This window comes from Lagenorhynchus albirostris, chromosome 1 (assembly GCF_949774975.1).
Source record: "Lagenorhynchus albirostris chromosome 1, mLagAlb1.1, whole genome shotgun sequence".
NCBI classification, from domain to species: domain Eukaryota; kingdom Metazoa; phylum Chordata; class Mammalia; order Artiodactyla; family Delphinidae; genus Lagenorhynchus; species Lagenorhynchus albirostris.
In genome coordinates, this window is record NC_083095.1 from 123,944,788 (window position 1) to 124,492,098 (window position 547,311).

A 547,311-nucleotide genomic window follows, 5' to 3' on the forward strand; every position below is an offset into this window, starting at 1 on the left:
TCAAGGGGCGTGTATTTTTAAAAGGTATTACAGGGAAAGGAGACAATGCTTTGGGACCACGTAAGATAGGGGATTAGAACTGAGACATCTGTATAAAACCAAGAGCCTCAAAGAACTACATCCCCAGTTAAGGAGTGGATTTTAAAAATCCATCCACTGGTACAGGGAGATAATAAAGTTTGCCTCAATCTGAGCCCTACTTTGGGGGGAGTAAAAAGTCTCTTCTGAGAATGTATAACAACAGGCCTACTCACACTTGGATCTGAGGTTTGATCTTAAGCCATCTGCATGGTCCCAGGATGCTCCAAACTGAGATATTAATGATAACTGTGTTCCCAGGCTAGTGATAGCCCTGGGGAAGCAAATGCAAAAGTTCTAGAGGGTACCCTCAACACAGGTTTTCCACAGATAAAGCCCTGTTGAAGATGACCTCCTATTCTAAAATTATAAAACACACAAAGAAAAATCCACCCTGAATGAGTTTCAAAAGATACAAAAAACAGAAGTTTTGTATCTTACAAAACTTTTATTTCAAAACAAATAATAAAAGTAGGGCAACGATTATAACGGTAATGCATGCTTATAACAAATACAAAGAAAAAATACACAAAGTGGAATTCATCGTGTATTTGCACTTTAATAGCAAAATCTCCTTCAGTTGTCTAGTATCACTTAAACCTTATTTGTTTCTTGAACTAGGAGAAGACATTCCCACCCCCAGCCCCTGCCACAGTACTGTCATTACTTATATAAGAATTATAGGAAAAAAAGTTTAACCTAAAACAGAAATTTCCAAACATGTGTCTCATGTTAGACTTAGTTCCAAAAAATTCAAAGAAAGGATTTTATGGACAAATATTGTACTGTATATTTATAATATATATTAAAAAAATTAAAGCCTTGGAAATCTTTTGATAAAGGTACCTGATTAACTTCCCTTAATCCAGGATTTCCCCAGTCTATTTGAACAACAAACCCTATTTTCCCACTTAAAAACTAGAAAAAGCCCTCAGAACATGCTTTATAAAATGCTATTTAAAGTAAACAGCCTTCTTTTGTAGACTATAAAATACCTGGAGGCAAAGAAATTCTTATGTAATATACTTGTTTATAATATAATTATCACCACTTTCATCATAATCCCAAAATTCATTTAATTTTCTATATGGCTAATGTCATGAGTTTTCAGAATTCATGCCACATTTTTTGGAATTTGTATCCATTGCTTAAATATACTCTACATTCTCACTCTTTGCTTAGAAAACACACCTAAAAAAGGATCGAATGTTCCTACTTATTTTATTTAGGTATATATGGCTCCTATGTAGCAATTCCCTTACACATAAGATTTCTGCACAAAACGAACGGCTTAAACTTTTCAGAAATCCCTACTGTCCCAGACTGACAGTAAAGGAAAGTAATAAACCTGTTCTCCTGGAAAACTGTTTAACACTGATAGTCACTCTCAGCTGACGGTCTATTACAGGTGTTTTACAAAAAAACAGCTGACCATCTATCCATTCTTTTAAAGTAGGAAAACAAAGCACTTCTGTATTTAACTTATTTTCTTCATTAAACAGTGTTTGAAAATAACTCTTCAATGGCTGCACAGTATTTTAACGGACATAACATTATTGACCTACTTCCTTATTGTTGATCATTTATTACACCTACTTATTTTGCTAATAGTTTTTAAATGCTAAGATGAATAACCTTGAACATAAACCTCTGGTTACAACTCTTATTTTTTTCAGGATAAATTTACTGAAGTAGAATTATTGGGTCAAAGCAACACATACACTTACAGCTTCTATAAGTGTTTATTTGCTTTTCTGTGTGCATAAATTTTAAATTATAAGCTCTTGATAGACACGAGTCTTAAAAATTACCTTAGTAGAGCACTTTCCTTTCATCATAATGAAGAGATTTAAATATTCTCCTTTTCGGATGAATGGATAAAGAAGATGTGGCACATATATACAATGGAATATTACTCAGCCATAAAAAGAAACGAAATTGAGCTATTTGTAATGAGGTGGATAGACCTAGAGTCTGTCATACAGAGTGAAGTAAGTCAGAAAGAGAGAGACAAATACCGTATGCTAACACATATATATGGAATATAAGAAAAAAAATGTCATGAAAAACCTAGGGGTAAAGCAGGAATAAATACGCAGACCTCTTAGAGAACGGACTTGAGGTTATGGGGAGGGGGAAGGGTGAGCTGTGACAGGGCGAGAGAGAGTCATGGGCATATACACACTAACAAACGCAGTAAGGTAGATAGCTAGTGGGAAGCAGCTGCATGGCACAGGGATATTGGCTCGGTGCTTTGTGACAGCCTGGAGGGGTGGGATGGGGAGGGTGGGAGGGAGGGAGACGCAACAGGGAAGACATATGGGAACATATGTTTATGTATGACTGATTCACTTTGTTATAAAACAGAAACTAACACACCATTGTAAAGCAATTATACCCCAATAAAGATGTAAAAAAATAAAAAAAAATAAAAAAAATAAATATTCTCCTTTTTCTTAGACTCTAACTTCGTGTTATTTAAACTAAAGTGTATAGTTACTATTACATACAATAAAGTTTTATGTCTTGCTATGCAGAAAGAAGGGAAAGAGAATGGAAATAGTACTATGGTGAAAACATATATATGTTTAATAGGTTCTTTTGAAAGCTACTACCTTAGCCATTGGAAATAAACAGCTATTATATGAATAAGCAGATATTTGGGGAAAAACTATGAAAATTGTTTTTGTTACATCTTCCTGGTTTACAAATCTTTATCATTTGATCTGATTTGCAGTTGAATACAGTAAATAACTACTAAAAGGGAACAAGTTAAAGTTCTTCATCAATACATATAAGAGCAATCAATTTTAAAGTGGTGATAAAATATTCTTACTTTTATTGACAGAATAGTAAATTATATATTACTCAGTTCCCTTAACTTGTTGTTCTTATTGTTGTTTTCCATTTATTCATTCGGGTGTGGAGAGTGGTAAAGAAGGTAGGCAAAAATATCTGAAGGCACTCACTGGTGACAAAGCATATAATGTCAAGAGCACAGCTGGCAACATCCCAGTTGACTTCTAGATCTAAATGCTCTTTAATTCTCTCAGAAAGAGTCTATAATACTGAAAATGCACCTCTACTTTTTATTTTAAATCAACTGTTTTTAAAGTAAGTTTGAGGTTTAGAAACTAGGGGGAAGACATTGTTACAAATTACAAGGCAGAGATAATACTGAAAATCTTTAACACAGAAATAAATAATGAATAGTATTTCCTAACAATTTCAAGAAACCAAGAGACTTCCACTGGAGTGTAAAAGTTACAATCCTCATGGAAGATACTAAACCTATATTAAGACAAAATGCCTTATGTTGGTAAGAGCCAACAAAAATTACTTGGAAAGAGCATCTGAGGAAAGCATTCATAGTCATGTACAAAACTTGGACTTTTAGCGTAGTACATCAGAGCAAAAACCCTTAACAATTAGGAGGTAAATTTCTTTTCTTTTTTTAGAAGGTAAATTTCCTTAAATTCGTTTTGGAAATGGGGGGGCCACACAAAACAAATATTTGATCCAACAGTTCTCGAAAATAATCACAATAGTATAAAACCCTGAAACAACTTTACTAAAGTTCAAGTAATAATACTACATCATTAAGCAGTTATTGTTTTTTTAATTCCTCTTTGTTCAACATGATACAGATAACTTAAGGAGTTAGCTCATAAGATGTTTACAGACATCTTCTTAAAATTTCAGATACCTACTTGGCTAGTATTTCATTTCAAATTACATCTGTTTTCTTTGAGATTAGAAAACAAAAAGGATGTGCTCTCTATTCCTAAAAGGTTCATGGGAGCGAAAATGAGAAATCATTACAAGAAAGCTCTTACCTAATCAGCAACTAAGGGAGACTGAACTGTTTTTCTCCCTTTCTATCTCTGCCCCATCAATTCAGATTCTTTTTTATTTCTTCTATCACTCCATTAGGTCAAGTAGTAAAGCATTTGCTACCTAGGCTAACTCTAAGGACAAGAAAAGGCAAGAGTGGAAATCAGGGATAACATTTTAAAGATATATGAAAAACGAATCTGAACATAAATTTTGCAAAATTATATACTATTACTGAAATGGTAAAAGGAGCAAAGTCTTTGAGATAGGGCCTAGTATAGTCATAAACTCAAGATTATACATGAAAACGGTTGATAACACAATGGACCAGTTCAACTCCCCCTCACTCCAGTTCACTTCAATAAATAAGCTAGAAGACATTTTCTTTCTTTTTTAAAAACAATGTAATTCCACAGTTAAAAACCTAACCTAGCTCATCTTTTCTTACATTATCAAAACTAAGCTAGAGACCTTCATTCCCATCTTTTTCTAAACTTCACCTCTCATTTTTCTTCCAACCACGGTAATCTATCCACTGTCCTTCAAATACAGTTTTGCTCTTTCCCTTTGATGATACACTGTTACCTTTTTCTAGTCAATATATGTTCATCTTATTTTTCAAAACAATTTAAATGGATGTGGATTTTCATTTAAACTTTATGAATTGTACAGAACAGTAGAAAGAAAAAGAAATTCTATAATCCCATTCACAATAATAAATCTGGTTTATATTTAACAAAGTTTCCTAGTCTTCTACTTCCATATGCAGTTACAATATAGAATATAAATATCTTTATTTTATTTAAAAAGCATTAGTCTAAACTGTTATAATCTTCATAATTATACTAAATGACTGCATAATATTCCATCAAATAGAAATATACACTATAATCAGTACCTCATTTTTCCTTTCCCAGCTAGTACCCAAAGTATGGTAGGTAGGTGCTTAAAAAAAATTTAAGTGAATAAATAGTTCACTTTATAACCTTCCCCAAGTATATTATACTAAATGTAATGTCTTTTTTCTGTAATTCAGAGTCCATTTTCTGAACCCCAACTACCTTAAATACTATAGTTTTTGAATGTACGGTAAACACAGATAAAATTAGATGATTTGAGTCTAATTAACCATCAGGGCCTTGGGCGAAATTAGAAATTTACTGAATAAGTAATTGATTCATTCATTCCATGAATTTTTCATAAATACTTTTTAAGATGTGACACTATTCTAAGAGCCAGTGACGATACTGATGAAAGCTAGCCTCTGCCTTCAGAGTTTCTTGTTTAGTTTTATTTTTCCACATCTCTTTCTATTCCTTTATTCCACCTCTAGCCATCTTTTCTCCTACCACCCTTCCAGATCCCAAGTGCCTGCCTTCACCCTGCACAAAGTTTTTCTTTTTTTAAAAAATAAATTTATTCATATTTTATTTATTTATTTTTGGCTGCATTGGGTCTTCGTTGCTGCATGCAGGCTTTCTCTAGTTGCGGAGAGTGGGGGCTACTCTTCGTTGCGGTGTGTGGCTTCTTATTGAGGTGGTTTCTCTTGTTGCAGAGCACGGGCTCTAGGCGCACAGGCTTCAGCAGTTGTGGCACGTGGGCTCAGTAGTTGTGGCTCATGGGCTCTAGAGAGCAGGCTCAGTAGCTGTGGTGCACGGACTTAGTTGCTCCGCAGCATGTGGGATCTTCCCAGACCAGGGCTCGAACCCATGTCCCCTGCATTGACAGGCGGATTCTTAACCCCTGTGCCACCAGGGAAGCCCCCAAAGTTTTTCTACCAGTTTCTCCTGAAAGTCCCATGCAGAGAAGTGACTCCTACTTTGTTGTTCCTTTCCCCATCTCCTTGAAAATTGGCACTACTTCAGCATCAGTATTCTATGGAGATTTTGAAAGGAAAGAAATCTTATTTGTATATCATATTTAACAGTAGGTTTGCTTTCTTTTAAAAAAGGTTTAACCCACCCAAGCCAACTTGACTTTTTTTTTCTTTTTGCATATTGTATCTACTACAATATGCTCCTTGCTTTTTTTTCACTTGAATTGTGAACTTTTTTTTTTTTTAAGGTTTATTTACTTATTTATTTATTTGGCTGCATCGGGTCTTAGTTGCAACACGCGGGATCTTCACTGAGGCGTGCAGGATCTTTCGTTGTGGTGTGCAGGCTCTTCATTGCAGCGTGCGGGCTTCTCTCTAGTTGTGGCGCGTGGGTTTTCTCTTCTCTAGTTGTGGCACGCAGGCTCCAGGGTGCGTGGGCTCTGTAGTTGTGGTGCGTGGGTTTCAGAGTGTGTGGGTTCTGTAGTTTGTGGCATGCGGGCTCTCTAGCTGAGACACGTGAGCTCAGTAGTTGTGGCACACGGACTTAATTGCCCCGCAGCATGTGGGATCTTAGTTCGCTGACCAGGGATCGAACCCGCATCCCCAGCATTGGAAGGTGGATTCTTTACTACTGGACCACCGGGGAAATCTCCCAACTTGACTTTTTAAAAGTAAGTTTTTAGTAACCCAAATTGATGGACTATGTGGGGCAAATTTCTTAAGCAAGGGGGCACTTATTTGTCTTCTAGTCTACTCTGGAACCACTTCCTCTCTCAATATCTATTCCCGAGCAAAAGCCAACAACAAAAAAATCAAAACACAGCTGTGTAATTTGAAGGTTCCTTTTTGAAAGATTGACAATTTATATTAAAAAAATTAAGATAGGAATAATAGACCTTTAAAGGGGAAGGATCTTTTCCTTAGTGATAGTCTTATCCTTTATTTTATAGCCAAAGAAACTAAAGCACAGAAGATGGCTTACTTAAGGAGACCCAGCTAGTTAGTGGTAGAGCCTGGACAAGAACTCAAGTCCCTTAAACCAGTATTCTTTATATTTGGAGATGCTGTTTCTAATAAATGGTGTTCAGTTAATACTGATCCAGGGCACACTTAAAGCATCTCCTTTCAGTAAGTTATTTTGTGCCACTTGTTACTCGTAATCGTTACTTGGTGAATATATGCCAAATTCTTATTAAGAGAGCTAGTAAATTAACATTTCACTATGTTTATACAGAAAACAGCTAATAAAAACAAATCGGAATGAAAAAAAAAAAACTACTTACACATTACGGAAAGTCTCTCTGAAAATGATGCCAGATCTCAATTTGTGAATTCTGCAAGCCTTGGAGTTTGAGAAATACTGTATTAAAAAGAATAAGAATTAAGCTTAAATTAATTCCAATCAAATATTTCCCCCTAAGATGCCTGTGGATACTTAGAAGTCCTGTTAACAATGATAATTTTCAAACAAAATGGTTGCATATATTGTTTTCATATGGTTAAAGAGTCAACAAGTAATTTTCATATACCAGCTCCTCCAGAAAACACATTGCAGTCCAGAATAGACACATACTTTAAAAAAAAAAAAAGCAAATAAGGGGGACAAAGAGAGAAAACAAAAAATAATAAGGGCACAAAAGACTAAATGTGTACAGGAACAAGGAGAAAGAAAAACATGCCTATTTCTTAGGCATTATGTATAGTACCTCATTCCTAGAAGAAAAATATAAGCACGAGCACAAGAGGAAGAAACCATAGCTTTATCCAATATTGAATATCCACTAATAATGGGGAAATAGCAACAACAGCAGACACCAGATTTACCTAACTTGGTTGGTGCTTGGTGTGTGTCTGGGAAGTAGGAGAGGAGTGGGGAAAAGGCCAAAATCATTTGAGTCAAGATTTGATTAAAGTGTCTTAGAATGGAATGGAGGGTGAAAAGAATGAATGAGAAGTAATGTAAGTACAATCTTATTACATTTTAGATTGCTAAAAATGGTTAAAATAGATATATATGTTTAAAAAACTAGGATAACACTCCACCTCAGAGTCACTGAGTATTTTCAGTCAGTAAATATGGAGTGGTACATATATTTTTCAAATATTTCTAAAATCTTATTGCTGACAGGCAGCAAAGAAACAATGTAAATATTGACCTGCTGAAACATTTTTTAAATTCACCATCAGATTATCACAAAAATGTTCTAGCTGAAACACTCTATGTATGTAAAAACACTTGCAAATTTTGAAAATTACAGCTCCTATTTTATTGATAGAATATCAGGCTTGTTTTGATGCAATCATGAATTGTGAATGTAGTATATAACCAATTCCAAATAAATTTTCTGCTACATTGAGTTTCTTAATATAGTACAAACATTTTGTTTTTGACCATGACTCTGTGCTCCACTAAACTTAATATTTGTTTGTTACTCAATAAACAAAGCAATGGGGCTTCCCTGGTGGCACAGTGGTTAAGAATCTGCCTGCCAATGCAGGAGACACAGGTTCGAGCCCCGGTCCGGGAAGATCCCACATGCCACAGAGCAACTAAGCCCGTGCACCACAACTGCTGAGCCTACACTCTAGAGCCTGCGAGCCACAACTACTGAGCCCACGAGCCACAACTACTGAAGCCCGCGCGCCTAGAGCCCGTGCTCCGCAACAAGAAAAGCCACCGCAGTGAGAAGCCCGAGCACTGCAATGAAGAGTAGCTCCTGCCCACCGCAACTAGAGAAAGCCCGCGTGCAGCAACAAAGACTCAACGCAGCCAAAAATAAATAAATAAAATTAATTTATTTAAAAAAAAAGTATTTTGTTCAATGTTGAAAGTTTTAGATTTACAGCAGCATTCACAATATACAATGTTTCCTCTTTGACAGTATGAACTTCCAAAACCTTTACTTTGATTCCAATTTTGATTCCATAAATTGCTACTTTAAAGCAATTCCTTTAAATTGCTATTATTTTTAATTGAACTTTTTATTTTGCAATAATTGTAGATTCATATTCAGTTGAAAAAAATAATAGAGATCTGGTATACTTTTTACCCAGTTTCTCCCAATTGTAACATCTTGCAAAATTATAGTACAATCACAGTAGGGATATTGACATTGATGCAATTCCCCTATCTTATTCTGTTTTCCCCAATTTTACTTGTATTCGTGTATATGTGTTTGTGTGTGTGTACTTAGTTCTATACAATTTTATTACGTGTTGCTACATGTACTTATCACCAAAGTCAGGATACAGAACAGTTCCATCACAAGGATCCTTAGTGCTGACCTTTTATTTTTTATTTAATTATTTATTTAAAATATTTATTTATTTGGCTGTGCCGGGTCTTAGTTGTGGCATGCGGGATCTTTGCTGCCGCATGCAGGATCTTCATTGCGGCATGCGGGATCTTTTTTACTTGTGGCACGCAGGATCTAGTTCCCTGACCAGGAATCGAACCGGGGCCCCCTGTATTGGGAGTGCAGAGTCTTAACCACTGGACCACCAGGGAAGTCCCAGTGTAGACCTTTTATAAGTACGCCCACTTCCCTCCTGTCCTCCCCTCGCTGTCCCTAATCTCTGTGGAGTGGTATATTTTTACCAGAGAGCACATAGGGCCAATGAAAGGAAAAGACAACTCTCTAAAAGCAATACCCCCTTACAACACAGGTGCAGAAACAAACCAGAGAAAAAAGCATATACGTGTGGAAAGACTTGTTGGTCACATTCACTCAGTCATCTGGAACACTACATTTGAATATGATTATACAAACATAAATGCACAGACATACGTATGCACGCAAAGATAGGGACAGAGAGTGATCATCTACTAAATCACAATAAAAATCAATCCCCTTGGTTCTGAGATAAATTTTCCTATCATGAATAAATTCCAGACTGGAATCAAGAGGACAACATAAAATAATGCTACAGAACAACTACAGTGGGGATTCCTACATGTATAAGAAAATAAAAATGAGTCTTTTACTGTGTTCAGAGGTAAACCTACCCCTCCCCCAGAAATTAGGTTTGAACTAAGGTAGCAGGGACTTCCCCAGTGGTCCAGTGGTTAAGACTCTGAGCTTCCAGTGCAGAGGGAGCAGGTTCCATCCCTGGTCGGGGAACTAAGAGCCCACATGCTGTGAGGCGTGGCCACCAGAAAAACAAAACAAAACAAAACAAAACCTGTAAAACTGATATTTTAAAAAATAAAGAAAATAAAATAGCTGGTATTCCCTTGAGAAATGGATCTGGTGTAGAAAGAACAGGAACAGACTAGAAATAACTGAAGGTTAATATGCAGATACCTCTTGTCTCTCCAGACAGACTATAAATAATTCAAAGGCAGGAACCCTGTCTTTTATTTCTTTTGATTCCTCACATAAATTATAGGCGTTATAAATACATGGTAGATGTATAAATATTTATTAAATAAATGAGGTCAGCATAGTAGAAAAAACATGTGAAAGTTAAGACACCACAGAATCATAGGATTGCAGAGCTAGGAGGCTCCTTGGAGATGTAGTTTCAATCCTTTTTAAATGAAGAAATTGAGGCATAAACATTAAACAGCTTGCGTAAGACCAAATACATCAATTTATGACTCAACTCTCATAGCTTTTAATTTGGAGTTCTTCTATACCATACTTCAATTCAAGAATGAAAGAGAAGAAAGTAAGTCCTTGGGGAGCCCTGTGTGTTAATTCGTGAATGTGGGCTTTGATGGACAAAAAAAGTTAACAGGTAAGTGGGAGAAGTTAAACTGGCTGAAGAGAGTGGGGCAATTGGCAGGTAAGAAAAAGAATGAATGACTAAAAATCAGAGAAAAGAGTAAAACAGAAAATGAAAGAAGTTGAACAAAGAGATATGGCAAGAAAAGTAATAAAAAAAGATGAGTAAAAAAATAGTGCAGAAATGGGATGGAGAAAAGTGAGAAATGGTTAGAGAGGTATGGGGAAATTGTATCCAGAGAATTTTTTTTAATTAATTTATTTTAGGCTGCGTTAGGTCTTCATTGCTGCCCGAGGGTTTTCTCTAGCTGTGGTGAGTGGGGGCTACTCTTCGTTGCGGTGTGTGGGCTTCTCTTTGTGGTGGCTTCTCTTGTTGTGGAGCATGGGCTCTAGGCATGCAGGCTTCAGCAGTTGTGGCTTGCGGGCTCAGCAGTTGTGGCTCACAGGCTCTAGAGCGCAGGCTTAGTAGTTGTGGCACTGGCTTAGTTGCTCCGCAGCATGTGGGATCTTCCCAAACCAGGGCTCGAACCTGTGTCCCCTGCATTGGCAGGCAGATTCTTAACCACTGTGTCACCAGGGAAGCCCTGGAGAATTTTTAATGCTATTTACATTCTTTTTAAATAAAGAAACTATTAGATTTATCATTCCTATAAACAATTCCCTATAAACAACTACCAGTCTCATACTGAAAATCTGTTCATATTCAATACTATATATGAAATGCAAATATATGATGCTTACCAGTCTAGAGTGAGAGGGAAGTCTGGTTTTAAATTTTGTCTCTTGCACCATCTTTTTTTTTTTTAACTTAATTTCCCATATGAATACCACTCCCACATCGCAAAGTTCTTGCCTCCTCTTTGAATTATCATAAACATTTTTTTAATGTGTTGATAGGAGTTAACTTTTTAGTATTTATTTTTATTTATTTATTTATTTGGCTGCGTTGGGTCTTAGTTGTGGCATGTAGGACCTTTGTTGCAGCATGCAGGTTTCTCTCTAGTTGTGGCTCACGGGCTCCAGAGTGCACAGGCTCAGCAGTTGTGGTGCGCAGGCCCTCTAGTTGTGGCACTCGGGCTCCAGAGTGTGTGGGCTCAATTGCCCCATGGCATGTGGGATCCTAGTTCCCTGACCAGGGATTGAACCCACATCCCCTTCATTGGAAGGTGGATTCTTAACCACTGGACCACCAGGGAAGTCCCCTGAATCATCATAAACATTTGTTAGCTGGTATCTAAAATGAATTCTTGCCACCAATGGGATGTTCCCAAAAGCTTCTCTTAAACATAAAATACCTGGTTTTTCTTCTCCATTTCATGGTTACTTGAAATAATACTCACTGGGGTGATTAAAAATACATTTTCAGAAGACAAGTAATCTAAAATTCAGTTATATTAACATATAATACAAATGAGATTCATTGATTAAAAATATCACCTTTCTTGAAAAGTAGATATCAAGATTTATAGTTCTCTCATTTGGTTAATGTTGAACATCTCACTTTCTTAACTATTTCATTTCACCACCTATTTAAATATAGTACTTTAAGCCTTTTAAAGGCTTAAAATCCACTTTTCCCCACAAACTGTAACAAGTAACATATTTATTTGTTAATAAGCACCTGAAAAGAACTTTGAGAATTAATACTTGAAAACAACTTTGAGACATCTGTTATTCTCCCACTTAATAATGACTGCTACAATTTTTTAATCTGTAGGATTTACTAGATGATCAAAGACTACAAACAAATAGTTCATACACAAGAAAACCCAAATACTTGGAAAAATTGATAGGCTTGCAAATAATTACAGAAATTAAACTTCAAGGTTTTACATCATGTCCAGTAAATTAACAAATATGGAAAAAAACATTAAACCCAATGCTGTAGTGCTGTCAAGAAATAAGCACACTTAAAAACTGTCAGTGGGGGACTTTCCTGGTGGTCCAGTGATTAAGACTCCTTGCTCCCAACGCAGGGGGCCCGGGTAGTCAGGGAACTAGATCCCGCATGCTGCAACTAAGAGCCTTCATGCTGCAACTAAAAGATCCCGCATGCTGTAACTAAAAGATCCCGTGTGCCCCAACTAAAGATCTCACGTGCTGCAACTAAGACCTGGCACAGCCAAATAAATAAATAAAACATTTAAAAAAATTGTTGGGACCTCCCTGGTGGTGCAGTGGGTAAGACTCTATGCTTTCAGTGCAGGGGGCCCGAATTTGATCCCTGGTCAGGGAACTAGAGCCCACATGCATGCCACAACGGAGAGTTTGCATGCTGCAACTAAGAATTCCGCATGCCGCAATGAAGATCCCACATGCCGCAACTAAGACCTGGTGCAGCCCAAATAAATAAATAAATAAATAAATACTTGACAAAAAAATTGCTAATGGCATCATGAATTAGAACAATTTTTCTGAAAAGTAATCCATCAGTACTTAAAACTAATTGTACTCTTTTTTTTTTTCTTCGGTAGGCGGGCCTCTCACTGTTGTGGCCTCTCCCATGGCAAAGCACAGGCTCCGGACGCGCAGGCTCAGCGGCCATGGCTCACAGGCCTAGCCGCTCCGCGGCATGTGGGATCTTCCCAGACCGGGGCACGAACCCGTGTGCCCTGCATCGGCAGGCGGACTCTCAACCACTGCGCCACCAGGGAAGCCCTAATTGTACTCTTATTAACTAATTCTATTTTGGTGAAACATCTCAAGAACATACATATATTTTTTAGTCAAACTGTTGGTCTAGATTATTTATAACCATACCTCCTTAAAGATTCATAGAAGTTTTAGAGTAAAAAAGGTAGAAAGGTAAATAGGACTTGCCCAAAATAGCACAGTTCATCACTAACAGAGCAGGGCCTAAAACTCCTTATCCCAGGTCTCTTGCTACTACATACCATGTAGACTATTCCACAGAAGCCTGAATCAATGACCCAGATTTGACAAAGATAAAGCAGATCAGGTTGGTGAGGCAAGATGACACATTGCTCCTTCTAAACATTCTGATGGCCAGGACCAGCCCTAGATACACTTCTATTCTTTAAACTCCCTTAACCTTCTTTCAGCAATCAAACCAAACTTCAAGACCTTCTCTTTCTTCTTATTCCCAGGAAAATTTTTAGTTCCACTAACTGCTGCTCACTTTCAAATTTACATCACCAACCATGACTCTCTACTGAGATCCAAAATGCCTGCATGGAGCTTCCCTGGTGGCGCAGTGGTTGAGAGTCCGCCTGCCGATGCAGGGGATATGGGTTCGTGCCCCGGTCTGGGAAGATCCCACATGCCACGGAGCGGCTGGGCCCGTGAGCCATGGCCGCTGAGCCTGCGCGTCCGGAGCCTGTGCTCCGCAACGGGAGAGGCCACAACAGTGAGAGGCCCGCGTACCGCAAAAATAAAATAAAATAAAATAAAATGCCTGCATGATATCTCTACCTGCACATCTAATAGCCAAACCACAACTACTTCTCTGGCATATCTCCACCTTTAGACCTAAACCTACTTCTCTGCCCACACACATACTTATACTCTATTATAAATTCAGCAGGAAGGCATAAATTTGAACCTGGGACTTTGTCTGTACATGTTATCAGTCAAGGTAGTTGACAGTCTCAAGTGAATATGGGCTCCAGAAAAGAAAAAACTAAACACTGCAGGAATACAAAAGAGGGGTTAAAGAAAAAAAAAAGGCCAAGAACAGAACAACCTATCCCAGAGGAAACAGAATTTTTGGTCCAGACCAAACATATTTCTTAAATAAGGAGGACAAACATCTTCAGGAAACTAAAGTAGGATATTAGGAAAATAATAAGGAACAATGAAGAATCAACTACAGATACTGGGTATTAAAAATAAAATAACTGAAATTTTAAGTCAGATAGGTTAAATAACAAAATGAATATAAATATAGTTGAATATTATATTTGATATGAGGGAAAAAATGAGTATAGTTGAAAATAAAATCAATGAGTAGATGATCAGAATGAGATATTAAGAAGGTATAAAGCAATTGAAAATATATATTATAAAAGTTTAAAAATATGGAGGCTTGGGCTTCCCTGGTGGCGCAGTGGTTGAGAGTCCGTCTGCCGATGCAGGGGACACGGGTTCGTGCCCCGGTCCGGGAGGATCCCATATGCCATGGAGCTGCTGGACCAGTGAGCCGTGGCCGCTGAGCCTGCGTGTCCGGAGCCTGTGCTCCGCAACGGGAGAGGCCGCAACGGTGAGAGAGGCCCGCGTACCGCAAAAAAAAAAAAAAAAAAATATGGAGGCTTAAAAGAATAAGAAGACAACCCACAGACAAAGGAAATATTTGCAAAAGATGTATCTGATATAGGACTGTTATCCAAAATATATAAAGAACACTTGAAACTTGACAGTAAGAAAATTAACCACCCAATTAAAAAATGGGCAAAAGACCTGAACAGATACCTCACTAAAGAAGATATACAGATGGCAAGTAAACACATGAAAAGATGCTCCACATCATATATCATTAGGGAAATGCAAAGTAAAATAACAATGAGAAATCATCACACCCCTATTAGAATGGCCCAAATCCAGGACACTGACAACACCAAATAATGGCAAGAATCTGGGGTGGCAGGAACTCTCACTCATTGCTGGTGGGAATGCAAGATGAATCATATAGTCACTGTGGGAGACAGTTTGGCAGTTTCTTGCAAAACTAAGCATACTCTTACCATATGACCCATCAATCACGCTTCCCAGTATTTACCCAAATGAGCTGGAAACACGTCCACACAAAAACCCGCACACGATGTTTACAACAGCTTTATTCATAACTGCCACACTTGAAAAGAACTAAAATGTTCTTCAGTAGGTGAATGGATAAATGAACTGTGGTACATCCAGACAATGGAATATTATTCAGTTCTATGATGAAATGAGCTATCAAGCCATGAAAAGACATGGAAGAACTTTACATGCATATTACCAAGTGAAAAAAGCCAATCTAAAAAGGCTTTGTACTATATATAATTTCAACTATATGACTTTCTGGAAAAGACAAAACTATGAAAACAGTAAAAAGATCAGCAGCTGCCAGCAAGTTAGGAAGAAGGGATAAATAGCCTAATAAGCACAGAGGATTTTTAAGGCAGTGAAACTATTCTGTATGATACTACAATGGCAGATATATGTTATACATTTGTCAAAAACCACAGAATGTACAACACAAAGGAACCCTAATATAAACTATGGACTTTGGTGATACTGATGTGTCAGTGTAGGTTCATGGATTATAACAAATGTACCACTCTGGTGTGGGATGTTGACAGTGGAGGAAACTGTGTTTTTGTGGTGGCAGCAGTATATGGAAACTCTGTGTAGTTTCTGCTCAATTTTGCTGTGAATCTACAACTGCTCTAAAAAATAAAGTGTATTTAAAAGGAAAAAAACTAAAAGAATTAGTTCTGAACACATATGGAGGCTAGGAAAAACAGAGCCAATATCTAAATAATAGGGCTTTCAGAATGTGAGGAAAAAACAGAGATGAGGAAATACTTGAGAAATAATGACCAAGAATTTCCAAGAATTAAAGACATAAGATGTCAGTTTGGTATAATAGATAAGAAAAAAATACCTAGACACCTTATAAGGAAGTCTTAGAACATCTCAAAGAAAAAATTCTAAAAATCCCCAGAAAGAAAAAGTAGTTCATCTACCAAAAAAAAATCTGACTCCAGACTTCCAATTAGTAAGATAATGGAGTAATATTTTCAAATGTTGTAAAAAATGAAGTTTAATATATGGTTAAACTATTATTTAAATACAAGGATGAAATAAAGATATTCTTAGGAATATAAGTACTCAGATGGCTTGCCAAGAAAGCAGCTAAACAAACAAATAAAAACTCAAACTATTGGTCTAAAGGTTATAAATCTAGGGGACTCGATAAGATATGGCAAGAAAGGGTGCGTAAATAAAGGTTCACTATTGCTAATTAAACAATGGAAGTGGGGGGAGGGAATGAAGAAGGAAAAAGAAGAAGAGGAAAAAAAATAATCCTGAGTATTAAAAGACTAGAGAATGCTAACATTGTAGGGGCAGAGAGGAGGGAGAGCCTACTAAGATACATGCTTTATTCAGGAGGAAGATATATATAATCAATAAGCTTAAAAGTTTACAAATATAAATAAGAATCTAAGTAAAGGGTAACCAGTAGAAGAATAAAAACAGAATACATAATTTTCAAACTGGCACAAAAAATTATTTATCCTCAGAAATTGGAAAAGAAAAAGAAAGGAAAAAAAAATTAGTGTAAATAGAAAACACAGAATAAGATGGCAGGAATAAGTCTTAATATAATAGTAAGAGATATACTTAAAAAACTCTTAGAAAGCACTCTTGGAGGTAACATGCCAGTCTTCTTACTGATCCTTGAATGAACCAGGCATGTTCCAGCCTCAGGGCCTTTTTATCCTTGCTGCTCTCTCTGCCTGGAATAGCCTTCTCGGATGCCAGCTGAGCCAGCTGCATCTTCAGGTCCTTCCTTCTAAAAAGTCACCTTCTCCGTGAGGCTTTCCATGACCACCCTATTTTAAAATTTCAACAATTTCCCACACCCAGTACTTCATATTTGCTCTTTCCTTGTTTTAATTTTCCCACCTTATTCCTTTTCACTATCTAACATGCTACATATTATACATATTCATTTCATTTATTATCTCTCTCTCTTTCCTCAAGATTAGGAAGTTCAAAAAGGGTAGGAATTTTTCCATTTTAGTCACTGCTATATAACCAGCGCCTAGAACAGTGCCTGAAGAATAGTATGTGGTCAATTTGTTGAATGACTGAATAGACAAATCAAGGTGTCCATAAGTAAAGGAATCATTTTAAAATGTGGCAGATGCCATGATTTGAATATCATGTAACAGTCAGAAGCAACGATAATAGATGTAAACGTAGTAACATAATTTTTTTAAATGTAGTGTTGAATTAAAATAGTATAAAACAAAAAGGAATCTAAAGCAAAATATCATTTATATAAATTAAAAATACATACCTAAAACAGCACTATAGTTTTGAAAAATATATCCAGGATGACATGCTAAGTAAACATATTAAAGTAGATATCTTTGGGGGAAAGGGAATGGGAGTGAAGATGGAGGGTAAAAGAAGATAAAATAAAATTAAAGCAGGCCCCCACACAGGCCAATGACGAAAGTGAACCATGAAATCAGAAATATGATTAAATCAATTCTCTATACTTGAGGAGCCCTCACCCCACTTGCTCCCAAAAAGAGCTATTTAGCCACTGGTTTCAGCAAAACTCAAATCACTGTGACCTAGAGAAGACCCATTTCAGTGAAGTGTTAGTAAGAAGAAAGCCCAACTGGAAAGAGCTGAGGAGAGAATGCGGGGTGAGGAAGTATACATAACCCTTTGCAGAAGTTTCGATGTAGAGGGGAGCAGGGAGATGGAATGGTAACTTGAGAAGACATGGAATCAACAGAGGACTTTTTTAAATAAATAAACAAAATTAAAGGGGGGGTATGCCAAGGGCAATCATCCAGCAGAGATGGAAAATGAGGATGAAGAAAAGAAAGATAACTGTAAAAGCCTTGAGAAAGTATGAGAGGATGGGATCCAAAACATAGAGGACCAGATCACAGAGACAAGGATTTATCTCTTATTAAGCTTTCCATAATAATATGTTTAACAATGATTTTTCCGAATATGCAGGCTTTGGTGATGTGGGTTCTAACTTTTTTGGGGTCATGAACCTCTTTGAGAATCTGATTAATGCTATGGGTCTTCTCTCCCTTAAAATACACATACAGATATTCAGATAGAACTTTACATACAACTTTAGGGGGGTCACTGAGCCATGCTCCCCAAGCTAATCCATACACAAGTCTGTTCGGGGGTTTTTTGTTTGTTTTTACTTTTTAATTAACATATACATATAGATAAGTACAACTCTAGGAAAGTAAACACAATACCACCATTACAAATACCTCTCAGGTCAAGAAATAGAACAGTATCAGTAACTGGAAGTCCCCAATCCCCCTTCAACCTTCCCCAAAAGAACCACTATCTTGAACTAGTTTTGTCTGTTTCTGAACTTTATATATATAAATGGAATGTGGAAGGATTCTTACAGTATGTGTATGGTCCAGTTTTTTTCACTCTACAATAGGTTTTTGAGATTCAGTCATACTCGTATGTGTAGCAGTTTGTTCATTTTCACTTCTGTATAGTTTTTCATTTTGAAAAATCATAATCTTATGTATCCATTCCATTGTTAATAGACATTTGGCTTGTTTCCAATGTTAGGGTATTATAAATAATTACAAAGTCATGTGTAAATTATTGTACATGTTTTTTGATGCACAAATGCATGCATTTGCCAAAAATACCTACAAATATAAGTGCTAGGATACAGGGTCAATGTATACCCAACTTTGGTACATAATGCTAAACAGTGTTCCAAAGTAGTTGTAATAAGACCTTATATTGGGGCTTCCCTGGTGGCGCAGTGGTTGAGAGTCCGCCTGCCGATGCAGGGGACACGGGGTCCGGGAAGATCCCACATGCCGCGGAACAGCTGGGCCCGTGAGCCATGGCCGCTGAGCCTGCGCGTCCGGAGCCTGTGCTCCGCAACGGGAGAGGCCACAACAGTGAGAGGCCTGCGTACCGCAAAAAAAAAAAGACCTTATATTGGATGGGTAAGATGGCTTAGGAAATAAAAATTTGTTTTTTGCAAGCAGAAACATTTCTCTGACGGACCTCTCTAAAATATTAGTTTGTTGTTGTTTTGTTTCAATTAAGTCATTGCTGAATACAACTATATGAACACTATAAAAAGAGAAGTTAAGTGCTCGGCAATCAGTTTGGCCAAGCTCAAATCCTAGCTCCAGTTAGTGTTAGATTATCATACAAGCAAATAAACATGTGCTTAGGTTATGGTAAAAAAGTGCACCAAGAAAAGTTTAATTCAAATAATTTTATTTAAATAATTTAACAATGAGGGATCATCATTTTAAGAAATCAGAACTTTGCTGATTTTGCTTATCTTTATTTGATGGTTTGGAAATGATTTTGTTCTGAATTATAGAAGTAGCATCATAATCACTTTGAGACTTGATGATGTAAAGGTTTAGAGACAGGAAATTATGACTCTGATTCTCTCAATCATTCATCTAATAAACATTTACCAAATGTTTATTGAAAAGGACATGCGTCAGCGTTTTATTTTTGACCATCCAGCATCTGAACTCCTTTACTATATTTAAAAAATCTGCCACTGTGTGTGTCTTGGAAGGAAGGTAAGCCCTAGAGTCAACCATGGAAGCCAAAAAGACCAGATACTTGCTTTGCTATTTAGGAACCAGGCACATAGATTGGTCAATTAGATGCTTTCATGAAGAATTTGACTCTAGAGCTAAAGCTGCAGAGACAGTTTAAAATTCATTCTTACGGCAGTGACATACAGTACCCAGAGGCAGTGTTCCAGCAATGGCATCCAGCATCCTGTGGAGTCAAAGGTATCTTAAACAAAAAGGACATTTCTGTGGCATTACTTTGGCTATGGACTAGCCCTGAGGTTGATTAGTTGGTTTCCTATTTGTTCTCAGAGTCTGGTTCTCCAGTCTTTCAGTCATTTCTGTAAGCTAACTAATATCTTTCCAATAAATTCTTTTTAACCAAAGTTGATCTCTGTAGTTTGCAAACAAGAATCCCAAAATGGCAACCTTACCATATGCCAGGCTCTGTACCAGGCACTGGGAACACAAAGACAAATAATTTATGTATGGCCTTGCCTTACAGGAGTTTAATAGAGAAGGCAGACAAGTAAACAAACAATCACTGTAAGTGATAAGACTATAACAGAAGTAATCACAGAAAGCACAAGAAGGACACACAGTTTGGGCTTCAGGAGTCAGAAAAGAAAGAGCTATCATCTAAATCTTGAAATATGAGTAGGGTAATAGAGGAGAGATGGAAGGGCATTCCAAACAAAAGAAGCAACAAATAAGAGGCATATGGCCTTTTCTTTGCTCATCACTTCCTTCCTACACAGTATCAAAAGCATAGTTGAAGGATAAAGTGACAAAAGGCAGACTGATAGATTTGTGGAAGGGGATGAGAAACAGTTACAGTTTGTGACCTGGGTGACAATAGTGGCATTTTTGAGCTTGCTACAGGAAAACAACCTCATACTCGAAACACACACACTCACCATCACCACTCCCACCACCGCAAAGCTGGCCACAACTATCTTTTCTCTCCTTCTCACCTATCTCAGTCACTTCTCAGAACAGTCAACTATGGACCTCTGGATTTGGGGTTTGGGGATTTTTTTTTTTTTTGGGTGGTTGGTTATCTGTGACAGCTGTGGAACAGGAGTCATGAATGGGTGGATAAAGCAATTGAAAAGAGAAGTAAAGGCATTAATCAACTGATCAGAGTAGTGAAGCAAAAAGCATTCTGCCAACTGCTCACACTCCTTTTGCTTAAAGGTAGGTACGACTCTACAGGAGAAAAAAACTGACGTAAAGTATTTTACAAAATAATTGTGTGTGTAATTTCAGTACTGACATAGATCATTTTTAGAGACTTATCTTTTAAAATTATACTAGGCTTATGCTATGTATTGTTTTCACTGTTTACTTTTATAAAAACTGTGATATTCATAAGTTTTATAAGCCCTTGCATTTTCAGTCATCCACTGTATGGAGTTCTATGCTTGAACAGGAGAAAAATAACCATAAAAGTAAACTAACCAACCAACCACTATCAGAAAAATTTGATAAAGGAGCCTGAAAGCAAATGATCAGTGAAGACTCATTTTCAAAAGTGACATCACAGTTACAAACAAAATGATGAGTATTCTAAAATCTATAATCCTCCTTTGAAAAAAGAAGTATGCACTATCACGTGAAGGACAGATATGAAAAAGTAAGTTTTCATTTTAGCTTCAGTAAATTGAATGATGTAAAATTCACTTCAGTCATACCAAACTCCACACCACCTTTGTAAATTCAGTTCTTTCTGCCAGAATGCCCGTTCAAATGGCCAGCTCCTGTGTAATATTTGAGACATGCTCTTTGAAGCCCTTCCTGATCCCCCTCCCTAGAAGAGATTGTCATTCTCTTTCCTTATACTTTAAGACCATCCTGTACGTATCTCTATTACAATTATCACATTAACACTGTAATCATTTCTTTGAACATCTACTCTTGTCAACTAGATTAGGAATTCTTTGAGAGTAGGCAATGTTACATCTCTAGCTCTGTAAATATGTTTTAGCACAGTCCCTAAAAAAGGACAGGTAGTCAGTAAACGTTTGTTAAATAGAAAATGACATGATGTATTAATAATAATATTAATATAAGATTGTGTTCATGAAATAGCATGATTCAAACTTCAAATTCTATATGCAGAAGCTAAAAAATCAGCTCTTATTTGAAAAAGGGAGATATTTTTATAGCTTTCAGAATAACCACCTATGGACTGGGGATGAAATTAAGTTCTTTACTACTACATAAAGCTAATGAGTGGTCTCCTTTTTATTTCAGAAAACCTTAATTTTATTTCACGTTATTTAGCATTCCTTTGCAATCACCACCTTTTATGGTATCTATGTAGCCTACTGACATACCTCTCCCCTGAGAGTTGTATGCCCTGTATGCACTCTCCTATCATAGAAATGGGGCCTGAAAAGTTCTCTAAAACCTTGGTTTCATCTGCCATAGCTGATTGGACCAGACATAGACATTTGCCTCAAACTGGATTTTTTCCCAGGGTTTAGCATGGGATCACAGAACCATGAGTGAATTTAAGAATTTAAGAGTTAGAGGACTTGTTTGGCCATGCGAAGTGGTAAAAGACAACATGCAGAGAGAGAAAAAAGATGCAGACAAGTAGGGAGAGGCAGAAGAGATAATGCTGCCCCAGGGTGGGGAGAAAACAGTTGCCTGAGTTACTGATGAGTTTCCAGTTCCTGGTTCCCCTCCCCCTCATGAAGCCTGGTTGTACTTCTACCTTCAAAGTACAGTACTGTGAAATCCCCAGTACCCTTGCCATCAACACTAATTCCCTTTTTTGAGTAAATTAGTTTGAATTTCATTTCTAATACTCACAAACAAAAGAAATTTGATTTTAAAAACCTCAAAAAAGAAAAGGTCAAGTAGGAATATAAAAATGTCAGTTAACCAGAGGAGAAAAAAAAAACCCTTGTTACATTGGTATCTTCAGGCATTTCTCAGCGTTAAGAAAATGAAAAATATTCACCAACCATAACAGGTTCAAACAACAACCTATAAATCCAACTTCAGCATAGTTGTGAGTCAGTATGAATAAAATTATATTTCAAAGTTCAGGGGAAAAAAGAGAGATTAAAGAATAGGGAGTATCTCAGAGCTTATTAGAACAAATTATTTTATAAAGAGAAATAATACCACTTACTACAATTTTGACCAAAAAGGGGGTGGGAATATGTCTTTTCTCGTGATAACAGCCAGTCCTATCTAACAAGCCTAAGTATCATTTATACCGTTTTCCCCATCCATCTATACGCTTTTCTCATACAAACATGGCACTTCAGAGTCCTCAACTAAAATGCTCAGTGGCAGAAGACAGTGACCTTTAAAAAAAAGGAAGCGTTTTCCAACAGCACAGTCATTCTATGGCATTAGTTTCTAAAAAAAGACTGATATATTAGGTTTTCCATTTTTCTTTGAAATTAGTTTATTAGTAAGAAGTTTCCTTTGGCAACTCAGACTTTAAAAGAAAAACTAGTTTCTTTAGTATTTTCAAAGGGATAGTAAAGAAGAATGAATATTGATAACTTCTGTTCAAAATAAACGTTTATAAGAAAAACTGACTAGTTTCACATAATCAAGATTTAGCAAGACTGGGAAAATCTACAAATGCAACAGCAAGTTCAGAGATAAAAACAAACAAACCAAAACAAACAGTACTTCTATCAAATTTGCCAAGCTTATATAGACAGTTCTGGTGTTCAGAAAAAAATGAGACGTTAAAGTAAAAGGAAAGGCTTATGAAAAATTGAACAGTGATTGCCATAAAAAAGATTTTAAGTAAACAAGTCCCAATTGTTTACAATAATGGAAGAAGGCAGAGGCATCGATCATTTTTTAATGACTTATATTGCCTCCAGACTGTGTTTACTGAAATTACATTTGATTATGAGTGTCCAATATTCTCAGAATTTATTTTAAGCCAAGGAGTGAAGGGATAATGTGCAGGTTTGACTCTGAAGTGGGAATATTTCCAGTTTCCCCATTCTACCCCGTTGTTCAATCTTTGTCTGCAACATACTTCAGTTTATCTCCCAAATTAATAAAAAGCACAATATCAGCAGAGCTATCACCCTCACACCTTAATCCATAATAGGAAAGGCTGGTTAATGCTACAGGATAGGCTATATGAAGACTAAGCATAAATAAAGGGCATTCCTAGAGTTTAAACAGTGTTATTAATAAGAAAAGTGTGCAGGAATTTAAAAAACTAATTAAGTAGAACAATTAAGAAATGCTAATCATCATTAATGCCAATTTCAAATTTGTGACAGAACACCAAATGCTGGAGCTGCAAGAAAGACTAATGGTTAGCTCGCCAAGACATTCTCAAAAGCTAGGAATTTGTCTTTCATTTTAAAACCCAGGATTAGTTGGTTTGTTTATTCATTCCCTAATTCTAGGACAGTGGGGGGACTCGAATACATAAATTAAAACATTCTAAGGGCAGCAATGTCTATAACACATTATTTACTGAACACTAAGTAAATTTAAGCTTCACAACAATCTTATGAAGACATCATTATCTTCATTTTACAAGGGAAGAAACTGAGGTACAGGGAGACAGCACAGATAGTCAAATAGCAAAGTCAGGTTTGCTAACCCCAGACAGTTTGGGTCCAGAGCAACTACTTTATACTGCCTCTCCAATACTAAAATAATTCATTCAACAAATTCTTAACTGAGTATCTTCTCTTGTGCCAGACACTGTTCTTGTTGCTTGAGACATAACATAGTTACTAACAGATTATTTCAGAAGGAACTTGACAATCCAGACAAGAGTATGGGTCTGACAACCCACAAAATGGGAGAAAAAATTTGCAAACGAAGCAACTGACAAGGGATTAATCTGCCAAATATACAAACAGCTCATGCAGCTCTATGTCAAAAAACCAAACAACCCAATCAAAAAATGGGCAGAAGATCTAAATAGACATTTCTCCAAAGACAACACACAGATGGCCAAAAAGCACGTGAAAAGATGCTCACATTGCTAATTATCAGAGAAATGCAAATCAAAACTACAATGAGGTATCACCTCACACTGGTCAGAGTAGCCATCATCAAAAAGTCTACAAACAATAAATGCTGGAGAGGGTGTACAGAAAAGGGATCCCTCCCACACTGTTGGTGGGAATGTAAATTGGTACGACCATTATGGAGAACAGCATGGAGATTCCTTAAAAAACCAAAAATAGAACTACCATATGATCCAGCAATCCCATTCCTGGGCATATATCTGGAGAAAACTCTAATTCAAAAAGATACATGCACCCCAATGTTCATAGCAGCACTATTTACAATAGCCAAGATATGGAAGCAACCTAAATGTCCATTGACAGATGAATAAGATAAAGAATATGTACTACTTATATACAATGGAATACTACTCAGCCATATAAAAAGAATTGAAATAATGCCATTTGCAGCAACATGGATGGACCTAGAGATTATCATACTAAGTGAAGTCAGACAGAGAAAGACAAATATCATATGATATCACTTATATGTGGAATCTAAAACAAATGATACAAATGAACTTATTTACAAAAGAGAAACAGAGTCACAGATATAGAAAATAAACTTATGGTTACCAGGGGGGAAAGGGGGGAAGGGATAAATTGGGAGATTGGGAATGACATATACACACTACTATATATAAAATACATAACTTGGACTTCCCTGGCGGCACAGTGGTTAAGAATCCACCTGCCAATGCAGGGGACACAGGTTCCATCCCTGGTCCAAGAAGATCCCACATGCTGTGGAGCAGCTAAGCCCATGAGCCATGACTACTGAGCCTGCGCTCTAGGGCCCGCATGCCGCAACTACTGAAGTCCGTGTGCCTAGAGCCCGAGCTCTGCAACAAGAGAAGCCACCGCAATGAGAAGCCCATGCACCGCAATGAAGAGTAGCCCTCGCTTGCCACAACTAGAGAATGCCACGCGCAGCAATGAAGACCCAACGCAGCCAAAAATAAATTTTAAAAAAATATTTTTAATAAAAATAAAATAGATAACTAATAAGGACTACTGTATAGCACAGGGAACTCTACACTCGATATTCTGTGATGACCTATGTGGGAAAAGAATCTAAAGAAGAGTGGATATATGTATAACTGATTCACTTTGCTGTACAGCAGAAACGAATACAACATTGTAAATCACCTATACTCCAATAAAAATTTTAAAAAAAAAGTATGGGTCTGAAAAGGCTTTCTGGAGGAGATAAAGCCTATGCTGAGTCTTAAAAGATGCAAAGGAGTTAGGCAAAAAGAAAAGGGAAGAAGAAAATGAAGTCATTCCAAGGAGATGGACTACATAAGCAACGGTCAACAGTTCAGAACTAGCATGTACATTCAAGGAATCTTCAAAAAGTAGTTTTTTATGGCTAGAGTGGAAAATGGAAAGCAGAAATTATGAGTTAAGATAGAGAACCAGTCCCAAATCATGATGAGGCTTAATGACCTGGTAAAGAGTTCAGACTTTATTCAGTTGACAATGGGGTGTTAAAGAAGAATTTTCTAACTGTGTTTTAGAATTACCAGTCCAGCAATTCTGATGTGAATATTACAGAGGTAAAAATGAAGACAGGAAAACCAGTGAGAAAGTAAGGAAGTAGTTCCTAATAAGGCAGTGGCTGAAACAGGGATACTAGGGAAATGATCGATTCAAAAAATATTCAGGTGGCAAGATCAGCAGAATGAATAGTAAATGAATGTATGTGAGGAGAGAGAAAGAGGGAGGAAACATGAAAGACTCCAAAGTTCCTTGAATGATGAAGTCAATAGTCCAGATGTCTTTGAAAAACAATAAATCAAGGAAAAACTTTAGATAGGTAAATAAGTTCAATTTGGACAAACGGAGTTTAAAGTGAAGATACATAAGCAGTTAGATAAGACAATCTCTGACGCTTTGAATACTAATGCTGGAAAAACAGCTTGGTGGGTGATTGGTAGATACACAGTAACTGAAACCACAGGGATAACTACGACTTGCTTACTGTAAAGGCTGAGAAGGGCAACTGGCTAACCCTGGGACCACCACTTCTTTTGGGACAGGCAGAGGAAGGCAAGCCCTCAAAGGGAATGATCAACACAATGAGAAGCTCCAGGATAAACAGAAGAGGGCAGCAGGGTGGAAGTCAAGGGGTTGAGTTTCTTGAGAAAATGGCCAACGGTATTACTGTCATTGGTTACTTTAGCAAGAGCAAGTTTAGTGACATAAGAAGTAGAAATTAGGGCTTCCCTGGTGGCGCAGTGGTTGAGAGTCCGCCTGCCGATGCAGGGCACACGGGTTCGTGCCCCGGTCTGGTAAGATCCCACATGCCGCGGAGCGACTAGGCCCGTGAGCCATGGCTGCTGAGCCTGCGCGTCCGGAGCCTGTGCTCCGCAATGGGAGAGGCCACAACAGTGAGAGGCCCGCGTATCGCAAAAAAAAAAAAAAAAAAAAAAGAAGTAGAAATTAGACTGCAGTGGGATAAAGAGTAAATGGGAGAGAAAAGACGTAATTTCAGCCAATGCAGATTACCATATCAATTTTCTCATCTATAAAATTGAGGTAATGGGTTATTTTGAGCACTAAATGACTTACTACATGTAACCTCACCTGTAAGTAACGCTACAGGCCCTCATGCTCACTGCACGTAGCCACACTGGGTGTCTTTCTGTTCTTATCTCAAACTCCTTTTCATGGGAAGGCTTTGCACTTGATATTCTCCCATAAGAATCACTCTTTCCTCAGCTCTTCACATAACTGCCTCTTTCTCATCTGTCAAATATCATCTCCTAAGAGAGGACTTCCCTAAGAAGTACCCTAAGGACCCTCTCAGTCATTCTCTCACATCATTGTGTTTTACTTCCTCTGTAACTCTTACAACACTTTGAACATTTCTTATTTAGAGGTAATATAGCAAAGTGATTGAGAGTGTAGGCTCCACAATCAGACTGGCTACATACGAATTCCAGCTCTGCCATTTACTAGCTATGTGACTGTGGTCAAGTTGCTAAATCTCTCAGTGTCTTCCTCATCTTTAAAAGGGGCAAAATAATAAAGTACTTACCTCACAGACTTCTTGAGGGAATTAAATGAGTTAATCCATATAAAATTACTGTAAGAATACAGGTAGATTCTGAGCACTCAAATATTATATTTGTTTACTTGCAAGGATCTTAATGCTCCACTAAACAGCATTTCTCAAAATGTACTATGAAAAATATCTGAAGCTGGAATAACTCTAAGTCCAAATCATAAATATATCAACCAATAACCAAATGACAGAGTACTATTCTGACTAAACCTCAGGAAGTTTTACTTTCAGAAAAGGGATTTTTTTTTTTGGCCACAAAAGTCAGAGACAAAGAAAACCATACAGAGCTAAGGCTCTGTAATTTGTAAGGGAAATTTTTTTGATAAGTTTTATATATATAATTACTTGTAATTTAGACCAGCCTATAAGAAGTAAAATTAAAATATGGAGGACAGAGAAAAAAAGGTTCTGAAAGGTCCTGACCTAAGTAACTTTGGAAAATAGTGTTTTGACTGGGAACTCTAAACGACAAAAGGATTTAAAAAAAAGATAAAACTTCTCTAGTTGTTAAAGTCATTTCTCACCGGGATATGATTAACAATTATGAAACTGTGCATGTATAATGAGACTGAACAAACAAGTAAGTGGACTGCGGATGATGAGAACCAGGTTTCTCATTTCTGGAGAGTAAGGTTACAGATAAGCATGGGGGTAAGGATAGAATGAACCATGTGGTACTGAAGCAGAGTCAAAGACATCAGTATGAACTCATGTTTAGCTTCATTTAGATCCAGATGGACATATAGGTAAAAAAAAGTTATATATCTGTATACATGTGTTAGTATACATACATATATTTCCTAGGTCTGTACACTGAGGTCTAAAAGCAATGATATCCCAACAGCAATGAGCATACTCAGTGCCCAAATCTTGGTTTCTAATATCCTTCTCTAATAAAAGTAACTAGGGATCCTTGAAGAAATGGTTGATTATAGGGCTGGGGCAGGGAATATAAAAGATTAGCCTGGAGCATCTTGTAGTGCCAGAAAGTATGGAAGTGCTCAAAAAAACAAAACAATGGTTTATGTCTTGTTGGTCACAGGAACCAACCTGAAAGAGGTAGAACAACTTGAGCAACAAAATAAGGTAGTATAGGAGTATAACCCAAATTTAGAAATAAATATACATAAGTCCATATTGATATAAACGATTAAATAAATAAATGGGGGAGAAAAGGAAAATCTCCCTTAAAGAAGAATCCCAAGTAATTTTGTAGATACTCACCCGTCGAGGAGTTAGAGCTTAACTTCCTATCCACTGAATATGGTCTGCACTTAGTAACTTATTTCCAAAACGCAGCATATAGGAAAACTTTACAGTAGAGAAACCTGGCAAGCACTACCTCAGCCAGGTGATCAAGGTTAAAAATATCAGTGATAAGTCATATTGATGGTATGTACCCTTGATACAATATAATGAGAACAGCATTTTATCTCTGCAGTCATCCTCCCCAAAACCCATAACCCTAGTCTAACTATGAGAAGAACATCAGACAAACCCAAATTGAAGGACATGCTACAAAATCTCTGACCCATACTCCTCAAAACTGTCAAGGTCATCAAAAGCAAGGAAAATCTGAAAAGCTGTCACAGACCAGAGGAGCCAAAGGAAACATAATGACTAAATGTAGTGTGGTATTCTGGATGGAATCCTGGAACTGAAAAAGGACATTAGGTGAAAACTAAGGAAATGTGAATAAAGTATGGACTTTAGTTAATAGTAATGTTCCAGTGTTGGTTCCTTAGTTGTGACAAATGTAAAACAGAAGCGTCGGATATTAGCAATAGGGGAAACTGGGTGCAGGGGATGTGGTAACTCCCTGAAACTTTTCTGTAAATGTAAAACTATCCTAAAATTAAAAGTTCATTTAAATAAATTAATAATAATAATAACAATAGCAGGGAAGTTATTGCCTTAACCAGACTGACTTTAGTCCTTTAAGTCATGTATAGAGGGTTGGACAAAAACAGAAACAGTTAGTACTATGCAAAACAATCTCAACACTGATGAACAATTTATAATACTGTATATGTAAGTGCCTAAAGTCATTTCATATGTGCATATTTTTATTCCTTAGTTGATAAGGAGCAGAAAACTCTCCTCTAAGCAGGAAGCCACTCAAATTTTAGACTAAAACAAAACTGTCGTACTAATTATTATTAATAAAAATTCCACCTGGTTTTTGAAGTCCACAAAATTGAAATAGTTTTAGTTAAAATATATCCACAGTACATTACTGAAACATTTTCTCATAGTTTCAGAGGGAGAGAAATATAACTATACATATTTTATGAAAGTACATTGGAAAGTTCACTAATAACAATATACTATAATGTAAAAGTCACAATAACTTGGGTCCATAATGGTCACTGTTCAAGAGATTTGTAAACTCCAAAAATAAAAAGAACACTTCACTAACGTTTGTAACTATCTTGAACATATTTAAAAACCAAAAAACCTATTACAAAAAAGTCTAACAGAAAATGTGTAAAGGATATAGGCAAATCACTGAAGAGTTAACCAAAAATGCCCATATAATGCCGTGGAGCAACTAAGCCAGTGAGCCCCAACTACTGAGCCTGTGCTTAAGAGTCCCCAAGCAACAAATACTGAGCCCGCTGGCCTAGAGACCGTGCTCTGCAACAAGAGAGGCCACCGCAATAAGAAGCCCACGCACCGCAAGAAAGAGTAGCCCCTGCTCACTGCAACTAGAGAAAGCCCGCGTGCAGCAACAAAGACCCAAAAGCAGCCAAAAAAAAAAAAAAAAAAAGTCCATACATAAGAAAATATGAAGGGAAATAAAAATAGAACACAAATGAAATGCCATTTCAGATGGCAATCAGATTGGAAAAATCCAAGAGTCTGACAACACCAACTGCTGGTAAAGATACGGAGAAATAGAAATTGTTTGTCAGTATCCTATAAACACCCTGTAAAGGGGAAAAAGCATATACCCTAAGACCCAACAATTTGACAATCAGGTATATGACCTGGAGAAACTCTGGCATGTTGCTTGAGGAGATGCAAGGATTTCATGAAGCACTATTTATAACAGATAAAAAATGAAAGCAATCTAAATGCTTATCAATAGAAGAAATGACAAAATGCAGTATATTTATTCAATGGAACACTACAAATCAGTAAAAAATGAATGAACTAGACCTATAGTGCCAATAAGAATTGAGGGGAAAAAAAGTAAAATAAAGAAAACAAGTTTCAAAATGTGTATACCATGACATAATCATATTAATAGCTGGTTAAATTTACCAGCACACTTAAAAAAAAAAAGTACCAGGCACAGTTTTAAGCAGCTTATATAAATAAACTCATTTACTTTTTACAACAACCTTATGTGGCAGACATTTCTATTATCCAGATTTGATAGATGAGGACAATGAGGCACAGAAAACTTTTAAAACATGCCTGAGGTCACAAAACTATTAAGTAACAGAGTCAAGATTCAAACCTAGGGAGTTATGTCTCCAAAGTCCACACTCTTCAAAAGCATCCAAAGCAATGTCATGTACTACTCAGATACATACAATTTATTAAAAGGTAAACTGGAAGGATACACATCAAATTTATCACAACAATTGCCAGGGAGGGGATGTAAGAAGAGAAGGAAAGAGGATGAAATTGGGGAGAACAAAAGGGGCTTTAACTTTATCAGCAATGTTCAAGTAAAATATAAAGTTCTACGCCGCTCTTTTAGAATTCAGTGTGATACCGATGACTTATGTGGTTCTTTTATATTAAATGCACATCTCAAGCAAAAATGAAAAAAATGTCAACGTTTTGTATGGTATGTGCATTGTTCACTACTTTTTGTAATTTTCTGTATTTTTTAAACTTTCCAAAAACAAAATGCCTCCTCTATAAAACAATATTATAACAAAAATAAGAAGAGTGACATCCCTGGTGGCGCAGTGGTTAAGAATCTGCCTGCCAATGCAGGCGACACTAGTTTGAGCCCTGGTCTGGGAAGATCTCACATGCTGTGGAGCAGTTAAGCCCCTGCGCCACAACTACTGCTCCTGCACTCTAGAGCCCGCAAGCCACAACTACTGAGCCCATGTGCCACAACTACTGAAGCCCGTGTGCCACTGCAATGAGAAGCCCGCGCACCACAACGAAGAGTAGCCGCCGCTTGCCGCCAACTAGAGAAAGCCCACACAAAGCAATGAAGACCCAACACAGCCAAAAATAAATAAATAAACAAATAAATAATTTTTAAAAAAATAAAAAGAAATTTAAGCAATTTCCAATCTCCATATTTCAGGTTTTATTTGGAAATGCAAACAGCTAAACTGTGAGTTTATGTATGTATATATACTTTAACATACATATGGAAAATGCATTTTTACAGGCTCAAAAGAGTTATACTAGAAGTATATCAGAAACAGTATCTCTTACTTTACATTTTGATGACTCACTCTTCTCAGGGAAAATGAAGTATATATAGCACTAGCAAGAAAACTCCCTTGACACCTTTCTACCTCTTTTTTCTGCTGCTTTCTACTTGTTGGTGGTTTTTAAAAGAAGGAAGCAAGAAGAAAGTACCAAGAAGTTGTCACGTACTTTAAAAAATAACAGCAGCCATAGATGAACATATACGCAGCCCTTCTGAACTTAAGATTCCCCCACATACAATCAAGTAATGTTCCAAAAATTTATTTGTAAATTGGTTGTCTGGAACTCAGAACATACTTTCCCATAAAGAAAGTTAAAAGAGGATGTGAGCACCAGGAAAAAGATACTGCCTGAGGTGCCAGGGCATGAGCAGTGGGACAGAAAAAGCAGAGTATACAATATGCACTGATGAACCAAGAAGAAAAGAAAGGTTCTCTACCAGAGTCTGAGGTTAGAAACTACATTTCATTCATTCACCTTTGTATACTCAGTGACTAGCAAAGTACCTGGCACCTCATAAACATTCACAAACCGCTGACTGATGAGGTAATGAGGAAAAGACTTAAGTCAAGCAGTCCATCAATAGGTGGCACTGGCAACACAGAACAGTTAGGGTGTAAGACACAAACAGAAAAGAAGTTGGAGAGTAACGATGTGCATTAATAGGAGCATCCACATATGGAAAACTATTACCAGGCTGGTGCTGGTAGCTAGGAGAATGCCTTCACCTGTATTATTGGCTGTTTCCATTATTGTGTATATTGCATAAGCACCGTATTTTCAGTTAGTTTGGCTAATAATGAATCATAAGGTAGTTTCTCTGTTGGGGCGGTGGTTATGTGGGATTTTCAGGATTTTCTCCTCTGACTCTTGAAAATATTTTAATGTCATTTTAGTGATTATTAGAGTAATACTATTCAGAAGACAGAACAAAGTACAAACACTAAAATAGAAGTTACCTATAATCCTATCATCCAGAGATAATGTCTTTTAATATTTTATGTACTTCCTGCCAATCATTTTGCCATATATGTGATATATTATAAGTAATAACATAGTAATTCCTTATATTCTGATTTTTATCTCAAGATTATATTGTGCTTTCTCATGTTAGTAAATATTTTTTAAAATGACTTTTAATAACTGCATTTACCACATAGATTAACCATCATTAATTTCACTAATCCTCTATTATATGGCATTTTAACTATTACAAATTTTTCACTATTATAGTAACAACTATATAAATTAATCCTTTCTTATGTATAAAGTTCTACACTGCTATTATAGAATTCAAAGTGGTAATTATGATACACAGTAATAAGTAATAAAGTAATAAGTAATAATAAGTAATAAAGCATGGAGTGCTTGACTTCCCCCAACCCACAAATTCTACTGAGCAATAATCAGTAGGACACTGAACAAACAAACGAGAAAGGAAGAAATTTTATCAAGTTTTCTTCATTCTCTTCTTCTACACCTCGTAGGAAGGAGGAAAAAGTCCTGAAAGGTAAGTCTCTGATATCAGAGAGGACAAGAACAGCAAGCCAATCTTCCTGCTACAGCCACTTCTGTTTTCCACTTAGAATAAGGAGCCATCAATTTAAATAGGAATAAACAAGATTTATAATATATCAAACACCTCTGTTTGTATTCGTGCTTAAATCTAGGTTTTCATAGTAAGTAGACTGCTTAGAAAAATTCTGCAAACAGAAAAGATAATGTAACTAATATATCACTCAGTGAGAACACAATTTTCTTTTACAATTCCTCCATGATTTTTATTATTTTTTGAATGAATTAGAAAATGTCATGTACTCTATTTCTTCCTTCTTATAGCCTCCCAATTATTCCAAATTTTATTCAAGCTGCCACAAATAGGTCAACAGCTCCAGGAGCTTAAGAATCAATAACTATTTAAGCCAGTGGTAATTCATGTGGAAAAGTTCAGAACAAATCAGCATCAGCTTCCTGGCTCTCTTGCACAATCAGAAAATTTATATCGCTTCACCAATTTTCAAAAGTGTAAATTTGTGTACATAAATTTAAAACTCAGGCCAAATTTTACTTACATTTATTCCCAGTACTGGGCTGCTGTCAAGATCAATTACATTCTTATAAAACCCACAATGAAGTTAAGTCTATGTTTAATCATTCAGAAAAAGAAAATTATGTAACATATAGTATGTACAATAATGACGATGATGATAATATATACTATTCTGGACTCCTACTGAGAGCTGCAGTTCAAAGGGAGAATGTGAAAATGAGGTAGAAGTTACCAAAAATGTTTAATTTTGGCCAAAACAAAACAAAGTTCCCGTAAAAGCGGCCAAATACAATCTTTTGTTTCATTATAAATTCAAACGGGGTTCAAATAGCTCAGAAATTATGTATACTTAGGTTTTCAAAGGCTGAAATCCCAGTATCTAGACATAAAACTGTATAACTTGCCCCAAGAGTCCTTACTTATTACCCAATCTTAGGTCCCCCGGAGACTACTTTTTACAATAATCTCAAATGTACTACAATAGATTAGTGTAACCTGGGTTACGCTGTTTACAGGTGTCTCCGCCTCCTTCCCCCAAGAGGAGAGAAGAGGTAGACTAGGGCAAGCAGAAAATAGAAAGTGACCATATACACCAAACAACAACTTGTAATCTTGTAAAATTGCTTCTTTTAAACTTGGACTATTATTTTCATTAACGGATAATATTTTAAAGAATAGCATATTCACGTAGTAATACAATTTCTGCCCTCACGGGTCTCTAGCTAGCTGACACGCGTTTTCTCCTCAGATAAATACATGCCTGTTGACTGATGCCTGTCCTGCTGCTGCAAACAAAAAATAACTGTCCTATAAGACAAAAACCCTTCTCTAAGGCTCCAGGCGTAACCATACGTTTGAATTAAAAGCACACTGGAACAATAACAAAAATCTTCCAGCACATCTGTCAATTAAAAGTACGATAACGAAACGCTGTCGCTGCGACCCAGTTTTAGGTCACAAGCTTCCCCCCCCCAAAGAAAGCGGTAAACTTCAAAGGGAACAGTGGCTACCAGTAATTGTTTACCCTCTCCCGCCCTCGCCCCCCCCAAAAAAGACTGGGAAAAAAAACCAAACTGGACAAGTTGGACGTTTAGCAGGTTCACGCTGGTCGGAGTAGGCTAGGCAGACCTCTGGGAGGAAAATCGGGCCTCTGGGGGCCAGCCAGGATCCAGCTGCCGCCTGTTTAAAACAGCGAGCAGGTGGGATTCCGGGAGGCCACCTCCGTCTTACGTAACGGGCTTGTCAAAATCCCAGCTCCAGGACCTCCCCTTTCACCGCCCCCGCCCCCACCCCCAGCTCCCAACAAGAGCCCCAGGCCAGCCCGGAATAGAAAATCCGGAATGAAAACACAGGAGTCCCCCCAGCATCCGACGCAGAGGCGCGGGTGCTACTCTCAGCACCGCCGCGCCATCCGGAGCAGACCCAGCTCTCGGAGGACGGCCAGGCTCCGAGAAATCCCCGGGCGGAGGTCGCGGCCATCCACGCCACATCTCCGAGTCCAGCCGGCCCCACTCCCGTGCCCGCGGCTGACACCGCTCCGGGCAGTGACAGCTCCACATGCCACCGCTGTCCGCGCTGCCGCCCCCACACTCACCTCACCGCTGACTCCCTCGCGAGCAGCTGGTCGAGCTTGGAGAGCGGTGCCGCGTCCACTCACCAGCGGCGTCGGGACACGAGAGGCTGAATGCCGCGGGGCTCAGAACCCGCTTAGCTCATCCCCAGCCCGGCGCTCCGCCCTGCGCGGCACCCCCGCCCGCCCAGGCCTGCCGTCTCAGTCAGACGGGACTCCCCCTCCCCTCGCGGCCGCCGCTGCCTCCGCCTCCTTCTCTGGTTCCAGCCGCCGCGGCCGCCGCCGCTGCGACCGGCGCCATCTTGACAGTGACGGAGTGGGCGGAGGCGGGGATCGCGGCCTGTGAGCGCCAATAGAGGGCCAGTCCCTTGCCCGAGGGGGCAGGACAGGGACAGGTTGAGGGTCGCGGGGTCCTAGCGCCCGATACTGCTATGGGCGTAGAAGGTGGGCGGAGCTGAAGGGCGTTCTCTCTTGTCGCGCGGTAGAGTTGGGGAAGTGCGCCGTGGTTCCCCTTCGCGTTGGCAGATCCGGACCCCTAGGCGAGCGTGGGCGGCCTACACCTTCCCTTCCCCTTTCACCACCCCGAGGGTCAGGGATCCGTCTTGGGCCAACTGACTTGTTTCCTCGTTCCTCCCCAGCCGTCCCAGGAGTCCTGACATTGGCTAGCCAGAGCTCGTCGCGTCTGCCTGAAAGGCCGCTCCTCTACCAAGAGCTCTCAGATTCCCTAGGAAACCCCCTGAGGGGTTAGCAATCACCTCTAGTAGGTTTCGGTCCCAAGATACTGAAGGTCAGGTAAAATGGGGAATTCAGGAGGGTTCTCTGAAAAGTACGTTGATAAAACACCTATTGTTGACTGAAGGGGTGTAGATTACATTGGATTAATGGGATATGGCCTACTTACACCTGGCTGTGGTTCCACCATCAGTGGCTGTTGGCAAGTTGCCTCTGAAAAATGAGGATAATAAAGGCTGATTACTGCTACAGGGTTGCTTTGAAGGTTAAATGCTGTAATATATGTGAAGTGCTTAGCATAGTATCTGAAAGTACTCAGTTAATGTTAGATATTATTACATGGACAAATGAAGGAAGAAATAGGACCCTAAAAGGTTTCAAGTCAACTCTCCTAAATTGTGAAGAATAGGCTTTAATCCCTTGTACTAACCAGGTTTACAGCTCTATTTCCTATCTCCACTTCTTTCATTGTATTCAGTCAGTCAGTCAACAAACATTCACCGAAACTCAAACAGACACTGAGGGGACACACTGGTGAGAGAAACAGAAAAGCTCTGCCTTCATGGAGCTGACAGTCTAGTGGGAAAAAGAGGGACAAAAGTACTTCATCACATTTTGAAGGAAACATGCTATAAATGTTATGAACAGAAATCTGGGAGAGCAAATACCAGGATAGCTTAAAAAAAACCAGAGTGGTCAAGAAAGGCCCATCTGAGGGATGAGAAGGAGCCAGTAGAGAAAGGAGCCAGCCAGTAGAGAAATGCCCTGGGGAATTGTTTAAGGCAGAGGAAACAGCTGTGCAAAGGACCGGAGGTAAGAGGGAACTTGGCTGTTGGAACTAAGTGCTGGGGAATCCATGGTGCAAGGAGGAGCCTGCCCTGAGAATGGAGAGGTGAGTGTGTAAGCAAGTGAGGGCCCATTCCCCCAGGCCCTAAGAAGACATAAAAACAAGATTGGGTTTTATTGTAATTGCTGCTGAAAGCTATTGAAGAGTAAGGGATGCCTGTTAGAGCAGGGAATTGGGAACAGTGATGTTTGGGGTATGACATCATATCTATATTTCAGGCAATATATGAGCCAAAGAACTGGATTAACGGTAAAACAAAACAAAACAAAAAAACCTGGGGTTGAGCCTCTTCAACACTAAATTGTTCAAATTATATGTTCTGATCTTCAATTTCCTTATTGGTAAAAAAAAGTGAGCATCACATAAGACTGTATGCAGAAAAATGCTACTTTCACTGAAAATTATTAAATAATGTAATTTCTTACTAAATGTTTTGTATGTCATGTACAGTTGCCTAATCAGTGCTATTTGATAAGTACATTTACTGGTTTATTTAACTGATTACAAGTAGTAATCCAAATCGGTGATTCTTACTCATTTTTGCACAGAGTGCTACTAAAGAAAAGAATATGAACTGTTATAAATGTGTAGTTTACTGATGCTGTAGTTCCAAATGTGTTAACTGCTTAGCTCTGCACTTTCTCATGAAGTTTGATATCAAGCCATGAATTTTTAAAAAACATTTTCATTGTGGTAAAATATACAAAACATAATATTTACCATTTTAACTATTTTCAAGTGTACAGTTCAGTGGCATTAAGTACATTGTTGTGTAACCATCACTACTGCCCATTTCCAGAACCTTTTCATAATCCCAAACTGAAACTCTGGACCCAGTAAATTATAACTCCTATTCTACTTTCTAAGACATGTATCTTTTTTTTCTTAACACCTTTATTGGAGTATACTTGCTTTACAATGGTATGTTAGTTTCTGCCGTATAACAAAGTGAATCAGCTATACGTATACATATATCCCCATATCTAAGACATGTATCTTTGAAAGGTATCTGGTGAGTTCCCCCCAACACCCAAAAAAACCACAAAATGGCAGTGGCCTTGGTGATCAGTAGGATTGTTTGCTCCCATTGAAGGGTTTAATGGACCATATAAGTTTATTATGATGATTATTTTTCTTTGGCCTCGCCCCACGACTTGTGGGATCTTAGTTTCCCAACCAGGGATTGAACCCTGGCCCATGGCAGTTAAAGTGCCAAGTCTTAAACACTGGACCACGGGGGAATTCCCCCATGTAAGTTTAGAAACCACCACCCAATAAATAAGAGGAAGAAATAAGTGTAAGTTTTTAGCTCAGATGGCTAACACATCATACTACTAATGAGGAATACTAATATAGGATCAGTTAATTTTTAGCACTGAAAAACTGTTCCGTGACCGTAAAATGTGCTCTGTAGTCTTGTAAATGTGTGCTCCAAGATGACCCAAACAACCTGCCCCTCTATGTATAACTACTCTAAATGCGTATCTTTTTAATGCTGTTAATTTTCATTAAAAAATAAGTGATTCCAGCTCTGGGTAAATTTAATTTTAAGAAGTACTCTTCTGTGAAGAATGGATTAGAAAAGGGCAAGAGAGAAGGAAGCCTATTTTTGCCACATTTCAGATAACCCAACATTCCATAAAGTTATAAAGTTCAAAAGATCAAGATCTTGGCCTGAAAATACTGAGTCGACCACTTTTTTGGTATTTTTAAGCACATCCTACATGCAGCATTTTAACTCCACTAAACAAAAAGTTAAATCTCTTTTCCAGGCCAGACCCTTCCTCCCTGCTGCCCATTATCATTCACAGTGTTCTTATCCCCAAAGTGAGGATATGGCTGTAGGCCAATCAGTGATTACAAGCGAGAGGTTATAGCATAAAGGCTCAAGAGGGAACTTTTGGGGATGATGGATATCTAGATTACTATCCAGATTGTAGTGATGGTTTCACAGATGTGTACATACATCAAACTTATCAAGTTGCACACTTTAAACGTGTAGTCCAGTGTATGTCAATTATTTCGCAATAAAGCTGTAAAAAAAAATTAGAAGTCCAATTGGGAACTTCCCATTCTTTCCCCATTGGACACAGATTTAGCCTTTTATTGGTTTTAATTGTTGTGAGATCTATCGGGTCAGTTCCTCTTCAAGGAGTAGCTTGGTGTATCAAACATTTGACTAGCAACAAAAAGCACTCTTTTAACTGGCAAACGAACTCACATATTTTCATCTACATTACAGAATAGCAATTAAAATACTATAGACATATAATTGCAAGCATAGTTTACAGAATAGAATTCTAAAAAGTTTCAAAAATTGAAAAGTTTTGAAGTGTTTTTTTTCTTAATCAAAGATAACACTTTCTGAAAGAACATACTAAAAAGCAGTAGAAAAACAATAAGCAGTATTTGACTGCATATTCAGGAAATGCTTCTAAGTACCTCACTGCCCTTAACAGTCATATAAGGAGTCCTTTCAGCATATGTCACTATAGTCACAGTTAAACAAACTTGAATCCTAAATGTGATTTGGTCAAGGGAGTCCAACAATGCAGTCATGGCCAGATGGAAAAGTGTGGCTTAGAAATTTGGGCCCCATGCCATTTCTGAAATTATGTCATCTCTTACACCTGGAACTCTATCTGGCTATTTCTTAGAAATTATTTTTAAATGCTGTGGTTTGAACAATGCATGAAGGAAAACTATGAAACCAGTAACAGTTTAAAGCACTGGGAGCCCAAGCTGTTGTACCCCCTAATCCTCTCCACCTGTTAAATCTATTCAGCTTAATTGCTAGACCAGAAGTTTTTTATGTCTTTAAAGTTACCCATGTCTTGGGAAGAGTATTCTATAAAGCTGTACTTGATATCTATCCCTTGTGGCTTCCTTATGGGTAAGAAAGCCTTCCACTAGGAATTTATGGTCTTTTAGAAAATCTTTGGATGTGCCCCAAAGCAGAACACACAGTACCAAATTCTATTCATTGTGAGAAAGTGTTAGAATGACATTCCAGTATATTTAATCTACAAACTAAAATTTATTGGCAATGTCAGATTATCATTTTATTTCTTATAAACACAAACCTGATGACATACTTTTCGAAGAGAAATTATCTGAACAACTTGCAAGAATAATAGTGAGAAATGTCATGTTGCAAATAACAAATTCGAAACCTGACACTTGAGAGGAGTGTCCAGGGACAGGAGGGCTGCAGCAGTCTGAGCCACTGTTCTCTCTACCCTGTTGGTGGCTGAGGAGTCATATCTTTGAGTCAGCACTTCTTCACAAATTGGAAAATTATCACTTCTCACCATCTTCCTCAAGTTAATGCTTTTACCTCTCTCAACAATTCCTTCTAAATTCAACTTTTAGTTTTTAAATGATCTGCAAAAGAAAGTTATTTTTCTATAGAGTATCTTAGCTATCATTGTCCACAGTCAAGTATTTTCAGAACGTTTAACAAATTCACTTCTGTCAGCATTTATACACAAAGCACTATGCAGGACACAGAAGGAAACGAAGGTAGATAAGCGCATATTAGAGGCACAAAGTATGTTCCCAGGCCATGTAACTTTAATAAAAATCAAACTATGAGAAGTTCTGCACTAAATGTTTAAACTCACTGCTCTTGGAGCTTAGGGAAGTTGAGTGATTAATTCTGAGTATGGGGATTGAAGGTGATGAATAGATGACATTTGAACCAATCCAGAGAGAACTTAGACTTTCTATGCCTTAGACTTTGATGCCTATGTGAGGGCATCATTGTTTGGGATGTGAGGGTGGGAGTGATACAAAATAGGAAAAGCTTTTGTTTTTTCTCTGAATCTTTATAACAGATGTATTAGAATTGTTCTCAACAAATGAAAGAAATGCTCAAAAATTGTTCCAGCACTTTGACTCTCTTTGGGAGTGGCCAAAGGTTCAAATAATTTGGAAGGATGGTTGGATATCTATGCTGACTTACAGGAAATATGAGTCAGCTCTTCTCACGTACTCAGCACTGTTGTTACAGCTAGGATATTTGGGAAACACGAAGCTGAACAAATCAGACACCGTAAGTCTTTTCTTTTTATTGATTGGCCCAGGCATGTATCCTGCAAGGGTAGACAACAGGGATGCCCTTTTTTTTTTTTTAACGTCTTTATTGGAGTATAATTGCTTTACAATGGTGTTAGTTTCTGCTTTATAACAAAGTGAATCAGCTATACATATACACATATCCCCATGCCCTTCTTATTGTCAAGGCTTAAGGAACCCTGCCAGCAAGGGGAGACACCTGCAATTGTATTTCTGTTTTCTTTATAATCCCTCGGACTAGGAGACAAACACATCTTTAGTCTGCACGTCTCTTCTACGCTTCAGGATTGTATATTCAATTGCCTCCAGACATCTCACTCCCAAGTGCACCTGAAACTCAACATTTTCAAAGGTAAACTCACTATTTGACCCCAAACCTGTTTCTCCTATATTCTCTAATTTCTTGAATAGTATTCACTATGCAGTAGTCACAGAAGTCAAAACCTGTGAGTAATCAACTCATCTTTTTTCTGCTTATTCCTTAACAATCATCAAAACCAGTTGATAGCCACCTCCTTAACATCAAGCATATCCCTCCTCACCTCTCTTTCTCCATTCCTACTGACCCAGTTCAAACCCATATCTAGGAGATTGGATTCCAAATCTCCTGTCTTTTCTTCTTTATCCATCCCTCCCTTTGTTGCCAGGCTGATCTTTCTAAAGAAGAAATATCATTTGTTCCAGAGGTAGTTTGAGGTTGCTAGCTTCCTCTTTTCCTTTCTTTCTATTCTTGGTGTAAAAGTTCATCAGTGTCCAGTCTTGATGTTACCTAAGAGAAACAGGGCATTAGGGCCTATTCCTGGTTCTCCCTGTCCCCTCTCCAATATGTTGAAGCCAGCCTCTCATATGGAACACTTTCAGACTCATGACAGGAGGCTCTTAATGGAGAGAAAGCATTTAAGCCTCTACTGTCCATAAGCACACATGTGCATACAGACAAAGAGATGGATTGGTTAGTTATATCAAGATAGTTGTATTAAGGACAAAGTTAATCCAGAAGGGAAAAACTCTCGCAACTAGTTTATTCAGGATTTGGAGAATAATAGACTTTTAGTAATAAAGATTTAAATTAGAAACAAAGATCTCCAGAACCACTCCTAAGATCTCCAGAACCACTCCTAGGCCCTTTAATGTCAATATCACTTAACTATCTCCTAGAAACAGATATCCTTCCTCTACATTCTTGGCCAATAAGCCTGCAAGTTTTCATATTTGATTGTAACTATCTTAACCACATTTGAAATTTAATAAACATCAGCTTATTGATTTAATAGAATTTAGATGTTGTAATAGTAACTTGCAGTGTTTTAAATTATGCTGAAAGGGAAGCAGAAAGAAGTTGAGATGAGGCTCTCTTTTATTTGAATGCATTAGAACTGAAGTGGAAGAAAGGCTTTTAGAGAAGGCACAATAGTACTGGCAAACTCCTGCCAGCATGTGCAATGCTGTCTGGAAGGTAGTGAATCGTAGTGGAGAAAGCAGAGCCATAGAATCCTCGATGTCAGGCTGAGGAGAATATGTAACAGTACCACTCATCTTTAACCAATTCTATGCTAAAAGGGAAAGGGGAATTAGTGGAGTTATAAAAAAAGTTAAGACATATTCTTCCATTTCAGATTTTCCTGGTGATCACACAGCACGAGGCTCTGTTTGCCACAAGTATTGTAATACTAGAGGTAATAAAGATGCTTGTCAGTTGCAAAGGAGAATCTCAAGGGTGGAGTTCAGGTAACAGTGTAGGGCAGCTGGATAAGGGTAGGACTAAATGGGTTGGATTATAGAGCGATTGAGGTGGCTCAGGCAATTAGAAGTGGATTTAAAATATATCATCTGAGCCATGTCGTGATGGCTTTATGAGAATGATGTTTTCATAAATTGACTGCATGTTTCTATAACCCAGAACATAGGATTTTTGTTTGTTTGTTTTGTTTTTGTTTTTTGCGGTACGAGGGCCTCTCACTGTTGTGGCCTCTCCCGTTGCGGAGCACAGGCTCCGGACGCGCAGGCTCAGCAGCCATGGCTCATGGGCCCAGCCGCTCCGCGGCATGTGGGATCTTCCCGGACCGGGGCACGAACCCGTGTCCCCTGCATCGGCAGGCGGACTCTCAACCACTGCACCACCAGGGAAGCCCCAGAACATAGGATTTTTGAGCAGGAACCTTAGAGGTCATCTAGTGACCATTTCATTTACCAAAAAGTGAACATTTGCCTACTTGTGATTTGTCCAAGGTCATATACATCCAATAGTGGGAGGAGAGCGAGGACTAGAATCCATATCCCCAGATTCCAAGTACTTTGCTTTCTCTATTACATAAGTATTAAATCAGTTCTAAGAGCTCAGTGTTCCAAACTCCCCATAAAGTAAGCAGTATGCTTAGGAAAATTATTGGAGATAAAGAAACTGAGGCTCAGAAAGGTGGAGTAAATTTACCAAATCCCATGGCTGGACTAGACCAAAGCCCAGGCCTCACAATCCCTGGGCCAATAGGCTTCTACTAAACCATATTGCTTCAGAGTTTAAAAAAAGTGAAATCTTGAATGCCATGGGCCTAGGCATAGAATTCACTCTTTCAACCTACAGGTATTTTACTTTGTGCTGTTACCTGCTAGGCACCCTGCTAGGTGCCATAAAAAAGATTACAAGACTAAGATTTATTTTGCAAGACTAGATTTCTATTTTGCAAGACTAAAAATTGAACGTTACCTAATTATCAGGGAATTGCACATGCTTTTTGGTGGTTGATAAGCTAGCAGGAAGTAAGTCTTAATATTCTACAGCATTAGAAATGTTTTCACTTTCACCAAAGGATTGGTTTCAAAGTCTCTACTGTGTTACTCTGTACTGTATTTTTGTATTAAAAAATCTGACAAGGGCTTCCCTGGTGGCACAGTGGTTAAGAATCCACCTGCCAGTGCAGGGGACATGGGTTAGAGCCCTGGTCCGGGAAGATCCCACATACCGCGGAGCAACTAAGCCCGTGTGCCACAACTACTGAGCCTGTGCTCTAGAGCCTGCGAGCCACAACTACTGAGCCCACGTGCCACAACTAAAGCCTGCACGCCTAGAGCCCGTGCTCCGAAACAAAGAGAAACCATCACAGTGAGAGACCCGCGCACCACAACGAAGAGTAGCCCCCGCTCGCTGAAACTAGAGAAAGCCCGCGCGCAGCAACGAAGACCCAATGCAGCCAAAAATAAATAAATAAATATATTGTAAAAAAAAAAATCTGACAATACCAAGGGTTATCGAGGCTGTAGGAAAAGTGCAACTCTCATGCTCTGCTGGTGGGAATGTCAAATGGCCGAACCCCTTTGGAAATCAGTTTGACAATATTTAGTAAAATTTAAAATTTTAAATGTACATAACCTACATTCCATTTCTGGGTATATACTCTAAAGCAGTTTTTTTTTTTTCAAACTGTGATTCATGATCCATTAGTGGATTGTGAAATCAACTTAAGGGTTACAATGAACATTTTTTTTACAGATGAAATAGAACAGAAATATCAGGGTAAGGATTGTTTTGTGAATTTTTGTGCACCACCTAGATTCTCCCTCTCCAGGACTGAAACATTAATTTCAGCTGCTAGGAGTGCTGGCAGCCAACAGCTTGTAGCTGAGTCCCTCTCCAGGACTCTCTCCAGGAAGAGAGCTACTTGCCCAAGGTCACACCTTCTTCCTGGGTGCAGCTGTCTTCACTAACTGATCTATGCAGGTGTATAAAGGCCTGATCCCCTTGCCCTAATTCAAAATTACTCTGAATAATCACTGTAGGCAGTGCAGGATCAGCTGAGGCCTTTGTTGTCACTTCATTAGAGCCCAAAACTACCTCTGCCCACATTCCTGCTTCTTTACTCCCCAACAGGTGCTGATACCGGGACACTCCCTCATAAACGTCTTGTACACAAATTTCTGTCTCAGATATACTTCCCAAGCAACTCAGCCTGTGATGATATATGCATATATGCATGTACAGGATCTTAATGTAAAATTATTTCTCACCATGCATATTGGCCGTAAAAGCTTAAAAACTCCTGCACCTAGGGAAATTCTTGTGCATATGCACCAGGAGACACTATGAGGATGTTCATTGGGGTATTATTCATATTAATGATGACAGAAACTAAATGTCCATAGTCATGCAATGGAATATTGTACAATAATTAAAATTAGTGAAATCTCAATGTGGAAAACAAACTTGTGGTTACCAGAGAGGAAGGGATAAATTGGGAGATGGGGATTGACATATACACACTACTATATATAAAATAGATAACTAATAAAGACCCACTGTATAGCACAGGAAGCTCTACTCAATACTCTGTAATGACGTATATGGAAAAAGAGTCTAAAAAAAGAGTATAACTGATTCACTTTGCTGTACGGCAGAAACTAACACAATGTTGTAAGTCAACTATACTACAATAAAAATTCTTTTTAAAATAGTCAATCTAAGAAAAAAAATTAGTGAAATCTACTGACATGTATCAACAAGGACAAATCTCTAAAATAAAGGGATACTTACCAACTTTAGGATAGTGCCTACCTCTGGAGAAGGAGTGTGGGAAATGAGATGAAACTGGCACTTCAACTGGGGCATTGTATTGTTTTTTAAAGAAGCGTCTAAACAAATATGTAAAATGATAGTATTTATTAAATTTATGTGAGTACTTGGGTTTTTTTCAGTTTTCTGAATGTTTAAAATATTTTAAAATTGAATTTTGTTCAATGAATTAATACTGCAGAAAATCTACATTTATAAAAAACATTTTAACTTTTATTATCAGGAAGTAACGAAAAGGACAGCTAACAAGGTCACTTCCTCTTACACAAGAAATTTGGTCAAAATTTAATGGCTCATGGAGTCCAGATTTTCCAGTTATAACTGTTTGGCTGGTTTATTGTACATCATTTATGCTTTTCCCCTATTTTCATTACTACTAAGTTCCATGTAATAAAACAATACTGGAATCTTTTAGCAGTTCATCAATATGTGTGTTGTACTCTGTGAAGCCAAAAGAGGGTATTAAAAAAAAATAAGCAGGGATATGTAGTTGACTATATAAATAAGATCATTCTGGTTTAACAGTAGCTTCACATTAGTGGTGATATGTTTAAAGGAGAGAGGATGAGAAAGGACAATAATAATATTATTACCATTACATTCCTGTGTCTTCACAGCATCACCTTTTGTACCATATAGGGCGCCTAGAGTGCAGATGGAACTGGCCAAGTTGCATTAGAAGGAGGAATTCAGTAAAGGTTAGTATCACTATCCAAAAGCATATATAACAGATCTAAGGAAGAAACAAAAAAAAGTAAGCAGAATAAAAGTGTGGTCAGTAGTGAAACTATAAATTAGGGTAAGAAGGGTTTGTGGCTTTGGGAGAGTCTCTGCTGGATTGTTTACTTGACCCTTCATTTTACTTACTTAGGTTTGTTTTTCTTTTTCCATAGAACATGTGCAAAATTTAACACTTTGCCTATGGAGATTTAATATGATTTACAAAATCTAATGCAGAAGCTTTATTAATACTCAACTAATGCGTATATTTAAGGAAAAGCAAAATTTTAGAGTATCAGTAAGTCCTATGTATAAAAGCAATCAGTTTAAAGCAATCTTCATACCTTGATATGAGAACACAGTGAGTCTATTGATAAGGAACAACAGTAATGCAAAATAACTCTAAATGATGATACATAGGGGTTTCCAAAGCAACAAGGAAGTTGAAACAAGCACATCTGGGGGTTAGAGTCTATTAGAAATAGTTGCTGATGAAAGTTTGGGGAAGAATTACTAATGCCCACCTCAGTCCTCAGAACTGAGAATTCCAAAGAATTTGAGTAACTGGACCTGAATCCAATTTGGATACATAAGAATATCACCTAGACTGGACACATCTATGCTGCTAACTAAAGTGGGTCAGAAAATATCTTCCCAAATAATTTGTTCTTGTCACTATTACTGCTTTGAATTGTGAGAAAAAGATTTATAGCCTGAGTAAGTGCACTGTTTATGAAACAAGGTTTGTTCCAGATGTTAAACAAGTGTAGAGTGAGATCTGTCTACTAGATCTGGAACTAGAATAGGAAAGAAACTTGCAATGTATGTTTTCTTTGTGAAAAAACTGTGCCTTTGGACCATGGTTATTAGCTTATAGCTCCAGGGAAGCTTCATATTCAGGGCCTTAGAAACCTCACTCAATGTTTTTCTTTTTGACCTAGTTAAATTTCTTGGAATAGGAAGTTATGATGCTAATTTTTTCAGAACTGTGCAGATGCCTCCGAGAAACTTTTGTAAAGTCCTTCAAAAACTGTAACTTTAGTATAATCTATAAAAATTTTGAAACACTATATTGATACCTGAAACTAATATAGTACTGTAAATCAACTATATCTCAATACAAAACTTTTTTAATTAAAAAAATTTGTCAATTTTGAGGGAACAGGGAAAGGAATTCTTGTGTAGGATGAAGACTAGAGTAGAAGACCTGGAAGGACTGTCTGTTTGGTCTTATTCACAACTGAGAAGCTATTAAAATATTAGCCAAAAATAAATAAATATATAAATTTAATAAAATATTAGCAAATCCTAGTCCAGATTTGGGGACAGAGTGGGAAACCCCTGACCTTTTATTTTCAATTAACCATCTCCCTTCCACTCCAAGTACAACCCAAACTACAGTTTAGTCATTCTCTCCTTCTGAGTATGTTATGAACAGGGCTATAATTATTTGAAGGACTTCTCAGATCTTTCATCATTCATGTTGTGAATATATGTTGTCCCAGTTCTTCATTACATGGCTTATAACAACCTATGTATTTGGGCAGAATAATTGTTAATTATCATCATTATTAAAAACATTCAGACATCTCTACATATCTACACAGGTAGGGATTTACAAAAGAAATTCCAGAGACATATTTTCTTTCTTCCATCAACGAAAAATAACCTCAACACAATTATTTTATTTATTTTTTTATTTTTTCAGCCGAGCGGCACAGCATGCAGGATCTTAGTTCCCCGACCAGAGATGCAACCCATGCCCCCTGCAGTGGAAGCACAGAGTCTTAACTACTGGACCGCCCAGGAAGTCCCAGACAGTTATTTTATATGATAAATTTTTGGTCTTCCACTTTTATTGCTAAACCCCATCTCACACCCTGAAACCTCAAAAGGAATCACATAAGACTACATACCTTATGGGTACTTAATAAATGATGATCAACTGTTGTTATTGCATTGGTCTTCGTAATTCTCATAAAGATGACAGTCATTTATTTAGACCATCATTTGTCCTTAATCCAGTTTTGTGCTAAACTTTAGAGTCTCTGCAGAAGCCACCTTAATCTTTAGTGAAAACAGGGCTCATTCAGGGTAGAAGCTCAGAGAATTTAGAATTTTTTGCTTTAAAAATCAGTTAACGGGGACTTCCCTGGTGGTCCAGTGGTTAAGACTCTGCACTTCCACGGCAGGGGGCACAGGTTCGATCCCTGGTCGGGGAGCTAAGATCCCCACATTGCTGCGCGGTGTGGCGGTGGGGGAACGCGGGGGTGTGTGAAATCAGTTACCTACTTTTAAGACCTTCACATGAAAAGTTACATGGAGTACTCTTTCCCATGATCTCTCTTTTTTTTTTCCTGTCCTCTTTGGTTTACAACAGACACAGCTATGTTACAACCACATGGGCAAAGTTTTGCAACAGAATGGCCTTTAAATAGAATACTGCCCAGTTGAAAACTTAGGCAATCGTAATGGAATAAACGAAACAAATCGGTGAGTGCTAGGCTTCATGTGTTTCTTCTTATAAGAAAAGCTATCACCTTTCTGGGAGAATGTTATTCTTTAACTGACCTTGTGCCTTGTCTGTATCAAAGAGTTCTCAGTTGCTGTAACATACAGTCATAGTGCTGCAACCAAGAAATAACCCTGTTATCTACAAGTGCTGCTTTAGTCAGTAAAATACAGCTTCTGAAAATAAGTAAGTGCTACTGCTTGATCACTACCATAGTGTTTCTCATTTGTCTTTAAAATGGTAAAAATTACTGAGGGCACATAAACCCTTTAAAAAATTTACTGTAAATGTCTACATACTTGAGCTGCATCAGCAAGTGAATTAAACAGCTGCAGTAGTACTCTGAAACCAAAGCTAGTTTCTCAAAAATGTGTTAATCTCTTTTTGTTTTTTTGTTTTGTTTTGTTTTGGGGGTTTTTTTGCAAGAGACCTCATTACTCTGGCCACAGATGACTTGCTTGAGTTTCAGAGTTTTCTTTTTTTCAATTTTGATTCTGATATGAAATTGAAATGATAAATAAGCAACATATGGGCCACTCTGATAGACTGAAAATTCTCCTTAGGCTGCACGTGGCTCATGATAACTGTATAATATGCTGTCATGCTGTCATTAGAACTGCTGATCTGACTCTCTCAAAACGTTTTGTAAACATGGGGTATCCATTCAAAGCCAGCCTAATGAGAGTAATTCTTCCACATTTTTCTCCACTTCTAACATATAAGATCATTTTTCATGTGGAAACTTGAAGAAAGTTAAAAAAAGCTTTTTTTCAGTAGCTGTGGGTAAATTGCCAGGGTTCTTATAAATGTCACAAGCCAGTGGCAAACAGTTCAGTAATATGGTTTTCCTAACCACACAAAAGTATGTTCAGCCAGTTAATGGTGTCATGATCTACCTAACGGCTTTGATTGTATGACTGAGAGCACTATTTTATGATAATTAGGTGATAGCAAAGTCTCAGAAAAAGCATGATTCCAGGGCAATATAAGATGCCAGTTTCCTTTGGTCCTTTTATTTATTTATTTTCCTGTAGAAGTTTCTTGGGTTAATAACTAGTTCGAATAACTTACTTTAGTTGACCTTGGGGTTGGTTGAATTGCTCTAGGAATTAGGATTTTTAGTAAGTAGTTTAATAGAAACTCATACACTATATAAGCTGTTATCAGCACACTTAAATCCCTCCTTATGTAGCACTTGAACCTGTGAGATATTGCATGAAATTGTCTTCTCTTAATCTGTTTTGTAATTAATTAGTGAAAAGTCATTGTTCACCTGTGTAACAGAACGAAAACGATGGCTTAATTTTGACCTGAAAAATGAAGAATTTCTTAGATTTGTGGCAGTGTCTACATGGCACAACAAAAAGTGGAGATTTGGTATGCACTCAGTTCCAGTTATTTTGAGAAATGGGGAAAACTAGTTGGGACAGCGTGGTATAAATTATTTAGTTTGGGTTAGACTCTTTGGGTTTGACTCCTTACATTAAAAAAAATATATATATATATCATTGGTCAAAGAATGTGGCAACATGTTCCATGTTGCTGATGATTCCTGTCAGAAAAAGAAAGCAAGGGAAGCAGCTATTATAGTCTTCAGCAAGAGTAAGCAAGCGTATTTCTCTTACATGCATTACAAAGCAAATGTAGTCATTTAATTTGCACGGAAGAATAAACCATCACACACTATGATTTCCATGTTGCTTCTCATGGATTGAGAGAAAATTTTATTTGTAACTTTATCTTCATTTCAAAGTCCATTGATATAAAGGAGCTGGAATTCAACTCTTTTAGAAGTTAACTATGATTCTTTAGCTAGAAGTTTCTTGGCTTGGCCTTAGATTTATGGTTCAGATTATTCTTGGGCTGCTGGCTTGGTTCAGAAAACCAAGCACCCTGTACAACTCTGAATTAGAAATCTCAAAAAAAAATTCCTACCTTCTTAATTATACTGTATTTTATAAGAAGATTACTCGTTCTAAAATTAGCCCTCTGATGCTGGCAAAACAGCTGGATGCAAAGTGAAAAATTCAAGGACTCATCTTGCAGTTTCAGACATACAATTTCAACCACCGGTTTGATCTTAACTTCCATATGTTTTGCAGTTGTATAAAATACACAAAACTGTGGTACATTATATTTATTTAAGTCTGGTGTGTATTGGTGTTTATTTCCTGCTATATGTTAGCAATCTAAAAATAGAAATACTGTTCACTTTTTAATAAGGTTTTGTACATAATCTTACAAGGGTTTTCGGAATGAGAACTAAACTTGCTTTTTCATAAGCAAAGTTTGCCCTTGGCCAACAGAGGCTGTCAGAGACCCTGTTAAAGTTTTACTCAATCTGACAATCTTTGTCTTAAAAAAAAAAAAGTTTTTTAACATACAGTAAAAATAAGTTTTGGCAAATGCATAGTGTTAGAACTACCACTACAATCAAGATATGGAATGTAACCCCCCAAAATTCCCTTGTGCTACCCTGATGTGATCAGAGCCTCACCGCACCCTTAACCCTAGGGAACCACTAATCTGTTCTCTGTTCCTATAGTTTTACCTTTTCAAGAATGTCATATAAATAGAATCATATAATATGTACTCTTTTGAGTCTGACTTCTTTCGCTAAGCAAAATGCTTTTGAGATTCATCCATGTTCTTCTGTGTGTCAAGAGTTTATTCCTTTTTTATTGCTGAAGAGTGTTCCATTTTATGGAAGTACTTCAGTTTATCCATTCCCCAGTTGATGGATATCTGGACTGTTTCTAATTTTTGGTTACTACATGTGAAGCTACTGTAAACATATGTGTTTAGGTTTTTGAATGAACATAAGCTTTAATTTCACTCTGGTAAATACCAAGGAGTGATATTGCTGCCTTTGTGGTAATTCTATATTTAGCTTTATAAAAAACTGCCGAATTGTTTTCTAGAGTGGCTGTGCCATTGTGCATTGGCCTGCAACAATGTCTGAGAATGCATGAAAGAATTCAGTTGCTCCCTGTTCTCACCAGCTCTTATTATCAGATTGTTTCATTTTAATTATTCTAACAGGTGTTTGGAAGTATTTCATTAGGGTTTTAATTTATATTTCCCTAGTGACAATGATTTTGAACAGCTTTTCATTGCTTATTTGCCATCCATGCCTCTTCTTTGGTGAAGTAAATATTTTTATTGGGCTTGTTTATTTTTTCTTATTATTGAATGTTGAGAGTTCTTTATATATTCTAGACACACGCCATTTGTCAGATATGTGATTTGCAAATATTTTCTTCCTGTATATGACTCATCTTTTCATTCTCTCAATTGTGTCTTTTCATTCTCTTAACAAAAAATTTTCATTTTGATGAAGTCCAAATGATCAATTTTTCTTCTATGGATCATGTTTTTGACATTGTATCTAATTACTCTTTGCCTAACCCAAGGTCGCAAATATTTTTTCCTATTATTTTCTTCTTAAAGTTTTATTTAGGTCTATGATCCATTTTGAGTTCATTTTTTGTATCAATCTTTATCTTTTAATTGGAGCATTTAATCCTTTTATATTTAATGTAATTACTAATATATTTGAATTTGTATCTTGTTTTGTGCTTTCTACTTGTTCTTCTGGTTCTATTTTTATTTGGTTTTTCACCTTTTTGAATTATTTTTTCTCATTTCAAATTTTCCCCCTCTGCTAGTTTGGATTTTATGTTCAGTTTGTTTTGCTTGTTTGTTTGTTTTTCATGACTAGTCAACAGGGCTATTTAAAGTGTGACCATCAGTATCAAGCTGGGGGCTTGTTAGAAATGTAAATTCTTGGGCCCACCTCAACCTGAATCAGACTTGTGTTTTAACAAGCCCTTCAGATTATTCTGATGCATGCTAAAATTTCAGGTGCACTGAAATTAAAACATACATACTTACCAAGGTTTACCCTTCTCCCAGGCAGCAAGCACTTTTACATACTTTAATTCCATATACTCCTCTCCAAGTTTTATGTTACTGTTATATTTTAAATCATTTTAACCCCAGAAAACATTATTCTTGTTCTATGCAATCAAGATTTGTTTAGCCTTACCCATTTTTACCACTTTCTTTGCTGTTCATTCATTCTTATTTTTTAAACCTTTCACCTGAGATCACTTTCTCTCTTAATTAAGTACATTCTTTAGAATTTCCTTTTATGAACATCATGGAAGCAAACTCACTTAGCTTGTCTAAAAATGTCTTTTTTTTCCACCTTCTTTTTTGAAAGATATTCTTTTGGGGGGAAGATTTCTAAGTTAGCAGTTATTTTTTCTCCTGAAGGGATTTAGAAGTCTGCTTCTAAGATGGTCTCTTTGTCTTTGGTATTCTGCTGTTTCACTATGTTGTGTTAAAGTGAAAATTATTTTTGTTTTGTTTTTAATTCTGCTTGGAATTTAGTTGGCTTCTTAAATCTGTGTTTGGAAACAGATTGGTCCTAGAAAATTCTTAGCTATTGTCACTTCAAATATTGCCTCTTGCACCATTTTCTCTTTCCTTTCTTTCCAGAACTCCACAATTAAATGGATGTATGTCAGAATGTCTTATTTATCCTCCATATCTATTAACTAGTCTCTCAAGTTTCCTTTCTTCTGTTTCTCTTTGGTGTATGCTGGACAATTTCTATCATCATAGTCATATCCTTTGGTTTATTAACTTTCTCTTCACTTGTGTCTAATTTGCTGTTAAACCTGTCCATTGTGTTATTGATTTCTGTTACTGTGTTTTTCATTTCTAGAAATTCTATTTTTGAAAAATCTACTAGGCTATATTCTATAGTTTCTTATTTTGAATTGGTGTTTTCCACTTTTTTATTTCTTCAAAAAATAAAACATAGTTATTTTACCTTCTCTGTTTCATAATTTAAATATCTGAATTCTTTGTGAGAGTTTTCTTTTGTTGCTCTTGGATATTGTTTCTGCTGGTCCTCACTCAATAGTAACTTAAGGGCTTCCCTGGTGGCGCAGTGGTTGAGAGTCCGCCTGCCGATGCAGGGGACACGGGTTCGTGCCCCGATCCGGGAAGATCCCACATGCCGCAGAACGGCTAAGCCCGTGAGCCATGGCCGCTGAGCCTGCGCGTCCGGAGCCTGTGCTCCGCAACGAGAGAGGCCACAACAGTGAGAGGCCCGTGTACCCCAAAAAAAAAAAAAAAGAAAAATAGTAACTTAAGTCTTGGGGTGCTTAGTGTTTGTTACTGTAAGCTGCTCATTTTCCTTAGAAAATCATTTGTGTATTATTGAAGTGCTTTCCTCCAGAGAAGATTTGCATTTGTTTTTTTCATATACCGGGGCCTACTCAAATTATAGTGATGGGTTTTCTTGGACCTATTTTGGCTATATCACGAGGTTACAATCTTTCAGGGACAGAATTTTTTGGTCTTTGGCTTTGCTTAGCACCACAGGAATTTTCCTTGCAGTCCTCTGAGGATGACTGGGTATGTAGGGTTTTTTTTCATCCCTACCTAAAGGGTCCAAGCTTTATTGGGAGAGAGGTATCCTATAGGATTCTCCAAGGCCTAGGCTTTACCTTCTGTCCCACCCCCCACTCCACACCCCACTAAAGCCAAAGCTGAAGTTCACCAGCTTGAGCAAATGCCTTTAGGGCAAAAGTGATCTCAGGACAGGATTGAGCAACTCCAGGGGCATCATTTTGGTGAACAGGATGCAAATGGTGCCTTCTGGTGTTCTACACCTGGACAGTGTTGTCCATATACCTGTCTGGTTTCCTACTTCACTTCTCTTTGAGTTTATAATTCCTAGCTTTCTAGTCCATGTTTCAGTGCTTTTAAGAGGTTTAGGGGGCTTCCTTGGTGGCGCAGTGGTTGAGAGCCTGCCTGCTGATGCAGGGGACACGGGTTCGTGCCCCGGTCTGGGAAGATCCCACATGCCGTGGAGTGGCTAGGCCCGTGAGCCATGGCCACTGAGCCTGCGCGTCCAGAGCCTGTGCTCCGCAAGGGGAGAGGCCACAACAGTGAGAGGCCCGTGTACCGCAAAAAAAAAAAAAAAAAAAAAAAGCAGGTAAAGAGGTTTAGGATTTTTTTTTTTAATTCAGCTTTTTAAGTTGTTTCCAGGGAATTCACTGGTGGTCCAGTGGTTAGGACTTGACTCTTTCACTGCTGGGGCCAGGGTTCAATCCCTGGTCTGGGAACTAAGATCGTGCAAGCTGTGTGGCATGGCCAAAAAAAATTGTTTCCACTATGAAGGGCAGTCTGAATGTCTAGTCTGCCATATGCCTGGAAATATGACTCTCAAAACTCAACTTTATATACTCTACAATTTATAGAAATATCTGATAGCCTAATTTGTTCAAATAATAATTACTCCCCCCCTTTTTTTTTCTGGCACCAAAGCTTTAATTAGGAACAGTTCATTGGAATTATAAAGAATCTGTAGTCCCTGGTACTTAACTATTCCCTCATGAATATTACTAATAAATGTATTGGACTTACATTGAAATACAAAAGTAGTTCCAAGGTTTAAGAGTGACCACAATTTTTTTTTTAATGTTTCTCAGAAAATAAGCACATTAAACTGGAATCATGTGTGTCAGTTGCATAGAAAGTGTGGTGTCTCCATAGTTACATTAAACACAACGAGTACAAAGGGGAAATGTCTTCTGGTGTTGATAAGCTAAAAGGAAGTGAGTCTTGTCCTAGATTATATGGAATGTTTTTAAGCTTTTGCTCAAGAATAGAAGGTTTCAGGTCCTCCTGTGTTACCCCTTGCTCAAACCTAAGTAAAAGTAGTTATGGAAAAAAAACACGTGTGTAGTCAATGCTAAGACTCAGTGTATTGACGTCATGTAGAAAAACGTGATGCAGAGATCCTTTTTTGTGGTTTATTTAATTCTCTCGGTTATTTATAGTATTTGCTCTGAAGCATAACTCAATAAAATTCTAGCAATTAAAGGGAAAGGAAATCTATCTTAGCCAAATATTATATTAGCCTGACTCCCCATTTGGAAAAAATTATTTTATAACATACCAAGTCAGCCTTGGAGACCACAGAGTCCATTTGTGTCTGGCTTGTAGTGGCTATTCAATAAATGTTTGTTGAATCAATTAATTAATGGACAGTATATAATGGGCAGTTGTCAAGAAAGCATGCAGTGGCTAAAACGTTGATTTGATCAACATATGGGAAGAACACTAAGAAGGAAGATTCCTGGGATTCAGTCCTCATTCTAGGGCCCCATAGTGCTATAGCCTTGGGTAATTCTGTTTCTTCATCACTTGCCATACTCTTGGGTCAAACTGCATTGCAGCTCCCTGTACATATGCTGCATGATTTCCCAGTTCAGTGTCCTTGTCCTTACAGTCATCCATCTCAAATACCTTCCTCCATCACTGCATGACTAAACCTAGCTATGCCATCCTACTTCTTACTACAAATACTCCCCTACCAAGCTTCCCTGACACCACCCCAGGTGGAAGTTACCTTTCTCTCTGATCTCACACAACATTTTTTTCTCTTTTAACTCAATGGTGTCATTTAACACTTTATAGCTTATATTGTGATCTTTTATGTAGATATCTATACTATACTGCTTCTGGTAGGCTGGAAGTTCATGAGGGTAGGGCTCATTCCTGCTATTTTTTTGTAGTCCCCCCATAAAACCTAGAAAACTACGTTGAAGTTTATATGTACTCAGTTACTGTCTGCTAAATCTGAAACTAGAGAATGATAATGCTTTTCTTGCTAATGAGGGACATCTGTGTCAGATGATAGCTTGAGGCCATTTGTAACTTTTAGACCAATGATTGTGGAGCACTGATGGGGAATGCTGGATATGAATAAGTAAAGAAAATTGTGGGGCTTCCCTGGTGGCGCGGTGGTTGAGAGTCCACCTGCTGGTGCAGGAGACACGGGTTCGTGCCCCGGTCTGGGAAGATCCCACATGCCGCGGAGCGGCTAGGCCCGTGAGCCATGGCCGCTGAGCCTGTGCGTCCAGAGCCTGTGCTCCGCAACGGGAGAGGCCACAACAGTGAGAGGCCCGCGTACCGCAAAAAAAAAAAAAAAAGAAAATTGTGTATGTTATTTATCCATTAATGGGAGAAGAAAAGAGAATACTTGGATAGATCAGAGCCCATTTAAAAGAAGAGGGAAATTGATGATGCAAGAGTAGAAAGTGACACGAGCAGTATAGGTTATTCTAGTCTAGTCATTTTAAAAGTTCTTTTCTCAACTGAATTTTTTATACATACACCTGTGTACAGCTGGTATATTATGTACCTAATTTTGAGAGATTCACTGAGGAACTGAGCCAGAAAGTAGATTGCATTTTTAGAATGTAGTTAACAATCTCACAGACATAATGTTGAATGAGAGAAAGCAAACACAAGAACAGTCCATACTGTATGATTCCATGAAGTTCAAATCCAGAATTTTTCAAACTTTCTGATGATAGAAGTTAAAATAGTGGTTGCCCTTGGAGGGTGGTGACTAGTACGGGGCACAGGGGGTGTTCAGAGGTGCTGATAATTTTCTATACAGTGTATGCACATGTAAGAATGTTTTTAGTTTATATGTAAGATTTGTGCACTTTATTATATGTTAGTTATAGGTCAATTTTTTAAAAAAACAGATTGCAGTTAACAAATCTGTTTGCCCCATTAGTCACCAATGATCAGGTTAAGGATAAATCCAAGCTATGCAGTGTGTTTCCTGGAAAAATGAAGCACACTTTTAAAATTCTAGAGTTTTCTTGGCAAACCTGTGACCAGATGGTCCTCATAAATAATGCATCAAAATATGGTTAGAAATAGAAGAATTTGTGATGTGTGATAAAATGAAAGAAATCAATGATTATATGGTTTACTCATTTTGACTTTCATTGTGGTTTTTCTGGAAGAGCCAGGATCACCAATAAATTGTCACACACTAAGAATGGAATAAGTACCGCACGAGGAGACTTGCTAGCTGTGAAACCTTGAGTAAGTCACAGGTTTTCTGGACATTGGGTGCTTCCTCTGTTAAACGGAAAAAAATATGTTTTCTGTTCAAAGATAGGGGACAGGATCAAGTGATCTCTTAGGACTCCTTCCAGCTCTTAAAATCTTTGGCTTATGGAAGTTGGAACTATAAAGAACAACTCGGGTTAAAGCTTTCACGCTATTGGAAGTAGGATGGGAAAATAAATCACTTTAAAAATCTGTAATAATAGGTAACAAAAAATGTAAGTGGAACTGGAATCATGCCAACTAGTAAGAGATACAGGCAGAAAACATCTTTTCAGACACAGCCAGCTACCTGAAACTGTTTGCGGCTGTTCCTTGGGGATTTCCCTAGCCTTGGCAAGGGGTTTACCAAATAATGATTTTTTTATAAAGAAAGAAAGAAAAAAGATAAGGGAATATTTTTAGACTTCAATCAAAGAAAGCATTGTATGGTAAATTTTTCCATTGTGGGTTCATATTTTCAAATAAATCCATTGCAGAAAATGGTATTTCATAAAATGTATGAGCAAAGAAAGAACCCTAGTTTACGTCTGGCTTAAATAAAATCTCACAACTAGAAGGAACTGCATGGCATCATCTCTTCTTTCAATACTACTAAGTGAGCATCATGTCTATTTTTTGAAAGGGGCAGCTGAGGCCCAGTGAGGCTAAATGACTTACTTAAGGTCACACAGCTGGGGGAAGCACAGAATAGAAACAAAAAGCCAGTTCGCAGGCTTTGAGCCTATTCTATCTTCTGCTGCACCAGGCTGCCCCCTGTGGTTCCTTTTGGATGCCTTGAGCTCCACGGAAGAGGCAGAAGGGACTTCAACTGTACTTTGTTTTAGAAGCAGTTAAGAAAGTGAGAAGCTAATGGAACTGGGAGTCAGAAGACCTGAGCCCTTCCACTTATAACTGTGACCTTGGAAAATCATTTAACTTCGCTGAGCCTCAGTTTCCTCATCTGAAATAGCACCTCACACTGTCACTGAGGCAGAAATCAATTTAAGGAACCTATGAGAATGTGAAAGTACTTTATAAATTTTAAACCAAATGTGGTTATTAAAGTGGAGAAATTCTTATCTACTTGGTAAATTAAGGAATTTGTATTTCAGGGAATTCCCTGGCCATCCAGTGGGGGGTTCAATCCCTGGTCGAAGAATTAAGATACTGCAAGCTCCATGGTGCAGCCAAAAAAAAAAAAAGGAATTAGTAATTACAAAACAAGGATACCTGATAAAAGTGCTCTGAGTGAATATATGTTAACAGCAGGGCTGCTGTTAGCGCATATAAAAACCAGTGATCCTGTAACAGAAATGTTCTTTGTTTACTTATCCCAACAGTTTAGCATAATCACTTTTAATAGTAAGTCTCCACGGAACCTTCCCTGATATGTGGATGCTGGCTGTAAAAACAACTTTATGTGGGGATACATGACTCTTTCCTCCTCCACACTTGGCATTATCAATCCTTTTAAATTTGTGAACCCGAAATGGTAAAAATGGTATCTTATTTTATTTGAATTTGCATTTTCCTGGTTATTAGTGAGGCTTGGCATCTTTTCATCTTCTGATTGGAAGTGTAAATCGATAAACCTGTATGGAAGGCTGCTCGATAGTACTAAGTAAAAATTTAAGGGCACATACCTTTCAAACCAGAAATTCCGTTTTTCATTAGCTCCCTTAGAGAAATAGTGCGCGCATATAGACACATAGAGACACGCACAAGGTTTTTCACTACAGCATTGTCTGAAATAGCAGATAACTAAGAACAACCCAAATAGCCATCAACCAGTAGTAGTCAGATAAATTGGAATAATCAAACCGCGGGAAACTGTGTAACCAGTGTAAAAAAATGAAGTGGAGCTTCAACAGGAGAAAAAAGTGAGTTGCAGAATAATGTGTACAATAAAACATCATTTACTTAGAAAATGAAAATAAAACTATATATTCTATATGCATATATATGCATGTAAATAATAAGCAAGTGTCTTGAGAGTTACTTGACAAACTGAAAACAGGTTGCCTAGGGGAAGGAGACCAAGTGTGAGCAGGTGGCCAAAGCACACTTGTATTCTTTGTTTTGTTTGGAACTTTAAAACAAGAATGTATTTTTGTGTTACTTAATAATTGATAAAAAATAAAATATAGTTAAAAATGATACTGAGGGCTTCCCTGGTGGCGCAGTTATTGAGAGTCCGCCTGCCGATGCAGGGGACGTGGGTTCGTGCCCTGGTCCGGGAAGATCCCACATGCCGCGGAGCGGCTGGGCCCGCGAGCCGTGGCCGCTGAGCCTGTGCGTCCAGAGCCTGTGCTCCGCAACGGGAGAGGCCACAACAGTGAGAGGCCCGCGTACCGTAAAAAAAAAAAAAAAAAAAAAAAAAAAAAAAAAATGATACTGAAGAGTAAATGATAAAATTTAAAAGAGAGGGACTTCCCTGGCAGTCCAGTGGTTAAGACTCCACGTTCTCAATGCAGGGGGCACAGGTTCGATCCCTGCATGCCATGGCCAAACAAAAAAAAATTAAAAGATAGAACATTATTATTTCAATATAAGGAACAACTTTCAGGTTATAGAAATTTCTTGGATTTTCCAGAGTTGCAAGATAAGAATGAGTCCAACTAAAGCTGAATTAATATGATGCCTGTCATTCAAGTGAAGAGTTAAAAATGTAGTCAAAAATCAAAATCATCTAATATATCTGGATATTTGATATCATGTAGAAATTGATTATTTTTCTTTCACTTTTGTCCAGATATCAAGTAGTCACAGATTGAGATTCACCCTTCATGTCACTGGTTTTAATTTACTTAAACTTGCTGTGTCCCTTATCAATATTTTAAACTGAGTAGAGTACATTTCAGTGAGATCGACTCTCTTTTTCTGGCATTGACTTTTTTTCTCTGATCACAAAAGTATCATATGCTTATTGTGAAAAGGAAAAAGGAAAAATATTGGAAGTTGTGAAGAAAGAATTAAAATTCCCATTATCAAAAAGAAAATTATTAACATTGTCAGGAGTTCTGGGCAGGGAGGAGAAGAGGGGAGTAATATATTTTTTTACACATCTTCAAGTATAATTTTAAATTTTATTGTAGCAGTTAATTTATTAAAATCATATTTAAAATTTAATTTTATATTTAAAAAATAGCATTTATTGGGACTTCCCTGGTGGTCCAGTGGCTAAGACTCCGAACTCGCAATGCAGGGGGCCTGGGTTTGAACCCTGCTCAGGGAACTAGATCCTGCATGCTGTAACTAAGATCCTGCATGCTGCAACTAAGAGGCCGCATGCCGCAACTAAAAAGAGCCCTCATACAGCAACAAAGATCCCAAGTGCCACAACTAAGACCCGGTGCAGCCAAATAAATAATTAAATAACTTTTTTTAAAAAATAGCATTTATTTTTTGTATTAAAATTTATATGTTTAAAATCCCCAAAAAACAAAAACATTGTTAAGAATTTTTCCCTTTGCATATAGGTGTTCATGGGACTGAGTTAATACTGTGCATACAGTTCTGTCCCCTTTTTTTAAATAAACATTTTATTGTAAGCATTTCTGCATATCATCACAGATTCTTCAAAAATATTTATAATGGCACCATCTATTCTGAAGTGTGGATATACTGTCATATATCTGTCTATTCTCCCATTATAGGAGATTTACCTTGTTTTCAATTTTTTCACTATTTTACTTAACTATGGAAGAACATACTATCATATGATTCCTTGCTTCCATCTTTGATTACGTCCCTAGGATGTATTCTTGGAAATGGAATTATAGGTTTGTGCTGGTTATTTTCCATTCCTACTCCCACCTCTGTTCTGCCTTTCTTCATTCTGCTCTGTGTCTTTATAGATCTCATGTCCAGGATCTCTTGCCCTTCGGCTTCCTTGAGATTCATTCGGTGGGTGGCTCCAGGAGGAGGTCAAGAAGCAAGAAGAGAAGGAAGTCGAGGTTTCTCACTCCTTCCTGCTGTGAGGCAGTGGCTGCATGCCTCTTCCCACCTCCAGCCCTGCCCCTCTTTCTTTGTGGTTCCTCCTCCACCGTTCCTGTTCTTACTGAGTTCCATAAGATTATTTCCTCTCTTTGTCCCTTTATCTCTGGGGATGTTGCTCTTCTTTGGGACCCCAACATCCCTTGTTTACTCCCTTAACATGGTCTACCCATCTGTAAGTAGTCTTTTTATTAAAGTCTCCATTTGAACCATCCTGGATGAAATCCCTTTCCTTCTAGGATCCTGACAGACACACACTTTTAAAATATATTCTTGACTAGATATTGCCAAATTGCATTGCAGAAAGGTTATATCCATTTATACTTCCATTAGTAGCATGTGAAAGCCTGATGAGATGAGCTTTTAAAGTTGCAGGAGATTTTTCAAGGCATTCAGTCTCCTGTTTGTTATCTGGTATCTTCCTCGCTGATGTCACTCATAGGCAAAGAGTTCTGCCAAAGGCTATCTAAAGAAAAGTCATGCACGACAAAGGTAAAAATATTGGGATAAGCAGTTGTGTGTCATTTACAACCCTGAAATTCACAATGCAAGGGACCCTGGATTGTATTGTGAAAATGACTCTTTTGACTGACACCTGTAAATAGGGAAGAACACATTCTGCCTGGGCACACGGATACTACGGTGTAGTTTGGGATGTCGGCTCATAAGCAGATGACAACTAAACATTAGCCCAGGAAACCAGTGGGGATGCAGTGCTGCTGCCTATAGGGTCTTGTTAAAAAATTTATTTTTGTTATCTTGTTCTTGCCTGTAGGGTCTTAGTATTCACTTGGTGGAAGGATTTCTTCTGGTCTTCCTAGTCCTGGCTTTCTTAGAAGAGCAGTTTGCAGGTACATGGATTATGAGAAGAAGAAAGAATCCACAAAGAAATCTTCTTCCCTTCTTAAACAGAGGCAACTACACTTATTGGCATTTTACACAATGGTTGCTATAAAGTAGTTGAGATTTTAGTCAAGTGGTGTTTGTTTGTTTGGCTGCACCGGCTCTTAGTTGTGGCACTTGGGATCTTTGTTGTGGCATGGGGGATCTTTACTTGCAGCACATGGGATCTAGTTCCTTGACCAGGGATTGAACCCGGGCCCGCTGTATTGGGAGCATGGAGTCTTAGCCACTGGACAACCAGGGAAGTTCCCCCAAGTGATGTTTATATTACAGCTGACTCAAGGCACAGGTGGAAACATTGTGCTTTTCAGGACTTCTAAGAGTTTGCGTGCTGCAGCTAAGGAGCCCACCTGCCACAACTAAGGAGCTGGTGAGCTGCAACTAAGGAGCACACGTGCCGCAACTAAGGAGCACATGTGCCACAACTAAGGAGCACACCTGCCACAACCAAGACCCAGCGCAACCAAATAAATAAATAAAATGAATATTAAAATAAAAGAAACATTGTGCTTTTCTATTTTCTTGCAAAATATTGAGACACCCAGTGGGCACAACATGAAAATGTCTTTATGGAAAATGGTGAGTTCAGTCAATACCCAGGTAAATAATATTCAATAAGTGCCTCAAAACTTAATTCTAGGGCTTCCCTGGTGGCGCAGTGGTTGAGAGTCCGCCTGCCGATGCAGGGGACACAGGTTCGTGCCCTGGTTCGGGAGGATCCCGCATGCCGCGGAGCGGCTGGGCCCGTGGGCCATGGCCGCTGGGCCTGCGCGTCTGGAGCCTGTGCTCCTCAGCAGGAGAGGCCACAACAGTGAGAGGCCCGCGTACCGCAAAAAAAAAAAAAAAAAAAAAAAAAAAAAAAACTTAATTCTACAAAAGTATTCTTGTTTTTTTTTGGCTGCACTGAGCAACGAGTGGGATCTTAGTTTGCCAACCAGGGATCAAACCCATGCCCCCTGCAGTGGAAGCGAGGATTCTTAACCACTGGACCACTGGGGAAGTTCCTACAAAAGTATTTTTATTAGAGAACTAACCAGAGCCAGGAATCAGACAAACTATTGACTCATATTGGATAATAAAGATATATTATTACCATATATTTTATAGTAGTTTGAGTCCTTTAAACATAAAGTTTCTTTCCATAACACTCAGGAGAGTAGTCTCCCCCACCAGGCTCTGGGCTCCCTGAAGGTAGGGGCCACTCTGGTTTCCTCCAAGCACTAGCTCAGTGTCTAATACATAAAAATCAGATGCTCAGTAAAAGTTTGACAAACTGAACTCATCTGAACAACCACCCCAAGAGGTGGGATAGTTTCTGATTATTTTGCTAGGTGAGGAAAAAAGATCAGAGAGTAAAGACAGTTGCCCTCCAGTTAAATAAATAGAAGAGCCATCTGTGAACCACATCCTGTACTCCTCGACTTTTGCCCCTGCCCAAACTGAGCATGTGGGAAAGCCCCCTTGCTTACATAAACTCCCGTTGCCCTTCCCCTCTGACTTGAGTTAGCAACATCCATCTTTATTCCATTGCTGTGGACACTTTTGGAAGTTCATAGTGTTTAAATCGGGTTTAAACAATCCATGACCCAAGTGAGGCCTCAGTGGGATACCTTCTCAGAGGATTTTCCATGTTAGATTAACTGGTATTTATGCCAAAAACTCTTATGCCGAAAACTCAGCCTCTGTGCACCAGTGGCAAGTTGAATCTTGGAGACAAAGTTTTGGGTGAAGTAGAGAAGAATAGCTTTATTCCTTTGCCAGACAAAGGGGGACACAGTGGGCTCGTGCCTCAAAAACTGTGTGTCCCAACCTGTGGGGATTTGGTGAGGAGTTTTATAGCAATGGTTCAAGGGCGGGGTTGTTAAGGATCAGAGTGTGTGCAGGGCCTGCACTCCTTTAATGTGACCTCAGGTAGTCTCCTGATGAGCTTCTCTGGTTCCTTCTCCCCCCACCCTCCCTCACCACACAGCTTGCGAGATCTCAGTTCCCCAATCAGGGATTGAACCCGGACCATGCTAGTGAAAGCTCAGAATCCTAACCACTAGACCACCAGGGAACTCCCCTTTGGTTCACTTAATCTGGCCTCAGGTGGTCTCCTGATGAGCTTCTCTGGTTCTCGAGGTTATCAAACTGTGACCTTCTCTGGAATTAAGAGTGCTCCATCAGGACTTTCCTGGTGGTCCAGTGGTTAAGACTCCACGCTTCCACTGCAGGGGGCACAGGTTCAATCCCTGGTTGGGGAACTAAGAGCCCGTATGCTGTGCAGCACAGCCAAAGAAAAATGCTTCATCAAGTCGTTAACATCTTCCATTTGTTGAGGGTTTTAGTTCTGTAGAAGAGCTCAAAGATATTGTTATGTGTATCCCTTGAGGTGGAACCAGGACCCTGCTCCAAGTCTGTACTACTGTTTCTTGACTGCTCCTCCCTTGTCTCTGCATCCCCTTTCTTCCCTGATTAGCAGCTGTTTGAATCTGCCCTTTGCAACTTAGGGAAGATCAAGGAGGCTGGAATCTATTCCCTACAAACAAGAAATGGGGGACACAGAAAGGCTTCTGTGCCCAGGAGCCCTACAGGGTCCTGCTTGGTTTCACTATCAAATTCCTTCTTCATCTTATGGGGTTTATGCATTTCCAGCTTCGTAGATCACATGTTTAATCAATTACCTGGAGTGTAGCTAGAGTAATTTGCTTATGTTACCAAGACTTAGCCAAGGGACTTGTAAATTCTCAAGTGTCCCTGACCAGACTTTGTCTTTGGAAAGCAACTTACTGAAAATTCTGATCGCATAGCATGTAAAAGGGTAAAAAGTCCTGGAAGGTTATCTGGGCCAATGTTTCTCAAACCTGGGTTCATGGACCCTTGGGAGTTCCACTGATGAGTTCTTGGAGTCTAGAAGTTATCTATGAATATTTAAAATTTTAGATATCCTTCTATCACATTCCAAAGTTAACATAAATGCCTTCCAGATCACCTGGCTAGCCACCTTATAAGTGAGCCTGGAAACAAGGATTTACTGTTCCACACAAAGTACTTATCTTGGCACCCAGTTATCAACTAAAATAATATCATGTAACTTAAAAAAAATGTAGATATAATTCGCATACCATAAAATCCATCGTTTTAAAGTGTACAATTCAGTGGGTTTTAGTATGTTCACAAGGTTAATGATTCACAACTATTACTACTATATAATTCCAGAACGTTTTCATTACCCCTAAAAAAATCCCTATGCCCACTGGCAGTTATGACCTATTCCTCTTTTAGGGGAGCAGAATTTGCCACCCTGAACTATGTCTCTTTGGCATATTGTTTTAAGCTGGTTCTTTTCTCGTAAACAGCAGACAGGGAAGGGCTCTGAAAACCAAGTAGGAGTTGCCTTTTCATAAGAAACGTTTACATTTGTAAGGGAAATCTCCCCCTTCTACCTGGAAGAAGATGACCAAATCTCTATAAACATCAGTGGGAAGGCAACTTAAATCTGCATCACCATCACCTTTGTTTACTGTGCTTTTCCAGGTAACCTCCCAAAACTGACTCTCCCCACTCTAAACACCTTTTGTCTTTAGCTGACGATGGTATTTAAGGTGAGGCCATTTTGGTGAGTTACTCAATTTTCCTGGGGCTCTCCCACATATGCATGTAATTAAACTTTGATTTTCTCCTGTTAATCTGTCTCATGTCAATTTAATTCTTAGACCAGCCAGAAGAACCTGGAAGGGTAGAGGAAAATTTCTCCGTCCCTGCTCCCTCTCCTCCCCAACCCCTGACAACCACTAATCTACTTTCTCTCTCTTTGGATTTGCCTATTCTGGACATTTTATATAAATGAAATCATACAATATGTGGCTTTTGAGTCTGGCTTCTTTCATGTAGGATGTTTCCAAGGTTCATCCATGTTGTAGCATGTATCAGCACTTTACTTCTTTTTTAACGGCTGAATATTTTCCCATCGTATCCCATTTTGTTACGGAATGCAAGGTCATGTGCCTGATACACAGTGAGGCCAAACAAACCAAAACTTCGGAGTTTAGAGCAGGGAAAGATTTATTGCAGGGCCAAGCGAGAGAATGCGTGGCTTGTGCTCAAAAAAACCTGAACTCCCACATGGGCAAAATTTGGGATGAGGGCTACAGGGTGTGTGGCTTTCTTCCAGTTGATTGGTGGTGAGTTAACAGGGTGGTGTTTCAGGAATCTTGTGCTCAACCTTAAGTTACCATCCTCTGCTTGGGTTCCTGCAGAAGAACTCGAAGATTTTGTTAGGCATATTCCTTCAGAAGGAACCAGGACCTGGTCCCTGCACTATTGTTTATTGACTGCTCCTCCCCTGTTTCTGCATTCCCTCCCTTTCCTGATTAACAACTGTTTGAATCTGCCCTTTGGAACTCATGCAAGGTCTAGGAGGCTGAAAGAAGCCTATTTCCTACAAACAAAAAACAGGGGATATGGAAAGGATTTGTACATGGGATGGCCCCACAGGGTCCTGCTCGCTTTCTGTTTGTTTCCACTTTCTGGCCACTGTGAGTAATGCTGCTGCTGAAACTATGTAACTCTGATTGGGACTTGAACCCATGCGCTGGGACTCGAACCCAGCCAAAACCCCGATTGGGACTTGAACCCACAGTCTTTTAACTGAGATCACACACCTGGTCTTAGGGCTTAATGAAGCTCAGGTTCTTGATGTCTCATCGCAGAAAGAATTCAGTGAGAGCCAGTGATAAGTAAGTAGTGGATTTATTTAGAGACAACACATTCGCTAGACAGAGTTTGGGCCATATCAGAAGGCCAAACAGTACCAGGGTATGAAGTTGTCAGTTTTTATAGGGGTGGGTAATTTCATAGGCTAATGAGGGGGAGGATTATTCTAAGTATTTTGGGAAAGGAGTGGAGATTTCCAGGAATAGGGCCACGGCCCACTTTTTGATCTTTGATGGTTGGCCTCAGAACTGTCATGGCACTGGTGGGTGTGTCACTTAGCTTATGCTAATGTATTACAATGAGGATGTAATGAGGCTCAAGGTCCACTGGAAGTCAAATCTTCTGCCATCTTGGATCTAGTTTGTTCTAACCAGTTTTTGTCATGCCCTATGTCTATGTCATTCTTTTAAAGTTTGTGCCCTGCCCCCTTCCCTCCTGTTTCACTATGAGAAACTTTTAATTCTAAGTTATAAAAATTTGGGTCTGTACGTCTTCAGATATGTTCTTGGGGTCTGTGATTTCTCAAATTTGAGAAATACTGCTGCAGGGTGACTCCATTGCTTAATAAAGAAATTGATCAGGTCACACAGAGTTAATGGAAACTTCTATGATTCATAGCACAAGCTTGCTGTCTTTCTTATCTATGAGAAGTGGACATCTTGATTTAGGGCCTTCCCAAGTTATCTGTTTTGTTCTTGAATGGCAAGAGCCACCACTAGCAGTATGGTTAACCCTTAACCAATAACTCTGGTGTATGTTGATCCAGCCCAGATGCTTGGCAGCTTTTAATTCTCCAAACTCTTGGCCTGCATACTGGTAATATTTCCTCAGGCTAAAAGCCAGCAAAAAGAATCACCTGGCCAAACATCCCCATTCAGCCTGCTTTTCTTCTAGTGTCCTCCCAGGGGAGCTTTTTGGACAAACAAAGCTTGTTGACCCAGTTTGAAGGCCTGGAAAATTATCATGTGAGTCACTGGGACAGCAGAGCTAAGTGCCAGGCCCTTGAGAAACTTTAAGCACAGGCCTCCAGTGTCATTTGTGTCCCAGTAGGGTGGGACCTGGAATCCCAGGGAAGCCTGCCTCTTTTCACCCAGCTGCTCCTCCAGGTGGTTTCCAAGCTCCTTGGCTCTGTGTATGCTGCTGCATAGGCCTATTCCTGTTTTCCTCCACAACGGGCTTTGACTCTAGCTGTTCAGAGTGACAGCTCGGTTGCAGGAAACGAAAACAAACCCAGATACTTAGAGGAAGACATGTAGTATTGTTTGGAGCAAGGCCACAGGCTCTCTCTGGGAAGGAAGTGCTGAAGCAGCTATAAAAGTTTCAAATTAAAGACCAAGAATCCAGAGGCAGTATTTTAAAATAATAGTCACACGAGTGAGGCAGGGTCTTGCAAAAGAGTACCTCCAGATTACTTAAGGGGTGTTTTATAATGTTCTGAAGATGCTACTTCCTAAATTACACAAAGAGCTGGAGAAACATAGCCAGAAAAGCAATGAGGGTAAAACTTGTTACATTTAGATGGGGTGGACAATTTATAGCTTAGATGGTATGATGTCAGAAAGTGCCAAAAGCTTTACTGGTCCTCAAATAACTCTCCCATGGGTATATAGAACTGCTGGGGAAGGGTGAGTACCAAAGTGGGGGCTTCTGAAGATCTAGTACAGCCTGAGGACCAAAGAGTAGGGGTTGATAGGAACAGGTGTGGAGAAAGGTCACTCATGGCCTTTATCTGTTTCTTTTATTTTCTTTTTTTTTTTAAAGTAACACCTCATTTCAAGACTTATTCTAGAGTCTTAATCATCAGGAGGATATAGTTTTAACACATAAGTTGATCCAGGGTTGTATAATTGTATAAATTCATGTTTGGTGGGTGTTTTAAGAGAGTGACTATTAAATTCCTCCCACTATAGGAATGGCACATGAAGTCTCTCTCCTTCATGGTTTTGGAGGATCAACTTCTGTGCCTGGAAGAACTAGAAGAAGACCATTTGATTACCAAGTTTTTGGTATCTTCAGCCCCACTATTGTCTTTCCCCTCACTTCACTTCTGACTTTCTCCCTTTATCCTTTCTGCTTCTGTCTACTTCTGACAGATCTGGCAAAAATACAGAAGATTTGCAGAAACAGGCTGTTCACTTCCCACCCTGGTGCTGTCACTGCAGATTGCTTCAGAGCTGCTGTCTCCTGTGCTTGGACAAAGTGTCGGGCATCCTTCTTTGTCATCACAATCCTGGCGTCTGCCCTGTGTGCTGAGTGCCTTGCAGAGCCAGCAGGCCAGCCCCAGGTATGCCCTCTGTGTGCTTAGGCAGAAGACTGAAGGGGGCCTAGAGAGACTATTCAGAATTAGACAATAAAGATAAAAGAGGGGCGGAATCAGGTAAAGGTAGGCATTTCATGTGTCTAACTGTATCTTCCTGATGCATGACAGTAATGTGCTAACAGCACTGTCCATTAGAACTTTCTGTGATAATGGAAACCTTCTACATCTGTGCTGTCCAATATGGCAACGACACATGGCTATTGAGCACTTGATGTATGGCTAGTGAGGAATTGAAGTTTTTATTGAGTTTAATTTTAATTAATTTAAATAGTCATATATAACTAATGACTATTGACCTAGAGATACTGGTGTTTTAAAAGATAGCAGAGAGGGCTTCCTTGGTGGCGCAGTGGTTGAGAGTCTGCCTGCCGATGCAGGGGACACGGGTTCGTGCCCCGGTCCGGGAAGATCCCATATGCTGTGGAGTGGCTGGGCCAGGGAGCCATGGCCGCTGAGCCTGTGTGTCCGGAGCCTGTGCTCCGCGATGGGAGAGGCCACAACAGTGAGAGGCCTGCGTACCGAAAAAAAAAAAAAAAAAAAGATAGCAGAGAAAAAGTAGGAGGCCAGACATTGGTGTTTGAGTCCTGGGTTCAAAACCCAGCTCTCCTATGTCATTAGCTTTGTAACCCAAGGAAAGACACTTAACCTCTCTGTACCTCTTTTATTTTTTATTTCTTTTCAGTTAAGATATAGTTGATTTACAATGTTGTGTTAATTTCTGCTGTGTATATATACATCTTTTTTGTATTCTTTTCCATTATGGTTTATCACAAGATATTGAATATAGTTCCCTGTGCTATACAGTACGACCTTGTTATTTATCCTCTCTGTACCTCTTTTTACACAGCTGTAAGGTGGGGCTAATAATGTCCACTTTATGGTGTTGTGATAGGTAAGATGGATGGGGCCTTGGGTGGGAAGAAAGAGTCATTTACCAGTGTACTCAATCAACAAAACTTGCCACAAGTTATCTGGGAGAGGCAGAGGAGGCCCAGGGGATGTGTACCCTTTTCACAAACCAGGGTGTGGATTAACACCTGTGTTGCCAAATTGTTGCAGTTGCATTAAGATCTCACATTCACAGCTCCTTTTACTTTTTCAGTGTTTTCACTGGAGTCTTACACTTTTATTCTGAGTTCTGTTCCCATCACCTCTCCAGTGAGCCAATAGTGTGATATTTGTGCTGGCGTTGACCTATTCACAAAAACAGGTAACAAAATTCTGTTCTCTGGAAGGCAACAACTGTAATCTCTGCCACCTGAGAATCCCATACACGGCTTCCACATGACTGAGAAGAAATGTTTTGTCCTGCTATCTCATCCTTTCCTGGCTGAGTCTGTAAATACCTGCTACTCAGGCACTCAAGAGCAACTCCAGGTTTTAATCTAACCTTTGCACAAACATTTGCCTATATCTTCATGCCTATAATTGTTTACTTGTTTTCTTTTAATGCCTATAAATAGGAGCTCTGTCATCTAAGAAAAGATCAGGAAAAACAGAACCATAGAACTAAAACTCAGAAAACCTCTTCCCATCTTGTTGTGCACAACCACGCCCCCTGTTGACCGAGGCATGCCACTTTAAAACTACAAAAAAATTTCTCTGCAGCTTGATTGAGGGAAAATTGATATACCATAAATTGCACTATTTAAACTGCACACTTCGATGAGTTTTAACATGTGTACATGCCTGTGAAACCACCACAGTCAAGATAATGAACAGTTACATCCTAGCTTTTCCATTTTAGGGTCAAACAGGGTGAGTGCTACCAGCTCAGAACTAACTGGTAAAATCAAGACCTTCCTCTTCAAAATAGTGGCGCTGGCCCTGAAGGGCCATCTTCATTTCACTCTCTGTTATCGTTGGAGAGGCAGCTCTCCATTTGACCTCTCTGTGGCTTTTCCTCCTTCCCCACAGTTACAACATTCCTCATGCTGTTTAAGGCCCCTTTCTCTGCTGAATCATCCACTTCTTATCAATAGGCTCCTTTTCAATCTTAAAAACAAACAAACAAAAAAATTAAACACCTCTTCCTAACTCCTCCCCATTCCTTCCTTCAGTCACTCATTGCTCTCTCTCCTGCTTTCTTGTTCGTGGCCAGACTTCCAGAAATAGTTGTCCAAATTCACTCTCTCCACTTCCTCACTCCCTCCTCTCTCTCAAAGCCACCCCTCCCCACGACCACACAGACACTGTTCTTGGCCAGGTCACTCACTAACCTCCCTGTTGCTACATCCTGTGAACCCGTCTCAGTCCTTGTCATACTCTGACACCACTGACCACTCTGTCCTTTGTTTGGTTGCTTTTAAAAAGTAACTGATGCTCCTTTTTAAAAAAACAGTCAAACAATGAATAAAAGCATTAGGAGGCTCCTCCTAGGCTTGCCCTGTCTCACTGCTGCAGCCAGAGCTGCAAGAATCCCTGTTCAGCTGCTCAGTGCACAGAGTAGCCTCAGGAAGTCCCAGAAATTAGCCACTGTAGACTTCTAACTTGGGGAAAGTCCCTTACTTGCTCTATTATAGACACCAGAGAAGCTAAGAAATGTTTATAAACAAGCACACAAACAAATAAACAAAAAGAGAAGGGAGTGCATTTAGTGACTCTTGAACTTTGGTCTTAAGAGTTGCTTTCAATACTGCCTTAGAGGTGACATGGTGGCTGGGTCTGCATGACTAGCCCCTGTTGGTCTCTCCAGGTAAGAAGCCCTCCTGTGCCTGGCTTTCCTAATAGCCACCTGTTGTTTTCCTCTTTCTAAAGCTTATCATTAGGAAAATGTTAGGAATGAAGAATATAGGCATCTGGAATCTTGTGAAGCTGATTTAGCAGCTATTAAGGCCTATAGGTTTGGAGACACATACAAAAAAATGGGGTTTTCATGACCAGTGTTTTTACCCAAGACAAAGTACAAAGCAGGAAATAAAAATCACACCCCAAATCTCACCACCCAGAGCAATAGCCATAGCAATTTTGGTGAGTATCCTTTACACATCTCTATACTGTATATACACAAAGAAGTGTATATACAGTTTCACATACATGGGATCATAATTTACATGTTAGTTTGTTGTTGCTATTTTCAGTCAGAATATGCAATGGGTAGATTTCCAAATCAATAACTATAGACTAACACCGTGATTGTTAACGCTCGCCAACCATTCAGGATATTTATAAACCATGATTTACTCACCCAGTGTCTTATTGTTGGGCCGTTAGGTTGTTTGCATTTTCGGATACCATATATTACACAGTGATAATCATCTTGTGTTCAGCTTTGGGTTTTTGTTCAATTTTCTCCTCAGGCTAATTTCTAGAAGTGGACTAGTTTAATACAGTGGTGTGTACATTTTACATTTTGATACAATTAAGCTAACTTTCTACCAGAAATGTTATACCAATTTATTTTCCCACAGACACTGAATTTAAAACATCTTTGCCCCACTGTCACCAACATTGGGTTTTATCCATTTCTGGTGTTAAATGTGGCTTTTGTAGACTGATTCCGTTTGTTTGATCGATTTGAGTATTTTTCTTTTGATAAGTTAATCTCATTCACATTTATTATTGTAATTATTATATATAGTTTTAGTTCTGTAATCTTATTTTGTTTTCTGTTTTTATGCTTCTTTGGCATATTTTTATTTTTCTACTTTTCAGTAGATTCTCTGTTGTCTTTCTGGTAAGTTTTTTCTTTTTAATTTATTTTATTTATTTATTTATTTTTGGCTACGTTGGGTCTTCGTTGCTGCACACTGGCTTTCTCTAGTTGTGGCGAGCGGGGGTTACTCTTTGTTGCAGTGCTTGGGCTTCTCATTGCGGTGGCTTCTCTTGTTGCAGACCACCGGCTCTAGGAGTGCGGGCTTCAGTAGTTGTGGCACGTGGGCTTAGTTGCTCCGCGGCATGTGGGATCTTCCCGGACCAGGGCTCGAACCCATGTCCCCTGCACTGGCAGGTGGCTTGTTAACCACTAAGCCACCAGGAAGCCCTTTCTGGTAATTTTGAGGGTAATTTTGCTTGCTTTTAATTCTGTAAATGGACGTTTGTGCCTTTCATTATATACCTAGATACACATTTCTCAAACAGTACGGTATTTACTGCTCTCTAAAAATAGCTAACATTTATTGTGTGTTTACTGTGCCCACATAACAACCCTATGAGGTAGGTGATGGTGTGTGTTCTTTCCTTCCTCCAACTTGCCTATATCTCCAGGCCTGGGTCATCTAATCTGCGGGGTTTATATACTCTTAAAATTCCCTTGGAAAGAAAAATCACACGCTGGTTGGGCCTGAGCTCAAATAGCTCTTCCTGCCCAATTGGACAGCGATGATTATTTCTGTTTAGAACCATTAAATGTCCCTCCCTCCTCCCACCCTGACAGTCGACAGTATCCCAAAAGCATTAATTTTTAACCAATCCAAGTTGTGCTGGTATAGCCTGTACTTTCACGTGGGTAATCTCATTGGGTCCTCACAGCAAGCCTGTAGAAAAGCCTCTAATCTCCCACATTAGTGACAAGAAAACAGGTTTAAAGAAAGCATGTGTGATTTGTCTTTGTGATTGGTAATCTGTGGATGAACTCAGCTAATGTGCCTTGATAGCCACATTAAAAAAATAAAAGAATAAAACAATCAAAACCAAGATAATTCAGAACACCAAATTAAAATTATTTTAGGTCCTTGCCAAAGAATATAATTTTAATTGGATGCTATTTAGCTCTGATCTCTCTGTTGAAAGAAGTTATATTTGTGAAAAATTGCTTGAAGTGTGTAAAAAGTCCATCCGTCTCTCTAAATAAGCATTTTCTAAAAGGGATTGATTGGATGTTGTGCAGGATGTTACTTAGGTGTTACACAAAAAAAATGAATATGGTCAACTAATGATGGAAAACACTGAGTTACAGTTGTTCATGAAAACTGCTTGGAGAGTTGCTTTTAATAGGCTAGTGTGAACAATGAATGTACAAGATGAAGATATCATATGCAAACTGATTTGACCTCTATTAATGTCTAATAGGATACTAGTGTTCTGTGGAACACAATTTGAGAAACGCTGCTGGGTGGGCAATGGTTTCCCATCAAATCACCCACTAATTATTAATGGAAGTAAGTAAGACCAGGTCTGCTAAGCATAAAGCAATTTTTGGAGAGAAATAGAAAACATTTCATTTATTTGCTTTCGGAATTAAGAACAAAGATCATAAAACTCGATTTGAGTGAGAAGATGAACCAGTATTTCTTGGATATTTGCTCTGTGTTGGCTCTTTCACATACTTTATCTCCAGTAATTTTGACAACAACTCTGGGGTAGACATCATTTCCCCACTTCACAGTTAAGGAAACTAAAGTTTAGAGGGGATAATAATTTGCTTAAGATCCACAGTCCTTGGAATTGAGGAACTAGGATTTGAATCCCTGTCTATCTGATCTGAAGCCTGTGCTCTATCCTCTATATTACTTCTCAAATTATTTTAAAATGTTCTTCCATATTGGAAAGCTAAGGGAAAGAAATAGAGGGAAAATAAGATAAGGAAAGAAAATGAGAGAAGAAAGAGACAGAAATAGAGCAAGAAAGGGAAAGGCAGACAGAAGAACCAAGAGAGAAAGCCTGGGTTGGTTTGTTTTAAGATAGCGACACGGAGCTGTACAAAGAAAGAAAGGCATAGAGATAGATATGTATTTTTTAAAAAGTCAAACACAATTCCTAGAATTTTGCACACAGAGACAGATACACAGAAGCTGACTGATGTTTGCACAAACATATCCCTCATTTTAAAATGCAGACCTTTTTTTTAAAAAAACATCTTTATTAGAGTATAATTGCTTTACAGTCGTGTGTCAATTTCTGCTTTATAACAAAGTGAATCAGTTATACATATACATATGTCCCCATATCTCTTCCCTCTTGCATCTCCCTCCCTCCCACCCTCCCTATCCCATCCCTCTAGGTGGTCAAAAAGCACCGAGCTGATCTCCCTGTGCTATGCGGCTGCTTCCCACTAGCTATCTATTTTACATTTGGTAGTGTATATATGTCCACGCCACTCTCTCACTTTGTCCCAGCTTACCCTTCCCCCTCCCCTTATCCTCAAGTCCATTCTCTAGTAGGTCTGCATCTTTATTCCCGTCTTGCCCCAAGGTTCTTCTGACCATTTTCTTTCTTTTTTTTTTTTTTTAGATTCCATATATATGTGTTAGCATTTGTTTTTCTCCTTCTGACTTACTTCACTCTGTATGACAGACTCTAGGTCCATCCACCTCACTACAAATAACTCAGTTTCGTTCCTTTTTATGGCTGAGTAATATTCCATTGTATATATGTGCCACATCTTCTCTATCCATTCCTCTGTCGCTGGACACTTAGGTTGCTTCCATGTCCTGGCTATTGTAAATAGAGCTGCAATGAACAAAAAATGCAGCCCTTTGAGTTAGTAATCCCAAAGGTAAACATAACTAAAATCATCAGTTAAAATATTTTTATTTCTATGTCAAGTTGGGAAGTACAGATGTTTTTGAAATCATATCTTCATGAATTTTGGTTAGGAAAATCTTTACTGTCCTTGGAAAATAGAGAATGCCACAAGTCATAGGAGAAAATGGTCCCAGAAAATCATTCCTATCTTGAGGGCCCTTAGAATATCGCTAATAAAAACTTTCAAAACCAGATGCTATTATTAACCTTTTTAGTCAGGATATCTGGTCTGATATTTGTGCTGTGTGTTAGACGGAATTAAGATAAGAGCCAAATCTGGCATGAGAGTGGAAAGGAATTCTTCTTCCCTTTCCTAAAATGTTGGGATTGTAGCTAGATAATGTGCTTTATGCAATACCTAGCATGATGTTTAAAATTTAGGCTTTTGAAATGAGACTGTTGATTTCTTTTGTTCCTTTATAACTAAAGATCTTTGGAGATAGGGATGGAGATAGGGAATACCTAGTGGTTTGGCTAAAGACATGCTAAAAACCAATTTGGTAGGAAATAATTTTGTTAAAATGAGGAATCAATGAAAATTATATCTTCTCATTTGTTTATGTCTTTGTAACTTTTTGCACCATGGGGTGATTTTTATAACTGTGTGCATCTGTCAGAATATTTGCTTCTTTTCATTTTAATTCATTCTATGTGATCAGCTAGTTATTTTTATTTTCTTTAAGCTCTTTGCATGTTTACCAATATGTTTACCAGTTTCTTTGCTCACAATTGCTTCTGGCACCCATTCCTTCCCTCATAGTTCAGTTTCTTTCTTCCTGAGTATATCCTTTAATAGCTTTTTCGGCAAGAGCCTATGAAAAAGTAAACTCCCAGTATTTGTATGTCTGGAAATGTCTTGAGTGAGGATATAGAAGTCTGATATTGTCCCTCAGCACTTTGGAAATGATATTCCAATATTTGGACACCTATTTTTGCTCATGAGAAGTCTGCTGTAAGTCTAATAAATAGTCATGACTTTGAAGATAAGCTTTATCGTCTCTGTGGTAGTTTTAAGATTTTTCTCTTTGACTTCGATGTTCCATAGTTTCACTGCAATGTGTCTAGGTAAGGGTGTGTTATTTTTCCTGCTTGGCTAGTGGGCTTCTTCAATTAAAAAAAAATCCTTAGGGAGACTTTCAAGATGGTGGAAGAGTAAGACGTGGTGATCTCCTTCCTCCCCACAAATACATCAGAAATACATCTACATGTGGAACAACTCCTACAGAACACCTACTGAACACTGGAAGAAGACCTCAGACTTCCCAAAAGGCAAGAAATTCCCCATGTACCTGGGTAGGGCAAAAGAAAAAAGTAAAAACAGAGACAAAAGAATAGGGACAGGACCTGCACCTCTGGGAGGGAGCTGTGAAGGAGGAAAAGTTTCCACACACTAGGAAGCCCCTTCACTGGCAGAGACAGGGGGTGGCAGAGGGGGACCTTTGGCGCTAAGGAGGAGAGCGCAGCAACAGAGGTGCAGAGGGCAAAGCGGAGAGATTCCTGCACAGAGGATTGGTGCTGACCAGCATTCACCAGCCCGAGAAGCTTGTCTGCTCACCCACCAGGGCAGGTGGGGATGGGAGCTGAGGCTCGGGCTTCGGAGATCAGATCCCAGGGAGAGGACTGGGGTTGGCTGCGTGAACACAGCCTGAAGGGGCTAGTGCACCAGAGCTACCCTGGAGGGAGTCCGGGAAAAAGCCTGGAGCTGCGGAAGAGGCAAGACACCATTGTTTCGGGGTGCACGAGGAGAGAGGATTTAGAACACTGCGTAAACGAGCTCCAGAGACGGGAGTGAGCTGCGGCTACCAGCGCGGACACCAGACACAGGCATGAAATGCTAATGCTGCTGCTGCAGCCACCAAGAAACCTGTGTGCAAGCACAGGTCACTATCCACACCTCCCCTCCCGGGAGGCTGTGCAGCCCGCCACTGCCAGGGTCCCGTGATCCAGGGACAACTTCCCCGGGAGAACACACAGCGTGCCTCAGGCTGTTGCAACGTCATGTCAGCCTCTGCCGCCGCAGTCTCGCCCCGCACTCCGTACCCCTCCCTCTCCCTGGCCTGAGTGAGCCAGAGCCCCCTAATCAGCTGCTCCTTTAACCCCGTCCTCTCTGGGCAGTGAACAGACGCCCTCAGGCGACCTACATGCAGAGGCGGGGCCAAATCCAAAGCTGAACCCCAGGAACTGTGCGAACAAAGAAGAGAAAGGGAAATCTCGCCCAGCAGCCTCAGGAGCAGCAGATTAAATCTCCACAATCAACTTGATGTACGCTGCATCTGTGGAATACCTGAATAGACAACGAATCATCCCAAATTGAGGCGGTGGACTTTAGGAGTAACGGTATATATATATATTTTTTCCTTTTTCTCTTTTTGTGAGTGTGTATGTGTATGCTTCTGTGTGTGATTTTGTCTGTATAGCTTTGCTTTTACCATTTTCCCTAGGGTTCTATCTGTCCATTGTTGTTTGTTTGTTTGTTTTTTTAGTATAGTTTTTAGTGCTTGTTATCACTGGTGGATTTCTTTTTTGGTTTGGTTGCTCTCTTCTTTCTATCTTTCTTTTTTTTCTTTTTTAATAACGTAAATTTAAAAAAATCAATAATTATTTTAAAAACTTTATTTTATTTTTCTTTCTTTCTTTTTCTTCTCCCTTTTCCTCTGAGCCGTGTGGCTGACAGGGTCTTGGTGCTCCGGCCGGGTGTCAGGCCTGTGCCTCTGAGGTGGGAGAGCCAAGTTCAGGACATTGGTCCACCAGAGACCTTCTGGCTACACGTAATATCAAACAGTGAAAGCTCTCACAGAGATCTCCATCTCAACACTAAGACCCAGCTCCACTCAATGACCAGCAAGCTACAGTGCTGGACACCCTATGCCAAACAACTAGCAAGACAGGAACACAACCCCATCCATTAGCAGAGAGGCTGCCTAAAATCATAATAAGGTCACAGACACCCAAAAACACACCACCGGATGTGGTCCTGCCCACCAGAAAGACAAGATCCAGCCTCATCCACCAGAACACAGGCAAGAGTCCCCTCCACCAGGAAGCCTACACAACCCACTGAACAAACCTTAGCCACTGGGGGCAGACACCAAAAACAATGGGAGCTACGAACCTGCAGCCTGCGAAAAGGAAACCCCAAACACAGTAAGTTAAGCAAAATGAGAAGACAGAGAAACACAGAGCAGATGAAAGAGCAAGGTAAAAACCCACCGGACCAAACAAATGAAGAGGAAATAGCCTATCTGAAAAAGAATTCAGAGTAATGATAGTAAAGATGATCCAAAATCTTGGAAATAGAATGAAGAAAACACAAGAAACGTTTAACAAGGACGCAGAAGAACTAAAGAGCAAACAAACAGTGATGAACAACACAATAAATGAAATTAAAAATTCTCTAGAAGAGATCAATAGCAGAATAACTGAGGCAGAAGAACGGATAAGTGATCTGGAAGATAGAATAGTGGAAATAACTACTGCAGAGCAGAATAAAGAAAAAAGAATGAAAAGATTGAGGAAAGTCTCAGAGACCTCTGCGACAGCATTAAATGCACCAACATTCGAATTATAGGGGTCCCAGAATAAGAAGAGAAAAGGAAAGGGACTGAGAAAATATTTGAAGAGATTATCGTTGAAAACTTCCCTAATATGGGAAAGGAAATAATTAATCAAGTCCAGGAAGTGCAGAGAGTCCCATACAGGATAAATCCAAGGAGAAGCATGCCAAGACACATATTAATCAAACTATCAAAAATTAAATACAAAGAACAAATATTAAAAGCAGCAAGGGAAAAACAACAAATAACATACAAGGGGATCCCCATAAGGTTAACAGCTGATCTTTCAGCAGAAACTCTGCAAGCCAGAAGGGAGTGGCAGGACATATTTAAAGTGATGAAAGGGAAAAACCTACAACCAAGATTACTCTACCCTGCAAGGATCTCATTCAGATTCGACAGAGAAATTAAAACCTTTACAGACAAGCAAAAGCTAAGAGAATTCAGCACCACCAAACCATCTTTACAACAAATGCTAAAGGAACTTTGCTAGGCAGGAAGCACAAGAGAAGGAAAAGATGTACAATAACAAACCCAGAACAATTAAGAAAGTGGTAATAGGAACATACATATCGATAATTACTTTAAATGTAAATGGATTAAATGCTCCAACCAAAAGACATAGACTGGCTGAATGGATACAAAAACAAGACCCGTATTTATGCTGTCTACAAGAGACTCACTTCAGACCTAGGGACACACACAGACTGAAAGTGAGGGGATGGAAAAAGATATTCCATGCAAATGGAAATCAAAAGAAAGCTGGAGTAGCAATTCTTATATCAGACAAAAGAGACTTTAAAACAAACACTATTACAAGAGACAAAGAAGGACACTACATAATGATCAAGTGATCAATCCAAGAAGAAGATATAACAATTGTTAATATTTATGCACCCAACATAGGAGCACCTCAATACATAAGGTAAATGCTAACAGCCATAAAAGGGGAAATCGACAGTAACATAATCATAGTAGGGGACTTTAACACCCCACTTTCACCAATGAACAGATCATCCAAAATGAAAATAAATAAGGAAACACAAACTTTAAATGATACATTAAATAAGATGGACTTAATTGATATTTATAGGACATTCCATCCAAAAACAACAGAATACACTTTCTTCTCAAGTGCTCATGGAACATTCTCCAGGATAGATCATATCTTGGGTCACAAATCAAGCCTTGGTAAATTTAAGAAAATTGAAATCGTATCAAGCATCTTTTCTGACCACAACACTATGAGACTAGATATCGATTACAGGAAAAAATCTGTAAAAAATACAAACACATGGAGGCTAAACAATACACTACTTAATAACCAAGAGGTCACTGAAGAAATCAAAGAGGAAATTAAAAAATACCTAGAAACAAATGACAATGAAAACACGATGACCCAATACCTATGGGATGCAGCAAAAGCAGTTCTAAGAGGGAAGTTTATAGCAATACAATCCTACCTCAAGAAACATCTCAAATAAACAACCTAACCTTACACCTAAAGCAATTAGAGAAAGAAGAACAAAAGAACCCCAAAGTTAGCAGAAGGAAAGAAATCATAAAGATCAGATCAGAAATAAATGAAAAAGAAATGAAGGAAACAGTAGCAAAGATCAATAACACTAAAAGCTGGTTCTTTGAGAAGATAAACAAAATTGATAAACCATTAGCCAGACTCATCAAGAAAAAAAGGGAGAAGACTCAGATCAACAGAATTAGCAATGAAAAAGGAGAAGTAACAACTGACACTGCAGAAATACAGAAGATCATGAGAGATTACTACAAGCGACTATATGCCAATAAAATGGACAACCATGATGAAATGGACAAGTTCTTAGAAATGCACAACCTTCTGAGACTGAACCAGGAAGAAATAGAAAATATAAACAACAAATCACAAGCACTGAAATTGAGATTGTGATTAAAAATCTTCCAACAAACAAAAGCCCAGGACCATATGGCTTCACAGGTGAATTCTATCAAACATTTAGAGAAGAGCTAACAGCTATCCTTCTCAAACTCTTCCAAAATATAGCAGAGGGAGGAACACTCCCAAACTCTACTAGGCCACCATCACCCTGATACCAAAACCAGAGAAAGATGTCACAACGAAAGAAAACTACAGGCCAATATCACTGATGAACATAGATGCAAAAATCCTCAACAAAATGCTAGCAAACAGAATCCAATTTATCCCAGGAATGTAAGCATTCTTCAATATACGCAACATGATACACCATATTAACAAATTGAAGAAGAAAAACCATATGGTCATCTCAATAGATGCAGAAAAAGCTTTGACAAAATTCAACACCCATTTATGATAAAAACCCTGCAGAAAGTAGGCATAGAGGGAACTTACCTCAACATAATAAAGGCCATATATGACAAACCCACACCCAACCTCGTTCTCAGTGGGGAAAAAGTGAAACCATTTTCACTAAGATCAGGAAAAAGACAAGGTTGCCCACTCTCACCACTGTTATTCAACATCGTTTTGGAAGTTTTAGCCACAGCAATCAGAGAAGAAAAGGAAATAAAATGAATCCAAATCAGAAAAGAAGAAGTAAAACTGTCACTTTTTGCAGATGACATGATACTATACATAGAGAATCCTAAAGACTCTATCAGAAAACCACTAGTGTTAATCAATGAATTTGGTAAAGTAGCAGGATACAAAATTAATGCACAGAAATCTCTTGTATTCCTATACACTAATCATGAAAAATCTGAAAGAGAAATCAAGGAAACACTCCCATTTACCATTGCAACAAAATGAATAAAATACCTAGGAATAAACCTACCTAAGGAGACAAAAGACCTGTATGTAGAAAACTATAAGACACTGATGAAAGAAATTAGAGATGATACAAACAGATGGAGAGATATACTATGTTCTTGGATTGGAAGAATCAACATTGTGAAAATGACTGTACTATGCAAAGCAACCTACAGGTTCAATGCAATTCCTATCAAACTACCAATGGTATTTTTCACAGAACTAGAACAAAAAATTTCACAATTTGTATGGAAACACAAAAGATCCCAAATAACCAAACAATCTTGAGAAAGAAAAACGAAGCTGGAAGAATCAGGCTCCCTGACTTCAGACTATACTACAAAGCTACAGTAATCAAGGTGGTATGGTACTGGCACAAAAACAGAAATATAGATCAATGGAACAGGATAGAAGGACCAGAGATAAACCCACGCACTATGGTCATCTTATTTTTGATAAAGGAGGCAAGAATATACAATGGAGAAAAGACAGCCTCTTCAATAAGTGGTGCTGGGAAAACTGGACAGCTACATGCAAAAGAATGAAATTAGAACACTCCCTAACACCATACACAAAAATAAACTCAAAACGGATTAAAGACCTAAAGACACTATAAAACTCTTAATGGAAAACATAGGCAGAACACTCTATGACATAAATCACAGCAAGATCCTTTTTGACCCACCTGCTAGAGAAATGGAAATAAAAACAAAAATAAACAAATGGGACCTAATGAAACTTAAATCTTTTGCACAGCAAAGGAAACCATAAACAAAATGAAAAGATAACCCTCAGAATGGGAGAAAATATTTGCAAATGCAGCAGCTGACAAAGGATTAATCCCAAAATTTACAAGCAGCGCATGCAGCTCAATATCAAAAAAACAAACAACCCAATCCAAAAATGGGCAGAAGACCTAAATAGACATTTCTCCAAAGAAGACATACAGATTGCCAGCAAACACGTGAAAAAATGCTTAACATCACTAATCATTAGAGGTATGCAAATCAAAACTACAATGAGGTATCACCTCACACCTGTCAGAAAGGCCATGGTCAAAAAATCTACAAACAATAAATGCTGGAGAGGGTGTGGAGAAAAGGGAACCCTCTTGCATTATTGGTGGGAATGTAAACTGATACAGCCACTATGGAGAACAGTATGGAGGTTCCTTAAAAAACTAAAAATAGAACTCCCATATGACCCAGCAATCCCACTACTGGACATATACCCTGAGAAAACCATAATTCAAAAAGAGCCATGTACCATAATGTTCATTGCAGCTCTATGTGCAATAGCCATGACATGGAAGCAACCTAAGTGTCCACTGACAGATGAATGGATAAAGAAGATGTGGCACATATATACAATGGAATATTACTCAGCCATAAAAAGAAACGAAATTGAGTTATTTGTAGTGAGATGAATGGACCGAGAGACTGTCATACTGAGTGTAGTAAGTCAGAAAGAGAAAAACAAATACTGTATGCTCACACATATATATGGAATCTAAAAAAAATCGTTCTGAAGAACCTAGGGGCAGGACAGGAATAAAGACGCAGACATAGAGAATGGACTTGAGGACATGGGGAGGGGGAAGGGTAAGCTGGCATGAAGTGAGAGAGTGGCATGGACTTATATATACTAACAATTGTAAAATAAATAGCTAGTGGGAAGCAGCTGCATAGCACAGGGAGATCAGCTCGGTGCTCTGTGACCACCTAGAGGGGTGGGATAGGGAGGGTGGGAGGGAGACGCAAGAGGGAAGAGATATGGGGATATATGTATATGTATACCTGATTCACTTTGTTATAAAACAGAAACTAACACCATTGTGAAGCAATTATACTCCAATAAAGATGTTAAAAAAAAAAATCCTGAAAATGTCACCCGTATTTCTCCAAATACTATACCCCCTCCAATTTTCTTTATTTGTTACTCCGATTGAATTTATGTGAGATCTTCTCATTTTATCCTCCATGTCTCTGATTTACTTTTAAGTGTTTTAAAAAAAATATCTCTTTGTGCTACATTTTGCATGATTTCTTTATATCTAGCTTCCAATTTATTAATTTATTTTCAGCTATGTCTAATAGTCTGTGTAATCTGTCCATTAAGTGTTTTTCACAATGATTATATTTTTTTTTCAATTTTTTTTTTGGCCGTACCACATGACCTGCAGGTTCTTAGTTCCCCGACCAGGGATCAAACCTGCGCCCCCTGCTGTGGAAGCGCAGAGTCTTAACTGCTGGACCACCAGGGGCGTCCCAATGATTATATATTTTGTCTCTGAAATTTGTAATTGGTTCTTTTATCATATTGTTATTTTTGTATAGTGTCCTGTTTTTACATGAGGTATCTATTCCTTAAAATGTTTAAAGATGGCACAACATTGTAAATCAACTATACTTCATTAACAAAAAATAACTTCTGTAAACAAATTTTTTAAAGAAACATTTAAAAATCTCTTTAGATTGCTCAATTTTCTTGAGTTTGGGGGTACACTTTTTCTTGTTTGCTGTTTCTGCCTCTCCCTCTTTTAATCTTCCTCTTAGTGATTTATGTGATTTGTAATTTTTTGACTTTGAGTTTATCTGCAGCACGGTTTCCCGTGGGGTTCTGTGTGCCATGGATTTGAAGGTGTTTCTAACAGGTCAGCTTCACAGTTTGCTGCTGCCAAGACCCTGCAGGTTTCACTAATTATAGAAGAGTTTTTATGTTGAATTTTTAGTTCAAGATTTCTGCATCAGATGCCAAATTGTATGTGTGTGTGTGCGTGTGTGTGTATGTGTGTTGCCTGCCTAAGGGTATATGAATAAATTAGTCCTTTTTTTAGTTTAGTATTCTGTAGGCACAGAATTAGCAGAATGGAGTAAAAGGTTATAAAATCCATCTCATTTTTCTTAAAGCTATTTTCAGTTCCATATTTCAATTTTGTTTCAAGGCAGTAAAAATTGAGCTTTTACTTTCATTCGTTTATGTTGTTGTAAAGTTTGTTGTTTTAAATTAAATCATAGTTCAATACTTGGGTGGTTTTTTCATGCCTTCTCTATTAGCTATTGCTGTTTTCTCCTCTGGGATGGAAGGCAGTGAGGCTTGAAGAACAGACTTCTTGTCTATAATTTACAGAATTGATTGGAATGCACCGTGAATTATCCTTGTGAAACTTTAATGATTCACTGCTAGTTGGGGAATTGGAAACTATTGATTCATGTTCTGCCCCGGGAGATGTTTCTTCTTTCTCTTAAGTGTGTATTATAGAGTTGGGTTTGGGTTTTCACTCTGCCAACAGTCAGACTGTTGCCCACTTTTAAATCTACGATGCACGCAGGTAATGTTTTGATACAGAACCACATATATTTCCACATCTTTCCCTCAAATGTTACCCAGTTAGACCAAACAGAGAAATAAGAGATTTCTCTGTTATCAGAGAATATGTTTGAGACCTGCATTGTCCAATAAGGAAATTACTAGCCATATGTAACCCCTGAACACTCGAAATGCGGTCAGTTCAAGTTGAGATGCATTGTAAGTGCAAAATACACAGTATGAGAAAGTGAAATATGTCATTAATAATTGTTATATTGATTACATGTTGAAATGACAGTATTTTGGATGAGTATTGGGTTAAATGAATTATGTCATTCATTTTACCTGTTCTTTTACTTTTTAAAATATGTGGCTGGGAATTCCCTGGTGGTCCAGTGGTTAGGACTCCACGCTTCCACTGCAGGGGGGCATGGGTTCGATCCCTGGTCAGGGAACTAAGCCGCACAGTGCGGCAAAAAAAAAAAGAAGAAGAAAAAAATTTGGTTAAGTCGAAAATTTAATTACTTAGGTGACTTAGGTGGCTAGCATTGTATTTCTATCGGACAGCGCTGCTAGCTGCTGTAGAGTCTTACAAATAGGGAAACCCATAACCCATAAATAATCTAATAAGAACTTATTTCAGTTTATTTTCACCCTGTACTTCCATTCACCTTGAAAAAAATTTTTTTTGTTTTGCAATATCATGATTTTGGGTATGAGTTAATGCTCTACTACCACAATGCAGGTTAACGTAAAGGGGGTTGCATCTCACCTGGGTGAGGTTATAAGGTCAGTATATAAGGTAAAAATTGGATATAGTCAAACTTACCCTTGAAAATCCCTTAGGAAGGCGTCAAGCTGTCCCTGACACACTATCTTTTATTAAGTCCCATCTAGATAATTTTTTTGTCTAGTATGAGGGCAGATCACTGTTTTTTTTACTGAAACCAGATGAAGTAGTTGGTTTGTGTTTGGTGCCATTTATAGTGAAATATGAATCTTAAATCCACACTCACCCTCAGCATGGAGAGATGCCTGCCTAGGAGAAGTCGGAGGGAACTGGGGTCCATGTGGGAGCAGCAGGTTTACAATTCTTGCTTGCATGCGATAAATACCTGCTTTATTTCTCTCTCTCATCTCCCATCAGTCTTTCTCAGCTTCTTTCTCTTTATGTTTGCCAAGTTTTGATAGATGAATTTGCATACTTTAGTACATAAAGATCTCTCCAGTTCTAATATTCTGTGGATCTATGACTCTAAACGTTCATAGAAAGCTATGATGAGGTTGCACAACACTGTAAATATATTTAATGCCACTGAACAGTACAATTAAGATGGTAAATTTTATGTTATATGTATTTTGCAACAATCTCAAAAAAGTCATAATGAAACATTTGGTGGGGTAAAAATGTGGGACTTTTGGAGTCAGATAGAACTGGTGAATAGAAATGTCACAGGTTGTGTTCTTCAACAGCAAACTCTGAGACTGACTTTAGCATACAGGATATTTATTTTTTAAAATTCTCTTGGAATCAATACCTATGGAAGGGAGAGGAAGGAAGCAGCAGTGGGTACAGGGAAAAGCAGGGCTGTTTTGCAGGCTCTACACCAGCCTCAATCAGCCCTTTGGGGAGCTCTGGAGCAAAAATGGCCCTACAGAGTTGTCCCAGCACTAAGGTGAAATGGCCAGGCCTTTCTACCCCAACTTCAGTAAAGTGAGCTGTCCCTGGAAGGGTGTAACCATGGATGAGGTGGCTCTCTATGGCAAAGGCAATTCCTGAAAGGTGGTCTACAAACAAGGGCAACAAGTCCTTCCTTGAAGGGAGATCTGTACAATACACTCAAGATGTCACCACAGAATTATTTATTTATTTATTTTTTGCTACCCAGCATCTATTTCACCCCTTCAAAAGTGCACCCTGAATTCCTTTAGAAGAATTACTTCTTCTACAGCATGGGCTTCTTCATGGGATGGTAAATTTTATGTCCTGCCCTCCTTCTGAAGTTAAAAATCAATTGAGGTCTCTTTTCATGAACTTTGAATCTTGTACAAAATGACAGAGGATGAAAAAAAGGTTGACGTTCACACTTTCCAGACTAGAGGATGGGGTCATCCCTGTTGCCCTGGTTCCAGCCTGTCTCCTTCAGCTTCCCATTCATTCTTTCAATTCCCATTCATTCATTCAATATCCCTCTAATTAATGTCCCCCTTTTGGGTTGAACTTAGCCAATTTCTTTTGATTGCAACCAAATAATCCCAACTGATGTGCTAGGGTTCAGATCCTGACTTCACCACATACCAGTGTTTGATCTTGAGGATGTCTCTTGAGTCTTGGTTTTCTCATCTGCAGTTTGAGTACAATAAAATCTACCCTGCAGGGTAGAGCCAGGGTAAGGGATAGTGTCTTGACTCAAAATTGTAACTAGTAGTCTAAAAGGGTTATAAAACTAATAAAGACAGTCTCAATCCCCCTCCCCCCAAGTTTACACTGTGAATTACTCTGGGTTTATAGTGAAATCCTTAAAAGTTGCTAATATTGGAAAAGATAACTAATAACTGCTTTGGGATTTAGTTGTATTAAATAAACTCTGTTTTGATGGGTATTTTTCATGTGTAGAGATACTGTAATTTGGCCCATGTTGTAGGTGATTTGTTGTGTAGATGACAACATGTGGAATTTAAATTGGGTTGTATTGTACTTTACCACAAAGAGAAGGATGGGGAAAAAATGAAAAGATTCATTAATAAAGTTCTTCAGATGCAGTAGCTTTTAGACACTGCTCGCTTGTACCTCAAATCAATCGTTACTGCCAACATCAGAATACTTAAATTTCTTTTAGTTGAATTATTTATGCCTTTGTCTTCCTTAGACTACAAGTGAAAAAAGTTGAATGAAAAATTGAATGGTTACTACTGAAATATTTACCGATGTAAGGATATGATGTCTGGGATTTGTTCAAAAAAATGTGGATGAGGGCAAATAGGTGGCGAAGTAGATGGAACAGGGTTGGCCTCAGGTTAATGTTTTGGGGGGCTTGGTTATGGTGCTTGGGTTCACTATGTTATTCTGCCTACTTTGTATATGTTTAAAATTTGCTACACTAAAAAAATTTTTAAAAATTGAATGATTACAACTATTAGTTAAAGTATGTATGCATAAAGAAAAGACTGGGAGAGAACACAAAAAAATGAAGAGTTATGTTAGCTGTTATGTTAGGGTAGTTAATTATGGGAGAATTATTTTTTAAATTTTCATTTAATATTTTTCCAATTTTATCTTTCAATAAGTAAATATCCAACGGAAAGAATAAACACACATACAAAAAACCTCTTTGAAGGTAAAAATGGTGGTGTGCTGGAAATGGCTTGTGTGAGATTGAGAAGGCTGGGACTTCCCTCACGATCCAGTGGTTAAAATTTCACCTTTCAATGCAGGCAGTGTGGATTCAATCCCTGGTCGGGGAGCTAAGATCCCACATGCCTCACAGACAAAAAGATAAAACATGAAACAGAAGCAATATTGTAACAAGTTCAATAAAGACTTTAAAAATGGTCCACATCAAAAAAAAAAAAAAGATTGAGAGGGCTGGTTGCTAAATTTTTAAGAATTTTGCATTCTGGTTAACATCAAAACCAACCATTGAAATCAACCATGGTGGGAAATCAACCATGGTGGGAATATTTATACCTTGGAAATCAGCAAACACTAGAAATCAGTACTCCCAAGAACCAGTTGTTAAAAATTTACTAGCACACAACCAGTAAGGACTATGTTGTATACTTTCCTGCCCAGACTTATCTAAAGATCCTGAAATTAATGGGTAGGTACTTATTAATTTATTCTACACATATTTAATGAGGTCCTATTATGGGCAAAAAGCTGTGATAGGCACTTTGGAGACTACAAATTAATCTATAATTACAATGCAATTCCAAACAGGATCACAATAGATTTTTTGGAATTTCTCAAATTGTTTCTAAAGTTCATCTGGAAAACATAATTTTGAGATAAGCTGAGACAATTTTGAAAGAAAGAAAAGAAATATAAGAAGCAGCTGGCACATGGGCAGAAAAAAAATCAATAGAACAAAATAGAAAGCCCCAAAGCAGATTAGTGAACTATGGAGTTTTAGTGTGGGGATTTAAAATATAAAGATGGCATTTCAAAGCAGTGGGGAAAGATGGATTATTCAATAAATGATGTTGCGACAACTGCATATTTATATAAGGAAAAATGCTAAAAAGTAAAACTTCTATTTGGAAAAGTTTCCATTAAAAAAAGTTAAAATACAAGTAATAAACTGGAGGAAATATATGCAGCACATTTGATTGACAAGGATTTAATATCCTTAATTCTGTAAAGAGCTTTTATGAATCATTAGGCAAACGATAAATACCCTAGTAGAAAAATGTACAAAGGATTTGAACTAGCAATTCACAATAAAGGAAATTGAAATGGCCAGTAAACATTAAAAAAATTCTTAACTTCACTTGCAAAAGAGAACTCTTAATTGCACTAAAAGTTAGATATTATTTTTATGTATTATATTAGGAAAGATGAAAATGATGGGCAATAGTCCATATGTTACAGAATATAGATAGTCAGGAACTCTCATGAAATATTAGGAATAAAAATTGGTATGAGCATTGGGAAGGCATTTCTTCTAGAAATGTATTCAAAGGAAATAAATCTGCAGAAGGATGTTCACTACATGTTTATAGTATCAAAACACTAGGAAGATCCTAAATGTTTACCAGTTGGTTAAATAAACTATGGTTCATTCACACAATGGACCTAAAAAAGAATTTAAACTAGATCTATATTTATTAATGTTGAAAGAAGTCAGCGAAAATATCGGGTTGCTTAACCATATTATAGGATTTCACGTATATAAAAATAAAATGCACATATTTATTTGTATATTAGAGGGTCTGAAAGAATCTATACCAAACTGTTAATTCTATTTGAGGAAAAAAAGGGAGGGTATCAGTTACTGTATTTTCACTTGCAAATAATAGAAAATATAGACACAAATACGCTTAAATAATAAATGGAATATATTGACCAAGTAACCAAAATGCTCAGAGGTGAAGTGGGCTTTGGTGAAGGGTTGATACAGAAGTTCAACAGTGTCATTCAGCTGTCAGCTTTTCTCTGTCTTGCGCTTTGCCTTCAAAGGTAAAAGCTTCTTGAGGACATTATGCTAAGTGAAATAAGCCAGACAGAAAAGGACAAATACTGTATGATTCCACTTATAAAAGGTACCTAGAACTGTCAAACTCTTTTGAAGACAGAAAGTAGAATGGTGGTTGGCAGGGACTGGGGGGAGGAGGGGAAAGGGGAGTTGTGGTTTAATGAGTATAGTTTTTGGGTTTTTTTGCGAGATGAAAAGAGTCCTGGAGATTTGTTGCACAATAATGTGAATGTAGACTTTAAAATGCTTAATATGTTACATTTTATGTATATTTTACCACAATTTTAAAAAATTACTTAAAAAAAAATAAAAGCCTCATCGCAAGCCTGGCTCCCCCTGGTGGTGGAAGGGTTGATGGCACATTCAGGCCTGTGGCTTCTTAGTTCAGGCCCTGCCGGTGCTACCCGGTAGCTCTCTACTTTGTCAGACAGCAGCCCTGGGCTTCCCTCTGATTGGACCATGATAGTGTGGTCATGTGTCTGTTACTGAATCATGCACTATGCTAGCATCACATTCTAAGGACCTCTTTGTAAGTAATTTTGGTTGTCACAGTGATCGAGCCTTTAGAGTATGGGCCAGAGATAGATTTCTCATAATGTACAGGATAGCCTGATACATTACAGCTTGTCCCCACATCTTGCATGACTTTTAATGTCCCATTTGACATTAATGTAGATTTTAAAAACCTGTTTATAATAACCTGAACCTAGACCCTAACTCCATTCTATACATAAACATGAACTGTTTTTGCATGGTCTTAATATAAACTGAACCTCAAGATGTGAGAATTGGACTTCCCTGGTGGCACAGTGGTTGAGAATCCGCCTGCCAATGCAGGAAACACAGGTTCAAGCCCTGGTCCGGGAAGATCCCACATGCCGCGGAGCAACTAAGCCCGTGCACCACAACTACTGAGCCTGCGCTCTGCAGCCTGCCAGCCGCAACTACTGAAGGCAGCGTGCCTACAGCCCGTGCTCTGCCACAAGAGAAGCCACCACAATGAGAAGTAGGCGCACCGCAACGAAAAGAGTAGACCCCGCTCGCGGCAACTGGAGAAAGCCCAGGCACAGCAAGGAAAACCCAATGCAGCCAAAAATAAATTAATTAATTTTAAAAAATGCGAGAATTATGGGTAAATTGAGAGAAAATAGTACTTGTTTCACTTGGAACTTTACCAAGAGTTGTTCACTACTTCAGAAAATCATGTTTTCAACAACCAACACTGCTTCTGAATATTGCAATTCACACTGCATAATGCAATTCACATTGCATATTTTATCTCTGAAACCAGGATGAATCCTACAGTCAATGACATCTTAGATGAAATATGGTACTGAATATTAGTCTGCATTTGTAGCTGTTGCATTCACTTCTCACCTGGATTCTTATGACAACCTCCCAAGCTGGCCTCCCAATCTATTCGCAACAGAGTAGCCAGATTTTTCCTTTTAAAATGTGGGTCAGATCATGTCACTCCTCGCCTCAAAACCTTCTAATGTTGCACCTTTTTACTCAGAGTACAAGCTTTACAATGTCCTTTGAGGCCCTGTGAGATCTGGCTCTGTTTCCTCTCTGACCCATCTCCTAGTTCTGCTTTTTCTCATACTCCTCACTCCAGACCATCTCACTGGCCACTTACAGCCCATATACTCACCATGCAGGCTTTCGCCTTAGGTCATTTACATGGCTATGCCCTCTGCCCAGATACTTCCCCCTAGATAAGCTGCATGATTCATTCCCTTAACTCCTTCAAATTGAATGTTACCGTCTGGTGAGGCCTGCATCTGATGAGGCCTGCCTTGACCGATAGTTTAAACTGCAACTCACTACCTACTTCCTTACTGCTCTGAATGCTGGTTTTTCCTTATCCTGTTCTACTTTTTACCCCAATAATACTTATCACTTTCCGATGTAATATATAATTTACTTATGTATTCTGTTGTATTATGCTGATTATTTGTTGTCTGTATCCCATTACCCTTTTAGAATGTAAGTTCCACGAAAAGCGATTTCTATCTGTATGCCCAGTAAACTTAGGACAGTGCCTGACACATAGTACTCAAAAAACTGTTGAATGAATGGTGTTTCTGCCATTAGGTGCAAGCGTCTAACTTCATTGTCTCTTCTATTATAGTTGTACCCAAGCATTTCCATATTGAAATACATATCATTTCATAGTGAGTTATTTTCCTATTTCTGCTTTATATTATAGTCATGGCATTATGTCATAATACAAGATATATCATAATATATGATCTATTGATTTTACAAGTCAGGATGGTACGGCAGTGTTATGAAGTGTTTGCTACAATATCAGAGTTTGGATGTTAGGGTTGGGAACTGCTGGTTTAGACCATTCCAGAAGCTACTCCTGGAGCTGCGGGTAGAGATAATCCCACCCAAACTGCATGGCTGCTTCCTGGATGGGAGGGGTGGAGTGGATATTGGAGAGGCAACCGCAGTGTTGATGATCAGGAGGAAACAAATTTCATTTTCCAATTTTACTATACTCTCATATTGTTCATGTTATTTGAATATTTTACAGTGAGTATTCATTCTTTTTGTAACAGGCAAAACCAATAAGGATATTTTTACTTAAAAAACTACTGTAAAATATAGAAAAAGAGCAGAAGAATAAAAATCACCTTCTTCCCAGGGATAAACACTGCTAACTTTTTATTTTATACTCTTTTGTTTTCAGGCATGGGTGTACGTCTATAGCTTTTCTATGATGGCTCTGAATAATAGGAGTCACGTGGCTGGAGGTGTCCTTTGTCAAGATTATTCTGGCAGCCACCTGCATTTTGGATGGAGGGTAAGGCTAGGTTGTAACCTAACAATGGGATGGAGGGCTCAGACTGGGCCAGTGGCTAAGAATAGAAATGGACACACCTCCGAGATATTGAAAGGGAAACATGCTGGTGACTAGTGATTAGTGTGTTTGTGAGAGCAGCAATGATTGTGTGTGTGTGTGTGCATGTGTGTGTGCATGTGTGTGTGTGTGGCATCTGTGTATTCCAACCTTGCATTCAAGAATATTGGAGATGAGGGAGAACCTTTTGTCTGCTTTTGTGTTTTCTCTCCTGCTATTTATTTTTACAATACAATAAACTGCACGTTTAAAGTGTGAAATCTGATGAATTTTGATATATGTGTACACCTGTGAAACCATCACCACAATCAAGATGACAAACATATTCGGCATCCCCTCAAATGTCCTCTTACCTTTTAATCTCTCTCTCCCTTCTCTACTCTTTGGTTGGTTTGCAATTTATAGAATTTTATATAAATGGAATCATATATTATGTACTCTCCTTTTCTCTGGCTCCTTTCGCTCAGCACGATCATTTTGAGATTCATCCACTTTGTTGTGTGTATCAGTAGTTTGTTCCTTTTCTATTGCTGAGTAATATTCCATTATGTGGATATATCAAAATTTGCTTATCCATTCAGCTGTTGATGGAAATTTGGGCTCTTTCCAGTTTTTGCTATTACAAATAAGTCTGCTATAAACATTCACGTACAGTTTTTTATATGTGTACATGTTTTCACATCTTTTAGATAAAAACCTAGGAGTGGATTGACTAGGTCATATAGTAATTATTCCTCTGTTCTAGGGTCACCTTTATCTTCTTTTTTGCTCACCCTGACCCAATTTAGTGTTGTAGTATTTTTATTTTTAAATTACTAAAAGGTCTAGTTTTTTTTTCCCCAAATAAATGATTGAGAAACAAAAATGAGACTCTGGTGGTCAGCTAGGTTTTTCTTTTCTTTTGAGTGAGCATAGCTCTTATTCACATGGGAGATTGCCTGGGCTTGGTGGAGTCCCACAATGCCAAAGCCAGTTCACTCTTCTGGGAGGTAGTAGTAGACACAACAAGCACAGGGTAGGAGTGTGGGGATGGAAGGGGGCTGGTAATTGGTACTCATCCAAAGAACTTACTCTGTAATGGTGGAATTTCAGAGGCCATAGGGGCTGTCATTTCTGGGCTAGGTGTAGATGAGGGTGAACAAGGTAACTTTGGTCTAGAAAGCCAGCTAGCTCATAGGAATTCTGGGAGGCTGTCAGGAAAAAGGCAAACAGCCCCAGAATGACAGGAATCCTGGGAACACTGAGGAACTCATAGTAGCCCACCCCAGTCTTCCGCAACTATCTGTGCTTTTATCCTGACCTTCTGTTTCCTGTTTCTGTCCATTTTTTAAAAACTGAGATCTGGCTTCTTTTAATTTTATGTGTGTGTTAAAATATACATAACATAGAACTTACCATTTTAACAATTTAAAGTGGTTCAGTGGCATTAAATACATTTATGATGTTGTGCAGCCCTCACCACTATCCATTTCCAGGACTTTTTCATCATCCCAAATGGAAACTCTGTACCTAGTAAACAATAGCTTCCTATTCCCTTTCTACTCTACTCTCTGTAAGAATTTACACATTTTAGGTATCTCATATAAGTGGAATCATACAGTATTTGTCCTTTTGTTCCTGCCTTATTTCACTTAGCGTAATGTTTTCAAGATTCATTCCTGTTGTAGCATGTATCAGAATTTCATTCCTTATTAAGGCTGAATAATATTCAATTGTTAGTATATAACACATTCTGTTTATTCATTCATCTGTGATAGAACTTGTGTTGTTTCTACCTTCCGCCTTGTGTTGTGAATAGTGCTGCTATGAAGGTTGGTGTACATTTATCTAAGTCTCTGCTTTTCTTCTTTAGAGTAGAATTGCTGTATCATATAGTAATTGTGAGTGTAACTTTTAAAAGAACCACTAAACTGTTTAACACAACTATACCATTTTACATTCTCACCAGCAATGTACAGGTTTCAAACTGCTTCACATTCTCTCCAACACTTCTTATTTTCTGTTTTGTTTTGTTTTGTTATTTTAGTAAAAGCCATCCTAATGAGTGTGAAGTGGTATCTCATGTGGTTTTGATTTGCATTTCCCTAATGACTAATGATGTTCAGCATCTTCTCATGTGCTATTGGCCATTTGTAAATGTTCTTTGGAAAAATGTCTATCCAAGTCCTTTGCCCATTTTTGAATTTGGTTGTTTCTTTGTTATTGTTGAGTTGTAAGAGTTCTTTATAAATTCTGGATATTAATCATTTATCATATATGTGATTTGTAAGTATTTTCTCCATTCTGTGGATTATCTTCTCACTCTTTTTTTTATTGGAGTAGTAATTTTTATTGGAGTGTAGTTGATTTACAATGTTGTGTTAGTTTCTGCTGTACAGCAAAGTGAATCAGTTGTACATATACATATATCTACTCTTTTTTAGATTCTATTCTCGTATAGGTCATGACAGAGTATTGAGTAGAGTTCCCTGTGCTATACAGTAGGTTCTTATTAGTTATCTATTATATATACAGTAGTGGGTATATGTCAATCCCAATTTCCCAATTTATACTTCCCCCCTTTCCCCCTTGGTAACCACAAGTTTGTTTTCTATCTTTTCACTCTCTTGATGTCCTTCCTTTTAATTTTTGAAAGATGACTGTGCCATGTGACTTATGATCTATGAGTACCAAACCTAAAACGCAAGAACATGTGGAGAGTAAACTGTTAAAATAAAAGTTAGATGTTATTCTGATTCAGATTTCATGATATGGAAAAAAAATCTATGATTGAGCTACATAGCATTTGGTTAGAAATAATATGCTGTTTGTAATATACATGTATTTTTGTACATTTATATATGAATATATAACTTAAATATATTTATATAAATTTTTTTTTTTTTTTTTTTTGCGGTATGCGGGCCTCTCACTGTTGTGGCCTCTCCCACTGCGCAGCACAGGCTCCGGACGCGCAGGCTAAGCGGCCATGGCTCATGGGCCCAGCCGCTCCGCGGCATGTGGGATCCTCCCGGACCGGGGCACGAACCCATGTTCCCTGCATTGGCAGGCGGACTCTCAACCACTGTGCCACCAGGGAAGCCCTATAAATATTTTTTAACCATTTCTTTCTTTAAGACTAGTTGGTGCTCTAGTGACTATAATCAGATAATCAAAATTGAGAATTTCCTGATCTTGTGCACAATTTATTACCTTATAGTATACGCATAGAAAAGATAAAAAGCACAGAAGACAAATATCACCACTTCATTAGGTCTGTTTACTTCTCTCTCTCAAAAAAATTCTTTTTATTGTGAAATAAACCTAATGTCACTACAGAAAAGTGCATGAAACTGATATGTAGAGTTTAACAAATAGTTATAAAGTGAATGACACTATAAAAATCCTTTTGGGTCAAGAAATAGAAAACTGAGGTCTGTTTACTTAACAAATAAGAACCACATATGGAAGTATTTTGTGTCAGGCTGTAGGGTCCCTGGGCTCTGTTTATGGGATACTGAAGAGAGGTATGTCTCTCCTGGACATCCTTCCTGAGGTCTGGGGAATAAGTTCAACCTTTGGAAAATGAGCTAGAATGGAGAGGTGATGTTCACTGCATCCTGCCCTTATCCCATCATAGGTCTTGGCCTGGCCTCCAGATAAGCCTTACAATTAACTCATGGCTCTCAACCTTGGCACTATTGATATTCTGGCTCAGATAATTCTTTGTTGTGTGGGAGCTGTCCTGTATATTGTAGGATGTTTCTGCCCATGAGACGCCAGTGGTGCCTCCCAGTGGTACACTAAAAAGGTCTCCAGATATTATCTAATTTCCTGGGGTCAAAACTGACCCCTGTTGAAACCCAGTGCATTAATGAACATTTGCTATGTGCCAGGCATGGTGCGAGCTATACATATATTATTTCAGTCACATTTGTCCACATTTTGTTGCTAAGGAACCAAGCTTTAGCAGGATTAGGTAAATTATTAAAAGTGATACAGCACCCCGTGAATGGCTGAGCTGGAGTTTAAACATAGACCTATCAGTCCCCACTTTGTTTTCAACAACCATTTAGAGTTGCCTCCCAGGCTGTAGAAGATGAGATATATTCCAGATCTTGCTTCTTCCACATATTCTAGGCCTAAGACATTTCTAAATCTGTATTTCCAGGCTTCTTACTGGGTACTTCCTCTTGGTTTTCCTACCAACTGTTAAAATTAGACATGCCTGAAACTAATGTCAACATTTTTGCTCTTTTTCTGTGTTTTATCCTTCCCCTTTTCTATTGATCATTCCTCCAAATAGCTATTAAACCTCAGATCTCTCTCTTTTTGTATCTTCATAGGCAGAATCTCATATTTTTGTACCTCCTGTCCAAATTCTATCTTTCATTTCTGAAAAAGGTATTTTTTTATTTTTAAAATTAATTTATTTTATTTATTTATTTTTGGTCGTGTTGAGTCTTCGTTGCTGCGCACGGGCTTTCTCTAGTTGCGGAGAGCAGGGGCTACTCTTTGCTGCAGTGCGTGGGCTTCTCATTGCGGTGGCTTCTCTTGTTGCGGAGCTTGGGCTCTAGGCACGCAGGCTTCAGTAGTTGTGGCACGCAGTCTCAGTAGCTGTGGCATGTGGGCTTAGTTGCTGCACAACATGTGGGATCTTCCCAGACCAGGGCTTGAACCTGTGTGCCCTGCATTGTCAGGCAGATTCTTAACCACTGTGCCACTGGGGAAGTCCCTGAAAAAGGTATTTTTAATGATGAGTAGTGAAATCCTAATCAAAACCCCAATATGAATCTTTTTGGAACTTAAGAAGTTTACTCTGAGTTTCATCTGAAAAAGAAAGTCTCTAAAAATAGTCAAAGTTTAGAAAGAAAAAACAGTGAGAGGAAGTTGCCATATTTATTTTTGTTTATCAAATACGTATGGTTCCTTCTATGCATCAGGCACTATTCTAAGCCCTATACAAATATTTACTCATTTAATACCACATTGAGACATCAAAATAGACTACAAAGCCATACTAAAGCAGTATGATATTGGTATAGGAATAGAAAACTTGACCAGTGGGACTGTATCGGGGTCAGGTCCTCTGGAAGCTGATACCAGATGAATTAGAAGCGTAAGAGATTCACTAGGGGAAAATACATGTGAAGGACAAAAGGGAGAAGTAGGGCCTTCAGACCACAATTTAGGTCCAATACCTATGCAAGGAGAGATGGAAGGAAGGAGGATTGGATAGGAAGAGCCTCGGACTATAATGCAATTCTGAGAAAAATCTCAGCCAGGCCAATGGAGAGCTCCAGAGAAAGATTGCTCATTAGAAGAGCCCCATTTTGGATAGAACTGGTCCAGCTGTAGGATCCCCACTGTGCTCAATTCTTGTTTGAGAAAAGTCTAGAGGGAGTATGGCTTCAGGGTGAATGTTGTAGTGGGTCTTGGAGGTGTGGCAACTGGAGACTGTCAGCCAACTACACTTCTCACAACAGACTCTTTCTTTTTTTTTTTTTTTTTTTGGTACGCGGGCCTCTCACTGTTGTGGCCTACTCCTGTTGCAGAGCACAGGCTCCGGACGCGCAGGCTCAGTGGCCATGGCTCACGGGACTAGCCGCTCCGCGGCATGTGGGATCTTCCCAGACCGGGGCACAAACCTGTGTCCCCTGCATCGGCAGGCAGACTCTCAACCACTGCGCCACCAGGGAAGCCCCAGACTCTTTCTTGAAGGGACATCTGAGCAGTGTTCCTCTCTGGCTGTCAGAGGTATTGTGTGAAGATTGAAGAATAGACATTTATTTGTATGAAATTTATTTATAAGAAGTTAGACATTTCAAACAGTGGGGAAAAAAGATAGACTTTTAAAATAAATGATGTTGAAACAATTGGCTATCCATTTGGAAAGAATTAATTTAGATCCCTACTAGTAATTAATTTAGATCTACTAATTTAGATACTCAATATACATAAAATTCAGATGGAGAAAAAATTTATAAATAATAGTTGAAGAAAAAAATTTTTTGAAAAACCTTGCTGTTTTTCAAAGGGAGAGGTAGCCTTCCTACGTAAAATGCAATACTCAGAAACCATAAGAGAAATGACTGAGAGAGATTTGATTAAATAAAAATTTAAAACTTCTGTATGGGAAAAAAGCATCATTAATAAAATTTAAAATCAGGTGATAGATTTGGAGAAAGTATTTGTGCCATATATATATAACAGGCAAAGGATTAAAAGGTAGACTATATAAAGAGATCCTTCACATCAATAAGAAAAGATAAACAACCCGAAAAGAAAATGGCCGAGGATATTGACAGGCAATTCACAGAAGAAATATAAATGGCTATTAAACATAGGAGAAAATGTTTACAACTCACTGGTTATCGGAGAAGTGGAAATTATTGGGCAAACCAGATGGGCAAAAATTTAAAATATTGCTAGTGTGTATATATATATATATATATGTTTTGGCTGTGTTGGGTCTTTGTTGCTGCGTGGGCTCTTCAGTAGTTGCAGTATGCTGGCTCAGTAGTTGTGGCTTGTGGGCTCTAGAGCGCAGGCCCAGTAGTTGCAGGGCATGGACTTAGTTGCTCCGTGGCATGTGGGATCTTCCCGTGTGCCCTGCATTGGGTATCCTAACCACTCCTCCACCAGGGAAATCCAAGATATTGCTAGTATATTTTTATACTAGTATATAAAATATTGTAGGGTAGCTGGGAAAATGAATATTTGCTTTTCTAGCCTCTAAGGAGGAGGTGGGCAAGGAAGAAACAGTTTAGGAATAGGTTTTTTTTTTTTTTTTTTTTTTTTTTTTTTTTTTTTTTGCGGTACACGGGCCTCTCACTGTTGTGCCCTCTCCCGTTGCGGAGCACAGGCTCCAGACGCGCAGGCTCAGCGGCCATGGCTCATGGGCCCAGCCGCTCCGCAGCATGTGGGATCTTCCCGGACCGGGGCACGAACCCGTGTCCCCTGCATCGGCAGGCGGACTCCCAACCACTGCGCCACCAGGGAAGCCCAGGAATAGGTTTTAATTTAGTGAATCCTCAGTATCTGCCATATCCACGGGTTAGGGAATGGGAATGGTTGTACAAACTATGGTATATCCTTGCTAAGGAAATCTATGCACCAAATGAGTTAAATCTATATGGACTAGTGTGGAAAGATTTTTTAAGATGAGGAATTTATCACATAACCTGATTTTATATATATTAAAAGAAAATGTAGCAGTTACCTCTGGGTTTGAAGGAGGAATTGAAGTGGACGAGGACTTTAAGGATTTAATCTACATTTCTGTATAGGTTAAGTCATTTACTTTAGGTTCCTATATTTCTTGAGAGATTAAAAAAAGATACATCAAGCAATTACTAGCCCTCTTCCCCAAAACAAGCAAGTAAAGTCCTAATTCTCTTCTATGTCCATGGAATCCATTCACCAATTTTTCCACAACAGCCTTTGATTTTTCTTTCTTCTCTATTCCTATAGCTACACCTCATTTCTATTTCTACACCAGTTTGTGTCTGGTTAACCTCAATAGCCTTCTAACTGATACTCACACCTCCAGTCTTTCTTCACCCCAGTCCTGCAGTCCACAGACAGCTTACTTTTCCTAAGACTAAGTTTACTTCAATCACCCCTCTGTCCACAAATCTTTTATGGCTCTCCCAAAGTGTTCAGAGGGACGCTAACAGGTGTTCCATGGGAAAAGAGTTCTGTGGTTTGGTGTGTCAACTTAAAGAAAAATGCACAACGTGAGAGTTGTGAGGTTAAGTTTTATTCAAAGTCTTATTGAGGACTATAGCCAGGGAGACAGACTCTCAGTAGCTTTGAGAAACTGCACTTAAGAGGCAGGAGAGGGTTTCCCTAGTGGCGCAGTAGTTGAGAGTCTGCCCGCTGATGCAGAAGACCTGGGTCCAGGGGTTCATGCCCCGGTCCGGGAAGATCCCACATGCCGCGGAGAGGCTGGGCCCATGAGCCATGGCCGCTGAGCCTGCGTGTCTGGAGCCTGTGCTCCGCAATGGAAGAGGTCACAACAGTGAGAGGCCCGTGTACCACACAAAAAAGAGGTAAGAGAGGAGCCAGTATACATATGAATTTTTTGGCTAGGAAATACACATAGCAAAGCACAGATCTTGGCTAAGGATTACTGCTAATCACAAAGAACAGATCTCAAGTTAGTGATTTTAGTGTTTTTCTATGCATGTGAAGATGCAAGAATCTGAGGTCATTAAAATTCTTCCTGAGATAAGCATCTTAATTATCTAGGGGCTGTTTAGCCAAAGCACAGAATGCCTCATCCAGTTTTTTTCATCCTGAATTCTCCTCAGGGTGCACTGTTGCACTGTGGGTGACTGCAATGGGTTGTGACTTAACCCTTGTATAACTGGACAATGAATGATACTCTGTTCTTTTTTAGTTCACAGGTGAATCTGGGAAATGCTGTGTTCAATACAGTTAAAACTTTTTTCTTCAGAGTGGAATATTTAGACTTTAAAACACCAGTGCTAGGGTAACTTCAAAGGCGGGGAGACAGTGTATAGTGCTTCTCAATTTATTTGAGCATACAATCCTTCTTTTGAGGAATGCTATTTATTGACCTTCTCAGGACACACGTTGAGAAACAATGACTTAAGGGAAAAAGTTCATAATTATTCCTCTGGCATTAATGGCCTTGCTTAACATGCTCTTATCATCTAATTTCCTCCACTTCCCAAAATGAGTTTCCTTATTTGCTTCTTCCTTCAGGAGTCAATGCTGGCTCCTCCTCTTCTGGGGAGTTCTTCCTAGTCATCTCGGTCCCTCTGAACTCTGGCATTTGTTGCCAGAACTCTCATTAGTTACTCCTTCAGAACTGTTATTGATATTCCACCTTTCTTGGGTCTACCTTGTCTACCCACCTGAATAGTGCTGGGACTGTGTCTTATAAATACTCTGTAGTAAACATAATATTTAGCTGCTTGACTAATATTGTGCATCTCTCCCAGTGTGGATAATGACCACTCCTGCACAAGGCAGTATCTAGGCCTTAGGTAAACCTTCTGTTGGTTTATACTGTCATGGAAAGCACTGAAAATGGCACTGTATTAGTTTTCTATTGCTGCTGTAGCAAATTACCACAAACTTGGTGACTTAAAACAACAGAAATTTATTATTTTATAGCTCTATAGGTCAGAAGTCTGACATGGGTCTCACTGGGCTAAAATCAGGGTGTCAGCAGGGCTGTGTTCTTTCTGGGAGCCTTAGGGAAGACTCCATTTCCTTGCTTTTTCCATCTTCTTCTTTTTTTTTTTTTTTGTGCCTTTTCCACCTTCTACAAGCCTTTGCATTCCTAGGCTTCTGGCCCCCTTTCTCCATGTTCAAAGCCACAAGGGCTGGTTGAGGCCTTCTCACACAACATCACTCTGACCTCCTCTGTCTCCCTTTGCCACTTTAAGGACACTTAAGAGGACATTAGGCCCACCTGGAAAATCCAGGATAATCATCCTATTTTAAAGTCAGTTGATTTGCAACCTTAATTCCACCTGCAACCTAATTCCCCTTTGCCATGTAACCTAGCATATTCACAGTGCCCAAGGATTGGGAAGTGGACATCTTTGGGGAGCCATTACTCTGCTTACTACGGGCACTCTTGCCCAAAAGTCTAAATTGCATATGGGTGGTAGTGGGGTTTGACAATAAATGGGAAAAGCTTTTTGGCATTACAAAAACTCTCTTCAAATACAGGGAGGCCCTGCTGCATGATCTTTGGCAAATCACTTGAGTCTCCCCATCCACATCTCTGCTAAAATGGAAATTGCCATCCTTTGCTCTGCATGTTAAATGAAATAATTATGTAACCAGGTTTAGCTTAGAGGATGACAAATAGGGTTCAAGAAGTTCTTGATGAATCTTGATGAGGAGGGTGGGCGAGGTTCTCTGAATGACGTCTGGAGAAGGTTTGAGAGATTTCGGGAGAAAAGGAGTGAGAAGTGCCCGCCCTTGAATGAAGTTGGAGGTTGAAAATTCTAGCAAAAGGAATCAACTTTCATGGAAGCTTTTGAAGAGGGCCCAGGTTAAAAAAAAAAAAAAAGGCGAAGAGCAGAGGCTACTTAGGAGATACCTAGGTGACAGAGTACAGAATCCAAAAGGGAAAGGTATGTGGTTTTCCTGGGCAAAGATAATATTTTGTGACATTCTCTCCCTACTTAGTTCAAGGACACATACACCGTAGGTGTACAGTCACCTAGTGAATAAGTAAATGAATTATAAAAGCGTGGCCAGGATAAAAAAAACATAAAAACCCAACGGTGCAGGTTCCACCGAGATTTGAACTCGGATCGCTGGATTCAGAGTCCAGAGTGCTAACCATTACACCATGGAACCGCCACACTCGCAATGTCGCCTTCGGTTCTCTAATTCTTAAAGAACCCTGCCCCCATCCACAAACCAACCGCCAGAGGCAGTGCCGAAGCGCTCCCCAGCGCCCCGCTTCGCGGCATGGCGGCGCGTGGAATGAGGGAGAGACCATTAAGTGCGGAGAGCAGCCGCTAGGAAGGTCAGCCGGGAGTCCAGGGCTCAGTATCCGCTCAGAGCCTTCCGAGGTGCGGGGGAGTGGGGGACTAGAATTTGAAAACGTAAGCGAAACCCGAGAGCGTCGCCCTTCTTAGGCTCAGGGGCGGGGCACCGCCTCTCCGGAAGTACTTCCCCTTAGGGGCGGGGGCCTGCCGGAAGTGGCGTAGCGGCAGGGAGGGGTTCTTTACCGGGTCCGGCCGCTGAAGCTCGGTGTTCGGTTTATCCCTGCAGCGACGCCCCCTGGTCCCACCGGTACCACTGCTGCTCCCGCCCCTTCGCTTCTCGGCCGCGCAATGGGCACCCGCGACGACGAGTACGACTACCTCTTCAAAGGTGAGGCCACGGGCTCTCGAACTCTCCGCCGAGTCCCGGTTCGGGGGCCCAGGACACTCCCGGGGGACCCGCCCGCGGGCTGCCCCTGCCCGGAGATCGGCCTTCCTCAGCCCTTCCTCTGTGTGCGGTTCGTCCTGCGGTCTCCTAGCTCAGCTCCTTTCCCTCCCGTCACAGAGGGGATCCTCACCACACAGCGGTCTCTTAGCGACCTCCCCAGAGGCCTGAGGACGCCTCAGAGACCCTACCCTGCGCCCTTCTCGCGGCCGGCTGCTGTCTCCCAAATCGCCTTCCTTCCTCCCCGGGTTCCAGGGCCCCTCCAAAGGGGCGCCCCTCCCACCGTCCATCTTTTCGGGTTGAGCGCCCCCTCCCCCTCAGTATACACCCTCCCTGAGCCCCTCTGACAGGCCCTTCCCTCCGCTCTTCACCTTTCCCTCGACGCACGCTCCCAGTACCGGTCTTTTTCTTATCCGCCGCCCTTTCCTCTCGGGAGGGCCCCTTCCCCTCCCCTCGGACAGACGCCTCTCCTAGCATTCTTCTTCCATCACCGGGGCCAGGCCCTGGTTAAAAGCCGCACGGGCCGGCGGCCCCACCCCCACCCGCCCCACAGTTCTCTCGGTCAGTAACCTTCTCGCACTGCCCCCAGCATTGGTAGCTCTTTCTCTGCCTTCCCTCCCCAGATAGTTGAAGAGCTCTCCCACGTCTCGTGTGCGACCCCGACGCTGGGGGGGGGGGTAGGGCAGGAGGGATCGTCCCAGCACCCACGCGCGCACTTGTCGCAGTGACCCGGCAGACCGATGTGACTTGCCACCTAGCCTTTTTTCTTCTACCCTCCCTTTCCAGCGGCAGACAGCCTGGGATAGCTCTTGACTCTGCTAGAGAGAAGGGGTTGCGGATGGGTGGTGGCTGTTATCCTTGCCAGACCTGAAGGCCCAGTTCCTGAGCAGGAAAGGTTGTGCGCTGCACAAATACTAGATTTCTTTATCGCTGTGGACTGGTTGCTTCCTGCTGCAACACTGGGAGGATCCAACCTTTTGGTGTTTTTAGAACAGGAAGGGAAGAGTCCTAGTTGGCCGCATACCTTTTCCCAGAGGTGGAGGGGGGAGCGGCATGGGGAAGTTGCGTGCTCTTTGGTCAAATTAAGTATTTTTCATAAGGTAGGGAAACATGTAGTGCACTTGGACAAAACATATTGGAGGGTGGGGAGTGAAAAAAAATTATTGGTTAGTCCAGAAAGAATCCAAATAGTTTTTTTTTTAATCAACAAAAATAACGGATACAGTTTTCATTGAGAGAAGAGTACACTAAATGCTTTTTTTGTTGGATGAATGCGCTCTCTCTGATGGTCTTTCTCTGCTCCTGAATTAGGAGGGCAGCCATCAGTAGTATGCTGAACAAAGATCATTACCAAGGAGGAAGAAGCCATTGCTATTAAAGCTTTACAGTGGAGGGTGGAGTTTAAAAAGAATGTTAAGCTTGGTGACTGTTTCTGACTTTGCCCCTGGGTGCTAAGAATGGTTGACTAAACAAGCAGGAAACATTGCTTTACCAATACTTTGCAAATCTTGGCACACTAGCAGCTGATATGCCCTTATCACCACTTATTCTTCTGGGTCAGAAATTTTTATATAGGGTGAGTACCTTCAGTATCCACTCCCACTACCCTGATAGTGGAAAGGCATTTATGGAGAAGAGGGTACTTAATGCATTTTACAAATAGAAAAAAGAAACATGGATTAGTTTGCACACTCTTGACTGAAGGCATCTGAGGTCTGGTGCAGTTACTTAAGTGAGACCCTGGAGACTGGGGTTTAGTCATTAAAGAGAGATTTGTTTTTTTAAACAAGGTGCAGGTGCAGGGGCAGTGGGCAGCTAGGTACTTTTGAAGTAAGTAATTTAGGATGAGATAGACATCAGAGTATTTCTCCTGTTTGTTTTAGAACTTGAATGTTGGTTGTAGAAGCCAGTTATTTTCTCACGAAGAATACTCAGTATCCTGGATTGGCTTAAGAAATTTTAACTTAGCCTTGGGTTTAGACCATCCTACTAACAATGATTGAGAGAGCACAGGGCTCTGGAATCACACAGGCCTGGGTTCAAATAGTGACTCAGGTTTTACATTTGCTTTGTGACCTTTGGAAAGATGACTTTTTTGAGCCTCAGTTCCCTCATCTATTAAAAAAAAACACCTCTCAGGGCTGTTGTGAGAATTAAATGAGACTGATTGTAAAATTTTAGCTTCTGTGAGGACTCAATAAATGGTAATAATGTGAAAGAAGTTACTATGGTTCTCACTGGGTTTTTTTTTAAACCTGAATCTGTAACTGTAAGAGCATTTAAGTATTAGTAAAGAAACTTAAAACTAGGACCTCCTAAAGTGTTTTATATTTCCATAGGTTATGGTTTCATGTGTTGTACATTTTGCTGTTTGATAAGGTGTTTTAAAAATTCTGCTGAGAAAGATTTCCACTTTTTTTTAAAGCTCTTACAGGATATGAGTCACTTTTTAACTTCTGTGATGATTATATAGCCAATTTCTTATTTATACAATTATAATTTAAAGTGAAGCAACAATAATTTCATTTTAAATGGTTTCATTCTTATATAGATTTATTCCCTGAGATGAGCTGCAGCTGTCCAGCTGGAAGAATGCTTACCTAGCAAACTTAAGAGTTGAGGGAATTGTAAATTAGTTTGTAACTCTAACCAGTTGAAAATGAAGGAATATTTTGGTTGGTGTAGGATGGAGTGGTCCAAGTGGGAATGTAATGTGGGGAGAGCAGGAGCATTATTCTAAACTATGTATTTGTTCTTGAACATTTAATCTTTAGTTAAGTTCAACAGTGAGACTTTTGGTGGAGATGGGGAATTAATTTTATTTTTTAAAACTTGACTTTTTATTTTAAAAACTTTAATTCCACAAATATTTACACACAATGTGGTTAAGGCCCTTTGGGACACATAAATGAACTATGAATCAATCATAGTTCCTGTTTACAAATATTGTGGTAGACACCAATTCAGTCAGAGTCACATTTTCTGAAAATACCTGGATACATAGTCTACACCATTTTCTTTTCAGTCTCATTGAAGGTCAGTAGTAATTAACCATCAGCTGATTGCCATAGGAACTTTGCTGTCTTGCATCTTGATAGGTTTTCTTTCACAACTTTTGGTTGAGCAATTTGGGTTCTGCTGAATCTAGAAAAACTTGTCTACTTCAGCCTTATTGAATTTTAAAGACTCTTGGTGAGGTTGGACTATGAATAGTTGAAAGAGTAGAAAGATCTCCAAGTTTATTTATAAAAGCCAGTATGAAAATTGTCAGTTACTCCTTCAGGTGATAACTTTTAGGTCTGAGATACTATGGTTGATTTGTTGAATTAAATTTTAGCCCAGTACGTTAGTTTGCAAGAGAGTGTGTAAAACTAAATGTGGTTGAAGAGTTGGAAATTTCTGTTAAATAATGGTCAGTTAATATGTATATTCTGTTTTTATGGCATTTAGCAGCCTAATATTTGATATATAATGAACCAAATTTAGCAGCAGATATTAGAGATGATACATAAAATTCAGCAGATGAGGTTAACCAAGTAGTAATGAATATTATCAGGTTATTTTAGAAATGTGATACATGTTTCATATACAGATGCTGTTATTTAATTTATGCTTACACACACGTATATATATGTTATGTAGATGGCTATAGTTATAAAATGTTTAAAGTGGAAGTACTTTTAACCTAAGATACTAGTTAGGAAGTATAGGAAAAACTTCAAATTCCTTTCTTGAACTATAGGATGTGATCATATAGTTTGTCTCATTAAAAAAATCAATTAAGTATTGTCATCTTAATGAGAGAAACTGTTTTGATTAGAAATTAAGTCTGAGTCCATGAACTTTCGGGTTTTTGGTTTTTTTTTAATTATAACCAGTAAATTCTCTTCTGTTGTTTAGGTAATTTAATCCATTCTAGTTTGTTTATTTTTTAGTGAGCCTAAATATAACCTTTCTTGGTGTGGTTTCTCTTTTGGCAACTGAATAGAAGCAGCTTTCCTTAGTGTGTCATTTCTCAGCATCATCTTGGCAGCGCTATTCTTAAAAAACCAATACTTTCTGTTGTCATTTAAAATACAGTCCTTTAAGAAGTTGCTAGTCATAATTCTGTCAGCCTTTTCCATGTCTAGTTGAGATAACTATTTTATACTATATAAAGTATTCATGAATCTTGAATTATTTTCAGATAAGGGTACTAATTTTATGTTAAAATTAATTGATTATATCAAGGGGAAAACATGCCCTCACTAAATATTTTTATGATGGCGTAAAGATTTGAGGATGGGGAGATAATGAACATAATCATTAAAGTGGAGGTTGAAAGGCAAGAGACCAAAATTTGAAAGTACTAGAGTTTTTGTGGGATGGGGAAAGTGTTCTTTGAGTTATTTATTTATTTATTTTCCAAAGGCATTATCATTCTAGATGTCTTGCTCTTTGGCTTTAAACTAAATGACTGGCTTCTAAATCAATATATCTGATGTATCTGAGTGCCTATGCAGTAGAAACGTTCAGCTTTTTGGTTTTTCCCTTCTTTGCTACTCCCACTTCAAGTGAGGCTTTTATACCTCAGTGCTAGCATGGGGCCAGAAAAGATTCAAAGGAGTTTTCCTCAGCAGAACATCCAGCCTCTTATGCTAAGAGGCAGCAGTGAGTACACCCTGCTAATAGGGTGGACTTGATTACTGAAGCTGGGATTTCATTTCACATCTAGAATGGGGGACCTTGAGAACTAACAAATCAACCAACTATCCTATAAAATTGGAAGTGCATTGTTTTTGTACGTTACTTTCATGACCTTAGCATCTTCTTCCCTGGTATCCAAATTAAAGCATTTACTGTATTATCTGTGTTTGCTGCAGTACCTCTGACACCTCTAATTGACTATATAACTAGAAATAACTATGCATTTTGCTGCATGGGGTCACTGCTGCCGGGATGATTTCTTGCTGAATGAGCTGATAGAGGAGGCCAGAAAGATATGCATTTGCTAATAATTGTACTGTCTCCAAGACTGTCCAGAGGCCAGCTTATATCCACTCTTGTGGCAAGGAAGGAATGTGTAATGGACTCTGCCCTCTGACCTGAGTGCAGTGAGCTCTCACAGTTTTCACTGCCCTTGCCACTGTCTACCAGATACCAGTCTCTTTAGTAAGGCATGGTCTTATTCCTGGTGTTATTCTTGCTTGTTTGATTATCTGGTCCTGGTATCTAAGTCAATTAGCTAAGAAGAACTAAGAAGCAGCATTAGTAGTCAACAGTAGGAATAAGTGTAATATTTTCTGAAATCTTGATAAAATTTTTTACCAAGGAAAAAAATGTTATCAAGCTCAGATTCTGTAAACCTGTGAACTCATTTGTTCTTTAAATTCAGATAGAAATGCTTTAAAACAAGTTGACTGCCTATTTCCCCATTGTTTTTGAAGTGTAATATCACCTTAGGTGAAAAAGAATCCACTGTATTTAGCTAGTAAATAAACTGCCTCCTTTAGTAATCATAGGAAATAAATTCATCTAATCAAACCTTTTTTTTTTTTTTAAGTCATTAAGTCGTAAGTAAAAGTGTAAGCCCTCCTTGCTTTGACTTTGACTCAGAGTAAGTCAGAGTTATTAGTCAGCTTTCTAGGGCCCCTGTTAAACTTAGTGGGGTGTTTCTTTTTGGAGGGGTCTCTAGTCTCCTGCCAGTCTGGTAAATGGAACTATGAAAGGGCCATTGTAGTTTCTGTGATCTGGGTGGCAACGTTTATAAACATGATGCCGTCTGTGTTACATGTGTTTCATTTTGCCTAGGTATGAGTCCTGAGGTCTTCCAGGCTTTGATGAGACTAAGTAGAACATACTTAGGGCACTAACATCCTTTGTTGCTTTCATGTCTAATACATTTTCATATCATAAATTGTTCATTTGGTTTAGGATTTATCTTTCAAGTTATTACCTTCTAAGGTAGTAAGGTTGGTATAGCGTTGATTGTTAAATTAATGCATTAGCCTGTCATCAGTGCCTAGTAGACCTATGATTAAAATTTGCATGTGTGAGACAGGATACTTTATCTGTGCTAAGCAGATGATGTGTGGAAGATGATGTGTGGAAGTCACTATGCAGGTAGAAACACGTTAAAAAGTATAAATTGGTTTTATCGATTGATAACATGGGCACTCAGCTCCACCCCCACCCTCATCCCTTTTTAAAAATCAGATACCCTGTCTTTTTTTGCTTTAAAACATGATGGCATTGTGAATGTGTGTGCCTCATTCATCTGACATTAAGTTCTTTGTCTTTTTAGTTGTCCTTATCGGAGATTCTGGTGTTGGAAAGAGTAATCTCCTGTCTCGATTTACTCGAAATGAGTTTAATCTTGAAAGCAAGAGCACCATTGGAGTAGAGTTTGCAACGAGAAGCATCCAGGTTGATGGGAAAACAATAAAAGCACAGATATGGGACACGGCAGGGCAAGAGCGATACCGAGCTATAACATCAGCGTAAGTCTCATAGTTTTTTAAGTTCTGTGAAATAGGCTACCTAAGTGAATTAACTGACTTTTGGTATTGGAAAAAGGTACTGTTTTGTTTTCTTTAAAGAATTCTGGTATTAGGATTCTAAAATTTATAAGTGTGTTTAAAACTATATATATGTGTATGTGTGTGTGTATATATATATATATATATATATACACACCATATATTTAGTCTTTTCTGGTGTTCTCTTCCATCTTGTGGTTGTTTTCTAATAGTTAAATACATGTTTCTGTTTTCAGATACTATCGTGGAGCTGTAGGTGCCTTATTGGTTTATGACATTGCTAAACATCTCACATATGAAAATGTAGAGCGATGGCTGAAAGAACTGAGAGATCATGCTGATAGTAACATTGTTATCATGCTTGTGGGCAATAAGAGTGATTTGCGCCATCTCAGGGCGGTTCCTACAGATGAAGCAAGAGCTTTTGCAGGTTAGTTGTATGAATTCTGTGATATTACAGTGATTCTGTATTTCTTGCAGTTTTGATAACCCTCCCGTGAGGGTAATCGGTTACAGTAGTTTTGGAAAGGTAAACATGAATGCTTAACAAGTATTGTTGTTTTGAAAGTGTGTGATGACTGTACAACTCTTTTGCTTAACTTTGAGTTATTAAAACTGTAGTATTTTGAGTTTTTGCTGCCAAAAGTTGACTATGAATACTGTCTTCTTTTCTCTCCCTGGAACGGGTAGATGAAATCTATGTTTATTCTGTGCTTCCTGCGTTTTTCCATTATGTCTGTGTTTTACTAAGGCTTGTTCTATGTGTGTCCGAAAAGTAGTGGCCCAGGGAGTGGTCAAGGACCAACAGGGGTGTAGCTGCTTAGGAGTTGTAACTTTTTTGGCTTAATAGAGGCTCTGCCTATCTACTGACTCCGTATTGGTAGGGGCAGCCTACTAGAAGGCAACATTGTACATTCTTGACAAGTGAAAATTGTGACCTTCCACTATTGATGATGCTGTGAATAAAATTTTCTATCACAGTTTTTCAGTTTTCTGGGAGAGAAGCTTTATTTCAGATAATACAGTCACTGAATTCTGAGTGAATCACATATACCCACCCACGTACATACCATAGCTATGTGGTTGATGGGGAGAAGCCCAGTAAGGGATGAAATTAGCTGAGTATTTGATAAGTTTACTACATTATGCCTAGTGTTGTTCATTGCTAGTGGTAGTATTTAGATGCAACGAGTATTTATTTTAATTAAGAAGTCAGTGAAAATTTCTCGCTGTCATTTTTAATCTACTAAAGTGGAAGTAACATGTGCTCTTATTCCTCAAGAAGTTGGGGAGGTCTTGGGCTTTAAAAAAGTTCTGTTACTTTCCTTTTGAAAGCTTTAATACATCCCTTGTATTAAAATTTGACAAGACTGAAGTTTTTGTGTCTCCTCACAGAAAAGAATGGTTTGTCATTCATTGAGACATCTGCTCTAGACTCTACAAATGTAGAAGCTGCTTTTCAGACAATCTTGACAGGTAAGACTTGCATTTTTAGATTATACCAGTGGGAATTTGAAGTATTAGGAAGGAAATTTAAACAAATTAATCAGGAAACTAAACTATAAAATCACACTGAGAATGACTATCATTTGAGAGCTACTATCGCAAGACCTGTTTAGAGTACAAAATTAGTTAACAACCCTTGCTTGCTGAGCTTTAATCATCCTAATTCATCTGGTTTATAGTGGGAAAAATACTTTGAAAATAATTTGTTCACTTCTGTTATTACTTTGGTCCATGAATTCCGTATTTCATGGTCATAAGCACAAAGCAATGCTTAATGGTACTTTTTAGAAAATAAATATTGAAATCCCATTTATGGAAAGATATGAATGTCTTCTTGAAATTCAGTAAAGAAAAGGCATTCTTGGTTCTGATTTGTTATAGAAGCACCCAGGGAAAAATATATTCTTAAAAACTTAAATGAGAAAACAAAAAGTAAAATTCTGCCATGATCTATTATTGGATAAGAAGCAACGTGTCACCTGTGGAGAAAATCAGCCAGTGATTACATACTGAAAAGTTTAAATAAGTAGTGGGAAAGAAACAAAATTCATGCTGTTATGGAATGTGGATGTGTAGACCAGGTCAACCTCAGGAATAAGAGGACATTTTATTTATGTTGACTCATATTTACCCTGACTTTAATAGAATGAACAATTCATCTGAAAGTTTAATCTTAATCCTCTAATAGGCACTTCAGTGAGTTGTTTTTAAGTACTTTAAAAATGTATATTACTTTAAAAAAAATTATTTATTTATTTGGCTACGCTGGGTCTTAGTTGTGGCATGAGGGATCTAGTTCCCTGACCAGGGATCGAACCCAGACCCCCTGCATTGGGAGCGTGGAGTCTTAACCACTGGACCACCAGGGAGGTCGCTGTATATTACTTTTAAGAACTCATAATTTAGAGTATAGTCTTAATATATAGTGATCTTATGTGGTCTAAAAAATATATATGGAGAAATGGTTAAGTAAATGAGCTTCCAATTATAATGTAAGAAGATTTTTATTCTTCGTATGCAGCACTTGTATTGGAGACCAACAGATTTTAGCTTTTAAATGTTATCTTACTGTAAAAATGTAGGGAATAAAACTTAGGGTTTAGGAACATGGGTTTAGAAGCCTGACTTGGTTTCTAGTCCTGGAGCTAATTAATAAGCTCCTATAATCTTCGGCAAGTTACTTAACCTTTCTAGCCCTTAATTTCTTCGTATGTAAAGTTGAAATATGTTTTGGGAGTTCTGTTATTTTCTTTCAAGTAAGGGCTTGTATTTATAAATACCTTGTGATATGATTTGACTTGACTGTTAATGTTGTGACTTAAAGGTTTTTGTCCCTATAACCTAACTCACAGAAAAGAATTGTCTGTCATTGAGACATCTACTCTAGACTCCAAAAATGAGTACATGAGTTTGTACGTGTAAAATACTTAGCTGTCCCTGGTACATTGTAAATATTTGATATCGGTAGCTAAATAGCAGTGAAGGTATGAAAAAAAACTCATTAAAAATAAACTATATTGATGATTTACATACCTGGTTTATTAGAATTCTTTTCTGTTATCAGAAAAATAGTAAATAAAGGACCGGTGCTAGAGTTGGATAAACAGTCTTTGGAACACAGTAGCTTTGTTTTAGAATCTTTGTGTCAACTTTCATTGCAGATTGTTTCAAGCAAGCAAGATCTGATTGAATATGCACTATGTCTGCAAATCCTTTTTTTTCCTTTTTAAGCACTTGTGTGGTTTCTCTTGGATCAATGTGTTGAATACTCAGTTGAGACCCAGGAGCTGTAGGTTTTACTTTTTATCACTTTGCTCTCATTCCCTGTGTATCTAAAGCCAGTGAACCTCTCTAGTCCTAAGATTCAGTGTCTTAACATGAGTGAATTAAATCATCTTCAAAGTCTGTGAGTCTCTTAAGGCCTCTGAAAAACCTCATTTGAAAAAACTTTAGTTAGTCCTTGTTGGGTTATTTTTTATGTCCTATCAAATCTCTGCTATAATTCTAGCCCATTCTGATTTCAGTTTATAGCCCGTTTATTCTCATATTGAGTGAAAATGAGGCCAAGTGTTTTCTTCCATCTGCAGTTAACTATTTTGTGTATCATTTTGTGACGTTGAACGTATGATCTGTTCAAACATGAACTAATCAATAAGCAGTGATATATACTTAAAATTGATCTGTTTTGTCCTGAATGATGAACATCTGGCTGTTTCTCTTAAAATTCACTCTTGATTAAGCTTTTGTTACTGCTTAATTAATATTGCTTGAAAGCAAACAAGGCTTGAGCTTCACTTACTACTACCACTTTTTCTCTCTCTATAGCCACTATTTCCTCAGCTTCCTGTAATGTCTCAGTGTTGATCTGTGGGATCAGAGATCACTGGATATGGCAGCAGACATCTGTGTTTTGCAAGTGTTAGGATGTTTGTTCTAAACTTTTCTATATAATAGTGGGAGTATTAATGCATAGGAGAAACAGGAAATAGAACAGTATTCTCATTAGGCTTAATTCTGCCTTACGTGTTAACAGTATTAAGGGAGCATTTATGTTGTCTTTTGATGTTGCTGGAAGAAAAAAATAGCTTTTTACTTTTTAAGATGCAAAATTATGTATTAGAAAATGTATCTCCATTGTTACTTCAAAGTTAACTGTGTTGCTTTTTTTAGAATCGACCCATGCCAATCTTGACATCCATGACTTTGACTGTAACTTCATGACATAATTTTGCTGATGGTATTTTTAGGAGGTGGTTGGTTAGTGCATGAGTGAGCCTGATACGTTGCTTAGCCTCTAAATTTCAGTGCAGCTTTGTTTTCTTTCATCCTCAAGTTCACTGAGGGATGTTATTAATCCATATTTTCCATACTGTATTATTTTTTCTTTTAACTTTGAATTTTGACAAATTCAGACTTAACGGTTGCAATCATAGTACAGAGTATTTGCAGATACCTTTAACCCATATTCCCCAGATGTTGATATTTTACCACACTTGCTTGCTTCTTTTTCTTCCTCTCTAAATATATAAATAATACTGTTTTTTTCCTGTACCATTTGAGAGTGACAGACATGTTGCCCTTATCCCTAAGTGCTTTTCAGCGTGTATTTCCTAAAATCAAGGATATAGTCTTTTCATAGCCATAGTACATTGATCAAAATTAGAGAGTTAGGTAATAGTACCACATCAATGTTAAGCTACAGATCTTATTCAGATTTTGCCAACTGTTCCAATTATGTCCTTATTAGCAAAAGACAGTCTGTAATCAGATCATACTTGCATTCAGTTGTCATAATTCTTTTTAGTTTTCTCTAATCTGGAATAGTTCCTCATTTTGTCTTTTGTTTATTGACATTTCTTGAAGGGTATGGGTCAGTTATTTTGTAGTGTCCCTCAATTTGGGTTTGTCTTATGTTTCCTTGTGATTCAGTTCTGGTTATGTATTTTCAGCAGGAATACCACAAAAGTGTTCTCAGTGCATCATATCAGAAGGCTCATGATATTGGTTTGTCTTATTAATTACTGGTGATGTTGGTTATGATGATGTCCTCCAGGTTTCTCCATGTAATTAATAAGTCCAAGCCATCTTTGTAGTATGGAGACTAAATTCTTAATTCTATGGTTGAAAGAATTTTTTTTTGGCCGTGCTGTGTGGCTTGTGGGATATTATTTCCCCGACCAGGGATTGAACCTGTGCCCCCTGCAGTGGAAGCATGGAGTCCTAACCACTGGACCGCCAGGGAATTCCTGGTTGAAAGAATTTTAGTTCACTTAGCATATTGTCTCTAAAAAGTGAGGCTAGGGTTTTTCAGGCATTAATTTTATTGGAGTAGTGAGGGTCTTTTAATCAGACATAGTAGCTTTGATTCTTTGCATATGGCAACCTTGTGTCAGTCAAATCAGAGCATTTTTTGACCTTCAAGAAACTTACATCCTGAGCAGTTGGTTTGAAGAAGGTCTAACAAATTCTGATGTAGGCTGTAGTAGGATAACTCAGGTCTCTGCTATTTTCACAATTTTTGGAGGGACTGAGGAATTTTAGTTTTTTTTGTTCCCCAATTTAGAGCTATTGCATTTAACTTCCTTAGAATTTACTTTGAAACTTGATCCATATTTCCATTAGAGTAGAAATAGGCATATGTCTTTTATTTAACTTTACTCGGTTATATTTAAAGCTATTTTATATTAATATTTTACTTTATATTTAGATCTCATACAGGAGATCCTGATATAAGAACGATAAAGCAGAATTCCTTTTCTTTCTAACCTTACCTGTCCTTTGGACTTCTTGAAAAGGGTCTGCACAGGAATTGGTATATCACATACATTTGGTTCTAAAGGAGAACATGCCCTTGAAAGAGGAAAATATTTGCATCTGGTTTAGCAAGTTATTAGTCCTGTTCCCCTCCCCCCACTTAAATAACCTTCTCTAATCAGATACCGGCTAGAAGGTACCTGCTTTATATTTTCTTATCAAAGTTTTTTTTAAGTGACACACCCAGCCACAGAGATGTTAAATTACTTGTGTAGCTTCTTAGTGCCCATTCTAACTGAAAGAAAAAATTTCTCCTAATTTTCTGATCAGCACTTTCCTTTTTCTTTGTTGCCTTGGGTGGCATTTTTATTAGCAGACATCTTTTTGGTGACTGTAGCAATGTAGTAATAATCTACTTCTACAAAACAGTATGCAGTACTTGCAGGCAGTTTTATAACACTGCTCAAATTTCTTTCCTTGTAATGAGATCTCTTTAATTATTTACCTTTCTGTGTTCTCTGAGAACTCTGCTTTTTACTTTCTTCCAGTATTTGCTTTTTATTTAAGAACCTGCAAAATAATTTTTGTTTTGGTTCCCCTAACGTAATATTTAAAACCACTTGTAAAGAAGTTAAATTTGTAGAGGGTCACATTTAATCATTTGCACTTGAGAAAGAAGAGCCTTCCAGTTGGGGATTAGGGAGAAAACATAAAGAATAAAGAATGAATGGTATAGTTTTTCAGTAAGTTGATGATTATCTTTACTTCTTAGTCACTAGCCTGATTGAATGACTGTCTTTCTCTTTACCCTAGACACTCTGGTCCCATCCCTTTTTAAAATTTCTTTTTAAATTAATTAATTTATTCTTGGCTACGTTGGGTCTTTGTTGCTGCACGCGGGCTTTCTTAGTCTACTTTTCGTGGCGGTGCACAGGCCTCTCATTGCGGTGGCTTCCCTTGTTGTGGAGTACGGGCTCTAGGCACGCAGGCTTCAGTAGTTGAAACACGCAGGCTCAGTAGTTGTGGCTCGCGGGCTCTAGAACGCAGGCTCAGTAGTTGTGGTGCACGGGCTTAGTTGCTCCGCGGCATGGGGATCTTCCCAGACCAGGGCTCGAACCCGTGTCCCCTGCATTGGCAGGCAGATTCTTTATTTTTTTTATTTTTAATTTTTTAAAATTTTTTAATTTTTTGCGGTACGCGGGCCTCTCACTGTTGTGGGCTCTCCCGTTGCGGAGCACAGGCTCTGGACGCGCAGGCTCAGTGGCCATGGCTCACAGGCCCAGCCGCTCCACGGCATGTGGAATCTTCCCGGACCGGGGCGCGAACCCGTGTCGCCTGCATCGGCAGGCGGACTCTCAAGCACTGCGCCACCAGGGAAGCCCGGCAGGCAGATTCTTAACCACTGCGCCACCAGGGAAGCCCCGGTCCCATCCCTTTTTAATGAAAAGAATCCAAATGAAGACTCCACGTCCTGCATATCCTTTTTTCTTTTTTAAACTCTAGTCTGCCTTTCTTTATTGGAATCTAATCTTTTCCCTTGGTGCTTCTTCACCTTTGAACCACTGTCACCCTTCTGAAACATAAATTTTAGCCACCTGCTTCCCCCAAAAAAGCATAAGAGAAGGCACACGAGCTGTCAGTGTTTTTGTTAGTTTACATATTCAGTTGATTACAGTTTGCTGTTATTCAACTTTAGGGAAATTAGTTTTTAACTTGGAAAAAATGTATTAATTTAGTTAGTACATTTCCTTTTCTTTAATTTTTTGTTATGGAAAATTTTCAGCATACCAAAAGTAAGATATTACCATGAGCCAATGTAGCCATCAACAACCGACAGTTCAGAGCCAGTCTTTCCTCCACCTACTCCCTCCCCCATTATTTTGAAACAAATCCCAGATATTACATCATTTCATTTGTAAACATTTCATGATGTATATTTAAAAGGTAGGACTTAAACCCGTAACAACAAAACCATTTAAAAACTGGCAGTCATTCTTTATTGTCCTCTATTATCCAAACAGTATTAAAATTTCCTGTCTCAAATTTTAACAGTTCAACCTAGAATCCAAATGATGTTCGTACATTTGAAAATATGATTCCACTTTCTTTTTTCCCCATAACTTTATATTTTAAAAATTTCCAAATATTACAGAAGTAATACAGTGAACACCCATATATCCTTCATCTAAAATCCTCAGTTATTAACATTTTGCCACATTTGGTTTATTTCTATATGTGTAAATATACTTTTCTTCCCCTTTGCTCAATCTTTGGAAAGCAAACTGTAGGCATTATGGCACTTTACTACTAAACACTTGAGCATTTTATCTCCTCAGAAAAAGGCATTCTCCTACATAATCACAATACCGTATATCATATCCAAGAACTTTGTTTACGTAGTATTATCTAATGTGCAAGTTCATATTCAGATTTCTCCAGGTGTACTAATAATGTCTTTTATAGATTTGGGTTTTACAGTTTAAACCTAGGATCCAGTCAAGGAAAACACATTGCATTGATGGAATTGTTATATATCTGGGTACTGAATAGAGTAGCCACTTGCTACGGGTTGTTATTGAGCACTTGAAATATGGCTATTGGACTGAGGAATTGGATTTTGAATTGTATTTATTTAATTTAAATAGGTGGTTAACATATATTTAATATAAATAGGTGGGCTGTAGCCCACATCTAAAGCATTTATTCTCATCTTTTAAATGTATTTCGTGGCAGTAACTTTTTTTGAAGAGTCTTGGCCAGTTGTCTTATAGAATGTCCCTCAGTCTAGATTTATCTAATTGTTTCCTCATGATAAATTCATTTTCAACATTTTTGGTAGGAATACATAGGTGTCATTCATAGGAATATATTGTACTTCATAGTCCATCATAATAGGCATATCATGTCAGTTTGTCCCATTTTTAGAGTTCCCTTATCTTTTGAGGGTTTTTTTTTTTTTTGGAGGGAGCACTTTGAGAACAAAGGTAAGATACATTCTTTGTTTGTAAGGAGTTTATATAGTCAGAGGGAGCTACGTTTAGGCAGTGCACTGTAAGACCAAATACAATATATTAAATAAGGATACTTGCTGTAGAGGAATTTAATAACATTTATTCGTGTACTTAGTTATCAAACCCCTACTATATGCTGGAGATACAGCAGTGAATAAAGTAGATACAGTTTTGGTCCTTACAGTTTGTTGACTGAAAAAAATGCACAACCTAAAAATTGAGAACTATGTCTTATTTGGCGGACTTGCTGAGGACTCAAGCCCAGGAGGCAGCCTCTCAGATAGCCTCTCAGATAGTTAAGGGAGGAGCCAGGATATATAGGAGTTTCTTGAACAAAAACTAGGTAGTCTGGAACATCAAAAGATTACTGTTAATTAAAGAAAACCAGACATCTCAAGTTAATGAATTTAGGGCTTTTCTTTGTATGGGAAGCTGCAAGAGTCTGGGCTCATTGAAATGACTCCTTTGATATGCACCTTAACTATCTAGGGCCAGTATTCTACTTTTCTCCATCCTGAATTCCCTCGGGGTGCACCGTGGGAGAGGGGGGTGGGTGCAGTGGCTGATGGCTTGATGGCCCATCATCCTTTGTTTACTGATACGGCAGGCAACGTTCCTCATCCACTAGTTTGTTTAGTGGAAGAGGTAGATGCTAAACAATTAGTTTTGATAAGTGTCATAGAAAATCTTAAGTTGCTTGATTTGAATAATTATTTCATTTTAGTTTAACTTTAGTTCAGGTGGCACTGATAAACATTATCTTTCCATTCTTCTTTTCCAAGAGTCCTTTGGGATTTTGACTTGTTTATGAAGTTGTATGCTTCCCTATGTAGCCAACAGAAATACCTACTGTGTCTGATAATGCAGATTTAAATATTTTTCTGTGGTACAGTGTCAATGTATGTAGGTTTTTTTGGTAAGGGTAGAAATTTAGATCTAAGCCCATAAACTGTGTAATCTCTTTAGACCAAGATTTATTTAACTGATTGGTAAACCTTTCCCTCTGAAATGGAAAACCTTTATTTCTCTTCTTACCCTAAGGGAAATTGCTGTGAAATAATGGGTTGACTCAAATCAGTGGCTGTTTGAAAATAAAACTTTGAGTATATGCAGTCTCTGTTCAGTTTATTTGCATTTTTTTCTCTTATAAATATAACTTCTGCCTCTGTGTATCTTTTTTATCAACGATTTATGGGTCTGTTCACACCGGGTGTTGCTGTTTCTTTTTTTTTTACTCAGAGATATACCGCATTGTTTCCCAGAAGCAAATGTCAGACAGACGTGAAAATGACATGTCTCCAAGCAACAATGTGGTTCCTATTCATGTTCCACCAACCACTGAAAACAAGCCAAAGGTGCAGTGCTGTCAGAACATATAAGGCGTTTCTCTTCTCCCCTAGAAGGCTGTGTATAGTCCAATTCCCAGGTCTGAGATTTAAATATATTTGTAATTCTTGTGGTCATTTTTGTGTTTTATTACTTCCTCATACTTATGAATTTTTCCATGTCTTAAGTTTAAGTCTTTTGATTTTAGCTTTATAAAATCACCCACTTGTCCCGAATGACTGCAGCTTTTTTTTCATGCTATGGCTTCACTAGCCTTAGTTTAATAAACTGAATGTTTGGATTCCTCAATTATTGTTTACTTTTCATCATGGAAGCTGTCACTGTAGGACATAATATAACTTGATCCCTTGAAGCTCAGATCTGTTGGTCTTGATTAAATCAAATTAAGAAGACTATAGAAATAAGCTATCATTTTGCCACAGAGCAGCTTATAATTAATACACTCTTCTCTCAGTGCAGTGTATATTTCCATAAATCTAAGAATTGCCCTATAAACATAGCAGAATTTTGAGAGCTTGAAAATTTTCCATTATTCTGGAAGTCAATTTCTAACATGCCTTAATAGGGTTATGTAGTTTAGTAAATTTTGTTTTTTAATTTTTGTAAACATCAAAATTGATTAGAGAGGGGGGCACTTTTTTCTGGATAAGAATTATCTTAATAAACACAAAAGACAGTGATGAGTTCAGTAGCAGTATGGTTATGGGGCCATATGTTAAACAGTGCTGCCTGGCAGGCTGGGAACTGGAGAGACTGGTGGAATTCCATATGAGGTGCCTCTGTTACAGTAATCAGGCAGCCCAAGTCATTTAACTTCTCCAATTTCCCAGCAGTAGATTGTGTGGCATTTTATTGCTCAGGCAATAACTGGTTTAATGCTCTTAGTATCCAATGGTGAAGTGTTAATTTTGTCTTAAAACCTTCCAGTAAATGAAATGCAACCTAGTTTTATCACCATATCCACCAGCAGGCATGGAAAATTATTTTAACAATGCTGATTTTTGAGTTTTGCAGTATATTATGGAATATAGTCCAGTTAAATATCTGGTTTCAGTATGTCTAAAGAATACAGTGAGAGGTTAATTTCTGCTCAAGTGGTACCACTTAAAGGCATGTATTCTTTTAGTACGCAAGATGAAATAGTACCTTGAGTTAAATAGAATGCATTTAGGCATTGTACAAACCTGAAAGTTTTCTTCCACTACATTATTGAAATCAATGGAGCAACTCATTTCTCATTCAGAAATGTGCACACTAATATTTAGTTTTGTTTTCTTGTGGATAGTATTGAGCACTTAAGTGTTCTACACGTTGTGTCAACTAAAGTGATACAATTCAGGACGGTGGAATATCCCCAAAATATACATGTGTGTGGGCTTGCATAGATTACTATGTTTCATAGTTAATCTTCTGTCTTTTGCGGTGCTCATGACGTGTGGGGCGCACGGAAGGCATTGCTGTGATTAGTCAATTTAGTTTTTCTCTATAGCCGTTTTATTATTTTGGTGTATTGGTTATGAAGATACTACTATCTATTTGTAAATTGCTACTTTGTATTTTATGCATGCTTTGTAACTTGATTTTTTTTTTTTTAGTTATTGATTTGGAATATATTCACATTCTAATAAACTGTTATAGGGGGACTATTCTTTATGTTGTCAGATTATATTTTTCCTTTGAGTGCTTTGGATGTAGCCATGGAATATTTGCTTCTGATGAGTAAGAGCATAGGTCCTTGGATTACAGAGTAAACAATTGAATTGGAGGCATCATTGTGTGAATTCAGCTTTGATTTTAGACATATAGTTCAATTATGCTGTTCTTGGAAAAAGTATTGAATATTACCAAAAACATTAGGAAAGTAATCTCTGTACTTTGGTACGTAACAGTGTCACCAGACCCAAGAAGAGGCTCCATCACTATTTTACTCAAAATTGGTAGTAAATTTTTTACAAAATTATTTAAGAGAAGGAGAAACTAGGTAGTGAATTGAAAATGAATAAAGTAACTTTGAATTTTTACCAGATGTAGACTTAATGTTGCCTTGGGCATGGTTGGATCTTGGGAGAATTCCAAGAAACCTTAAGTAGTAGTAGAAAATGAATCTGATTGCATTTCAACAAGTGTCTTCATTCTGAATAGTATCTCAGGAGACAGACTGTCTCAAGTAAGAAACATTAAGTTTTTAAATATTATGACAATTTAGGGCTCAAGGTAGTTTAGAAGTATTTTGCTTTTTGACCTTGCTTTTCAGTTATTTTAACTTTGAATTTTTAAAAAACCTATTGCATTGTCCTGAAAAGTCACTTAGCCATCTTGATTTTAACTTGTATGTCATTGTTCTAAAATGCTGTTTATGATTTCTCTCTAATAGTAGTTGTTACTCTGTAAGGGTAAGTTTCTTTAGCCATTGCACTGAGTATGCTAAATTGTAATTCTAAGGAGGGGTGCTAGTTGGTGTCTTCTGCCAGAGGGTTCTGCAGGAAGGTTAGACTTCTTGAGTTTGGATTGCCCATCAGAGCTAGTCATATTTATTTCATCCTTGGGGAAATAAACATCTTAATTTTTGTCGTCAGTGACTTATATTTACAAAATGCAAACCCTCTCAGTGGTTTGAGCTATTGTGATAATCTCTTCCATCTACCTTAAACAGAAAAAAAAAGCTCTACTATTTAGGCAGTTTTGGCCAACACCAGAAGCAGAATAACTCAAAGGCTGGGTGGATAATTAAGAACTTACTCCAACCTGTTAGGTTTCAATTTCTGGAGATTTTTTTTTTTAAACAGAGGAGAAAAATGGAGGCTGGTTATTTGATGTCTCACAAACATCATAAGCCTGAGAAAAAAATTCAAAACAAAATATGAATTTTGCATAAGGACTGTGCATAAGGATATCTATTCCCTGTGTGAAAAAAAATGAACAAAGACAATGAAAGGACCTTCTTTCCCCACAACATTTAGTGGGTTAGCATAACAGTCAAACAAGTGCTAAAGAGCTGCTTTTTGTTCTCCTGGTTGGAGCAGTCCTGGTGCTGCATCCCTTCCTGGGATTTGACAGGTCACCTTTTTCACTCATCTATACAATACGCCGAATAAACTGGAGTTGTCATTCTAATCTCTTAAAGAAACTGTGGGAGGCTGATGGTAACAATAAAGTAATACAGAATGCTAATATCATTACAATTTATGTAAGGGAGACCATTAGGATTAGACTGAGAGATAATGGTATCTATTTTCCTAAAAGCTGAATTGGAGGATAGAGAAAGAATATTTGAAAGGAAGTTGATACTAGGCATATATTAGAAAGTATGCTAAATTCTGAGTTTAAAGATTGAAAGTGGCAGCTATAATAGAGCACTGGACTGGGTGAGAAAGACTTGGAATCTAGTCACAGGTCTTCTAGTCATTTTATCTCTGAACCTCACTTCCAGTTAATGAGGGGACTGGATTAGACCATTTCTGGGGTTTATCCCAGCCTTAATTCAGTAATTCTATGAATGAATACTTTCTTCAGGTACTAGAGCCAAATTATTATGCATTCTAACTAAAATTTAAATTTAATAGATAAGTAAAAATCATGTGTATACTTTGCAAGATGTTTTTGGTCTTATAATAACTTGATTAAAATGCTGTCTTTATTTCCATGTTAACACCATTAAATAAGATGAAAGCTTTCAGAACATTTGCAAAATGACTGTCAATTTCAACAATATGCATCAAAGTACCATATGTACTAAGGGGGGAGGAGCACTTGAGGGGCTGCTATGTCAACTGTGAGCTGAGAACTGCTGTTTTTTGGCTTTTACTGTTAAAAGAAACTTCTGCTGGCTTTTAATATATACTTTGAAATATATTCATGTTTGGGAGAGAGAACCTTTAAAAACATTTTGTGTTTAATTTTTTTTTTTATCTCTTAAGTGGAATCTAGTAAGGTAGATCAGTCCATGGACTGATTCCACCAATAGAACCAATGATTAAATCCAAGTGTATAGGTTTATGTGTGCACACACATGATATAAATGGCATTGTCTATTAGGATAGTAATTAATTATTAGTAAACATTTGAGTTGAATTATTTAACGTTATTAAGCATAGAATTGATAGGTCCTGGCACAGATGTCATGTATATTGGCTGTTAACTACTATGTTATCAGTACCAGTGATGGTGAAAATTAATAGGCAACAGGATTACTTTCCTGTGGTTGAGTCAGTAGAACTTAACCTTGGCCCCAAACCACAAAATCTCAGACCCTGTTATCCGCATCCTAATGAATAAGCGTATGGCTTTTAGCACTCACTCCTAAGGCTCTGGAGGGCCATCTGCTGGGCTAGACAATGGCCTGGGAGGCAGAAACTGGAATAAGGAGGTAATCTGACAACCGGCGCTGCAGACCAGAGCTTCCTCCTTCTCTGGGTTTCTGTTGGACCACTGCTCAGAGTCTTTCTAGCTCTGCAGGTCAGGGAAGAAAATGTATAATCACTATCAGACTAATCACCAGGGTCCTCTATTTATCCCTGCCCTTCTATAATTGCTACATTGTAAGATCTACAAGGGTAGGGAAAGTGCTTTGTTCATACTTATATTCCTAATATTTATCCTTCCTGCAACCCTGTGTCAGAACAATAAGGAAGGACCATCTAAAAGAGTGAAGGGGCTAATCCTAGGGTTCATTCTAGTTTAGCTTGGGGGGCTATAGTCTGAGAATTTTACCATTTAAACATTTAAAAAATTGTTACATAAAATTATTACGTTAATAATATATAATTATTATACACAGTATAAATAATAGTATAATGAATCCCTTATGTATCCGTCATCCATCCCTTCTGAGAAAGATTTTCCATCTTCTGTTGCCACATACAGATTAATTGGGCCTCTTCTGTCTTCCCTCTGGCTGGATGAATGGCTAATGGTATCATTCTTGAATCTCCTGTATTGAGTGCACAACTTGCAGTGATTGAGTGCACAACCTGCCGCCTTTGGTTGTCATTTATGCTATTGGGTGGTATTCTGAGCCTCGTAAGTCATAATCTTAAAGCACTATTATTCTCAGTAAATACCTTTATTAGCCTTATATCCCTTGATTATGTTTTGTCTTTCACTCAGATGTCAAAGCCCTAGCCTCCTGGCCTTTAAGGATTGTCTGTTAGATCTTTTCTGAATGAGTCTTAGTCTCTAAATAGCAAAAGTTCTTGGTTAGACATTTTATTAAGTGGAAATAACTTTTGAGTATCATGTAAACCTTGTGAACTGACAAGTTGAAAGGTTTTAGTTTGACTTAAGTATGAGGATTACATACAAAACTTTGAAAGTATAAGGGAGAAATTTTAAACTTTTACCACTGAATGCATTCAGTAAGCTATTTTTTAGCATTTGTATTTTATTACAAAATTAATTCTGCTGCTGCTTTACCAGTTAGGTCACAAGGATATGTTTTAAAAGGTCCTAAAACAGATGCACCCAGAGTACTGTAGTGGGTGATAACTTCTGGTGGACAGCTCTTCATTGCACTTATGCTAATGAGGTGGCCCTTACACTTGCCTTTATTCCTTTCCATAGAAGTACCTTTGTGTCTCTGGAGCTGAGCACAAGTTGTAATAGTTGTCTTTGAGTCCAGATCTTTGTGAAAGCAGAGAAATTCTCTATTTGAGTATACTGATGTGTGTGAGATATTTCAATAATTTTTGTACATGAATAAGAATGTGTTGCTCCCATTCATTACTTTAAAGGAAGAGACTCTTGTTATAAATTTGATAGAACCTTTTCACTTTATTTTCAAACATCTATTGGGATGATTTTCACTTTTCTTGCTGCCTAGAGTGACCACGCAAAATGTAGGTTAGTTCTACATTTAAACCTAAGGTGTAGATTATAGACACATTTTCAGTTTGCAACACAACAGTGGGCATTCTTGTTAAATTAGTTTGAGAAATTCATTTTATTTTGTACAAGGTACGATCCCTCTGCACAGTGAACAAATATATTACAAATCTGGGGTGTTTAAAAAAGTATTGCCATTTCATAGTTGCACTTATGCTGTTGTACAGTAATTGTGTTTTTCTTATTCATTTGAATTGTATGCACATCACTTTGAGTAAAAACTTAATTTCTGTAAAATAATTGAACAGATTTTTCCATGTTGCCAATAAAATGCACAGTGCACATGTTTAGGTTGACCATGAACCTATTTGTGACAGTGCTAGACAGAAGTTCCTAGTAGGTGCTCTGTTAGATTGGAATGTCTTTTACCAGTAACTTTTAGATAAGTGAAGGCAGCTGTTGCCACAATAGATTAATCACACCCTCTGCCTTTCCCTTCTTCACTGTATTGCCTGATTTGAGTTGTATTACATTTCTTTAAAAATCATAGAATGCTAGAGCTGAAGGGTTGTCAGAGCTCCCTTACCTTTCTCTGCTTCTACCTTTTTTTCAATACATGGGGAAAAAAGGAACCCAGAGAGGACAAGTAACACTCAAATCTCGACCCAGTGCTTTAGCAATTCCACCATGCCACCTCTTGCTGAATTTTGCCAGAAGATACTTGGCAAAAAAGAGGTGAAACGAAACTTGAGTGCTTGTTTGCAGTTTGCCAGGCAGCAGTTATTGTACATGCAGGCTAAGGGAAGAAAATAAAACCTGGGATTGAGACGAAGTTTCTCCTTGCTGATCTGACTTCACCATGCTTCTTGATCCTTACTTGAGAAAGATATTTGAGCACTTGCTGCCCTGAAATACTGAGGTAAATCTCTTATATCTATTTCTTCCTACATATGTATGAGAAATATTTACTTGGGTCTACAAAGTAATTTTCTAGTATTTATATTTTAATAAGGTTTTTTTGAAAGTAAATTTGCTATTGCTGATCACTTGCTCCCATGCATACATGCAGCATTCATGTAAGTATTATATTTTCCCCTAACGATAAAATTTGCTTAAGCCTTGAGTGAAGTGGGGGAGGGAGGATTTACTCATTTATTTATTTTCTTGCTTTTGCTGGTTATTGCCCAAACTAATGGGTTCCATGGCAGACTTCCAATGTGTATCAAGGGCTTCAGAACTCCCACATTTCCTGTAGCAGCTGTTCCAGCTTTGCAGTCATTTACAGTCACTTAGTTCCTCCTCTGTATACCTTTTTGGAAGTATTTTTTTACTGCCTGGACTGTTAATCAGAGAATGGAGTTGGTATAGGGTGGTCATTAGTTTCCCTGCTTTGCCCTTTTGGTCTTTAATTCTTGTGAGGAGGTCCTCTTTAGGGCTTGGGAGAGGCTCCTTTTTGACCCATCCGAGCCCCAGTTTACTTACATTCATTAGAGTGGAAGTATAGATACACCTGAATGCTGGGATCTGGAGCATTAGCTCATTGTAATACATTTTTGGCCATGTCAGTAGGTGGTGCTTAGAAGGTAGAAGTACTTCATATACTTATATGTTAAGTTTTTACATCATGTTATAGCAATTGATTACAGTCCATTCTTTGATCATTTCATTTAGTTCCATCAAAAAGCATAATGTACTTAAAACAACTTAAACTTCCTATATCCACTTTTGTCTAATTTCCTCTACACTTTTAGGTTCCATACTACATCAAGCTCAAGATTTATGAAGATATGCTTGACAGCATGGACTCTTCTGAGTCAAGGAATGCCAACCAAATAAATTCGGGAGGCCGAATAACCATTTTTAGGGATGTTTAATTCTTACCAGTCTATGACTTCTTGCTTAAAGGCATCATCTCAGAGTTCCATTTCACATGGAATAACTGAGGTGTTGGATGGACTCAGGAGATATGACAAGGCCAGGACTGGCTTGCAATGTTCTTGAACTTTGAATTGGCAAGATTTTGTAAAGCTGGCCTAGAAATCATTGTTTGACTGAAAGAGGCTGTAGCACTTTGGAAACTTTTTTTTCCTCCTACTACCAGCAGGGGCAGAAGAGGGAAAGTTAATTTGTATTCATTAAAGTCTTATTTTAAAAAATTGAAGTTGTCAGCATTAGACTGTATACTAAACTCTGTAATCTTGGCAGTTATAATTTGATTGACCTGACATATATGTACAGGTACTTTAGGATTGATATTAGCATAGTTTGTGTCCATGTACTAATTATCTTAGGTAATAAAACAGGTTAAGTGATGGTAACAGGAACCAAAAGCACATATACATTTCAGGTGCTTTAAAGTAATCCCCTCTCCTCCCCAGTCCCCTTTACTCCTAGGAAAGTTGGCAAAACCTATTCTACATGCTTTCTAAGCATCATGTTTCAGATAATTTAATATATAAATATTAATATGTATATATTTAGCTGATGTTGATGAGTAGCTTTATCTTAAATGTTTTAAAAGATTATATAATCCGTAGCATTTGGGGTTGGGGGTGGGTGGGCGGTAGAATTTGCTTTTGAGAACGGACCTTTTGAACAGTTACCCCAGTCCCACTTGGAAGCTCTTCTTTAGTTCCAGGTGAACGTTATAACAGACACGCAGCTGGAATCAGTCTGTACCATTATTTCAAGTCAAGGGATTGTCTTCTTTCAGAGAGTCAGAGAACATTCAGCAGAGCGCATTGCAAGAGAGAGGCTTAACCCTCAAGACTGCTTGTCCTGGGACGGCCCATTGGCAGGGCTCTGTCTTACTGGGAGGAGGTTATAATGACCAGGAATATGGCTGTTCCTAGGTAGGTCGTATGGATTCTGGATATAGCTGGAGTTACAACCACGGCTTTCTTGGACCACACTGACTGTGGGCTCTAAGGAATATAGTGAAAAATGAGTTCAGAGAACAGATTAGCTTTGGTTGCCTTGTTGGGGGGAAGAGAATTCTATTTAACTTGGTCGGGGGAGAAGCCAGGGGTTTATGATAAATGTATGAAGGTTAGGACTGAGGCTTGTTCAAGAGATTGAAAAGCTAAGTGAGTGTGCTATCAGAATCCCAAGCTCTGGTCAAAACCGAGGGACTTAGAGTAGGGGTCAGGGGTTGTATCAGTGAACCCAGGGACATGGGTTAAACTGGGAAAAAGTAGAATAAGGTGATTTCGAAACTTGCAAATGTCTGTTCTGATTGTTTTCTTTTTTAAACAGGAATTTGTGTCAACGATCAGTTGAAGTGTATGTTTTTGTGTGTATTGACTCCCCACCCCCAATATGTCTGTTTCACACGTAGCCTTAGTGTTTTTTAAAAGCAGAGTTGGCACAAGAATTTGATTTCTTGTATGAGAGAGGAGGGCAGTCCTGGGAAAGACAGTTCACCTTGGATTCCTTAAAAAGCAACAAAAGAAGGGTGTATTTTCAAGACGGGGACTGGAGAGGGCTGTTTTCACTTCAGATGCTGTACTAATGCCCTGATTTCACTAAGTTACTTATTTGAGACACCTACCAACTTCATATATATTTTTATTAGATGTCGACAAGGATGGCACATCTGTGTATGGAGACCCCGTGTGCACAGGCGACTTCATTTCTACATAGCTGCTTTCTGGAAGCGTGCAGGTGAGGATGGGTAGGTCCTTAATTGTGGCATAAGGGTTTTCACTGCTATTCAAGGAACAAGTGCTAGAACTGCATACGGATTCTTTCATGTAATCTGCAAGGCAAGAGAGATTTCTTAGGACAAGCAAGGACGTATGACTTAATTTAAATACCAAAAGCAGAGTACAGTTTATGTGCTTTCAGGATTGTGAAGTTGTAAACACCTTTGATAATCCAAGATTCACTTACTAAATATGTTGAGGAGTGCTTTTCTAGGTAAGCAGAGTTCTAAGGAATTATGTTTTTGGAGGGATAAGAACATTTTTGCTTTAGTAGTCAGGTATAGCACCAGAAAGGGATTAATTCAAGATATTCATAATATGCTTTCACATCTGTTGTTTAATTTTTACAAAATCTTGCAAGGATAGTTGACTGTATTTTATGAGATGATGGCCCAGGGAGATGAAGTGACTTGTCTAAGGTCATATGGCTCGTGAATGGCAGTGCCAGTACTTGAATCCATGCCTTGGGACTCCTTGGCCTGTGTATTTTCTGTGATATCATTTTTCTGAATTCTTTTTGATGACTAAGCTTAGGTTCAGAAGAAGCAGGTGTGTGATTTGGCACAAGTGCCAGCAATTTGGCAACCTTTAGGCAGTAAACAGGTAGTATCCCTGCTCTCGAGAAGCTCGTGATCAGAGGTGGGGCAGGCTGAAGTGTAATAGAGGTTTAAAAAGCACCTGGGTCTCAAGCTAGGCTTTGGAAAGTTCCTGTTTTCTAGTAAGCCTGCAGTATATCTTCTGGGGTCAGTTACTCCAGTTCTCAGGAATGCTAACTGAAATCTATTTTAGCAGTATCTTTCTCTGATACTAGGAGAACTCATGCTGCTTCTCCTGTAGTCTCTCAGGTGCATCATCCCCAAGACTTCAGGGTGTATTAGGGTACAAAAGTTGCAAACTGGTTTCCAAATACGAAGCAAGGTAACTGTAGCTCACTGGAGGAAGAAGGTTCTCTTTGTGACTGGGAGTCACAGTGAAACGGGAGCCCTTCTTTCAACCTCTATGCCATTTTCCCTTTTGGGGGAAGATTACTGCCTCCTGTGGATTGTTTCAAATGAGGCAGAACTTGCCTAGAAAAAGCAGGAGACTCTCTAATTTGGCAACTCTGGCCCTCATCCTTCTGTGAGGCTCTGCCAGCCAGGGGAATCTAGAAATAAGCACTGAGTTGCAGGGGCTTCGTAGTCAAGAGTGATCTAAGAAGTCTACATTTCTATAAGTGGTAGCAGATGGTGAAATTTCTCTATTTCTCAGCTCTAAATTTCTATAAGTGCTAGCAGATGGTAAAATTCTCAGATGATCTTTCACTAGAACCACCACAATTTACATTTGGGGCTGCTATTTTTCTATGCTTTCTGCCTCCAACTTGTGAAATTAATGAAAATGTAAAAAAGTGAAAATGGTAGTGTAATTCAAGGGATTACTGGATGTACCTTGGTCCGGTGAGAGCAGAGCGCTCCACGTGACTGAAGTAGTTGAGATGTGTGCCACCACAGGAGTCTTTTCTCCCACAGCAGGTAACTGGTTGGGAGGGGATTTACTTTTTTGTTAGTATAGGGTTATTTATGTTTGTTTTAGCAGGTAACATTTCCTCAATCTTGTACAAAACTACATTCACCCATTAGTTCCTAAAAGTGTAGGCAGAGCAGTAATTATTATTTCCCCTCCCCCTTTATTGCTTATGAGGAAACTGAGATTTGTATAGTGACTTCCCCAGGGTTACCCTGCTCATCAGTATTAGAGCAAGCTCCAGAACCAGGCTCAGAGCACTTTGTATCACAGCTTAGCCCCCAGGCAGAGAGAGGTGTGGGTCTTGGGTCCTGTCTTGGATTGTGGCCTCTCTCTACCCTAGAACCCTAGAGAGGAGGAGAAAACATTCTTGCTAGACAGCGAGCAGTCCCAGCAGAGACTAAAGGGAGGCTGGATTGGCCCAGCTACTGGTGAGGCTCTCATAGGGGAAAGGTGGCTCTGGGTGCTAGGCCATGACCTGCCCAAGTCACATGGAATTGCCTCTAGTGAATACTTTGTTTCTTAGTACAAGGGAGTGGGGTTAAGTCTAGGAACCTCAGCTGGCCCCTTGGTCCCATTTTGGGTTCTCTGAATTTACCAGCCAAGTAGTAAGGCAGTATGACTCAGCTGCTCCTGTGGAAGCTGAGGACTACTAGTACTGCTTAAAGAAGGGCTATCCCCAACACCTCTCCCCTCCTCCCCACGCAGGCACATCAGTTTTACTTTGATTGGCAGCTGACTCAGTTGCATATTTTCTAAAATTTGAGGACTAGTGTTAGCTCGCTTTATAGCACATGTAGCTGGTCTTCACTGACTCCAGTTAGATCACTGACACTTGTTACATCTGTGCAGGGGGCCAGGCAGGAAGGACTAGTATTACTACTTTAGAAATGAGGAAACTAAAGGTCATAAAGTTTGCCTAATGTTAGTAAGTAGTTAAGTTAGGACAACCCCTCCCTGCTCTGGTACCCAATCAAGGTGTTTTCCCCTCATATTTTGTTACCCTGTACGCCTGTCCTATATCCTAAATGCAAACTATCTGCAACAGCTTCACCTTACCCTGAACAAGGAAAGCCTTTTATCTGTGGGGCCAAGTTCAGCTGAGAAAGGCCAAGCTCTTTTTGTGGACGTCCCATGACTGATTATTAGGGCAGTGGGAGAGGCTTGAAGCTCTAGCTCAATGCCTAACAGAGCCTCAGCCAACCAGTAGTGGCCCTCTTATTTCCACCAGAAAAGTCGGCTGCTTTCAAGTTTGGGGAAGTAAATTGTTTGCTCTGTAGCAGGGGATGCATCTAAATAGATAAAAGAGAAATTGGGGTTTGTGGGAATGGGGTGAGTCTCAGGGAGAAGATGTATCATCCATAAAGGGGCCAGAGGTAAAGCCAAAGGGGATGGAGAAGAGTGTGTGTGTGCGTGTGTGTGTTTGGAGGTGGTGGTAGGAGGGTGTTGAATTATGGAATAAACTGGATTCTGTTTCTGAGGAGGGAGGGGAAGGGCAGGGCCAGCTGGAAAACTATACTTCAGGAACCTACTCTTTTCTCCAGCTGAGTCATCCACCTGCCTGCTCTGAGGGAGGGCATGGTAAGGGGAAGAATAACCAGCTGCTCTAGGACACTTCCTCATCTTTTTATAGCCCCACCTCTATACCAGTCTTTGCACTTTGGGCATGTTGCAAAGAAAGGGGAGACATCAACCAAGGCTCTCCAAGCTCTGGGGAGTCGCTCCTTTAAGGCCTGTAATTAGCATCAAGGCTGAAGGTTTAGCCCTATAATGTCCTGGCATTTGTTCTCATATAGTTCCTACCTTCCCCAAATCACATACAGCCACATAACTATCGGAGGCAGAAGGGGCCTCTGAAATGAACTAATTGAAACATCTTCATTTTATAAAGGAAGTAACAAATCGAGAGAGGGGAAATGATTTTCCAAGGCCATCTTGTGAGTAGGATTTGAACTTATCCCAGCCTTCAGGTTCACACTATCATCTACTTAAGGCCAATATTTCACCGTTGGGGAAAACCTAGGCACTGAACGTCCATCTCTTGTCTTCTCAGCCTACTACTACTATTAGAAGGCCACAATGCCTTTTCTCCCACACTGGCTGAAAAAAGTTTTCAGGATGTCGGTGGGCTCCTGACTACCTGGGAAGCCAAGGTTATTGCAAGGAGAGACTTGGAGGTTGGATTAGCAAGGAGCATACAGGTGGGGAAAGGGGCAGCAACAGTGGGATCCAGGATTTCAGGATCATTAAGGTGATGGAGAGTAGTGGGGAGGATTCTTCTATAGCACTTTGAAATGCCTGACAGATAAGTGTTGACATGAGGCAGTTTGTTGCGGAATAATTTTGCTGAGAGGGGAGCAGGGGAAGGAGAGATGGAAAGGTGTTTAGAGGTAAAATGGGGTTAGCACAGCGGTATGAGTGATCTCGCGCAACCTCCAGATGACAGTGAGTGGAGGTCTTTAGTAAGTAACAGGGGAAAGGGAGCATTAACTGGATTAGATGCTTAGAGCTGGAAAGGGCTTTAGAGATAGTGCTTGCACAACCCTGTCTTTTTTTTTTATAAATTTATTTATTTATGGCTGCGTGGGGTCTTTGCTGCGCGCAGGCTTTTCTCTAGTTGTGGTGAGCGGAGGCTACTCTTTGTTGCGGTGCGCGGGCTTCTCATTGCGGTGGCTTCTCTTGTTGCAGAGCACAGGCTCTAGAGTGCAGGCTCAGTAGTTGTGGCACACAGGCTTAGTTGCTCTGAGGCATGTGGGATCTTCCCAGACCAGGGATCGAACCCATGCCCCTGGCGTTGGCAGGCGGATTCTTAATTACTGCGCCACCAGGGGATCCCCAACCCTGTCCTTCTAATAGAGGAAGAAACCAAGACTCAGAAAACAACACTGTGATCTAATCAGTGCCACACAGCAAGAACCAGGACTAGAACCCAATTTTTTTTTTTTTTTTTTTTTTGCGGTACGCGGGCCTCTCACTGTTGTGGCCTCTCCCGTTGCGGAGCACAGGCTCCGGACGCGCAGGCTTAGTGGCCATGGCTCACGGGCCCAGCCGCTCCGCGGCATGTGGGATACTCCCGGACCGGGGCACGAACCTGTGTCCCCTGCATCAGCAGGTGGACTCTCAGCCACTGCGCCACCAGGGAAGCCCGTTTTTTTTTTTTTTTTTTTTTTTTTTGTTGTTTTTTTAATTTTTGTTTGGCTGCACCGTGCAGCTTGCAGGATCTTAGTTCTCCGACCAGGGATTGAACCCGGGCCCCAGCAGTAAAAGCGCCAAGTCCTAACCACTGGACCACCAGGGAATTCCCCTTAAAACCCATATCTTTTAACTCCCAGGCCAGGGCTCTTTCCCACTGAGTTCAGAGAACACTAAGACTCTTCTGTTTTGTTTTGTTTTTTGGTTTTTTTTTGCGGTACACGGGCCTCTGCTGTTGTGGCCTCTCCCATTGCGGAGCACAGGCTCCGGACACGCAGGCTCAGCGGCCATGGCTCACGGGCCCAGCCCCTCCGCGGCATGTGGGATCTTCCCAGACCGGGGCACGAACCCGTGTCCCCTGTATCGGCAGGCAGACTCTCAATCACTGCGCCACCAGGGAAGCCCTAAGACTCTTTATCTTAACTCTTAGTGGTTATAATTTGGTTTGGGCCAGTAGTTTTAGGAAATAATTCCATTCCTGGTACAAACTAGTTTATTATATGTTTATCTGGGGAGTTCAGCCAGTTAGTGGGGTTTATTTCCGTGTCTTTGATAAGCATTTCTGTAAAGCTCTTAACTGTGATGTTCCATTTTCCTCTTGTTCTGGTGTGTTGGTCCCTAACAAACACCTGTTGGTACATTTGCCTACATAGCCATCTTTTCTCTCCAATTTAAAGGATAATTATAGCCAGAGTGGTGAAATGAAACCTGGCTGCTAGCTTCCAAGTCTCCCCTGCACTCAGACACTCAGATATACGATCCCACAAAACAGGAATGAATGACGCCATGGCTGAGTCCTTAACTTTGTTTTACATTTATGGCTGCGAGTAACTACTATAATCACAATGCGTAGGACAATGAAGTGCATAGGGAAGTTGTGTGCTCATTTATTGAGGTGTCTGGGCCTGTCTGAATTCATTCATGCTTGAGTCATGCATATTCTCAGAGCTGTAAAGGTCCTTAGAGATGTTTCTGTCCAGTCCCCATTCCTCCTTGAGAAAGAAACTGAGGTCCCAGGTCACAGTGATAAGACAGTATAGTTTTGTTTTCTATTGTTTAGCTTCATCTACTGTAATGGCGCTTCCTTTCATTTGGGTGGTTTAAGTCAAAACTAACAAAAAATTGCCAGAATGATGATCCCAAGGGCATAGTGACCTATGGGTGGTGACCTTCTGTCCTCAGATCGTTCTCTTGGGCTGTGCACATCCTAACACGTGCTGGTGGAGACTTGTCCTTCCTGCTCTGTTGTTCAGAACACAATTCTCACCACCATCCACCCCTAGCTCACCCCACTTTTTTTTTCTCACCCCACTTCTAATAACCACTCCACCAAAGGTTGAAGACGACTAGCTCTCCTTGGTTAGGAAAGTGGTGTCTCAGGTGTACCTAAGGCTAAGTCTGAAAGACCAGAAGGGTAATCTGGGAAATCTGAGTCAGTCTAGACTTAGGGGTTTGTAAGTGTTAGGTGATACGCTACATAAGGATGCCCTGAGGCATTTGTCACAAAAGGTCCCACTCTAGATCTATGGCATCAGAATCTTGGGGAGTTGGGGGGTGAACATATGTATTTTTAACAAGCTTTCCAGGTGATTCTGGTACACAGCTAGGTTTAGGATATCCACTGGGATCGTTGCTGTAAGTCATATCTCTTTCAGTTTGGCTGAGACTCTTAAATAGTCCTCAGAGACAAAAGGACAACTCTACTACATTAGTATAACCCGTTACAATATGCAGAAACACTTCTGATCTGTGTTTTTTATTAGATACTCAGGATAACCTTGTTAGATCATAGGACAGGCATACTTATCCCAACCTTGCAATTTGAGAAAACTGTGCCTTACGGTGGTTGGTCATAGTTAATAAGTGACAATTTCAAAGCCACCTGTTTCACACATTTCTGTTATTTAAACCTAGGCCCTAAGCCTGGGGCAGGACCTGACCTTTCATATTTGGCTTCACCTGTATACTTCCTAGAAGGATGATCCAACTTGCAGTTCCTATGTGTTAGGGATTAGTCCTGGCTTCTCTCTTCTCTGGGGCAGAGACCTCGTGAGGGTGGAGTGCCGTACAATATTAACACTAGGTATTATTTTCATTCATTGTGCCCCAGAAAGCCAGAAGGTGCAGGGTGGCATTCCTTACCAGCGCAATGACAGGAGGCCTCTGGGGCAGGTAGATTGACTTTATTTCAGATTTTATAATCAATTTAACTTGTACTAATTGGTTGGATAATGACGTTCTACATTTCCGAAGACATTTAGTTGGCATCTATAAAAAACCCATAAGCGTTTCCTAAGCAGGTGCAACTGAAATCAAAAGATGAAATCATTATTATTATGATTGCTCCTCCTGGGCAGAGCTACCCAGCAGCCCCAGGTCCTGTGGTCTTTAACATTTTTTGGGGGGGTGGGGGAAGAGATGCGCAGTTTGTACCTGGTAGAACTGGCCATTTCAGATCTGCACTCTTTTTCTTGCTAAGCCCTTTCTAATGGGACGTCAGGATTAGATACTGTACCTTTGAAGCCTTTGTCCATAATGTATGTGTTCTGACGTCTATCCATTCCACAAGCACCTGCATAGAAACAGTAAAAGGAAAGAAAATTATAGGGGTGAATGAGGTTTACCTAGACTGCATGAGTTCTTTTGTTTGTTTGTTTTCTTTTCTACCCAGAAAATAAATAGTTCTTTAGTGCTAGAAAATTATTCTGGGTTTAATCTACTCTAAATCATCTTGACCATACAGGAATTCTTTAAAAGCTCCTAAAGCATAAATGATGAGCTACAGCACCCCCTGGCATATTTAGCACTACTGCTCTTTAACCTTCACTCTGAGGGGCATGTCTTCCAGGAGGTGATCAAAGGCAGTTCTGATGCCACCTACAGTCAGTGTAGGTGAAGTTTCAGTCTCCAAAAGTATAGGATAAGGAATGAATCAGAACCAGTTCTTAGCTTGGGGGAAGGGTGTATGACATTCCCAGTCCCAGTTCTGTTGGACTTCGGAGAGGGGGTGAAGACTGTTTCTCACCTTGTAGCTCTGGTCTTCCCTCTCCCCTTCTGGATCCAAAGCTCGACTGAGGGGAGCCAGAGGGAGGTGAACAGGTACCTGAGGTTCTTCATTGGTCATCTCTACAGGATGTATAGTCATTCCCTTACATAGTCAGCTGGCTTAGTCCCCCTCCCCCTGCCCCACTTTTTTTGGGTGGACCATTTGCACATAATTGAGAGTTGTATTTGAACAATACTACCAGTGTTTTTCAGTCCCAAGGATTTCTTTTTTCCCTTTTGGCTGTCACAGTTTATCCTAGGCTCCCACAATGCATGGTTCTGAGCCCCAGCCAGAGGCAGGAAGGACACAAAGCTTCAGCGACCAAGCTCTGGTTCTTTGCTACTGGTGATCCCAGAAAAGAAATTATGTGATACTTTAAATTTGGGACAGTGATGACTTGGGCTCACGAAGCCATTATTTTCAGCTTTTAACTGAGAATGCCATATCAGGCAAGGCATGCAGCAAGTGCTTACTAAAATACAGTTTGACTGCACTTGACTCTCCCCAGTTGTTGACACTGAAGACCAACCCATGGCTCTTTAGATACATCCCCATACCTCTTCCATATAGAGGTCCCTAGTTGAAATTGCAGGAGCCTACTCCTATCTCCCTTCCTTCCACACATTGCTCAGTGATAGAGCAGAATCAGATCCAAGTTTTTCTCAAGTTTGCTATTCTCCAAAGGGCCTGTAGGTACCTGTGCCCTTCAGAAGCATGACTGTAACAGTCTGTATCACTGGTGTCAGTTCAGCACTTTATTCTAGACCAGGGCTTCTTTTGCCCTCCCTGAGGGAGGGAGGCTAGGCTGTTAACTTTTTCCCTTTTTAGAGAACAGGAAACAGGCTCAAAGAAGGGCAGTGACTTGTCTGAGATCACACTGACAAGTGAGAAGTTGAGTTCTGCCTAGAGCTCAGATGTTCTCAAGTATTCTCTCCCATTGGCCACCAGCCTGCCTCAGTGTAAGCGAAAAAATGACAGCGTGTGGTGGCTCTGGCTACAGTGGTTGAAGGGAGAAATCTGGGCTGAGCCCAGAGGATGCTCCCAAATGGAAAGAGGTGCAGGGTGGTGGTAGTGTGTGTGTCGGGGGGTTGTATTTGGTGGGGTTATTGAATGTCCTGAGCACTGCTTAGGGGGCTCACAGCCAGGAGCACAGCCTCCTGGGTATAAGCCCAGGGTATGTGAAGCCCATGCCTACTTAACAGGTAGATGGATTTAGAACCTTTGCTCTTCTTACTGCTACTGGCCTCAGAGACCTGCAGGGGTTGGTAGAGCTGCATTTCACTTGAGCTCTAGAAACCAGCTAGAGCCTGAATTCAGGCCCAGGTTGTCCAGTGTGCCATCTAGGGCAGGACTACTTTGTAGGGAGGCCAAATTCTCTGTTTATTCATTGCACCTACTTCTGTAACTCCTACCTCACATCCTCCCATAGCAGGACTGATTTTCCAAGTCTCTTTTTTGCATCTTTCCCAAGCTACCAGGTTTGAGCCTAATATATGAGCACAGAGGATGTTGGTTGACACATCCTGCCTCAACCTCTCTAGATCCCTACTGGACCACCCTACCCTATGATCTGGGAGAGCCAGTCTGGGGTCTCTCTCTCAGGGACATTGGGCTTTTTGGCCAGAGAACCAACTCTCCGTCATTCACATCCACGGGCCCAAAGAATCCCAAAGATGTCACCATCTCCAAGTCACTTCTCAGTGGTTTTGGGTTGTATTCTGTGGTCTGCAGGGAGTGCGGTTATGTTGTGTTCCCTTCACCTAATACTACTTGCAGTTTGTCCATATCCACTGACCATGATAGGAGGAGAAGGGGTGACTGGGGGGATCCAGACAGGCTTCCTTCTTCAGATAGGGAATTGGGCTTGTAGATTAATTATGTCGGAGGGAAGGGGCTCAGCAGGGAGAGTTCTGGGACCATGGGGGTAAGTTAAAGGATAGGAGTGGGGGTTAGGGTAGGTGCTGGGTCTGGTCTGGTATGACAACCTCAGGGGTCCAGGGGATAGAGGGTAGGGCTGGGAGTCTAACCTGGTGAGTGTAGCTCAGCGGGGCGGCTGAGGTGTCTAAGTTCAATGTAGAAGTCCTCGGGCGGGTACCTGGCCTCCAGGGCACTGATCTGGAAATGGGAGTCTAGTGAGAGGATGACAGGGAGGAGCCATTATTCCCAGGGCCCTGGTATGGCAGGGGTTGGGGGATGAGGGTCAGGGTGGGGCAGGTTGGAAGGAATTAGGGCTTCCATGTGTAGCATCCAAAGGCGCTAGAGCCAGCAGGGCCAGAGGGATTTGCTAGAGCTGAGGCCACTGGCCTTGCTACCCCTCACTCCCCACCCCTCACCCGCACCCCCATAGGAATTGGTGTCTGCCAGGGCAGTGGGGCAGAGGGAATAAGCCCTTGAAAGGGGCACCTTGGTGGGGCCTGGCTCAGGCAGGGGTCCCTTTCCCAGATGGTGAGTGCATCTTTTGCTTCCAACCTGAATCCCCACATCTGGGCCCTAGCTTTCTCCCTTGTGGTCCCTGGGTCATAGCCACTCTCTCCCTATCCCCTAACATAGGAATGAAAGGGCTCTTGGACTTTATTTGCTTATAAGAGCTGAAATAGGGGCTTGGGTTTCCTCCCCACACCCCTTCACCCTGGGGGAAACCATGCTTAAGATTTATCTACTAACTCTCCCAGGGAGCTGGGATGGGCCCCTGTTAATATGGGAGAAGGAGAAGAGGGTGGGATGTGATGGCAGGGGACCAGACTCAAACCACTACTGACCTAACACGTTCACATAGCTGTAGGGGGTCCAGCCTGCCATGTCTCTGTCAAGGGACTTGTTACTGAGCTGTTTGGAAAGTAGGAGAGCGAGTTACTATCTAGTGCCCTTGAGATGCCCCTGCCCAGCCTTTGCTTTTGCCCACCCTCGTGCACCCACCCCTGTGATGACCCTGACCCACCTAGGTGCTAGGTCGTTGAGGGAAAGGGAGAGTTAGGTGTTCTATGATAGGCCACCGTGGTGTGGCTGAGGCCAGTGGGAACAGAACATATACCCCCATCTAAGCAGTCTGGCTGAAGCTGTAAGGCTCTTGGGCCCCTGGGACACAGGGGAGCAAAGGGCAGGGCCTCTTGAGAGCCAAGAACTGGCCTGAGCCAAGCTGGCCCTGACAGGGAAAGCAGGTCAGCTGGATGGGGCTGAGCTGCAGGAGAAAGGGGTGTTGGCAGCGTCTCGGCTGCAACACGAGGCCATCTCCAGCACAGAGCCGGGTGCCGAGGCTGCCTGCAACATCACTGTCACCTCTGCCACCTGACCTGGGCTGAGTGTGAGAATCTTCCTTTCATGTGACCAAGAAAGCTTCAGGGTAGGTTGGCCTTATGGCGCAACCCTTCTTCTTCCTGCGATCTCACAGCTGCCCTTCATATGAGGCAAGGATGGTTGTTCTCATTTCACAGCTGGGGACCTGAGTCCTGCTTGTGGGCCCCGCTCATGGTCACACACACAGGCAGTGACAGACCTGTAGACAGGTCTACAACTCAGGTCTCAGCTCCCAGACCCATGTCCTTTCCATGTCATCACAGCTGCCTGCCCTTGCTAAAAATTTGCCAGGCTGAGGGGTCCCTGACCACACAGAACTACTTTGGGCCCCTGGGGTGAAATGAGCCAGAGGGTCACCAAGTGGGCTACTCTGTAGTAACTTCACCCCCTTACTGAGTGACAGAGGGTGGCTGGTGCTTCCCTGTCAGCGTGAGACCGAGAATGACATGGCCACAAGGGACTTTGTCTCTCACCCCTGGCGTCCTTTGCCTCTAACCTGCTGTAGCCTTGATAATGTGGCTCTAGTTAATCAAGGACCTCCTGCTGGGAAGCTCCTGGATTCCCTTACCTTGGCTCCTCAGATCAGCCTAAAGCTGTGAAGCTGGGTGTGGGGCTGACGGCCACAGGCTTTGCATACAGACCTCGAGGTACCCCTGCTTGCAGCACTGCCATTCTATTGGAAAACTGAGGCTGAGAGCCCCTGAAGAGGGCCTTTGGGTGCTGGCTTGACAGGGGTGGCTCCTGGGGCTATATGGGGTCTGTGTCATTGTTGCTAGGGGGCTCAGGGTGCATTGCTACCAGGGCTGTGGCAGCAGCCATGGTCCGTAGACTGGTGGACATTTTCTGTGGGGCAGATGGGGAGAAAGGATCCCTAGAGCTCTATAAGGCACAGACCTGGAGGATGAAAACTGCTCCTGGCCATGTTCCTGGCCCAGGATGGGGTTTTGCCACCCAGCCCCCCATGGTCCTGCCATAGCGTGTGAGTGTGCACGCAGGTATGCAGCATGAGCCCGTTGACCTTGTGGTCCTTGGGGCTGTCCCTCATTTCTGAACCTCTCATCTGCCCACTATGGATCCTGGCACACCAGGGGGTGCTCACTACACATGTGTGCTGAGACATCCTTGCCCAAGGGCCTGTGATTGTACGAGGACGTCTTGCCATCAGCCAGGGTTAGGCTGGGAGCTGTGAGGAAAGGCCCTGTCCAGGGTGGTACTCACCTGACCTTGAAGGCCTGCAGGACTCACTGTTAATGGGAACACTTGGCTGTGACTGATGTTCGGGTTCCATGTCCCTTGTGACGGTTCTGATAGCAACAAATGGTTGTGGGTGTGTACTGATAACATGTAGTATGTAAGGTGGTACCTAAGTAATAGCAGTTACTCCATAATGTGCTGGCTGCACACATGGTGCTGGTAACATACTGTGGTGATTAATTCTGTAGTGTTTTGATTATACGTGTTAACATGAGGCAAAAGTGGTTACATGGTTATGTGTGACAAGGCTACACATGATTACTTGATCACATGACTTGGTACCCACCGGTTACACACAGGGTATGGGGGTGTATGTTATATCGAGTGATGCTGTGAGTTGGTTACATGTGACGTGTCCTGGTTACATGGCACTTGTTGGCTCCATATAACCTGGTGGCCTCCTCTTACGTGCTTCACAGAGTGTTTACATGGGATCACAGGGCAATGTGTATTGTATTGGCAGTTGGTTCCACACAGACCCTGGGCGGGGTGGTGGTGGTGCAGTTTCTTCCCAGGCAGAGGTGAGGGCTCAGTGCGTAGACAGTGGATGGGGGCTGGGGAGTTAGGGGCCCGGTACCTTGGTGGGGCTGTTCCTGTCCAGAGTGCTGGCCTGGTTGGTGTTAGGCCCCCCGCACGCCAGTGCATGGTAGCTGGAATTGGAAAAGCACTGGGCATGGCTGCTACTTTGAGACAAATCTGGGAAGAGAACAAGGTGCCACATGCCATCACATCCCTGGCCCTGGCATGAGACACCCCTAAACTAATGCTTGGGCTGGGCTGCCTTGAAAGTGCTCTGCAAAGAGAGACAGTCAAGTCTCCCAGCCCCCAAGCTTCCTGGCATCTACTACTCCCCTAGAAATGTGTAGAGCCTGATTTGCCCCTTTCCTTGCGGTGGCCCTCCGTGCAGCTTGCAGGTTGCAGGTTAGGCTTGCCAGGGTGGAGCGTGGCACCAGCGTGAGAAGCGTTAATTTGACAGTCTCAGATATCCCTGAGTCACTATGTAGGGCTATGCTGACCCTCCCCTGCCTCCCCCAGGGTCAGATCCCAGTAGTGAGGCTGTAAAGAGAACCCCACTTCTCCTGACCTTAGCCTTGCCCTCCTGCAGATTGCAGTGGAATGGCATGGGAAAACCTAGCCAGCCTTGCTTACTATAGTCATAGAAGAAAATCCCCAAATCCTCCCTATGAGCTTTGGGATTTCATCAGGGGATATCTACTTTGGCTGAAACCCAGGGCAGCATGTAGGCCAGGAACTTCCTCAAGGTAGGGTCTGCACCTGGGCCGCTCCTGGCTCTCCTGCAACGCCTAGCACGGAGCTGGGCAAATAGTAGGCAATGGAATTAGCAGGAATGACATGTCAGCAGGTCGACATGATCTTGGTTTTCTAAGTAAGTCCAAGGTCCAGGAGGCTGCAGGTCAGCCATGAGCTATGGGGCCAGCTGGAGAGAGCTGTCATCCTTGTGCATACCCTGACAGGCCTACCCTCCTGTGGCTCAGGGCTGTGGGCAATTTTAGAGCATTTTGACCTCTTCTGTTTAATGAAATATGAAGCAAAAAGCTGTTCTTATTTCTAAGGCAGCAGTCCAGACTCCCAGATAAATGCCTGCTGGAGTTGTTACCCCATTTGTGAACAGACTGGGTTCCAGCAGGCCTGATTCAAGGGACATTGCCCAGACTTTCAGACTTCCCCACATCAGGCCCCGTCCCCTTCCACTGTATAAATAGGGCCCTCCTAACTCTGGGAACTGGGAGGGAGGGGTGCTCTGAGGCCTTCACCAAGGAAACAAAAATGGGACAGGGCTTGGACATTGGGCCCCACAGCTGGTTTCCTGAGGTGGCACAGGCTGGGGAGAGGTTCCCCTGGAGCATTTAGGAAATTTACTGCTTAGTGTGGGTGCTCTTGTGACTAAAGCCCGGTGAGGAGGAGGGGAAGCTCTGGGGAAATGGAAGAAGGCTCCTAACCGTAGCTGTTCAGAGTGGGCATCCTGGAAATGACACCCCCTGGGAGCCCCATCTACCTTTCCCAAGTGAGCTCCAGCTCCTCGCCTCCATTGTCTCTGCAGGGGAGCCTGAGCAACCAGCCCCAGAAGACAACTCTGCAGGCACGACCACCCACCTTCAGCGGTAAACCCCGGTGTCCCCAAGAATACTGTGTGGCTCCTCTTGGGTCCTGTGTGTGTGTATGCGGGGGCGGGGCGCGGGAGGGAGCTGCTGGGGGCATAGCCCTTACCTGAGAGGGAGTAGTCAGTGCTGGTCATCCTCATGGCAGGTGTGTAGGAGACGCGGGGAGCCAGGTCTCGGCCCTTCTCTTTCTGCCGCCGCCGGTGCCAGGCGAACAGGCCCAGCAGCACCACAATGAGGAACAACAGGAGGACGATGCCTGTGACAGCACCCACCGAGTGCCGCTCTGCACCCAGTGCTGGGCTGATCTTGGTGTAGGGATTTAGCTCCTCCATCATGAGGGCAGCTGCGGACAGAGGGAGGGGCTGAGCCTGGGGCAGGCCTGCTTGCTCTTCAGATCTCCTCAGCCTGGGGCCTGGACTCCTAAGGTTAGGAGACCCGGGTGCTGGTCTTGGCCCTATTCTTCAATCCCTTCAACCTCACGTGTCTGTCTTCAACTGTCTACAAAGGGTAGCGTCCCAGGGTCGTGACAGGGAGCAAATGTGATCATAGGTGGGAGCCAAAATAATGGATGTTTACTGAGTGTTTTACTCTGTTCTGAAAATGAGTTACAGATATTAACTCATTTGATCTTCCCAGCAGCCCTATAAAAAGCTGTTTATAAGTCCTTTAAGAAATAAAGACTAATTATTTCCCTTTCACAGATGAAGAAACCGAGTCACCAAAAGGTTAGGTAATTTGCCCAAGATCACACAACCAGTAACTGGTAGAGTGGGTTTCTCAGGAGTCGGGAAAAACTGGACTCAGCCCCCTCCCTGTCTACCAACTGTGTGACTCAGAATCCTCAGTTTGCTCATTTGTAACATGGGGACAGCAATCCCACTGTGAGCACTAATGAGAGACTGACAATGAAAGCTGTGAGTGCTGTACCAGTGTGCCCAGGATTGCTGCTCCTAAAACCCCTCTTGATGATATATGTGTGGGCTGTCCCTCATCCCCCGTCAGAATGCAGTGGAAATGTCTTTTGGCCCCTTTTCTGTACTGTGAACGCTTGGGTGCCCATTCTCATCCCTATCTCCTACAGCCAACAGCAAAAACCCTTTATCGAGTGCTCACTTGATGTGCCAGGCACTGTGCTGAGTCCTTTACTCACATTATCTTAACTTGGTCTTCACAACAGCACTATGGGGTCTTGTCTGACTATAGACCTGGAGCCAAGGTTGAGCCCCTTTGGGCTCCTTGGCTCTCAGCAGAACCTTGTGTCTTTCCACATGTGGAGTAACAGACCCAGCAAAAGGAAATGGCCGGCCCAAGGACACCTAGCAGGTAGTGGCAGATCTTCCGACTCGGTCTGCTGACCCTTCCACAGCACTGGCTTGCCGTCATCCTTCCTTGGCTCACAAAACTTGCCAAGGATGAGCAGAGGGAAGTGGTGCCTGAGAGGCTGCCTTCTCCATCTGCCTTTCCAGTGCCTGGAGCCTCCCCCTCCTCAGCCCCCGCCCCCCATTCCACTCCCACTCTCCTCCCAATGTGAATAAAAGGAAGTCACAGAGTGTCCTTATAAAATTCAGTCAGTCCCATTGGCTACTCCCTAGAGCCTGCCCCATGGGGCCCTTTCTATAGCCCCCTTCCCCGGGGACTCTGCCATCTGTGTATTACCTTGGTCACACCTGATCCCTTTGAATCCAGAGCTGCAATAGCAGGTGCCTGTGACATGGTCACAGGTGGCATTGTTCATGCACTCACATAGCTGCTGACACCCATAGCCAAAGGTTCCTGGGGCACATCCTGTGTAGCATGAAGAGAATCGGAGTCGACAGTGAGGTACGCCCACTCCACCCCTCCCATCCCTTATGTGGGCAGCTGTGAGGATTAGTTCTGCCTCACAGAGCGAAGCCTCTTTCTCTGTAGCTCCTGATGTGCTTTGGTTTGCTACTTGGGGCTAGACAGAACACCTATAACCCTGAGTGGGGGGACACCCACCCCTACCTCCTCCTCACCTGGTCCATATTTACACAGCACCTTCCGTGTGTCAGGCCCTGAGCCGGGTGCCACAGGGGCTTCAAAGATCAATCAAACAAGATCTGCCTCCCTCTACTCTCATTAAGCTCCTCCCCCAGCAAAGGCTCTGCTCTGCCTCCACATGCCCCATCCCCACCCCCACTGAAGGAAGAAACTCTTAAGCCAACGTAGGCCCAACCTTCAGGTTTTCTCCTTGGGAGTTGCTCCAAAAGTCAAGGGAGCAGGCGGTGCAGGGCCCTGATGGGTGGACCTCAAAGGGGGAGGCTTCCCCTGCAGGAGGCTGAGGCCTGGCATTGACACCAGGGTCAGGGGTTGGGACAGCTTACTCTGCTCACAGTGTCGCCCGGTGAAGCCCGTGCGGCAGGTACACTTGCCGCTGATGTGGTCACAGCTGGCACCATTCTGACACTGGCACACATACCCGCAGTCCTTCCCATAAAACGCTGCTGGGCAGCCTGGAGAGAAACGGCGGGGGCAACCGCTGAGGTGCAGTTGGGACCAAACCTGCCTCCTGCCCCTTCTTTCTCTGAGCATGGGGTGAGGACTAGCGACACCCTGCACGCTCCACGCTCGGAACCCTCACGCTGAAGAGGCAGGGAGTCCTTTGGACAAGGGTACCTTGGAACCAGAGGCCAGGCTGATGTCTCTTTGCTGTGCAACCACAGGCTGCTCCTCCCCACGCTGGGCCCCCTGTCCAGGGAGGGTCTGGTCTTGGTGATTGCTGGGGTACCCGATAGCTCTGGCCTTCCAGGACTTTGGGCGCCTCAACCTCCTGAGTCCGGCCAGACTCTTTAACCCCAGGGGTGGGTGGTGGGGGTGGATAGCTCCGAGCCCTGGGGCCTGCCTCCTCCCTCCCTCCACTGCATGTCCAGACAATGCCCACGGCAGCCAGCAGGCCGCAGCATGGGATTCCAAATGGCTGGGAGGCGGGGAGGCGGGGCTTACGCTGCGTGCAGAAGAGTCCGGTCCAACCAGGGGTGCAGTGGCAGGCCCCATCCTGGGCGCTGCAGCTCGCCCCGTTGTGGCAGCTGCATGTGTGGAAGCAGGCGGGGCCCCAGAACCCAGGTGGGCAAGCTGGGCGTGGGGGGGTGCCGAGGGTGAGGGCCAGGCAGAGAGGGGCGGAGGGGGAGGGAGGGGGAGGGAGGGGGAGTGCATGTCAGCCAGGATGCCCCCGGGTGGCATTTCCTGGCTTTCACGGGGCTTAACCACTGTTCCCAGAATTCCTCCACTCACCTCTTGACCCAGTCACCCAGGATTCCCATTAAGCCCGGATTCTCTGCCCACCCTCCCAGTTCTGAGGGCTTCTGAACCTTCCCTCTTAGGGGAATGACTGTGATTTGGAGCGTGTGGTAAACTGTAAACACTGCGGTTTACGGTGTGAATACTGTGTGTACTAACTTCCCCATGAGGATGGGGGGGGGGGGCTTTCCCAGGGTAGGGACTTATTTCTTCTCAGGGAGCTAATGAGCTCCCGGAGGATAGCAGGGGTGTCTCCTCCATCAGAATGGAAATGCCTTCAGGCCAGTTTTTTTGTTTGTTTTGGCCGCTGCCTGGCATGCAGGATCCTAGTTCCCTGACCAGGGATCAAACCCTTGCCCCCTGCAGTGGAAGTGCAGCATCTTAACCACTGGACCACCAGGGAAGTCCTGGGCCAGGGCATCTTAACTGGGACCGTTCTAGGGGTACTGGCTGGGTCTCACCCATCAGCCAAGGACTCCACAGGGCAGAGGCTGAGTCTCTGCCTGTAGATTGGGGGTCCCTGTTACCTCTGTATCAGATTGGGTTCACCTTATAGGAACAGCCCCTACAATGCTCTGCCCAGGCCTATGATGCCCAGGACATCAGTCACGTGAGCCACCCAGAGGACACCCTTGTGAGGCAACTGCCCGGGCCTCCCCTCACTTCCCTACTCCCTCTTCCTCCCCATCCAAACTTAGGGGCTACTCCTTGATCAGATGCTAGAAGTATTAATACTCAGCGTTCATAGTATTAATGATACTACGAATAACGCCCATATCTTTAATACTAACAGTTAATAATGCTAGTGATCAATCCTAGTAATTCATCACGTTAGCTACAGAGACTATATGGGACTCAGGTGGCCATTCCTATCTGCAGGAGATTTCAGCCCTGGGAGGTAGAAGCACCAGGGGCAGAGAGGTTCTGGGCAGGGAGTGGGTGTTTCTGGGCCTGACCATGGTCGGGGGCATTCCAGGGGGAGCATTCCCAGAGGGCAGCAGCTTACCCTGTGAGCAGTCCTTGCCAATCCATCCAGGGAAGCACTGACAGGAGCCATCGATGGGGCTGCAGGTCCCGTTGTTGGCGCAGGAGCAGAGCTGGGCACAGTCCTGCCCAAAGTGCCCTCCAGCACACACTGTGGGCACAGGACAGCCTGGCACCTGCCCTCCCACTTGTACTCCTCAGACCACCACCCACAGCTACACCCCCAGAAGTTCCCAGGCCACAGCCATGGCCAGCTGGGGTCACGGATCTGGGTGGGAACTGCCCACCTCAGCACCCCCATCACCCTTCTCCATTTCCACATCAATGAGTTCCCCCTCTTGTGTCCACAGCTGCCTTCTTCGGGAGCCTCTAGTAATGATTCCCTCTGACAGGAACCAACTGAGGCCCATAGGGGTAGAATCACTTGACTTAGGTCTCACAGACAGAAGTGGTGAGGCTGGGAATCCCAGCTCTGCACTCAGTCCAGTGGTCCCTGCACTGCCCCGAAGCCTTCTGCTTTCCATTACCACACTTGTGTCAGCATCACTGATCTCACAACTGCGAGGGCAGGGAATGTTTATAGCTGGAAGGAGAGGGACAAATGCAGGGTGGCAGGTCTGTCTGCAGTTAGATGGCTGGAGGACCGGCCCCGAATGTCTATCCCTGTCCCCCTGTTTCCTGTCTCTCCAAATCCAACCTGTTCCTTGAGCCTCAGTTCAGCCTTCTCCCCAGGAGAGCCCTCCTGGGTCCACAAGGTGCTCTCTTCCACTGAGCTCCCATGGTATTTCCACCTTGAGTCCTTTGTAGGATTTTGATCCCGGCCCCTCCTGGAGGAGTCATTCCTTGGCTCCTGGAGGAAGGGCTGGTTTCCTCAACAAAGCTGCAAGCTCCTTGAGGACTAGATATGAGTGTTCACCGAGCACCTCCCTCTCAATTCCCTCTCAATTCATCCTCCACCTGCTTCCTACAGCCTGAGCTCTCTAAAGCACAGCTCTCTTCATGGCACTCCTATGCCCTGCTCAAACATCCTCAGTGGCACCCTAGTGCCCCAGAATAAAACCTAGATCCTAGAGATCAGCACTTAAACATACCTCATCACCCAGACATTGGACCACACACCACTTTCCAAATAACACCCCATGCCTTTCCTCCTCTGTGCTTTCACTCCAGCTGTTCCCTCCCAGAATTTCCCTGACCCTCATGCCCAGCTGTGGAAATCCTACCCTGCCTACAAGACACATCTTAAGGACCACCTCCCCGATGATCCCTCTGTAGTAGACAGCTAGTCCTTCAATATCAATTCTCTTCTTCCTTAGAAGTAGTTTTAACTGGGCGTATGTCCACCTGCACAGCGAGGTATGACCACGTGACTACATTCTGACCAATGGTAAGTGGAAATGCGTGTCTTTATGTGCCCATTCATCCTTCCTGTTGAAGAATAATGTGGATTATGGATGAGAATTGTGGGTAAGATAGCTGGAGCTCAAGCAGCTACCTTTCCTCAGAGGTGGAAGCCATGTGCTGAGGATGGCAGAACAACAAGATAGAAGGAGTCTGGGTCCCTGACATCTATGTAAGCTACCCTACCACTCCCTAGTGGCCTACTTCTGGATCTTTGCTTTTCTTTCTTTTTATCTTTTTGGTTTTTTTGTAAATGTGTGAGGGACACAAAGCTTGTCATCTTCAAGTCAGTTATTTTGGGTTTTTATGTTACTTATAGCTGAACTTAATCCTAACAGATTCACCCCTCTTCTCTGTTCTGGGAGGCTATGTCCCTGTTTGAGCTTCTAGGACCCTCTATTAGTTTCTTCCCTGGTCTTCTGTTACTGTGGCTTGTGAGCCATTTCAGGCCAGGCCTGGGTTCCACCCGTGTCTGTACACCCACAATGCCTGGAAAAACAACAGGTGCTCAAGGCACGGTGGCTGAATATGTGGAAATAAACTGCTGCCCCTTCTCCCCCCACCCCAGCCCCCAAGTTCTGCTGAGAAAGGCTGAGCTCAGAATTTTCCCCTCTGGACTGCAGGCTTTATGAGGGCAGGGAACTTGGCTCTCTTGTTCTTTGTTGTGTCTGAGTGCCCAGCACGGTGCATGGCATACAACAAACCCTCAGGAACTATTCCCCAAATGGCCAAAACTGGCCCCAGGAGCAGTGACGTTCCAGTGGGTTCTGCTGGAATCAGTGACCCCTGTCCCTTCGAGCTCCTCTCAGTTTGACACGCTCCCCTCAAAGCCCAGTTCCAGCTGGCCCTACACCCTCCAAGATGGCCTCCTTGCATCCCTGTTATGGGGGAGGAAGTCCTTGAATCCCTGAGGCCCTCATTTGGCTGAGCCACACTGAGCATCAGGGGAAGGTGTTGATTCTTAAAGAAAAGCAACTTCCCCAGGCCCACATCTCTTGAAATTTGGGCTGGCACCCCTCCCTTAGGCCACACTGCCTCATATTGTCAGCCCTTCCCCAACCGGATGGTGGGCACCTGGATCTGTGGCCACTCTGTGCCTCTCCTGGACATGATTAGCAATTGAGACAAACAATACCAGGCTCTCTAGCCCAAAGCCTTGGGTTTGGGTACTAGTTTTATTTATGTATTCAACAAACACTTCTGTGGCACTTTTATGTACCACTGTTCAGAATGCTTCACAAATATTAGTTCAATTAACCTTGTAATACTCTCATTATTACATATTTTCATTATTACTAACTCTACAGATGAGGAAACTGAGGGACTGAGGGGTTAAGTAACTTGCCCAAGGTCACACAGCCAGGAAGCTCTGCCACTCACTGGCTAAGTACCTCCGAGCAAACCACATCACTCCTCTCAGTCTCTGTTTCCTCATCTTTGAAATGGGACTGATAACCCTCACCCACTGGCCTTGGGCTATAGTTAATGGTTATGGGCACGATGGCTGATTTGGGCCCTGTGCTCTTCCCTAGCAAAAACCTTAGCTCCTTCCAGGGCGGGTCCACTGCCAGGAGGATGACATGCATCTCACCTGTTTGCAGCTCAGCCTCCAGCTTTGGCTTCCTGAAAAGCAGGTCACCCAGCATGCTCTTCCCTGCCTCTGGGAGGTACATGATGTGGGGAACCCATCCCCTAGTCCTGGCCCTCTGTGGGGAGCCGGGTGCCAGAGATGCTCCACTGACACCCATCCTAAAACCAACTCTGAGCTTCTCTAACAAGACTTCTCTAACAAGTCTTATCTTTGAAGTCTTTCTCACATATGCAAGGCTGACAAATTCACCCACAGAGCTGCTAATGTGATCAGTCTAATACATTAATTGGTTAACTTCTTAGCTGAATCAAGAGTGAGGCAAAGAGAGGGGTGGTGGAGAGAAGGGGGACTGGTGAAAAGAAAACATCTGGTTGTATTTAATCTATGTTTAATGATTCTGCATAAGCAGTGTCTGTAATTTGTAACTCGCTGGAAAGCCAGTCATTAGAAAGCATCAGTTCAATTTTTTACAAGGTTTGAGACTTAACCAGGGCAGTTGCCGTTAATAGCAAACTCTGTTAGATCTATGTGTGGAAAGTACTCATTAGGCCAGCGGGCGATAAATCAGACATTGCAGGATGTGAGAGTTACTCCTCGGGCTGCTTAGGTCCTAATTTAGACCTGGCCTATCTGTATTGACAGCTGGGTCTCCGATGTTTAATAAGTAAACCTCGACACGTCAGGTTATGATTAAACTGCCCTAGGAGGACTGCAAGCAAATGAAACTGTCACGTATGTTTCCCTGGGGTCCAAACTTCTCATGACCTCAAAGCATCACGGAGTTAACTTTCCACTCATACATATTAATGGCCCACACACTTAGAAAAATAGCCGAGCTCAGTGGTCATTATTCATCAAAAGAATCCAGTCCCCTGGGAGGCAGTGAGCTCTCAAAGGAAGTATTTAAGCAGAGGCCAGATGAGACTCTCACAGATGACCTTGAAGTTGCTTTTAGCTCTAAGTTTACCTTAGACTAAGATCCTTTCGCTCCTTACAGGTTAAAGTACAAATTCTACACCCTTGTCTTCAAAACTCTCCAGGAGTCCCCAGACTACCTTCTCAGTCCCCTTTGCCATCCACAGCCCCTGCATCCTCCTGCCATTCCCTGTGGCTGGATAGTCGCATGTGCACGCCTCTGTGCTTTGCCCAGATTGGTTCCTCTACCCACAATGCCTTTCTTCCATCTCTGCCTTTTAGGCTAAGGCCCAGCTGAAGTCCTACACGGCACGGAGCCGTCCCCCAAATCCACCCTGCTTTGGCCTAACTAAGCCAGGGACAGCAGCAAGCAATGGTGTGCGACGGAGCCAGCTTCTACCTTCACACTGGCTATTAAATATTCGGGAATTTCACGACCGGTGTTAAACCGGTACCTTAGAATCAGCCATGGTGGGAATATCTACAGCATGGAAATTTGCAAATAATACAGATTAGGGCTTTCCCCCCCCGCAGAGAGCCAGTTTAGCAGCACACCAATTCAATAAGCTTTATCTCCCTTTTCAACTCCCGTTGAGTGGAAGAGTTGGCTGGAGTTGGTGCCGTGGATTCTGCAGCTGAGACAGGAAAGCGTGTGGTGAGGGATTAGTGTTGGCCTGAGTGTGAGGGAAGAAGGGCTGGGACGTTGCCATCTCCAGCGAAGCCAGAACTGTCTCCTCTGAGCTCCCACAGTGTTCTCTGCCTTTCCCACTTGGCACTCAGCACAAGCCATTTGGGGTCACTTCATATGTGGACCTCATCTACGCTTGTTTCAATTTTTATCCGCTTAGACTGGGCTTTGGAGTCAGAATTTGTTTCTCAGCTCTGCCGCTTCTAGCTGTGAGACCATGGAGAAGTCATTTAACCTCTCTGAGCCTGTTCCTTCAACTGCATCATGGCTTTGTCTCACACCCCGTGGTGTGTCCAATCCTTATTAAGGTAGGTCTAAGCCCTGAAGAGCCAAGGAGCTGCCTCCACAGAGTATGATGAGAATCCTGAACCTTCCTTCCCTGCTACTTCCCTCCTGGGACTCCTCGTCTCGCTGGTCCACACACCTTCCCCCTGGAAACGGTACCTTGGTTGCAGAGGGTTCCGGAGAATCCGGGGAGGCACTCACAGATGCCGCTGGCGTGATGGCAGGGCCCGCTGCTGTGCACGCAGAGGGGGCACGGCTGGGCGCAGCTGTGGCCATAGAACCCAGGGGCGCAGACTGGGGGTGAAGGGGAGAGGGTGGTCAGCAGCCCAAGGGGCCCCAGCCAGCCTGGCTACTTGTCCAGTCCCACACAGCGATGAAGAGAGGCTTCTCAGAAGCATGGAGAGAGTCGTGTCTGCCCCACACCTGGGAGGGCCCGTCCCTTTCTACAGAGAGGAGTTGTGGTCTGCTCCTGTTTCTACTGGGGAGCCAGGCTAGGCCCTGAACTTGGGGACAGAAAAGTCAGGGCCAGGAGAAAGGGGATTAGAGGGAGGGACTTGATGGGGACTGACTGTGTAAGCCCAGCCTCTCTCAGGCCAGTCCTAGTTCCAGCTGGGAAGGCTGGGGAGGATGAGCTGTCCGAGGTCTGAGGGGTAGGGTCTCAGCCTTACTTCTCTGGCATAAGGGTCCTCGGAAGCCCGGGGCACACTCGCAGCTCCCATCCTCTGGGGAGCAGGAACCGCCGTTCTCGCAGCTGCAGGACACGGAGCAGTTGGGGCCCCAGCGACCGGGCGGACACGTGCTGTCACAGTGGATGCCTGTGGGCCAGAGGCAGACTCAAGTCAGTGGTAAGGGGCGAGGGTGAAAGGAAGAATGGGGGGGGGTACTATGCAGTAAGAAGAGGTGGAGGCAAACACAGTAAATCTGGGAATATGGAGGAGAAAAACAGAGAAGCTTGGCTGGTCAGGGAGGGCTTCCAGGAAGAGGCGATGCCTGAACTGAGTCCTAAAGACCAAGGAGGAATTGACCAGATAAAGGAAACCCTATGTGCAAAGAGCAGGAGGCAGGAGAGAGAATCACGCCTTGAAAGATAAAACAGCATAGTGTGGTTGAACCATAAAGTACGAGATGGGATACGGCAAGAGATGAGATTGTGGGAATCAGAAGGGATCAGATCATGAAGGGCTTCCTTTGTCTTTGACATCTTAGCTGGAATCCAAGGTTAGTGCAGCAAGTGAGTGCCATTATAGGGGCTACATGAGCTGGGAGTGAGTTACCTGCCCACCCACGTTAGCCCAGGAGCCACCGATCCTTGCTGGGCCCTAGCCAACCAGCCCCTGGGCAGTGGCTTAGAGAGTGGGTGGGGTCTTTTCAGATTCTTTTGACCACAGTCCTCAGTGCAATATGTATTTTATATCATATGTGCGCACACATGTATAATAGAAACCAACATTTTGCAAATGACATTTACTGTCACTGTGATGCAATCTGATGTTTTCTTTGCACTATGATGTATTCTATGTCCTTAAGGAAAAAAAAAGCTAGTTGTGACCCAAAAAATTGATTTAATGACCTTCAGTTTGACATACAGTGGCCTATGTGGGAAGGGATGGAATCTGTCAAAAAGAAAGAGGAGCAAGGCCTACATGGTCTTTTTTGAGCTGAGAGAAAGGAAATATGTGTTGGGGTGATTACAGCCTGAAGGCTGAGAAGAATTTTAAAAGGCCTGAGGCTGGATGCCCAGCTCTGGCATGGGGTTTCCTCCCAAGGCAGAAAGGCTTCTAGTCCGCCACGCGTAAGGTGAATGGACCATGGGGACCCAGGAGACCAATTTGGCTTTGGAAGGTGAATATCAGAGGCTCAGAGAGGAGCAGAATTAGTTTACAAAGCACGTCTGCCTTGTTATAAGGAAAGGGATCGTGAGAAAGAAAAAGAAAGAGGGAGGAAGACATTCAGGCTCAGTGAACAGAGCCGGTCCTAGCAGCAGCAGGAGAGCGGTGGGACCAGTTTAGAGGCAGGCTGGAATTATACAAGCTTACCTGGGTGGGTGGGGAAAGGCGAGGGGGCAGAACAGGGGGAGAGAGTGGAGAGGGAAGGGATGCAACAGGCTTCACTCTCCTCCAGCACCTCAGTCTAGCCCATGCTCCCTCCCTGGGCCTCCCTCCCTGTGACAGCTCAATTCTGCAGCAGGGTGGAGGCTTCAGATGCCACTCTGCAGGAAATAGGCCTCTGAATGGAGGGAATGGGGTGCGGGGAGCTTCTTCCTGGGAATACAGTCTTTCCCCAGTGAGAATCTGGTGGTCACATTTCCTCCTCAGTGGAGGTCTCTCCCAGTGGAGTTTCAGGTGCACAAGAGGTGAAGCCCGGACAAGCAACACGGATGGACCGAAGGGGAGCCTGGGGCGAGGGAAACCACAAAGCTGTTTAAAACCAAAAGCCATGATCTGCCCCAAGGAATTCTCTGGCCTGTGGTTGTTGAAAACAACCTGTTCAGACTGCAGGCCGAGGGACCCTGCTGCTCTTGGGAGGCGCGCTGGACTATGGAGGAGCTCCACTGTCTGACCTCCAATCCCTCCTGTGCAGCAAGCACGCTTGGTTAGGCTGCCCAAGGCTCTTTCCCATAGTTGTAGGCTTTTCCCTAAAACTGTATGCAGATATTACTGTGATTAATAAAACACAATGCATGCAAAACACCCCTGAATTCATGGCAGCTTGTTGCTATCATGTTTTCCCCCAAATCAGTGGATGTTAAAAGTACAGCTGCTCTCATGTGTGGGATCCTCCAAATGTTTTCATGTCAAAAAGGTGTCCTCATGCTTCCCTGGTGGCGCAGTGGTTGAGAGTCCGCCTGCCGATGCAGGGGACACGGGTTCATGCCCCGGTCCGGGAAGATCCCACGTGCCGCGGAGCGGCTGGGCCCGTGAGCCGCTGAGCCTGCGTGTCCCGAGCCTGTGCTCCGCGACGGGAGAGGCCACAACAGTGAGAGGCCCGCGTACCGCAAAAAAACAAAACAAAACAAAAAAGGTGTCCTCTTTTTTGGAGATTAAGAACCACAGGTGTAAGGTGATCATGCTCAGATTGCTGCAAGGGCCCACCAGGTTCTAGGATCTGCCAATTATTCTAGTCTAGGCCTGGTTCTATGGGTGTGGGGCTCCTGTTTGAGGCTGTTATATGTCCTAAGAGCTCCCTGGAACTTAAGACATTGGCATCTAAGTGGAGAGAAGGGTCCAGGGTTTCCCCTTGCGTGGAAAAGCCAGTTGCACCGGTGCAGTCAAAGGGCTTGACCTTGGCCTAAAGGGAGGCTCTCCAACTACAGCTTCTGAAGAGGAGTGGTATCATCAGTTAGTTGCCTTCTCTAGGCCCTGTTTTCCCTATTGTTGAATGGGGATAATAATCCCCCTTAGGGGTCCTTCCCATTCTTACCCTTAGGGAATCTCTTTGCTTTATCTTTCAGGGCCCGCTACACATCCACACTGGTGGGTAAAGCTAGGCTAAGAATCTATATATTGTGACCTCTAGTTCATGTCACAAGGCTAGCAGCAATTCAGCAGCCCACATCCTTCAGGGACTGTTTTGGGTTTTGGGGTCTTCCTTCTCCAGGAAGTCTCCCTGAATGTCTGCCTAGGGATTCAAGCATCTATTTGATAGTGGCATACAACTTTGTCCCTATCATTTGAATATTTCATATATATGTGTCCTGTGAAGACAGGGACTATGACTTCTGACTCTCTTTATCCAGGTGCTCCTAATGGGCAGGGAAATGATCTTGGTCATTTTTGCGTCTCTAGTACCCAGGACAGTGTCTGGCACACAGTAGGTGCCCAGGGGCTATTGCTGTTGAATTTTGCCATTTACTGCTGGGCCTAGCACAGTGCCGGGCACACGGTAGCTGCCAAATAAAGACTCGGTGATGGCTCGAGTCAATAAATGCCAACTGAATGAATAAATGGTTCCCCTTTACAGTGCACTCCAGTGTCTCCCATCCTGTTGGCACTAATGTCCTGAGACCTTGGGCAGCTCCCTTTCCTCATCTGTAGCATAGGAGGTTGGAGCGGAACATCGTCAAGGTCTCCTTCACTTCAAGGGGAAAGGCCATACATGGTTATAGGCCAGCTTCTTTCAATTTATTTCAGTAAACACTGAGTAAGCACCTACCATGTGCAGGGCAAGGTGAATTCGATATCATGCCAGTCAAGAAGTGTGTGGCTAAGGGGGGCAAGGGGAGAAGACACGTACATGCTTAGAGCAAGGAGAAACAAGTGTTGAGCCTAGGCACAAGCAACATGCCAGGGGCTCGGTAGTCAGCAGTGGGTGGGGAGGGCTTGCCGAGCAGGGGGCTGGGGCCTTTACCCTGCGCCCTCACTGTCTTTCCTTGGTTTCCTTCTGCTTGACAAATCTCAGGACATCAATTGCTCCTTTGAAACGACTTCAGGACCACGTTTGGGAAAATTAGTTTTAGAACAGCAGAGACCTTGCTGAAAGGTTGTCCATCAAAGACATAATTTTTAAGCACCAGATGTCATTGGAATCTTATCGGTTCACTCGAAATTAAGGCAATGAAAAATTAAAATGGATTTCCATTTGGCTCCAGCTAAGAGTCTAGGGTGCCAGTAACCAGTGTGGAGCCTAGCTCTGTACTAAGCGGCAGGGCAAGGGAGTCAGGTCGGAGATGCTACAGAGGAAGCAATGTCCCCAGCCCTCAGCTGCTCAGAAACTTTCTGGTTGCGGAGAACAGAGGTTGCCCAGCAGCCTGGTGTGAATTATTCATGTGAGGACCTACACTGCCAGCAATGCCTGTATTTCTTTCTCCTTGCTGTCCATCACTTTGGGAATGGCCAGTGGGTTCATTCACGTAACATTAACACTGTATTTGTGGCTTACACTTACTGAGCACCTATTACGTGCCAGGCACTGTTAGTGCTTACAGGTATTAACTCATCTAAACTTCAAAATGATCTTGTAGTTATAAGGATTATAATTATCTGCATTTTATGGATGGAGGATTCAGGCCCTGAGAGGGTAAAGGACTTGCCCAAGGAGGTCTGGTGCCAGCTCTGTGTTCTTAACCATTTCTCAGTGTGTGGCAGGCAGTGGATACAGTGGTGAACAAGGCAGATGTGGTCCCTGCCTCCACAGAACTGATGGTCAAGGTGGGAGGCAGATAATAAACAAATCGTTACTCAAATCAGAGTTCAGTGACAATTGAAGTAAGTACAGCAAAATGCTGTGAGAATTAATTAAAGGGGCTCTTTCATAGTCTTGGCCAGGTTGGGGAGGTGGTAGTATCAGGGGGAGAGAGCCTTCCCAGAGGAAGTCATCTTTACGTCGAAATATGATGGATGAGAAGGTGTTATTAGGTGAAGAGAAGGGGAAAGAGTGATCTAGGCAGAGGGAATGCACATTTGAGGCCTGGAGTCAGGGAGGGTGGTTGGCCCAGGTGGTGGAGTGAAGTGAGTGATGGGAGGGCGCAAAAGAGAGGTGGAGGAGTTGGGCAGGGCCTTACAGGGCCATGTGGACCCCAGGTCACTGTAAGGATTTTGGATCAGTGTCTTGGGAAGCCATGGAGGCATCCTGAGCAGGGACTGATGTGAACGGATCTGGCCACCATGTGCAGAGCGGATGCAGCTGTGCAAGAGGGGAGGCCCACAGAAAAACGGGAGGCCGAGGCAGTGCCTGCTGAGAGATGGTGCTCAGTGGACGAGGGCGGTGGCAGTGGCTGGTGAGAAATGGATGGACGTGCCATCTATTTAGGAGGTGAGCTGCCAGGACACATGTAGGGGCCGGGAGTCTGAGCCTGGGCTAAGGAGAAAGTTCCCTGTCCGCCTCTCCACCATATCCCCTGCAAACACAGGTTGAGCACCCACACCTCTGTCTGCATTTTTTAAACTGGTCTGTCCCTAGCCCTTAGAACAGAGCCTGCACATACTAGGTGTTCAATTAATATTTGTTTACTCAAAGGGAATGAAATGGAGAACTGAAGCCCAGAAGATATAAAGAAAAGGTGCATATGTAGGAAGCAAGAAGAAGAAAAGGTGAAGGAACAGTCAAGAGAAGCAGGAGAATACCAAGAGCTCAGTTTCACAGGACCAGGATGGTGGCATGGCAGAGGGGGTTACCTGTCCATCCGGCCAGGCAGCAGCAGTGGCCTGTGACGGGATCGCAGCCATCGGCGTGGCTGCAGTCACAACGCTCACTGCAGTTCAGCCCGAATGTGCCATCCTGTGGAGAGAAGGGGGAGAGAGAAATGACGAGACCTAGACCCTCAGAGGTTCTCACACTTCTTTCGGATGTTGATGACAAAACTGAGCCACTGCCCAACAAGGATGAAGAGAAACTGGGGCTGGAGCGCTGTGGAGGCACTTTTTATAACCGGGGATCCAGTGAAGCTACTCCAAATAATTCTTTGGCTGCATTACGAAGAGTATGCAGTTTGGAGGGAGGGAGGTGTGGTCCTGCCCTACCTCTCAATGGTCAAGCTCAGAGAGCTGTAATGATCATTAATTAAAATTGTAAATGAAAATGCACCTTGCAAATTTTTAAACATTGATCACATGTGAGGAATGACTATGCTTTTTTCTTTGTGGGTAAGAAGGTGGCGGTCAACATTTGTTGTGTGCTCATCAGGTATCAAGAGTCTCATATAATTCATTTCTCTTAATCTTCACAACAACTCTATGAGATGGTTCCATTATATTCAAAATTTAAAGATGAGGTGAAGTAACATGCTCCAGGTAACACGGCTAGGATGAGGCAAAGGCAGGATTGGAACCCAGGACTGTAGGGCTCATTCAACAATATCCTATCGGTTTAACTTAACTTGTATCTTAGACTAAGATCCAGGGATTAAGTCTAGGTGGGTTATTACTGGATAATGCTTGGTTTAGTCCTCCCAACCTTGATCATAAAATTATAGAGTGTTGGAACCAGAAAGAAGCTTAGACATTATTATCAAGGAATGGCAACTCTGATGGATTAGTAAGAGCTGTCCTGTAGCACTGTGTCAAGAAGGATTCTGAAGCTGCATCTGGGCTCAGGCAAATGTGCCAGAGTCAATAATGTTTCCCAAGAGCACCCAGGGGAAAGTGAGGCCACATCACCATATCTGCTAAGTATCTGCCATTTTATAGATGAGAGGGCTGAGGCCAGAAGTAGGACAGAGAGGTTAGAGCTAGGGCTGAGACCTGAATCCAAGTGTCCCACCACCTGGTCCAGTGCTCTTCTCTGTGCACCTCTGTGGACAAAAAAAACTACAGGGAAAGGGCATGGGGGGCTGATGGGCCCACCCCGTCCTTCCCCGCCCCACACTCACCGGGCAGGGCAGTTCGCAGTTGTCCCCCAGCCAGCCAGGGGTGCAGAAGCAGGAACCATCGGTGGGGCTGCAGGCCGCCCCATTGGCACAGGTGCAGCTCTCGTTGCAGTTCAGGCCCCACGTCCCACTGGGACACGGCAGGGTGCAGTCGAGGCCCTGCCACCCTGAGGGGAGGGAACGAGGCTGTCACCTCTCCATCTAGGCCCAGCATGGCTTTCTGCCCACTCCCCCCAGCTCTGTACAAGGCATCATACCCAAACCACCCCTTCTCTGATTGCCAGGTTAGAACACACATTCCACATTCGGAGTCCACTCAGAAACACAGCAAGGCTGTTGAGAGAGCGGGGGCTAGAACCTGGGTCTCCTGCCTCCCGGTTCTCACTGTTTTTGCCATAGGTGGGTGATCCCACCTGGGACAGGGAACCAGTGGAGGCGGAGAGGGCTATCTGTGCCGAGGGTATACTCAGGAAGCTTATCTCAGGGCCCTGTGTTTTGGTGATAGGCTGATTTCCCATTCTGAGGCTGGTTACTGGCTTGTCTGCCCTCAGATCCATTTCTCCCCTTCCCCTGCTCTGTTCTGTATCCCAGGGGGCTGACCCCTGCAGCTGCTCCCAGATGGGCTTGCCAGTGGGAGACCTGGCCGGTGATGGGAGGGCGGGAGCAGGAGAGATGCCAGGTATCTCCTCTTCCTTCTCTGCTATGAGCAGGGCCTCTGGTGGTGGCTGTGTCTCAGTGCTCCAGCACCATCTTGCAGCCCCTCTGCCCACATCCCAGCCCTCACTCCCAGGCTCTGGGAACTCCACTTCCTCCCTTTGTCCCTTTCACCCTGGAAGTGGTAGCAACTGTGGGAGAAGCTACTACTTTCTGGGTTGCTCATGTTCCCTTGTAAGTCCTTTCAGCTCTTCTAACACTGTGGTAACAAATCCCCTTTATTACATTCCTGCTGTTGAAGTCCCTGGCATGGGTCTCCTTGGCTGGAACCTGACATATAGGCTCCCCGACCCTGCATGTGGGTGGGTGGGGCAGGAGCAGCCCAGACCCCTCAGCCGGCAGCCCACCTGGGCACTGTGCACATCTGAGGGGACGGGATTGGGAAAGAAGGCACATTACCCTCCTTGCAGGTGCAGGAGCCATCTACTGGGGAGCAGGTGCCACCGCTGTTACAGCTACAGACGGATGAGCAGTTGGGGCCGTAGGTCCCTGCTGCACAGGGAACTGCACAGACCTCCCCCTAGAAAAGGAGGAGGGGAATTTTGGGTCAGAGGTTGCCCCATGCTGGGTGGTTGTGGCAGGTAGAATAATGCCCACCCCCGCCTCCCCCCCACCATGTTCTAATCACTGGAACCTGTGAATATGTTACCTTACGTGGCAAAAGGGACTTTACAGGCGTGACTAAGGACCTTAAGACAGAGGAAGTGTCTTGGATTAGCCAGGTGGGCCCAAATCACAAGTGTCCTTATGAATAGAAGATGACCAAAAAGGTAGCCTCGAGAAGTCCTCCATCTGCCTGCACTGACTTTGAAGATGGAGGAAGGGGGCCACAAGCCAAATAATGCAGTGGCCTCTAGAAGCCAGAGGCCTCATTTTACAGCCAGCAAGAAAACGGGGACCTCAGTCCCACAACCCTAGGAACTGAATTCTGCCAACAATCCAAATGAGCAGAAAACAGATTCACCCCTAGAACCTCCAGAAAGGAACACAGCCTGCTGACACCTTGACTTTAGTCCTGTGAGACCCATACCAGACTTCTGACCCACAGAAATGTAAGACAGTACGTTTGTTTTGTTTGAAGCCACTAATGTGCTAATTTGTTACAGCAGTGATAGGAAAGCAATACAGTGATCCTCACTATTTGGGGGAGGGGTCAGGCCTCCAGATCACAGCTCTAGGATGGGCAAAGCCCTCAGGAAACTTGACCCCTGAATCTGTATTAGGTCACAGCAGCATGGAATTTAACCCTCTGCCTCTCAACCAATCTTATTTGATTCTCACCAGCAACCCCTTGACGCAGATAATAATATCCTATCCCTGAACCTCAGAGAAGTTAAATGTAAATTATAATAGCTAATGCCCATTAAGTCCTTTCTCAATATCCAGCACCATGCATACATCATCTCATTTAATCCTCATAAACCTTCAGCAGACAGGAACTAATGCCTCAGCATTATTCCCACTTAATAGAACAATTGTCAGAGAAGTTATGGAATTCAGCCCAGGTCATGGAGCTAAACATGGCTGATCTCTGTTTGAACCAAGGCTGTCTGCTTAACCATTCTGTCACCAGGTGTCATAAACCAGCCTTCCTGGAAAGCATTCTCTGAGATGGAAGGAGTGCCTTCATCCATCCTGAATCGTGAATCTGGGTGACACCCTACAGGATCCACTATACCAGGCCTCCTTGGGTGGGCTCTCAGCTCCAGTAAGGAGTTCAGAGTGAGGACAAGTCACAGAGCCACCAGGAATGGGAACTTGAGAGGCCTTCAGGGGTGGGAGCATTTAATCAGAGAAAGTGGGGTAAAGGCTATCCAGGTGGGAAGAGTGTGGACAAGCGTACAGAGGAATATGAGAGTTGGGAATGTTCTAGGGGTAGCAGGAGGGGGAGTTTGTGTAGGGAGGGGCAAGGGAGATATTTAAGAGGTGTTGGTAGCCTTGAATGCCAGGGAAGTAAGTTGGGGCTCTCTTCTCAGAGTACCCAGGACGTGCCTTCCCCACCCAGGAACCCACGCTGGGGCTGTCTATATGGTCACTGGATGTTGAATTCCCACTGTCTCCCGCTAGGGACCATCTCCAGCCAGCTTCTCAGGTCTTGCTGTGAGGTTTACTACAGGAATGCTGATGCATGGGCCAGGATACCAGAGCTTGCCTGGGCCCCACTAGCTGTGTGACACTGGATAGATTACTGCCCCTCTCTGAGCCTCACTTCCAGCATCTGTGAAACGAAAGTCTTGAAGTAGGGGAGTCCGGGCAACCGGCCTCACCCCCATTTAGGTCACAGAGAGACCTTATGGCCCTTGGTGAAGAGGCTCTTCTCTAGCCCTTGTCTCCTGTCCCACCTGCACAGGCTGGGTCAGGGAGGAGGGTCTGGGAAGTGCAGAGTCCTGTACCAGAAGGTTCCATGGTTCCCACTCTTTCCCCTGCCAGTCCTTGGCAGACCCTGACCAGCTGGAATCTGTTAGCGCTCCCATTACCCAGAAAATTCTAACTTCTCCAGAACTATAAATAGCCCAAAAGAATATGTTTAAGCTCTGAGGGCCTTGGCCGGGGTGCAAATTGCGTGCTCAGTTTATGATTTTCTCTGTGTGAGTTTACTTTAAGAGGAAGGGTTTTCTCTCCTGCCATCCTCATTAGTGTCTCCAACCCCGGTCCTCCTAGGAGGCCTCAAGGGGCCTGTGAGTCCAACTGCGGGTCTGCTGGTGGGGCTCAGAGAGGACTGACCACCCTGCCCTGCTCTAGGGGGCAAGATGCAGAGCACCCACCTCGAGATATCTGCTCTCCAGAAGGCTGCACCAGGGCCCATTTTCTCCCAGTGTAGCCTGTGCATGGATATGGACAGTCAGCTTGGCCTTACAACAGCCCTGGGAAGCCCCCAGGTGACAGGACTTTAGCTTCCCAGAGAAAGAAGTAGAGACAGAGAGGGGCGGGGACTTATCCAGGGCCCCATGGTGTATCAGTGAGGGCGAAGGAGAAAGAACCAGATCTTTCCAGAAAGGTGGCAGAGCCCAGTGGTCAGAAAATGGAGTCTAGTGCCATCCTGCTTCCACTACTTATTCACTGTATGACCTTGCACAATTTACTAAACCCCTTGGGGACTCAGTTCCTCCATCTGTAATACAGGAATAATAATGCCCCTACTTCATAGGACTGTTAAGAGGATTAAATTAGTTATAGATGAAGCACATAGAAAAGTTCCTGGCAGGTAGAAAGCACTATAAGAGCTATTATTACTACAAAGAAATAGTATCTCTTATGAAAAGAATACACAAGACCCTCAAAGGTTTCAGCAGAAGGCATCTCTGGAGGAGGGATCCATCTCTCACTTGATGAACAAAGGCCGGGCCCTGTGCAGGAGAGGAGGGCTGGCGTTCACATGGGGCACGTGACCTCACGTCCCCAGGTTCACCCTCCTGCCACCTCCTCCAGGCTGTCTCCCTGGTTCCCCTCGTCACAGCTGAACAGGCCAGACTTTTCCCATGGTTTTGGGGGATGGAAGATGACCACTCACTGAGGGGCTACCATGTGCCGAGAGCTGTGTGTTCCAAACACTTTCCATTTGTTAGCTCCTGATGGCGAAAAATCCAGATGGGGAAGCAGGCAGCTTCTACAGGATACAGTTCTGCCCTGAAGGCCTAGTACATCTCCCCCTCCTCCAGCTCGCTGTCCTGACCCGACCAGGTTCAAACCCCCCAGTAAGCACAAGTACTAACAGTGAAACTTTCTGTCAAATTCCCTACCTTCTGGCCTCTGATCTGCAGGTCTGTGTGTGTCGCTGATTGGCTGTCTCTGGTGATGGACATGCACAGCAAGACAATAATCAGCCTAACTTCTCAGGTTTAGACTTACAGCTCCGCCCACCTCAAGGTGTCCCCTGGCCAAGGTCTGGCGATTCCCAGGGTGCCCGTGTGCCAAGCCCCCCATGTGGCCATTCTCTCACCCACACATCTCCCCAGTTTGGTGCACCACGAACGGGCCTTAATCACGATGGCCTGTGTAGCATCTGAGCCTACAGGGGTATTTATGTCTACACTTGCTTAGGCAGTCAGTGTACACACCTGTGAGTCTGTGTGTGTGTGTGTGTGTGTGTGTGTGTGTGTGTGTGTGTGTGTGTGTCTCTCTCTCTCTCTCTCTCTCTCTCTCTGGGGGCACCTGTTTATCCATCTGTGTGGATTTGGGTATAAATCTGTGACTCCTTCCTCGTCCTCGTCCTTCCCTCCTGCTGTGTTCCCTCCCCAGACTACCTGTCCTGCCCTGGTGGGAACTGGGCGCACCAACAGCCACCACCATCCTAGCACCGTGGGGCTCTGGGTTAGCTCACATGCCTGCCTCCACCCTGCGCTGTCAGCTGAGGGAGCCAGGGGTCTGATTTTAGTCATGTCTAGATTCTCAGGGCTTAGGACCCTGCTGGTGCATAGATGGGCCCTCGATAAATGTTGTTTAATTGAAATGAGATGCTTGTGTGTACATGCTGGCTTCTACCATGGACAGAACCAAAAGGACTGGGCACCTTCCGTATGCTTTCTCTCTCATGCCAGGCAATTCACCAAATGTTTGCTGAGTGGGGGCCAACTCTGAGCCAGCCCTGGGCGTGGGCTCCAGGGACACACAGGAGCCTGTGACCTGCTCTCTGCTCTTGGGCAGCTCCAAGGCAGTGGCCACGCAGGGACACTCATGCTTGCATCTAGATGTGTTTATTTGTCCACTTATTTACTGTCTGTCTCCCTAAGTTAGACTAGAAACTTCATGAGGACAGGGACCTCATCTGTCTTGGTTGCCCCAGTATCCCTAGCTCAGTACCTGGCACAGAATAGAAGTATTCTATGAATGCTCTTGGACAAATGAGTGAGGGGCCCTGGTGGCCCGGGGTTCTGTGGCTCCCATCACACACAGGAAGCAGAATACTGTCTGGTCTAAGGAAGAGTCCCATGCTACCACACCAACTCTGAGCCTCCCTGGGGGCTCTTGTGCAAAGGGAAAGCCAGGCCAGATCCTGGTCTATGGTTCCATGCCCCATCCTGCCACCTCCTACCCAAACCCTGCCCGGCCAGGCTGAGGGTCAGAAGTACAGCTAGAAAATTACCCTGTTGGCCTCGAGTGCATCCACTCTGGAAGACAAGACCCTCCAAGCTGAATAGGATCTCAGAGATGATCAAATTCATTGCCTTCACGAGAAGGAGACTGAAAGTCAGAGTGAGCCCATGAGGCAGAACTGGGACTTATCTACCCTCTGCCCCCCAGCCCAGTGCCTGGCCCAGACCAGCCTTGAGTCCACGTGTGTTGATTTTTTCAGATTCTGGAAAAAAGGACAGGATGAGAACCCAGGGAAGTTGGGGAGTTTGTATTTGGCATCTCACATGTTTCAGATAGCCTAGCACCTCTGCTCACTCCCTCAGTTAAGGCCCTTTATTGAAGCTGTTCCCCAAGATCTCCACCCAGAATTCCTACACATCTTGCTGCTGGAAAACAGCTTTCTCTTCTGACTGACTGATGTTCATACTAGGTAACATACAGGCCTTGGTTTCCTTATCAATTATATGTGGCTGTTGAAATCAATCAGTCTCCCCAACTTTTCACCACCAAGAGCCCTTGTTGGTATCCTCCCTCTACAAAGCTCTCTCAGTTTGAGAGACACTGCTGTCACTGTGTGCTGGTGTCTAAACAGGTGCAATTTGGCCAGTGACCACATGCCATGTGATGCAGGTGGCAGCATCCTATCCACCAACCATGACCTAGAAATTCCTATGATATCACCTATAACCAATCAGGGCTTCTGATTAGCTCACGCTAACCTGGGAGATCACATAGAGTTAATTTAATTCTAATTAACAGCAGAAGAAAAACCTTGGTGTTTTAGTGAGATTTGTCACAGGTAATGGAAGACTGCCTGTAGGCTTTGTGAAATGTTCAAAACCACTCCTGGCAACCTACTGCAGCCTCTGCACGTGTCTAGCTGGGAACCACTGGCTGGATCATGTCTAAGGACCTTTTAGCTCTCTCTGAGCATCTTCTTGCATGCAGTAGGGGTCTTAACCTGAAGGAGTGAGGAGTGGTGGGAATGCAGGGCTGGGGTGGGGAGCCCTCCTGGAATCTAGAAGTCACACCATCTGGGTGGCCACCTATTCTGCTAATGTGTGGCCTGGGACTGGTCACACACCCATTCCTATCAGTGGGGGGACAGCTCCTTGTGCCAGAGCTGGAAAGGATGTTGGGAATCACTTGGTCTGGCTACCTTGTTTTACACGTGAGGAAACTGAGGCCAAGAGAGGGAAAGTGACTTGCCCAAGGTCACACAGCCAATGCTAGGCAGAGATGGGTCTGGAGCTCGAATCTTCTGGCTCCCATTTCAGCAGAGGATGCTAAGATCCCAGATGTGGTGAAACCCTGGGATAGCCTACGCTGCCCCTGCTCACTCACATCGACAGCACACTCACCACCTAAGCACAGAGCATCCAGAGGACATGGCCCTGACCTTGAGGAAGGGCCACCGGCCAGGTCCAGACACTTTGGCCCTTTCTCAGCACCTGGCAGTTGATACCTGGGTGTTTTTATATTGCTATCTATCCCCATTACACTTGCATAGCCCGCCTCCCTCCTCCAGCCCAGGAAAGGGAGCCCTCCACTTCCCACAGGGGCAGGTCCCCGAGGTTCCAGCTTCTGCGGAGGGAAGCCTGCCAGTCCTGCTCAGTGTCTCCATTCTGTGAATAGAGGATGGATGTGAACTCCTCCTCCCATCCAAAGGCCTGCTAATTATAGATGCAGCATAGGCTGTTAACATTTTGAACTTGATTTGAAAGAGCTACTGGCAGAACCCCTGGAGCTGGTCTCACTAAAGAGATGCAAATCTCCCCTCCACCTGCCTTCTTTTTTGTTTTTTTGTTTTTTTTTGCAGTACGAGGGCCTCTCACTGTTGTGGCCTCTGCCGTTGTGGAGCACAGTCTCCGGATGCACAGGCTCAGCGGCCATGGCTCACCGGCCCAGCCGCTCCGCAGCATGGGGGATCTTCCCAGACCGGGGCACGAACCCATGTCCCCTGCATCGGCAGGCGGACTCTCAACCACTGCGCCACCAGGGAAGCCCTCCACCTGCCTTCTTGCACAATGTGGCAACACAGGCCCAGACCCTGGTGGGTAGTGAGTTATATGTACTATTAAATGTGTTTCAAATGTTGTTTATTGAATTTTCTCCCCTGCAATATGCTGCTTTGTAGTTTGGCCCTGTTTGGGTTCCTTGTGTTGCTCATCCACTTTCCTTGCAATGGGCAGGAGATTAATGAGTATTTTTTGGAGTGAAAGAGGAGGAGGATGGAAAGTGGTTGACCCTCCCTCACACAAAAGGGGTAGGCAATTGTGCAAGTTTGTCTCAGGGTCCCCTTAAATATGTTCTGTGGGTAGAAGGCAGTGTAAACGGAGTGGACTGTGTTCTTTAGATCCAGGCTGAGGTAGCAGGCAGGCTCAGCAGGCCCGTGGGAACTCAGCAGAAAGGACTCCGGGACAGACAACCAGGGAAGTCGGCCTGGCCCCCATGTCTTCTTGCTGGAGGAGTAGGGATGGCTTAGGCGAGAAAGGGCCCTGGACCTGGGGTCACAGTACATGGGTTTAAGTGAGGCAAAGGTACTGGCTCACGGTGACCTGGCTTCATTCGTTCACCCATTCAACCCACAAACGCCTGTTGAGCATCTACCATAGGCCAGGTGCCGTGACAGGCCCTGGCCTCACTAACCATCACGCTAGACTAGGAGTGACCTAAGGTCCCCTTCAGCTCCTATATTCTTTAACTTTCCCCTGCCCGTCTACTTCCAGAGCAGGTTTCCCTGTTCCCTGTTCCTTTGTGACACTTTTCACAATTGTGATGAATTAAAACAAAATCAGCTCTCATTCACTAGATTGTAAGTTCCATGAGGGTAAGGACTGGGTCTCTTTTCCTCAGCCCTACGGCCCTGGCCCTAGCATGGTGCCTCGACCACAGTCAGTGCTCAGTGCCTATGGGTCGAATTAATTCAGTCATTCAGGGAATGTTTTTGAAACACTACTATGTGTCTGATACTGTGATAGGCCAGGGGATACTCCGTGAGCGGAACAGAGCTTGTCCCTACTCTCATGGAGTTTACCCTCCAGTGGCGGGAGTGGGGTGAGGCACAAGATGAGGCTGTGGCATGAAAGGGCTCAGGCTGGGCCTCTCCCTACTTCCAGATGCTCTGCAGTGGCCTCCCCAGTCCTCTGGTGGCTCCTCTTCCCCTCTTCTCCCGTGCTGTGCCTAGAGTTTCAGGGCCACCAACGCAAGCTGAGTTAGGTGCCCAATGGCGCTTCAATGCCAGAAGTACACATGTGGAATGTGCTTCACTGTCTACAGAGCCCCTTGTCAGGCAAGCGTCTGCTCTTTGCCAAGCAGAGAGCCAGCCCTGGGCTGCTACACTCCCCCTGCCTACCCTTCTTGGTCACCGCCACTCCCAGCTCTGAGGGCTTAGGCAGTGGGAGCCTCATTTGTGATTTCCCAGGGAGAAAGAGTGACACGCGGTCCACGAGGCAAAGAGAGAACAGCTTGGACTGCATGCCAGCCACAGAGGCCTCTCCAGTGCAGAGCAAACCTCACTGGACCTAATTAGTGTGTCACTGATAAAGCAGCAACTGACAGTGGATGCACGTTGGGGAAGAGAAACTCTGCATAAGGCATGAGGAACAGAGGGCCAGAGAGATGAGAGGGAGAGAGGGACGGAGGCCACTTGTCACATCCATTCCCATCCCTGCTTCCCTGTGCCAAGGGGGTAATGCTCAGGGCCTGTGCGGCTGACTCATTCTGCCTGGCTCCCCTCGAGGACAGGTGGAGAAGGGCTGAAGGTTAGGCCTGGAAGCCCTAAGTCTGTCCAACATGAGTAGGCTGTCAGTGACCTGAGGCTGCTCTGTACAGTTGTGCAGGCTGTGCACTGCACAACTCTAGAGGTGCCACTCATATGGCAGTCACTACAGCTTGTGTATATATTACATCAGTTTTTTGGCAGATGTCAGTAGAATGTCTTGAGAAAGGGGTGTTTTTTCCTAATTTGCACAAATATGCTATATAAATTTGACCCCCTCAAGAGGTCTCCCTAGAGGAGCTCAGACACCTCCTAATAGTTCCCAAACAGATACCAAGACATTTCAGGAAGACCTGAGACACAGTGAATGTGGCCAAAAAAGGACATTTGGGATCAAGTTCAGGCCTTGTTCACTTAGCTAGTAAACTAAGCTGGTAAACCAAGCTGGGGTCCTCCTGGAGACTTCGATGGTAAAACCAAGTTTCTTTTCTCCTCTGTGTTGATGCCCTTGTCCCATCTGTAGCCCCTTTCTCTTCTCCAACCACTCCCTCCCCTGAGAGCCTCTCCTGAGCTCCAAGAAGGCATCACAGGCTAATAAGGGCTTATTGAACACTCTTGAGAGGTATCTGTATCTTATCAGGAGGCTCTCAAGTCTAAACTCCCTGGAAATGTTCTTGCATGCTGGGTACATGCATAGTGGGCAGTCCCTGGAGAAGGGGGAGCAGGTGTGGGCAAGACTCTGGTCCTTACTGTTGTCCACACCCCTTCACCCCAACAGACAGGGCTGACCCTTGGCTTAGGACAGACTGACGCATCCCCAGTGCTGGAGATAGGAGGAAGGAGACTCAGATTTTTAACTGCCCCCTTGGTGCTAGCCTGTGCCCGGCACTTTTTGTTCCTTGTCTCCTTTTGTTCTTATAACAGCTCTGCAGGGAAGGAATGACTTATCTAGAGAGAGAACCATCCTGGAGAGAGGCCAAAGCGAGGCTGGAGGGGTCAACTTGCCCTGAGTCACACTGTGGGAAAGGGGCCAACTGACTCCACAGTCCACTCTCTCCTCTAGACCTGGCTGCCTTGACTGCAGACAGGGCAGCAGTGACAGGGACCCCAATGTCCTGAGCACCTAATATATACCAGGCCCTGTAGTCAGTGCTTTTCCACACATTTGATGTTAAACATATGCTGACAGTGGAGGCGGGAATGGCTAATAGGGGCTTTTGGAGGGAACTCTTAGGGGGCATTTGTATCTTATGTTACGAGGCTCCTGAAGTCCAAGGGCCTTTAAGACTTGAAAGAATAAAGCTAATGTGGAATAACAGGTAGTGGGAGCGAGTGTTAGCCTGGGGATTGTGCCAACATCCATCAAATACTGTATATCCTCTGGAAGATATAAAAAAAGCTGGTTACAGTGACGGTGATGGTGATGCTGCCGCTGCTGGTGCTAATGATGCCTGGGGATGCTCGCAACATCGCACACACAGGCCGGCCTCAGCTCTCAGTTAAGGGAAGGGAGCTTCCCGTGACAGCTTCACTCTCCCGCTTCTGCTCCCCCAGCACTGGGCCCTGTCAAGTGCTCTGGCAGCTCCTGAGTACCTGGGAGGTGGGGATGATTCTGGCCACAGAGGATCAGGACATCTCTCGCAGGCCTTCTGGGTCCTACTCCCTTAGCAGACAGAACGAGGCTTCCCTGCAGAGCCTGGGCTGGAAGCTTCGGGACTTTCTGGGCAAACACTGACAGCATATGGCCTCAATCACTCTGCATTAGGTTTCATGATTTCCCCAGTGGTTTTAAAAAGTGCCGAAGAACAGTGGCTCTAAAGTGCTGGGAAATCCCACACGGGGAGGGTCTTCACGAGCATTTAGAGGAGTGTGAGGGTAGAACATGGACGGGGCGGCAGCGCAAGATGAGACTGGAGCGTGGGAAGGGCGCAGGTGGGCCGCCTCCCTACTTCCAGATGTTTTGCAGGCTGTTTTTGGTGAGCCTGTGTGTGTGTGTGCAAGGAGTGGTACCCACTCCTGATGTATGTCATGTGAGTAATACACGTGGGCCCTATGTATACCAGATGTACAAATGTTTGGCCTGCGTGGAAGAGCAGGTTAGGGATAGGATTTTGGCTTTTGCTGTCCCAGTGTCTTGGTTTGAATGGTAGCTTATAGGCCACCCCCAACCCCCGCCAGCCCACTGCCCCATGCACGGTCTATGCAGCGTATGACTTTGGTGTGAGTGTGTCAGTGGTGTGACAGCTGTGGGGTAAGCTTAGCATCTGCATGTCAGACATTGGGCTGGTCACAGAGCCTCAAGGGGGAATTTGACCACAGTGGCTTTGCGTGTGGCGTGCATGGCAAGGACACGTTGGGTCCACTTTGTGGGGTTGGATATATGGGGTGTGTGTGTACTGCAGAACCCAGCTCCTTTGGGGTGGTGGCTGGGAGGTGTGGGCCCAGGGCGGTGGCCTGCAGAGCCAGAGGCTGACTATGTCGACAGTGATAATGTCCCAAGTGGGAACCAGATTGTGGGGGACAGAGGGCCCTGCAGGGGCTGATGGGGGGTGTTGACTAGAGTCCAAGCAAAATGTGGCACATTCATGACTTAGGGGACGCTTCTAAAGGACCTGGGAATTTGTTCAGTGAGATTTACTGATCATTCTCTGTGCAGGCCGGGGAGTGGACTGGGGTTAGGAGGATGGCAGGATGGGGAAAAGGGACAAATCAGAAAGACCTGCCCTCCAGTAGCTTTCTGTCTAGTAGGACAGAATCATCCACAGTGTGCCACCAGAGGGGGTGTGCAGTGTCCTATGGATAGGTTGTGTCCCATAGGAAGAAAGCAAGTAGGCTTTATGAGGAGATGGCAACTGAGCTGATCCTGTGTGGATGCACAGGCAGAATTTGGCCAGGAGGAGAGAGAGCAAGGGCATTCCAGGGAAAGGACAGACTGAACCAAGGTAAAGAGGAGACACTGTACATGGGAGGGTGGGTGTGTCTCCAGGTTAAGGCAATCCATCTGGATTTTCCAGAGCACCACGGCTGAAGGGTAGCAGTGGGACAGGAGCCTGAAGGTCAGACTGGCCCAGCCAGGAAGGCTTCAAACTTTACCCTAAAGACAAAGGCAGGTGCTTGCTTCAGGCAGCACACATACTAAAAGTGGAATGATACAGAGAGGATTAGCATAGCCCCTCTGCAAGGAGGACACGCAAATTCGTGAAGTGTTCCATATTTATCTATATACAGAAAGCCCTAAAGGCTCCACACAAAAACTACTAGAACTGATAAACGAATTTAGCAAGGTAGCAGGATACAAGTTTAACATACAGAAATTGGTTGCATTTCTTTACACTAACTATGAAATATCAGGAAGGGAATGTAAACTAACAATCCCTTTTAAAATCGCATCAAAAAATAAAATACTTAGGAATAAACTTCACTAGGAGGTGAAAGACATATGCTGAGAACTACAAAACATTAATAAAGGAAATTGAAGATGATTCAAAGAAATGGAAAGATATCCCATGTTCTTGGATTGGAAGAATTAATATTGTTAAAATGGCCATACTACCCCAAGCAGTCTACAGATTTAATGCGACCCCTATCAAAATACCCATTACACTTTTTACAGAACTAGAACAAATAAGTCTAAAATTTATATGGAACCATAAAAGACACAGAATTGCCAAAGCAATCTTGAGGAAAAAAACAAAGCAGGAGGCTTAACCCTCCCAGACTATAGACAATACTACAAAGTTACAGTAATCAAAACAGTGTGGTATTGGCACAAAAACAGACATATGGCTCAATGGAATAGAATACAGAGCCCAGAAATGAACCCATACACCTATGGACAATAAATCTTTGACAAAGGAGGCAAGAATATACAATGAGGACAATGGACAGCCACATGTAAATCAATGAAATTAGAACACACCCTCACACCATACATAAAAATAAACTCAAAATGGCTTAAAGACTTAAATATAAGACATCATAAAACTCCTAGAAGAGAACATAGGCAAAACACTCTCTGACATAAATTGTACAAATGTTTTCTTAGGTCAGTCTACCAAGGCAATAGAAATAAAAGCAGAAATAAACAAATGGGACCTCATTGAGCTTATAAGCTTTTGCATAGCAAAGGAAACTATAACAAAACAAAAAGACAACCTACAGACTTGGAGAAAATATTTGCAAATGATGCAACTGACAGGGCTTAATTTCCAAAACATACAAACAGCTAATACAATTCAATAACAATAAAAACAACAAAAACCAACCCAATCAAAAAATGGGCAGAAGACCTAAACAGACATTTCTCCAAAGATGGCCAATAGGCACATGAAAAGATGATCATCATTGCTAATTATTACAGAAATGCAAATCAAAACTACAATGAGGTACCACCCCACACTGGTCAGAATGGCTATCATTAAAAAGTCTACAAATAGGGCTTCCCTGGTGGTGCAGTGGTTGAGAGTCTGCCTGCCCATGCAGGGGACACGGGTTTGTGCCCCAGTCCGGGAAGATCCCACATGCCACGGAGCAGCTGGGCCCGTAAGCCATGGCCACTGAGCCTGCGCGTCCGGGGCCTGTGCTCCGCAACGGGAGAGGCCACAACAGTGAGAGGCCCGCGTCACACACACACATATACACACACACACACACACACACACACACACACACACAAAGTCTACAAATAATAAATGGTGGAGAGGGTGTGGAGAAAAGGGAACCCTCTTACACTGTTGGTGGGAATGTAAATTGGTGTAGCCACTATGGAGAACAGTATGGTGGTTCCTCAAAAAATTAAAGAGTTGCCATGTGACCCAGCAGTTCCACTCCTGGTCATATACCCAGACAAAACTATAATTTGAAAAGATACATGCACCCCTATGTTCATAGAAGCACTATTTACAATAGTCAAGACACGGAAACAACCTAAATGTCCATCAACAGATGAATGGATAAAGAAGATGTGGTACATACATACAATGGAATATCACTCAGCCATTAAAAAGAATGAAATAATGCCATTTGCAGCAACATCGTTGGACCTAGAGATTATCATACTAAGTGAAGTGAGTCAGAAAGAGAAAGACAAATACCATATATCACTTACAAGTGGAATCTAAAGTATGACACCAATGAACTTATCTATGACACAAACAGACTTGCAGACATAAAGAACAGACTTGCGGTTGCCAAGGGAGCGGGGAGTGGGGCAAGGATGGATTGGGAGTTTGGGATTAGCAGATGCAGACTGGTATATATAGGATGGATAAACAACAAGGTCCTACTGTAAAGCACAGGGAACTATATTCAATATTCTCTGATAAGCCATAATGGAAAAGAATATGAAAAAGAATATATATATATGTATAAGTGACTCATTTTGCTGTTCAGCAGAAATTAACACAACATTGTAAATCAACTATACTTCAATAAAATTAAAAAAAAAAGACAAAGGCAGGTCCCCGAGAGCAGGCAAGTGACTCTGTGTTTCAGCCTATTTTAGGAACCCCCTGCCCTGAAGGCAGGCACCTGGGTCACTCTTTTCTGTTTGAGAGAGGTTGCGAGTCCAGACTCAGGCAAATCCAGTGGCTTATCGATTGTGGAATCATTAAAAAAAAAAGTTATAGAATGAATGCAAAGAAAGGCCAGAAGTTGAAACCTGAGAGGCTTTTACTGCGGAACAAAAAGAAATGTAGGAGGGAGACTTCCCTAGTAGCACAGTGGTTAAGAATCCACCTGCCAGTGCAGGGGACACGGGTTCGATCCCTGGTCCAGGAAGATCTCACATGCCGCGGAGTGGCTAAGCCCGTGCGCCACAACTACAGAGCCTGCGCTCTAGAGCCCACGCACTGCAACTACTGAGCCCAGGTGCTGCAACTACTGAAGCCCACGCGCCTAGAGCCCGTGCTCCGCAACGAGAGAAGCCACTGCAATGAGAAGCCCACGCACCGCAATGAAGAGTAGCCCCCATTCGCCTCAACTAGAGAAAGCCCTCGCGCAGCAATGAAGACCCAACACAGCCAAAAATAAGTTAAAAAAAAACCACGAAAGAAATGGAGGTGGGAAAGGCTGCCTCTACTGTCCACACTGTCCATCCTTCCCATCCCCCAACTCTATAAATTACTCAAGTCTTTTAAAGCTGGTTTCCTCTGGGCCCGGAGGTGGCTCAGACAAGTTCTCATAGAATGCATCACTATACATGATATGGGCCTGGGATGTGCTCTCCATTAAAGAACCTGAGGCCTCGGGGGGCAGGTTTGAAGGCAGCTCAGTTCAGACCTCCCAGCAGGAAGGGATGAGGTGGCTGAAGGCCTGGGTCAAAGCCTGTCTGGGGTTGCAGGCCTGGGGGAAAAGAGGGGAGCAAGCCCTCAGAGGGAGATGGGGCAGGAGGGGTTTGTCCTGGCAGCATTTGCCTGGGGAGGGGCTCAGCCTCCGGTTTGAGAGAGGGGAAGGCTGAGATGCTCAGAGTTGTGTAACCTTGACACGACTGTGTCCTTGTGTGTAAAATGGCACTGGCGACATCTAACCGTGATACAGATGGGTGTCATGGTGATGACTGGGTGCTCTATCCACACCACCACCTGGGAAACTGACACTTTCCCTCAGCTCCCAGACAGATGTCTGGTTGCCCTATAGTTTGACACCACTTCCTAATTCAGCTCTCACGGTTGGAGCACCCCTTTGGCCGTGCTTAAGGTTTCATTTTGGTGGGGGGCCACGAGGCTCACTCTGGGTTTGCCCACAGAAGGGGCAGGTCAGTGGGCTCTGGGACTTGACTACTGGGTTCAGGTCCTGGCTCTGACACTTATGGGACCTTGGGCAACTTCTTCCTTTTCAGCATTATTGGGGTAGAATTCACAAACTCTGTGCAAGTTATTAACCTCTCTGTGTCTCCGTTTCCCTATCTCCAAAACCGGGGATTATAATAGTACTTTCTTCCAAGGGTAGGGGTGACGATTAAATAAATTATTACATGTAATGTTCTTAGAACAGTGTCTGGCCCAGAGGAATTGCTATAAATGCTTTAGGCATTTTGATTATTTCCCGCGGCCGAATTTGAGCCCAAGCCCACTGCAGACGGAAGAAAAGAAATTTAAGATTTACCCACTCTGTGCCAGTCTGGCAGTGTACCCTGTTTCATCCTTATACCATCCTAGGAGGAACTCCACGTGCGAGGTGAGCACAGTGGGGCTCAAGAGGTGATCCTGCTGGCGAGCATGTCACCCCGCTGGCGAGCGGCAGAGCTGAGATTCAAACTCAGGTTTCCTGACTCAAACCTCATGCTCTTCCCCCTCTGCCAGCAGCCTCCACTGAACCATGGGGAGTGATGGGAACCAGCATCTGCTGAACACCTACTGCATGCTGGGTCCCTAACCTGTGATGTCACCGTCTCCCCACACAGGGTGTGGAGGTCAAGTGAGGCAGCGTTCCGTCACGGCCCTGCTCAGGACTGCAGTGACTCCCTCTTGCCTGCTGAGCTCAGCACCAGTGCCCACCTGGCTGCAGGGTCCAGCCTGCTCTGCTTTCACTCTTTCCTTTGGATTCCCTACACCCCTGCTCACTGGGGCCACCTGTGCTGAGGGCTGGAGCACCTGGGCCCCGGTCCCCTGGGCCGGTCTCAGGGAGTGAACACCCCTCAGAACTTTTAGGAGAGGGGAGAACAATTCCTTCGTAGTGTTTTTGGAGAGAACTTTTGAGATTGTTTTTTTCATTTACCCCCATTGTTAGTCTTCCTATTAGCCCCACCTTAAAGTTAATTTATTCATGACCTTTTTCTGCAACATTTTGCATTTTCCAGACATCTTCTGTCAGGAGTCCCTTCCCCTCCTGGGGTCCGTAATCACTCTTGCAGATGGAATTACTGGTGCTAAGGACTAAGCGGGGAGATGGCTGGGGAAGGGCCAGGCTAGGTGGGGCTTTGGGGCTTCAGGGCAGGGGTAGCAGGTGGGGAGTGGGCTCTCCCTTTGGTCCAGACCCACAGCCTTGGCGAGGGAGTTAGTCTGCAGCCTGGACCCCACTTCTCTCCCTCACGCCTCCGGGTGCACACACCTGGCACTCCTTCTAGCCTTCCCAGCAACGTGTCTCATCTCAGCTTCACCCCAGACCGAGGATACAGGGAGCAGGGTTTGTGCCCCATTTTGCGGAACATGAAGTTAGGCACAGAGAGGTGAAGGGACGTGGGTAAAGTCGAACAGTGAGTAGGTGGCTGATCCAGGGTTGGGGCCCGGGTCTGACTCCCGGCTGGCTTCTGCTCAGCACTGACTACCCCGCACGGCCGTCCTGAGGCGAGCTTGGTCTTGGAGCCATAAGCCCTGGGTTCTAGGCCCAGTTCGAGGTCCTGGTAGGTCAGGTCTTGTAACTGCTCTGAACTGCAGTTTCCTCATCTGTGCGATACAGCTAACAATACTCGCCCTGCTTTCCTCACAGGAGAGCTGTGAGGACTTAACAAGCTTAGGTGTGAGACAGCTAGCTGGGTAAACTGTAAAGTGCTGCGCCACAGTAAGGGAGGGAGACTGAGGGTCCCAGCCACCTCCCCTTGAAGACTAAGGGCGGGAAGTCACTAGGTTCCAACTGAGGAATAAGGTAGCTAGCGTTGTCCCCTCTCCTGGGAAAAGGCCTGAGAGAGTGTCAAAGCTGGCTACTTACCACAGATCCACAGCCCTCTCCTCTCCAGACAATTTTTGTTTGTGGCTCAAAGGGTAGGCTCTGGATTCAAACAGCTATAGGCTCAGCTCCTGGTGACCACGGACCAACTAGGGAAAGTTACTTCAGCTCTCTGAGCCTCAGTTTCCTCATCTGCAAAGTGGGGATCCTCACAGCCTCTACTTACAGGGTTGCTGCGAGGATTAAGTAAAAATAACGTATGAAAAACAGAGAGCCTGGCCTAGGGCCCGCCACGGTTCCTCAGTGCTCCGAACGTGGGCCACTGTCACCCTCACTCGGCCATCCACTTCCTCCAGACCTTTCAGGGAAGCTCCTCTGACTTGTGGCCCCGCCCCACGTTGTACAGTCTGCGGGGCGGCCAGGACTGGGAGTTGAAAAGGGAAGAAACACCATCATCGCCAGAGACTTGGACAAAAGGAAAACTGGGAGTGTTTAAAGCATGGACACCTCAGACCTGCCCCAAGAGCTTCTTCTGCTGTATGGAGAGAGCTGCAGGGACCAGGCCTGAGACCCAAGCCCCGGCTCCGGACCCCAGTGATGAGGGCAGTGATAAAGACGCGAGGAGCACGGCCAGGAGAGGGTGGTGTGACAGGGGGACTGTTTATTTTTTAGAACAGAAGAGTCAGCAATTTTCCCTAATAAAGCTACAAACCATGGAGTCCCAGAGCGGGAAGGCTGGACTCAGCCTTTGTGACATAAAACCAATTTTCCCTATTTTGCCCTGTGGATTAATTGCCAACATGATTTAACACTCTGGTGACACCCCTATCCCTCTCTGCCCTGGGAAAAATCAGTAGGTGTCTGCTGTGGGGACAGCGAACTCATGAGATGGAGGTGAAGGTGGAAAAAGCATCTGACTGGGAGCTATGTCACTTGCTTCACGTCCCAGTTCTGCCAATGATTTGCTGTGTGACCTAAGTCACTTTCCCTGTCTGGACCTTGGTTGCCTCCTTGCAAAATGAGAGGGTGCACCAGAGAAGCACGGAGTGTTCTTCCGAGTCTGCCACTGTAAAGGGTAATTCTCATTTTGTGCTCACGCAGACCAGGAAGGGCAGGCATTATTAACCCATTTAACAGATGGGAAAGTAAGGCTCAAAGAGGCTGAGTACGTTGCCTAAGGTCACACAGCTACAGAGCGGAAGACTTGGGATTCCAATCCAGGCCTGTCTGACCCCAAAGTCCATGACCTTTACCTCCAGTAAACACAAGGAACCTTGACAATCAGTTATTGAACATTCAGCACATGCCAGGCTTTTTCCTAAGCACTGTGCATATTTCATCTAATTCAATCCAAAGAATAACACTAGAATGTAGTGCCATTATTTCCTGTTTTATAGATGAAAAACTAAGACTTGAGAAGCATAAGTAACTGGGCCAAGGCCATTCAGCAGAAGACGACGGAGCTGGGATTTGAGTACCGGACTATGTATGTGTGTGTATGTGTTTATATTTTTGGATCATTTCTGCTACTTTGCACTACCTGTGCTCCCCTGCTCACACGGGCATGGCAGCTAGAGAGTGAATTCCTCATCCCCAGCACAGCACCCAGGAAAATCTTTTACTATACTAATTAGGAAGCTAGTCAACGGTGGGGTGGTTAGGGGATGAGAAGCTGGTTTTCTAGGCATGGGGCTAACAGTCTGACCTCAGTGTGATGAAGAACGAAACAATTAGAACAGGAAATGCACACACATTATATACGTCACCTGGCTCTAATTTTCAGTCCACATTCTCTTCTGGCCCCGCAGCTGCCCTCTCTCCCTAGTTTCAGCTCAAGAGCCACACAAGAGGCAGACATGCGCTTTGCCCAGCTGGTGCGGGGGTGTGTGTGTGCTGGGGGAGGGTGACGTCTTCCAAGGCCATAGGAAACCTTGGAGGAAAATTCAGTCACTGCTCCACTGCTATGGATTTTTGTAACTCTCATCCCCCTCCCGCCTTCACTGGCCTGAGCAGCTGAGGTTTGCCTGTGACCTACCGACAGCAGGGAGAGAGGGGAGAAAAATGGGTACACTAGTTTGTTCATTTGGGTGATGGAGTGCCCGTTTCCCTCACCAGTATGCAAGGTTCAATAACGTCAGACAGGGCTGCAAAAAATTGCAGCATAAATAGATGAGCCCTTTAAGGTAATAGAAATTCTGTCATCCGGGGAGAAATACAGGCCCCGAATCCCACGGGAGGGGACACCAGGCCCCCCCTCCCCCGCCTCCCACACTCCCCGTCCCCCTTATAGCCGGAGCTGAAAGGGAGCATCTGTGCTGAGGAACAACCGGAGGGCCCCCTATCTCCCGGCCACACGGGCTCAATGCGTCAATGCGGGGAGGAGGTCTGGGAAATCAAGTCTTTGTAGCACCGGCAGTGACCTCACAGGCTGTTCACTCCAGGTGCCAAGGCGGCAACAATTAGTTTTAGAGCAGTGGAGGAGGCTTCATCAGGCTGGCCACGTAGGTGAGGCCTTAATTAAGGAAAGCTGGCCAGCAGAGGAATGTGGAGGGGCTGAGAAACTGGCCTTCTCCCCGCTGTGATGAGAAAGTCTGTTCTTCATTCTGTGGCTGCTCTTGGGAACCCTGGAGCCCTTGGGAACCCTGCAGCTCCCAGCCAGGAGGAAGTTTCAACTAACTCTGCTCTCTTCCCCTCGCCCCTATTTCCACCTGTATCCCCAAACAGGGGACTCAGGCCTGGACCAGTCAGCCTCTTCAGGTAGGGGACCCCTTGGGTACATGACAACAGCGACAATAGCAGTGGCAGCATCCCCAACAATAATGATAATAATAGCTAACACTTGTTGAACGATGACTAATATACCAGGTATTCTAGTTATTTTATATGTATGAATTAATTTAATCAGCCCAATAATTCACTGGACTTTATTATTATTACCCTTTCACGTATGAGACAACAGAGGCACAGGAAGGTTATATCCTGCCCGAGGTCACACAACTAACAAGAAGCAAAGCTGGTACATGAAAGCGGGGAATCTGGCTCTAGAGTCTCTGGCTAACACCACTATATAGAATTGCGTAAGGTAGAAACTCATACCATTTGCCCAAAGAACCTGGAGATGATGCTGGGGGACAGCTGCTCTAGTCCCACTGCAGCTGCCTGTTTATCTGAAGTGCAGAGAAACCAGTGGGTAGATTTAAGCTCCCGCCCTGCTGGCAAGGCCCTTCGGAAATGCCATGAGTTTCCTTCCTATAAAGGTCAGTTCTGGAAACTTCTGCTAAGGGCATTCATTGCTCTTCCCAAGACTTCTATTCATTTCAAAGTGTCCTGAGCAAGATATTCACATGGTAGCCATGTGGTGGGGGAAGGCGGTAGGAGGTGCAGGGTTGGAGGGAGACAGACGCTGAGCCGTGTGCTGTGGGAACAGAGGAGATGAAAGGGTTAATTCTAAAGTGAGGAATATTCAGGGAACACTTCATGGAAGAGGCAGCCTTTGACTTTAGCCTGAAAGGCTGACAAGGATTTTCATAGACTGAGATAAAGACAGTGGGGAGGGCCATGCTAGGAAGAGGGAAAAGCTTGAGAAACAGCACAGGCAGAGGCCCAAAGCAGACGCTGTGTCTGGGGAAAAGCGGATATGTGCGGCCACAGCACAGGTTTGTGGCAGGTAGCAGGGGATAAGGTTAGGGTGGACTAACTAGTTTTAAGGGCAGGTTACAAAGGACTGGGGTTTGAGCTTTATTTGGTGGGTAACGAGAAGCCATGGAGAGGGGTGATGGGACCCCAACTTCCAAGTGGATGGATAGCTCCACTTAGTCCCCTCAACCACAATACCCTCCCCTCACTTCCTGAATCATCCCTCACTCGGACACTCGCAGGACTCTGCCAGCTTGAGACCCCTGTCATGTGACCCTCACTCTGCCTTCCCCTACCCCTGTTCACCCTGGTGCTCTGGCTGGGTAAGGAACCTGGGTTCTCACAGGGCAAGAGCAACCTTGCAGCAGAAGCTCGTGGGAACTGTCCAAGGTGCTGAACCGATGCCACGCAGCACAGTTTTAAGTACTCCCATTTTAATGATTGGCTCCCGCACCATTGTTTCTGTTGGACAGAGAATTTCATTCCCATCTTATAGATGAGAAATGGAAGCCCCAAGAGTTAGAAGAACCAGAGCTAGGAACTTGGTTTCTTGCCTTTCAGCCCAGGGCTCTTTTCTCGCACTCAGCAGCCCCAATGTAGTCCCGCATTGCATACCCGAAGTGATTCCATTGCTGCTGCCAAGCTAACATGTAAAATGCCCAGACTCTCTTCCCACTTCCATCCCTATGTTCATTTCCCCAAACACTGACAGGTATGTCCTCCCCACAGCGCCTCCTGACACTGACCACTGAGGGCGATCCACAGGTGCTTGGGTGGATCTGCCTGGAACAGCAACCGTGCACGTTTATGGCTTTATTGCATCGGGAATCCCCGGGCATAACTCATCCTGGCACTCTCCTTGGAAGGGAGTGCCGGGCTTGAGGGAAGCAGAGTTCTCCCACACTGTCACATTTCACCAGCAATTACTGCCCTTTTACTGGGCATCTAGTGTTCCAGGCTCTGAACTTTCCATTTGAAGTTTCTCACTCTCATGGCTGAGTCTCCTCTTAACAGATGAGGAAATTCAGACTTAGGCAGGATAAGTGACTTTTCAGTAGGGACAGTGGGGATTGGAAGGCCACGATCTGAACCCAGATTTGTGTGGTTCCATGGTGACCCATCAGTCAAAGTCTATCATCTAATAGATGAGAGCTGTGGTGGCTCCCACCACTACTGGCTTTGTGATCATGGGCAAGTCACTTATCCTGTTTGAACTTCAAGCCCCTCATTCGCAGGCCGAGGCACGTGAAAGGGCACCTCTGTAGGGCTCCTGTGAGGAACAGAGATGAAGCATGTGGCAAGGACTCAGTAAGTGTTTGCTGCTAATGTGAATATGACTATTATTGGGCACAAGCTCTTAGAAGGCTGGATGGGCATCTGATTAGCCTTTCCATACCCTCAGCAGCTCCCCCAAGTTCTTGGCAGAGAAAATATCCAGTGTCCTGGGAAGGAAGGAGAAAGAGTGGGAGGGTTAGAACACCCTGAGTGTCAGGTGGGCTTGCTTCTGCCCCATATTCTTATGGCCTCGGGGGGTGGGGACCACCTGGCTGGATCAGGCATGCCACTGGGCTCCCAGGGGTAGTTCAGTACTCCTCATGGTTATGTTGAGGCTGAGGCCATTCTCAGTCCTCAGACTCTGAGAGACCCTGTTTTCACAAATGTATCCCAACATCCTCCCTAAAGAGCCCTTGGCAGGAAGAGCTCTGATGGGAGAGGACAGCTGGGCATAGGCCTCACATCCATTACCATGTTGGCTACTCACATCCAGTAGCAGACAGGACTGATGTGACTCTCACCTTACAGATGAGGACACTGAGGCCCAGCAAGGTAAAGCGACATGTCCAAGGTTACTGAGCTGAGGCTCAAGGTCTCCAAACTCTCAGAAAAGGGTTCTTTTAATTAGTCTCAAATTAATTGCCCACCCTAAAACTCCTTCAAGGAAAAAGGCAGGTGCATAAATTCACAAACCACCTAACAAATAAAGGCAATGCTAATTATCACTGACTGCAGGACATTTGGGGGAGGGTCTCAGCCAAGTCTGCTTTCTAACGGCTCTGATCTCCCACCCTGACCAGAGCTGGCTAACTGCAGGAAGTTACATTCATTCAGAAGCTGGCGCGAGGGCAATGGTTTGGTTTCCCCCTCGGAACCTGGTGTGTGCAGGAATGAGCCACGCTGGATGAGAGCAACTGACTATTCTGTAATCACCTCAAGCAGCCACTGCTCAACACCCGACAGCGCCCCAAAAGAAACTTTCCAGGTAAAATGAGGCTTGGCGGGAGGAGATGGACGGGAATTCACAGGGTCTCACCAGGGCCGCTTTGCTCACAATCTGTCTTATTTAGCCCTGAGCCCCAGGCAGGTGGGACTCCACTTCAAGATGATTCCTACAAGTGCCAAGTCCCCCAAAGTTCAAGAGCAGGAAGTCATTTGCATCCCAGATGGAAGGAAGAGACGCAGGGGCCTGGCCTCCAGATTCCTGGAGCCATGGCCTGGGGGCAGTGGGCCCACAGACACTAGCCTCTCTAGGACCATCCCCAACCTTCACCCACCCAGGGCCTGGATTTCCCCTTCTTTTGAGGACCAGTGCCTGAGGCAGGCAGCTGGGGGTGAAGAAGGGGGAACAGGGAGGCCCATAGACAATGTATACAATCAGACTGTAACAACCTCAGTGATGCCCCCTTCCCCTGGCCAATACACACACACACACACCCACTTGCTCCTACTTTCTCTCATTTCCTCCAGAAGGGTGTGTTTCCTGACTTGGTCCGTAGAGTCTGCATAGTAGACCATCTTAGAAATCAGTCAGTTCATCTCCCCCTGCACACTCGCCATTTACAGATGAGGGAACTAGGACCCTGAGAGCGGAAGCCACTTGCCCAAAGTCAGAACTACCCTGGTAGCCAAGCTAGGACTGGGGTCTGGATGTCCCCCGAGAAGTCTTGTGTGGTCACTTCATTTTGGCTTCAGTCACCTGATCACTTGACTAGGTGAGACTTTTAATCCCAAACAACCATTCGCTCCTACCCAAACCCCAAACCCCAAACCCCAAACCCCGGGCACTCCATTTTTCTATGGAAGTTATGGACCAAGCTCACACCAATAAAGGTAAATTAGAGAGGAAATTTGCAGGAGGGACAGATCTTTTTCTCTTTTGAAGATGCCACTGGAGTCACCTTCACCCAGTTTTATCTGCATTGGGGAGGGGGAAGAAGGAGCTGAACAGAGTTTTATTGTATAGACCAGGGGCAACCTGCCCACAAAAGACACTGTCACCAGGCAAACCTGTACTCTTACATCATGACAAGGGCTTCCTTCCAGTGGATCGCCACCTTGGCAGCACACTGGCCACAACCAGACCACACTCAGACCAAATATATCAGCATCTCCAGGAGAGGGCAGGGGCATCAGTGTTTGTAGAGCTCCCCAGGTGATTCCAATGGGCAGCCCAAGTTGAGCACCATCCTCTTCCTACTCAAAGTGGGGCCACTGACCAGTAGCGCTGGCATCACCTGGGAGCTTGATTAGAAGCACAGAACGGGGACTTCCCCAGTGGTCCAGTGGGTAAGACTCCACGCTCCCAATGCAAGGGGCCCAGGTTCAATCCCTGGTCGGGGAACTAGATCCCGCATGCATGCTGCAACTAAGAGTTCCCGTGCCACAGAGTTCGCATGCCGCAACTAAGAAGTCCGCATGCTGCAACGAAGAGCCCATGTGCTGCAACTAAGACCCGGCACAGCCAAAATAAATAAATAAACAAATAAATAAAAAATAAATATTTGAAGAAAAAAAAAAGAAATGCAGAACCGTAGGCGCCTCCTCAGATCTACCGGATCAGAACCTGCACTTTATCAAGGTCTGCTGGTGGTTTCTGAGTTCACTAAAGTCTGAGAAGCACTGAGGCAAGGTACTCCATACAGTATAGCCCATCTCTACACCTGACAGCAACCTTGCAAGGCAGGTGTTCCATTCCACGGGTGAGGAAACTGATCCTGAGAAAGGTTAACTCACTGGCCCAAGGTCACACAGTTGGTGAGTAGGAGAGCCAGGATGTGACCCTGGGCTGGTTGCAAAGGCCACTCTTTGTACTACACAAACCACTTCTTATAGCACCATAAAAAATCTGGCCACGGGGGTCCCCTGAATGTTTGGGTCCTCAGACCCACTGGGCATGCCCCGCCATTGAACAGGATTCCACTTCCAATGTCAAGTTCCCCAGAATCAAACCTCATAAAGACCAGCATAATTCATGAGGAAATACAAATAGTAAACAAACACGTGGGGGAAAGGTTTACTCTCCCTAGTAATCAGAGAAATGCAAATTAGAGCAATACTGAGGAGCCATTTTCTACCTATATAATTAGCAAAAATTAAAAAAAGAAAAGAATGTTAGCAGAGTTGGTTTGAAATAGGTACATTCATACATGGCTGGTGGAGGCGTAGCTTTATATAACCCTTGAGGAAAGTAATAGGGCCACATCCATCAGGAGCCATAAATACATTATGCCCACTGACCCTGGGAAGTCACCCTAAGGAAATAACTCAATAGGAGGGGAAATGGCGTTTGTAGGAAGATGCTCATTGCAACATTTGTCGTGAACATTGGAAACAAATCAGTATTCAGCAGTAAGGGAATGGCTGAGTCAGCAGGGGGGCCATCAGCTCCTGCAGTGTCATGCAGCCATTTAAAATGATAATTAAGAAGCCCAAGCAGCAAATATGGGAAAAAAGAAAGCAAAATACAAAACGCTGGGCTTATTACGTGCTCTGTGGTTATCATGATGGAAAAATATTGTGTGCGTAGGATATGGACGCAATATCCAAACCAGTTGTCTTCTTTGTCCAAACACCAAAGAAGACAACTGGTGTTTCAGGGTGAGGGGACAACGGAAAGACACCTTCCTTCCATTACTTTTACAGTTACAAACCCCAATAGAATTGGCCTTTAAGAACAGCCTAGGCAGCTCTCTAGTCATGGACTCTATCTCTGAGTGGCACATGGAGACACCCTCATTCTGCATCCATGGGCACAGGGCCACACTCCCTGATTCTACCTGGAAGTGGGAGGAGCTGGCCCCTCCTTTCCTGTGTAGGGGTGGGGGTGGGCGGAGAGGCCACGGGAGTCCCCTCCCATCTTACCATGAAGCCTGGGGCACAGGTGCAGCTCCCAGTGACGCTGTGGCAGTTGGCGCCGTTCTGACAGGTGCAAGGCAGCTGGCAGCCAGCGCCATAGTAGCCAGCAGGGCAGGATTCATTGCAGTGGTGGCCAGACCACCCCGGCTGGCAGGTGCAAGCTCCAGTTACCGGGTGGCAGCTGAGCAGATGAGAGAAGGATGAGAGGACAGTCTGGTCAGGAATGTGGCCATATTCCACCCTCTGCCCACCCCACGTCTGGTCTGCCCAGGGCTGCAGGATCGAAGGGCCTCTGAAGTTAAATTTCTTTCCTTTTTTTTTTGGCAAGTATTTTCCCCCAGTTGTGAGTTGTTTATTTATTTATTTATTTATATTTGCAGCAAGTGGGATCTTCTGTTATGGCACGTGGGATCTATCGTTGCAGCGTGGCCTTCTCTCTAGTTGTGGTGCGTGGGCTCCAGAGCGGGTGGGCTCTGTAGTTGTGGCACGCGGGCTCAGCTGCCCCACAGCATGTGGGATCTTAGTTCCCCAACCAGGGATCGAGCCCCCATCCCCTGCATTGGAAGGCAGATTCTTAACAACTGGACTACCAGGGAAGTTCTGAGGTTAAATTTCTTAATGTATTATTTGTTTGCCAGACGATGCCAAGATTACATGGTCTTATTACATGTTTCTTATTAGCCCCAAGAAACTGAGGCTCAGAGTTGTTATATAATTTGTCTAAAGTTACATAGCAAGGAAGTAGCAAAATCAGGATTAGACACAGGTCTCCTGACTCCCAAACAAGTGCTCTTTATAATACAAATACACAGAGACCAAAGCAGGAGGCAGCCTCTTCCCTTATGGACTGGGAGGTCCAGCGCTTCACCCACTCTGCACCCAAGGCAGATGCCCAGTATGTGGGCAGGCACAAGAGGGTTGCAGTGAGACCCAGTTACTCTGCATATTGTAGGTACTCAATGAACATTTGTTGAGTTAAAATGGAACCTTGGGGTAGATATGTCCTCCCCTCTATGGCAATGTCTATATTGGAGAGAATACCCTCCATCCATGCATTGCTAGGGCTCTTTAAGAGCGAGCAAGATCATCTCCATCCCCTCTCTGGCGAGCCCAGCAAAAGAACCATTTGGCTGGAGGCAGGGGCCGCCTGGCATGACCTCTAGAGAGTCAGGCAAACTCTGGCTGGCAGAGGTCTGATCCAACAGCCAATATGCATCCATGATCTTGGGTGTGGTGACCATTTTCTTCTCAGAGCTTCTGTGGGGAGTGTAATTGACTGACGGCCCTAGCTACTGTGTCTGAAATCCATCACTACATTTTCTCAGAGGTCACACTTCCCCTGGGCTGCTCTCAGCTAGAGCACAGCAGGGATATTAAGGTCGACACATTCTTGGCAAATCTGGGACTCCTCTGACGGACAAGTTTGGCTTAAAGACTCCCCATCTCGCCAAACTTTCTTAGAACTGTGCTTCAGTCTAAAACTTTCCAATCAACCTTCCTTCCTTCTCTCTTTCCTTCACACAGGTCAGACCTGCATTGCAGTCTCATGCTCCCCTAGCCTCCTCAGCCCCTTCCCCATTTTCCCTCATAGCTGTGTCCCTAGTAAATCTCTTGCTCTCGGCATCTGCTTCTGGGAGAACTCAGACACTAACACTCCAGAGAAGACGCTGGATGTCAGAGACAAGCTTCTTGGATTCCCTGCTTCCTTGCCCTGGAGTCCAACTCAAGGGATACGGTCCAATGGCGCATGCTCTGGGCTGGCAAGAGAAGCCTATGTACAGATCTTGGTTCTGCTAAGTTCCAAGGATATGGCCTTTGTCTCCCTGGGTCATTGGTGGATCCCCAGTGCCTGGCTCATATTCACTGCCCAATTAAATATTTGGGAATGAACAGTACTTTCACTACGAGTAATTATTTTCTGTCTGTTGACTTATTTATCACCTGTCTCCCCACCAGGCGGCAGCTCCATGGGGGAGGGCCCTTTGCCTGTCTATTTCACTTCTGTATTGTACCCCAATGGCCAGCAGGGTCCCTGGCACCATGAAGATACCAATACATATTTGCCAAATGAAGTAATGGACAAACTAATTGTGTGAAGCCCAGCCAGTTTCCGGGAGCCCTGATTTTCTCATGGAAAACGAGGGATGGACAGGAGCAGACAGTTCCTGAATAGTAAGTACAAGTAGCTAATAGTCATTTTGGAAAATGTTTAGTCTCATTAATCATCAAGTCAAAACAACAATCACTTTTTCTCTATCAAAATGGTAAAGTTTTTTTGGTTTTTTTTTTAAAGGGATAATGCTCAATGCTGGTAAAGGTTTCTGGAAAACAATGTGGGGTTATATATCTGGAGTCCTAAAAATATTCAGACCCTTTGGTCTTATAATTCCATTTCTAAGAATCTATCCTAAGGAAATAGTCACAGTTGTAGAGAAAGATTTATGCATGGAGATGTTCCCCAAAGCATTATTTATAACAGTGGAAACATGGGGGCAATTTATATAATCATAAATAATATGTGGCCAGGCTATTAAAGCACCAGGTACTTTACACCTATATTTCTAATCTTCAAGTAGGCCTGTGAGTTAGGCATTAGAGCCTCTATTTTTCAAACGGCACTTGGAGGTTATATGACTTGCCCAAGGTCACACCACTAACTCAGTGGCAGCTGGGATTCCGACCCAGGTCTGTCTGGCCATGTTCTAGTCACTGCCTCATGCTGCCTCTGACACCAGGGTACTGGTTAAATGAATTATGATAAATTCATGTGAAGGCATGTTAGAGAAGTATTCAAATGTTTTCCAGTCTATTTAATGATACGACATAAGGGTAAGTGAAATAAGCAAATTGTGTATGAAGTCATGATCTAAAATATGAAAACAAAGTGAATCAGAAATGGATGAAGAATGAACAAATTACAACAAAATGGTTTTTGTACTCACCCCTGGATCGAGAAATTATGAGTGACTCTGAGTTTTTTCTTTAAATTTCTATGTATTCTCTGACTTTCTCAAACTGAGCATCTATTATATTCATAAACAGATAAAAAGTGATAAAAATTATAATATGTGAAAAAGAATGTGTGTAAAGAATGGATGTTTGAAGACTTCCTGACTTCTATGGTTCCAGATAAATTCCTCCCTGGGTCCCACACTGTAAGGGGAAATAGCGGCCTGCACGGGTGTCGTGGGGCAGGGGGCCCCTACTTGGTGGCCCTGACCCTCAGCCAGATAGTTGTGGGGTGCTCCCCTCTGTCCCCAACACTCCCAGCAAAGCCCTAAGGCATGGCCTTTCTCGGTTCCAACTTTTCAGGGGTCTCCTCTGAGGTTTGGGTTTAGGGTCAGAGGGACTGGCTCGGTCACAGTCGTGGAGACTGACATGCTTGGACCCAGGAAGTAACCCGGCAGCGCTGGTGGCCGCGATCAGCTCTGTCCGGCCCCTGGGATTCTGAAAAGTCTCAGTTGTCCTTCTGCCCTTATTTCAAGAGATTCTCCCGTTACAGGTCCTTGCTCTGGTATGAAGACCACCCTGTGAATTGCATACTAGACGCACAGTGAGCTGGCGAACGCTGGCCTCTAAGCTCTCCTGCGTTTCTTCTTTCCGTCTTAACCGCCGGTGTTTTGGATGTTAGGGGTGTGTCTCAACGCCAATTTTACCTTTTTACTCTGAGAAACCAGAAAGCTCAAAACCAAACCTGAGATAATTTCTTTCTCTCTCCTTTCATATCCCTAAAATTCTATTTTAAAAAACAAAACACCTCTGTTTTCTTAATTCGATCACTTGTCACTTATTATAGAAACTCCAAAATCCCTTTGAAAAGAGGGTGGGGAATGATCGCTGGCTCAGCGATTAGGACTGAAAACTGCCGTCGCCGTGCTCTCGGCACCTCTGTCACATCTCCCTCCCTCTCCCTGGTGTACCCTGCTCCCTGCCCCGTTGGTGGCAGAGCCATTCCCTTGGGTCACATGGCAGCCAAGTGACTCCCGCTTTGGCTTGTTTGGCTTTTGCTCTGCCTTTTTTTTTTTTCCCCCCTCACCTTTCTCCATTTTCCTCAGACATAGATTAATCACAAGTTAATAGGAGCCGAAAGCTGAACAATAAAGGAATCTCTTCAGGGTGGAATTTTCTGCCAGTTTTTCCTGGCTGCTCTAAGATTGCTATCCATGCTGCATCTGGTGGCTAAGTCAAATCTTTCAAAGGTAATCCACTCTCATGGCTGCTGGAATTCGTCTATGACAATCCAATTGTGGAGGGGACATGGACGAGGTCTGACACACAGGTGTTCACTTTCTCAAGGTTATTCCTTTATGAAGGAAGGAGGCTGCTTTGTGTGTGCTACAAAGCATTTATAAAGGGAATGAAGTGTGGGGAATTTCACCAGCCACGTCTTCCTTCCCAGGGCACGTGGGTTCAACCTCTCTTTGAAGCAGCCTCTCCAGAGGGGCACAGAGCCGGGAGAGGCTGGGGCTAGCTGAGGAGGGTTTTCTATGGTTGGGGGTTGGGAAGACTTTGCTTCTCTAGGAAAGATGCTCAAGGCCTTCCTGGCAAGCTGTCTTGGAGGGGCTCTGCTGCAAGCTCTTGCCGAAGCCCGCGGGGAAATGAGGCAAGGTTTCTGGGGATCCCACACTCTCTCTCAGGGAGCTCGGTGGAAGCTTCACTTTCAAAGATCACAAGAAAACTTTTACCCCCCACTGGGCTGACAAAAGGCGATAGACAGATTGGGAAACGAAGACAGAGGAGAAGTACACGTATCAGGACACCGACTCAGGGAGAGGTAGTTCTAAGGCCAGGACTGAGGGGTCCCAGACCTACCCAGAACCTGCAGCTTAACTGCTTTGGGATTAGGAGTCCTAGAGTCAGCCCTCTGCTTTTCTTGGATCCCGAGAGAAGGCTCTAGAATGGGACAAAGGCTCACAGGAAGAAAGGAGTGACCTGTGTCCACAGAGAGGAAGAGAGCTGTTCTCTGTGTCCCTGAGAACAAAGCCAAGTGCAGCCTGAGAGAGGTGCAGTGAGACCACAGGCTCTCAACCTCGGGCAATTCTGCCTCCTCCCACCCCACCTAGGAAACGTTTTTGGTTGTTAGAACTTGGGGCTGGGGTATTGCTACTGGCATCTAGTGGGCAGAGGCCAGGGATACTGCTAAACATCCTGCAATGCACAGGATGGCTGTCCACAACAAAGAATTATCCAGCCTAAAATATCAACAGTGGCGAAGCTGAGAAATCCGGAGTTAGACTAAATAAAAATTCGGTGAGTGTCCGGGGCTTCAGTCACTGGGGCCGTATGCCAAGGGAAAGGGGTGAAATATATTTTAGAAATAGGGTGACATCAGCTCGGGAGCAGAGCCACCCTAGAGGAATGGGCGATTTAAGTTGAATTCAGCAATTCTTTTTCCTGAAGGTCTGCTCTGTGCCAGGCTCCGTGCAAGGCTGAGGCCGCAGAGACCCACAAGCTCGGGCTGTGACACAGCTCCCTGCAAGGAGATAGTCAAGCAGACACGGGGGAACCCGGCCTGGGGGGTTGGCTGCCAGGCACTCTCGGGGTCCCCACGCTTAAGAAGCACTACTGCCTCCCAACCCCTGAAATGTGACACGTGTTAAAGACAGTAAAGCAAATAATCATCAATATTGAATGGGCTGAGATTAGCGACGGAGAAGAGGGAGTCCTTCCAGATTAATAATGCATTGAGGACTCCTTCAGAGGAGGGATAAATTATGCAGGGCACGGCTGCTTGGGTATGGGGAGAAAACAACAGCTCTTTAATTTGGGGGTTGGTTGGATCTCCGTGGCAGGGACTCTCCCTGCACTGGACCTCAGTGGCAGCCTAGCTTCCTGTCCCTGACACGGTCCTCCCTTGGCTTCCCCGCAGGGGTAGGGGTTCCTGGTGCTTCCCCTCACCCATGGAACAGCCTGAGGCAGCTGCCCAGTCCCCCGACCAGCCATGTGGGACCCCTGTGTTTAGAGTCTTGGAGCTCTCACCCCACCCTCCAGACCCAGCCCAGAAGCCACCTCCTCCAGGAAGACTTCCCTGACCAGTGAAGCGGTTTCCTGTGGTGCTTTCTGTACAGAGCCCTGGGTCACAGTTACTTGAGAACATGTTGGGACCCAGCAGGGCCAGCCGCATATATTTCATTGATTCTAAGATGCACTTTGCCCCACATTTTCAGATCTCTGATGGATGTGCTAGGCAGTCAATGGTATGTCATGGCTCAGTTTTAGTAGTACATAAAATAAAGCAGTGCCTCACTACTGGTGTTGTCTTGTATTTGAAGAAATATGGTAGGAGGTCCTCAGTGTGGGTAGGTGCTCCAGACTCAAGTTCCTGAGGGCTGGACTCATGCTGAGGGACCCTTTCTTTCTTGTGTTTGGCCCTGCAGGCTCTCAGTGTTTGTGGAATGAATGACTGAGCGAATGAATGCTTAAGTCATATATAGCCCATTCCATTGGCTCCAGAGCCCCCTCTTAACGGTCTCCTTCCCAACCCTCTGCCCTTGCAGAGAGCACTGCCTCAGCCACTTAGCTCCAGGAACTGAGGACTGGGGACAGATTCTGTCAAAGCCACGACACTTTCTAAGAGGCCTCTGCTTACAGTGACCCGAGGACCTTGGGTGGTGTGGGGAGAATCAAAAGCTGGAAATGAAGAGGGGTCGAGGCTAGGTCCTGGCTGTCCCAGAGACAAGGCTACAGAGCAGAGGTATCTCTCTCTGGCCTGCCAACAGAAGCCACCCACTGCCCAGGGCAGCTGGTCCTGCCCTGAGCTGTCCTGCAGGCCTGAGGGGAGAAGGGAGACTCCCCTCACCTTGCACCATCCTAATAAGAGGCGGCCACATAGAGAGCTGTGGAAGCATTTATCTGGGGCCTGACAGCCTCATTTGAAGCTTTAATCTGGGGCCCGACAGCCTCATTTATCACCAGAGGGCGGTGCCAGCTGGTGCAGGAAGCAGGCAGTGAGGGGAGCTGGGGGATGTGGCCCAGGGCGGCTCTGGCGTCTCCACTTCCAGGAAGCAAGGCTGGGGCCGGCTTCAGCCCAGATGTCCCCAAGCCCCACTTTTTTTTTTAACTGAGCCTTTTATATTATTTATTTTGTTTAGTAGCACATGATAGAATTATACACAGATGATTTCTTAAAAATCAAATGTGGTTATTTGTATATACATTAAGCCCTCAGCATAATTTCTGCCTCTGAAGTGCTAATACAGTATTTAAAATTATACAAACATCCAGTAAACGACATTTTAGTTTATGACACTCTGTTAATACAATAAATATACAAAACTTCCAAACTACTAAAAACGTGCAACATTAGAGGGACAGATGGAGGGCATTTATATAGAACCATGACAGTCACCGTAATGGCAGCGCAATATCACTCGCTGACAAACTATACAGATATCCCTAGATAAATAATCCCAGTCCTAGATTAAAAACCACTGACACAGGGCTTCCCTGGTGGCGCAGTGGTTGAGAGTCCGTCTGCCGATGCAGGGGACGTGGGTTCGTGCCCTGGTCCGGGAAGGTCCCACATGCCGCGGAGCGGCTGGGCCCGTGAGCCATGGCCGCTGAGCCTGCGCGTCCGGAGCCTGTGCTCCGCAACGGGAGAGGCCACCACAGTGAGAGGCCCGCGTACCGCCAAAAAAAACGCAAAAAACCACTGACACAGAATGCAGGGAGAGGCCACCCCAAGCCAAGACCCTGTGGGCCTGCCCTCTGTCCCTCCTGCTCCACCACTCTAGCCACGGCCCCAGGGGACAGCCCTCTGCAGGCCCCAGGTCAGCCATACCAGTTTTTAAGGTCCCTTCTAACACTGTCCCTCTGTGGCTCAAGTCCCCTGCTTCTGCCTTGGTGGTCCTGTCTCTGGGCCCCTCGGGGCTGGTAAAGGGCTTGGTTAGATGCAGACTCTGTGGAAGCGAAAAGTTCTCCCGACCACGCCCCCAGGGCCCTGGTACCCTGAGCCTAGCCCTCCGCATTCCCACCCATCCCTGCCCTGTTTCCCTGAGGGCCACCAAGTTCCCTCGTGCTCCTGTGTGTGGGGTCTCAGGTTGGCCTACGTCTTTTCATCAGACTGGCCAGTGAAGGTGATTGCGGAGGTCCCAGCCCTTTCACTGCCTGCCTGGATGATCTGGCTGGAGGTGGGCTTTGTGCCCTGACAGCCCCCTCCCCACCAGGGCCCACCCCACCCCTGTCCCCCGCTCACCTGTCCCCAGATCGTTCATACCTGATGGTGTTGTCGGTATCACAGGGGCAGGGCAAGCTGCAGCCTGGGCCGTGCAGGCCCTCGGGGCACAGCCGCTCCTGGCAGCGTGGGCCTTTGTAGCCAGGTTCACACTTGCAGGCACCGGTGGTGGGTGAACACTGACCCCCATTGTGGCAGTCACAGTGCAGGGAGCACTGGAAGCCAAAGGTCCCGAAGGGGCATTCCTCTTGGCACCTGCGGGAGAGCAGAGGAGGGTGAGGCTATGCCCCCTCACCTGCCCTTCCAGATCCACCCAGCACGTACCGCCCCTGCCTCCAGGCCTGGGCCTGGTGTGCTGCACCTCCTCACAGTCTCCTCCCCTCTTTCCTCTCCTCCTCCAGGAAGTATTCCGTGGTTTAGTCACCCCAGTCCATTCCCTCCTCCATGCCAGTTCCCCTCAGTCCCCAGGACTGAGTTCATACTATCATATTTCATTGATTATAGGCTTTATGTGTTTTTTTTCATTTTTTGATTGCAGTAAATAAGTATAACATAAATTTACCATTTTAATTATTTTTAAGTGTACAGTACAGTGGAATTAAGTACATTTATATTGTTGTGCACCCATCACCACTGTCCATCTCTAGAACCTTTTCATCTTCCCAAACTGAAACTTCTGTACCCAGTAAACAACAAACCTTGTTTTAAAAATATATTCTAACATCTCTGAAACCAGCTAAGTCTTATAACTGATGGCATGTCATAGTTTAATTTTCAGTGTTTTTCATTCTTAGCAATATATAAACTAATGATGCATCTCACAATCGGTGGCATTTCAGATTTGATGAAATGGGGTAATTTTAGTTCTACTCATTGTCTCTGCTCTTTGAGTCTTTCGCACAGATGTACAGTCTCCCTGCCATATGGGAGACGATCCTCTTCCACCAGTGTTGAGTTTCCCCGTGAGTACAAGATGCATCCTCCTCCATCAGACTGGAGAATCCCCCAAGACAGGGACTATTTCCTCTTCCTTGGACGGGGGGGTTCCCTCAAGGCAGGGGCTGAGCCTCTTCCATCAGCCGGGGAGCCCCCCAAAGAAGAGGACCTGGCCCCCTTTGTGTCCTGCCTCTGCTGGGGCCTGGGAGTTGGAACTCCCAGCATAATGATCATTATTTGACTCATCAACTGACATCCATTGGTTGTGGGTCCTCCGTGGGTGGGTGTAACCTCTGCTGCTGACTGCCTAGCTTCCTGGATGTGCCCAACACCCCTCACCCCAGCCCGGGGATATTCCCCAGGGGATGTAAGTTCATCGTCACAGCAACAACTTAAGGGGTAAACCTGGGGGCATATGGGGTAAAAGAGATGGGCAACCCCTGCGTCCCAGAGACAGACGAACAGAAATGGCCTATGGACTCTGGGGTTTTGGATTAACCGCATCCCCACAGTGCTTCAAAGGTGCAGAGAATGGGGAACTGACTTTACAGCTCTGACATCTGCTTCCTCGTCACAAAATGGGAGGATAATAACTAAACCTCACCAGGTGTTTGAGGATTAAATGAGGCCATGTGTATAAACCCTTAGAAAGGTGCCCCATGCATGGTAAGGGCTCAGTAAGAAGTGTTAGTTCTTATTATTACTCTTGTTAATACTGTTTTCTATAGTTCTCCTAACAGATCCCTTCTGGCATGAAAAAGCGCAAAGGGAAGAATTCCAAATATTAACATTGGAGTGGACTTGAGGAATTACAAGTCGTTTAATGATTATGTTTTCCCATTTTCAGGTTTTCTATATATCTTCTACAATAATCAGGGCAGAGGGGAACAATAAAAGATGTTTAAAAAAATACAGCCTTTAGCTTCCCTGGTGGCGCAGTGGTTGAGAGTCCGCCTGCCCATGCAGGGGACACGGGCTCGTGCCGCGGTCTGGGAAGATCCCACATGCCGCGGAGCGGCTGGGCCCGTGAGCCATGGCCGCTGAGCCTGCGCGTCCGGAGCCTGTGCTCCGCAACGGGAGGGGCCACAGCAGTGAGAGGCCCACGTACAGCAAAAAAAATAAAAAAAAATACAGCCTTAGCATCTTCATTAACTCTTGGTGAGTCCTGAGTTGGAAGCAGTGTTTTCCACCACACCCAGATCGTCTTCCTACAAATCTTGCTGCATTTTAGTCAGTTTGAGGCCTCAGCAAGGGAAAGAACAGAAAAGAGAGGGAGGAAGAGGAAAGAGAGAAGGGGATAGAGAGAGAAGGAATGGGAGGTGGAAGACAGGAAGGAGGAGAGAGTAGGATGGAGGAGGTGAGGAGGGAAACCAAGGCGGAAGGGGAGGACACAGAGCGGTGAAGAGCTGTACGATTGCCGCCTGGATTGCCAGCCCCTGTTCTGCCTCAGAATGGATTTCCCCAGAGGTCACTCAGGTTGCCTCTCCTGGATGTCTCAGACACCAGGGGAAGAAACCCCAGCCTGGAGACACCTCCGGATTCCTCCTTTTCACTGGAACATTCCTTCTCCCTCCCATGCAGCAGGACTGGGTACAGCCCTGGACAGTGAGCTCCCTTCTCTGAAGGGCACATCCTGCCCCATCATATTTACAAAGGGACTGACTCCTGACTCCACAGCCTCGGAAAAAGAATCTAGAAATGAAATATTGACAACCTAATCCATTTACATAATCAGCCTCTTTTTTTTTTCCTACCCGCAAGTTAAACAACTTATTTATTTAGAGATCAAGCAACGACTGCTAATGAATTTTACACAAAGCACGCTAATAATGGGGCCTGTGGAACAGAAGGGTAATCACAGCAGGAATTAGTTTTCTACTTAAACATCCTTCCTTTGCAACGTATCAATCTTACGTGTCCGATATTGCCATTAACAACCAGATACATTGCTCAATTAAATTACAAAATGAGCTGCAAAACCCTCATTACGTTTCATGTTTAATTTGCACTGGATTCTGCCTATCCGGGGAGGCCTGCATTATCACACCCACTCAACTTTAATATGCTCGCAATGATGTGGGGTGGGTTCCTGCAGCTGTCACCTACAAAATAAATGGAGGCAATTTTACAAAATATTAAACACCAGGCAGCCCGTTTAGGTGGGAAACCCAAATGCTACCGGGCCCTTCTAGGAATTCTTCATCTGTAGATGGTTGATGAAGCTTGCCTGAAGACCCCGAGGCTTCTGGGGTTTCTCTCTGCCTCAGGATCATGGGCTGGGCCCCAACAAGAGGGACGAGGGGTATTTCTCCATTTGGTACATCTTGGCACCAATGAGGTTGGATCCGCTGGTGCCGGGTCCAGTCAGCTGGAACCCTGGGCCCGCTTGTCTCCAACAATGAATGGGCTGTAGTCGCTCTCCTGTGAAAGTGGCCGGAAACAAAGGGTCCTGTTCTGGTTCTGGGGTCTTCCGGCTCCTGTCCCTGCTGGCTCATCCCAAATGTCTACTTATCCAGGGAGATGGTGAGGATGGGAAGATGGCTCAGTGCTTTAGTCCTGCCTCCCTTCTCCGCCTAGAGATGCGGTCTCCAACAGAGGTCAGAGAGGGATGGATCCCCAGATGCCACACCCCGCATTCGGTGCCAGGGATGCTCACGGAGATGAACACTGGCTCACAAAGAGATCAGATCTGGCTTAAAAGACTTCAGGCTGGGGGTATGTAAGCGCAAAGCTAAAAACGGAAAATCTCTTTTCTGGACCACTGAGGACTTGGGGCTGACTCCAGTGAGAGCTGGAGGGGTGGAATTATGTTGGTCAGAGCCAGAAGGACTCATTGGTTAATTCAGGCCTGCTTCCTGCTTCCTGCTCTTACCTGGGCAGGGGAAGCAGAGTAACAAAATCCAGGGCCAGAGGTGAAGCATGGATCCCACAGAAGCAGGCAATGGTGTGACAGCCTCCTCTCTACTGCCCGTCTCTCTGCTCAAAGAGACACACGTAGTTCAGAGTGAGAGGGAGGGGACTTGCCCTGGTTCTCTGGACAAACGTCCTCCACCAGCTCTGAATCCACTCACCGTCAGACACCTTGGCTGTCGTTTCCACTCCTTCTAGAGCGCCTGCCCTATCATCGTGGAATCTTTCTTACCCTGGCAAGTGCGCACGTCTGGTAGTCCCTCCGTTATGTGTTTTGTGGGTCATCCACTAAGGTTGCAAGGCTGGTTTGATACCAGGACATTGGTGCCCTTGATCGGTCTGCTCTCAGGCCACAGGCCTTCAGAGGATGCAAACTGACGTTGGCAGAACTCACGTCAGGAATAAAAATCCACTTCTAAAAGCAGTTGTGCAGAATGTGTGAACTGAGTTTGCACGCTCAGCTTCCTTGGCTTATCGGTGCCACTGCCTCTCTCCAGGTGGGCAGCAAGTAGAGAGTGGTGGTAGGTGCCCACCCGCTTCCGCAGGTGAGTCAATGCAAGTTCAGGGCTTGGGTCACTGGGCTGGGGGTGGGGGTGGGTACCCTCAGCAGGCTGAGGGCCAGGAAGGATGGGTTGGCAGAAGGACTCAGAATGCTTTCTGAGAAAGGAACAGGAAAGCTGGCAGAAGAAGGCCATGGGCCGGTAAAGCTGAGCTGTTCTCTTCAAGGCTGCTGTGAAAAGGAGTATTATGTACAGCAAGGACGAGAGTTAACAGCTTCCTTACCTGTCCCCCATGTATCCGGCTGTGCAGTGGCACTGCCCAGTCACGTGGTCACACTGCCCTCCATGGTGGCAAGGACAGTCCTGGCTGCAATTCTGGCCGAATGTCCCTGGTGGGCAGGGCTGGGCACACACTGCTCCCTGAAACACAGGAGGGAAGACATGCAGAGGTGGTGCTGCTGAGATGCAATCCTGAGGCCACCTTCTTCTAGAAGTAGCACAGTTGCTACAGCCCAAGGGACCACGCCATTCCCTCAGTGGCACCTTCTCCCCAATCACAGACGCACAGAAAGCGAGACACCATGGCTTCAAAGCTAGAGATGGGCAGACTGAGGCCAATTGGCTCATCTAATTATTCGGCACACACTTATTGAGTGCCTGTTGTATACCAGGTCCTGTGTTAGACACTAGGGATATGAAAATATGAGTAAGACTCAATTTCTCTCCTCCCAGTCTACTAGGGGGAGAGACAAGCAAACAGGTAACTAGTGCACGGTGCTAGGTGCCCTCACACCGGTACACAATAAAGTGCTGAGGAAAAACAAAGCAGCGGTGTGATTAAACATGGTGGTCTGGAAACACACATTTATCTCTACTTCTTTCCCGAACCCAGCTAAGAGGAGAGTAAAGGGGGGAAATGTACAGACCTACAAGGAGAAAAGGAAGGGGAGAGGGGACCGTAGAGGACAAGAGGTGTCACGTGGTGGAAGATGGACCGGCAGATAGAGGAGCAGAAACTGCTGGGGTTTCTGTTTTCTCAGCAATGCCAAGTGTCTGCAGAGCACACGTTGCAAGATAAAGCTCAGAAAAGCTCAGGAATCAGAGACACCAGGGGCCTCTGAAGGCCAAGGGGCACGTGTGGGGAAACAGGGGGACAGTCTGAAAGTTTATAAAAGAGGGAATTAGACCCCAGATTTTTACTCCCATTTCAAATAGCCAAGTGACTTCCCAAGACTGACAGTTTACTTTTAGGGAGGTTGATCCGTATAGGTTTCAGACACAGGGACACCAAGCACAGCTAAGGGGAGTGGGGCAACAGAAATGGGGATCTTCTGAGACTGCCTGCTGAACAGACCCTCTGCTCTCTTCCCCTGCTCAGCTCCTACGATGCTAGTGACCCGACTCTACTCCCTCTGGCAGGGTTCTGGCGGACTCCTTTCCGGGGACACTGAGAAGAAAGGCCTATAAGTAATGATATTTGAGAGTCCCATCAGTCGACAAGACTGGCATCTCCCCCTGCCCCCTAGGCTTCCAACCAGCTTTTCCAAGGATCATGGTAAAACATGAACAGGAAGCCAGGGATCACCAGATATTTGAAACGAGGCTCTAGCAAGTTGAGAGATGGCGGTAAAGCACATTACGTAGAAATATGGAGGGAAATGCCAGAAGAGACACCTAAAAGATTTGAAGCTGGGACCTTTCAGGAGAGGGACGTGTGGCAGGTCTGGGGGGTGCAGAGTACTGCTTTCCCCTCCCTCCAGTAGTAGCCTTGTGGTATTAGAGACTGTGTATAATTTTTCAATTATACATGTGACTCTTAGATCTTTATCAGACAGAAATCTAAACTTACTCTTGTCTCCTGCTGCCCTTCCAGCCTCTCCCATACCAGAGATGGTCATTTTTCTTATGGAGATCAAGGATTCTCCCATAGTTAATTAATCAATTAGTGCAACACACAATTATTAAGCACCAGTAACTGCCAACCCGGAGGAAGCTAGTTTAGGCAGGAAAATCCTGCTGACCCGGGTCATCTATCAATACCATCCAATTCACTTGTAATGAATTAAGTGGGAGGACATTTTGCTCAGATGTCTCCTCTACACATAGTAAGTCAGACAGTGCGGGGCTGTGGGGGGCAGGGATGGGGGACCAAGCAGCAGAGGCAGCAGCCCAGGGCGGTGGGATGAGCGTGTATGTGAGGAGAGGGGCAGGGAAAGGCTGCTCAGACGAGGGCATCCCTCTTCTTCCTGGAGGTGGTGGGGTTACCCGGGCTTGCCTTTCTCACTGTACCCCACAAGCTCCAGAGATTCTTGAGGGAAGAGATGAGTCTTTCTGGCCACCATCCGAGCCAGTCTTCTGCGGTCCTGGACAAGGACCTTCTGACCCTGAAAAAACATTCTGAGCCATCCTGGGGGCTGTGCTTATACCTCCTACCTCTCCATCACGGAGCTGTGGGGTACCCTGTACCTACACACACACACAGACGCCCATATACACCATCCATCCTGTTAGACTGCAGACTCCCTTTCTCTTCAGAGTTTCTGAGACATGACCAGGGCCCCCTAAAGAGGCCAATAGGAAAGCTTGCTTCCTTTCAACACTTCCTGGGGAAATCAAACATCCTTGAGACTTTTTTGGATAGGAGGGCGAGCACTTCTTTTAGCCCCTGCTCAGTATTCCCCAAATGCAGCACCCCAGGTCCCTGTAACCCTAAGCCCCTCCTCTGGCTCGAGCTCCCGGGGCCTGAAGGAATCTGTTACCTTGGAAGGACTGCTGTCTGGTGTGGTGGGAAGAATGGTAGACTCAAGGTCAGGACTTGGGCTCAACCCCTAGTTCTACCTCCTTCCAGATGGCTGAGCAAGAACAAGTCACATGATCGTTCTGAGCCTCCGTTTCCTCATCTAGAAAATGCGAGTGGTAACTCCCAGTCTCCCAGGTGGTTGTTAAGATTCAGTGGGATTAGAGATGTGAAGGAACCTTCATTAATATTAGAGATGAGCAGGCCCTTCATTAATATTAGTTCAACCCAAGCAGACACTGGACATACAGGTGGTGGGAGCCCAGTATCACCTGGGACAGAGAAGCATGGGGGAGAACCACATAATTAATTGGTTACTACTGGTTAGAAGAACAGCTTTTTGGGGAGAGGTAGGGGGAGAGGACAGGGAGGAAAGTATCAGCTTGAGAGGGCTGTGGTCTTATGGTTTCTTTCCTGCTACTGTGAGCTGAATTGTGTCCCTCTAGATTCATATATCCTAACCCCTGGCAACTTACAACGTGGCTTGAGAGAGGCAATACAGTTAAAATGAGGTCATTAGGGTGGGCCCTAATCCAATATGACCCATGTCCTCATTGGGAGAGGAGATTAGGACACACACAGGTACAGAGGGAAGGCCATGTGGAGACGCAGGGAGAAGACAGCCGTCTACAAGCCAGGGACTGAAGCCTCAGAAGGAACCAACCCTGCCAACACCTTGGTCTCAGACTTCTGGCCTCTAAAACTGTGAGAAAACAAGTTTCTGTTGTTTAAGCCACCCAGTCTGTGTTACTTTGTTGTGACAGCCCTAACACACCTGCCCTACGGTCACCTGAAAGCGTATCTCCAAGTGTGGTGGGATCTCAGGCTGTGTGGCATCTAGAAGGTTAGAGATGAGGTGAGGCAACAGTCCTGCTCCTCTCGGGACTGGTTAGATCAAATGGTTCTGTCAAAATCCGGAAACCAGCTGCGCTTAAAGAGGACCATGGCTAAATGGAGCATAAAAAAGGAGGGGGCCGGGCTTCCCTGGTGGCGCAGTGGTTAAGAGTCCGCCTGCCGATGCAGGGGACACGGGTTCGTGCCCCAGTCCGGGAAGATCCCACATGCCGTGGAGCGGCTGGGACCGTGAGCCATGGCCGCTGAGCCTGCGCGTCCGGAGCCTGTGCTCCGCAATGGGAGAGGCCACAACAGTGAGAGGCCCGCGTACCGCAAAAAAAAAAAAAAAAAAAAAAAAAGAGAAACAAAACAACAACAAAAACCAACCCAATCGAAAAATGGGCAGAAGACCTAAACAGACATTTTTCCTAAGATGGCCAATAGGCACATGAAAAGATGATCATCATTGCTAATTATTAGAGAAATGCAAATCAAAACTACAATGAGGTACCACCCCACACTGGTCAGAATGGCCATCATTAAAAAGTCTACAAATAGGGCTTCCCTGGTGGCGCAGTGGTTGAGAGTCCGCCTGCCGATGCAGGGGACACGGGTTCGTGACCCGGTCCGGGAAGATCCCACACGCTGCGGAGCGGCTGGGCCCGTGAGCCATGGCCGCTGAGCCTGCGTGTCCGGAGCCTGTGCTCCGCAACGGGAGAGGCCACAACAGTCAGAGGCCTGCGTACCGCAAAAAAAAAAAACCAAAAAATGAAAAACTCTGGCAAATCTCTGCCTACCTCAATAGGCCCTGCAGCCATCCCTCCTGCTGTCCACCCCTCCACACACACACCCTGACCTCGTCGTTCACAGCCTCCTGAAAGATCCCACTCCTGCTCAGCAGCCCTGTCCTTCCTGGCTTTGCAAAGCCTCAGGCTCCAGGGGAGGCAGGCGGCTGTGTCACTGAGCTCCCCCTGAAACGGGAAAGTCAGCCTCCGTGACTCACTGCTTCTGAGGGGCTTGGGACTGTGGAGGGTGGGGACACTGACAGGGGGAGCATACTGGCTAAAAGGAGGCTGTGGCTTCTCTGTGGCATCCAGGGACATACAAAAAGCAACTGCAGAGCACTCCAGAGCTTGCAAGGCACATTGGATGTGCACTGCCTCATCTGAGCCTTCTGCCAACCATGCTGCTATGAAGGGCAGGGCTGTTTTTTTTAATTTTTAATTTTTTTATTTTTTGGCCACACCACGCGGCATGTGGGATCTTAGTTCCCTGACCAGGGATCAAAGCCGCGTCCCCTGCACTGGAAGCATGAAGTCTTAACCACTGGACCTCCAGGGAAGTCCCAGGGCTGACGGTTTTCATGCCAGCTTTGCAGACGGGGAAGCAGAGACTAGAATAGCTGAGGGCTTTTTTCAGGGCAACATTGGATGTGAGGCCTGATGTGATGTGATAAATCTCGTCGCCCTTTCCCACAATGGTGGTTCCCAGACAAGAGACCTGGATCAGAATCACCTGGAGCACCTGTTAAAATACAGATTCTGGGACCCACAGAATCAGAATATGTGTATGTGTGTGAGTACAGAGGTTGGAGGCTGGGAATCTGAAGTTCTATACATGAAGCTGATTCATACCCTGCTCTCTCCCTTCCTCTGCACCACCCCAATCTTTATGCCATGCCCTTTTCACCACATTTCAGAGCCCGTGGCAGCTCAAGTGAGTCCCTATGCTGAAAGACAGAGACAATTTATGAGAATAATTCAACTCCTTTGCACATGAGGGACCACAGGCTCAGAGAGGTTAAGTAACTTGCTTCAGGTCACACAGCACTTAGTTGGGAGCCCTGGGATTCAAAGCTGTGTCCATGACACAACTGGCAGTGTCTAATGATGCCCATGACCATAAAGAGGAGGCAGGGTATTCAGGGTGCGAGAGGAATTTAGCCCTCCAGGGTACATGTGAGGGATGCTCAGACCTCTTACAGAGCCCCACCCAGATCCCGCAGGTCCACCTACCATCCAGCCTGGGGGGCAGGCACACTCGCCAGTGATGTGGTGGCAGGTACCCCCATTCTGGCAGGGGCAGCGCAGCTCACAGTGAGCCCCGTGGCTCCCAGGTGGGCAGAGCTCCTCGCAGCTGCGTGGGGAAGCAGAGGCGTTAGAGGCAGCTGCATGCAGATCAGGTCACAGGGCCCTAGTGCTGCCGGTCCCAAGGCTCCCAGGCTCCCTAGAAGTTAGTGAGTTCACAGTCAGTGTGAACCATACTAGACACAAGGCCAGGAGAGGGAAAACAGGGCTCAGATACAATGAACTGGAAGGTTGTGTGCTTGGACCAGTACTTGCGGGATGACTTAAGTGCTTTTAGTGTAAAGAAGAGTGCTCTACCCGGAGGGAAAGCTGAGGAAGGCTTCCCTAAGAGGGAGACATTTCACTTGAGTCTTGGAGGTGAAGTTAATTTCACCAGGAGAAGGGGAGGAAGGGCATGTCAGGCAGAAGGAACAGGACAAGCAAAGGCCATGAGACGTAGCCATGACTCCAGTCTTCAAATTCTGCCTAAATTCAGAGAGAGGGAGAATCTGGGGCATGCCTCCACCCTCTTCCAGGCTTTCAGCCACCACAACAGGCTTCTATACAGGGACTATCACTGCTGAGATGCAGGGAAAGATTTGCCTGGGGTCTTGGTCTTGGGCCTTAGCCCAATGTTTTGCCCCTGGAGCTGTGGCCAGACACTGGGGCAGGGGACACACAACATCCATCCAAGATGTATCTGCAGCCAGAGTCCTTGGGTGTCCCCTCAGGATCTGGGGCTGCTGGGGAGGCCACTGAGCCTTTGATAGGGTGGGGAGGAGAACTTCAATCTTGCCTCTGAAGGGGTCTCAACTAAGCAGTCTTGGAGGGCTCCTGTCCATGCAGCCTCCGTCTCCAGGGAACTGGAGTGAGGGGCTGCTTGGGGTCTGAGGGGAGAAGGTAAGGGAAGAGGAACAGGGGCAGTAAACTCCCCGAATCTGTGCAAGATATCTGCCCAGGGCCCTCACCCCGCTCTGCCTCAAATGGCCCGGAAGGGTCAACAACGGCATCTGGGTTACGATCAGAATTCCAAACTAAGGTCTGGGGCCTGGACCAGGGAGGGCCTCCTGGGAGGAGGTTAGCCAGCTCCTCTGGCCATGAGAGCCTCCATCAGAATGTGTCCTCCCAGCTCGCACCAGTCACCCTGGGGCTTGGACAACAGGGATCTGAGGGTGTGGGCGAGGCCCGGGCGCTCAGCCTCTGCAGGACTTGGGGTCGGAGCGCAGGAGATTTTACAGCCAGGACTATCCTGACCCTCCAAGTGTTTCCTGATCCTGCTCTCCCAGCCGCCCCGGGCTTTACTCACTAGACGCCAGTATAGCCGGGCGAGCAGAGGCACTCGCCGGTGCGGGGATCGCAGCTGGTGCCGTGGCGGCACTGGCACGGCAGCTGGCAGCCCTTGCCGTGGGTGCCAGGCGCGCAGAGCTCCTCGCAGCGCCAGCCTCGGAAGCCGGCGGCACACACGCAGGCGCCGGTGATGGGGTTGCACAGGGCTCCGTTTTGGCACTGGCACCGGTTGCTGCAATGGGGGCCCCAGTGGTCGCTGTCGCAGCCTGCAAGAGAGGAGCGGGTCAGGGCAGAGGGATCCCCGTGGACTCTGCTTGGGATGGGGGCTGGAAACAGCCTTCCCATCTCTGCATTGCTCTTCCCTGGACAGGAGGCGGCAAGGGGTTTCTGGACGGAAGCTTTGGCGCTTCATAGCTCCGTCAGCTCCTTGCCAAGCCCCACTGCACCCCCAAATAATCATCCAAGCTCAGAAGCTTCTTTCCTCAATGCGTCTCCCAGTCAGGGTCATTCCATTCCAACCACGCCTCTCCAGAGCCCCCTCTCCGGTACTGAAAGTCTGGAACCACAAGTTATTTTACCTTTGCTGAAACTCTTCTTGGTTGGCTCTCTCTTCCTCTCAGCCAGGCCCCGTCTCTTCCAGGGTGCCTCCCCTCTTCTCCGTGACCCTCCTCCCCTTCTTGGTGCCTCCCCAGCCCAGCTCCCATCTCTCTCTCTTTCCCTCTCTTCCTGAAACATTAGTTCTTCTCACCTCTTGCATCTGACTCTCTGTGAACAAGTCTTCTAACGCCCTGCCCCTCCCCCGGCTCCATCTCCCTGTCACCGCCTCCACCCCCATCTCTCTTTCATCCTGCCTCTCCCTAACAGTAATGCCTACACCTCCTGGTTCCTTCATCCTCAGTTCAATTTCATTACTTTCCAAGCAGCCAACTTCAGAAGGAGCAGGAAAAAAGAAATATTTCCCTGGGAGGTGACAGACAGCCTTGAAGATCTTTATATGTAATTAAATGTTTCAAAGAGTGATATCTAAGCCAGCTCTGCAGCAATTCACACTCTGCGGCGGGGTTGGGGGGGAAAGGGGCTGAATGGCAGTCCTCAGGTAGGTCACCCAGCCTGCTGCCACTTCCTAGTCTGACCCTCACTTGATGCATACAGGACACACAACGGCAAGACATCCTTCAACTATAGCCTCATTCACTCAAATCCTGGAGTAGAGGTGCGTGTGGAGTTCAGGCAAGGACAGGCATAAATAATGTACTAGGAGATGTTCCATGGAGAAAAAGACTGCTCCCAGCTAAGGAAGCAGGCAACATTTCCTGGAAGAGAAGCCATCTGAAGTGGGCTGTAAAAGATGTCTCCCTTGTCTGACAATCAGAGTGACTAACTGTCCCAGTTTCACCATTGAAAGTCCCTCATTCTGAGAATCCCTCTGTGCTGGGCAAACTGGAATGGCTAGAGACCCTACTGCCTGAAGACAAGGAGATGATTAGTTGACCTTTGTGCTCCAGTGACTGTAGGGTTTAGCCACTCAGAGAGGAAAGGGGGCAGGTGAGTGGGATTGGGGAAGGTGTCCCTGGGGCAGGCTCAGTATGAGCAAAGAGACAGTGGTACTTGAGTGCAGGGTATGTACAAAAGCACAAGGTTCTAATGAAGCCAGTGAGTACATGGGATCTTTGGAAACTAAAAGGTTGATGGAAAAATCACTCTACCAGCCCCACCAACCCTCCTGCATATACTTCCCACTTGCTGACCAGGGTCAATTGGTCAAAGTCATGGAAACTGTCCATTACTTTTAGTAGATGGAACCACACTAGGCCTGGAATCCCAATCACCCTATATTGCTTCATCCCTTCTTCATTGTGCCCCAAATGTACACACATACAAACCGAGCTGCCAAATTCTGAGCAAGACTCACCCTGCATTTTCTACCTGGTACTACAGTAAGTGAGTCAAAAACCAAGTCCAATAGCCAAAACAATTTTGAGAAAGATGAACAAAGCTGGGGGCCTCACACTTTCTGATTTTAAATTATATTACAAAGCTATAGTAATTCAAACAGTATGATATTGGCATAAAAACAGACACATGGATCAATGGAACAGAATACAGAGTCCAGAAAGAAACCCATACGTATACAGTCAACTAATTTATGGCAAAGGAGCCCAGAACATACAATGGGGAAAGGACAGTTTCTTCAATAAATGGTGTTGGGAAAACTGGACAGCCACATGCAAAAGAATGAAACTGGACCCCTATCTTACACCATATGTAAAAATCAACTCAAAATGGATTAAAGACTTGAATGTAGGAACAGAACCAAAAACTCCTAGAAGAAAACATAGGTAGTAAGCTCCCTGATATTGGTTTTGGCAATGATTTTTTCGATTTGACACTAAAAGCAAAGGCAAGTGAAGCAAAATCAACAAGTGGAACTACATGAAACTAAAAAGCTTCTGCACAGCAAAGGAAACGATCAACAAAATGAAAAGGCAACCTACCAAATGGGACAAAATATTTGCAAATCACATATCTGATAAATGTTTAATATCCAAAATATGTAAATAACTTATACAATGAAATAGCAAACAAACAAACAAACAAACAATCTGATTAAAAAATGGGTAGAGGATCTGAATAGATATTTTTACAAAGAAGACATACAGATGACCAACAGGTACTTGAAAAGATGCTCATAACCATCAGGGAAATGCAAATCAAAATCACACTGAGGGGACTTCCCTGGTGGTGCAGTGGTTAAGAATCTGCCTGCCAATGCAGGGGACATGGGTTTGAGCCCTGGTCCAGGAAGATCCCACATGCTGCGGAGCGACTAAGCCCGTGTGCCACAACTACTGAGCCTGCACTCTAGAGCCCTTGAGACACAACCACTGAAGCCTGTGTGCCTCGAGCCCGTGCTCCACAACAAGAGAAGCCACCGCAATGAGAAGCCCACACACTGCAATGAAGAGTAGCCCCCACTTGCTGCAACTAGAGAAAGCCCGTTTGCAGCAACGAAGACCCAACGCAGCCAAAATAAATAAATAAATAATTTATTTATTTTAAAAAAAAAGAATGCATAGATTAAAAAAAAAAAATCCACACTGAGATATCACCTCAAACCTGATAGACTGGCTATTATCTAAAAGACAAGAAATAACAAGTGTTGACAAGGATGTGGAGAAAAAGAAACACTTGTGCATTGTCGGTGGGAATTTAAGTTGGTGCAGCCAGTATGAAAAACAGTATGGACGTTCCTCAAAAACTTAAAAATAGAACTACTGTAAAATCCAGCAATTCTACTCCTGGGTATTTATCTGAAAGAAATGAAAACATTAACTTGAAAAGATATCTGCACCCCCATGTCCACTGCAGCATGATTTACACTAGCCAAAACACAGAAGCAACCTAAATGTTCATCAGTAGATGAATACACACACACATATATACACATACACACACACTGGAATATATTTTTTAATAATTTTATTTACTTATTTATTTATGGCTGTGTTGGGTCTTCGTTGCTGCACGCAGGCTTTCTCTAGTTGCTGCTAGTGGGGGCTACTCTTTGTTGTGGTGCACGGGCTTCTCATTGCGATGGCTTCTCTTGTTGTGGAGCATGGGTTCTAGGCACGTGGGCTTCAGTAGTTGTGGCATGTGGGCTTCCGTAGTTGTGGCTCACAGGCTCAGTAGTTGTGGTGCACAGGGTTAGATGCTCCACAGTATGTGGATCTTCCCGGACCAGGGCTCGAACCCGTGCTCCCTGCACTGGCAGGCAGATTCTTAACCACCGCACCACCAGGGAAGTCCCACACAATGGAATATTATTCAGCCATGAAAAAGAAGGAAATCTTGCCATTTGTGACAATATGGATAGACATTTTGAGGGCATTATGCTAAGTGAAAGAAGTCAGACAGAGAAAGACAAATACCATATAAACTCACTTATATGTGGAGTCAAACAAACAAACAAACAAACATCAAACTCATAGATACAGAGAACAGATTGGTGGTTGTCAGAGGCAGGGAGTGGGCAAAAGGGGCAAAGGTAGTCAAAAGGTACAAATTTCCAGCTACAGGATAAGTGAGTTCAGGGGATGTAATGTACAGCATGGTGACTATAGTTAATAATTCTGTATTGTATATTTGAGAGTTGCTAAGAGAGAAGATCTTAAACGGTCTCATCATAAGAAAAAAACAACTGTAACCACGTGTGATGTTAACTAGACTTAGGGTGGCGATCATTTCGCAATATATACAGATGTTGAATCATTATGTTGTAACCTGAAACTAATATAATGTTATATGTCAATTATATCTCAATTTAAAGAATTGAGTCCAGTTATCATCATAACCTGCACTCACACCGAAAGAGGCTCACAGGACAGAGAGTGATGGAGCACCCAGCAGTCCGGTGTCTGCCACGTCACATTCTCTCTGCGAGATCTACTCAGTGAGTAGAAAGACAGCAGAATTACCTACTGTATCATTTCTCTATCTCTTTTTGTTGTCAAGCATATGTAGTTAAATTTGCACGAGTTTAACGTACATATGATGTGACTCCATTGTAATAATAATAATAACCACATTTCAAATGTTCACTTGTGACATTTAAAACCATGTGAATTAGGTTTTATTATCTCTCAATTTTACAGATGGGGAAATAAAGGGTCAGAGAGATTATGTGATTGCCCAAGGTTATAGTCAAGGGCAGGCCAGGTCTTCTGGTTCCAGCACTCTCCACTGGAAGTGCATGTGACACTTTCTGAATGATGATTCTGAGGAGAGAGATTTAAGAGGTGCCGTTGGGGACAAGGTGGCAGTTGCAAAGCACGAGGACCGGGACACCACAGAGACTAGCCACATCCTCCCCACTCATCACTATGAACAGCCCTGGGACCCAGAACAAGAGATTCTCCTCATGGTGCTGGCACAGACACTGCCCTCAGACCTTGGCTCTGTACTCAACTGCTGGAGTCCACAGCCAGCTTGCCCTTGCTGCATCCCAGGGCAGACAGTTATGCTTCACTTATCAGACGGGACCTCCATTCACTCTGTCACAACCAAACCCAGTAAGAAGCAAAACTATGCCTCTGATAAGGGAGCTGGATATTGTCATGAAGCCCATGCGCTAACACTTGGGTGCTTTCGTTCTTCCACTGTTCATTCAACCAAGCACCTGCGAGGGCCAGAAAGTGTCCCTCCCTCTTGGAGTGTATAGTGGGTGGGGACAGAGCAACGAGAGCAGCATTTAAGGCTGACTGCAGAAGGGCTATAATAGGGGTCATTCAGGGCATCAGAGGAAGACACAGGCAGGTCTGAACCCAGACAGGGGTGGTTAGGGAAGATGTCTTCAAAGAAAAGACCCGAAGGAGGGGTGAGGGTGGGGAATGAATCTAGGCAGAGGAAATAATGTATATAAACGTTTGGAATGGGGAAAAAGCATGAATGTGAGGGAAAATGAAAAAAAGATAGGTGTCTGGAGTGTAGACTTTAAGGGAGACCAAGGTACAAGTTGAGGTCGATTCCTGGGCTGGGTACCAGGTCCAAGGGCTTTGTAAGCCATGTTTTGTTTTGTTTTTTTTTTAAATTTATTTATTTTATTATTTCTTTATTTTTGGCAGTGTTGGGTTTTCGTTTCTGCGCGCGGGCTTTCTCTAGTTGCGGCGAGCGGGGGCTACTCTTCGTTGCGATGCACAGGCTTCTCATTGCGGTGGCTTCTCTCATTGCGGAGCACGGGCTCTAGGTGCGCGGGCTTCAGTAGTTGTAGGGCATGGGCTCAGTAGTTGTGGCTCGCGGGCTCTAGAGCGCAGGCTCAGTAGTTGTGGCGCATGGGCTTAGCTGCTCCGCGGCATGTGGGATCTTCCCGGACCAGGGCTCGAACCCGTGTCCCCTGCATTGGCAGGCGGATTCTTAACCACCGTGCCACCAGTGAAGTCCCTGTGAGCCATGTTAAGGGGGGCAGACTTTGTACAAGGGCTGGGAGGCTCTGAATACGTTCTAAGTGGAGGACTGACGAGGCCAGGTGTGGCTGCTGAAAGACTGGTCTGATGAGAATAGATATGTGGGCAGGAGAGATGGAGTAGGGGTGGGGTTGGGCACCTGGCTGTTATAATGGGAAGGAGATGATGGTGGCCTTGACTAAGGTAGTAGCATTTGGGATGGAGACAAGGGGACAGATTTCAGCTGAGTTTATGAGGTTGACTCAGCAAGGACGTGGTGACTGACAGGGTGCTCGGGGAAGAGGAGAGAGGGAGGTTGGTACCCTAGCTTTGGCTTAGGCTGCTGGGTGGATGCTGGTGCCACATACTTTATGGAAACACAAGGGGAAGAGCAAACACTTGGGGGAAAAGGATGAGGTTAATTTTGCTCACTGTGTTTTGAGGGGGCTAAGGGACATCCAGGAAGGCATTCAAAACCCATTCACCTGCTGACTGATGTCCTCACACCCGGGCGCTTCTGCTCTTCTACTCATCCATTTGACAGACATTTACTAAGCACCTGCTAGTGGCAGAAAGTGTCCCGCCCTCTTGGAGTGCACAGTCTAGCGGGGACAGAGCCGCGGGAGCAACATGTACAGAATGCTGTGAACGTGCCATGATAAGGCAGTTCAGGGCATTAGAGAAACACGTGGAAATGCAATTCCATTAAGTCCGACAATCTGGGTTCTCAGACTGTAGATGGTGTGTGTGTGTGTGTGTGTGTGTGCGCGCGCGCGTGTGCACGCACACTGTATATGCTTGTGTTTACATCTGTGTATGTGTGTTTTATGGGGCTCCCCCCCTCCAAAAAGAGCTCTATGCACATTAGAAACTGACGGAAATAACCAGAAAACATTTTTAGACTAAAAAAGCAAAGCAACTTGGAGTCACTAACATAGGAGCAAATAATCCCTCATATCAAAACTGACAGGAAGAGGTTCCATTCAATTAGAATATTCTGATTAAGGAAGCAGGGAAGTGTGTAATCCATTCCATAGACATTCCCCCTACAGTGATTAAGTGAAAAAAAAAGTTAGGGTTCACAGGGATAAGCTTCAGTTATCTTAGAAAATCCACTTAAAAACACCTCATTCCCTAGAAATGACAGAGAAATGAGGCAGTGAGTCAATTATCTACCCTGCTGAAGGTGAATAAAAACTATCATCATTAAAATTACAACAGGACTTTGCATTCTTTCACAGACAATCGCAAACTCTTTCCAATTTGGCCCCGGAATGTCAGCCCCTCGCAGACTTTTTTTATTTCTGTCACAGAGGCTCCTTCCTAATTATATCTGGCTTTGGCTGATTTTTTCAAGTGGGCGGATCTTCTCTGGGCAGCGAGTGAGGGCTTAGGCCACCCAAAAGTCTGTGGCCTGGCTTGTTCTGGTCCTTTAATCCGGCCAACTCTCGCCCTTCCCAGCCTGTGCGTCTCCCAGCTGACCTCTCCTTTCTGCAGGGCCCAGGCTTGGGTACTCCCTCACCCCCACAAGGGGAGTGGCTACGTCTCTCCCTTCACCACCCACCTTCACCACAGACAAGCTTTCAAATTTGTAACTCCACTTGAAAGGGCGGTTAATACGTGCCAGGCCATGAGATAAAGGCATAAAGTAAATTTTCTCATTTAATTCTCACAGCAACCCCTTTAACACGGGTGCTATTCTTATCCCCATTTTGCAGATTAGGAAACAGAGGCCCAGGGAGGTTAACTACCTTGTCCAAGGTCACCCAGCTGGGGAGTGACTGGCTGTCTGAGGTCTAACCCCTGCTGTTCTACTGGGTGTGGCCTGCTGTTGATGGAAGAGGGGATGTGGGATGTTGGTGGCCAGCCTGGGCTTAGACGGCCACCTTGGACAATGCACAGGGAGATGTGAGAGCAGGGGCTCATTTTCCACAAAGGCCTTATCCAGGGATTGGTTCATGTGGAGGTGGTGGTCATAGGGCCCAGGTTTTTCATGACTGGCCCTACTTCCCAAAATTTTATCCTCTTCAGTTAAGATAATTTATTTCTTCTGAACTTTTCCTACTGTGATAAGACATGTATAACATACATTTTGCCATTTGAATCATTTTTAAGCGTACAATCAATTCAGTGGCATTAATTAGACTCACGGTGTTGAGCAGCTGTCACCACTATTTGCAAAACTTTTCCATCACCCCAAACTGGAACTCTGGAACCATTAAGTAATAACTCCCCATTCCCTCTTCCATTCTGGAAACTTCTAATCTACTTCCTGTCTCTATGAATTTGCTTCGTCTAGATATTTCACATAAGTGGAATCATACAACATTAGCCCTCTGTGTCTGGCTTCTTTCACTTAACATAGTGTTTTCAAGGTTCATCCATGATGTAGCATATATCTGTACTTCATTCCTTTTTATGACTGAATAGTGTTCTATTGTATAAGTATGCCACATTTTGTTTATCCATGCATCTCTTGAGGGACACTTAGGTTATTTCTACCGTTTGGCTATTGTGAATAATGCTGCTGTGAACATGCATGTCCAAGTATCTTTTGGAGTCCCTGAAGATCACTTATTAAAGGCACAACTTGCTATGTTTTTATGCCTTTGTTGACTTTCTCTATTAGGAACAATAACTTGGTTGACCGTTGTTTTTTTGTCACCACTTCTATATAAGTAGCTTTAGGTGTCTTGTGTCCAATCTCCTCTACTAGCCTTGGAGTCCCCATGGGTTACAGCATGGGGACCTGGGTGTGTTCTTTTTTTTTTTTTAACTTATTTTATCTATTTATTTTTTGGCTGCGTTGGGTCTTCGTTGCTGCGCACGGGCTTTCTCTAGTTGTGGCGAGCGGGGTCTACTCTTTTTGTTTTGGTGTGTCGGCTTCTCATTGCGGTGGCTTCTCTTGTTGCAGAGCACGGGCTCCAGGCATGCGGGCTTCAGTAGTTGCAGCACACGGGCTTCAGCAGTTGTGGCTCACGAACTCAGTAGTTGTGGTCATGGGCTTAGTTGCTCCGCGGCATGTGGGATCTTCCTGGACCAGGGATTGAACCCGTGTCCCCTGCATTGGCAGGCGGATTCTTAACCACTGCCCCACCAGGGAAGCCCCTGGGGGTGAGTTCTTGTTTGCAGCTGTCCCTGCCTCCCACATGCATGCACAGTCTCACCCAGCGTCCAGCCCAGAGCTGGGGACAGGAAGAGCCATCAGCCATGCTGACAAGGGGGCTTGGCCAGCCCTTCTCCAGTGACCAAAGAGCCTCCTCCCATGGGGATTCACAACCTCAGACAGTGGTCCTTGGCCTAGCTGCTCATCAGCACCATCCTGGAGGTTTTAAAAACCTCTCATGCCTGGGCTTCAGCCCTGGACATTCTGATTTAATTATTCTGGAGTGGTGGAGCCCAAGGACAGGTCCTTTTAAAAAGCTCAGCAGGGCTTCCTTGGTGGCTCAGTGGTTGAGGGTCCGCCTGCCAATGCAGGGGGTGCGGGTTCGTGCCCCGGTCCGGGAAGATCCCACATGCCGCGGAGCAGCTGGGCCCCTGAGCCATGGCCGCTGAGCCTGTGCGTCCGGAGCCTGTGCTCCGCAGCGGGAGAGGCCACAATGGTGAGAGGCCCGCGTACCACAAAAATACCTCAGCAGATGAGAACTACTGTCTTTCTGGTGATTTGCATTCTCACTGGTCCTCTCAGGGAGACGGGCAGGAGGATACTGAGTCTTGGCCGGGTGGGGTGGGAGAGATGGACGATTCCTCCCATTCCAGAGATGGCAATCCTGAGACTCAGCAAGGAGGGAGACTGGCCACTGATGTGAAGGTTAAGGGGCAGAAAGGAATCTGGAATGCAATGGCCCTGAGCTGCCCCAGCCTGTACCAGAGTCTGGGCCAAGGCACCCACAGCGCCGCCTTAGCAGTGGAAAGGCTTGACACAGTCAGAGCATCTCCCAGGAATGGCCCATGCCCCCGCCCACCCTGAGAAGAAGTGGGGAGCTGCCAGGTCATGGGATTGCTCCTGAGTTTACAAAGCAGCTGGCATGGAGGTAGAGACAGAGCAGCAGCCACTGGAAACCATTTCAGCTGCTAAATAAAGTGACTTCCCAGTGAGCGAGGCCATTTGTCAACTGACTTACCCCAATAAAAGCACAGCCAGGGGCTTCCCTGGTGGCGCAGTCGTTAAGAATCTGCCTGCCAATACAGGGGACACGGGTTCGATCCCTGGTCCGGGAGGATCCCACATGCCACGGAGCAACTAAGCCCGTGCGCCACAACTTTTGAGCCTGCGCTCGAGAGCCCGCGAGACACAACTATTGAGCCGGCGCACTTAGAAGCCACCACAACGAGAAGCCTGCTCACCGCAACGAAGAGTAGCCCCCGCTTGCCGCAACCAGAGAAAGCCCGTGTGCAGCAACGAAGACCCAACACAGCCAAAAATAAATAAAACAAAATAAATAACTCTATTTATATAAAAAGAAGCACAGGCAAATCCTCAAAGGCCAAGCCCCTCCACTTTTTCCAGACCCAAGCTGCAATTTTGAGGGAGCATCGAAGGGTGGGTCGGAGCCAACGCTGGGCAATCTTGGGCAGCCCCCTCCTCTCTCTGGGCCTCTGTGTTTAGATGTGTAAAATGACAGATTTGGATCAGTAGTTCTTGCCTGGAGTAGGTCACCCTCCCAAACAGGGCACCTGGAAATAGGGGGAAGGAGGGATTAGGTTGTCACAAATGATCAGGGACAGTCCTGCACAAGGAAGCACTATGCCTTCCAAGTGCCAGTGGTGTCCGCATTAAAAAACACCAGTATGGGGTGGGGGAGGGAAGGATTGGGAGTTTAGGACTAGCAGATGCAAACTATTATATATAGACTAGACAAACATCAGGGTCCTACTGTATAGCGCAGGGAACTATACTCAGTATCCTGTGATAAACCATTATGGAAAAGAAAAGAAGAAAAAGAAACACCAGTAGGTATACGCTGGGATCTCTTCCCATCCTGATATTGTGTGATTCTGTGCTCTGTTGCTCAATGTCTCCACTTGAGAAACAGGCCAGAGGAGACAGGGTAGATGGCATGCTTGCCCTTGTGTGGAAAGAAAAATTCAAGGTGGTTACCCAGGCTCTGAGCTGAGCCACGGCTCTGACCCCTAGCTCTCCACCACTTAGATTGCTGGAATTAAATATTAATAGACCAAGGTGCTGTAGATTAAAACCCAAATCTCCTGTCCCTACGCCTAGCAGATGCTGACAGCACAGGATTATAATGATGTATCATTAGCTCTTAGTGATCTAGTTATCACACTCGTTACTCTGTGTTATTTAACCACACTGTCTATATCTCCCTCAAGCCTCCAAGGGCAGGCAGAATTCACCATGGCTGCCTGGAACGCAGGCTGCCCCTTCACGTCCCACTGGTCCTCGAGGGTGGCAGGGGTAGAGGACTAAACACACGCATAGGCAAAACCCTAACCCCGTGAGCCTCCTATGGACGAGCCGTGTCCTCATCGGGGTTGTGTCATTTAACCCTCTTACTAAGCCTGTGCCGTTTGTTCACACCTTGCCTTGTTTCAAAGAGGATTTGAGACAAACCATGTGAGGTGGATTATTATCCCATTTTTCAGCTGAGAAAACTGAGGCTCAGAGACATGAAATAAGTAAATCAGGGTTTCTCAGTCTCGGCATGATTGACAGTTTGGGCCAGAACATTCTTTGTTCTGGGGGCCTCCGTGCATTGTAGGGTGTTTAGCAGCATCCCTCGCCTCTACCCACTGGACGCCAGTAGCACCCCCCGCACACAACTGTGACAACCAAAAATGTCTCCAGATATTTAGAAATGTCCTCTCAGGGGCAAAAGCACCCCGAATTGCAAAAGGCAGAGCTGAGAGTCAAAGACTGGTTTTCTTAGTCTTCGGTTTCAGAGGGCATCTTGTGTACCCCCTACATTTTCCAAGTCAGGAAACTGATCAGAGGGGCCAAGTGACTTGCCTGTGGTCACACAGCTAATACACTGGAGAGCTAGATTTGAAACTAGCTGGCCATGTCCATCTAAAGCTCTTTCCATCCCACCACACCAGCTTTTGGGGGATGAGTTACGCTCATTTATTCACTTGTCAAACAATTCTTGAGCACCCATTATGTTCTAGGGGCTGATTTGTAAAACAGACAAGCAAATGGGAAACACTGACCCACCAGGACAGGGGATGATGGAGGGGTGCTGGGAAGGCTGTTGCTGGGGCAGCTACAACTAGAAGAGCACCCACTGTCAGGCCAGGGGGCCCGGGAGCTGGTAGGGTCTTGGGGAGCAGGGCAGGGGGAACGAAGCCAGTAGGTACATTAAAATGCCCTGAGCAGAGTCAGTGGCTTCAGCTCATTACCTTCCTCGTGTCCATTGCCACAGCCTCGACCACAGCTCCAGGCAACCAAGTCCATTTTAACCAGACATCACTCCATCAAAATATCAGGAGGGAGTGGGGAGATTCAGTAAGTCCATTTAATCAGTGCCCTATATCTCTCTGTGGATGGCTGCATCTGGAAACCAGCACCAGACCCTTGCTTCTAGATATCGCTGAGTCTGCCTGGCATTGTACCATTAGGATTCCATTCTTCAGCGTTTCAGGAATCCCCTATTAATTTGCACATCATCCCATGTTTGTGTAGGGGGGTGTGTGTGTGTGGGGGGGGTGAGTCACATCACGGGGCATTAATACCCCAGTTATCTGTTAATATCCAAGCGGCAATTAGCAGACCTGGGAGGCAGATTAGGAAGGGGGGGTGTGCATGTATGCTAACCTGCTTTCAGAGAGAGGAGATGGGAAGGTGTAAAAGTCAAATTTATCAACTTCACAGAGACCGCCCCAGATATAGTATGCCGTGACGCTGTGTAGACAGGCGATAGGGAAGAAAACTAGGTATTAGGTACTTTGCAGTAGGTATTGTACTTGTTCCGTTTAAGCCATGGTTCCTCTGCATATGATTATCTGCATTCTTCAGAGGAAGGAACCAAGGTCAGGTGTGGTTAGGTGACTCGTCCATCACCTCAGAGCCCGTGTGATCTCTGGCCTGTTTCTCAAATGGGGACATTTGACAACAGGGCCTTGAACCACAGAGCATCGAGTGAGAGGCACGACAGAACACTGGAGTTCATTTACGCCTATGCTATTCTCAGAGGGGATATTGAGACCAGAGGGGAAGGGGGAGGTCCAGGTCATCAGTGAGAGGCCAGGGGGTGAGACCCCGTGCCTGCAAGGTCCCTGGGCTAGGCTGAGGAGAGGCTGGGTTTCAGCTCCGCGGACTCCCTGCCCTGTCCCTCTCTTCCCTAAGCTCTGGGTGCCCCAAATGGACCCAGGGGCCAGCCTGAGCTAGTCTGTCCTCAGCTCTGCTCAAAACCTAACCCCCCTTCCCCGCCAGTACCAGAGGCTTTTAATGAGGGCCCAGCTCCTGGCGGCCCAGCACTCTCTGATCTCCCTGCATCACTGCCTTTGAAGCTTCCCAGCCCCAAAGACCACAATTTATCTCCACAATTTGCCTAGAAAGCCTCATAAATCATGTCTGCGCACAAAGGAATTACCTCTTTGGAAGAGCCTTTCAAAGGCGGCAAAGATACCACAGACCCACCAGGGGACCCGCTGCCCAGGCCTGCACCCTCCCCAGCGGGGCCCAGCTCTCACCTCCCTTCGAAAGCTCCTGAGCGAACCCCAGGCTGAGGAGGGGGAGGGGCAGTTGGGAATCAAAGGGAATTTGGTGAAACTCTTCGGTGTGGGACTGCGACCCCCAGATGTGGGCTCTGAGGGAGATGAACTTAGACAGACAGAGCAGGAAAGGACACAGGAAGGTCATGGGATCCACGCCCATGAGGCATGAACTCATTCCACAGCCTTGTCCGCCACTTCCCATCGTACCCCTCACTCCGACTTGCTACAAACAGTGAGGTCTAGTCTAGTGGAAGAGCCTCTCTCTGGCTCTGTCACAGGCCTTGGGCAAGGAAGGTACCACCCTTCCAGGCCTTGGCGTCTCCCATGGCAGACAGACAGGATTAACCCAGATGAGTGGGTGTAAAGCTGTGACCCACGGAGTCCTAAGGGTCCTATGCCTCAGGTGGGTGCTGGGGCCATGACAGGGGCTCTGGACACCCCATTTCCACAGCTCCAGAGTTGCTGAGTTTTCTGCTGGGTTCTCACATAGGGACAACGGGTTAAGCAGCTAAATGGGGAGGAGGGTGAAAACCCAACTTCTAAGACCCTTTCTGCCTTTCAATGTCTGTGCTTAATTCCTCTCCCAGCCAGGAAGTTCTTCCATAGGTCTAGCTGAGGAATTTCTTGCTGCAATTTAAAGTAATGCCTTCTCCTTCTCCTTCAGCCCCTCACTCAGGGAGCAGCCACTTCAGGGCCAGCACTGCAATGGACGCTCATGGGGAAGCAGTCACAGGGGTGCTCGGGGTCTGTGTCCTTAAGGAGCTTTCTGTCTGTCACCGTCCCCACAGGGAATATGCAGGAAGCAGAAAAAGAAGCAGCGAAAGTGGAGGCTGGGCAGAGGCGGGTTACCTCGTGGGCCCACAGAGAATTTTGAACGAAAACTGGACTCACTTGCTGCCCTGTTCGTGATGGACTGGGGGTCTTTCTCATCACATGGGAAGGAGGAGGAGGAAGGTGGGGTTTGTAAAGCTGCTCCAGTAGCTCACTAGGGGGTCACAGGCACAGGGAGTGGGAAAACAAGTTGAGGTCATTTGGGCCAGGGTAGCCTGGAGAGTCATGTGGAGAGTCAGCTGTGGGCCAGGGGCAGGATGGACCTGGAACCCTCTGTCTCAGCTGCTCATCCTGGGAGGCCTGGTGGAAGGCTGTTCTCACCAGCAGACACAGTGGCTTCCCTGGTTGTCCTGCAGGGCTTACACCACAATTGTTCCAATGAAATGGATTCACATCTGAGCCATTTTTCCTTTTGGTAAAGACAGCACCTGGAGCTGACTGGTACACCTGGTGCTTGGAATCAGCTTGGCTGACATTTAGTGAAAACTGATTAGATGGAAGGTCTAGACTAGGTGGGGCTTAAAAAGGGTGGGAGGGCCCAGTTGGTCCTCAGGGGCCACAAAGTGACCCAGGTCAGGCACACATGCAGGATCCGTGGACCACATGAGACAGACTGGGAACAGCACTTGCTGGAGGTGAAAGGACACTGGGAGGTTTGGGGTGCGTGTGGGGAGGGGTTAATCTGCCCAGGAGGGCCTGGAAGAGAGAGGATTTGATTTAGGATCTTGAAGGAGGGATAGGATTTCAATAGGTGGGAAAGCAAGGGGAAGACAGTCTGAGCGGAGGGCAGCAGAAGCAGGGAGGGAGAGTTCAGGGTGCAGAGCAGCCTGCAAGGAGGGGTTCACGCAGCCCCGCTGCAGAGGGCTTGGCAAAAGCAGACTCAGGAGTTCGCTTCACTGAAGGAAGGCTAGACCACCGCTTCTCAGACTATCCACGGGGAAGGACCAGTTCTGTTTGTTTTATTTTCCAATCCATCATAGACAGACACACGGTCCTAACTGAGCCTGACTCGTAGACAGGTCACACCACGCGGCACTCTCCGTGAGCCTCTGACAGCACCCACGCTAGGCTATACCCTGCTCAGCAGAGGAGTCCACCGGCCACGGGCTTGGCTGTCACAGCAATGTCCAACTTACTGTAAGTTTCTTAACACTTACTATCACTTTTCTTATCTCATCGCTGGCCAGTGACAACTCCTGGACTCTGGGTCCACAGACCACCCTGAATGGCACTGGGCTAGAACACAGCTCAGAGGAGGGATGAGAGCAAACCAAGACAGGTTTATAGGTGGTTTTACCGGAGATCCGGCTGGGCAAGGTTTCTGTCTTCTCTGTCTTTTTGGGGAAGTCCTGTGGACTGCTGTGCTGCTTAAGGGGCTAGGAACTTGGGAATGATGAATGTAACCAAGGATGACATTAAAAATACTCATTAACTGGTAGGGAAGGGCACCCACTGATTGGAATGGCTGTGTGGCACTGTTGGTGCCTGCTGGTAGGACAGTAGCAGCTAACACGCAGTGAGCCCTGTTATAGATGAAGCCCTGTCTGAGCTCTTTACAAGTAGTATCTCATTTAACCCTCCCAACAACCCCATAATCTCTATTTTCAGATAAGGAAAGTGAGACACAGAGAAGTAATAACCTGCTTAAGGAAAGTCTCTACCCTCCATCCCCTCCTGGCCTCTGGCCCCATGTGGGGGTTATGGACACCGGACTTTCTGTGTGGCCTTAGGCAAATCACATCCCTTCTTTGGCCCTCAGTTTCCCCACCGTAAAATAAAGAGGGTAGCACTAGACAAGCCCTAAGATTCCTTCCATCTCAGACACGCTGAGATTTCTGAATTACCTGGAGGAGCTATCAGAGACAAAGAGTCAGGGATGGGGAGAACAGCAAAGCCAAAGGAGGAAGCAAAGTATTGAATCTTGGAGCACATGTGTGTGTGCTCTGAATTTCTGCTCACAGGCGCCCACTGAATTATAGGCATAAATAGAATTTTGACAACAAAGACAACAAATGCAAGTTTGCCTCGCTTTATACAACCATTCTTCCAAGTCTTTGCACAATTAACTTGTTATTTGGAATAACTCTGCTTATCTGTACGCCCTTGACCTTCCAAAGCACCTCTATGCTTACAGGTCATCAAAGCAAACATTGGTATTCCCATTGCTCAGATGGACAGGCCGAGGGCCAGAGCAATGAAGCAGCTTGCCCAAGGCCCCTGGTCTAGTTAGGAGAGCCGAGACTCCACGTCTTCAGGCTCTGATCCCACCCACCATTCTCCACGGTATCGCTTCCCCAGTGGGGTCACTTAACACAGGGCCCACCTATCATCAGGAAGCCATGTCTCTTTGGTATTTGAGGTCTCCTGCTCAACTCTGTCTTGCTATTTGTGTCATTTGTGTCATGGTCCATTTGTCCCTGCACGGGGAGGGACTTTGAGAGCAGCTCCCAGCTGGGCCTGCCAGTCAGAGGACACTCTATCCATCACTGCTGGGTGAGGACCTCTGCTTTCCCTGGAGAGAGGAGGCCTGAGGGCGGAGTGACAAATGGCCTTCCCATCTATTGAGAGTTATTATCAAAGAACGGGGGCCAGCTGCTCCTAGGATCTGCTGAGGATGAAGTGAAGGAAAGACACCTGTGCTGTAGTGGTAGGAGGTCTGGTCAGTTGTCCATTTGTTCATTCACTCCATAAGACTTTAGTGAATGCCTATTATGTGCCAGGCCCTGGGGGCCAAGTGGGGAATAGAGCACCCAGGATACTGTCTCAGAGCTAACAGCCCAGGAGCAGAGACAGACAAGAAGCACTAAAGGCCTCTATTTTGGCCTTTGTTCAAACAGCACCTCCTCAGAGCCTTCTTGGATCAACCTTTCCAAGTTTTCTCCCCCAACCCCCCAGCTTTATTTTTCTTTCGAGAACTTATTCTATCTGATATTATGTAATCACTGTACCATATATTTACTTTCATCTTTTTGTTTATTGTCTGGGACTCCCACTAGGATGTCAGCTCCCTGAGGACCTGTTTCCTTCACTGCTGTATCTCCAACACCTAGACCACCATCTGGCATAGAGATGCTCAATAAATACTTGCTCAACAGGTGAAAAAATTAACAGGTAAATATATAATCATAAGTTACAACAAGGGTACGAAGGTGCAAAGAACAGCTTGATGGTAAACAAAGACAGGGGTTCAATTGAGAGGTCAAGGAAGCCCCCCTCTGAGGAGGTGACATTTATGCTAAGAGCTGAAGGATGAGAAGGAGACAGTTGTGGCGAGAATAGGAGGTAAGAACATTCCAGGTAGAAGCAAGAGCACGGGCAAATGTCCTGAGGTGGGGAAAGGTTGGCAGAGTCAAGGCACTGAAGGGGGCAGCACAGCTGGGATGCTGAGAGAGAGGGAAGGGCTCTAGGTGAGGTAGACAGGCCAGATGTGGCCATGGCAGGGAGTTGGGCTTTTCTTTTAGGAGCGATGGGAAGCTCTTGAAGGGTTCTACCATGACTCCATGAAAGAAAGAAAGTGGGACTTCCCTGTGGGCAGGACTTACAACCCTGAGCCAGGAGGGACATGGTCCCTCTCTGCAGCCCATCACCATCCTGGGTAAACCAGAACCTCCTGGTTTAGAAGGAGGCGGGGGGAGGGAGTGAGCGAGAGCTCCCTTCCTCCTGGTGCCATTGAGATGCTCCCCTCGTCACCCCACCAGGCAGGAGATATCTGGGGAGGGCAGGGGTGGGGGCCTGAATGGGGAGGAGAATCATTTGGGGCAGCTCCGTGCATCGGCACCCAGGTGATTCAGAAAATGTGCTGACGGTTGTACACAAGCTGAGATCTCATACATCACGTGCCCCCCTCCAGGAGAGGCAGAGGCCTTGCTAAATATAGTTCCCTTATTGTTATTTATGTCTCTGGGTGCCAAGCAGTGACTCTTGAAGCCTGTCTCACCCAACACTAAATGTGGGTGCTGCATTTGCCATAAGCCGGAGAGTTGAGAGGCCCGGTCACAGCGGTGGTGGCCGCCCGCCCTGTCCCCGACCCCAACTCCGTGCAGCTGAGAACCACGAGGAGGAGACTCAGGCTGTGGGGAAGGCCAGGGTCACTCCAGGAGCTGATTGCCCAGTCAGCTATCTGGGTGAGGAACATGACCAGCAAATGAGCAAATTGGATGGGGTTAATGACCCTTGGATTTCTGGTGACCACAGGCGTGGCCTGCAGCGGGCAGTGGCAGGCGGCTTCATTAAGTGGGATACCTACACTTTAAGCTTCTGGGACGCCCTTTGAGCCCATAGGGACCTGGGATTTTAGAGGGAATCTAATGAGCTGAACTTAGCAAAAGTGGTCTGGGTGGACTTCCCTGGTGGCGCAGTGGTTAAGAATCCACCTGCCAATGCAGGGGACATGGGTTCGAGCCCTGGTCTGGGAAGATCCCACATGCCGTGGAGCATCTAAGCCCGTGAGCCACAACTACTGAGCCCTCACGCCTAGAGCCCGTGCTCCGCAACAAGAGAAGCCACCACAATGAGAAGCCCGCTCGCCGCAACTAGAGAAAGCCCGTGTGCAGCAACGAAGACCCAATGCAGCCAAAAATTAATAATTAATCAGGTAGAAAAAGTGGTCTGGGCCTCAGCACCCCTCATTCCGTCTTGGGGCGGGGGGCGCTCAGCCTCCTCCAGAGCACCTATCCTTGTCCTTCACGTGGCAGTCACTCCTTAAAGCCCTGCAGACCCCACGCAGGAGGGCTTCTCCATCTCCTGAAACCCTCCTATCCATTAAGGCTCAGCTTAAATGCCTCTCCCTTAGGGAAGCTTCAGGAGCCTTCCCTCCCCCCACTCACTCTAAATGCATTGTGCCTACTGCTTATTTGCCTTGTTCGATGCTACTCATCAGGCACCCGAGCTTTGGAATCACACAGACCTGGGTTCAAATCCCATCTCTGCCTCTTACCACCTGCGGGACCTCCATTATCCCTTGAGACTTAGCTTCCTCATCTCACCTATAAAACGGGTCTTAGACAATCGTGGCCAGTATATAGTGTAAAAGTGCCTTTTTAATGACTTGCAAGTAGGAGGTGCTCAGTACTATTTAACAAACCCTTCCAGAAAATGTGGAGATGAATAAATGAATAAACAAAGTCATCAATCAAGGCATCATGGTATGTGCAAGGGTAAACTCATGAGGGAGCTGAGGTATCAGCTGGATTCAGAGGTCATTATCATCATCACCTGACTCGTCATCACCTCCACCTTCAGGGAGGGACTTGGTTTGGGCTTCCATGGAAGCAGACCCTGAGGTGACTCTGTGGGGAGGGGAGGGGAAGGGAAGGGAAGGGAAGGGAGATGCAGCACAGCAGGAGTTAATCCCCCTGTACCTCTGGGAGATAACCAAGAAGGGAGTAGAGTTATCCCGATGGAGGTGCAAGGGAGCTGGGGCATTTCTCCATTAACCCCTCAGTCCTGCCCCTGGTGGAGGGCGGCGGGGTGGGCATTCTCTCTGCCGCATGTCCTGCTGGCTCTGTGCATTGTGCCTGTGGCAGAGCCGCAGCGGTTTGTCACAGCGGCCTCTGGTGTGTAGCCGTGAGCGCTGAGGGCCTGGGGAAGCAAGGGCATCTGTGGAAGGCACCCAGTCCGCTTTGTTCCCTACTGTATACACAGTGCCCAGCATGCTGTCTGGTATGTGTGGGGCACCCAGTATTAATGCATGTTGATTCAATGAACAATTCATCAACAAATCTACGCAAGAAATGGTGCAGGAGCAGGGGATAAAAAGTGACATAGCTCCTGCCCTCAGTCCTCGCGACCCGGGGTGGGGATGGGGCGTGCACAGTGACGCATGAAAAGGACAAAGGAGAAGTTTCACTACAGGTCAAGGAGCTAATGCCCAGGGAGACGTGGTGGCACCCTGTGAACTTGAGGTATGCAGAAGAGGCATGGCCCCCAAGGCTGGGAAGGCTTCAAGGAGGAGATGGGACTCCCTAGGCCTGAAGGAAGAGTGCACTTAGGAATAAGGGAAAGCAGTAGAGAGCAGCATGAGCGAAGGCCTGGAGGCAGGAATGTCATCATGGGCCGTAGGGAGATAATCGGTAGGAGAGTCTGCTTGGAACATCTCTAGGTTCTTTAGAGTTGGGGGGTGGGGACAGAAATTCGGCCTCAGACAGCTCACAAGAGAAAGGACCTTGGGGCATGTCTAGGAAGAAACAGGATTGAAGCAGCCTCCGGGCAGTGTGTGTCCCTGACTATGTACAGAAGAGGCTCCTCCAGGACTTCTGGGAGGGCTGGAGTCCCCACACACATCCACGTGCACCCCATAGAAGTTTGTCTACGTCAGCTTTACGCAGTGCACAACCTGAACATCTGTACCTAGCAGCCCTGCCTAGCTGGTGTAAGGGGGGAGAGAAGGATAAGAATTGCTTAGAAACTGAGGGAGAGGGGACGCTTCCCCCAGGCTGGAATGATTGCTACTCCACCCTAGCACTCCAGAGCCCAGTAGAGGATACTATCATTACCAGGAATCAGATTCCCTGGAAGCTGGAGGACTACAAAGGTGGTCCTCATTCTGCAGCTCAACCTCCCTGGGGAGGATAGGAGACTTAGCAGCTGTTTCTTCTGATGTCCCTCCATCTCTCTACCTGTCTCCATTTCCATCTTTGCTGCCTCTCTCCCCACTCTCACCCTCCTTTCCTCTGCCCTACCCATCTTTCCCTCTCATCTCCCTCCCGCAGTGGCTGGGACCCAAAGGGGTTGGGGTGGGAGGACTAGGTGAGGCTGACTGCCCAGGATGTGCTGGGAGCTGTGTAGGAGGGCGGTCGGGAGGCCCTCTGAACTGGAGGTTTGAACCACAAGGGGTCCCAGTGGGCCTCCCCAGTGTGTGTGGTTTTCTTTTCTTTTCCTTTTAAAGCATTTCACTTTGAAAGGAAGACAGGCCCAAGTGAAGTGAACGGGATACATTCAGGCACACAATCAAAATGCCTTTGAAGCTGGGCTGAGAGCTCCTGTTTTGGGTCAGGGGCTGGCAGGAGGCTGGGGAACCCTTGATGTCTAATTGGCAGCTAATTGAATGCTGGGACGGGGGAGTGGGATGGGGGCTGAAAGCAAGTTATTCAGGACTGGGTGAGTGCCGCTCTTTTCAACTCAGTGTAAAAGCAGGTCTATTACGAGTTTTCTCGCCTGCATCTAAGTGGTGGGGAGACAGGCTTCTGTTGCTTAATGAGCTCACGGGTTCAAGCTGTCTCCAGCTGGGGAGCTGGTGGAGGATTTCAAGGCAAAATTAACACGAGTTAGTTCTAGCTGGCTACCTGTCATCACTCAGTGTCGAGAGAGGGAACAATCTTATTAAAATAAGCAAACAGAAGGCAAGCACCTCAGCAGAGCTCTCCGGGTGGGTGTGGGGTCTGGTCACTCACAAAGTCCAGAAGCGCCCCAGACAAGTTTTTCCCTCAAGGTTTGATGTGGACCAAGGAGACCTTGGAAGGTGCCACTATGGGGGACCAGGTGCAGATCTGAGCTTGGGGCTGCGCGTTAAGGCACAGGCATTCAGAGCATGGCTGTGGAGGCTAACAGACCTGGGTTCAAGTTCGAATTCTGCAGGATGACCTTGGGCAAGTTACTAAAATGTTACGTGCCTCAGTTTCCCCCACCTGTAAAATGAAAATAATGATAGCACCTACCTAGTAGGGTAGTTGTAGTAATTAAATGCCATTACACAGGGCTCAGCATAGTGGCAAGCACATGATAAATGGACCATGAGTTGTAGCAGTTATGATTATGAAGTGAAGGACCAGGGTTGAGTAGACTATTTGTAGGCGTCAGAGGTGAGTCCCATAAATGATTCACAGAGAGTGAAGAGGAGGTTGTAATTACAAAGTATTAGAACAGCAGACACCCTAGTGATCAGCTAGTTCCGTTCACCCCCTTTGCAAGTGAAGACTCAGAGACCTAGAAAGGGAAAGCGATCTGTTCAAGGCCACGTGATGAACTAGGGACAGTGCTGAGCCTTGAACAGGTCTCCAGAGGCCCAGGGCTGCTTCTACCACAGCATTAGAGCTGAACCACAGTTGCGAGCCAGAAATAGAGTGCAAAACTCTCCCCTTTGCTTGCCTTTTGCCTGCCATGTGAGAGTGGGAAATGGTGGTTTCCCTTGCCATGTTGTTCGGATGTCTCATGAAGACAAATCTTCTATCACTGGGAGTGACTGAATGGAGGGTGGGGAGGAAAAGCTGACCTGGGATAAGCCATCAGGGCCTTACTGAGAGTTGGCCAGTATCTACCAAATAACCTAACGGCACCAGGAGAAGGAGAAGCTACGGATGGCTATAGATCATTGTGACAAGTGTCCAAACGAGTGCCCCACTTCTAGTATCTTCCCCCACCCCACATGTGCCTAACTTCTGGAGTGATCTTCCCAAATGACCAATCTGATGAGGTCACTGCCTTGTGTAGAGCCCTTCCATGGCCTTCAGTGGCTCGAGGCTCAAGTCCAGATGCCTGGGGGCCTGGCATTCAAAGTCCTCCACACTCAGGTCCACCTTCCCACTGCCCTATCCTCCCCCGCGCCCCCCCCCCCACCTCGGCACCCTTCACACCCAGGTTTCCAGCAGACTCTGCCTTCGTGTGCCTGGGGCTTTGCTGAAGTTGTTCCCCCTGCCCCATCACCTCGTGTCCTGCTCCACTCAATCCCATTCTCAACCCCCGTAAGGCAAGTCAATTTGATTTCCCTTATTATTTAGTCATCTTTACCATGACTTCAAATTTCTCATATGAAAAACAGGGGATTCTATGATTTTCCTGATATTTCCACATGCAACAGAGTGTGACTTGATATCTTTGAGGTGAGGTGGAGAGCTAAAAAGGTGGGCAGTCAAACAACCCAAAGATGTGTAAAAGAGATATACTAATCCATGTCTCACCCCACACCAAAGACTGGGATGAAATTAAAAAGAAGATGATGGGGGGCTTCCCTGGTGGCGCAGTGGTTGAGAATCTGCATGCCAATGCAGGGGACATGGGTTCGAGCCCTGGTCTGGGAAGATCCCACATGCCGCAGAGCAACTAGGCCCGTGAGCCACAACTACTGAGCCTGCGCGTCTGGAGCGTGTGCTCCACAAGAGAGGCCGCGATAGTGAGAGGCCCGCACACCGTGATGAAGATTGGCCCCCGCTTGCCGCAATTAGAGAAAGGCTTCGCACAGAAACGAAGACCCAACACAGCCAAAAATAAATAAATAAATAAATAAATAAATAAAAAGAAGATGATGGCCGTGAAAAGGCTTAGGACCACCCTGAGATCTTAAGTCAAATCCTTTCTCAAGGTCTTGCTTTGCTCATCTGCTAAATGAGTGGGTTGGAAAAGAAGGTCTCCAGGAACCTTTTTGGCTCTGACATAACTTTCTGAATTGAAGGGTCTTAACAACCATACAGATGACCCCTGGGGAGCGAGAGGGAGGAGAATTTGATCAGAGAAAGGTGCTAAGGGGGCTTCAAATATTTTTTTGTAAAATTTTCTTTCTTTAAAAAGGATCTGAGGCAAACACAGTGAATCTTTATATTTTTTTCAGTAGGGGTGGTGGGTGTTTTTCATATTATTTTTTAATTTTTCTATATGTCACAAATATTTAATACTGTTTAAAGGGATTTGGTGATCCTCTTCTCAGTGTAACCATTTCACTGACCTCCTTCACTTGTAATAGGAATGTCCAAGAACAAACCGTGTATCAATGGGAAGGACTGAAAGTGTAAGATTCCTCCATTGCAGGGGGTATTCAAGCAGAGGTCAGATGGGCTCTAAGTATTATGGAAATGGTTTGTACAGAGGATGAAAGCTGGACTCTTCTGCTTCTCAGGTCTTAACAACGCACGCCAGGGCCAGGGGCGCTGTCCTTGGTGCTGAATTCCACACCAAGGAACGTCTGAACACAGACCATGGAAAGCAGAATAATTCCTTCTATGCTTCCATTTCCAGGACATTCTGGTGATCAAAACGACAGGAAGAAGCCCTTCTTAGAGGGGTTTTTGGCATTTGCTTTCCTGAAATGTCTCCCTCACTCCCCGCCTTCTGCTAGTATTTGTTCTTTCCCAACCTTACACTGAAAAGCATAGAACTGGGAACCAGGAAGTCTGGAATTGAGTTCTAGCTCAGCCACTGCCAGATTACATGACCCACAGCAAATCCCTTCACTACAGTGAGTCTCAGATTCTTCATCTGTCAAGTGGAGATAATTGCATCAGGTGACAGAATGCTTGAAAACACGCTTGCAAAAACACTTAAGTGCAGTATAATTATTAACTGGCAGCACTATTATGGTTCCTCCTCCAGTAAGTATGAAGTGGAACTATCTCTCAGGGTGGGAAGCAAAGAAGGCAGTGAGTGTGGCAGGTGGAGGGCCAGGGGCAGTGAGTTAAGTTCAGAGAACTCTTGAGAACGTTTTGAGAAAAACTGTCCAGGTGGCTTCCGTGTGGGAAATCAAAACCTTTTCAGATGGTGCCTGGTGACATCTGCAAGCATCACAGAACTTCAGAGTGGAGGTGGGTAGTGAAGCATCTCTAAGTGGAAAAAGTGCTGTGGTGTCATTTGGTACTCACTGAGCTGAGGGGCCGTCTCGCCAGGTAAGGAAATGTGTCCTCCTGGGACATTATAAAGGGTTTGAGGGCTGAGTGTCAGGGCCCACATTCTATTGCTGGCTCAGCCACTAACCTGTTCACACAGTAGAGTACAGAACAGCTGGGCTCGAGTCCAACTTACCCATTGACTAGCTTGTGTGTGACCTTGGGAAAGTCACTTCACTTCTCCAATCCTCAGTTTTCTCTGGTGGAAAAGGGGTATACTAAAATGTATCCACCAGGATGGTTATAAGAGTAAAATGAATTCTTAGATGACAAAAGGCTTGCTAAGTTGTAGCACTGTATGAGCCTCAGTATTCATCCTTTGCAAAATGGAGGCAATAAGGATTGACCGTATAAGTGGGATAGGAATGAGAAGAATCACACACACACACACGCACGCACGCACGCACGCACGCACGCACATCCATTTTGTTATCATCACGAGGGAGGCAGGATGGGGCAGAGGAGAGATGCTGAGCTGGAAGTCAAGAGACTGGGGTTCTAGTCTCTGCTTTACTACTATTCAACTGCAACTTGACCTCAACTTCCACAGCTCTAAAGTGAAGGATGGGACTTGGTCTCTGCCAGCTAAAATGTCCTACCTACCTAAGCACTGGGTTTCTCCCTTACTGAGTTCTCTGAGCCCACAGGGCTAAAGAAATGCTGGCTAGAGCTCTCTGAGGGAGGTGAGGAGGGGCCTAGTCAACAACTTTCGTTTCCATTTCATCTCTGATGGGAAGGGCCAAGCATCAGGGTCCACAGAGTAAACAGATTTCCCTTCCCTTCTCTTCTTCACGTGTGGTTGAGCCCCAAAGCAGACATGATTTATACAGGGTGGGCCCCGGAGACTCTGGGCTGTGAATTCAAAATCTCGGTGTTCTGCTTGCTCCCTGGCTCTGCTCTGGCTCTCTTCCAGCTCCTGGCATCCTCGACAGGAAAATTAATTGCTGTTGTCATTCTGCTTTTTGTTCCTATATACCAGGAATAAGATATCTGAGTGGCATTAAATAACCTGCATATAAAAGCCCTTTCTAAAGGCTAGAGGAGTAAGCACAGAGAAGTGGGCTCCAGGGCTGAGAGAGAGCCAAGGACAGCTATCCACTGGCGGCCTGTCTAGTCTCCAAGCAAGGGGAGCCTGCGCAGGTGGACACACGATGAGAGAGGGACCTTCGTGCTTCCCTGGGAAGCAAAGGAAGTTGATCCTGCTGACCCAGCCTTGCAAGCAAACACAAGCCCTTCGCTCTCCCCAGGGACTGCACCTCACCACGTTCTTTCTACTATCCTGGTTTGAATTCCTTCCCTCTTTAGTGGCTATCAGCAAGGCTAACTCGGGATCCTATTCAGTGGCTATACACCACTAACCTGCCTAGGGCTGACGGGTCCATAGTTCCATCACCGAATGAGCCAACTTGAGAAAGCCTCTTGGGTCAGCAATAAGTGAGTCACCAGGAACTTCTGCCAGCCCTGGCTACCTCCTCATGCTAATGGCAGAGTTAATCAGCATCATTAACAGCATGAGGCTTATGCAACATTTAGCCTCAAGTAATAGTCAAGGCAATACTTGGGACAATCTTAGGAAAATAAATGTCGCGCGTGCGCACGCGTGCACGCGCACACACACAGTGCCTGCCCCACAGGGCTTACAGTCTGAGAGGGACAGTAAACTGCCTAAGATAAAAGAGTCACAGGGACTATAAACTAGGTTCCTGGACTCCCAGTCCAGTGTTCTTTCTACTACATCATCCTGCCTCTATGTAACAATATCCCACGTCCTAGAACCCACAAAATAGCAAAACCTGAGTTCCTGTCCCAGCCTAGCCTGCCGGGTGAGCTGGGGGGCTGGTGAGAAGGACAGCAATGTAACCTGAAGTTCATAAGAGCTTTCCGCTCTTGCGTTCTGGGAGAAAATTCCCGGTTCTTTGGCGTCTGCTTGTGGTCTTAATTACTTGTATGTATGAGATCTTGCAGTCTGTACCTGGGGACTCTTTGAATTGCAGATTAATATTCAACTAGCTGGAACGATTTTCAGAAGGAGGCTCGTGGTAATTAAGTTGGTTAGAGAACACTTCAAACTAACTTTTTATGGCACAGAGTACTGTAAATTACCGGGACAGGGAAGACTGGTTCCTTAACGGTGCTTTTAGGGAGTCACGGGGGACCATGAACCTCATTTGGAGAGGAGGGAGTGTCCTTGGGGGCCCCTTCCAAGGGGCTGGGGGACTGCTGATTGTGGGTATAGGAAAAAAGGGGCAGAGAAGGGAGTGTAGAAGGGTACTGGGCTGGGAGCTGTCAGGCAGATTCATATCTGTGACTCAAGACTATCTTCCCTCAGACCCACGGACTCTGTCCTGGGGAGAGGGGTGTCAGCGTGAAAGAAAGAGGCAGAGTGTGGGCATTTCAAAAGCAGAGGTCAGGGCCACTGAGCAGAATCTAGTGAGTGAAGATGCTGGGTCATATTTGGTCTTGTAAACAAAAGGGGGAAAAAAAGGAGCCTTGAAGGACTTTGCCCAAAGTGGCAGATATTTTAGAAAATAATTTTTGGTACCAGTGCAGAACAATCTGTGTATTTTAGATTGGTGCACTCACGGCTGTGTCATTCATGACAAACCGACGTAACACGCTAGAGTGTGAGGTTTGTCACAGTGATATGCTACTAATGTAGTACAAAGCTGGTGAATAATTTATTTTTCATACTAAATAACAGCGCGTCAAGATTGTAAGTGCCTGATAACTTCCCTCTGTGTTACTTGCGCTCCTGGATGTTTTCTTAAACAGTGGGGGTGGGGGGGAAGGGTGGGGCTCCATCACCAGGAGCCACTGAAACAGCCTATAATCCACAGGCAGCTTACCTGGGCACCAGCCCACGTGAAGAGTGTAGGCCACTGTCTTGGTGGAGTGAAGATGAGAAAACTGCTCTCGTGGACACGGTCAGATGGTTCACTCCTGAGGGTGGGGAGCCTTAGGTGTGGCAGTGGGTGTGGGGCGAAGGTAGAGGGAGGGAATTCCCCAGCTAAAGCGCTGGGGCCCTGGCAGCTCTCTCTGTGGCATCACACGGATGGGCATGTGCTTAAAGGGGCCTGGGAGGAGTGGTCACAGGTGGTGGCTGTCCCACAGCTGGTATGGAGATTCCCCAGGTGCAGCAGGACCTGCCCTGTCCGTCCCTCCAGAGACTCCAGTCTCTGCATTCAGCTCAGGACAGACGCTCCCAGGAACCGCTCTAACCAGATGTGGCCATCTTGAGATTTCAGAGGATGCCGAGGGAGCAAGGAGGAGGGAGGGGACAGAGGAGGAAGGGGACCCGGGGCGGGGAGTAGCTGGAGTCCCGACCAAGGAGCAGAAGGCCTGGCTTCCTTCCTGGATACACCATCGCCCAGCTGTGGGACTTGGGGCAGATTACTTCAGACCTCAGTTTCCTTGTCTGTAAAACTGACGTTTGGAAAAGAAAAAAGCAAGATGTGGGAAGCTGTGCACGGCTACCTCTTTACACAAAAACAGGGAAACCAGAGGCAGAACAGTGTCGTGCTGAAGAACTCTCAGTTTCTCACGAGCTCTACCTCCGCTGAGCCTCATGTGACCTTGGGCAGGTCCGTTAACCCTGCTGAGTCTCAGTTTCCCTGTTTGTAAAATGGGGATAATGATAGTACCTGCTTCACAGGATTGTTGTGAGGATTAGACAAAACAGTGCATGTAAAGCCCATAGTACAAGCTGTGAGGACAGAACACCCCCAGGAATGTAGCTATTATTATTATTAAACAACTCAATGGCCAACAATAGGGAACTGGTAAGGTAAAGTATGGTACATCCATGGAATATTATACAGCCATCCAAATGATAATTGGGTGGCAAATGAAAGAGTGATGACGCCATACTGTTGAGAGGAAAAAGAACGTGAGATCACATACCATATGTATACATTATGATGATAAAATGATATATGCTTGTGAACGAAGAATGCGAAATTAACAAGCAGAAATAAAAGAAAGATTTTTTTTTCTCCCCAAATTCTTTTCTCCAATGTTAAAAATAAGGGTATTGAGTGAGGTGCTTCTGGGGGGCCTCCAGCTCTGGAGTTTGGAGGCCTAGGGGCTCTCTCTGCTCCCTTGTTAGCTGTGGGAACTGGAAGCTAGACTCTTACAGTCTGGGCAGGATCCGGGGGTCACATGGGATGCGGGGCCCCAAAACTAGAGCTGAGCACGCAGTGTCCTCAAGTACCTGCCCAAACAATGTCAAAGTGGCCCAACAGAGTCCTCCTTTGCTTAATTTGTGTCCATTGATTTCCTATTTTTAATTAATAATTCTAATTATGATGCAGCAAATTTACCCAACAGCCCTGACCAAATTAATCAGGGTCTATTGACTGGGGCTGCAGAGTTATCCCATGGTTTCTGACATCATTGACTTCCTGCTGGGAACAAATAAGAAAACACACGTAGGGCAGATGTGCTGTCGTCTCTGCTGTGCCCTAAACTAGGCCCAGAAGCACCTGCCGCGCCCTCACCACCCCCCCCACCCCCCGCCCCTGCAGCCACAGCTGCCACAGCCACCAGGCAGCAGAGCCTCCCTTAGGAGCCCTGGGGTGGCCATCCCAGATCTTGTTAGTTTCCCTAAGGAAGCAGGGAAGGTGTCTGATAATGGGCTGCCCTGGCACAGAGGCCTCTGCAGAAAGTGTCAGCGTAGTATCTGCCAGCCAGCGGGTCAGGGCTTTGTTTAGAATCTGTTTAGAATTCTGTTGCTATATCAGTGGATGGAGATTAACTTCCACCTCACTGTCCCTTTTGTAGAGAGAACCTTGGAGATCCTCCTCTCCTGCCCTGTCATTTTCCAGACGAAGAAACTGAGGCCCATGGAGGAGCAGGGTCTTGCCCAAGATGGCCCACTGATTCACTGCACATCTGGGGCTGGAACTCAAGTCTTTTGTCTCAAGTCATGTCCATTCCCACCCACATGGAGCAGAAAGTATGCCCAGCTGAGCTGGGGGAGACTGGAGGGCAGGGACAGCTTTTGTCTCGTGTCTCTGTCCTCTACCATGGGGCCCACATCTTCAGGCAGGGAACTTTGGTACCCAGTATGGCCCTGGAGAATCAGCCCTGTCTGTTCTTGGCCTCACCCTCCCACCCTGGCTCTGTTGACTCCTGTTATCCTCCTGGGCCTCAAGAAATCAGGCCACCCATCCCCGCCCCAGGTCTCCAGACTCCTGGTCTCTGGACAGCTACTCTTGATATCAACATGGTGACTTATGCTACGTATTTGTTATCCCGAGTCCTTGGGGGTCCAGATGAGCCCCCATTTCCTAAGTGTCTTTTCTGTGCTGAGGACCTTACACACATGACCTAATTTCATCTCCACAACTCACTGAAGAACAGATGTAGGATGGAACCGACTCTCAGATCAAGTAACTTGCCACATTCCCACAGCAAATAAGGGGCAAAGAATTGTATCTGGGATTGTTTCACTCCATTATGACTCCTTTGCAGGAGGGAGAAAGGAAAGAAATCTGGGGGTGGGCATAAATAGTGGAGACTGTGTAGGATGTACATAGTCTCATCATTATGTTATGAAGGGGTCCAGAGAGGAACCCAGTCAATAAATAGAAGAGTGACACCTTGAACCCAGCAAAGACAGGAAACTATGGTGAACAAACAAGAGCATTTCAATTTGGATATTGGATGGCTAAGGGGGAGTGAAGGGGCAAAGGTGGGGGGGTCAAAGCTGGAGGAACAGGTTGGGGCCAGATCATGGAGGACTTATAAATTCCAGGAGGAGAATCTGGACTTCTTTGGGGCCAGTGAAAGTGGTTGCAGACTTTGAACAGAGGAGGGCCATGGTCAGGGTGGTGGCCCAGGGACCCTGATCTGATTAAGATGACTATGAGTAAGAAGAGACCAGATGAAGCAGAGACCATTAGAAAGTTACTGCAATGGTCCAAACACAAGCTAAGGAGACCTGGAACCAAGGCAGTGGTGGTGGTGGGGGATGGGGAAAACAGCATGAAGATAAGTAGGGTTGACGGCACCTGCAACTGATTGAATGTGGGACTCCTAGATTCTGCCTTTGGGTGACTGGCATATCAGTACAATCTCATCTTAACTTGATTACATTTGTAGAGACCTTATTTCCAAATAAGGTCACATTCATTGGCTCTAGGTGGACATGGATGTTGGGAGAAACTATTCAATTCAGTACATTGGGAATAATATGTCTATCTCATAAGGTGGCTCTTTCCTAAGGCTAAATGAGATACAGTTATGTGAGAAAACTACCTGCCTTCCATTATTCTTCTTCCACACACAGAGTTTGCTCCAGAGTACCCAGCCAGGAAGTCTTAGACAGACTTTGGAAGGACAAATCCAGGAAGGAGAGAGATTGTCACCAAAAACTGTCTTTGAGATTCTCTGGGTACCTCAAGAACAAGAACTGGCATTGCCCATCACTCATCAAGTGCTCTGGGGAGTCCCCCAACTCCTCGTCATGGTGTTGTTCAATTCTGTGAGAGGCAAGTGATTTAAAGCAGCTGAGAGTTGTGTTCTTTCATCTTCATGGACTTCCTGACAGCATCAGAGCATGTGCAGCAACCTGTACATGTGCAGCCCTGAACTATGAGGTGTAATAGCCCCAGCCCTCCTCTGGGAAAATAACCACATGGAGATGCACACCTCCTGGTCACATTTCACTCCAGAGCTTCCTATTACCAGCTACAACCTAGTCAGTGAGGTACTTGTAAAGGTTTGTCAGGTCTTCAGAGAAAATCCCCCCACAGAAACCTTGATATATAGTATTTGCCAATTTCCATGGTGTAAATACTCCTACCATGGCTGATTGCAAGCTACCGATATGAAGTAACAAAACATCGGGTTGGGAAGAGATGGGCACGATCAGCTCTCATGAGCCAGTGTGAGCCAGCTCCAGAACACCACTATGCACAATTGTCTGTGGACCAGGGAGCCAAGGGAAGGGGTCTATACACATGATATGCCCTCCCCATCAGCTGACAGCCTTCTGCATTAGTTACCTCTGCAGCAGTCATCAGCCAACTGATATAAGTTTAGAAGTTACAAATGTCTTATTAATTGAGGAGTTTGAGCATCATTTGGGCAGCTGTGTAGCTGCAAAGGGTGCTCTGGGCTAGATCTGAATCCAGATTCTGCCACTTACTAGCTGTATGATAACCTGGGTGAGTCATATAACCTCTTGTTGAATGATTACTCATTCATTCAACAATTATTGACCTTTACTGTTATAAGATGATGGGGAAATGAAGAGGAAAAATAAAGCACAGCCCCTGGGTCAAGAAACTCACAATCTGGTGAAGAGAGTCATAAAAATGATAGCGATTCAGGGTAGGTATCAGTGTCCTCATCTAGGGGGGCAGGGCATCTACCCTGGCCCTGAATCTCTGCTCATCCAGTGGTCACCTTTTTCCCCATGCTGCTGTGGGTGGTAGGTGGGGGTGGAAGTGAAGCCACTGGCAGGTTCATCAGAGCCCAACCCCCTGGGGTGGCTGGGTGGGAGATCACTGTCTTTGGAAAAGGAGACAGACCCTTCAACATTTCTAGGCCTCAAATTATAGAATGAGATAGGGCAAAGACTTTCCTACTTATAGAACACTCTTTTCCTTCTATTTAACTAATTAAAAAAATCATTTTTCTTAGCTGCAGTAATCATCAGCATATGGCCAGTCTTGTTTCAACTTATCTCCCCCCTCCCGCCCCCTATGTTTTTTTCTTTCAATGATCAATTAGGATCAGCTGAGTTTTTGCTGCTAACCGTCCCCCCACCCCCCATCACTCAGGTTTGCAAAATAACCTTGAGTACTTTTCCTGCTATACTTGCATGCTGCCACCAGAGAGCAGCAGGCTGTCTCATTTACATGGTTCAAAGAATTTTAACAGGGATCAGAATCACAACCCTGAATTTTCTAACAAAAACAAAACAAGTTGTCATTCTATTCTTTAGGAAAAAAATTCCTTTCCCTCCATCCTACTTTTTGTTCTGGAAGCAAGGAGTTAAACAAAATTTAAACACAGTGACTCCTCTTAGCAACACCCTTGACAACCTGCAACATTGAAAAATTGTCTCTGATCCAAACTGCCTTCTTTTACAAAGCTTCCAGCTACAAATCCAAGCTGACAGCCGAATATCACCTTCAAAACGACAAGTTTAAATGAGTTATTGTTTGTAAAGGGCTTAAAAGAGTGTCTGGCACATAGTAATGCTATTTGAGGTTTTATTTATTTTCAAATTTTAAATTCTTTTTTTTTCTTTGCACAGGAGTGTAAATTCGTTTCAACACTGCAGGAGTTAGCAACGAATGAGTCTTCATTATCCTGGTTTAATTATCCACTCCCTGTGAACGGGGAAAGGGATGCCTATGGAGACAGGAAGTTGTCCCAAAGGTGGCCTGACTGGGGCTGGGGCTGGTTTCTTTCCTCCTCCGACACTTCTGATAGGGGAGGCTCTGCAGCCCTCTCTAGTTCACTCATGATCCCCTGACTCAGGACTGAGCCAAACCTCCTAATTACAGAGATGTTGGGCAGGGTTGGGTTTTTTCTTTTTTTTCTCTTTTCTGAGTTAAGCCAAGACGAGCTGCTGGAGAACCACAGCAGGTGTGAGTGAGATCAATTAAATTATCGTAAGCAGCAGGGCCACGAGGAGGGGAGGACTCACAAGCCAGGCCCATTATTACCGCAAAGGAGCTGTCATCTGCCAACAGCCGCATGTCGGGCCTGGCAGAGATGTCAGATTGACGGGAGGCCTCAGTGCCACCTCATGGAATTGTTGGTGCCCACAGGTCCTCGGGATGCTGCTGCTAATGATGGCTACAGCAGTGCCTGGCATGAATTGAGCTCCTTCTCTGGACCAAGCACATTTCACACTTCAGCCCCTAAATGGGTATCACTGTGCCCATTTTCCAGAAGGGGAAACCGACACGCAGAAATGCTAGGTAACTCCCTCAAGGCCACACAGCTAGTAAAGTGAAGAAGCTGGAATAGGGCCAGGTCTGTCTAGGCACCAGGTTCCCTCTCAGATAAAGCTGGTTCTTCTTACCCTCGCCACCCTGGGGTCCTCTTGGTAGGGACAGAGTAAAGGGACAAAGTAGGTGATTAAATAGTGAATCCCACTAGGGGATTGTAAGTAAAGAAAAAAGGATGGGAGACCCTGTAAGTTAATGATCACTCAAGAAAGCAGGTTTGCTTAACCACACAACCGAGCAGTCTTGCTTAGCAACAAAACCATGCAACACAAACACGAGACACGCCTCCTCCCAAACAATAAAACAATGGTGGCGTGAGACAGACATCCTGCCCAGTGAGGTGAGTCATTTAATGATTCCTAGGACATGCTCCTCTGCGCACACTAAAAACAAAAATATAAGGAAAAGGTGACATTATTCTGAATCCTGAGATGATTTACCATATTTTAGTATATGTTACCGCCTTTTTGCTCATTTCCATTGTGCTGTAACAGTCTCAGTTTGACCAAGTAGGTACAAGAAATCTCCCCTGCCTGAGGAGAAACTGATGATGGAAGCTTGACATCCACTCAGGAATGAGGAAGTACGTGGTCTTTGCCCCTCCCCACTTTTTCTTTGATTATAAAACTGTAGCCCCCTGAGTTCTGGGTGTGGCACTTCCTTGCCCGCCCGCGTGCATGTCTCACAAGTATCCTATACTAATAAACTCTTTCCTTACATTTCTCTCTTGCTGAATTCTTTCTGCGCTGAGACAGAAGAAGCTACGCTCTACTAAGTCCGGAGACGCGTTCTGTCAGTTTCACCCTGACCCTGATGGCTGGACCCATTTTTTCTCTCCTTCCCAGAGTGCCTCTCTTGTCCTCCCCCGACCCCAGGTGCTAGCTTGCCCCTCAGTGCGGGAGGATCACACCCTTCTCCTGGGTACCCACAGGCTCCACCTGCTGGAGGGGTCTGGGAGCTGACTCTCAGAGGGCATTTTTGGTGGCGTCGTTGTCCCAGGCACAGAAATGACTCTGGGCTGGATTCTCTACCCTCCAAGGCCTGCCGGTCAGGTCGGTGCAGAGAGGTGTCCCAAAGAGAGTGTTGGTCACATGTGCTCAGGGAGGTGGAGAGGGGACAAGAAGCTGACTTGTCGGCCAGTCTACAGAGCACGAGACGGAGCCTGACTCCAGGGGTGACCGGACTTAAAGCCCAGAAGAGAGAGAGATGAGACAGACTTGAGAGGGTTTCCTGGCAGGAAAAGAGTCTGACTTTCAAATGTCCTGGGAGAGGAGCCAGGTGGGGTTGAAATAAGAGACAGTTAAGAGGGGAAGGGGAGCGGAAGGGCACCAGGTGTGCCAGGATGTGTGTGGTGTGCAGACTGGATGGGACCAGGGGTAAGTAAGAGGCGACCCTTAGGAGCTGGACCCACAAACAGGGCCCACCCAGCAGGGACTTTCAGACCTGAGTAGGGTCCCCCAGGCCTCAGGGAGCAGGGCTGCCTACAGGATGAAGCTGGGTGGGTCACAGGCAATGGTCAGGGATGGACAGTGAGCGAAGCCAGGCTCTGCTTACAGGAATATCTGTCTCCCTTGGGTGCTCGACAGTGTGGTCTCAGGGTTACGTGAAGGCCCCATTTCATCCCACTGACTGAGCAGGCTGTGGACATCCAGGTGGCATGCCCAGTTGGGAGGGGCCTTCCACCTCATCCAATGGTGTCCCTGCAGGACAGGTAATACCTGTCTGGGCTCCATCCTCTTGGCTCTTACCTCTGACGCCTCGCTGTGGAATAAGAGGGTGGCTTCGGGTGGCTGAGCTGGCCCCAGAACCACCCTATGGTTTTGATGGGTGGGTACAGAGCAGTGGGGAAACTCCAGATGCCCATCCCAGGTCAGGGAGTGGAGACAGAGGACCCTGGTTCTATCTGCTGAGTCAGCCAGCAGCCTGAACATGTGTGCAACAGCGTGAGGGTGAGAGCGTGTGAGAGGGCACATAAGTGCTTGTGTGTGTGCGGACATGTCAGAGTGTGAGACAGTGTGTCAAGGTGCGTGTGAGACTCCGTGTGTTTGTGGCTCTGGAACTGTTCTAAATATGAGGTGAGAGAGACAAAGAGACAGACAGCCAAGCAGATGCACCGAGTCCAAAAGATAGTGACATCGAGAGAAGCATTTGGAGGAACTTCCCTGGTGGCGCAGTGGTTAAGAATCCTCCTGCCAATGCAGGAGACACGGGTTCGAGCCCTGGTCTGGGAAGATCTCACATGCTGCGGAGCAACGAAGTCCGTGAGCCACAACCACTGAGTCTGCGCTCTAGAGCCCGCGAGCCACAACTACTGAGCCCGCGAGCCACAACTACTGAGCCTGTAAGCCACAACTACTGAAGCCTGCATGCCACAAGTACTGAAGCCCGTGTGCCTAGAGCCCATGCTCCACAACAAGAAAAGCCATTGCAATGAGAAGCCCGCGCACCGCAACGAAGAGTAGCCCCCACTCGCCGCAACTAGAGAAAGCCCGTGCGCAGTAACGAAGACGCAACGCAGCCAAAAATTAATTAATTAAAAAGTATTTAAAGAAAAGAGAGAAGTATTTGGAGAGACAGAGGCTCCAGAGAGGGGCTGAGAACTCTGATAAAGAGAAATGGAAAAAAAAAAAAGAGAGAGAGAGAGAGAAATGGAGATCTCTGGAGGTGGAAGAAGAGAAAGATACCAGGAGAGGTGAGTTGAGGAAGAAAAGCATTGAAAGGATAACTATTTAGCAGAGAGGACAGATGGTCAGTGATGCCTGTGTGTCCCCCTAGATGGGGTCCCCCTAAGAAGAACTTGAGGGTCAGCCTCACAAGGAGAGCCGCTGCCATTGCCCCAGGCCTGTGGGGCTCTCTCTGGCTCCAGATGTTGGCCTTGGCCTCTCACAGTTAGCTGGGGGCACAGCAGAGGCAGAGGGAGAGGGGACGCATGTGTGTTTGTGGAGGGTTTTGCGTGTGACCCAGGAGCATCCCCTGCAGGGTGGGCCCTCCCCCTCTCCCCCTCTCCCCCTCTCCCCCTCCCTCCCCCCCCCCCGCCCCCGCACATTTCAGTCATCCAGGAGGCCCCTCACAGCCTCCCAGCGGGTTCCTCTCGCCAAGCACCAATCCTGACGTGGCATCTTATTCTGCTGACCTAAGTTTAATTTACTTGGGGAAAAAAAAAACCTTCCCTGGCCCCCAAATGAAATCACTCAGGGAAAGAGGGGGTTGAAAGGAACTGGGGGGAAACAAATGTATTCAGTAAGTGTCTTTTTATTCCAATAAAACTTGATTTAATAACCACCAGGAATATTTCATTTGCAAGAGGCTGTCCACCTCCTGCAGCCTGCACTGGTCTCCAGCCAAGTTTGCCCTCCCTGCCCCTGGAGCAGCACAGGGCCGTGCTCCGGCACCCTGGGCAGCTCTCAGAGTAGATGGAATGGAAGGCCCCCTCTGCCTTTCAGCCATCACCAGACCAGGTCCTCGGGATGCTGGCCTGGTATCAAGAATAGGGCAAGACCGAGAGATTAGGTTGGAGAGCTGGGTTCAAATACTCGCATTAATACTGAATCACTGGGTGACCTTGGTCAAGTTACTTCACTCTCTGAACCTGTTTCCTCTCCCTATCTTATGACGTTTCTATGAGGATCAATAAACACGTAATGGATGTGAATAAGTTTATATTCATCAGTTATTATCCTTGCTGGGGACTGAGAGCCAAGAAATGAGTTATCCAGAAACTTTTATCTTCTCAACAATTTACTCCCTTCTGGATCCATGCTTCTGAGCCATTTCCACTGCTGTCTCTCTCATCTAAATCTTTATCCATCCATCCCAAACGAGGCCAGGACACTTCCGCTAAGTAAATCCAGGTGGGGTTGGGACGGGTGAAACTAGGAAGAGGAGAGTGGGCCTCTGTTGTTTTCACAGTACGAAGGTATCCCCTGCCCCAGGCTCAGGCCACGTGGAATGGGTGGGGCTGATTCCACCCCTGACCCCAGAAGGAGGGCACATGACCTAAGCCTGGCCAATCAGAATGCTCTATTCCCTGGTCACAGTGATTGGTTCTGGGATAGGCATGTGACCCTATCAGGCCAATGCAACTCAATCCTGGGACTTTCGCTGGAATAATTGGGTAAAAGGGTGCTTTCTCCCCACTGGGTATGTTAAGGTGGGAGACTGTGGACCTGGAGCTGCTGGTGTCCATCTCTGCCATTCTTTTGGGAAGAGAACACTTGAGAATGAAGCCAACACAAAGGAAAACAGAGCCAGGGTGGAGACAGATTACAGACATCATTTGAGCCCCATGATGCAGCTGTGCCTGAAGCAACATCTACCCCTGTTCTTTCCAGTTCCAAGAGGCAATACATCCCGTTTTCTGCTTAAGCCACCTTAGGTTGGGTTTCTGTCACTTACAATGAAAAGTATTGGTTAATACCTGGGATCTGAAGCATGTCTTTTCATTTCAGCAATTAAAGCCTTCTACCTCCCCAGGGAAATGTTTGGGGAAAGTGGGGCATCAGATTGGAAGAAATGGTGGGGCTTCAGGCTGGCTGGTCTCAGTCCCCTCACCCCTGGAGGCACCTTTAAGAATTCAGGTGCAGTCAGAGGCAGTGGTACTGGCTCCTCTGAGAAATTCCCAACATTCCTCAGGGAATTGGTATATGGTCCCTACGGGGACAACTCTTGGAGTTGCCCCACCCCTGCCTCGCCTGCCGCTCATGTTCCTCGATGGTGTCATCAACCAACCAGTCAATGAATCAATCAACAGCAAAGGTGTAGTGGAAGGATGGGCTCAGGATCAGGAAGCCTTGGGTAAGTCAGATGCCTATCTGAGCCTCAGTTTCACTGTCAGGGAGATGAGGGGGTTAAGCAAAATGAACTCAAACCCAGCTCTAACATCATTTATATTTATGAGTCTTTATTATGTTTAGACTTGGGGAAATAAAAATAAAGAAAGGACTCTGTCCTTATCTGCATAATCTCTTTGAGAGTAGAAGACACACATAAAAATAAAGCAAAAAAAAATCAATAATGCTGTCGTCAAGGCAAATCTGAAGTAGAGGAGGGCTGGGAGGGTGGTCTGCCAGCTCCTTCGTGGCCCTGAGAATCTGTGAGCAGGAAAGAGACTCCGTCTCAAGGAGACAGAGACAGCATCCAGTGCCCCGGGCCTCAAGCCTGGCGGGTCTTCTATAGGAGATTCTGGGCCTCAGAGGAGTTTCCCAGATGCCCCAGCTTCTCAGGCTGGCTTGGCAAAGTGTGGAACCAAGACCCAGGTGAGCAGGTGTGAAAACTCAGGAGGAAGAGGGGAGAAGAGAGGGAGGGAGCACAGGCACTTGTGGGGGCCCCTGTCTGCTAACTATTTCTTCCGTGTGCAAGAGTTTGCAAACTTCAAAGTAGTTTCTGGCCAGAGATAAAAATGTCGCTCCTGGGCTTCCCTGGTGGCGCAGTGGTTGAGAGTCTGCCTGCTGATGCAGGGGACACGGGTTTGTGCCCCGGTCCGGGAAGATTCCACATGCCGCGGAGCGGCTGGGCCCGTGAGCCACGGCCGCTGAGCCTGTGTGTCCGGAGCCTGTGCTCCGCAACGGGAAAGGCCACAACAGTGAGAGGCCTGCGTACGGCAAAGAAAAAAAAAAAAAAAAAGCGCTCCAGAGTCAAAGGGTGCCTGGAGGCTGGAGTGGGGGGAGGGGAGGCCCAGGAAAGGGCCAGCAGCGGGAGGATCTGGAGTGGGAGCTGGGGCCAGCTGGGGATGGAGGGCATGGGGCATGAAGGGGCTAGGGCTGACCAGGCGGGTGGGTGGGTCCGGAGGCTGCGTTCAAGTTTAAGATCAGAGATATAAAGACCCCTGCAAACAGAACAGAGTGCCACCCAGCCCTGGGTCACAGCTAGCTGAGCTCAGGGTTCCTTCTGGATGTGGTGGCAGGTGCCGGGACCTCAGGTCTGCTGACTATCCTATCACATGAGCCTTCTCGGACCACTAAGTAAGGTAATACAGGATGTTTACTGCAAGAGTGCCCGGTGGAGGGGCCAGCGGGGGCTGGACCCAGCCTGTACTTCACTCACCAGGTCATGTGCCCTGGCACAGGGCTAGGTCCTTCCAGAGGGAGAGGTGCCCCAGGGTGGGCTCTGTGCTCTCTCTCAAAGTATGAGCAGACAGTCCTGAAGACAGAGAGAGGTGCTGGGGCTGAGATGACCATGACCGTGACGTTGGGCAAATCTCCCTCCCTCTCTGAGGCGGGGCTAGACTGTGGTCTCTCTCCTGAGCACATACCTCTGGTCCCCTCTCCCTGTCTGTCCAGACTGAGGGACCCCATTCTCCCAGAAGCAAACTACCCCTACCTACCTCCTATCATCCCACAAATACATCCCGTCCCGGACCCAGTGCCACGTAGAAAGTCACCTAAGGACAGAGAAGGGCATGTGGCCCAATTTCTGTTTGGCCTGGGGCCCGTTTTCCAGTACTGATAATTCCAAGGTGTCCTTGCTCGTGGTGGAGACAAGATTTTTTAAAAATGAAATGACAATCCAATTTGCAAGATCTCCTCCTCTGTCCCCTTCCCCTTCCTGTTCTCTCCCAATCTCAGAGCCACTGAGGAAGCTCCTGACTCCCAAATCAGGCAGAAACCTGGGAACCAGTCTAGATACCTTCCTCTTCCCTACCCTCTGGAACTAACGGGTCACCAAATTCTGTTGATCCTACTTCCCCCAAATGTCCCCCTTTGCGCACACACTCACTTTTGTTCAGGCCCCGCCATTTCACAACTAGCTCATTGCCTCTGTCCTCATGGTGTTCCCTGGACTTGGCCTCCAGCTGACTTGGTTTACCTGTAAAGCGAGAGTCTTGGCCTGGGTGACCTCTAAGCTCCCACCTTAGTGCTGTTGGTTATGACCGATGGTCTAAGGGAGCTGCACTCTGATCATATTGTTAGGTTTCAGACCCTTTTAGAATCTGATGAAAGCTGTGACCTGTCCTTATCCAAATGCACACATACATACAGTTTTGCACATCTTTTCAAGGAGTTCACGGTCTTACTGGGATCCAGGTCCACAGACTCCAGGTTAAGAATTTCTGTTTGGGGACTTCCCTGGCGGTCTAGTGGTTAAGACTCTGCGCTCCCACTGCAGGGGGCACGGGTTTGATCCCTGGTGGGCGAACTAAGATCCCGCGTGCCGCACCAAAAAAAAAGAATTTCTGATTGAATTTCTAGGGCCCCTGGGCTCCAAGCAAAGCCCAGACGGAGATCCTATTTTTTCATCATGCTCTGGCCAGACTCCAGGGGCAGCTGCTTCTTGCCCTGCGTTCCAGGTTTCAGTAAACTGCCCATTAGCTCGGGGCCTGGGGCTGGAGCCTGCCTGGAAGAAGCGGGGCTGTATCCAGGAGAGCCATTAGACGTGGCCCTGCAGGGTGACCCAGTTTGTCAGAGGCCCAGCTGGGACTGGAGAATGTAACCATGTGCCTGGGCCACATGCAGAACCAGTTAAAAGGCAGACTAATGGGTGGTCAGGTGTGAGGAAGTCGGCCAAGGCGTCAGGCTGGGGAACACAAGGCATCTGTTTGGATCTGTGAGGCACTTTATGAATCCCTCCTAGCTGGTCTTTCTGAATGGAGAAGCCTCCCAAAGACTCACAGCCCTAGTTGCAAAAGGGCTCCTCTGTCTTTGCTGGCGGCAGAGTTTGCAGAAATCCAAGTGGGGTCAGAGTGCCCGTGAGTGTGTGCAGAACAGAAACGGCAGAATCAATGGGCTGGATTACAGACCCTGCCACAGTGGGCGGATAATAGCGGCAGAGTGCCAGTTTCTCAGACCAAATGACCTGACCCTGCACTGTCAGAAAGTGCCAATCACAGGGGATTAAAACCAGCCAGGGGCACAGCCCCAGGGAGAAAGGCCTGAGGCTGGGCTAACAGCCAAGAATGGGGCTGAGGATGGTGGGGACGGTGCCCAGCCTGGAGGCCTTGGGGGAGGGGTACTGGGCTGCCCTTGGCAGACTGAGGATGGAGGAGGCAGGGGCCGGGACCAGGGCAGGAAAGGGTTGGGACAGAGCGGATGGGGATGGAGGTCACCAGCAAAAGCAAGGAGAGGGACAGCAGGGAGGAAGCGTGGGCTCGGTGTGGGGCGGGGAGGGCTAGATTATTCCTGGGGGGCTGTGAGCAGACTTGGGAACTAGACTCTGAATCTCGCTGACCCAGCATTGTCTGCCCTTCTGGAGCGTAAGGCAAATGCTGGAAGGATTTTTAAGAGCCACAAGTCTCCAGAAGCCTCAGGCTTCCATTTAGAGTTCAGGTGCTTTGGGGAGAATTCTGAACCTGCAGTCAGCCCTTGAGGCTCCTCAGTCTTCACACACACACACACACACACACACACACACACACACACACACACACAAAAGATTCTGAAGAACCTAGGGGCAGGACAGGAATAAAGTCGCAGACCTACTAGAGAATGGACTTGAGGACACGGGGAGGGGGAAGGGTAAGCTGGGAAGAAGTGAGAGAGTAGCATGGACATATATACACTACCAAACGTAAAACAGATAGCTAGTGGGAAGCAGCCACATAGCAGAGGGAGATCAGCTCGGTGCTTTGTGACCACCTAGAGGGGTGGGATAGGGAGGGTGGGAGGGAGACGCAAGAGGGAGGAGATACGGGGATACATGTATATGTATAGCTGATTCACTTTGTTATACAGCAGAAACTAACACAGCATTGTAAAGCAATTATACTCCAATATAGATGTTAAAAAAAAAAAGAAGTAACTTTTCTAGAGTCACACAGCTGGTCAGAGATGCTTCCCCGAGCCCCAGCTTCCTTGTTTGTAAAACAGGTATAGCAACATCTGCCTCACATCCTGAGCCTGGCGTTTACCCCATGCTGGGCCCTGGGCTTAATGTGCGTTACACCATGGAGTCAGTCAAGAATGCTGTGGTATTTCTCCATTTTGCAGATGTGGAAACTGTAGCTCAGAGAGGTGAAGTAACTTGCCCAAGGCCACACAGTGTGTAAGTGACCAAGCCAGGATTTGAACCCTAGTGCAACTGGCTTCAGAGCTTGTAAAAATCAAATATGAAGAGGGCTTTGTAAAGTGCTTTGTGGGTGTCAGTTATCAGCATTGGGGATGTGCCGGGGATACTTTGGGGAGAAGGAGAGGAAGAAACCGGGATCTCCATCCCTCTCAGCTTAGCTAAGTGAGCCAGAGGTGAACTGGGTCTTGCTGGAGGTGGACTGGGCGCCCATCTGGGTGGAGTGGGGCTGTGGGGGGCGTGTGTTGGTGGGGGGATGGTGGCAGTCCCCTCCCTGTAATTCAGCCCTCCACCACCCATGCTAATGGCCTGCAGGGGAAATCATCTGCAAGAGGTGATTTTCTGCAGCTCCGAGATGAAAGCCTGGCTGGGAATGAGCCCCCTTACTGGATAATGAAGATGAATCCTAGCCAGGTCTGCCCAGAAAGAACGTTAACTAAATGAAGATGGCAGTTCAGTGACTGTGGAGTTTGTATCAGGGCCAAATTGAACTCACTCTTCCAGCATGTAGATGCAAAACTTGGGCTGGTGCCCACGAAAGGGGGAACACATACGCCCGCACATGTGCGCACATTCATTCCCCTGCTCCCCCTCAATCCCTGGCCACTGGCAGCCACCTCAGGGCGGGGCTGGTTCTATGCAGACTCTGGGGTAGGGGCCTCCTCCCGGCTGCTCTAGCATGGCTTATTGAAACTCACGCTGGGCCCCCCAGTCAGGTAGAGGCAGTGAGGATAGGGGAGGGGCTGGGAGGGAGAAAGCAAAAGTGGGAGGGGCTTGATGCAAGGTGACCCACTAGGTCTCCTGTCTTTACCCTGAGGACAAGGGTAGCACAGTAGAGTCAGACCTGGGTTCAAGTCTAGCTCTTACAAGCTTAAGTGACCTTGAGCTAAAAACTTAAAAATCTCCAAGCCTCAGTTTCTTATTCTACAGAGTGGGAATGATAATGAAACCTGTGAGCCAGATCCATGCTGGGCAGTGCCGTGTGAATCGTTAAGTGATGGACCTGCAGGTCTCCCGGAGTCTCTGCCCGCCTCCCCCCAACACCCAGATTGGGCTCGCAGACCTAAGCTTTTGCAAACTTCTGACCCAAGTTTCCAGCACCTGCTTCCCAGGCTCCCACGATCTCTCTCTCCAAACCCCACAATAATGGAGAATTCCGGGCCCACCTATTACCTGAGATGATAATTAACAACAGTCTCCCACCCACACAGCATACAGCACTGGATACTTAGAAGGAGAAAACGGTTTGGCGGTGCCGGGGGAGAGCCTGACCATGATAGGTTACAACATCCAAGACCAGTTTCCTCACCTTGGTCGCACATTAGAATCACCTGGGGGAACTTATCAATGTCAATGCCAAGGTCCAGCCCCAGATCTTGATTCAGATCTCTAGGGTGGGGCCTGGGCAGGGGATTCTAATGTACAGCCAAGTGTGCAGAACCTCTGTCTAGAGACAAGGCCTTCTGAATTTTAGTGGGTGTAAGAATCACCTGGGAGGTCTTGTTAAGATGCAGATTCTGATTCCAGGGATCTGGGGTGGAGCCTGAGATTCTGAATCTCTAACAAGCTCCAGTGATCCTGATGCTGAAGGTCCCGGGACTACACTTTGGGTAGCACAGCCCTCATGAAGGCACCCTGGCTTTATCGTCTCTCTTCCTTGTCAGCCCTAACAGGCTTCTGCACAACGTACGCTCTCCGTAAACACTTGTGGGATTTAATGCACCCAGAATTGAGACAGCGATGGATTTGGAACCTCATGGCCTGTGTCTGAATCCTAGTTTTACTGTTCTAGCTCTGTGGATTAGGGCAAGACACTTAGCAACTGGGCCTCAATATGTGAATCTGTAAAACAGGTGTGCTGTTACGGCCCCAAGAGCCTTGCAAGATCAGTGGGAAGATAAAATGGCATCATCTATGTGAAATACAAGTTGATATTAATATTCTTTTTTCTTCTTTTACCTGCCACCGAAGGGCACGCGTGACACAAACCCCACCCTCAGTGACTTCTTGGTGCCTCTAATCTGGCCGGTTATCTTTGGTAACCCTCACGCCCCGGAATCCTGGCAGCCCTGAAATCGAGCGTGCCCTGGACGCGCTAGCCGTGCAGACCCTCCGGGGTCTGCCTATGCAGCTCCAGAGCCCTGGCCAGGCCGGAACGCTACTCAGAAACAAGCATGCTTCTGGATTTAAAGACCCACAGACTCTGAGGTCCTGGGTTCAAATCCTAACTTTGCCCCTGCCAGTCCACATTCGGGCTCCCAGCAGCCCTCGTAAACAGTCAACCTCCAAATCACCCTCTTCTGAGGCAGCCCTGGGCTGTGGTGCCTGCGCATGAATATCTCTTCAAGCTGATCCTGCCTGTAGACAGGCAGGAAGGCAGGGCAGGTGGGACCCATGGCAAGGCAAGGCCACCTGGTACTCATTCTCCATCGCTGTGAACCATAACCATTTACTAAGGCAACGAATGTGACTCACTCTTTTCTGCTCACAGTGCTAGAGCCCCAGCTCCACCCTCTGCCCCACCCCCATCCCGTCACACCTTATCTCCGTGGGCCACAGCCTCAGCAGGGCCTCAGAACCACGATTCAGACTGACCTGGCCTTGGGTGGAGGTGGCAAGAATCTACCTGTTTCTTTTTAAGTTCCCCATGGTGCTGATGCGTGGTCAGGGCTGAGAACCACTGCCCTCCGTACTCTCCTCGCCCCGTGCTAATGCCCATTTGAGAGCACTGGGTTTAGAATCGGAAAGCCCAGTTTCAAGTTCTGGCTTTGCACCTTAAACTATGACCTGTTAATATGAGTCACTTAACAGAGCTGGGCCTCAGTTTCCTCATCTGCAAAATGGGGATAGGGAAGCCAATCGTCTTGGAGGAATATTCAGGGTCAAAAGAGATCAAGAGCGTGGAAACACTCTGCTAAGATGGACGCACCCCACAGATCAAGGTGCTCTGAGAACTGTGGTATCTTCCAGCATCTTCCTGGGCGCCCTCCAGCATCTTCCCGGAGTCGCTGCCTCAGCACCACCCCTGGCCAAGCCAGCCAGCAACCACCCACGGTCCCTCCATGGGTTCCTGGCCTGATGGTGCAGGCTCCCCCTGGTGGCTGTGCCTCACATTTGCAGCCGGCTCTCTCCCCAGCCTCCATCCCAGTTCCCCGCACGTACCCTGTGCTTTCCCACCTTCATGCCTTTGCTCAAGCTGTAAGGTCTCCATGGGCTGCTCTTCCACCCTTCTCAGGCTCAAAGCTCAGCCATCCCTTCCAGGGCCACCTCAAGGGCACCTTCTTCAGGAAGATGTCTCTTACTGTGCCCAGTAGCCTTTTCTTGGAACCATTTATGCCTCTATTGGACCATGAGCTCCCTGAGGACGGAGACCTTGTCTTACTTAGCATCTTGGTAGCCCCTGCAGCACTTAGCACAGACCCTGGCACACAGAAAGTATCCAATAAAAGCCTCTTGAAACACAGAAAATGTGCACCCTGGCTAGAAAGCCAATAAATGCAAATTCACGCAACACAGAGGTCCTATTTTATGCTTCCTAAATTAGCAATTTAGGAGAAAAAATGCTAACATGCACCACTGACAATGTTATATTAAAATTGGTACACACATTACCGATAATGTTAAAAATTGGGATGATCATTCTGGAAAGCAATATGGAAATATCAAGGGCTATAAAAATGCTTATTCACTTTGACCCAGTAATCTCACTCCTAATACTATATCCAAAGGAAGTCACTCAAAAGAATAACAAGTGTTATATATGCATGAAGATACTCATTGCAACATTATCTATAATAGTCCCAAACAGAAAACAACCTAAATGTTCAACAATAGAGGAATTAAGTAAATTATGGTATATAAACTCAACAAAGTATCATGCAGCCATTTCAAATATTTATGAAAACTGTGTAACATGGAATAAAATGTGAAATAAAATCTCAGGATGTAAAATTATATGCACATCATAACTACGTAATAAAAATGTAGGCGCGCTGACAAGGATCAGAAGGGACCGGCCAAAATGAAATTAAACGTTGTGTTAAGGGTGGGAGGATTAGAGGTGACTTATTTTTAAACATTTCCTGCAAGATTGTTACAATGCCATTTTCACAATGCAAAAGTTAAATAGCCAAACAATAAAAGTTTGTCAAATGAATGCAAGGGGGCAGAGAGATGGGGGAGAGTGGTGCTGTTTGGGGATTTCTGGATCCAGCTTTGTCTCTGTCTGAGTATCTTGGGCCATATTTCCTGTGGTCCAAATAAACAGTGAGACTCTGGATGGAGTGAAGCCTTAGAGAAGCGTGGCCATGCGAACACAGAACTACCCTGCCTTTTTGGGTGCTCCTAAATGATTTGGGATAGGTTAGATTTTTCTCAGAGTCTTACAGAAGCCCATGCTGCCCTGCAGTGTACCTATGGGGAAGGGAAGGGTTGAGGGGATGTTCAAGTTCAAGGGGCGAACGGTGCATGAGGTGTTCCTGCTTGGGCCTCTCCCATAGGAGACAGGCTGAGCCTAATAAGGAATTCCTAAAAAGGAATTCTCTGCACACCCACCCATCCTTACGTCAAAGCTTTGAAAATTACATCCCATGTGCTTGACACAGTCCCAGTTTTCATCTGCTGTCCTGGCCTAATTATTAATAGCTCCTTTTATCTCCAAAGCGTCCCAGCTGGGACATGGTCACATTACTCAAACTGCAAAGAGCAAGAAAAAAGGAGAGGAAAAGTTGCTTCTGTGACGGATGAATGGGGCAGGGAGGGTGTCTTTCTTCTGGGGAGTTGAGACCCAGAGATGTCAGGAAATGTTTTAGGTGGTCCCGCCTCCCACCATTTCACAGCTCCCATGGGTTGCCTCTGTCCTGGGGTCCTTGTGGGGTACACCCATGCCTTCATTCTCCCCTCTCAGCATCCTCTTTCTGCATCTCTCCACCAACACTGATGCCCTCTTGGGGCTTCCGGCCTCCAACGACTGTGTCTCTTTCCTCCTGAATTCTTCTAGGCTGAGCTGTCCCTTTCCCTCCTCTGGACCTCTCCCTCCTGCTAACAGAGATTTTCAGTTTTAATTAGGTATTCTTCCCTGTCTCCCCGGCCCCAGTTCATCCTCTGCTGAGCCAGTTGAATTTCTTTCTCTATTCCTGGGGACATTTTTCACACACCCTTTCTCCAACGAATGTTATCTCAGCGCTAAGTGGGATCATAATTCTGCCCAATGTCATGGGAATTCCCGGCACCTATTGCTTCTGACAGTGACAAGGTCTTTCAGGCTCAGATACCTGAGCACACACTCACAGATTTAGGCCGGATTTTCCATGTACCCACGCCACATCTGTGATACACATGCTACATACGCATCCCATGCAAAATTGCAGGCATCCACATGACATGTCCAGCAGATGTAACTTCTCCACGTCACACATACACCGCATATATAATCCGAAAACAGCCTGGAATGCCCACCCCTTATGGACTCATACTATGCCATCGATACACATGATACACATCCCACATATATTGTATGCAAGCCTCAGACCACACAGCCATTCCACACACTACTCACACACCACACACACACGTACGCATGCATGCACATCCCACGGGAAGGCTTTGGGGCTCCTGTATTGTCAAGATCCTGCTCAGGGAAAAATGCTTCATTCCTGCCACAGAGGCTGCGTCCCCCACCAAGCCGCACAAGGACTTCAGCAAGGAGCGTTCATTACTGCTAATGAGCATCACATGCCTAATTAATTCCCAGGCTTGGTTTGAGGATCTGACCCAAGGCCTGACTTCCATTCAGGGAAAAATAAATGGAGAGTTAAGAGGGCTCATGTGCTGGGTTGGTAGGGCTTACGGTCCACTTGCAGTTGCCCATCCTGTCCCCAAATCCAAATCACTGGGATGATCAGCCTGATGTGAGAACAGCAGACGGCATCCAAGTGGCAGGCAGCTGGGTCTGCTTTCTGACCGCTTTTCTGCAGTATCAGGACCAAATCCTCAAAGACAGAATGTCTTACAAGCACCTTTCGATAGGTTCTGGGCTCCACCCAAGTAAAGGTCCCTTCAACTGGGGAGGAAGAAGAGCCCCTTCCTGGTACCCACTAACACCTGATTCTCCCTAGTGCTTGAGGTGTGGGACCTTCAGTGCCCAGGCTGGTGAGATATAGCATAGAATGTGCAAAGCTCTTGCCTTGCAAGGGGAGGCCTGGGTACGGGGTTAGCAAACGGGAGACCCCTTGGCAAACACTGCTTTCTGATCACTGTGATCTCCCCCACTGAGCTCAGGCTGGGGTCCTACACAGCACTCCACCACCAACGGATCAGAGGTGGTGGGCAGAATGAGAAACTACGGGCTATTCCAAGAGAAGCACTGCCACGGCATCCAGGAATTTATTGAGGCGGGGGTGGGGGAGAGACCATCCCAATGCAACCACCGTAGAAAGGCCGTACGGAAGTGGGGTTGAGAAGCAGAGCTTCAGCATGAAGCCAACCTGGACTCCAATCCACATGCTGCCACCCACTAAGCATGTGACCTCGGGCAACTACTTATCTTCTCTGGACCTCAGCTTCCAAATGTGTAAAATAGGGTAAGAACAGGACATTCCTCCTGGGCTTGTTGTACAGTTTAACTGAGCCGATGTTTGCAGAGTACGTGGCAAAGTGACGCAGAGTAAGAGCTTAATGAGCAACAGTACAGAGTTGTTTTCTTAGTAGTATATTATTATTATTATTTCTACTGGGGCTACTACTGCCGCTGCTACTCTGGTCTTCCCGCTGTGGAGCGGAGTTTAAACACCTCAGCGTGGCACGGAACACCCTCTGCAAGGTGGCCTCACCCTGTGTATTCTACCTTCCCTAGCACAACTGTTTCCCCCGCAGGAACTAGACTTGTCTCCCACCTCCGGGCCTTTGCTCACAAGGTCCCCTGGCCTACAAGCCCTTCTCCCCACTTTGTCTGGCCAAGTCTTATTCTTTCTTCAAAGCCAAAGCTCTCATCCAATTTCCACCATGAACCAACTGCTCCAACCACTCGGATCAAGGCCCCTCCATGTGAATTTCTATGGCGTTCATTATTATTTGAAACATTTTAAACGGACAAAAAGTAATGAAACAAATACCCATGTACCCACCACTTAGCTCAAAAAAGAAAAATCACAGAAACAACTGAAGTCTCCCGGTTTACTCCCTGATCGCGCTTCTCTTGCTCTTCCCAGACGTACCCAGCATCCTGCATGTGACGTTTATTGCCGCCAAGAGTGTCTTGAGGTTTTTACCACATCTATGCCCCTAAACGGTATTAGCTGTAGTGCTGCGTGTTTTGAAGGTGGGCATATATGTAGGGAGTCTGTACCAGGCGCTCTCTGTTGCTTGGTGCTGCGTGCCCTCAGCCCACCTGCTCTCAGCACCGCTGTGGGGCTGCTCATGGCGCCCTGCCGAACTCCCACTTCAGCCCGTGGCACCTCTGCCTTAGGGCTTTCTCCTGAGTCCCAGAAGGCAGTTCAGCCTGTGCAAGCATAGCAGGAGCTAGCATCCCTGGGGAACCCACCCAGGGGGGCACAGGAGCGGGAAAACACCCCAGTTCCCTCCATCAGAGGCCACTTCCCCTGTGCATGCTCCCAGGTTCCCCAGAGGGTCTGCAGCTGCCCCCCAGCGACCTGCTCATAATCGCCCTCGACTGGCTTTCCCCTCCCCTGTCCCCTCGTCCTGTTCCTCCTGTGACAGTGCCCAAAGTAACTCTGCACACGGGCTCTGCTCTCAGGAACCCAAGCTAAGGCAGTATTGCTTTTGCTCTCAAATGGCTTTGGAGAATGACCCATGTTGGGACATACAGCTCTATTTCATTCATTTTCACTGTCACACAGTATTCCGTAGAATGAGCAGGTCTGACTCTATACCCCCCTCCAGCTGATGGACACTTACATGGCCTCTGATGCTTCGCTATGACCAACTCTGCTGCAGCGAGCCTTCCCGTCCAGTTTCCTGACAGGCCTGGTGTTTTCCACCAGGTTCTCTGACCCCAAGCCCCATTCCGTCTTGCCTTGCCATTTAACTCTTTGGAGTGCACATCTCCCTACCTAAAGGTAAGCCCTAGAAGGCAGAGGAGGGAAGGGAGGGAGGGGAGGGAAATTAATTCACTCAAGGGAGAGCAGGTGGACTTCAACACCGGCCGTATCCACCTTGGTTACCACCATCTTGTCTTAAACAATCACTCATTCATTCACATAGTATTTATGTGCCAGGCACATTAAATGGGGTAACAGGCCTCCATCAGTTTCCCCCTTACCTTCCTCTCTAATTCCTCTCTACATTTCATCCTTCTCCCTTCTTCTCCCTCTTTCTCGCCTCCCCGGGGGTCCTCCCAGGCCCTGGGACTTCCTACAGAAGTACAGAGGCAAAGGCTGCCTGGGCTCCTGCCCTGGCCGGCACAAGTGGGCCTGCCAGCATCTCCAGCAATAATGTGAGCTACCCTTAGAACAACATGCTGCTAATGATAGCTCATGGCCTGTTCACCTGTGTACAGAAGGCCTGCAAGCAGCAGTTCCAAGTTGTTGCTACTTGTCAAGGCCTGGGTGACACTGGGCCAGTGAGGGAGAGACAGTCCCAGCGGGGCCCAGCCCTCCGATCAAAACCCACGTGCTCTGGGAAAGGCTTCCCTGACTCTCCCAGGTACCAAATCCTGTAGCGTTTAGCGTTTCTATCTCACACCGGGTGAGTCAATGGCTCAGTAAGCATTTGTTGAGTCAGGGGATGAACGAACTCACCACCAAATGCCAGTTTTCACATCTGGGCTTGGCTGCTTTCTTGGTGGCTGCCTTCAGGCAGGCGATGTCACCTCTCCACGCCTCCTTTTCCTCAAGGATAAGAACAGTCCCTACCTCATAGATCGGTTGTGAAGACAAAATGAGTTCTCACTGTTCTAGGTACTGTTCTCTAGCACAGTGCCCGGCACAGAGTCAGTGCTCCTTGAGGGTGAGCTATGATAGCCTGAAAATTCTCCACCCCATGATTGGCTGAGGAGGGGGCGGGGGAGGGTCTCAAACTCAGGAAAATGTTCTTCCATCTGAACAGTGGATAAATACCCAGTTCCCTCCAGGTCTCTCCCATCATCCTGGGAGCTCTCTGAAGACAGGGCCCTAATTCCCCTATGAGACTGGATGTTCTCTAAAATGGGAAAGAAGCAAATTCACCTCCCTTATCAGATCAAAGTCCCAGGGGCAGAAACAAAGTCCTCACCAGCCTGACTGCTGCCCCCAGTGTCTGGCCCAAGGCTCCTTCCCCGGGGTCAGCTCTTCTCTGAAGGGGCAGGTGTCAGGGACCTGGACAGGAGGCGTCCTCAACCTGACATCCCTATGGCCACACCAGACCTGGAGGTTTGAGCAATTTGCAGGAAAGGTAAAAACAACTGGTTGCACCATTCAAAGATTTCTTTATATTACCAGCTAATGGCAGCACTTACAAGAGCCGTTTTATATGTAATAAAACTCTTTTATTGTCTCAGTCTTGCCTCGGAGAGGCAGAAAAGGAGACAAGCCCAGAAACAGGGAGAGGAAAGACGGGAGTAAACACCAAGTTTAATAATGGCAACTTCCCACGAGGGGCAGGGATGATAAATCGAGGCACGCACCCGGTTTTTCTTCAAAGACAGGGTGACAGGGAGAGGTGGAATGTTTATACTCTGGTGTGGAGGAAAGAGCAGATCTCAGGGGAAAGCTGGACTCTTCTCCTGGTTTTGCTATTTGGTCATGGGTGTGTCACTTTCCTGCCCCTGAACCTCAGTTTTCTCCTCTGTAAAATGCAGAGATGTTTAAGGGCATGACCCCTAAAGACCCTTCTGTGTCTAAGGCCTTGTATATTTGTGTTGTTAAAGTTCATTTTTGACTCTTTCTTCTTCTTTCACACTAAGGACAAGAAGATTATAGTTTTGTTTGGCGCTTAACCAACCCGTTTCAAGCACATCCTATAACAATGTAGGAGATGTGCCAGGAGAACACTAGTGTCTACATTATACAGATGAGAAAACTGAGGCCCAGATGATCCAGGTAACCCCTGCTTCAATTACAACTACCAGCAGCTCAAGGTCACAGCGATTGTGGAACAGATACCAGGCTGAACGCGGGCTCTGCCTCCAAGCATGTGTTCTTTCCACCACATGATGCAGTTTCCCAGAGCAGATGAGGGGGGACTGAGCCAAGTTCACTGATCCCATCACCTGGGTCTCCCTGGCACTGTGCTGCACAGCACCTGAAGCCAAAGCAGGAAGGAAAAAAAAAAAAGAAATGGAAGGAGCAAGGAAGGCTTGCTTTAACCCTTCACCACCGGCAGGGCTTAACTGCTCACTCACGGCACAACTCCCTGTGGGCACAGGCCAGGGCAGTGGTTCTCAAAGTGTGGTCCCCGGATGGCAGCACCAACATGGGGATCCCCCATGAGCTCGTTGGAAATACAAAATCTCGGCCTCCACCTCAGATCTATTAAATCAGAAATGAATGATAAGTGGGTCCACTTTATACAAGGTAATGAAGCAGCTATCTATGTGATATTATTTTAGGAGTGCCAGGATGCATTATGCCACTGAAAAACGTCTCCCTGGAGCAGGTGTGAGGAGAGAGGGAAGAGGGGGAGCTGTTTTCATTCCACAGTCAGGAGGCCAGCAGGAGAGATGCCCCAGGAGCAGGACCCCAGAGACCCCGCGCGCCCAGAGGCGGTGGATGTGCTTTGCTCGGAGAAGGGCTTGATCGTCGAGGGGGAGGGGCATTCACTGTTTCTTGTCTGTAACTCTAGCCTGCAAGCCCCACCTCCTGACCCAGGAATGAGGGGAGAGGGTGGACGTGTGTTGTGGCTTTCTAATGTGCCAAGCGCTGAGCTGGATATTTCACTTTCATCATTTCAGTTTGTCCTCACGAACAAAATCCAGGTGGCCTTATTCTCATTTTACAGACTGGGAAAGGGGCCCCCACTGAGCTTGCGTAGATGGCCCAAGTGCCTAAGTGCCAGGGTTTAAATGTAAACCCAGGTCTCAATAATTTCAAAACTCCGGCTCTTGCCACTGGACTTCAGTGTCTAGGAAGCCATCACCATCCCAAAGCCTGGTACCTCCCGAGATGGCGGGGCTGAGCCGTCCAGTGGAGGCTTCTGAGCTGAGTCGGGTGGACACGAGGTGAGAGCCAGCTCTCTCCAATGTCTACCTCACGGCAATCCCTCCCACATTTCCGTTAAGGCGCTGGAGCTGCTGGTCTTTTAATGTTCACTGTGGCTTGAGGGATGAGAACGCCAAATGTGGCATCAGAGGGGCTGATAGTCCAACTGGGGAGAGAAATGTAACCCCGTTGAAACAGTTCCTAATGCCAGTTAGTAAGTGGTTAAATACCAACGTGAATGGCTTAGCAATTCAGAGAGGGGAGAGAGAGGCAAGCGTGACCTGGAGCAGTTCGGGAGGGCTTCCTGGGAGCGGCGGCAGGGTGCCGGTGGGTTTGCAACAGTCAGGTTCAATGCCGGTGGTGGCTGTAGAGAGTCTGGCACTTCAGCCGAGCTCTCCATCAGGCCTCTAAAACAATTCCAGATGTTTCACTGATGTTTCCCTGGCCTCTTTCTCATGCAATAATTATCTTTTAATAGCACACATTAATGCAAATTAGGTACATTGGGAAGTATATTTCACAGCAAATGTGCACTCAGTCCTCCAGCTAGTGCCCCATCCAAGCCCTACAACGTGAGGCAGGCACTCTCCGGTGGGGCTGTCAATGAAGGTCTAGGCTGAGGGCTAATTATGTGGGCACAGAGGGGGCAGCTCCAAACAGGGAGTCTGAAGCTGGCAGATGGAGAGGGAAGTTGAAGGCCTCCTAGAGCATCTTACTCATCTCTCTTTCGGAGCACTCATATCACTGCTATAATCACTCACCTCCATGCCTCAAACCTCTATAAGACTGAAGCTCCAGGGAACAGGAATACCACGTATGGCTGTATGAGTTGTGTACTGCTCAAGGTGCCTGGCCAAGAGGGAAATGGGCTGGAATACAGCCTGCCCTCAACTTGCCACTGGAGCTGTGTCCACTTAGAGGAAGGGCTGCCTTTTTTACAGTTTTCACAAAGGGTCCATTTAGGCTGGTGGTGTCCTTGCCTGATGCTGTGCCTGTTTGTTCCCGGCTGAATCCCTGCCCCCTGGCATAGTACTGGGCACAGAGTAGGTCCATGTTTGTTGCATCAATAAATGCATGAAAATAAGCAAGAATCCAAGATGACTGCATGGAAGAAAGAGCAACTGTGAGATGGGTGGGTTTATTCCATTTCACGAATAAAAAGCCAGCTTTCAGAAAATTGGGGAGGGAAGCGTGGCTTATACTTTTCTTGAGTATTTCCCTACTTCCCCAGTTCTCTTTCTCTAAGCTAAATACACCTCTGAGCACACAACAGGGCCTGGGTAAACTGATCCACTGGGAAAGAGATAAACTGTGTCTGTTAGGACACACTGTGAGCTGGGACGGTGAACAAGCACATCTATTGAGGAGAAGACACAATCTCTCTACTCAGGCGCCCTTCAGAGCAAGATGGATAGCTCTCTAGACCTCAGTTTTCTTGTCTGTAAAGTGGGGATACTCACAATCGTGATCTCATAGGGTTTCTGTGAGAGCAAATTAAGTTATATATGAGAAAGGGTTTTGTAACTGCTGAAGTGTTACACATTGGACTAGGTGCTTCCAATATATCATTTAAAGGTTGGCCAAATCTGGCCCACCACCTGTTTTTGTCAATAAAGTTTTATTAAACCATGGTCAGGCCATTCATTTGTATGTTGTCTGTGGCTGTTTTCGCTCTACGATGCGGAGTTGAATAGTTGCGACAGAAACCTTTTCTGTGGCTTACAAAGACTAAAATATTTACTATTTGGTCCTTTACAGATAAAGTTTGCCAAGCTCTGTGTTAACTACTTTAAGCCTTCTAACTATTCTGTGAGTTAAGTACTAATATTATCACCTCCATTTTATAGACGAGAGAACAGACACAGAGCAGTTAAGTAACTTGCCCAGGGTCACACAGCAGGGAAGTGTCAGAGCTGGGATTCACACTAGGGTGGGCAGGGGACCTGAGTCCATGCTCTTAAAAACAAAATCATCCTGCCTCTCTTGCCCCTAAATCAGGGCTCAATTTACAAAGTCCTAGACCCCGGGGACAAGGAGGACTGGGGGGGGCAACAGCTTAAAGCCAAATAGAAAGAGGTCCTTGCTGATGATACAAGGGAGACAATGCACAGATATCAATACCCCCGGGGAGCTGGTCGGGGCTGAAATGAAGCCAGGAAAAGTTTAGATAAACTTCTGGGAAACAGACTTGTTTCCTGGGGAGCTCAGAGCCCTGGAGGAATGTACCAGCTTCCCAGGGCTGCTGGAACAAAGTACCACGAACAAGGTGGCTTAAAACAATGGAAATACATTCTGTCCCAGAGCTGGAGGCCAGCAGTCTGAACCAAGGTGTTGGCAGGGCCACGGTCCCTCTGAGACCTGTAGGGGAATCCTTCTTTGCCTTCTCCTCTCCTGGCTTCTGGCAGTGGCCGGCAGTCCTTTGCGACCCTTGGCCTGCGGCTGCCACACTTCAGCCTCTGCCTTTGAGGTCCCAGGGTGCTCTCCCTGTGTGTCTCTGTCTTCACACGGCCAGCTTCTTAGAAGGACACTTATAATCGTGTTGGATCAGGGGCCTGATCTACTCCAGGAGGACTCTGTCCTAATTTAATAAGTATACCTGCAATGACCCTATTTCCAAAGAAGGTCACATTCAGAGGCACTGGGGGTTGGGAATTCATCATATCTTTTTTGAGGGGATGCAATTCAGCCCATAACAAAGAATGTCTTAAAACTCTGAGGGGTGGGGCTGGCCTAACCCTTCTCTGAGTCAGGGAGCCAGCCAGAAACAGAGAGAAGGAGCAGAGACCTTCAGGCAACGAGGGTGAGGTGAGTTCATGGCTATTTCCATTGCACAGGTCTTCTTCTAGAACTTTCCTTGTCCCTACAGATTGAGAGCTCCTTGAGGGTAAGGCTGAGTCTTACTCCCTCTGTCTCCACATAGCAGGTGTTCAGTAGTAGGTGGCAACCCAATGATCATGTCAAACGGCCCCTCAATGCCTCTGTTGAAAAAGTAGCCAGGCCACAGGGCGGACTGGCTCTGGACTCCTGTTGGGCTGAAATCAGACGTAAATGAACTGGGCGTTGCCAGGCCAGCTGGGATGCCAGGGGCGTCCTGGGGTAGGAGGGCCCTGAACCAGCCCCATCTACCGTCCTAGCAGGGCTTCTGAGGGACGTCTGGGCAGAGACCACACTAATGCCGGATGACATGCAGCCCAGCAGTGCTTCGCCTGCGTGTTTGCACAGTTCATGTAATTATGCCCATGGGATGGTGACACTAAAGGAACGATATTTGAGAAGTCCTTATCAGCCACCCCAAAAGCCCCAGATCACTGCAATGGAAAGGTTCTCACACACACACAATCTAACAAGCATTCCATCCAGAAGTGCTGGCTGCAGGCCTGGCCCTGCTGAGAAACTAGATTCTTTAGGAGCTGATTTGGTGGGTAGTAACATGTACCAGGCACCTACTAATGGCCCCACAGAGGACGCAGTCACTTATTCACTCAACAAACACACCCTGAGCAGCCTCTAGTCAACAAAGCACTGGGAATTTAAGGATGAAAAAGACCCCAATACCAGTCCCAGAGGAGGAAAGGTATGCAGAAATAGGTAATCGTATGCTGAAATATTTACAGATAAACTGATATGACGCCTGGGCAAGAGGGAAAGTCTGTGGGGATGTAGATGAAACAGGAGTGGCCAGCCGGTGATACTTGTTGAAGCTGGGTGATGGTTACATAGGATTCATTATATTATTCTTCTACTTCTGTATATATTTGAAATAGTCCATAAGTTTTGAGAAACAAAAATTAAAAAGAAAAGATGCAAGGGGCACTTGGTGCAGTTGTGGGGTGGGGTGGAGGAAAGAGTATTAAGAGCGCTCCCCAGAGGAGGCAGTCATCTGGGTGTAATCTGAGAGAGGAGGGGAACCTTCTACCCTTGGGGAGCTTAGACCAAGCAGACCGACATCTCTGTTACAGCAAGATGATGTAGAAAGAAGACGGCTTCCAGAATCATCCAGAACTCAGTTCAAGTCTCACCCATAAATCTGGGAAAATAGTACCTACCGTACAGAGAAGTTGTCGGCATTGTGGAAGGTAATGGATGAGAAGGGGCCTTGCCCACTATAGGCACTGAATCAATGATCATTTTCTCCATCTCTCCACCCACTGATGCATGCATCCTTCCACCCATCATCCATCCACCCATTCAGCTATCATCCTTCCAGCCATCATCCATCCATCATCCTTCCAGCCATCATCCATTCATCCACCCACCCCCCATTCACCCACTCATCCATCCATCCACCCATCCAGCTATCACCCATCCATCATACTTCCATCCATCACCCATTCATCCATCCATCATTCATCCACCCAACATCTATCCACACATCCACCCATCCATCCATCTACTCATCCGGTTATCATCTATCCATCCAGCTATCATACATTCACACATTCACACATCCATCTATCATCTTTCCAGCCATCCTTCACCCATCCTGCTATCATCTTTCCAGCCATCACCCATCCATCCAGCTACCATCCATCCATCCAGCCAGCCAGCACCTACTGTATTCTCTCTGTGCTCCAGTCTACATCGTGAACAACTTCAAGGCAGAAAGGGATAGTGTACATATTCATAGCCCTGATGCCACACACAGGGCCTATGCTCCAGAAAGTGCTCTGTGATTCTCTTCACAAGAGTAAATGGCTTATGGAAAGTTCTCTTACACCTGCATTGTTCTTAGAAATAAACTTAGAGGACGAGGATATTGGAGGGGTGGTGTATTAACTGGGAAGCCTGTGTGCACAGAATGTGGAACTGGAGCAAAGTCTTAACAGCAGTGCCCTACAGGGGAGACAGTCTGAATTATGAAGCCCAAACAGTGCAAAATGAGAAAGTGAATTCGTTAGGACAGTTTGGGTCATGCTACTAAAACAAACAACCTTCAAATCTAAGCAGATTAGGACTTCCCTGGTGGTCCGGTGGTAAAGAATCTGCCTTCCCATGCAGGGGACGTGGGTTCGATTCCTGGTCGGGGAACTAAGATCCCACATGCCGCAGGGCAACTAAGCCCGCGTGCCACAACTACTGAGCTCACACGCCTCAACTAGAGAGAGAGAAAAAAACCACATGCCACAACTAGAGAGAAGCCCATGTGCTGCAATGAAGAGCCTGCGCGCCGCAAGGAAAGATCCCATGTGCCGCAACTAAGACCCGATGCGGCCAGAAGAAAGAGAGAAAGAAAAGAAGGAAATAAAATAGGAAAAAACTCTATGTGGATTAACACAACAAAGATTTATCTTTTGCTCATATAAAGTCTGCTGTGGGTCCAGGCAGGCTTCCAGGGCAGCTGGTCTTCAAGCAGCGAGACAGCAATCCAGGAGGGTTCCAGTTCTGGGGCTCCACCCTCTCAACACAAGGCTTCCTTAGCACATAGGCCGGCCACAGAGGGGAGAACCCCACCCCAGGCCTCCTCCCTCTCCTGTCCGCGCCTGGAGTCCTGTGGCTATAGAATGCAGCAGGGCTTTTCCCCAAGGGTCCTGAACCACAGGACTCCAGGCCTGATGGGAGAGGGTGGAGGGATGGGGAGCCTCCTGCTTGTCCACTCAAGGTACTTGCCCAGGGGTCACCTTACTCATCCGTGACTTGAACCTCCCTCTGCCTAAACTGCCTCTGATTCAGGGTCCCTTGGATTGGCATCTCAGCTTGACCATCTGTAGCAGAGATATTAATGCCCACCCGAGATCCACATGCTACGCCACATTGACCAGCCCCTCGTAGCCAGGAGGGGCTGTGACACTAGTCTTGGCCAGTGGGCTGTGAGGGGAGTGACATGTGTCACCTCTGACTGAAGCAGAAAAGAGTAGTGTGATTCTGGCACATACTCTGACTCCCTTGTTCTCTAACCAAAACAATGCTTCCTGGGGACACAGCGCTTTACAATTTGCAAAGCATTTTCCCCACGACAATCTCATTCGAGCCTTGCGCAACCCTGAGTAATAAGATGATCATATCCTCATTTTGCACTGGTGGCAGCCAAGGCTCAGAGAGGTCAAGTGACCTGCTCCAGGTCACACAGCAGCTGAGTGGCAGGGAGCTATCTCTCTACTTTCTTTCTTGCCTTACTTTGCTCTTTCCCTCCCCTCCAGCTTGCCTATCCCCTCACACCGCCCCCCGCACCTACTCTCCCAAATAACCAAACAGCCCAGATTACCTGTGGAAGTTCCTTATCTAACAGAAGGAGGCCTATCCAGGCTCAGGAAGGCCCATTTCTACAAGGTGGGCATTTAGCCTGCAGTGCATGGGTCTCTCTCTGGAGAGCTCACTGGAGCAGATCCCAGAGGACAGCTCGACTCTTTGGATGGGCACGGCTAAGCAGCCTGCAGTTCATCTGCAGCCGCCATGAGCAGAGGGCCTCTGCTCCTGGCTAAGGCTTCTCGCACCACCTTTAGTTTGAGCGTTAGGGTCGTGGGGCTTCCTTGTTTGCTTTGTTCTTAAGGGATCTGTTCGTTTGTAGTGGACACCGTGCCCACTTCTAAAGAGAAAGCATCGAACAGAAATGCTAGGGGCAGCCCCTCACCCTCCCCACCAGCTCCCATCTGGTTTTGATAATGCACAGTTAGGCACTTGCTCGCCTCCATACGTCTGCCCAGGCTGTTCCCTCTACCAAAATACCTTTCCCTCACTTCTGCCTGGTCCACCTGCTCAAAGCTCACAGAGGTACCATCAGCTGGTTAACTCCATACCCCACTCCCCACCATCACTTGCTATGAAGGGGGAAAACGAGGTAGGGAGGATTTTCTTCCCCAGATGCCCTCTGCAGGTGAGGTCCTATCATCAGTGAACGCACTAAATCAATAAATGTGAATTTCATTGCAGCTCCAAGTTCATTTGACTCTCAGCTCAGCAGACTCCAAGATGCTGGGTCCAAAGACAGCCACACAGCGTGTTGTACTGACCTTGTGCCCGTCAAAGGAGAGAGCTGGGAGGCAAACACCCTACCCGCAGAGGAAGAATTCAGTTAGGACCTCTCCAAATGCCTGCTGATAGAACAGGCATTTAAACAGCTGTTATGAATGGATAAACAACAAGGTCTTACTGTATAGCACAGGAAACCATATTCAACATCCTGTGATAAACCATAATGGAAAAGAATATGAAAAGAATGTGTATACATGTATAACTGAAGCCCTTTGCTGTACAGCAGGAAGTAACACAACATTGTAAATCAACTATACTTCAATAAAATAAATTTATTATCTTAAACAGCCGTTGTGCAGTTGTTTGTAGCACAGCATAATGAAAAGAATCTTTTTTTCCTTCCACATTTGCGAGTCAGGCAAGTTATTTACCTTTTCCGAGCCTTGGTTTTCTCATCTGAAAAATGGAACTGATTGTACCCACCTCACGGGTTTTTTTTTTTTTTAACATCTTTATTGGAGTATATAACTGCTTTACAATGGTGTGTTAGTTTCTGCTTTATAACAAAGTGAATCCGCTATACATATACATACATCCCCATATCTCCTCCCCCTTGTGTCTCCCTCCCATCCTCCCTACCCCACTCCTCTAGGTGGTCACAAAGCACCGATCTGATCTCCCTGTGCTATGCGGCTGCTTCCCTAGCTATCTATTTTACATTTGGTAGTGTATATAAGTCCATGCCACTCCCTCACTTCGTCCCAGCTTACCCTTCCCCCTCCCCGTGTCCTCAAGTCCATTCTCTACGTCTGCATCTTTATTCCTATCCTGCCCCTAGGTTCTTTAGAACCTTTTTTTTTTTTTTTTAGATTCCATATATATGTGTTAGCCTACAGTATTTGTTTTTCTCTTTCTGACTTACTTCACTCTGTATGACAGACTCTAGGTCCATCCACCTCACTACAAATAACTCAATTTCGTTTCTTTTTATGGCTGAGTAATATTCCATTGTATATATGTGCCACATCTTCTTTAACCACTCATCTGTTGATGGACACTTAGGTTGCTTCCATGTCCTGGCTATTGTAAATAGAGTTGCAATGAACACTGTAGTACATGACTCTTTTTGAATTATGGCTTTCTCAGGGTATATGCCCAGTAGTGGGATTGCTGAGTTGTATGGTAGTTCTATTTTTACTTTTTTTAAGGAACCTCCATACTGTTCTCCATAGTGGCTGTTTCAATTTACATTCCCACCAAAAGTGCAAGAGGGTTCCCTTTTCTCCACACCCTCTCCAGCATTTATTGTTTGTAGATTTTTTGATGATGGCCATTCTGACTGGTGTGAGGTGATACCTCATTGTAGTTGTTTTTTTTTTTTTTTTGCGGTACACGGGCCTCTCACTGTTGTGGCCTCTCCCGTTGCAGAGCACAGGCTCTGGACACGCAGGCTCAGCGGCCATGGCTCACGGGCCCAGTCGCTCCGCGGCATGTGGGATCTTCCCGGACTGGGGCACGAACCCATGTCCCCTGCATCAGCAGGCGGACTCTCAACCACTGTGCCACCAGGGAAGCCCCTCATTGTAGTTTTAATTTGTATTTCTCTAATGATTAGTGATGTTGAGCATTCTTTCATGTGTTTGTTGGCAGTCTGTATATCTTCTTTGGAGAAATGTCTATTTAGGTCTTGTGCCCATGTTTGGATTGGGTTGTTTGTTTTTTTGATATTGAGCTGCATGAGCTGCTTATAAATTTTGGAGATTAATCCTTTGTCAGTTGCTTCATTTGCAAATATATTCTCCCATTCTGAGGGTTGTCTGTTCGTCTTGCTTATGGTTTCCTTTGCTGTGCAAAAGCTTTTAAGTTTCATTAGGTCCCATTTGTTTATTTTTGTTTATATTTCCATTTTACTAGGAGGTGGATCAAAAGGTTCTTGCTGTGATTTATGTCATAGAGTGTCCTGCCTATGTTTTCCTCTCAGAGTTTTATAGTGTCTGACCTTACATTTAGGCCTTTAATCCATTTGAGTTTATTTTTGTGTATGGTGTTAGGGAGTGTTCTAATTTCATTCTTTTACATGTAGCTGTCCCAGCACCACTTATGTTTTTTCTCCATTGTACATTCTTCCCTCTTCTATCAAAAATAAGGTGACCATATGTGCGTGGGTTTATCTCTGGGCTTTCTATCCTGTTCCACTGATCTATATTTCTGTTTTTGTGCCAGTATCATACTGTCTTGATTACTGTAGCTTTGTAGTATAGTCTGAAGTTCAATGGTTGGTTTTTAAGGCTCGAATTAGATCTGAGCCCACATCCAGCACCGGGGCATAATCAACACTGGCTCTCCGGTCTCTAGGATAACCTATTCATAGCCTGCTTCACTCCATAGAGAATACTATCTGGCATCTTAGAACAGACATGTTTTTTAGTTCCTTTCACATCCTCTCCATTTTGGATTCCTTTCCCCCTGCCCACAAGCTCCATCCAAACTGCCAGTGAAGCTGTTTGAAAAGGCGAGAACAAAAGGAGCTGACAGCAGGGAGGAAACCGAGCAAGACTGGGAGAGCCTGGGCAGCGCGGTTTCCACAAGATGCCAGCCAGGCTGCCCGCCCTGCAGGGCATCCTCTGGGACTCCAGGCTGAGGTGGCTCCTTAGCCTATGTGCCCTCCAGGGGGGCAGCAGTGTGGCCTGAAGTAGAAGATGCTATGCTGGGCCCAGGGAGAGGGATTAGAGCTTGAGGGGCATTAAGGAATCTCCACAGGAGTGTTTGTTTTCCCACCTGCCTATGGAGAAGCATCAGAGGAGTGGGGATCTGAGGACCCAAGGGGGAGCTTCATGGTGTTCTCTAAGCTTCCAGATCCTACACGGCATCACCAAGGGGGCACCTGGAAGGTGCCTTTCCCTGGGAGGTTCAAAGAAAAGACAAGAAAAGGCAAGCCTCATCAGAGCCATCTGAGTGGATTTTGACAAGGGAGAGATGGCTTCTCTCTGCAGCCCAGGGCTCTGCTGGGCATGGCAGCCATGTGATCAGGTCGGAGAGCAAGCTCAGCTCAGCAGATTCCAAGATTCTGGGTCCAAAGGGAGCTTAGTCTGCTTCTAAGCCTCGGTGTCCCTTCTCATCCCATAACACCTGTATCATGGCTCACTGTGACGAGCAAAGGAGATGATGCACGGAAGACATTTGCTGCTGGGCCACTGACACCCAGTGCCTGGCCTCTGGACTGAACCTCCCGTCTGCCCTGCCACCCTGGTGGGCAGCAAACAGGGAGGGGATGGCCTGGCCATTCTAAGGTCCCAGGTGGGCAAGTGAGCCCACGGGAGGCTAACTCGCCCGAGTGATTTTGTGAGTTCTAGGTTAGCAGCAGCAGGACTAACCGACAAGATCCCAATTGCTATCACTCACGAAACGTCCCTGGTGCCTGCGCTGAACACCCTACAGGCCTTACCCTCTTTAGACCTCAAAACAGCCCCGAGAGGAGGACGCTCTCATCATCCCCATTTCACAGACAGGGAAACTGAGGCACTCCGATGCGCCTCAGCCCGGCTCTCTCTCGTCTCAGAAGAGACCATAGGGGCTTTTCTTGTAACAGGAGAGAGGGCTGCAGAAGAGAGCTGAGGGCCCAAGTTGGGCATTTCTGGGGGAGTCAGTCATGGTGGCCACAGAGCACGACCCACCCTCCACGGGCCTGGGCCCCACAAAACCAGAGGCATAAGCCAGAGTCACCGCTTCCTTTGGAACTGGTAAGTCTTGACTTCTAGACTGGCTGTTATATTCTAGACTGGCTGCAAACCACGCCCGGATCCATTTATTTTGAGGAAGGTGAGAATTTATTCCCCATTATCTCCCTCATCACAGAAAGGGTGTTCGAGGTTCACCCTCTGGGTTTTAAACTGTGTTGTTCCTGGGGCCCCTGGGCCAGGGAAAGGGTCGGGGTTGGGGGAGAGGTGACAAAGGAAAAGGGATGGTGTGTTCATAGTTCTAATTTACCAGTGGCAGTTAGCTTCCTAAAAGGGCTAACCTTTCAACCTTCTGCCTGCCTTCACTGGGGGGAACTATTGACATTTAGAATTTGCAAGCCAAATGCCATGGCAAGGGAGGCAATGTTTTTTTAATGGGGACTCAGAGACCGTGAATGTGTTCTTCCCGCCCTGTGCCATTTGCATACTTTACAGGGTGGAGGTTAAGCTGCATTTTAACAGGTTTGTTGGCTTCCTGGAAAAGTGAGTGTCTGTGACTGTGGGAATTATTATACATGTGGTTTCCAGAGGCAGCTGTTTTTGCATCCTTACACCTTCCCTCTGCTCTGGTCCATGCCAGGAAGAGTAGGTGGAAAGGATGGCACAGGTCTGGGATGGGCCAGAGGCTTCAGTCTCTCACCATCCAAGGAACTGAAAGATCAAGGTCCTTCTCCCTGCCTGCCTCTGGCTAAGAACCCACCCTCTTCCCAGGCAGATCGTACTTTCCAGTGGTTACTGTGTCCATCCTCCTGCCCCTGGACAGTGATTGGCTTCCTCTAGCACAGCCAGAGGCCTCTCTGGGTCTTTAATTCATCCATCCGTCTGTCCATCCATCCATCCATCCATCCATCCACCCATGTATTCAATCAAGCAACTAACATTTACCAAGGGCTTATTATGTACTGGGCACTGTTCTAGGCAATGAGGATGCAATAGAAAATAGGCAGGTTCCCTGTCCTCAGGGAGCCTACACGCTAGTGGAGAAGACAGAGGATAAACAAAATAAATAAGTGTAATACTATGTGGAATATCAATGTGCGACGTGCTTAGCAGAACAACACAGCAGGGAAGGAGGAGAGGAGTGTTGGGGTGGGAGACTGGCATTTTTAATACGGTGGCCAGGAAAAGCCTCATCAGAGACATTTCAACAAAGACTTGAAGCGATGAGGAGTGAGCCACATAATAGGAATAGCCAGTGCAAAGGTCCTGAGGTTCCCAAGAGAGACCTGCCAAGTGGAGGGGACAGCAAGGAGGTCAGGGCAGCTGATGAGCGGGCAAGGTGGGGAGAGGTAGGCAAGGACCATGCAGGTCCACAGAAGCCTCCAACGGGGCTTTGGCTCTTACTCAGTGCCATGGGGAGCCATTTATTCCAGGAGGATGGCACCAGGAGGATGGCATGAGCTGGCTAGTGCTTTAAAAGGTCCACTCTGGCAGCGGGTAGAGAGTAGATTTTAGAGGGTCAGAGAGACAGGATGGGGAGCCGTTAGGAGGCTGTGGCAGTAATCCAGGTGAGAAGTCCTTATGGCTTTTCAGAGAAAGTGAGCCCACAAACTCTCCCAAGTGATGACCATCCAGAAGTTCTCCAAAATGTGCTCAGCTGGGATTTCCAGGTCATTATGAGGCTGGAACTGCCCCCTAGGGGCTTAAAGCCTGTCTTGGGGCATGAAGACCCCTGTGTTAAGAGATAATTGGCCTGACCCACACTGGGAGCTCTCCCCAAAGGAATCACTGAGGGCCTCCCGTTCAGAGGAGCAGGGCTCAGGCATCTTTCCCTGACAGACATGAGCCCCAAAGGACAGTAACTATGGCAAACCCTACACCTCCCAGCACTTGAACACTCACCAAGTACTTTCAGCTGCATCATTTCATGTGCCTCTCATGACAACCCTGCAAATCAGGGTTCCAAATATTGTTCCATTATTATTGTTCCCACTTTGCAGATGGAGAAACTGAGGCCTCAGCTGGAGGAACAGAAAGTGAGGACCAGGAGGATAGGCTAGGAGATGAGGCTAGGGTGGGGAGGGGGCCAGACCCCTGAAAGTCCTGAGTCTTACTGCCTTCCGTCCCCTATGCCGAATGAGTCCCTTCTCCCTAAAGAGGTCGGGATGGGAAGCAAGAAAAAAGGCAGTTTTCCTTCTGCCCACAGATCCCTGGACTTTTGGGAGGCGACTCTGAGACCTGGCCCATCCTAGACCTGCCAGGTCCAAGACCCCTTTTCCCACAGAGGAACCTGGTGCAACTCCATCCAGGAGGAAAAGGTGCAGAATGATGACGAATGTTGGCTTCTCTGTAGCCAGCCCTCTCTCCAAGGCTTCTTCATGCCTGGCCCAGAAGATGAGAGTCTGGCCTGCCCTCCTCAGGGCTGCGATGGCCCAGAGCTGTTGAATGAAGGTGCTGGGGGTAGCCATTCTGCCTCTAGGGGCTGGAGCTTCTGAGGCATGTCTCTGTGGCTCTGTGGCCCTAAGCGGCTTGCGTGGCTCATGCTCTTGTGGCTGACCACTGCTTAGAACCCAGACGGAGAGAGGAAATGACAGGGACGGGATCACTGGTCATGCCGGGCACCTGTATGCTGAGTGGCTCACTGGAACCCTGGGGACAGTGAGGGTGCTGTGCCGTCGGGTGAAACTTCCTCGGAAACTTGAGCCCACGTTTGCAATAGATTTACAAGAACTGTGTGGACATGTTTGCTTTCTTTTTTTAGCCCCTCATAAGTGATGCCATTATGGTGGCCAGAACTCTTATTTACTCCATGAGCAGGCTGCTGGCACTGGCACAAAAATAGATTTGGAGAGTTTATCTCCTACATGCATCATAAGGAAGCAACAAAGGCACCCAGGTGAGATTTATGTGGGCGGGGGAGGGGGTGGTTGAGCGTCCTTCATCCCCACTTTCGCATTAATGCTGCTCCTCAAAGAGCCATTATTACCCCTCTTAATCAGAGCAAAGTAATTGTGTAAACTTCCTCCCTGCAGCAGGCTCGGCTCCCCCTTGCTCTCCAGGTGGGGCTGCACCGCCGAGGGGCTTGGGGGCACAGCGCCTGCTCAGAGAACAGCAGACTCCATGGTGGACTACAATAGTGAGATGGTGCCCAGCTCAGTGGTCCTGGTTACTTGCCCCAGAGGGAAGGTATGGGGCCCAAGTCGGGGTGCTCCTCAGAAGGGATGCTTGAGTGTTTGGGAAGGGGTTTGTTTTGTGCATTGAAAGAGCCCTCAAAAGTACACAGAGGACTTCCCTGGTGGCGCAGTGGTTGAGGGTCCGCCTGCCGATGCAGGGGACACGGGTTCGTGCCCCGGTCCGGGAAGATCCCACATGCCGCGGAGCGGCTGGGCCCGTGAGCCATGGCCGCTGAGCCTGCGCATCCGGAGCCTGTGCTCCGCAACGGGAGAGGCCACGACAGTGAGAGGCCCACGTACCGCAAAAAAAAAAAGGAAAAAGCACACAGAGTTTCCCATCTGCAAACACACCACCCTCATTCCTGGTCTACATCCTTGGACATGGACCTGTTATTCCTACTTGAAATGCCTTTCCTCCCTCTGCCTACCTCAAGCCTCCCCATTCTTCAAAGCGCAGCTCAAATCATGCCTCTTTCTCAACATTTTCCCTGTCTGCTAGCAGAGAGGGGTAGAAGAAGCTACTCTGAGCTAGTGAGGGGCCAAGTCCTGACTTCACATGAACCAGGCCTCTCCTCAATGAGACTCAGTTACTTTATCTTTAGAATGGGCAGCTGCCGCAGAGGGCTTCTAGGACTTTTCCAGCTCTGAAGTTCACTGTCTATCCCAGGCCTCACCAGCCCACCCACCTGTGAACTGCTAAAACACTCTAGAGGGCCCTCATCTCTAGTTATATATTGGAATCTCTAGGGAGCTTTAAAAAAAAAACTATCAAAGTCCAGCCCCACCTGGACCAAGTAAATCAGAATCTCTGGGGTGGGGCCTGGGCATTGGTAACTTTTAATGCCTACGTGATTCTAAGATCCAGCAAGAGTTAGAAGAGCCCACTTGGGATCTGGATAACCCGTTAGCATTCTGGATAACGAATGCTAAATAGATGGATGGATGTGTAGGTAGAAGGTAGATTAGTGGGTTGATGGGTGGACAGGTGGTGAGTGCATAGATGAATAAATGAATGGGTAGATGGGTGGGTGGGTAGATGGGTGAGTGGATGGATGGATGGATGGGTACATGAACGGTGGATGGAGGGGTGGATGGGTAGAAAGATGGTGGGTGGATAGGTGAACTGAGTGGTGATAAATGGATACTTTCTTGCAATTGTCTGCTACCTTCATTGAGTTGACCTTGTCTTTTCATCAGGACTATGAGCTTTCTTAGGGCAAGGATTTTTCACATCCTTTATGTTTCCCCACAATGCACTCAGCATAGAGCCAGACAGAACAAATTCTCAAAGGAGTCCTAATATCTGTGCATGTCAAAAACACTAGACTAGGGGAAGATGGGGGTTTAAATATTGCATCCTTCATTCGTTGTGACTTTAGTCAAGTCAACCTGCCTTAGATTTCTCACGGTGTTACTAACAACAGCGACAACAATAATAATAACCCCTGACCTCCACCAAAGTCAAGTGGCTCAGATAAATTTAAAAGTGTAGTATTGATGGGAGAATGGTGTTACTGTTTTCAAGATCCCTATTATTTAGTTCCCCAACTCAGCAGCGGTATTTCTGACCTCCCTTGCATTGCTGGTACTGGCCATCCTGCCTTTGATGGTATTTTATCCTCCACCCTCAGGGTCCAGGCTCCCACTGATGGAGACGTGGGCCCAGACTTCCTGGGAGCCCTTGAAACCTAACCCTGACCCCTCTCCATTCTCCGCGGAGCAGGCCAGGACTCAGCTACCCTATCTCTGCCTCCACATAAGGCCTTCGCCTTTCCCTCACCCGTTTTCCGCTCCTGGCCAGTATCTCTGTTCCCCTCGGGTCCTTAGCTCCCAGCTCTTAGTTCCTGGCAGGCTTCCTGGCAGGGCCACCCGGCCTGGCCCGGTCACCAACACGCCTGCCTGATGGACTAATCCAGTAGCTCCTACCTGGTCCCAGCCCGCCAGACTGTGGTCCATCCTGCACTTAAGCCACCCATGGATCCCGAACGCACAAAGCTGACCAGGACCTCCCCTGGTTTAAAATTCTCTGTGGGCTCCTTCATGAGGGCCCCTCACTGCCTGATCCCAACAGGCTCCTCCAGCTCTGGCCCCTTACCTCCACCCAGCCTGTGCCCCTTCCACATGGACTTTTCAACATTTCCCAGATGTGCTGGGCCCTTCTCCAACTCCAGGGTTTTGCATGTGCTGTTCCCACTGCCTGGAATGTCCTCCCTTCCCCCACTCCAGTCTCTTCACTTGACAAACTTCAATGCCCTCTTCAAAAGTCACCCCAGGGCCCTCTGGATGAAGATGTTCTTCACTGGCCTGGGCAGAACAAGCAACCTGGGAAACGATGAGGGAGTGAACAAATGAACACACGGGCTTCAGGTGTGTTCTTTTAAACACCTCAGTAGAAGGTTGCCAAATAACGTAATCAGGGCTTCCCCCTACTTTAAGCACAGTTATTGAGGGGGCGTCCCTGATAGGGAACTACCTTAAGAGATTTGATGCAGGCTTCAAACTTGAGGCCTGGCCAGGTTTACGGGGGTGGTAGGGGGAAGATGGAAGAAAGGAAGGAAAAGAAAAAAAGAGAAGAGGATGAGCTATAAAAGGGTAGAAGGGACTAGTCCAGAAATTGTGTGTCTATATCTTGATTTTGTAAAAGAGGCTATTCTCTAGAAGCAGGCAGTGAAAGTAGATGATGTTGCTGGTGTAGATATAGGATCTGGATAAGTGGTGGGTATAGACACAGAATCTGTGTAACTGGATAACTATCTCTCCCACTCAAGAAAGAGTACATTTCACCCACTCAGTCTTGACAAAACACACCTTAAATTCCAACATAAATTACCCAAGGCCCCTGGACAAGATCACGTTCAAACTGTGCTAATTTTCCTCTGATGAGTTGCAAACTCCTGATCCTTTATATTATTTCATGAAACATGGTGTATGAATAATCTGGGCGTTGGCACTAAGGATTCAATAAAACTACTGAGATTCACAGGCCCAGAATAAAGCTCCTATACAGTTCATTTTCTTTAGCTAATGCAGCTTTCAATTATGCTCACCCATTTTCAACGGTAAAAGATGTAATGTTAATCAAACACTTAATTTGCAAGTGTTTTTCTTCGTAAATGTCACGTACAAGGGGCTTTTCAGATGTGAGCCACAACATAATTGCGTGAGGGTGCCTCGTTTGTTGGCATGTATTTGTGCTGGGGCAAGTAGGGCCTCTTGGATTCCAACGCTCTGTGAATATCCTTTCTCATTTCAGAGTATGGAGCATTTGGAAAATAAACCCAGTATCATTTATAATGTTTAGTAACATTCCAGTCTCAACTCAGTTTTCACAGTACATATCTTGCCCCAGAAGCAAGCTCTGTGATTCAAGGATCAAGTAAACGTAAGGGCCTGATTTGCTGTTCAATTGTTAGTTATTAAATCACAGTGGTGAGGGACTTCCCTGGTGGCGCAGTGGTTAAGAAACCGCCTGCCAATGCAGGGGACACAGGTTCGAGCCCTGGTCCGGGAAGACCCCACATGCCGTGGAGCAATTAAGCCCGTGCACCACAACTACTGAGCCAGACCTCTAGACCCCTCGTGCCACAACTACTGAGCCCGCATGCCACAACTACTGAGCCCGCGCATCTAGAGCCTGTGCTCCGCAACAAGAGAGGCCACCGCGGTGAGAAGCCTGCACAGCACAACGAAGAGTAGCCCCCGCTCGCCGCAACTAGAGAAAGCCTGCATGCAGCAACAAAGACCCAACACAGCCAAAAATAAATAAATAAAATAAATTTTAAAAAAAATCACAGTGGTGAGAAGCCTTACATGGCCACGCTGCTTAGGTTTTAAGTACAGAACAGCCTTGATCGGATTCAGGGATCTCTGAGAAGGCATGTCTATCTCTTTCCTAGAGATGGTTCATGATAAAAAAAAAGGAATCCCCAAATTCCAGAGGCAGAATGGACTTTCTGACCAGAAGCCTTTGTCACATGCAAGAGTGTATGATTTCATGACACTGGGTCAGAGACTTCTGGAAAGCGTGGAAACAGATGGCTCTGAGAGGGTGATCCAGCCCCTTCCTAGTCAAAACATGGTCCCAGACCAGCTGCATTGACATCATACGTGAGTTTGTTCGAAATGCAGAATTTTAGGCCCAGATCCGCGCCCCCACCCCCGCTTCCCAGCTACTGAATCAGAACCTGTGTTTTATCAAGATCCCCAGATTCATGTGAGCAGTTCTGGTCTAGTTAATGCCCCACTGAACCCTCTCAATCACTGGAAATCTGACCCATTTCATTTTTTGCTATTCTGGGCCTGGGGTGAAGAAGGAAGAGCTGAGGAGGGGTGAGGTGGGCGGGTGGCAAGAGGGAGCAGGACTTAACCTTCTGAGCCTCATTTTTCTCATCTGTAAAATGGGAGGTCAAAATACCTGCCCTACTCAGGGTTATTGTGAAGATTATGAACAAGATAACATAGCTCTAGCCCTGTCCCTGACACATCCTAGGTGCTCAATTCAATAGATATGAGTTCCCTGCCCATGTGAACCTCACATACCCAGGTGGACAGCCAGGCAGACAAGAACCTTAGCCTGCCCCAATCTTGAGCATTAGGTCTACAGCTCCTAATTCAGGCAAAGAAGCCTCCATCTTCTGAGAAGAAAGGAAATAAAAGCTGGAGAAGTAAGCAGCACCCTTCAGGGTTATGAGGCTGCAGGTACCAACGATACAGAAAGCTAAGCTCTAGAAGGAGACATCACTCGCCAATAAAGGGCACGAAACTAAGAACCCATCTAGAGACTGGGGCTCCAGATCTGACCCTGCCAGGAACTTACAGTGTGACTCGGCCTCAGTTTCCCTACTTGTGCCACGGAGAGGGTGGAATTCGTTACCACCAAAGTCCCTTCTCACCCTGTCATTCTCTGATTCTGCTTGGAGATGCAGGGAATGGTGCTCGCCAAGCTGCATGCACGCTCTTCTCACTGGGAAAATTAATTCAGTCCTCAATGCTGCAGTCTATAAATTACTGGCCAGTCTGTTTCAGAAATATTAAGGGAACATTTAAAAATTGCACCTTCCATTCAATGCTGCAGAGTAAAGATCTTGGGGCCTTCAGACGTTTATCTTCCTTAAAGCCCCAGCTAGAATCAATCTCCCCCAGCCTTCACTGGAGAGAACATCATTTCAAGGCGGGGACAGTATGTCAGGCTGACTTTCCCCTCCCTCTCCCCACTCCCTGCTCTTGAGAATTCGCTTTCCCGAATTCAAACTGGAGACTCTGAGTGAAGCAAAGGGTGGGTAAGGAGGAGGGCAGGGGAGGTCGGCGGTGATAGAGGCTGGGGTGGGGCACACTGTCCTGATCCGCTGTGGCAGGGTCAAGGTGCTGGCTCAAGGGCCCTGAGAACAGGCCAGGAAGTTAAGCTGTCTTCCGCAGTAATCGATTCTGACAGCATAACAAGTTAATTCGTCACTGTTTTGCAACTTACTTGAGAATTCATCAGTAAGCAGAGTCCCACAGGACAGCTTGTAATCACTTGTAAACTCACATTAGGTCTCCCGGCTAAACACTGTTGATATCAGGTGGAGCTGGGCTCCCACCAGTGACTACAAATGGGCTGCTTTCACCTTCTCTATTATGTCAAGGACATGCTCTGGCTGGAGGTGATGCACGCCGATGAAGGCCAAGTTATAGGCACCGTAATTACTGAGCGATCACGCTAATTGGAAATACCTTTATGGGAGGGATGAAAGGTGGACCGAGTCCCCCCATCCCTTAAATACACCATATTCTCTCTCCTTGGTTATTATAATTATGTTTAGGCTCATTGACGTGTCATCATGATAAATGGAATGAGCTAGGAGAAAAAGACTTGTTAGGGCCCAGCTCCTTGCGTAGAATTAATACGTCAATGAAACCCCTTTCCAGCAGAGGGTCTTCTCCATGCTTTATTACAATAGTTTATCAGAAACAGTTATTTTAATACCAGGCCATAAAGATGATATCAGGTGGCAGCTTTATTTCCCACGAGTTAAATATTAATTGCCACGCAAAAGGAATATAAAAATGACACGGGGAACAAATATTACAGCTTCCTGCAAAGTAAAAAGAATTCTTTAACATGAGCATCTACACAATAGGGTGCACACTGAGGCTTAATTAAAATGCACAATAATTCTGTGACTTTTCTTCTTGGTGGCTTCGATGAGATGGGCTCCCAGATGGAAGCCAGGCCACATCCCTGCAAGATGGACTGACAGCTCTCGATAAAGCACGGCCTCTCGGCAACATAACAGGGCAAGAGCAATAAATGGCTAAAATCAGAATAGAGGCTGTGCGGAAGGAAAGTGCAAATTTACCTAAGAGCCTTAAAATGTTTTAACTACCGTTTCAATCAAGCCTGGAAGTTTGAAATGTGGCATTAAACACACTTCTTCGAGAAGCTGTTTTCTTTCCACCCCCAGAGCTAATAAATCCAAACGGCTTACTTAGGTAAGACAAGCCAGGGGAGAGTGGAACAGGGAGATGGGGGCTGGGAGAGGTGAGATTAAGAGATGAGGGCAGAAAGATGGGGGAAGGGACTGAGGGTCAGAGGGATAGGGACAGAGAGGGGGGACAGGGATGGGACCAAAGTCGGGGAGATAGAGGACAGAGAGACACACACAGGGCAAAAGTTACTCATGAAACAGATATGGAAGGAAAGAGGAAGCACCAAAGCAGGAGGTCGGCCGAAGAGATAATACTCTTTTCCAAAACTCCTTTTCATAGCCCTCAAGGCCCCCAACCCAACCACAGTCTTTTCCCTTGCAGACCCATCTCCATGCCCCGTGCACCTGCTGCTCCCAAGTGTCTCCTGCTGCTGCATGGGTGTGTTTGTCCTTCCCTCCAGACTGAGCCCATGCCTGTGTACTTAGTGTCCCCAGTGCCTGGTGCAGTGAGTGAGCAGTGAAGACTTACGGGACTGAGTTGAACGTGGACCAAGACCTTGGAATTGTGACAAATACACAGAGACAACAGCCCAGGGGGATGGAGAGAGAGCCCCTGGGGCCAGCCCCTTTGGCACCTGGTGGCTGGCTTGCATCTGGCTTGGGCAAGCCCACCGCTGGTGCCCAGGGCCCATGGTACTGGCTATCAGTCACCCTGGGGGAGGCAGGGACTGGACTGGGGACTGGAGGAAGCAGGGAGCCCCTGCCAAGGCCAGAGCAGAAGAAGATGGGGAGCCCAGAAAGTGGGGGGGGGCTGGCTGCAGAGACTGGGGCCACAGGAAGGACTAAAGGATGCGACTTAGAGGAGCATCACTGAATTGTGGTACCTAAAGGCTGCCTCCCACCCTCACCCCTCAAACCTGGGGGCCTTCTTGGGGGAAGGGCCAAGGGGTTGAGCCCTGACTCTGCTGAGAGGACCAGGGAAACTGCAGCTCTACCCTGGCTGCAGAGAAGACCGAGGCCCTGGGAGGTGAAGGCAGTCATCCCAGGCCATCCCCAGGCATTCAGGCCAAGGCAGCTTTCCCACCACACTGCCCCCTTCCCCTAACACCCTCACTCCCTCCCCATCCCAGGCCTGGGAAGGCTTAACTATACATTTCAGCCTCATTCATTCCCCTATTTCCTGAGTACAGGGTACGGTTCCAGACACCGGGGATACACGGGTGAAGTCCCCTCAGTGGGCTTACAGTCTACAGGACAGACAGACAGCAACCATGTAAACTGGTCAGGGCCTGGGTGGGGAGTGGGGGGCCCAGCGCATGGGGCAGGGACGCTGGAGACTCCTTTTGGTCAGATGGTCAGGGAGGCCTCTCTGGGAAGGTGACATCTGATACATGAGGGATCAAGAGAAGCCCGCTCTGCAAAGACTGGAGGAAGCTCCTTCCAGGCAGAGAGCTCAGCAAGTGCAGAGGCCCAATGGCAGGAAAATCCCTGCCAGGTTTGTGGGACAGCGGGAGGCCAGCATGACTCACGCACAGCCCACAGGGGTAAGGGTGGAGTGGGTAGGGGGAGTGAGAGGCAGGTCATGTCAGCAAGGCCAAGAGTTTAGAGTTTTTCTAAGGACAATGGGGAGCCACTGGAGGATATTAGTTGATATTAGTTGAGCACCTGCTATGTGCCAGGCACTGCTCTAGGCACTGGGACTCATCAATGAACCAGACATACATAAATCCCTGCCCTCATGGAGCTTCCTTTCTAGGAGGAGGAGACAGAGAATGACTATAATAAATGTGTAGATTTACATATCATAGTAAAAGATGATAAGTGCTATTTGAAAAATAGATCGGGAGTGGGGGATCAGCAACAATGGGGGGCAGAAGTAGGGTTGTAATTTTACAATTACTATTACACAGATGACCTCCCTGAGAATGTGATATTTGAGAAAAGGCTTGAAAAAGGTGAGTGTGATGGGTCCTTGTTCTTGCCCTGGAAAATCCCCTCCAATCGTGAGTGTAGGCTGGACCTGCGACTTGCTTCTAACTAACAGACTATGACAAAGGTGATGGGCTGGCACTCCCGTTATGATATGTATAATGTGCTATGTTATGGTATGTAGAAGGCTCTCTTCTGCCATGTGCACTAGAAAGACTTTTCTCCCTTGCTGGCGGAAGTCAGTTGCCATGCTGTGAGAAGGCCTATGGAGAGGGCACATGGCAAGGCATGTCCAGTACTGTCACCGTAAACATCCCTGACACAAAGAGTTTCATTGCACAACTAATTGGCCATGAGGCAATTTTGCCGTAAACGATAAAGTAACTGGCTGACAGTTTGGTATGACTTAACGGCAGGTATTTTTATATCATACAGAACTTACATACCATATTAGATCCTGAATCCTTAATGAGTGACTTTGAGAAAGGAAGTATCATCCCTTTCTCTAAGATACACCCGAATCTATAACCATGGATCTACACATTTTAAATGTATTTAAATATTTTTTGTATTTTCATTTTTCACAATAAAATCTTTAAAAAATTTAATTTTTTATGTTTCATTATGTCCTTTTAAATGTCTTTTATTCTATTTTCATTATTTTATCTTTCATGGCAAAACTGTCTTACGTCCAATTAGTTGTGTGCTGAAACTGCTTGCAGCAAAGATTCTTACAGCAAAAATATTTAGAACCAAGAGGACACATGGCAAGGAACTGTGGGCAGCCTCTAGACACTAGCAACTCCTAACTGACAGTCAGCAGGAGAATAGGCCTCAGTCTTACGGCTACAAAGAGCTGAATTCTGCAACAACTGGAGGGAGCTGGGAAGCAGATCTTCCCCAGTTGAGCCTCCGATGAAGGTGTAGCCCATTGACACCTTGGTTGTAGCCTTGTGAGACCTTGAGTAGAGGACTCATCTAAGCCACGTCCAAACTCCTGACCTACAGAAATTATGTTTATGCCAGTAAATTTGGGATAACTTGTTACGTAGCAATAGAAAACAAAATAAGGTGAGTGTGAGCTATATGGATACTTGGGGAAGAAAAATTCCAGGCTGAAGGCACAGTGCAAAGGCCCTGAGGCAGGAGAGGAATCCCACAGAGGTCAGAATGGCAGATGTGCAAGGCAACGATTGTAGAAGATGAGGTTGAATGACATGACGGAGTGATACGGAAGCTTTGGTTTTTATTTTTAGTGCAATAGACACTTTTGTTAAAACAACCCCTTTGAATAATGAAAAAGTATATTTTCAGATGTGAATTTTAAAAATACAATCTATGAAAACAACTGGGAGATATACGTATTCAGAGCAATTATAGGTCCCCTGAACCATAGCTAGGGTGATAAAAAGGTGTACATTCAGTTCTCCCAAAATTTCACTTTTATTCAAATGCCAACACGTTACAGAATTTCAAACTAATGGCTTTGTACCTAGATAAATTGATACTTTTATTTGGAAACACTCCACAGCTCCATTCTTGGAGCTTTAAATATCATTTCTAAGTAGCTCCTGGAGGTTTTGAGCAGAAGAGGGACCTGGCCTGATCCATGTTTTAGAGTCCGGGCTGGCTGCTGGGTGGAGAAGAGGCTGTAGGGGAGGATGGACGGACGCAGGGACCAGGTGGAGGGGGCTGCACTCGTCTGGGTGAGCCATGAGAGACCTTACCAGCGGTCTCCGGTGGACCCCTGGGTGGCCTGCAAAGGCTATGGAAATGACAAAGCCTGGTCCTTGTCCACAAGCAACAGAAGTTCCAGGCCACAGCTCTAGCCCCCAAACCGGGCTACAAGACCATGTATTGTGTAAGCACCTACTGTGTGCAAGGCCTCTGCCATGGGCCACAATTCCTCAGTTTAGCTTTTTCATTTGGGTTAGGAGGATCCCAGAATGGGCTTGGGGGAGTTGCTGAGCTTTCTTTGAGGAGCCTTTCTTGATTAACCCCCAAGCTTACAGTATTCCTCAGCCTGAAAGCTCCCCACACTTCAAAGTTCTCCATTAAATTTGCACCAGTCAGATTAAAATCCAGAGGAAAGGGATAGAGGGAGTGAAACAAGTATTTCTTAAGAACCCGCTACTTGCCAGACACTGTGCTGGGAGCATTTATTTCTTAAGTGAAGCATGTGATTGGTGTGACTGTCTTCATTTTTTTCTAATGGGGAAACAAGCTCAGAGAAGTCAAGTAACAGGCTCAAGGTTGCACAGAAATAACTCCACAGGTGGGATTTGAACCCAGTCCATCTGACGCCAAAGTCCATGTTCAGAACCCACCACCGTGCCAGCCACCTAGCGCTTTGATGAAATACCATTGCAAGAAAATAAAACACTGTATAAAACAACTCCAAACCCCACCAATAACCCACCTTCCCCAAGCAGCACCTAGTGTAACAGCACTCCAGGACAATGAATGAATTAGGACAATGTCTTAGGAGGGTATGTGTTTGTGAAATGATATATTTATTTTAAGTGCTATTATTCCATTGTCGTTTATGGGGCAAGGTCTACACTCCCCCATCAGACTGGGAGCTCTGTGAATCACAGCCTGGGGCTCCCACACCAACCTAGAAGCTTCTGGAGGGTCCATCTCTTCCTTCTAAGGGCCAGTCTCCCCTTCCCTCAAGATGCTCAAGCCCCACCTACCAAGCCCATCCACAAGTCCTCATTGGCTGGGCCGCATGTCCATCACACCCCGCAGGTCTTGAAAGCACAGTCACAGCCCGTAGGGGCAAGAGAAGGGAACTCTGCCATGGGTGAGGCAGGAGGTGGATGTGCTCACCATCAAAGCATGCCCCGACACGCCACCATGGCACCTAACATTTTGGGGCAGTTGTCATCTGTGATGGTAAAAACCAAACCAAACAAAACCAAAAACAAGTCGAGTTTATCTCCAAGACTGAAACAAAAAACAAAGGGAAAAACAGCAGGTGGCCTCTCTTGGGGAGACCTCCCACCCCCGACTCAACCTGGATGCCCCCTCCCTATTTCGGTTGCCCTCGACTCTCTGCACTTCTTGATCCGATGGCCTGGTAGTGGGGTCTACACTGGGGTCGGGGGATTAGTTAACTCACTTCTAAGTGGTGTCCCCCCTCCACCCCCAAGGAGCCTCACACCAGCTCCCTTAAGAGACGTTGCAGGTAGGGGTAGGTGCTGAGGCGCCCCTGAAGTTTGCTCCTCAGCAAACATTGTCCTGGAAGGAGGACACTGCCAAGTGTGGCTTAATGGCCACCTGCTGTTCTTTACATTATCGATTGCAATCCCTGCTTAGAAGCTTGAAAATGAGATCTTTTTTCCCTCTGTTGATTTTCCCGTCTTTTCCACTTGGCAAACACCAATATCTCCCCTGACTTTTCACTACTGAGAGTACTTGAGGAAGGCACAGTGAGGTGGGGACCCATTGGGGTTTCCCTCATCTTCTTCTAAGGAACATGGGAAACCTCCACCCAGGTGTCCTGCTGCAGAGGGGCTGGGGCCCAGGGGTCAGGAACATGCCTCGGGGCTAGGGTGACCAGTTGGCCCCTGCATCTTGCAAAGAGACACCCCAAGTTAATAGGATTTGGGGCTGGAAAAAGCTACTTTGTCTATCTCTCATTCCAGACAGCTCTGAACAGGGATCCACAGTAAACTTGAAGGGAAGGGCTCTGTGGGGTTTGACCTCTGCCTGAGAACTTCCCAAACCCTAGGAAGAGACTATCTAATAGAGGGAGCCTGCAAAGTGGGGTTTCTGACAGCTCAGTTACAAGGTCATGAGAGGCGTACCGAGGACACTTCCCTGAGAGCAGGGAACTCGGGTCAGGAGAACACGGCTCTTAGGGTCCCAGCACCAACACCAGAGCCTGCAGGACCATCTCCCTAGACACTGACCCTCTCTCCCCATTCCAGGCTTCCTCATCACCCATGTAGGTACTGGGATTCATCCAGGGTAATGTTTGTATAGTACTGTTGGAGGCCCAGAAGGAATCTACAGGAATTTAAAATTTTTATGTGCCTACTTCAATGATAATTTAAAAAAAACCCCAAACATCAGCAAAACCTGGACTGTTGCACAAAACCCAGTGGACCACATCGTAACTGAGCACTGCGCTGCCCTCCCTGGTCTCCAGCCCTGAATCTCTTTGGGGAGGGGCCCCACACTGCCATGCTCCTAGCCTGCTCCCCAGTGGAGATCCCCATCCCCTATGGGGCTCAGTCTGAGACCAGCCTTTTGCACCGTCCTCGCACCAAACTCCAATTACAGAAACTGCTCAGATCTCTAGGCTCCCATGAGGTAAGGTCCTTCCATCTCCCTGCCAGGTTCCTGGTGGGGTAGGGATGTCTACTCAGGATGCCTCCTCAAGGCATCACCCCGACTCAGTCCATCCCACCTTGAGCTGAGGCTCAGAGTCATCCCACTTCCCAGGAAAAGTCAAATCCCACTAATACAAGCCAGCATGCTGCCATGGGGAGTTGAGGTCCTGGGATGTCCTGTGGCTCAGTCATCAGGAGGCAGTGGAGGCCCCCAGGAAGGAGAGGTGCTATCTGCTTGCCACCCTGCAACTGACTCCAGTTCTCAACCATGGAGGAGGGTGGAGCAGTGGTCCCAGCTGGAGCCAGCCTGCCTGCAACCAGCTAGGCGACCTTGGTACCAGTCTGGGCTTCAGTGTCCTCATCTGTAAAACGGGGAGAGTATTCATTCCTATCCTCAACAAAATACTAGCAAACAGAATCCAACAGCACATTAAAAGGATCATACACCATGACCAAGTGGGGTTTATTCCAGGAATGCAAGGATTCTTCAATATATGCAAATCAATCAATGTGATACAACATATTAACAAATTGAAGGAGAAAAACCATATGATCATCTCAATAGATGCAGAGAAAGCTTTTGACAAAATTCAACACACATTTATGATAAAAACCCTCCAGAAAGTAGGCATAGAGGGAACTTACCTCAACATAATAAAGGCCATATATGACAAACCACAGCCAACATTGCTCTCAATGGTGAAAAACTGAAAGCATTTCCACTAAGATCAGGAATAAGAAAAGGATGTCCACTCTCACCACTATTATTCAACAGTTTTGGAAGTTTTAGCCACAGCAATCAGAGAAGAAAAAGAAATAAAGGAATCCAAATTGGAAAAGAAGAAGTAAAGCTGTCACTGTTTGCAGATGACATGATATTATACATAGAGAATCCTAAAGATGCCATCAGAAAACTACCAGAGCTAATCAATGAATCTGGTAAAGTTGCAGGATACAAAATTAATGCACAGAAATCTCTTGCATTCCTATACACTAATGATGAAAATCTGAAAGAGAAATTAAGGAAACACTCCCATTTACCACTGCAACAAAAAGAATAACATACCTAGGAATAAACCTACCTAAGGAGACAAAAGACCTGTATGCAGAAAACTATAAGACACTGATGAAAGAAATTAAAGATGATACAAACAGATAGAGAGAGATACCATGTTCTTAGAATGGAAGATTCAACACTGTGAAAATGACTATACTACCCAAAGCAACCTACAGATTCAATGCAATCCCTATCAAACTACCACTGGCATTTTTCACAGAACTAGAACAAAAAATTTCACAATTTGTATGGAAACACAAAAGACCCCAAATAGCCAAAGCAATCTTGAGAAAGAAAAATGGAGCTCAAGGAATCAGGCTCCCAGACTTCATATTATACTACAGAGCAACAGTAATCAAGACAGTATGGTAAGTATGGTATTGGCACAAAAACAGAAAGATAGATCAATGGAACAGGATAGAAAGCCCAGAGATAAACCCACGCACATACGGTCACCTTATTTTTCATAAAGGAGGCAAGAATATACAATGGAGAAAAGACAGCCTCTTCAATAAATGGTGCTGGGAAAACTGGACAGCTACATGTAAAAGAATGAAATTAGATCACTCCCTAACACCATACACAAAAATGAACTCAAAATGGATTAAAGACCTAAATGTAAGGCCAGACACTATCAAATTCTTAGAGGAAAACATAGGCAGAACATTCTATGACATAAATCACAGCAAGATCCTTTTTGACCCACCTCCCAGAGACATGGAAATAAAAACAAAAATAAACAAATGGGACCTAATGAAACTTAAAAGCTTTTGCACAGCAAAGGAAACCATAAGCAAGACCAAAAGACAACCCTCAGAATGGGAGAAAATATTTGCAAATGAAGCAACTGACAAAGGATTCATCTCCAAAATCTATAAGCAGCTCATGCATCTCAATATCAAAAAAACAAACAACCCATTCCAAACATGGACAGAAGACCTACATAGACATTTCTCCAAAGAAGACATACAGACTGCCAACAAGCACATGAAAGAACGCTCAACATCACTAATCATTAGAGAAATACAAATCAAAACTACAATGAGGTATCACCTCACACCAGTCAGAATGGCCATCATCAAAAAATCTACAAACAATAAGTTCTGGAGAGGGTGTGGAGAAAAGGGAACCCTCTTGCACTTTTGGTGGGAATGTAAATTGATACAGCTACTACGGAGAACTGTATGGAGGTTCCTTAAAAAACTAAAAAAAGAACTACCATACGACTCAGCAACCCCACTACTGGGCATATACCCTGAGAAAACCATAATTCAAAAACAGTCATGTACCACAACATTCATTGCAGCTCTATGTACAATAGTCAGGACATGGAAGCAACCTAAGTGTCCATCGACAGATGAATGGATAAAGAAGATGTGGCACATAAATACAATGGAATATTACTCAGCCATAAAAAGAAACAAAATTGAGTTATTTGTAGTGAGGTGGATGGACCCAGACTCTGTCATACAGAGTGAAGTAAGTCAGAAAGAGAAAATCAAATACCGTATGCTAACACATATATATATGGAATCTAAAAAAAAAAAAAAAGTTCTGAAGAACCTAGGGGCAGGACAGGAATAAAGATGCAGACGTAAAGAATGGACTTGAGGACATGGGAAGGGGGAAGGGTAAGCTGGGACGAAGTGAGAGAGTAGCATGGACATATATACACTACCAAATGTAAAACAGATAGCTAGTGGGAAGCAGCCGCATAGCACAGGGAGATCAGCTCGGTGCTTTGTGACCACCTAGAGGGGTGGGATAGGGAGGGTGGGAGGGAGATGCAAGAGGGAGGAGACATGGGGATATATGTATATGTAGAGCTGATTCACTTTGTTATAAAGCAGAAACTAACACACCATTGTAAAGCAATTATACTCCAATAAAGAGGTTAAAAAAAGAAAGAAAAAAATAAACAAATAACACCAGTACTCCTTCCACTTCACCCTTGTCTTCAGTGGCTCATTGGCAGGGGCCCTTTCATCAGGCTATGGTCATGGGCTCCAAACCAGAGGTGACCAGATGCTGCTGGGCTGTTCTTCAGTGCTTCTGTAAGGGGGTGCTGTCATAAGGGGGACTGGGTAACCAGCTGTACAAAGTCCCTTGCCCTGGTGACAAGGCATGGGGCACAGCCACCTCTGTGGTCAGCCTGTGCTTATGGTGTTCCTCACCGATGAATTCACCCACCAAGCAGGGGCACTTGTGATGAGCCAGGGACTCAGTTAGCCAAGAGCCACCAGGGAGTGGCAGGTCCTTGGTTATTGGGTGCTCCAGGGTGAGACAGCCGGGACCCTGTTCTGCTTTTCATGGCCCCTTACCCTGTTTCAACATCCATTTCTGCATGTGTAAAATGGGAATGATAGTGGCACCAACTTAAAGATCACAAGTACAAGTGTCCTTCACCATCCAAGTCTAGTTGCGTTCAGAGAGAAAGTTGTCAGACTGAGTGTTTAATTCAAAACTTTATATCACTCCTTTCTGCTTCTGAATCTGCATAGGAGGGTTTGGATAGCAGGGTCCCATCCCTGCCAATGATAAGGGGTTTGCCATGAGGGTTACATAAGGAGACCAGCATTTACTGAATGCTTGGTCATGGTACGTGTAATACCTTATTTACATGTAATACCCTAGTCAACTCACACAACTCCCCCAAAGAGTCACCATTTTACAAAAGAGGAAAGCAAGGCACGGAGAGGTCATGTAACTTAGCCAAGGTCCCACAGCTGGGACAATGGAGAAGCCAGGACGTGAGCTAGTCTGCTTCCAGAACCTGTGCTCTTAGCCTCAACAGGTTAAACATTTAGCCCAGCCTTGCTGTTGCTACTATAATTATTGTTATTTTCACATTCTCCTAGGCGATGAAAAGTTTTGATGATCCTATCTTTAAGGCATTTATTACTTTGGGGCAAAAACATTGGGGCAAAAAATTCTAATGTTCTAACACAGGAATCAGCAAAGATTTTCTGTAAAGGATCAGACCATAAATATTTTTTTGCCTTGTGGGCAAGACAATCCCTGACACACTGCTTAACTCTGCTGTTGTAATGAGAAAGCAGTCACAGATACCCAGAAACAAATGGGCGTGGCTGTGTTCCAATAAAACTTTATTTACAAGAGCAGGCAATGGAACAGACTTGGCTCACGGGCTGCGGCTTCCTGTTTTAGGGAATTGTTTTAATTAGGAAGAGTACCTAGACCCCTCTCTTTTCTCAAGCCCAGGGAAAGTGACACCAGTGGCGTTGGGGAGGACAATCAGGGAAAGACCAGAGTACAAGTCATTCATCTGGGCTCTGGGGCAGGGGACCACATATCAGAGGGTCAACCCCAAGGCTTCCCCCACAGGTGGGCAGGGCTTGGGAAGCCCAGCTTTGGCAAAAGAACTTGGAGACATTGGGTTTAGAAACGAGCATGGGAGCTGTGGGAACTGTGTCTGGCTTGGCTGCCCCTTCAATCAGAGCTTGCAGTGAGCAGTTGGAGAGCTGGGCTCCAGAAACTTCCAAGGCACACCTGCCCTGGATGTTACCTGCTACACTGCAACTCATCCGTGAGCAAACCTCAGCTGCCCACACCCGCCCTGGCTGGCCAGTGGGCATCTGATGTGACAACGTGGTCCACTTGGGCGGGAAAAGAACGACACGAAGTGTTAGGGGATTACCACCGAGCGAGCAAAAATGGTGTCAACGTTGTTTCAGAGGCTTATAACCTTGTCTCTAACAAGAGGGTGGCTCTGGAGGTTGGGTGTCTTTGTAGAACACCATTTATGAAGTTGCGGCAGAGCTAACTAGATCATTCTGGGCTAAGATGAACATCATCTTACACAGGCACGCTCTTTCAAATCAATCTGCCTCTCTCCCCCAGCAGCTGGGAGGCCTTGACAACTCCGCCTCTCGGTTCCCTCATCCTATAGAGTGAGAATAATTTGCAAGGCTGTCAGGAGGATTAAAGGAGACCCATGTCTGTGAGCGCCCAGCCCAGAACCCGCCACATAGTAGGAGCTTAACAATGTTCCATCCACTTCTCTGGATTTTTATGTAGTCAAGCAGCTGCAGAAACCAAGGGCTTTGGGAAGATTTTAGAAAGAAAAACATAACACTGAGAGAAAACCATGCATAAGCTTGATCCTCTCCCCTCCCCCCTCCAAGAACTAGGAAAAGACAGCTGTCACTCATTTCAGCTGTGGTATCTCTTTGGTATAAAGTAGCCATGGTGTGTCACCTTGCTTGTTCTATTCTGTGCCAAGCACTGCATGGGCATAGAGAAGGGGAGATAAAAATGCCACCCAAGGTCCACCTTATGGAATTGCCCCTCCCTCATCACGGTCCCCTCCTGCCCTGTACACAGGCATAAGGAAGCACCTACAACACTGTCACACGCTGATTCACCTGCCTGTCTACTAGACCCTATGTTTCTTAAGGACAAGGGCTGCCTCTTTCTGCCTTGTCTCCCCAGGGTTTAGCCTAGGGCCTCCGCTCTGGGAGTTCCCACAGTGAGATACAGTGCTGGCCTTTGAAGCCATCAGCCAATCAACTTCCAAACTGCATGGCAAGTCACTGTTTCTTGGTGGTCCTCTTGGACTCTGTGGCTGTGACTGATGTTGGGAGACATTTAGAGCTCAGAGCAAACGCAGAGAGGTCTGTCCTGCTAATCTTTGTTTGCTGAGCAAATGTTATCGACTCATGAAAGAGAGTTGCTCATTTCAACAGCAGACCTGCCTGTGTGGGTTATGCTCTCCCCAGAGAAGCCTCGAAGCTGCATCGGATACCTGTCATCTCCCGTGATCTGGACCATCCAGGGCTCCTGCTTCCCAGTCATGGCTGTGACCCAGAGATGGGAGACACGCAGTGCAGAAATGAGGGGAAACCTCAGTGATTTCCTTTGGCGGCAGCAAGAGCAGGGAAAAAACAATCCACGCCACGCATCCTGCTGCCAATTATTTAAAGAAAGCTTGGCTCCAACTGAGTTCCTCCCTGCCGGTAATTCTTCGGCTGATGAGGCAATACGTGTCATCTGCATTCCTTACACTCCAAGAATCAACTCGGCTCACTCGGGTTATTAGTAGGACACATGCGCCCACCCAGAACCAGAACCCAAGGGAATCAACGAGCACAATCAGGGCCCAGCACCATTCGCAGAGCCTGAGTCCTGCCAGATGACTCCCTGCACCCGCTCTGGCCTCCGGGTGCCCTCCTCTGCTCATCCCAGCTGGAAGGGACCTGCGCCTTCTCTGAGCTTTCAGCCTAACGTCGTGGTCCCAAGCACCCAGCCTTGGAGTTCCTGGGCTGGTTGTACCATCACAACTACTAGACTGAAGGCACCTGTGTGGGCGGGAACTTGCAATCCATTTATAAATCCTCAACAGAGCCTGGCTTAGCAATTGTCCTCCATGCACAAAGGAAATTCTGCTCTTCTGAGTCAAAAAGAGGCCATGAGTCAAGGTTGACCCACACAAGAACCCTCCAGTCTCTGATTTTTCTTATTCAGGACTTGGCTCAAACGTCCCCTCCTCAGGGAGGCCTCCCGGCCCACCCCACCTCCCTCACTCTAACTCACTGCTGTTTTATTTTCCTCATACCAACATCTGGAATTACCGTATTTATTTCTGAGCTTGTTCACCATCTCCCTCTCTAGAAGGTAAGCTCTATGAAGGCACATACTGTCTCGTTTACCGCTGTCTCTCCAGCACCGAGAACAGGCACACAGTAGCAGGCATCCAACACAAATGTGTTATATCAGTGAACTGCACTAAGTGAGTGAGTGAGTGAGGGGTGAATGTGATCAGTGCCCGTTAAGTCCGCCCCCTGCTGGCTCTTGGGAGAATTGTTGGACGGTGTTCACCTCTGAGCTACTCCCTGGGCAGCCTTTTCAAGCCAACGCAGGGCTTAGACAACTTGTCCTTAGACCCTGGGGCAAGCTGTAGAGCCAGGGCCCGGGAAGGTCTCCCTCTTGCCCCAGCAGTAGGATTAGGACCTAATCTTCCTGACCTGCCGTCGCCCCGCCAACTCCAGCTCCTCTGTCTCTCCCCTGTCCTATCAGCCCTTGGATTTAAGGTGGCGACTTTTCCAAGGGAACAGCAAAACTTTAATAAGAAATCGGCCAGGGCTGATGGATGACACAAAGTTGGCACCATCCTCAAGGTTGGAGGGAGTTATCTTAAACTATTCAGAGTTACTAGGAGGGGAGCAAGTCTGAGGAAGATTTAGGGGCTTGCCTCCTGGCAAGACATGTGGACACGTCTCCAAGCCATCAAAGACAGACACTTCCTGTGCAGTCCACCGGAGATGGATAGTGAGGCCTCTGGCGTGAGAAATTTATTGAGAGCTGGTCAAATAAATTTGAAGTCTGGGATCTCAGCAGAACTTTATCCCCCTCTTCCCTGCTAGGGCCCTCGTCGGAGGATGGGCAATGCAGTGGGCTGGGCCTGAGCAGCAGCGCCTTTCTGTAGCAGGCAAGCTGTCTCCAGTTTCCTGCAGCCTCCAGGACCCTGGCCCTCCTCAGCCCCCGTGATGAATTAGACCCACCTCTCCACTCCATGTGTCTACTTCCTGCTGGGCGCTGCCATCAGGGATGCATTTTGCCATCTGAGCTGCAGCACACCTGTTCAGAGGCCTGAGCTGCCCTGTCACCTCTTCTTTCTCATGCAGACCCACAGCTTTCTGGAACTCCAGGTTCCTTTCCTTTCCTGAATGTCTCGCCACTCAACCCCTGTCTATCCTTCAAGGTCTATCTCAGTCTTCAACTTCTCCAGGGAGACCTCCCTGATTCCCCAGGAAGACCTCCCTGATTCCCCAGGAAGACACAGGCTTTAACCTTTGGGCCCCATTTTGTGGCATGTGTGTTAACCTCGTCTTTATGGCCGAGATGGGAGGGCAGCCTAGGCCCTTGCCGACCCCCACATTTTCGCTTGTAATATCCACCCCACCTTCCTGCCTATTCCACACCTCGCACCTGGCAATGTCAGACCTACAAGGAGGTGTTCCATAAACATTTAGTGAACCAAATGGAATGAAATGAGCAAGTAAGTTTAACATGAACTAACACATTTTTTTTCTTCATATGAACTTGGGTGCTGGACAGGTGGAGAAGCCTTTTGTTTTGCATGTGGAATATTTCAAGCATATTTTAAAATGCAGAGAAAATTAAAACAGTATATTCATCAGCCAAATCTTAATTTCACCCATTTTGGCTGCAGATATTTTTATTTCAGAATAAAACACTACACAGCTGAGACGCCTCACGCATCACTCCCTATATCCCTTGCGCCTCCCTCCCTGGGCGTAGCCTGACTTTGGTATTTATCACGGACATGTCTGTTTTAATGCTTTTACTACACCTGAAAGTACCCATCAATATCATATTCATTATTTTGCATGTTTTAAAACTTTATATAAATTATATCATATGGTATGTATGTAGCCCTCTGCAACATGCCTTTTTCACTCAATATTATATATTTGAGAGTCATCTGACTGGACATGTATAGCACTAGTTTGTTCCTTTTAACTGCTATGGAGATCCCATTGTCTAAATATATTAGAGTTTATTCATTTCCCTCTCGAGGGACCTCTAGGTTACTTGCAGTTTTTCATCATTACAAACAATGATGTACGGATGCACATGTTGGAGAGGTTCTCTGGAGTAGAGTTTTTCATATCGTAGGTTGTAACCCAGAAGAAAGTCATGAAATCAATACAAAGGGTCACAACTACCATTTTAACAAGTGAAATAGAAGAGATTTAAAAATATCAGTGTGTGCGTGTGTATGTGCTGGGACACGATAGGTTGTGGTAGAAAACAATGCTTGAGAAACGTGGTAGGATGGGGTGGGCTTTAGCTTTATTTAAAATTACCAAATTGTTCCCTGAAATGTACTGCCAGTTCACACAGTCACCAGCGGCACAGGTGTCCACGTTTGCGTGTATCCCTACTAACACTTGGTATTATCAAAAATTGATTTTCCCCAACATGTTGGGTGTGACAAGGCAGCATCTTTTAATTTGCATTTCCTTGATTACCAGTGAGGTGAACATCTTTTCATATATTTATTGCCCATCAAAATATCCTTCTCCTGTGAAGTGCACATTTATGTTATTGCCAGTGTTTGAATGGTTGTTCTTACTGATTTGTAGGATTAAAAAAAAATTCTGGATACTAATCCTTTATGGATTACATGTGCTGTGACTGTCTTCTCCCAGGCTATACCCTGCCTTTTCACTTTGTTTTGCCAGCACTGATATCCTGATTCACAAAGAGGCAAAAGGGAACCCATATCAGAGAGGGCAACTCTAGGGCAGGGTGAGAGCTTGGGTCTTTCTGCATCTCCAGAGCCCTGAATAAAGCAGGCCCCTAATAAATGATTGATGACCGTAATATAACTGACTAGATAATTCTATCAGATTCATCTAGCACAGTGCTGGGCTTACAACAAAGGCTCTATGGAGACTTAGTGAATTGAGTCATGGTTTTGCTAATACTATAAGAAAAGTCTCACTGTCCAGGCAGAGAAATCAGAAAGAGGGCATCTTCACCGCAAAAAGAGCGTTGGCTTTATGGAAGCATTTCCCGTGGATGCCTATAAAGTATGAGATGATTTAACTCAGAATTCAATTTATGCCCAGTGTTCCAGGAAGCAAACTTGGGTCTCCATCAGGTGACCCCAAGCATCTTGACTCCTGTCACCCCTGTGAGCTCACAATGCACAGTGATTCTTCATATTTTACAGACGGAACCATAAAAAGTAAATGTCTTACCCAGGCCAGTGAATGCAGGGGCCAGGGCAGAGCTGGATTCCACATCCCCTGACCTCCACCCGATAAAAGGTTGGGACCCAGAGCATGGGTATTTTGAAGCCAGAAGATCCTTAAACTCTCAAACGTAGGGGAATAATCTGGACCATCTTGGGAAAGAACTTATTACCTAACTCAAGCCGGTTGTAACTCCAAATATCTATCTATCTATCTATCTCACTGAGATACATGAGAAGAGATGAAGGACAAAAATAATATTCAGAAGGACCTCTGAAGAGAAACAGGAATGACAGCTTGCATCACTCAAAGGTTCACTTGCCTGGGCTGGGAGCTCCTTGGGGCAGAGGCAAGGTCTTACTCATCTCCACACACCCAGGACCTAGAACTGTGTCTAGCACATGGAAGGGGCTCAAGAATTATCTGCTGAATGAATGGGTAGATGCACAGATGGATGAATGAATAAATGGATGCATGTGTAGATGGGCAGACGGATGGAGGAATGGATGAAGGGATGAATAGATGGACAGATGGAATGATGGACAGATGGACAAATTGATGCATGGTTGGAGAGAGGCATGAATAGATGGATGGAAAGATGGATACTCCTCAACTGAAAGAAGCCCTAGGGGAGAGTCTGGTCTTAATAAAACCCTTCAAGTAGGCAGCCGAACCTACAAATCCTATCTTGGTGCTAAGAGCTGTTCACAAGGAAAAACGAGTGGCATTAACTGCAAGAAACAATTGCTTCTAATTGGGCTGAATTATTCTGGCCATATAGTAGACATATTTTTATAACTTTATTAATTATTCAGTTTGAGGCCTATTACCCAGGCTGCCAGAACGGACTTTTCTTATTAGAGGGTGACAGATTCACCAGTTCTGCCACAGCCTTTGCTGCTGCAGCACTTTTGGGAAGTTGCCGCCTGCCTTGGGGCCCCACTGAGGCCTGGAGGATGGGAGGGCAAGGCTGCCCCTGAGAAGCAGGCTGGGAGTCAGAGGTCCTGGGAGCCAGTAAGGCTGTTCTAGGTGCTTCTGCTGGACATCCCACTGGCTATCACATCTGCCTCCCCTGCTCTGGCCAGGAAGGCAGAGGGTATCAATATATCCAACCTGGCCTCTATGGGTCAGCCCCTGCCCAGATCCATTTACCAACTCTTAGTCACGGCGTTCTCTCCCCTGCCCCGTCCCCCCATCCAATCTGCTTCCATGCAATGCCTAGATAGCCTGCTTCAGTTGCCTCAAGGCAGGGACAGGGGAAGGAGAGCATGGCCCAGCTGGCCTGGAGAGACTAGCCAGGACTGGAGGGGCAGGTCAGAGCCTCCAGCATGCCCTCTGTTCCCTTACCAGACCTGGTCACAGGTTAGTTAAGAAAGAGTTTAAAAGTTGCTCCATCACTCCACAATGAAGACTCAGTTGATGCAAAATGAGCCTTCAGGGGCTCCCCATGGCCCATGGACTCACGTCCAAGCTCATGGGGCTGCTGGTAAGGGCACCACACCACCTGGCCTGGCCTCCAGGTGCAGCCTGGCTCCCACTCTCCGCACTAGGCACCCTCTGCTTCAGCCACACGGACCTGCTCACTGTCCAGTACCCTTGCTTCTGGGGGTCTGTGCCTGGAATGCCCTCTCTTTCCATACTGGACTATAGAAACTTCAAATCTCATCCTTCTTTGAGCTCTGGTTCCACGGCCTTCTTGGCATTTTCCCCACTTTTCCAGCTAGCTGTGATCTCTGCTTCCTCTGAAGGACCAATCCAACTCCTGGTCTCCCATTGCAATCCTTGGGGGCATGTACCTGGGCAACACGGATGGGTGAGAAGATTTGGAAGATCAAGGGACATGGCTTTGAATTCTCCCAAACATCCAACCCAGAGCCCCACTCTTCCTTGGTCCAAGTACCTCCACTAGAGCATCATCTAAAAGAACGAAAACATGACAAAATGGGAGAGCAAATCCACTGGATCCCACTCAGCACGGTGCTGAGTACCCACCAGTAACTGCGGTGTGCAGGGCCCCGGCGTCACGGTGACAAGGAAGACCTGGACCCTGCCACAGAGAGGTCTCAGGGGCTGGGGGCTGGGAGGATAGCAAACACGCAATAAACAATAAACGTCTAGGGTGGCGCGGACCACACTGGCCATACGTATGCAGTCAAGTACATATACTTCCTGTGGGAATCAGGAAGTGCTATAGCAGAGGCGGCATCTGAACTGGGCTTTGAAGGCTGAAGGGCGGTGGGTCAGTGGATAAAGGAAAGCTGAGAGAGGGGAAGGGGGAAGGGAGGTGGGGGAGATAAGGCTGAAAGCTTGTCAGGCATCAGACCCAGAGGGGCCCTGAGGCCTGGCCAAGGAGTTGGGCACTTCCTGGCAGGCAGAGGGGAGCAAGGAAGTGACATGGCCTGGGTCTGCATTTTAGCTGCCTCCCCACCTCCGAAGTGTGGGAGGGACTGGAGAGGGTAGGCAGAGAGTCCTGGAAAGAAGTGCTAACCAGAGTCGTGAGTGTGGTCTCCAGAGACTGACTGCCTGGGTTTGAATCCTGGCTCTGCCACTTACTCGCTGTGTGCCTCTGGGCCAGGTACTTAACCTCCCTGAGCCTCAGTTTCCTCATCTGAAAGATGGAAATAGTAATAATAAATAATAATGCATAGGACGGTGTGTGTAGTAAGTGCCGGATAGAAGTTAGGAGAGAATCCAAGCAGGAGCACAGCCCAGACCTCTCTCCCATTCAGCCTCAAAAGCCATCTCCTCCACAGCTCTGAATTCCGGTAGAAATATGCCCGAGCGAAGAGAGCACACACTCAGGGGCAGCTGGGTGACCTCAGAGAATGGCTAACCCTCTCTGGACCTCGGCTTCCTCTATCACAAAACAGGGGTCATAACCCACTTCACAGGGTGGAGGATGAAATGAGGTCATCGTGTCCATCCCCAGCGTGGTGCCCGGCACACAGCAGTTCTGGGCTGACTGGGAGGAACTTGAAGTCCTTGGGGGCAGGGGTCTCAGAGAGCGGGACCTGCCATCAGCCGGCCCTCTGGCTCCAAAGAAGATGCACCCCCCTCCCTGTCAGAGTTCCAGGCCGGTCCTCCAGGCTGGTGGGCGAGGCTGGGAGCAGTCTGTGCTTCCCTTCCCCCCAGGAACTGTGTTTCCCATGGAGACCCAGCCCACATGCCCAGCCTGGAAGCGCAGGCCGTGCGTGTACGCGTGCACGTGCGTGTGTATCACGGGGAGTGTTGCACAGCGTCCTTTTCATGCCCAAGCGGGGTCCGGAGGGGCGGCAGCGCTGCCTGCCAGGACCGCACGATGGTGCCAGCTTGGCTGCTGCCCTCTGTTCTGCTTTTGTCACATTCTAGGCAGGTTCTCCCATCCTCCGCCCTCTCCCAGTCCTTGAGACTCACTGCATGTCATTTATTTATTCATTTTGTTCTCAGGGAGCCAGATGGCCAGAGCTGGGTTGGGCAGAATGTACCTCCCTCCTCCCCTGCTACGACAGCGCCCCCTGAACACGCAGCTCACACACCGACTCTAGGCTATCCAGTCTCTGGCTTTTTCAGGTACAATAAAGGCCACGTGTGCCAGGGCTTTGCCTGACCCCTGACCCTGCTCAGATGGGACTGGTCCCATTATCTCCCCTGGTCCGACAGGCAGATGGAGAAAGGGTGACATCCTGAGAGGCTGCCCTCTCTCAAGCAGTGGGAGAAGCAGTGGCCCGATGCCCCCTTCTGCCCCATGACCTGCCTCCCTTGGACTTGGGAAGGGGGCTCTCAGCAGGTCTCCCCTCCTTTCCTGGTGGGCGTCACAAGAGAACGCCCCGGTCCAAGGGTGGAAGGAAGGTGGTCTGGGGTCTCCACCGCTGCCCCCTGCCCAGCCTCATCCTCACATTGGTCCGGGCCCCCGTGAGGGCAGGGCACCCCCGGCATCTGCTCCCTCTCATTTCCCATTTCTCCTGGGAGGCACTTTTGGAAGAAACAAACTCTGGAAGGGGGGGAAACAAAACTCTTCACCGGCTTCCAGAGCATAGCCAAGGCTGGGACATCTCAACAAGAGGGAGGCAGGGGGTCGGGGGAGGCGACAGTCGAGGACAGAGAGATAGAGAGGCCAGCAGATCTACCTTGTTGCTGCCCTTCCCCTGCAGCCCCCAGCCCCCAGGACACGGGATGGGGCTGGGTTTACGTCTCTTAACCCTCTTCAAGGTCTCTTTCAGCCTCTATCACAGGCTGCTCACAACTGAGTTGGCGCTCACACTTCTCACCTTCCCCCCTACCCCAGCACGGCCTGTGGAAAGAGCCTGATGGACCCAGCTCTGATGCTCACTAGCTGTGGCACCGTGGGCCATCACTTAACCTCTCTGTGCCTCAGCTTCTTCCTCTAAAATGGGTAGAGCACACATTTGGTTCCTTCCTTCTTCCCATGATGGCTTTCCTGAGCCAGCCAGGTCCCCCTCCCATCAAAGCCAGAGCCTTCTCTCTACCGACACCTTCTCCTCCCTCTTATCTGTACTGGTGGCTCTGGCTCCTGTTCGAAGGTCCCCAAGGATGGGGGCCATGCCCTCCTCATTCCTAATACCCCCCTTCAGCCCTGGACCCCCAGTAGCGTGGGCCTCTGCGCAGTGCTCAATAAATGCGCCTTAAATGGAACTCAAGGGACAGAGAACGCAGAGCCAGTGGAACTGCTAGCCCTGGCTACTGAATACTTTTTTGTTCAAAATTAGAATTCTGGGGTGAAGAGCAGCTCCTCTTCCGCACAGACCTGGAAAAAGCATTTGCTGCCGTGTCCACAGCCCCCTCGCGTCCCCGTCACGGTGACTGTGCCCCAGTGTGCGCGCTGACACAGAGCCCCCCATCCCGGGGAGGCATACCAGATGCCGGCAGGAGGCAGCCCAGGTGGTTCTGCGAGGGCCGCGGGCTGGGCAGAGCAGCACGCGAGGAACAGCAAGTGCGATTGCTTTCTGGCGATTCATCTGAAGTTGCTTTAACCCTGACAGCCGCCTTGGCGTAGCGAGCCAACCACGAGTGAGCTGCGGCCTCCGGGTTGGCAGGATGCCCCTCTGCGCCTCCTCCCAGATGAGGCAGCCAAGGCTCCCCAGGCGTCCCCAGCTGGGGGAGGCAAGGGTGTGAGTCACTGTCCCCACCCATGGCTGTCCCGCCCCACCCCTTTTTCAGGTCCTGGAAAGAAGAGAGAATCACGGGAGGGCTGTGCGTGGGAGGGAGTGGGGTGGTGGGGAGAGCAGACTCCCTCCCCCAGAGGTCACCGTCAGGAAGGTCACGAGGGCCCTTGATTAAGTGAGATGATGCTGGATTTTAGCTTTCCGGAAACATGGCATCGTGGGATTTTAGACCTGGAATATCCATGCTGACCTTCCCATTTTAGAGATGAGAAACCTGAGGCTCAGAGAGAGGGAAGGACTTAGCTAGGGTCACCCAGGCAGAGGTGGGACCCGAAGCTGGCTTCATCCCTTCGGAGGCAGCATGGAGCTGCGGGAAGAACACAAGTGCTGGGCTCTGATCCCAGAGCTGATGCCTGTTAGCTGAGTGAATAGCAGGAGTTACTCTACTTCCCTGAGCTTCGATTTCTTCATTTGAGAAATGGAGGTAACACGCATGGCAGGCTGCTGGCAGAGTAAATGGATCATCTGTGCGAAGCCTCTGTACATGGTAGGAGCAGGAATCTGTATTCACCTTCCTCCTCAGACCGTGTGGCCCCCTCTTGTTCCTCTCTGACCCTCTCTCGTAAGCTCTCCTTACTCAGGCTCGGTCTCCGTGCTCTCTTGCTGGGAAGGAGCCCCAAAGTCTTGGCAATGGCCCTTCCCAGCAGACCAGTGTGGCCAAGTCCACTGACTCCCCGCCCGGCCTTGCCCATCTCCTTTTGGACCCCTTCATCTGCCCCAGGACACAGGCAGGAGCCCTGGCCCACACCCTATACCTCTGCTTTGCCCCTACGTCCTTTGCCTCCAGACTGTCACGCCTCCATGTTTGTCAGTGAGAAGTGTGCCCAGGGATCCCTGAGAATGGGACCCTCCCCCTAATGTACTATTAAGCCAGGCAGACGGCAGGGTCGACCCCTCTTGAAATCACTGACCTCAGTGCCCTGGCCTGACCTGGAGTCATGAGTCTGGCCTTTGAACCTGGGCAGAGGATTCAGGAGGGTCCGAATCTTTAGGTCACCTGCACCGAGGCTGTCGAATAACTTGACCCATTTGCTTTGGTGTAATGAGACCCATCTGCCTCTAAGACAACTCCAGCCTTTAACTCCCAGAGCAGCTGGCAAGAGACAAAAGGCATGGGAATCAGGACACCCAGGATCAAGTTACAGCTCTGCCACTACCTCCCTGGGTAACCTCAGGCAAGTAGTTTCCCTTCTCTAGGCCTCAGTTTGCCCATCTATAAAATGGAAGAAGTAGATCAGACAATTTCTGAGGTTCCTCCCAGCTCCTACTTCAAGGGTTTCAAGTTAAATCATGAGCGCTCCATGACCAGAAATTAGGTCCTGGGATCCAGACTATACTTCCTAGCACTCCATTCCAGGACTATGTGGACATATGCTTTCATATATGTGAAGAGAGCTGCAGGAAAACAGGATGCCCAAGCCCCAGCAATATGGGGGTCATATGACTCCCAGCCTGGTAGGACAGCACTGAGCATTGTGGAAAGACGCAGAGACCCTGAGAGCCCCCAGGACGAGGTATTGTGGGCTGGATCAGAGCTCTTATGCCATTCCAGAGCCTAGGAGCATAGAGGTTGACTCTGGGGGTATTGCAGACAGCCCAGCGCTCTGGAAGGAAGAGTCCCCAAGAATGCGGCAGGAAAAGGGCTTGAAACGCTGATCCCTCTATAAACCGTCTTGTAAACAGTCATCAGCCCTGAGAGATCTAAATCAGGTTACGGTCTTTCTGCCTTTCCCGCTGCTTCTCAATATTCACACCTAAAATAACCTTGTCTCCAGGGATGCCTAGCAGCGTAGCCCCAAAAGGTCCACCAAAGGCTCATGTGATCACATTTTTTGTTTTTTTTTAAATAAATGCCAATTCTGCACTCAATTCTATAACAAGTCTGTATTTGTTTGTTTCTATAAATTTATTTATTTTTGGCTGTGTTGGGTCTTCGTTGCGGCGTGCGGGCTTTCTCTAGTTGCGGCGAGTGGGGTCTACACTTCGTTGCGGTGTGCGGGCTTCTCATTGCGGTGCCTCTTCTTGCTGTGGAGCACAGGCTCTAGGTGCGCAGGCTCCAGTAGTCGTAGCACGCGGGCTCAGTAGTTGTAGCTCGCGGGTTCTAGAGTGCAGGCTCAGTAGCTGTGGCACACGGGCTTAGTTGCTCCGCGGCATGTGGGATCTTCCCGGACCAGGGCTCGAACCCGTGTCCCCTGCATTGGCAGGCGGATTCTTAATCACTGCACCACCAGGGAAGCCCTCTATATTTGTTTTACTCTAAGGAGCAAAGTTTAAATCACTTCTCAGGTAACTAATGTGCCATTACATGGTGCAAAATTTTAACTCTATAGCTTCAGGAATCATTAGCAAAAGTCTTTCCAACAAATGGTGCTGGGAAAACTTGATATCCACATGCAGAAAACTGAAGTTGGACTCCTACCTTATACCATATGTAAAAATTAACTCAAAATGGATCAAAAACCTAATTCCATGAGCTAAAACTATAGACAAAAACATAGGGGGAAAGCTTCATGACACTGGATTTGGCAATAATTTCTTGGATATGACACCAAAGGCACAGGCAACAAAAAACAGATAAACTGGACTTCATCAAAATTTAAAAGTTTTGTGCATCAAAGGACACTTAACAGGGGCTTGCTTCCCTGGTGGCACAGTGGTTGAGAGTCCGCCTGCCGATTCAGGAGACATGGGTTCGAGCCCTGGTCTGGGAAGATCCCACATGCCGTGGAATGGGTGGGCCCGTGAGCCATGGCCACTGAGCCTGCGCATCCAGAGCCTGTGCTCCGCAACGGGAGAGGCCACAACGGTGAGAGGCCCGCGTACCGCCAAAAAAAAAAAAAAAGGACACTTAGAGTGAAAAGGCAACCCACTGTATGGGAGAAAATGTTTTCAAATCACATATCTGATAAGGGATTAACATCCAGAAAATATAAAGAACACCTACAATTCAGCAACAACAACAAGTCAGCCCAGTTGAAAAAAAATGGACAGATGACTCGAATGGACATTTCTCCAAAGGAGATACACAAATGGCCACTAAAGCACATGAAAGGAGACTCAACATCACTAATGATCAGGGAAACGCAAACCAAAACCACAATGAGATGCCACTTCACACCCATTAGGATGACAATTATAAAAACTAAAAATAGAAATTAACAAGCGTTGACAAGGATGAAGAGAAGTTAGAATGCTGTGCCTTGCTGACGGGAATGTAAAATGATGTAGACTCTGTGGAAAACGGTATGGTGATTCCTCAAAAAGTTAAACATAGAATTACCACATGCTCCAGAAATCCACTTCTGGATATACATGCAAAAGAAGTGAAAGTGGGAGTTTGAAGAGATATTTGTACACCCATGTTCACAGCAGCATTATTCACAGTAGTCAAGGTAGAAGCAACCCAAGTGTCCGTTGATGGGTGAATGGGTAAACAAAATATAGTATAATATGTACATACAATAGGATATTATTCAGCTTCAGAAAGCAAGGAAGTTCTGACACATGCCACAATATGGATGAAACTTGAAGACATTATAAGTGAAATAAGCCAGTCTCAAAAGGACAGATGTTGTATGATCCCTCTTATATGTGGTACCTAGAGTAGTCAAATTTTTAGAGACAGAAACTACAATGGTGGTTGCAGGAGTGGGGAATGGGGAGTTAGCGTTTAATGGGTATAGAGTTTCGGTGGGGGAAGATGAAGAAGCACTGGACATGGATGATAATGACGGTTGCCGCACAGCAATGTGAATGTCCTTACTGCCACAGAACTGTACACTTTAAATTTTCTGTTACGTATATTTTTTCTCTCTCTCTCTCACACACACACACACCACAAATCTCTAGCAAACATAGATCGTGGTTTGAAAAGGACTGACCTAGACGGTCCCTGGCTAGTTTAGGAGTATAAGCGTATTTCTGAGCTGGTACATGTTTTATTCTAATCTGCAAGGATAGCTGAAAGCCAAGTCAGCCAGGGGTCTCACACATCATTCAACATAAGAACACGTTTGACTGGGCAGAAGCTACTCTTGGTGGTGGCCCAACTTGATTCCTGCTGCATTCATTACTCAGGCCTGCTCTGCAGCCCTGTCTCGTGCTGAGCATAAGGCCTGGAGGGCTGGGGTGTGGGTAGGGGGGACAGTTTCAACAAATAGTAAGAGGCTGTGGAGCGCACTTTTACTCTCCCGCACTCTGTTCGCATGGATAAAACCAGTTCAGTGGAATCTAAGAATGTGCGAGACTATGGAGAAATGGGAGGGATTCTCTGCATGTCTACCCCAGCCCTCGGGGGAGGCCTGAGACCAAAACCAAAATGCCATTCTACAGGCCAGAACCCAAACTGCAAATCACCATGGGAGGGAGGCAGAGGACCAGAGAAGCGGGACCCAAGAATACGTAATTAAATAATACAATGAAAGGCTGAAATTTCCAAGTTGATTCTTGGGTATCATTTAGAAAAGTTAACAGGGCATATTTAATTTAGGAATTGGCTCACGTCCTTCTCCTTAGAGCTGAAACCTCATAAATGAAATACACTGGACCACTGCCCAGTGTGGAAATAAAACTTATGAATAATGTTTCTATCTCAATCATTGTCAGTGCTTTACTATTCCTAATTACTTTAAAAAGCTAGATATTCAGTGTAGCAAAACTTTTTTTCTTCTCATCTCCACTTGTGAGATTAGTGCAGTTTAATAAGAGTCACTCTGTCGTCTTTATTCCGTATAAACTGACATTTCATCCTTTTACTCTTCATTATTATATAAGATGGAGGTTTATGACCAAGCATGCAGCCACTCCATTTCCCCATATTGGTCCATCTAATATCTTGGCATTATCCACGATAGCTGACGTGTCTACCCACCAGGCAAATCAGCATCACCTCACTTCCTTTATGGAGCAGAAAGAAATTCGTCCAGGCCTTCAAGAAATTAGGCTACGGGGTTATAAGTCTATAAAAGAATGAAAAGTTCCCCACCGCATCCTACTACTGGATTTGTCCCCTTCATGTCTATCAAAGTCATAAATCCCTTGGCAGCCACAAAGGGCAGGGCAGGGGCAGGCAGTAGGATGACGGACCTTTATAATCCTCCCCGTCACTTCCAGGAACTTATCCTAAGAAGAAACTGGGACACGTGGGCAAAGATCCATGCACGAGAAGAATCACTGCAGCATTTTTACACAGGACCACAATCCCTTTATTCACATGTCAACAACCCCAAAATCTCTAAAGAGTCCAAAGGAATTATTTTTTAATTTTCCAAAATTCATTTAGAGGCAAAATCTTTGTGGAACTGATGTGTGGTTAAATATCTTCTATATATCACTAGATGTGATCAGTTATATGTCACTTCAGAAATATTACTGTTTCATCCCAAGGTGCTGACCAAACCCCACTGGAGGCATATGTCATATATGATATCGTCACCATATACCTTCCTGAACTCTGAAAACATCTAAATTTTGAAACCAACAGGCCACAAGGATCTTTGATCAAGGACGGTGGGCCTAATATAGTGAAAAATCAGAAACAGCCTAAAAGTCCATCAGCAAGAGACTGGTTAAACACTTTTAGGAACCCATAGAAGGAAACGAGCGTATGACATACAGTTGAATTAAAAAAACAAGTTACAGAATAGCACATACATTTGATCTAAATAATAAAAGTTGTGTCCAGATCTAACTCTAAGAACAAAAGTGCAGAGAAATAAGGAAAGGCAAGCACTCAAATGCCAGAATTGGTTATCGCTGGGTGTGTGGGTTTAACTTTTTGTCTATACTTCTGGTGCAGTTTGAACTTCCTTTTTAACATGAACGGGTACGCTTTTAGAGTCAGAAGAAAACACCAGCAAGAATGATGCTTTTGACTAAACAAAAATCAAAGCTTCCCTGCAAGGATGTCACATGTCTAGACATGCAAATGACAGATCCCATTCAGAAATCTCCAGAGATACACATTGTGCTCATCAGGATACCCATCTCCATGGACACAGGCCCCACAGAGCACACACAGGCAGACAGGGGTCCAATGGCACAATAGCAAACAGGGTCAAATTGCTTGGAGTAAACATAATCACAATTTGTGTCCCATGGCTGATTCATCTGTCTCCATGACAATATCCCAGGGCCACATCTTTCAATCAGATCCTTCCTCCCCCTGTGAGCAACTAGGTTTTCTCAGCAAAGAGCTATTTCAACCTCAGGTTGTATTAACAGAGGTTGAGCATCCAGAAGGAAGCAGAGCATAATAATTACGTGTTCAGGCTTAGGACCTAGGTTTTCACTTGATCAACAGTCCCAGTTTCATCATTTACTAGCGGTGGGCCTTTGGGAAGTTCTTTAACCCCTCTGTGCTTCAACTTTCTCATCTGTAAAATGGGGCTAATTCCCACATCATAGGGCTGTTGTGAAGAGTAAATGAGAAGATGAATAAAGTGCTAGTGCACAGGAAAATTCAATAGAGAGTATTTAGCTCTATTGTAATTTTTCCATACAAGCCTGCATCTGTGGTCAGATCTAGGAATGATCGTTTAAAAGGAACAAACACCATAGCCAATGGAGAGAAACTAGATGGGGAAGGCAGTTCAGACCATGTCATGTGAGAAACAAAGGAGCTTGGAGAATAAAAATTGAGTTGGGGGGAAGTGACCATTGTCTTCTAATACCTGAAGGCCTGACCCACGGAAGGGGACTCTGGTTTCTTCTGTGCGGTCTCAATGGCTATTATCAACTGCTCTAAGATGACCTTCTTCCCACACACAGTCTGTGGCCTTGTTCACTGAGCTCCTTGGGAGAAAGTTCAGACATGGCAAGGAGGGCCATAGAGATCCATGACCCAGCCCTGGCCTTAAGCTAGAGACAGATGATTTTGAGAATGAGAATCTATGAATCCCCTTCATTCAATGCTGTCGTCTCTCGAAAGAGGGTTGGAACTTATCTTTTAGGACTTTCTGAGGGTTTAGTAGCACATGCCCTTGAGTAGAGGCAGAGCTGGTGATTCTTCAACCCATGAGGGTGGATTTATTGAAGAAACACTGTGGGTTGCTCGGCACCAAGTCTGATGACTGAATTGGGAGTGGAAATTGGGCAGCCCGGTTTTATACTGTAAAGTTACAAGGCTACGTGCTTGGTAAACACACTCCAGGGGCAAGATTTACTCTAAACTCTCTACTCCCACTGATCAAGGGCCGCCTCCCTTCCACTTCTTTCACTAGACCGGAAGGGAACCCTGAGAGACAGACTCTGTCTGAAAAACCCTCCAGGCCCCCCAATCATCACAGTCTAGAAAGAGTGAGCACCAAACACACTTGCACTGGTTGGTGGTTTATATGCACTCAGGACTCCTGGGACTCAGGCTGTATTTCAACCTCCAACAGACTGAGCTTGACATTATAACCTGGCAACAGCAAGCAGACCTGTCCCAGCAAGGTTCACAGAATCCAAGTTAGATAGTTCCCCATCAAAGATTCATTGTAGGCAAAGTTACACAAAACGAAACACAGACAAGGTGGGGAAAAGCTCTCAAACATTTCGGCCAGCATGTCTCCTGGAGTTCACAGAAAGACTGCTTGAACACATTCCTTTCACTCACGTGTTCCTCAGGTGTACTTTTCATTGTCTGGAGGAGTCCCTGCCCTGTTGCTCAGCGTGACTTACCTCAAAGCAGGGAAACAGGTGGAAGGAGGAGGCTACCACAGTCACTGGAGGTCCCAACACATCGGAGAGAGTCTCTGGAGCACCCCAAACAGATCCTGGTCTCCCCAAGCCAGGTAACCACCCAGGCCCCAAGAAAACCACATCCAATAGCTTGCTTTGGCTGGTGTGTTCCCAAGTACTGGGTAGACAAAGAGGGTCCAGTCAAGGCCTTTGGAAAAAAAGGACCATAACTAGACATTTCCACCCCAGCAGAGACTGGAAAAGGGCAAGATCACCACACTGGGCCAATGTGGACCCACCATTCCTTCTCCACGTTGTTACGACCATTGCAGTCACTACGGGACAGGGAACAGGGAGGTGGCTCCCAAACATGGGTCAATGATGGGGGTTAGACCCCTACTGGATCAGCTCAGCTATGTTACCTACTCAAGTCACACGCAAAAAGATACTATCCCAGCTCACAGCGGGAAGAAAATTGGGCTTTAACCTTAATCAAGATCTCCTTGGAAACCTAATAAGACCATGACATTAACCAACCATTGACTGCAAAACATGCCACTGGAAAGAGGCTCATCTGTGAGCTTTTAAGGGAAATGAGCCAAAGGAGAAGGATTTGCCTTCAGCTGGGCTCCTGGCAGAGAATTCCCCGAGGAGCTGCCGGTGTACCCTGCCCACTCGGCGGCCAGCCCCACAGGAGAGATGATGCCCGTGCTGCTATGAGTCACTCTGTCCGTCCCAAGAACATCTGCCTCACTCGTGCTCACCAGAGAGCCTTCCCCAGGGAATGTGAACAGTCTACCCAGAGAGATGTAAGAACACAGTGGTCAGCCCTACAAGCACCCCATTCTCCTACCTTTGGGGACACAGAGGCATCCCAGTACCCATCAGTCTCATAAATAAGTCCCCTGAGCCTCTGTGAGCACCCACTGAGCCTTTGCACCGGCAAAGCTGAAGACCGGGCCTTGACCACAGTGACCTCCTGGGTCTGCGCCCCTAGGTGGCATCTCAATTTCCCTTCAAGCCTCAAAGACCTTATCCGGAGGTGTTTCATCAAAAGCCAGAGTCGTACAGATGACCCCACAATTCCCCATACACACGACATGCAATGCCCCTCCAGGCCACCACAAACCACGACCCTCATGCCCCTAGAGCCCTCCACCCCGAGTACCATCCGGTAGGCACGCTTCCTCCCCGCTGCCCACACTCACTAGGTAGCCCAAGCCCAGGACAAAGAACTCAGCATCCACACGGCACGGCCCCTCCCCAGCCAGAGCCATGGCCCCGCTCAACTCCCAAAGACCCTAGACTCACCGCTGGAGCAGTCGGGCCCTCCCCAGCCGGGCTCACAGTGGCAGGTGTCCGGGGAAACGCAGCGGCCGTGCACACACTCCTCTGTACACAGGGCTGCAGGGGATCAGAAGAGGGGGAGGAAGAACAGGAACAGAGAGTGAAAACCAACCATCTGGTCAAGGAGCACAATCCACTTTGTAAAGACTCCCTGGGGCCCAGGGATGCTCAGAACGCATCACTGGTTTTGGGGAAAATCAAGCTGCTCCTGCCCCGAGTTAGTCATTTAGTCATTCATTCATTTGCCGTACGCGGGCCTCTCACTGTTGTGGCCTCTCCCGTTGCGGGGCACAGGCTCCGGATGCGCAGGCTCAGTGGCCATGGCTCACGGGACCAGCCACTCCGCAGCATGTGGGATTCTCCCGGACCAGGGCACGAACCTGTGTCCCCTGCATCGGCAGGCGGACTCTCAACCACTGCGCCACCAGGGAAGCCCTGACCCGAGTTAGTCATTCATTCATTCATTCATTCATTCATTTGCGGTACGCGGGCCTCTCACTGTTGTGGCCTCTCCCGTTGCGGGGCACAGGCTCCAGATGCGCAGGCTCAGCGGCCATGGCTCACGGGCCCAGCCGCTCCGCGGCATGTGGGATTCTCCCGGACCAGGGCACGAACCCGTGTCCCCTGCATCGGCAGGCGGACTCTCAACCACTGCGCCGCCAGGGAAGCCCTGACCCGAGTTATTTAATTAACTCTGAAAAGGATTCAACAAGGGTGTGCTTCATCCCAGGCTTGTTTCCTAAAATGAAACCCAAGCCCGCGAAATGGCAGCCTTGGTGGCTTTTCAAGAGTACTTCCTCCAAGGTTGAACACTTGGAGACTTTCCACAAAGCCCAATCCCTACATCCTCACTCCTGCTCTCTTTCCCCATCGGCTCAGAAAGTGACCCATCTTTTGGCTTCCCCAATTTCTTTCTGCAAAGGCCCCCAAATTTATCAGGTTTCCTGAAAAGAATCCATTCCTCTCACGTTTTCCCCACCTTTCTGCCCTCCTTCCCAAATGTCCCTATTTTGGGGCTCTCAAATGTCAGCAAATCTGCAAAGTACACAAATGCTGAGGAAAAAGCAACAGCTAATTATAAGAAAGTAATTAAGAGAGACAGCCACGACGACGATAATTGTAATTAGAAAGCGCCGGGCAATTTCTTATCACGCAGTCAAATGCTACAGCCTCCTGAGCTGGGAGGCAACGGCAGCAAAGTTTCCATCAACTACCCCAGTGCTGAGAAGGCTTACTGGCAGCACTTTGAGGAAGGGAGATTATTTCTCTCTCCCTTTGACATCCACATTTTCTCAAGGTCATCCATTGCTCCTCAGAGATCTGTCCCACCGTCTAATCCATCAGTGAGGGATTACAGAAACCCCCTTTGCCACCCCTACCAATTTTGTAAGCTTGGGAGATCAGCAGCTACCATCAACCCTGTCAATTGCTCAGAAGGGATCTAGATGAAGCGCTTTTTTTCTGACAAGCAACTAGAGACCTCCTCTCTGCCTGGAACTGGCCTGCGCTGGGGGGACAGGTGGCCCCCAATGGTGAGCTTGGAGGAGCTGCCACTGACTTCCGAACACCCACCCTGCTTCCATGTCCACTGCTTGGCCGAATGCCCAACGAGAGGGCGCTGTCAGGGTAGACAACAGAGTTCATTTTATGGTGGGTGTGGGGACCTTTGGCCCCTCCCAAACACAGACACTGACCCTGAAGCTGCGGCCTTAGCTTTGCCTAGGGCTTCGAGGCAGGCCCCGAAGAGCCCTTTCAGATGCCCCACTGGTTAGTGGTCTGCAGACAGCCCATCCTCTGCAAGCCTGGGATGTGGTATGTCTGCGGGGAGCCCTGGCCCTTGAGTCATTCTCATTTGTACAAGTGGCTTTTGGGCAGAGTTCTGGTTTGTGCTCAAGACTTTGACAGCCCCTCGCTTGGAGCTTTGGGGAGCAGCGGGGGCCTACTAGCTAACCCACTTCTTACTGGGGAACCAGGCTGGACCCTGACCTCAGTGACCACCTCCACTTAGAGCCACAATTAGCTGCTCACCCAGTTGCTAGCAAGACGCCCACCTGGTCATCCCTGCTGCCTGGCTTCCCCTGCTCCCATTAGACTTTCTAAACAAGCTCAAATGGGCCAATGTCCCCAGTGTACACTGGACACTAGGTACCCTTCCCCCGGCTCCCCAGCCCAGCCCTGACCTCAGCTGCTCCCTCTTCCCTTAGGCTGAGGTCCCAGTATGCTCCACAGCTGGGCCGGTCCGCCTTCCAGCAGACCCTTCCAGCAGCTTGTCAGGTGAGCCCAGACACCTCCAGCTGCTTTCTGACTGCAGAGAGCAGCACCTTGATCCCTGGGGGTTCTGCTGGGGGCGGCAAGGGCAGGCAGTGGACTGGGAAGCTGCCGCATGTCAGGTCTGGAAGGCACCTAACAGAAAATCACGTCCAACTGCTTCATTTTATACATGGAGGAACTAAGGCCTGCGTGTTTGGGATCCTGTGAACAGCCTGTGGCCTCTGGCCAGAGAGGAGGGAGCTGCAGGAGGAAGATCCTGGAGACAGAGGCCTCTGAAGGCCGAGGGAGTTGAGAGGAGCCCAAGACACGGGGCCTTCATGCCTCGCCCTGGCTGGACGTCCTCCCCTGCCCAGAAGACTCAAATCAGAGGAGCTGTGTCAACACGTCCTCTGCAGGCGTGGGTGCCCTGCAGGCTGGGGCTGGGCAGGGGCTTGGAGAAGATCAAGGGAGAAAAGACGAAGACCACCCGGTACTCTGGTCCTCTGCCCCTAGAGACCTAACTCCTGGCCTATGTCCTGCACCCTCTCCCTACCTGCAAGGGAGGTGCATTCAGGGGCTCTGAGCAAGCTCCACCCTCCCTCTTCCCTTGGCCTCCGCCCGGTCAGCTTCCCCCAGCCACCGTCCTGCCTCAGTCTTGCTTCTAACCTCCCAGGCGCTAGAGGCACATTTAGCGAGAAGCAGCACGGCACAGCGGTTAAGAGCACAGACGGCACTGGAGCCGGGGCTGGATCCAGCGATGCCACTTAGCAGCTCCAGACTTCAGGCAAGTTACCTCCATCTCTGTGTCAGTCCCCATCTGTTCAATGGGGGATGGCGACAGGATGGGCCTCGGGCTGTGTGTGAGGATTCAATGAGTTGACAAAGTACTTAGAGCGGAGCCTGGGGTACAGTCAGTACTGAGTCTTGCTATTGTTATTGGTAGGGTGTCCTCAGACCCGAGGCAGGGTCCTGGCGATGCCTGAGCCTCCTTTTCCTCCACACACAGGCCGTCTCTCTCACTTCTGCCCTCCACTGAAGTCATAGACACATGGAGAGGGTTGTAGGGACTTAGTTGGGGGGTGGTGTGCTGGAGAGCAGCCCCATCTCCACCCCTGGTGGAATGGCCAGCATGGTAGAGAAGGTGATGACCTACATTTAAACTCCCTATCTGCCATTTTCAGTTACAATTATAGGACAATAAACAAATGATTTAACCTTCTGTGCCTCCATTTCTTCACCTGTAAAGTGGGGACAATAATAGAACCTATGTCATGGGCTGCTGCAAAGACTTAATGAAGTAATACACGTTGAGTGCTTGGCCCACAGTAAGTGCTCCACAAGCAGGAGCTGCTATTATTACTTCTCCCTCTCTGTCTCTTTCTCTCGCACACACACACACACATGCACACACGCCATGGGGTCTGGACAGATGTCTAAGGCAGCTGACAGCAGTTACCAGTTATCACCGCTTCCTGTGCGCTACCAGGTTCTGAGCACCCACTATGTGCCAGGCCTCGGGGCTTTCACACATGCTACCTCAATCCCTGTCCTAGGCCATCGCAGCCTACCTTGAGGGAGTTACCTATGTCAGCACTTGTCTCTCTTTTGCGGATCTCCAGCCCCTGGGGGACAGAGTTCACTCCTATTTGGCCTTTTAAAGCCCTCATGCTGCCCGGTGTACAGTAGGTACTCAGTGTTTCTGGGTCCCGAGGAGGAGAGCACCAAAGCACGTGTGGGGAGGGCGTGGTTGCCTTTGGCTTCAGAGCTCAGTCACAGGGAAGTCGCCAAACCTCTAAACCCTGCCCCTTGGCTCAGGTTACTTCTGGGCCTGTGGGACCAGGGTGATGGGCCATCTCGAGGGACGGTGGTGGGCGTGTAGAACGAGCCCAGCCATGGGTGTGAGGAGATCTGGCTTTGCATCTATCAGCATCCATCTCAATGATATCAAGCAGCTCACTTTCCTCTCCAGGCCCTGCAACTTCACCTGGAACTCAGAGGAGACCAGATGAGGCCTAAAGTCCCACTCAGCTAAGAATCAGCGGGAGCTGGCATCCACCCACCTCTTCCAGGAAAGGCCTGGACAGCTGCCAGTGCTCTAGTCCCACTTCCTGGCCCCCAAGTCCCGTCCCCTTCCTATGGCCTGGTAAACCTCTACTCTTGACCTCACAGGGACCCCTGGTTTCTGTCCTCCATTTCTTTGGAAAAGGCACTGGGTTAAGAGCCGGGAGACCCAGTGTGAGTTCAGGCTCTGGGCTACCTGACACATGAGTGTGGGCAGGTGGCTTCCCCACTCTCTCATCTATAAAATAAGAGCATTAGAGCACATCACCCTTGAAGGTTCCTTCTACTGCTGCCACCCCCTTGACGCTCTGTCTCCACCATGTCACAGCAGCTGGAAATGCTTCTCCTGCGCTCACCAGCCCCGGGTCACCTGGGTCAGCAAGGCCAGGCACAGCCTCTATCACCAGCTCCACCAAGAAGCTCGGAGGGCTGCAGCCACCCCAGTCTGAACATTTATGGAAGGTGAAATATTTTCCCACCAGAACCTCCCTACCCACACGAGGTTCCTCCTCACTGGCCCTGCCACTTCCCCACTTAGTATGGGCTTATCCGGTCTCCCCAAGAGACTGTGAGCTCCTTGAGGGTAAACCCAGAGTCTTAAACATCCCTGTATCTCCCCGTGAGCCATGCCTTACAGATACTCCATAGGTGGCTATTGGTGGCCGTTCTGAGTACCTGTGCTTTGCAAGGGACACTGACAAGTTGGGGGAGAAGGATCAGGATGCAGAGGGTGTGGACACAGGACCTGTGAGGGTCATATGAAGGGTGGGACTTGGTGTGGGGGGAAGGTTAGCCTGGAGAAGGAAGTATTGGGTGGGAGGCAGGTCAAAGTCAGCTGACAGGCTGCCGAAGAGAAATGGGAGCCACTCTGTCCCAGACAGAATAGGGATTCAGAAGCACACGTGACACAGGGGCAGATTTCAGCCTAACTCAAGGCAAGACTTTCTACCACTTGAACGGTTCAGCAGTTCAGGGGGCTCTTCCTATAGGTAGGGAGCAACCCACCCCTGGGAACACTCCAGCAGAGCCTAGAGGATCTACAGATGCTGGAAGGCAGGGGTTAGCAGGCAAACGACGACTCTCGGGCCAAATCTCGCTGTTGCCTATTTCTATAAATGAAGTTTTGTTGGCGCACAGCTGTGCCCACTCATTTACATACTGTCCAAGGCTGCTTTTGCACTGCAAGGGCAGAGCTGAGTCCTCACCACAGAGACGGATGGTCAGCAAAGCCTAAACTATTTACTATCTGATTCCTTATCGGGGGAGGGGGCCCTCCTGGACTAGAGGGTTCCTGATTTGGTGGAAAATTGGACTGTGGGACTTTTTTTTTTTTTTTGGCTGCATCAGGTCTTAGTTGCGGCACGCGGGATCTCTGCGGCAGCTTGTGCGCTCTAGAGTGCGCGGGCTTAGTTGCCCCGCGGCATGTGGGATCTTAGTTCCCCAACCAGGGATCGAACCCACGTCCCCTGCATGGAAGGCGGATTCTCAACCACTGGACCACCAGGGAAGTCCCTGGACTGTGGGACTTTTAAGGTCCCTTCCGCCCTTCTATACTTCCATCATTCACTCACTCCCTGATATAACCAGATGGTAAAACAAAGTCCAAAATGTGCTTAGCAAACACCCAATGATGCCCAGCCTCCTTTCTCAAATGTTCCTCTGGGTCCACCTGAAGGAGCAAGAGGCTGGAAAGCATAACCTTCAGCAGCCACAAATGCCCACTTGGCCCTTTATTTCGGTCCTCTGTTTCCTCCTGAGGGGTCAAGTGAACTTAACGACCCCTTGGGTTACAATGATGGTCTTGCACGGATGGACACTAGTAGCTGTGGTGAGTGAAAGAGGCCACATATAAGGCCTTCCTCTTTGCTGGGCACTGACTATCCACTGTTCCATTGGATCCTTGAGGCAGGTTTCATTACTGCTCCATGTACAGTTGGGAACCTAAACCACAGAAAGGGCTAAGCAACCTGTACAAATTCCCCTTGCGAACAAGAGACCATGCTAGATGCACGTTACTCTGCTTTCATGATCACGCCCCACACCCCACTTCCCAGGAGCCATCGAGGACAATTCTTTCTTAATCATCCCCTCCCATGACATTCTAATACCACAGATATGCTGCATATCTGTGTATGTATATCTGTGCTTTATACATAAACAGACTGAGAATCATTTTACCCCTTGAGAATGTATGGGCTGGAGAGTCTGCATCTGTCCCTTCAGATCACTCCCCACCCTTCTCTGTGCCCTAAGAGTGGACCTCCATGGACTGCATTAATGGGTCTCCTTGCCCTCTGGCTTCTGGATGAGTTCAGGGCACGGGAAATAGCAGGAGCTGGGAGGCTGGGCAGGAGGCAAGGCTGGGCCATGGGTTGGTGGTGGTGGTGGTCCTCTCCCCTACAGCTCACGGTCCTGGGGGGCTTCTTCCAGCTCAGGGATGAAGTGGCTCTCCGCGGCTGCTAGCCCTAAATGTTGCACCATCTCTTGCAGTTTCAATGAACCCTTCTCAAGCCTTTATAAATAATTGTTTTATTAAACCCTCCTCAGTTAACATGCCATCTGTTTCTCACCAGGACCCTAGCTGACCCAGAGGCCAAGATAAGGTTTGAACCCACATCTGTGTGATGCTAAAAGGCCTGCTCTTAACCACGTGCTCCACCACCACCTGGACCACAGGTTGAGATAAGTAAGTACCGGCGCCAGATCTGTCACCAACTTACCAAGTCCCCTCCCTCCCTCGGGGTCTCAGTTTGTCTGTCTGCAAAATGAAGGGGTTGAATGACGTGGTTGCAATGTTCCTTCCAGCTCTGGGAGTCTGGGGCTTGACTTTTTGGCTCACTGATTCAAGCCAAATTTGAGAAGATTCCATTCCACAAATGCCGGCACAGAGCGCGGCATGGGAACAAATGTGTCCTGAGGTACAGATGCAAGGCCAGAGCATCAGTCCTGGGCTGGAGTGGTATAAAGCAGCCCAGGACCCGGTATGGGGATCTTGGCATTGAGCCAAAGGGTCTAGGTCAGACTTGGGATCTCCTCTGCAAACGAACTGCTGAGCCAACACTGGCCAGTCCCTGACCAAGGCATCCAGTCTGCTGTCCCTTGCTCGTGGTGAGCGCTCTGAATCAATCCTCAATCCTATCAGCATTCCACTCAAGATGAACCACAAGTCCCTGAGGTGTTCGTGGTGATATATTTTGCCTGGTGGCTTGCAAATGATCTTACTAGTTAATGGAACTATAAAAATTACTTACATGAAAAGGTCAAGATAAATAAAGACAACTTCCATGCTCCCTGGCCAGCTAGGCTGATACCCAGGTAGGACAAAAGAAGGCTTGGGAAAGGAGGTGGTAGCCTCCCAGAATTCTACAGAACATGGCTTCTGGAGCTTTCCACAAACCCAGTTTCCCCAGTGCTCCAAGGCACACTGATGAGCCCTCCATTAGCATTCTTGGCTGGAGCCTCACATGAGGCTGTCATTTGATTCTGCTTGGAAATAAAATGACCTACATCCAAAAGGGCCCAGGTGCCAATTCCAAAGTGACACACTTAGCATGAGTGATTCTGCCATGGCCAAGATCACAGAGCATGTGGGGATGGGGGTGGGTGGGAGCACGGGTGCCTGTGTCAGGGAGTCACCAACGGAAGTTCTAAAACCATTCATAAGATATGTGTCATTCATTCCTTTATCATTACCAGCCCTGCATCCCTTCCACGGCTGGGAAGAGACAAAACAGCCGGTGGGCACATCTAGAGTTGGCTTTTAATTGCTGTGGTCACGTCTGGCTCTGAGACATGAATTGTCAATTTTTTTTAAAAAAGAAGCATTTCACCTGCAGGGCTGATAGGATGGAAGGACATGAAGGGTCAAATGCTCTCCTGGTCTGGGGCCTGCGGGTCCCCCTTCTTCCCAATGAGGGGTCCTGGGGAGGTGCACACAGAGCTCTGGGATGGGTAACAAGGGGTTTGTCACCCCCAGCCAACCTGCCAAGCTGGCCCATAGCCACTTACCTTAATTCAGTGGTGCCCTGGCTGAGTTTTATTCTTTGGCATTCTAGCATCATCTAAAAGCCCAGGTCCCTATTCTGCCATTTATTAGCTGCGTGTCCTTGAGCCGCCTGTTTTGTCCTCAGTTTCCTCATCTATAAAATGGCTGTGGACTTAGAGCTAATTCATGCAAAATGCCTAGAACCAGACGTTAGTTATAACTGTTGCTGGTTGTTTGTTTTTGTCTTTTATGCTATTAAGATTCCTCTTCCGGTGTTCACGCCGCCAACGCCAGTCCTCTCCCAGTCCTCTCCCAGTGCTCTCCCAGTGCTCCGACTGAAGCCTGAGCCTCAACTCCCAGCCCCGCCCGCCCCGGCGGGTGAGCAGACAAGCCTCTCAGGCTGGAGACCCTCCAACACAAGCAGCTGGGTGGACGAAAGGCTCTTGGTGCTGCAACCAGGAGTCAGTGCTGTGCCTCTGAGGTGGGAGAGCCAACTTCAGGACACTGATCCACAAGAGACCTCCCAGCTCCACATAATATCAAACGGCAAAAATCTCGCAGAGATCTCCATCTCAACACCAGCACCCAGCTTCACTCAACGACCAGCAAGCTACAGTGCTGCACATCCTATGCCAAACAACTAGCAAGACAGGAACACAACCCCACCCATTAGCAGAGAGGCTGCCCCAAATCATAATAAGTCCACAGACACCCCAAAACACACCACCAGACGTGGACCTGCCCACCAGAAAGACAAGATCCAGCCTCATCCACCAGAACACAGGCACTAGTCCCCTCCACCAGGAAGCCTACACAACCCACTGAACCAACCATAGCCACTGGGGACAGACACCAAAAACAACGAGAACTACAAACCAGCAGCCTGCAAAATAGAAGACCCCAAACACAGTAAGATAAGAAAAATGAGAAGAAACAAAAACACACCGCAGGTGAAGGAGCAAGATAAAAACCCACCAGACCTAACAAATGAAGAGGAAATAGGCAGTCTACCTGAAAAAGAATTCAGAATAATGATAGTAAAGATGATCCAAAATCTTGGAAATAGAATAGACAAAATGCAAGAAACATTTAACAAGGACCTAGAAGAACTAAAGATGAAACAAACAATGATGAACAACACAATAAATGAAATGAAAAATACTCTAGATGGGATCAATAGCAGAATAACTGAGGCAGAAGAACGGATAAGTGACCTGGAAGATAAAATAGTGGAAATAACTACTGCAGAGCAGTAAAGAAAAAAGAAAAAAGAATGAAAAGAACTGAGGACAGTCTCAGAGACCTCTGGGACAACATTAAACGCACCAACATTTGAATTATAGGGGTTCCAGAAGAAGAAGAGAAAAAGAAAGGGACTGAGAAAATATTTGAAGAGATTATAGTTGAAAACGTCCCTAATATGGGAAAGGAAATAGTTAATCAAGTCCAGGAAGCAAGAGAGTCCGATACACGATAAATCCAAGGAGAAATACGCCAAGACACATATTAATCAAACTGTCAAAAATTGAATACAAAGAAAACATATTAAAAGCAGCAAGGGAAAAATAACACACAAGGGAATCCCCATAAGGTTAACAGCCGATCTTTCAGCAGGAACTCTGCAAGCCAGAAGGGAAGGGCAGGACATATTTAAAGTGATGAAGGAGAAAAAACTGCAACCAAGATTACTCTACCCAGCAAGGATCTCATTCAGATTTGATGGAGAAATTAAAACCTTTACAGACAAGCAAAAGCTGAGAGAGTTCAGCACCACCAAACCAGCTCTACAACAACTGCTAAAGGAACTTCTCTAGGCAAGAAACACAGAGAAGGAAAAGACCTACAATAACAAACCCAAAACAATTAAGAAAATGGGAATAGGAACATACATATCGATAATTACCTTAAATGTAAATGGACTAAATGCTTCCACCAAAAGACACAGATTGGCTGAATAGATACAAAAACAAGACCCATATATTTGCTGTCTACAAGAGACCCACTTCAGACCTAGAGACACAAACAGACTGAAAGTAAGGGGATGGAAAAAGATATTTCATGCAAATGGAAACAAAAGAAAGCTGGAGTAGCAAGTCTCATATCAGACAAAACAGACTTTAAAATAAAGACTATTAGAAGAGACAAAGAAGGATACTACATAATGATCAAGGGATCGATCCAAGAGGAAGATATAACAGTTGTACATATTTATGCACCCAGCATAGGAGCACCTCAATACATAAGGCAAATACTAACAGCCATAAAAGGGGAAATCGACAGTAACACATTCATAGTAGGGGACTTTAACACCCCATTTTCACCAATGGACAGATAATCCAAAATGAAAATAAATAAGGAAACACAAGCTTTAAATGACACATTAAACAAGATGGACTTCATTGATATTTATAGGACATTCCATCCAAAAACAACAGAATACACATTTTCTCAAGTGCTCATGGAACATTCTCCAGGATAGATCATAAGCTGGGTCACAAATCAAGCCTTGGCAAATTTAAGAAAATTGAAATCGTATCAAGTATCTTTTCCGACCACAACGCTATGAGACTAGATATCAATTACAGGAAAAGATCTGTAAAAAAATACAAACACATGGAGGCGAAACAATACACTACTTAATAACGAAGTGATCACTGAAGAAATCAAAGAGGAAATCAAAAAATACCTAGAAACAAATGACAATGGAGACACGATGATCCAAAATCTATGGGATGCAGCAAAAGCAGTTCTAAGAGGGAAGTTTATAGCAATACAATCCTACCTTAAGAAACAGGAAATATCTCGAATAAACAACCTAACCTTGCACCTAAAGCAATTAGAGAAAGAAGAACAAAAAAACCACAAAGGTAGCAGAAGGAAAGAAATCATAAAAATCAGATCAGAAATAAATGAAAAAGAAATGAAGGAAACAATAGCAAAGATCAATAAAACTAAAAGCTGGTTCTTTGAGAAGATAAACAAAATTGATAAACCATTAGCCAGACTCATCAAGAAAAAAAGGGAGAAGACTCAAATCAAGAGAATTAGAAATGAAAAAGGAGAAGTAACAACTGACACTGCAGAAATACAAAAGATCATGAGAGATTACTATAAGCAACTCTATGCCAATAAAATGGCCAACCTGGAAGAAATGGACAAATTCTTAGAAATGCACAACCTGCCAAGACTGAATCAGGAAGAAATAGAAAATATGAACAGACCAATCACAAGCACTGAAATTGAAACTGTGATTAAAAATCTTCCAACAAACAAAAGCCCAGGACCGGATGGCTTCACAGGCGAATTCTATCAAACATTTAGAGAAGAGCTAACACCTATCCTTCTCAAACTCTTCCAAAATATAGCAGAGGGAGGAACATTCCCAAACTCATTCTACGAGGTCACCATCACCCTGATACCAAAACCAGACAGGATGTCACAAAGAAAGAAAACTACAGGCCAATATCACTGATGAGCACAGATGCAAAAATCCTCAACAAAATACTAGCAAATAGAATCCAACAGCACATTAAAAGGATCATACACCATGGTCAAGGGGGGTTTATTCCACGAATGCAAGGATTCTTCAATATATGCAAATCAATCAACGTGATAAACCATATTAACAAACTGAAGGAGAAAAACCATACGATCATCTCAATAGATGCAGAGAAAGCTTTCAACAAAATTCAACACCCATTTATGATAAAAACCCTGCAGAAAGTAGGCATAGAGGGAACTTTCCTCAACATAATAAAGGCCATATATGACAAACCCACAGCCAACATCATCCTCAATGGTGAAAAGCTGAAAGCATTTCCACTAAGATCAGGAACAAGACAAGGTTGCCCACCCTCACCACTCTTATTCAACATAGTTTTGGAAGTTTTAGCCACAGCAATCAGAGAAGAAAAGGAAATAAAAGGAACCCAAATCGGAAAAGAAGAAGTAAAGCTGTCACTGTTTGCAGATGACATGATATTATACATAGAGAATCCTAAAGACTCTATCAGAAAACTACTAGAGCTAATCAATGAATTTGGTAAAGTAGCTGGATACAAAATTAATGCACAGAAATCTCTGGCATTCCTATACACTAATGATGAAAAATCTGAAAGTAAAATCAAGAAAACACTCCCATTTACCACTGCAACAAAAAGAATAAAATATCTAGGAATAAAGCTACCTAAGGAGACAAAAGACCTGTATGCAGAAAATTATAAGACACTGATGAAAGAAATTAAAGATGATACAAACAGATGGAGAGATATACCATGTTCTTGCATTGGAAGAATCAACATTGTGAAAATGACTCTACTACCCAAAGCAATCTACAGATTCAGTTCAATCCCTATGAAACTACCACTGGCATTTTTCACAGAACTAGAACAAAAAATGTCACAATTTGTATGGAAACACAAAAGACCCCGAATAGCCAAAGCAATCTTGAGAACGAAAAACGGAGCTGGAGGAATCAGGCTCCCTGACTTCAGGCTATATTACAAAGCTACAGTAATCAAGACAGTATGGTACTGGCACAAAAACAGAAAGATAGATCAATGGAACAGGATAGAAAGCCCAGAGGTAAACCCACGCACATATGGTCACCTTATCTTTGATAAAGGAGGCAGGAACGTACAGTGGAGAAACGACAGCTTCTTCAATAAGTGGTGCTGGGAAAACTGGACAGGTATATGTAAAAGTATGAGATTAGATCACTCCCTAACACCATACACAAAAATAAGCTCAAAATGGATTAAAGACCTAAATGTAAGGCCAGACACTATCAAACTCTTAGAGGAAAATATAGGCAGAACACTCTATGACATATTCACAGCAAGATCCTTTTTGACCCATCTGCTAGAAAAATGGAAATAAAAACAAAAATAAACAAATGGGACCTAATGAAACTTCAAAGCTTTTGCACAGCAAAGGAAACCATAAACAAGACCAAAAGACAACCCTCAGAATGGGAGAAAATATTTGCAAATGAAGCAACTGACAAAGGATTAATTTCCAAAACTTATAAGCAGCTCATGCAGCTTAATAACACAAAAACAAACAACCCAATCCATAAATGGGCAGAAGACCTAAATAGACATTTCTCCAAAGAATATATACAGACTGGCAACAAGCACATGAAAGAATGCTCAACATCACTAATCATTAGGGAAATGCAAATCAAAACTACAATGAGATATCATCTCACACCAGTCAGAATGGCCATCAACAAAAAATCTAGAAACAATGAATGCTGGAGAGGGTGTGGAGAAAAGGGAACCCTCTTGCACTGTTGGTGGGAATGTAAATTGATATAGCCCCTGTGGAGAACAGTATGGAGGTTCCTTAAAAAACTACAAATAGAACTACCATATGACCCAGCAATCCCACTACTGGGCACATACCCTGAGAAAACCATAATTCAAAAACAGTCATGTACCAAAATGTTCATTGTAGCTCTATTTACAATAGCCAGGTGATGGAAACAACCTAAGTGTCCATCATCGGATGAATGGATAAAGAAGATGTGGCACATATATACAATGGAATATTACTCAGACATAAAAAGAAACGAAATTGAGCTATTTGTAATGAGGTGGATAGACCTAGAGCCTGTCATACAGAGTGAAGTAAGTCAGAAAGAGAGAGACAAATACCGTATGCTAACACATATATATGGAACTTAAGAGAAAAAAAATGTCATGAAGAAACTCGGGGTAAGACAGGCATAAAGACACAGACCTACTAGAGAATGGACTTGAGGATATGGGGAGGGGGAAGGGTAAGCTGTGACAAAGCGAGAGAGAGGTATGGACATATATACACTACCAAAGGTAAGGTAGATAGCTAGTGGGAAGCAGCCGCATAGCACAGGGAGATCAGCTTCGTGCTTTGTGACCGCCTGGAGGGGTGGGATAGGGAGGGTGGGAGGGAGGGAGACACAAGAGGGAAGAGATATGGGAACATATGTATATATATAACTGATTCATTTTGTTGTAAAGCAGAAACTAACACACCATTGTAAAGCAATTATACTGCAATAAAGATGTTAAAAAAAAAAAAAAAGATTCCTCTTCCAAGGACTGGCCAGGGCAGCTGAGATGCAAGCCCCCAGAGCATCCTGAGGCCCATTTATGGCTCAAAGGATGACAGCACAGCCTGACTTCGACCTAAGGCTGCTCATTCACCGATGCAGGGAGGGGCGCGCCGTAGCACTGGGAACACTGGAGGTGCAGAGATTGAGGGCACAGAGGGAGGAGACACAGTCCAGGTTCAGCTCATTGGTGAATTCTAATTTATCCACGGCAGCACCGTCCACACCCCTTTCCTCTTCCGTTTCTCAGAGAAGAGTATGGAACAAAAGGAGGCCCCAGGCTGCCAGGCCCTTTCTGTCAAGACTAGTGGTTGTGCTTCTGGGGGGAAATGTGAACTTGGGGATGGTACCTGCAGTCCTGCACCCTCTGCTTATTCATGCAAATACCCACCCACACATATACAGTTCACCTGCTGTGTGCTGGGCTCCCTGGGCAGAGCTTATGCAAAGGAGTCCAAAATGCAGAACTGCCCAGGCCCTGCCCTTGGGACTCCCAGGCAGTGAATGCTCCTCCTGCCTGCTCTTGACCCCTTTCCCCCAAAAAGCTTCTCTGGCCCTTAGGAGCCTGGGACACACCCTCAGAGAGTTGTGCACAGAGGGACAAGGGTCATGCTCTGATTCCCATGGGCCGGATTGTGAGATCAGAGAACGGACTCGGGAGCCAAGCTGTCTGGATTAAGTTTTGATCCTGCTACTTCCTAGTTGTGTGACCCCAGGCAAGTTACTTTACTTCTCTGGGCCTCAGTTTTCTCATCTTTAAAATGGGGACAATGGTCCTCTACTGTGTAAGTTGGTTGCAAAGTTAAATCATCAATACACGTCAACTGCTTAGAACAGTGCCTGTCACATGGGAACCTAGCTATTACTTCTTTCGAGGTCATCTATTCCACTCTCCTGCCTCTGAGTAGTCACTGAACCCGAAAGCATTTATTAAGCACCTACTACATACCAGGCACTGTGCTAAGAGCTAGGAATACCATAAGCAAGTAGCTACAGTCTCTATCTTCACAAAGTGATAGTGGGAAAGGGAGACAGTATGTGAGTGAGCGCGTGGGTGAGCAAGGGCACTAAAATGTTTCTGGTGCTGAAATCACAGCCAGTTCAGGGTGGGCCTCTCTAGTTCATCCTATGTCCCAGAACTTAGCACGGCACATGGCATCAATATATGTTGAATGATTGAGTATCTGAATCTGTAAAGAATCTCTCCCCTCTCCCTTCACCCAGAGCTCTACTCATCTCTAACGTGGGCCATGCCAGTCTGGTTGGGGTTGAATACATAGTTTAGCTGAGACCAGGGCAACGCCAAGTCCCAGATCTCCCCACAGTGGGACAATGAAATGCCCTTTAGAAAAATTCCGGTGACTCTCCAGCTTATAGTCAAGGTCTGTTCCAGCAAAACTCAATAAGGATTTCAGTCGGGTTCGGGCCTCCACGTTCCAGCCTGGAGACCTGGGGGCTGCCTATCATCAAACGCCAGTATCAGATCACAGACTCCCCTGGGTTCCCATCCCATATCTCTACCAATCACCCCAAGATATCAGCCTGCCTCAGTCTCGCCACAACATGGCTTAACTGTTCATAATTGTTTATCAATTAACATTGCCAACTTGTCAGAATGTTCCTATCGGGTTTGCAGGTAAAGCAACATGTGCAACCACTGGGCCTGATAAAAGCACCGGCATTGCAGTCAGTTCCCTTGATCAATCCCGCAGGCCCCAGATCTGCTGTGGACACTCCTGACACCCTCGGCCTTCCTCACTCTGTCGAGGATTTTCCCGGTTGAGCTGTTCAAACTCCCAATCCTGCATTCCCGCAGGGAGCAATAGCTTTTCAACTTGTTAATGATGTTGGAACACACGGCCTGAGTCAGCAACCCCCAGCACACAACCCAGGAAAATCTTTTTCTGGATCCCACCCCACCCCCATCTGACAGATGCCAGGCTTTCTCCAGAAAGAAACATTCCGACTGATTGATTTTTTTCTTTGGGAAAATTGATCCTCACCACCTACAAGGAAAGCAAAACATGAAGCTTGTCAAGCATTTTTTTAATGCTCTGATTTAAAAACTGGTCCCCTGGTTCTGCCTTGTGACTAGCCCTCCCTGAAGGAGCTGGCCACTTCTCCTGGCCACATGTGACAGAGTCCCACAGGAGAGGCGCTGGGGAGACAAGCAGATGGACATCAGAGAGGTCCCAGGCAGAGGGACATGGTTAAGCACATGGGCTTCAGGTTGGACAGACCTGGGTTCAAGTCCTGGTTCTTCCACTTAGCTGTGTGACCTTGAGACAATTACAATGACCTAACAACACAAAGCCTCCAGTTCTCCCACTGTAAAACTGGTCCAATAGCATCACCTAAATAAAGGGCTGTTGTGAGGGGCTAAATAAAATAATGCCTGTAAGGTAGGGACCCATAAATCCCAACTCTTACTACCATGATTGGTTTTGGAGGAGGCAACCCACACATGACACTCGAACATTCGGAACTTAGGGACGCCAGCAGGCACTCGCAACCACGGCATCTCAGAGCAGAAGGGGCCAAGTAATTAGAGTCCCCACCTCCACCACCTCATCCAGTGCTTGGAGCCCCTCTCCTACATCCTGTGCCAAACCCCTACTGAGAAGCTTCTAGTAGCAGCGGGTGCAGTCGCTCTGCTCCAACCTCACTCAATTGCATCCACATCCTCAAGTGAGAAAGGTTCTCTCCAACCTCTGGGCCTTTGCACGTGCTGTCCTCCCTTCCAGAGACAATTCATTGCTGGTTAATTCATTCACCTTAAATGTTGCCAACTTCAGGAAACTGTCCCTGGGCACTTTCAGAGGGTTAGGTGCTCCTGATACGCACTTCCCTAGCATCTGCCCTTCCTCGTCGAAGTACAGGTCATATGTCACTGTTCTGCTTGTGTGACTGTCTTCAACTCTGGACTAGGAGCCTCTGAAAGGAAGATGCTATCCCTCTCCCTCTCTCTCTCTCTCTCTTCCCAGTCACCTGCTGAAACCTCAGGGTCCAGCACAGTGCTGGCATGGAGCAGAAACTTACTAAACATCTGTTGAATGTATGAATGAATGAATCAATGAAGCCCCTTCCGTTTATGAACCACTCTAACTACTAGAAAGCTTTTTGCCTCATGGAGCTGAAATCTGCCTCCACGGAACTTGCCTGTGTTGGAACTGAGTCTGCCCTTCCCTGCTCCCCAGCCCACGTTTCATTCCGATTCCTCATAAGACTTCAGGTAGGGCTCCCCTGGTGGCGCAGTGGTTGAGAGTCCGCCTGCCAATGCAGGGGACATGGGTTCGTGCCCCGGTCCGGGAAGATCCCACATGCCGCGGAGCAGCTGGGCCCGTGAGCCATGGCCGCTGAGCCTGCGCGTCCAGAGCCTGTGCTCCGCAATGGGAGAGGCCACAACAGTGAGAGGCCCGCGTACCGCAAAAAAAAAAAAAAAAAAAAAGACTTCAGGTAGCTTTTCTCTACTGAGACTGAAGTAGATCAGAGACAGAATGGCAGGACCCCATAGCTTCTGAGGAGGGTGTGGCTGGGACTGACCGTTCTGTGCATGGAGAAGCATCCTTCCTGCCTTCAAAGGTAGCCTTTTGTCCTGGATACTGTGGCCAGGTTGCTGCCAGCAGCCAGCATAATGAAGCCCACACCAAGATTTACAAGCGCCGTCACTACCACACGCACCAGTGGCGAGCAACCCGTGGTCCTCCTGGTTTTAAGTCTCATTCCTACTGAGGAGCTAAATCAGGAACTACTTAGCACCACTGGTTTAGGGCTCTAATAAAAATAATGCAAAGGAAAAGGAAAAGGCAGCTGTGAAGGTCACTGTCAGCGGCTCCTCCCTTCTAGCTCCTGCCGTCCCCGCTAGCAACTCTGCCCAGCCAGGGACCCCTAAACTCCCTTGAAGTCCACAAATGGGAGTTGGTGCTTTGATGAATTAGTCCTCATCAAATCACATTCCTCTGTAGCCTGGGCTGTATTTGTTTCTGGCCCAGTTGTGTTTAGGAATTTCCTGATTTCTCAGGAACTTAACTTCTTCTCTATGAAAAGACCCTTTAACATCCCTGGCCCGAGAATCTAGAGGCCTCTGACTCTGCTCTGTGTTTCATTTGCCACGTGGACCACTCACACCCTCCATCCGAACAATGCAGGAGGTGGGGTGGACAAGACAGACTCTCGGAGCCCTTACAGCCTGATCTTCTGTGAGCCGGCAACTGGCAGCTCGTCCCCGAAGAGAGTTTAGAGAAGTGGATTTCCAACTCCCTGATGGACCCCAACCATCCCCGGACCCAGGGTCAAGCCCAAAGTGTTTCCTTACATCTCAAATAACTCTATTTGAACATTGAATGCTTTCGTTCTTAAAGAACCTTTTCATGTTAGAAACCACCGTCGCTTGTCCCACAGCTTCTAAGTGGCAGAGCCAGGATTCAAGCCCAGGGCTCTGCAAGCCCCCGGGGCTGGCACTCCTCCCGACTCCCTGTATAGCCTCTCCAGCCGACCTAAGCCTGCAGGGCGGCCGGTAAGAGAGCGATGCCCCGGCACACAGGCTGGGTGAGCAGGGAAGGCTTCCCAGAGGAGGGGGCCCCCCAGCCGGGTGACATGAAGCACCTCACCTGAGCAGACAGAGGTTTTGGAAACAGTCCTGATCAGCTCTCTCCTCTCACTCTAGTGGTTGGAGCAGGGTCACCTGCCTCTCACTGTTTCGGATATGCCATCGTCCTGGCCCTGGTGACTTGGGGTAGGGGAAGCAGGCATCCCACCCTGACCCTTCCTGCCTTGCTTTGCAGGATGGCCCTGCCCCTCACCCCCTCCTACCCACCCTGGAGCAGCCCTAAGCCACGAACAGAAACAGCTGAGATGAAAATGAGCAGGGACTCTGTTCTCTCCTAAATATCTCACCCACGGGCCCATTCCTGTACCTTTGGGAAAAAGCACCACCTCAATATACTTGCACTTGAGAAAATGACAAATGCCCATGGTCCTTTGTCTACAATAGCACTGTCTACAACAACAAAAGCTTGGAATAACCTAAGGGAAAGCGTAAATCAGTCATGGTAGGGCTACACCATGGAATACTACAGCCATAAAAGGGAACCAGAAAGCTCTTCGTGTGTACTGATAACATACACAGAGCTAGAGCTGAAGTGAAAAAAGTAAAGGCAGAGATGGGTTTAGAATATGCTACCATTGGTGTAAAAATTTTAAAGCGTAGGGAAAGAATGCATATACATACATATCTCCATGAGGCATATTCCTTATATGTATATAAGGAAATATACATATTTCCTTATATGTGCATAAACTATCTCTGGAAAGATGCACACATACTAATACTGGCTGCCTCCAGGAAGGGGGAACTAGGAGAAAGGCTTCCTATTGCATCCCCTTTTGTAACTATTAAATATTCAACCAGGTGAATGTATTATCCATGCAGAAAATAAATACCATTAAAACTGCAAACATAAGGCACACTCTCCAAAAGGCCTCTGTTAACATACAGGAGACTCCTCCGGGAGAGCAAACACATTAGTGTCAACTTTACTTGTCCTGAGTGAGGGTAACTGTCATCACAGCAGGGCCCTGAGGGAATGGGACTTGGGACTGAAAAGCTCTGAGGAAGGTTTACTCTCATCAGGGGGCTAAACCTTGGCCACTGCCTGAAGGTCAGTTCTGCTGCTGAGTTAGGGCCTCAGGAGTCACCTCCCTGGCAATAGCCTGGTCTCTGTCACCCCTGCCTGGCCCAGCCCGGGACAACAGCAGGTAATCCAGGGGCTCTGCAGCACCTGGCAGAGGGGAGAGGCTGGCAGAGCAAGGAGGTGCTGTCCCAACTTCCCAGCAGCTGTTGGTCTCGGCACAAGGAGACCTAATAAAACATCATCTCGCAGATTCCCTGAGATGGCGTTTACTCCTGTATCACGCTGAGAGGAGTACGGATTTTTCCAAATAAGACCCTTGTTCTCCCTCGTTCCAGCTTTCATCAACCTAATCTTGTAAGATGCTTTCCTTCCTCCCTCCCCTTCTTTCTCCCATCATCCTTCCTTTTTTGTGTTTCTTCCTCCTCTCCCACACCTCTCATGGATGCCCTCATTTCCTTTCCTCCCTTTCTTTCTTCACTAATTCACATCACTTCTCTAAGCATCTCCCCAGGACCAGAAGTGACAAAGCTCCCCATTCCTTCCATTTTAGTGATGGTCTGGTCATCCAGACCCAGTCCCTCTGGCCCTTTGAGGGGACGGGTTGGGGCAAAAGGAGGGAGGAGGAAAGGGAGGCAGAGGCTGCAGCAGGGACTGGGCTGGCTCTGTCATTTCCGGTCAGAGCCCTCACAGGGGAGACACAGGGAAGGAAGATGCTGGGACCCCCAGATTGTTCAGCATCGGCTCTTGAGAGGACATCGTATTCCAGCCGAGAGCATGCTCACACGTGAGCGTCCTCTTTGGGTCCCTGTACCCCTACCTCTCTGCACCCCACAGTGGAGCCAACTCCCTTGGAAAATGTCGGAGCATCCTTCCCCTCTTGCTGCCCATCCACCTTCCCACGTTTTCTTCAAGGTTCAGCCCATGCCTCTGTGCTTGGGGCATCCTGCCAGGAACCCCAACTGGCCGGGAGGGGGCACACTCTACTTCCTATCACAGTTCTGGTGACTCCTGGCTCCTATCTATCTCCAACTCCTTAAAAGATGGTCCAGATCTTCTTTATCTGTACACTGCTCTCCTCTCCGCAGTCCTGCCCTATTACCTAGCACAGTATTTACAATGGGAAGTAATTTGGTGGGTATTTGCAGAAACGATGGAGGAAAAGGATGGACAGGAAGACGGAAGGAAGGAAGAAAAGGAGGGAGGGATTAAAGAAAGATAAAACATTTCTGTCTCTGAATTTTCAGAGCGTATAATGTTACTATTCATCTAGCACTTTATAACTTCTAGAGCTCATTTACGTTTGTCATTCATTTGCTTTCCCAACTCCCCAAAAAAGTAGGCAAGACAGGGCTCTTATTATGCCCACTTTATAGACAGGAACAGTGAGGCTCAAAGACATGAAGGCACTTGCCCAAGGTCACCCACGCCTGAGCTGGCCAAGAGCCCAGGTGTCCCAGCTCCATGCCCCTGGCACTTGGTACAGCCTCCCTGGTTACCTGTAGCATTCCCTCAGCCTGCCTCCTTGAGAAGCTGGCATGACTAATGATGGCCTCGAATGTGGGGGGCTCATCTCACAGGCTGGGCTATCAGCTGCTGGAGAGCAGAGATCTGATGGTCCTTCCAGTGCACAGATAAGGCCCAGAGCCCGCACTGCACAGCAGCCAGGTGGACACTTGCTGGTGGCTGAGGGCGCTGTGTTGGGATGGGGGCTGGGAGCCTGAGCCTCATGTTGTGGGGAGTGAGCCCACGGCGCTGCTGGCTCCCCTGCACCTGAGGACACATGCTTCCAAAAACCAGAAAACCCAAAAAGGCAGGACGCTTATTTTCCCCCTGGGGGCAGAAAAGTACAGGAAAAGTGACAAGTAATTCAGCTTTTTAAGCCCCTAATGTTGCTTCTTCCATCCCCTATCCCAGAACACCTACAGGGGACATGAACGGCAGGTACTCAACAAAACATTTTACCAGAACAACAAGAAAAAAGATCAGGCCCAGAGTGGGTTGCCATGGAGTCTGAGAAGCCCTCAGAAGGTAGCACTCAGGGCTGCGGCCCACATGCTTCCGTGGCTCCCAACACACCCACGTGCAAACACAGCCCCCAGGCCCCCGCTCCACTTCCTCCAGGCCCGGACCAAGCCTGCCCAGAAGGCAAGAACACACGACTCAGAGTCAGAGGACTGGGCTCTGTGACCTTGGGTGAATGCCTCTTAGGGTCCCAATTTTCTCATCTGGAAAACGAGGATGGCAACGATTTCCTTGTCACGAGGTACACAGAATAACAAGTGCTTTGCAGGAAATACAAAGTATGGGAGGACACCCTAGTGGTTAGACTGTGGGCCCCAGAGCTGGGGTTCCCAGCTAGGCATTAGTTACTAGGGCAACTCACTTCACAGCTGGCTGCCTTGTCTCCCCGCATGCCTGTATGAAAAAGCAGCTGGCAGGTACTATAGGTAAAGGCAGCCCCTGACCTTGGCAAAAGGAGGAGAAGGGAAGGGGGTGGAAGACAAACTGAGGGTAGGTCTCGGTTACCAGAGCAACCTTACATCTACCCAGCAATTTACAGTTTGCAAAACCCTTCTTTCCAAGGATCTCCGTTGCTTTTCTGTCCCCCTCCCCGCGTGTAGTTCATAGCCAGGGTTATTTATCAGGTGTAAATAGATGAGAACCCCAAGCAGCTCAGAGGAGGCAGGTGACCTGGCCAAGGTCACAAACAAGTTAATAGCAGAGTCACAGCCAGAACTCAATCCTGCAAAGCCTGCCTGCGCTGGGCACCTGTTCCCACAAAGGCAAGAGGTGAGACCCGTGAGAGTTCACAGGGCAGCGACTGCCACTCCCCAGTCCAGATGGCCTGGTCTCAGGGCAGAGCATTCCTGTCTGCAGCAACAATGATGCCTCCACACCCTCCCGAGCTCTGCTCCAGACCCTTGCCTGCATTGGCTCTGGCCCAGTGGTGATGCCAAGGCCAGGGGTTCTGTTCCCGTGGGAGCCCCATGGGATCTGGCCCTGCCCACCTCCTCCCCAGCCCCCTGCCCTCCAGCATCTTCTAGTTTCTTAGACACATAAAGCACAGTCCCTCCTCAGTTCCCTGCAGTTCCCCCTGCCAGGAGCTCCCTCCCCATCCCCAGGCTTCACGATTCATCCTTCAGCTCTCAGCTTCATACCCTTTTCCCTGATTTCTCTATCCTCCCATCTGAAGAAGGTCTCCCTAATATTGGCTCCCATCACCCCATGTTCTCTTCCTTCATAGCACCCACTGAAGATATTGTTCTCGATTTACTTGGGGGGACAGTTACTGAAAGCCTGTCTCTCATTAGGCTATTAACTTCATGGGGTAGACACCCCAGCTCTTTTGTTCACCCCTGAACATCCACCCCTGGCTCCAGCACTGAGTACAATAAGCATTCAGTACATGCTGAATGAATAAGAAGTAAATGAATACATTGTTTAGTCATTTGAGAAGGCATGAAATAAATGTTTGTTAAACAGATGACCCTCTTTCTGAAAAGGTGCAGTAATTACTGTCATAAGGACACTACCAAAATAAATATTTTTCTTTTCCTGTCTTCCCTCATGCCTCTGTGGGACTGGATATAAATAACACCTTGCAGTTGTATATAACAGAGTAAAAATTCAGTTTATGTCAGATCCCACACATTAATCTTGTGAGGTAAGTAGGCAAATGTTGCTATCCTCAGGATGATGCCCAGGGAAGCTAAGTGATTTCCCTAACTTCACATGAGGTTAATGGAAGTACGGAGAGCAAAGCAGGGCTGTCACCTCTGCCCTGATCAAGCCAGACCTGCAGCCCTTCCTACATGCAAGAGGAGGGTGGAGAAATCTGGAAATGATGCCTTGCTGGGCAGTGAGCTCCCTGAATGGTCATGTCCATCTTACTAATTCCTGTCTCTTGATCACCTGGCTTAGAGCCCGGCACATAAGAGGGGCCTGAAAATCAATTGCTAAATCAACAAATGATATTTTGCCTAAAAAAGAAAATGGGGGGGGTACAGGGAGAGGTGAGAAGTTTCATAAACATCTAACAAGCTGTTATATGGAAGACAGAAATTTGCTCCAGGACCAAAATAAATACCCTTCTCCCACTAAGAGTAGTCCAAATCCACTTGGGCTTCCTTAAGAGAGTGAGTTCCCTGTTAACCGACGTAATCAAATTGAGCTTGAACAACCATCTCTGGCTGTGACAGCAGCAGGGCCTCCACATTACACAGCTTCCTGGGCTTCCATTTGCATATGAAGAATGTGTGAATGATGGGCCAGAGGCCCAGGCAGAGGCTACTATGAAGAGAGCTGTGTCCAGGGTCCGTGGTCTGCAGGGTCCCACCTAACCTGAAGAGTCTGTGATTCCCTGGTCTGCGTGTAGAGAAGGATCAGTATCCATACCCTGATCACCTAATTCGAAGCCTCCAGCCCCATGGACATGAGGCCTGGGGTTCTGGACCAGAGGATCTCACAGCTCATCTCTGAGCTTCAGCTACTCCATCTCACTTTTGGCCCTTGCTCTCCCGATATGACTGTGCTGGGGTCAGAAAACTGAACCGCCACCCCTCAGTGTGGATTCCCTGCTGTCCCCTTGGTGCGTCTTCTCCTCCCTCCATCATCTGGGAAAGTCTAGCCGCAGTGCTGGGGTGGCTACCTCTCTGAGAGCCAACTCCCAGGTGCCCCCACCTCCACCAGCACGCAGGAGCCCTTGAGTGGGGAGAACAAGGGTGCAGCTGGAAGGAGGCCCAGCTGGACCAGAGACAGAGGAGAAGAGGGAGGCAGCCATCGCGGGACCGGTGCCAGCCCCCCGCCACCTCTGAAGGTCATTTGATGCAGCTGTCGCCTCTGGTCCTCCCCTCTCCGTGGGCAAAACAAGCGGAGAACTCAAAAATGGGCTCCACCAAGGAAAAGGGAAATTCATGAAGGGGAAGGAAGTAGGGGTGGCAGAGGGGGGAAGCCGAGCAGGAAGAAATTCTCACTTCCGGCCTCAGCTTTACTGATCAGAGGTCATCGTCATACCAGCACCAGCACAAAAGGCCCAATGGGCTTGTATCCACTCGCCAACTCCCAGGGCCAGGCCTTGCTGTCTCCGGGGTCAGGGAACCCAAGAAAGTACCCACTAAAGGCCGAGATCATCCCTTCTGCTGCTGGAGCTTAAGGAGCCAGGCCCCCAGCCTTTTGCGGGAGGGGATATTTTGACTTCCTCATAGTCCCCTCTTGGCAGACACTGAAATCGTCAAACCCTACAAACTGCCTATTAGCCCCACAGAGACATGGGGGTATTCAGACCCAAACCCTGCCTTGTGGGCCTTCGGGGCAACTTCTGCAAGGAGGCCATGGAGGGAAGAACACAAAGACATAATGTGACACAGAGACAGCAGGTTAAACAGCAGGGCACCCAGAGCCTGTCCTGGGCTTCTGGGGAGAGCGTATTCCTTTGGCTGGGGAGACTGGAGCCTAAAGGCTGTGTCCCGTCCCCACAAGCTAGGGAGTAAGTACTGTGGAGGGGACCACAGGCAATGCTCCCTCCCTGCCGGGATGCCCTGGCCATAGATTTGGGCAATTGATTAACCTAAAGCCAACCTGTTTACATGGGTTGGGATGCCTTGATTGTGGAGACTGAAATTGGGGTATCTTCCTAACATGAGGATAAAGGGCTGGCTTCAGATCAAGCTTTAAAGGAGAGAGGGTACCAGTATGCTCTGCCACTCGCCTATACCAACCTCTCTCCATCCTGGCGATCTTGGAGATTAACATGTTACCTCCTCAGGTAACAGAGCTACATTTTAGCAGGAATCCTCTGGAGACCAGGCAATCACCCAGAAGAATCTCTCTAACATGTAAATTCCCGGCTCATCAGCGGGAGGGGTACCGAGGCCCTGAGACATAGCAATTTGCATGATGCCTTTTCCCTAAGAAGCGCTCCCTCAGCTAATACCACGTTCGTAGATCCACCTCTGTCCAGGTCTGGAACAGTCTCTAGGAAAGAGCCCTGGCTTCGGAGTTAGACCTAAGTCTGAATTCTCTGTTCTGGTTCTTGGCTGAAGCACCTCTGGCCGGTTACGTGACCTCTCTGTGCTTCTGCTTCCACATCTGTGATCTGGAAATCACACAACCCACTGCAAAGCACTGCCAGAAGACCAGAGGATGAGCACCATCACGGCGCCGGCCCCGCGGGTTCCACCGCTGGGCCACATGGCTCCCCTCGCTCTGCACCCTGCTCCGGGAAATGAACCGCTTTCCCCAGGCAGCTTCCCAGATCTTAGAATCAGTCGTCTCTCGTTCTTAGCAGGCAATTAAGACCTCCACTGTCCTTCTGCCCCCCTGGATATGCAGCACTTGCAAAGGAAAAGAGCTATCATCTGGAATGAGAACACACTGTAATATATTCATCATTCCAACCAGCTGGGGAGCTGGGGGAGGGAGAGGGCCACTTTGGGGGAAGGATATGAACCAGAAGTCCAGCCAACCAGAAGTCCCTCATCACCTTTCATTCTCCCAGAGGGAGCCTGTCCAGGTTGAGTTATCTTCTGTGGGAAGGAAAAGCAGCTCTGGCCCTTTTAACTTAACACGGATCATAGAGCAGAGAAAATATAACAGCCCCAAACCACTAAGCACTCTCCAACTAGATTTTCCTGGCCCTGCCAAAGAGGCAAGCAGCAGCCACAGTTAAAGGAATGACATATATTTTCTGGAGAAAGTGGAAGGTGCAGGCGGTAGGGATCCCAGGGGAGCTGGTGGGGCATCAGCCCACGAGACCTCAGAGGCAAGCCCCGGCCAGGGCAGCCCGGCAAAGAGGCAGCCGCTGAGTCAGGGTATCTGGGGATGGATGGCCGTGTTGTGGCACAGAGCACAGGCCATTCCACCTCTCTCCAGAGCACAGGACATCCCACCTCTCTCCGTCATCCGCCCCTTGACTGCTGTGCTGCCTTAACATATGCATGAAAATTGCAAGTCTCGTAATTCACCCAGATGGTGGAAGCTCCCGAATTGTTCCTTCTCAAGAGACAGCTGTTCCACCGCTGGGCCACATGGCTGCCCTCGCTCTGCACCCTGCTCTGGGAAATGAACCACTTTCCCCAGGCAGCTTCCCAGATCTTAGAATCGTCTCTCCCTCTTAGCAAGCAATTAAGACCTCCAGCTGAGGCGTCCACACTGTTGCACGCCTGGTTTGGACACATGTCAGAGCGGCGTTTTAAAGCTTCATCAAGGGAGCAGGGTGAGTCCTCACCTGACCCAGACACACCCTGGAATTCCAGGCTGGAAATGACCTTCAGAGCTCCTATTGTGTGCCTCTGATGGAGGGTCATTTCAAAACAGATAGAGACAGACAAATCTTACGCCTTCCACCATTTGAGCTGTAAAGTTATCAGCAAAGACCTTTAAGACTAGCTTGTGATTTAGGAATGCTCGAACCTCCTCAATGGAAGATTAAGATTGTCAGTGGGCAGAGAAGCTTCCTATCACTGGCAGGCTAGGTCCTCCGGGTACCCCTCTCTGGGACACCTGCAGGCTAAACCCAGGGCCTTGATGATGCAGATGTAGACTTTCTTTTTTCATTGAAGTATAGTTGATTTACAATGCTGTGTTCATTTCTGCTGTACAGCAAAGTGAGTCAGTTATACATAAATATACATTCTTTTCCATTATGGTTTATCACAGGATATTGAATACAGTTCCCTGTGCTATACAGCAGGACCTTGTTGTTTATCCACCCTTTATATAATAGTTTGCACCTGCTAATCCCAAACTCCCAATCCATCCCTCCCCCATGCCCCTCCCCCTTGGCAACCACAAGTCTGTTCTTTATGTCTGTGAGTCTGTTTCATAGATAAGTTCATTTGCGTCATATTTTGGATTTTACATATAAGTGATATCATATGGTATTTGTCTTTTTCTGACTTACTTCACTTAGTATGGTAATCTCTAGTTGCATCCATGTTGCTGCCAATGGCATTATTTCATTCTTTTCTTCGGCTGGGTAGTAGTCTATTGTATCAGTATATATGTACCATGCAAATGTAGACTTTCTTTCTTCGCTCTCCAGGTGGAAATACTGTAGTCCATGCCGTGCCCTGGAGCAAGGAGAGCCATGACTGGCGCCTCGTCACTTACAAAGCTCATCTCCTGCACACTCCAGGACTCCACCCACTGTGACACATACCACGCGCTCAGTAATCTGTATTTGCTATTCTTTCTGACAGTTTCAGACATTTTCTTTAGGAAGCCCGGGAAGGGAGCCTGTGCACCTCCCAACACTCAACTCCTTCTCAGATCTGAAAATTGTGACTCCTTTGCCCTTGACCTAGCAGGGAAGCTCTGTGCTAGATGGGCGTTAGCTGTGATGATAAGACGGGGAGGAGAAGATGGTTATCTCTATGCCTGATGGGCAAGTTGGGGTCAGCTGGGGCTGGTGATGACAAAGCCCCACCATATTGTCTTACAGGACAGGATGGATGCGCCTATTTTGCAGACAAAGAAAGAAAAACTCCGAGAGGGAGGACGTGTCTGAGTCACTCACGGGTCAAAGTACGAAGTTGGGCTGCAAAACAGGCTCCTGACTTGCGCAGAGCCTGGGCACCAATGACAGGGAGACCCTGGCCAGGGGAGGGGGGCATCCTTTTACACATAAGGTTCCTAAGGACTTCCCAGCCCCGGCTTCCTCCACATCAGTGCACTGGAAACCTGGCTCCACCGTTTCCCAGCGGTGCCCTTGGGCAAAGCGTTTAACTCCTCTGAGTCTCAGCTTTACACGTGTCAACAGAGCAATCATTCCTGGAAAGTCATCTTGAGGACAAAATGAGGTAACATATACAAAGGCCTGACACCAAAAGTGTGAGTCCCTCCTTTAACTCCCTCTTTGGGAAGGTGAATGTCCCCCAAAGGAGGTCGTTATCTAGGACGTGTCCCAAACGGGCCCAAAGAAGTTTCTCCACCTTGCCTGCAGTCCCCTCTCCACACCTTGCCAAGCAGTTAAGTCTTTAGGAGAAACTGTGAGGGCCTGCACCAGCCCCTCGGTCCTGCCCCTGCAAAGCTTATGAACCTCTCGCCCACATGGAACTTGTCAAGATAATCCCAGGGATATGGATGTGAATGTGAATCCCAGGGATATGGACCTTGAAACAAAGCAAACAGCACTTCCAAAGGGCTCTGACTGTTCCATGATTCCTTGCCAATCACGTTGCCTCCATTTGGTTCTTCCTCCAATTCATTTCACTAAGAACTACAAGTGCATGTTTCCATTTTCCATACTCCCTTGGCCTTAACTTTGCCCACTGACTTCAAAATGAGAAAAACCTTTGCCCCTCAGTCACCATAATTGAAGCTCCTGTTTCATAGAAGTTCAGAGCTGATAGGTCTCTGACATTACAGATGAGGGAGCGGAAGCCCAGAGGGGTGGGCGCCTCCTCCCGGTTGCACAGCAAGATGACAGCCGCGTGGGTGACGGACAACTCCATCTCTGAAAGCCGGGTCAGGGCTCACATCTGCCAGCACCACAGTGGCCTCAAGCCCCAAGGAGGTGGCCCCCTGCTCAAGGCAAAGCCCAACTCCTCCCAACCAGGGATCAGTGACCCACGGCTCGGAGCCAGAAGCCAGCGCTGGGGAGGACTCTCCGACAACAATCCTTCCTGCCCCCGACCGTGGAGGCCCTCCAACCCAAACCATCCCATCAGGCACTAGATGGCATTCGACTTTAGGGCTGAAGACCTCAGCTAGATTCAAACCCAGCAACGGGCAGAGAATGTAGCCCCAAACCTGGAGCTTGCCTCTGGGGTTTCCATGCAGAGAGGCAATTAAAAAGGAGGACGGTGTGCCCTGATTAGAAAAAGACAAAGGCAGCCACTGCCACGAAGCCACAGAGTTTGCCCCAGGGCTTGGGCCTGCTCCTTGGGATCGAGGTAAGAGCCCAGAATAGGAAAGGGAAAAGCAAGGCGAGGAGGAAGAGAGAGGCAAAGGAGTCCCTGCGTGGCCTCCTTCTGCAAGGCCCGGCCCTGCCAGACATGCCTCCCCAGAATCATATCGGCTGGTAGTGCTTTATGTAAATCCATTGTACAAAAACAAGATTAAAACGGACAAGCAGAACAAAGCATCAGTCTCCCTAACAAAGGCCCCTCCACTTAGTATATTAGCCGCTCTTTCCACCTGACACACTTTTAAAGGGAGATCTTCAATTACCACTCGCCGGTGGGGCAAAACAACAAAAGGTCTGTCCAGTGACTATTCTCCAAGACCACGGCAGGCATTGAAATGGTTTTATGTAACAGAGATACTAATCTAGTCCATATAATTTGGAGAATCCTTTATGGGAGGACTGAAGGGCATTTGCGACCTTTGTTTCAAAGAGATTTTCTGCAGCTTATGCATTTACCTTGCCAAAAGCTAAGCTGAGCTGAGCAAACAGGGTACTCTAAATCACGCTCGCTGCTGATTTACTATCAGGCCTCTGCAGTTTGGTGGATGGAACCTTGTGGATAAACAGAGGCCAAGGCCTTGGTCCCTCCACCTGGCCATACCAAAGGGATAGGGGCCACATTCAAGTTGCCCCCTGACCCCCAGCTTCCAGATTTGGGATTTCCTCTTTCCTTCTCTTCGGTCTCTTCAGTCCAGCTCAGCGCAGGGTAAAGGTGGCCAGAGGGCCAGCCAGGGGTGGGACTTGGCTTTTGCCCTTGGTCCCAGGTCTGTCTCCATCCCGGGGAATGAGATCGATAGTGTCGCCTGGCTCCCCCTTCCCACTCCATCCGGAGCAAAGATGCGAGTCTGGCTCCCTAGGTGACAATTCAGCACCACTGGCTGCTTGCAGAGGAGAAGGAGAAAGCGAAGTGGGAAAGGATGACGGGCCAGGTGAGTCTCAGGAGAGCCAAGGGAGACGTGCGCACAAGCTCTCAAAACACACAGCAGGCAGATGTGCACTTGACACATGGGGTACGGGGGCCCTGCCCATGGGCAGACACACAACACACACACAGCAAGTGTATACGCTGAGAACATGCATGTGCACGCATCACATAAGAGGGGAGCTCTTCACACACAGTGAAACCTAACACTCATGAACATACATGTGCACATGTAAGAAAAGCGAGCACTTCCACAGCACTCGCCATGTGCTTGGCTTGCATAGATGCACTTATTTCATCTTCACAACAACCCCATGACGAAGGTACTCTTGCTACACCACTTTACCATGGAGTAAACAGAGGCACGGAGAAGCTAAGTAATTTGCCCACAGTCACAAAGGCGGGAGGCAGCAGTCCAGTGCCAGGGCCCGTGCTTTTGACCTTTACATTGTCAGGCCCTAGATGCCACACAGACACCCCTCTCATGGGTTGAAAGCAGTGCCCCCCCCAACCAGATGCTTAAGCTGAGACGCCCCTTCCTCAAGGATCCAGACATATTACAGCTCCAGGGTCAAATAAGACCCAGGTGCTCTGGTTCAGGGGAGAAGGGTACTGAGTATTAAAATATTGAAAAACCTCTGCTCTGGTTGGTCGGTGGTTGCCACCACTGCCCCTCTCCCAGCCCCCTCCATCTACCCATAATCCAGCACCTACAGGGTTAACCCCCAGCCCCACAGCAGGCCTCTAAGACCCTATTCCATTCTAACCCTATTGGTAGAAGTTCTATACCTGTAGTTAAATATTTTCATTCTCACCCCCGGGGACAGACAAGCTGGGGGCAGTGGAATGTGTGCCTGCAACAAGTTGACGGGACCCGACTCTCAAGCCTTCCCTGAGTGTTGGCCGATGCCTGGCCCGCATGAGGAGGTGGCCAGCTTCCCCAGCCTGTCCCCACCCCACCCACTTGACGGGCAGCTGATCAGAGCCCTTCAAAGCCAAGAGTACTGAAGTGGCCATCAGGGGGCAGACGGAGGCTCTGAGTCACCATTTTCACCCTCACTGAAGCCACTCAGCTGTCCTGAATCAGAGAGCAAGCATTAGAGGAGGGCTGGGGACCACATGCCCATCGTCCACGAAACCCAGCAGTGGCCACTTTCTGAAACCTCTCTGCTACAAAGGCCAGGAGCCAGGAGGGAAGGAGGAGCTCAATAAATCAGAAGGCATTGCCGGAAAAATTTCACTGCCTTCGCATGACTGCAAGCTCAGCCCAACACAGAGGTTCTGGGACAGCAGACTCAGTCCCCACAGAGCCCCGGAACAGGCTCTCCAGACTCTTCACACACATGTGACACTAAGCTCTGGGGACCCAAGGGGATGGCGGGAGTAGGGATGAGAACCCTAACTGGGGCAGGCCACCCTTCGCTCTGGGGTCTCAGGGCCCTGCCCAGAAACCACTCCTTTGGGGGTCCTTGGAGGGTCCCCAGGAAAAGCCAGCCCACATGTCCTTCTAATTAATAAGGCTGCAAAGGCATGTTCCCTGCTGGGCCCTGGGCTGGGTGCTTGAGATACAGAGGGGTCCTGAGCCTCCGCTCTCAACAAGCTCACCATCCAGGAAGAGAGAGGATAAAGAAGTTGACAGTTGTAAGGGCAGTTGTGGGGGAAAGGGGCTGAGATCAGGACCCGGAGGGGAGAGGACGAGGGAGGTGTCCGGTGGGGCTTCCCAGAGACCAGGCAGCTACGCGCGGAGTCTCCAAAAGCCATTAGGCAGAAACTGTGGAAACAAGACCAAGGGTTCTAGGAAGCAGGAGCAGCCTATACACAGTCCCAGAGAGTGGGTATGTGGAGAATTCAGGTGCCAGGGTGGGGTGTTGAAGATCAGCAGACCCAACGAGACCCTGGGGAAGCGAGATTCAGAATGATAAGGAGTCTGGGGTACAGCATTTAGAGAAAGCAGCAGTGGGAGGTGCGGGAGGGAAGTCTTGAATCAGATGGGAGGGGCGAGGCAGAATTGGAAGAGTTTAGAAGTACCTGATCACTCAGTATTTTCTGAGTCCCTACTATGTGCCTGGCACAATATAAGCCATTGTAGACCATACAGTGACATGTTTTTAAAAGGTTGCTCCTGGGCTTTCCTGGTGGCGCAGTGGTTGAGAGTCCGCCTGCCGATGCAGGGGACACGGGTTCGTGCCCCGGTCCGGGAAGATCCCACATGCCGCGGAGCGGCTGGGCCCGTGAGCCATGGCCGCTGAGCCTGCACGTCCGGAGCCTGTGCTCCGCAACGGGAGAGGCCGCAACAGTGAGAGGCCCGCGTACCGCAAAAAAAAAAAAAAAAAAAAAAAAGGTTGCTCCTGCCCTTAAAAGCTTACAGTTCATCTGTTTGTTCATTCATTTATCACTTACTGAATGCCTACTATATGCCAGGTGCTGTACTAGGAGTAGAGCTCTCAGCTAGGAGCAAATCAAAGTCCCTTGTTCCTACTGAGCATATGTTCTAGTTAGGGAGACAGAAAATAAAAAATATATATCTTATGTCTCTATGCCAGGTAGTGACAATGCTAATTAAAAAACAGAATAGGTGGAGAAAACCCTAACTCGAAAAGATACAGGGACTTCTCTCATGGTGCAGTGGTTATGAATCTGCCTGCCAATGCAGGGGACATGGGTTTGAGCCCTGGTCTGGGAAGATCCCACATGCCACGCAGCAACTAAGCCCATGTGCCACAACTACTGAGCCTGAGCCTGCAAGCCACAACTATTGAGCCCACATGCCACAACTACTGAAGCCCATGCACCTAGAGCCCGTGCTGCACAGCAAGAGAAGCCACCACAATGAGAAGCACAGACGCTGCAACAAAGAGTAGCCCCCACTCAGCACAACTAGAGAAAGCCCCTGCGCAGCAATGAAGACCCAATGCAGCCAAAAATAAATAAGTAAAGTATAAATAAATTTATTAAAAAAAAAGAAAAGGTACATGCACCCCAATTTCATAGCAGCACTATTTACAATAGCCAAGACATGGAAGCAACCTAAATGTCCATCGACAGATGAATGGATAAAGAAGATGTGGTACATATATACAATGGAATATTACGCAGCCATAGAAAAGAATAAAATAATGACATTTGCAGCAACATGGATGGACCTAGAGATTATCAGACTAAGTGAAGTCAAACAAATATCATATGATATTGCTTAAATGTGGAATCTGAAAAAAAATGATACAAATGAACTTATATACAAAACAGAAACAGATCCACAGACATGGGAAAGAAACACATGGTTCCCAAAGGGGAAAGGGGGAAGGAGGGATAAATTAGGAGTTTGGGATTAACAGATACACACTAATAATAAAATAGATAACCAACAAGGACCTACTGTATAGCACAGGGAACTATACTCAATATTTTGTAATAACCTATAAGGAAAAAAGATTCTGAAAAAACCAGATATATATATATGTATGTATAATTGAATCATTTTGCTGTACATCTGAAACTAACAACATTGTAAGTCAACTATATTGCAATAAAAAAAACAAAAAAACAAGATAAAGGCAAACAAAGATGTCAGAGAGGGGACTGCTATTTCAGACAGGGTGGTCAGGAAAGACTCTGATAACGTGAGAAGATACTAAGTGAAATAGGGAGTGAGCTACATGGTGTGTGGGGGAAGAGCATATGGGCAGAGGGAACAGCAAACAGGGCTTCCTGCGTGCTGAGGCGGGAACACGAGGCACAGGCAGAAAGAGCAAGGAGGCCGGCATGGGAGGGAGAGCGCGGGAGGAAAGGGGTCAGAGTTAGCTGGGGCCAGGCCATGTGGGGTTTAGAGCACGGTGAGAACATCAGAGAAGCAGCAAACTCCCAACAAGGACCAGAAGTTGGAGGTGGCATTCCGTAGACACTGAGGGAATTCAGAAGATGGGAAGTGGGAGCCTTCAAGCAGTTTCCATAGAGAAGTGGGGAGTTAGGCTGGGGACAGGTTCGCTATTTCACAGGCTTTACTCGGCCCAGGACACCAGGAAGGGGACTTAAATAAATGCCCAACTGCTCTGACACTAATAAAGGCTTCCCCTCAGAGGCCGCCCAGTCCGGATAGCAGAGGTTTAATTACAGCTGCAGCTGGTAATGAAGAAGCAGCACCTACATCTTTCCCCAGCTGTGTCAGCACAAAAATCCCTGTCGGCACTTGCTGCAGGGGGCGGGGGGCATTGCTAGCAGGGAAGCTCGGGGCCAGGCCAGACCAAAGTCAAGGGGCACGGCCACGGCTCACCCACCCCTGCACATACCTCCTAACTTGTCTTTCAGCCCCTCCATGGTCCTCCACGCCCCCAGAGCAGTGGCTTCCTGACACCACCGTGAGCATGTCACTGACTGCTTTAACCCTCCAATGACCTCATGAAATTGCCCAGTCTCCTCAGTGTGGTGCTGAGGGTCCAGCCCGACCCAGCCCCTTCTCCCGCCACGTTTTCACCTGTGCTCCTGCTGGAAGTGTCCTGGTCCTGTCTGCTCTTTCATCTTTGCTCAGGCTGTCCCCTCTGCCAGAGAATACCCTCCCTCACAAAAATAATACGAACAGCAGCAGCTAACATGTACCGAGCTCTTATTCTGTGCTGGGCCCTGGCCTGAATGCTTTCTTTGCGGTAACTCATTTAATCCTCATGGCAGCCCAAAGAGGTAGGTACTTAACACAGCCCTAGCTTATTTTACAGATGAGAAAACCAAGGGAGAGAGAGGTGAAATAACAGTCTCAGCGTCGCACAGAAGGAGTGGGCTTCAAAACTCAGGCTCTTAACCGTTGCCCACCTCTTGTCCTCCGGCCAAGTTCCTACTCATCTCTCAGGCTCAGCTCAAAACTGACTTCCTCCGAAGAGTCTTCTTTGATCCCCCTGGCCTTGGATTCCCCAGACAGAACTGGTTGCTTCTCCCTAAGACGTCTCTCAGTATTTGCGGTATGAGTCTATTTCATTCATTCAGTCTCTCACTCGTTCAATGATCATTCAGCAATAAGTATCAGGCCCTGGGTATACCCCATGTAGAAGACAGGACTCCTCTGCTTCAGGAACTCACTTCTGAGTGGGAGAGAGGGACAGGCAGCATCACAACCAGTGGAACAGAGTGACAGAGGGGACCCAGGGGCTGTGAGCTCAGAGCACATGGAACCAACTGCCACGTGGCTCCCAAACCTCCCACACTGCCAGGTGGTGCCCTGGAGTGAAACACAAGGAATCCAAAACAGGTGCTAATAGGAGGGGTGTCCACAGAACCCACTGGGCCTTGGGGGTGCCTGGACCATGAATTTACTCATTCAGCAATTATTTACTGAGGGCCTGAAAAGTACTCACAAGTGAACAAGAGCAAGTCTTTGGTCCTTCTTTCTCACTGTACGTGAATTTATGAGTCGCAGCGTTAAGCGTCAGTATTTTATATATTGGCCAGCGTGAATCAGCCGCTCTGGGCATCCTAAATCAGTGCCCTAAGCCCACAGACGGGCGACGAGGTGGCGGTGGCTGCACCAGCTTTGGCTACTCCGCGAGGACCTGCCGGGGCAGCTAGGCAACTATTCCTTCCCCACCACCAGCCTGGTGACACCCTCTGTGTCCTTGCCTGCTTGTTTGAAGGGTGCTTATTATACTGTGCTGAAATCTTTTAAAAGTTAAAGATAGTATTATATATATACATCTACTATATGTATATATACACACATACATATATATAAACCCATTTTTCCCACTAGACCACATGCTTCTTATTCGTCTCTCTATTCCCAGGATTCCATAGTGCATTCAAAGCACAGGTATCTAATAAATGTTGATAGATAGATGGACAAATGGAAGGATGAATGTTGTTCTAGGGAGCAAAGCTCAGCGCCAGGAGTTGGTGACCCAAGGGAGCAGCATCAGCACTGTTTCTGGTGACGGCAGCTGGCAGGATTCCCTAGGGAGCCTCTTAGAGGGTCAGCAGAGAATTATTTTACCTAGCAGCTACGTGTTTCAGACAGGACCCACAGCTCTGTGTACACATGTGCACACGCACGCGCGCGCACACACACACACGCAGCAATCCCTAGGACTCACTACCCGGATCCTGGCACCTATCAGACTCACCTTAGTAAAATTTCAAAATCAAACCGGTTTGCCCTCAGTCCCTTCCTCTTCCTATGAACCTCTCCACCTCCCCTCTTATTTCACCCCGCCTTTCCTATCCACAGGAGAGGCCACAGGTCTCTCCTGCCGAGAGAAAACCCACTGAAGGAGGGGAAAGTACAGGATTGCAAGTTGATCTCAATTCCTGGGCTGCACCTGTCCATGTGGATGCATCACTTAGCCTCACCCAGCTGCAGTTTCCTCTGCTGTACAGGGTGGTAACAGTAATACTCTCTTCTCCAGCCTGTGAAGACCAAGTGATACACTGTATGGGAAATGCTGGGTAAACCACCAGAAGTTACACTATTGTTTTATTATGTTGTTGGAAGTTAGCAGTCAGTCCAAGAGAGCACTGAATTAAATGTCAGAGGGTCTGGTTATAAGTCTCCCCACTCCACCACTAGCTATACACCAGGGGCAGTTCCAGTGACAAGGTAAAAAGTGCTAATGTAGGCACCCCTGCTACAAAAATGCCTCCCAAGCAAAATTAAAGTAGTTTTAAAAATACACACCTGAACTCTAATAAGAGAAAGGTAAATCCCTAAGTGTGAGAAAAAGGTGCGGGTAGTTTATAGCAGTCGCAGAAGGTCAGGTGCTGAAGCTAAGGTAGCCCAGGGAACGTCAGCCCTGGCTAGCTGCTACCCCTAGTCTTCAGCCCAGGCTGGGAGCCTGGGGGTTAACACCCACATGGGCAGACTGGGCCTTGGGACTTGCCAGCTCCATGGAGGGGATGCTTGAAGATGCTGCCTAACCAGCCTAAGAATAAACAGGGATTCTGGATGAGGAAAAATGTCTCCCACAGGAAACAAAAAACAGGAGCGGGGAATAGGGAGTGACTGCTTAATGGATACGGGGTTTCCTTTAGGGGTGACGAAAATGTCTTAGAACTAGAAAGAGCTGGTGGTTGCACAACATTGTGAATGCACTAAATGCCGTTGAATTGAATATTTCTAAATGGTTTATATTATGTGAATTTCACATTAATTTTTTTTTAAAGGGGAAACCCCTAAGCCTTCACCGCACACATCGTGGAATCTCAAATCAAATTATCAATGCAAAAACTGGTCATGAGCCAGTGAAAAACATTAGAGTGCTTAATAAGAAAATGCAAAACTAATGTGTAGGGCTCTTGCACAACCTGGGACATGGCGGAGGGGCAAAAAGGCTAAGAGTTCATAGCAAAAAAAAAAGAAGAGGAAAAAAAAATTACAACCTATATGAAGAAACAATCCATGGTCAGGGAGAATCAGCTGTCTCCAAAAACAGGAAAACTGATACTCCAGGAACTTGATTCAATAGAACTAATAGCTCAAGATAGAATTATCTGAAGAGACTACAAAAGGAATATGTTTAAAATAATTAAAGCAATAAAAGAAGGATTAGAATACGTAATGAAAGAATAGGACACAATGGGAAAGAAACATGCAGATTTGAAAAAGAAACAAGAGAACTAGAAATGAAACATGTCATCATTGGAATTAAGACCTCAAAAGACAGGTTAATTAGCAGAGCAAAAGGATTTGAAACAAATGGATATGAGGAAAATGTCCAAGATACGGCCTGGAGAGATAAAGAGATGAAAAATTAGAGCTTAGGAGAGATAGAGGAGGCAGCAGTGAGACAGCCCAACAGTTTGGCGCTCCAATAGGAGAGAACTGGGAGAATGAAGGAAAGGAGATATTTGAAGAGATATGCCTGAGAATTTTCCAGAACTGATAAAGAACATGAATCCTTAGCTTGAAGAAGATGTATACCTCTGGGGAGCCAACAGTATGAATAAAAATAACCCCACACCCAGACACATCCTAGGGAAACCGCAGAGCACTGCAATGACAAAGTCCAGAACACAACGGAAAAACATTCTCAAACTGCTGAAGGAGAATGACTGAAAACCTCGAATTCCATCAGCAGCTAAACCACCAACCAAGCGTGAGAGCAAAATAAAGGCATCTTCAGACAAGTAAAACATTTAAGAGTTGATCACTTCATAGACCCTTCTGGAAAGAGCCACTAAAAAAAGACCCCTCGGGCTTCCCTGGTGGCGCAGTGGTTGAGAGTCCGCCTGCCGATGCCGGGGACACGGGGTCGTGCCCCGGTCCCAGAAGATCCCACATGCCACGGAGCGGCTGGGCCTGTGAGCCATGGCCGCTGAGCCTGCACGTCCGGAGCCTGTGCTCCACAACGGGAGAGGCCACAACAGTGAGAGGCCCGCGTACCGCAAAAAAAAAAGACCCTTCAAGAACAATGAAGCCAAACCAAGAAGGGAGAAGTGAGAGGCAAGAGGTGGGAGCAAAGAAACCAGTCAACGTGAGTTACATTTCCATTTAGATGACAGTCACTGTACAAAACAACTGCAATAGTAAAGCAGGGGCACCTAAATCCCAAAATGGCGCGAGGCGTTTACTGGAGTTAAGTTTTACGCACCCCTCAGGTTCCTGTGGTGCAGCCAATCTCCCAGATCTTCTGCTGTGTCTCCCTGCCCCTCCGCCACCATCACACGGACGGACAACCCAACTAGGTACCCAAGTACACTGAGCACTCTCCCGGGCCACAGCTCGGCCCAGCAGCCACATACCTGGAGTTTCTGGCTAATCCCTCAGCTTCTGGATTTGGATGAAAACCACATGGCCCCCGGGTGGGCTCCGGCATTCCCAGCAGCCACTGAAAGGGCTAGACTACATGGTCTGGAAGTCGCGGGGGAGTTACTGCTCCACGGGGGAAGACTCTGACCAAGGGGAAATTAGAGACAGGGAGGTTGTGTAGAGAAATTCCCCCTCCTTGCTGACTACTCTGAGACGTGCTCTCTTCCTGTTACCCATCAGGAGAAGCCCTGAATACCAAGGGGATGCACCTGTGAAGAACCCGCTGGGCTCTTTGCAATTGACCGGAAGCTGAGGTCAGCACAGCAGCCATGACTTAGCATAACGAAGACCAGTGGTTTTCAAAGTGTGGGTCCCATTCCAGTAGCACCAGCATCACCTGGGAACCTGTTAGAAATTCAAATTCCCCAGCTCCACCCCAAACCTTCTGAATCTGAGACTCGGAGCCTGGGGCCCAGGAGTCTGCATGGTAACAAGTCTTCCAGGTGATTCTGAGATTAGGTTACCAGGTGTTCAATAACGTATTTGCATGAACGGTGCATTGTAATTACAGTGGCATCTATGGCACCTGTGATAAACATTAATCCTACTCACTAAATATCTCTGGCCCTCTGCCTTCAAGACCCGCCAGAGCCCTCTTCTCTCTGCCAAGCCAACCAGCAACATTGCTCCATCAGCCTGGGTCCTGGGGTGAAACTGACAAAAAGCAGACCCCGGCTGGCCCACAATGGACAAGTAATATGAACAAGAAATAAAATCTTATTGTTTTAAGCCACTGGGATTTGGGTGTTGTTTATCACCGCAGCATAACCCAGCTCATCCAGCCTGACATGGGCCAATATTTTCAAAGAACAGAGCTTCCCGAAATGCTCACTGCCCTATCTCGCAAGAAAAGAGAAAGAAGGAAATGTGTTGTACCCACTGATCTTCAGGAAATGTTTGATGCTTGGGCAACCAAGAGCGACCAGGACTCAGCTGTCTCTGTAGATAATGGGAGGGGACAGGCAGCTCTGGTGCAGATGGTTCTAGAAGGGCTGCCAAGGGCTCTGGGATGAGGGCGGCAGTTCTGGGTCAGAGGAAATGGTACAAAGAGGAGGAAAAATAGGCCACCCTGCATCTGTACCAAGCTTTACACTTTCCAGGACACTCTCACTCATTGTTCATCTTTCCTCCTTCCATGCACAGGGATGAGCCATCCTATGCCACAGTGGGTCCAGAGAGGCAAAGGGACTTGCCCAAGATTGCACAGCAAACTGGTGGCAGAGTCAACCAAGGTTTTCACTCCCAGGCAAGCGTCCTCCTAGCACCTGCCAAGAAACAGCCTCCAGGAAGGTGGTTTTGGAGGGAGGTCGATGTCCCCCTGTCCCTTCTCAGAGCACAGGTGACGCTCTTGTACAGGGTCCTGAGGACTCTGGCATCAAATGGGTTCTCACCAGGTTCTTGTGAACTTGGAGGTTTCTGGCCTCCAAGGGGTGGAGAGGGAGGAATGGAGGTTCAGGGGCTACAGGGCAGCAGCTCATGAGTGCTCCCAGGTTTACAAGCTTCTCATCTGGCACCTAGCACCCTGGGCACCGTCCTTCACCCTCTCACTACCATTTCTCCCTCTCACAAGTTCCCAGACCCTGGGGTCTCCCCTGTCTCGTAGAGCGACAACAAAGCTCGTGGGGGACTGGCTGGTTCCCTCTCCCTTTCCTCCCATCACAATAAGCAGGACAGAGTCCTGGTAACGGCTGACACTCACCTGTTACGGGTTAAATTGTGTCCCCCTAAAATACATATGCTGAAGTCTAACTCCCGGCAACACAGAATGAGACCTTATTTGGAGACAGGGGTCTCACAGAGGTAACCAAGTTAAAATGAGGTCATCAGGCTGGGCCCTAATCCAATATGACTAGTATCCTTATAAAAGGGGAAATTTAGAGACAGACATTCACAGGGAGAAAGCCATGTGAAGAAGAGAGCTATGGGGCCACAAGCCAAGGAACTACCAGAAGCTAGGAGAGGGGCTTGGAAAAGATCTTGGCTCCCATATGGTCCCTCAGAAGGAACCAACCCTGCTGACACCCTGATTGTGGACTTCTAACCTCCAGAACGGGGAGACAATAAACTCCTGCTGTTTAAGCCACCTAGGCTGTGATGCTCTGTAACTCTTTACCCTGTAACTTCCTGATCCTATTCCGTGTTCCCCCTTCTTCCTAAAATCACCTCCACTGACATCCCTCTCTGCACTGCATCCCCTCAGTGTCAATCAGCACATGACTTACAGTGCCCTAGCACCGAGCTGGTACCCAGGAAGATATAGAAATGAATTTGAAGTAGAGACAGTTGGAGGCATCAAAGAATCTAGACCGAGTGTGTGGCCCCAGATTCAAGTCCTAGCCCTGCCGCTGTTGTGCTTTGGGAACCTGGGAGAAGCCCCTTCCTCACTCTGGACGTCAGTGTCTCACCTGTACTGTGATAAGGTTGAATTAAATGATCTGAGTTTCCTTCCAGCTGTGAAATTCTGCAGTTCTTGGTCAAGATAATACGTGTTTGCGATCATTTTTGTACTCTTCCCTAGAAGTTTTTTTTTTTTTTTTTTTTTTTTTTTTTGCGGTACGCGGGCCTCTCACTGTTGTGGCCTCTCCCGTTGCGGAGCACAGGCTCCGGACACGCAGGCTCAGCGGCCATGGCTCACGGGCCCAGCCGCTCCGCAGCATGTGGGATCTTCCCGGACCGGGGCACGAACCCGTGTCCCCTGCATCGGCAGGCGGACTCTCAACCACTGCGCCACCAGGGAAGCCCTTCCCTAGAAGTTTATTCTTGTAACCTCACCCTAGGGTCCACTTGCTTCATGAACCTCTTTCCTCACTCCCATGACCACCTAGACTCTGACTAGTCCCTACCCATTTCCCTTGATCAGGCCCCATCAGTTAACATGCCTGCAAAGCAGAATGAGAAGGCAGTTAATAAATACTGGGTTGAAACACCCTTCAAGGGCTTCCTCTTCTGTCTGTAGCGGATTTCTCCTTAACACTCAGCAAGAGGGCGTGGCTAAAAGACAGCCCCTCCTCTTTAGTCCTTTATACACCCTACTTTATAGAGTTGCCTGTCAAAGCACCGACAACACCCTGTTGCACGTATTCGTGAACCAGACCACCTCCTCCCACCAGGTCGCAGGCTCCCCGAGGCAGGAACCATCTCTCTCTTGCATCTACGTTCCCCAGCATTTGCATAATAGGAAGCAACAAATATAAATGGAGTGGATAAACATGGGCATATGGCAGAAGCTCTTCACCATGGGTTGGAGGACCCTTAAGGGTTTCAAGGGGTCCATGAACCCACTGAAATTGTGTGCAAAGGACTGTGTGTACGTGTAGGTTTTTCTATGTCGTGCGCATTTTCCCATGGAGAGGGTCCGTGGAGCCCTGAGAAATTAAAAGAAAAGCCAAGGCTGAAAAGATGTTAAGACCCAAAGCCATGAAGCAGGGAGGTGACATTTATTAAGCCCCTACCCTGTGCTGTGCCTGGTGGTGTAGGTGTTACTAGTCCTACTTTGCAGGAATGGAAACTGACGTTCTGAGAGGTGACATCTTGGTTCATGAAGAGAGAAGCAGCCCGTCCAGGGTGGTTCAGAGCAGACTCTGGAGCCATGAGCCTAGGTTCAAATCCCAATACTATCACTTTCTAGTTTCTTGGTCAAGTTACTTAAGTTGCTCTGCGACTCAGTTTCCCCATCTGTAAAATGGGAGAAATGAGGGTACCTACCCCAGAGGGCTGTTGTGAGGAGTTGATGTGTTAACGTATGTAAAGTGATCAGAATGGTGCCTGGCATGGGGTGTGTACCCTGAAGGCGATGACGAGGAGGGTAAAGAGGAAGATGCTGGGACTGGCAGAGCTGAGCTGCAAACCCAGGCCTTGCCCTTCAGTGCCATTACTGCCAGCACCCAGCATGCCACAACGCCCCATCTCGCTGCTGAAACTCTCCTGTGCCCTCCTAGGAAAAGCCTTCAGACCTGAAAGTGGCTTTTCTAGCTTGGCTCCCTGGAGGTGGACAGGTCTGTGACACCAGTTCGGCAGGCAGTCCCTGGCCGTCATAGAAGGAGTATGTGGGAGGTTATAAGCGACCTTTCCCGGCCAGCAACACAGAGCCTGTACAATCAGGACACTCTGCTTCTGCTCTGCTCTTCATTTTCCAAGAGCTTTCCCAACATCCACGAATAGAAATTAGAAAGGGGATGCGCTCATCCATTCCCGGAGCCCCACGCTGACGTCCAAAATCCCTTTATCATTTCCCTGAGTCCATCGCTGCGCCCTGAGCTCCAAAGGGCCACTCACAGCCATCCTGCTCAGGCTTTATAGATCCCGTGTCCCACCCCACACCTGACTTTCACTCTGCTTCGAGCAGACAGAGCAGCAGCAGTAAAGCCTTCAACCTGATCTCACTTCTACACCTGGGCCCCCCAGTAACCCCATCCCAGGTGAAGTGTCAGCCACGGCCTTGTTCCAGCCCAGTCTTCTGCCCTGCTCCTGGGAAACAGCCTTTTGGGGTTTGCTTTGGGTGAGTATCTTTGTATCTTTCCTGCGAAACCATCACTATTGCACTTATTCTCGAGAGCACTTTTCATTTATTCCTGTAATGCAATTAGAATCGAGTTTCTTTAGCATTAGGGGAGATGTAACGTCAGTAGGGGAAAACTGTCATTTCATTCCCAACGTCGATATGCCCACTCTGCCCAAATTCTCTCTCTGGTGCTAGCTTGCTCTACCCTCCCGAATGGCAAGGAGAATACTAAAAAGGAGATTCACTCTCCAAATCTGCCTCCAAATGAAGGGGCAGAAGCTCTGGGGCTGGATTCTCCTCTGTCATTAAACGGGGGCTCCTAGCTACTCTGACACTCTCCTGCAGTTGAGGGAACCCCTAATGCCCAATGGAAAGCTTCACACTGGCCCCGTCTACTGTTCAATGGTGAGTGGGAAAGAGTCCTCTAGACTCTGACAACAGGGCCCTACAATCATCCTCCCAGAGAGGTTGAGTGACTTGCCCGAAGTAACATGCCTGGGAAGATGGGACCAGAACCCAGATCTGCAGGCTCCTGGGTGTCTCCTACTGCATGACAATGCCCTCCACCCAGAGGGCCTGTGGCTGCCAGAAACTTAGCCCTTATCTCCCTGGGGGCACTAAGGCTTCAGTTTTCTGTAGACAAACAGGGGAAGAGATGACATGAATCTTTTATGCACCCACCTTTTCTTCAGTGTCTCCCAGTCCTTTTTGGAAATCCTCCCATTTACTGGAACCAGTTCCTTGTGAGCTTACTCTTGCCATCCTCCTTCTAGGTGCTACGATCTTGCTATCCAATGATCCCATCTTCCCTGCTTCCTCTCTTCCATCCATCCATCCATCTATCCGTGCATCTCTCCATCTCTCCATCCATTTATTCATTCACCTCTTCCTTCTTGAGCACCTCAGCTCTGCGCCAGGTGCTCAGCACTTCTTCCCCATTGCTCCTCAGAGCACCCACTCCAGAAGAATCCACTTCTCTCCTGACACCATCAAAGCCTAGAACTGATGTGCTAACATGCACCCTCTTAGGAGGTTAATCTGATAGACAAATCTGTGCTAATGCGTTTGCACCAGACCCATTATCCCCTCAGAACCGGCAGCAGGCAGTGATTTCTGGAGCCCTCAGGTCAGCTGAGGCCTGCTGCCCAGGGCCTGGATAACAGGCCTACCTCCCTTTCCCTTGTTCCCCTTCCCTCCCCTCCCCACTGCAGCCCCCACATACGTATGCAGAAGTCTCCGCTTTCGTAGTAGCCAGGACAGCACTGGGACCTCCGCCGGTACATGGTCCGGAGCCCACGCCGATATGCTGTCTTATAACTGATCCTACGGCACAGAAAAGAAAGCCACTTGAAAGTATTGAAAATCAATCACTCCTGTTAGAATGATATTCGTGTTAAACTATATCAAGGATGCCATTCAATAATTACTTTAAAATGCATGGCGGCTTCGAATATGATGGAACACAATAAAGAAAAATCGATGGTGGGATCTGGGCCATTGTGATGCAGAATGTATCACTGACAGGGCGGCAGCATCTGCTACACCTGCTGACTTCTCGCCAATCCCTTCAGAGCGATACTTAGAAGGGCTGCAGAAAATACTTTCTGGACAGTAACTGGGGACTTCTGAAAACCTCCAGACCCAGGGCTGGAGCAGCCCATGGGGTGACCTTGATAGGAATTGGGCCCTGAGAGTTTCTATGCCAACTGCCACCACCCCAACCATGATTGCTCATGGCCCTGTGGGGACTGGTCTACCCAGTTGGAGAACTGAAGCCAAGTCAGCAAAAGGACCCTCTGAGTCTGACTAGGTCCCAGACAGTAGATTAATCTCCCTCCCAACAAAAATAACAGCCCCTGGGAAAGAGCTTCGCATGCCATCTTGGGAAGGCTCAGAACCAGCTCTGCAGAGGAAGAAGCTAATATCCAGAGAGCAGAAGCTCTGGTCGGGGAGTCAGAGACCTGGGTTCCAGTTCTTATGCTGACCTGAGTGTTGAGACGTGGTCCTGTGCCACAGAGATTTATAGGCAAAATCACTCAGTCCCTATCTGAGGCAGGTAGCATTATTACGCCCCCTTTATTTCTTTCTTAGAGTTTTTATTCTTATTTTGTTTTATGTACTCTCCCCCTTTGTTTTCTGGATGAGAAAACTGGGAAGTTAAATCACTTGTTCGAGGTCACACAGCTAATAAGTTTCAGAGGCAGAATTCAAACGCAAGTCACTCTAATTTCAAAGCCACTGGGCTTAACCTACTGCCCCGTGCCAGTTCCCAAGGGGTGGCTTTCTGGGCTAATGGGATGGCCATCATGAAGCAGTAGGACAAGGGAATGAATGGTGTGAGGACAGAGTCCTAAGGAGGGAGTCAGAATTGGGTACTGACAGGCAAAGCCCCTTCCTCACACATAAGGTCAAAATGGAGGAGATTTGAAGTGGCCATTGAAGACCAGAGAGAGCAAGTAACTTCCCAAGGTCAAGGTGTAACTTGGACTCAACCCAAGTCCTCGGGCCTTGAAGCCAGAGCTCTTTCACTTCCCCACCAGCACCCCAGAGGAGCCTGCCCTGTGGACCCCTCGTTGAGGGGCAGAGCCACGGGGTCCAGTCACTGGAGATGCCTATAGCCTGCTTTCCATGGAGGGTCAGCCCAACTTGGGCAGGGGGTCCTACAGCACAGGCTGGGGCAGCCCTACCAGTGCTTACAGCCCTCGCTTTATGACAAATGACAGTGCAGGACTCCAGGGAAATCTGTGATATTTGGGAATGTCACAAACTAAGGTCATTCTACTTTGTCAAAAATCCATAAGGGAAGGTAAGTAAGCCAGCCTCTAAGTGAAGCTACTTCCCCGGTACAGGAAGGCAGCTCCCGGCAATTTCAGTTGTATAAGCCTCCGAGATAAAGAATGACTCAGGGTTGACTAAGAAGTCACTCAATCCATGCCTCCCACCAAACAGAGTCATCCCCAAGCGCTTCCAGTGGAGAGGTGGTCTCAGAATCGTTAAAGCCTCCCTAGAGAAAGATGTCCCCCACTGCTTCTACCTTCCCATCCTTGCTGGCTCCTTTCCTCTGGAAGGAGAGGGAAGGGGCCAGGGACCAGGCTGCCATCAGAAGGATGCTGCGTTCCCACAAGCCATTCCACACTGAAGGAGACTCATGGTGCTGCTGTCAGTGTGCTCACCCTGGGTCATCAGGAAAGCTGCAAAGCCACTCAGTAAGTCAGCAAAATACTTCATGTTCCAGGAATGCAGCCTGTTTTAATAAGCAGCCACTCACTTACCCTTCCCCAGTGGTGACGGACGGCAGCGCCAGCCTCCAAGTACCCAGCAAAGCCACTCCTCAGAGCAAACTTGGCTCCGGCACAGGGCCTGACAGTCATGGAGGGAGCAGGACTTTTCCTTCTGCCTCTGCCTTTGACCAGGGCCACAGGCAGCTAACTTACTTGGTCAACTAGGGGAGGTTAAGGGGATGCAGTAATGGCTGAGTCATTCCTATCAGATCAACCCTCCTGCAAACAACTCTGCAATCTGGGTAAAATATAAAAGACAACTACCTGAAAAGCACTAGAGAGAGAACAAAGGCAGATGCTGGAGGGAAGGAGACACTTCGAAGAAGGGAATGACACCAGCAAAGGTGAGCCCAAGGGCAGGCCCCAGTCAATAATATTCCAGATGGCTAAAATTCAGATAGAGGACACACGGCCTTACTGGTCTGAAGAACCACAGGACAAGCTGAGGGTAGACCCAGCAACTAGAAAGTGACAGGAGAAACCCTAGAAAGGAGAGAGCCACAAGGAGGAAGCCCCATATTCTTTGTAAAATCTCTGCCCAAACTTCTGCCCCCTGAATTACACGTGTACAGGGCAGGTCCCAAGCAGTCCAGCAAAGGCTGAAAATATGAACTTTCAGAGTTTGGAAAACTGAGTTTAACCAAGTTAATTGGCTGCTTAAACAAACAAGCAAACAACAACAAATCTGGAGGAACACAAGAGAATTCAGTCTCTACAGTCTCTGCTGTTCATAATGCCCAGAATACAATTCAAAATTACTAGACACATTAAAGAAACTAGAAGATTGTACCTGTGTAAGAAGCAGTCAAGGAAGACCAACCCTGAGATGACCCAGATGTTGGAATTAGCAGACAAGGATTTTAAAGCAGCTATTATATCTATGCTCAGTGTTTCACAACAAGTTACTAGCAAAACCCGCAAAGAAAACCAGGACTTTGGCCTTCCAGCATAGAGCAAGTTTCCCCATCCCCATTTCTGTCCACCATGATTCCTGCATAACCTCGAAGAGTGACCAGGCCCACAAAGAGGAAGCAAAAATATCTGGAAACAACACAGATGCTCAGAAACTACGAAACGGGCCTACCAGGTAGCCTCTCTCTCACTCCCTCACTGACCCTTCATCTGCTGAATTTTCACCCCTCAAATAACAAAGCTACCTTGCCTGTATCTAATACCTCACTTTTCCCCACTTTCCCCTGCTCTTTTCACAGTATTTGCACATCCCTGACCCTGCAGGTAGGTAGGGCAAGGATCATTACACGTTTGATGAGTACACAGGGAGTCCCAAAATAGAGTGACCTGCGCAGGGTCATCCAAGAAAACATGTTTTCTCTTCCTTCCTCTCCTGTCTCCCTGGTGCCACGGGGGCATGGCATGATTTCCAGGAGGACTGCAGACAAGGAAGCAGAATTCCCACGTGCAGTCGTTCAGATGGAGTGCTTCCCATGGGCAGCCTGGCCAAGGTGCCAAGAGGTGCTGGTCTATAGCCTGCACCCTGTTCTCCAAGCCGGGTACGCTGCAAGGGGCTACATCTGCTCTGACGGGGGGCCCTCTGAGGTTGGATCTCCCCCAGGAGCAGACCCTGAGGCAAGGATTCAAAAGCAAGTAGCTTATCTGGGAGATGATCCTAAGAAGCACTGGGAGGGGTGTAGTAAAATGAGACAGGAAAGTAAAGGCAGCCAATTCAGGGTGTACTTTTGAGCAGCTTCCCACCGTGGGTGACTGAGGTTCCATCCCACTGGGGACCACAGATATGTGCAGAACATGCCTCAGAGTTGGGTCAGGAACTTCTTACCCTAAGGGTAAGGAAGCTGGCGTATTTTTCCACTAACTCCCCATCTGTCATTGGGTGAGGGATGCCCTCCAAGGGCAGTAATTCTCTAGCACTTCTAGCCTGCCCTGCCCATAAGCCGCTCTGACTATAAAGAAGCCCTCAGCAGAGTCTCTCCCGTGAGTACCAAGAGTGGGTACCAAGGGGATGCAGGCGGTGCACTGACTCCATCTGCTAGGGGGGCAGGAAGGTGAGCCTGAGGGCCTGCCTCTTTCCCCCCACTCACCATCTGAGAGAGGTACTCACCGATGCCTGGTACACTTGAACCAGTTGAGGATGTCTGTGCATCGCGTGTAGTAGATCTGATCAAAGGGGTGTGCGTACGATTCCTGGACGGTCACGGCATAGCTGAGAACCAGACAGGAGATGGAAGCTGTGGTCAGCCCTTGGGAGGCAGAGCTGATATTCAGGATGGGGTCTCCCTCCCCAGGGGAGCCAGGCCCCACAGCCAAGTGTCCAGGGGCTCCAACCCCCCCCCCACCCCAACCCCACTCTCCTCCTCCTGCCCTGGGTACTCTCCGCATTCAAACCTCCCTGACTCCAGGCTAGATCCAGGGCACACCCCTTACTGTCCTGTGGCCCAGCTCGCTTTCCGAAGTTCTGGTTCATTTGTTCATTTAACAGAGAATGAATAAAGGAGGGTTTCCATTTATTCTATGTGGCTCTGGAAAGCCCAAAGCTAGTATGTTTTAAAATACTTAATGTTTGCTCAGATCTTTACGGTCTTCAGAGCACATGCATGGAAGCTGATCTTTGCAGCAACTCTATGAAATAAGTGGTCCCATTTTACAGATGAAGAAAGGAAGGCTTAGAGGCAGCTTGTCCAGGCCACACAGCTGGTACCAATAACTGTTAATACTTGAACGCCCTGTGTTAAATGTTTTAAGCCCTCTTAATCCTCACACAATCTTTTTTTTTTAATTTCTCATTATTATTATTATCTTTTGGCTGCGTTGGATCTTCATTGCTGCACGTGGGCTTTTCTCTAGTTGTGGCGAGCAGGGGCTACTCTTTGTTGCAGTGCGCAGGCTTCTCATCGTGGTGGCTTCTCTTGTTGCGGAGCACAGGCTCTAGGCAACCGGGCTTCAGTAGTTGTGGCTCGCGGGCTCAGTAGTTGTGGTTCACGGGCTCTAGAGCGCAGGCTCAGTAGTTGCGGCGTGCGGGCTTAGTTGCTCCGCGGCGTGTGGGATCTTCCTGGACCAGGGCTCGAACCCGTGTCCCCTGCATTGGCAGGTGGATTCTTAACCACTGCACCACCAGGGAAGTCCCCTCACGCAATCTTGTAAGGTAGGTGGTGGCATTGTTATCCTCATTTTACAGATGAGGGAACTGAGCATCAGACACGTTAAGTGACTTCCCCAAGGTCACCCATTACCCTCTGCTTTATTATGTCTCTAGTATAGCTGCGGATGCAACGAGGACATGCCCCTGGACCTCCTGATTGAAGTGGTATCTTGTTACCTGCCTGTTAACTGTAAACCTGGACCAGGGGGTAGAAGCCACAGGGAAGCAGCTCCCAGCTTTATCAAAATAAGCCTTTCCACCTGCCCGTGCTGGCAGGAGAGGTATGCAAAGGCAGTCAGGCCAGGGTGTAAAGTGAGGACTCACACTTCCTATGCAGGCTGGGAGAGGACCTCTGCTGAGATTTTAGGGATTAATTTTTATGTCAGTTGGTATTATTCAGTGTTTTTCCCCAGAAGGCTCACTCACTTGGTCCAGATGGCCAGGTCCAGGCTATAAAAGCCCGTCTGCTTTGCCTGAGAAAACTGTCGGTTTACTTGCAGGGGGGCTGGGGCAGGCCAGCCCCCCGAGTGGGTCTCTAGCAGGCTCTCTGCTGCCAGAAATGTCAAAGGTCTAGAATTCAGAAAGAGGAAGCCAGGAGCAGTCAGCAATGCACATGTACTCAGGGTGGTGGGAAATTCTGTTTCTCTGAAGCACGGAGGATGTGAGAAGGGTCCTTGCTGAGCCTCTACCAGCCGGCACATCAGAGATGTGCGTCAGAGGCACATGTCTATGCAGACATGGCCTGAACCCATTTCATCTCCAGGCTTGGAGAAACTGAGCTCGACACCCGCCCCTGGCGTCCCAAAACCCCTTCCAACTCTGAAAATCTATGACCCTGGGCTCCTGCATCTCTACTGAGTCTCTCACTTAGAGGCAGGATAAGAGTACAGCGGCTCTGGGTCAAGTTTGAACCCTGTCACTTGTTAGCAGCCTGTCCTTAGATATAACACTTAGCTGGTATAAGCTTCCATTTCCTTACCTGTAAACCTATGATAACTATTACCAGGGACTTCATATCATTATTGCAAGGATTAGGATGGCAGTGATAGTGTCTGTCTCTCAGAGTGGTGGGAAGGTAAAGCAAGATAACACAGGTAAAATGCTCAACACAAGATAATACACATAAAATGCTTAACAGGTACACTGTCAGTGTCTAATAGATGCTGGCCATCATCATTATATGACTGGCAGTGACACACCTCCTTGCCAGGCACCGAGGGATAGTTCCTCCCTGACCATAATACGGGATGGGGAGAAAGACCACACACAGACCAGACTCCCTGCCTTTGTTAAGCACCTGGGGGAATCAGGCACCCCTTGTAGCACAGACAGGGACAGTGGGTGCTCAGAGAAAGGGCAACAGCCCAACAGAGACGGTGGGGAGGGTGTCATGGGGAACAGATCCAGCTCTGCGGGGGTGCCCTGAGCCAAGCGAGTCAGGCAACCAGAACTTGAACCAACTCCAAGTCCCCGGGTGAAGCGTGTGCCCCTGGGTTCATAGCTGGGTGGTTTAACACGCTCATTTGCCAACACGCTAACGAGGGGCCAGATTAATCTTGTAAAGCTGGGCTTTGCTAGCCAGGGGAGGTCCTTCTGCTGGGTTTTATGGTGGAGGGGCGTAATTAACGAGGAGCCATCCAGAAGCACTAATCCAGCTGGGAAATTCTCCCTAAGCGGTCTCCAGGGACCAGGGTGTGTTTCTGGAACGACACAGACTAGACTCATCTGCGTGTAGATGGCAATGGAGCTCAGCTGGAAGAACCAAGAAGGAGGAGGCGCCTGGTGGCACAGGGCATCACACAAGACCTCCTCCCTAGGGGCAGGAGAAGCCCCAGACCTCCTCTTAGCTGCTGGAATCTCTCCCTGTCCTCCCATCAAAGCAGTAACTTCAGCTGATAGCCCGAACAGCCTGAAACGCCGGCTCAGTGCAGGTTCGGATCAGAATATTTCCACATGCCAAACGTATTCATGTCGGGCAGGTTTAGAAAATTAGTGAGTTTGGTTTAAGTTTGAACTGATCCACTGGTGCAAATGGCGCTCAGAGAAAAGGGAAGTCAGGGTGGGCCCTACCATCAGGGAAGGCTTCCTGGAGGAGAGGTTGGAGGCACTGGGAAAGGCAGAGGTGAGCAGACAGGAAGGAGGCGTTCCAGAAGCCGGGGTACAGCACAGACTTCGGCAGGAAGCAACGGAGTCCCAGCTGGGAAAGGTGGATGAGACGGGGATTGCTGAGACTGAAGTCTGCAAACCAAAGACTCATGTGGGAGTCATCTGCTTTCTCCCTCACTCACTGGGAAATAAAGGTTTACATTCACCAAAACTAGAAGAGGTAAGGGGCCTGGATCACCACAGAATCATGTGGAAAGCTTATGAAAACTGCATATGCCTAGGCTCTACCCCAGACCTACGGAATCAGAGTCTCTGCGGAGAGGACCCAAGAGAATCTGCTTTTCACCAGCACTTCAGGGCGCCTGATGTGCAATAAAGTCTGTGATAACTGTTCCTGCAAAGCTGGAGTTGTTAACAAGGAAAGACAATAATTGAGCTTCATGGTACGCAAAGCCCTTTCATGAAACTGGTGCCTTGATCATCCAACAAGCCTGTGAAGCAGGGGTAACGATTCTCCCCACTTTACAGAGGCAGAGGTAGGCTCCGAGGGGTTCAGAGACATCCCCAAAGTCACAGGGCTAACAGACGGAAAACTCCAGACTGGTGTGAACCAAGGTCTCATCACTGATCTCGTGTTCTTCCCACTTCACCAAAAAGGAGCACACTGGTGGCAACGTTGCCTTCCGCTCCAGCCTCAACTCTGTCGGGACCCCTCGTGGAGCACCCGGTCACTGGAGACCACGCTGGTGTGGGCACCATCCCTCTGCCTCCCAGCCAGTCCCGCCAGGCCCTGGGTGAGGGGACTTTCCCTGCCGTGGGGCTGGGGCATTCACCCTCACAGGCATGGAGCATGGCCCTCCCCACTCACCTGCCCTCCTCCACCATCCGCTTCCCCCATCGGGCGCTCATCTTAATTTTATTTATTTGATTTATTAACATCTAAGTGACAGAGTCATCCTGGTCAGCATGGTCAATCAATTCCAGGATATAATTTGGTTTTTCCTGATTGGGTCTCTGGTCACTGTCTTTCTGCTCACCAAAATCGATACTTTCACCTTGTGCTTCAAAGTCAGGCCATCTGCAGAGCCCCGGCCTGTTCCCCCTGGACCTAGTGCCGCAGCCAGAATGCAGCTGCCCTTCCCCTGTCAGCCCTCTCTAACCCCACCAGATCAGAAGCAGCAGGGCCCCCTCACCTACCCTGCTCGGGGCAGGCTGCCGGCTGCCCTGCACATCTGAGCTGCTGCATCGTTGCCAGTCCTGGGAGACCAGGAAGGCATCGTGGCATTGGAGCACAACTCATCTGGACCCCAGTCTCTCACTGCACCCCGCCTGTCTGGGGATGGGCACTGAGCCTCTCTGGGCCTCTACTTCCTCATCTGTAAAATGGCTGTAAGCGCAAATGCAGGGAGGAATACTGTCAACTACCAGACCGCATCATTCGCGTTGCCTGTCACTCAACGCCCCCACCCTGACCCCCAGAGCGCTGAGTCTCAGAGAGAATCTACACAGCTTTGGCCCACCTTTCAGCATCTGTGCTGTGTCCCCAGCTGGACTGCAGGCCCTTGGTGGACAGCTTCCGTACCTCCTGCCTCTGCTTTTGTCCCAACAGTGCCAAGCCCAGGGTGAGGCCCCGAGGGAGTGCCTGGCTGTCCAAGAACCGCATCTTACCTCTCCCAGTGGCTGCACACGTTGGGGTCCTCGGGGTTGAGGGAGAGGACGGTTTGCAGGAGGGAGAAGACAAGGAGCCCTGCCACCGAGAGCGCCATCCTGGGCCCTGCGCGGGAGAACAGAGGAGGCAGCGTCATTAATCAGACCGTCTTCCCAGGCATCTGTTTGGGGCCATGACTCCTCGTGTGAGGCGGCGGAAGGGGCTCGCTAAGCTGCGAAGTTTCCCATCGTCATCGTGTAATGAGCAGCTGATATTTCACACTTGCAGGCTTTGACTAACACCGTAACACTTCACCACTTCTGAGTAACCGGGCAGTGGGAAGGCTGAGTCAGGGAAACATTGAAATTTTAGGCCAGAGCTTCTGAAAGTTTTTTTGGTTCATGGACTTGGAGAATCTAATGAAAGTTACAGACCTTCTCCCCCACAAAATGCACACACGCACGATACTTGGCTGTGATTTCAGGGTGCCCTCAGGCCCCTGAGCCCATCCTTGGACCAAGAAGCCCTGATCTTCTACCTTAAGGACAACACCCTCCCCCTGTCCCTTCTCCCTCATGTGCTTTGCCCATTCACTTCCTCTCTCTACTCCCTCCTTCAATGAAGACAGAGAAAAAAGGTGTCTGGTATGGCCCTGGGGACAGGTAAGCTGAGAAAACCCTTCTTAGCAGCTCTGGTCCAACAAGCCACCCAGAAGGCTGGTCCTTGCTTTTCTTGTTCCCATGGGCTATCAGCCACTGACACCCAGGGTGATGATCTCTGCACGTCATACCAAACCGGGGGCGAAGGGCTTGGATAGCCTGGTAAAGGGCTTTGAGGAATCAGCTTGTGGAGTCTGATCCTGGCCCCTGAAGTGACAGCCTGAGTCAGGGGTTAAGTGGGCCTCCACAGCTACCAAGCCCCTTGGTCCTTGAATTGAGGATTCCCCAACCAAGGGCTCCTCATAGAGGCAGAGAACCATTAAGGTGGGAACGGCTGAAATGACCTCCGAGACTCCTTCCTGTCCGGGACTCCGTGGTCCTACAGCCTTAGAGAACTGCCCAAGGGTTCCCACCTGGTGAGGGTGCAGGGGGCCCCAGAGCCACCCCCAGGGGACCTGCAATTCATGTGTGCTGAAACATCAGCTACAGACTGAACAAACACTATGACTCAGAAAGATAGCACTATATTTCCCGTGTTCACAGATGCGATCGTGATTTGCTTAAAAGCTTTACTGAATTCAAAGGACCTTTTATTCTCAATCAGCCACATTAAAAAAAAGCAGCTTCTAACAACTGGGGGCAGGGATGGTATAGAAACTCTTTTGACATTGGAAAGGGGTCCCCAGGATTGAAACGGTTGAGGATTTCTAGTCCATTGACCTGGAGTTTACCGACGAGAAGCACCTTCTTGGAGACAAGGAAGCGTAACATGGATGTTGCACACGCCCCCATTTGTACTCCGAGGGAAGCTAAATGGAGCGCCTGCCTTTGTGAAAGGTTAAACTCTCCCCTCCCAGCCCCAATAATTTCCTTGTTAAACTCTTTCTCAGCAGCTCCTTCAAAGATAAACAAATTGTCACAAGTTCTGTGTAACCATGGGGGTCCAAATGATGATTAATGAGGTTTTTCTGTCTGAGATCTGGACATAATCTGGCTAAATGGATTCTGAAAATCGGTTAAGAAAGAGAAAAGCAATTCTGGTGCTTCTGCACAATTTGCATTCTGGGAGTTGCAAGTCACAGCCGCTCCTAACTCCCCCATACGCTCACCCCACCGGCCCCCAGGCCTCGGAGGCCCCACGAGCACCTGGACAGAGGGCGCCGCACTCACTGGACCCTACACAGCGCTAGGGCTGCCGGTCATTTCAACACATTCTCCTCAAAGAGAAGGCGAGACCTTCACCTTTGGGAGGGGCAAGAGCCTGCCCAAGACATGGCATTGAGTTTGGAGGATGGGCATCTTCTTCCAGGTGAGGGTTGGGCTGATCAGACATCAAAAAAATCAAGTAACGAAATAAACGAAGGGACAGCAGCGCTGAAAGGCATAGAGTCTGAACGCAAACTGCAGAGAATGCCTCATCTTGATTCTCTCCACGGCCCTGTCTCGTTACTTTGGCCGCTCCTGTAATCTCCAGCATTCTCCCGAGAAGACCCCCTGGCCACATCTTCAAACTTACGAAGCTTAGAATATCAAAGGGTGAGGCCACCTGGACTAGAGGAGACTATGCCTCTGGCCCCTTTTAATCCTTGTGATGGAAGAGGGGTGGCAGATGGAGGTAACTAGGATCGCAGCTATAATTTGGGAGATCTGCTGAAATCTTTGTGAAAACCTTTCTCTCTGAGTCACATCTGGACAGGACAGTTTGGCTGACTCCCACTGGGCAGTGAGATACCCGGGCACCAGGGCACAGAGAGGGTAACAGGTGTGTGGATAAGCACACAGGAGGTGGAAATGGATGTGGGAGCACAGGACACCGCCAGCCAGGTGGCATTTACACAGTCTGAGGCCTCACTCCTCCATTACTGTGTGTGTGTCAAGGCTACCGAGCAGGGAATGCTCCCCAGGACTCACCCCCAAGCCTTGATCAGCCCTGTCACCAGCATTCACAAAGTTCGCCATCTGAGGCCAAGTCCACCTCTGTGGTGGTGTGGTCGGGGGAGAAAGATGTCGGCCTGTGGGTGGAAGAGGTGACTCCCCTAGGACCCCCTCAGCCCTCAGAGTTTTTCTTTGAAGCGGCCAGTCTAAAAGATGAAACCTTATCACCCATCCCTCCTCCCCAGTCAGGCTGGCCCCCTCTCCTGCTCTTTCTCTCTACCAAGCCTCGCTCACACGGCTCCCCTGCCCTCAATGCCCTTCATCCTCAACTCTACACATCCAGACACCTGCCACGCCAGGTCCAGCTCAGGCCCCAGCCCCGCTCCCCCTGCCGCTGCAGGGCTTGGCACCTACCGCAAGCCAGCACACTACACTCATGTAGCTTCCAGCCCGGCCAGCCGGTCCAGCGCTCATCACCTCCCATCTTGCCCTGACATCCTTCCCAGCAGATTGACTTCATCTTTCCGATGTGTCCGCAAATGCTTGGAGGCTGGGGTCAAGTCCTAGTCTGTTGCCAGTCAGTTCCTTTTGGGAACTGATCTTAGAAAATGTGTTTCTACTTGTCTCCGACACTTCACTGAGGTGGAGTGAAGAGCAGCCAGAAAGGAGCCGTCCCCACCTGGGGGCAACTCATAGTCATTAACTTTAATGGGGCTTCCCGGGCTCTCCCTCTATGAGGACAGATCCCAAAGACATATACTTCTGAGATGACTGAGGGAAAATCAATCCCGCCACGGTGCTTATTAGGCCGACTCTATTCGGAGTAACAGAGGTTAACACAGCAGTCACCATCTGACTTGGGGCATTAATAATTAAATAGGGCTTCCCTGGTGGCGCAGCGGTTGAGAGTCCGCCTGCCGATGCAGGGGACACGGGTTCGTGCCCCGGTCCAGGAGGATCCCACTTGCCGCGGAGCGGCTGGGCCCGTGAGCCATGGCCACTGAGCCTGCGGGTCCGGAGCCTGTGCTCCGCAACGGGAGAGGTCACAACAGTGAAAGGCCTGCGTACCGAAAAAATAATAATAATAATAATTAAATAAGAAAATGCCCCTGGTTTCACTTCAGAGGAAGAGAGCATGTAAGTAGATCAGCCGTTTCCCTCCCCTCTAACCCATGCTCCTTGCATAGTAAGAAGCAGAGGAAGGGAGTGACGTTCCAGAGGTGGAGAAATTTCTTTCCTGACTGGAGGTATGGCTGCTTTACACCTGCTGAACTGGAGGTGAGGCTCACACCTGCCCACAGGTGTAGCCACTCCGCACACCTGGCAGGGCCTGAACTAATCAAACTCCTGGAGCGCCACCTGCCCAGCCCTGGGCTGTGCTTCCAGGACACAAAGAAAGAACACGAGTCAGCTGCAGCCCATTTGCGGAGAAGAAAGCAGCAAGCGGTTATGTCCCCCCGGAAGCCCATGGAAAACTTGGTGGAGGGGTGGGACTTCAGGCGCACAGAATACGCAAAGGGAGAGGGCAAATAAACGGCATTCAGGGGAAGTACTGCATAAGCAAGCGACTGGAGGCAGGAACGTGCAGGTGGTGCTGGACGGCCTGGGAGGGTGTGCCCTGCAGAGCAGAAGCGGGCAACATGGGAAACTTTGGGAGGCGTTTTCAAAAATTCTGTTCTATGAAGCGCTAGTCCCAGGAGATACTGATAAAAAATCTCCCAGACCAAGATTTCCCTGAGAGGCGAAGTTCAGGAAATGCTGCACGCTACGGCCTAATCTTAAATATCCACACTGCATCTGAGCAGACCTTAGGCTCTGGGAAGACTCAGAGTAAAGAGACCTGTTTGTTTCACCCAGTCTTTCCCACAGAACTTTCTAGGGAGCTCTGTAGCAGCAGACTTCTTCAGGATACTGGTCTGGTAAACTCTGCTCCTCTCCATCAACGTCAAGTCTGGAGGAAGTCCTGGTCCTGCCAACCTGCATCCTTAGAGTTCGTATCCATTTGTTTACGCTAACACCCGAGGGCCTTCTGGGCCTGGCACCTGGTGTTAAAGGGACTCTGCCACTGGGTATTAAAGACACACTGACATCACAGCAAAGGACCCCTCCTCCTAGCCTGGGCCTTCTGTCCTAGCCTGGGTCGGCCCTGTAGGCTGAGCAGACCTTACAGATGGCAGCATCCTCTGCAGGTCCTGCCTTCTGCTGGGGGCCCCGCCAGCACCAGCACCTGTAGAGTCCAGCTTGTCTCTCTGATGGCAACACACACCTGGCCAGACACCAGCTGCTCACATGAAGCAAGATGCATAAAACTGGGGCAGAGGGCAGACAGACAAACAGATGGCCTCTGCCCCAGGATCAGTCGTGATGACCTCATGGTCCATCTGTGCAAAAATCTCCCCCATCTGCTTCGCTTCCACCACCTGCCTAGTCCTCCTGACTGTGCCAAAAATCTTGGACACTGGAGCCTGGTCCGTGTGGCTGGAACCTGCTCTCTGTCCATCCCAGTCTCCTCTAGGGAGCGCTTCCTCCTCAACAACTTTGCATTGGCAGCAGGAGTGGTCAGGCACTATTTTGTGGGTCCTGGGAGGTTTCCAGTCACAACGCTGGGGATCGATCGGTAGTGGCTGCTTGGAATGCTCTCCTGAGGGGAACATGCCATGATTGATTAGTAATGCCTCTCGTGGGCACTGGATGGGAGAGGGACACACGGGTGCCATGCACTTGTCATCCCTGTCTTACATTGCTGAACGGTTGTTTTAACTTTGGAAAGCGCTCCTCTCCTATATGAACCACCTGGATGTGGCCTCAGCTCTTCCCTCTGGGCCTTAGATCCTGCCCATCATTTTCCTTCCCTTTGTACGACACCAGCAAAACACACTTCTCGAGGGCAGGGGTTTTGGTCTATTGTGTTCATTGACATCCCCAGACCGTTGCCTGTACAGAGAGGGGGCTCAATCCATCTCTGTCGACTCCACAAATTGTTCACTCTACAGCCAACCACCCACCCCGACCTCTCAGCCGTCCCGAACCTCAGGATCACCCACAGGATTGCCTGTGTCTGTCTTGACAGAGGCCACCAAAGACCTGTCCTGAGAGCAGGTCTTACCGTATGGGGCACTCCACCCTGCACTGACCTTGCACCGCAGAGACACCAATCTGTTGGCGATGGATACAGTGGGCACCGTGACACCCTGAGAGCGATTCAAAGACTCCTGCCTGGGCCACCCCACCAACACCGGGGTATATCTGTTCCAGGAACCAGCACAAGGCGGGCATTGAAGCCCACTCAATAGCTCAAGCTGCAATGGGGGACTGACTGGTGTTCCGAGAGCCTCATGAAAAGGCGCATTCAGGCTCGGGAAGCAGACGAAGCAAACCCCAAACAGGCACTGATAAAGCAAACATCTCACATTCCTCCCGGCATGCGGGTGTACAGAGAGAGATTTCTATCTTCTATTTATAGAATACACGCACACACACACACACACACACACACACACACACACTCCTCTGTTTTTTCCTGAATAAAACAAAAAAGCCAAGTTTGCACTCAATGGGGCAAATGCCAAGGTTATCATCCTGTCTAGTGGACCTTCCCCTTCATCTTCCCACTGTTCTCTCAGCTGGCTCCCAGTCCCCAAGCCCCTCTCTGTTTACTGGCCTTGCTGGGGGTCTGATTAGTGCCAGAGGAGAAGAGAAGCAGCGATCAGCCCATAATTAAGAAGCTTCACCCTTCGCCTTGATCAAGCCTCCTGCCCTCCAGCAATCCCACCAGGGGCTGGGCTTATGTTGAATGCTTCCTAATCTCCCTGCACCTAAAAAAAAAAAAAAAGTTAAAAAAATAGATCCATAGCTCTCAATCTCCAAAAGAGTGATTCCCTGACCGCAGAAGCACAGCAGAAATTCCCAGCGTCAACACGGAGGCCCCGCCAGGTGCCTGCCCACTGGGATAAAACAGGGGATTGGAGTCACCTCCTGAGACATGGTAAACGTCCTCGTCCCCAGGCTCCACAAAACTGATAAATTCTGCTTTCTCCTTGGCCGGGAAAGCCTCAGGCTGCAAACCCTGAAAATGGTACCACGGAGGCCTGCAGTGCCCATGAATCAGGGTCAGAAGACCGTCCTGCCCCTGTGCCCTCAAGTCCTGCAGAGAACAAGTGGCCCTGACATTAGTCAGGCTCGGAGAGAAATCACAGCCTATCCCCAGGGCAGGGGAGCGGGGAGGGGGAGCGGACAGAGGTGTAGAAACCAACAAATTCATGAAGCACCCGCCTCCCTCCCCCATTATGTGCAACCCCTGGGCTCTGAGCCCTCAGCCCTCCCGTTCCCAGGCAGGCAGCAGCTGCGCCCCCAGCCTCCAGCCCCTCTGAAGACGAAGGGAGAAAACTTATCTGTGTTCTTAGGCCATTTCATTTCTCACAGAGCAATTATCTCCATCTTTCCATTTCTTTGCAAATCAGGGTACACTCAACCGGCGTGGCCAAACCAGAGGCTGCCTGTGCCCTCACCAACCCAGCCCACTCCGGGCCTGCTCTGCTCCCTTCTCCCACCCTCTCCCAGGGCTGTGGGGTTCTCTGAACTATGGGAACCCCACATGCCCTGGCATTAAATCATGGCCGCATCCACAAAACCCTCATAGACAAGTCAGTCACTCAGGGCCATACAGCCCCAGCCCCATGGGGATTAGTCCCCATTCCCACTTGCTCTGCAAAAAAACATTTCTAAAACCACAAGATGCAACCACAGATGCCCAGATGGGAAAAGAGCACTGAGGGTTGGGGCCCTGTAGAGTGACCCATCACCGGGTCAAGCCTCCCCACTGCGCTGAGCTGCGAGGATGAACAGCTGGACAGCAAGACACGTGGTACCAGAACTGGCACCTGGACAGACCTGGGAGCATCACCTGTCAACACCTCATCCCACAGGAGGGCAAACTGCCCCCAGGTGACTTCAAGGTCACATGACACGTTGGTGGCAGGGCTCATGGAAGGCAAAAGCAGAGCTGGACTGACATGGATTCAAATTCTGACTCCACCGTACTGGCTACTTAACCTGGATAAAGTCATTTACCCGCTTTGGGGCTGTTTCACAGCAATCAGGTAAGACCAGCTTCACAGGGCTGTTAGGATATCAAATGAGTCAGCAGGTAAAGTGCTTGGTCCAGAATCTAGCGCACAGAATGTGCTCAATAAAATATTAGTTTCCTGCTGACTCCTATCCCGCCCCCCCCATCTCAAAGACCCTTCCAACTCTCTAATTCTGAATTCTAGAATTTGTAAGGAGCTGGGTAAATATTGATGGAAAGATCCTCTGCTGGAAAGTCTAGGCTTGGCTATATGTATTTGGTGACTCCAGGGTGAGTCTTAAATGTACAATTACCAAGATGGTCTCATCTTTCATCCATCTTTCCAGCAAACATTTATTGAACACTTGCCAGTCACTGGACACAAAGACAACTCAGGCAGGTCCTGCCCCAAGACCCCAAACACCTGCTGGAGGGTGTGTGGGAATGGCTGTGAGAGGGCAGTGGACCCAGGACGTGGCTTAATTCAAAGCACTGAGGCCTTTGCCCGGCAGGAAGCCTCAGGCAAATGTGATGGGATATCAGAGACCTTTGCTGGAATTGATGCATACCATCCCCACAGGTCCCCCCACATGTTGAATCCGGCCCATCTCCATACCAGTTGCCTCTGGATCCACTCCTGATCAGGGCTGCCTCCTCTGAAGGTGGGCAGCTTGTCCAGCCTCCCGGCTCTACTCTGTCAGGACTCAGCGCAGCTACACTTCCTCTCTCCCTCGGGTCTTCCCTCCTGAGTTCCAGCTCAGCTCAGGAGCAGCTCAGCTTTCCGTGGCCCCATTCTTCTCTCTGCCTGCTAAGTCATTAACTTGCTGTGTGACTTGGGACAGGTTGCTTTCCTTCTCTGAGCTTCACTCTGCTTGTTCCAGAGGCTGGGGTCAGACTGTACCATCTCCTGGACTCTTCCAGCTCTGCAAATTTACCTCCAGCATGTCTCCCTTCCCTGCCCTTCCCCTCCTCACATTCTTCTCTCTCTTCACCCCCACATTGGGTTTGCCCCATCTCCCAGCAGCAAGAAGATAAAGCAGCAGAGGCAGGAGAACTGGATTCTAGGTTTGGTTCGTGGAGAACTCATATCACTGCTCTGAGCCTCCTTATCCTCTCTGACTACATGGGAAGGATGAGAGAACGACCTGTTCTTGTGAGGATTAAACTGCAGCCCAGCACTGGAAATGTAGGTGTCAGTGGCATTGTGAGGGCTGGGACCCTAAGTTCCTGCCTACCTCTCTGTCCAATCTTCAGCACCCCTTTGAAGACCGGCCTCTTGTCTCGTGCTCTAGTCCAGCCCAGGGCCCACATCAGAGCAGCCTCTGCCCCATCACACCTTGGGGACCTCTTCTCACCAGTCAGGAGCTAAACAGGACGGCGTGGTTGTCAGTCTACAGACTAGGGCAGCCTCTCCAGGTTTCCTTCTGGAACCTTCTGTATGTATCTAGGCCAGGAGAATCTGAAGCCAGACACCAACAAAGCCTGAGGGTCCTACACCTGTGCATTGGTTGTGGAAATGGGCATCGGTGTGTCCTAGAAAGCCGCTTGGCAGTATATAACAAAATGTTTTAATCTACATCTTTAACCCAGCATTCCATTTCTGCAATTTAACCTTTAAAAATTGACCAAGGTCAAGGATAGGTTCAAGAATGTTACGTCATGTCTTAATAAAGAGATATTTATTTCAGCAGCATTGAAACAACCTGAATGCCTAAATCAGTAGCGTCCTTGCTAAATAAATCCCACCATGTACACAAAACAAAATATTATGCAAACATTAAAGATACTGACGTGTGGGAAAATATGGAAGCCTATACACTGGAGCATTAATAGTGGTCATCTGTAAGGGGAGGGGAACAGAGAAACATCACAGGACTTGTGCTTTTTTGTTTGTTTGTTTTTGTTTGTTTTACGCGGGCCTCTCACTGTTGTGGCCTCTCCCGTTGTGGAGCACAGGCTCCGGACACGCAGGCTCAGCGGCCATGGCTTACAGGCCCAGCCGCTCCGCGGCATGTGGGATCTTCCCGGACCAGGGCACGAACCCGCGTCCCCTGCATCGGCAGAAGGACTCTCAACCACTGAGCCACCAGGGAAGCCCGACTTGTGCTTTTTAAGTCAAACATTTTTGTTCTTATATTAGTGTTTCTTACAATGAGCATTATCATCACCTTATCAAAAAAGCAAACATATTCTAAGATAATATATGTAAAGTACTCCCACTCCTGGGCATATATACAGAAAAGATGAAAACTAATTCAAAAATATACATGCACCCCAATGTTCACTGCAGCATTATTTGCCAGAGCCAAGATATGGAAGCACCTAAATGTCCATTGACAGAGGAATGGATAAAGAAGATGTGGTTCATATATACAATGGAATATTACTCAGCCATAAAAAAGAATGAAATATTGCCATTTGCAGCAACATGGGCAGACTTCGAGATTATCATACTAAGTGAAGGAAGAAAGACAAACGTCATATGATATCACTTATACGTGGAATCTAAAAAAAATGATACAAATGAACTTACAAAACAGAAATTGACTCACAGACATAGAAAACAAATTCATGGTTACCAAAGGGGGGAGGGGATAAATTAGGAGCTTGGGATTAACAGATACACACTGCTATATATAAAACAGCTAAACAACAAGGATTAACAGATACACACTACTATATATAAAACAGCTAAACAACATCTACTGTATAGCATAGGGAACCATATTCAATATCTTGTAATAACCTACAATGGAAAAGAATCTGAAAATACATATACAGAAAACTGAATCACTTTGCTGTAGGCCTGAAACTAACACATTGTAAATCAATTACACATCAATTAAAAAAAAGAATAGAAAACAAATTTGTTTTTGAATTTTATTTATTTTTTTTATACAGCAGGCTCTTATTAGTCATCCATTTTATACACATCAGTGTATACATGTCAATCCCAATCTCCCAATTCATCACACCACCACCCCCCACCACCCCGACTTTCCCCCCTTGGTGTCCATACGTTTGTTCTCTACATCTGTGTCTCAACTTCTGCCCTGCAAACTGGTTCATCTGTACCATTTTTCTAGGTTCCACATATATGCATTAATATGTGATATTTGTTTTTAATTTAAAATTTTTTTTTAAAAATAGGAAAAAAATACATTAAATAAATAAATAAAAGATGATACACATAAGTTCACTACCATGGAAAGGACCCTGATATATCATCATGTGAAAAACACAGGTTACAAAGTAGCATGAACGTTACAATCGCATCGTACATGCAGGTGGTACGTGTACTTAGAGCAAACAAAAAAAAAGAAAGACGCCCAGAAGGATGTTAACAAAGGCGTCTGGGGGATGATAATTTAGGTGACTTAACCTTCTTCTCTATACTCTTCTGTCGACACTTCCTATGATGAGCTGGTCAGCTTTTCAATTTAATAAAACCACAATAAAGTTATCTTCATTTTGCAAAAAAAGGCAGGGCCCCTTATCAATGCCCCCATAGCATACCCTCCCCCAGGCCCAGACTCTCCCACATTGCTCCTTGGGGTGCATATTACCAAACAGCAGGGACTTACGAGCCCTGAGCCTGCCACCGCTAGGGACACAGGCCACTTTATGGAGCCTTCCAGGCAGCCCTGGAAGCCGTCAAGCCGGGGCAGGGGTGTGGGTGGGGATTGCCGGAATAACTGAATGGCCTGTGTCCATGCTGTGATTACATCCACGCTGTGATTAAAAACATTATGCCATTTCAAAGACCCCAAACGATCTGATGACACCGAAAATGGATGGATAATGTATAATTTGGTCAGCTCTATCCAGTATAATAAATGAACCAAGTATTCAGATTTTTAAAAGGAAGTTATTGCAGCCCTTTGTCCATGACACTGATGAATCCTGGCTCACAGCCTGGTCAGGTCAGCCCAGGGAGCGTCACCTCACTCCAGCACCCGCTCAGTCCCCGGCATCCCCACAGGCTCTGCTCCTCCAGGGGTAACAAGCACCTGGAACTCTGGTCTCAATTCCTGGGTCCTAACCCCAGCTCTGTCTCTTACCAGTGTGTGACCTTGGGCAGGTCACTTAACCTGTGGGAGCGCCAGCTTCCTCCTCTGTGAAGTGGGAGTAGTAAGAAAACCTGCCTCACAGGGTCCTGAGAGCCAAAGAGATGAGGATTATGAGAAGGGCCTGTAGACAGTAAAACACTGAGTAAAATGTGGGGGCTGGAGCGGGTGTGTGCAGGGAGAGAGAAGGAGTTTCTTAGGATCCTCCAATAAGGACCACCTCCTTGGGGTGGGACACGTCTGCCAGAATGCGGAGAAAGGGACTCAAGATAAATGTCAGTAAGTCTGCAATTTAGCCCAGCCCAGGCCCTGCTGACCCACAGTCTAAGCAAGAGGTAATTCCAAGTCTGGAACCAGAAGCCAATTCGGCTGCGCTTCTGGCCTAGGATGTGTCTGACAACCATCTCCACAGTCAAGAGCATTCGTGAAAAATGGTTCTTCTGAACTCTGGTTTTCCGGAGGAGCAAGACCTTCCCAAAGGAAGGGGTCACCGAAAGAGCACCGCGGCAGATCAAAATCTATCCTCATCTCCCCAGGTTTAATTTGCAGAACGGCACACGACTCCCAGACTCACCGCGTTCCTGGTCTGGTTATTCACTGTTTATTTCAGTATTTTCCAGGAAATTGTTCATTAAGGATAAAAGCACCTGCTTACTGTAAAAGGGCATTACGCAAAGACTCTGGCATGGGGGACCTGGGAAGAACATTAATGAATGAAGTGGAACAGAACAAACATGCTATAAATTAAAGGTCTAAAAAGAAATGTCTGGCATTGGTGGATTACAATAGAGGGATGAAATGAAACATCATATTTTTAGACCATGGTGGTGTTTAAAAAAAAAAATGGGAGGGAAAAAAATTACAAAAGGTGGCAGAGGTAACAATCTATTTCTGGAGCAACTAAAGCCTGTGCTTCCATTAAGAGAATTATAGATCAATTCTGTTTTGTCTGGGGGCATATATGCGTGGTGTGTGCTAAATTAAAAAGCTTAACGTGTCAGAGCAGTTCCTTCTGAGGGTTCCAGGGAACGATGCTGACTGAGGCATTAGGCCTGAGAGAGGCATGGCAGGTGATGGAGAGGAAGTTAGGAGCATCTGAGCCGTGTCACTGAGTTAGGCTCAGCCAGGCATAGGCCATCCCGAGCACCAGTGTCCAAGAGCATATGAAGCCCAACCTCAGTTAACCGGAACTTCAGTTAACTGGGGTGCCACCAAAGCCACTGGCCATGCTCGCGGGTGCATCTCCACCCCAGAGACAGTGAGATTTTTTTTCTCTCTCTCTCCTGAAAAGCAGTTTCCAAGGCTAGCTTCTACCCTGATGATCTATTCAGCTTTATTTCCTTTACTTCATACCCTCTCCTGGACAAGGACAGGCCTTGAGGAAAAAGGACCCTTGAAATCACGCCAGATGCAATAAATCCAAAGAGATGTGATCCCATTCACCATAATCCCCTTACCAAGGCAGGGAAGGAAACAGGCACAACTGCAAAAAATGGTTTTGGTAGCAGGCACTGGAACCCCAGAAAGGTCTTCTCTGCCTAACTCCCAACTCAACAGGAAACTCAGAAATGTGAACCACCCATTCCCCAAGGCAAGATGGGGGGTGGGGGGAAGGTTCCCCCTCTGACGCCAGCTGCTCCAAGTTGCTTTCTGCCCTTTCCGCAGGCAGGTCGAGCGGGGATGCGCCAGCCTCCAATATGCTGCATCACCGACAGGCAGAAAACGGGAAGCTCATGCCAAGCTCTAATTCTCTGGTGTGCCCGCAAATTTCTAAACTTGCCATAACACATACAGGGACTCAGTGGGATGGGAAGAACGGGAGGCAGGTCAGAAGCTTGCAAAGCCATGGTAGACCTCTGACACACAGAGGTTTGGCTGTGCCAAGATGGGGAGCAGAAAGAAAAGGAGAGGGGCACACGTAGGCGTTGGGTATGGGTGTGCCCAGCTGGCTGGCAAACCACGGCTGAAGTTTGAGCTCAAGTGAGCATCGTGTACGAACGCCACATTCGGTACCTAAGAGCACCTACTGAGGATGCTCTGTTAACATCCCCTGTTGGATGAGAACCTGGATGAAGACTGACTCAAATAGTGAACATTCCGTTCACTCACCAACCATGGAGCATCTTACTGAGCCCCAGAAGAAAGCAGGAAATGAATGGCTCCTGAGAGACTGCCCTTTGCGGGGCACTGAGCTGGGCACGTGGCCAATCCCCATCTTCACAGTGGCTCTAAGAAGCAGGCATTATGATCTCCATGGGCAGGTGATGAAACACAGACTCAGTTTAGAAGTGCACGAACTAGATCTGAACTAAGGACTACCTGCTTATCTATCGCTATGCTTCCAGGTCTATCTTTGCCCTTCTGACTTGGTGCATACGTGCACACATGTGTGCAAGTATGTGTGCAGATGTACTATGTGTGGCATGTGGGGGAGGGTTGGGGGGGGTCATCTCTTTGGATCAGAGTTTCCTCCATGCTCACTAAGTTTGAGCAGAGGAAGAGGGGACACTGTGCTATTGTGGGAAGAGGATGGGCTTGGGCCAGCTGTGTGACCTTGGGCCAGTCTCCTGTCTCCTTGGGGCTTCACTGTCCTCTACAAGCTGAGAGGAAGCCTTTCTTAGCTGGTTCCTCATCTGAACCACAGAATCCAGAAAATGATTTCAGTGACTGTTTTGTCAACTCTCCCGAGGATTGTTCATAACTCATACCATTCTAGATGCACAGGAGAAAAGTCAATCCATTACATACAGTGGACGGCATGGGGTGTTAGGAACCTAGCTGAGAAAGTACTAGATGGTCTTTAAGGTCCCTAGGGCTCTGACATCAGGAGATGGGTGGGGAGGCTGTGTGCCTCCACTACAGGAACTGGGCACGTTGATGACCCTGAGCATAGCTGAGGCTGCAGGTGAGGATGCCAGACCCCCAGACCAGATTACCTTACTTTACAATGTCCTCGGTGTGTATTTCCCTTGTGTCATCCTGTAACCTAACTACCTTCTTTAAATGTACCAATCTCACCTCCACTGTGATTTGAGGAATCCAGAGAGAAATTGGGAACAGGCCTTTAAAGGAATAAGCCCTACCTTTCACTGTCGACCCCTAGAGCTAGCTAACTGGGGGCGGAGGGGTGGGTAGCAATAACTGGCAAGAGATCTGAATGGGATCAATAATTGAGCACATGGGTCCTGTGTACCTCTCCTGCCCTCAGAGGACATGGAGTTTATTTTAGTACAGAAGGGGCCCATTCCCCAGCAAGGCAGAGCAGTGGTTTGTGTGCCAGGAATGAGCAGGGTTCCACCCTATTCTGGGCCTCACCCAGAATATATTCTAATACCTTAACAAGTGAGAGCACACCTAACCCTCAACTTTCAGCTCTGGTTGTGGAACGCTCAGATGCTGGGATGCGTGGAAGGGGCAGCGGCTGCGGAATTCTGCAGCCAGCGTAGCGCGGCTCCCAAGAAACCTCCGGCTCAGCAGTAGCCCGTGGCAACATTTTTGCATAAAAAAAGGACATATCTAGGCAGAACAGGCGCATGCCAGACTCTGGATCACTCTACAAAGCGGAGAGGAGGATAAAATCACCCCAAGGGAGGAAGGCAGAGGAGACATTTATTTCAAACCAATTTCCCCCACTGTGGAGCAATCACTAAAGTCAAATGGTAGAGCTGTTCGGCTCTGTGTGTCACAGCGGATAAAGGTGGGAAGCACAAGTGAGCAATGCGACCACCAGCCTGACGCAGTTGCTGTGGGGAGGACCTGTGAGGGGACAGGATCTGCTGACGAGGCTGCCCGTGGGCTCTGAGGAGGACCTGAGCCAAAGCCCAACCAAAAGCCGAGAAAAACAGGCCGGGGACAGAGAAACCCAGAACCAGATCCCTCGCCCCCATGTCTACCAATAGTCAGCTATGTGACCCTGAATGAGTCACTGAACCTCTCTGGGCTGTTTCCTGATAAGGAGGAGCTAGAATCACTTCTCAGGTAGTCTTGCCTGAGTAGATGACATGGGCTTAAAGGCCTGAGTTTGAGCTTTCCAGCATCACCCACCAGCCATGGGAAGGCTTTTAATGGCTTCTCTAGGCCTCGGGTTCTCCATTTATAAAAGGATATTGACTGACAGTCCTGTAATTTTAGAGCCAGATTTGGACTCTAGCTAAGGCCCCTTACAGCTCTAAAAAGTTCTACGGTGATTCTCTGCAGCAAGAGCCGATGACAGGGAGGAGAGGATCCTCTCCAAGGGAGGGTTCTCAGCACCCGGCACAGTGTCAGGTGTGAGTAAATGTTTGATAACTAGCCAATGATTGGATCAATGAATCAATGAACAAGTCTCTGTTTCTGCACGAGCAAACTGAGGTTGAGTGCAAAGACACTTGCCCAAGGTCACACAGCTGATAACAGATAGAGCTGACCTCAAAGCCAGGTCTTTGGACCCCAAATCCAGTGCCCCTCCCACTCCACCATCTACTGGGAAAGGGAAGGGAGGTCCTTGAGCAGAGCCTCCTTGGGGGGCAAGGCAGCCTGTGGGCGTGGGGATGGTGAGATCTCCCTAGGGCCATACTGGATTCTGTGTGCCTTGAATCTACCAGCCTCTCAGTCAACCCCAGTGTCTGCTGCCTTTCCAGCCCATTCACCAAGCCCTTGTCCCAAAGAGGGTCTTCTTCTCCTCGGGTACAGAGAGAAGGGCTGCTGGTGGCTGGCCAGGGTCTCTCCCTGCCACCTCCTTCAGCCTTTCTTACAAGTCCTTATCTTCTTCCTCCAAAGATGGGCACAAAGGAGGTAAGTAAATAGAGAGGCAGAGTTGGGTGCTGCAGGAAAGCTTCCAGAATGTAACTTTCTGCTCCCCAGAGGCCTCTGCTGGGAAGTCACAGTCTGATCCCACTCGTCTATCTCTGCCCTGCTTTCTCGGGCCCTCAGAAGCTATCTTCACCAGCCCTCTCTCCCAGGGGCTGATGGAATAGCTTCTGCAGCGCCTCCCCAACCTTAATAATCCCTCACCTTCTCGTGGGCTTTTATCTTCCCGTAGATAAAGCACATCCTTATCTATTGCCTCATTTGATCCTAGAAGAGCCCACTGGAGATGAGAACCCTAAGGTGTGACTCAGGGGGTGAGGAGGGGCCGGAAGTTTCAGTGGCAGAGTGGGGACCAGGTAGCACAGGAACGCTTGTCCAGAGGTAGCAATAAGCACCTCCCCCTTTCCTCTGGCATCTCCTCTGTCCCTGAGGAACTGCAAAGGCAGGAATCAGAGTGCCCCCATCAGAAAGCTCAGAGCAGGGCTGAGGCTGCCTGGCAAGGGACCGGGGGTTGGGGTGGGGGGTGAGGGGCAGAGGGAATCACTCCTTCCGGGCGGGACATCTAGCTACACACACACACACACACACACACACACACACACACACACACACACACACACACACACACACACACACACACACACACACACACACACACACACACACACACACACACACACACACACACACACACACACACACACACACACACACACACACAACCACCTGGGAACATTTTTAAATAGCCATGCTTGGGACCTCACCGTAGGCCCATTCGAACTGAATTTCTGTGGGTGGAGTTTGGGCATCTGTATTTTTTTCAAAGCACCCCAGACGATTCCAGCAAGCAGCCAAGGTCAAGAACCATCCACTAGGATTCCCTGAGGGCAGGGGCTGCGACCCTCATCCAGATGAAAGCCTAGGAGAGGGTGACCTTGTCCTTTCTCTGCCTCTTTCTCATTTCTAACCCCAGAGCACAGGTACCTAGCCTGAAGACCCCCTCCCTGTCAAGATCCTGGTTCTGCCCTGGACCCACAGGGCACCACAACCCCATCAAAATGTCTCTGGGCGGCAGAAGCAGGGGTCTGCTAAACCATTAGTGAAGATGCCTGCCACCTCCAAGAAGCCAGCCAGACCCAGGTGAAAGGGGAGGGCAGAGCTGCAATAACAGGAATGCCCGTCGACCTTCCCCGTAGCACATCTGTATGACAACAGACACAGGGCAGAGGGCGTGTGGCTCCTCCACCCACCCCAGGGCTGGTACAAATGCCCTGGGCGCCAATCAACACCACCCAAACCCAACCACAGGTGGTGAATGAGCAAACTGTTACTGGCATCCCCACAGGCGGGTACCTTAGCATCCAGGGCTGATCCCAATTGTGGGGAGAGCCCCATCGCTCTTCTCTCCACCCATCTAACTATTCCCGCACTGTCCACTGAGCATCTCCGATGTGCCAGGCACTGAGGATACAGCCCCACAGAGCTTAGCCACATGGTAGGTGCTATGGTCCCCATTGTACAGGTGAGGGGACTGAGGAGAGTGGTGGCCTGCCTGTCACTGGCTGAGCCAACCCAGGCTCTCCAGCGTGGTGAGCTCTGCTGTATAACCACCCACGTAACTTCTGCCCCATCCCATGGTGAAAAGCAGCGGGACCTCTCTTGCAGGGATGGGAGAGCAGAGCTCACTAAGAGGCTGGAGCGGAGCACACTCCCTGGTCCCGGAGCCCTGAGGTCCGGCATCTGTCCTGCTGGCCCTCCCATCCGGTCCCTCCTCTCATGAAAATCCAGAGAGCAGCAATGAAATTCACCTTAATAAGCACTCGTTAGAAATACGCTAATGGGGAGGAAGCCGATATCCTATGCCCTGAAAGCCCAAGGGAGAAGGAGATGAAAAAAATTCAATATTGAGTTTTGTCTCATTTCAAAGCCACTTTCAAAGTGGCCATAAATCTTCTGTGTGACGTGACATAACGAGGAGCTGCCAGCGGCTCGGGCGTTAATAATTAGCAGTTGCAGGTGCTGAACTGAGTGCATTAGACTTTCTGGTCCTCACTGCGTGGAGAGAGAGGGAAGGTGCAAACTAGGTCCCATGCATGGGCTGACCCATCCTCAGAGCCTGCCCACCTGCCGGCCCTGAGAGACTGCACGATGTGTCAGAAAAGTGAGGCTCAGGAATCAGCAAGGCCCACCTTGAACCCCAGCTTAGGGGGTGTTGAATTCCACTTGGCGTGAGGACAAGCCCCGGACATGACCAAGCCTCAGCTTCAATCCATCCGTGAGACTGACAACAACACATGTGCCGGGCTGGGTCCCTGGGGGGACTGTGTGTGTGGGTGTCGTCTGGCTTACCAGTGTGGTGGTGTAGAGAACTCTGGAGTCAGCTGGTCTGAATCAAAAACCAGTGCTGTTAATTAGTAGCTGAGTGACTTTGGACAAATGACTTAATCTCTCAGAGGCTCTGTTTCCTCATCTGCAAATGGAGATGGTAATTGCATCTATTGTGAAAATTAAATGAGGTACTAACACCAGTATCTGATACACTGTAACAACTCAACAAATATAACTGCTATGGCTATAGTAGCTACTGTTTATACTACTGTCTTCTTCAGTTCCCCAACACCTGCCTTCATTACCACTGATAAAAACCCTGGGAGTTGTCACTTATCCTTTTTTGTTTTTAATTTTCTGGGTAACTTTGGGAAACTGACTTAACCTCTCTGATTCTTAACTGTCCTACAAAGTGAGGATGATAAGTCCTGCTGTGATCTATGTGCAGGATGGTTATAAAGGTCAAAAAGATAATGCAAGTGAAAGTGCTTTGAAATGTATAATACATGGCACAGGAGTGGGGAATTATCATCATTGACTTCCAGCAGGAAGGCTATTCTAGATGCCATGGTTGGCTTCCCTTCCCTAGGCAGCAAGGGACAGTCTCTCTCAAGACTTCAGAGGAAAAAATCTACATTTCTTCCAGACAACAGTGGCAGCCAATTAAAATTGGCGACCAATTTTAATTCCTACAAATGTCTAACTGATGTCTTTCCTACTAGCTGCTGTCTTTCTTGCTCTGCCCTTGGGAGAAAGAGAGACAAGGCAATGGTCACTGTTTGCATAGGAGTTCCTCATAGTCTAGAACAGTTTGTTTTTAATTTGCAGTAAGACGCGGACTGATACGTGGTCCTACCTGCACTGGTCTCCCGCCTCCCAAACTGGTCTCCACCTTGACCAATAAAAGGAATCCACTGACTGTATCAATGTCAAGTTGCTATCAAGTCTCTAGTGCTTTCACTCAGTTTCTGGACTTCTCTCACTGTAGACCCAACAGCCTGTGGGCTGGCACCAGTCCCTGGAGTGCACTTTGAGTTGCTGGAAGGCAGTGGGCACAGAGGATCAAGCCAGGGTTCTCAGCTCCTGGTCCTGCAGTGTTTGTAAAGATGGGCACCTTTCTAAGGAACGTCGCAATATCCCTCTTTGCCCATGTCCTCTGCCTTTGCTTTCTCTAACTACTTCCTGTGGGTTCCCATACAGCTCCCACCTGAAAACACACTGAAAAATCCCTCTCCTGAAGCCATTCTTTCCGAGGCAGGCATAACATGGACAACCCTTCCTGACCTGGGATTGGAGGGGATGGTGGCTGGGTCATAGCTGCTAGATCCCCGAATTATTCCCTGAGTCTCTTTGGTTGCCAGTGAGACCCAAAGGGGAACCCCAGACATCTCATCTGTTGCAAAGCCCCAGCCTGACTTTGCTCTCCCCAACCTCCTGCCTCCCGTGGAGGCCCAGGCCTTAACAATCTGGCTTCCACCCTGATCCCTGATCCTCAATTCTGACTCACTGCCCCTCTCCCCCTGGCACCTTACACAGTGGCCCAGCCCAGGGTTCATGCCAGCCTCCGCACAGGGCCTGACACTTCACCCTTCATCCAATCATTCACTCCACCCAGAAGCACCTAGTAAGTACAACCATTAGCCAAGGCCCTGGATATATAACACCTCAAGTCAGATGCTCACGGGAGAGAGGACAACATGTGACCAGGAAGTTACAGTACCTGCAAGAAGACCCAGACCTCAAGGCCACTGTCAAGGGATCTGGGGAGGGGCACTGGCCAGAAGAAGGGGCGTATATGCTTGAGACCCGAAGGAAGCAGAAGAGATAGCCAGGTAGGACAGGAGCGCTCTGGGCAGAGGGAGAAAGAACAGGTGTGTCTGAGGAAGTAAAACTGTCTCATTCTGGCTGGAGCAGAGTTTGAGGCAGCGGTGATGCTTGCTGAGCTGGAGCGGGTCAGCCCCAGAATACAATGTGCCTATGAGCCAAGATAAATAGGCAGCCATTGGAAGGTTTTAAATAAGGGATCCATTTGGCCAGAGTTATATTTTCCAAAGATGCTTTTCTGATTTAAAAAAAAAAAAAAAAGGTGGAAAGAAAGTGGGTGCTCATTAAAGGCAAATCATTGCTTTTAAATGCTCGATGGGTATCCACACCGTGGCAGCTCTTAAAAGGAATGCATGAGAGGAACCCTGGTTGAGTTGGAGGTATGGGGAAGGGAAAAGGTCAGAGGCTAGACAGTATAATCCTTTTCTAAAGCAAACAGTCTACAGACACACACGCACACGCACACACACATACGTTTGTATATGGTTGGAGTTACACGATACAGAAGGATACGGAGTGGGATGTTGGCAGGGATTTCCTGAGTGGGCAGGGGTTAAGAACATGAGGCAGGGGGAAAGGGAAGAGGGAGGCAAGTTAAAGAAAAAATGTTAAAGGATGAACTATCAAAACAACTATGATATGATTGCTTTTATGTGAAATTACTTATGTGGAGACCTTCAGGTCTCAGCTTATCTGCCCCTTCCTCTGGCCAGTTCCCCTTCCCAGGCTCCCTTGGCAGGGGCCCCAGAATGTAAAAAGAAAAGAGGAAAAAGAAAAATAAGCGAGATCTCCTACTGGCTGAGATATGGAGGAGAGGAATCAGACGGAGTGGGGCCGGGGCAGACACAAGGGGAAAGGGGCTGCTGTAGTGGGCCCAGGGCACAGTATCCCTCTGGGGCCAAATCTCTGGGCCACACCAGCTGACCCCATGCCCATCCTGGGGGCTGGCAGCCCATCGGTCCACTGTGCCCCCCTCCACTCCATCCCTGCCCATCCAGCAGCCTGGACAGTCCCTCCACATCTGTCCTGTTGCCGCTGTTGCCCAGGGTGGGATTGGAGAGTGGAGGGGGAGTGGGCAGGTCTCTGGTTGCCTTCCCTCCCCATGGTCTGACACCCCCTGTTAGAGCAGAGGCTGCCTGAAGCAGGAGGGCACCTCTCGCATTGCTTCCCTCCCCCTGCCAGCGTGCTCAGTAACTGACAGTTGATTCCTGGACGTGGTTTCAACATTGAGGAGTGGGAGGCCGCTGGGGAAACCACCTCATGACTCAGTGAGTGCTTTAGTCTCCAGAGTGCAAGAAGATGCCGGAAAGACCAGGGAGGAGAAGGAAAGGCAGATGCTGAGGACAGGAGGGAGTCAAGTGTCTGTGCCAACGGGAGGAGCTCTCCAGCCTCCTCCTCTCCCCTCTGCCCTTGGGTCTCACTCTCAGATCTTTCCTGCCCGCTCACCTCCGTTTCCCAAATAACCACAACCACAGATGCCAGTACCCTGGAGCTCCACTCATGGGGAACATTGATTAGCAGCCTCAGTAAACTCTCCAGAAATGCCCCAGAGCCACTTAGGAAAAACCCTCTGCGGCATGGCGGGTAGTAACGCCAGATGGTCTAGACAGCCTTGATTCCTGATTCTGCGCGGCTCTGTAAACTTGACAGTCACTTGACCTCTCTGATCCTTAGTTTTCCCATCTGTAAAGTGCGAACCTACTTTCAAGGGGTCTTTGTGAGAACTGAATGAGTCAGTACAACCTGGGGAGGAGTTGTTTTTTAATTATTATTGGTGGTGGTGTCCCTGGATCTTTTCAGGCTAAGTCTGTCTTCCCACCCCTATCCCCCACCCCCTCAGGCACCCTCAGGCACCTTACTGAGTTGGACAGACCACACCCCTCTGTCAGCATCCCTCAGAATGCAGCCCATGAGGGTTCAGACAAAACTTACTGAGTAGGAAGCCTATTGTCACGCATGACAAAGGCTAATTGCAGGCTTCAACAACAAGAGGGAGGGAGCTCGGCCCACTCGTAAATATAGCTGATTAAGAAACGAGCATCATTTTGTAATGATGCCACTGGTAGAAATCCACCACCTCATCGAGCAGTTTTAGAGCCAGGTGGGGAGGTTCACCCCAGACACTCCCGCTGATGCCCAACCCCCTGGGGGCTTCTCCGTGCCCACCAGGCCTCCAGGGTATCACCCAGTACTTCGATATTCAGAAGGAGCTCCGGCCTAGAGGAATGCCCATCCCTCTGCTCCCTTGAAGCAGCGCCCACTGGAGCCCCCAAGAAGTCAATTAACAGCATCTGGCTAATTAAAGCAAGATGTTACATTTCTCTTGTTGGCTCAGTCGGAGCTGCAGCGGGAGCCTCAGAGAAGCAGCCCCGCATCCCAAGCAGCTCCCCCTTTCATGTGGCTCTGGGGAGACAAAGCTTCTCTGATGGTTTTGAAAGCTGTGGTCCCACCAGCCCCAGAGCAGGGGGCCAGGCCACCCAGGGGGAGGACAGCAGTTCAAAGCCAGCCTGGTGGGCACAGTGGGGTCCATTTGGGATCAGGAATGATTAGGACATTCCAGACCATAAGAATCAATAACATAATTAACAAATATTGTACTATTCCTCAGCATCTTGCTACAAATTATGCTGTCTTTAATCATACAATGTTCCCTGACTGTTAATGACATGTAATGTTAATTACCAGAGAAAGAGAACTACTCAGAATGAAGACTTCCTTGGAGGATAATTAATATTCTTTGAGGAGTCGCAGAGCCTATGAGGGCGGGGGGCTTTCTCCCCCAGTTATGGTGACTTAGTAACCCGAGGAAGCCCACCCTCCCTGTCCATGGGTGGACAGACCTATCCCTTAAAAAGAGACTTACACACAGTAGGCATGCAATAAAGACTTGTTAACTGAATGAAAAAATGGATGAAGAAGTTCACCTGAGCATCTAGTAGAATCTTAGGATGTGAGGGTAAGCACACTCTGAATCATAATCTAGTCACCCTTTTTTCAAACGGGGAAGCTGAGGCTCAGAGAGAGGGAGGGACTTTCCAAAACCACACCTCTTGTCAGTGACTAAATTGGGATGAAAACTCAGCTGTCAGACCATTAGCCCCATCCTCTTTCCACCCACCAAGACCCTTAGTTTGGGTGGAAGTTAGGAAAGATTCAAGGGACAAGGAATGTCTTAGGGGTTGAGGAGGTGCCTACTTGCCTTCAGATACATTGGGAATATTGCAGGATTGCTCAGCCTCACATCTTTTTTTTTTTTTGGCTGCCTTGGGTCTTCATTGCTGTGTGCGGGTTTTCTCTAGTTGCGGCGGCGAGCGGGGGCTACTTTTCGTTGTGGTGTGCGGGCCTCTCATGGCAGTGGCTTCTCTTGTTGCGGAGCAAGGGCTCTAGGCGGGCGGGCTTTAGTAGTTGTGGCTCGTGAGCTCTAGAGCGCAGGCTCAGTAGTGTGGCGCATGGGCTTAATTGCTCCATGGCATGTGGGATCTTCCCGGACCAGGGCTCAAACCCATGTCCCCTGCAGTGGCAGGTGGATTCTTAACCACTGCGCCACCAGGGAAGCCCCAGCCTCACATCTTTGACTTACTTGGAATTCCCTGAGTGGGGATGGAATGTCCCGATCAGCTGAGACACACACCCCCACCGCCCAAGACACAGGCTGCGTGCCAGGAAACGGCAGAGCCCTGATCAAAGTCCCCAGAGAAAGGTTTCCTGCCCCTCAGGCTCCTCCGAGGCCAGAAGGGAGCCAGGACCTCCCTCTCCCTCGGCACCCACAAACCATCCTGCCTTCTCCCTCACAGCCTTGGCTGAGCGCCCTGGGAGAACCAAGGTCTCATCACCCAGACTGTTATCCGTGGGAAGGTGGGGACACAGGTAGAGAGCCCTGGAAAGGGGTCAGGACACTGGTTTCAGGTCCTGCTCTACCACCAGTTGGGCAGATCACTCCCCTCTGTGGGTCTGAGTTTCTTAATCCATCAACAGAGCTCACCACCTCAGATAATCACTTCCATCCAGGCTGATATCTCAGGATTCTGAAATGACAGGAGGAATCTCAGCTTCCTGGTCTTCTGAGGAGTCCTCAGTTTCCTCTCCTGCTCCCTCCGTATTTTCTTACTTCCTACAACAAATGCCTCTCCCAGAGAGAACGGGTCATTAGGTCCAGTGGACCCCCAGTTTCCAGCAGAGAAGAGTTCCCAGCAGCTGTGGGAGAGTCCTCCCGGCTCTAGGGAGCCCCAGTCCCATTGTCCCCATGTCCTCCGGGGGGGTGGGGGGGCGGGCAGAAGCAGAGCTCCCAGCTCCATTCAGAGCCGGCCCTGGGAGGAGGGGGGAGGGGTCAGCTGCCTCCCTGCCCCATCGCTGTCCAGATGCTCTCCACTGCCTGGCTTCTATCCCAGACTCAATCACAGGCATTGAATGGGACAGGGACCTGACGTGGGGCGGCGGGGGCAGGGTGAGGAGAGTGCAGGCAGCTGTGCCGCGTGACACCCCTCCCCCCTCCCACTGGCCTGACCTTGGCAGCCCCTGCCTGCTTCCTGGATTTTTCCTCCAGGAGGGCCCAGCTCTGCAGCACCACTTACCCACTGACCCCTCCAGCTCCTAGCCCAGCTTGGGCACTGTCAGGTCCCTGGGAAACACAGACGTATCACCAGGGAGGGTGAGGCAGTGACTGGCGAGCACGTTCCTGAGCCTAGGTATCCCCATTTGTTCAATAAAACCCCACTTTGGTTTCAAGTCACGCCTCTCCCTTCAATGTACCTTTAGTGCTCTCACGGGTTTAGGAAGGACTAGAAAGAGGGTCCTTATTTTTCAGAGACGAAATAAAGACACAAAAAGCGTGAGCATCTCAGTGAAGGAGCCAGGACTGGAACCCAGACTTCCCCTTTCCTCCCCACCCTACTTCCAATGGATTCAGGTCTTTTCTTTGCTGTGTACGTCACCTCCTGGCATCACCTTCCAATGTGGAGAAAATAGAAATTATTCTGCAGCTTGGTTACCCAGAAGCCTGGGCTGACCCCTGACATCGGACGCCTGAGGGGCCCTGCCTGGGATCCTCTGAAGACAGGGCAGGCCTCATCCTCCCCAAATCCGCACTCCTCAGCCCTGTGGGGGCCTGGCTGCACTTCTCTCTGGACCATTCCTTTGCTTGAAGTCTCCACGGAAGGAACCACTGATTTCTGGAAATCTCCCCTCCCTTGACAGGAGAACGCAGACCAAGGGGGTACGTCCCCATCATTAAGGTTGTCCTCGCATTGTGGGCTTGAGGATGCACATGGCCCCTGGACAGCAGGTGGTCACAACCCAGCCTGCCTGCCCCCATGCCAGATGGCAATGGTGACCAGACATATCCTAGGGGCCATCTAGGGGCCAGAGCCCAGGTATGAACCCTTCAGGACCAGGCTATGGCAGGGGGGATCCAGGCCTCCCAGGAAGCTGCTTCCCCCAGCTGACGCCTCCTCCCTGCTCATAGGCACACCTTCTTCGTGCACGTACATGCCTCCCACGACTGTCCCCCAGTGGAGCCCTGTCAACTTTCCTCTCCTCTTTCCCATTCCCTCCAGCATACCCTTCTGGCCCTCAGCCCCCTTTACTCCCTGCCACCTCAGCTCTCTTACAGAAAACCTCCAACACGCCAGACTATCCTTCCACACTCATTCCTTGTTGCTTCCTACCCAGGCTCTCGACTCTTTAGGGGAAAGGGCACTGGTTTACGGGGCTTCCATATCCCCCAGAGCACTGACGTCTCACTTGGAGCTGAACGGGTGATCGATGAAAGCTCTTCAGTGGATGGGCTGCTAGGAAGAGTAAGGCAGGTTTTTCTTAGCTTGATGAATTGCCCACAAAAGAAACCAGCTCCTACTCGAGGTGTGATCCAAGGAAACACTTCCTGCTCCCTTTGGCCATCGAATGAATAGGGAGGAGCCACTTCTCACCTCGCCCTTTAGGAGGCACTTGGAGCACCGAGAAGTAATGGGTCGGGGCTTTGGAATCAGGAGCCTGGGCTCAAGTTCTGATCCCAGTTTCCTGCTGCGCTCCCAGAGAAATCTGAGGCTTCTCTCCAAGCTTCAGGGACCTCTCCTCGCAAGGTGGCAGACAGTGTCACAGGAGCTCATTCATATATAGCGCCTGGCACAGGGCTTGGCCCACGAGGGTGCTCCCTAAATGCCAGCCCCCTCCTCCTCCCCCTAGCCGGCTCTGGGTTCCCACCCAGGCGCTGGTGATGGGTATCAGCAGCTCGGGGGAGCTGAGCTCCCGGAGCATGGCTCCCGCAGCTGGGCTGCCCACCAGCTCTCCAGTGGCCTGCTTCCCCTGCTCTGACACCTGGCAATGAGCAGCTTTGTGTGAGACAGGCAGCCCGGCAGCACCAGCAGGCGTGGCTGAAGTAAATGATAGTGTAACCCTTGCTACCTGAAACCACAACATTATAACTGTCAAAGCAATTTTCCACCTCAGTAGTTTAACACCTGAACTGTTGCTGCACTCGTCTCCCCCCGACCCCACGCTCGCTCTCTCCATCTTGCTGCATGGAAGTCAGCCTCGCTAGGAGCCATCTCTTCCAGAATCGGTGGCAAAGAGTCTTTGCCCCCAAGGGCCAAGGGGCTGCAGAATTCATCAGCACACGGGGTCTTCAGAGAAGAAGGGAAAGGAAACAGGCTCAAATACCCCATCCAGCATCTGTCAACATCTGGGTTATAAATAATGCAGAGCTTTAACAGGGGTTCCACCGTTAGACCGCCTGTGACTCCCTGTCATGAAGATGCAGTTAGTAATTTTTACTTACTGGGATCACATTTATTTTCCTAGAATGAGAAGCAAAGCGCTGGAGGGATGTGAGAGACAGAGGCACCTCTAAAATGCTGCCTGTCTGCTGGGGACCCACCAGAGAAAGACACACGCACTGGGGATGATAATCAAAATCTTTCACAACTGGTGAGGCAGAGGAACGGACCAACCACCCTCCCGTTGGGCCAGGATGTACCCCTTTAAGTTGATGGACCTTGGTGTGGTCTCAGTGAGGGTGGGTCCCAAGGGAGAGCCTGGGGTGGCAGATAAGTAGTCTCAGGGGACCTGCGGAAGCAGCGCAGCTATTTACCAACCAGTATGGAAGCGGTTCAATATTTTAACAACCATCTCTCTCTCTCTCTCTCTCTCTCTCTCTCTCTCTCTCTCTCTCTCTCACTCACACACACACACACACACACACACACACCCCTTCCTTCCCTGGTTACTCTAGCGGCAACTCCCTGTCTTTCCCCAGGGAACCATCAAGTTCTCTGACAGCCAACAAGATTCCCTTCAGGGAAAACCAAGGGCCAAATTAGCATCACAGTCAGGATGTTAGAGCTGGAAGGGATCATTATATGATCTTATCCAACCCTTGGGTTGGCAGGTGCGGAAACTGAGGCTTCTTAAGGTCACTCTGGGACATCAAGGGATGGCCTGTTGGGTCCCTGGCCCACTCAGGGCTCACTGTGCTGCCTCTGTCACCAGAGCCAAGCCCCAGGGTCAGAGGTCACTGCATTTGCATTTCTCAGGCAGTGCACACACAGTGATGCTCAGAGGCAGGACCATGGAGAGAAAGCCTCTTGGCTAAAGAATCTGCCCACCTCTGCCTTGGGGTGAGGGCAGGGAGGGTGGGGCAGGAAAGAGGCTGGGCAGACCCTAAGACACCAGGCTCTGTGAGCCTGGGAAGCAAGCATACCTCAACTTCAGGACATGAGGCAAACAGAGGTTAAGAGTTCGGGAGTCAGATATTCACACCCTTGCTAATTTCCACCAGTCTTGCAACCTTAAGCAACATGTTAGACATCTATTGGATCTGTTAGATCACTCCCCCATTTATCACTTCAGCATGGGCTTCTTTCTCAACCTAACAGACCTCTCAAATTTAACACACCCCAAACCTGATCTCCCCCTAAAACCTGCCCCTCCTATAACCTTTCCCCATTTCAGGGACTTGAGCCAACAAACTTCAGAGTCATCCTTGATGATTCTCTTCTTTCTTTCACACCCCTCATTCCCCCTCTCAGCAAGTTCTCTTGGCTCTACCTTCAACATGCAGCCCACATCTGGTTTCTTCTCCCCACTCCACTGCTCCACCCCTGGTCCCTGCTACATCATCTCTCACCTTTTTCCTTTTATGTAAGATGAACTTAGTGTGTCAAGGAGGTTATCAACAAAACGAGGTTTGATGTGACCAAAAGGATTCACTGATTTTCTGTGTGATACAGAAAACAAGACCTACATAAACAGTAAAAATATATGCATGTACGTTAAGAAACAAAAACCAAAAACGGGTCTCCCTCTCTTAACCCTTGCCCTTCACTTGTTCTCATGCTGATTGCAGCTCTTCCAAGCAAATGGCGGGAGAAGGTAATGGCGCCCCTGGGAGGACCCATCAACTGAGCCAGGACTTGCCTTCTCCCACCTAGGACCCTGTGGAGAAGCTGCTGGGTCAGTCATCAGGGAAGGAATTTTTGATGGATCAAGGGGCCTTGATGCCTACGGCTGCATTTGGAGACGTACCTGGTTCCCTCGGCATATGTGGCCTGAACTCCCAGCGTCTCCGGGCTGGAAGGGAGCTCAGAAACCCTGAACTGACTTTCCACTCAGCATGTGGATCTTCTCACAAGCAGACCCGGGAGGCACGCTGCAGCCTCAGCTCACACACCTCCACTGCCAGGATCTCCCATGCCCAGTCGGTTCTGATTGCTGCCAGCACCCTCCACACACTGGCTCCATGGTCCTCCGTGGAGCGTTCCTGACCAAACATCAGTCTCCCTCTCACCACACGGCCTCCGCAGAGGGTCTCAGACTGCACAATCAGAGCCGCTGGTGGTGAGTCCCTGGCTCTACCTGCCCTCTTCAGGGAGCCTCGCCTCGCATGACCCAGGCCTTCTGCAGAGGGAGACAGAGTTGGTGGCCCAGGCTGTGCCCCATGCTCTGCCACCTCTCCCTGTGACGTGCCAGGGCAGAGCTGGGCCCGAGGGGAAGGAGAAGAGCCGCTCCCTGTGTCCAGGCTCTCGGCAGCGTCTCTGTCTAGGAGTCCTCTGGCCGCTGTGGCTGTGCATCCCGGCCCCGGCCCCTTCCAATTCCTTCTGCCTCTGTTTACCCCGCTAGTGAGCAAAACAGAACACTCAAGTCTTCCCTGGTCCAAGGCCCTCACAGCAGGCCTACCAGCCCCCAGACCCGGAGCCTGAGCCCACCTCCACTGAAGTCAGGGCATCCCAGAATGGCTGGTATCCAGGCCGAGAGGACCTCACCATCACAGTCCAGGTCCCTCTGGAGCCAGAGAAGAGAGCTCAGCAAGAGGAAATGGCCTGGGAAGTCACAGAGCCGGGGCCAAACTCCCCCGTAAGCCCCAGCCCCATCCCTTCCCACGAGGCCTCGGGAGCCGGCTCTGCCAGTGTGAGCTTGTGCACCTCAAGGCTCTCCCCTCCTCACACACCAGGCTTCGGGGGAAGCCCGCACCCTGTGACTGCGGTAAAGCCATTTCACCTCCCTGAGCCTCGCTCACAGGTTTTAGAGGGGAATAAGTGGGATCAAAGACACGCTAGTGGCTGATAGCGCCTGAATCAGAACAGGCGTGGTATTGACACATCACACACAGATGAGGCATCTGTATCACACCCAGTGACACCTCTACAACCAGACACTGCCACCTTCCCCCCTCAATCCCCCAGGGAGCCGTCCCATCCACTAACCACGTGCCTGATCACAACGGGCAGAATGGTATCAATCCCTGGATGAGAAAAAAAAAAAAAAAAAACAAGGACAAAAAACTCTGCTTTAATTAGAGTGGGTGAAGAAGTGTACGTGTCCTGTCCCACCAACGTCACCTCACGCAGCCCGTATGTGTGTCACGGAGGCGACATGATCCCACCACTGGATCCCACTAATCTGGCCACAGGAAATCAGCTCGGGCTGAAGGAGGGCCACCTACTGCACACAGGGCTTTGTGTCAGGTGTTCCCTGTGGCCCCACCAGCATCACCACCCACCTCACTACCGCAGCCCTAGGGCCGGAATCTCCTGCCACCTTTGTCCCTGCACTAATGTCACTGAGAGAGGACAGTGTTGGAAGCACTTAAGCAGGACTTCCAGCCCCCCAGCACCTGTCCTGCAGACGCCTGACACAGGAAGATAAATGTATTTATAATAATAAGCAAAGTGAATAACAATATAAGCAAAGTGAATAACAAAGAATTTATAGAGTTGTCTCTGACAAAGCTGACAAGCCAGGGCTGGCAGCTTTAATCTGTTCCCAGCTGAGCCCAGGAAATCTACAGGAGCACAGCTCTGACCTTTCAGGCCGATTTCTAAAGGGAAGGTTAAAGTTCTGCTGCAAAGTATTTTTTTTTTTTAATTTTAGATGAAAGAAGGGTGTGAGGTTGTATACACATGCCAACCGCCAAGGTGGTAATGGTAACACAGGAACAGGATTTTATTTTAAATTAATCCCCGGATGCCCCTCCCGCTTTTGCCCCTCTGAAATGTTTTGCTCTCTGGGTGAGACACAGCATTTCCCATTTGATGAAAAGCTTGCTTTGCGGGAACGACTTGCAAGTGGGCTGAAAATGAATGTGGCTGCAGATCCCAAAGATTCATTTTTGATAAATACAGGGCCGGAAGGAGGACTGAATATTTAAAAGGTCACTTTTAAGGCCTACATTGTTGTCACCCCCTAACCAGAAGGGCTGTTGGGAACATCCTGAGTTGGTATCACCCCAGGTGTTCCTCTTCTCATGGGCAGAGCCAACAGTCAGAAAGCTTATGAAATTCGGTTTAACTGCAGCCAACCGTTTAAAGTTCACCGTCTCCAAAGGCAGACTTCACGGAAACACAGCCCTCTCCTCCTGTCAGATGGAACCATCTGGACCTCGCCTTGCAGCAGCTTCCTCAAAGCCGGCCCACCCTGCCCTCGGGCTGAGAACAGAACTGGGTACCGGGTTCCTGCAACAGCAGCTGGCCTTGGGCACAGACGGCCGTCTGCACCCACCTCTGGATCGGGTCCCAAACCTCGCTGCACATCAGAATCACCTGGGGTGGCTCAGGAGAAAGGAGATTTTAGAAGATGCAGGTTCCTGGGCACCCCCACCCCCGGCCCCACTGAATACAGTCTCCACAGATGGAACCCAGGAAGCTTAATTTTTGAAAGTTTCTCCCAGATCCTAATGAGCAGCCTGGGAAGCGTGGGCCTCCTCAGCCCTGAGAAGGTAAATAGTGGAAACACCCCTGCTCCTCAAACATTTCCGTCGCCTCAAACTCCCCCTTCAGAGAGGCCTGTTTCTATAGCACTTCCCACTCAAGCATGAACCTACATCTTAAAAACAGGCCAGACAACCAGCTCCAGCTTCCACTTAAAGATTTCTAAGTCCTCCACCCTGTGGCTTCTGAACTCTGCGTTTTCAGACAAGTCTAGATGGCATCTCTTTGTAAATGCCCTTAACAGATGGGAGAAATATTTCTGATATCATACACCTGATAAGGGGTTAATATTCAAAATATATATGGAACTCATACAACTCAAGAGAAAAAAACCCACCAAATAATACAATTGAAAAACAAAGGACCTGAACAGACATTTTTCCAAAGAAAACATCCAAATGGCCAGTGGATACATAAAAGATGCTCAACATCACTGATCATCAGGGAAATGCAAATCAAAACCACAGTGAGATATCACCTCACACCTGTTCGAATGGCTCTTATCAAAAAGACAAGAGATACCAAGTATTGGCGAGGATGTGGAGAAAAGGGAACCCTTAAGCACCAGTGGTGGGAATGTAAACCGGAGTAGCCACTATGGAAAACAGTATGGAGGTTCCTCAAAAAATTAAAAATAGAACTACCATATGGTCCAGCACTCCTCTTCTTGGTATATATCCAAAGGAGACAAAAATCATGATCCGGAAGAGATATCTGCACCTCCACGTTCATTGCAGCATTAGTTACAAGAGCCAAGACAATATGGAAACAACCTAAGTGTCCGTCAACAGATGAACAGATAAAGAAAATGTGATATACATCTATATCTATATATAAAGGAGTGTTATTCAGCCATAAAAAGAAGAAAACCTGTTATTTGCAACAACATGGATAAACTTTGAGAGCATTGTGCTAAGTGAAATAAGTCAGAGAAAGACAAAGACTGTACGATCTCATTTATATGTGGAATACAAAAAAGCGAAACTCATAGAAACAGAGAGTAGAATGGTGGTTGCCAAAGACGGGGGGTGTGGGAAATGGGGAGATGTAGGTCAAAAAATGCAAACTTCCAGTTATAAGTTGAATAAGTTCTGGGGATGTAATGTACAGCATGTGACTATTGTTAACAATACCATATTGTATATTTAAAAGTTGCTAAGAGAGTAGATCTTAAAGGTTTTCAATACACGTGCAGAAAAAGGTAATTATGTGAGGTGATGCAAGTGTTAAGCTAACCTATTGCAGTAATCATTTCACAATATATACGTGTATCAAATGATCACACCGTACACCTTAAACTTCCACAATGTTACATGTCAATTAGATCTCAATAAAAGCTGGAAAAAAAATTTAAGGCCCTTACTCCTAATGGAAACATTTTAAGCTGTGGCTTACACCTAAATCTGAATGAGGATGGAATTTCCCTTTGACAGTTGATCTTCTTGCTGACTTTCCTTGTGCCTAAACTTAACTTGAGCAATAATGATTCTAAATCTGTCAAGTTTATGAAATGTTTCCATGGCCACTATCTCATTTGATTTCAAACAATCCTCTCGCAGTTGTTACTACCTCCACTTTCTAGATGAGAAAACTGAGAGTCAGAGAGTTTAAAAGATTTGCTCCAAGACCTTCGGCCAGCAAGTGCTACAATTGCGAATAGAACTCAGGCTGTGGGACCAGCAGCCCAGTGCTCTTTCCACAGCACGGAATATTTCTCCCCAGATGCAGGAAACCTCCCTATAATACTCCAGCCCAGTAGCTGCAAAGTCTCTGCTTGAACATCTCCAGTGATGGGGAACCCACTATTTCCTGGGGCTGGTCCAACTCTCCCACTGTCAGGTGGGTAGAAGACTACATTGTATGAGGCAGGGAGCCCAGGAAAGCACCAGCCCTGAGGTGGCAGTGATGAGGGAAGCAATGGGCTGGTGAATTAGTGACTCACACGATGCCCAGTTGGTCTCGCCTTCCATCTGATAGCTGATGCCAGTTTGTACTGGCAGATATTGTGCCCATCTGGATATACTTTTCTTCCCATTCTCCACCCCAGAGCTGTGTCCAGGAGTCCCAGGGCCCAAGGAAGGATCAAGAACCCCAGGAATGAATGACCCATCCCCAGTCCTAAGGTTGGGGCCATTTAATTAAGATGCTTTGACTCCATTGTTTTGGAGTTTGGAGGGGAAATCCTTTCAGGTTTTTCAGCACTCTGAATTGGTCCACAACTGTGGTCACTCTAGACACATCTTCTGCACAACCCCACGACTACAGCCCCTACGGCTGGACCCTCACAGCACACGGGAGGACAGGAAGGGTAAGATTCAGGCCTGAGCACTGATACCAGACAGACCGCGATGACACTTATGCCAGACCGTGGGGACAGACCTCAGGACACAGGTCTTGGTGCATGGTACCCTCTGGGGACCTTTTGGGGAAGTAGAATGTGAGGAGATGGGAGGAGACTGATGGGGGGAGAGCTTTGGTGGGAAGGATTATCAGGACCCCACAGCTGGGCTGGATTCCAGAGGGCCAGCAAGAGCCTAGAAGGGGCCATGACGGTCACCAGAATGGGACACAGCCTCCCTGCAGACAAGGCAAGTCAGACTAAGTGCAATTCTTCCAGATTACGAAAAGGCAGAAAACAGCATAACAGGTCTTCTGAAAGACTTTCACTATCTCTGATGATACAGTCATTCCCTCTCCCCCTTTTCTTTGCTAATGGAAGTCCAATTTGTTTATATGATAGATGGAGACCCTTTCACCTCAGGAAGAGCACCAGCCCCAAAGGATGAGTCAAGATTGGTGATCTCATCCCCCTGGGCTAGTGATCAGTGTAAGGGTGGGCACACGTCACTCTTCTGGTATAAAGTGTATGCCAGAAGTCAGCTAGGAAGAACTTTCTTTCCTAAATAAAAAGACATAGTCTCCTGAGGAAAAACTTTCTCTCTCTCCTCACTTCCTGCCTAGAACAGGACTGTGATACCTGAGAGCACAGCAGCCACTTTGCAGCCCTGAGGCAACAAGCCAACACGCAAAAAATGGCAGAGTCAGAGGAGATAAAAAGCCTAGGTTCTTAATGATGCTGTGGAACCACTATGCCAGCACCAGACACTCAATTTCCAGAAACCTTGCTATGTGAGAAATAAAGACCTCTATTTGTTTAAAATACTCTAATTGGTGGGGGGTTTCCCTTCCTTCCAACAGAACTCTGTGCTAATTAATATAATATCCATGTGAGTAAGATAATTTGTTGAGTGCCTGTTACATACCAGGGGCTGTCCTGGTCCCTAAAAGCACACACACACGCACACACACATACACAAACACTCCTACACCTAGAGGCACCTATTCTAATGGGGAGGAAGAGGTGATGAAGGAAATGAATAAATGAATAATGTATATGTTATGTGGAGATAAGTGCAATGGCAGAAGGAAAGCAGGGAAGGGGATATAAAATGTCAGAGTTGGAAGAGAGGGTTGTAACTTGAAACAGAGTGGTCTGGAAGACCTCACTGAAAAAGTGATATTTGCACACAGGCTTGAAGGAAGTGAGGGTCCAGTTGCGCAGGTATTAGGGGAGGAGTACTCCAGGCAGAGGGAAGAGCGGCCTGGGCATACTGATGAAAAGAGCACGGCCATCCTGAGGTCAGCTTGTGGCATCAGGTCACAAAGCTCACACACCAGCCCTGGGTTCTGCGACTCATTTCTCAGTGACGTGGACAAACATCTAGAGTACAGGCTCACAAGTTCCTTGAATAATATGAAGTCTGACAGAATTGGATGAGGATCTCAAAAGATCTTGGCAGGCTAGAGCAATAGACTGAAAGGGAGAATATGAAACAGAACAGGGATGAATGTAAGGGGCTATGCTTTTGATGCAAAATATCACTAGCACAGCCTTAGATGGGGAAAGACATGGTGGTCACGTGAAAAAAGACAGCCCAGGAGAGTTCCAGCATACCAGGAAACTCAGCATAAGGGCATGTTCCCTTGGAAAGCTGACAACACAATCTCCATCTACTTCTTAATCGACATATTTTAAGTGAACGTGCCACTCACTCTCTCTGCACAGGTCAGACCACATGCCGCTAGAGGCTGGAGCCCAAGCCAAAAAGACCCAGACAAGCTGGGATCCGCTTGGGGTGTGAGGCCAGACTGAGGAGCCCTGAGATGGCCTCTCTGAGGAAGGATCTGGGGGGCTGGAGGTGTAGACACTTGGAAGGACACATGCACATCTGGTGTCGGTTCCAGGAATACAGAAGTACCCTCACAGACCATCAAATCAGCAATTACACCACCAGCAGCTCTCACGCTTTGGAAATCAACCCACAATAAGATGTATTGTATACAACCTCACGACCAGCTAGACACAAATATGTATATGCATATGTGTGTAATACTGAAACCAAACTCCACAAAGCTCTATTTACCATTACTACACAGGAGGCAATCTAATCTTTTCCATTTTCCTAGTTTTAAAATGTTAGTTGGGGTCCACTGAATTGTTTCTATGACCCTCCTCCTGGCTTGCTACCAGCAGTATGGAAAACACTGACCTACCCCATGATAAGTGCCACGATATCAACAAACAGAAAGCTGGGAGAGCAAAGACCTGGAGGAGGGGTCAGGGTTCACCACCCTGAGAAGTAAGGTTTGGACGGAGACCAGCCGAGGGGTCAGGAGATAACCAATATTTCAAAACAAATGGCTCAATCAATGGTAGTGATGGTTATATTACAATATGAATGTACTTAATGCCACTGAACTGCACCCTTTAAAATCGTTAAGTGATCAATTTCGTGTAATGCATTCTTTACCACCACAACAACAAAAATTATTTGGACTTTAAAAAAGAGAGAGAGAATGGAAATCACTGCCTTTAAATTGTGTAGAGTTGTGCAGCTTCTAGAATACGATGCAGCCCTGTAGATGGAGGAACTACCGCCGCGTGCAACAAGGCATTATGCCAAGCGCGAGGAGCGAGACACAGAGGGCTTACGGTGTGATTGCATTTGGATGAGGTCAAGACAGGCAAAGCCAAGATACGGCACTGGGAGGGGAGACAGCATTGACCTGGAAGGGGCGTGAGGAACCTTGTGGGGTTATAAAATGCTCTATATCTTGATCTGGGTGGGAGGCACACAGGCATATCCATTTGGAAAAATTCATTGAGCTGTGCACTTAAGATGTATACACTTGGGCTTCCCTGGTGGCGCAGTGGTTGAGGGTCCGCCTGCCGATGCAGGGGACGTGGGTTCGTGCCCCAGTCCGGGAGGATCCCACGTGCTGCCGGGCGGCTGGGCCCGTGGGCCATGGCCGCTAAGCCTGCGAATCCGGGGCCTGTGCTCCGTGGCGGGAGGGGCCACAACAGTGAGAGGCCCGTGTACCGCAAAAAAAAAAAAAAAAAAGATGTATACACTTTACTGTTTATAAGTTATACCTCAATAGGAAAGGAAAGAAAGGGGAAATATTTCTTAAAAGGAAAGGGGAAAAACAAGAAACATGATCAAATCACTCCTTAGGTAGAGGTTAAGTTCAAAAGTTTTCATGTAAGGGAAACATCGTATATGGTCAAAATTACCTGTCAGCCAACATCATTCTCAATGGTGAAAAACTGAAACCATTTCTTCTAAGATCAGGAAGAAGACAAGGTCGCCCACTCTCACCACTATCATTCAACATTGTTTTGGAAGTTTTAGCCACAGCAATCAGAGAAGGAAAAGAAATAAAAGGAATCCAAATCGGAAAAGAAGAAGTAAAGCTGTCACTGTTTGCAGATGACATGATAATATACATAGAGAATCCTAAAGATGCTACCAGAAAACTACTAGAGCTAATCAATGAATTTGGTAAAGTTGCAGGAGACAAAATTAATGCACAGAAATCTCTTGCATTCCTATACACTAATGATGAAAAATCTGAAAGAGAAATTAAGGAAACACTCCCATTTACCATTGCAACAAAAAGAATAAAATACCTAGGAATAAACCTACCTAAGGAGACAAGAGACCTGTATGCAGAAAACTATAAGACACTGATGAAAGAAATTAAAGATGATACAAACAGATGGAGAGATATACCACGTTCTTGGATTGGAAGAATCAACATTGTGAAAATGACTCTACTACCCAAAGCAATCTACAGATTCAGTGCAATCCCTATCAAACTACCACTGGCACTTTTCACAGAACTAGAACAAAAAATGTCACAATTTGTATGGAAACACAAAAGACCCCGAATAGCCAAAGCGATCTGGAGAAAGAAAAATGGAGCTAGAGGAATCAGGCTCCCTGACTTCAGACTATACTACAAAGCTACAGTAATCAAGACAATATGGTACTGGCACAAAAACAGAAAGATAGATCAATGGAACAGGATAGAAAGCTCAGAGATAAACCCACACACATATGGTCACCTTATTTTTGATAAAGGAGGCAAGAATATACAATGGAGAAAAGACAGCCTGTTCAATAAGTGGTGCTGGGAAAACTGGACAGCTACATGTAAAAGAATGAAATTAGAACACTCCCTAACACCATACACAAAAATAAGCTCAAAAGGGATTAAAGACCTAAATGTAAGGCCAGACACGATAAAACTCTTAGAGGAAAACATAGGCAGACCACTCTATAACATAAATCACAGCAAGATCCTTTTAGACCTACCTCTTAGAGAAATGGAAACCAAAAATAAACAAATGGGACCTAATGAAACTTCAAAGCTTTTGCACAGCAAAGGAAACCATAAGCAAGACGAAAAGACAACCCTCAGAATGGGAGAAAATATTTACAAATGAAGCAACTGACAAAGGATTCATCTCCAAAATTTACGAGCAGCTCATGCAGCTTGATCAATATCAAAAAAAAAAACAACCCAATGCAAAAATGGGCAGAAGATCTAAATAGACATTTCTCCAAAGAAGATATACAGACTGCCAACAAACACATGAAAGAATGCTCAACATCATTAATCATTAGGGAAATGCAAATGAAAACTACAATGAGGTATCTCCTCATACCAGTCAGAATGGCCATCATCAAAAAATCTACAAACAATAAATGCTGGAGAGGGTGTGGAGAAGAGGGAACCCTCTTGCACTGCTGGTGGGAATGTAAATTGTTACAGCCACTATGGAGAACAGTATGGAGGTTCCTTAAAAAACTAAAAATAGAGTTACCATATGACCCAGCAATCCCACTCCTGGGCATATACCCTGAGAAAACCATAATTCAAAAAGAGTCATGTACCACAATGTTCACTGCAGTTCTATTTACAATAGCCAGGACATGGAAGCAACCTAAGTGTCCACTGACAGATGAATGGATAAAGAAGATGTGGCACATATATACAATGGAATATTACTCAGGCATAAAAAGAAACAAAATTGAGTTATTTGTAGTAAGGTGGATGGACCTAGAGCCTGTCATACAGAGTGAAGTAAGTCAGAAAGAGAAAACAAATTCCGTATGCTAACACATATATATGGAATCTAAAAAAAAAAAAAAAAATGGTTCTGAAGAACCTAGGGGCAGGACTGGAATAAAGACACAGACCTACTAGAGAATGGACTTGAGGACACGGGGATGGGGAAGGGGAAGCTGGGACAAAGTGAGAGTGTGGCATGGACATATACACACTACCAAACGTAAAATAGATAGCTAGTGGGAAGCAGCCGCATAGCACAGGTAGATCAGCTCGGTACTTTGTGACCACATAGAAGGGTGGGATAGGGAGGGTGGGAGGGAGAGAGATGCAAGAGGGAGGAGATATGGGGATATATGTATATGTATAGCTGATTCACTTTATTATAAAGCAGAAGCTAACACACCATTGTAAAACAATTATACTCCAATAAAGATGTTAAAAAAAAATTACCTATGCAAATCTCTTAAATCACCCATGAAGTTGTATACATATCGGTGTATACAACGCTATAACATAACTCTATACACTATAATGTTTGAAAAACACTAGGTTTGACAAGGCTAGAAAAAAGGGAACATGGAGGCACGGACCCATGTTTACAGTAACTGTCACACCAGTGTTGCGGAGCAGGGGAGGGAGGGAGAAATCAAGAGCACTCTGCCCACCCATCCAGGCTTGTTCCATTCTGCTTTAATATTAAGCCACTATAGGGCTTCCCTGGTGGCGCAGTGGTTGGGAGTCCGCCTGCCGAGGCAGGGGACACGGGTTCGTGCCCCGGTCCGGGAAGATCCCACATGCCGCGGAGCGGCTGGGCCGGTGAGCCATGGCCGCTGAGCCTGCACATACGGAGCCCGTGCTCCGCAACGGGAGAGGCCACAACAGTGAGAGGCCCATGTACCACAAAAATAAAAAATAAAAAAATAAGCCACTATCACATGCTTTATTTTACAGAATTGATTTGTTTTTTGTCGGGAGAAGTAAATGAGCTGCGTTCTAGCAGAGAAGCTAAACACAGCCATTACTCTACTATTAGGTTCCTTCTGTTTGGCACCAGGAAAGAAAAATAAGATGAAAACACTAGGAAGAAGGATTCCAGCTTGAGAGAAGAAGGAACTTGTGACCTGAAGTAGAGGAGCTCTCCAAAGATGAATGGGCTGGTAGGAAGTGAGTTCCCCATTAGCAGAGGGAATGCATAGGCTGAACCCTTGTCAGACCAGGTGACCCTGGTCATTACCGGCCCCTTCCAGCCTGCAGCTTCTGAGCTGGCCAGATCTCCTGGCTCCCTGTCCTGGGCACATTCCCTCAGCTCACAGCTGCCTTGACAGTGAGATGTGGGGCTGGCGAGAGGAACCGGCCAGGAACTCCAGGTGGCTGTCCGAATAGAGGATTGCTCTGTCGCCCCTGAGGATTTACAGTCTCCCTCCTGAGTTATGGGAAGGCGGGCGGAGTCTATAAAAAGGAGCCATCCAGGCTGTGCGGTTTGCAGGGCATCAATCCGCGACAGCCTGACCAGTGGAGCAACGTGAAGATCAGTCTGCTGGTTTCTCACCTATAAATTCTCCCTCCCTGCGCAGGAGGAGCAGAGGTGTCATATTTAAGAAGGGCTTGTGCCTCAGTTTTAATTCCAGGGATGTATGTAGGGGGTGGGGAGAGGGAGGAGGAAACAGTCCTAAATATAGCCTTGAGCTGGCTTCACCTCCTTCCGGTTCCATCCCTAAGCAAATGGTACTGGGTGAACAGATGAAAAGGATGGTACACCTGGGAGCAGGACCATTGGACTGGGGTGGGGCACCCAGTATGGCCTGAACAAGACTAAAAACACTAAAATGAAGCCATCACACCTCCTTCTACAGGCTGGGAGTGAATACCTTTCCTACGTCTTCTATCGCAGTACCAGGAAGGACTGAGGTAGGAGTATAATGGAGGGACAGTGAAGGGCCAGACTGCCCTGGATCCAGAGTTTAACTGCACCACTCTGTGGGCACCTTTCATATCATCACCAATGGAATTGTGAATGGAATGGTACAGTGCACAGCCTGGATAGCTGTACATGGCAGTCCTGTTGGACTCACATCAGAGGTCTTTCTTCTTGAGGATGGGGTAATGGAGAGAACACTATACCAAGAGTTAGGGGACCGGGGTTCAAGTTCTAGCTTCATCTGTGACTTACTGAGGGCCCTGAGCAAGTGCCTCACTTTCCTGAGCCTAATTTTCCTTACCTGTAAGATGCAGACAATAATTCCTGTCCTGCTGGATCTCTCTCACCTGGTCTGGCATGGCTCCTGTGGGTTTTGTGGAGTTCTGGACAGAGGGCAACTTCTTCTATAGATGACCCTTCCAGGGTCTATTCAGACCCCAATCCTAGTTCTCATCCAGGCTTTAAAAATTACCATCCTGGGCTTCCCTGGTGGCGCAGTGGTTGAGAGCCCGCCTGCCGATGCAGGGAACATGGGTTCGTGCCCCGGTCCGGGAAGATCCCACATGCCGCGGAGCGGCTGGGCCCGTGAGCCATGGCCGCTGAGCCTGCGCGTCCGGAGCCTGTGCTCCGCAACGGAAGAGGCCACAATAGTGAGAGGCATGCGTACCGCAAAAAAAAAAAAAAAAATTACCATCCTGCCTTTCTAGGGCTGTACCTTCCTGGAACAGACCTACAAGAGCCGACAGGATTTATAGCCACGCATAAGGTGCTCCATAATTTCTAAACTAAAAAGCAGTACATGTGTCTGACAGCTAGAAAGAACATTTGAATTTGGAACTGTCCCAGAAACCCAGGGCCATCTGTTTGCCAATCCCAGGCAGGTGACTGCAGTTGCCAACAGCTGTGCCCACCACGGGGGGTCTGGGGCAGGAGGTGCAACAGAACCCAGGCAGGCTTTCCTGGCAGAACTCCGTCTCCAAGTGGCTGGGAAACTCCGGGAGCGCTGGTCACCCTCTCTGAGCATGTGCGGGCTCATCCTCTTAAATGAGGGCAACACCTCCGTCCTTCCCTTCACAGCACTTGAGAAATAATATTTTCCCCCAAACTCATAATTTCTCAAGAATTTGGGCTTAGCTGTTGAGAGAAATAAACCAAAAGTGGGTGGGGTGACACAGTGGGCTGGACTTGGCGTCTGGCAGATGGAGGTTTGAATCCCACGCCCACGACCCCAAGCCCCTGTGATCCCGGGCAGACTCTATAAACTCCTGATGTGAGGTGGTGCTACCCGCTCGCAGGGTGGTGTGGAGTAGAGAGAGTAGGTCAAGTTTCTGGTACAAGATGGGTGTCCAGAGGGGGCCTGACCTTGTCCAAAAGCTTCAGATCACTTTCCTTATGAGATTAGGGACAGTGTTTACCCTCCAGGGAGGTAAAGGGAACTAATCTCCAACACCAGCACCAGAAAGAAAAAGAACATTTTTTTAAAACTCTCTCTCTGTCCTCTCCTCCCTTTCCTGTTACCTCTGTCCTCCCCCAGCTCACTCTGGTTGTCCCCTGGCCCCTCCTGACCCCTGGAAGCCCTCCCGGGGCCACCCTCTGCCCTTCTCTCACTCTCTTCTCTATTTCCTCTCCTTTTTCCTCTCACCTGTGTCCCCTGTCTCCCAGACTCAAAGCAGCTGGGGGACTTACAGGGACTTACGGGGAAAGGATCAGAAGAAAAGCTCCCATCTCCCTTCGGGGTGCTGGGTTAGGACCCCATGACGCTGAAAGAAGTATAGGGAGGGACTCAGAAGACCAAAGGAGCAGTCTCTCTCCCTCCACCCTCCACGCCCTACTAGGTCAGAGACATTGGTCCAGGCTCACCTCTGATCGGGAATGGCCACAGACTCCTACACCCCGCAGAACAGGCATGGCCAGAACCCAGGTGCCAAGGGTGGCCCTCCCTGGCAGAACAAGAGAAGGATACCACGATGTCCCTCCAGCTCTCCATGTATCCATTCCCTGAGTGATCTGGTGCAACGGCAGGCTTTAAACACCATCAGTACAGTGACAACACCCAGATTTATAACAGCAGGGCCCTCGCCTTTAGCTCCAGATCTGTATCGCCAACTGCCTACTTGACATCTTTCCCTGGATGGCAAACAGGCTTCTCAAATTCAACATGAACAAAACGGAACTTGGTCTTCCCTTGCCCTCTGCTCCCCCGCCCTAGGATTTGCCACTTTGAGCACACCACCATTCATACTGATGCTAGAGTTATATTGATTCCAATCCATCAGCAAAGCCTGTTGGCTCTGCCTCCAAAGTATATCTGCAGTCTCATGACTGCTCCCAGCCAGATCCCTGCACCAGCATCTCTCACCTACAGAAACTTTATTTATTTATTTATTTTTTTTTTTGCGGTATGCGTGCCTCTCACTGCTGTGGCCTCTCCCGTTGTGGAGCACAGGCTCCGGACGCGCAGGCTCAGCGGCCATGGCTCACGGGCCCAGCCGCTCCGCGGCATGTGGGATCTTCCCGGATCAGGGCACGAACCCATGTCCCCTGCATCGGCAGGTGGACTCCCAACCACTGCGCCACCAGGGAAGGCCTACAGAAACTTCTTAACTGGCCTCCTGCTTCCCCCATTCAGTCTATTCACTCAGCAGCCAAGGAGAGTGTTTTTTAAAATACAGATGAGATCACACTGCTCCACTGTTTAAAACGCTCCAGTGTCTTCCATTTACAATCAGAATAAAATTCAAATTCCTTCCTGGAGTAGGAGGCCCTTCATGATCTGGCCCCGGCCCATCTCTCTGGCTTCATCTCATATCACGCTCTCCTTGTTCTCCCTGCCCCAGCCTGCCCCACCTTCCATTTTTTTCCCTCCAGCAAGCCAGGCTCATTCTCACCTCAGGGCCTTTGCACCGGTGGTCCTTTCTACCTGGAAATCTCTTTCCCCAGATTTCCCCATGTCTGCCTCCTTCTCATCATTCTCCTCTGAGACGCTTTCCCTGACCTTGTCCACACTCACATCAGCATCTCCAGCACCTGGCATGCCGCCTGGCGCAGAGCAATCCTGGATGAATACCTGCTGATGAATGTGTAAGTGAAAGAAGCTACAGACATTTATAGCTACGAGGAGGAGGATACAGCCGGTCAAAATTGCTCCTCAGGATATGGCTTTCCAGTTCCCTGCCATCCTATCCTCCCTCCCCTGGACACATTAACTTGGCCATGGCCCCTGTGGCTGCAGACAAGGCAGAAGTCCGAGGAGTGTCCTCTCTCTTCACATGCACACTGCCTACAGCCCAAGCCCTGCCTTTCACAGCTCTAGAGAGCAGAGCCACGGCAGAACTGGGCATCCTAACAGGGGCCAACAGCCCCAGGGTGATGGACCACTGCTCCCATAGCCGGGGGTAGAAAAGGAAACTGTCCAAGTCCAGGAATAGCTAGAATAAAGGAGGTTGTGCCCCAAGACAATCCAGAAGGGGACCCTATCCTACTGTCATGAGGCTTCAGACCCTTGGTCCACACACCCTTCCCCCACTTCATTTTTACAGCTAAAGAACAGACTGTAGCTTGAATGGTTATTTCTCTGACCCCTGCAGCCCCTACCCAGCCATCAGGCCTGCCTGTTAGACACTCATGAACCTCTCCTCTGCAGCATTCCGCACGGCTGTGTGTGTGTGAGATTACTGATGATTGACGCTGTGCCATCCAATAGAGTAGCAACTGACCACACGTGCTATGGAGCGCTTGAAATGTGACTAGTATGTACTGAGAAGTGCTATAAGTGTAAGATACCTCATTAATAATTTTTATGTTGATTACATGTTAAAAGGATAATATTTTGCATATACTGAGTTAAATAAGACATATTATGAAAATCAACATCGCTTGCTCTTTTTCCCTTTTTAAATAAGGCTACTAGAAAATTTAAAATCACATATGTGGCTGGCATTTGTGGCTGGCGTCACATACCTATTGAACTGCGCCGATCTGGTCAATGCTGCCTCCATCGCTCTGTGCCTCTCCCGCCCACCACCTTGTAGACACATGGAGGGGCCCAGGCCTCCAGAGCCTTGCATAGGGTTTCATTCATCACAGGCACTCAAAGAAACACGTGCTGAGTGATTAAACGCCAGGCTGCCCATCTGATTTTAGGAAAGGGAAATGATGCAAATAAGCCAGCTGATCTCTCCGGCTTCAGCCCCCATCCCCTGATCACCCTCCACCCTCTGCCCAATAAAGACCCAGGCCCAGGTGTCTGGACCCTAGAAGCTTGGCCAGGAGCAGCAGAGCCAAACATACAAGGAAAGGTCCACCCTGGCACTCTGAGAGTGTGCAAAGTCTCTCTCTCCCCATCCCTGTCCCTGTCTCTCTCCCTCCTTTTCTTTCTCTCTCTCTCTCTCTCTGAAATATCATTTCTCATGGTTTCGAATGAAACGCATTATTCCTAATTAACCTGCCGTGAACCCACAGTACTTGCTGGCTTGCCCATAATTATTCACCCATAGTAATAGCTAAAGTAAATTCTGGCAATCTCAGCGAACACTGACATCTCCTTTGGGAAAACTTTCAAAGATGCTACGTCCTTGGTTCCTTATCTAAAGCTTCCTTGCCCTGTTTTCTTTCATTTTCTTTTTTTGTGATTAATTCTCGAGAAGAAGGTATCCCAGACCAGAATAGCTCCATCTGACATCAGGTTATTGGACAAGACTCTGACAATGTTGTCCTGTTCCTTCCTACCCGCAGGTGCAAGAGAAGCCAGACGGGCAGCATCCGGACCATCCGGGTAAGTCACACACAGATAATTTTTGCAATTAGCCAGTCCTTCTCGAGGCTCCCTTTTCCCTGCCACCCTGGGAGCTGGGCTAAGTCCACAGAAAGCAAAAATCTTGGGCACAATTTATTTTGGGTTTATTTCAGATGTAATTTACTAAGAGACCATCTGCCAAAAAAAAAAAAAAAATCCAGAAAGAAACCTAAGTTGTCATTTTAACTTAAGTGTCACTTCTTCTGGTCATCTTTCTACCTAAAAGCCTGCATTAAAGATGCAGTAATCTCTCCCCTATAAGCACAATAATAACAGCTGCATTAAAGATGCAGTGGCCGTACTTCCGTGGTGGCGCAGTGGTTAAGAATCCGCCTGCCAATGCAGGGGACACGGGTTCGAGTCCTGGTCCAGGAAGATCCCACGTGCCACGGAGCAACTAAGCCCGTGCGCCACAACTACTGAGCCTGCGCTGTAGAGCCCACGAGCCGCAACTACTGAAGCCCCTGTGCCACAGCTACTGAAACCTGTGCACCTAGACCCCATGCTCCGCAACAAGAGAAGCCACAGCAATGAGAAGCCTGCACACCACAACAAACAATAGCCCCCGCTCGCTGCAACTAGAGAAAGCCCGCATGCAGCAACCAAGACCCAACGCAGCCAAAAATTAATTAATTAATTATTTAAAAAGATGCAGTGGCCCTATAACCTCAATAATAATAACAGATGTCATAAGGCTTGAGTCAAGAACTGGGGTGGGCAATGGAGAGACAGAGGGGGCAGATGGAGCAAAAACTGAGAGAGGGAGGGCTCTGTTACAATGACTCCTTCCTGATGCCCCTCAGCCTTCCGGGGATTCATCCAGAAGAGGAAAGCTCTCAGGTTCCTGGGTTCTGCAGAGAGGACCAGCTAAAAAGGCAGTGGAGGGGTGGGGGGAACGCGAGCAAGGCACTAATAACAGGCTCTATTTAGGGCCATTTCTTCTTTCCCTTAAGAGAGCAGGGTCTCTAAAAGGGAATGCCCAGACAGTAGACAATCTGAACTGAATCAACACAGTGGCTCCAGTGCTTCAGGTCCCAGACTCCTTGCCTTCTAGAAGGGTGATATTTGGGCACTCCAGGGCTTCAGCTTCCTGTCTGTAAAATGCAGATCAACCCTTTCTTCCAAAGTGAGTTGAGTTGTGAGGATAAAATGATAACTTTTTTTTTTAAGTGGCCCATAGCCTGTGAAGTGTTATACAAACCTAAGGGATTCTGATTCTTATCATCCCTTCTGGAATGAGAGGTGGTGGCCATGGAGGGTCTGAAGGCCTTTGCAGTGGACGTGCTGACATGCCATCTGCTGTAAGGATGGGCTGCTCCCATCCCCACCTCCCACCGCCAAGAACGGCCCTCAGCTGACTGCAGCCACCTGTCCAGGACGTTATAAACGCCCCTTCCTGACAGCTGTCAGTCAACAACTGACTAATACAAAAGACCCACTCTGACCAGGGGATCACTCTGAGTTCTGACTCAGGCTCCAAAACCTTCTACAATGAGACAGGCTTTACTTGAGGCCATGTCCCTACTCAGCTCCTTCCCCTTCCCCACCCTCCCTCCATCCCTCCCACGTTTCTTTGTGAAGAACATCCCTCACCCCCACCACGTGTGCTGAATCCCTGCCTCAGGCTCTGCTTCCTGAGGAAGCCACTGAAGAAGCCTCCTTCAAAGAAAGGCCTCTGGGGCGACTGAGGCTGCTACAGGAGACACGGTGACCACAGCACTGAGGGGGGCACTGTGGCAAGGCCTGGTGGGGGGAGGACAGCCAGTGTTTCTGCCTGACTTGCTCAGCCATAGAGGAGCGCAGAAGAGTCAGGGCTGGCAGGAGGGCTGGACTCCCACCAATGTGGCGGGCAAGGCCTCGCCTCTGGGACCCTGGCCCTGCTCCTGTAATGCTGGAGCTGATATAAGATGGTGAGAAAGCCCCTCACCACAAAGCCCCCCGAGATTCCAAGGACGACAATGACCGCAGCAGGTCCCTTAGCCAAAATGAGGCTTGGGTCCCTGAAGAAGGGGATGGAGGAGAGGGACAAGATGGCGGAAGAGTAAGACGTGGAGATCACCTTCCTCCCCGCAGGTACAACAGAAATACATCTACACGTGGAACAACTCCTACAGAACACCCACTGAACGCTGGCAGAAGACCTCAGACCTCCCAAAAGGCAAGAAACTCCCCACGTACCTGGGTAGGGCAAAAGAAAAAAGAATAAACAGAGACAAAAGAATAGGGACAGGACCTGCACCAGTGGGAGGGACCTGTGAAGGAGGAAAGGTTTCCACACACTAGGAAACCCCTTCGCAGGCGGAGACTGCGGGTGGCGGAGGGGGGGAAGCTTCAGAGCCACAGAGGAGAGCACAGCCACCGGGATGCGGTGGGCAAAGTGGAGGGATTCCCGCACAGAGGATCGGTGCCGACCGGCACTCACCAGCCTGAGAGGCTTGTCTGCTCACCCACCAGGGCAGGTAGGGGATGGGAGCTGAGGCTCTGGCTTCAGTCGGATCCCAGGGAGAGGACTTGTGTTGGCGGCATGAACACAGCCTGAAACAGTTAGTGCACCACGGCTAGCCGGGAGGGAGTCCGGGAAAAAGTCTGGAGCTGCCAAAGAGGCAAGAGACTTTTTCTTCCCTCTGTTTCCTGGTGCACCAGGAGAGGGGATTAAGAGTGCTGCTTAGGGCTTCCCTGGTGGCGCAGTGGTTGAGAGTCCACCTGCCCATGCAGGGGACACGGGTTCGTGCCCCAGTCCGGGAAGATCCCACATGCCGCAGAGCGGCTGGGCCCGTGAGCCATGGCCGCTGAGCCTGAGCGTCTGGAGCCTGTGCTCCGCAACGGGAGAGGCCACAACAGTGAGAGGCCCGCATACCGCAAAAAAAAAAAAAAAAAGAGTGCTGCTTAAAGGAGTTCCAGAGACGGGCGCGAGCCGTCGCTATCAGCGCAGACCCCAGAGACGGGCACGAGACTCTAAGGCTGCTGCTGCCGCCACCAAGAAGCCTCTGTGCGAGCACAGGTCACTATCCACACCCCCCTTCGGGGGTTTGATTGAGCCTGTGCAGCCCACCACTGCCAGGGTCCCGGGATCCAGGGACAACTCCCCCGGGAGAACGCACTGCACGCCTCAGGCTGGTGCAACGTCACGCTGGCCTCTGCCGCCGCAGGCTCACCCCGCATCGTGCCCCTCCCACCCCCACCCCCACCCCGCGGCTTGAGTGAGCCACAGACCCGGAATCAGCTGCCCCTTTAACCCCGTCCTATCTGAGCGAAGAACAGACGCCCTCAGGAAACCTACACGCACAGGCGGGGCCAAATCCAAAGCTGCTCCCCGGGAGCTGTGCGAACAAAGAAGAGAAAGGGAAATCTCTCTCAGCAGCCTCAGGAGCAGCAGATTAAATCTCCACAATTAACTTGATGTACCCTGCATCTGTGGAATATCTGAATAGACAACGAATCATCCCAGATTGAGGAGGTGGACTTTGAGAGCAAGATTTATTATTTTCTTCCCCCTTTTCCTCTTTTTGTGAGTATGTATGTGTATGCTTCTGTGTGAGATTTTGTCTGTATACCTTTGCTTTCACCATTTGTCCTAGGGTTCAATCCGTCCGTTTTCTGTTTGTTTGTTTTTTTACTTTATAATAAAATTTTTCTCTTAATAATTATTTCTTGTTAATAACTTTATTTTACTTTACCTTACTTTATTTTATTTTCCTTTATCCTCTTTCTTTCTTTCTACATTTTCTCCTTTTTATTCTGAGCCATGTGGATGAAAAGCTCTTGGTGCTGCAGCCAGGAGTCAGTGCTGTGCCTCTGAGGCGGAAGAGCCAACTTCAGGACACTGGTCCACAAGAGACCTCCCAGCTCCATGTAATATCAAACGGCGAAAATCTCCCAGAGATCTCCATCTCAACACCAACACCCAGCTTCACTCAACGACCAAAAAGCTACAGTGCAGGACACCCTATGCCAAACAACTAGCAAGACAGGAACACAACCACACCCATTAGCAGAGAGGCTGCCTAAAATCATAATAAGTCCACAGACACCCCCAAAACACACCACCAGATGTGGACCTGCCCACCAGAAAGATAAGATCCAGCCTCATCCACCAGAACACAGGCACTAGTCCCCTCAACCAGGAAGTCTACACAACGGGAACTACGAACCCGCAGCCTGCAAAAAGGAGACCCCAAACACAGTAAGATAAGCAAAATGAGAAGACAGAAAAACACACAGCAGATGAAGGAGCAAGATAAAAACCCACTCTTCAGAAAAAAAAAAAAAAAAACCCACCAGACCTAACAAAGGAAGAGGAAATAGGCAGTCTACATGAAAAAAATTCAGAATAATGATAGTAAAGATGATCCAAAATCTTGGAAATAGAATAGACAAAATGCAAGAAACATTTAACAAGGACGTAGAAGAACTAATGATGAAACAAGCAACAATGAACAACACAATAAATAAAATTAAAGATACTCTAGATGGGATCAATAGCAGAATAACTGAGGCAGAAGAACGGATAAGTGACCTGGAAGATAAAATAGTGGAAATAACTACAGCAGAGGAGAATAAAGAAAAGAGAATGAAAAGAACTGAGGACAGTCTCAGAGACCTCTGAGACAACATTAAATGCACCAACATTCGAATTATAGGGGTTCCAGAAGAAGAAGAGAAAAAGAAAGGGACTGAGAAGATATTTGAAAAGATTATAGTTGAACACTTCCCTAATATGGGAAAGGAAATAGTTAATCAAGTCCAGGAAGCACAGAGAGTCCCATATAGGATAAATCCAAGGAGAAACACGCCAAGACACATATTAATCAAACTGTCAAAAATTGAATACAAAGAAAACATATTAAAAGCAGCAAGGGAAAAACAACAAATAACACACAAGGGGATCCCCATAAGGTTAACAGCTGATCTTTCAGCAGAAACTCTGCAAGCCAGAAGGGACTGGCAGGACATATTTAAAGTGATGAAGGAGAAAAACCTGCAGCCAAGATTACTCTACCCAGCAAGGATCTCATTCAGATTTGATGGAGAAATTAAAACCTTTACAGACAAGCAAAAGCTGAGAGAGTTCAGCACCACCAAACCAGCTTTACAACAAATGCCAAAGGAACTTCTCTAGGCAAGAAACACAAGAGAAGGAAAAGACCTACAATAACAAACCCAAAACAATTAAGAAAATGGGAATAGGAACATACATATCGATAATTACCTTAAATGTAAATACACTAAATGCTCCCACCAAAAGACACATTGGCTGAATGGATACAAAAACAAGACGCACATACATGCTGTCTACAAGAGACCCACTTCAGACCTAGAGACACATACAGACTGAAAGTGAGGGGATGGAAAAAGATATTCCATGCAAATGGAAACCAAAAGAAAGCTGGAGTAGCAATTCTCATATCAGACAAAATAGACTTTAAAATAAAGACTATTAGAAGAGACAAAGAAGGACACTACATAATGATCAAGGGATCGATCCAAGAAGAAGATATAACAATTGTAAATATTTATGCACCCAACAGAGGAGCACATCAATACATAAGGCAAATACTAACAGCAATAAAAGGGGTAATTGACGGTAACACATTCATAGTAGGGGACTTTAACACCTCACGTTCACGAATGGACAGATCCTCCAAAATGAAAATAAATAAGGAAACACAAGCTTTAAATGATACATTAAATAAGATGGACTTGATATTTATAGGACATTCCATCCAAAAACAACAGAATACACATTTTCTCAAGTGCTCATGGAACATTCTCCAGGATAGATCATATCTTGGGTCACAAATCAAGCCTTGGTAACTTGAAGAAAATTGAAGTTGTATCAAGTATCTTTTCCGACCACAACGCTATGAGACTAGATATCAATTACAGGAAAAGATCTGTAAAAACTACAAACACATGGAGGCTAAACAATACAATACTTAATAATGAAGTGATCACTGAAGAAATCAAAAAGGAAATAAAAAAATACCTAGAAACAAATGACAATGGAGACATGACGACCCTAAACCTATGGGATGCAGCAAAAGCAGTTCTAAGAGGGAAGTTTATAGCAATACAATCCTACCTTAAGAAACAGGATACATCTCAAATAAACAACCAAACCTTGCACCTAAAGCAATCAGAGAAAGAAAAACAAAAAACCCCCAAAGTCAGCAGAAGGAAAGAAATCATAAAAATCAGATCAGAAATAAATGAAAAAGAAATGAAGGAAACGATAGCAAAGATCAATAAAACTAAAAGCTGGTTCTTTGAGAAGATAAACAAAATTGATAAGCCATTAGCCAGACTCATCAAGAAAAAAAGGGAGAAGACTCAAACCAATACATTTAGAAATGAAAAAGGAGAAGTAACAACTGACGCTGCAGAAATACAAAAGATCATGAGAGATTGCTACAAGCAACTCTATGCCAATAAAATGGACAACCTGGAAGAAATGGACAAATTCTTAGAAAGGCACAACCTGCCGAGACTGAATCAGGAAGAAATAGAAAATATGAACAGACCAATCACAAGCACTGAAATTGAAACTGTGATTAAAAATCTTCCAACAAACAAAAGCCCAGGACCGGATGGCTTCACAGGCGAATTCTTCCAAACATTTAGAGAAGAGCTAACACCTATCCTTCTCAAACTCTTCCAAAATATAGCAGAGGGAGGAACACTCCCAAATTCATTCTACGAGGCCACCATCACCTTGATACCAAAACCAGACAAGGATGTCACAAAGAAAGAAAACCACAGGCCAATATCACTGATGAACATAGATGCAAAAATCCTCAACAAAATACTAGCAAACAGAATCCAACAGCACATTAAAAGGATCATACACAATGATCAAGTGGGGTTTATTCCAGGAATGCAAGGATTTTTCAATATACGCAAATCAATCAATGTGATAAACCATATTAACAAAATGGAGAAAAACCATATGATCATCTCAATAGATGCAGAGAAAGCTTTTGACAAAATTCAACACCCATTTATGATAAAAACCCTCCAGAAAGTAGGCATAGAGGGAACTTTCCTCAACATAATAAAGGCCATATATGACAAACCCACAGCCAACATCATCCTCAATGGTGAAAAACTGAAAGCATTTCCACTAAGATCAGGAAGAAGACAAGGTTGCCCACTCTCACCACTCTTATTCAACATAGTTTTGGAAGTTTTAGCCACAGGAATCAGAGAAGAAAAGGAAATAAAAGGAATCCAAATCGGAAAAGAGGAAGTAAAGCTGTCACTGTTTGCAGATGACATGATACTATACATAGAGAATCCTAAAGATGCTACCAGAAAACTACTAGAGCTAATCAATGAATTTGGTAAAGTAGCAGTATACAAAATTAATGCACAGAAATCTCTTGCATTCCTATACACTAATGATGAAAAATCTGAAAGTGAAATCAAGAAAACACTCCCATTTACCATTGCAACAAAAAGAATAAAATATCTAGGAATAAACCTACCTAAGGAGACAAAAGACCTGTATGCAGAAAATTATAAGACACTGATGAAAGAAATTAAAGATGATACAAATAGATGGAGAGAGGTACCATGTTCTTGGATTGGAAGAATCAAAATTGTGAAAATGACTCTACTACCCAAAGCAATGTACAGATTCAATGCAATCCCTATGAAACTACCACTGGCATTTTTCACAGAACAAGAACAAAAAATTTAACAATTTGTATGGAAACACAAAAGACCCCGAATAGCCAAAGCAATCTTGAGAATGAAAAACGGAGCTGGAGGAATCAGGCTCCCTGACTTCAGACTATACTACAAAGCTACAGTAATCAAGACAGTATGGTACTGGCACAAAAACAGAAAGATAGATCAATGGAACAGGATAGAAAGCCCAGAGATAAACCCACGCACATATGGTCACCTTATCTTTTATAAAGGAGGCAGGAATGTACAGTGGAGAAAGCACAGCCTCTTCAATAAATGGTGCTGGGAAAACTGGACAGGTACATGTAAAAGAATGAGATTAGATCACTCCCTAACACCATACACAAAAATAAGCTCAAAAGGGATTAAAGACCTAAATGTAAGGCCAGACACTATCAAACTCTTAGAGGAAAACAGAGGCAGAACACTCTATGACGTAAATCACAGCAAGATCCTTTTTGACCCACCTCCTAGAGAAATGGAAATAAAAACAAAAATAAACAAATGGGACCTAATGAAACTTCCAAGCTTTTGCACAGCAAAGGAAACCATAAACAAGACCAAAAGACAACCCTCAGAATGGGAGAAAATATTTGCAAATGAAGCAACTGACAAAGGATTCATCTCCAAAATTTACAAGCAGCTCATGCAGCTCAATAACAAAAAAACAAACAACCCAATCCAAAAATGCGCAGAAGACCTAAATAGACATTTCTCCAAAGAAGATATACAGACTGCCAACAAACACATGGAAGAATGCTCAACATCATTAATCATTAGAGAAATGCAAATCAAAACTATAATGAGATATCATCTCACACCAGTCAGAATGGCCATCATCAAAAAATCTACAAACAATAAATGCTGGAAAGGGTGTGGAGAAAAGGGAACACTCTTGCACTGCTGGTGGGAATGTGAATTGGTACAGCCACTATGGAGAACAGTATGGAGGCTCCTTAAAAAACTACAAATAGAAGTACCATACGACCCAGCAATCCCAGTACTGGGCATACACCCTGAGAAAACCATAATTCAAAAAGAGTCATGTACCAAAACGTTCATTGCAGCTCTATTTACAATAGCCCGGAGATGGAAACAACCTAAGTGTCCATCATCGGATGAATGGATAAAGATGTGGCACATATATATAATGGAATATTACTCAGCCATAAAAAGAAACGAAATTGAGCTATTTGTAATGAGGTGGATGGATCTAGAGTCTGTCATACAGAGTGAAGTAAGTCAGAAAGACAGAGACAAATACCGTATGCTAACACATATATATGGAATCTAAGGGAAAAAAATGTCATGAAGAACCTAGGGGTGAGACAGGAATAAAGACACAGACCTACTAGAGAATGGACTTGAGGATATGGGGAGGGGGAAGGGTGAGCCGTGACAAAGTGAGAGAGAGGCATGGACATATATACACTACCAAACGTAAGGTAGATAGCTAGTGGGAAGCAGCCGCATAGCACAGGGAGATCAGCTCAGTGCTTTGTGACCGCCTGGAGGGGCGGGATAGGGAGGGTGGGAGGGAGGGAGACGCAAGAGGGAAGACATATGGGAACATATGTATACGTATAACTGATTCACTTTGTTATAAAGCAGAAACTAACACACCATTGTAAACAAATTATACTCCAATAAAGATGTAAAAAAAAAAAAAAAGAAGGGGATGGAGAGGAGGGAGGGGGAGGGACAGTGCTGGGTTCTGGGTCACCCTGTCCCAGTCACTGAATTCTCTCTAGTGAGGCTCTTTTCCTAACCCAAAAAAAGACCGTGCTGAGACTTCCTCCACCAGGTTCCCCACACCCAATCTGTGAGCACCCCCACCCCAACCCGCCCTCCTCTCCGAGAGGGTCCGTATCTGCGGTATCCCTACCACTTTCTCATCCTTCCCATCCCTCCACGCCACCCATCCTCTCCCACCCTCGTCACACCCTGGTCAATAGCTCCCTTCACAAGGTCGTCATTACCCACTAATTGTCCAAAATTTCATTCCCTCATCCTTGTAGGTTAAGGATTGATTTAAGGAATGAGTTCAATATCCTTGCCGTCTCCAAGTGCTTATTAATTCCCGGCGCTTCCGGCTCCACGCGGAGCCCGCTCACCTCGCGCTGCTTAGCCCCTCGCTGATTGGTAAAGCCCTGGCTTTTAGGCCTGCAGGATGGGAGGCCTAATGTGCGCTAATCTATCATTACTTCACAGGGCTGGCAGAGTGAAGGATGGCCCTCCGCCTCCATCCAGGACGGGTCTGCAGTGGAAGCTTGCTCAGCGGGAGGATGACTGACACCTTTATCGAGGCAGGCAGAGGAGGCGCTGGCTCCAGGAGCAGAGACCCAGGGCGTCAGCAGAAATCAACAAATGCTTGCCCCTCGCCCTGCCTCCCTCCAACAGCCTCCCCTAGAGCTGGAAGGCCGCACTGTGCATTCCCTCAGGGGCTGGATGTCGCCCATTCCCTCCCCACATCCCTCTCCTGGCTACTCTGTGGTCTGGGAGGCCGACCTGCCCGGACAGCATCAATGAGCAACCTTGCCTCCCTGCCTCTGCCTCTGCTAATGTTCAGCCAATGGGGAGCCCCGGCAGTAAATGGGAGGGAAGAGAATGAGGGCGGGTGTTTATCTGATTGCCCCCGCCCCCACGCAGGGCCTCGGGCTGGCTGTGTCCTAAAGGTCCAGCTCCTGTCAGGTGATCCTCTCTCTTCCCCCGCTTTTCTCTCTCTGAACGCTCCCTTCCTTGCCCTTTCAGGTCCAGGGCTGGAAACAGCCTCCCTGTAACTCACCCCGGGGCTGCACAACCCTTGTGGGTTCCCTATACTCTGCCCCCACCTTTGCAAGCAGTGCCTTTATTCAACTCTCCTCAAATTACCCACCTTGAGGGTGCCATCTCTTTCCTGCTGGACCCCTGAGCAATATACCTCGTTTTACCAGTGAGGAGACTGGGGCTCAGAGAGGACTGGGGCTTGCCGTCAGTCACACTATGCATTATGGCACGGCTGGCTGCAGAACTCACGTCTTCTGACCACATCTAGTAAGATTTGCCCACCTGCCCGGAGGGGTGGGATAGGGAGGGTGGGAGGCAGGGAGACGCAAGAGGGAAGAGATATGGGAACATACGTATATGTATAACTGATTCACTTTGTTATAAAGCAGAAACCAACACACCATTGTAAAGCAATTATACGCCAATAAAGATGTAAAAAAAAAAAAGATTTGCCCACCTGACCACTCTATTACTTTTCGGCCCCTGCCTAACCTCAGCACACATCTTTTTACTGAGGCCACAGCAGGAGGAACATGTTCAGGGTGCCATGAGGGCTCACAGACCTGCCCCTGCCAGAGACGGTAACATCAGCTCAAGCACTCCCCTTCTCGGCACCTTCCAGATGCTGGGGCAGCCCCCTCAGGGGTGCTCTGTGGCCTGGGACACTGTTTCCTCCAGTCTTTATGTTTGCCGCCTCAGGTGACAGTGCACCTCCCATTGAAAATGCCAAACTCCTGGGAATTCCCTGATGGTCCAGTGTTTAAGTCTCTGTACTTCCACTGCAGGGAGCACGGGTTCGATCCCTGGCCCGGGAACTAAAATCCCGCAAGCCACGCGGCATAGCCAAGAAAATAATAATAATAAAAGCCAAACTCCAGGTCACCTCTACCACAATCAAACCCCAACAGAATCGATAGATTAGGGGTGCAAATTTCCACCAAAGGCCTTTCTTTTTCCATAAGCCCTTCATTACAAAAGATGATTATTTAGTTAGTAAATTTCTATTCCAGCTTCTCTTATGGACCAGGGACTAGGCTAGGCACTAGAGTTAGACTAGTGAGGGATGTAAACAGCCAACTGCAACTAACTAACAGTGGAATAAAATAGGGTCTACCAAGCTGAGGACCAATGCCTGACTCTCCCCTCTCCTCGGCCCACAAGGAAGGAAACAGTGGGGTCCAAAGGGACCACTCCAAGCCCTGTGAGCTATTGAGGAAGGGTCCTGCACAGCTTCCCACCGAGACCCACCTTCCTACCGAGACCCCTGGGAGCCCACACACTGCGGGGGAAAGACCCCCTGGCCACCTACCTGCAGAGAACACCCTTGGACGGTTTGTCACAAGTCAACAGCCCATCACAGCAGATCAAGTCAATATTCCCTTTGATTACCAGGGATCTCTCCTCCAGAACAGTCCTTAGAGGGGCTGACCACGCCCCCTCCTTCAGCCTGAGACACCTGCACTCATACGCGCACTCTCCCTGAGAAAGGATCCTCCCCCCAGGCTTCACGGCACTTGGTGATGGGTCACCTGCTCAGGGCGCTTTGGTCTATTCTTGGCACCTCATTCTATTCCACAGGGACTGGGAACCTAAGGAAACTGCGAAGTCCACATTTACCCGGCCCCAATTCAAAAGTCATCAGCAAATCCTATTTCCGCTGCCACCTTGAGGTGGAATAGGCAATCACCCAAAAAGTCTCCCCAAAAGTCAGACTGACGTCTTCCCCGGTGGCACAGTGGTTGAGAGTCCGACTGCCGATGCAGGGGACACGGGTTCATGCCCCGGTCCGGGAAGATCCCACATGCCGCAGAGCGGCTGGGCCCGTGAGCCATGGCCGCTGAGCCTGCACGTCCGGAGCCTGTGCTCCGCAACGGGAGAGGCCACAACAGTGAGAGGCCCGCGTACCGCAAAAAAAAAAAAAAAAGTCAGACTGAGGCCAAAGATTGGAAAGGGCCTGGAGGGGAGAGGACTAGGGTTGCTCTATTACAGACCTCTGGGAACAGCCCCATCCTACCCCTTCCAAGAGGGGAATGAAGCATGGACCCAGGGTTTAATCAAGAGAAAACTGGTCCTGGTGAACTGAGGCACGGTCCATGGGAAAACCCCTGGTCTGGGGACCAAGAGAGCTGGATCTTTACCCAAGCCTGCCATCAAGCCCTTCCCCATCCTGGCCTCTTTTGTAGAAGGAGGGGTTGGATCAGATGAGCCTTAGTGCTGTAAGTGATGTGACTCTGTGCAATTTTCTAGGGAGAAGGAAGAACAGTGGCCTAAACCCTGGTACTGTACTCTGGACAACCAGAATTATGTCCTTCCTGAAACCCAGCCCAGCCCCGCCCCTGGGCCTGTCTCAGCTATTGGAAGATGCTGCTCTGAGGAGCTGACCCAGCTCAGCCCAAAAGGACCCAAAGCCCCCCTGCCCTGGCAGATGCCTTCTCTTCCAGCTCCCCCTCCCTTCTCCAGGCCATCCTCTTTCAAGTCTGAATATCCTAGAACTGCACTAGTCAATCCGGTAGCCACATGTGTCTATTTAAACCAATTTGCATTAATCAAATGCAAATAAAATGTAAAACTCAGATCCTCGGTCACACTAGCCACGTGCTCACGTGCTCAATGGCCACACATGACTAGTGGCTACCATATTGGATGGTATAGATATAGAACATTTCCATCATTGCAGAAAATTCTTTTGGACAACACTGGTCTAGAAACTAACCTTTGTTTTTGCAAAGTGCTTCCTCTGGCTTCCCTAATTCCTTCCTGCTGCAGAGTCAGTCCACATTCTCCAGCCCTCTGCTCTGCGGAGGATCCTAGGTGGTTTTAGAATGGAGCTTGGCCACAAGTGACCAGGAGGCGGTGGTTCCTACCTGCCTGAGAGGTAGCCCTGGATCCTTCAGTCACCCACTGAAGCATCTGAGGAGGACATAGGCTAACAGTCATCCAGCACCTGAGAGAAGTTACTCACAGACATTAAGCTGTAAGCAATGACAGTGTTCATTAACACCCTTTACCCAGCCACCACCTCCTGCCCCATTTGATCTGTCCCTTGCTTATTCCCACAGTTCAAGGATGCTAAGTCTTGAAAGGGGGCAGAGGAGAAGGAACCAGAGAATATTTTCATGCCCCTAAGATTTGGGAGATTTCTGCTGATGTGGCTAAAGGAGCTTAGGAAAACCCCAGAGATCATTTTGGGATCCCCATCTTCCCAGAAATTATTCATATACATGGCTGGAAAAATCCTCACAAGGGGTTAAAAGCCAAGAAAATACCTTCTTTGATAGCACAGAAGCCTGGCAGGGGTGGAGGTGGGATAGGGGGACCCAGAAAGCTAAATGGGTTATCCAGAAATCACAAGAGGCTTTTAAAAGTAGAAAACTTACCATATGTCAACCTATAATGTATAGACAGTAATTATTTTCCACTGAATATTTCTGGATTTAATTTTGTGGTGACAATATCCCTTTACATCATGTATTCAGCAGTCACTCTTCTCTTTGCTTAGTATGCACAGTCGTCTTTCTCCTCCTATGTCACATATTCAATAATTCCTCTCCCTTGGTGCCAGAGGTGGTGAGATGAGGGGAATGTCACATTTTAAACCGGTAACAGCTGTGTTTTTGTTTTTTCAATTTTACCTCTACTGATGCCTTGTAAATATTGTGAGCTCCAAAAAGCAACACAGGGTGCCGCGTTGGTCCCGATCCCCAGCTCAGCAGCCTTTTTGAGGCCTTTTCTCTGAGGACGAGATGTGCCAATGAACCTCGGGTAGCATTGAGCAACCGTCCAGGCCCATCCCAGTCAGTGGAGGACGCCAGGCCTCCAAATGAAAATATGCTCCTCCTACTGAGACGTGTTCGGGGTGGGAGCCACCCTGGTCTATTTAGTTTACTGTGGATTCTCTGACTCTCTTTGTTCATATCCACGAAACCATGTTTCTCAACTCCCAGATGTTGCCCCTGCTTCCCCCTCAGATGTGCAGGAGTGGACAGCAGTCAGGAAAGTAAGGCCAGGACCTGGGTGAGGAAGCCAGGTATCTGGGGCATAAAAATTTAAGGAGGCCCTGTCTCTCAGGTGCCAACCCTACACTTACAGACCCTGAAAGCCAGGGCTTCCTTAAATTTTTATGTCCTAGGTGCCTTGATTGCCTCACCCAGGTCCTGGGCCTTCAGGAGAACCAACCCCTTGCAGATCTGGGAGTCAGAACCAGGAGAGAGAGAGACAGGAGGTGGGGGAGAGTCAACATCAAGAACAAGTGACTCAGGAAGGGAGCTCATTAAAATGCTTCAAGGGACTCCAAACTGTGGAGTGTTTTTTTTTTAAAGAAGAATTTAGCAAGAAATCAATCAACACACATGCTGATAACTTATTGCATGACAAAAGAGAAACAAAACCCCCACCAATTCCTCCAGCCTTTGGATAGCCAGTGTCTACTGCCACTAATTAATTTTCTAGAACTTTCACTCTCCAGATATCTCAAAGCATGGTTAATCTGTCAGACCTAGGAGGCACTGCCAGCATGTGCCATAGGGGGTTGGTGGTTTGGGAACCTGTGCCACGTGGGGAGGAGGGGCACAGAGGCGCCCCTAGCAAGCTCAGGCTCCCCCATTCTGCCCTTCTCTGCGACCCCCTCCCCACACCTGCTCCACTAAGACAAACAGCGTGCCAGAATGCGGAACAGTGCACGCAGCCGTGCAAGCCTCCCTGCCTCGGTTTCCCCAAATGCAAAATAAGGAGATTGTGTTCAAGCTGGTTTCAGAGTCCTAAATTCATGTTGCCCTGCTGAGCACTAAGGCCATGTGGGTACTCGATTAATCTATTTGTTTTGGCACACTGCCCTGGTGCCCCTTGCACAGTGCCTAACGCTGTCTTACACAAAAAAATGTCCAATAAACTTCTGGAGGACTGCCCTGCAGCCTCCTGCACCCCAGGCCCCAGCCTGTCTGCCATCATCAAGCCAGGGAACGGCTTTCCAAGCCCTCATTGGTGGGGTCTATGACCCAGGAACCTCATTCTAGACAGTCCTTTCTTTCTGCCAATTGTACAAGCTCATTGATGTCTCTCCCGAAGGAGCAGAAAAGGGCATGAGACCTGATCCTGTAAAGTTAGCTCCATGGTTGAGAACTCCAGATGAAAACCTCAGATAATCTATAGATTGCAGGCACCTTCCAAAATCTGAGCCCCGAAGAATAAGCAAGCCAGTGTCAGCTGGGAGCCGTCCCTGCCCAGACTATTCTGAGAGGATGTGGAAGAGCTAGAACATTCCCCAAGATTCCAGAGCAGATCAGCAGGTGATGAGGTGCCTGGAAGCAGCACCCTCAGTTGGGACCCGAGATTTGGCTCACCTTCCTGGGTGGACTCCTAGGGAAGGTGACCTGATGGTAGGCAGACCTTCCAGGTCCCTTCTCAGAGCACTTGAGCCCCACACACAACCCCATCCTTAAGCCCCATGCAGCGGGATGGGGAAGCTTTTGTCCTTCTCGGTGACCCAGGAGCCCTCACTCACCTCACAGGCAGGAGGCCACGTTCTCATCCTCCTCCTCAACATGGCTTGTAGTTTTTTTTTTTTTTTTTTTTTTTGCGGTACGCGGGCCTCTCACTGTTGTGGCCTCTCCCGTTGCGGAGCACAGGCTCCGGACGCGCAGGCTCAGCGGCCATGGCTCACGGGCCCAGCCGCTCCGCGGCATGTGGGATCCTCCCAGACCGGGACACGAACCCGTGTCCCCTGCATCGGCAGGCAGACTCTCAACCACTGCGCCACCAGGGAAGCCCCTGTAGTTTCCTTTTTTATTCATTTATTTTTGTCTGTTTCCTCAAACAGTATGTGTCTAGAATGAATACCAGGCTCTCTCTGGCAGGAAAAAAAGGAGCACGGAGGGGAAATGTGAGAGCAGTAATCCATTGTAACACTTTAGGGGAAACTGCAAGCAATTTCCATTCTATTGATCCTCCCTGAGCATCAAAGCCACACTGAGTTTATTTGGAAAATTAAATTCTGGAGTGTGTAGCATGAGGGGGCTCCAGTTAAGTTGTCTAGCTCTACGGCCACAATTTAATTACGATCTCGCTCTGACTGTCCATTTAAATACAGTAGAGGAACAGGGCATCGCGGAGGCGCCCAAGTCCCAGCCCAGTTCGGTGGTGCCTGAACGTGGCCCCAGCCAGCCCATCCACAGCTGAAGAGCCCGTGAATCTCAATTACCCTCAGCTGACCACTCCTCAGCGCCTCCAGACTACTGCTCAGTTACATTTTAACCTGGGCGATTTGGGGCCCAATATATTCATTAAAATGTAAATGTTTGCTAAAACAACCTAATTTGTGGTGTTTACTCCTTTTCCAAAGGTAAGATTTTGATCTTAACAAACATTGTTATCATTAGAAACAAAGGAATGTATATTATTTAGTCACTAAGTGGATACAACATGTTAGCTATTCCTTTCTGGCAGAAGCAAGGAACTAAAGGCTAACTCCAGGCGCTCCCCTGGTGGCGCAGGGGTTAAGACTCCACCTGCCAATGCAGGGGACACAGGTTTGAGCCCTGGTCCAGAAAGATCCCACATGCCGCGGAGCAACTAAGCCTGTGTGCCACAACTACTGAGCCTGCGCTCTAGAGCCTGCGAGCCACAACTACTGAGCCCACGAGCCACAACTACTGAAGCCCGCATGCCTAGAGCCCGTGCTCGGCAACAAGAGAAGCCACCGCAACGAGAAGCCCGTGCACCGCAACGAAGAGTAGCCCCCGCTCGCCGCAACTAGAGAAAAGCCCACGCACAGCAACGAAGACCCAACGCAGCCAAAAATAAAACAAAAATTTCTTTTTAAAGTCTAACTCCAGAGTTGTGTGCCATTCTCAGACTCTTGGAGGTTCACAGACAAGTAAAATGGCTACACAACTGCTGGCACACTCACACACACACATGCACACACACGCACACCCATGTACATTAGAGGGCCTGGTAGACATTCACCAACTCTTTGTTTAGTCACTTAAAGGACTTTGCAATCATCTTCTATTATCTTCTATCATCCCAGTTGCATGAATACCAGGGATGTGGGGTGACAATCTTAGAATAAAAAAGTCCTTAATATTGAATAAAGTTCAGTTTCATGAAGAACTCACTGCCTTGTTCTCATTTTCCTAATCTCATCTGTGAAAACTTGGTCACAGCCCAGTACAGATCCACAGATCACCCTCGGGAACCACTAGCATAGACTGATTTTTCTTAATTTTTTATTTAGAGATAATGCTGGGGAAAAGGTGTGGTCTCTATTTGCTTCTCATCGGCCCAGGTAACTGAGAGCAGAGCTCACTTTCATAGAGGTCCAGAACCAACCTCACGACCTTTGGGTTCCTCCTGCGATGACCCATTTGCCCCAGAATGAGGCGGAGTTCCCCCAACCTTCTCCTAGAGGAATGTCTTCTTGGGCAACCAGCCAGGCCTTCTACCCTAAGCCTCACAAAACCAGCAGGGAGCCTGGCATATGGTAGAATCTTACATGACAGTTACTGAATGTCATTGAAAAGTCACTGAGTGGCCCCCTTATCCATAGAAGAACCCCACCCACAGATACTCCCAGACTCCTCTTTTGCAAGGCCACCCCTCTAAGGACACCAGCATGTAGAATAGGGAGGGAGGCAAAGTCTTTCAGTGACCCCAGAACGAAAGGCAAACGGACTCTGCCATTCCCCTTCCCTCCCTCCACCATGAGCTTACTCTGCAGACTGGCCAGTCCTGAGATTCCTTTGAAAGAAGTGACTTTTCCTGCCCACCGTCGGCGCCAGGGGTAAGAAGCAATGGCAGACAGAGCCATGGTGCTTGATCCACCAGGCCGACAACAGAGGGAAAATCAGCAGTATTTGACAAGCTAACCGGTTCCCCTGAGAATAGAACTGTCACTAAGCCAAGATGGAAATCGTTACCTGATCTATAAATGATTACACAGGAGTAGGAACTGTCACTCCCTTCTGAGGAGTTTGCAGAATCGGGATTTTAAACACAGCTGCAAACTGCTGCAACACTCAGCTCCGTGGAGCAGCTGGTATATTATTCACGGGGAAAAAAAAAATCCAGAAGTTAAGGCACTTCATGAGCTCAAGGGAAAAGAGAAGGTCTTAGGGACTCTGACTATCAAAGGATTTCAGACCATCATCAGTGTCAGCCGGAAATTTAACTCAAGGGAGAACAACTAGTGAGATCTTCTGCCCGAGAGTTTGGAGGCCAGCAAATGGCTGAGGTGTTAACACTGGCAAAACACGCTACTGGAATCAGAGCTGTCGGCAAGTCGGATCATTTAGTCAAAGACGCTCCTTTTTCAAAGATGGAGACTCAGGTTCAAACTACAAAAGTGAAGCTCTTTGTGGTACAGGGGACCTGGAGATATCCTTAAGGGTCCCTTGCCCATTGCTAGGGGAATGGATGAGTAACAGGTGGTGAAAACACGCTACAGAAAATCAGGCATCAGTAAGAAACCAAATGTACCTAGAGCAATACAGTGGGTCCCAAAACGTGGTGCTGAGTGAGAAAAGCTGGGTGGAAGGAGGTTTGCAGCACAATAAAATGTATGTAAATTTAAAACACATACTAACACAGAATAACACTACATATTTATATTTACATCTTTATTGGAGTATAATTGCTTTACAATGTTCTGTTACTTGCTACTTTATAACAAAGTGAATCAGTTATACATATACATATTTCCCATATCTCTTCCCTCTTGCATCTCCCTCCCTCCCATCCTCCCTATCCCACCCCTCTAGGTGGTCACAAAGCACCGAGCTGATCTCCCTGTGCTATGCGGCTGCTTCCCACTAGCTATCTACCTTACCTTTGGTAGTGTATATATATATGTCCATGCCACTCTCTCGCTTTGTCACAGCTTACCCTTCTGCCTCCCCATATCCTCAAGTCCATTCTCTAGTAGGTCTGTGTCTTTATTCCTCTCTTACCCCTAGATTTTCATGACACTTCTTTTTCTTAAATTCCATATACATGTGTTAGCATATGGTATTTGTCTTTCTCTTTCTGACTTATTTCACTCTGTAAGACAGACTCTAGGTCCATCCACCTCATCACAAATAGATCAATTTTGTTTCTTTTTACGGCTGAGTAATATTCCATTGTATATATGTGCCACATCTTCTTTATTCATTCATCCGATGATGGACACTTAGGTTGTTTCCATCACCTGGCTATTGTAAATAGAGCTGCAATGAACATTTTGGTACATGACTGTTTTTGAATTACGGTTTTCTCAGGGTATATGCCCAGGAGTGGGATTGCTGGGTCATATGGTAGTTCTATTTGTAGTTTTTTAAGGAACCTCCATACTGTTCTCCATAGTGGCTGTACCAATTCACATTCCCACCAGCAGTGCAAGGGTGTTCCCTTTTCTCCACACCCTTTCCAGCATTTATTGTTTCTAGATTTTTTGATGATGCCCATTCCGACTGGTGTGAGGTGATATCTCATTATAGTTTTGATTTGCATTTCTCTAATGATTAATGATGTTGAGCATTCTTTCATGTGCTTGTTGGCAGTCTGTATATCTTCTTTGGAGAAATGTCTATTTAGGTCTTCTGCCCATTTTTGGATTGGGTTGTTTGTTTTTTTGTTATTGAGCTGCATGAGCTGCTTGTAAATTTTGGAGATGAATCCTTTGTCAGTTGCTTCATTTGCAAATATTTTCTCCCATTCTGAGGGTTGTCTTTTGGTCTTGTTTACGGTTTCCTTTGCTGTGCAAAAGCTTTTAAGTTTCATTAGGTCCCATTTGTTTATTTTCATTTTTATTTCCATTTCTCTAGGAGGTGGGTCAAAAAGGATCTTGCTGTGATTTACGTCATAGAGTGTTCTGCCTCTGTTTTCCTCTAAGAGTTTGATAGTGTCTGGCCTTACATTTGGTCTTTGATCCATTTTGAGCTTATTTTTGTGTATGGTGTTAGGAAGTGATCTAATCTCATACTTTTACATGTACCTGTCCAGTTTTCCCAGCACCACATATTGAAGAGGCTGTGCTTTCTCCACTGTACATTCCTGCCTCCTTTATCAAAGATAAGGTGACCGTATGTGCGTGGGTTTATCTCTGGCCCTTCTATCCTGTTCCATTGATCTATATTTCTGTTTTTGTGCCAGTACCATACTGTCTTGATTACTGTAGCTTTGTAGTATAGTCTGAAGTCAGGGAGCCTGATTCCTCCAGCTCCGTTTTTCGTTCTCAAGATTGCTTTGGCTATTCAGGGTCTTTTGTGTTTCCATACAAATTGTGAAATTTTTTGTCTAGTTCTGTGAAAAATGCCAGTGGTAGTTTGATAGGCATTGCATTGAATTGTAGATTGCTTTGGGTAGTAGAGTCATTTTCACAATATTGATTCTTCCAATCCAAGAACATGGTACCTCTCTCCATCTATTTGTATCATCTTTAATTTCTTTCATCAGTGTCTTATAATTTTCTGCATACAGGTCTTTTGTCTCCTTAGGTAGGTTTATTCCTAGATATTTTATTCATTTTGTTGCAATGGTAAATGGGAGTGTTTTCTTGATTTCACTTTCAGATTTTTCATCATTAGTGTATAGGAATGCCAGAGATTTCTGTGCATTAATTTTGTATCCTGCTACTTTACCAAATTCATTGATTAGCTCTAGTAGTTTTCTGGTAGCATCTTTAGGATTCTCTATGTATAGTATCATGTCATCTGCAAACAGTGACAGCTTTACTTCCTCTTTTCCGATTTGGATTCCTTTTATTTCCTTTTCTTCTCTGATTCCTGTGGCTAAAAATTCCCAAACTATGTTGAAAAAGAGTGGTGAGAGTGCGCAACCATGTCTTGTTCCTGATCTTAGTGGAAATGCTTTCAGTTTTTCACCATTGAGGATGATGTTGGCTGTGGGTTTGTCATATATGGCCTTTATTATGTTGAGGAAAGTTCCCTCTATGCCTACTTTCTGGAGGGTTTTTATCATAAATGCGTGTTGAATTTTGTCAAAAGCTTTCTCTGCATCTATTGAGATGACCATATGGTTTTTCTCCTTCAGTTTGTTAATGTGGTGTATCACAATGACTGATTTGCGTATATTGAAGAATCCTTGCATTCGTGGAATAAACCCCACTTGATCATGGTGTATGATCCTTTTAATGTGCTGTTGGATTCTGTTTGCTAGTATTTTGTTGAGGATTTTTGCATCTATGTTCATCAGTGATATTGGCCTGTAGTTTTCTTTCTTTGTGACATCCTTGTCTGATTTTGGTATCAAGGTGATGGTGGCCTCGTAGAATGAGTTTGGGAGTGTTCTTCCCTCTGCTATGTTTTGGAAGAGTTTGAGAAGGATAGGTGTTAGCTCTTCTCTAAATGTTTGAAAGAATTCGCCTGTGAAGCCATCCGGTCCTGGGCTTTTGTTTGTTGGAAGATTTTTAATCACAGTTTCAATTTCAGTGCTTGTGATTGGTCTGTTCATATTTTCTATTTCTTCCTGATTCAGTCTTAGCAGGTTGTGCATTTCTAAGAATTTGTCCATTTCTTCCAGGTTGTCCATTTTATTGGCATAGAGTTGCTTGTAGTAATCTCTCATGATCTTTTGTATTTCTGCAGTGTCAGTTGTTACTTCTCCTTTTTCATTTCTAATTCTACTGATTTGAGTCTTCTCTCTTTTTTTCTTGTGAGTCTGGCTAATGGTTTATCAATTTTGTTTATCTTCTCAAAGAACCAGCTTTTAGTTCTATTGATCTTTGCTATCGTTTCCTTCATTTCTTTTTCATTTATTTCTGATCTGATCTTTATGATTTCTTTCCTTCTAATACCTTTGTGGTTTTTTTGTTCTTCTTTCTCTAATTGCTTTAGGTGCAAGGTTAGGTTGTTTATTCGAGATGTTTCCTGTTTCTTAAGGTGGGATTGTATTGCTATAAACTTCCCTCTTAGAACTGCTTTTGCTGCATCCCATAGGTTTTGGGTCGTCGTGTTTCCATTGTCATTTGTTTCTAGGTATTTTTTGATCTCCTCTTTGTTTTCTTCAGTGATCACTTCGTTATTAAGTAGTGTATTGTTTAGCCTCCATGTGTTTGTAGTTTTTACAGATCTTTTCCTGTAACTGATATCTAGTCTCATAGTGTTGTGGTCAGAAAAGATACTTGATACAATTTCAATTTTCTTCAAGTTACCAAGGCTTGATTTGTGACTCAAGATATGATCTATCCTGGAGAATATTCCATGAGCACTTGAGAAAAATGTGTATTCTCTTGTTTTTGGATGGAATGTCCTATAAATATCAATTAAGTCCATCTTGTTTAATGTATCATTTAAAGCGTGTGTTTCCTTATTTATTTTCATTTTGGAGGATCTGTCCATTGGTGAAAGTGGGGTGTTAAAGTCCCCTACTATGAATGTGTTACTGTCGATTTCCCCTTTTACTGCTGTTAGTATTTGCCTTATGTATTGAGGTACTCCTATGCTGGGTGCATAAATATTTACAACTGTTATGTCTTCTTCTTGGATCGATCCCTTGATCATTATGCAGTGTCCTTCTTTGTCTCTTCTAATAGTCTTTATTTTTAAGTCTATTTTGTCTGATATGAGAATTGCTACTCCAGCTGTCTTTTGATTTCCATTTGCATGGAATATCTTTTTCCATCCCCTCACTTTCAGTCTGTATGTGTCTCTAGGTCTGAAGTGGGTCTCTTGTAGAAAGCATATATATGGGTCTTGTTTTTGTATCCATTCAGCCAATGTGTCTTTTGGTGGGATCATTTAATCCATTTACATTTAAGGTAATTATCGATATGTATGTTCCTATTCCCATTTTCTTAATTGTTTTGGGTTTGTTATTGTAGGTCTTTTCCTTCTCTTGTGTTTCTTGCCTAGAGAAGATCCTTTGGCATTTGTTGTAAAGCTGGTTTGGTGGTGCTGAACTCTCTCAGCTTTTGCTTGTCTGTAAAGGTTTTAATTTCTCCATCAAATCTGAATGAGATCCTTGCTGGGTAGAGTAACCTTGGCTGCAGGTTTTTCTCCTTCATCACTTTAAATATGTCCTGCCAGTCCCTTCTGGCTTGCAGAGTTTCTGCTGAAAGATCAGCTGTTAACCTTATGGGGATTCCCTTGTGTGTTATTTGTTGTTTTTCCCTTGCTGCTTTTAATATGTTTTCTTTGTATTCAATTTTTGACAGTTTGATTAATATGTGTCTTGGCGTGTTTCTCCTTGGATTTATCCTGTATAGGACTCTCTGTGCTTCCTGGACTTGATTAACTATTTCCTTTCCCATATTAGGGAAGTGTTCAACTATAATCTCTTCAAATATTTTCTCAGTCCCTTTCTTTTTCTCTTCTTCTTCTGGAACCCCTATAAATCGAATGTTGGTGTGTTTAATGTTGTCCCAGAGGTCTCTGAGACTGTTCTCAGTTCTTTTCATTCTCTTTTCTTTATTCTGCTCTGCATTAGTTATTTCCACTACTTTATTTTCCAGGTCACTTATCCGTTCTTCTGCCTCAGTTATTCTGCTATTGATCCCATCTAGAGTATCTTTAATTTCATTTATTGTGTTGTTCATCGTTGCTTGTTTCATCATTAGTTCTTCTACGTCCTTGTTAAATGTTTCTTGCATTTTGTCTATTCTATTTCCAAGATTTTGGATCATCTTTACTATCATTATTCTGAATTTTTTTCATGTAGACTGCCTATTTCCTCTTCCTTTGTTAGGTCTGGTGGGTTTTTATCTTGCTCCTTCATCTGCTGTGTGTTTTTCTGTCTTCTCATTTTGCTTATCTTACTGTGTTTGGGGTCTCCTTTTTGCAGGCTGCAGGTTCGTACTTCCCGTTGTTTTTGGTGTCTGTCCTCAGTGGCTAAAGTTGGTTCAGTGGGCTGTGTAGGCTTCCTGGTGGAGGGGACTAGTGCCTGTGTTCTGGTGGATGAGGCTGGATCTTGTCTTTCTGGTAGGCAGGTACACGTCTGCCTCACCCACAGCCCTGGGAGGGGGCAGCGGAGCAGTTGTCAGCCCCATTTAACAGGGAGGAAAATCACAAAAAACTGTCCAGGGTCGTGGGGCTTGATCTCAACAGACCAGAGCCCAAGCTTCTGTTCAATTCCATGTCCTCTGTCCTTTACACTGAGTCCTGTAAGCTCCCTGAGGACCCCAGCCAGCATCAAACCTAAGCCTCCGTGTATCAATGTCAATTCCATGACATTTTGATAACTGAGCTATGGTTATGTTAAGAGAATGCCCTTCCTTTGGGGAAATACACATTGAAATATTAAGGAGTAAAGCAGCAACTAACTATCAAAAGTTCAGATACACACACACACATACACACACACAGGGCGGGATTTCTCTACCTCAGCACCACTGACATTTTGGGCTGGATGACATCTGTGCTGGGAGGGGTAAGGGGACACCTGTCCTGTGCATCCTAGGATGTATAGCACATCCCTGGCCTCTACCAATAGATGCCAGTGGCGCCCAACCCCTGCCTCAAGTGTGACAACAAAATTGTCTCCAGGCATTAGCAAATGAAGGTAAAATCGCTTCCTGTTGAGAACAGCTTCGGGGGTGGGGGGACAGAGAGAGAGGGAGATGAAGAAAGCAAATGTGGTAAAATGTTAACCTTAACTTTTGTAACTTTCCTATAAGTCTGAAATAATTTCCAAGTTAAAAGTTTTTAAAAATAAAATTCTATGAGCACGTACACCTTTTAAAAAAAGAAAGGAAGAACGAAAAAGACCCTGCCAAGTTCCCAGCTCTCTAGCTCAGCCCAAAGGCCCTAAATCCCTTTGCCCCCACAGCTGCCAGCATTCACTGGGTGGTCAGAGCCCACGACACCTTCCAAACACACGTGAATCCTCATACCCACCGAGAGGAAGGTAGAGGTACACCCACTCGACAGATGGGGAGCCCAAGGCTGGGAGGGAGGTGCTGCAGAGACCGGACGCAGTGCACAGACTCCAGGCCCCTCTGCTTCCCGGCAAACTCAGGCAGGCAGCAGCCTCCTCCCGGCCTCCGCCGAGGACTCCTTAGCAGAAAACTGAAAGTTAAGCACATGTGCTTTTTTTCTTTATTCTCCTTTCCCATGAAGGGCTGCTGGGCTGGGCAGAGTTGCCGTTCAGATGTTTCCAAGTCGGCAGATTTTGCCTCCTGCCTTTGCCTTACAATCTGTGGTTATTCCAAGTCAAACTGGCTAGCTGCCATTAGGAGCAAACTGGTTATCCAGGGGAAAACATACTCCAAACTTTTAAATAAACAAACAAACGAATAAGACAAGGAAGGCAGTGGGGGTGGGGGGAGGAATGGGGAGAGAGGAAAATTAAATTGCGCGAATGCAAATTAGAATTATTTAAAAATTAAAAGTTACTTTAAATGATTTAACCTAATTACCACCCAATTCTCCCAGGGAGACAGTTGCTTGTGTTCTGTCGAGCGGGGAGAATTAAGCAGAATCCTCGGGCACTAGAGAGGGGCGGGGGGGGGGGGGGCGGACGGTGACAGAGTGCTGGGCAGTGGTACAAATGACAGTGAGCAAGGGAAGCATGTGAAACATAATTAACGCAGGTATCACATTTCATGGTTGACAAAGCACTTTCTCATTTTTCTCTAATCCTCACACCCACACAAGGGCCCAGCATTGTACACAGAGAGGCTAAGGGCGGGAGGGTTTAGGCCCATGGTCACAAAGCTAGTGAGCAGTAAACCCAAGCCTGGAGCCCTGTGCTCCCACACAAAGACCTGCTGAGGCCCTTTCCCCTCCTGGACTCACCTCCAGGAGGACATTGGGAGGGGATGCAAGAATAGGAGCCCTCTGGAGTCAGACAGACCAAAGTTTGTTTGTTTATTTAACTTTTATTTTATATTGGAGTATAGTTGATTAACAATGTTGTGTTAGTTTCAGGTGTACAGCAAAGCGATTCGGTTATACATATACATGTATCTATTCTTCTTCAATTTCTTTTCCCGTTTAGGTTATTACAGAGTATTGAGCAGAGTTCCCTGTGCTATACAGTAGGTCCTTGTTGGTTATCTATTTTAAATACAGCAGTGTGTACAGACCTGAGTTCTGACCCTCACTGTTAGGAGGTTCACTGGAGATGATGTATCTGAAGCACCTGGGGAGGGCTTCCCTGGTGGCAGCGGTGTTTAAGAATCCTCCTGCCAGTGCAGGGGACACGGGTTCCAGCCCTGGTCCAGGAAGATCCCACATGCCGCGGAGCCACTAACAAATCAACCTGCCCTGTGTGCACCACAACTACTGAGCCTGCGTTCTAGAGCCCGCGAGCCACAACTACTGAAGCCCTCACGCCTAGAGCCCGTGCTCCACAACAAGAGAAGCCACTGCAATGAGAAGCCCGCGCACTGCAACAAAGAGTAACCCCCGCTCATTGCAACTAGAGAAAGCCCACGTGCAGCAATGAAGACCCAACGCAGCCAAAAATAAATAAATTTATTTTAAAAAATAAATAAAAAAAATAAAGCACCTGGGGACTTCCCTGGCAGTCCAGCAGTGAAGACTCCGTGCTTCCAGTGGAGGGGGTGCGGGTTCGACCTCTGGTCAGGGAACTGAGATCCCACGTGCCGTGTGGCACAGCCAAAAAAATAAAGCACCTGGCACTTAGTAGGTGCTCAGTGAATGGGACCCTTACAGCTCCAAGCAGCAACAACAGAGAAGGATAAGGGACATTAAATCTCCATTCTACCTGTGACCTTGTTAGGCCAGTAGTTCTCAACCAGGCTGCACAATGGAATCCTCAGGAAGCTTTTAAAACTCCCCAAGTCCACGTGGGCCTTCAGAGCAATCAAATCAGAATCTTAGTATGTTTAGGGCTCTCTGGGTGATTCCAGTGTGCAGCAACAGGCAAGCACTTTTAAGCTAATCTGTTTCCATTTAGGATATACCATGAAGACATAGATTACTCTGCAGCTGGAAGGATTCAGGGTAGACACTAAGTGGAACTTTTCTAAAAGGCAGATCCAAGGGAGGATGTAGAATGTCCCTCCATGGTGATTGGTAAGAGCAGAAATGAGCCCTTTGTGATGAGGAAGGAACAGGAATAGTCTAGGGGGCTTTCCAGAGGCCCTCCCCCAACATGTACACAACCAAACCAAGCAAGACCCCCGTAGGTACAATGGGAAAAGAGTAAGGGAAGAGGGGTTGTGGGTTACCAAGAGATAGTATCCTGCAAAATGCCAGACTGTGACCAGAGATCCTTGCCCACCTGAGACTCCCAGAGGGACACTCCAGATGACTTAACAGCCCTCACCCCACTCTGGAGCCCAGGACATTCACACCATCCCCCGGTGACTCCATTCACCCACGCTGCACGGCACACTGCGATTCACAACACACCCTATGCAGTGCTAGGCCCTGGGCACTACCCAGAGCATCAATTTCCTTTCTATTAATCCAGGAAGTGTCTGATTGGCATATCATTTGCATAAGTTTGCTTCTTTCAATTCAAGAAAGACCCCAATTCCAAGCAGGTGAGATAAAATAAATTGGCTTATTTATTGTCCTTCCTGGTGCAATTGTATTCCAACCTCACATCATGGAGTGTTCACACTCCATGCGAAACCGCAGCCTGGCTGGACTTCCAAGGATGGAGGAAAAATAGTTTCCTCTGCCCAAATCTGGCCAGAGGTCAGATGGAGGGCTGCCTTGGAAGGAGGGCCAGAGCAGTTTCACTGTTTTAACTATACCCTCCAAAACATAAAATCCTATTTTGCTGTTCTGTCCTGCAGCGGGGACCACAGTCCTGTCTAAGCCCAGGCTGGAGGAAGTCCTGCTCTTCAGAATGGCCATTTATTATAGACACACTGTCAAGGCCTAAGCACAAAGCATTCAGCTGACTTTTTATTTTTTATTTTATTTATTTATTTATTTTTTCCGGTACGCGGGCCTCTCACTGCCGCGGCCTCTCCCGCAGTGGAGCACAGACTCCGGACACGCAGGCCCAGCGGCCATGGCTCACGGGTCCAGCCGCTCCGCGGCACGCGGGATCATCCCATACCGGGGCACAAACCCGTATCCCCCGCATCGGCAGGCAGACTCTCAACCACTGCGCCACCAGGGAAGCCCTCAGCTGACTTTTAAGGTCCCTTCTGACTCTAAGTTCCTACACTGGGGTTTCAATTGATTCTTTGCCTCACATAGTTGAGTGGAAAAATCCATTCTCTTAACAGCTGGCATCAGAATTCCTCTTAGGGAGAGAACTGTCTCCAGGGGAAGAAAAGCCTTTGATACACTGCTTGTGGGACCTGGACCCTGAGAGTGTCAGGGCACTGAAGCCAGGCAACCACAGAGGGGGTGCCACAGAGAAGGCACCATGGAGAGGATGCCATGGAGAGGGCACCATAGGAAGGGCACCAAGGGAGGACTCCTGTCTGATTTATAAGAGAGAAAGGCAAGATGGGATGAAGCCTAGGAGTGATGAGGGTTAAGAGTCCCGAATGTCCACATGGCTTCAGACTGAGCCATCCACCCAGTTCAGGTGACCCATACACACTGTCAACTCCCAGACATCTTGAAGAGAGCATGGGAACGGCATTGGAGCGCCTCTTTTTTTTTTTTTTTTTTTTTGCGGTACGTGGGCTTCTCACTGTTGTGGCCTCTCCCCTTGTGGAGCACAGGCTCCGGACGCGCAGGCTCAGCGGCCATGGCTCACAGGCCCAGCCGCTCCGCAGCACGTGGGATCTTCCCGGACCGGGGCACGAACCTGTGTCCCCTGCATCGGCAGGCAGACTCTCAACCACTGCGCCACCAGGGAAGCCCTGGAGCACCTCTTATCTAGATCACAAGGACCTGGGAGACGCCAGTTGATGCCTGGGTTACACTCTTAAGAAGATCCACTAAACAGTGGTTCAGCAAATGATGAGGGCTTACTCTGGAAAAGGCGTTATACTAAAGTGTTCATAACAATCCTAGGATATAGGTTTTATAATTATCCCAGTTTACAGAGGAGAAAACGGAGGTTCAGAAAGGCTACACGATTTGCCCAAGGTCACATGGCTAGAAGGTAACAGAGCTAGAATTTGCCCTCCAGCCGGTAGGGCTCTTAACAACCGCATCATACCAGGTAAGCCCCTCAGCTGTCCTGTAAAGCACAGAAGACCAACATTGTTTGAGACAAGGAAGCTGAGTTTCAGTGACCCTAAGTGACTCACCTAAGATCATTGGCTCGTAGGTAAAATCTTCCGATTCTTGGCGTGCGGTCCTTTTCACTCTATCAACCTGCCTCTCCAGGTATTTCAGATATCAAATGAGTGTATGATTTGGTCCTCACTATTCATTTGGCAAAATGGTATTTGGAAGTGACAGGATGGAGAAAGGGCGTGGGCTTTGGTTCAGGAAGACCTGTGCTCTGACCCCTGCTCTGTCCCTCCCCAGCTGTGTATACCATAAGACGTTATTTAATCCCCTGATCCTCAGTTTCCTCACCTACCAGATGGGGGGATACTTCCTGTCCACTGACCTCAGAGGATAATGAATGTAAGAAGGATTCTGAAGCACAAAGCAGAGCCCTGAGACCACAGGAGAGAAACAAGTTAAGCTCAGAGGAAGCTTAGGGAGGAAGGGGTAAGGGAAAGGCTGTACTGTGACATCCCTCATTCCACCAGGCTCTTAGAACCCCAGGCTCCGTGAGCAACCCCTAGTCCCCAGCCTGGGGCAGCACTGCTCCTCTTAAGAGAGCCATCTGCCATTCCTCTGAGTGACCGCGACCCTAATCTCTCTCCCCTTCGAGCAGGAAAGCACTCTGCTGCATCCCAGGGAGCCTCCACTGGTGCAGAACCCCGGGCCCCTGCCCTGTGCCCTGTGCCCTACCGCTGGAGCCCACTCACAGTCCTCAGTCTTCAAAGGGTGCTGTGAACTTGTTTGTTTTCTCCTCTGCCTCTTGATCCAAAGACGGACCCAAAGGCTAAGAAATGCTGCTTCTGAAAACAATTAAATGACTCATAGCTTTCCTCACCTGGAAAGAAGTTGGCTTTGAAAATGAGCATCCCAGCTTTTTCACCACCACCACCCACTGGGCCCATGTCACAGAGGAGACAAGGGGCCTGCCTGCCAGAGACACCAGTCTGATGGAGGAGACACAGCCCCTGCCACCGGCAGCTCCCTGTCTGATGCATCTCCTGCCCTAGGGGAGTGCTCTGCCAGACAGGAAGACCCAGTCTTGCCCTGAAAGAGCTACCAACCTGACAAGGGAGCCTCATTCTCCACCTCCTCTTTGGAGGGGTCCCCAATCTGAGGGAGGTTCCTAACCCTGAAGATAGTACAATCCGGGGACCCTTGCCATATATCTGGCCAAACTCAATATAGAAGAAGAGTGGGTTGTTTTGTTTTAAGAAAGAAGTAGAGGGTTTCCCTGGTGGCGCAGTGGTTGGGGGTCCGCCTGCCGATGCAGGGGACACGGGTTCGTGCCCCGGTCCGGGAAGATCCCACATGCTGCGGAGTGGCTGGGCCCATGAGTCATGGCCGCTGAGCCTGCGCGTCCGGAGCCTGTGCTTCACAACGGGAGAGGCCACAACAGTGAGAGGCCCACGTACCGCAAAAAAAAAAAAAAAGAAGTAGAAAGAGAATGAAAGACACAGAGCAATGAGCAAGCTCCTCACTAAATGTAACTTGGCTTTACCAGAGGCGGACGAGGCCCCGGCCTCCCTCTGTGCCATTCCTGTCCTGTTCCTCACATTGCCACAGGGACCTGTTGTCCCACCAGATGAGCCAGTTCACCAGGAAACAGGCCTTCATTTGAGTGGACAAATGTGACCGTTAATCTGAAAAAGAAAACAGTGCTGCTTTGCTAGACTGGCCTGGTCACCACCCACATGTACAAACACACACACACAGAAGCACTGCTGAGGGACACCCTGGAAGTTCAAGGGATTGGGATACTTGGAGTGGCAGGTGCCACTGAATATTAGGGGCACAGAATATTAGTGCTCTCCAGTTCTCCTCAAATTTCAGGTCAACTAAGACCTCATGCTCCCATGAGGACCTCACCTGTGCCTGCCACCATTTTCCTGACCTTCCCAGATCCCCTGGAGTCCCTTTTACTATTTCATATGTCCATCCCCTGCTGCTATCTGTCGTGGGGGGCATCCTCAGGTGATGGGAGCTGACTTTAGTGGAGGGTCTTGGAAGCCCATCCCTCCCCACCCCACCCAGCTCGTGACTGACTAGGACCCCGGCCCAAAAGCCCAGCATCCTTGCTTCAAGATAGAGACTCCGTATTGCAGTTTCCACTGCGGACCTCCCCTCATGATCAGGCTGAACCAGACTTCACGTGAAACTTCATCGCTCACTCCCCTTCTCCTGAAAGCACGCTCAATGCATCCGCTACTCTCAGATCCCCATCTCAAGCTTTGCATCTAGGGAACCTGCCCTAAGGCGCTAAGGAGAGAAAACATGGAGACAGCAAACCCGGGTTCAAAGCCCACCTTCTTAACCTGCTAGCTATATGACAAAGGCAAGTTACCTTGCCTCTCCAAGCCTCAGTCTCCTCATCTTTACAATGAGAGTGATTATAATGAGGTACGAGAAAGTCGAATAAAATAATGTAAGTGAAAGTAGTTTGTGACCTGCTAAAAAGCCCTACTGGTAAGACTGCAATGTAAAGACCGTCCGAACATTTGGAACAGTGCTGACCTGAAGGAAAGGCGGGGGTAAAAATCCATCCACAGTACTCCCCACTCAAGGGCCTAATAATTACCCTGCAGCCAGGGAGGCTGTCCCTGGGTCAGCATCAAGGCAAGAGTGAGGACATCCCCAAACACCCCAGCCTTTCCTAGGTCATTGGAACCAAAAAATCCCCGGGTCAATGTATGTCCTAAATGCATTTCTATTTCCAGATTAGTATCACGTTAACATACTATCAGTAGGCAAAGGTAGCACCTATGCTAAATATACCATTTTAACATTTCATGAAGACGCTTAGGTACATTTAGTTATGGTAAAAACTCAGTTCTTTCACTCCAAAGCCATTGTGATTCTATATGTTGGGACCACATCCATCCCAAGCTGTTCATGGTCCCCAAATGAAGCAGATTCATTTGTGTTAATACAGCTGCCCCTATTCCACACACAGTGACTCCCTTAGCCCTTTCAAAGGTTTTCCACTTCGTTCATTTATGCAACAAAAATCTGTTAAGCATCTACTATGCGCCAGGCACCGTGTTAAGCACAAGAGATACAATATTAAGCAAAGTAAGTACAGACCCTAAACTTATGGAGTCTCTAGGAGAGAGATGTTCATAGAATAATCACATAAGTATGTAAGTACTAACTGTATTTATACAGTTGACCCTTGAACAACACAGGTTTGAACTCCATGGGTCCACTTATATGTAGATTTTTCTTCACTAAATACATTCTACAGTGTGACATGATCCACGGTTGGTTGAATCCATATGGAGCGTCAACCGTAAGTTATACTAAAATTTTTAACTGCGAAGAGGGCCAGCATCTCTAACCCCCAGTGTTGTCCAGGGATCAAGTGGATCAGTTTGCTAGGGCTGCTATAACGAATACCACTGATTGGGTGGCTTAAACAGAAATGCATTTCCTCAGAGTTCTGGAGGCTAGAAGTCCAAGATCAAGGTGTCGGCAGGGTTGGTTTCTTCTGAGGCCTCTCTCCTGGCTTGTAGATGGCCATCATCTTGCTGTGTCTTCATGTGGTCTTTTGTCCATCTCCTAATCTCCTTATAAGGACACCAGCCATACTGGATCAGGGCCCACCCATATGACCTCATTTTACCTTAACCACCTCTTTAAAAGCCATATCTCCGAATACAGTCACATTTTGAAGATCTGGGGGATTAGGACTTCAACGTATGAATTTGGGGGGACACCATTCAACTCATAACAATCTAAGAAATCTAAGAAATGAAAGTTCAGGAACATGTAACAGTGAGAGCAGGTGACAGGGAGGTGACTTATCTGGGGGGGGGTCATTGATGGCCTCCTTGAAGAAGTGAGATCTGAGTTGTGTCTTAGCCTGGGTTCCCCCAAAGGCATAGCCTGAAACAAAGGCATGCGTGCAGGTAGTTTCTTTGGGAGGTGATCCCGGAGGGCAGGGGACAGTGACAGGAGGAGCGAAACAGGAGAGATAGCCAATACAAGGACACGTTGTTGAGTTGGCCAGTGCTACAGGCAACTGGGCTCCTTCTTTTGGGACTCCTATAGAGCACCTCAGAAGTGCCCACCCAGGAAGTGAAATGGGTGCACCTTTATCCACCACTGTTGTCTCCATCAGCCAGGGACATCCACACTGATGTCAAATCCCCTGTACTTCTACATTGGTGTATGTGTTCCTTTGGGAGTCTCTCACCTCAGCGTCAGAAAAGTCCTGGGACAGGAAGTGAGAGGCACGCAGAATGGGCCAAGGTGAGACCTGTCAGATTACATCTGGGCAAAGTTGGTTAAAGTCTGTATGGAAGAGCAGGGGCTAAAGTAAGATGTGGGGATGAGAGGGTGTGAAGTGAGCCCCAAGAGGTGTCAGTATAAGCTGTGAGCCTCAGGATGAGCAGGCGTTAACCAGAGGAGCGTAGGTAGCAGCAAGAGCTTTCCAAGCAGAGGAAACAGTGTGTGCAAAGGCCCTGGGACAGGAGGGAACACTATTCAGAACACTAAAATGAGGCCAGTGTAGCTGAAGCTCAGGGGAAGAATCAGTGGTGGGAGATGAGGCTGGGAAGGCAGGCAGATACCAGACAATACAAGCCCATTTCAAGGATCTGGAACACTATCTTAAGAGGGATGGGAGCTATTGAAGGGTTTTAAGCAATGGTAAGGAGAGACTCATGACAAATTCATGTTTAAAAAGCTTACCTCCTAGAGAGGTGGGATAGGGAGGGTGGGTGGGAGGGAGACGCAAGAGGGAAGAGATATGGGAACATATGTATATGTAGAACTGATTCACTTTGTTATAAAGCAGAAACTGACACACCGTTGTAAAGCAATTATACTCCAATAAAGATGTAAAAAAAAGCCTTACCTATGGGAATTCCCTGGCAGTGGTTAGGACTCCACTCTCTCACTGCCAAGGGCCCGGGTTCAATTGCTGGTCAGGGAACTAAGATCCCACAAGCCGCGTGGCGCAGAAAGAATGGCTGTTTTGTGACTTTGCTAAAGCGTAGCACTCATCCCATCTACTTTCAACCAGGAATTAAGGGGTCTAAGACCAGAAACGATTGAACTATCACCTGGGGCAACTGTAGCTGTATCATGTTTTGCAATGGTTTCCTGGGAAGGAAATGGTACAGCAGGAGAAGGGGGATGCCTCCTGGGAAAAAGGAAGAAGATGACTAGTCAAACCTCCTAGGAAACAGGTTAAGGACACATTTTTGGCAATAAACCAGTGGTGTTTACTAACAGTAGGTCCTTAGCTACAGAATGCTTTTAGCAGATGTACCTGGCTTACTGAGTATCTAAGACTGCCTGTGATAAATAAACATGGAAATCTATGAATTTATGGAGCATGGATCCCATCTGTCACCTAAGTTATGTAACTGAGTACAAAGTAAAGATGTTTCAAAGCCAAAATAGTTGCCTTCTGTGGAAGTAATGTAGCCCTTAGAGACCTCATAAGTAAATCTGGGCAGAGCAAGTCCCAGTGTGGTGAAAAAGGGCTTAATGGGGTGTTTTAATGGTCCCGTACCTCTCCCTGTTTCACCTGTGCCTCCTTATTCTTGAAAATATTCATACATCTTGATACCGGGTAACACCTCTGATTCATGAGAGTCTGATTTGACGAGTCAATGCACTGTGTCTTCTCAGTAGGACAATATATGCAGTCTCATCTCCAGGTTCATTAAATGTAAATTTTCTCTGCCTTTTGGGCCATTGTCTCTCACTGAGCTGATGCTTTTAGTTCCAATTACATCTATCAAGTTCCCAAAATGCCTTTATCCTTGACTGTGTCCTAATGGGTAGCTCAGAGTCTCTCATCCCATCAGCCCAGCAGGATTTCAATGTCCCCTCCATAAGAATCCCTTTTATCAGTTCTCCCTGAGCCCCTCTCCTCAACAAGTCCTCTAGATTTCAAGAACTCTTGCCCATGAACAGGTTACATTTATCAGGAAATAATTAAAATAGTTTTCCAACTTTAAATTAATCAAAGACATTCGTAACAACCAGTCCAGAGCTTCTGACCAGCGTGAAACTAGCTACCATGTGAACTTGACAGCATTTCAGATAAAAGCGGAGAAAATGGTCTCTTAACATGCACGAATGTTCAGCGCAGGGAAGGAGGGAGATTCTTTGTGAAATTTTGGAAATACTTCTTAAAGGGACCCCAGGTTGGGAACCACTGCTATGTATATAATTCTTTATTCTTTCACTTTGTTCTTCATCTGCCATTTCTCTGACCGCTCACAAAGCTCGTCGATTTTCCCTGCATGTTATTTGCTCCCACCTGAGTACTTCACCACCCACATGATTTGAATGTCATTAGCAAGCCTCAAGCTCACCGTGAATACTGACTTTCAAATCCCATGTAAAAGTGTTCAATAACCAGCTCAGGAATAACCCACTGAGTGTGACTCTGAACACCCCCAAGGGCCCTTTTCCCTCCACCTGGATGTCCTCCTTATGGCTTTGTGTTCCAGCAACCCTCTGCGTGGCCCTGGCTCAGCTTCCCGCCCCACCGTGATTGGTGTTCTCCAAAGGGGAGTGAACAGAGAGATCCGTGGTTTTCAAGGGGAAAAAATTAAATCTCCTATTTGTATTATTTTACCTAAAAGGTGAAAAATAATTTTGATTAAATAGTGTGCATTGACAAGCAGTACATATGTACACTTTATTAGTAAATTTATATATGTGGGAGTGGAGCTCAAAACTTTTCTTATGAAGAACAGTGGCTAATTCAAAAACTGCAGATGCCACTGCTGGAAATATTCTCCCATCCCTTACCCTCTTTTCTATCTCTTTTCCTACCCCTAGCCCTATTGCCCAAGTATTTTTCTGGCTGCCACCTCCCTCAAATCTCTACTCTGTTGCTGTCTGCTTCCAGACTCTGGCTTGCTCTCCACCAAGTCTCCTAGACATGGTGTTTCAGAGGCCCCTGTACACTCACTGGCCATCAGCGGGGCCTGGACCCTGCTATCCCCAGGCCAGTCCTAGAAGTTCCCACAGTCGGACCCCATTCCTGGGCCCACAGCCCAGGTCAAAGCCCCAGGCTGCTACTTATGTGGGTAATTGTATAGTCAAAACATACCAATATAAAAATGTCCCTTGAAATGTTATATAATGTAGCCCAAACTAGAAACAATCTAAATACCTACCGGTAGGGTTTGAGGGGAAAAAAATTACGCTATATGTACAAGATAGTCTATTTTGTAGCCATTAAAAATTATATTCTCCAGAAATTTCTAATAACATGGAGAAATTCTCAAGCTATAAGACCAAATACAAAAGCAGGACTCAAAATCTATGTAAAGTGTCATCTCTCCAAAGAAGCGTACAAATGGCCAACAGGGACCTGACAAAATATTCAACATAGCTAATCATCAGGGAAATGCAAATCAAAGCCAGAATGAGAACACCTCATTGAGGTCTAACACCTGTTAGAATGGCTATTATCAAAAAGACAAGAAATAACAAGCATTGGAGAAGATGTGGAGAAAAGGGAACCCCGTGCACTGTTGGTGGGAAAGTATATGCTGGTACATCTATTATAGAAAACGGTATGGAGGCGCCTCAGAAAATTAAAAATAGAACTACCATGCGATCCAGCAATTCTACTTCGAGGTATTTACCCAAAGGAAATGAAATCACTGTCTTGAAATGATACCGATACCCTCATGTTCATTGCAGATTATTCACAATAGCCAAGACATGGAAACCACCTAAATGTCCATCAGTGAATAAGTAGATAAAGAAAATGTCGTACATATAAACAATGGAGTATTATTCAGCCATTAAAAAAGAAGGAAATCCTGCCATTTGTGACAACATGGGTGGGCCTTGGGGGCATTATGTTAAGTGAAATAAGTCAGACAAAGAAAGACAACTAATGTATGAGCTCACATATATGGAATTTAAAAAAGAAACACCACCAAACTCATAGATACAGAGAACAGACTGATGGTTGCCAGAGGTGGGGGGTGGGGGGCGGGTAGTAGGGTAGGTGAAATGGGTGAAGGTGGTCAAAGGTACAAACTTCCAGTTATTAAGTCCGGACAGCATGGTGACTATAGTCAATAACACTGAACTGTATATTTGAAAGTTGCTAAGAGAGTAGATCTTAAAAGTTCTCATCAGGGCTTCCCTGGTGGCGCAGTGGTTGAGAGCCCACCTGCCGATGCAGGGGACACGGGTTCGTGCCCCGGTCCGGGAAGATCCCACATGCCGCAGAGCAGCTAGGTCCGTGAGCCATGGCCACTGAGCCTGCGCGTCCGGAGCCTGTGCTCCGCAACGGGAGAGGCCACAACAGTGAGAAGCCTGCTTACCACACACACACAAAAAAAAGTTCTCATCACAAGAAAAAAATTATAAATATGTATGGTGATAGATGTCAACTAAACCTATTTGTGGTAATCATTTCACAACATGTACATTTATCAAATCATTACGTGTATACCTAAAACTAATGTAATGTTACATGTCAATTATATCTCAATTTTAAAAACAAAACCAGATCAGAAGAGAGCCTTCAGCTAGGACATAAGAAACATGCAAACTCTGACTCACAGATTGAGTTTTCCAAGACAATCATAATCTCCATCTATATAGTCAATGGCAAAAAATAATAATAAACTTAAAATCAATCCATCAATCATGATTTTCCAGAATGAAAATTAGCTCCTCTGATTACTGGATTTGAGTGTATAAGTTTTGTTAATACAAGTACCTGCCGTGGGTCAGGTTATAGGAGACATATCTTACATCACTTCTTGGGGAAAAAAAGTGTAATCTGAACTATGAATATGTAAATATGCATAGGGAGAAAAGCTGGAAAGAAATAGACCAAAACATTACTACAGGCTTTCCCTTTTTTCATTCACCAATTCACCAAGTATCTGGTATTGAGCTAGGCCCTGATTTATGGGATCATGGCTGATTTGGTTTTTTGCTTTACTTGTTTCTGGACTTTTCTAGTTTTCTACAAAGAGCCAGTTTTACTTTCACACTTACAAAAATAAAACAGAACCAAAGAGTATTCTTCTTATGAAAGCTTATACTGTGAATCCGAAGACTGTTTTGAAAATCTAAATTGTACATACTGATTCCTGCTTGCTTACAGCAGTTTTTTACCACTTGTATAAATCTCTAGTGGGTAATCAGGTATCATTGCTTCTGGAGAAATGGTGGTACTTTTCCTGAGTAGTTACTCTCCCTGGGAATTCAGGGAGTTTTTTTTTTAATGTTTGCCTAAGAAAAAAAGATTGTTTTAGAGATCTTCTTATCATAATTTACCCTCCCCCACCCTCAATTCCTGAGCCCCTGAACATTAGTAACTGAGCCCAAATTAGCCTGCAAAGGGGTTGTGACACAGCAGCCAACCCCCATCTCCACTGGCATCCAGACATAAAAAGGGGTTATAACTCCAACAGGAAGGAGTGACGTTAGACATAAGTTAGAACTGTCCTTTCAACATGACAGTTGAACCAAGAAGCGGGGTGACTCCTTTCTCGAAGGGGCTCAGAGCAGGGTGGGAAAGAACAGGCCTGCTCAGAGCCTCCTTCTAGCCCTAAGATCCCAGTGTGCCTCTATGGAGTCGCGGCTGGGGTCTTGTCCCTAAGGATGACTGCCACTGAGATCCAAAGCGTCCCTCAACCTCCCCACTACCAAAGAAGTATTTACACACAAACCCAAGGCCAGGTGTCTGGGCTGCCCTGGCATCCACACCTCATTGGGAGCGGGCTGTGGTCAGCATGCCACCCGGGGTCAGAAGAATCTCTAAAGGGGCAGCACCTGATGCCCAATGGCAGGCCCGAACAGAAGCCCTCACCCCTTGGGTAATCCACGCTCGTAACTCCTGGGACCCCAGTGAAGCCCGCACTTCTCACTCACCCCACTTCAACCCCAGTTCACACATCCCCCTCCACCCCTCCTCCCCCAGGTCTTAGCCCCAGTGACACAGCCCCCCTCCCTCCATTCTTATCTTTCCCTGCTCCCCTCTCTTCTTCCAGGCCGAAAGCGGGACTGGAGAGAATGTTCCAAGGCTGAGGAGGGAGCTCCCACCCCACAGCTGCCCTCAGAATGGGGTGGAGAGGATATACCCCTTGAGGGTAGGAGACACCAGAGAGAAAAAGGGCAGGTGGAAACACACAGAGCCCAGGGCTGCTGAAGCCAAGCAGAGCCGTACAGGGGTGTTTACAGGATGATGGGGTGTTTACAGGATGAGAGGGGCTGTGAAAACAGCTGCGGCACAAGGAGTAGGGAAGGCCATACAAAAGAACTTATGTTATTCTGAAGGCAAACACTCCCTGCCCAAACCATGTTTTTCTAAATGATGCCTTTAACATCCTGGAACGTCTCCTATGGTTAAAAACCTGCATCCAGACCTTGACATTGATGCCAGGGGGGTGGAAAGTGTAATGGCAGATGGGAACCAAAGACACTGTAAGTGCCGAGACCCTCGTGTACATGCGTGCACACACACACACACACAAACACACATGATGGACAGCACCACACGAGTGTGCAGGCACGCACGCACACACATCAGCCACACACTCACCACACACACATGCACAAATACACGTACACACACCCCACGCATACGCCCACACCACAGGCACACGTACACGTGCCCCCAACACAGCCGTCAGCCAAGAGCGCGATCAAAGCCCGCTGCCCGCTTCTTGGCAGCCTATGGGGAGCCCTGAGTTTTTACAATAAAATATTTAACGGCAATGGAGAGCAATCATGCCTGTGTTCCTCCATGCTGAGGTCGAGTCCCATTCTCCCCAGGGACGGCCCCTCAGCCAGAGTGAAAGTGGGGGAGGGGGGCGTGCTCCCATCCCTTCAGAGGGGAGGGCACGCTGCAGCTGCCCGGCAGACAGCCCCCCAACCTCCCGAGGGCAGTCCTGGTCCCACAGCGCCCGCCTCTGGCCTCCCCACATCCCGCCCCACTTCCCTCAGTGTCTGAGCAGCAGCGCTCCTCCCCTCCCCCTCCCCATCCCCCATGGCTCACCCAATAACAGAATTCTGAGGAAGCCCTGCCCTTTCTGGAAGCTTCCCCTGGTACTCGAGGTTGGGTTTCCTTCAGGACCGACCACCCGGCAGGGCTGTGCTCTGCTCCCCTGGAGCTCTGGTCTCCAAGGGGAGGCAAGTGTCCTGTCAGCGAGGGGCAGCCTGGCCCAGCCGGTACTCAAGCAGACGTCTGCAGAGCACGTGCGGACAGTGACAGAGAAAGACGCCTCTCTCCTGCAGCCCTGCTGACCTGGTCCTCCCACCCTCAAGGGGCTGAAGGAACTGACCAGAAGCATCTGGCCAGGCAAAACAGCTGCTAGTCCCCCACTCCAGCCCACACCCTCTCATGACTGGAGAAAGCCCCACCCTCAGTTCACGCCGCAGGGAGAGGGGCTCCGGGAGCCTTAACTCCCAAACATCAGCCCCAGTTCCCACACACCTCAGCCCCGTGCCTCTCTGCCCGCCCCCAGCAACGCCAAAGCGCCTCCTGCAATCCCCAGGTGGGGCAGCAGCTGAGACCTTCGTGGAGATCAGAGCATCGATCTACTGATTCCGAGGGCCCGCCTCACGCGCGCAGGCCACTGCGCAGTATTCGTGGAGTGTGATAAATCCTCTGCAGCAAGAGGGGAAAGTCACTTTGAACTGCACCCACCACTCTGTCTGGTTTCTTGAGAGGCAGCGTGATTCAACTTTTGGAACTGGCGACGAAGGAGGAGGTGGGGCTCTGGAGGATTCCAGGCAGAGTCTGGGGTCCCAGTGCAGGAGCCAGTGCACAAGGCTAAGCTGTCCTGAATGTACTGAGAGTACATGAGGGGTGATCTCTCAGACCCCCTCCTGTGCCACAACTTACCTGCTTACAAGAAGGATATGATCCGAAGGAGAACTCTGACGCCGGTGGGAAACTGAGTCAAGTAGTCCCAGCTCTGACCCCAAACACCTCCGCTCGTTCCTCCCCACTCCACCCAAATTAACCAAAATAAGACTCTTCAAAGGTTAGAAACAATCACCCAGATTAAATAGGACACAGAGAGCAAACAAGCAGTGCAGTTATGCACAGTTCTTAACTGGAGCTTAATTTGGGGGAAAAAAACTATAAGAGACATTTGGGGGACAACAGAGAAAACTTTAACATAAACTGGGTATTAGAAGATATTAGATATTATTAATTTTGTTAGCTGTGATAACATTCTTGTAATTATGTAAAAAATGTGTTTATTTTTTCGAGATGGGGCTGACTTGGTTAGAAGCAAACATCATGATGTTGTAATTTCCTTTAAAATGGTTCTACAAAAAAGATAACAGAGGAGGCAAACATACAAGAGTGTTAACAATTGTTGAATATTGGTGGTAGCAAATGGATTTTTATTGTACTACTATGTCCAATTTTCTGTACCTTTGTAGATTTTCAGAATAAGTTAAAACAAAAACAAAGAAATCGAAAAACAAACGCTTTTAAAAGAAAGAAAAAAGAGTCACAAAGAACGCTCTTGGGTCTCGCGGTGCCAGTGGCAAATGCAGATGTTAGCTGCTAAGTGACTTCTAGTAGAAAGGGCACGTGAACGAAGCTGGAGAGGCTGGGTTCGAGGTCAGCTCAGCCCCTCCTATCTCCCTACACTTATTTTCTTTGAGCCTCAGGTTTTTCTTATCTGTAAAGAAGGAATAATAAAACCATCCTCACTAAGTTGTGAGAACTCAGTCAACTTTTACATGTGGAAACACATAACACCCCTGTGGGTCCTCAATAAACATTCATTCTTGTCCTTTCTTTGCCTCTCCCCTACTTGGTGAGAGGGTTGGTCTAGTGTGAGGCAATGAGATGCAAAATTTAAGGATTTTTCTCTTCCTGGAAGATAAAGTAAATGTATTTTCCTCTATTCCTCCTGCTAAGTACAAGTAAAAACCCTGGACACTATATGTAAAACAAATATAAGAAGACTGTGAAAAGTGGAAAGAAGACACCAGAACAACTAGAAACTTCAAGACCTCACATGATAGCAAGTTCCCTGGATTTTCTTTTGGCCTTATATATCCCAGACTTGGAGCTAAAGATACCAGGAACCCAGAAATGCCACTGGGTGCATACACTACAAGCACTAACAAAAGCCTGCTCTCTCTAGCGAAAGGACAGGAAGAAGGCAGCCTAGCAAGACAGAAAACTTTTAAACCATACCCACTCTACTCCAGCCAAACTCCAACTGTGGTCCCACCAACAAAGGCTAAGAGGGGAGCCTAAACGTCCATCCTTGCAAGATTACAACAAGGCACACCAATGTGCCACCACGCCCGCTACCCCCACGTCCCCCCCCCCCGCCGCCCATGGGAGTGGTGTCAGAAAAGGCTAAGTAGGCAGCCAGGACTTTCATCCCTACCAGCTGGTAACAGACTGTCCCTGTAGCGTAAGTGAAGATCATGTGAGGAGCCAGAAGTCCCACTGCTGCCCAGAAGGAACAAAAACCCCACCCCCACTCTTAGGTGTCAATAGGGGCCAAGTGGGAAACCTAGATGTCTACCTCTACCTGCCTTATGAGGCAGCAACCCCTGCTTTCCCTGCCAGAGAGTTGTCAGAGAAAGCTAATTAAAACAGAGGTATAAATAAGGCCCAGAGTCTCATAACATAACATGTAAATGTCCAGGTTCAATTAAAAAAATCCCTCACCATAGCAAGAACCAGGAAGATCCCAAACAATGAAAAAGAATAATCAATAGATGCCAACTCCGAAATGACAGTGATATTAGAATTATCTGACAAAGAGTTTAAAACTACCATTATATAAGATGCAGACCTACTGGAGAACGGACTTGAGGATACGGGGAGGGGGAAGGGTAAGCTGGGACAAAGTGAGAGAGCGGCATGGACATATATACACTACCAAACTTAAAATAGATAGCTAGTGGGAAGCAGCCGCATAGCACAGGGAGATCAGCTAGGTGGTTTGTGACCACCTAGAGGGGTGGGATAGGGAAGGTGGGAGGGAGGGAGATGCAAGAGATATGGGAACATATGTATATGTATAACTGATTCACTTTGTTCTAAAGCAGAAACTAACACACCATTGTAAAGCAATTATACTCCAATAAAGATGTTTAAAAAAAAAAATAAAACAACCATTATGAAAAGGTTGTCTTGAGCAATTATGAACACACTTGAAGCAAATGAAAAAATAGAAAGCCTCAAAAATAGAAGATATAAAGAACCAAATGGAAATTTCAGAATTGAAAAACATAATAAATGAAATAAAAATCCCAGTGTATGGACTTAACAGTAGAATGGACAGCGCAGAGGAAAGAATCAGTAAACTGGAAGATAGAACAATAGAAATTACCCAATCTGAACAACAGATAGAAAATAGACTTAAAAAAAAAGAAAAGAACATGAACTGAAATAAATGATGTAATGTTTGTATCATTGGAATCAAGGAAAGAGAGGAGAAAGAAGCATGTCAGTAAGTAAAGGGCAGAAACAATATATTGATAAATAATGGCTGAAAACTTCCCTAATTTAATGAAAAATACTACATTTCCAAGAAGCTCAAAAACTCCAAGTAGAATAACGTCAAAGAGATTCACACCTAGACACATCATAAACTGTTGAAAGATCAAGAGACACTCCTGTAAACAGCAAGAGAGAGGCAACTCATTATTTGGGATCCTCAATAAGAAGAAGAGCTGTTTTCTCATAAGAGACCATAGAGGGCAGAAGGCAAGTGGGATGATATATTCAGACTGCTGATAGAAAAAGACTATCAATGAAGAATTCTAGGGACTTCCCTGGTGGCACAGTGGTGGGGAGTCCGCCTGCCAATGCAGGGGACACAGGTTCGATTCCCAGTCCAGGAAGATCCCACACGCCACGGAGCAGCTAAGCCGGTACACCACAACTACAAAGCCTGCGCTCTAGAGCCCGTGAGCCACAACTACTGAAGCTTGCAAGCCTAGAGCCTGTGCTCCGCAACAAGAGAAGCCACCGCAATGAGAAGCCCATGCACCACAACGAAGACTAGACCCCACTTGCTGCAACTAGAGAAAGCCCGCACGCAGCAACAAAGACCCAGTGCAACCAAAAATTAATTAATTAATTAATTAATTTTTAAAAAGAATTCTATACCTAACAAAACTTTCCTTGAAAAATGAAGAAACTAAGACATTCTCGGATAACAATGGACAGAACTCATCATTAGCAAATCTGCCCTACAAGAAATACAAAAGGGAGGCGAGAGCACCGTAGTCACAACTAACTACTAAACAATCATCAACAGGAAGACACTGGAACTCACCAAAAAAGATACCCCACATCCAAAGACAAAGGAGAAGCCACAATGAGAGGGTAGGAGGGGCACAATCACAGTAAAATCAAATCCCATAACTGCTGGGTGGGTGACTCACAAACTGGAGAACACTTATACTACAGAAGTCCACCCACTGGAGTGAAGGTTCTGAGCCCCACGTCAGGCTTCCCAACCTGGGGGTCCGGCAATGGGAGGAGGAATTCCTAGAGAATCAGACTTTGAAGCCTAGTGGGATTTGATTGCAGGACTTTGACAGGCCTGGGGGAAACAGAGACTCCACTCCTGGAGGGCACACACAAAGTAGTGTGCACATCTGGACCCCGGGGAAGAGGCAGTGACCCCATAGGAGACTGACCCAGACCTACCTGCTAGTGTTGGAGGGTCTCCTGCTGAGGTGGGGGGTGCCTGTGGCTCACCATGAGGACAAGGACACTGGCAGCAGAAGTTCTGGGAAGTACTCCTTGGCGTGAGCCCTCCCAGAGTCCGCCATTAGCCCACCAAAGATCCGGGTAGGCTCCAGTGTTGGGTCGCCTCAGGCCAAACAACCAACAGGGAGAGAACCCAGTCCCACCCATCAGCAGACAAGCGGATTAACGTTTTAGTGAGCTCTGCCCACCAGAGCAACGGTCAGCTCTACCCACCACCAGTCCCTCCCATCAGGAAACTTGCACAAGCCTCTTAGACAGCCTCATCCACCAGAGGGCAGACAGCAGAAGCAAGAAGGACTACAATCCTGCAGCCTGTGGAACAAAAACCACATTCACAGAAAGATAGACAAGATGAAAAGGCAGAGGGCTATGTACCAGATGAAGGAACAAGATAAAACCCAAGAAAAACAACTAAATGACGTGGAGATAGGCAACCTTCCAGAAAAAGAATTCAGAATAATGATAGTGAAGATGATCCAGGACCTCGGAAAAAGAATGGAGGCAAAGATTGAGAAGATGCAAGAAATGTTTAACAAAGACCTAGAATAATTAAAGAACAAACAGAGATGAACAATACAATAACTGAAATGAAAAATACACTAGAAGGGACAAATAGCAGAATAACTGAGGCAGAAGAACGGATAAGTGACCTCGAAGACAGGATGGTGCAATTCACTGCTGCAGAACAGAATAAAGAAAAAAGAATGAAAAGAAATGAAGACAGCCTAAGAGACCTCTGGGACAACATTAAATGCAACAACATTCGCATTATAGGGGTCCCAGAAGGAGAAGAGAGAGAGAAAGGATCCGAGAAAATATTGAAGAGATTAGAGTCGAAAACTTCCCTAACATGGGAAAGGAAATAGCCACCCAAGTCTGGGAAGTGCAGAGAGTCCCAGGCAGGATAAACCCAAGGAGAAACATGTCAAGACACATAGTAATCAAACTGACAAAAATTAAAGACAAAGAAAAATTATTGAAAGCAACAAGGGAAAAACAACAAATAACATACAAGGGAACTCCCATAAGGTTAACAGCTGATTTCTCAGCAGAAACTCTACAAGCCATAAGGGAGCGGCATGACATATTTAAAGTGATGAAAGGGAAGAACCTACAACCAAGATTACTCTACCTAGCAAGGATCTCACTCAGATTCGACAGAGAAATCAAAAGCTTTACAGACAAGCAAAACCTAAGAGAATTCAGCACCACCAAACCAGCTCTACAACAAATACTAAAGGAACTTCTCTGAGTGGGAAACACAAGAGAAGAAAAAGGATCTACAAAAACAAACCCAAAACAATTAAGAAAACGGTAGTAGGAACATGCATATCGATAATTACCTCAAACGTGAATGGATTAAATGCTCCAACCAAAAGACACAGGCTCGCTAAATGGATACAAAAACAAGACCCATATATATGGTGTCTACAAGAGACCCACTTCAGACCTAGGGACACATACAGACTGAAAGTGAGGGGATGGAAAAAGATCTTCCATGCCAATGGAAATCAAAAGAAAGCTGGAACAGCAATACTTATATCAGATAAAATAGACTTTAAAAAAACAATGTTACAGAGACAAGGAAGGACACTACATAATGATCAAGTGATCAATCCAAGAAGAAGATATAACAATTATAACTATATATGCACTCAACATAGGAGCACCTCAATACATAAGGCAACTGCTAACAGCTATAAAAGAGGAAATTGGCAGTAACACAATAATAGTGGGGGACTTTAGCACCTCACTTACACCAATGGACAGATCATCCAAACAGACAAATAATAAGGAAACACAAGCTTTAAATGACACAATAAACCAGATAGATTTAATTGATATTTATAGGACATTTCATCCAAAACAGCAGATTACACTTTCTTCTCAAGTGAACAAGGAACATTCTCCAGGATAGATCACATCTTGGGTCACAAATCAAGCCTCACTCAATTTAAGAAAATTGAAATCATATCAAGCATTTTTTCTGACCACAACACTATGAGATTAGAAATCAATTACAGGGGAAAAACGTAAAAAGCACAAACATATGGAGGCTAAACAATACATTACTAAATAACCAAGAGATCACTGAAGAAATCAAAGAGGAAATCAAAAAATACCTAGAAACAAATTACAACGAAAACACAACAATCCAAGACCTACGTGATGCAGCAAAAGCAGTTCTAAGAGGGAAGTTTATAGCAAAAAAAACCTACCTCAAGAAACAAGAAAAATCTCAAATAAACAATCTACACTTACACCTAAAGGAACTAGAGAAAGAAGAACAAACAAAACCCAAAGTTAGTAGAAGGAAAGAAATCATAGAGATCAGAGTAGCAATAAATGAAATAGAAACAAAGAAAACAATAGCAAAGATCAATAAAACTAAAAGCTGGTTCTTTGAGAAGATAAACAAAATTGATAAATCTTTAGTCAGACTCATCAAGAAAAAGAAGGAGAGGACTCAAATCAATAAAATTAGAAATGAAAAAGGAGAAGTTACAACAGACACCACAGAAATACAAAGCATCCTAAGAGACTACTACAAGCAACTCTATGCCAATAAAATGGACAACCTGGAAGAAATGGACAAATTCTTAGAAAGGTATAAACTTCCAAGACTGAAACAGGAAGAAATAGAAAATATGAACAGACCAATCACAAGTAATGAAATTGAACTGTGATTAAAAATCTTCCAACAAACAAAAGTCCAGGACCAGATGGCTTCAAAAGTGAATTCTATCAAACATTTACAGAAGAGCTAACACCCATCCTTCTAAAACTCTTCCAAAAAATTGCAAAGGAAGGAACACTCCCAAACTCATTCTACGAGGCCACCATCACCCTGACACCAAAACCAGACAAAGATACTACAAAAAAGAATATTACAGAACAATATCACTGATGAATATAGATGCAAAAATCCTCAACAAAATACTAGCAAACAGAATCCAACAACACATTAAAAGGATCATATACCATGATCAAGTGGGATTTATCCCAGGAATGCAAGGATTCTTCAGGATATACAAATCAATCAATGTGATACAGCATATTAACAAATTGAAGAATAAAAACCATATGACCATCTCAATAGATGCAGAAAGAGCTTTTGACAAAATTCAACACTGATTTATGATAAAAACTCTCCAGAAAGTGGGCAGAGAGGGAAGCTACCTCAACATAATAAAGGCCATATATGACAAACCCATAGCAAACATCATTCTCAATGGTGAAAACTGAAAGCATTCCCTCTGAGATCAGGAACAAGACAAGGATGTCCTCTCTCAGCACAATTATTCAGCATAGTTTTGGAAGTCCTAGCCACGGCAGTCAGAGAAGAAAAAGAAATAAAAAGAATCCAAACTGGGAAAGAAGAAGTAAAACTGTCACTGTTTGCAGATGACATGATACTATACAAAAAGAATCCTAAAGATGCCATCAGAAAACTACTAGAGCTAATCAATGAATTTGGTAAAGCTGCGGGATACAAGATTAATGCACAGAAATCTCTTGCATTCCTATACACCAACAACGAAAAATCAGAAAGAGAAATTAAGGAAACACTCCCATTTACCACTGCAACAAAAAGAATAAAATACATAGGAATAAACCTACCTAGGGAGACAAAAGACCTGTATGCAGAAAACTATAAAACACTGATGAAAGAAATTAAAGATGATACAAACAGATGGAGAGATATATGATGTTCTTGTATTAGAAGAATCAATATTGTGAAAATGACTATACTACCCAAAGAAATCTACAGATTCAATGCAATCCTTATCAAACTATCAATGGCAATTTTACGGAACTAGAACAAAAAATCTTAAAATTTGTATGGAGACACAAAAGACCCCGAATAGCCAAAGCAGTCTTGAGGGAAAAAAACGGAGCTGGAGGAATCAGACTCCCTGACTTCAGACTATACTACAAAGCTACAGTAATCAAGACAATATGGTACTGGCACAAAAACAGAAACATAGATCAAAGCAACAAGATAGAAAGCCCAGAGATAAACCCATGCACCTATGGTCAACTAATCTATGACAAAGGATGAATGGATATACAATGGAGAAAAGACAGTCTCTTCAATAAGTGGTGCTGGGAAAACTGAACAGCTACCTGTAAAAGAATGAAGTTAGAACACTCCCTAACACCATACACAAAAATAAACTCAAAATGGATTAGAGACCTAAATGTATGACTGGACACTATAAAACTCTTAGAGGAAAACATAGGAAGAACACTCTTTGACATAAATCACAGCAAGATCTTTTTTGATCCACCTCCTAGAGTAATGGAAATAAAAACAAAAATAAACAAATGGGATCTAATGAAACTTAAAACCTTTTGCAAAACAAAGGAAACTACAAACAAGATGAAAAGACAACCCTCAGAATGGGAGAAGATATTGGCAAACGAATCAACGGACAAAGGATTAATCTCCAAAATATATAAACAGCTCATGCAGCTCAATATTAAAAAAATAAAAAACCCAATCAAAAAATGGGCAGAAGACCTAAATAGACATTTCTCCAAAGAAGGCATACAGGTGGCCAAGAGGCACATGAAAAGCTGCTCAACATCACTGTTAGAGAAATGCAAATCAAAACTACAATGAGGTATCACCTCACACCAGTTAGAACGGGCATCATCAGAAAATCTACAAACAACAAATGCTGGAGAGGGTGTGGAGAAAAGGGAACCCTCTTGCACTGTTGGTGGGAATGTAAATTGATACAGCCACTATGGAGAACAGTATGGAGGTTCCTTAAAAAACTAAAAATAGAATTACCATATGATCCAGCAATCCCCCTACTGGGCATATACCCAGAGAAAACCATAATTCAAAAAGACACATGCACCCCAATGTTCACTGCAGCACTATTTACAATAGCCAGGTCATGGAAGCAACCTAAATGCCCGTCGACAGATGAATGGATAAAGAAGATGTGGTACATATATACAATGGAATATTATTCAGCCATAAAAAGGAATGAAATTGAGTCATTTGTTGAGACGTGGATGGATCTAGAGACTGTCATACAGAGTGAAGTAAGTCAGAAAGAGAAAAACAAATATCGTATATTAACGCATGTATGTGGAACCTAGAAAAATGGTACAGATGAACCGGTTTGCAGGGCAGAAGTTGAGACACAGATGTAGAGAACAAACGTATGGACACCAAGGGGCAAAATCGGTGGGGGGTGGGGGTGGTGGTGTGCTGAATTGGGTGATTGGGTTTGACATGTATACACTGATGTGTATAAAATGGACGACTAATAAGAACCTGCTGTATAAAAAAATAAATAAATTCAAAAAAAAAGAAATACAAAAGGGAGTCTTTCAAGCTGAAATGAGAAAACAGTATACAGTTACTTGAATCGACATAAAGAAATAAAGAACATCACTAAATGTAACTGCATAGGTAAGGATAAAAGACAGTTTAAAAAGGGTCAGAGGGCTTCCCTGGTGGCGCAGTGGTTGAGAGTCCACCTGCCGATGCAGGGGACACGGGTTCGTGCCCCGATCCGGGAAGATCCCACATGCCGCGGAGCGGCTGGGCCCGTGAGCCATGGCCGCTGAGCCTGCGCGTCCGGAGCCTGTGCTCCGCAACGGGAGAGGCCACAACAGTGAGAGGCCTGCGTACCGCAAAAAAAAAAAAAAAAAAAGGGGGGGTCAGAAAGTACACACTTCCAGTTATAAAATAAATAAGTAATGGGAATGTAATTTAAAAAATAAAATTAAAAAGACAGTTTAAATCTATTTTTGTTTGTAACTTTTGTCTCCTATATGATTTAAAAGACAACTGCATAAAGCAGTAATTATAAATCCATGTTGATGAGCCCACAGTGCATAAAGATGTAATTTATATGACAAATAACAGCACAAAGGAGAAGGAGGGAATGGAGGTATATAGGAGCAAAGTTTTTGTATATTCTTTAAATAAAGTTGGTATTAAATATGTAGAGAAGAAATATTTAAGATAATTATATTATAAACTGGGAAGTTATAGGATGCAAAAGGAGATAAGGTTTCTATACTTCACTCAAACTGGTAAAATGATAAATAATGTATATATAATAAAATACTTAGAGCAACCTCTAAGAAGGCTATACAAAGATATACACACAAAAACAGTATAGATAAATCAAAACTGATTTCAAAAAAATGTTTAGGTAATCCCCAGAAGGCAGGAAAAATACAACAGAGAAATGAAAAACAGAAAGAACAAACAAAAATAAAATGGTAGACTTAAGACCTAACATATCAATAATTACGGTAAATGTAAATGGCCTAATATACCAATTAAAAGACACTGAAAAAATCAAAACAGGCGGAGGGGATTGAGATTGACAGAGTGGTTTAAAAAACATGCTCCAACTAGAATGGCTAAAATTTAAAATAGTGACAACAGTAAGAGCTGGCAAGGATGTGGAGAATGTATCATTCATCCATTGCCGGTGGAAATACAGAAGGGTACAGCCACTCTGGAAAACAGTTCGGCAGTTTCTTCAAAAAACTAAACGTGCAACTACCATTTGACCCAGCAACTGCACTCCTAATCATTTATCCCAGAGAACTAAAGACTTATGTCCACGCACAAACCTACACAAGAATGTTCATAGCAGCTTTATTTGTAATAGCACAAAACTGGAAACAACCCAGATGTCCTTCAATGGGTGAATAAACTGTGGTACATCCATACCATGGAATGCTACTCAAGAGTAAAAGGGAACAAATTATGGATAAATGCAATGACCTGGATGAATCTCCAGAGAATTATGCTAAGTGAAAAGAAAATAATCACAAAAGGTTACACCATAGGATTCCATTTGTAACATTCTTGAAGTGACAAAATTATAGAAATAGAGAACACATTAGTTGCTGCCTGGGGTTAATGAGGGGCTGAGGGTGGGAAGGAAGTGGTTGTAGCTATAAAAGAGCAACATGAGGGATCCTTGTGGCCATGGTAATGTTCTGTATCTTAACTATACGAGCCTCAGCAGTCGGGTTAAGGCCAGCCTCTGTACTGGACTCTATCAGGAGCCTGTTCCCATTGGTTAATACCTCATTCTGATGAGTTGATGCTATGATGCACTAACTGTCAAATATTTTGACCATGATGCTGGTAAGACACACTCCTGACCCACATGGTCCATGAGGGAGCCTTGTGGAAGTAGCTCCTCCCCTCCTCTGGGTATGTTCAAAATGGCAGGATACATTCTCTTCCCTACATAACTCCCCCTAGGAGAGAAGTCAGAGAAAAAACATGATTCATTGCTCTAAGGACCCTGATCACTTTACAGACCCAGGGCACAGACTTAATGAAACAAAATCAGATATCCCCAGACATACATAGACTCAAAAAGACCATCAGAATTCCACCCAAAAGTGTTTAACTGAGCAGAGTTTACTGAAGGGGACTATTTACAGCGGCGAGGCCAGGATAAGGGAATCCACGAGGAACGTTAGTTACAACACTCAGAGATTTGCCATGGTAGGAAGACGTTACCACCCTGATACTTTGTCACTTGGAAAGGGCAAAGTGAAGAATCAGGGCGGCAGCACTCAGAGAGCTGGCATTGGGGAGGAGGGGACCGTACTTGTGGGGGACACAGCCACTGCCAGAGCCCAGCGCAGGGAGGGAGCGGGAAGAAACCCCCCAGCCTCTCTCGCCTCCCAGCCCCCTATCTTCCACAGGTGCCTGTCATTGGCCAAACCCAACCAGAAGGCAGAAAGCAAAGGGGCCCAGGCCAAAGCGAGCTACTCCGGGCATAGAGCAGGGCATGGAAGGGCAGATATGTATGTGGGGGACACGAGAGGCAATCAGAGACCCAGTGGGTCAGAGGATACCTATCACACACGGCATTTACACACCAAGTCCCAGAACCACAGGCTTGGTACACGACTGCAAGACTTCCCTGGCTCACCAGCTCACAGCTGTCTTCCGCATCCTCCTGTCCCCACCGGCACAGCCTTGGTGTGTGCAGGGGGGAAGCCAGGGTGCCCTCCCTGCCCCAGACTCCCAGGAAAGGGAGACCGTGAAGGACAGTTTCTCCTAACACGGTCAGACCGTCAGCCTGCCGAGCTCTACAGCCAGGCTGGGCTGGCCCTGCCCTCTGCCAGGAGCCCAGTAATCAAGGTAATTACTTTTCTTTCCCTCCTCTTGGCCCACTGCCCCTCAACAACACAGCACATTTCCCCCACCCCCGGGTGGGGCTGGCGGCTGCCAGCTCTTAGCCGGGTCTCTACCCACAAATGCAGCCTCCCCATGGCAGGGACTGTCGCCAGAGACTTGCTGGCAGATGTACTGAGGCAGCCGCCAGATCAGAGTCCCCACTGCCAGGGACTCCCTGCCCTCAGCCCGCACGGGAAGCACCAAGGGTCGGGACTCAAGCAGAGGGCTCAGGCAGGTTACCTCAAAGCACGGGATGCAGGAGGCGTCCAAAGGGAGAGAGAGCTGCAGGCTCCAGATAGCTGGAAGGATGGTGGGCTAGGCTCTATGAGTGGGGTGAGCCCCCTTCCCAGCCATGCAGATCTGCTCGGGGCTTAAGGCGGAGCTAGAGAGGGCCAAGAAGTTGTTTGGTGACATCAGGAAAAAGGGCAAGAAGGAAAAGTGGTGGGAGGCAAAGCTTATAAACCCTGCATTGGAGGAGTACTGGTGAGCTACAGCTAACTCAAACCTGAAATTAAAATTCAGAATTGCCCCCCTCAGCCTCTCCTGCTCTCTCTGACCCCTTCCTTGTGAATAAAATAAATGAAATCAGCCAACTGGCTACTTAAGATCATAGGTCATTATAGTTGAACGGGATCTGAGCTAAGAACAATCCTTCAATTTATGGATGAAGAGAATCAGAGAGCGGAAGCAAAATGTCCAAAGTCACACAGCAGGATGGTAGCAGCACCAGAGCCAGAAGTCCTCAAGTCTCCAAATACTGAGCATCTAGTATGTGTTGGGGACTCTTCGAGATGGTAGGGATATGGCAGTGAACAAAAAGGCAAAATTTCTGCCCCCGTGGGTTAACCATCTAGAGCAATGCTACCCAATAGAACTTCCTACAGCGATGGAAATGTTCCACATCTTGCTGTCCAATACAGTAGCTTTTGAGCACTTTGAAATGTAGCTAGTGTGACCAAAGAACGACATTTTTGCTTCATGTATCTTGCAGCTCTGTTGTTTGGCGCATAATATTTAGGATTGCTATATTTTTATGCTGAACTGACCCTTTTATCATTATGTCATATCCCTCTCCATCCCTGGTAATTTTCTTTGCTCTGAAGTAGACTTTGTCTGATATATACAGCCACTCCTGCTTTCTGCTAATTAACGTTTGCATGGTATATCTTTTTTCCAGCCAAGAACTGAACTTTAAATTTTATTTATTTTTGATTAATTTTCATTTAAATAGCAACATGTAGCTAGTAGCTACAGTTTTGGACCATGCCGTTTTAGAGAACTCAGCTCAGTAAGTCATGTCTCCATTCTGCCAATAGCTGAGCAGCCCAACACCCCCATCCAGGGAAACATTGTCAGTGATTGCCCCATGGTACTCTCAGAGGCCCTAGGGTAGTCCCCCCCACCACTGTCTAAAATGGCCCTGGACCCGCCCCTCTATCTGAGACTCAGAAGCAGTTGGATATATCCAGGCAGCAGAGGAGACTGAGGATGAGCTGCCTATTTCTGAGAGCAAAACTTTGTCCGTGCTCCCGGCAGCTTCTCCCTCCCAGCCAGGGAGGGCTGACCTCTCCCAGCTCTGGTCCTCATACTGCAGGGAGCAAGCATTCTGGTCGTGTGTTCTGGACAGGAAGGGTGGGTCTTGTGCAGCAGCGGACAAGCCCTTGTTCTCCTGGGTTGGCCCAGGCCTGTTCAGCTGGAAACGACACAGCAGAGGGAGAAAGGGCAGGCCTCAGGGAGGGGGAAATTGGTGGCACGGCTAATTGAGATTACTTACGCGTAAAGCCGGCCAGGTAGAACCCACTGCTGCCAAGGACTCTTCAGGCGGAGTGACCTCCTCTCTCCTCCAAACTCCCACCCGCCCTCCTCCTCACTGCATTGTGTTGTGTCTGCTTACTCACCAGCTCGTCCCCCAAACCTGGCATCTCCTCAGAGGAGCTCATGGAGCTGTGGGCATCCTTCCTACATATACGGCACATGGAGAGCTGCCCCTTCCCTCCCACGTAACACTGTGCCCAAGACCCAGCTCAGAGTTGGTGCAAAATGAATATGTGCAGAAGGATGGTGGGGAGGGGAGGGGCAGAGAGAGGGAAAAAGAACAGGATTGCTACCCCGGGTCACGGGTCTTCCTTGCCAGGGCTGAAGAGCAGAGGGGAGGCAAACTCACAGGGAACCCAGGGAAAGAGTCACAACATCTTGATCACCATTAACCTCCAGCTGGAGCTACAATACCTCCCCCACCCCTTTGCATGAAGACCAACGTGCTAAACCCGAGTTCCAGTCTCAATGCATCTGCCTATCTCGACACATCCCAGGATCTTTACCTCCCCTGACCATTGCTTTGTGTCCTTGCATCAGTCACTTTCCTGAGCTTCAAGGGCAGAAAAGTGGGGAGCCCAGGGCAGGAAGGAGGGGAAAATGGAAGGGCCCAGTAGGGGCACCTGAGCCCCTGGAACCTCCACATTGCACCAAGCACACCTGCACTTTAATTTACACATCTTATTTCATTTTCTTACCAAATAAGCCGTCACGATAATACAGGAGCTGATTCCATTCTGGCAGAACTGCACAGATCACAGCAGAAAATGACTGATAGTCTTGATGCGGAAATTGCATTCATCATACAGGCAAATAAAGTGGGAAGACATGCACTCGGGATAAAGGTGTTGTCAGCACCGGAGTGCACAACTGACCTGGAATCCTCCCACAGATGAGACATCAGCACAGGTTCAAGACAAGACGGAAATGGGGAACAGGAGGGTCTGTGGAATCGGGGGCCAGCAAAGGCCAGAGGGTTGGGGTGCGTGGGGTCCAGTCAGCCTTGGAAGGAAACGCTCTCCAGATGCACGAGGCCGCAGCCTCCACCTCCACGGAGGGAGGGAAGAAGGGAGGGAAGGCCCCTGAGAGGACCTGGGAAGAGTTCCACACTGGTAATTCATGGCAAATTACTCCTGTAATTTACTGGTCCGGCTGGAGAGATGCATCTTTGAACTCCAGCGAGACACTTTGAAAATCACTCTCCACCCTGGCTTTCCAAGCCCTGTCTGAGACGAATTAAAGGGAATTATGCACATAAAGCCCCCAGATCAAGGGAACACCCACTCTCCTTCAACTGCCTGCAAGCTGATTAGACAGAGTTCACAGCAGAACAGGCAACCAGACTGGAAAAATAAAATAAATTTGAAATGCAGAGATTGATGGCTTCTGTCACAAAGTCTCTGCAAAACCAGTCTGTAAATTGGAATTTCCATTGATGCTAAGGCAAAGGTGGCAGATCAGTGGCAGCTGTTGGCCTGGTGGGGTCTTTGAGGAAGGACACCAGATCCCCTTTAAAATCCACACACTGAAAATCCCGACAGGGACTTCCCTGGTGGTCCAGTAGTTAAGACTCCACGTGCTCCCAATGCAGGGGGCCCAGGTTCGATCCCCGGTCAGGGAACGAGATCCCACATGCCTCAACTAAGACCCAGTGTAGCCAAATAAACAAATAAATATTTTTTTAAAAATCCCCCCAGTGTAGGGGGATCCATATTCCGGGGGGTGGCTTTGGTTGTAAAAGATACCCCGTCACCCCAAGAAGGAGACACTGAGGCACAGGTCAGGTCTCACTCAGGACCTTATGCCCTTCCCACAGTAACATTGTGCCCAGTGCCAGGCACCTAGCTGATCCCAAGCAACAAGATGCTGCCTGTCTTCTCAGGGCCCTGCTGAGCAAACTCACACCTACCTCAGCCCTTCTCTGGGGCAGTTCAGGTCCCAGGTAAGCCATAGAGCAGAGGCAGTGGACAGGCAAGTCCTAGAACTCAGTTACGCTCAGGCCCTGGTCCAGGCCAGAAGCAGCTGACAGTCAGGACTGCAGAAGTCTAGGTTTTCCACCCCCAGAAACTGATGCAACCCAGGCTGGGGTAGCTAGAGAGGGGAGGCTGGAGAGGGGACGTTTTGAAGACTATGGTGGGCACCCAGATTCCCCCACCAGGACTGAGACATTCATTCCCAAGTCCCTCTCTGGAATTGCTCCCAGCCAGAGAGAGCCACCTGGCTCAAGGTCACGCCCCAAACCTGAAGGCAGCTGGCTAGCTGGCCAAAGAGAGGATGGTTATAAAGGTCTGGCCTCCTTGCCTCAAGGTGGGATGATTCTGCAGGCCATCCCTGCTGCAGGGCTGCCCCGCAGCAGGGCTGGGGGGGGGGCTCAGCCACAGGGGGGCTTTGTTGTGACTGCATCACAGCCCAACGTCTCCCTCTGCCCCACTGTGCTGTCCACACTCCCCACGGGTGCTAATACTGGGAGCATGAGGGAGACAAGCCCTGATGTGGCAGGTGCCACAGAAGTTGAAGTGACGTGAGATCCCTTGTCTGACCTAGTCCCTCATGTCAGACCCAAGGGGACCCAAAGGCGGGGGAAAGAGACTTGCCTCTATCTACACAGCCAGTCCGTGGCAGAGCTGCCCCTAGAACTCAGGCCTCCTGACTCCACATTTCCCCAGGAACCCTCCAGAAAGGTAAGGCCCCAAGCATCTCTCCCTAGAAAGAGGCTCAACCCCAGAAGAGTAATTAAGAAAGGTCACTTCTCAGTCCCTACCCACTCCAGCCTTCACTCCGCCATTCTGTTGGCCCTTAAAGCCAAAACACTCTCAGCATCTCCTGGAGCCTCTCACCAGCATCCTTCTCAGAAGGAGACATTGATGCCACCATTTTATTATGAGATTTATTAGGAATCTTTTTTCAACTAAGGAAAGAGATACTTTGATCCTTCTCAGCTGGGTTATTCCAGTTGACAATCACCTGTCTATGTGTCCCCAAAATTTAAAGATGGGGAAAAAATCAGAATCACCCAGCATTTACATTGATTTGGTTAATCCCTAGAGGAAAATACAATTAAACGAAAGGAACAAAACGAAAGCTGACTGATGAGTTGCCATTTTAAGATACTCAGTTCAATTAAGCTAAAAGCCTGCTCTCAGGGTCACAACAATAGTTCCCAAACACTGCCAGCGCACCAGCTCTTCAGCAGCAGTCAAGATGCTCTCAAAGTGGAACAGGAGGGAATCCCTGGAATCTGCACCTGTACCTCATTTCCATTTAGGACCCACTTCTAAGAACCCTGCTGACAGCCTATCACTCCTCCCTGCTGGACGGGGCTCTACAGGGGTCCCAGGGTCTAAGGCAGGGGTCATAGGTTCTATCGCCAAAGTGTCGAACTGCTTGTTTTTTATTGTTTGCTTGCCTGTCTGCTTGCTTTATAAAAGGTGGTTCCCGGTGGGAAGCCAGGGCCTGTTTTGCCACTAACTAGCCTCAGTTTTCTCATCTTTAAAATGGGGAAGTCCTTAGACCGTGGAAACCTAGATGTTAGTTCCCACTCTGTTGATAAATTTCAGCGTAACTTCCTCAGCAGCGAAATCATTCTAAAATGCCTGTTTATCCCACCACCTTGAAGCTTAAAAGTGCTGGGGCAGAAAAGGATAGACTTTTCAACATATGGTATCAGAACAATGTGAAATCCATGGGCAAAAAAGTGAACCTTGACCTAAACCTTATCTAGATATATCGATATAAGTATAAATAAGTCTATAGAGAGATATAAAGATACATATTTTAACACAGAAAGTGTAGACTTAAATGTAGAATGTAAAACCTTTTAGAAGAGGGCTTCCCTGGTGGTGCAGTGGTTGAGAATCTGCCTGCTGATGCAGGGGATACAGGTTTGTGCCCCGGTCCAGGAAGGTCCCACATGCCGCGGAGCGGCTGGGCCCGTGAGCCATGGCCGCTGAGCCTGCGTGTCTGGAGCCTGTGCTCCTCAACGGGAGAGGCCACAACAGTGAGAGGCCCGCGTAACGCAAAAAAAAAAAAAAAAAACAAAACCTTTTAGAAGAAAACATAGGAGAAAATCTCCTAGGGCAAAGAGTTCTCAGACATGACTCCAAAAGCAGGATCCATAAGAGAAAGAATCAATAAATTAGGCCTCATCAAAATTAAAACCTTTTACCCTGCAAAAGAGAGGGTTAAGAGAATGAAAAGACGTGACAGAGTGGGAGAAAAATTTGCAAATCATGAAACAAAGGATTGGTATCTAGAAAATATAAAGAACTCTCTCAACAGTCAACAATCCAAGTGGAAAATGGGTAAAATACTTGAACTTGAAATACTTCACCAAAGAAGATACACAGATGGCAAATAAGCACGTGAAAAGATGTCCAACATCACTAAAACCGCAATGAGATGTCACTCAGGATCTCACATCAGAACTGCTAAGATAAAAATTAGTGATAAAAACAAATGTTAGGGCTTCCCTGGTGGCGCAGTGGTTGGGAGTCCGCCTGCCGATGCAGGGGACGCGGGTTCCTGCCCTGGTCCGGGAGGATCCCGCGTGCCGCGGAGTGGCTGGGCCCGTGAGCCATGGCCGCTGAGCCTGCGCGTCCGGAGCCCGTGCTCCGCGACGGGAGGGGCCACAGCAGTGAGAGGTCTGCGTACCACAAAAAAAAAAAAAAAAAATGTTGGCAAGGATGTCGAAAAGCTGGATCACTCGTGCGTTGCTGGAGGAATTTTAAACGGTGCAGACACTCTGGAAAGCAGTCTGGCAGTTTCTTAAAAAGCGAAACATGCAACAATCGCATGACCCAGCGATTGCACTCTTGGGTGCCTAACCCAGGGAAATAAAAACTTACATTCACACAAAATCCTACACGAGAAAGCTTATAGCAGTTTCATTTGTAGCAGTCAAAACCTGGAAACAACCCAGTCAATGTGTGATTGATTAAACACACTGTAGCATACCCATACCATGTGTACAAGCTTGAATCGTGTCCTCCAAACTCACGTTCACCCAGAACCTCAGAATATGACCTTATTTGAAAATATGGTCTTTACAAATATAATTAGTTAAGATGAGGTCATACTGGACTAAGGGGGTCCTAAATCCAACAACTGGTGTCCTTATGAGAAGACCATGCGATAATAGAGTAGAGTACCTACAAGCCAGGAACACCAAGGGTCGCTGACAGCCGGCAGAATCTAGGAAGAAGCAAGGAAAGATTCTTCTGAGGGCCTTCTGAGGGGGCGTGGCTCTGCTGACACCTTGATTTCAAACTTCTGGCCTCCAGAACTATGAGAAAATACATTTCTGTTGTTTTAAGCCACACTGTCTGTGGTACTTTGTTAAGGCAGCCCTAGGAAAATAACACACCACGGGATACTACTCGGCAATAAAAAGGAACAAATTGAACCACACAACAACCTGGATGAACCTCCAGAGAATTATCCAGAGTGAAAAAAGCCCATCTCAAAAGGTTACATACTGTGTGATTCCATTTATATGAAATTCTCAAAATGACAAAATTAGAGTGATGGAAAGGAGACCAGTGGTCACCAGGGGAGCAGGGAAGGAAGGGTAGGACTATAAAAGGGTAGCACAAGGGAGTTTTGGGGGGTGATTGATTGTGATTGTGATTGTGACTGATTGTGGTAGTGGTTTCATAACTTTATAAATATGACAAAATTCAAAGATACACACACACATGTACAATGTGTATTCTTGTAAGAACTGCTGAAATCCAAATAAGATCTTTAGTTTAGTTACTAGAATGGTGGTAATGTCAAGTCCTGGCGTTCTGACTTATATTGATACTATGATTATGTAAGACGTTATCACTGGGGGAAGCCAGGTGAAGAGTACCCGAGAACTATTATTTTTGCAGCTTCTACATGAGCCTAAAATTATTTCATATTAAAAAGTTTTTAAAAGCAGTCTTGGGAGGATTCAATATATTTTACAACTGTAAAGAAAAAGATGTCGTTACTATTTCAAGTTGACTCCTAACAAGCTCTGAAGGCAAACAAACACAGGCTAGCATTTCAGCTTCACCACGTAACAAACCCTCTAGCCTTGGGCAAGTCCCTTCACTTCTCTGAGCCTCCGTTTCTTCGCATGTAAATTCTCATACAGGAATAATGACACACAACACACATATTACCTATGTGTTGGTGGGTGTGAAAGCATCTGTACTTTCCAACCGTAAAGGAGTAACTTAGTTCCCATCTTTATCCCAACCAGTGCAACTCCAATTTGTCTTCTGGTCCTGCTGTGGTATTTGATTCCACCCTTCAAGGTCAAAGGAGCTTCTCCTGAGAACCCAGGTCCCTCTAGAATTCAGGTCTTCCAGATCTCCTCACCTGGCTAACAAAAGGGCTGGGCTACACCTAAAGCTCAGACCTCTATGGAAACAACACCCCCTCTGGGTAGCCCCGGCCAGGCTTTGCAAAGTTCCCCTGCCTTTTGGCCCTCAGAGTTACTAGGGTGCAGCTGACAACCTCCCAGCTCTGAGACCCCAATTACCATCCCTCCCTTTCTTCCCCTCCATCATGACCCTAGCTACCACTTCAAATGGTCTCGCAAAAACAAGAATTTCTCCTTTATGGTTGCAAAGTACAGTTTACAAAGTACGTTTTACACATGTGTTATGCCTCCTTAGGGCCCCAACAAGACCCTAGCTGGAAGCAAAGCAGGTGTAAGAATCCCAAATTTCCAAATGGAAAGAGGTACACATCAGGGAAGTAGGTGAGGAGTAGGAAAGAGAGAAGCGAACCAGCACAATTAACCACCTACTGTGTGCCAGGCACTTTATTTTCTTTCATTTGATTATTATAACAAGATTATGACGTAAGTATTATTAAATCTCCATTTTGCAGATCAAACACCTCAGTTCAGAAAGGTTAAGTAACACGTCCAACAACACACAACCTGTGAGGGCCAAATGGAGATCGGACCCAAGCCTGCCTGTGTGCAAAGCAAGGATCCTTCCTTTACACCAGGCACAAAGCCCGTCACGCTCTCATCCATCCATTCATTCGTTCCATTCCTTTTTATCTAGAAGCAATTGGAAATCCTTTCTCTCTGTGGGGATTTCCTGAGTGGACCAGACCCATGAGTGCTCTGGCCGCACACATGTGAGGGTCATCAGATGTTCCTCTTCACTCTACATCCCCCAAAGGGTCAATCCACTCATACTGTGTCATGTATTTCCACCCTGGGAATTCACTGGAGCATCCTCTGTCTACCTTAGGCAATGACACCACCATCCCTTCTCAGCCTCACCCTCTAGGTCTCTCCTACAGCTCCCCCAACTCTACAGATGGCCAGAGTCTTCGCTGTGTCAAGTGTCAAGGCTGGAAGGACCCTTAGAGAGCGTTCAAGATGACACCAAGATCCACAGAGGGCAAGGCGCCTGCCTCAGTTCTACAGTGACATAGTGGCAGGACCAGGACTAGCCCCAAGGCCTCCCAGCTCGTGTCCAGCCCTCTCCACCCGGGTCCCAACACAGCATCACTCCATCACCACTGACAGATCTGCCTGCCTCCCTCCCGGCACCTCTCCTGGCTGCCTGGGTCAGGGCCTCACAGCGGTTCCAGGGCTCCCCTTTCCCTTCCACACTCCTAAACCCTGCCCGTCCTCCCAGCCCCAGCTCAATCCTGCTTCTCCCCTGAAAGCTTTCCAGATTATTCTCGCCCACAAGGGTCTCTCCTTCCATCAATCACTGCTGCTTGTACCCTCCATTCCCCTGATACCTCCAGATCTCATGATTTCACAACCATCATGAGCCTCAGTTTAACCCCTCCACCTCCAGACCACCGCCCACCCCATGCCCTTGGCCCAGCTGAGTGAACCGAAAACCAAGAAAGTATGTGTGGAGGGGGAGGGTGGGGGAGGGGGGGGAGGGTGGATAGAACACTGAGTGTTTGTCCATCTTATCAGTCTTAGTTGTGGGAGATTTCTCTTATCTTTTCCCAAACTTACGGGATTTGCCATTTCCCCCCCAAAGTACAATCTAGAAGACCCCTCATGCCATGATAGCATTGCCTAATAACCTACTCAGAATTAAACTTTGGGGTAAAGTTCCACTTTTGAGACTTGCTCCCCTCATGACTAATTGAGATGCCAGGATCAAACCAAGTCTTTCACCCCATTAAATAAAACCACAAAAAAAGATGCTCCTGCTCACTGCACTCTCCTAATTTCCTCAAGCAGGCCTGCAATAAGTATTCCTAATTGTGCTTGTTACAAAGTAGATTTATGAATCCCAATTAGGCCACTTGCATTTACGCGGCAGCAGTTTTCAATACCACCCAATCCTTCCTTCTTCCCGGGATGAAATTATTTTTGGTGGGTGACAGGATAATTACTAAAACATAAAAGGACCCACTCAGTACCACAGCAGCAGCTTCAGCAATTCTGTTAGGAGGGCTTAAGGACAAGCAGGGTTTGGATGGCAAATTTAAAGCCATGTTAAGCTTCCGCAACTCCATACCCTCAACCACGCAGGTGCCTCTCCTGGTTGTTTCTCCCTGGATCCAAAACAACCTTCTAGATACCTGGACCCACCTGCCTCACCCTTCCCCCTGCCCTTTATTTCCCAGTTGCTCCCCACCTACACCTGTACCTCCCCCTCCCAGAGCAAGTTCTTCCACCTGAACAACCTTTCCTCATTCCCATTCTCCTCCAGGAAGCTTTCCTTCCTTGACCCAGGCTCTCGCACCTACTGCTATTCAAGCACTCACCATATCCATCTAATTCCTCAATTCTGTGTGCGTCTCTAGTCTGAGCTGTGAGCTCCTTGAGGGCAAGGACTGAGTCACTCATCTTGACATCCCAGGATCTCACTCGCTCACTCCATTCTTTCCTTCAACAAACTTGTTGGAACCCAATTTAAAAATGGGCAAAGGATCTGACATTTCTCCAAAGAAGATATACAAATGGCCAATACGCACATGAAAGATGCTCAACATCACTAATCATTAGGGAAATGCAAATCAAAGCCATAAAGAGATATCACCTCACACCCAACAAGACAGGCACTGTTCTGTTCGAAAAGAACAGAAAAGAACATGTGTTGACAAGTACATGGAGAAACCGGAACCCTGATACACTGCTGGTGGGAATGTAAAACGGTGCAGCCACTTTGGAAATCAGTCTGGATGTTCCTAAAATGTTAAACGTAAAGTTACCATATGACCCAGCAATTCCACTCCTACATATATACCCAACAAAAATGAAAACATATCCATGCAAAAATGTGTACACAGACTTCACAGGAGCATTATGCATAGTAGCCAAAAGGCAGAAACAACCCAAGTATCTATCAACCAATGGATGAATACATAAAATGCAATCTATCCATATGCTGGAATATTATTCCACAATAAAAGGAATGAAATACTAGTTCATGCTATAATGAGGATGAACCTTGGAGCTTTATGCTAAGTGAAAGAAGCCAGTCACAAAAGACCACATACTGTATGACTCCATTTATATGAACTGCTCAGAACAGGTAACTCCATAGACACATAAAATACATTAGTAGTTGCCAGGGTTGGGGGGAGGAAGAATGAGGAGTGACTACGGATGAGTATTGGGTTTGTCTGGGGGGTAACTGCAGTGATCACGACACAAACTGATTGTGGTGATGATTGCACAACTCTGTGAATATACTAAAAAGCATCAAATTATAATTCAATCAATGACAGGAGAGCTTGCTACTTTGAGATATAAAATAGTGTAGCAGGTAAGAGCAGTTTCTAGAATGAGACCACTTAGTATCAAATCCTGGCTCTGCCTGTTACCAGCTGTGTGACCTTGGACAAGTTATTGAACGTCTCTGAGTCTTGGTTTTTGTCATCTATAAAATGAGGGGATAATAACATTATCCACCTCATAAGGCTATTGAGTAGATAAAATGAGTTCATATATATAAAGTACCTGTCATAATATAAGTGCTATACAAGGATTAGCTAGAATATTTCCCAAGCTGGATGAGCGAATCTCACTACTTGGTGTAGTGATGGGCAAGTCTTACAAAATTCATATTCATCTCACCTCTAAGCACCCATTTCTCCCGGAGGTGTACAGTTCTTCCCCTAGCCCAAGAACTAGCCCCCTAGTTCTTCCCACATGGGGAAAGGTCTTGGTCATTCAAGTGCTAAAGGATATAAGTGCGAGAAAGAACATGGCAGCGTTCTCTGGCCATCCTCGAGACACTGAGACAAGGAGGCAGGTGTCTGGCAGGGAGAGGCCCCGGATGGCAGAGCAGCCCGCCGGAGAAGCCCGGCCCTGCCATCTGCTCTCCCGGCTGAGGCGAGTGGCCTGGCATGGATTCACACTTGGTCACAGCCCAGCACCTCTACCAAGTGCGCATTAGGGAGGAGTGCCAAGGCCCAGCCTGCAGGAGCCATTTCCCATCGTGGGGGAGAGGCAGCCCTGCCCCAAAGAGAGGCCTCTTCAGTATGCTTGCCCACCATCCACACTCCACATTACTTAAGAACGGCACCAAAAGCCAGCGCTCTCCCAGGAAAGGTGATGGCTGAGGGAGCTGTGCAGTGGGCAACGTGGCATTAGGAGCCCCAGGGAGGAGGTGGGGGACCAGCGCTCAGCGGGTGATGCCACTCTGCACCCCACCAGGGTCCTCCACCAGGTTTGAGTCATTATAATACTTCCCTAATGACTGCCCTTTGGAGGCAGGGACCCCAGGGGCTTGACTCATCCAGTCATATCTGGTTCACACCCACTCACACCAGGCATACATCTGCAAGCACACACCCACACGTGGTCCCACACATTTAGAACACCCACACTCCATAAATAGCTCACATACATACACAGTCACAGACACACACACACATACATGCGCACGCATTCACACAATACACTAACCTATATACACTCACAACACAGACATACATTTGCAACACACATGCACATACGGTCACACACATTGAAGTACACACCGTCAGCAAACACATACAGTCAGACATACACACATCCTCATGCACATGCAAACCTGCTCATACCACACGTTCACTCCCATACACGTTTATGCTCAGTCTTCCTCAGACTCTCATAAACACACATGCATACACTTACCACTCACGCGGGCCCACAATCACACACAGGCGTTCACACACACACATCCAATGCTGTCCCACACATACACACTCACACACTTACCCAGAGGCAGCCCTTCAGCCCTCCAGGCCTCCAGGCTCTGCTGAGAGCACAGGTAGCAGGGGGCGGTTAAGTCAGAAGATTGTTTTTCCCATTTGCCGGGCTCTTTTTCTCCTTCAGAAATTTGTCACCTGGGCAAGATTCCCAGGGAGATGGCAAGAGGAGGGAAAACACACAGGTCCATAAAGACCTCTGAAAAAATCTCACTGTGGAAGAAGCGTCCACCCATCTCCAAGGATGTCCACAGCCCGAGGGGAGTAATAGTGATGCTGGTAGGATAACTTTTCTTAGGTCCACAGAAAACATGTCGGGGTTTGCAATTTATGGAGAACATCTTCCAACACTGTCTCCTCAATCCCCTAGTCTACTGCTCACCCGAGAGTCATCTCGAGCCTCAGTTTCCTCGTGGAGTCGCTGTGAGGCTTAAACGAGATCCTGCACAGGAATTGCTGTGCCCAGTGCCTGCCACAAAGTCTCAATAAATGATAGTTTTTATTCTTGACATTATTCATATTGGCTATTAATAAAAATAAATCCTACAGCAATCCCATCAGGCATTGTTTTCCTCATTTTGTATGAGTGAAAACAAAAGCCCGGCACTTTGGATGATCTGTGCCCAAGATCACATCGGCAAAGTGGGAGAACAGGAGTCAGGCCTCCTCCTCCGGGGACTCCTTCCTCTTTCCTGTGCCCACCCCCCCGGGGGCCTGCTTCTCCCCATCTGGCCTCACATTTCGAGCTCTTCCCTGCTTCTCAACATCTCCCGGAAGAGAGGGCAGAGGGGGAGAGGGGAAGGGAGAAAGCAGAGTGTGTCTTTCCTCCCCGTTCATTCCATGGATACGGTCCAGGCTCTGCTGTCTGGGACGTGCTCTGAAACGGCTCTTAGCTTCTATTTCTTCATCCCCATTCTGCCTGAGGCCCCCAGGGAAGGGTAACCCTGGCCCAGCTAGGCAGCAGATCCCTTTATGCTTCAGATTCCCCCTCCTAAGACCCCCTGGGCTCCACCACCCAGCCTCTGGGACTGCCCCTGCTCCCCCCAAAACACCAACCAGAGTAACTGGCATGGAGGCAACCCAAGGCCAGGAGCTAGTCCAGATTCCTTTTCCTGCTCTAGCCCTACATCACCCTCTGACCTTGGACCGGTCACTTCCCCTCTCTGGGTCTCAGTCTGCCCTCTGCCCAATGAGAGGACAAGAAGGTCATCAAGCTATAACACTCTCTGAGGCTGGGAAGCTGGCAGAATCTCAAAATCTAAGGCAGGCTAGTGTGGAAGGCAATCTGGGGCGAGGGAGCTCTTTAAATCATAGCACGGCAGGAAAGCTCCTCAGAAAATGCCGCACACAGAGGGTATGCAGGTAATAGAGTCAGTAAGAGATGCTGCACTGCCCGAGGGCTTACCGGTGGGCTGTCCCCCGCCCCAGCCACGGAGCCCTCACAGACAACCAGACCTGCTCCTCTGGGCTTCCCTTTAGAGCCACTTGCGGAAACCCACGGAGCTCCAGAGAAGGGGGTGGCTGGTGGAGGGGGTGCCCACCCACTCACTTGTGCCCAAAGACACACACCCTGGAGAGGACAGGATGGAAACCAGGCCAGGTGAGCCTACAGGGAAGGAGCTCCTCAGACCCCAGGAATAGCACCCCCCTACACCCACAGAGGGGACTGCTCCCCACGATTAGGCCACACAGACTGAACCACCTCCTACTACAGCGAGCTGAGGGATCCAGATTTGTCAACTTAGCGTAACACTGCCTGTGCTGGATATTTTCCATGAGTTCCTGTAGATCTTCTCCGCACACATCTCCCTCTACTTTGGGCCCCAGGAGGCTGACAGGTACGGATGGCATCAGAGGCTCCCTTGATCTCTGGGTTCCCCAATGATCCATTGGGCTCACCCGATGGGGCAGCCAGCAGGAAACTGGAGAGGAGGAGGAGCGGGAACAGGATCACTGTGATTTGGCTGCACGCCTTCCGGAAAGCCACGCTCTTGTCAGGCAGCCCTCTGTACACAGTCCCCTCTCCAAGTCCCCGTGGGCCGCGGGGGTGCTAAAGGCTCTCACGGTTACCAGCCTCAGGGTGCTGCACTGTCCTTTGCTGGTTTTCCTAAATTCCGCCCACACCTATGTAAACAGCCCCTTTATTAAGTTCTCATCAAATTACCCAGCTTGGGTGTGCTACCTGTTTCCTGCCAGGACCCCAGTACATCACTCAGGGAGATGTTCTTGGTCAAATCATGGCAAGATCGTCATGGCCAGACATAAGCAAGTCAGGCAGAAACAGCTCTGGGGTTATCTGGCCTTGTGGCTTCACATACAACAGGAGCTCTCTGTGGTGGGGAGCTCTCTGTGGTGTGGTCCCCACCCTGAATGCCCATCAGCACCCAGCCAGAAACGTCAGTGAGTCCGAGACTCCCAGGGGACCACGGCGACCCAGACAGCAGGCACCCCAGCTGGACAGGAAGCCACCACTCAGCTTTCTCCACTGTTGGCCAGGCAGGAATGCGGGCCAGGAGTTGCAGATCTTCTAATTATTCAAAGGAAATTGGAAATACATATTTTTATGTGAAATCCTCTCTTGGCTCACACGGTTTAAAAGCAAAACTCGAGCCAAATGCATCTGCAGCCAACAGAGAGTTGTTTGTTCCCCCACGAGTTCCACTCTGATTCTGAGATTCCATCTTCTATGTAGACGATTCAGAGCGATGATAGCTTTGGTGGTCCTGCCAAGGCTGCACACTCTGAATCTCTGAGTCTCTGCCTCAGGGAAGGAAGAGGGCCGGCAAGGGTCCTCGAGGCAGAGGGCCCTTGGCAAAGCCCAGACCGTGGAGAGAGATGGGCAGCGTCGGCAGTGAGGTCAATGGCCCCAGGTCAGGAACAGGGAGCCGGGCGGAATGGGGAACTGGATTGAGGTGATTAGAAGCGGGAGACATTGTCATTGGACAAGGAGCTAGCCTCAAGAAAGGTCTGGGTTACTTGGGGTTGGTTTGTTCATTCATCCATTTGTTTATTACCAAGTTCTGTTTTGAGGATACATCAAGTTCTATCTGAAAGTTGCAGGGGTGCCTAGGCCCCATTCCGGTGGAAGGTGACAATAGCATCTTTATCTCCTGGGAGACAGGCAAATTAGCATCACTTACAAAGGCCTATAGTCCGTCCTCCTTCAGAACCATCAAATCACTGGGCGCTTAGATGACTGTGTCCCGGAAAGGACATCTTATCCCTCCAGCTGCCTCCAGGCCCAGCCAAACTCCCAAACTCGCCGGGACAGGAAAACCTCTCCAATGAGGAAAAGGCTCTAGCTAGACATCCCTTGGCCTTCTGTCCTTTCCTTCCCTGAATTGCTCCAGAATTGTCGATTCCCCTGTCTGGCACTGCCTAGGCACCACCAGGTATTGCCAGGCTGTTTTCTGGATCTTCCATCTGTCTCACCTGTCCACTAGATTGTAAGCCCCCCAGGCAGCAGGGTTGGATTTTAAGCTTTACTCCCCATCTAGGCTCACCCCAGCTTCTTACAAGTGGAGTTCCATAAATATCCACATGATTAGGCATTTTTGGTGATATGACTGGGTAGTAATAAGAAATTACAAGCATAATAATAATGATGACAGATGCCTTATGTTTATGTAGCACTTTGAACTTTAGAAATAAGAAATAATAAACCTAATAATAGTAATGATAGATGTCTTACCTTTGTATAGCACTTTGAAGATGGCAAAGCACTTTCACAGACTTAAATTTTATATCATCTTCAAAATCATCTTTATAAAAAGTTAGTGGGGGGCATAGATGAAACAAGATAGGCGAAATGCAAATTACTGCTGAAGCAGGGCGATGTGGACATGCAGATGCACTATACTGTTCTCTCTCCTTGGGGATCTATTTGAAATTTTCTACTGTAAAGAGTTTAAAAAAACAAAACAAAACACTGTACTATGTAAGTCAAGTAAGAGGCTTGATCATCACCAGTCTTATTTTAAAGCTGAAGAAACTGAAGGCCAGAGAGGGGGGCTGGCTTGCCGAATCGCTCAGCTTGTGTGGACCCGCCTCTCTGAGAACAGAGAGGTGGCGTCCCCGCTCCTTGTCACACGCTCTCTTTTCTACATCACTGTTGCCCAGAGTGGGTCCCACCAACATCATTCCCTTGGAATGTTAAAAGGGTTCTACGGGGACTTCCCTGCTGGTCCAGTGGTTAAGACTCCATGCTCTCAATGCAAGGGGCGCAGGTTCAATCCCTGGTCGGGGAACTAAGATCCCACATGCCGCACGGCACAGCCAAAGAATAAATAAATAAAGGGGGTTCTACAGAAACTAAGATCCCATGGTTAAATACGTTTAACAAAGGGCCAAACAAAACAATCAAGTCCTTTTCCTGCAGGACTTGTCAGAGCCTTTACAGAGCACTCTGTAGAGCTAATGTTCCGTAGAACACAGTTGGGGAACACTGAGCTACATAAGACCCACAGGCACACAAGAGCCCTATTATGTACCCAGATGCCTGCCAGTCCCCAGAGCAGGGCTTTTCAGACATCAGAAGCCAGGCCAAGTGAAAGCCGTATGAAGAGGTACGCTACAGATGAGCCCTGCTAGGTGTGTGCAAAGTCCTGGGTGACAGAAGGTGGACAAACATAACCTGCCAGGGGAGTGGGGGACTATTATGGTGCGTGGTAAGACCTCTAGATAATGGCTGGGTCAGAACAGGAGTTGTCAGCAATGCCAAGAAGGTACATGAGGCCCAAACTGGGCCTGGCCCTCCAGGCTCCCAAATAATGTCAGGGCCCTGCAAGGCTTCCCTTTGGAGGAGGGATGGGGGTTGTTTTTCCTGCATGGGCTGCCCCTGAGCACTCTACAGGAACAGATGCTCCAACCCTCTCCTGTGCCAGGAATTGAGCTGCTGATTCAAGCTGCCACCCCTCCCTTCCTTGCTAATCCTCCAGCCCTGGACACTTTTGTGCTCACACCAGCTTCTCTGGCAGTTTCACGGACCCTTTGGGCAGCTGTACTGATACTTAATCACTAATGAAGCAGGGTTTTTCCATCTTCCTCTCCACCCTTCTCCTCCTCAGTAGCGAGGCCTTGGGCCATGGAAGAGCAAGTACGAGTAAGTATGATCTGCTCTGTGAAAGCTGGAACGCAATTGTTTATCATCCTCAAAAAATAACAATTAATCATCATTGAGCACTTATCGTGTGCCAGGCCCCGTGCTGGGTGTTTACCGACATACAATTCCCATGATAACCCTAGGAGTAGGTTCTGTTTTACATCCCATTTTATAGCTGGGCAAACTGAGGCACACAGAGATGAGGGGATCTGGCCCACATGACCCAGATGATGAGTGATAGAGCTGAGCTTTGAATCCAGGCAGGGGGCATCTGGAGGCCCTGCTCAGAACCACTCTGCTAAGCTGCCTCAGCTGACAGTCTCTGGTCAGGAGCCTGCAGAGTTGAACTCACCTCAGTGGCAGGTCTTAAGCGTCAAGGATAGCCCAGGGGCAGCCAGCCTGGAGGCACCAAGACCCGTAGGCTGTAGAGACCATCTCCAGCAACCCCAGCGATTTCCCAGCCCACTGGCTTATTCCTTTGCCTTTGTCCCCTTCCCCACCCCAGTCCTGGTCACCCGTGATCAGGAGCCCTTTACCTGCAGCTGGACCAGCCCTGGTCAAGGCAGATGGTGGGAGCTAGAATTAGCCGTGCGGTCAGAGACGCAGCATCTAAAGTCCCCAGGGAGCTCTGGGCAGCCTCACGCCATCTGAGCTCTGGCCTTCCCTTTGCCCCTGGCCTTTGGGCCCCTCTAAAATCCTGGGCTTTGGCCTTGTCTCCGGCCTGGCACCCCAATCCCTTGGGGACCTGGATGCTAACTAATACAGCCTGCTTCACCTTATCACCCCCAAGGGAAGGGACCCTGATCCTTAGACCTCTCGCCTCTGAAATGAGCATTCAGGAGGGAGAGGAAGACCAGGGAGCTTCACTGAGGTCTGGAGTGTGTAGGGCTTATGCCCGCTATTTGCCGTACTTCCCGCCTCATTTACTGAACCCACCTGACTACGTTATGAGGTAACAGTATCACCATTTTACAGATGAGGAAACTGAGGCTCAGAAAGGTTAACTAACTTCACCAAAGACACAGGTGAGTGGAGGAACCTAGTCCACGCTGCCATCAAGGATGCCATGGGGTTACGACCATACTAAAGCAGCAGTAGTGTTCACAAAGGCAGGTGTGACTCTGGAGGAGATAACACCACCTTCATCTGACACAGCGCTGACACCCAAACAGGGTAATCAGGGGCCTAGACTTCACTCAACTGCTACCATTACTAACACCTAACTTAACACATACTGCACGCCAGGCACCCTGCTACGCACTCAGCATGCATTATCACATTTAATCCTCACAACACTGTAAAACAAGTACTATTATTATTATTATCACTTTACTAAGGCTTAGCAAGCTAAAACAAATTACCCAAAGTCACTGCAGTAAGTGCCTACCCAGCAGCCATGCCAACTTCCTCATTCCCAGAGCGCCTGACTTTTGTCCAGGTGCCCCCTCCTCTCCACCATGACTCAGGGAAGCATAACCCAAGTGGAACTTCATTACTCTAAGCCAATCACAGTAATTCCTTTCCTTTTGCTGGTGACTGATTTAGGAAAGAGCACTTGACCCAATTCTGGCCTGCTGGAGGGCTTCTGGGGAAAGTTTCCGCGCTTATAAAAGGAAATGCCCAACAAGAGATGGGCAACCCCTTCTTCCACTGAACATTGTCGTTTATGAATGTGATGACTGGAACTACAGCAGCCATCTCACCACCATGAGGCGCCAGCACGAGAATGAGCCAACATGCTGAGGAGAGCAGCCAGAGAGGTGGAAAGGACCTGGGTTCTTGTTGTGTAAGCCCCAACGTCCTGCTTTTCTGTTACTTGCAACTTCACAGAGAGAATGTGAACTTGCATCTCTCCCCCTCTAGACTCTAGACTGAGTCCAAGCCCAGAGCCTGTATCTATATGCCCCTCTGAAGATTAGATACCAGACTGTCAAGCTACACAGATCCAGGGATGGTTCCATCTCCTCGACTGTGGGCCTGTCAATCCTAAGTAGAAAACACAGGCCAGAGCTCAGCCTGGCCACCAAGCCCTGAAGGACAAGGATCCCAGCAGCTGCCCTCAGCAGACGCTCCACAGTGGAGGGAGACCCGGGAGCCAGCCCCTGCCCCTTGGGAACCAAGTCTCGTTTCATTCTCCCTTTCCACTGCCTTCCTCTGCCATTGCCCCATAAATCTCCGGTTTATTAATTCTTTACATGAGGCAGTCGGGGTGGGATCCTGATTTACTCCCTGTTCATAAAATGCTGAGAAATTAAAGGTGGAAATTACCCAGAAAGACACAGAGCCTCCACTGGGGAGCCCCAGAGCAATTCCTGGCCCAGAACCAGGCCCTCTCTGCCCTTCCCACCTTCGGAACTCAGGATCCGGTGATGTCATTGCCTTGTCCTCCCCCACAGACACCTCTCGGCTCCTACTCTGCACAAAGCAGGAAAGGGGGTGCCACTGTCTCCCTGAAAACCCATTTCAGAGTCTCCTGTTTTTTGAAGATTTCCTCTTCTTATTTCCTCTTCTTATATCCCTTCTGCTGAACATGATGGGGAGGGGAGATCAAGTTGGGGACCAAATGTAGGGAGCTGATTAAAACAATTCAAATGCCCAAATATGTCACAAATCCAGAGACTTGACCAGGAGGGAAAATAGAAACTTTGTATTAAATGACTTCACCAACCCAGGTGTCTCAGTGGCCCGGATCATCCTCCTCATTTCTCTAACCTCTGAGGGCACCTCAAGAGCACTTCACCCCACCACTCCCCAAGACCCTCCAGGTACTCAGAACGCTGACAGTCTCTAAAATCCAGCAAAGCCTGGATCCTCCTAACAAAACCCTGCCTGGGTCTCAAAGCTGCCAAGGCTCCCACATCTCACAGCCCACCCGATAATTGGCTGCCAGACCCCACCTCTGCCCCAAAAGTCAGGGAGAGTTACAAGCAGGCATCAGGGTCTCATATCAAGGACGAGGACTATCCTAGTTCAGTATAACAACATATCTTTAGCCCACCTATGTGCCAGGGATGGCACTAGGTACTGAGTCCATTTTTGACCAGGTCCCTGCTCCTGAGGCTGTCACGGCGGTTTTGAAGTTGTAAGACTGTAATAAGCAGAGTGCCAGGGGAGCAGGAATACAGGCCACTTAGCCCAATGGAGGGAGGGGAGTCCAGGGAAGACTTCCTGGAGGAGGAGGTGTCTGGGCTGAATTTTGAAAGACGAGTAAGCGGCAGCCAGACTAAGGAAATAGGGAAAGGCATTGCAGTCAGAAAACAGCCTGAGCAAAGGCTTGGAGGTGATGTAGCACTCTGTGTTCTCAGGGAGGGGGACTGAAAGCAGGTCATCATTGCCAAAACGTAAAGCGCGGATGGATAATGGAGAGAGGATAGAGAGAGGCAGCTGGGCCTTGACTGTTGTGCTAATTAATGAGTTTTGACTTTATCCCAAGGGCAATGGGGAACCATTAAAAGGTTTCCGACAAGACAGGGACATGATCCGGTTTGCGAACAATCCCCTCTGCCTGCCACGGGGAGTGTGGACTGGGGGGGACAAGAAGCAAGAAGGGAGGCCACCACCAGCGAAAGATGGAGAAGGGTCAAGGCAAAGCAGAGGGCTCCTGAACGAGGAGCAGCTCTTTGTTCTGGAGGCATAAGCCACGTCTGCTATGGTCTGGACAGGACAAGGAAGAGTGACGGGGCAGCCTGGGGGCTCCGGGGGTGAGCGGAGTGAGGGCCTGGGAAGGGCTGCCCTGGAGAGAAGGAAAGCAATTCGAATCCCAGTTCTTTAGCCTGTGAGGGGTCCCCTGTGAGCCTCTGCGCCCACCTGGTCCCAGTGGCTGTTTGCAGGCAGCCTCCCCATCACCCCCAAGCACCCCGGCCCCTCCTGCCTCTGCTCAGCCTCCAGCTCCCCTTCCCTCCCTAGGCTGGGGAGGAGGCTCTGCCCATTCAGCTCCATCTCCTCCCTGAGAGAGCGGAAGGACAGAGGAGCGGAGCCAAGATGGGCAGCCCACCCCAACGCCCCTGGGAAAGACTGGACCCTTGTTCCCACCATCTCCCACTCAAAATTCACCTCAGTCCTTATTCTCAGGCCCCTCCCTGTGCTAGGCATAGGCCACACCCCACCCACCACCTGGCACCTCCTTCCTTTGTGCAGTGACACCACCACCCCAGGGCCCCCAGCCGTCAGGGTCCTGCGCCTGTGTGCTGACCCCCGTTATGCCTCATCACACTGAGTATTGAGTCTGTTCATTTCCACCAGATGCGGTGCCTCAAGGACAGGAACCACGTTTCCTTCATTCCCAAGGCTGATGCCACTCAAAGCCTGGTGAAGGAGACTTCCCGGGTGGATTCTGTGATGGGAGCTTCTCACGGAGCCCAATCTGCCCAGGGAAGGTGTGTTTCCTGACAACAGGGTGTTCAACACCTGTCTCTTTCCAAAATACTCTCTCCGCCAACAAAGACCACCTTGCTGGCAAAACAATACGCTCAAAAATGATGTTCTCACCATTCACTTCCAAAAAAGGAAAACAGTAAGCACGTTTCCAGTGCCTAACACGTGCCATTATCTCTAATTCTAGAATAATCCTTCAAAGGAGCAACTGTGGCTGCCATTTTACAGGCTAAGAAACTAAGACTCAGAGAAGTTAAGCCGCTTGCCCAGGTCACACGGCTCACAGTCCAAGCCTGGACCTCCAAGCTCTCCCGTGCAGTCCACCGACCTGCAGAGAGGCCCAAGTGTGACCTTGGGTCGCATTACCTCTCTGGCCTCGGCTTCCTCATCTGGAGAGTGGGATAACGGGAGGACCTCCCTCACAGGTCAGTTCACGAGACAATCCATGAGGAAGCTGGCACGTGGTACCCTCCCACACCTAGCCATCCTCCTGCTTGGCTCAATGCTGTCTGGAGGGCTAGCTTCCTACCTTCATCCACTCTACGGCCCCTTCCTGGGGAAGGAGGGAGAGGCATACTCCTGCATGATAAGTGAACCAATAAACCAATCTTTTTGTTTGGGTGGGTATAAATTATAGCAGGAAGCTTTTTCAGTTAGTGTCCTCTGTGGCATCAGAAGTATCATTAATTATGTATTAGGTGTTTGAAAGGAAAAGACATCAGTAGCCTATAGGATGCATTTGCCTAGTAATAAAGGATTGATTAGATGCGGTATCTATACTGAGGGCTACTGAGATTCAGGTCCCCGGCTTCACAGTGGTGGTAAATTACAGCCACAAAAATCTCTGCGATAGTAAATAACAGCGTCCCAATTGCTGAAGGAATTCCCGGTGCCTGTTGATGGGAAGTGGGCAGCCACCCAGTCACTTCAGGGGGAAAGCAGGACAGGGCCCCACGACTCCGCTGCTGGGGGTCTGGTTCTCATGGTGGGTGACTCCGACCCCCAGCCCAGCTCTGAGCTGGGCCATAAACACCTGCTCAACTCAGTCTGCAGATGCTCCAGAGAAAGGCTGGAAGCTGCTTCCTAAACCTGGATTTTGCTAAAGGCTCTTCCGCGACTCCCTCTGGGAGTTAGATGCTCGAGGAAAAAGAAAGTGCACGTGTCGCTTCTCCAACTGCAAGGGTGTGTGTCCCCTTTTAATGAGGAGGGATGGAGGAGAGCTGCTTCCACTCCTGGAGAGATGAAGGCCACTGAAACCCCTGTAGTCTGGAGCCCAGGAGTGCTGCCCAGAGGTGGCAGGGACGGGATCCTACCTGAGCAGCAGTGACAATAATAACAGGCAACATTAATGAGTGTTCACTGTGTGCCAGGCCAGGTCTAAGCCCACTACATGGATTAACTCAACCCTCAAAGCAGCTCTGTGCAGCAGGTGCTGTCATAACCCCACTGTACAGATGAGGAAACTGAGGCACAGAAAGATCTCCCCTAGTGATCAGCATTGTCCCCTCCCTGACTTCCTTTGTGCCTTAACTTAAACGTCACCTTTTTGTTTTAATTTATTTATTTATTTATTTATTTATTTATTATTTCTTGGCTGCACTGGGTCTTCATTGCTGCACGTGGGCTTTGTCTAGTTGTGGTGAGCAGGGGCTACTCTTCGTTGCGGTACGCGTGCTTCTCATTGCAGTGGCTTCTCTTGTTGCAGAGCATGGGCTCTAGGGGCATGCGCTTCAGTAGTTTGTGGTACGTGGGCTCAGTAGTTGTGGCACGTGGGCTTAGTTGCTCCACCATGTGTGGGATCTTCCTGGAGCAAGGCTCGAGTCCGTGTCCCCTGTCTTGGCAGGCGGATTCTTAACCACTGCGCCACGAGGGAAGTCCCAAACGTCACCTTTATATTGAGACCTTCCCTAACCACTGTTTAAAACTGTATTCCCATCCCCACTCCATCACTCCCTTGTCACCTTCAGATATGCTCTATCATCTAGTAACTTATTTTGTTCATAGGCTGGCTGCCTCCACTAGAATGTAAGTTCCACAAGGGGAGGGATTTCAATCTGTTCATCTTGTGTCATTCACTTCTGTATCCCCAACAGCTAGAACAGGGTCCAGCATGTAGCAAGTGCTCCATCAAAGTGTGTTGAATAAGTAAAGGCTGAGTCACCTGCCCAAGGTCACCCAGCTTTTAAATGGCAGAGCTTAGGTTCAAACCCAGGCACCCTGGTTCCTGACCCAGGAAGGACCTTCTCCCACTGCTGAATGAAACTCCATGGGCAGCGGTGATCTCTGAGTCTTTTCTGTTCCCCTGAACTGAGTTGGGAATACCAGGGCTTCTGATAGCAGCCCCCATCTGACTTTTTGTGGGCAAAGACAAGCAGACTTGAAAAGAGACCCTCTCCAAATAACCCTTGTGTCATGGACTGAATGTTTGTGCCCCGCCCCCCAAGATTCTCATGTTGCAGCCGTAACGCCAGGATGGTTGTATTTGGTGTAAGGAAGTCATTAAGGTCAAGTGAGGTCATAAGGGTGGGACCCTGATCCAATACGATTAGCATCCTTACAAGAAGAGTCACCAGAAAGCAGTCTCTCTCCCTCTCTCTCTCTCTCCCCCTGCCACCCTCTGTGAGTGAGCACATACCCAGGAAAAGCCATGTGAGCACACAGGAAGAAGGCAGCTGTCTGCACGCCAGCAGGAGAGCTCTCACCAGAACCCAAACTGGCGGGAATCTTGATCCTGGACTTCCAGGCGCCAGAGCTGCGAGAATATGAATTTCTGTTGTTTAAGCCACCCAGTCTGTGGTACTGTGTTACAGCAGTCTGAGCAGACTAACATACTCTGTCACTGCTGAGTGCTGAATGGGTCTCTCGCCTGCTGAAGAATGCCGATGGCTCCCCACTGCCTGCAGGGTAAGGTCCAGACTCCAGCACCTGGTCCCAACTGGGTATTAATTAATTGACTAATGGTGGCTGAATCAGACCCTGCTTAGGTGCCTTCCTGGACTTGCTCTGCCGCAGCTTCCTCCTATACCATCCAGCAGTTACTTTCTCAATGGAGAGCCAGGCTGCCACCGTTGCATCTCACCTAACACCACCGCTGCCTCAGCCTCCCCTAGGATGAGACCCTGGCACAGCCTCCCCTGCATCTAACACAGGAGCCATAGCTGCTCCAGTGCCCAGGTTCAATCCACCGGACATAAGGAGGTGCTGGTGGTTCTCACTTCCGGACTCAGCTGAGGCACCATACCACAGGGCGTGGGATTTGGCTTCCCCAGTGGCTGCCCAGAAGGGCCAGGTGATATGACCCAGAAATGCAAGGGAGTTTCCTCATGGGGAAAACTGGGACCAATGAGAGACCAAGATGCTGGCTGATAGACTCTCTGCCTTCTTCTACCCTGGGCAAACTGTTCTGAGTCACACTGGTTCCACTCGGCCTAACCACAGACATCCCTCATGAGTCAGCAACGGACTGGCTTTCTCTCCTCACTTCCTTACAAAGCTGTGGCCGGTCGGCGTTTGCTTTTCCTCCTCTGTTGCCTCCTTCCCTTCTCTTCTCACTCTCCTTGCCCTGGCACTGTACCCCTACCCCCAGGAGATCACCAGCACTAACTTTTGCCTCAAGCTCTGTTTTCTGCGAACCTAAAATATACTCAGTCATGGATGGCCCTTGGTGCCAGTAGGGCTTTACTCAGAGTTAAGACCAAAAGAGAAGATGAATTATTGACTTTGAGAAGGAAACAAGATACTGCTGACCCTCTGATGAGGGAAAGTGACCCACATCCATGGAGACACAGACAAAGAATCTCTCCTGCTTCCCATGCTGCTCCTGGAAATGCTTCCACCCATGGGAAGGCAAAAGCAGCCCAGGTTCCCTGGGGACTTGACTTCCTGAAAGACATTGAAGGGATTCAAGCCTGTTGCTAGTCTGAGGAGCATCTGATAAACAATTTATACGAGAGTGTAAAAGACATACTACGGAACCTCTGTTTTCAGAGGGAGCCCATGAGAACTGCTGATGCTAACATTTGCTGAGTCTTTATTGTGTTCCAGGAACTAAGCTAAGCCCTTTACCTGCACTGTTCATTTCATCTTCACAAAAACCCTATGTACTGTTATTAGTATTAAGTACTATTATTATTGCCCCTTTCACAGATGAGAAAATGGGAGCTCAGACAAGTTAGGGAACATGCCAGAAACCACGCAGAAGGGACTCAACCCATATCTAAAGAGGGAATGCTGAGCCCAGTGATGGCCCATAAGGAAGATACTTTGGGGGTACAGCCCTCCTAAGGAAGCCTTTTGGGTTGGTATTTTCTGTGGCATTAGAAATATCATTACTTCTGTACTAGGTAGGGATGTATGTACAACATGATAAATATAATGAACACTGCTATAGTTATACAGGAAAGTTGTTAGGAGAATAAATCCTAGGAGTTCTCATCACAAGAAAAAAAATTTTTTCTATTTTTTTTAATTTTGTGTCTACATGAGATGATGGATGTTCACTAAACTTATTGTGATAATCACTGCGTGATGTATGTAAGTCACATCATTATACCATACACCTTAAATTTATACAGTGCTGTATGTCAATTATATCTCAATAAAACTGGAAGAAAATTAATGAATATACATATATACATATATATATCCATAATGTATTAGGTATTTGAAAAGAAAAAACATCCTTTGCTCCTTTGTTTCCCGTAAGGCCAGCCCTGGCCTCAAGGTCCCTCCCCAGCCCGAGATGGGTAGAGAGGTGCTGAAACATCCAAAGTGACCCTTCCTTTTCACCCTCACAGGGGGAAGTCGGTGGGGGCTCGAGAAGCAGGCAACAGGGCACATGTTGGAGTGCATTTGTCTCTGGCTCCCATATGACATAGGTGGCTCTGGTCAGAAGCAGCTGCCGGTGGAATAAGAAACTCTCCTCCCCCCAGCTGCTCCTCCCAGGGTCCCAGGGCCTCTACCCACCAACCAATCCCTCTGCTCAACGGAGGGAAAAGCAGAGGTTTCTTGGGCTTTCATTCTCCCCCAGTTCCCCAGTTCTGAGAGGGAGTTCTGGACCAGAAAGAATAAAAGAAAAAGCAGCAATTCTTAATATAATGACATTGAAGAAGAGCAACTCCATGTTACCTTGAAAACTGCATAACTGAAAGCAGAGTCTATGTAGACAATGCAAATGATATGCATGTAATATGCAAACGTAATGCAAATGATCCAGGGCCGGGTCAGGGCTAAGGCGCCCAGTGGCCTCTAGGGGGAGGTAGAGGAAAGCGAACCCAGGGTAGTTAGGACCTGGGGTCAGGAACCAGGTGAATGCTTTGGCTGGGAGCACCTTAGAGAGGACCCACGTCCACGGCACTGTGAACCTTCCCAACCCCACGGACTCTTCCAGTCACACCAGCACTGCACTACATACACGTGTACACACACACACACGCACACACAACTGTTGTCACCACAATGACACACACATTAAAACACACACACACTCACAGAAACACACAGTCATGCTGTCATGAAACACTGACGCACAGACACCCAGCCATTCACAAAGACACAGAGACTCACTTACACACCCACTCATTCCACCACACACATGGATGAACGCAAACACATATGCAGACACACACATGTAGAAACACACCAACACGGACACAAACACAGACGTACACATCTCCATGCTGACCCAGTGCAGCCAGTCTGATAAATCTATCTGGAAAAGAAAACAGTCTAGACGTACTGAATACCTACTGTGTACCAGGCATGGTGCAGGAACTTTAAATCCTCATTTGATCTTCACGAAGCAAGATTAAGAAGTGGGATGTAGAGGGGTGAATATTCCAATATTTACTGACAAGGAAAAGGAAACCCAAAGGTGAGTGGATAGCCCGAGCTTACCCAGTAAGCAGCCGGAAAGAGAGAGACCCAGTTTCGTAGGGTACCATGAAGCCACGCCATTCCCCCTCCCCCAGCAGAGCATTCCCTGTACACAGTGGGACACAGACATCACTGCCAGCTCTTCACTCCTCCACCTCGCGGTCCTCCCCAGACAGCGGTTAACCTCTGGCTTCCTCAGAGACACTCCTGCCCTTCTCCATCTGGCCCTTTCATCACTTTGGCTGGGGTGTGCTCTACCATGCGACCTCACGTTACTTCTGGCCTTAGTATAATCTAATTTGGAAATCTCCTGGGGGAGGAAGGCAACCACTTCTTTCAATCCAAATGGGATACAAGACTGGATTTTCAGTCTCTGCCTGTCTCTGGGCGAATGTTCACACTAGAAAAATGACTCTTTCCCCAAAAGTATACAAACTTTAAATGCCACTCTGCCCACCACTTCACACACACACACACACACACACACACACACACACACACATACACACACAAACACTGAAAAGGAAATGTGCTTTTCAGGGCAAAGAATGAGTAATATTTGTCACTCCCTGCCATAAAGTCACCATGTCACTTTGGGCAAGTCACCCACCATCCCAGGGTCTCAGTTTCCTCATTTGCCTCATTTGAGAGATAAAACAAGCTGATTCTCCAGGCCCCTCCCTCCCCCACCTTCCATCTCCCTGATAGCACAAGAGCCTGAGGCTGGCAGCTGCCCTGCGATGTTCCCCAGAACTGTCCCCTGACCGTGGGGACTCACTGCTAACGCTGGGATCTGACAGGAGCGCAGGCCTGGGCCCTGCCAGGGAAGGACAAGGTCAAACACAGCCCCAGGGGTTAGGATTCAGCCATCACCCCCGGGCCTCTGGCCTGCCTACCTGAGATATTCTATGTCCCCCTGGTAGCCTCAGAGGTTCAAAAGGGAGGTCAGCTTGGAGCAGGGGAACCCTGAGATATAATAAGGCCGTGATTTCGGAGCAAGCTGGAAGAGTTGCAAAATGCCACATTGAGGGTTCCGAGTGTATTTTAGGACCTTGGGCTCTCTTTCCAAATTAATATTCATGGGGACAGGCATGCCATCTATTTGCATACGTAGATTGTTGCTCATCCACTGCAGGATAAAAAAGTTTTGGGGTGTTATTATTTACTATAGTTATTTTAAGCTTGGATGATAAACCAGTCGAGTCAGGCAGGGGGAGGGCAGCTTCCAAGGGCAGGAGTAGGTTTTAAATAATTTTCGATCTGAGGAAAGGTGGGTTCCAGATACCCAGGAATGAGTCACGCCGACCCTGACCGGCAGCATCAATTCCAGGACAGCCCTTCCAAGGTCATCCCATTCAGCCCCTACCTCAGAAAGCCTGGCCACCTCACATGGTCCCACAGAAGCCTTTGGGAAACCAAGCCCACCACTATCACTCAAGGTCATGGTTGAGAGGCAGGCAGGCACAGGTTTGGGGTGTGACTTTGGGCAAGCCACTTGAGCCCTTGTTTCTGAGGATAATGACCTGCTTTGCAAAGTTGTAAAATACACACTAGAAAGTTATGGAGAGGGATGGTGGTGATGGCTGCGTAATATTATGAAGTATTTAATACTAGTGAACTGTACACTTCAAAATGGTTAAGATGGTAAATTTTATGTTACGTGTATTTTATCACAATAAAAATAAAATTTAAAAAAAAGGACAAACTTGAAAATAAATGCACCACAAACGTGCTTGTTAAAGTGTGAAGCCCTAACCAAGGTAGCCGTTGTTAAGGTATCTTCTCTCCTAGGGTAACTGGCATCCACTCCTCCCACGCACCTTCAGGGAAGCCTCCATCCCCTGCCACTGCCATCCAAAGCCACCCGAGGATCTGAGAACCATTATCCTGCTCTCTACTAGCTTCACTTCTCTTTTCGGCATCAAATAACACCCTAACTACTCCACCAGAAAGCAGTGAGTCCACTGGGAGAATCTAGAGGTTCCCAAATTACTCCAGAGTCCTTGTACTCTGATCAAAGAGCCCTGAAACCTGGTGAGGGTCCGTAGGGAAGGAGGCAGGGAAGCCTGGTAGCAAATTCAGGGGCTCTGAGTCATGCAGACCTGGGTGGAATCCAGACGCTGCCAATGTCCAGTGGGACCTTGACTGTTCAATTTCTCTACGCCTCAACCTTCTCGTCTGTACGATAAGGCTAATACTATTCTACCTACCTCTTGAGATAGTGGTACATGCAAAGGTCCAACATGTGGTTTCTATTATTAGGATTGCAGAACCATCAGCCACAGCTCTAGCATTAACTCTTTCAGACCCCTGGGGGCGCTCTTTCAGAGCACTCAACATTTGTTCTCAAGCAGGGGTTCCTTAGGCACTGAAGTACTAGTGTTGTGGTTTCATTTCAGTGATCAAGTAGTCACACTCAGTCGCAAGGCAGCTTTGCGTCAGCGTCTGTTGTTGCACTAGAATTAAAGAGAGCTCCTTTCATTGTTGTGGGCTAATGACAAAAAAGTGGCTGCCTGACACACAAATGCTTTTGTGCCAAGGGCTGGCCAGATGACCCTTCAGCACGTTGTAGGAACAAAAGCTTCACAGTTGTTCAAGCTAAGAGAAGCAGGGGGAGAGTTGAGTCACCACAGGGTGTGTGGTGGAGGAAGCGACCAAAACCATGATCATGTAGCAAGGGTTGATGTAGTCTTAGCACAACAGCATCTATCACGTTAAATTAATATTGTTAATCTGAATGTTATTGGCTTTGTAGTTTGCATTTTAACTTATAAACTTGTTTGGGCGCTAAGACTATGAATGAGCTATAAGCATAAGTTATTTATGTCTAGTTTTGTGTTTATATATATATTATTATATTAGTAATTTAAGACAATATTAGAGGTCTGTGGGAAGCCTTTTCCTCCTTTTTTTTTTTTTAAATTTATTTCTGGCTGCGCTGGGTCTTCATTGCTGCATGCAGGCTTTCTCTAGTTACAGTGAACGGGGGCTACTCTTTGTTGTGGTGCGCGGGCTTCTCATTGCGGTGACTTCTCTTGTTGCGGAGCACGGGCTCTAGGCGTGTGAGCTTCAGTAGTTGTGCCGCACGGGCTTAGTTGCTCCGCGGCATGTGTGATCTTCCCGGACCAGGGCTCGAACCGTGTCCCCTGCCTTGGCAGGAGGATTCTTAACCACTGCGCCACCAGGGAAGTCCCTCTCCCTTTAAAATGGAACCATCTGTACATTTCGCAAGTTTTAAAACCACTGACCTAAAGATTAATGCAGAGACCAAGCCTAAAAATCAGCTTAATTGTTCATTTTCTTCTACAGTGGATGGGCAGAGGGGAGGTTTGGCTGAGAAGAAACTGCAATAGGTGAAGGTTAAGTGATTTGCCCAAGGTCACTCATAGGTCAATCTCCACACTCAGGATCCCTACCTTGGATGTCAGGGAAGTCTCTGGACTCTTGGGTAAATTCCTTCCTCCTTTGCTCCTGAAACATCTTATTCTACTTTGACTAAACAATAAAGGCTAATAAACAAGTGGCTTTCTCTGCACCCCAGCTCCTCTCCCCACCACACCTCAGAGCCAAAATTTCATCCAAGTCCTGAGGAAAAGTGGATTCCTCTCCCAGCTCCAGGCAGAGGTTTCCAGAGGCTCCCACCTCAAAGTGCTCCAAGGATGTCCAGAATAAAAGATTTCCTGTCTATTGTGAAGGGATAATGAACATAGTATGAAGAAAATTCCACCCACAGATCTTTGCAGAGCCTGCCCCTTTCCCACTTCTGACACCAGCATCACCAACAGGTAGACACTGAGCCCTGCTCAGTGCTGGCTCCCGGGGAGAAGGGATAAACCAGTTTCAAGGAGCTGGTTTGTTAGGGAGGTGAGACCTACACAGACAGAGCCCAGGTGAAGATGAACCAGCCAGCAGATATTCAACAGCTCGGTTGTGTAGTGGAGAGATGGGAGCTGTAGGAACTCAGGGGAGAGGTAGATCAATGAGAGATGGCAGAGATGGAAGCCCCCTAGAAGGTGGGGGGCCAGAGCTGAGCTGTGAAGGCTGAGTGGGACCTGGCTGAGTGGAGGGAAGTGATCATTTCAGCCAGTGGCAAAAGCTGGGAGAAGGCAACAGCGTTCCTGAGGCAGTGAGAAAGCTGGAGGTGGGCAGCCCTCACCTCCTACCAAGCTCCCCTCCTTCTCTCCACTGTCACCTTCCTGCTTATCCTTGGACGTACCAGGGGAGTTCTCACCTCAGGGCCTTTGCACTTACTATCCCCTCTGCCTGGTGTCCCTACTCCCAGATACCCACGTGGCATCCCTCCTCTCAGTCTCTGCTCAAATGTCACCATCAGAGAGGACTTCCCTGACCACACTGCATCCCATCACCATACATACCCCTTCACCTTGCTATTTTTCTTCATTGCAACAAGCGTAAAGTATATAATGTGTTCAATTTTTACCACCTGTCTCCCCCACTTCAATGCAAGCTCCATGAAGCAAGGGCTTTGTTTTGTTCCCTGCTATACTGAGTATGTGATCAATGATCAGTATTTACAGAATGAATGAATGAATGAATGAGAGGAAAGAAGAATGCTTTGAAAGGATGGAAGAATGCCAGTCAAAGCTCCTGGAGGTAGCAGAGACCTCCTTCCTGTTGACAGGTCAGCAGTGTCTTCCTTCCACATGTAAGACACCAGAGACACAGAACAGGAGTGGTGGCAGGCGAGGGTGGATGGATACAAAGGGTCAAGTGGGGGTAAAGGGAGGGCAGAGGAGTTCAGAAACCCTGGCTCAGATCCAGCTTGATCCCACTAGCAGAATGTTTTATGCTATCAAAGGAATCTCTGGCCCAGGCTTGAGGGTGGCAGGAGAGATAGTCAAGGTAAAAAGGTGAGGGGTCAAAATGAGCCACAACCTAACGGGGGGTGGAAGGTCTTCAGGAGAGAGTTGTTGTAAACATCAGAGTTTAAAAAGTCCCCCAACACACAAGAGAGGGCCTGAGTCTTATCAGAGACAAGAGACAGAAGGAGGCTGTGGGACACAGCACATGGGGAAAAGAGACTGGGAGAACAGGGCACCCATGGGTCAGGAGAATGTCGGGAAGAAGCCACTTAACCTCTCCCAGCCTCCACTTCCTCACCTGTAAAATGATGACCATAATTCCGACCTCACAGGGTGGTTACAAGGCTGAGTTAAAACAACTCCCCAAAATCACTTAAACTAGTGCCCAGCATATAGTAGGCAGGCATTCATCGAATTGAGTCCCACCTCCAAAGTGAGGTTAAGGTAAAAAGGGTGAAGATTACCTGACTTTTCAAGTAAATAATCTTATTTCCCTTATTCCTGTGATTTATTAATTCAATAAATATTCACTGAAGTGCCCTGTGCTTGCATGTCACAACTGGATACAGAGAAGGATCCACTCCCACCCCATCTCAGACCTCGACGGCCTTACCTCCAATTGGGAAGACAAGGAACATTTCAACAAGATGCTGAACAATGACCCTAGAGTGTATCATGAAGTACCGAATTTGTGGTGTAGGCAATAATTGCTACAGAAGTTCAGGGGAAGGAAAGACCGATGCTTCAAGATGGCTGTGGGCTCTGGTGTCAGGGAAGGTCAAATGAGGATGTGGCTCTAACAATGGCCTTGAAGGAAAGGATGGTTTGGCTTAAACACGGAGAAAGGCAGAACTCGAAGCAGAGTCAAAGGTGGTGGTGAGTCCTGACAGGTAAAGATGGGGAGAAAGGATGCAGGCAGATTGCGGAGACTTACGAGGGTCAATGTGAGGAGTCTGGGCTTCATCCAGTGAATACTATGGGGAAAAATGTAAGGTAAAAATGACATTTTAGGATGACTTGAAGGAGGGAGATAGAGGCTGGGAAATGGCACCTCAGGCAACATAACGTGTCTACAGCACAGATTCTAGGCTCATGGCCGCCTCTGCACTAGAATTCCAGACGATACTATTTGCAGAGCTTCATAGACTGCTCCTGTAGGAGATGTACGTCCCTATGACCCCCAGGCACTATGCCTTGGGGCTGGGAGGTCAGATCAGGAGGCCACTGCCATCACCCGGCATGAGGTGGAAAGAACCTGTACAAAGGGGAAGTCTCATGCCAGAAAGGAGGACTTATATTCAAGAAACATAATGAAAACAAAAGAAAGTCGGTGCTTCAATACAGGAAATAGAGGAAGGAGGCAAAAGCGTTGCTAAGGTTTTGAGCCCAAGCATCTGGGAAGACCGTGTTGCCAACAAGAATGAAGAATCCAGAAGGGCAGATGGCTTGAGAAGTGGGAAGACATTAGATTTCCTTCTAGGCATATAGACTTTATAATGGCAGCCAAACACCATCATCATCATCATATCATCTAATTGGCAACTGAAGATAAGATATAGGATCTCATCTTGGCCTAATGGTCCCATTTTGCCACTGAGAAAAGAAAAGCAAGAGGCAGCAAGCTGGGCAGGAGCTCATAACCCATCCATACTAAGATGCTGGAGTTCCTGTATGCACTATGAACAACCTCCTCCAGGAAGTCTTCCCTAACTACTGTGGCTCCTACTGATGTCATGTTCCTCCTACCATGGTTGGTCTGCAAGTCATAATTATTTGTTTACTCTCTGGGTGTGTTCTCTGATTATTTGATAGTCTACATGGTCTAGTCCTCACATGTCTCCTGCACTAGATTATAATCCTTTGATGTCAGAGATCAGATCTTCAAATAATGTACTTCTTCCATACTAATCAAGTGCAATTATTGAGTTAATTCAGATTTATCTGCCCAATAAATCCCTATTGCCCAGATGAGTAAACTGAGGCACAAAGAAGTGAAATACTTTGCTTAGGGTCACAGGGCTAAAAAGGAGTACAGAAAATTCAAACCCAGGTCTTAAACTGTAAAGCAGATATTGTTGATCGCTCCTTTCTTCTTTCCAAAAGCCTCCTAATTTTTTTCCTCTCTGAGGCTCAACACACAAATCAAGATTATTCTAGATCAATTATGATGGTCTCCTTCCTTTGCCTGTGTCTGGCTTATGCATGAACATGTGACTCACAATTCCAGCCAACTGGACACGAGGGCAAGTCTGCTGAGCCTTCTGGTAAAGGTTCCCCTCCTGCCTTTTCTGCCTCTGCATATTGTAAAGGTGTAATACATGGATCTGTTACAGCCATCTTGTGACCGTGAGACCAAGAAAAGACGAAAAGAATCTGAACCTTTGATGATGCTGTTGAACCACTGAAAGAGCTAAGCTTGGGGCAGACAGCCCACACCTGTTGTACTGGGAGATCCTAAGTTCCTTATTGTTTCAGCCAGTTGTGTTCAGGTTTTTTGCTACTTGCAGCCCTGACTGATACCCACTCCAATCAAGGGCTCTTGTCACTACAGGTACTGAGCCAAGCATTATGGGAGATATACAAGTAAAAGTCCTGGTCCCTGCCCTCATTGTTCCTTTCCCAAGATTAGACGTTCAATAAGTATTCAATCTATCTCTGATTCATTGATTCTCCCTTTGCTCATCAGTTACAAAGGATATATTCCCTGAAGGCATCTTTCTTCCCTTTACTCAGACTCACTGATTATCTCTAAATTTCAGCCTCACGTTTGGACTGTGGTCTCAACACTACCGACCAGGTCCTTCCCCATCACCAGGCACCACCTCTAAGGATCAAGCTAAAAGCGAGGGACTCACGCTTAGCCCAGAGAGACCATCAGCGAAACTCCGCACTCCTAAATATTTGTTCTTTGAAATGTCTTTCTCAATTAGATCTCACCCAAATGTTTGAGAGTCAGGCTGAATTCCAACTTCCTGCTCCAGAACAAATATGTTGAGCCTGCATAATTACTGCAGCCAGCTTTATTTGCTATAAAAACATGGATTTTTTTTTTGCTCCTTCTCGACAGTAAAATAATAAATAGAATCCAGATGAAAAATACCAGCATTTAGTAGAACAACTCTTTTATGGTTCTTTTCTTTGGGGTCTAATTAACACATTGGGGATAAAATGTGTTTTTACATTTACCCAACCAGCTAACGTGAGACACAAACTCTCCTTTCCACCTGCTGAGATACAGCGTCACATCAGAAACACAGGTGAAACAGACAGACAGTTTCAAAACATTTTGAAATGTTCCACAAACAGATCTGTATACCTGTGAGGTGGACCTCCTCCAGTCCCTCTCTGTTCACACTGTTCAATTTTTTTCTCTGCCCCTTAAAAACACATTACATAGTTGCTGTCAAATGAAACACAGATAGCCCCATTAGCCAGAGAAGCAATCTTTCTTTCTTTTAAATGAAGAAGACATGCCTTTTAGGACAATGACCACGGGGGCCATGAAAGTTTCATGAGGGGCTCTTGGAGTGGATGACACCTTTACAATTATAACAGTGCTATAATAAACCCCCGCAGAGCCACAGGGCATGGAGTCTACATCCAACACACGACACCTATGTATTCCCCAATTATATTGCAATATATTCTCTCTGTATGTGTACTGATGAAGATAAAATATTCTTTTAATTCTGTGGCCTACTGGGAGGTAAAGGAGAGGGGATCATGCATAGGTGAATTCTGGGAGTTCCTAGAGTTCAATCACAGCCTTTGTTCCAGGCTCCCTCATTGCATAATCTCAAGAAAATCACTCACTTTCCCTTGTTCTAACACAGAGGTTCTCTCATTGCGGGTCTGGGGCCAAGAGCATTAGCATCACCCGGGAACTTGTTAAAAATTCAAATTACTGGGCCCACTCCGGACTCTTGAGTCAAAAATTCTGGGGGTAGAGCACAGCAATCTGTGTTTAAACAAGCCTTCCACATTGAAGTCTGAGAAGCACTGGTCTACAAAACAGGAAGGAAAGAGCATTATTTTAAATTGAATCAGGGATCAGGGATACCTGGACGCTACAGGGCCTGGGCTCCTTTCTGCAGAGCTGTCTCAATCTGCAGTCAGGGCTCCATTTACCCATCTGTATACAATGGGGCTAAGCGTTCACCAAGAAGCTGTGGATGCTGGAATTTGACAGGTACATGGTTACCTGGCACCAGTCTCTATGGATAGCAAGATCACAGTTGCCAATACTCACCAGCTCCCTCCCGCAATACTCTGACTGGCAGAAGCTCTGCAGAGCGGTCCTCCAATGCCACATCTAAGGTCATCATTGCAGCTGCCTCTGGGTTACCCTTGGCAACCAGGAGCCGGGGTCATGGAAGCCCACAGAATCTCCAAATCTCATAGTCAGTAGCTTCAAGCCTTTTCATCTCAGCCTTGAACCACTAGAGGGGAGGCTCAGGACTAATTTTTTTTACATTGTCCCATTTCAGCACTTCTTCAGACATCTTTTGTGTGTTTGCCTCCACTCTACAACTAGACTTTAAGCCTGTGGAGGATGACGCCTAGAATGTCAGCATCACGAGGTATGGGACTCTGACTGACTGGCTCACGGCTGTCTCCCAAGGCCTAGGCCAGTGCCTGGCACAAAGTAGGAGCTCAAGAACTGTTTGTTGACTAAATATTCCTAGCACGTTAAATGCCCTGACCATACTGAGTCCAACTGTAGGCCCCAAACCTTCAAGCATCTAGAAGTTATGTTTGGAAAGGGGCAAAGAAACTATGTGAAACCCCAGGGAAGAAGGAGAAAAGGGAAAAGGAGAAGCAAGAGCCTGAATATTTCCCAGCTGGAGCCACAACGCTTGGCTCATAGAGTGCTGACTACCCAGCCAACTTCTCACCCTGAATTAGGAACTAGAAGACCTCTGGGCCAGGGTTGGGTTTTTTTTTTTTTTTTTGGTTTGGTTTTGTTGGGTTTTTTTGTTTTTTTTTTAAATTTTATTTATTTCTTTTTGGCTGTGTTGGGTCTTCGTTTCTTTTCGCGGGCTTTCTCTAATTGTGGCGAGCGGGGGCCACTCTTCATCGCGGTGCGCGGGCCTCTCACTATCGCGGCCTCTCTTGTTGTGGAGCACAAGCTCCAGACGCGCAGGCTCAGTAGTTGTGGCTCACGGGCCCAGTTGCTCCGCGGCATGTGGGATCTTCCCAGACCAGGGCTCGAACCCGTGTCCTCTGCATCGGCAGGCAGATTCTCAACCACTGCGCCACCAGGGAAGCCCCTGTTGTTTTGTTTTTTGATATTAGGATCCTTGTGCAGGGCGGGGCCGGAGCTGAAGGGTGATCAGGCACTGACCACAGCTTCTGAGCTTGAGTTCTAAGCAGCTGGGTCTTCTAGCTGCCCTCATGCTTCTCACTCAAAGGCCAAATTCTCATTGGTGCTGACTCTACTGTCTTTTGACCAGACACTTAAGGAGAGCTTTTCTAACCTCTTAGGACTCAAGCCTCATGCCCCATGATCCTTCTCCCTCAATCAGAAATCTACCCAAGACTCAATTCCAAATCATCCCTTCTCCAGGTGCTATCCCTAATCCTGCCCCCTCCAAATAGTGATTTCACCTGGGAAGCCTTCCTTGACTACAAAACAGAGGCTGCTCTTTCCCTGTGGACTGTACTTTATGGGGCTGGGCCGAGTCTTAAGGGTTTCCTTTACCCCCAGACTTCAGTGCAGGGGCAGGATAGATATGTAACCAACTGTCACCTAAGTGATTTATCCTGGGGGATGATCACAGCACAGCACCTGACAAGAGACCAGTCCTCGACCTCTAACCTCACACACACCCAGTCCTGCAGCCTCCAAAGGCCTTACGGTGGCCTGGCTGGGAACACTTGCCCTGTGCTGAGAAAGTGGTAAGGACAGCACAGAGTACTAGAAAAAAAGCCCTGAACTAGGAGGCAGGAGACCTGGTTTACATTCCCTCACACCCTTAACTAGCTCTAAGCGAATCCTTTCACTTCTCTGTGCCTCCGTTTGCTGATCTGTGAGTTGGGAGGAAGAGGTGGAGACTGCAGTCGCGGACCTGGAATTTCTAGCGGCTTAAACAGCATATGATCTAAGGAGAGAGCTGGTGCGTGATGTGCAACCAGGGAAAAACCCGCCAAAGGAGCTGAAGATGGAGTGTCTGTAGACGGTCGATTCGACGCCCTGCGGGGACCCCGCCCAACTGTCAGGGGACAAGGGCCGAGGGACCCTCTCCGCAAAGCCCCCAACTCTCGGTCCCACTAAAGCTGCTCTAAACCCTTCAAAAGAACCTCTCCAACAGCACTCCAACAAAGCGGGCTGCGAAGCCAGGGTCCCGCGACCTCCGCGGAAGCCGCACCGAGTTAAGTCCGGCCTCCCGGACTCCGGGAACGAGAGGACACGTGCCCCCAGCAGGCTGCGAAACACCCGGTCAGCCTTCGCTTGCCGACACCCCTACTTTCCCGGCAGAGCGTGGAAGGGGCGCTGATGCTCGCGCACGAGTACCATGGCCTGAGCGAGCAGAGATGGCCCGGAGCCCAAACCACCTAAAGGCCTCCTCCAACCTGCTGGAGGCCTTGCTCTTTGCGTCCCCGTGGGGGGGGGGGACGGTACGGAGCGGGAGATCCTGAAGCGGAGCCACCCAGGTTCCGGTCGGGTGACGGCTCCGTCCCACTCACAGACCTTGACTCCCTCGAGGAACGATTTTGCGTATTTTTCGTCGCATTTTTTTCAAACAAATAAGGAAAATAAACCAAGCGCAGGAGGAAGGCGGCTGCGTTCTGCTGCTCCAAGGGACCACAACCACCACCCGCCCCACCTCCAACACCACCGCCCAGGACTAGGCGAGAACTTGGGAACTTCGGAACCGCGCTCCAGGCGCGCACTGGGAGTGACTAGCTTCTCTTAACTTCGGGAGCTGGGGTCGCCGCCGAGGGCAGGAGGGACGTCCGGGGAGTCGACTCGGACTTCCCCTTAGAGTCGGGACGACTGGATGAGAAAGACAGGAAAGGGGTATACGTTCCGTTTCGCGCCTCCAAAAAGCAAAAGTGCACATGGTACCGCCCGGGGCTCAGCGGCAGCTAGGCGCACCGCTGGCCACCTCAGGGGACCTGGCCGCGCCTCGCAGGCTCTACGCCCGGACCCCGGCTCTCCCGGGCGTCTCGGGGCGGCTCGGGGGCGGGAGTCCCCAGACTCAGAGGAGGTCGGGCGCCCTCCCTGAGACAACCGCGCCGCGCCGCTGCGCTCGGGTTTTCCCTCGCCGCGGGCGCTGCGTCCGGACTGAGGCCAGGGAGTCCGCGCCTGCCCACGCCGGGGCGCTCCACATCCTGCCCCGACCCCTGGCGTTCTACCGGCACTCACCTCCTCCCGCGCCAAACTCGGCTTCCGCAGCCCGGACCCCGGCAGGGCAGCGGGAATCCACGGGGCTGGTGTAAAGTTAGTCGCGGGGATGCAAAGACCCTTCCCCGGGACCAAAACCCCCAAACCCCGTCCCCCTGTGCCCACAGCGCTCCGAGGCTCCGCATCCCTGCCGTCCACGCCCAGCCACCTACCTGCTTCGCGGCCCGCCCGGGGCTCAGTCGGCCAGTCGTGGTCCTGTCCTCCGGAGCCTGAGCCGCGCCGGACCAGGAGCCAGAGCAGCGAGCGGGCAGCCCAGAGCCGGGCGGCGGGCGGCGGACACCGCGCACCGCGAGAGAGTGAGCGAGCCGGCGCGCGGCTGGAGCCGCGGATGCTGCCGCTGCCGCCGCCGCCGCCGAGCCAGCCCCCACCCGCTTCGTCCCTCGGCCCCTCCCTCTCTCCTTCCCTCCCAGCCTCCCTCCTCCCTGCTCGTGGCTCCCTCGCTCCGTTCTCTCCCCCCACCCACCGCCTCTTTTTTTTTCTCCTTCTCCCTCTTCGGTCCTTTCAGACCCTGCTTTCTCGCTCTCGCTCGCTTGTTCTTTTTCCTCTTTCCGTGTCTCCCTCCAGCCTTCCTTTGGTTTCCTTTTTCTCTGAACCTTTCCCAGTCCCTCTTCTCACCTCCCTCCACCACCACCCCCCAACTTTACGTTCATTCCCTCGTTTCTCTCCGTTTCCTCCTTTCTCTCTCTTGCCCCTTTCTATCTCTTCGCTATTTTCTCCTCCTTTTAACCTTCTCCTGTGTCTGCCCTCCTCTCTCATCCCTACTCCCCCTCTCCCTCGGGTGGGTCAGAGTGGCCTGCGTTCCGCCTCCGTCTCCCAGCTCCGGTCTGGCGATCCCCCCGGGGGTTAGGAGGACCGGGGGAGCCCCCGGGCCGTGCTGGTGACAGGCTGAGGAAGGAGGGAGAGGGACGAGCCAGGGCTGGAGACGAGGGCTTGAGAAACAGCTGGGCAGGGGGCGGGCAAGAAGGCCGGGAACTCAGACTGTCAGGCCTCTAGGCCAGCTGAGCCATGCCGGGTAAGATGAGGAAACTGAGGCCCTGAGAGCAGAGAGCAGGGACTTGCCTTGCTGAGGTCTACTCCAGAGGCAAGGCCTAGACCATCACTGCTCCTCGCAGCCTGGGAAGGACTCCTCCGCTGACAGAGGCCCATCCACTGCTTCCAGCCTCTCTGCCTGGCCCCAGCCCCAAGCTCCCAGGGCCACCAGGAGGAAGCCTTCTCCCTCCAACAGAACCTTACGCCACTCCACTGCCCGCACAATATTCTTAGGGGGTCTGAGCCAGGCAGAAGGGAGCACCTGGCTTGGAAGTAACAAAGGGAACCCCTTCTTCCCACCCGCACTCCTCCAAGCAATGAGGGACTTACCGACTACTGCTTATCAGGGATGGAGTAGCAGCAGGGTGCTTTGCTTGTGTGGTTTGTCTCCTTTTCTCCTTGAACTACAATGACAGCAGGAAGGCCCAGACTTGGAAAAGGTGCTGTACACACCTCAGGAGAATAATTATTTTGTGAATAAAGCAGACACATTGTCTGAGGCTTTGGGAAATGCATGTCTGTACATGTGTCTGAGCACCTAGCCCTCTCAGTTCAACCATTGATAATGGACTTCATTCTGGGTCTGATGGGGTAAGTCCCACCCCTAGAAGTTTTTCCTGGCACTTCCCCATTTCAGCCCAGCGGGATCCAGAGGAGAGGTGTAGGGTTCCGGTTCCCATGGACCCCGTTCTGCAGCTCTGCTTTGTCAAGACAGGATCATGATTCTCCTAGTTTCATCCCTAATTGCTGAGGCCAGAGTTTGTTCCCCTTCAGTACTGTCCCTTCCGTGGTACCAACCAGAAGCAGACCCTCCATCCAGCCCCTGGGTAGAAACCTACCTTGGGATATTGACAAAACCCCACACAAATATCACACCGAGTTACCTGCCTTGGGACATCAAATCAAATAATTAAACCCATGCCTCGGCCTCTGTTGTTCACACCACACAACCAGAAGAAGAGTCTGGTCAGGACTGGGGCCAGGTTGAAGCCAGTGAGACACACCTAGGGCACAAAATTCAAGGAGGTGCTCACTCTCTGGGTCGTGCAGTCAAATCTTAGGGCTATCACCAACCACCTGTGTCACCTTGGTCCATCGCTGCCCCTCTCTGGCCTTTCGTTTTCCCACCTGACTCTGAAGAGGCTGAAATAGATGTTCTCTAAGGGTTTCTCCAGCTCTCAGGCAATGCAGTTTGTGGGTATCAGAGATGCTAAAGGTTAAGAGAATGGGTTCTAACTTTCTCGGTTTGTATTCCTGCTCCACCACTTACTAATTATGACACTGGACAGCCACTTAACCTCTCCAGCTTCAGTTTCCCTATCAGTAAAATGGGAATGATAACATTACTGTGAGCCCTGTGAGGAAATATTACACGTAGTAGCACGGGATAACTGTTAGCAACTAATATAATACAAGATAGGTTTTTGAATATCTTTTCTTCATCCTCACATTCCCTTTTGGATTATGAGTTGCAACTCCCACCTTCTCAAACTTCAGTTCTAACAGGTTTGGGGAGGTGGGCAGTTCTTCCTGGATAACCATTGCCCCCCACTCAGCAAGCAAATGCATGAGAAGCAACCCACTTCCCAGTCTCTCTCTCACACACTCCCATGCTGCCAGGTGTGAATTGCGTGGCTGAGTGTTGCTGGCCCCCTCCACGCGGGGCTGAGGATTGCCTGGTTTTCTGTCATACTCTAAAAAGCCACACAGATCTATAAAGCTACACCTTCTCCACCCAGCTGGCAGGCCTCCAAGGACACATGTCCCAACAGAGCCAGGAACACTTTTAGCAAATATCTCTGAGGGTCAGCTCCAGGTCACGCTGGAGCCCGCCATCCATCATTCATTTGCCAGTCCCTGAGAGCCCGCTTATGGGAAGCACTGCTCTGTACATCCTATTGCTGTATAATATTCAACCCAACTGCAACAAGTTTATTTTGGAGTTATGACAACATCTAGGACCGCTCTACTCATCTGAAGGTATAACTGGAGACTAAAGTCCACTATTCTAAGCTATAAGCCCTGATCTCTGAAAGCTTACACTCTAACCGAGCAAGAAGACGTTAAAACAGAGGAGTCGAGTGAGGTGATTGAGAGCAGGAGCCCTGGAAGCATCTGCTTGAGTTCAAATCCTGGCCCTGTCACTTGTTAGCCTTGTGACCTTGAGTGGGTGACTTCATTTATGCCTCCGTGTTCTCATCTGCAAAATGGGAAAAATAATGAGGTAAGCACTGCTATCATCCTCATCTCTTGGAGGAAACCAAGGCTCAGAGAGAATTCCCTAGCTGAGGGTCACACAGAAAGCAAGAAGAGCCCAAGCAGAATTAACTTCATAGCCCTGGCTCCCACCCTCTACCTTCTCCTCTCAGCCTCTCTAATGCTTTTTTCTACCGGGCTCCAGAGTGTATCTTCTCCAGGGAGGTGGCATCTGAAACCCAGTTCCATTTCCACCTCTGCACACTTCAGCCTGGACAGGGGTGGGAGGTGAGGAGGCCAAAACTCTGGTGACCAAGGTAGGAAGACCTCCTCCTTCTCAGAAGTAGATTGTCAGAAGGCTAGGTTGCTGGGCAGAATGTCCAGGCTCAGACCATGATAGTCCACACGTTTTCCTTGCTCAAGTGTGCAGGAAATTCCCTTCGTTTTCCTTCCCTCTCTCTCCTTTCCTTGCTGAGGGATCCCCCTTTTCCCCTCCCTCTTTCTGCAGAGCTCTGGCTCAAAGTCCCAGGGAGGAACACCCAACACACGCCAGGGATGGCTAGAATCTGTGAGTGATGGAAAGATTTTTGGAACTTGCAGGGTCTTTTATTTTTTTTATTTTATTTTATTTATTTTTTTTTTTTTTGCGGTGTGCGGGCCTCTCTCACTGCTGTGGCCCCTCCTGCTGCAGAGCACAGGCTCCGGACGCACAGGCCCAGCAGCCATGGCTCACGGGCCCAGCCGCTCCATGGCATGTGGGATCTTCCCAGACCAGGGCACGAACCCATATCCCCTGCATTGGCAGGCAGACTCTCAACCACTGTGCCACCAGGGAAGCCCTTGCAGGGTCTTTTAAACTCCTCAAGTAAAAAAAAAAAAAAAAAAAAAAACTCCTCAAGTGACACCTGACATATTAGAGCACTTGAGAAAATGTCTATCTTTCCACCAGACTCTAAGATTTGGGGTCTTATTTACCTTCATGTCTATTATGAAGCCTCACATTGGGCCTTGCCTTGTAAAAAGAATAAGTAAAATATTTACAATTTATTAATAAGGCCTATACATTATCTCATTTAAAACTCCCAACAATGCTATACAGCAGGCATTATTATCCCCCTTTCCAAAAGGGTTAACTGAGGGTCCAAGAGGTAACTTACCTAAGGCCACATAGCTAGAAAGTGACAAAACCCAAATTTGAACTCCAGCCTTTTCAAAGCTCTGTCCTCGATGCTATAGTGTCTCTCACTGCAGGGCTGGGACTAGGGTAAGGCAAGCAAAGGGCCAACTCTACCCTTGCACAACCGTGAGAAAAAGCAATCTTTGGATACTTCCAAAGAATTAGAGGGGACTGTGGGATCCCTGGGTCCTAGCCATTGACAAGGTGCAAAGAAGAAACTGTGGAGCAGGCAGAATCTAAGGCAACTCACCAGTGCTACATCTGCTCACATAACACACACTAACACAGTACACCCAGCACATCCTCAAATATGCCCACACACAACAACCCTGCCCAGGACACAAATTTGTAAGAGATAACAACCCAACACTCCTACATATACACCAACACAGCCCAAAAAATGCCTACATGCACATATAATACAATTCCTACACTCACTTAAAGACAGGGGAGGGAGACAGAGGATCAGGAAAAACTCAAGTGGAATGACTCTTTCACAAGCTTTTTATGAACCCACAACCACCAATCGAAGTCTTGATTAACTTGGTTGTATTTATTAAATCATGTTCAATATTTAATAACTTTGAATATGGATTGAATATTTAATGAGATTGGTTGAGATCTATTTACGCATAAACGTCAGAAGTGCCAATCTCTTTGAATCGAGAATTGAGTTTGTGAATCATTCTCAGAGGCTAGTGCTGGAGATCTCTGAATTGTACATTTCATGGGTTTCTTGAAAGTATAGGTTATCATCATGAAATTGTTACACTATTTGTTATGATGCTCCACTATTATAGATTATTATACAGTCCCAAGAAATGTGGCATTTAGACACCAGATTTTCTTGCATCCAGGCAAACTCGGATTAGGCCTCTTGTTCTCTTTCCTCCATGTTTACCAGGAAAAGAGACCAAATATTGATGCTGTGAAATGCATCTTGTCTCAAGCCCTTAGTCCTTCCACAGGCACAAGATGATCTGGAAGCAATTTATGTGGCATACTTTACCCAAGACCAATTTGTCCAAGAGAGGGAACTCTTCTTTGTGCAATGGAGACAAGCAACGTGAATTTCTGATTCTTTTTTATTGCAGTAAAAGGATCGGATGCAAAACGAGGCCTTCTGAGGCATCATGGAGATTCGGGAAAATCCTCGGAGGATTTGAGATTCTGGAAATCAATGAATGAACTTAATATACCCATATGTGCAGATTTCACATAAGTTACAGTTATATCATGGATGCTATCTGGGTAAAAAGTCATTATAAAATGTGGTTTGTTAGGGGTCAAATTTAAATCATTGGAAATAGCTCCTATACCACAGCAGTCTGCAGCCCAGCAGGATATAAACTGCTTACAAAAAGGAGAAAATGCATTCTTCATCAAATAACTCATCTCATCCACACACCCTTGTCATATTCTGATTTGCTTTGATTTGGGGTCCAAAGTAAACCTACATAAATGCTCCCAAAAGAACAGTAATGACAATAAAACCATTTGGTGGAGAGTAAACCTCTGACTCAAGTCAATGTCGGCATATTTCTTCGATACTACAGCATTTTAAAATTTTATTTGCAACAGTTAATTGGGGAAACTATACCTCTAAACACATCCCCCCCCTCCCCATCTTCAATAATCTGTCAACCATTACATCCTACCTGGTAGCCGCACCAGTTTACTGCAGGTCCCGAAGTCAATACAGTGTTCTGAACCCCCTGGTTTTATTTCTGCTGTTCTCAGAACCTGAACGCCCTTCCCATCTTCTCTCAAGCTTGGCAAACTCCAGGCTCATCCATTAAAAGTCTGCTCATTGACAAGGCCTTCCTTGGCCCCCTCACCCTACCTGTTTACCTACTTCAGTTAGCACTCTTCTCACTGTCATTTGACAGTGGTGAACTGAATGATGAATTCCATAAAGTCATTTCAATATCTCCAGTGTCTTGCACAGTGCCTAGCCATGTTGCATGGATGCATGGATGGTAAAACTTGGATGGGTGAATGGCTGGTTGAGCTTGGAAATAAAGGCACATTTTTTTTAATATAAATTTATTTATTTTTAATTTTTGGCTGTGTTGCGTCTTTGTTGCTGTGCGCGGGCTTTCTCTAGTTGCAGTGAGCAGGGGCTACTCCTCACTGTGGTGCGCGGGCTTCTCATTGTTGTGGCTTCTCCTGTTTCGGAGCTCGGGCTCTAGGTGCACAAGCTTCAGTAGTTAGGGCACGTGGGCTCAGTAGTTGTGGCCTGTGGGCTCTAGAGCACAGGCTCAGTAGTTGTGGTGCACGGACTTAGTTGCTCCACGGCATGTGGGACCTTCCCGGAGCAGGGCTCGAACCCGCGTCCCTTGCATTGGCAGGCAGATGCTTAACCACTGCGCCACCAGGGAAGCCCAGGCACATGGTTTTACTTGTGACATTTTATCCTTTGACTTAAATTGAGCAGGGTGTTGGTACAGGAACCATCTTACTTTCCAGGGTGTTCATAATGCCGCTCATTCTTAGGCTGAAGTCAAAGCTCAGAGGGATTAGCCACTCCTTTATTTTACAGATAAAGTCATCACCCTCATGTTTTCATTCAACAAACATTTATGAAGTTCTTACTATGTACCAGGCTCTCCACTCACAGCCCTGAGTCAAAATCCAATTACTGAATCAACCCAGGGGGATTTCTAGGAGTACACAGGGTCCAGAAGCAGCCTCTTTTCTCCAGCAGTGTTGACAGTCTCCCTGCAGCAACCAAGAGCCTCGGGGGGGAGCAGAAGAATCTCCTCCTCAGGACGGAGTCTGGGATTCCTGCCCAGTGGTAGTTTGATTTGGCAAATCCTTAGCTTTTTATGTGCCTCAGATCCTTTGTGGAAGTACGTAGGGTATCAACTCAACTCTTCCACGTAAAACAAACCGCCCACCTCCTCTTCAGCTTCCTCCACCATCGCTCCCTGCTCTGCACTGGGTCCTCCAGCAATGCTGAAAGGCCTGTGGCCCCTGTGTCCAGTAGAACACAAGGTCCGCCAGGAAAGGGACTTTGTTTTGTTTGCCACCATATATCCAGCACCTAGAACGACACCTGGAACATAATATGCCATCAGTGAATGTTGATGGGATGGATTCATGAATGAGATGTCATACCTTTATCTTTCCTAGTGACATCTCCTCTGTTTGGAATGTCCTTCCATCTTTCTTCAGCCTCACTCTTGTCATCCAGCAAGGCAGCTCAGGCATGACCTCCCCTAGGAAGTCCTCCTTGAAGCCCCTGGGCTGGATGGAGCACCCTTCCTCTGGGTTTCCTGTCACCGTGTACATAGGTCTCTCTTACCACTAACCTTAGCATACTGCATTTATCTGTTACGTGTCTGCTTTCCATACTGGACTTTGAGATCGTGAAGACAGGAACCGTATGCTATTCATCTTCATACTCTCCGCTCCGTGGCAAAGTGTCTGAAGGCACTCTATAAAGATTTGTCAGGTTGAACTAAACAACCCCCCACAAGCGGCTGCAGATTGGGTCATACCAAATGTGATTGCTGATTCATTTGGTCATTTGGCAAATACTGATTGAGGACCTACAATGTGCCAAGCACCATCTAGGTACTGGAGAGCCAGCACTGAGCAAACGGACAAAAATAATGATAACGATAGTGCTCGTCAATTAGGCGATACTTTACCAGGCTAGTCAAGTGGTATGTGGAGTCAATATGAAGGCTGTTTTAAATTTCAGCTTTAACCATAATATTATTTAAGTTTAGGCAGGAAATTCAGGCCCTAATAACTCAATTGTCTCTCTTTCCTGGGCTTCCGTGTCCCCACCCACATAATGAACACATTCTGTAGTCTCCCATGAGATATTCTTTTTTTTTTTTTTTTTGCGGTACGCGGGCCTCTCACTGCTGTGGCCTCTCCCGTTGCGGAGCACAGGCTCCGGACGCACACGCTCAGCGGCCGTGGCTCACGGGCCCAGCCGCTCCGCAACATGTGGGATCTTCCCGGACCGGGGCACGAACCCGTGTCCCCTGCATCGGCAGGCGGACTCTCAAACCACTGCACCACCAGGGAAGCCCTCCCATGAGATATTCTGATATATGTTTATACAGGGTCCACTGAAATTCCTTGTACATTTTAAAATCTCAATAATTTGCCTGGAAATGATTTGCAAATAGCAGTAAGTACTTCAAGGCCTAGAAAACGCTCCACAATAGAACGAAATGCATTTGTACTTAAGGTTCCATGGTAAATAAAAAATTAAAATCCAATCAACTATCAATTCAGTTGAAATTCAATTTGCCTTTAAATTCCATTCATGGCTTTCTTTGATCAAACCCACTACCTATGCTACATTTAACAAACTTTTATTGAGTCCTTGTATTGTGTCAGGCACTGTAGTAGGCGCTAAAGAAAACCAAGATTAATAAGACGTGATCTTGACCTTTATAGAGCTCCCAGTTTAGTGGGAGAGGCTGAAACACACCTTACCTTCTGTAACACATGAGATAGATATTCTGCAACCCAGGTACACAGGAGCACAGAGGACAAACATATGCATCTTGCCCGGGGAGGTATCTGGGAAGGTTTGGGGGAAGTGGTGAGCCTAAGCCGAGCCTAAATCCACGAGTAGAGTTTGATAAACAGTGAAGAGAATGGAAAGGACAGGCTAGAGAGAGAAGTGACATGGGCACAGTGATCGAAGGCATTTGGCGCAGTCATGAAGGATGCTTCTCATAGGCAGCTGGGACAAACGCCAACTGCAGGGGAAAGGAGAGAAAAAGGTGGGGAAGGTGAGACAGGATCTGATATTGACCAACAGTAAGTTAGAATTTTATTCTGCAGATAATGGAGACTATTATTAAAGCTCAAATGTTTTAAAATTATATGACACCTTTATGTACACATGTTATAAAGACATATATTATATATACGTATAACTGAATCACTTTGCTGTACACCTGAAACTAACACAACATTGTAAGTCAACTAGACTTCAACTTAGAAAAAAATTTTTAATTATCGTACGATTTTGCTAAAAAAATTACATAAAATATTCTGTCACTAAAAACTGAATAAAGACCAATACCATCTGCCTTTTATGGAATATTTACTGTGTGTCAGGGGGTGCTGTGCTAAGCATCTGATAACCACTGTCACATTTTCTCTTCAACAACAACCCTGAGATGTAGGTATCATGATTCCCATTTTACAGATGTGGCAATAGAGGTTTTCTTTTTTTTTTTAAATACCCTCCTTCTTTCCTACAACATCAATTCTTTTTTTTTTTAATTTATTTATTTTTTGCCCATGTTGGGTCTTCGTTGCTGCCCGCAGGCTTTCTCTAGTTGCGGTGAGCAGGGGCTACTCTTTGTTGTGGTTCATGGGCTTCTCATTGCAGTGGCTTCTCGTTGTGGAGCAAGGGTTCTAGGTGCATGGGCTTCAGTAGTTGTGGCACATGGGCTCAGTAGTTGTGGCTCGTGTGTTCTAGAGCACAGGCTCAGTAGTTGTGGAGCACGGGCTTAATTGCTCCACAGCATGTGAGATCTTCCCAGACCAGGGCTCGAACCTGTGTTCCCTGCATTGGCAGGCGGATTCTTAACCACTGCGCCACCAGGGAAATCCACAGTAGAGGTTCTGAATGGTTGAGTCTCCCAGTTAGTCTGTAACAGACCTGGAACTTGAATGCAGATGGATCTGAATTCAAAATCCATGATTTTAACCTCTAGGCTGCAACTTGTACAAACAATTTAAAAATTCAGGAATGAGGGGTTTACATAAAATTCTCTTTTTAGCCTTAGTATATATCAAAAAATCATAAAATGTTCACACTCTTTAACCCAGCAATGAGATTTCTGGGAACAAATCTTAAAGAGATCATTAGAAATTCACCCAAATATGCATGTACAAAGATGATTATTGCAATGTTATTTATAATGGAGAAAAGTTGGAAGCAACCTAAGTGCCCAGCATTAGGGAAAGGGTTCATTATAAAATGGAGTATTATATAACCAGAAAAATTATGATGGCATAGGATAGAAAATTGTGTATATATAATCTGAACTGTGTAAAGAAAAAATGCACAGCAAAAAAAAACGAAAACAAAAACACGGTGGAAGACACATGCCAAAATGTAATTAGGCAGTGACCTCTATGAGGAGGTTAGGATTTTCTTCCCCACATTCCAAATTTTCTACATTTGAGCACCTCATTCTTGAAATCAGGAAAAAATTAAATTTAAAAAAATCCATCCTGTGTCTATTTTTTTTTTCCATCCTATGTCTTGACTGGAGTCTTGTAAGCTGGGTCAGCCTGGGCAGTAGGTGAAATGAGAGATGTCACAGCCAAATCATCTCCCTGCCACTTGATCTCAGGACATGTAGATGTCAAAACATGGACCTAGCTGGTGTCATGGCCATGACATGCAAAGGTCTGAATTCATATCATTCCATTTACTCAAAGATTCAAAGAAAGCAGAATCACTCATCTTAAAATCAAAAATATAGGGGCTTCCCTGGTGGCGCAGTGGTTAAGAGTCCGCCTGCCGATGCAGGGGACAAGGCTTTGTGCCCGGTCCGGGAAGATCCCACATGGCCTCTGAGCCTGTGCGTCCGGATCCTGTGCTCTGCAACGGGAGAGGCCACAACAGTGAAAGGCCCGCGTACCGCAAAAAAAAAAAAATATATATATATATATATATATATATAATATATATATATAATATATATATATATATTGCAATGTTCTTGCAATTTGTTTAACACTTCTGTTAAATATTATCGTGTTTGTTCTTTAGCCTGAGAGTGTTAATTCTTCAGGGGAGGTGGAGAGAAGGAGGAGAAAACAAATCCAGAACCTTGGGGCCCAACCTTGGGAAACAAACTGGTTAAGTGCTGAAACTTACCATAAGATTGGTGGGCCCTCTCAGAGGAATTAGAATTAAAGCTAATAACCCAATTTGGAATAATTTAAAGCTCTTTTTAGGGAAGTTTTTGACTCAACTGGGCTCATTATGCATGGGTTTAATGTGTAACAATTTGTTCTTGAAAGATAACATTATTGTTGGCAATAAAGATAGGAAGTGGAAATAAGTTTCAAATATGGAAAGCAGATTTATCTCGTTTCATATGGACTTGTTCCGGGTCTCTGCTTATGAATCACATGGTGCTCCCCACAGTAAGATGCTGTCCATGCAGTTGGTTATGATAAATGGCCTGTAATTGAGAATCTGATATTGGTTTTCAATGTTGAATTTATCATTCTGTCCTCTTAACAGGTATTAAATACTTTTAAGAATTTATCCATTTGCCTGACCCATCTGTGATTTTTCAGTATGTAAAATTTATTAGTTACCTAGTTTTTTGAGATTTTAATGGCCGATAACATAATTAATAACACTGAGTAACGGAGCTGACCTCTTTTAAACCTCATTCCCTTCCACTAATCCAGACCATCCAAATTGAATCAAAATGTATTCGAGGTAGAGACCCGAAAAGAAAATGGCCCTGGTGTGGTGCCTGATTTGAAATGCGCCTCCAGTGGGTTGGTCACCCTTTCACCTCTTTACCCCCTCCAAGCCCCCCAGAGGGAGCCAAGCAGAGGCTGCCTGCACCTTTGCTCTCTCCTCCTTCTCATCCCACTAGATGAGCCAACTCAGGCAGCCCTCCTCTCCCTCAGCTGCCTCAGTTTCTTCAGCGCGAGATGATTGATGAGGATAATAACGCAGCTTGTCTGGCTCCCTCGTGGAGAACGTTTTGTGAATTAATGGAAGCGTTCAGGCTGTGCACTTGAGGACAGCTCCATGGCTGCCCTGGAACTCCCATCAAGCTTGGCTGGGAAGGATTCCTGCGCTTCGCTGAGGGGACGGTGCAAAGGACAGCTGAAAGAAATCGGCCTGGGGGAAACAAGGCTGTGTGGAATACCAACAATAATGCAGGACTTACCCTGACCCCTGGTTCTGTGCGTTTAAGGACACCCCTGCATGTTGCCACCAGAACAGCATGAAGCTAGCCCAGGGCCTGTGCTTTTGCTGGGTTTTGTTATTGCTGGGTTTTGTAGCCTACAAGACTACCTCTCATGGTTCCTGTAGTGTCTGCTGTGTGCAGTGGACACTTAGAGACACAAAGGCCTACAGATCTGAGCTCCTGAGGTCAGGGAACACATTGGCCACCAGCCTTGGGGGACCCTCAGCCAGGGCCTGGGAAGGGGATGGAGCCAGGGCTGTGCACGCACACAGAAGGACAATGAGCCTTGTGAGAGGTCGGGGGATAGACAGAGCAACCCAGAGAGGGGGCCAGCTGAGTTTCCGGTCACGCTTAGGCAAGACAGAGGGTTACTTCTCAGGGTGACTCCAGATGAGCAGCCTCACTGCTGCCTCTGACCTGTGGATAATTGAAAAATAACTGCCTTTCCATCCCCGGAGGCCTAATTTCATATTCTTGCAGTGGCCCGATTGACTTTCAGTTCAACGCAAACCGGCTTCCTTGGAAGTTGTGTCTATTTAAGGATTATGGGCCAAGATCAAACCTATCAGAAGAAACCGGGAGCTGTCCACAGGGTCACTGAGAGGTGACAAGTTTCCAAAGGGCCCCTGAGTCAAGAGGAAACTTCTTTTTTACTGCAAGCCAGAGGCCACCTGGTTCCAGACCTGGCCCACGTGTCCATATCAAATAAATTGTCCCAGTCTAGACCAGAAGCCAAGGCTCCAAACTCCCTATGCTGTTCTTTTTCTGCCCTACCAGGACATGATTTACAAACTGTTATAAAAGAAAATATGTCTTCCCCAAATCCCAGGCATTTCACAACCTTTTGTAGATTCAGCTTTTATTCCCCAGGTCTCATGTTATACTTTTCATATCAATGGCTTAACTATCCCTCAAACCCATCGTCCTTCAACAGCAAAAGCTAATCTCAATCTGACAGATGTTTACTGAATACCTGTGAGTGCCTAGTTGCTAGCACTGGGCAAACCACTGTGGAGACACAAAAATATATATATAGGGACTTCCCTGGTGGCGCAGTGGTTAAGAATCCGCCTGCCAATGCAGGGGACACGGGTTCAAGCCCTGGTCCCAGAAGATCCCACATGCCGCGGAGCAACTAAGCCCGTGCGGCACAACTACTGAGCCTGCGCTCTAGAGTCTGGGAGCCACAACTACTGAGCCCGCGTGCTGCAACTACTGAAGCCCGTGCACCCTAGGGCCCGTGCTCCTCAACAAGAGAAGCCACCGCAATGAGAAGCCTGTGCACCGCAATGAAGAGTAGCCCCCGCTCGCCGCAACTAGAGAAAGCCCGCGCAGCAACGAAGACCCAATGCAGCCAAAAATAAGTAAATAAAATAAATAAATTTATTTAAAAAAAAAATATATATATATATATAAAATACAGTCTCTACCCTCAGGTAGAACTAGTATTGGCACTGCACTTAATAATCAATTATTAAACATATACTGCATGCGTGGGACTGTGCTGAATGCTGCCAAGACACAGGAAAAAGAATCATGCTTAGTCGCTTCCCAAGGAGCTTACCTTATTAGAGAGAGAAGATCTTAATATACAAACCAAGACTTCTTATAATAAAATGTTAAGTCGTGTGGTTGAGGCAATAAGTAGAAAAGAGTTCAGCAGGATCCATGTGGGCTGGAAATAATCAGAGTAAAGCTTGTGGAAGAGGAGGCAGTGAAAAGGGGCATGAGAAAAGAATGGGATGGGGACAGGCAGAAAGGACAAGATAGATATTTTATGCGTGTGTGTTTGTGTGTTCTCAGGAATTGCTGTCTTTATTATTCAGGCCTTCAAATATCTGCCCACCCTTCTAGGCACTCACCTATACCTATCAGACTAAGGAAAGGGGCTACAAACATTTATGGAGCACCAACTTCATGCCAAGAGGCATTCTTCACTTAGCATTCGTTACCATATTCATCCTTCACAACCACCCTCCCAAGAAGACATCACAATCCCCTTTTATGAAGAGGCCCCCAGAGCTCAAAGAGAAAATCATTTGCCCAAGGCTACATCACCAGTGTTGCCCAGGCTGGGCTTCAAACCTTGGTCTTGGCCTTCAGTGCTCAAAATCTTTTACCACGGAATCACATGGACTCTAGGAAGGAGCGAGTGGCAGTATTCCAACAAGGCCGCGATAGACCAGGATCCAGAGGAAAGAGGAGGAGGAAGGGAATGGCATGGTGACTGTCCTTCTAAGCGTGACCAGCCAGGGGCGATGAAGCGCAGGGAAGAGCAACCAGTGGATCAGTCACCTTTAGAGACAGCCCATGTCCTAGAGCTGACAGCCCAGCTCTGGCTTCCCACCATGATGGCTGCTCTCTCTGGCAAAATGCCAATGCTCCTGAAGATACAGGGCTCTCTCCTGCAGCAGCTGGGGTTCCTGCATGGTCTCCCTGCCCTTCATCCAGGACAAAGCAAGCTTAGTTAGGTTTGGTGCTCAGAGAGGGGCCATCTCTCAGCTCTGTCCTCTTCTAAGAGGCGTGGGAGGGGAAAACCCTCACTGAGCCAGAACATACATATCTTCTCAGCACTTAAATGAGTTCTGTTTTAAGCTAAGATCAGTGTAATTAAAACTGTAAAAATAATAAGACCAAAGGAAACCCCCTACTGTCCTTAATTAGGAGCAAGATGAGAAGGAAGAAGCTCTGGTGTAGCTGATTTAAAAGGCAGAACCCTGAAGTGGGACCAAAAAAGAGAATTAAAATAAAGGTGTCATTATTGTTTTTTTAAAGGGTCTCTGCGGACAAAGGGGTCTGATTGGCAGACAAAACGCATGAGGGGCATTTGCTCATTCTCAGAGTGACAGTTCTGAAGATGAATATGCAGGAAGCCCTGGGCTCCGGGACCTCTTTCCTACCTCCTACCTGCTTTCCAGTCAGATGGGAAAACAGGAAAGTACCATTTGGTCAGGGTTTGCCAGACAAGGAATACTACCCCTGGGTATATTAACATCAACCACAAGAAATGGTTGAATCTCTTAAACTCCCTTGGCATGAAGGAAGTGGGGTTACCACATTATTATTGTCATCATCATACGGCTGTTGTTATTAACATTTATCCAGCACCTACATTGCACTTAGCACAGCGCAGAGCACAAAGGAAGATGCAGCTCCTGCTTTGAAAATAAACGTCTAGGTTCCTCTACTGGATTTATGCTCCAGCAGGGGGTAGGTTGGGGGGCCGGGTGGGGGGCAGGGACCAGCCTTCAGCAACACAGAAACACTCCACCCTCCACCACCCCCATACACTTTTTTTTTTTTTTTTTTTTTTTTGCGGTAGGCGGGCCTCTCACTGTTGCGGCCTCTCCTGTTGCGGAGCACAGGCTCCGGACGCGCAGCCTCAGCGGCCATGGCTCACGGGCCCAGCCGCTCCGCGGCATGCGGGATCCTCCGGGACCGGGGCACGAACCCGTGTCCCCTGCATAGGCAGGCGGACTCTCAACCACTGCGCCACCAGGGAAGCCCCTACACGTTCTTATTTCCCTTGAGCAACTTGGGGTGTTCTCGAATCTGCCGCGTGTTCCGAGGCCTTGTCTGGGTTCTGAGACCAAATCAGGACTCAAAGAACAGGGCAGAGGATGAAGCAGATGTGGGCAGCCAGGACTCTGACATGGAGTAAGAGCAGGCAGGGAGCACGGGGAAAGAAAGCACAGTGTTTTCTCATGACTAGAGTGTGAGTCAAATTAAATACTTCACTTAATGTCGCCGTACTACTGTTCCAGTCCCCGTTTCTCTTACCACTTCATTCTGCGATCTCGCACTTTACAAATCCTGACGTATGCTTTAAAACTCAAGACCCACACCATAGTAAATTTTATCCGTACAAGTCTTTGGAACACAGAAGCATTGATAAGTGTCCATGGACATCTAAGAAATACACAAATATTATACACGCACATCAGCTCCTCAAGCAAAAGTCCCACTTCCCACTGCCAAATGTTATTTTTTACAGCAGCTCTGCGAGATGAGTGAAGGCGTATATTTCACCAGTGAGCCACTTTTTATAGAGTGAAAGAAAAAGAAAAAAGCCCCAACACTTTTATTGCTTTTTAACCAACAGGATTTCTGAATGCAAATGAATGAATCACCTTTGCCATGATTGGCTGCCTGAGTTTCCTTGTCACACAGACAGCAGGCTCAGTGGACGTGACTTGTATTCTCATGAGTCCAGGGAAAGATAAAAGACTGACATTGCTACCGGTGAATTATGAGATTTGTCTTTATCAGTAAAAATAAGGTCATAACTGAGCCCAGCCACCGCCTATTATATGTATGTTCCATCTACTTTTCTGTATAATATGATCCAGTGTACCAGGGTGAACTGGAGTAGCCTGGTGTATAAATTAGCTATTTTAAAAAGCTGCATTAAGACTTTAAGGCCACCCGTGTGCCTTTTAATGCATTGATGCCACTCTTCGATAGACACCTGTCTCCTTTACTTCTGACCTGCATTTTGATGACAATCTGGTGAAAAGGTAGCTGGAAGGACTCTCCTAGGTATATTCGAAATTAGAGAGAGGAAAAAAAATGTTGCACCACAACCAGATCCTCGATGAAAAACTACCCAATCATGGAACTGAGTTTCTTGTAGGAATTTCTGAAGAGAACAATTCATTAAATAATTAATTATTTTGGCATTCACTTCTGGAGCAATTTCTCTGTGCAAGGCACTAGGCAGACCTCTGAAGTTCCAGCTCTTCCAAAGCTAGCAAGAGGAGATGTGTTTTACATCATGCAAGTTCTTTAGGAGGAGAATGATAAAGGAGATCACGGATATTTTCTGAAACACTGTTTTGGAAATAGTTTGAGAAACTTGTTTTTGTGTCTAAAACAAGCTGACAGACTCGGGCACGGGGAGCCTGCTGAGCTCCCAGGCCAATCCACTGCCCTCCAAAGACCCATCCAGGCTGTGTGGGCCCTTGGGGGCATAGGAAGGAGGCTGAGGGGAGAACAGGAGAGGCAGACAGAAGGGGCCCTCAGGGAGGAGCGGGAGAGGACTGGAGGGCGATTGCTCCGCCCACTCAGGCAGGGGAGCCTGCTGAGCTCCGAGGCTGGTCCCCCACCCTCCAAGGCCCCCTGTTGCCCCCACCCGCAGCTGCATTGGTCTTGGGGGCATAGGAGGGAGGCCCGGGAAGTCAGGAGAGGCAGGTGGGAGGGGCCCTCCCAGACCCCAGACGGGAGGAGCAGGAGAGGAGAGGAGGGCGTTTGCCCCGCCCACTCCAGCCCAGGAAGCCTGCTGGGCTCCCAGGTGAGGTCCCCTGCCCGCTGAGACCAGGGGTGGGGAGCACGCTTGGGCCCCTTCTGTTCCTTGAGCCTAAGCGCCACCCCGCACAGCCCCCAGGGCCTTTTCCAGCCCTGCGGATCCTGAGCATTGGCTCTGCCCACCGCCCAAACCTCGCGCTTGCTTAGGCCCTGCTCTCCACAGCCAAGGCCTTCCACCACCACCACCACACGGCCCCCTGCTTTTATTTTTTTCCCTCCTCCTCTTTTTTCCTATTGTGGTACTGATGTACCTTCTGGTTGTTGATTCATCTCTGTTTTTATTTTTACATTCTTTCTAACATATCTGTTAGTTTCCTACTCTAATTTTATTTTTTACTTTGTTATTGTTCTCTTTTTTTTTTTTTTTTGCCACCCCACGCAGCTTGCAGGATCTTGGTGCGCAGGCCCCGGGGTCAGGCAGAAGCTCCTGCAGTGAGAGCTCCAAGTCTGAAACACTGGACAAACGGAGAACCTCAGACCCCAGGGAATATTCATCGGAGTGAGGTCTCACAGAGCTCCTCATCTCAGCACCAAGACCCAGCTCTACCCATAGCCACAAACTCCAGTGTTGGAAGCCTCAGGCCAAACAACCAGTAAAACAGGAATGCAATCCCACTCATGTAAAAAAAAAAAAAAAATGAGATGGCAAAAAAATATGTCACAGATGAAGGAGCAAGGTAAAAACCTACAAGACCAAATAAATGAAGAGGAAATAGGCAATCTACCTAAAAAAGAATTCAGAGTAATGATAGTAAAGATGACCCAGAATCTCAGGAATAGAATGGAAGCACGGATTGAGAAAATACAAGAAATGTTTACTGAAGATCTAGAAGAACTAAAGAACAAACAAACAGAGATGAACAACACAATAACTGAAATGAAAAATAAACTAGAAGGAATCAGTAACAGAATAGCTGGGGCAGAAGAACAAATAAGTGAGCTGGAAGACAAAATGGTGGAAATAACTGCCAAGGAGCAGAATAAAGAAAAAAGAAGGAAAAGAATTGAGGACAATCTCAGAGACCTCTGGGACAACATTAAACGCACCAACATTCGAATTATAGGGCTCCCAGAAGAAGAAGAGAAAAAGAAAGGGTCAGAGAAAATATTTGAAGAGATTATAGTGGAAAACTTCCCTAACATGGGAAAGGAAATAGTCACCCAAGTCCAGGAAGCACAGAGAGTCCCATACAGGATAAACCCTAGGAAAAACACACAAGACACATACTAATCAAACTAACAAAAATTAAATTCAAAGAAAAAATATTAAAAGCAGCAAGGGAAAAACAACAAATAACATACAAAGGAATCCCCATAAGGTTATCAGCTGCTTTTTCAATGGAAACTCTGCAGGCCAGAAGGGAGTGTCAGGATACACTTAAAGTGATGAAAGAGAAAAACCTACAACCAAGATTACTCTACCCAGCAGGCATCTCATTCAGATTTGATGGAGAATCCAAAAGCTTTTCAGACAAGCAAAAGCTCAGAGAATTCAGCACCACCAAACCAGCTTTACAACAAATGCTAAAGAAACTTCTCTAAGCGGGAAACACAAGAGAAGAAAAAGTCCCATAAAGACAAACCCAAAATAATTAAGAAAATCGTAATAGGAACACACATATCGATAATAACCTTGAATGTAAATGGATTAAATGCCCCAACCAAAAGGCACAGACTGGCTGAATGGATACAAAAACAAGACCTGTATATATGCTGTCTACAAGAGACGCACTTCAAACCTAGGGACACATACATACTGAAAATGAAGGGATGGAAAAAGATATTCCATGCAGATGGAAATCAAAAGAAAGCTAGAGTAGCAATATTCATATCAGATAAAATAGACTTTAAAATAAAGACTGTTACAAGAGATAAGGAGGGACACTACATAATGATCAGAAGATTAATCCAAGAATATATAACAATTATAAATGTTTATGCACCCAACATAGGAGCACCTCAATACATAAAGCAAATGCTAACAACCATGAAAGGAGAAATCGAATAATAGTAGGGAACTTTAACACCCCACTTACACCAATGGACAGATCATCCAAACAGAAAATAAATAAGGAAACACAAGCTTTAAATGACACAATAAACTAGATAGATCTAATTGATATTTATAGAACATTCCACCCCAAAGTAGTAGAATACACTTTCTTCTCAAGTGCACATGGAACATTCTCCAGGATAGATCACATCTTGGGTCGCAAATCAAGCCTCAAAAATTTAAGAAAATTGAAGTCCTATCAAGCATCTTTTCTGACCACAATGCTATGAGATTGGAAATCAATTATAGGAAAAAAACATAAAAAACACAAATATATGGAGGATAAACAGTGCACTACTAACTTACCAAGAGATCACTAAAGAAATCAGAGAAGAAATTTTTAAAATACATAGAAAAAAATGACAATGAAAACACGACAACCCAAAACCTATGGGATGCAGCAAAAGCAGTTCTAAGAGGGAAGTTTATAGCAATTCAATCTCACCTCAAGAAACAAGAAAAATCTCAAATAAACAATCCAACCCTACACTTAAAACAACTAGAGAAAGAAGAACAAAGAAAACCCAAAGTCAGTAAAAGGAAAGAAATCATAAAGATCAGAGTAGCAATAAATGAAATAGAAATAAAGGAAACAATAGCAAAGATCAATAAAACTAAAAGCTGGTTCTTTGAGAAGATAAACAAAATTGATAAACCGCTAGCCAGACTCATCAAGAAAAATAAAGGAAGAGGATGCAAATAAATAAAATTAGAAAGAAAAAGGAGAAATCACAACTGACACTGAAGAAATACAAAGGATTATAAGAGACTACTACAAACAACTATATGCCAATAAAATGGACAACCACGAAGAAATAGACAAATTCTCGGAAAGGTATAACCTTCCAAGACTGAACCAGGAAGAAATAGAAAATATAAACAGACATTTTACAAGTAATGAAATTGAAGCTGTAATTAAAAATCTTCCAACAAACAAAAGTCCAGGACCAGATGGCTTCACAGGCGAATTCTATCAAACATCTAGAGAACAGCTAATACCGATCCTTCTCAAACTCTTCCAAAAATTTGCAGAGGGAGAAACACTCCCAAATTCATTCTATGAAGCCACCAATCACCCTGATACCAAAACCAGAAAAAGATATCACAAAAAAAGAAAATTATAGACCAATATCACTGATGAACATAGAGGCAAAAATCCTGAACAAAATACTAGTAAACAGAATCCACCGGCACAGGCTTCTCTGGTGGCGCAGTGGTTGACAGTCTGCCTGCCAATGCAGGGGACATGGGTTCGAGCCCTGGTCTGGGAGGATCCCACATGCTGTGGAGCAACTAAGCCCATGCACCACAACTACTGAGCTTGCGCTCTAGAGCCTGCGAGCCACAACTGCTGAAGCCCGCACACCTGGAGCCCGTGCTCCACAGCAAGAGAGGCCACTGCAGTGAGGCCTGGGCACTGCAACGGGGAGTGGCCCCCACTGGCCACAGCTGGAGAGGGCGCGCACTCAGCAATGGAGACCCAACAGAGCCAAAAATAAATAAGAATAAATTAAATTTAAAAAAAAAAAAGAATCCACCAGCACATTAAAGATCATACACCATGATCAAGTGGGATTTATCCCAGGGATGCAAGGATTCTTCAGTATACACAAATCAATCAATGTGATACACCATATTAACAAATTGAAGAGTAAAAACCATATGACCATCTCAATAGATGCAGAAAGAGCTTTTGACAAAATTCAACACCCATTTATGATAAAAACTCTCCAGAAAGTGGGCATAGAGGGAACCTACCTCAACATAATAAAGGCCATATACGACAAACCCACAGCAAACATCATTCTCAATGGTGAAAAACTGAAAGCATTTCCTGTAAGATCAGGAACAAGACAAGGTTGCCCACTCTCACCACTCTTATTCAACATAGTTTTGGAAGTCCTAGCCCCAGCAATCAAAGAAGAAAAAGAAAGAAAAGGAATACAAATTGGAAAAGAGGAAGTAAAACTGTCACTATTTGCCAATGACATGATACTATATATAGAAAATCCTAAAGATGCCACCAGAAAACTACTAGAACTAATCAATGAATTTGGTAATGTAGCAAATACAAAATTAATGCACAGAAATCTCTGGCATTCCTATACACCAACAACGAAAAATCAGAAAGAGAAATTAAGGAAACACTCCCATTTACCACTGCAACCAAAAGAATAAAATACCTAGGAATAGGGCTTCCCTGGTGGCGCAGTGGTTGAGAGTCTGCCTGACGATGCAGGGGACATGGGTTCGTGCCCCGGTCCGGGAAGATCCCATATGCGGCAGAGTGGCTGGGCCCGTGAGCCATGGCCGCTGAGCCTGCGCGTCCGGAGCCTGTGCTCCGCAACGGGAGAGGCCACAACGGTGAGAGGCCCATGTACCGCAAAAAAAAAACCTAGGAATAAGCCTGCCTAAGGAGGCGAAAGACTTGTACACAGAAAACTATAAAACACTGATGAAAGAAATCAAAGATGACATAAACAGATGGAGAAATATACCATGTTCTTGGATTGGAAGAATCAATATTGTGAAAATGTCTATACTACCCAAAGCAATCTACAGATTCAATGCAATCCTCATCAAACTACCAATGGCATTCTTCACAAAATTAGAACAAAAAACCTTACGATTCATATGGAAACACAAAAGACCCTGAATAGCCAAAGCAATCTTGAGAAAGAAAAGCGGAGTTGGAAGAATCAGGCTCCCTGACTTCAAATTATACCACAAATCTACAGTAATCAAGACAGTATGGTACTGACACAAAAACAGAAATATAGATCAATGGTACAGGATAGAATGCCCAGAGATAAACCCACGTACATATGGGCACCTAATTTACGACAAAAGAGGCAAGAACATACAATGGAGAAAAGACAGCCTCTTCAATAAGTGGTGCTGGGAAAACTGAACAGCTACCTGTAAAAGAATGAACACTCCGTAACACCATACACAAAAATAAACTCCAAATGGATTAAAGACTTAAATGTAAGACCAGACACTGTAAAACTTATAGAGGAAAACATAGGAAAAACACTCTTTGACATAAACCACAGCAAGATCTTTTTTGACCCACCTCCTAGAGTAACAGAAATAAAAACAAAAATAAACAAATGGGACTTAATTAAACTTAAAAGCTTTTGCACAGCAAAGGAAACCATAAACAAGACAAAAAGACAACCCTCAGAATGGGAGAAAATATTTGCAAATGAAACAACAGACAAAGGATTAATCTCCAGAATATACAAACAGCTCATGGAACTCAATATCAAAAAAACAAACAATCCAGTTAAAAAATGCACGGAAGACCTAAATAGACATTTCACCAAGGAAGACATACAGATGGCCAGGAGGCACATGACAAAGATGCTCAACATCACTAATTATTAGAGAAATGCAAATCAAAACTACAATGAGGTATCACCTCACGCCAGTCAGAATGGCCAGTATCAAAAAATCTAGAAACAATAAATGCTGGAAGGGGTGTGGTGAAAAGGGAACCCTCCTACACTGTTGGTGGGTATGTAAATTGACACAACCACTATGGAATACAGTGTGGAGGTTCCTTAAAAAACTAAAAATAGAACTACCATATGACCCAGCAATCCCACTACTGGGCATATATCCTGAGAAAATCATAATTCAAATAGAGAGATATGCACCACAATGTTCATTGCAGCACTATTTACAATAGCCAGGACATGGAAGCAACCTAAATGTCCATCAACAGATGAATGGATAAAGAAGATGTGACACATATATACAATGGAATATTACTCAGCCATAAAAAGAAACGAAATTGAGTTATTTTTAGTGAGGTGAATGGACTTAGAGTATGTCATACAGAGTGAAGTAAGTCAGAAAGAGAAAAACAAATAGTGTATGCTAATGCATATATATAGAATCTAAAAAAAAAAAAAATGGTACTGATGAACCTAGTGGCAGGGCAAGAATAAAGAGGTAGACACAGAGAATGGACGAGGACACGGGGTGGGAGGGCGAAGCTGGGGCAAAGTAGGAGTACCATCGACATATATACACTACTGAATGTAAAATAGTTGGCTGGTGGGAAGCAGCCGCATAGCACAGGGAGATCAGCTGGGTACTTTGCGATGACCTAGAGGGGTGCGATAGGGAGGATGGGAGGGAGGGGATATGGGGACACGTGCATGCATATGGCTGATTCGCTTTGTTGTGCAACAGAAACTAACATGGTATTGTGAAGCAATTATACTCCAATAAAGATCTATTAAAAATAGAAATAAAAATAAAACAAGCTGACACTAAATCCTATGGAAAATGAGGCTTTTTATGTGTAGGATTGAAAACAGTGAAAGATTCTGAAAACGGTATCTCTTCCACATAGTCTTTGGCCTCGAACTTGCAACCTCAGTTTCCTTGCAGCTACTTCTGCGATAACAAGTGCCCCTATTCACTGCCACAACACAGGAGATGAGATTCCCTCAATAAAGTCTCCTCTCCCACAGCAGCAACAAAGGCTGGGCAGCCCAGCAGTGGGACTGGGGCTGTGAAGGTGACAGAGATAAGAGACACAGGTCTGGGTCCTCAAGCAGCTCACAAATCATTCACTGAATAAATAATTCTTGAGCACCTACAACGTGCAATTGCTCTATTTGGCTAGCTGTGCTTTGAGGGCACAATCAAAGTCAAGGGCGAAAACAATTGAGAGACTTTTTTTAATATACAAAGAACCCATTCATTCGTTCCCTCACTGATTCATTCAATTCACTTTTATTGAAAACCTAATATGTGCCAGACATTGTTCTAAGCCCTGGGGAACAGTGAACAAAACAAAGTCCCTGTCCTCATGGAGTTTACACCCAATGGGAGAGACAGACAATAAAAAGCACATACATGATATATACATATTTTACACATATACATTTATATTGAGGTGTGTATAATATAGTGGATTCTGGATCCCAATCGCTTTGATTCAATCCCGCCTCTGTCAATTACTAGCTGTAGAGCCTTAGGGAAATTATTTAGCATATTTACATATAATATATGCAAAGTGTTTAGAACAGAACCAGGCACGTGGTTAGTATTATATGTGTGTGCCATTAATATAAATTCCCTACTTACCAGGTAGAGATAAAGTGAGGAATTTTAAAAAAAGACATACAGATGATGGGGGTGATCAGAGAAGGCCTCTCTGAAGGAAGGGACATTTGAACTGAGACCTGAATAAGGGTGAGAGCCATGTTGGTAACCAGGGAAGAGCATTTCAGGCAGAGAGAATGGTGGGTGTAAAATTCCTGTGGTAGGATCATGCCTGGGGTGACAAGGAGCAGTAAGTTGCTGAGAATGGCTGAAGCAGAGAGAAGGAAGAAGGGAGGCTGGTGAGGTGCCCATGGGCTGGTGACATCAGCCCTTGTAGGCCAGAGTAGGGGTCTTGGATACTATTCTAAGAGTAATGAGAAGTCAACAGAGCATTCTGAGCAATGGAGTGACAAAATTTATGTTTTAAAATCTTCTTTGTATGATGGTTCCTCAAAACATTAAAAATATAATTACTATGCAATCCAACAATTCCACTTCCGGGTGCATACCCAAAAGAATTGAAAGTAGGGCCTCAAAGAGATATTTGTATGCCTTTGTTCATAGCAGCATTATTCACAATAGCCCAGAGGTAGAAGCAACCAAAGGAAGGACATTCTGACACATGTTAAACCTGGATGAACCTTGAGGAAATCACGCTAAGTGAAACAAGTCAGTCACCAAAAGACAAATACTATATGATTCCACTTATACAAGGTACCTAGAAGTGTCAAATTCATAGAAACAGAAAACAGAATAATGGTTGCCAGGGACTGGGTTAAGTGGGTAATGGGGAGTTGTTTAATGGGTACAGAGGTTCAGTTTTGCAACATGAAGATTTATGGAGATGGGCTGCACAACAATGTGAATGTACTTAACTGCTGAACTATATACTTAAAAATGGTTAAGATGTTATATGTATTTTAAAACAATTTTTTAAAAATCTGTGTGGAAAAGAGACTGGTAGCAAGTGAGAGTGGAACAGGTGTTTGTTTTCTATTGCTATACAACAAACTAACCCAAAACTTAGTGGCTTAAAACTACGATCATTTTATTCTCTCTCACAATTCTGTGGGTCAGTCGGGCTCAGCTGGATGGTTCTTCCGCTCCAGGTGACATCAGTCTGGGCTGCAGTCTATGAGGGTATCACTGGCTGAAATGCCCAGGATGCTCACCCACAAGCCTGGCACCTCTGTGGGGACCATGAAAAGGCTGGGCTCAGCTGGAACTCTGACAGGGGGGCTTCTCCCTCACTCTACAGCCTCAGGGCCTCTACCCCCTCATGTGGACTTTCCACGTGGCCCCTTCACTTTGTCTCTCCAGCAGAGTCGCTGGACTTCTTACAGGTGGCTCAAGGGCTCTCAGAAGTACAAAAACATTCTCAATGCTTATGCCAGAAATGCACCGAATCACATCTTTCCACATTCTGTTGATTAAAATGGGTCACAGACCAGCTGAGATTCAATGTTGCAGAACCAGATGGGCATGACTCCTAGGAGGCCTGATTCATTGGGGACCATCTTTGGACGGTAACTAGGTGGTTACTGCAGCAATCCACGTGAGAAAAAGCAAAGGCTTCGACCAGGATAATAGCAGTGGAGGTGGTGAGAAATGGTTGATTTAGAATATATTTTGAAGGTAAAATCAGAAAGATTTACTGATGACTCAGATATAAGCTAAGAGAAAATAAAAAGAGCCAAGGATGAGTCTAAGTTTTTTGGCCAAGCTGGTGGTGTCCTTAATCAGCCAGCCAAGTGTCACCAGGAGCAGTGGCCTTGGAGCCTTGGGGTCAAATCCTGTCTCTGTTATTTATCACCATATTATCTTGGAAACTCGACGTCTCTGAGATTCTGCTTCCTGATCTGGAAGATGAGGATAACACCTGCTCACCCTTGGTTGTAAGGTCAGCATAGGATCCAATGAAATCTTGTATGTGAAAGCAACTGCCTTGAGTTCATCATAGATGCAGTGGCCGTAGGAAAACTACACACCTTGAAATCATGAAATCTGGTTCCATCCCAGGTCCCTCTTAGACTTGCTGTAAGAACTTGAGCAAGTCATTTACCCTCGCTTTGTTTCCTTATAAACTCAGGCCGTAATATTTGCACTGCCTGCGTCAAACACATTCTGTGAGAATCAATCACAAGAACGTGGAAAGCACTTTTGAAAAGGCATAAGACGGCAAATGGAAGGTATTATTATTGCATCACTAATGACAGATCCAATATCTAGGCTTGGGGTAAAAAAACAACAACAATAGGGTAGAATCTATATAATCCACCGTTTCTCATGTGACCCAGGGGTTCCAGGCTTGGCTTAAGGAACAACCAGGGGAGAATACCATTCAGAAGCCGCTGTAAAAAACACAACCCATAATTGCAAGTCAATCATAAGCATGGCATGAGAGTTGGTGAGTTATTCATAATAATGGAATACAGGTAACGAGCTTGTATTTGCAGCACTTTCACTCTGAGGGAAACTGTTTTGTTACTTGATTTTTTTAATGCACGGGAAAACTAAGGGGTGAAAGCAGCAGGTCATGTCATGGAAGCAAAGAAACAGCAGGAGCTGAGAAAAGAAAGGCCCAAATAAACGTCTTTCTTCAAAGGCGAGTGCGTGACATCTGGGACCAGGCCAGGTTCTGGAACCCAGGGCAAGGACAGCAGGACAGGGAAAACTCCAACATCCCCAGCAACCAAAGAGAGCCTTTGGGTTTTAAGGGCTCATCTGAAAGACAGTAAATAGCCTGGTATTCAATTTATTCTCTGCAGAGGAATAAAAGACTGAGTCAATGCTGCAAGGATGTGAACTTGGGTTCTGAGGGAGTCAGGTGCTCCGGATGGTTTAAACACTAAACCGGCCCCTTCAGGCAGGGGAGCACAGGACATGGAAAGCAGTCATCGCCTTTTAGAAAGAGTGTTTCTGTTTTCATTATCTTTTAAGGCTGTAGTCAGTGTTGAACGATAATAAGAAACTGGCATGGGGAAAAACACGCGCCCAATCACAGGCGTACACAATAAAAATGCTATTATAGACTTCTGTGGATATAAATAGTTTTTAAAATGAGGCTGCTATGACTGGCATCTTAGATGCTACCTGAAAAAGAGTCACGTTTATATATTCCAACAGTTGCACCAGTCCCTGGTCTCAGCTTTCCACCGCAGAATGGGCTGGGTAATTTTTTTGGAATGAATATCAATGCAGACCAGTTGTGGGGTAAAGAAGGGGGGCGAGGATTGAAGTGGAGGGAGCACAGAGATCAGAGAAAAAGGACTTGATGCCCGACAGGCGAAAACTGAAGAGGACAAAGAAATAGGAAGAATAAAAAGGAATAAGGACGGGTTTACTCAGAATCCCGTTAACAATGCATCCTCAATCGGCCCTTAGGAACAGGCTTCGCTTGGTGATTTTGTCCCTACATTTAGCCACAATCCCAAACAGTCAGGGTGGCTGTTCCTTTGCTTTCCCCATTCTGGTGAAGGCATGGCAGTAATTAATGAGTATTCTGCAAAAACATAATAACGTCCCTGCTGAAATTTCCTTTAATGGAATTACTCCCCCCTGCCCCCATATACACATGAGCTCACAGACGTCAAGGGGGCCTAGTTGAAAAGCAGGGGCACTTTGAAACTCCATTGCGGGGAATCCCCTGGTGCTCCGGTGGTTGGGACTCTGCGCTTCCGCTGCGGGGAGCACAGGTTCAATCCCTGGTTGGGGAACTAGGATCCCTCAGGCCTCGCGCCCAGCCAAAAAAGAAAAAGAAAAAAGAAAAGCCATTGTCAAGGTCAAAGCTCGGTGTGAATAATATAAAGTGAGCGTAAGCAAGGGTTTTTTGACACTGGGGAGTGCTGAACCCTGGAAGCATAATCAAAAGAGCTTGTAGAATTTCAGAGGCATGGGCCTTCCCGAAGGTGGAGATACGGAGTAGAATAACCACTGCACATCTCTCATATCATTCAGGTACAAATACTTACTCAACCAGGCAACGATTCATGGTGGTTGGTCTGCTGATTCTGAGACTACTGAGCACCAGCTGGAAAGGCGATGGGGGCGTGGAGATCTACCGAGTGAGTTTCTGCATCCGCAATAGGTCCCATCCACTTACTGGTGTTGAGCACACAGAGTGTGCGTTAAGAGATGAACACATACAGATGGAAAACACCACAGGGTAGTTGAGAATGTGGCACCAGAGCTGGGTCATTGCCATCTGGGCGCCCCATGAGGGCCTCAAAGCAGGACCCAAATCAGCCTGCTCTTCTCGCCATCTCTCAGTGGACCTCCCGCCACTCATGGCTCTTTTAGCCCGTGGCACCATCGTTGTCCTAGTTTCCGACTCCAAACTGAGAGTCAGCCCTCCCTGATGCCGTTGCTGCCCCTTCTCCTCCTCCCCGTTCATGGCAATCTGTCTGCCACCAAGTCCTTTAAGACTCTCCCCCATCTATCCCTTCTTTTCACGTCCCTCTGACCTACCCAAGCTGAAGCCATTTCTCCTCCGTAGGAGCTTCCCTCCCAGTCTCCTTCTGTTCTCATTTCCTTCCTCTTCCTCCAAACCATCCTGACATAGTGTCCAGATTGATCTCCCAATGTATGAATTGGCTCATACCATTCCTCTGCTCAAAAACTTTCAAGGGCTCCCCACTGCCTATGCAACAAAGCCCAGGATTAGGTACCCTGTCATTCAGTTAAAGCCACCTTCCATTCTCCCATTGTCACATGTCTGCTTGGTGTTTTACCTTCTGCTCTGCTTACACTCGGTTCAGCCACCACCTCCACTGCCTGGCCATCCCCTGGCCTGAAATGACATTTCTCTTCCCTGAAACTATAGACAGTGTACTTAGAGTCTCTAAGTGTATTTGGCAATACTCTTCCACATACACGTCCATGTGGCAATTCACGGCTCACTACCTGTGGCATCTTATCTGTTTCACATGACACTGTGCTGTTATTTAATGTTTTGCCTCTTTGTGTCTCCACTGCCTGATCAGGTTGAAAGCTCCTTGGTCTGCAAGCACTGCCCACATCTTAATTTGTTGGTGTACCTTAACCAACTGCTATGAACAAAGTAGGTGCTCATTAAATACTTATCAACTTAGGAGGGGAAAACCTTAAGAGCATTCTTCTCACAAAGGTCTTGAAAGTCAGCAATCTGTTCTGAAAATTACAGAAAAGGACTGCCTTCCCAAAAGGCTCCAGCTCTGGATGAGGCAACACTCCCCCTATGACCCACTTCATTTCACCTCCACAGCTCAACTCAAATTAAAAATTCAAGAGCTTTGCTGGAAACACCTGCCAGGAGTCAACACAGATCCCAGAGAGGAAATTCTATAAAGGCCTCCAGATCTAACCCAATCATGATGAGGTTAATTTTGGCTCATGACACAACGAGCCCTACAGTTGGGGTTACAAGGACAGGCTCTGGCCTGAGCAGAGTGACAGCACATCCAGGCCCCCAGGGGTACACACACGCCCACCTGCATGCAGACTCAGACATACATAATCATCCTCAGCAGAATTTTGAAACTTCATTCCCAAATCGCCCATGGAATTGAATTTCTGGTATCTGCGTGCATATATGGGTATGCGTTTTCCATTGCTTATTTACACAGAGTATAAAACATCACTGTAGAGGAGTCGCCAATTTATGAACAGTTTGTCTGCTTCAAGTTCATTTGTTGGCTATTTGGAACTCAGATCGCATTTTTCCCTGGAAGCAACAGTGTGCCCAAGCCCACTTAACCCTTAACGTACTGTGTTTTAGTACCACAAAATGATTTTCATTCTATTCATCGGGGGTTTGCAAACTCAAATGCCTGTAGTGGCCAGGTGGACAATGTAAATGAGGAGAGTTGGGTCAGGAGACCAGGGAATGATGGAGACCACTGCGCATGTCCCATCTAAAGGGTGCAGCCCCTCCCCAGCTCCAGCAGTGGCTGCCCTGGGAGAATGCAGGCCCAGTGCAGAAGATCAGGAGAAGCAAAACACCAAAATCTCAGGTGAAAATAGTTGGTGAAAAGATTTATACACAGTGTAGATGAAATAAGACACATCGTTGGGCTGAAATTGGGCTCATGCTTGCAACCTCTACTTAATAATGTTGCTTCTTTGAGGAGAAAAGCATTTAAAAAAAAAAGCATTTTAATTTCTACAAATCAATGCCAGGAAAGTACTTCCCCTCTTCTGGTGAGGTGGGTGGCTCTTCCTGGGTACCAATCCTTGCATGAGAGAAGGCTAACGTCTCTGGGGTTCTTAAAACCCAAGGCTGCTGTAGGGTCCCTGGTCTAAATCTAAGCCCCACACCTGGCCCCATCACTGAGTGTGAAGATGTGACCTTCCCACTCCTTTCTGATGTGTCAGGGTCATTTGTTAATAGGGTATGTGTAAGTCAGGACTTGCCCGTGTTTTGCTTTATGTTATGGTGCTGGTTGTTACTATTGCTCTATTATTTTGTATGTTTTTGTTTGTTTGTTTGTTTTTACTGATTATAAATGTTATATAAGTTCACTGTAGAAAATCTGTACATTTTTCCCTCCTTGAAGTAATCACTGTTAATAGTGATTTCCTGTTTTTCAATCTTTTCCTTTCCAATTTTTTTCACATTACGTAAGGGTAGTGGGTTGAATGATGCCCTCCACTCCACTTCCCCCTAAAAAATTATGTCCACATCCTAATCTCTGGAACCTGTGAACATGACCTTACTTGGAAAAGGAGTCTTAAGCATCTTGAGATGAGAATTTAGCCCATGGCACCAACGTTGCCCTAGTTTCCAGCTCCAAATCTAGTTATCCCTCCATGATAGATTATCCAGGTAGCTCCTAAGTCCAGTGACAAATATGCTTAGAAGAGACACACAGAGGAGACACACAGAAGAAGAGAGAGCAATGTGACCATGGAGGTAGAGACTGGAGTGATGTGGCCACAAGTCAAGGAATGCCAACAGCCACCAACAGCTGGAAGAGGAAAAGAACAGATTCTCCCCTAGAGCCTTGGGAGGAAGCACGGTCCTGACAGATTTCAGACTTCTGGTCTCAAGAACTGTGAAAGAGTAAATTTCTGTTTTGTCAATTTTGTGGTAATTTGTTGAGGCAGCCCTAGGAAAATAATACAACAATACATGAATAAATGGATGTAATTAATTCAAACAATACAGGATTATGCAAAGTAAAAAGGGTGATAGTCTCTTACATGCCACACAAATCCCTCTCTGTTCCCCATGAGTAGTAACTGTTTGGTAATAACCTTTCTAGGCCTTTTCCTATGCATGTCACACACACACCCACAGACACACACACACAGAGGCATATGCACATAAATATAATTATATGTCTTTTTTCAAATAAATGATAGCATGGTATTCTGCTATTTGCTCTTTTTAAAATTCAATATTTCTGGGGGATATTTGCATGTCTGTACATAAAGATCTGCCTTATGCTTCAAAATGACTGCAGTATATTCTATGAACATAGCCTATGTCATTGTTTTCAATGATTCTAAACTTAGTATCAATATTACAATGATAAATCAAAGTTGACTCTATTCACTTGGCTACAACTGAACTTATTTCCCCCCTTTTCAATCTACACATTAAATATAGATATATAGATATATATATATAGAGAGAGTGTGTGTGTGAGAGAGAGAAAGAGAGAGATATTAGTACTGTTCACCAAATATCTCTGGCTGTCTTCTGCCCTTGGAATTGGGTGTGACCAAGTGACTTGCTTTGGCTAGTGATATGTGAGCAGAAGTCACCAGTGTCATTTCCAACTGGAATCTTTAAGAGTGTGTCCACAATTTGTCTCATTCTTCTTCCCCTGCAGAGCAATTGCAGAGGCACTAAAGGGAGCCTCCATCAGCCTAGCTCTCTTGGTAAGGATGACGCAGAGTGGAGGGACAGGGAATTCCCTGGAGGCCAAGTGGTTAGGACTCCACGCTTTCACCGCCGAGGACGTGGGTTCCATCCCTGGTCAGGGAACTAAGATCCCACAAGCCTCATGGCGTGGCCAAAACAAACAAACATTTGACACCCCAGAGTGGAGGGACATATAGTGTGAACAAGAAATAACCTTTGTTGTTTTAACTCACTGAGATTTGAGGGTTGTTTATTGCTGCAGCACAACACAGCTAATCATAACTGATTTTACATATATAATATACATGTGATATATACATTATATATCATATGTACATATCAAATTATTTAAAATATATATACATTTATATATTTTTATATATTCATATATATATATATATATATACCCTTCTAAAATTGGAGAAAGCTTAAAACAAGTAGTTTGAAAGAAAAATGTGTGGTTTATTACAGCCTGCTCAGTATTAATCAACAATACAATTAACAATACACTTTTTACTTCCCGTTTAGTTATTTATCCTTTTTACATTTTCACTAAGATGATGAACTTAATGCCAGTGGAAATGAAACACCACGCTATCAATATCAGGCTTTTCACACTGGCCATAAGTAAACAAATACGTTGTGTGGATATGTGGGTCCGTGGACTTGTTTTTTTAAATCTCTAAATGCCACTATGCTCTGCATCTATTAATGAGGCTGTAGGTTTCAGGTTATTTTCTTTGGTTTAATGTACATTTGAAACAACAGTGCTCTGCGGGCTCAAAGAACAGCCCTTCTCTCTTGCTTCTGGATGGGGGATTGGCAGGTGCTGTTTGCATTAGGGAGTGAGGAAGTGCTTTTCTCTGATCAAGTGATGCCTCAAGCTGATTAAAGAACGTTGTTTGTAGAACTGGAAGGGGATCAAGATGCCTTCAGTGCTCCAAGTCAGAAAAGACAAGGCCTTGAAGGCTAATATGGTGAATATAACAAGAGCCTTATGGTTTCAATGAAAGATATTGAAGAGCCAAGCCTTTTCTCTCCTGGGGAGAAGAATATTTTTTAATGATATCTCTTAAATTGTCAGATTTAATAGAAAAAAATGAGAAGAAAACCCTCCTGCTTTTCCCCACCCAAACACTGCAATCAGAGAAGTTTCCTTAATCATGGTTCTGACCCCATCACAATTCTACACGGAAGATGGGCTGCAAATACTGGCAGCCTCCCACTTTCCTGGGTTTGATGACGGCAGTCAGCGACACAATGAATGACGCCTCTGATGATGATGACATTTTAAATTTAAAATTCAAATATTCAAAAATGCCAAGGTGACCTATCACCTGTCACAGTGGGATTTTAAGAGAGGATCTTAATCTGGGGGATACAGCATCACTCCTCTGTAGCAACTAAGGGTAAAACAAAAGGAGATGGTTCTTACCCACCAGATGCCCTAGACACACTGCCCGCTCCAAGTTGATCCTGTGTTAGCAAAAGGGGCTGGACTCTACACAATGATTCCTCAGTGAATTCTGGGCCCAGCGTAAATCACTGCTACTTGAAAATTAAGACAACGTGGGTTTGTATTGGTGGAGTTTTCTCCTCCTTAGCTTGAACTAACCAAGGCAGCATTATCTATCATTCATTTACTTTCATATAGCCTCTGAATTATTGGCTTGGTTCTCTCATTTTTTTTAAAGTCATTTATGCTGCTCTCAGATACTTAATAAATACCATCATTTTAAATATAACTTATTGAGTTCAAATGTTTGTTATAAAGCGTTATTATGGTAGTGCTATGGTCTGAATGTTTGTGTCCCCCCAAAATTCATATGTTGCAATCCTAACCCCCAAAGGTGATAGTATTAGTAGGTGGGGCCTTTGGGAGTTGCTTAAGTCATGAGGTGGAACCCTCATGAATGGAATTAGTGCCTTACAAAAGAGGCTCCAGAGAGACCCCTAGCCCTTTCTGCCATATGAGGATTCAATAAGAAATCTGAAACCCAGAAGAGGACCCTCACCCAACTATGTTGCCACCATGATCTCCAACTTCCAGACTCCAGAACTGTGAGAAATAAATTTCTGTTTCTTATAGACTACCCAGTCTGTAGTATTCTGTTATACCAGCCTGAATAGACTAATAAAGGTGGGCAGGATTCTAAGATGGTCTCAGGATTCCTGTGCCCCAGTGTACACACACCTTCCCCAGGTTACTCAGTTAAACACTGACCTAGGTGCTGCTGTGAAGGGATTCTGCAAATGCAATTAAATTCTCAAATCTGTTGACCTTAAAATAGAAGATTATCCTCAGTGGCCCTTAAAGGAACTGGGTTCTCCAGGTGAAAGAGATTTAGAAGTGTGAAAGGGCCTATGGAGGGGCCACATGGCAAGGAACTATGGGTGGCCTCCTAACATCCAGCCCATCTTTAGAGCCCTGCCTAATATCCAGCGAGAGAAGAAAGGCCAGGGTCCTACAGCTGCAAGGAACTGTATTCTGCCAACAACTATGTGAGCTTGAAAGAAGACCCCAAGCTTTAGAAGGGAATCAGCCCAGCTGACACATTGATTTCTGTCTTGTGAGACCCTGAGCCAAGAACCTAATGCGGCCATGCCCTGGCTTCTGACTCCAGAAACTGAGGTAATGAATGAGTGTTTGAAGCTGCTAAGTTTATGGTAATTCGTTATGCAGCAAAAGAAACCTAATACAAACAGATATAGGCCTTGCTCTGGTCTAAAATGTAAAGAAAGTTAAGTATAATGTAATTTTAACTTTTGGCCCTCATTCTTCTTCCTTTAGAACAAGATAACAAATGTGTAGTTTAACATGCCTTTTGATTATTAAGTAATTAGATTTAAAGTTTAAAATCTAATACTTTGTTTATATTTATCCAAAACCTGGAGGATTTCCTAGAGGTTAGGATTATTACTAAGTACTCCTTATTCTCTTTTCCATTTTTTTTCACAACATTTCTACCGTCATTATTAGGTTTTAGAATTCAAAGTTTATCATTGTAAGATATAAAATGGAATTCACTTTCTCAAATTCAAACGTACGCAGTAACAAAATAGTAAACTAAACAGGAAAACTCCTTGTAATACATTCATCCAATGAAATAATTCTTCACCATGACTGGTATTTCACTGGTAATAATAATCCTACAAGATGAATGAAAACAATTTCATCAAATAACACAAATACAAAAAAATTAAAATGACAGATAGTAACGTTTCTATATTTGAATTATAAATGGCTATCCACATAACTGAATTTTCTTTTAGTCTGCTTCAAGACTTAACAGATTTTCTTTTTCTTTTCTGTATTAATCATTGAAGCTTAGTTTCTAATTAATTTTGGAGCATCTGGATCTTTGAGCTCCTTGGATGAAGGTATTGTTTAATGCTAAGGTTTTTTGCTGGTTTGTTTCTTGTCTCAAATAATTGGTTGCATTTTAATGGCAACATATGAAAGGCCAAATTTCAACAGCTCAGATACCAGCGCAGAAGGTACTTTAGCTGAAGCACCCTCCCCGCAAACAAAAATCAATGAAACAGCGCCCCTTTGTGGTAGAAGGGCAAAATTATCGGTACGTTAACAGTACAGTAAAAATCTTGGCGAGATACAATTGGTAAGCACAAAATAATTTTCTCTTTTAAAAAATTAGAAAGAGTTAAGCAGAACATTTTAGGGTAATCATTGCAAAGTGGATTATGGGGATTCACAGGGTGTTTAGAAAGCCAAAAGGGAGTCATTGTATCTGCTGAGAAAAGTGAAAATCAAGGATTAACAGCCTTTAACAGATAGGAAATTAAATTATCCCTAACACAAGTAGCAGAGCAATCTCAGCAGCAGTTTGTCCTCCAATGACTCTTCCACTGAGATGGAGCACAAATGAAAGTAAGCTGATTCTTCAGCTAAATGGGATAATGTTAGACATTTACATGACCCTTTAGAGTCATTGACGCGTTAATACTGATACTCAGCAACATCTGTTTTGCTAGCTGTATTTTATAATTGAAATCACTAAGGCCCAGGGAAGTTAGGAAAGTAGTAGGGTCAATATTTGAAACCCATTGTTTCCAATTCCCTAAACTAAAATAACTGAGTTTATCCAATGGTCCCCTACGAAGAATGTACCCCATTCTGTACCTGGCTGTTTACCAGCTGAAAGGTGGCATGGCTGGGTCATCACTGCCTGGACTCTGTAACCAAACTGCTTGGGTTCCAAGTCTTGCTTGAGTGTGTGGCCTGGGGCAATTATTCAGTCCTCCTGTACTTTGGTCTCCTTGCCTGCAAAATGAAATTGGTAACAGTATTACAGTCCAGGCATTGTTTTGAGGATAAAATGAGAAAACACAGGAAAAGTGCTTAGAGCAGGGCCTGGCACCTAGTAAAAGCTTGAGAAACATTAGCGGTAAGTAGTTGATGCTGCATAGATTGACAAGCTCTTCAAAAGTTGCCAACTTTGCCTTATATTTAAAGACTTCTAGGATGCATATCAGATATCAGCAGTGGTAAATTACTTGGGAGAAGTAGACTTTGCATGCAAGCAGAACTTCACCGTTTTTACTTGGCATCCTTCAGAATTGTTGGAATGTGTTGCAACAAGCAGGTTAATAAATAAAGACAGAATATTTCAAAGCCTGCTTCAGTAATCCCCTCTAGCCCTTGGAGCTCACTGTCCAGAATTCCTTTTATATACTTAACCTCCCTGCCCTCTTAGCTCTTTGTAAAGATGCCCCACCCTCTCTGGGCTAACCGTTGGATGAGTCCTTTTGATAATAATCCAGTGGTTGCTGATGTCTGCACTCCCAGGGCGCCTCTGCAAAAAAGGCAGGCAAACACTACAAACTCCTGCAGCATAAGCACGCTCGTGTTCAGCCTGAAGGAGACTGCAGTCAGGCACCAGGTAAACCAGACCACAATCAGAGATTTCTATCAGCAAGAGAGCACTACAAGCTGTCACAGCATTATGCTATCTGGGCACCAGGTGGTCCATCTGCGCTCGGATTGACAAGGAAAGGGAAAACTGCAAAGGAAGCAGGCCACCAAGCATCCTTCCCAGTGTGGCACTGAAATTTAGAACTGCTGGAGGATCCTGAAGCAGTTTCATCAGGACTTTTAATATCCAGTGAGGAGTTTTTAAACAAATAGGCAAGTCTTCGGCAAGTTCCTTAATCTCCTTTGTAAAGTGGGTGTGTATTCCTTAGGGGAACACAGCTGCTATAAGAAAAGTTTATTTCTCCCCTGCAAGAGACCCCTGTGGATGCTCCTGGGTAGGCAAGGCAGGGCTGTGCTCTGCACAGTTCTTCAGGGAACTATAAACAGTTCCCTGAAGAACTGCACAGTTGGTGCGAGGGGTCGGTGTGTGTGCTGTCTAACATGCAGGCTTCCAAGATCCCCTGGGCTTTGGCATCCATTCAGGAACAGGAAAGCGCAATATCCATGGGAGGTTTTTAAGGGTCAGGCCTGGAAAAGGTGCCATTCCATTCTGTGGCCACACCTATCTACGTGCAAGGGAGGCTGGGAAATGTGTTTCACCTGTGCCCAGAGGAAAAAAGGACATGGATTTGGTAACAGAGAGCCAGTCTCTGCCACAAGAAATCACATGTAGACCAGCACTGTAAAAAGAGGTGAGACCAGAGTGGGCCGAGCTGGAGTCGTCATAGGTACAAGTGCTGAGGTGATGGTAGAGCCAACTGACTTAGGGCTAAGGGGTCTGAGTTAAGGACAGACAAGGAGTCACCAGTGCCGCTCACCAAAGGGTCTCAGCGCACTGCCTTCAAGCCAGGAGGGAGCATCCGCACTACGCAACACAAGCACCCCACCCCACACTTTTTCGACCTTGGATGTGTTTTCACGTGACTAGCTCTGGCCAATAGGCAGAAGCAACATGCATCACTTCTGGACTGAGCTTTTAATTGCCGTTGTGGGCTGTCTCGAGGGCTCCCTTCCCTCTGCCAATGAACAGCAAACAGTGTTCCAGTGAGGACTGGCTCCATCAGCCTGGGCCCCGGAGAAAGAATACAGAATGGATCCTACAGGTACCCACGCAACATCTTGTTTTAAGTCACTGGTATTTCTGAAGTTGTATATTACTGCAGCATAACCTAGTTTATTCTGACTGATAGAGAAACATATTTGTATCTACAAACGAATCAACAAAAAGGCATTCTTGTCCATTTTAGATTATCAGCTCGAAGAACTAAGGGAGCATGCTTTTGAGAACATACTTTGTACATTATTGCTGCCATGCAAGCAAAAGAAGTGCTTGATGGGCCTTGGATTATTTTAAATACCGATAACATCAACTTTCAACAGGCCCCAGACATACTCTCGACCTTAAAAGATCATTAGTCCCAATTTAGAGAAAGTTTAAAGTTACAAAATGCTAAAGATAGATGTTAAGGACATATAATCAGAAGTAAAAGAAAAATGAAAATGGGAGAGCTTTGGAGGGAATCATGGGCAGCTGTTAGAAGCATTTTTATGTAGGGGTCAAATCCTGTTGCTTGTCTGTCCTCTGGGGTCTCTAGAACTGACCTCCTGCACTGTTGGTTGCCTATGGGCCCTCCTAGTGCTCTGGTCTGTGGACCAGCACTGTAATGTTCACCTAACTTGTGAAATTCTGTCTCAGATCTCACTCATATCGTCCCACACTGCAGATAACTTGACATTAAAATGCAGTGAGGGGAGTTCCCTGGTGGCCCAGTGGTTAAGAAGCTGCCTGCCAGTGCAGGGGACACGGGTTCGATCCCTGGACCAGGAAGATCCCACATGCCACATAGCAACTAAGTCTGTGCTCCACAACTACTGAGCCTGCGCTCTACGGCCTGCGAGCCACAACTACTGAGCCCGTGTGCTGCAATTACTGAAGCCCACGCGCCTAGAGCCCAAGCTCCGCAACGAGAAGCCACCCAATGAGAAGCCTGGGGGTAGCCCCCTCTCACCGCAATCAGAGAAAGCCCACACGCAGCAACGAAGACCCAACGCAGCCAAAAATAAATAAATATTTTTTAAAATGCAATGAGTGAGGGAACATGACTTTTTAATATGTTCCCCTAGAGTAAGTGATCAAACAGGATACTCTAGTTCTGCTCACTTTAGCATAACAGGAAGCGCCAATGTTCCCAGCCAGCTGGTTGAGCTTCCTTAACTATTGCTCAACAAGTTGACTAGAAACTCCTTGGATACAAGAGCTATATTTTATTCATCTGTGAATAGCATGGTAATTAGTGAAGAGCCTGTTTTGGATTCAGCCAGATTCTGTCTTGAATATTGATTCCATCATTTAATAATTGTGTAATCTTGGACACTTAAC

At 46.3% G+C, this 547,311-nt stretch overlaps 2 protein-coding genes, 4 long non-coding RNA genes and 2 other non-coding genes across 11 annotated transcripts; 5 read left to right on the forward strand and 3 right to left on the reverse strand.

Moving 5' to 3' along the window:
• Positions 1-36,391: 36,391 nt before the first annotated feature.
• Positions 36,392-70,122, forward strand: LOC132531681 (uncharacterized). Of its 2 annotated transcripts, none has more exons than XR_009544185.1 (4): positions 36,392-37,484; positions 46,698-46,778; positions 49,181-49,293; positions 69,934-70,122. It is a non-coding gene; the product is annotated as an uncharacterized LOC132531681 (long non-coding RNA). The 2 variants fall into 2 exon arrangements; XR_009544187.1 differs by having other exon boundaries at positions 46,720-46,778.
• A 34,472-nt stretch (positions 70,123-104,594) lies between these two features.
• TRNAQ-CUG (transfer RNA glutamine (anticodon CUG)) lies at positions 104,595-104,666 on the reverse strand. Its single transcript has one exon. It is a non-coding gene; the product is annotated as a tRNA-Gln (tRNA).
• A 352-nt stretch (positions 104,667-105,018) lies between these two features.
• RAB11A (RAB11A, member RAS oncogene family) lies at positions 105,019-123,526 on the forward strand. The gene is made up of 5 exons (XM_060152448.1): positions 105,019-105,188; positions 111,526-111,721; positions 111,997-112,190; positions 113,156-113,236; positions 121,771-123,526. The coding sequence occupies exons 1-5, from the start codon at positions 105,149-105,151 to the stop codon at positions 121,908-121,910; spliced, it is 651 nt and encodes a 216-aa protein (XP_060008431.1). The 5' UTR covers positions 105,019-105,148; the 3' UTR covers positions 121,911-123,526.
• Positions 123,527-130,289: 6,763 nt separating this feature from the next.
• On the forward strand, positions 130,290-161,453 carry LOC132522225 (uncharacterized). 2 transcript variants are annotated; one of them, XR_009541122.1, is made up of 5 exons: positions 130,290-131,361; positions 145,754-145,814; positions 145,960-147,137; positions 151,373-151,443; positions 160,892-161,453. It is a non-coding gene; the product is annotated as an uncharacterized LOC132522225 (long non-coding RNA). The 2 variants fall into 2 exon arrangements; XR_009541123.1 differs by lacking the exons at positions 130,290-131,361; positions 145,754-145,814; positions 145,960-147,137; positions 151,373-151,443 and adding exons at positions 153,430-154,959; positions 155,619-155,781.
• On the reverse strand, positions 130,462-367,573 carry MEGF11 (multiple EGF like domains 11). 2 transcript variants are annotated; one of them, XM_060152435.1, is made up of 25 exons: positions 367,473-367,573; positions 362,661-362,762; positions 358,525-358,625; positions 313,129-313,221; positions 208,643-208,889; positions 207,286-207,406; positions 201,923-202,059; positions 197,336-197,548; positions 189,127-189,301; positions 163,353-163,473; positions 162,243-162,406; positions 161,050-161,152; positions 155,605-155,751; positions 155,096-155,230; positions 150,079-150,207; positions 148,779-148,907; positions 148,160-148,288; positions 147,471-147,599; positions 145,921-146,157; positions 144,269-144,387; positions 141,903-141,969; positions 141,171-141,272; positions 138,613-138,669; positions 131,249-131,455; positions 130,462-130,622 (listed from the first exon to the last, which is right to left on the reverse strand). In XM_060152435.1, the coding sequence occupies exons 1-25, from the start codon at positions 367,568-367,570 to the stop codon at positions 130,462-130,464; spliced, it is 3,423 nt and encodes a 1,140-aa protein (XP_060008418.1). In that variant the 5' UTR covers positions 367,571-367,573. The 2 variants fall into 2 exon arrangements, with proteins under 2 accessions (XP_060008418.1, XP_060008409.1); XM_060152426.1 differs by lacking the exons at positions 141,171-141,272; positions 141,903-141,969; positions 144,269-144,387 and having other exon boundaries at positions 367,473-367,570.
• On the forward strand, positions 174,858-174,965 carry LOC132504524 (U6 spliceosomal RNA). Its single transcript, XR_009534928.1, has one exon. It is a non-coding gene; the product is annotated as a U6 spliceosomal RNA (small nuclear RNA).
• Positions 185,917-191,013, forward strand: LOC132522232 (uncharacterized). The gene is made up of 2 exons (XR_009541124.1): positions 185,917-186,247; positions 190,645-191,013. It is a non-coding gene; the product is annotated as an uncharacterized LOC132522232 (long non-coding RNA).
• Positions 367,574-512,331: 144,758 nt separating the features above from the next.
• Positions 512,332-513,796, reverse strand: LOC132522335 (uncharacterized). Its single transcript, XR_009541170.1, has 2 exons — positions 513,456-513,796; positions 512,332-512,967 (listed from the first exon to the last, which is right to left on the reverse strand). It is a non-coding gene; the product is annotated as an uncharacterized LOC132522335 (long non-coding RNA).
• Positions 513,797-547,311: the final 33,515 nt, after the last annotated feature.

What these genes read in the sequence shown, in the direction of transcription:
- RAB11A (XM_060152448.1), top strand. Translation starts at nt 105,149, where the DNA reads ATGGGCACCCGCGACGACGAGTACGACTACCTCTTCAAAG. An exon ending in TACCGAGCTATAACATCAGC is followed by an intron (nt 111,722 to 111,996) that starts GTAAGTCTCATA and finishes TTCTGTTTTCAG; the next exon opens with ATACTATCGTGGAGCTGTAG. An exon ending in TTTTCAGACAATCTTGACAG is followed by an intron (nt 113,237 to 121,770) that starts GTAAGACTTGCA and finishes TTTTTTACTCAG; the next exon opens with AGATATACCGCATTGTTTCC.
- MEGF11 (XM_060152435.1), bottom strand. Translation starts at nt 367,570, where the DNA reads ATGGCGCTCTCGGTGGCAGGGCTCCTTGTCTTCTCCCTCCTGCAAACC. An exon ending in TTCAAGTGTACCAGGCATCG is followed by an intron (nt 358,626 to 362,660) that starts GTGAGTACCTCT and finishes TCTGTGCCGTAG; the next exon opens with GATCAGTTATAAGACAGCAT. An exon ending in CTGCCTGGCCGGATGGACAG is followed by an intron (nt 155,752 to 161,049) that starts GTAACCCCCTCT and finishes TCTGGCCCACAG; the next exon opens with GCATCCACTGTGACAGCACG.